Source organism: Furipterus horrens, unplaced genomic scaffold (genome assembly GCF_987537825.1).
Source record: "Furipterus horrens unplaced genomic scaffold, mFurHor1.1.pri manual_scaffold_6, whole genome shotgun sequence".
In the NCBI taxonomy this organism is placed as follows: Eukaryota; Metazoa; Chordata; class Mammalia; order Chiroptera; family Furipteridae; genus Furipterus; species Furipterus horrens.
The window spans coordinates 183405235-183962351 of record NW_028327176.1 but is presented as its reverse complement, the minus strand read 5'-3'; the positions used below and the strand labels follow the sequence as shown (position 1 = coordinate 183962351).

The 557117-nt window shown below is 39.8% G+C and overlaps 4 protein-coding genes and 2 pseudogenes across 9 annotated transcripts; 2 read left to right on the top strand and 4 right to left on the bottom strand.

Annotated features, from left to right (window-relative positions):
• Positions 1–38709: 38709 nt before the first annotated feature.
• Positions 38710–45474, bottom strand: LOC150007971 (VIP peptides-like). The gene is made up of 6 exons (XM_090280695.1): positions 45368–45474; positions 43460–43582; positions 42204–42308; positions 41337–41468; positions 40470–40557; positions 38710–38825 (listed from the first exon to the last, which is right to left on the bottom strand). Exons 1-5 carry the CDS (start codon positions 45472–45474, stop codon positions 40509–40511), a joined length of 516 nt encoding a protein of 171 aa, XP_090136821.1. The 3' UTR covers positions 38710–38825; positions 40470–40508.
• Positions 45475–59372: 13898 nt separating this feature from the next.
• Positions 59373–62765, bottom strand: LOC150007970 (mitotic checkpoint protein BUB3 pseudogene; annotated as a pseudogene).
• Positions 62766–70156: 7391 nt separating this feature from the next.
• MYCT1 (MYC target 1) lies at positions 70157–80609 on the bottom strand. Its single transcript, XM_090280694.1, has 2 exons — positions 80507–80609; positions 70157–70726 (listed from the first exon to the last, which is right to left on the bottom strand). Exons 1-2 carry the CDS (start codon positions 80556–80558, stop codon positions 70215–70217), a joined length of 564 nt encoding a protein of 187 aa, XP_090136820.1. The 5' UTR covers positions 80559–80609; the 3' UTR covers positions 70157–70214.
• A 28334-nt stretch (positions 80610–108943) lies between these two features.
• SYNE1 (spectrin repeat containing nuclear envelope protein 1) lies at positions 108944–532779 on the top strand. Of its 3 annotated transcripts, XM_090279990.1 has the most exons (146): positions 108944–109236; positions 118031–118315; positions 192101–192162; positions 208085–208180; positions 211511–211594; positions 216348–216440; positions 217325–217503; positions 219592–219788; positions 221377–221486; positions 224336–224386; positions 226862–226969; positions 228870–229007; positions 230170–230334; positions 240565–240677; positions 241221–241389; positions 247359–247455; positions 248202–248404; positions 250231–250395; positions 250861–251013; positions 252033–252176; positions 254376–254549; positions 256535–256693; positions 256946–257110; positions 257424–257558; positions 258712–258870; positions 259073–259281; positions 259922–260030; positions 261743–261907; positions 266462–266629; positions 268216–268386; positions 269665–269805; positions 273394–273554; positions 275777–275927; positions 279148–279375; positions 279814–279912; positions 281379–281566; positions 282448–282571; positions 285286–285452; positions 286336–286489; positions 288021–288649; positions 290881–291060; positions 293883–294033; positions 294350–294508; positions 295644–295826; positions 298995–299096; positions 300316–300519; positions 301555–301762; positions 302566–302678; positions 304042–304247; positions 305254–305409; positions 308776–309067; positions 309916–310088; positions 312821–313130; positions 314270–314434; positions 317705–318061; positions 321928–322064; positions 322282–322459; positions 322886–323068; positions 326509–326652; positions 326992–327147; positions 329060–329224; positions 330558–330730; positions 332028–332181; positions 332836–332979; positions 333767–333931; positions 336636–336953; positions 337883–338038; positions 338185–338355; positions 338940–339266; positions 340371–340523; positions 340816–340983; positions 343325–343501; positions 346437–346583; positions 348686–348811; positions 350035–350211; positions 351389–351654; positions 353400–355560; positions 356739–357076; positions 357285–357429; positions 360202–360420; positions 361147–361406; positions 362966–363131; positions 363472–363627; positions 364885–365037; positions 365491–365673; positions 366937–367074; positions 370534–370719; positions 370917–371039; positions 371265–371447; positions 372486–372629; positions 376818–377003; positions 378046–378186; positions 385566–385733; positions 385945–386106; positions 393898–394092; positions 395644–395817; positions 398569–398760; positions 406750–406881; positions 407771–407880; positions 412006–412162; positions 415915–416046; positions 416257–416412; positions 416547–416756; positions 421100–421201; positions 426310–426429; positions 428132–428332; positions 431037–431210; positions 432108–432239; positions 432922–433118; positions 433810–433942; positions 434308–434490; positions 435736–435885; positions 436492–436668; positions 437095–437250; positions 441653–441808; positions 444626–444796; positions 446527–446660; positions 447060–447264; positions 449644–449826; positions 450353–450499; positions 452509–452663; positions 453074–453221; positions 455158–455252; positions 458039–458273; positions 460204–460398; positions 462971–463096; positions 468657–468812; positions 474234–474392; positions 477248–477414; positions 490263–490425; positions 500588–500775; positions 501922–502072; positions 505070–505252; positions 505512–505649; positions 507328–507519; positions 508631–508964; positions 510609–510677; positions 512409–512551; positions 514218–514344; positions 514866–515077; positions 517457–517657; positions 519008–519136; positions 521765–521977; positions 522963–523055; positions 524405–524463; positions 531829–532779. In XM_090279990.1, the coding sequence occupies exons 2-146, from the start codon at positions 118249–118251 to the stop codon at positions 532067–532069; spliced, it is 26457 nt and encodes an 8818-aa protein (XP_090136116.1). In that variant the 5' UTR covers positions 108944–109236; positions 118031–118248; the 3' UTR covers positions 532070–532779. The 3 variants fall into 3 exon arrangements, with proteins under 3 accessions (XP_090136116.1, XP_090136115.1, XP_090136117.1); XM_090279991.1 differs by lacking the exons at positions 108944–109236; positions 118031–118315; positions 192101–192162; ... (124 more) ...; positions 474234–474392; positions 477248–477414 and adding an exon at positions 484883–485087; XM_090279989.1 differs by lacking the exons at positions 108944–109236; positions 118031–118315; positions 192101–192162; ... (126 more) ...; positions 510609–510677; positions 524405–524463 and adding an exon at positions 484881–485087 and having other exon boundaries at positions 531829–531928.
• LOC150007968 (uncharacterized) lies at positions 477588–487330 on the bottom strand. 4 transcript variants are annotated; one of them, XM_090279992.1, is made up of 4 exons: positions 487120–487330; positions 484877–485283; positions 482535–482624; positions 477588–477816 (listed from the first exon to the last, which is right to left on the bottom strand). In XM_090279992.1, exons 2-4 carry the CDS (start codon positions 484931–484933, stop codon positions 477628–477630), a joined length of 336 nt encoding a protein of 111 aa, XP_090136118.1. In that variant the 5' UTR covers positions 484934–485283; positions 487120–487330; the 3' UTR covers positions 477588–477627. The 4 variants fall into 4 exon arrangements, 3 of the variants coding, with proteins under 3 accessions (XP_090136118.1, XP_090136121.1, XP_090136119.1); XM_090279995.1 differs by having other exon boundaries at positions 484877–485127; XM_090279993.1 differs by lacking the exon at positions 487120–487330 and adding an exon at positions 486949–487106.
• A 12354-nt stretch (positions 532780–545133) lies between the features above and the next one.
• Positions 545134–545938, top strand: LOC150007966 (phospholipid phosphatase 2 pseudogene; annotated as a pseudogene).
• The last annotated feature ends 11179 nt before the right edge of the window (positions 545939–557117 follow it).

Sequence of the window (557117 nt, the reverse complement as noted above, 5' to 3'; positions counted from 1 at the left end):
GAACTTACATGCATGACCCATGGACATGAACAATGACGGGGGAATTGCCTGAGGGAGTGGGTGGTGCTGAGCAGAGAGGGGCAAAAAGGGAAAAATCAGGACAACTGTAATAGCATATTTAATAAAATATGATTTAAGAAAAAGTCTAGCCTTCAAACATAAATTAGAATTTGGAAAAAAAGAAAAGAAAAAAAAGGATGTGAAAGTGATTATTTCATTCTTTAAGTTTAATCTTTATGGTATTTTTTCCCCATGACCATTTAGGCCCCTTCCACCCCCTCCTCCCAGCAACCACCACACTGTGGTCTGGGTCCATGAGTCCTTTTTCCTTTTTCTCAATTTTTCCAACCCCTAACCCTCCTGCCCCTGCTCCGAAACTGACTGTCATTCACTCTCCATCTGTGGGTCTGGCTCTGTTTTGCTTGTTATTTGAGTTTGTTCATTAGATCCCCCATATGAGTGAGATCATATGGTATCTGTCTTTCTCTGACTGGCTCATTTCACTGAGCATGAAGTTCCCAGATCCATCCATGATATTGCAAAGGGTAAAATGTTCTTTTTAATGGCCAATTAGAATTTCATTGTGTAAATGTCCCATAGTTGTTTTACCCACTCATCTACTGATGGGCACTTGGGCTGCTTTCATATCTTGGCAATTATAAATAATGTTGCAATAAACATAGGGGTACTTATGTTCTTTCAAATTAGAGGTTTGGGTTCATTCGGATATATTCCCAGAAGTGCGGTTGCTGGGTCAGAAGGCACATCCATTATTAATTTTGTGAAGACACCCACACTATTATTCACGGTGGCTGCACCAGTCTGCATCCCCACCAACAGCTCAAAAGGGTTCTTTCCCCACATTCTCACCAGCACTAACTGTTTGTTGATTTATTGATGATGGCCATTCTGACCGGTGTGAGGTGGTATCTCATTGTGGTTTTAATTTGCATCTCTCTATGATGAGTGATGCTGAGCTGCTTTCCTTATGTCTATTGGCCACCTGTATGTCTTCTTTGGAGAAGTGTCTATTCAGGTCCTTTGCCCATTTTTTAATTGGGCTGTTTGTTTTTTTGGTGCTGAGTTTTGTAAGCACTTTATAAATTTTGGATATGACCCCTTATCAGGTGTATTGGCAAATGTGTTCTTCTATGCTGTGGACTGTCTTTTGCTTTGTTGATATTTTCCTTTGCGGTGCTTTGTCAGCACACTAGTTCAACTCCAGCTAAGCTTACGTTAGATTCGTGGAGACTGAAAAACAAAAGTGGAGCGTTGGAGCGGGAGTCATACCAGTTTAATGTCGCTCCGGCAGGCAAGGTTGGGAACAACAGGATTTGCTTTACAATTCTCTTGGCGGCAAGCAGAATGGGGAGTCGCGCGGTTCAAGGGATCATCTGCTTTTACTCGTACCTTGTGGCGGTGGGCGAGGACTTGGGAAGCCAATATCACTTGCACCTCTTGAACAACAGGGGCCCATATATATATACATGAAGTTAACAAAGGTGGCACCCAGCCTGTCTGAGCTGTGTGATGGCATAACACTTACGCACTAAGAAGTTATATTTAGATAAGGATGACCTAAGCAAATGAAAATACTTGCATGTGGAGGCAAGGATCTTGGCTACGCTGACCCTGACACAACATGTGTAAAATCTTTTTAGTTTGATGTAGTCCCATTTATTTATTTTTTCTTTTGTTTCCCTTGCCTGGGGAGAGATATATGATGGAAAATTCTATGAGCAATATTCAAGATTTTGCTGCGTATGCTTTCTTCTAGGTCTTTTATGGTTTGGGGGTCTATAATTTAAGACTTTGATCCATTTTGAATTTATTCTTGTTTGTGGTGTAAGAAAGTAGCCTAGTTTCATTTTTCTGTACATATCTGTCCAATTTTCCCAACACTACTTATTAAATAAACTATCTTTAGCTCATGTATGTGCTTGCTTCCCCTGTCAAATATTAATTTACTATAAAGGTGTGGGTTTATTTCTGGGCTCTTTATTCTGTTCCATTGATCTATGTATCTGTTTTTTATGCCAGTACCAAGCTGTTCTGATTACTATGGCCTTGCAGTATAGTTTGATATTAGGTAGTGTGATCCCTCCATCTTTGTTCTTCATTCTCAGGATTGTTGTTGCCCTACAGGGCCTTTTGTGGCTCCATATAAATTTTTGAAATATTTGTTGTAGTTCTGTGAAATACGTCATTGGAATCTTGATAGGTTGCTTTGAGTAGTTTGGACATTTTAATGATGTTAATTCTTCCTATCCATGAACTTAAGATGGGCTTCTATTTATTTGTATCTTCTTCAATTTCTTTCTTTAGTGTCTTATAATTTTCCAGGTACAGGCATTTTACATCCTTGGTTAGGTTTATTCCTAGGTATTTTATTCTTTTTGAAGCTATTGTGAGTGGGATTGTTTTCTTAATTTTATTCTGTTAGTTGTTGTTGGCACAGAAAAAAGCAACTGGTATCTGGGTATTAATTTTGTATCTTGCTATGATGCTGAATTCATTAATCAGTTTTAGTAGTTTTTTGGTGGAATCTTCAGGGTTCTTCATGTACAGTATCATGTTATCTACAAATAAAGGCGGTTTTACTTCTTCCTTTCCAATTTTGATGGCTTTTATTTCTTCTTCTTGTGTGATTGCTGTGGCTAGAACTTCCAGTACTATTTTGAATAAGAGAGGTGAAAGCAGACATGCCTATCTTGTTCTCAGTCTTAAGGGGAATGCTTGTAGTTTCTGCCCATTGAGTATGATGCTGGCAGTGGGATTGTCATACTTGGCCTTTATTATGTTGAGGTATGTTCCTTCCAATTCCACTTTGGGTGTTGGATTTTATCAGAAGCTTTTTCTGCATCTATTTATATGATCACTTGGTTTTACCCTTCATTTTGTTTATGTGGTCAATCACATTTATTGATTTGTGAATGTTGTACCAACCTTGCATTCCTGAAATAAATCCCATTTGATCATAATGTATGAGCTTTACGATGCATTGCTGTATTTGGTTTGCTAATATTTAGTTGAGGATTTTAGAATCTATGTTCACCAATGAAAATTAGCCTATAATTTTCTTTCCTTGTAGTGTCTTTATCTGGATTTGGAATTAGGATAATTCTGGCCTTGTAAAATAAGTTTGGAAGCCTTCCCTCCTTTGAATTTTAGAAAATATTTTGAGGAGAACTGTTACTTCTTTTTGGAATATTTGGTAAAATTCACCTATGAAGCCTTCTAGTCTAGAGCATTTGTTTGTTGGGAGATTTTTAATTACTGCATCAATTTCATTGTGTGCAACATGTCTATTCAGATTCTCTGATTCTTCCTGACTTATTTTTGGAAGATTATGTGTTTCTAGGAATTAATTCATTTCATCCAGGTTGTTCAGTTCGTTGGCATATAATTAATTGTCCATGATATTTTCTTACAATCCTTTGTATTTCTTTGGTGTCCATTATTTTTCCTCTTTCAATAATGATTTTATTTATTTGAGTCCTTTCTCTTTTTTTCTTAATGAGTCTAGTTAAAGATTTGTCAAGCTTGTTTATCTTTTCAATGAATCAGCTCTTGGATTCATTGATCATTTGTATCATTTTTTTAGACTCCATTTCATTTTTTTTCTGCTCTGATTTTTATTTTTCTTTCCTTCTACTTATTTTGTGCTTTGTTCCTTGTTCTTTTTCAAGTTCTTTAAGTGTGAAGTTAAATTGTTTATTTGAGGTTTTTCTTACTTTTTGAGATAGGCCTGTAATGCTACGAATTGCTCTCTTAGGATTGCTTTCCCAGTGTCCTCATTTTTGTTTGTTTCTAGGTATCTTTTGATTTCTTCCTTGATCTCCTTGTTGACCCATTCATTGTTTCATAACATGTTATTTAGCTTCCATGTCTTGGCATGGTTTTCAGTGTTCTTGTGATTGATTGTTAGTTTCATAGCATTGTGATCAGAGAAGATGCTTGATGTGATTTGAATCTGCTTAAATTTATTGAGACTTGTTTTGTGTCCTACCTGTGGTCTATCCTAGAGAGTGTTCCCTTTGCACTTGAAAAGTATGTATATTGTGGTGCTTTAGGGTGAAGTGCTCTGAAGATATCAATTAAATCCATTTGATCTAGTGTGTCATTTAAGACTACTGTCTCCTTGTTGATTTTCTGCCTGGAATATCTATCCATTGAAGTCAATGGGGTGTTAAAATTCCCAACTATGATTGTATTTCTGTTGATCTTTTCCTTTATGTCCATCCAGATTTGCTTTACATATTTAGATGTTTCTATGTTGGGTGCATAAAGGTTTACTAGGGTGATACCCTCTTCTTGGATTGTTCCCTTTATCATTATGTAGTATTCTTCTCTGTTTCTCCCTTGGTTTTAAAGTATATTTTGTCAGATATAAGTGCTGCTACCACAGCTTTTTTTTTTTCTACTTGCATGAAATATCTTTTACCAGATCTTTACTTTTAGTCTCTCTCTTTTGATCTAAGATGGTTCTCTTGGAGGCGGCATATATACGGCTCTTGTTTTCTTATCCATTAAGCTACCCTATGTCTTTTGGTTGGGCACCTAAGCCATTTACATTTAAGGTGATTATTAAAAGATACATTTGTAGTGCCATTATATTGTTAGACTGTTTAGCTGTTTTCCTTTATATTTTTCTTCTTCTTTTTTACTTCTTAAAACAAGACTTTTAACATTTGTTGTAGTACTGGTTTGGTGCTAACAAACTCCTTTACCTTTTTCTTTTCTTGGAAGCTCCTTATTTCTCCTTCAATTTTAAATAATAACCTTCCTGGGTAAAGTAGTCTTCATTATTGGTCCTTGCTTTTTATCACCTTCTGGCCAGAAACGTTTCTGTTGAGTAAGCAGATGCCAGTCTAATTGGTGCTCCCTTGTTGATAATTACCTGCTTTTCTCTTGTGGCTTTTAGGATTCTCTCTTTGTCTTTAAGCCTTTTCATTTTAATTATGATGTATCTCAGTGTAGGCCTCTTTGGATTGAACTTGTTTGGGGATCTCTGAGCTTTCTGGACTTGAGTGAAATTTTACTTCACCAGATTAGGGAAGTTTATGGTCATTATTTCTTCAAATAGGTTCTCAATCCCTTGCTCGCTCTCTTCTCCTTCTGGTATTTCCATGATGTGGATGTTGTTATGTTTCATGTTGTCCAAAATGTTTCTTAAGTTCTCTTCTTTAAAAAAAAAAATCTGTCTCTTTTTGCTGCTTTGCCTGGGTGTTTTTTTTTCCTATGTTGTCTTCCAAAACACTGATTCTATCCCCTGCTTCATCTAATTTACTGTTTATTCCTTCTGGTGTATTATTTATCTCTGATATTGCATTCTTTATTTCTGACTGGTCCTTTTCTATGACTTCTATAGCTTTTTTCATGCTGTTGCGTACCCTTAAAATCATTACTCTGAACTCTCCATCTGATAAATTGCTTGCTTGCATTCCATCTAGTTATTCTGGAGAATTCTCTTGTTTTTTCATTTGAGGTCTAACTCTTTGTCTTCCCATTTTGGCTGCTGCTTGTAATTTCTGCCTTGGATTTAAACTGATATTTGTTAATCTAATCAAGTTGTAATTAGCAGCCAGACTTAAGAAGCACAGGGTGGGGCAGAGTAATTCCTGTGTGTGGGGCTATTGCTCTCTTCAGGCTGATGCCACTTGGAGAGGAGTGCTCTGTCTGAGAAAGATGGCTTCTGCATTATGGGGACTAACACAGGGATCCTGGTAGCTAGTCCTTTAGTTCTCCCCTCAGAGCCACCAGCCCCAGACTCTCCTCAGCCTATTCTACTCCACTCGGCCCTCCCTCTGCCAGAGTCCAGGGTAAGTGGCAGTCTTGTTGTGGTGAAGTGGTTTCTTCTGTCTGTCCTTGGTTATAAGGCTTCTCTCCAGTTAGTGTTCAGTTGGTCATTCTGGATGATTTCTCTACAATTTAGTTGTAATGCCAGTTTGGTCCTGAGAGGAATTAGTATAGCTGCCACTTACTCCTCTGCCATCTTGAATTTCCTCAAAAGTGATTATTATTTTGTCTAAGGAAGCACTTAATGTTTATAAAGAGTAACTATGGTAGAATTTTCCAATGGTAAGGATAGTTTTTCCCATTATTATAATAAAAAAACACAAAAGTAAATATAAATAATACTATTTTAATATATCTGCATAAAACAAAAATAAATAAAGGGAGCATATATTTACCTAGGGATTTAAAATAAAAAACAAAACTGAATTTTAAAACAGCATGAAAGCACCATCTACAGGTTTAGTCCTGGACCGACAGATAGATAATCTTTCTGAGGCTCAGTTCAGGGCTATAGTTATAAGACAACTTACAGAACTAGTAGTGGGTCTTAATCAAGATGGGGAAGGAATAGAGGCTAGTCCTGCTAAAATGAATGAAATACCTATGAAACAAGTGGTAAGGGAAGAAAAATCAGGGATCAAATCAACAAATCGGAACACAGGGAAGGAACAAAGAGTCAACCAGAGCAGAAAGAGGAAACAAAAAGTGAAGAAAATGAGGAGAAGCTCAGAAACCTCTGAGACAGCTATAAGCAAACCAACATCCAAATTATAGGGTTGCCAGAGGTGAAGAAGAAGACCTAGAACTTGAAAAATTATGTGGAAAAATAATGAAGCAGAACTTCCCTAACTTGGGGAAGGAAATAGACTTATAGGTCCAGGAAGCACAGAGTTACAAATAAACTGGACCCAGGGAGAACCACACCAAGACACATTATAATCAAAATGACAAAAATTAAAGATAAAGAGAGAATCTTAAAAGCAGCAAGAGAGAAGAAGAGAATTATGTACAAAGAGGTCCCAATTAGACTATCAGCTGATTTCTCAAAGAAGACTCTGAAGGCAAGAAGGGACTGGCAAGAAATATTCAAAGTAATGGAAAGCAACAACCTAGAGTCACAATTACTCTATTCAGTGAAGCTGTCATTCAGAATAGAAGGGCAGAGAAAGTGCTTCCAGGACAAAGTAAAACTGAAGGAGTTCATTAAATCCAAACCACTGTTATTTGAGAGGTTATAGGGACTTGTTTAGAAGAAGGAGGATCTAAACTAAGAACATTAAAATGAAAACTGTATCACAACAACCAACAGCAGAAGCTAGGGAATTGAGACAAAGGCAAACTAAGTAGGCAATGGGGGTCAAAAAAAGAATTATAGGCATGGGGAACATATTGGGGTGAGATCAGCAGAGAGGTGAAAGGGGGGAAAGGGAGGGAGATGGTACAGGAATTAAAAAGCATAGTAGGAGGGAGTGGAATAGACAGGAAGCTGTTGAGAAGAACTATATACGCAACCAATGGGCATGGACTAAGCGGAGGGACAACTGGAGGGAGGGGGTCACTAGGTGGAGGGGAGCAGAGGGAAAAGATATTGGGACAATGGTAACAGCATAACCAATAAAACATATTAAAAAAAAATTCAGCATGGCCATGACTTCCTCTCTCCACCTAACCTCACCCAGAATCACTCAGTTCATTCTCCTGCATTTTCTATCTAGTGGTAGTGACCATAACCCACCCAGCACAAGCTAGAAATGTGAGAAACCACCTGAACTTCTTGCCTACATCCCCTATAGCCTTATTCACGGATATATTCAGCGACCATTATACATATTGTCACCTGCACTACACTCTGAGAGGGGTTGCTGGGAAAACCCACCCAGGGCCAAGGTTAAAACAACCCCTATCCACACATACTCACTACCACCCAATAAGGTTGTCTTGACATTTTCTTCATTATTTTACAAGGTTATTGTGTAATGTATTCAAGTCTTACAACCATTAGCTATAAAGCTTGCTGATGTAGTTTGAATGAAATAGTGCAGTTTGAGTTTAGGCCTCTGTACCAAGGGTTTGGAAATACACGTAAGTGTGTGATTCACAAGTTAGATGTGGGTTTTAAAAGACCAGTGAGCTATTCTTGCCTAGAGTGTTCCAGACACTGGCCACCTGGCCAACCCAACCACTGAATGTCCAAATACCCTCAAATGAATGAACGTCCCAGACCCTGCATGCCTACACCCAACAAAGAGTAGAACTCTTTCGGCTGTTTTTTTTTTTTTTTTTTTTAAAGAATGGGGAATGGCTGACCCTTGAGCACACACACTAGAGCTAGGAAGGTTCTGTGGCACCTTCTTAAAGACATTGTGCACCAGGCAGAACACCAAGCTTTCAGGGGAACAGTTGGCATTTAGAGCATGCTCAGCACTCAGCTCTGCCCAGTCACTATCCCTAGACCCTCCCCCCTTTATTGAACTCAGCCTGGAACTGAAGCCCCTTTTTAACTAATGCATCTCCACTTTTGCTGCCAGTTATTGTGAGGTAGCATTACGTTTGCTTGTATTTTCCTCATATTCATATTTGGGGTTCAAACCCAATAGAGCTGAAATGGGTGCAATTTCAGCCGTCCACTTGCTCTTCAAAACAGCTACTGAGAACCCACTGAAGCAGGCACTGTGCTTGCATGTGTCACACTGAGGGTGTAGGAAATGTAGTGTGTTATAGTAACAGTGTGCTCCGTGCTACACTAGGGAGATGCTGAGCTCAAAGCAGGGCAGGTAGACCAGACTTAAAAGGAGAATGGCTTGAGATCTTTCTGGAAAAGTGTCCTGTCAGCTGAGACCTGAAGGAAAAGGAGAGATTGGAGTGGGTGCTCCTGGCAAGAGGAAATGGTGTGTGAGAAAAAACAGAGGGCACACAGAATTTAGTACTTTTAAAGAAACGAAGGTGGTTTCCCATGGTGAAGAGGAAAGCCAAATGGCACCTGCATGGGGGCTTGCACATGAGCCCCACCTCCCAGGTGGTCTATGACTCAGCCTGCGAGAACTTACAAGCAAGTTTCGCTGACACCAACAGCTTCATGCGGCTTCTGGTGGCCAGGTCACAGGCTCTTGAGAACAAAGGAGTCCTCCGGGACAGTGTCTCCTTTCCTATAGTGATAACATCTGAGATGGAACAGACCCTTGTCACTTATTACCTTGCTTTGTAGTTTTTAGATAAAATGTAGTTTAGCATTGTAACCATACATATATATCCTATTGATTCTATTTTTAGTAACTTTTGTAACCTAATAAAAGGAACGGCTGGACTGCTAGTCTTTGCTGATGGCCTGAGTGAGCTATAGCCCTCCGTTCTTTGCTGGCCACTCATTCTGTCTGCTAGTTTTTTCCTCTGCGTCTCCGTTCCACAAACTACAGTAACACCATGGCTTTGAAATGGATTATGGTGGGACGCAGTGGGGTCAGCAAGGAGCCATTGATGAGAGCAGTGTGGGCCTGGCTTGAAAGCTTGAAGCTGGGTTAGGACTTTAGTTTAAGAGCAAAGAAGAAACTCAGAAAGATTCAAAACAAGGGAGTGACATGATCATAGTTGTGTTTGAGAAAGATGACTTTGGCAGGATAGTGAAGAAGAAATTGAAAGGAAAAGGCTGGAGGAAAGGGGACCACAAGGAGAGATACTGAAGTAGTTCAGAAGAGGGACAATGGAGACCTGGCCTGCTTCAGGGAGTCCTCAGTGTGTCATCCAGAGAACTTGAAACCTCACATTTTCTTTTTTATACTCAAATGATGGAAATTCCCTTGCATATAGAGATAAACATAATTGTCAGAGGGTATTGGTTTCTGTGCCTAAACACACAGATAAATCCAAAACTGATTCCCTCCCCAAGACAAATGCCAAGAACCGTCCTTCCTGTGGATGGAGGAAGAAAGAAGCACTGTGTGCTTTTCTATCTAATACTTAATCAGAACTAGTGTGATAAAGTAACTGGCAGGAACTGCATCTCTCTCTCTCTCTCTCTCTCTCTCTCTCTCTCTCTCTCTCTCTCTCTCTCTCTCTGTTTGCCTGGTGTTTTATATGAGGCAATCTGAAGGCCCTGGAGCCATAAAGAGACTAGTTTAGACCTAGAAGCCATTCCCTGTTCTGGTCGTCCTCAACAGAGTTTCATTTGATTATTATTTGGGGTGAAAACTATTTCCAAACAAATGCAAATCTCTGGACTTAAGTGTCTATTAATACCATCAATACACATTAATCCAGTGTCTGTGTGAAACCCACAAGATTACAGCAACAACGTAATATTATCTTCTTCCCTTCTCTTCTTTGTCACTTTGATTTCACACCCCATTCTGCATTCTATGGGTTGCAAATTTGCTGACTTCACAATCTTGCAAAAAGTCAGTGAATTTAGAGAGAGAAAGAAGGGTCCCAATCCCAGTTAGGCTGCTCATTTAAAGTCAGTTGACTCCTGTGAATATTGAATTGTTATAATTTCTCAAAACAAAGCTGCAGGACTACATTTTCTTACATTCTTCCTAGCTAAAGGTCATGGTTTAATGAGTCAGATGAATTTGACTCATGTATTTGCTGTCTGGTCAGCTGCGTGACTGGGGTCTCTATCATGATCCCTGCCATCCTGACTGTTTTTGTCTACCTTTCCTTCTTGGGCAGGGCTGTCACACCTCCTACGCTATAGGGGGCTGAGCCCCATGTACTCGTCACAACTGGGCGACCCTTCTCACCATGCTGTGGTGCTTTGTGTGGGAGCAGGGGTCCAAGATGGATTCCTGCTGTTGACTCTCCGCTGAGAGACCGGGAGCCTCCTCCTCTCTCCCCACCCACTCCAGGCCTCACAGTCCAATGCAGTGGGAGTCTGCCTTCCCCAGCATTGGAATCACAAGTTGACAGGTCTGGGTGCTGCCCAGGCGCTTCTCATCTCCCCTTAAATACAGGTGTCTGTGCTTACCGCTTTCTCACCGCAGTCACTGCTGCTGCTTCCACCAGCACAGCTTGATCTCTCCACCCCAGCATCACCCCTCCTACCCGCCTGGAAGAACACCACTTGTTTATAACTTCATATGTTGGCCTTCCATGTGACTTTATTTTCTGGAAATTCTGGTTATTTCTGGTTTTGCAGTAGTTGTATTCCTTCTTAGTTGTGGAGGGAGATGGAGCGTGTCAGTCTAGGCCTTTATCTTTGTGGGAAGTCATGTTGAATTTTAAGATCTGTAAGTCACCTATTAAACAGTAGATGGCAAGACACATAAGTTGGGAGATAAATAAAAGGTGTGAGTAGGAGATTCATCACATCAACTTGAGTAAGGTAAAGGAAATCTCAGGGCTTAATAGGTTAAAATGCTTAATGAGAAAGTATAGAAACAGATGAGAAGGATCAGGGCAGAACCCTAAGGCACTGTGTGATTTCCAAGTTAGTGGTAAAGAAATGACAAAAACAAAGACAGAGACAGGAACAAAGATATGATGTGAAGGGGAATGAGAAGATTTTTTCCATATCTGCATGTTTGTATGATTAAAATCTCAACTTAATCTATCAATGATTGTTTCTCTATATAATTAAGTGATGTAGTAAATGTCATAGCCCAGATCTTTGTGGCTGCCTTCATCTGAGTTACTTTATTGTATTTGCTGGCTCCTGGAAGTTGAGATTACAAACATAACATCTCAAATCTTGGGCAGATCAAATGACAATGCAGTCCTCCCAGAAGAACAAATGGCTATCCCCACAGTGCTGTGTGGAGGCTGTGTGCGACAATAGAGCTGTTTGCCTCCTTTCAAAGGAAAAGAGAAAACCTTCAAGAGCTTTAAGTCTGAAAAGCAGGTAGATAGTAGTGGTTTATAATAGTCTTTGAAAGGACGAGAAGGAGCATTCCAATTGCCTTAAGGATTAGAAGTGCGACTTGAAATCATGAAATTCAAAGCCTCTTTACAAACCCATGCCCCTCGCTCTTATTTAAGGGTGTCTGCGATCACAGGCACACAATTGTACAAGACCAGGCTCCATTTTGCTTATCAAAGAGAATATTCAGCCTGCCCAGTGCTTGCTTTTGTTTGATACCACTGAAATCAGAAAGGAGAAATCCGAATGGGACTGCAGGCCAACTAACTGCTCACACAATAACCAACAGCTCTGTTTCCTTAACAGGAAGGATGAAGAAAAAGGACTCCTTATTTTTAGGTAATTTTTTGAAAAGAAAGTCAACAGAACATTTTTCAACAAGTAAAAGCCCATACGTATGTTCTGTAGTTCTGGCGGGGAGTACAAGGTATACTTAAAATAAATTTTAAACTAAAAATGATTAGCAAGGACAGCACTTCTTTAGTGAACCTCAGTTGATCTTCTACTTTTGGATGAAGAAATTAGTCTTTAACATTGGAGTGTAAATTTCGAAAAGGATCAAAATCTCTATTTAGAAACTCTCTGTACTAAAATGATCTACAAATATTTTTGTTTGTTTCTTATCTAAGCTTGGAAAATAAATTATAATGTTCCTTCAAATTACTGCTTTCATTAATAGAATACTAGCTCCTAGTATGCTTTGAGGGAACGTTGTGATTGCTGTTCTCAGGAGACTTACCAAAATGTTGTGGGAAACTCAAAACATGACCAAGAGCACAGAACAGTATATGTGTGCACTGACTGGTGCATTAAACAAGGGTTATACCAGCTGCAAGAAGAGGGCTCACTGCAGTCCCTCCATGAAGGGCTGTGGTTTAATATGTGCTTGGTAGAATCACTGGAATTTGGGTGGATGTGGAAATGGAAGATGCAAAATGGAGAAGAAAATGCCAAAAAGCTGCAGCTGGTTTGTTTTAGTTATAGAGGGTTAGACAGTCTTGTTGGAATGGAGTGGATGAGAAAGGTGACAGGGAGGCAAGATTGATTTTTGCAAATTAAGGTCATGAAGACAATGAAAGAGTAAGGAGCACTGGAATAAAGACTTCCTCAATATCTGTAGATACCTTCATTTTCCCTATGTGGTTTGTTTTTTCATGATTTGTGATATTTTGAAGACCAATGCTTTGTAATTGTGAATTATCTTAAATTCAATGATAGACCTAATTTTCAGAAGGCAGGGTCACCATGGAGGCTTGTCCAGAGTTCAGAAGAAAATCCTAAAAATAATGTGCCCATCTTAGCAGCAAGCCCTCCGTCTCCAATGGGAAAATAGTGTTTGTATTTCAGTACCTATTTTAGCACCTGCAAATGTCACACACAGACTGTTGTTTTCACTTCTAAAACCTACACATAGTTATATTGAGTTAGAAGCCTGTTCATCTTTAAGAGATGTATTTACCAGAGTGTAAAAATATATTTAGTCAATACATGGGTTATACTGAGTCACAAATATCTCCCTATCTCTAGTGCAGAGATATAAGACAGTGGCTCAATTCTTTCCATGCTTTTAACAGTGATAAAAAAGTCATTGTTCATCTCTGTAGTCAAATTATTCCGTCAGCATTGGCAATGTATATACTGTGTGTTAAGACTAAATTTTGACATATTTAAAAGTTTAAAATCATTCTTCAGTATAATTTAAGAATAATATTAAGAGTGTTGTTTTTAAGTTTTTAAAAAAGGTTAAAAGTTTTTTAAAATTTTAAAAATAAGTAAAGCAATCACCCATAATTTTACATATGACATGCATATTTCTATTTTTGTTTCTTCCTGAGCTGGTTTATCTATATGAATACAGGGTGGGGCCACACCATAAACTAACATTGATATTTGTGATGAAGTTCAGAGATATTTTTTAAAATTTTCCCCAGAATTCTCACATTAAAGTAGAATATTTACTTCATGTTTCATTAAAAAATATAACTAATTCTTAGAGGATAAGGAAACATGACCCTTTGCTCCAATATTATTTTCTCTGATCAGATAATAACAGTATATGGTTCTTTCCCATCTTAGGTGCTTGTCAGGGACAGATTCTTTGTGGGTTTTTTTTTTTTTTTTTTAGTATGAATTAATAAAACAATTCAAATAGCAAAAGAATTTGACAAATACATCCCTTGAGTTCAGAATCAAGAAACACACTCTCTTTCACCCTCCAGCATTACTTTTCATGAAGTACTTCTCCAAGGTCTTATATGGGTCAGACTAAATGCAAGCATTGCTTTGCTTTGACCAACTAAAGCACATTAGACTTCCAAATGCAGAGCATAAAGGTGATTTTCGATGAACTCTTAGAAAAATAGGTAATGATGTTTTGTGTTTTTTTTTTAAATCATTTTTATATAAAGTTAATATGAACTGATTTCCTATTTATTTTTTATGTATACATTAATGCTTCAATCTCCCTGGAAATTATTTTTCTGTATTGTATGAGGGAGGTATCAAAACATAATTGGTCCCACACATTTATTAAGTATTCCACCTCCTGATTTGAATTATAACCTTTATTATGCATTTAATGTGCATATATTTAGCTTATTTTCTAAATTGATTCAATCAATTCTTCTACTCTGTTATATCATTTTAAGTACTGCTCTTCTTAATACATTTTTATTATTCTCTGAGAAAGTCTTGGATATGTAAGAATTTTACCAAAATATTAGTATTTTTAAATATCAGTTTTATTGTTTGTTAGGGAGCATATTAATTTTATTTGAGAACCCATTTGTAAAGTTATTGTACTCTTTACCTTGGAAAGAAGAATAAAACATGGATTTTTGTTTCTAAAGTGAATCTAATCTAATCTAATTTATTTATTTATTTATTTATTTTAATTTGAAAGACTAATGGGATTCTGTGCAACTTGTTTTTATTACAAGTTATTTAACAAGTTATCTACCTTTGGAATTAAACAGTAACAAGGAGAGGAAATATTTCTAGACATAATTTTAGTGAACTGTTGGTAATAGTCTCATGAAAAGTCTAATCATATCAATCTCTTATTGTGAAGTCTGTTTAAGTCTGATGCCTAGTTAGTATCAAGCTCTTACCAATGAATGGCAATATTTCTTATCTGAGCTCATTTACTGCACTTTTAGGAGTCCAGACAATGAATTAACATGAACTTTCGATTTCATGGGTTATGGACACATGGTTTATAGTAGACATATAGTAGACATATAATACCTCCCTTATTGCAGGCATTACATTCTAGCCCTCCCACCCCTGCAATAGGTGAAAATCTGTGGAGTAGGGATCTTACATTTATTTTAGTATTTATATCTATTTTAAGGCTTTATAAACCCTTCCCACACACTTATAAACCATTCCCAGTCCCTTATTAACCTTTCCCACTCTCTTTTAACCTTTTCCAAACTTTTATAAACACTACTTATGTTCTTAAACATATTCTACACTCTTAAACCTATGTGACTCTAACAACATACATATATAGTACTGCAAAATCCTGCGATATAGCGAAAAATCCGCAATACATCATTAAGCATAATTTCTAAAAAACCCTGAGTTACATGGAGGCTGCGATAAGTGAACCACAATCTAGAGAGGGACTACTGTATACGACTAAAATTTGTGAAACTATAAGGAGAATCAGCATGATAATAATAATAATTAAACTCGAAGGATTACACATTTTTTGTGACAATAAACAAGAAATAGACCCACTGCACTCAAGGAATCTGGAAGAAAAGAAGTAATTTCTATACCTTTGGTATAATGGGAAGATAAGTCAATTCTTGTGGAGAGTTCATGCAGCCTGAATTCGCAAGGCATGGGAGATGCAACGTTTAAGGCGGTCCCAGGTGCATATTACCCCATAGGTCAGCCCAAAGCAAATGTAAATGCTCTCGAGTGGAACCCAACCTCACTCCAAACCTGTAATAGGTTTCACATATAAAATGTCAAGAAATAAAATCTCATAGTAAAACAAAAACAAAAACAAAAAAAACAACAAGAGCAAGAATCTACAGAAATAAAAGACCGGAAGAATAAGCCTGAAGCCTTCAAATATTGGTTTATCTGACAAAGAATGTAATACAGAAACATGTCAATTATTTTTTTTAAATAAAAGAATAATAAAGAGCAAGAGAACAACAAAAAAGTTCTACAAAGGAAAAGAACAAATTATCTTCAAAGGACTAACAGAAAATCAATGAAAGATTTCTTAATAAAACAATGGAAGCCAGATGACAGTGAAAGGAATGCCAAACTCTAAAACTTTAATTATTCAGTAAGTAACCCCGGATTGAACATGATGTAATCTATCTTTTAAGCTTCTAAATTCTTAGAAAAAAATCTAGTATAATGCACAATGTGTTGATCCAGTATTCATGGTTGTGACTTAAGTTTTTTATTAATTAAGAAGTTAAAAACTGCAGGAAAGATCTTTATCATCAATTTCATAAACCTAATTTACCAGCAACACCACTGAGAGCAATCAGAAACTCTGTTTTCTCTTGGCAGTAATGAAATTTTGAATTGGCATGGACAAATCAATGTAGAATGTCTTCCTCCAATGAAGTAAAATTCTGGTTTTTCAACTGGTTCTCTGTGCAAGGACCACATTAACCTCTAATTAAGACTGTTCTCCTTGATTTTTCTTTCATTTTTGACTAACAAACTAATTCAGGGATGATACTATATCTTTTATTTTTTTAGCAATATACTGAATAGTGGCATTTTCCTTTGATATAGTTTTACTAAATATTGCTTTATTTTGGGGGTTAAAAGAGCTGAGTTATTCAAAGAAATAAACAACAAAGTATTGAGCACTCCATGACTTAGAACTTTTAGCTTTACATCCTGGCTGTTCAGATTCATGGCAAGCATTTCTGCCAAAATAATGTGCCAGAATTTCCAAGGTCTTAGTGCAGATTTGTAAGCAATTCTCAATTCCCACTCCTGTCAAATAAGTATCAGCAGTTTAACAGGAAGGAAGGATCTAGACTTATTTGGTTCCCTGTAACTAAAACCAAAAATACAGAGTCCAAAGAAACAGATCGTTAGGATAGGTCTATTTATATTAAATAATATGTAGTTTTTCTGAGGGACATTATGAAATATAAACATTAAAAGCATTAAGAGAATGATGACTACATTTATTCAGAAAAGAATCTTAAGACTCTGCCAGCAAATTAAAATGTAACATTTTGTAAACCCTAAAAATTGAGAGTAATTTCCATTGAAACTATGTTTACTTTAACCTAAAGAGGTAAGAAAACAATAGAAATTGAATTCTTAAAAAGCCTCTTAAATTAATTAAAATAATTTTAAGTGTTATTATTGAACAGAAAAAATTAAAAGTGATAATTGTCAAGTGAGTGGGCTATAATGTTGTCTGTATTTGTAAGGAAGCTTGAGAGAATATATTACTTGTCTTATCTCATGAGAACCAAACATTATGTGAAACTGAATTTTGTAATTACCTTATATATAATTTTTCATTTTACATTTCTTTTGGTATTATATCACAAGCAGTTTTTCAAGCCACTACAAAGCCTTTAATACAGTTCTACATATGACTCCATCTGGTGGATACACAGTACTTATGTTGTTTCAGTTTATCATTGTAAATATTATGGATCTCTTTGTGAGTATGACATTTTACTTCTCTTGTTTGTTTCATCAGAATGGATTCTCAAGAATGGAATTCCTGAGCTAAAAATCATGGACAAGATCTCTTTTATTTCACGGTTGCTCAAGAAGATAACCATAGGAGAGTAGAAACCCATGGACTGGGAAGGACCGGTTTGGGTCTGGAGGGAGGAGGTGGAGGAGTGCTCATGAGTTAAGAGAAACTGGGAAGGTGACAAGAAAGGGAGAAAGGCACACACAGGAATTTAAGAGAAATACAATAAGAGCTATCACAATTTTGCTTTGGGCTAGCCTTGAGTTTTCTTGCTCTGGTGTATTAATTCATAACCTGAATTCACACCAGGGATAACATTGAGGTCACACAACTTTTCGTAGTAAGAAATAAACTTTTAGTTGGAAAAAGTGGACAATGATCAGAGAAATTCACAAAGCTTTGGAACATTTATGAAGTAAGGCAGTTGTATAATGCCTAAGCATCAACTGTAAAAAAATCTTTTAAACTATATTTTATTGATTATGTTGTTACAGTAGTCCCAATTTCTCTTCCCTTAGCTCCTCTCTTCCCAGTACTCTCCTTCTCTCCAGCAGCCACACCTCCTTAGTTCATGTCCATGGGTCATGCATTTAAGTTCTTTGGCTTCACCCTTTCCTATATTATTCTTAACTTACCCCTGTCTATTTTGTACCAACCAATTATGCTTCTTAGTCCCTGCACTATTTCCCCACTTCTCCCTCTTCCCCCTCCCAGCTGATACCCTTCCAAATGATCCCCACACCTATTATTCTGTTCCTGTTCTGGTTGTTTACTTAATTTTTTTTTGTCTTTATTTTTTAGATACTGTTGTTGATAGTTGTAAATTTATTGCCATTTTAATGTTCATAGTGTTGATCTTCTTTTTCTTAAATAAGTGTCTTTAACATTTCATATAACAATGACTTGGCGATGATGGACTTTTTTAGCTTTATCTTGTCTGGGAAGCACTTTATCTGCCCTTCCATTCTAAATATTAGCTTTGCTGGGTAGAGTAATCTTGGTTGTAGGTCCTTGCTTTACATCACATTGAATACTTCTTGCTAGTCCCTTCTTGCCTACAAAGTTTCTTTTGAGAAATCAACTGAGAGTCTTATAGGCACCCCTTTGTGAGTAACTCTGCTTTTCTCTTGTGGTTTTAATATTCTCTGTTTATCTTGAACCTTTGGTATTTTAATTATGATGTGTTTTGGTGTGGTCCTCTTTTGGGTCTAGCTTGTTTGGGACTCTCTGTGCTTTCTGGGCTTGTATGTCTATTTCCTTCACCAAATTTGGGAAGTTTTTCCCCAGTATTTTTTCACATAAGCTTTCAATTTCTTGCTCTTCTTCTTCTCCTTCTGGCACCCTTATGATTCAGATGTTGTCACGTTTAAAGTTGTCACAGAGGTTCCTAAGCCTGTCCTCATTTTTTTTCCATTCTTGTTTCCTCTTCCTGTACTGATTGACTGTTATTTTCTTCCTTATATTCCAAATCTTTGATTTGAACTCCGGTTTCCTTCTCTTCAGCATTGGTTTTGTGTGACTTTTCCTTCGTTTTGTTTAGCATAGCCTTCACTCCTTCCCTTATGCGTTTGCTGTACTTAAAGATATCTGTCAAGTCTGTGAGCATCTTTATCACCAGTGTTTTGAACTTGCATCTGGTAGATTGGCTATCTCCTTGTCTGTTAGTTTGGGTATCTCCTTGTTGATTAGTTCTCCCTCTTTTGGGCCATACTTCTCTATCTCCTCATTTTGACAGGCACCTGTGTTTGTTTGCCTCTGTGTCTTAGGTAGAGCTATCGTACCTGTTATGTTGTAAGGGGTGGAGCCTTAGGTATGCGTCAGTACAGGCGACCCATTTCACCACGTAGTGGCACTGTATGTGGGGGAGGGGTCTGAGAGGGAACAATGCCAACTGCCTAGCACTCTCCCCTTTTCCAGGTACTTCTCCAACTTCCGTATGGGTCTAGCACCTTTCTAGCTGTTGCCCTGGTTGTCGTTCCCAGAGTGGGTGGGCCTACAGACATTCTAGGATGATGGGGGCCCTTTAAACAAGCAGACTCTGCTTAGAGACTGGCAGTTTCTGCCACTGCCCCAATCCCCACTGGTTTGCACAGTCAGAACCAATGAGGCTTTATTGTCCCCCGTGCTGGAACCGTGAGCTGTGCGGTCTGGTCCGGTGCTGAGAGCACCCCTCAGGTGTCCCTCTTGACTTTTTTAAATGTTTGACTGTGCTTTCTGCCAGCCTGCCACTGCCACTACTGCTGCCGCCACCACACTGCATCCTCTCCACCCCGGCTCCGCCCCTCCTACCTGTCTGGATGAGTATTTATTCTTTATATCTTTGTTTGTTGGACTTCCATGCAGCTTGATTTTCTGGAACTTCTGATTGTCTCTAGTTTTGAGGTAGTTGTATTTCTTCTTAGTTGTGGAGGGAGACTCAGCATGTCTGTCTAGGCCTCTGTAGTGGCTGGAAGTCTTTCAACTGGTAAACTTTTAATAAACAATACCTTAAAATAAAAGCACACAAAGTAAAAATAAATTGTAATTAGAAAGAAAGATAAACCATTAAATGAATAAGAAGAATTTATTGATGAGTGAGTCCTTTCAGCTGAAGTCCCAAACCCTGGGGGGAACCTCTGAAAGAACAAATGCTCCTTTCTGGGCTGATGAGGTGATAATGCACGGGCTTCTGTGTTTTTCAAAGCAGTCTGGGCTTGACAGCTAACTCGTCGTCGGCAGCCGTCCGTCTCGAGAGACGATGGTGTAGCTTCTTAAGAGTCTATCTGCACCGCCGAGAATGGCTGTGCAGTCCGACTCGGGAGTGACACGGTATCTGTCTCCTCCCGTGTTGAATCGACATCTTGCGATGACGCTGGAGTGTCCTCTCCAGTGAGGCTGAAGCTACAGAGCCTGGGCAGGGTGATATGGAGGGTCTGCTGTTGCCCATGCAGCAGACCCCCCCTCTCTTCACAGCTGAAGGGTCCAAGGGAAAGACGGAGTCAATACAGCTTGGCTTCAGGTGCACCGCAGGAGTTGCCGGTGTTGACTACAACGTCAAACCGCCTTAGGGACTCCGGCTCCGGATTTTCTGTCGGGGTTTACTCCCTTAGCCTTTCCCCTGAAGAGGTATGCCGCAAGGCAGCAGAGGTTTTTTGGAGTCAGAGTTTTCCTTCTCTGATGTGCCCTGACTGGAAGATCGAACCAGCGACACTTAGCTCGCAGGCCGACGCTCAATCCACTGAGCCAAACCAGCCAGGGCATGACAGCTAACTATCATCAGAAAGAACCAAGGAACAAAGAGCAATCTGGCAGATTTAAAAATAAAAACTTTGAAGCTCCTTTGCATAAGCAGAGTCCTCATGAAAATATTTCTATGTGGAATTTTTAAGGGAAATCATGAGGGAGTTGGTCTGAGTTGAGACACAGGAAGTATGAAGTATGAGCACCAAAGAAGCCTTCCTGTGCCCTTTTAGCAAAGCACTCATTTGCCTTTGTGTCTGAGATGAGATGAGACCTTTATGTAGAAGCTAATAAACCTCTTCTGCGTAGCAAACATAAAAAGGCTTACGGAAGTTCCCAGCACTCACACTTATTGGAGAGAGTGAACAATCTCTAGAGAGAAAAAACAAACCAAAAGAAAGTCAGGGTATTAAAACCAGCTTTAAGACATTGCCAGCTCTAGGACATGAGAGAGGAGAGAGAACTCTCCATTATTTACTGTACAATGATGATTTTAATAGTTACTTTTATGAATGCTTGGCATGGTGCATAATCTCTCCTCTTAGTTTTGTGATTAAGCATCTCTATTTCAGAAATGAGGAAATGAAGATTCAGGGGTATGAGTTAATATGAGATCACTATTTAATGACCAGGAAAGGATTTGAACCCAGCTTGTTTTGACCTAAAGAGCCTATTTACCACACCTATGAAATATTGAAACTTTTGAGGAAGAAGGCATATTCCATATGGCACGTAAAATATTTACAATAACTATTAGAAAGTCAGCAACCATTGATTGATGAAAAGAACAGCTACATGATGATGATAAATTGTTTTTCTCTGGGTATTAAGCAGATGTAGACCCAACACAGAAGAATCTAAAAGGAAAAAAGGAAAAAATTGCAATAAAACAAAAACTTTAATGTTCAAATGACAGTGGCATCATTTGGCATAAGATGTGTGGTGTAGGTTATCACTTGCCATATCTCTTGTTAAATTTAAAGTTAACAGGCAGCACCTTCTGAGTAAAATGTTCCTGTGGTGGAGGAGAGGGAATGTTCCTCTTCCCCCATGGAGCGTCTTTTCTTCACACTGGGGAGCATGTTCCTAGCTGAGTGGGTAAAAGATCTAATTTCTCATGAAGACCGCGATGTTTCTCCAATTAATTAATTTCACATTTTCTGTTCTAAATTCTTAAGAAAGAAAAATATATGTTCTTTAAACCACATTTCTTAATATAATTTGCTAAATAACCCACGAAATAAGTGACACACACTACAGTTTGCTGTGTCATGTTCTGGTTTTTAATTCTGACTCATAGATCCAAGATGCTGGTCACAGGTTGGGGGTATGAGTGGAGTGACAGGTTAGGTTTATGTCAGGCTTGAGGAATGACACACAGGAAAGAAAGCTCTCTAAGACCCCATAAGCCCAGAATGAATGATAAATATCAATGCTTATCCTTTTTGAATTCCCTAGAGAACTGAAGAAATACAGATATAAGATTTGCTGTCATTTATGAATCATCTAAGCCTGAAACCCAGTAATGTCATTTATCTTGATAATTCTTTTGAATATGGACCCATTTGGCACCTACAAAGTCTGCATCTATGACTCATGCATTATACCTCTTAGACAAGAGTAAAAATTGTTAGAAGGGAATGAATTCTTTGTTTGAAGAAATATATTTTTTCTTTCCAATGGAAACAAAGTTCTTGTTAAAAGTCTCTGGTGTGAAAGTGACATTGAATTTCCTTCTTTAAAAAAATTATATTTTATTAATTATGCTATTACAGTTGTCCTGATTTTTCCCCGTTTGCCCCCTCTCCACCCAGCACCTCCCACTCCCTCAGGCAATCCCCCCACCATTGTTCATGTCCATGGGTCACGTGTATAAGTTCTTCAGCTACTCCATTTCCTGTACGGTAATTTACATCCCCATGGCTATTCATGGCTAGTCTATAACTATCTATTTGTGCTTCGTAATCCCCTCCCCTCCTCACACATTCCTTCACACACTCTTCCCATCTGGCAACCATCCAAACGCTCTCTGTATTCACGATTCTTGTCTGGATTCCCTTTGGATCAAACAGACACTACCCTCAAATAAGACCCAGGTTCAAAACTACAAAAAGTTCTCAGAGATGAGATTTTCTGGTCTATGAGACAAGAAATGGATTATGAATTCAACACTTTCTATCAGGTAACATGTTTCCCACAATGAGACCTGAAAGACAAACCAAGGAGAGAAACAAGACCACTGATACTATCAAAATGCAATAGATCTCCTCCGAAAGTTCTCAGGAAATAACCTGAAAATGTCTAATTCTGAATGGAAATCTGAAACTATGTTGGCTCTTTCAAGGCTAGTTTGCTCATGAAACAAGGCCAAGGGTTTGTACCAAGAATTTGCTTCTTCACTGTTCAACACTAACTTCTAAGAAAATCAGATGAAAAACAGAAACAAAAGCTCAGAAGCTGTCCCTAAACTCCACATCCACCTCTAGCTATGTCTTTGATTATGGTTCGCACACAATCAAAGGTATCTTGAAGGTAGATTTGCCCTCATAGTGTCTGGTATGTGTTCACAACATTAGTAACTTTGAGTAATAATTTCTCATCACCTAGCTTTACTCTAGACTTTGAAACCTACTAGGAAATTTTAAAAGATATTTTTTCTTTAGAAAAAAATTAAAGGTATATGGCAAATTTTATTAATAGAGAATATGTTTTTAAGGTCAAAGACCAAAAGATGATACGAATCAAAACTTTATTTTTTTTAGAACAGAAAACATGTCTATATTGAGCTTATCAATTTTTGTGCTTTTATTTTCCACTGCAAACTGAAGAAAGAGAGCCACATAAAGGGTTCTGCCTGTGGCCCTGCATTTGTGACTTAGCTGCAACCAGGAAACAGCATTCATCTGTGAAAGAAGTCAGATCTGGCTGACATTTGGGACAGGGATGGAGAATTTAAACTGATTAACCTAACATGTTATAAGCAAAATCTGTAGAATGAGCCTCAAATAGCAGAAATGTCATTGTGTTGGGTCAGAAGAAGCTGAGTTTGAGAAGATAAAATTGAAGTAACAAGATATGGAATAATTTTTTCATTCAACTTTTCTAAACTAATTGTGTTTAAAAGTCCTCACTCTGAACTCAGAGCGCGTTCCATTTTTTACAATTACCGGTAAGTGATTGGAATAATCACTACCTGTACTTTTCTTTCCAACTTGTTCATTATTCCAGGATTTTTTTAAACCAGAAAAAACACATATTAAGTGCTTTTTAAAATTATATACTTAAACCATGGCTGGTGTGTGGCTCAATGGATTGAGCACCGGCCTGCAAACCAAAGGGTCAGAAGTTCGATTCTCAGTCAGGGCACATGCCTGGGTTGCGGACCAGGTCCCCAGTTGGGGGTCTGTGAGAGGCAACCGCACATTGATGTTTCTCTCCCCCTCTTTCTCCCTTCCTTCCCCTCTCTCTAAAAGTCAGATAAGTAAAAATTTTTAAAAATATGATAGTGTTGTGGACCCCCGGCCTGCAGAGATCCCCTGGTGTCATGGGTGAAATGAAGACTTCCCAGGCAGCTTGTGCCAGGGGAGAGAAGGCCAACAAATGTCTGAGAGACAAATGCCTCGATTGCCTTCCTCCAGGGTCTTTTACTGAGTGCAGTCAGCTTAAGGGCATAGAGCATGCATTTAAGTTCATCAACCAATGTTAAACATTTGCTGATTACAGAAACCAGATATTGTTCAGGGATAACAGTTGAAGGAACATTGAGATCTCCCTCAGGTCAGGGTGTGTTGGACACAAAGACTTCAGATAGCCATAAAAGAAGGAGGGTGAGTTCATCTTGAGTTAAAGTTAAAACCTCTGCTGATGGTACGATAAAGTGATCAAGTGAGGTAAAAGGGCAGGGCAAGCTTCGAAGGACACAAAGCATTTTCTCATGGGCTGATTCCCACTGGAGCCCACTGGCTATAGCATCGAGGCACGTATGCACCCAGCTTTCCCGCTTTTCTGGTCAGGGCTTACTGGCTTCATTTTCTTTGCCTGGCCTGTGTGGGTCTCCGAGTCTCGATAATTTCCCAGGCAGACCCCGACATTATAAAATATATTTAACATGTGTTTTATGTTATGGTAAGTATCCTACATTGACAAATCCTTATTTAGATATAGGTTCATGTGTATACATATAAATTATAATGAAGAAAGCATAATGGACATTATGTGCAGCTTAAGGAATTTTTTTGAGTTGAATTTTGACTTAATACAGCAGTCCCTCTCTATATCGCCGTTCACTTATCACGGCCTCAATGTATCGCGGGATTTTTTTAAAAAATTATATTTAATTATTTATCGCAGATTTTTCACTATATCGCAGGATTTTGCAGTACTGTATACATATGTTGTTAAAGTTACATAGGTTTAAGAGTAGAATAAATGTAAGGTTCCTACTTCGCGGGGGGTCTGGAATGTAACACCCGCGATAAGGGAGGGAATTCCGTACTATATTGACCTTATTTGCTATCTTGAAAAAAATAATTCTTAAGTAAGATACAAAACACTACTGCAACTGTGTCCTTGCAATCAGTTTATGCAGTTTCTACCACAATGCTACATTCGTAAGAGAGTCTACTCTCTGCGTCTATGTATTCCATTTTCTAGATGCCACGTATAAGTGAGAGCATGTTGTTTTCTTTTTTTTTTTTTCTTTCTGTATCTGGCATATTTTGCTCAGCATGATTTCCCCCAGGTTTACCCATGTTGTTGCAAATGGCAGCATATCCTTCTTTTTCAAGACCGGATAATATGTCATTGCATATGTCTACTATAATATCTTTGTCCAGTCCTCTGTTGAAAAGCACTCAGGTTGAATACTTGTCCCTTTGAGAAGTCAGCATTATTGGAAAGGAAAAACTTCATTTTATAGCAGAAGAATGTTAGTGTTGAAAGTAGTGAGGGTGATATGCGGGCAGTGGAGTGTATTAAAAAGGATCCAATAGGAGAATAATAATGTCAACTTGCTTTATTGTATGTTTACTCTAGTCATTAGTTAAGTGACTGAAAATGAGCTAGCACATTGACTGAATTTGCATTTATTATTCTTCTCCAATAAAACACATTTCCCTTCATTGTATCCATCTTGAGTATTCACTTAATGAAATATCAGTTGATGACTCCCTAATCCTTATAAAACAGGTAAGGTTGCCTTGACTTCTCCATCCCAATGTATGTCCTTTAAAAGTCCAAAGCATCCCTAAAATTTCTATGAATTAAAGCAGTGTGAGGTGGTAGCAGGTAAAATATACATGCACCTTTGGGCTTCAAACTCCTGCACTCAGCCAATTAATTCAAGTAATGAGTCGCCTCACCATCTCAGAAGCTTTGTCTTTGGGCAACATATTGATTCAAATGTGAAATTTGTCTTGATACTACTATCTATGGGACCTCACTCCAAACCGTTCTCTGGACTTTTGGACATAGAATAGACATTGTAATAATTTGATAGAGGAGGATGGAGAAATGTCCAACATTTTAACACAGCTTCAATATACTCACTCCAGTCCTTAAAAGTCCTCTAGTTGCCCCAACTCTGAGATTTGTGTTCTGCCTATTGCTCTACAAATAGTGCCCATAATGATGATTTCTTTATTTTCCTTCTTTTGCTTTTCTCTCTCTCTCATTTTCTTCCTCTCGCAATGAATGAGAACAAACAAACAGAATACACAAATCACTCTGCTATAAAACAATTTGGCTATTTCTTATGTTGCCTTGACTCCTGATAATACCCAGGTCTTGGAAGTTTCACCTTTTATCAATGCTCTTTTGAATATTTGCCTCAACACAGTGTGTTCCTTCCCTTAGAATAAGTCTTACGTTAAATATTAAACTTGGAAAAATTTCACTGGTAAAGCCTCTTTAAACTCCTGCTTCTTATATATAAAGACCAGCCCTCTGGATAACATTAGAGGTTTCCAAAATGAGAGGGTAAACATACAACTTTTCCATATCTTTTAGTTTGTGAGTAAATGGATTGTTAGTAAGAGCCACTTCCTAACGTTACTTGTTGAGATGTGCGACTGTCCTTTCTGTTTGGATTTAACAACATACTGGAAATGGTAGTTATAGATGAAGAATTAAACATTAAAATACCTCACTACACGTCCCTCACAAAGTGCACAGACACAGAATTTATTCTGTACCTGATGTAGATAGCCAATATTCAACCAGCCTATTTTCAATTATGACTCAGCCTCATGGAGAGAATGATTCCTTATATACTCATATTATTTCCCCACAGTCCATAATTGTTCTTTAATCTGGATGTCAGCACACATTTTGCACTAGAGCATTCATACAGAAAGTCCTACAAGAAATTGTTTTATCTAGTTACATAGGAAATGGTATTTTAATGTGGCTCTTTTATCATCATCAACAAGTGCTTGAGAAGTGGCTACTAGTGTTTTTCTTACAGATATAACAGAGAAATTTGGTGGTGGTTAAAAACTGTGAAAGGGGAACCAAAGAGGGTGAGAGCAAGAAAATAATAATGGGTGAGGGCTGTCAAAAGGAGCAATAAAAAGAGGATGTGGCTTTAAAGCTGGAGTGATACCTGAGTTGGTTCGATCTTAACACAAAGGAGCTGGCCGTTGGTCCTCTTGGGTGAATCAGCCCCCCTCTGAGAGTAAGGGGTAATGACCTGTTAGACCAGGCAGCACCCAAGGGCAATTCTCAGGCAAAGAATGCAACTGTGTTGTAGGTGAGTAACTAACCCTCGAAGTAACTGGGGATGGCTAACTGGACTGGTGAAGGTGATCAGAGTGGGTACTGATAGCATCACTACAGATTCCATGATACCAGCCCCAAGTTACTCCAACCTTCATGGATTTTCCACAGCTCATAACTCTTCTACTCTTCTAGTTCATTCTTCACGAGGTGTTTAAATTGGTGCATTTTACTATGCATATCAATAATTTTGTGTATGATATTTTATTCATCCCACTCTATTTCTTGGCATTTGAAGAATAACTATTGGGTAACACATTTAATATTTCTTATAGTTTAAGTCACAGTCTTGAACTAAGAGATTGAAACATAACTCACTCAGTGATTAGTGAAATTAATGGAGAACCTGTGCAATGTAACTACTAATGTATTAAATACAGTCTGTAGGTGCCCAGAGCTATACTTGTTCCTGTTCAATTCTGCCTTCCCTTTGATTTTGTGAGGTATTTTCTGCCCTTTCTAGTCTCATTGTTTTAGTGGGTTTCATTTCTCTCGCATCACTTTAGTGACTATGTGTAGGTTCCAAATAGAAATCCCTAATTGATATAGTCTCTAGTATTTTTAAACTATCTGGATCTCTAGGGATTATTTGCAGAGTGTTGCTTCCAACATTTTCATGGAAAATCCGGGAGCTATCTCACCATCATTCAGTCCTCTTAAGTTGATAACGGTGCCTTGGGCATGATGGACCCACTGGAGTGTAGCCATTGTCTGCTGGAGCTGACCTCTGCTGCTCTCTAAACTCCTCCTATGGTTAAACTGTCTCTGACTTCCTGGGACCTTCCTAGACTGAAGCTGTGCTGTGATCTTTGCCAATATGCTGACACCCTTTCTTGATAGTGCCATTAGCTGGGTGGCTTTTAGAGTTGTGCCACCTCTTTTCCCAGTGTTTTAGAGATACTGAAATACAACAGCACTTTCTATTTTCACTTACGTTTCTTACCTTGAGGACCAAGAGAGAAACTCATGGAAGCTGGGACTTGGAAAGACAGTAATTGAACACAACTTTTTTGTGTAATTACACTGTGGTGGTGGTGATTGAACTGTCTTTTGTGAGTTGAGAATGTTTACTTTAATTCTGCCTTGAGAGGCTTTGAAATGACTCTACAGAACTAAACACCTGCTGACCTAAATTATGCATTTGAATCATTGATGATTTGTCTCAATGTCTAAAATATTTAACTGTTTAAAAGGTCAAGTGGGAAGCACTTATGAATTACATGATTGTATTTGCAATTTTCCATTCTACTATGTTGAATAAATACCTGTTCCTTCTAGTGTACAGGGGTGCCAGTTTCTGAGACTTCTGGAATATTAGCTTTTTCTACCTAAATTGGCTCATATATCCTGGATGATCATTCATTTCTATTTGTTCTCTTTAAAAATATAGTTATTACTTCTAATTACTTTTCTACTTTTTTTCAACACACACACACACAAAAATCCATCTATGGGTATTGTATTAAGCAAATAAAAGCAATTACAAAATATACATCATTTTCAGATTTTAAAACATGTAATGTCTTTTGTTCTTTATCTCTCACAGTTTACTTAACAAAGAATATTAGATTCTTTTGTCAATTGTTTAAATGCTTTAACTTTGAATGAAATAATCAATCTTTATCAATATGGAATTTCCACCATTCATATTTTTCTATTGAATTTGAATTTTCAATTTCTGTTTCATCCAATTATGGGGTCTACAATCAATAAAATATATACTATAAGATTAAAAGTCTATCAAATAAAAATATTTCAAAAAGGACAGGCAAACTACAGATTCAGGAAAATAATTTGCAACACATATTTCTAAAAAAAGAGGAAGGGTTTATTTCCAGAATATCTATTCTTACAAATTAATAATAAAAAGTCAAAAATATGGGCTAAAGATTTGAATAAATACTTCACAAAAGAAGATACAAGGATGAACAAAAAGCATACGAAAAAAAGATATTCCACAGCATCAGTCATCAGGGAAATGCCTATTAGATTTCCCCCAACCTAGTCTCTCCTGCTTCTTTCAATCGCTCTAATTTTTCAACTCTGTCTCCCTTTTTCAAGCTTCCTCCTTCAATTTTAATTATACCTTAAAAGTATAACTATAATTTGTTGTATGCTTATTCCTCACATAATATCAGTATAAAATTCAGTAGTTACAAATTAACCCTGTGACCTAGATTTGATCCAAGGACTTGAAGTGTTTGGGCAAAAACATGCTTAAAATTTTTTTACTCTATGGTATAACAACAGTACGTCAATTCTCATATGTTTATTTTAAGTACCTGGCCCTTGAAGTCACTTGAGTTTGAGACCCTTAATGTTTTAAGTTTGAATTTTCTCAGCACTTAATGTAGCTCTGGCTGATGATTTCCCTCGGGCAATGGTGGGTTAGTAGGGTGGGAACTGGAAAAAAGAGCTTTGTCACTGCAAGGATTGGGCACTGAAAAAACCTTCAAGCTGGGAGCTCTCAAAAGGAGAGGGGACAGGGAGGACTCCAGAGGTTCCTAAGCTTCCCTCAAATCAGGGGACCCTTTGAGAGAACAAGTAATTCTCCTGTACTGTGAAAAGGTCACCATCCCATTCAAACTGCTGAGATCATGCAGAAGGCTATAGGAATAGGCTGATCCTATTCCAAGTCCAGAGAGAGACTCAGGGAGCTGTGATCCCAAACTTTCCCCACTCCCACATCCTGGCCCCCAAGCTGAGCCCTAGGCCAGTCTCACCTCTACGTGGCTACAGAGACGCAGCATTTCAGCATTGCGTGTAGACTACATCCTCGCTGGTCAACACACATGGGAAATATTGTACGTGATTCTACATTCTTTTTTTAATAAAGACTTCATTTATTTATTTTTAGAAAGGGGGAAGGAAGGAGAGGGAGAGAAACAACTATGCAAGCAAGAATCATTGATTGGTTCTCTCTCTTATGCACCCCAACCAAGGACCAAACCCAAAACCCAGGCATGTATCCTGAGAGGGAATTGACCCAGTGACCTTTTGCTTTGCTGGCCAGCATGTAATCACCTGAGCCACATCATCCAGGCCTGATTCTATATTATTGAGTAGCCTCACAGAGTTGTAGGAACTGACAGGGGGACTTTGCAGTGACTGTGAGAATCCTTTTAGTGCCACAATTTTCTCATATCCTTTTAATTCAACATTTTAAATTTCCCTTCTTATTGGACCACAAGTTTTGCTTTTTTTTTTGTTCTTAAGACTGTCATTATATGGTGAAGATGATCAAATAATAAGGGTTTTTTTGTTTTGTTTTTTATACAGTAGCAATATCAACAGAAGTGCAATTCTAAACTTACAGGATAACAAAATTAACTAATTCCTGCTTTATTTTATTGGAATAAGGAATTTGGAAGAGCTTAGGCATTCTATGATACTGATGACAACATGTTTTTACTAAAGTATATTTTTAAAATAGTTTTCATGTTCTATTTACCACATATTTTCTATCTAATTTCCTTATTTTAATTTTGGCTCTAGTAATAATTTATGAACTGAATTGAGTTCACGAAAATGAAATAGAGCAGGATGAACTCATGTTGACTAATCCAAAATTCCCAAACAATTTTCTGTGCTCTGAATCATTGTTAGAATTTAAGATTGGACTCCTTTTTTCTTTTTTTTTAAGATTGGACTCCTTTTTTATATGAGCTGAATTATGCTTTCCACGCACGAATTATATTCACTGATAATTTTATTTTCCACCAAATCCTATTCTGTGACTTCCTTGCCAGCATTTCTGGCATAATAAATGAGAACTAGTTTCAAGAGATATGGAAAATCTAAGCATGAAATGGAGGTTCATTTGTGTGAACCCACGTAGCTATGTTTCAGGAGAAAGTAATCGCTGAGGGTCAGTATTCACCATGTTTTAGCCAAACTGGAACCAGGAAGAGCTATTTGTCTCTGAGTTGAGCTCCAGGTGGGAATAGAAGCAAGTGATTTTTACCAGTGCAGGAATAAATTATTGACCAAGGTCGAGGCAGGCTCTTGAGCCCAGAGCTGCTGACCCAAAGCTGGCGAATGGATCAGAGAAAGGTCACTGCCGAAAGAGACCACACACAAGTCCTGACTCCACCAGGTTCTGCGCTACAGAATGGCCCTGGGGAAGGAGCCTTGATGAAAACAGCCTCCCGCTCTAATAGCCTCAGTGTTTGATTTCTGGAAATGTCAATTTTGCTTCTTGGTCTGCCCATAGCTGGAAATGTTCAAAGTAGTATCTAAGGATTCCATTTAATAACCCGAAGCTAAAGTTATTCTTGAGCATTCTTGAGCTGATGTCCTCACGACTCCTTAATTTAGTGGGGAAAGCTGGCCTCTGTTATTATTTTTTTTTTTTTTGTAGTACCTCAAAGCCTTAAGCAGAGAAAAATAAAGTAGGCACTAAAATTGTGTCAGCCCGTGACTCAGGTGTTCAAATGATATGCCAGCACTTAGCTTGCTCTGCTGTGAAGTTCATTCTGTTATAGGCCCTGGTCTCAGTTCTGATCTGAAACTTTGTTTGCATGTAGACTGATGCTTCATTGTCAATACCAGGACTGAGTTCCTGGCTCCCAATGAGGGTATATAGTGACATTGGAAGAAAAGAGAGATCCCTAAAGCATTTATCTTGACACTCCCAAGCCTTTCCATTCTATGGGCTAGCACTTTCCCAGCACTGCGAAAGCTGAAGAGCGCTTGGATTGTTACTTGCTAGTCACCCAACCCATTGGAGGCATGCTATCCTGCTCATAGTCAGGACTATAAGCAAGAGGCAGCATTTAGCAATTTTGTTCATCACAAACACACCGATGAGTAACGACTCTAATTTTCTAGTTTATTAAGCTTGTGTGTGGAAGAATTTGATCACCTGGATATAAAGCATTAAGAAAAGATCTCTGCTGTTTAACCTCTGCCATAGGAACCCTACTGAGATCCATGGAACACAAAATATGCTAATTTCTGCTTTGTTTGTTCAAATACATGTTAATTACCAATATACAGGCATTACTCTCTCCAAAAATGTGTGAAACTAGACAAAAGCTCACATTTGCCTTTTCACCCAAAATTCACTGATTTAGTATGATTTATATAATATTATTTCAATGCAAATTAGGAATGTTGTTATGCAATTTTTAAACATTTGTCCATTTATAAACAACTTAGCTTTACGCTCCACAATTTGGTAAATAACATTCGGTTTGTTATTACTAATAAAATACTAGTTATATTTTATTTTTAAACATCATTATATAGTCTCTTCTTAATATTTTATAAGAACATTGCTATAACAGCTCCTACATGGAGCCCAGCTATGATATTACCTATTTTTACCATTTTTCTTTTACCCTGCAAGTATATTTCCAAGCCCACACCCCTCTGAGCAGCTACTTAACCACCATTGAGAACTTCAGATGGAAATTTTCTCAATTCTATTCTATTAGCCTTATTTTTACTACCTGTACCTAACTGCCACCCTGGCTGATTTGGCTCAGTGGATTGAGCGTCGGCCTGCGAGCTAAGTGTCGCTGGTTCGATCTTCCAGTCAGGGCACATCAGAGAAGGAAAACTCTGACTCCAAAAAACCTCTGCTGCCTTGCGGCATACCTCTTCAGGGGAAAGGCTAAGGGAGTAAACCCCGACAGAAAATCCGGAGCCGGAGTCCCTAAGGCGGTTTGACGTTGTAGTCAACACCGGCAACTCCTGCGGTGCACCTGAAGCCAAGCTGTATTGACTCCGTCTTTCCCTTGGACCCTTCAGCTGCGAAGAGAGGGGGGGTCTGCTGCATGGGCAACAGCAGACCCTCCATATCACCCTGCCCAGGCTCTGTAGCTTCAGCTTCACTGGAGAGGACACTCCAGCGTCATCGCAAGATGTCGATTCAACACGGGAGGAGACAGATACCGTGTCATTCCCGAGTTGGACTGCACAGCCATTCTCGGCGGTGCAGATAGACTCTTAAGAAGCTACATCATCATCTCTCGAGACGGACGGCTGCCAACGATGACGACGACCTAACTGCAGACTTTCCCTCTCATAATAAATTCTCTTTGTTGACATATTCCTGTTGTTCTAAATCTTTATCTCATTAAAGATAAAAGAGACAGATCCAAGTCAAAAAAGATATGCTAAAGTTTCTTTATCTGCATAAGTATCAAGGTAAAGATAAGACGTCTTTGCAGTAAGAACTAAGAATAACGGCATAGCTACTGTCCTCAGAGGAAAATGTAAACTTACAGGCAATGGCAGTTTCATCAATATGGTGTAAATTAGGAGATATAGCTTTGCAAGCATCTGCTGCGTGCTTAGGCCTCATAGAAAGAAAACCTAAGGAGACAAAAAGAAATCGTGGGAGATATATACACATATGAATTTTCTGTCACTGGAATAAATGAGGTTAACTTGTCGGTAAGACAAGAAGCAGAGCAAGAGGCCCAAGTACGTGAAACCACAACTCTATTGGGAACAGAGGAGCCAAAGACAAAGAAGCCAAATTATGAAACCGGGGCAAGTTTCCAAGGAAGAGAAAAAAGAAAGAGCGCAATTGTGTGGGGAGGGAAAAATGAGAAAAGTCAAAGTATCAACAGAGATGCATCTTGCAGGAGACTGACAATTACATGAGGCGCAAGAGAAGGACCAGTTAATGTTCTCCCCCAACAATCAGGGAGAGAAAGCTGCCAACAGAAGACTGTGAAAAGGCAGATGCTTTTAATGTGTCTCTTCCCCCCTCTCCTTTCCGACAATTGCAGCTGCTATCAGTTAACCAGGGAGTTTGGAGCAAACAGGCATAAGCAAGGAAATAATTGGAGTGTATTCTTCTAAAATCTAGATCTCCTAAAATGTTCATCTCCAATGGCTCTCAGTTAGTTATAGATATTATTTGAGAACTCTTAGTTTCTATCACTGAGACACCCTGTAGAACAGAGTCTGTACCTGAAACCCAGAAACTGTATATGTGGTGTGTATGTGTTAGTTTTTAATATGAAGATAGTATATGATAATATCAATAGGAATATATAGTTTTTTTTAGAGGGTGTACCAAAAATGTGCTAATAATGTACCGCAGGTCACTTAAACTAAAATGATGAGAGATTGTGTTGGAAATTGTGCATTAGATATTAATTTACAAATATTAAGCCAAATTAAAGTTCTTTTCCTGAGTCAGTCAGAAGTGTCAAAGCCACAGAAAGTACTCCATTCAATGACCGAACACTGAGATGCCTGTTGTATTATATAATACATTAAATCAAGATCCATTCAAGGCATTCATGACTCTAGAGGCAACTTGCTTGGCTATTGTCACTTTAGAAATTATTGCTAAAGAAGCTATTTGTATTGTATGCTGATACATTAAATGGCAGGTATTTTTTTTAGCAAGCCCGCCCCTGCCCCAGAATTTCCACTTTTTGTCACTTATCAGAAAGAAATAGGTTGTGATCGCAAAAAAACATTCAGGGAGCAAAGAGGGAACAACTTGAAGGGAAGGACCTTCGGGAAGTGAGATTGTCATGAGGGAAGAAAATGGCATAGTCTGCTTGGAATGGGACCCGCGATCACAAATGCAGTTTTTCTTACCCTTGACACATTCTGTCCAATTCCAGACAGAGATCAATTTCCAAAGAGAGAGAGGCATACAGAAGGGAGAAGAGGGGTTTCACCAGATGGTCTTTGGCGCTGATTCCATGCCAAAAGCAGTCCACAGTGTGGGATGCAGTGAAGTAGGCAACCTTATTGAGTGCAAGCAGCTCATATGTGATACTGCAGGACTGTGAAAATAGCAAGGCCCTGGGACCAGACCGCTCTCAGGCTAGACAGCTCAGCTCTGCTCTGAGCTGCTCCTGCAAGACATCTTTGGTGTTTCATCTTCGATGTTTCAGCTTTGGCCTGGGAAATGCAGTCTTCAGCCTTTGGTGGAAAGAAAAAAAATGTGCTCCTTCTGCCAGAGGGGTGCTGGCTTATAGAGCTAGAAGTCTCTGCCTCTGGCTCCTGCTGGGCCCGTCCTCATGCACATGAGGACTCCGAATGCTCACAGCTTGTTTGGTCCAAAAGTCACTATCCTGACTGGTCAGAAGGGAGCCACTTTTGATTGGCCAGTGAAGGTGCTGTTGGAGCTATAGCTGCACAGCTCCCATTGAAAAGGGAAATAAGGCTCCAGGAACTCGTCCATAATGGGCTGGCTTAGACTGCAGAAACGCAGTGCAGACAGGACGTTCCGTGCAGAGGCAGGCGGTTCAGTGCGAGCCTCTCCCTGCAGTGCTGTTTGCTGAGCGGCCCGTGTGTAGAAATGCCTGCTAGACGTTCTTTCTTTTTTTCTTTCTTTCTTTCTTTCTTTCTTTCTTTCTTTCTTTCTTTCTTTCTTTCTTTCTTTCTTTCTTTCTTTCTTTCTTTCTTTCTTTCTTTCTTTCTTTCTTTCTTTCTTTCTTTCTTTCTTTCTTTCTTTCTTTCTTTCTTTCTTTCTTTCTTTCTTTCTTTCTTTCTTTCTTTCTTTCTTTCTTTCTTTCTTTCTTTTCTCTTTCTTTCTTTCTTTCTTTCTTTCTTTCTTTCTTTCTTTCTTTCTTTCTTTCTTTCTTTCTTTCTTTCTTTCTTTCTTTCTTTCTCTTCCTTTCTTCCTTCCTTTCTTTCTTCTTTCTTTTTTCTCTTCCTTTCTTTCTTTCTTTCTTTCTTTCTTTCTTTCTTTCTTTCTTTCTTTCTTTCTTTCTTTCTTTCTTCCTTCCTTCCTTCCTTCCTTCCTTCCTTCCTTCCTTCCTTCCTTCCTTCCTTCCTTTCTTTCTCTCTTTCTCTCTTCCCCCCCTCTCTCTTTTCTGTCTGTCTGTCTTTCTTTCATCCTTTCTTTCATTCTTCCTTTTAAAATCTGAGTCCTTCTTAGTGAGTATCTTTTTTCTTAGGGTGCACACAGGCAAAGGTCATGTTCACGGACAAGGTGAGGAGAAGTGTGAGGCAGCTGCAGGAAAGGGTCAGGAGAATAGTGCAGGAAGTGTTGGCGTTGGCTGTGTCTCAGGACTGGGTTTCTGGAAGCCAAGAGATAAGGGCAATCGAGTACTGAGAAGAGCCAGGCAGAACAGGACCTGCGATGCTGCGTGTGGCTTGATTCTTCATAACACCTCTGCCTTTGTCTCATGTCTTAATTCATCACTCTCTGCACCTCAGTCCAAATGGCCTCCTCTCTGCTCCTCAAAGTATGAAGGATGCTCCGGTCGGAGGGCTTTTGCATGCAGAATTTCTTCCATCTAGAATGACCTTTAAACAGGAACTCACAGCCGATCTCTGTCTGGGTTTTACCCAGTATCACTTTCTTGTGAGCTTTTCTCTAGGAACGTCGTCTGACATTCCAACCTTTTATCTGAACACTTAACACCCTCTTTCCCTGCATTAATTTTTCTCCTTAGAACTTACTACTTTCTAACACAGCATCTATTTCCCTTAAGCATTTCGTGTATTATCCATTTCTCTCAGTAGAATGTAAGCTCCACACAAGCAGGAATTTGTGTCTGTTATATCATCAGAACCGAGAACAGTACTGGTCACAGAGCAGGTTTCTTATAAATACTAGCTTAAGAAACCAATAAGTAAACATTATTTTGCATAGCAGCATCTTCCAAACCTGTTAAAGACGACTTCTTCCTTGAAAGATTTTCCATACTGGTTTTCCAGAACTACATGTTTCTCTAACTTCCTCTTATTTCACTATGCTGCTTCTTTTATTCTTTTTTACCCCATTTGTTCCTCAGCATCCCAGATCATTAAGGAGTGCCTTAGGGTTATGGGTTGAATTGTGGTCCCCAAATTTTATATGTTGTAGTCCTAACCCCCAGTATCTCAAAATGTGACCTTGTTTAGAGATATAATCTTACAGAGGTAATGAAGTTAAAGTGAGGTTATTAGCATGAGTCTTAATGCAATATGGCTAGTGTTTTTCTAAAAAAAAATTGGAGACACACGCACATGCACACACATGTAAACAGGAATGACACCATATGAAGGTTGAGCCAGAAATTGAGACGATTCCTCTATAAGCCAAAGATTACCAGGAAACTACCAGAAAACTACCAGAAAACAGAGAGATCCAAGTTCCTTTTACAGCCTTCAGAGTGAACAATCCCTGCAGACACCTTGACCACAGGCTTCTACCTCCAGAATGTGAGACGATACCTTTCTGTGAGTTTGTTGTACATTGTCATGGCAGCCCAAGTAAGTGAACACACCCAGAGATCACGTGTTGAGATTCTTTTTTAGCAACATCCTGTCCCTTGATGTTCTCATGACTAGTGCCTTTACATTTTATTTATATACTGAAGTCTACCAATTGTTTACCTCCAGCCCAGCATCTGCTCAGAATCCTCATGTGTATCTTCAAGTCTGTTCAAAATCACCTTTAAAATATCCCAATCTAAACTCATCTTGCTCTGGAAACATTTTTCCCCAGTCTTCTTCATCTCAGTTTATAGCAACACTATTTTTCATGTTGATCAGGTGATTTACTTTGGAAATATTCTGGCCTTTTTCATCTCTCACACAAGATCAAACTTAACTCTACCTCTAACAAGAAAAAAAACCTACCTAGTTACTGGAATTTTAGAGCAAAAATAAGCTACCATTGTGTTAGTTAAAGAATCAAAACAGTAGAAATTGTGTGCAATGATAACCAAACATCTTTATTTTCTGTTTAATTTTTTATAATCATTTTGGAAAAATAGTTGTGTCTCCAAATGCACTTGCACTGATAGAAGCTGGTACGACCAAAGCATTCTTTGAATGATTATGGAAAAAAGTATTTATCACTGAAAAACAAGTGCTCTCCTCCCTTTACATTCTGTACATACTTTACACAAGCATAAAGACAAGGTCCAATGTCAGAAGGAGAGGCCATTCTCCTTCATTGAAACAATAGATCAGAAGGGAGCCATAGGCATTTAGACATCTAAATCTATGAGATTTTTAATCCCACTCATAATAAAGTTTGCCTATAAATGTGGAATTCCATAACATAAAAAAAATTTAATTTTGAAGAATGACTTTTTATCTTGTTTAACATTCTCTTAGACATTATGAGGTTTATTTATCACAGCATTCTATCTGTTTAACATTCAAATTTGGACACACTGATTATCTGTTCCACTCTTCTGACTATTTCAGGAAGCTTTATAAATAAACACATCAATTTGCTCTATTACTTCTCTTCCAAAAAGCCTCACATAATTGGAATTAGCCTAGTATTTCCTTATCATTAAATATATTGGTGTTATAAAGGATACACAGCATATGAAACTACAGGATTTTCACGAGTTAAAGACAAATTTTTAAAACTCAAATAATACTTGCAGTGTAAGCAACACAGTTATTACATTAGCTTAAATAAAGCCCAGAATTCACACATTAACAACATAGCATTTTATTTGGTTTTGATATTAAAGATGTTTTCTTGACTGACTTATGTAGAATTCAAAACGCAATTACTTCATCTATCTTTTTGTTTCAAGAATTCTGGAAAAGAAAAAATAATATATAAGCATAAACATATTTTTATTACAGCATCTTAACTTCATTCACTTACCACTTACTTGTTGAACATCTATTTCTCTTTGGCCCTTGTCAACTGCTCATGACAGAAGATCATGTTGTGTGATACCAGGAGGGCATCCTCCAGAGGACTGATTATCAGAAAGGGAACTGGGATGTGAAGGGGCTCCCTGATTGGTCACTAATAATTACCCATTTGTAATTTTCACAGATGGTGGACTCACAAAATTTCCAATCAAAAGACTTTGTCCAAAGCTACCCATTCAAAAAAGAAAAGAATAAAGGGAAGAATCTCATAAATAATGTTATAATTTAGAAAAGACAGAATAATTAAACTTCTTTTAAGTATTAGTGCCAGCCGTACTATATAATTTAATGGAAAAGACTTCTTATTATATCTTTTTCAAGGGCTGTGTGAGATTATCATTCCTTTTTGCGCCAAGGGACTCATGCCCTGAAATGTCCTTTTAGGATTGTGAATGGGCACGTGGCAGCACCCCTGACCATGTATGTCCCTTAGAGGTGAAGGGCAGTCAAGTGTGTTCTTGGACAGCCTGTCTGCTCGTGAGGACTCGCAGGAAAACCGGGAACTGAAGTGAGGCAGTGAACTACGCTCAGTCTGAGCTTGGGCCTAGTTTAATCTCCTTGACCTATTCAGGGTTGTAGTCTAGCTAACCTTCGTGTTTCATAAATAAAGTTTTATTGCAACATAGCCACTTCATTCATTTTACATATAATTTGTGGCAAACTCCCACTACAATAGCAGACATAAATATTGTTGACAGAAACAATATAAACCACAAAACTAAAAATATTTACTCTGTAGCCTTTAGAGAAAAATTTTGCTAACCTCTGATAGTGAAGACGTAAAATTTCTTTAAGCAGTTGCTAAGTATTATAAATACATTTTTATGAGCTAATGTATGCATGAATGCTCTCAGGAAAAGATATGACTCATACACATAAAAGTAATTGTGGAAACAAGCTTATGACTTAACAAAGGAAAATCCTATTCATGTTTTATCAACTCAAAAAATATTTTATGGTGAATATTTTTGGAATCATAGTACCTATACTCACTTTATAGGTAAAAGAAAGTAAATTTTATTTTTGCTGCATGATGCTTGCTAGGTTTCAAGGAATACAATTAGACCCAGGGTGCCCTGTGTTTTCACAATAACAAGCCATGCTGTGATTTGGTGGCATTTTTTCTGTACTTAAATGAGATGCTAGCAGGCAATCGTGGAACAAAACCTTACATTAACAAAAGCAGCCTGGGTTGATTCTCAAAAAGAAAGCCAGTTTTTCTCATTAGTGTGAGTCAGTCTCCTCTGTTTTCTATCTCGACAAAGGAATAAGAATATATCTGAATAAACTAAGAGCTGCGAAACTGTTTACTCATTGTATTTTCTCTTTTATGCCATCAGAACCCTGCATGAATCATTTTCAGCTGCTTGGTAAGCTGCAGTTCGCTTCAGGCACAAGTGTCATCTTCCATGAAGTTTCACTGTGAAATGTCTAAGATATTTCTTACCAAGTGACTCCTACCTACTCAGGTGACTAGATGATTCCTATAAGAACATGATAAGAATGCAAACATATACCCACCACTGGGAGGTTGTCACCAGCTTTCTTCAAAGACCCTTTTCATGATTTTTCTAGCTCTTCAAGAAAGTCAGAAAACTCCCCCTCAGGGCTATAGAGAAAAAAGGAAAATTGTGCATGTTAAGGCTGTCAGATGAGAAATAATATTGTGTGATCTGTGCTATTCCCTGCGCTCTGTAAACTGCTCTATAAATAATTATCCGTTAGGTCAGTTCTTACTTCTTACCTATGAATTATTCTTCCATTTTAGAGTGTCTAAAATTATGCTTACAGTTTTAGTCTGGTGGGCAAACAGAGGCATCTTGTATGGCCTCGGCCAACCAGGGTTGACCTTAATACTCACTATCTAAACAAAAACAATCAAGTTAAAAGAGAGCACCTCACTTTCCAGTTATTGTGTTCCAAACTCTATGTGACCCAGAGAGACACAGGTTTTACAGATTCTGAGAAGACAGAATAACTTAATTTGGTTAAAAAGGGGGGGGGGGCTTGGAATGCACATAAAGGGAGTTCCATGTGATACCAAATTGCTAATTAACTGTACTTCATATGTTTTAAAAATCAGCACTTCTAATAAAACCTGTTTCCAAATTCAGTCTAGGTGTCCCCACAGTCATCTTTTTTAACCCTGGAGGCACATCAGTCAACCAGGCCGCTCCTAGGGAAAACCAATGGCTAGAACCATATCCATAAAGGCACCAACTTCCTTGCAATACATTCTCGGTAGTCTAATGGCAGCCAAGGTTGAGAACTATGCTTCAGAGCATAGATGGAATAAAAGGTAGACATATAGGTAAGTCTCCGTTCTGTAGCTTCTATTCTTAAGATCATTTATAATTTCTCATTTTAGCCAGTTTTCTGTTTCTTTACCTCCTCTTTCCATTCAGAATTGAGTTCAAATATTTCTTCACAGCCATTTGTTTTCGAAGGCGGGTATAGTTGTCTGTGAAGACTGCATCTGAGTGGCGTTTGATTGGTACCTGGTCTTCCAAGATGTCATTGCTAAGAAATGTGAAAAAAGTAAAATCAAAGAAATGATAACTACGTACACCAAAGTTCCAATTTTCTTGTACTCATATAAAAATGAATTCTAACACCCAAGCCATTTTCTATCACAAAAATACATTGAAAAATACACCCAAAACTAAGGATAAGAGAATGAAAAATAATGCATCATATTTTGGCTCTTACTGGGAGTGTCTCAAGACACATTCTGTATTACAGAGCAAATAATTTATAAAAAATAGGGGAATATTTGAAGTTGTGTTCTAGGAGGAAAAGTTCTTGATAAATAAAGGCTTCTTTAGAAGCTATGCCACCTGAAGATACCACCTAAATATTCACTTATCGACCATTTAAGGAAAGAATCTTCCAATGCTTGGTTTGAGCAGGAAGCTAAAAAGTACGGTGGTTAGCATTAAAATTTTCTTCAGTTTATACTATGTCTTATTTATTTTTTACTGTGTCTGCTTCAGTTTGTTTGCAGATTTACAAACGATTGCTACTAAAAAATGTATAAGTATGTCAGAAGTGAGTGAGAATTTTATTAACAGGAAGCCTTATTTCCTTAATCTATGGGATTGGTATATTTTACTGAAGAATATAAATTATTTTTCAATTAAATTAAACATTATAAAGTTATAAATTTACAACAAAATTAGTAAATTATTACCAGTGTAAAAATAATTCTCAGATTAACAAATCATATTATGTTTAATGAAAATAATAAATTCTCACCCAGATCGTTTTCCAATAAGAGACTCAAGATACTTCTTGGCAGAAATTTGACCTAAGAGTCTACTGTAGTCACTGGTGAAAACTCCATCAGCATGTCTGGCATTCCTGAAACAAGGAAGAAAGAATAACCATTATTTTGAACATGGTCTTCTAAAATATTATTTTGGCTCCATCATTAAGAAAGTCATCAGCTTATAAAAGCTTCTCATAAGAACTTAATTCCAAAAGAAGATTTTCTAATAACCTAATAAAATGTATTTTCTTCTCACTGATATCAAAATATATCCTCTATTTTCAATGCCAACTTTTAAAAAACTTAAAGAAACTAGCTTTTGTAGAAGTATGTCTCAACATTAAATAATACTGTCTGGTAGAATCTGCAAACTAATTCTTCTCTAAGACATATTTATGGGAGAAAAATAACATTTAAGTTACTTTCTATTTCTTTATTTATGGTGCTTTATTTCTCCTTCTTTTAATAATAATAGATATAAGTGAAAACAATCTCGATTTGTAACAAAACTCTTACTATACCTTTCACAATTTTTTTGCTCAAATATTAGAAACAAAATCTCTTAAAATAGAGAGGACCTTAGGGCCTATCAACCAACGTTTCTGTCCAAATAATAAAGTTTTTATAGCTTGTCTTCAATAGAGCTACCCTGTCTGTAGTTGAATGCTGGTTTTGACAATTGCTCTGTGACTACCTAGCTCTTATTATTAGACATCTTTTCTTCACATAGACATGAAACTCTTGCCCTAGACCTCCCTCTATCCTGGAATCCTAAATACTCAAGTTTTATTAGAATTGGTGTAATTTTTTTCTTTTTTTTAATATTTAATTTATTTATTTTTAGAGAGAGGGGAAGGGAGAAAGTAAAAGAGAGAGAGAAACATCCATGTGCAGTTGCCTCTCACACGCCCACAACTGGGGACCTAGCCCGCAACCCAGGCATGTGCCCTGACTGAGAATCAAACTGGAGACCCTTTGGTTTGCAGGCTGGTGCTCCATCACCGAGCCACACCAGCCAGGGCAGAATTGGTGCAATTTCTGATGTTGATATTTTGTGTAACAGGATGCAAGTGAGCGATCAGCTCATTCTAGCTTGATACAGACTCTCTACATGAAAGTCAAGTACAGCCGCACAAGTGGCAATACATCAGGCTGGATGGAGCCCTGGCATGTGCACACCTATAGTGTTACTGTGGAAGCAGCTTCATGTTTTCAAAACACTACTCCATAAAAATGAACTCACCTGGACACATCATAATAGGGTGTGTCATTTTCAGCTAATGCATCTTGCAAGATGTCAGTGTCTGCTTTTAGTGAAGCTTGATCAGGTTCATTTGCTCCTTCATAGGGTATTCTGTCACCCAACCTATTAGAAAAAAGGGACAATGAAATGAAATAAAATACGTTCTTTCTCAGAAGGTAGTGCTTATGTTTTTACAATCATTTTAAATAAGATACTCAGGATCTCAGGGGGTATCACTATATATATATATATATATATATATATATATATATATACATATAATGACTTCTATGGTTTTTGAGAGTGTAAATAATATTTTTTATTTATCTGATAAAATAGACACAACATACAAGCCATATGCATCAGGTATGAGAACTACTCAGTTTAATCCCATCAGAGCATTAATTAAGTACATTCCTTGATAATATCTACATACTGCAAAGTTAAATTTCCAAGTAGGAAAATTTTAACAAAATAAACATTTTGGAAAATTTTAATATTCAGTATGAACACTGGGAGCAATCTGTGTGTTTGTTGACGTTTAGTATCATTTGTTGTGATCTGTTTCTCTATATTGATCAAGTCCAAAGCATCCATCTCTGAATAGTTATTCAAATTCCATGAATTTTGTGGGGTCTCTGGTTTCTCATCTTGTTTTTTAACATCTTTTAGCAAGGGATGTACAATGCTTCACTTGAAAGTCTAAGCATAGCCATGCCTATACATGAAATATGACTGTATTTATAAATGCATACACATTTTGAACACCAGCGCACTATGAAAATTATATGTATGCATATTTTCTCTGTTGGTGTAAACCTCCAAGGGATGTGTTGGCTCCTGGGCACTTTTGTATCTTTTGGTGACGTGGTAGTTGGCAGTCAGTAACAAGCCATCCCCTCTGAGTATGAAGCCTATCAATCAATACAAACGTCAGCATTCGTGTGATTGTTCATCTGTGATGATATAATCATTCAGCCAGAATCTTTCTGTTTCATATCAAAGCAACATAAATCTGGCTTTAAGCAGACTTTATGATGAACACCAAGAGTTAAGAGGTTATTCACTCAATTGAGCATAAGTCTACATTGAGCAAAGAATCAGGAATGAAAAAATAAGCAAAAAAAAAAAAAAAAAAAGTGATGATTTTGCCCTTAGATATAGTGGTGCATATAAACTGTAATGAAAGAACAAACTAATGTAGCTTTCATTTACTGTTTATTTTTTTAAATGTAAATTTATTTTATTTTAGATAAAGCTTTAAGTGGGTTGCATTATAATCCATGAACTTGAAATATAAAATACCATATAGAGAACAGTAAAACTAAGGATTTATGGTCAAAACTACATACATTAAAATTCAGTCACTGGACAAGGGTGTCTCAGTAGACCAATTATTTCACAATTCTTAATATTAAGAAATTAATTCTGCATAGATAGATCTCTCCAATATGAATATATATGTATAAACTAATCAACTATTAAACCTATGATTATTTTCTGACTTATCCTAAAAATTAACTAAATTAAGCAGGCAAATAAATATTTATTGTTCTATCAGATGCTGGTCTGAGCTGAGATGACACTGCATAAAAGCTCATTGCTTACCTAACTGATTTTGAATGAATAGAAAGTCAAATTTTCTTTTCACCTTGTTTGGAAAGGTGAACCATCCTATTCATAAAACTAGTCATTGACATTGTCATGCCCTGAGAGTGAATTTCAGAGCTCAAAAAAATCATGTGGCCCTGATGTTGGAAAAAAAAAAAAACTTGTTTAATACACCAAACAAATGTTTCATAAATAGTATATAATTTTTAAAAGTTAAGTTGTCCAAAATAAGAGATATCAAGTTTGCATTTAGGTGAAGAAAGAATCATCAGCCATTTGAATTGGAAGAGAACCTACCCCAGAGCAGAAGATGCTCCAAGAGGAGGCCATGCCATTGTCCGTGTGAGGAGCACACTGCAAAGGATCAGGAGCACAAGGAGCCGGGGATTCCTTTTCATTTCCATCTCTGTACATCGACGTGGAGAGAGTTGTATCAGATTACTCAACCACAGATTCACCACCCAGGTAATTCTGAGTGCCTAGAAAATTCTGAAGGCTCTTGCAGAAGGTTTAGAAAAAGTAATTTTCATCTTATACAGTTAAACTGCAATATTATAACTTTTTTAATCAAGAGGATTTCTCTTGGTGACATGTGCTTGAATAAAAATTAGGATCTTTTCAACTGCTGCCCATATTTCACAGGCACATAACATAGTTGGCCCAAGTATATAAGAAATGGCATGCTCTTATAGTGCTGGAAATAACCCTGGGGACCATTTTCTGTGACAAAGATGTAGCATCCAATTTTAGTATCTTTTCAAACTAAGAAAATAACTTCAAAAAATGATTTTTTCTTCTACTTTAAATTTCTGCATCTGATTAATATTAAACTAGTTATTGTATATTTAACAATGTACATATAAATGTATATACTTAACAGTATAAAATTATTTTGTATATACATATTTTTCCTCTTTTAATTGTATGTGTTACCAGGCATACAGTTTCCTAAGCCTGAGTTTGAACAATTTAGTGCAATTAATGGTAAAAATTAACACCAAAAAAAATTGACTTACATATCACCATTGACATAATTTTTGCCAAAGATAAATATATTAAAAACTTTTTTTAACATTTGATTTACTTTCACATTTTTATTTCTAAATATTTTCTAGATAGAAACTTAGGACATCAAGCTCTGTTCTCTTGCTGTTATAAAAAATCACAGGATTAAATTTAAAATAAAGAGGAAAATAAATGGTTTCTAGGTTCATGGAGCCAACATATGACATAGGAAGAACAGTACTTGAAAAACAAATTGAAAGCTTCAAAAAAAAAAAAAAAAAACTGTACCCATTGAACCCTTCAGTAAGAAATTTATATATGAGCAAAACCAAACCAAAACAAACAAAAACCCTACTTAAATACATTATTTTAAAACAGTATTAAGTAAAAGAACAAGAAGGAATGCATTTTCAACTGAAAGAACTCCGAAAATTCATTCATATGTAAGAATCTGAGGCATTTCTATGCTTGCCGGGTGACTGAGAAACTTGTCTTTGGGTTGCTATAAAGAAATGACACTGTAAACGTTTCTTCCAGAGACAGAAAAATTCAGTAGGCCCTGGGGAAAGTTCCAGAGGCAGGGAGAGCTAAACAGAAGAAAGCTCAAGTTTGCACTCACCTTGCCTGCAAGGGTTCCTGTGTTCTGCAGAATATTGGAGCTGTCTCAGGTGCTGAAGTTCCGTGAGGCCAGGAAAGGCTCCACCCGTTCTCTGTCCTCAGAGCTGAACCAGAACTTGTCTGGGAGTTAGGTGTTGTCGCCAGCTGCTGCCTTTCACTCTACCCTGACCAGCGTTTCAAAGCCCATCATTTTATAGGGCTTGTACTTAGGGCTGAGCAATCACAAAGCCCTGAAAGACGTCACAGCGATACTCGCACAGGATGAATAGGACTTGAAGTGCTTACTTAATTGTCATTATTTCTGATTTATAGAAATATATAGTGCGTAACTTCAAGACATGAAACGGAGAAAATTTACTTTTCTTTAAATAAAAACAGCTACCAAGTTTAACAGGAAATGTTTTACTCTTTAATTAGCAGTAATTATATCAGCAAAAGAATTTGCGTTATAGCCAGAATCACTGAGGCTCCTTCAGAAAATTTATGGGCAAGAATAGATTCAAAAAGAAACATTTATGTTTGTTGTGCTTACAAATATATAATTTTCTTCTCTTACAAAGCATCATTTCTCCTAAAGTCTTCCTTTAATTTTTATGCTATTCATGTACATCCCGATTCATGTAATGTTTTTTGAGGTCTGTCCTGATTTGAAAAGCATCTAGAAGCAATTTTTGATTTTTCTATTATTATATTTTCTTTATATTGAAACTAATCCCAGGATAAAAGTTTTGAAAAGGCTCCAAGCTAGTATATAGTATGCACACTGTTGTAAAATGTACTAGCAGCACCGTTATGTTACATTACTATGGAATGTAATTATTCTCAATGCCCTTTCACATAATAATCTCGAATAACTCCAAAACTATATTATCAGCCTGTCAACGGATTTATTTTTTTTATTTTCAAAGCTTGTATTCATCATTTTTATAAATCTTTGCACTACGCAGAATTATTGTGTTTCTCCCTTATTCCTGAACACATACCTAACCTACAACGACACCAGCTTTGGAACATTTTCAGCTCCAACACCTGACAGGTGGCTGCTAGGAACTAGTTGGAAAGCGTGGACAGAATACTGTGCTTTGATGGACCCAATTTCTATTTGTGAGTATTTAACCAAACATAGCTCAGCATACATTTAATCAGGGTGTAAGGTAAAAATACAGCCAAATGAACAACTTCATGGACAAGAGAGTAAAATGTTATTTTTACTTTTATTTTTAAAATTTTCACCGCATATTTTCTTTTAAATTTTTGTTCTTAAGTTCCTCAAGGAAGAACAACTTAAAAGCCCCTTTATTTCTTCTACTTTAAGAACTTAGCATCTATTTGCTTTATTCAAAGTCAGACTGATTCAGTAAAAGAATATCCTGCTATGCTTAATCATACTTTCTAATCCAGTTACATGAAAAATTAAATAAATTAAATTTCACAATGCCTGGAGATTTGTTTCCCAGTTGACAGCTCTGATCTAAGCCAGAGTTCCTGTGGCTTAATTCCAGGAAATCTTTTTTTACTTGATTATTACAAACGAGAGGTTGAAATGATTCTCATATGGAATTTTTTAATGCTTATCTCTTCGTCATCCAATTCGCAGTGAAGCAATTTTATTTAAGAATAGCAACAGCAAAGTAAATTGGTTGAGACTCACAGAAAAACTGATGCTGAATGATAAACAGAACAATCTAAAGGAAAAAAAGACATTAAACTGATTATTATTTTGTCAAAAGAAGTATTTAGTATTAACAATAAGTAATTATAGTAGTTTTCTCCAATGGTAGAAACAGTTTCTCCCATTAAAATCATAAAACACAAAAGCAAAGAGAAATAATTCAATTATTTTTTAAATCTCTGAATAAAAAGAAACCAAAGAACTGTATTTTTCCTATGAATTTAAACTAGAAAGCAAAATTGAATTTTAAAATGGGATTATAGCACCATCTACAGGTTCAAAGACTTAATCCACAGATTTTTAAAAAATGTGCTTCTCTTTTCATTCAAAGAAATGGATGCAAACCATAAATCCTTTTTTAAAAATGTTTTTATTGATTTTAGAGACAGAAAGAGGGAAGGAGAGAGAGAGAGAGAGACTTGTTGTTCCACTTATTTATGCATCATTGGTTGCTTCTTGTATGTGCCATGCCCTGGATTGAATCTGTGACCTTGGTGTATCGGAATGACACTCTGATCAACTGAGTTACCCAGCCAGAGATCCCTTAACAAGATACATTATGGATGCTTCCAGAAAAATAAACGTAAGAAAAAATATGTAGTTGAATTTATTCTAAATACTTTAGTATGAAATTCAATAATTATAAAAATACAAATGTGAATTTACTGTGTTATTTTTCCCCCAACTTTGACACGTATTTCTATAATTCTAACACATCTTTAATGAAACTTACTTTCTACCTTAAGGCTTCTCAGTAAACTGATGTTTATAAGAAAGACTATCATTTGTTCATTCTGTTAGAACAAATCTCAAAGATTCCTCTTGTACAGATAAGTAAACCTCTGTCCAGAAACTTTAAGTAATGTTTGTAAGCTTACAATGGTAGATAATTACAAATCGAGATTGAAAGCTAGATCTTATGACCTTTATTTAACTTTTTTTTCTGTTAAGAACTTGTAATTTTCAGTAACTATTATCACCATTGTTGATGCTAACAGGTCAGATAAGGAAAACAAAAATGCATGAAAATATTGGCATCTCCTCTCTCCTTTTCTCACCAACAAGATGGAAAACAGGGAAATAGGGCTGGCATTCTAAACTAAAACACACTGAATATAGTGAAATGTGACGGAAAGGATTTTCAAGCTCAGGAGGCAGGCAGAAACCTAGATTGACCCTTTTTTCCTCAGTGCCAAGAGTTGATAGAAGATCCTAACTGCTGTCACAGGTGAAATGCCCAAGAGGTGCTCTTTGGCCTCTTTGAGTGACAGCTTTGTCCATGTAACTCACTCCCACTCGTGCTCAGCCTGAAATCTGCCGCACACTCTCAGGGTCATCTGTGGGATTAGGTCTGGATCAGAAGTCTCCAAACTGCTGGGCATGAACCACATAGGGCTCAGCTCTCTGGTTTTTCCATCTCTCAACTTATAAATGATGTTAATATCTTAAAGACTAAAAAATTAAAATACAAATAATATTTTGTGATGTGAATATTATATGGCAGTTAAATTTCATTGTCCATAAATACTTTTTTATTGAACATGGAAATACTTATCACCTACGTATCGTCTATGGCAGCTGTTGCATCAACATGGTCACGTTTAGTAGTTGTGACAAAGACCATAGCATGCAAAGCCTAAAATTTGGTCCTTCAGAGAACACTTTGACAACATCTGGCCTAGAGTCACCCATTTGGGAAGGCATTTAAGAAGTCATGTTTACCTTAATATTCTTAAGTCCTATAGCTTGCAAAACATGTATTAGGAAATATATACATATACATGTACTTTTAATATACATTATGTATAAGTAATAAGATATATGTATATACTTGCAACAGTTTGTACCATTAATAACACAATGTATACCTAATTGTATACTTTTAATCCCTTCAGCTTAAAATATTTGGATTTTCTTCCAGGATTCTTGTTTATTATATCAATGATTTGATAAAAAGTAATATTATGACAAAGGTCAATCTTTCCTTTAACATTACCTATTACAGTTCATTATGGATGCTAAAAGAAGTTCATGAGTATTAAGCATTTTGATACATAATGATTTAAATGGCATAATAGTGAATGGCCTCTCCCTTAGTTCCAGAACCCTATCATCTATCCCACTTACTGAGAGTAAAATTTAATAAAAAATTATTTCTTAGTTTCAAAATTTTTGTTAAACCAAAATACATGTAGAAAGAATGATGTATTAAATGTTGCATTTATCAGATAACTTTATGAAAGTAGATTTTGGAAGGAAGGCTATAGAGAAATCACAGGAGCACAACATTATGTTGTAGAGGAGTTTAAAATAAAGTGTGAAAGATTTAAGAACAAATTTCTTTTTCTAATAATTTATTTTTATCGCTCATACTATTTCAGTTGCTCCTGCTTTTTCTCCCTTTTCCTAACCCACCCACCCCACCTAAGTTAATCACTGTACTGCTATCCACGCCCATGGTTTGACCGTAAATGTTCTCTGGGTAATCCCCTCACCGTCCTTCACCCCACCTCCCCTACTCCCTTCTGACAGCTGTGAGTCTGGGTCATGTATCTCAGCTTCTGTTACTATTTTGTTCAGAACAAGTTTCCTCTATTCCTCTGTGTCACCTGTCATACATGTGTTTCTCCCTTCCTCCCACCATACGCACCTTCCATGTTATCAGCCTTTAATTCAGTGACCCTCTCTACTTGGGGATCAGAATACATTAGGTCAACAAGGAAGGGGAGGGGTCACTAGTGGAGAAAATGCAAAACAATGATGTCTAATTATTGATTATTAGCTTCAAGACTGCTGCAGTTTAGATATTAAAATAAACAACTTGACAAGAATATTTACTGAGTGAGTTCTCATGGCTACTACACCACTGTATCCATCCTCCCAAGACCAGTGAAGAACTTCTGAGGTGGGGAAAAAAAGTGGTTATTAAAGATAGGGAGATGACCCTCTGTCTCTAAACTAGTGGAAGTTTATGATAGGGTTGAAGCCATGATCACAGAGCCCTGCCCTATTAAATTTGGGCCACCTTGGCTTGATTTCTCATTTGATTGCCATAGCAAACCACGAAGAAACACTCTTTGCAATGGTACAGGAGGCAGTAAATAAAATCTATAGGACAAAAATCTCTTGCCACCCTGCTTAGTAAGAGCCTAAATGTTCTCCAGGGTTAAAGAATGGAAAGAGCCTACTTATCTTTAACCAAGAGCCCAATCATACCTGGGGATCAGAAGCAACTGCACATCTTCCTGAATGACAGCTAGGCCCAGAGCATCTCTTAAGGACCCAAAGACAAATCCCCAAATTTCATATTGTCATATATACTTTCAGAAACTTACATGCTGCTCTGAGGATAAAGACGGACACGGCACATCCTGAACTGTATGAATTTTAAATATTTAAATGACTGTGTTTACCCAGAATTGACTAAGATTACGTTTTTGTGGAATGGAGGATCCAAATAAAAGTTGAGATAGAGAAAAGATTTTAAAACTAAAATTTTAGATATTATATAATGTGGCCGATGAAAATCTGTCCTTGCTATTTTTAAAAATGACCTTGAGTTTTGTATGACAATGCTTTGTCTAGGAGGACTCAATAAGCAACTGTGAGACAGAAGCCTGGTGACGTGCAAACCCACCCTAGAACCATGAGGCCTGCCCTTGCGTCTTTCTCCAACTCCTTTGTCCTTCTGTTGTCTAACCCGGTCCCCAGATTTGGCATCCGGTTCTCTCCTTAGGCTCCCCCAGCCCACTTCTTGGCCTTCAAGCTCTCAGCCCATTTCTTTCCACTTGCCTTAGTCCTATGTGACTTCCCAGTATACCTGAGTTTTGGCTTGCTCTTGGGAGAGATCTGATTCCACAGTTGCAAACCCAAGTGTCCCGCTCAGTTGGATATTTTTCCAGTTGCCTGTTAGATATGTTCTCTGCTCTTCTTTACTCTGCTTTATGTTTCCCACATGCTGACCTCCAAATGCATCCCTGTCCTGTGGTCTTCTGGCTTCTGGTTGGGCTTAGTCAAAGGGAAATTAAAGGGACCAAAGATTAGAGGAAAGAGAGTTCTGATATTTAATCCCCATAGACCATGTTTTGAGAGAGGCTCCATCCCTCCCCCAAGAACAAGATTCTGTAGGTGGCTTCTCTACCACAGCCCTGAAGGGCTGGTCCATGGTCCTCTGCCACTCCATTGGTTCTTAACATCTTTTGTAATTCTATTCCATTAACCTGCAGAGTCAGATATATGTGTCCTGCTGGGCTCCTACCTTGTGCATTTGTTCATCGCCCAAATCACACTTCTAAGAATATATGGAGACATTTAATTTTAAGGTCAATAGCTTCAGAAGGGCTGCTCATTTTTAAAGTTTCAACATTTTCTATTCAGGTTGGGAGACTCCTTCAAATGATCAATATGAAAACTTGAAGGAAAGGCTCCCTAGCCTTGAGTAGGTCTGTCAGATTGGTGAGCCATTGGTTTTGGAAGATTGTGGCTGAAGCATGAACTGTTAGCTTGTCCGGATCCTTGATACTACTTAAGTCCCTCCAGGAAAAGAGGCTGGTTCCATCACTGATACATGGCAGGAGGAAAGGTCAATGTGGGGACAGAAGCAACGTCAAACCCTGACCAGGTCTTTGCAGGGAGTCGCAGAATAGCCCTGGGGAAGGAGATCTGAGGCAAATGCAGCTCCTGGCGCCTGGTCCCCAGGAAAGATCACCTCACTGTCTAGGAAGCAAGAGACATGGCTATTTGATAAGCTCTGGTTTTCTGTAATTATTATTCTAATATCCTGTATTTGTACTCATTTCACTGTCCTTACCAGTCTGGGAGACTGATATTCTATCTGACTCATTAAACCATGACTTTTGGCTAGAAAATATGGAAGAAAACTTAGTCCTGCAGCTTTGTTTTGAGAAATTATAGCAATTCAATATTCACATGAGTCAACTGACTTTGAGTGAGCAGCCTAACTGGGATTGGGAGACTTCTTTCTCCCTCCAAGTTCACTAACTTTTTGCTGGATTGTAAAGCCGGCAAATTCGCACCTCACGGAATGGAGAATGGGATGTGAAATCAAAGTGACAAAGAAGAGAGGGGAAGAAGGTAACATTACCTTGCTGCTGTGATCCTGTGGGTTTCACACAGACACTGGATTAGTGTGTATTGATGATATTAACAGACAGTTAAGTCCAGTGATTTACATTTGTTTGGAAATAGTTTTCACTCCAAGAAATAATCAAATGAAACCATTGAACATGGAATGGCTTCTTCTAGGCCTGCTCTAGTCTCTTTATAGCTCTAGGGCCTTCAGATTGCCTCATAGAAAACACCAGGCAGAGAGAGAGAGAGAGAGAGAGAGAGAGAGAGAGAGAGAGAGAGAGAGAGAGAGAGAGAGAGAGAGAGAGAGAGAATCTAATCCCTGCCAGATCTTTTATCACAACAGTTCTGAGCTTAAATTTTAGATAGAAAAGCACAGAGTGCTTCTTTCTTCTCTCCATCCACAGGAAGAGCTGTTCTTGGCATGTTTCTTGGGGAGGGAGTCAGAATTAGACACTTTTGGATTTATCTGTGTGTTTAGACACAGATACCAATAACCTCTGACAATTACGTTAATGTGTATACACATGGGAGTTTCTATCATTTGAGTACAAAAAAGGAAATGTGAGGTTTCAAGTTCTCTGGATGACACACTGAGGACTCCCTGAAGTGGGCCAGGTCTCCATTGTCCCTCCTCTGAACTACTGCAGCATCTCCTCGTGGTCCCTTTCCTCCAGCCTTTTCCTTCCGATCTCTTCTTCACTATCCGCCAAAGTCATCTTTCCCAAACATACCTCTGAATACACCACTCCCTTGCTTAAAACCTTTCTAGGTTTCCTCTTTGCTCTTAAACTAAAGTCCTGACCCAGCATCAAGCTTGCAAGCCAGGCCCACACTGCTCTCATCAGCGACTACTTGCCGACCCCACTGCGTCCCACCATAATCCTTTCCTAAACCATGGGAAGCAACTTTCATTTCCTTAGAAGTACTGAATTCTGTGCGCCCTCTGGTTTTTCTCACACACCATTTCCTCCTGCCAGGAGCACCCACTCCAATCTCTCCTTTTCCTTCAGGTCTCAGCTGACAGGACACTTTTCCAGAAAGATCTCAAATACCATTCTCCCATTAAATCCAGGTTAGGTGCCCAGCTTTCGGGCCCCCATGTAACTCTGCATTTCTCTTGGCATCACACTGAGCCCGTTGTGCTATTTATTGCACCATGTTCCGTGTCATCCAGCTCAGTTATGACATGCTCGCTCAAGCACACAGCGGGTGCTCAGTCACCATTTCTCATAGCAAGGGGGTGAATGAGATTGAGATTATACTCATTTTAACTTTGTTTGGTGAGGAGTGCAGATCTTTTTATTTTTACTTTTTTTGGTCGTCTTGGTCCAATGATCAATACTTTGATCCCATCCTCATATCCAACTTAGTCATAGTATAGGAGGCTTTTTGCCCAAATCTTCGCTAGGTTATTTTTCAAAAATCTTCTCAGACATGTTGATTGTTTCTCTAGAGCTAAGACTCACTCATGAATAGGTTGCTTTTTAGACCATGAAGCTAATACTAGGTATAGAGCAGCGCTCTGGTTAATGTTTGATTAGTAGATTGCCGAGTATTTTAACCTGCATAAACATTGATTCAAGCAAATAAGGGAAGTAATATATTTCTACACAAAGGGAAATATTTTCTAAAAAGTGAGTAGTTCATAACTCCTTTAGAATGTCTTCTTTTGCTCTCTTGATATGCCCTGTAGCACTGTGTCTGCTTTTCCCCTCCATAGCAGTTTCCACGCTGCATCAAAATGAACAAATGATTTAAGATAATTTATCTGAATCTTATGCATTACCTAGTACATTAGACGTGTCCTCAAATGCTTACTGATCAGAATGAAATTAGTAATTTAAATGAGAAAAATGGTAAGGCTCTTATTTTTTTAAATCTGGTATTATGTAATCTCAGTGTTGCATTTTCTCTATTTCTAAGGTTAAAGCAAAGAAAAAAAATGCAATATAAAAATGTTAATTAACTGTAGAATATTATCCTATTGATGAGTAGAGGACCCAGTATTTGAAGTTCATTAATGACTAATGAAATTCTAAAAACCTCTAATGAAAATCCAAAAACTTGTCAAGAAATTTTCACTATTCATTAGAAAGATAAAAATTACAAGACTAAAGAAGGGTAACAAAATATTTATATTTCCATGACAATATAACTGTTTCCATTTTTTCACATTTCCCTTTACAGGTAGATATTTTTAATTGTTGAAATTTTAACAGATTTTAAATGTATATTTATAAATTAGCATATTGGTATCTTTTCTTGACACTTAGATATTTAACATGATTTTATAGAATTTTTATAATGATAATATTTTTATTATAATCGATTTTATTGATATAGCTGTCTTTATCACTCTTAATATAAGACTTCTGGATTTTTTCTCCCTGATGTTTTCTTACAGTCTATTATAAATAAGGATACACTGTGTATATTCATGAATGTAGCTTTATTGCTTTCCTTAAATAATTTCATTGGTGTAAATTCCTAGAATAAAAATCTGTGTCTCTACTATAGACAGTCATAAATATAGCTGGAAAAATTTGAGGATAAAGACAAATAAACCACTTAAGTAGACTCTCTTAATTATGTACAAATGAAATAATACTTCCTACACTTAGACAGTAGCTGACTAAAAGATGTCTAAGTGATTATATTAGCTGCTCTAGACTTCTCTCCATTGTGAAACCTTAAATACAAATGCTCTTGATTACTCAATAATGAGAATAGATACTGTTTCTTTCATATTAACTTGTTTTTTAATGATTGAATAGTATTTTTTGTGACATAGTTGCATTGCTTTTTTACCAGACACAAGCAATGGAAAGGCAATATTTTCTATAAGCAAATAGTCGGCAGCCGTCTGTCTCGAGAGACAATGGTGTAGCTTCTTAAGAGTCTATCTGCACCGCCGAGAATGGCTGTGCAGTCCGACTCAGGAGTGACACGGTATCTGTCTCCTCCCGTGTTGAATCGACATCTTGCGATGACGCTGGAGTGTCCTCTCCAGTGAAGCTGAAGCTACAGAGCCTGGGCAGGGTGATATGGAGGGTCTGCTGTTGCCCATGCAGCAGACCCCCCCTCTCTTCGCAGCTGAAGGGTCCAAGGGAAAGACGGAGTCAATACAGCTTGGCTTCAGGTGCGCCGCAGGAGTTGCCGGTGTTGACTACAACGTCAAACCGCCTTAGGGACTCCGGCTCCGGATTTTCTGTCGGGGTTTACTCCCTTAGCCTCTCCCCTGAAAAGGTATGCCGCAAGGCAGCGGAGGTTTTTTGGAGTCAGAGTTTCCTTCTCTGATGTGCCCTGACTGGAAGATCGAACCAGCGACACTTAGCTCGCAGGCCGACGCTCAATCCACTGAGCCAAACCAGCCAGGGTTTCATCCCCTCTAGAGCACCCAAATGATAAACCTGCTACCCTCTGCCAGGACAGCCCAAATCCTAGGCTGTGCTGGGAGTTCCTTCCCACCCCAAATACCATCCATTGGGGAATGCAGGCAGCTGCAGCATGATCATCAAGGCATCCTTGATGAAGAATAGCCTGAGAACAAGCATGAGAGCAAGGGCCCGAGCCCAAGTCCAAGCCCAAGCCAGAGCCAGAATGAGAGCCAGAACCTAAGAGAAAGGTGGTCTAAACACCAGAAAAAGCTCACGAGCCACAGAGCCAGCCCCCTTTTTATAAGCAAATAGCATGATTGTATTATTGCACATGGAGGGAACCTAGCTTAGTGTCTGAAATGTACACTCTGGAGCTGTAGTGCCTTGGTTTTAATCCCAGCTCCACCATTTGTATACAGTGCAAGACCTTAAGCAAGTTATTCAATCTTTAAGGACTAAATATATATGTATATATTTCATATAAATATGAACAGATAGAGTATATATGGATATGTATGCATGTAAGTGTGTATTTATAAATTAATATTTCACAATTATTTTTACATTAAGAAAAATACATTTTTAATTTAATATGTATACAAAATACTTATGTATATAAGGTCTGTATAGAATGTATCCATCCATGTAATATGAAAAATAGAGACATTCATTGAAGAAGATACAAGATACAAGAAACATTGTACATGGGACAATGACACCTCAATCCCCTTCAAAGTAGGCACCTTGGGACCTCACACAGTTCTCCCAATCGCCATCAGCTGCCCTGTTGTATCTTCCTGATCTCACTGATGGTCTGAAATCTCTTCCTGTTCAAAGGTGATTTTTCTCAATATATAAAATATTAGCTTAGGTATATGTACACACACATACATTCAAGATACATAATATATTTTTATAACTATGATAGAGCCAAGATCTTAAGAAATTTCTGACCTGATAACTGCCAGAAAGGAAACCTTTAACTTACTTATAGTTAACAACTGCATTCAGCACGTGATCTCATTCAGGTACAGAGGAATAGATTTTGCAAGCCATTTATCTTAGCATACTGTTCCAGGAAACTGCACTGCGCAAGGAGAGTTTATGGACGACTTGTCCAACTTTTCTTTTGTAACGTTTAAAATAAGTTTTAATTACACCTGCCATAAATATACTTACGTTAAACTTATTAACACACTACATAAAATTTTTATTTTATTTTACTTGGAATACATTAAAAACTTTCCCATAAAAATATTTATCTTTACCAGCATGCTTATATGGAATATGTTTCCCTACCAATTATTCATGAATCAGTGCTTCCACTCTCACAAGAGGAGGTCAAGCCTGCCCTGTGAGCGGACTCCTAGAGCATTTTTTTCCCTTCTCTAGTGGACAGGCAGAATTTGTTCGTTCTGAGCAGTAGGCAGAGAGAATAGTCTCAAAACTCAGCTGCTCATAATGGATGTACAGCCTCTTTATTTCTACACATCAATGGTTCTCAATAGTTTTTGCATCAAAGGTCCTTCCAATACAAGTTACAAAACCTGTCCTCGAAAAAAACGCATCCATTCCCATACAGGTGCACTGATGAACACAATTTAAAGGCTTCCTAGAACTCTTCTTTCAAAGTTCATCAATTCCATCTGGGTTCTTGAAATTGGTTACAAAGGTTCATTCAAGATAATCCAAAAATCTCTCAAAGTCACTGAGTGATACTGTGCCATTTGCCTTCATAGGATTATTTCCACTGATTATTTTTTGATGATGACACTAAATTCCCATAAAACTCCTCGCTTTAATGATCTTAAGCCTACTGTTTAGTGTTCTGCTCATTACATCACACAGGATCCTGTTTAGTATAAACATCAAATTGGAAGTGACTGTGCTCCTCTGGGATAAATGCTTTGCCTTTATTTTATGAGCACTTGAATGATCTATCTCTTCATATTCCTTTCTTTAAATTTACAGTTAGAATGCTAAGAGATGAATCTGTGGCCCTTTGCTGGTGAGTGTTTAGCATGTAAGACTGTTTTTTGAGCACTAACTTCATTACTGGCTCCACAGTACTTCCTCTTGGTTATAACTTTATCATCTACTTATATTTTCTTGTTTAGAAACCCTCTTATAAACACTGTATAACAAAGCAAAGAAGAAAGAAAAGATGAATAAAGGAATACAAAGAAGAAAAAAGATGTTTTAGTTATATTCCTTTATACTCAATTTCTTTCAAAGCACACAATTAAATATTTAACTATAATTTAAAGACTTTAAAAATGCAAAATAAAACTGATAAAATTAATAAAAATTATTTTGTTAATCCACTTGTTCCACTGGTGATTGCAAAATCTCAAATGCCAAAAGTTATCATTGAAACTTTCAAATATATACAAAAGAAAATGCTATCATAAACTCTCATAAACCCATCACCTAGATTTTAAAATGATTAATATTTTGCCATATTTGCTTCTTTCAATTTTCTCCTGCTAAAGTATTTTAGAGTAAATAACAAACACAAAAGACACAAAGACCCCTCACTCTACACAAAGTCAGGATGAAAGGGCACATAGACAAGTTTTGGTAAGACAGAAAAGAGAGATGCACGCACACCAAATAACATGTTCACCGTGACTGTAACACGGGCCTTAGGGGGAAAAGCATGCATTCGTAGGAGACAAATAAATCTTTTCATAGAGAATCCACTTTCATGAGATGATATGATGGACTTCAGTTTTGTTTCTGCATCTGCCACTTGGCAAATGAAAAGACCATTTTCAGGATATTTCATGTCACCATTTCACAGACATACAATGACACTATTGCAATGTAGTGCCATCATTACTGAAGGCAAGTGATGTGATGTTGGTGAGCTATCAATGGAACTGGTACAGTCACTTTTTTGTTACAAACCCATCAGGATCACCTACGGCAGATACATTGTGGATGTTGTGAAAGGAAATGCATTGACTGGGTAAATCTGCTTATTGTTTTGCTTTATTTCCCTTCTGAAGACATACTTCTTCTGTTCCTCTGGGCTTGGGTCCAAAGACTCAAGTGCCAGCTGGCCTGCAGAACAGCTTAACACACACCCTACTTGTTTGGAAATGCTCATACACAGTCAGTCTACGACTTCAGCCTGGATCCTCAGTGCTGCTGCAAGTGGCCCATGTTTTCTAATTCTTGTGTTAAAACTGTGACCTGCCAGGCAGCCAGAGGGTATACCGTACCTTTTCAGGCTGAGACAAGGTCCCAGCATTACAAGGAGTTCTGGGAACCCACAATTTAGTTGTCTGATCCCAACTCCCAGTGATCATTACGTTCACTTCTGAACACTGTTCGACACATCTGATAGGGGCTTCATGGGTTTCTACAAGGTTAAGCAAAATCATTGTATTTATTGGGGTGACATTGGTTAACAAAATTATAGGGGTACCAGTTATACTATTCTATAAGACACCCTCTGTATACGGTGCTGTGTGTTCACCAAAAATCAAGTCTTCGTCTGTCACCATTTATCCCCCATTTACCCTCTTCTATTTTTTCCCACCCCCTTTCCCTCAGGTAATCACCCTACTATTATTGCCTGTGTCTATGAGTTTTTATTTTCTTAATTCCTTCACGTTTTTCACCAAGCTCTACAGATTCTTGATTCATGGTGAATCCTGTATTTTTTTTTTTTTTAGTAATTTTATTGGTTATGTTGTTACAGTTGTCCCAATTTTTTTTCCATTTACTCCCCTCTACCCAGTATCGCCCTTCCCTCCACCAATCCCACCCCCCCTTAGTTCAAGTCCATGGATCATGCATATAAGTTCTTTGGCTTCACCCTTTCTTATGTTATTCTTAACTTCCCTCTATTTTGTACCAACCGATTATGCTTCTTGATCCCTGCACCGTTTCCCCATTTTTGCCCCTTCCCCCTTCCAGTTGATAACCCTCCAAATGATCCCATATCTATGATTCTGTTCCTATTCTGGTTTGCTTAGTTGGATTTTGTTTTTATTTTTTAGATTCAGTTGTTGATAGTTTTGAGTTTGTTGTCATTTTAATGTTCATAATTTTGATCTTCTTTTTCTTAAATAAGTCCCTTTGACAATTTATATAATAATGGCTTGGTGATGATGGACTCCTTTAGCTTTACCTTGTTTGGGAAGCACTTCATCTGCCCTTACATTCTAAATGATAACTTTTCTGGATAGAATAATCTCAGTTGTAGGTCTTTGCTTTTCATCACATTGAATAATTCTTGCCAGTCCCTTCTTGCCTGCAAAGTTTCTTTTGAGAAATCAACTGAGAGTCTTATAGGCACCCCTTTGTAGATAACGCTCTGCATTTCTTTTGCTGCTGTAAGATTCTCTCATTATCTTTAACTTTGGCATTTCAATTATGATGTGTCTTGGTGTGTCCTCCTTGGGTATAGCTTATTTGGGACTCTCTGTGTTTCCTGGACTCATATGTCTATTTCTATTGCCAAATTTGGGAAGTTTTCCTTCATTATTTTTTCATGTAAGCTTTCTATATCTTGCTCTTCCTCTTCTCTTTCTGGTACCGCTATGATTAGAATGCTGGCATGTTTAAAGTTGTCCCAGAGGTTCCTAAGCCTCTCCTCATTTTTTAAAATTCTTGTTTCCTCATTCTGTACTGGTTGACTGTTTTTTTCTTCCTTATGTTCCAAATCATTGATTTGAACCCTGGTTTCCTTCCCTTCACCATTGGTTATGTGTGGATTTTCCTTCGTTTCATTTAGCATAGCCTTCACTTCTTCCCTTATGCATTTGACATACTTAAGTATATCTGTCAAGCTTGTGAGCATCTTTATCACCAGTGTTTTGAACTCTACATCTGTTAGGATCACTATCTCCTCATCTGTTAGGTTGGCTCTCTCCTCGTTGCTTAGTTCTCCCACTGGAACTTTGATCTGTTCCCTGTTTGGGGGCATACTTTTCTGTCTTCTCATTTTGACAGGCTCCTGTATTTGCTTGCCTCTGTGTCTTAGGTAGAGCTGCCACACCTGTTACATTGTAAGGGGTGGACCCTTAGGTATTCATCAGTATAGGGAGACCCATTTCATCACGTTGTGGTGCTGTGTGGGGGGGAGGGGCCTGAGGGGGAACAATGCCACTTGCTTAGCACTGGCCCCTTTTCCAGGCACTTCTCCCACTTCTGTATGGACCTGGCGCCTCTCTGGCTGTTGCCCTGGCACTCATTCCCAGAGTTAGCGGGTCTGCAGACATCCTAGGACTGTGGGGGCCCTTTAAACAAGCAGACTCTGCTGAGAGACCAGCAGTTTATTCCTCTGCCCCAACCCCCACTGGTTTGCACAGTCAGAAGCAATGAGGCTTTATTTTCCCTGGTGCTGGAACCGTGAACTTCGAGGTCTGGTCTGGTGCTGGGAGTGCTCCCCAGGTGTCCCTCCCTACTTTTTAAAACATGTGACTGCACTTTCTGCCAGCATGCTGCTGCTGCTGCTGCCGCTGCCACCACCACACCGCATTCTCTCTGCCCCAGCTCCGCCCCTTCTACCTGTGTGGGTGAGTATTTCTTCTTTATATCTTTGTTTATTGGACTTCCATGCAGCTTGATTTTCTGGAACTTCTGGTTGTCTCTAGTTTTGAGATAGTTGTATTCCATCTTAGTTGTGGAGGGAGACTCAGCATGTCTGTGTAGGCCTCCGTCTTGGCCAGATTCAATCCTGTATTTTCAACTGATGCTCTAATCCCACCCCAGGCCTGCATTCAGGTGTAGACTGCACTGTCCAGGGTGGTGCTGGTGTGCTGGTCCTTGAGCCATGCGGAGCTGGCCAGAACACCATGGAAATGCATGGACATGTCCCTGGAGAAGACCAATAGGAACTGGTGCTGGGGCTGAACATTACTGGAGAAATGTCATCTTTTGGTGGCTAGTGCAGCTTGAACTCATTAAAACCAGCCATCTTGGACTCCTCTCAGAAACAACTTTGCCAAAATGCTTGCTTTTTTGTTCCCTTCAGAAATTAAAATATCTCACCGCAGTATATTTTAGTATTCATCTCTGAAAAGTAAACACCTGGTTTTACATCATCACAGTAACATTTTTTCACACCTAACAAAATTCATAATACTCTCTTAATATTTAATACCTAGTCTACTTTCAAATTTCTCAGTTATCTTTTCCCTCCGCAAAATACTTTTTGTAACTGTCAAAACACCTTGACCTTAGAATGCATGAGGTAAGCATACTTAAATTTCCTCTTCACCTCTATTTAGCCAATTTTTTTAACTTCTAAATGCCAATGTGCATGGATATATCTAAATGGTTAGTAAAAATGAAGTGATGAAATGTATCATATTATGATCCCATTCAGTAGCAAGAGTTAATTGTGAACAATTTAACTCATTAATAAAAAATTATCCTCTAAAAACATTTCAACTTCCAATATTTCTATAAAATAAGATTTCATTTATCATGAAATATTCAAAGGTTCTATTAATTTAAAATTATGTGCATTTTTAAAAATATGGGCTCACTGTACCCAAAAGCTTACTTATTTACAATATTTATACCTGTGAAATAAGGAAAAGCTTCTCCTCCAGTTTTTTCAAAGTGCTAAACATTTTTACTTTTTTAGCATTTGATTATATTATCTGCTTCCTTTTAAAAAATTGAATTCTCTGTGAATGCTAACAATTTACTCCAGTCTTTGTATAATTTTCTGTTCCTATTGAACATAGTCTTATTATTTTTTTATATTCTTTAGAAATACTAGAGATACATTTCTTTAAAAAAAAATTTAGCAGCATTACCTCATAAGCATTGCCTAATTTTATAAAGCATCTGTAGATCAGGGATCTGGCAAATGTTGTTTCTAAAAACAAATTTTCAGTAAATCCAGTTTTCAGTTTATACTTACGAAGTCAAAATGTCAATATGACTCAAAAACAATACATTAAGTTGCAAGTGAACTTTACAGATTTGATTTGGTAAAGATAGTACAAGATTCAGTGAGACGGTGTGTCTACAGTTTGTCTGAGTGAGCCATTGGAGATCATTCAGGAAGATAACATCAAAGGCCAGACCCATGGCACTTATGCAAATAACTTCAGGTACAATTGACCTAATGGAATGATTATTTTTTCAAAAAAAAAAAAAAAAGTCAGAGCATGTGGGAAATTCTCTAAAGAGAATTTCAGCGAGGAATAAACTATGGGAAAGTGTGTACTTAGGGGTAAGGCAGAGGACAAATAAGACAGTACACACAGGATCCATGTCGTATTTCTACCAGTCAGGTGAATGGAAGTGTCTAAATAAGGACTAAAATTATGCCAAACATCACATTTAATCTTGATGTTTATTACACATGAACATCTCTCCACTTCAAGACCTTTTTGGAAAGGATTTGAACAATAAATTACACTTGTCCAAAAAAAAAAAAAAATAGATTTAATGAAGTAGAAAATTTATTTTGGGGAGTTTGAGAATTGAAAGCCTTGGAATATATGATGCAGATTATTTAATTGAGATATAATGTGGCAGGCTTTTAACCCTTAGTGGGCATGACCCATTCTGTTCTCACATGAATGCAGGGTTGAGGAAGGGTATGCCATTACAATCAGTTAACTCTTTCCAAAGGGAGTCTTGACTCCCGCCTGTCATTTCATATCACTAGAAAAGCAGAACCAGGAGAGATCACTACAATATTCTGGTGAAGAACTGCTGGGCTCTGTTTCTAATTTTTATGAACTATGTACTTTATGCCAGTAGATTTTTATAGTGAGATTGTCCAAATACCAAGATGTCAATGAGCAGTAGCCTGACAGGAGTGATGGAATAAAGACCTCTGAAAATTTTCTCCTGCGTAAAAACAATGAGAACACTGGCAAAAAAACCCCAAAAAACAAAAACAGAAACAAAAACAAAAGCATTTTCAGTACTCTGGAAATTACCCAAAGACTTGCAACAATCCAGGGTACATTTGTTTAAGAAAAACAACTGAATCATGGTAAGACAGTGGGCCATGTGGCATTTTAACTTGCCTATTCTCAGCTCCTTCTTGGCAGCTCCATGGTAGCCTTGAACATCAGCAGCCTTGCAAATGCAGTATCTGTGAAAACCAGCAGCATGACCGTCACTGGGGAAGTCGAAATGGGTGTTTTTGAGAAAAAAAACAAACAAAAAAAAAACAGCTGGACAGTAATTAGGGAAGTAAAAAATACTTTATTGAGAAAAACAATTGCAGTATGGGAAAAAGACCTTAGTGTAGGGTTCAATTCTGAATACAGTAAGGAAAAACGAGTATTTCTAGCTAAGGAGGAGGGTGGAGATCAATACAGGGACAATAAGAGGAAACATCAGGAGTGAAAGGGGATTCTGACTGAATTGGCCTAATAGGATTCTCACCAAAGACAGGTCAGGGTGATCAGAAACCACATGGGAAGATGGTGGAGAATAAGAAACTTGATTAGATATCAAGGGATCAGATAAAAAGGATGGAGTATTATGGTTGAACTCAGCAGGATGCTTGCTACAATTGGACAACACAGAGGGGAACATGGAGCCTTAAAACTCAAGGCCTATTTGAGAAGAGAGTTCAAGGGAGCCAGAGAAGAGCTTGGTCAAAGAGAGAGTCTTTGTCACTTTAGAACTTCTAAAAAAGCCACCATGCCCAGGAAGTAGTCATTATTTGACCTGACTGGCTGCTCCCTAAAAGCCCTGTTCACAGGGTATGTTTTTATATCACCTCATTCAGAAGTCACTCAGCCCTAACTTTACCCTAACCCTAACCACTATCTGGTCCTTTGCTTCAATCAGGGACAACTCTGAAGGGCCATTGTAGCTCTCTCTATAGCAGTGGTTCTCAACCCTCCTAATGCTGCGACCCTTTAATGCAGTTCCTCATGTTGTGGTGAGCCCCCAACCATAAAATTATTTTTGTTGCTACTTCGTAAGTGTAATTTTGCTACTGCTATGAACCGTAATGTAAATATCTGATATGCAGGATGTATTTTCCTTGTTAAAAATTGAACATAATTAAAGCATAGTGATTAATCACAACTATAATATGTAATTATATATGTGTTTTCCGATGGTCTTAGGCGACCCCTATGAAAGGGTTGTTCAACCCCCAAAGGGGTCGCGACCCACAGGTTGAGAACCGCTGCTCTATAGGATTGGCTGATGCCTCCTTTGGAAATGCCACTCAATTTAACCTTCCCTTCTGCCCAATCTTGTTCCCTCACTCATTCACAGATATTCATTGCTAAGAGCTCCCCACCCCCATCAATTTTTTTCTACACACAAATCACCATTTTAGAATCTCTTTTCAAGGGCCCTCACTTAAGACAGAAGTAGTGATAATACGAGAGAGAAGGTATATTTGAAGCAGTAAAATAATTAAGAAGGCAAAAGAAGAATGGGATTGAAAGCACAGTGTAGAGTATTGATTTAAAGGTGAAATTTTCTCCATTTTGATGAGCAGAAAGGAAGAGAGAGAGACAGGAAGGAACTTTGAGAGTTACAATAAGACGTGACACATGGAAGAATTGTTCCCCTAAGAAAATTAAAATGTTAGGTAAAAAAAATAGAAATATGTATTGGCCAAGCCAAACAAATACTTCTCTCCTACAAGTGAAATTCAGGAGCACAAAAATTAATCAGAAAGAACAGAAAAATAAATCGGAGAACTAGATAGCTGTGGGAAAAACAGAGGATTCTCTTTCTGTCTTCCTACTCCAATAATTGTTTTTCTTTCTCTCCTCCCACTTTGTTTCTTGATGGTACCATTTCTCTTTTTATTTCGACATGACCTCTGGTTCTAGCTCCTGTTTTATAATTTATAATTCCTGTTTGACCCCTGCTTCATGTAGATCACCAGACTTTTGTATATGAGCATTTACCGAATATGACCAATGTTGGAGTTCAGAGATTTTGTTTGACTTTGCTAGGAGTACAGTGAGCACCTTAAATCTGCACTCAGCTCCCTCTGGCTGTAAGTTTAAATCCCAGATCATCTCATCAGTCATGAAATGACTGGAAAACCAGTAAGTCAAACGTACAATCTTAGTCTGACGAAGCTATAACTGGGTATAGCTTTGAGGATAGGGAGTTGTTTTCTATGCGGTCCATTCAATGGAGGCTTTGGTTTAATAATCGTCAGGCACCTGAAAAAATGAGTTATAATATGAAATTTTATAACAGCTAGAATTAGTTTCCCCAAAACCCACATTTTACATTTAGATGTTGCTAGGGCTGTTTTAATTTTTTTATTTGAGAAAGTTTGTTCCTGATTGTTTGAAGACATGAATGTGTTAGGAAAAATCCCAAATGGGCCAAGAGGACTTCCTACTAATCCCGCTCCATCTATCAGATCATCGACATCCAAGAAAGATGTTTTGTAGTAGAAAACATTCTATATATATTTCTCTGAAGGTATAAAAAATGCTTGTCTTTGAACTTCAACAATCTCTGGCAGAAAACTTGTTAGAGGAGAAAAATGGCATTGCTGGGCAGAGTAACTTTTCTTTGAGCTCTCAAACCTGTTGATTGGTGACTGAAGTAGGATGGGTTTGATCCTTCCAGCAGCCCATTCATGTCTCCAGTGCTTGTGTCTACAGACTTGGTATTCACATCAGCTATTAAAGTTTTCTCCATTGAACTGATTGGCTACAGTATCGCACTGCGTCCCCATGCCAGGAAGTGCAAGTTGTTCTTGGTGTCCCTTGTCAGTCTTATCAGAAGTCTACTCTATCTGGTTGCTATTCTTCATAGATTCTTAATAGGAGCTTTTAGTTTGCCTTCCTTTCAGTGTGGATAGAGTTCTCTTTTCTACTTCAGATTTTTTAAATGCCTACTTTCATGAATGAATTTCCTAATTTCTCTCTTGTAATGATTTTTCCCATTGCATACAAATGTTTCATGTAAAGATCATTAATTCTTTGTCATGCATTTTGTCAATATTAAATCTTCATTTGTTCCTCGCCTTTGAACAAACATCTTAGGCCACTCCCATAACGCTCCGCGCACCTTCACTCTGAGATTCCCATACCCTTCGGCCATTTGTTACTTACCAGCTGCCAGTCACAGTGCCTCCTGTCCTCACTGCAGCCAATAATACAGTTCAAATGTGAGCCTCCCTGCTCTCTGCTCTTAGCTAAGCTAGGGCTTACCTATCAAGCCTGACTTTGTGTTATTGTTGTTGTCCACCTAAAACTAATATAATTCTATACGTCAGTTATATCTTAGTAAAAAAGTTATGCTCTAAAATATTCACTTAGGTAACTCTAAAATTATTTATCTAGTGAGGCAAGAATCTAAATCAATGTTTTTAAATGAATAACTTATTTTTTATCTGCATTAATTCATTGAAACATCCTCTTCCACTTATACATTTTTATATAAAATTATGTTTGTGTCATCAATACAGATGACACAGAATACAGAATGGAATACAGAATGGTTTACATTGGGTTAAAATGCCAGAGTAAAAGGAGATATTTACAAGTTATTCAATAAATAACCTGTGAATCAAAATTAACATTAGTTTAATTTTATTTCATAATCATTACACTTTTCAAATAAAAAATACAACTAAAAAGTCTCCAGATTTTGCTTTAATTTCACATTTCATACATTGCACAGTATTTACAAGACACTCGTTTTGATTGTTTCATAACTCAGGGAGGAAGGAGACAATTCTTCCTGATGGTTAAATACACCAGAGGATTTCTTTCATTTTCTAATATGAGAGATACTAAACAGTTTTTATTCCCAACATAAAATTTAGATAAAAACCACAACTTCGCTTACTTCTCATGTTAAACATTAAGAACAACATACAAACAAGATAGCTTTGTTACCTGGCTCTGTGACGATTGCTAAATTTGTTCAAAAGGAACTGAAAACAAATTGGTTTTCCTGTGAGCTTGCTCTTCCTTTTCCTTTCTTTCTCTCTTTCTTTCTGGTATATTACATTAGAGAGCATCTGTCTATAGATGTCATTAAGAATAATTGTCCTTAAGGAAAAATAAAAAATACAAGCTAAATAAAAATAATGAAAAATGCAACACAAAATATCTTATTTTATAAAAATTATGACAATTTTGAGCCTTATTTAGACACTGTTAGCTGGGACCACTGCATTGCAGAAACTAAAATGAGAGTACATTTTTCTTCACCGAAAATCCCAATGTTCATAGAAAAAAACAAACAGCGACATAAGCTAAATATTCACTGTGTAAGAAATAAAGCACAGGCCTTTTGAGGGATTAGCCATTGAACTCATGTCCTTAAATGAAAAAAGGCAGCCACAGCCATCTGGCCACTGAAGCTCTCTGGTACCCACATTTGGGGCTGTACCTTTCTTTAAGAGGGTGGCCATCTGTGGGAGTGAACTCGAAATAACTGTCTGCGCCAATGACCTGGGACATGATTGAATCCATGTATAAAAAAACTCTTCACAGAATCAGAGGTTGAAATTCACAGAGATACAAACGAGGAATAATGCGTGATGAGTTAATCCAGGAAAGAGAATTCTTCATGGTTGTAATATCTATTTCAGTGACCGACTTTGTCCCCACTGACCCCTATTTATTTGTGAAGTTACAGGAGAAGGTCCCTAGATAAAGAGCCTTCCCAATTTTTAAATCTAAGAAATAAAATTTATCCCTTAAGAAAAATGTAAGCTCGGTGTTAAAGTTTGTTTTTAGGTTAAATGAATTAAATCTGTGGTTGTTGCTTTTCTAAAAACATAACTACAACAGTGAAGAAAGTTAAATTACCATGTGAGTAAATCTAAAGATTCAGCCTCAATAACATAGTTAACTATTCTTAGGAAAAGCACAAAAATAAGTGTCAAAATCAAAGGAGCCTGTAATACCCACAGAGTTCAGCTTCCTTTGCTTGATTCCCATACTTTCCACAAATGAGTGCAGTCAAGGCACTTTAGAATCTTCTATGTTCTGTCATTTTGTGTCCGTATAATTCATTAAAAATCTAAGTTTATAAAATGTTTCATTGTCATTTAAAGTAAAATTAATTCCTTAGGCTAGACAAAAATTTTAAGTTGACAGTAATTTTTTTCCCTATGTAATCACATTGGACAGTGAATGGGAATTAAAACCACAAGTATCTTGTTTTTATTTTAGTTTAAAATATATACTGTAGTACTGCTGATTCTTAGATAAGAATCACTGCCTTTAATAATCCTCACATTGAAAACAGAATACATAAATATATAACTATTTGGAAAAATACTTGTATCTTTAATGTCCAAGTTGCATGAGCATCCTTCAGTTTGGGAACTCCTTGGTTATTTGGGCTGCATCCTCAAAATTCTGTTCAGTCTATGATTTTCTTTCACGAAAAGACAAGGAGAGAAAAAGACAGACTCCCCACAAAGACACGCTCCTCAGAAATCTGGGAAGGCCTTTATGATGGACTCATAGGTCGGCGGGGGCGGTGGGGAAAGGCCCACTGGGAGGCTGCTGCCAGACCAGCAGGACTCAGGCCGGCTCAGGCCGCGGGACGTGCCGATGATGGGAGAGGTACTGGAGGAAGGGAGAGTCATCACATGACTGTCCGTTTCCACGGGAAGGGGGGGACTTTGCAGAAATGGATGGAAAGTCGAAGCCCTGAAGCTTGATTTCCTGGGAAAGGAATTTCCTAGCTCCAGGGAAGCTTGTCTCTGGAAGGTGAGACTGGCCAGGCTGAGGTTGCTGCGACGTTCATAGCCGCTGTGGCGGTAAAATCCAGTCCTGTTGAGGCCGTGGTTGTAAGAAGACCTGGACCGCCGACTTGAACTCCAGTGGGAGATGCGGGCACTGGCTCTTCGTCGAGACAGACAAACAAACAGAGCCCAGATAAATCCTCCAATTACGAGCCCAATTGCCATGGACACTGTGAAGGACGTTATAAGATCCTCTGAAACAAACACGCAAAGAAACAACTCAGTAATTGGATTTGAAAATAGGGGTTCAACTAAAAACGCAGGGCAGAGTACAAGCAGTAATTATGGAATGGTAGATATGATTAAACAGATCTTGAATCAGAGAAATAGAAAATGATCCTAGGTGGGATATGAATAATTGAAAGCTATTCTGTTTCTAGTTTATTTAAACAAAAGGGTATAAAATAACATTTTAGCTGTATCATTCCATGTTGCTTATGTTATTTTATTATCTTTAAAAAATAAGTAGTAAGAGTAGTCTTATTTATTTATTTATAATTAAAAAAAATTGTCCTATTACAGTTGTCCCAATTTTCCTCCATTGCTCTCCCCTGCCTTGCCCAACCCTCACTCCCACAATCAATTCTCACTCTGTCATTTTTTTTTTAAAAGGCCGTTCTTTAGCTCACAAAAAATTGTATAGTGTTGCAAATATAGTTCAAAGATTTTTTTCCATTTGAGTTACAGTAGTTAAGTAATGTGCCAAAAATTGATAAAGGATTTTATAATCATACTTATTTTGCCCTTTCCTCTGCTTTCAACCACCCCGGTGATGTTTCCCACTTGCAGGCTTCATGATGTCTCATTTCCTGTGCTCATCCTGAGACAGAAAGTACTGGGCTAGAACCACCTGGTAGGCTGACTGATTTATAGTATACTTCCTGAAATTCTGGACTGTCGCTTACATCTATGAGTCACTGATGACATGACCTATGCCCAAGTTCTAGTCCATGCTGCCATCATGTCCTTTTTTTGATAATAAAGTTCCTGTCCCTGGAATTTCCATAGAATCTCTACTATATAGCAATATCCTTCAGCTCACAGAACTTGTATTTGTCCAGATTTCCTATTCTGGTGGGAAATGGAGAAGGGCAGAAAACCTTACCAAAAATAGAAATTCTACCGTATTGCTTCTGTCTGGGAATGAAAACAGATTCTGGGTAACAGAGCCTGCTCGGAATGAAAAGACACCCCGGAAATTAAAAGACCCATCCTACCTTAGCACTCACCACATTTCCCACTCTCTACCCCATGATAGAACCCATAAGCCTGCCATTCTCTCTTAAACTCTGTGCTTTTCCATGTCTTTTTCCTTATATCTGGATACAGCTTTTATATTTCTGTCAGGAGAACTCAGTCTTCAAGCTTCATTTCAAGTATCGCCTCTTGTATAGAGACGCCTACATTTCATTAACAAAAATTACAGTAGTTACTGGTAAATAGAGGAGTGAGTTATTGTCTCTCATTGCTTATCTAAGGATTCTGTATTGAGAGGTCCATGGACTGGAAATTATTTCTGTAATGTCCTACATTCACAAATATAAAAATCCTCTAAGACAATGGGTTATATTAAATCTAAACAATAATTTTTTATAATAAGAAGATGACTTTTAAATTAGAAAATGATTTAGGCAAAATCTTTTAGATCCAGTATTGTTCTTCCACAATATGTGTCACAAAAATAATATTTTAAGTCATGGCCTTAAAATGCAATCTCTTGAGATAAGAATTTCGCTGAGTTAGGCCCTATCTGAAAAAAGCAAATAAATAAAGCTAGAACCTAAAATTGGCTTACTAGTAATATAGTAAAATTCCAAATTAACTTCTAACTATTAGTGCCCCAAATATTTGGAACCTAAAAAAGAAGGTATAAGAATTCAGGGTTTCTAGGACAATGGCAGCAACGTAAATCAGAATTTCCCAACATTTCCTCCAAAAAAAAAAAAAAAAAATTATAAAACAGCAAAATGAACAAATAAAACCATACAAAACCCATGCCTTCAGCCTAATTAGAAGACAATGGACATTCAACTTCAAGTTACCTAGAAAATGAACAGTGAAAAACAATGCAGATACCAATAAATTATCTGTCATGCTTCCACTGCAAGCCTTCATGGAGGGGAAAGGCACTTCTGTAATGACTATGTTTTAGGAAAGAAACTTTCTACTTCATACAGGAATGTAAAGAGGCAGTCTTGGAAAGATCGCCAAAAGGTCATATCTCGTATGACTCATTTACATAAAATGCCTAGGACAGACCAAATGTGGAGATAGAAAGTAAATTAGTGATTGCGAGGGCTGGGGGGTGAAATGGTAGGGAATGGAAGTGACTGCTCTGGGAACAGGTTTCTTTCTGAAGGACATAATGTTTTCAGATTAGATTGTGCTGATGGTCACACAACTCTGGGACGACAACAAAAACCACTTAAAGGTATCTTTTGTGGGTGAATTATATCTTGATATAGCTGTTTTAAAAAACAAAGAAAAGGAGAAAAGAAAGAGTAAGGGGAAGTTTTAGGATCCTTTAAAATGAAAGAAAATTAAAAACAATGAAAGGACACACAATTCCTCTCTCACCTTCGCCTTCTAAAAATAAAAGTCAACCAATAAAAACACCATCCTTTGCGATACTGAGGGAAGGAGGATTCTAGAATGACCCCCAGGATTCTGGCATGGATAGGCACAGGTGGATACCAGATTTGATAGCCTGTTATGAACAAAAATACTTGGGAAAGTTATGGTAAATCAATACTATGTATTCTATAGATATATTTCCCCGAATCAACAACCTCCATTAGAAAATTTTGAATATTAACAACTTCAAATATAGAAACAGAAATATGGAACTTCAGTTAAAACAAACTTTTAAAAATGCCTTGTGCTCAAATTTTTCATTTTATTGCTACTGAAAGAGTCCAAGGCTTATGTGGTAGAACTAACACAATTATTTTAATAACTGAATATTGACAACTAACACTTGTCAGGGAACTATTGCTGTCACTCATGTATGACATAAAACAAGAAGACAAATACTCAAGTTCATAAAATAAATATTTTGCTTTTGTATATAAGCTTATGTAACCACTAGGGTCTGATTGAAGATCCTAAATATATCAGGATATAAGTAGGTATAATAGATGAGGGCAAAGAAATATACTCACTTTCTTTCACTTAAATGGAGATAAAACTAAGACCTTGAAACAGGTTCAGTTGCCCAGTAAAAGCAACTGAAGGTTACAGGAGTCCCTGTACATGACTCAATGCATCTACCCTTTCAGCCTCTCTACCATTGTCTCGTCTGACAAATAAAATGTTTGTAATAGTTTATCTATCACAAAAAATAGCATCAAGTTCATTTTCAATAAAAAAATTAAAAATGAGAGAAATTGGGAGAAAAGGGGACAACTGTAATTGAAAAACCAAAAAATAAAAATTAAAATTAAAAAAAAGAAAGGAATCAATAAACAAACAATTAAAAACTTTAAATATATAAAATCAAGGACAAATAATTTCTTTTTATTGAAGTGATTGAGATAATTAGCAAAGAAAAGCAAAATTATGTGAAGTGAGAAATATATTTATATGCCAGGTGACTTTGATTTCCAAAATATATTATTGTTCTGATATATGAAAACAAAGGTTATATACAAACTCCACTGTATGAGTTGTTAAAGAATATTTTCAACCACCACAATCTTCTTAAGTGACAAATTTCAGTTTTGTTTGTGAAAAGATTATTTTTCATGGCATTAAAACTAGAATAACATCCCCACAAGAGAAATTTAGCAATATATCTATTTTAAATGAGTCTGTGCCCAAAATTTTGGGGAATGGCAAGTAGGGAGAGTAGATAATTATGATTCAAAATGTATTATTATTATAAATAAAAGACTATATATGGTTATATACATATCTGAAGAGAATTAAATAATGACTTTTAAAGGTACATTGCAATTATATATATATACATATATATATATATATAAATGATTCAGATTTTGAAGGAATATAAAATACAATAAAGTGGAACTACAAAAATTATACAAATGACATAGAAAAAAACATGCTGTCTTGGATATGGATACACCTAAGTTTTGTTGTTCAGTTGAGTGCATATGCCATGAAAATAGCTTCCTCTCCCATAAAAACTGTCAAATATCTATTTTAGAAATTATTTCATTAATTCTTATGTCCTTGTAATATATGCAGAATTTTAATACTTACAAATGGTAATAATGACTTAAGACTAAGACTTGTTGAAATAGCTAAACTATCTTGCTAAGCTCCGTAAATACAAACTGTAAGAACAAGTGTGAAATGCAGAAAAGCAAAAAGAAAGAAATATCAGGAGTCACTGTAACAGCCTGTCCCAGAGTGGTCTCTCATAAGGATTCTTTTGGTTTAAAATGAATGATTTTTCTGGCCAAACTGTAGAATCCAGAAAAAAAAACCATAATAATAATAAAAACCCCATCTACTAGCCATACAGCTTTAAGATTATAAAAATTTAATTCAATTCTGGCAGACTTCTGACAATAAATTCTGGAAGATTTTTTTAAAACCCTATTATAAAAGGAAACATACATGAAAAATACGTTAGCTCAGATATTCCTTTTCTGAGGGAAGTTTACTTTTTTATTTCTCAACAATCTTAGGGGAAGAAAAATGAGCCATAATTTTACTTTATATGATTATAATGCAAATAATGAGACCAAATAATTAATTTAAAAATGCAGAAATCCCTTTGAAGGCAAAAAAAAAAAATTCTAAAATTAGTAAGGTATGGAATATGAATTAGGTATTGTTATCCTAATTTGTAGTGTCTTTCTATACAACCAGCAAGGGGCTGGCCCATGAGTCCTCAATGAATAACTATTTTTATAATAGTTATATAACTTACCCAAATTAACTTACCCATTTTGGCCTTATAATAAGAGTCACTATAGTGCCTTCCAATTGTAACATTCTAATACTGAATCTGGTTGTTAGTAAACCTAATCAAATACTTCAACTGTTGACCACTGGTATGGAAATTTAGTAGAGGCTACCATCTAGTGGTCTTGAGTTGAACTTTCCAATATCTGAAAAGTGGTCTTGTCTTTAACAAAGGAATACATTGATCTAGTTACAAAATCCTCTGAAATTATAAGAATCATAAACTTAGCTATTAACAAAGCAAGCTATCGAGTACCATCAAGGTACCATCAAGTACAAAGAAGAAGGATTCAAGCAATAAAATGCTGGCAAAAGTTTTTCAGAGAGAATAATATTTATGTCACAGAAAACTCAATTAATTACAATGATTTCAACAGAGTAAGTGCTTTCTATGTGCATATTAGATGCCAGAAAATCCTATTTGGTTTGTTTTCATAATACCTCTGTATTCAGAATTCAACTTCTTATTGATACTTTGCCACCTCCTGGTCCAAGCAACCACCATTTCTGACCTGTAACATTGCAATGGCCTTCTATCTGGTCTTCCTACCCCTATTCTTGCCCTATTCTCCCCAACTACACTCTATTCTCAATAGAAGGCAGAGTGGACCTTTGAAAATGTAAGTCAAATCACATTGTTCCTCTGTTCTAAACCCTCCATTTCTCAAGTAAAAACAAACTCCTAAAAATGGCCTTCTGCAGACACAAGTTCCAACTTCATCTGTATCTAATTAGCTGTTTTCATCTCTACTGTTCTTCTGGCTCATTCAGCTTCATCCATACTGCCCTCTTTCCCACCAGACACACTCTTGACTTAAAATCTTGCACTGCTTGTAACTTGCTCCTGAAGAGTCTTCTCAGTTCTCTGCATAGTTAATTTTCATTTTAGCTCATATGTCAACTTCTCATTGAGGCCTGCTCTCACAACCCAATTTAAAATTTTATCTTGCTCATCTCTGAAGCTTTATTGGCACTGTTGATTTTTTTTCTTTTCAGATTAGTGGAAACTAGACTGATTAAGTTATACTCTTTAAATAAAAGTAAATGACATGCATGAGCATCACGGGCCATAAGTGTCATTGCGTTTATAAGATAAAATAACTTATTTCCAGAATTGTTAGAAAAAACTCCCTGGAAGAAATGGTATTTGAGATGTCTTCTAGTATGGGTGTGAAAAACAAATGAGCAAAAGACTGAGAGATTTCAGGTATTATAGTTTTGACCAAAGGTATAAGTCATAAGCAATATTCTGAACATTATTATTCAATAATACTGTTAGAATACTAGGTAAGTTAAATAGGAAAGGGGTAGCCCTACTCTTCCTGTTTATGATGAACTAATTTGTATCAAACCACAGATAACAGTTATAAAATACGGTTTAAAAATATTTTTCAAAATCTGAAGTCAGAAGAGACCTATCAAAATGAGAAAAAATATTTATAATCGAATTTATTGGGGTGACATTGGTTAATAAAATTATATAGGTTACAGCTAAACAGTTCTGTAATGCATCATCTATGTATTGTGTTGAGTGTTCACCACCTCAGATAAATCCTCTTCCATCACCACTTATCCCCACTGTATTCTCTTCTCCCCCCCTCCTCAGCCCCCTTCCCCTCTGGTAATCACCATACTATTGTCTGCGTTTATAAGGTTTTTTTTTTCACCAAGCCCTGCAACCCCCTCCCCTCTAATGGAGCAAATTTAAAGAGAGGCAAAACATCCGTAGAATTTCGTGCCATCTCAGTAGGCTGGGAAAAAAAAATGGCGGTTCAGGGCTGCCTAGGTAGACAGACTCTGGAAACACTCCAGCCTTTGAGTTGGGCCCCTGAAAACCCACTCCTTACATGTGATAGTAACTTTAGAGAAAAGCCTTAGGGAAGAGGAAAGTGGAGAGACTTGAGTTCATGACATTGAGGATGTGTTAAACTAGGTCAAACTTTTGCACTGACCTCAACCTCACCCAGATCTGCCTCAAGCCATTCACTTCTCCACAGACTTGGCTTGTGTGTACTCACTTGTGCGTGTTTGCTGATGACATTGCTCCTGAACCCCCTTAAATTGTTCAGCTTTGCCTACTTCTGTCCTAATACCTAATGCATTGCCTGTTGTTTATTGGGTGGTAAGTCAATGCGTCTGAGTAAACTAATGAACTGGTTAGATAAATACAGAAATGAATGAATTAATCAGCAAATGAAGAAAAAAAATGAATGACTAAAAAGTCCTTCCTGGAATCATATCCCTCTTTGAATCTTATCTAACCTTCTAGGAACAGGTAAAGTCTCTTTTCTTCTAAAACTCATTTAGGGATGATTTCTGCCATATTTTTTAAAACTCATATAACTATTATCAATCATTGCCATTTTACTATATATTATCTTGTACTATTTCAAACAATAAAAGCATTTATTCGCATATGTCATGGACACACAATCCACTCCAAGAGGTAATCTTCTTGAGGACAGACATTGCAGTTTGGGAGAGGGCGCATTGAGGTGGATAAATGCACGCTTCTGAACCAATGATGCTCGCCACATACACGAGAGAGAAAAGCCACGTGGCAAAGCAGGGCATATAACCAAAAGCATGTCTTCTTCAGGACTCTTAAGTACCAAGGGGATAGCCAAGTTCAAGGGCACTTCTCTACTATTTCATTACAGAGGGTGCAGCACACGTCCCCAGGTTGTTTCTCTCTGCCTCCGTGGGCAATGTTGGTAGCATTCGTTTTAGTTAAGCAAAGGTGAGAAATGCCAGGTGCTGTCTTCAGTTGTCCTCTCACTCTCTGGCTGCTTTTGTTGGCCACCTCACTGTAATTACTGTCATACTTAGACAACGTTTAGTGAGTTTTTGGTAGTGATTACCATACAAGCTGTCGTGACTGGTAATGACCTGTTTTCATTACCTTATCTTTTAGCACTCAGTAAAGTAAACCAGGAAAATTATATTTGTGAAGAAAACTGTTATGCCACTGAAATGGGTTAAGTCTCAGAAATTGATATGATTAATGCACAAGTTTTGTTTTTCTAAGCTAGGCTTTCTTTACTCCTCTAAATTCAAAGTGATTTTGGAAGCCATATAGACAATACCTTGTGCAATGTTTTACAAAATTTTCAAAATAATAAGTTGTGGAGTCAGTGATCATAACAGATATCAATTTAAGTATGTATAAGAAAGAAAATTAAAAAGATAGACATTTTTGTTTTAGGAAATGTTTATTTTTATATATTCACATTTATATTTTTGCATCTTACACTTAATATATTTTACTTCGTAGAAAATGTAATCTTTTATATATTTTCCCCAAAACATTATATCTGCTCAACATATTTGCTCTAGTTTTGTTAATGCTTATCAAGGTAACACTTATTGGTTTTCATTATTTTTATCTATTTTCCATTGTATTCACATACTAAGACAAAGAAACACCGTGAACTATCTTTGGAACAGTAAGTTTGAACTCCTTCTCAAGCACAGATTTCTATATTTTAAAAAATACCTATCTTTTTTTAGGCTTGGCTAGTAGACTCCAAGTAAACATTTGCTCTTACAGATTCAAGTTTATTTTATGATTATCATCCATGTTTTGGTCAGTGAATAATTATTTATTTTCCTTAAGTGAACCTGAACTTTAACTTTTAATTGTCAGGGGAAAAAAAGCAGATTTAGCTTTTACAATTAACCTTAGTAGTAAGAGTGACTTTATTTTTGAATACATTTATATAGCTACTTATTTTTATAATGAAGAATTCAGTGTAAACACACTCTGACTGTTTTTCAGCACATGCTTCAAACATTCACTTTCTCTGTAAATGAGGACACCAAGCAGTATTGTAGCAAATGTGCATAATTAGACATCTACAATTCAAAGGCTTATTTTCCAGTGGTGTCTACCTAGATTTACCAAGACATATTTAGATATGCAAATATAATTTATTTTCTTCTTTCTAATTTGCTTATATAAATTATATTAGTATGTTCCCTATTATCTCTCCTTTACAAACATGAAGCAAATGTAAATGCTTGATGGTAGAAAAGAAGTAATTAATTCCTTTCATGCAAATGTCTGTCATGGTGCACAACTGGAAGTGACTGCTAGGGACAGTGAGCCACAGCAGCTCGCTTTTCACCTCATTGTTTCCAACATGGCCTCTTGAGTCACAACAGAAAGTCTGAAATAATTCTGAGACAATTAAGACTTGTTCTGGAATAATAAATCATCGATCTCTCCATGAATTAATTCCATTTTCTCTTTTAAACTTCTTTTTTTCTGGATGTAACTCAACTTGCCCCCTTTACAGTATTTGAAAAATTCCCCTGAACCCAGGAGTACATGTCAATTTTAATTTTAGTCCTTCCCTGTACCTCACACAGAGAATGACTTGTCATTTTGACCTCTGCCCTACTGCTGATATTTGCCCAGTAGCTGTGTCTGAACACGAAAAGTCCTTTTGTGTTGTGCCTTTTTCTCCTGTGATAAGCTTCCTTTGTAATGTTAGGTGTGATCTTATTTCCATTTAACTTTTTCTATTTCAGTCTTTCCCTTTAATTTCATAATATGATTTCTTATTTTATCTGTGTTATCACACTCCTTAAACACAGATTTAATATCTAGACTCATTTTGGGAATTAAAAAGCATAGCATTGACAATGGGTGTTAAAATAACCTCTACAGAAATTCTTGGTGTCACTAAATAAAATACATAATCCATAATTTTCAAACAAATAAAACTTCATTTTCTAACAAAATCCACATTATCATCTTCCAAAGAGCAATTACTATTGCTTTGTTCCTCATTTTTATTCTTATTACTTTCTAATTATATTTTGTATCACCAGCCAAAGTTATACCTGTTGCATAGATTCTTCTTAAGTGTCTTCATAGCCCAATTTAAAGACACTTATATCTCTTATAATCAAGCCATGAAAACAATCAGTTTACAGTAAACAAAATGTCTCAGATTCCAATGTTTTAACAAATAATTCAGCACCTTTTCTGCAATCTAATTTTCAATTAAAAACAGGAAAAGAAAATAGCTTACCCCAAAAGTTTTCTGGCCACGGACTCCCTAAACTTGTTGTGTTATTAGCCATAATATCCACAAGAAAGAGAAGAGAGAAAAGAAAACACGAGGGAAAGAAAAGCCAGTATGTCCAAAAGAAGCACTTTGATTCTATGTCTTTGTGGTTCAGCAGGAGAAAAATAATTTTCACACAACCCCTCATATACAGTGTTTGCATAAAAGGAAACAAGTGTATCATGTTTCCTGCTTTTATACTCAAATTAGCAACTGTTTTTCTTATCTTGGAATTCCACATGGTTCCCGAGACACGAAACAATTTCCTTCTCGTCATTTCCTCAGCGAACGCACTGAATGCTGTCCTCCTGGCCACCTCCAAAATGCTTTTGGGATGAGACATTTTTTACTTGTCCTTTCCCAGTCTCCTGCTGACACGTGTAGGCAGATTTCACGCTCTCAGCTGCTGCACTTTGGGCTAAATTTACATAAGATGACACTGCTTTCTGATGTTTAAAAATTATACTTAAATAGTAAGTTATGGAGGGGTACGGTTTTAAAAATCCATATTCTGTTCAAGCGCAATTAATTTTTAGTGCCTCTTTTAAATAAATCTCACTGATTAAAATTCTTAGCATGTCTTGTTCTGCTGGGTATATTAATTGTGAAAATTTCTTTACTTCAAAACCATTTATATAAAAGGTCATTTATATTTGTTAATGAAAATTTGTATTTAAATATGAAAAACAGTTTCTACAGTGAAGGAATCTAAAAAGAAGTAAGAGAAACAGAAATGCAAACCTTCAATGGCAACAAGATTGTAAATGCTGTAACGAGCAGAACAGTGATCAGGGATCACTTCCTGAAGAGGCCTGAGAGCGAGGATGATTGTAGCATTGTGCACGAAAGTATGAAAAGAATTTTATCAGGCAGGGAGCCAGTAATAAGGTGGAAGGACAGCGCACACAAAGGAGGGGGACTATTACATTCCCACTGGGGATATCTTTGGCAGGTATTAGGGTGGCAAAAGTAGGGCTACAGGAGATGTAGGTTAGTTGGATTTCAAGTCTTTGTCCACAAGCTTTCTTAGTTTGGACGCGATCCTCTGAGCACTGGGAAGTCATTGCCCGTAGGAGTCACAGTGCCAAACTGCAGTTAATAACTGCAGCAAACGTCCTTCAGCGAGCTGGTTTCTTCGATCTTTGATGAACTCCAGCGCTAACTCCTGCATAACTTTCATTCATCTGAACTGTCCTTACATATGGTTTAGTGTGACGCAGTAATCATCTTCGCGAAGTAATACATTTCTCAGGGGCTGTAAGAACACCAGAAAAAAAAGAAAGTTTATTTTGTAGTAATTTTTACACTCCCAATTCTATAAAAACTAGGTCAATTCTGCTTCTGTATTTTAATTTTTCTTTTCTTTTATTTTCATGTTCAATTGCAGTTGTCCCATTTCCCCCCTGTTGCTCTCCCCTGCCCCTCCCACTCCCACTCCCACAGGCAGTCCCCACCCCGTTGTCCGTGTCCACGGGTCGTTTATACTAGTTTCTTGACTAGTCCCTTCCCCTTCTTTCAGTCCTTCTCCCCCTCCCCCTCCCCCTCTCCTCTGGTCACTGTCAGTCTGTTCCTTGTTTCCATGCCTCTGGTTCTGTTCTGTTCGTTTGCTTGTTTTGTTCATTAAGTTCCTTTTATAAGTGATATCGTATGGTATGTGTCTTTCGCCTCCTGGCTTATTTCACTAAGCATGATACTCTCCAGTTCTATCCATGCTGTTACTAAGGGTAGGAGTTTCTTCTTTCTTTGTGCTGCACAGTACTCCATTGTGTGTAAATGTACCATGGTTTTTTGATCCACTCATCCGCTGATGGGCACTTAGGCCGTTTCCAGCACTTGGCTGTTGTAAATAGTGCTGCTATGAACACAGGGGTGCATAGATTCTTTTGAACTCGTATTTCAAGATTCTTTGGGTGTAATCTTAGCAGTGGAATTATTGGATCAGGGGAGTTCCATTTTTAGTGTTCTGAGGAAACTCCATACTGTTTTCCACAGTGGCTGCACCAGTCTGCATTCCCACCAACAGTGAACTAGGGTTCCCGTTTCTCCACATCCTCGCCAGCACTTGTTGTTTGTTGATTTGTTAATGGTGGCCATTCTAACTGGTGTGAGGTGGTATCTCATTGTGGTTTTTATTTGCATCTCTCTGATGGCTAGTGATGTTGAGCATCCTTTCATGTGCCTATGGGCCCTCTGTATATCCTCGTTGAAGAAGTGTCTATTCAGGTCCTTCACCTATTTTTTAATTGGATTGTTTGTCTTCCTGGTGTTGAGTCATATAAGTTCTTTATATATTTTGGAGATCAAACCCTTGTCCAAGGTATCACTGATAAATATGTTTTCCCATATGGTTGGTTCCCTTTTCATTTTAATGATGTTTCCTTTAGCCATGCAGAAGCTTTTTAATTTAATGTAGTCCTATTTATTCTTTTTTTCCTGTAACTCCCTTGCCCTAGAAGATATATCAGCAAATATATTGCTGCATAGGATACCTGAAATTTTCCTGCCTATGTTTTCCCCTAGGACTTTTATGGTGTCACAGATTACATTTAAGTCTTTTGTCCATCTGGAGCTTATTCTGGTGTTGGTGTAAGTTGGTGGTCTAGTTTCATTGTTTTTCATGTACCTGTAGGGATCTCCCAAAACCATTTATTGAAGAGACTATTTTTACTCCATTTTATGCTCCTTCCCCCTTTGTCAAATATTAATTGACCATAAAGACTTGGGTTTATTTCTGGGCTCTCTATTCTGTTCCATTGATTGATGTGTGTGTTCTTATGCCAGTACCAGACTGTTTTGATTGCAGTGGCCTTGCACTATACTTTGATATCAGGTGTTGTGATCCCTCCTACTTTGTTCTCCTTTCTCAAGATTGCTGAGACTATCCGGGGTCGTTTTTGGTTCTATATACATTTTTGAAATATTTTTTCTATATCTGTGAAATATGCCATTGGTATTTTAATAGGGATTGCATTGAATCTATAGATTGCTTTGGGTAGTATGGACATTTTAATGATGTGAAATCTTCTAATCCAGGAACATGATATATGCTTCCATTTATTTGTATCTTCCTTAATGTCTTTCTTCAGTGTTCTATAGTTCTCCGAGTATAGCTCTTCTAGCTCCTTATTTTAATTTATTCCTAAGTACTTTATTTTCCTAGTTGCAATAATAAATGGGAGTTTTTTCCCCTAGTTTCTGACATTTCATTGTTGGTGTGCAAAAATGCCTTCAATTGTTGAATATTGACTTTGTATCCTACTATTTTGCCAAATCCACTTATTAGGTTGAGTAGTTTTTCGGTGGACACTACAGGATTTTCTCTGTACCATCATCACCTGCAAATAGTGACAGTTTTACTTCCTCCTTCCCAATTTGGATGCCTAGAGTTTCTATTCAGAGACTTTATTGAGAAAATATGAAGGCTAATTTCTATAATATTCTTGCTGAGGTTTATTTCCACATAATCAACTAAATAAAATATCTATACTGTTAATTAAGAAAGCAAAATAAGGGCTCAGATTTTAATAGCTACCTTTAGTTTTCAATATTTCTGTACAAAATTTATAAAAATAGAAAACTAAAATGCCATCATCTTATTTCTAAAAAATTATAATCTGGATAAAATTTTATTGAAATACTTTTCTAAATTCTTCTAGAAACAGTAGGACTCTTTAATTGCTCTATGCATTTTAACTCCACATTTGGTTGTGTTATTGACCACCAATTCAATAAATAGTAATTTTATAAATGGACACATTTTTATAAAGAATTTTATAGAGTGCATTTGCCCTAAAACAACAAACCTAGGTGAGTAGAAAGGATGAGTCTGGCTTTGTCAAAACTGCCTTCTGTGCAGAAACAGAGTTCATTCCACCTCAGGACTGAGATACAGGCTGAGGCTTCCTTTTATTGTTTCATATTTAATTACCCTGATTTTCTCCCAATAAACATTCACTTTTGCAAGTGGTGAAAACCCAGTCAAAACTCTGAAGAAAACTTGTCTTCTATCACTTTATGACCAAGGAATATTTTTCTTTTCTGTTAACCGCTTGTTGATAGCCTTAGTTCTTATCTGTGTATGTAATTTGCTTGGTAAGGAGTCATTCAGCTATTTGGCAGAGATCCACGTAAATGAGTGTTTATATCTCTGTGATTTTTGAGTCCCATGACTTGTACTGCCAAACAGGAAGTCAATTGTTATCTTTACAGAAATGTTAGGTCTGCTTTGCTACTCGTCACTATTTCACAAGTTGGGTCTTTAGATCTGTACTCTCCAGTGGTCATAAAATACATTTGGACCTTTCATTCTCCCTCATGGTCACAGGACTGACTCCCTCCCTTCATTCAGACTTGCTCCCTACCAGGCATTCATTAATCGCCTTGTCTGAAGTGTTCCCACTTAACCACACTCTGAAACAGCATGATCTTCAGAGCACCTATAACTCTCTGACTTCATGCTGTATGTGTTTTGGCACTCTTCTCTCTTCCACAGGTAGTTAAGTTCCAGGAGGACAGAAACTCTACTGATCTTGCTCATATCTGTATCTCCTGGGGCTAATATAGTTCTCTTAATAACATGTAATTAATAAATAACCCAACAGGTTCTTAATAAATATTTATTCAATAAAGAAATAAAATAATTCCAAGGGCTCTGAAGATGAAAGTATGTTAGATATTCCACTTCAGGTTAATAAAAAATGGCACTTACTACTTAAAAACAAATGTTAAAGATCTCTATTTATAGACACTCAATATTTTAAAAGTGTGCGTTATTACTCATTATGTGAAACAGAGTCAAACAATGCAAAAGAAACATGTCAGACTTTAAACTTTCTTTTTTAGCCTTATCTTTTAAAACTATCATGGGTTTTGTCTTCCTCATATTAAATTGATCCAAGTAATTTAGTTAAATTGATAATACTCTCAGTACATGTAAGAATTACCCCCCACACACAGAAAAAAAACACCCCATAAAATTTTAAATCTACTTGAAAAAAATCCAATTTAAAAATAACTTGGAGAATAAATTAAAATATAAACATATTTGAACATATTTATGCCTTTTTTCCTTTGTGCTTACATGGTATGAGTGTTAGTCTTTTACTTTCTCCTTAAACTCATTCCCTTTGGTAGGAAGACAAACTAAGAAAGACCCAAAATAGAACAGGTTATGTGTGTGAAAAACTTACTGCTAGTGTTTAAGATTTTACAAGTTGAAATGGAGACAAAGATAACGTCCTGCTGTGGGACAGTATTTTTCTAAGTTAAATATGTGTTTGAATGTTTGAGTGAGGCTACAGTAAGTGATGGTCAGATTCCAGAGAGATCACTGTGACGTGAACAGTGAGAGGAAGAGGTAGGGGCACAAGGTCAGAGCACTGGACTTGATGTGGTGGGAGGAAGGCAAGAAGTAGCCAAGAAGAAGTCAGAGAGGTCCTGGCCTAAGGAGGATTTAACATGCCTCTGCTGCTTTTGAATGTAGGTGCCCTGTGCAGGGGGCCAGGGAGATTGCAGCTGACAGATAGCAAGGAAGCCAGGAGCTGTCTTACAAACACCAGGAACTGAATTCAGTCAACAACTTGGATGAGCTTGGAAACACATTCTCCCCATGACTCTCCAGGAAGGGATGCAAGCCTGCTGCCATGTTGATTTCAGTCTCAGGAGACCTGGAGCAGGGAAATTAGTTAAACCGTAGTATAACCAGACTTCTGACCCACAGAAACAGATTATTTCTAAAGGAACTCAATTCCTCTAAAAGCTGTCCTGTAATGCTAACAGTGGAAACCAGAAGACAATGGAATAATATCTTCAAAGCACTGAGAGAAAATAAAATTTAAAAATAGACCACTGAGTCTATAGTGAACCTATCTTTCAAAGATAATAGTGAAATACACATACACACGCACACACACACAAGTGAAATACAGACATTTTGAGATGATTTTATTATTCTAAGTTAATTACTAAAGAATAAAGATCAGAAAAGAAGAGAAATTATTCTAGAGAGAAAATTCTGTGTAAAAATATTGGTCAATCCAAATGTTTATATTATGAATATGATAATAACATCTAACTTGTTGGAATAAAAATGTCAAGACAAAATGAAAGTCTACAGGAAAATAAAGCTTATAAGTAAAAAGTAAAAATGAGCTGATTCGAGTGCTTTAATTGTTCAGAAAATAGATAAAGACACTGATGTATAGAGGAAGAAAAGAATAAAATTTCCTTAACCTGAAATATAGTGTGAATTAAAAACAAATTCATCAAATATCATATCACTGAGGAAATATTAAAACATTTCCCTTATAATTTCTTTAAAACATCCCTTTAACAGCAAAACATTTGATCACTCTCATGATTTCTATTCAGTATCGGCTCGCACAGCTTTGTTAGTAAAATGAGAAAAACCAATAATAATACAATGTAAAAAAATTGGTAAAGATAAAAATGAAGTTCTAATTCACTGTGGGTTGTATAATCATTTACACTGCCACAAACAGTATGAAATGTGCAAAAGAAAGAAGTCATTAATAACAATAAAATATAGCAAATGAGAGAAATATAATAACAATGTACAAGATTTATGTAGAATGATAATTTTATTGAAAAACATGAAAGAAAACTTAAAATGTGATGATATAATATATGTGCATTAATGGGACCATTCAGTGCCAAAAAGATATCAATTCTCTTCAATATACATATATTTTTTTAATTTATAAAAACATGCTAACATCAATTTTTAAGAAATTTGGCAAGTGGCTTCTCAAACACATATGAAGACAAAGGACTAAAAATAGCTAAAACACTTAAGAGGAAAACCTGCCTTAGGAGACTTATAGATACTGGGACTCTTTAGAATGCTGTGGTATTCAGTGCAGTGCATTTTTGACTCAGGAATAGATGAACAGACCAATGATGCAGAACAGAAAATCCAGAAATGGATTTGGGACAAAGGCAACCTTGCTATATGATGGGACACAATGGCCCCTCTCTGGAGAAAGGAGGTCTGTTCAGAAAACCATGCTGTTGTTCAGCTGAATGTCCACGTGGGAAAATAATGAATTCCTACTTTGCACCATACAAGATGCAATAATTCTCCTCTTCCCCTTGAAAGCCATAGGGTTCTTTGTTGAGGGAGAAGGAAGTTATACTGATAGTACTCTCAAAACATATAAGAAGTACCCACAAAACACTTCCATACACACTTGCCATGGCATTACAGGTTGCATCCTCATCGGAACCTGAACTCTGCTTTATTTGAGAGGCTCAGGGTCTAAGACTAGCTCAAGTCTAAAAACCAAGGGAGGGATCATGATTTTTCAATGGTAGTTGTCAGCCAAAAGATTTAACTATCAAATGATGAGGAGTAATAAGACTGGTAATTTTACTGAGTAAAACACCAACATACTAAAAATAAATGGTTTTCTTATATATCATAAATAACCAATAGAAAATATAGAATATAGTCATATTAATGAGAAAGCTATAAAATATCAAGGATACACTTAATGAGAATTATACAATACCTATATTAAGAAAATTATAAAATCTTGGCATAAAAAGACCATACAATATAAAGATACCAGTTCCTTTAAATATATTTTATGCATACCAAAGATTGAATGACAATATCTACTTTAAAAAAATCAGATTAACGACTTCCGGCCAAGATGGAGGCTTAGACGGACACGCTAGGTCTCCCTCTACAACTAGAGAGGAATACAACTACTTCAAAACAAAGGATAACTAGAAATTCCAGAAAATAAAACTACACGGAAGCCCAACATATGAAGTTATAAACCAGCGGTGCCATTTGGGCAGGTAAGAGTTAAAGAGGGCAGTGCTGTTTGCGATCGCAACTGAGACCGCGGCGGGGCGGCAAGAAATCCCGGCTGCGGTCGGGCCCCTGGCAGTGCGCGACCCCAGCGCTGGGGAGAGCGGCCACCGCATCGCCTTGAACAGTGAGGCCCAGGGGGGTGGTAGGACGGATCCCGGTCTCCTAGCTGAATAACTGTGTGAATCCATCTTGGACCCCCGCCCCCAAAGAAAGCACCACAGGGCTGCGAAATAGGTCGCAGACAGGCGCCGGTCGCTGACTTGTGACGCGTACACAGGCACTGCCCCCGACAGCCGGCCCAAGAAAACAAAACGCATCTGTCAAAATGAGGCAGACAACTATAGAAATCCCGGTGACACAGCTCACCAGGCAGCAGATAGAGAACCTGACAGATGAACAGATAAGAAACCTGTCAGAAGCTCAGTTCTGGGCCATTGTTATCAGGTGGCTTACAGAATTCACAAAAGAGCAGGAAAAAGATAAGAAAGAAGCGAAAAACATTCATAACGAAAGGAACAAAACCGCATATGAGACAGATGGTGAGGAAAAAAAATCCAGAGTCCATTTCAACAAACTGGAATATGGAGAAGGAACAAGCAGTCAACCAATGCAGAGAGAGGAAATGGGAAGCAACAATGAGAGGATCAGAAACCTCTGGGACAGCTATAAAAGGCCCAACATAAGAATCATTGGTTTGCCAGAGAGTGAGGAAGATGAACTAGAACTTGAAAAATTGAGTGAAAATATAATAAAGGAGAACTTCCCAGACTTGGGGAAGGGAATAGACTTGCAGGTCCAGGAAGCAAGGAGAGTTCCCAAGAGACTGGACCCAGGGAGAACCACTCCAAGACACATTATAATCAAAATGTCAAAAATTAAAGATAAAGAGAGAATCTTAAAAGCAGCAAGAGAGAAGAAAAGAATTATGTACAAAGGGGTCCCAATTAGACTATCAGCTGACTTCTCAAGGGAGACCCTACAGGCAAGAAGGGACTGGCAAGAAATATTCAAAGTAATGAAAATCCAAAACCTACAACCACGAATACTCTATCCAGCGAAATTGTCATTCAGAATAGAAGGACAGAGAAAGTGTTTCCAGGACAAAATAAAACTGGAAGAGTTCATTAGATCCAAACCACTGTTATATGAGATGTTAAAGGGACTGGTTTAAAAAACAGAAGCTAGGGAGATGAAACAAAGGCAAACTAAACAGGCAACGAGAGTGGAAAAGGAACTGTGGGTACGGGAAGTATATTGGGGGGAGGTCAACAGGAAGGGTGAGTGGGGAGAGGGAGGGAGATGATATAGGAATTGGGGATCATGGTAGGAGGGAATGGAATAGACGGAGAGAGGTTGGGAGGAACTGTATGCACAACTAATGGACATAATCTAAAAGGGGGGGACAACTGGAGGGAGGGGGGCCACCGGGTGGAGGGGAGCAGAGGGAAGGGAAATTGGCACAAATGTAATATTTTAATCAATAAAACACATTAAATCTGAAAAAAATAAAAATAAAAACTAAAAATTCCTACTTGTGCCCTGACTGGTGCACTTAATTGGTTGGGCATTGTTCTGCAAAATGAAAGGTCACCTGTCTGATTGCCAGACAGGGCACATCCCTAAGTTGTGGGTTTGGTCCCCAGGAGGGGAATGTATGAGAGGCGACTGATTGATGTTTCTCTTCCTCTCTTTCTGCCTCCCTTTCCTCCTTTCTAAAAAAAAATTAAATAAAGTCTTTAAACATTTAAAAAAAATCAGATTAACAAGATTTATTTATTAGATTTGATCAGCTGATTCTAAAATTCCCATGGAATGTGCAAGAATGTATAAATAAACTTCTCTTTAAAGATCCATCTCATAGAAATACATCTACCATTCACCACAGCATAGGCTGTGGTCATAAAAGGCAACATTTTTTTGTGGAAAAATATTTTGAATTAAGAAAAAAGAGTTGGAAACAGCCTAAATGCCCTTGGTAAGATCAGTTAAATAATTCCACATTATAGACTACCATGTATTCACTTATTAGATTTAGATAAATCTGTATAAAATTAAATGACAACTCTAAGAGATATAATTAACAGAAAAACACACTTCAAAACAATAATAATAATATTTTCAATATGGTTAACAAAAGAGAGCTAGATATGTATAATATATATGTAATTTACATAAAAATGCATGGAATAAGGAGTAAAATGCTGGCAACAGTTAAGTGTGTAGAAAGAAATGAATGTAGAATGGAATGTTAAGGAGAACTTTTATTTTGCTTTATATTTAAAATTTTTATAAATAGATTTTAATGTGTGGCTGGTGTCATTATCTTCAAAGACAAAATGTGAGGCACTAGTTAAATAAGGTCCAACTGCTTATTGTTTCTTCAATAAGTAGCCTCTTTTTCCTCAGAAGAAAAAATGTTTAACTTGACAAAGCCTCCTAGCTAAAGCTATGTAACTAGACATGCGCAGGGAATTAAGCGCTGACCAGTTACACAGGTGACTGTGAAGCAGGTGATATGAAAGTTGCTGGAGCAACCATCTTGGACCAAGAAACACAAGACACAGTCAAGAATGGTTGGACCTGGAAGGAATGAAATCTCTCCATTTGCAACAAATGGATGGCATTATGCTAAGTGAAATAAGAAAGACAAAAACCACATGATTTCACTTTTATGTAGAATCTAGAAGGAGAAGAAGAAGGAAAGAAGGAAGGAAGGAAAGAAGGAAGTAAAGAAGAAAGAGAGAAAGAAAAGAAAGGAAGGAAGAAAGGAAAGAAGAAAGAAAGAAATGAAGGAAATAAAAAAGAAAGGAAGAGAAAGAAAAAGAAGAAAGCCAAGTTTATAAATAAAGAACAGATCGGCTGTTTACCAGAAGCAGGGTGTGCAAGGTAGACAAAACGGGTGAAGTATGTCAAAATGTATAGCCCTCCAGTTATAAAATAGAGAAGTCATGGGGCTGTAATGTACAGCATGAGGACTATAGTTAATCATACTGCTTTACATATTTGAAAGCTACTAAGAGTAGATCTAAAAAGATCTCATCACAAGAAAGAGGAATTTGTAACTATGTAGTAACTATGTAGAGTAAGGCATGTTAGCTACACTTATTGTGGTCATTTCACAATATATACAAATATCAAATTGAGAACCAAGCCACTGGGGTTCAGTGGGGTGTGCAGGATTTCCTACTGCTGAAAAGTCAGTGATGTTTCACTAATTTTATCTCACCCATAGGAACAGTTCACTTTGCTTGATATAATCACAGTTTATAATAAAGGTCCTGCAGCCTGGACATATTTTAATAACAATTTAGTGTGGCATAACTTGCTGTTATTGCAAGAATACAGGCTCTTACGATGATTAGTGGTCATTCTGGAGTACCCCCAAGCCATTCATTCAAAACTCATTGTAAAACCTCGTAGGATTTATGGCAAATATTTATCTTAAATTTTAGGAACCAATCCCATTCTCTTCAACAATAAAACTTCCCTATTCTCCATTATTCTTCTCCAGACCTACATTAGATAAATTGATATTCAAATTCCCATTATGCTAAAGTCCACCTTGCTTGGACCAGAGGTTATTACTCATTTAGAACAACTACATATTAATTTACAATCTGTCGGGTTACCAAGGACTTCAATTCTTCCTTTTCAATCTAGAGATCTTTATTCTTAACTAGAAAGAAAGAAAAGGTGAAGGGAGAGTCAAAAAGTTTCATTTCTTCACTATGCCATTGGCCTTTATTTCATAATAAACCACTTATGTTACTGATGGTAACAGAATTTTTAATATGTTTTTAATATGTTTTAACAAATCTAAGGAATGTCAATGTAAGAAAAATCCAAACCTGTAAAAAAATTTTTTCAGCCAAAAATTGATGACAGTTGCCAGAAAATGATCTCAAATTCTCCAGAGAAAGACAGTTTTGCAGTTTCTTTTATGCATTTGAGATGAAGCAGGGAACTGTAGGAGGATTACATGAAAGTGGGAAAAAACAGTGGGGATTAGATTACAGAATATTAAGATTATATGGTCTCTTGAGGGTGGTCTTACATTCCAGGGATACAGGAGTCCCTCTCTATATCGTGGTTCACTTATTGCGGGCTCACTGTATCACAGGATTTTAAAAAAATATTATATTTAAATATTTATCACAGATTTTTTGCTATATTGAGGATTTTGCAGTACTGTATACATATGCTGTTAAAGTTACGTAGGTTTAAGAGTGTAGAATATGTTTAAGAACATACATAGTATTTATAAAAGTGTGGAAAAGGTTAATAAGGGACTGGGAACAGTTTATAAGTGTGTGGGAAGGGTTTATCCGTCGTCGGCAGCCGTCCGTCTCGAGAGACGATGGTGTAGCTTCTTAAGAGTCTATCTGCACCGCCGAGAATGGCTGTGCAGTCCCACTCGGGAGTGACACGGTATCTGTCTCCTCCCGTGTTGAATCGACATCTTGCGATGATGCTGGAGTGTCCTCTCCAGTGAAGCTGAAGCTACAGAGCCTGGGCAGGGTGATATGGAGGGTCTGCTGTTGCCCATGCAGCAGACCCCCCCTCTCTTCGCAGCTGAAGGATCCAAGGGAAAGACGGAGTCAATACAGCTTGGCTTCAGGTGCGCCGCAGGAGTTGCCGGTGTTGACTACAACGTCAAACCGCCTTAGGGACTCCGGCTCCGGATTTTCTGTCGGGGTTTACTCCCTTAGCCTTTCCCCTGAAGAGGTATGCCGCAAGGCAGCGGAGGTTTTTTGGAGTCAGAGTTTTCCTTCTCTGATGTGCCCTGACTGGAAGATCGAACCAGCGACACTTAGCTCGCAGGCCGACGCTCAATCCACTGAGCCAAACCAGCCAGGGTGGGAAGGGTTTATAAAGCCTTAAAATATATATAAATACTAAAATACATGTAAGGTTCCTACTTCGCGGATTTTTGCCTATCGTGGGGGGGTGGGGGGTCATGAATGGAATACCCGCGGTGAGGGAATACTGTATTACTTCTGACATTTTAAAGGTGTGTTAACCTACATGCACAAAGACAATGGGAAAGGCTTGCTTAAAGCTAAGATAAAACATCTAATGAAAAAGTTATATGCCTGGAGTGTGACTTCCTACCATGACCTGCCCATTTGGGAATTAATGACCAGATCGTCCTCTGGGGTCGCTTTACGTAGAACCCCCTTTTCATCCTCAGGAGGAAAGAGTAAAATGGAGAGGAGGGCTAACGATTGTAGGTGGGAGGGAGGGGAGGATGCAGAGGGAATTAAGGTGCTTTATGCTTTAGGCTTTTCTTCTCAAGGAAGCCCCCCGTGCTCTGACCCTTCTGCCCTGGTTCAGGTCCCACTTGCCCACAAAGCACTCCATGGTCTTGAGTCCTGGAAGTCACCGTCAGTTCACCTGACCGAATTCGTTCTGTTCTTGTCCTCCATGGCATCAAAGAAGTTGTTGACAATAGGATCAGGAAGCTCATTCCATCTCTCAAATATTTGAAACATTGAAATCACTCTACAGAGTGAGGGAGGTAAACATTCTCTTTGCTTTTCTCCTTCCATAATTTTTCCCTGGCTCCAGGCCCTGGTCTAGACTTTCTTGTCAACATTCGGGCAGGAAAGGAGTCACTTTGTGACTGCGGCCAAGTCATTTAACCACAATGACCTGTAAAATTAGAGCCAACAATTCAACCTAAAGCCAATATACGTAAACTCTGTTTTCCTTAAACATTTATTTTACATGGTAAGCAGCTGCCCAGTGCCAACAGCATCGCGCAGTATAACAGTCCCATGAGAAAAGCATGAGAGCTTCATGTTTAACTATCAAATCATTTCTACTATGGAAGACTGAAACTGCTTTTTCTCTTGCCTGTCCTATGTGGCAGGCATCTTACTCCTGTGTTTGTTTGCCCATTGATGTCCTTCTGTCATTCCTTCCATACTTGTCTCTGTCTTTCCCTCTCTGAACTCTAATGTCTTCATGTGTTAATGAGGTGATAATAATACTCATCTCACAGAACTGAGAAATGATTGAATGAAAAGACTCACGTAAAACACTTGCATCATGAGGTCAGTGGATGGCAACTATAAATAGTGTTTGACTTGTACAAAAGCCTATTATTAATGTCTAACAAAATGAGTTGGATTAGAAAATTCCTAAGAGCTATTCCACCTATCATGGTAGCCAATTTTATAGTGATTATTTCCTAATTATAGTGAGTTCCTATGAGTTCCCATTAAAAAAAAAGTCAGGTATTAATCTGAGTAGATAATAAAATAGTTAATATGAAATAGTGGTAGTGGACTTCAACAAGGACTAAAATGAGTTTATAAATATCTAAATACATATTTTAACAGAAATTACATTTAGATAAAATAAAAATTAAATGACTAGTAGAAACAAAAATCCAATGACTAGTAGAACAATGGTAGAAAATCTTTTTCAGTGAATATACATCTTGAACATAATTATTTTTGCATTGTAACAAAGGCATGAATTTATAATTTGAATACTTTAAAATAATTTTGCCTTGGAGAAATGTAGTTTAACAATAAAGAAGAGAAACAGTTTGTACTTTTCTATCGATGGGAAAAATATCTGTTTCACATCTCTGGTCTCAAGGGACATCGTGACACATCGAAGCTCGTGGCCGACCAGCTCAAATAAATTGTCCAAATATGAAATAATCTTAATAGTGTTTCCTACCAAATGTACTTTTTGGTTATAAATCAAGTGCTAGGTTTTAAAATAGTATTATTATATTAAGAGGAATATAATATTCTAAATAGCTAATTAGTTTTCTTCTGACTTTTCTTCTATTGGTGTCTTTTACTAATTTTTACAAGTCATTAAAATTTTAAAAATATACTGCAAGGTAACACTGGAGTAGTTGTTTTTAAGTTTTGTTAAAGACTTATTTCCTCTTACTTGATTCACACCCTAAGAGAAGAATTCCAAGGGAGGAGACAGAAAAATGTCCTTTAAAACCTATGTATAATCAGTGGAATTGTGTTCTACTGGGAGTAATTATTTTCTATCGCAGTTTACATTAGTGGGTAAACACATACCCATCCATCCAAAGTTCTCAATGCCCCAGCATTTTCATCTTGTAACTGCAATCGTGTTACACACTCTGAAGTACAAGCTTTTGCTTGAAACAACTCTGATTTGTTTATTATAGTAACCTTTATTGGCTCTTATCTTATCTCATGTGCTCCCAACCGGGGGTCTGGCCTGAAACCCAGACATGTGCCGTGACTGGGATTCAAACCAGTGACCCTTTGGTTCACAAGCTGCTATTCAATCCACTGAGCCACACCAGCCAGGGCTCAAGTAAATAATTTAAAAATAAGGTAGATATGAATTATGTGGGTCCATATTATATCTTTACATAATGATAAGTTTTTATTTCCAACAGATTTTATTGTTTTAGTTTGTTAAACAAACTTATGAAGAATACCTTTTTAAAAAATGTGTATGAATAACAGTTTTCCAGCTACACATTAAATGTTTTGGTATATAAGGTTAATAACATAGGAACAAAACTCAGTCTCTTTGCACCTTAGACACTAAATGCATGAGCACAAAGCATAGAGACAGCAAGAAAAATGCTAAAGAGTAAAAAAAAAAAAAAAGCTGTGAAAACTTTACATTACACTTTGAAGCTAATTAAGTCCCAATTAGAGAAAAAGTGTTAGGTCTTCAGCATTCTCTGACAAGAAGCAAAGGAAGAGCAAGAATATGTTGTGATACCATAATATCTGTTCTTAGAAATTAACATTCGAAAGTCATTTCCACTAACACCCATTACCCTGGTTCCAGTCAAAGATGCAAATAATTTCTTCTGCTTTTCTCGCAGTGATTTTAATGTCGCCAGAGAGAGCAGAAGTCCTCCAAGTGGCAAAGGATGGCATAAAGCTGGGGCAACAGGAAACAGCTGCAAAACCCCCCGGCATATTGCACAGCCACACTATCTTATACGGCAGCCGCATTTGTTTAAAATCACGTTTATATTAATTAAGATGAAATTTAATTAGAGATTCAATGGATCAGGCACACTAGCCACATTTTAGGTGCTCAAGCTAAATGTGGCTGGGGTGGCCACCCTGGGGGCCACAGATGTGGACTTGAATCCCCGCAGGAGGCTTTATTATGTAGTGCTATCCTCTGATCACCAGGTTGGGAAAAGCATCCATGAAAATCTAGATTATTTTCGGATGTCCTTGGGGTTATTCATATTTTATAAAGAACTGATGAAGTAGGAGAAATATGCTTCTAGTATTAAAGGGTTATATAATCTTAGGAGAACCATGAAATCTGCCTCAGATAATTGTGGGTTCCACTCCACCGAGTGACCTTGGACATATTACTTTTAGTTTCTGAGGCTTTGTCCTTTTATTTGCAAAATAGGATAACATAACACTTACCTCACCAGAAGTTTATAAATATTAGGAATTATGTATGGAAAGTGCTTCCTACAGTGCCTGACACATAATAGGGATTCAAGTATGGTAGTTACCGTTTTTCTTAATTAACAATTGAGAAGAAAGTAAAGCTGTTAATGGTCACATATAAAAATCATACTTTTAAATAAAGTGTGAGTCTTTATTTGCTAGAAAAAGTATCTTATAATGCCTCAGTTCATTTCAGAAGCTTCACACCAAAAATGTCTGTGAGCATAGTAATCACTGGACAGGGAGGAAATGACCAAGTCAGGACAGGAAAATGTATACCCACAGAGGAATCAGTGAGTCAGGAAGAGGATAATGAGTAAAACTGGTATGAAGGGGAAAGGGAGAACTGATAAAGGAGGAAAGGAGCCAATATATGAGGTGAAGATAGAAAAAAAAACAAAAAAAAAAACCTAATCTCAGATGAAGTTCCTCTTCATCTGTGTATTTCTGGAAATGTACCAGAAAGACGTATGAAGCATAATGACATAATAAGATTGGAAAGGGAAAATTATTTCTCACTACAGGACTGGGAGGAGACAGCTTTTCCATTAAACTAATTTTCCTGTGCAAGAGAGAGATATATGTTCAAAAGATTCAGGAGAAAAAAAGATGGCAAAACCGCTAACAACCATCTATTCCTGGTGTGCTTTACAGCTTAAGCAAGTTGGTCTAAAGTGATGGGCCACTGCAGCGTGCTATGAAAAGTGCACAGGACAGACTAGATGAGACTTAATTCCTCCAGAGTCAGTATGTAATGTTGATGGTAAGTGTTGGGCTCTGACAACCAAAATTTGAAATCTCTCGGCTTATTCATCAGGAAGAGGCGGCCCGGAAAAGACACACGACCTAGTTCCCGGAAGAGCATACGTAAAAAAAAACCACGTTCCATGTCACTATGGCCAAATCTCTCATAATAGAGAGTAAAGGAGTCAAAAAGATAAAATGTCAGAGCTAGGGAGAGACCTCAGGCATTTTTTTGTGTGTTCCGTGGGGAAAACATCACTTGCCTGAACACTGGAAGAGATGGGATGCTTGGATGAGGAAGCAAATCACCGCTTTTATAGAAGACTGGAGCTTTTCCGCACCCAGATGGAGAAGGAATATGGTGAGTGAAACAAGAAATAAGGTGAAGAAAGAACTTAGAAAGCTGTGCTATAACTCAGAGGCCTCAGACTCAGGAATCAATTTCTATTGAATCCTGAAAAGTGAAGTCAAGACTGTAAAAAGACAATAACAAAACCTATTATTATCGCTCAGCATGTGTATACTGAATGCCCATATTGCACCAAAAATAGTCTTAGGTACTCAGGAGGCAATGATAACCAAAACAATCCCAAGTCCAGACCTTTATGTTTAAAATTACGGAACTTTATTTGTCATGATTTATATTGTTAATTTCATGAACACATATATTTGTACTAATAAAGACATTAGTTTAGAAAGGTCAGTCACATGAAGAGTCCATTGCAAAACCTTATTCACCGTTTGGTTAGGTACTGCAAGATGCTGATGAAACTCAGCAGAAGATGGCAACGCACAGCTCCATATCGCTGCCAGTGAAGTTGCTGCAGCTGAGAAATGAAAGGCTGCTTATAATTCAGTCTATAACACTTCTATTACAATTGGGAAAGCACTTTTCATTTTAGTCATTTGTGTTAGGCATGCTATGCATATTTTGATTACCATGCAGTATAGACATTGTCAGATTCATAGGTTTTATTGATGATGAGGTAGCTTTAAAAAAAAAAAAAGTGCACTCTAGTAAGACCCTCAGATATGAACACCCAGAAGACAGCCCTTTCATGTCCTTGCTCTCTCTGTAACCTATTTCTATTCAACAATGTACATCGCAAGATTCATGAATATTACATTAAGTTATCCTATGAAAATTAGCTGTCTTCTACATTTGCATTCTTACCTTTAAGATGTATTTCTCGTATTGTAAAGTTTTTCAAGTCGTCGGTCGTCGGCAGCCGTCCGTCTCGAGAGACGATGGTGTAGCTTCTTAAGAGTCTATCTGCACCGCCGAGAATGGCTGTGCAGTCCGACTCGGGAGTGACATGGTAGTATCTGTCTCCTCCCGTGTTGAATCGACATCTTGCGATGACGCTGAAGCTACAGAGCCTGGGCAGGGTGATATGGAGGGTCTGCTGTTGCCCATGCAGCAGACCCCCCCTCTCTTCGCAGCTGAAGGGTCCAAGGGAAAGACGGAGTCAATACAGCTTGGCTTCAGGTGCGCTGCAGGAGTTGCCGGTGTTGACTACAACGTCAAACCGCCTTAGGGACTCCGGCTCCGGATTTTCTGTCGGGGTTTACTCCCTTAGCCTTTCCCCTGAAGAGGTATGCCGCAAGGCAGCGGAGGTTTTTTGGAGTCAGAGTTTTCCTTCTCTGAGTTTTTCAAGTATGTTTCATTTTTCCTACACAGGAAATTAAAGTTTTTACCTTCATTAGTATTGCAAAATAGGTTTTCCTCTCTAACTTCAAGATAAATTATTTTAGTTACGTGCGCTATTTTTTAATAGAAACCAGCCTTGATCTTAGACTTCCAGCCTGCACAACAAATACGTTTCTGTTGTTTAAGCTACCTAGCTTGTGATATTTTGTCATCGCAGCCTTAGCGCTTATATACCTTCGCCGTGAAGGTGGATGAAGCTGTTTAAAATTCATCGCTGATGGTTACTCTCCTCCTCAAAAATCATTAATGACTTCCCACAGGGATTTCTCACCCCGGTCTTTGAAGCCATTCTTTCTGTATTTACGTTTCAGCATTCCCATGTTTGAACAAAATAGGACTCCTCGTCATTTCAACACATGCCGAATAATTTCTACTTCCCTGCCTTTCACAGTCTGTTTCTCTACCTGGGAATGCAGTTTTTAACTCCAACCTCAGCAATAGTCGGGAATAGCAGGACCCTGGTCTGAAGAATTCACAGAATTTTACTTGTTAGTTGCGCCATAAGAATGGTCCTCTTCCAATTTCAGACCTGTTGAGAACTCAAGTGTTTTTGTGGAATCCTTTGGAAATGCTCTGCTGGTTTTAATGCCTTTATGACTTTCCTATCTCCCATACAACACATCCAGTCTGTCAATAAATAAATCTTATAGTCTCTTACCTCAAAATACATTCAGAATCTAATCATGTCTCACCAGGTATGATGTCCCAACGTGCCTACTTTGAAGGGCATTGAGGCATCACTGTCCTATGTACAATGTTTCTTGTATCTTGTATCTTCTTCAATAAATGTCCCTATTTTTCATAGTATATAGATAGATATTTTTAAGACAGGTCTTATATGTTATATTGCAAGTATAATATTTTTAAGAGGCTTGTCTGCCTTTTGGAATATAAGGCACTGCCCTAAGTATCTTAAGGGTCCTTAGCAAGATTAGTAAGAAAAATACTTCCGGTCTGTAGGAAACACTGGCTGGCTCTCTTCCCAGGATTTATTATCCCCTCCCACCTTCTCTCAGTACCCAGATTTTGATTCAGATTCTGTGCAGAATACATTCCATTCCTCTTCCTAGTTCTATTTTCTGCCTTTTCCACTCAAGCCTGAAAGGCTGACAAGTATGGTCATATCAACAGGGCTCCTGTATCCTCAGTCGTCTGGTTTGGTTTGGACAATAGGCATCCCCAGTAGAAACAGGAGAAAACAAGCATACAAGGTCATTAATTCCCCTAACTCTCTCCCAATCACCTCTGAAGTTACTTGTGTTCCTAATGGGCCACCGCTCCTTTCAACAGGCTGTTGTCCACAGGACTACTGCACAGAACTCTCACTGACCTTCCAACCAAGTCCTCTTCCAGGTTCCAGAAGCCTCTCCCCCGCTTTTCCCCACTTCCTGTGCTATGCCTTAGGGTGCTACTGTATCCTATCCATACCTTTGCAATTTGCCCCTTGGAATAAAACAAGACCTCAAATTATCCTAACCTAGTGTGTGTGACCTCTATTTCTTTTTGGGACTCTGACAAATACAGATATCTACACTTTGATCTTATTGACCATTTGCTATCAGAAAATGTTATGTCAAGTTTAATACCTTGGAGAGGTCCTGACTGGCTAAATTCAATGAGAACATTTTATTCCTTTGGCCACAGTGATTGGCTGAGTGAAAGGTATTGGCACACAAGCTAAGCTGGTCCAATTTGGGTTAATTTTAGGACTTGTGCCTGAAATTTGTAGATGCAGATTTTTTTCTTTCTCAATGAGTGAACCAAGAAATACGTAGCTCAATTTTTGCTAGTGACTATTCTACAGCCATAAGGGGAATTAGTTTTTGAATGAAGCCAACATGTGGAGAGCAGAACAGAGAGGAAAAGAAAGAAAACTAACGGAAACTTTGGGTTAATCCTGAAACTTAGCCTTTTAGACTTTCATAAGCTAATAAGTCTTCTTTATTGTTTTTGCCAATTTCAGCTGGCTTTTCTGTTGCTTGCGTTATAATGTGTCTAAACTAACACATGTTCACACAGAAACTTAATTCTGATGATTTCTCACAAATTTTCCCACTGGAATTGTGTATGGGTAGTGAAATTGGGAAAAAGAAATGCACAAATAAGGATCTCTTTTCCTTTCTGAGAGGCCTCTTGAAGTATTTCCAAGTGGCCAATGAACCTGAGTGTACCAGTGAGCTCATTCAGCCATTCGGTAACTTTCTTTGTAGGAATCCAATTAAGAAGTTCTTTAGTCCACAGGATCTCTTCCCATTGCAAACTCATTTAAAACCTGATGTCATTACTGGCACTGTTATCTCCTAAACAAAAGCTCAGTTCAAAACAGTATTTAGGAGAATCATTACACACAAGCCAGGAGAAGTGGTGAAGTCTATGAAATTGATTTTTAAAGTATCCAGAAAAGGTTATGATCCTTTGAAAATTAGAAAAATAAGGATAGAGGAAGGCTGTGTGATATGAATATATGATGAAGAATGAAGAAAAGACTCCAAAATGTCTAAGTTGTGGCAGAAACCCAAGGGAAATGCAAAAAGAACACACACTCTCAGAAGTGAATTTATCAGGGGACTTCTGAGATATCTACTTACCAGGTACCGTTTCAGACATAAAACTCTATATACACACAGAGCCAGAAGTGCTCTGGAATAGTTACAAAATTGTAAACCAAGAAGAGATAGAAGTAAGAGCTGAAGAGAAAGAAAAAAAAATCTTATTCTAGCACTTTACGTTATGAAACATGGGGTACCCTGTGTTGATGGCCTTTTGGGGACCCAGACATCCTGGAGATTTAGATAACAACAAAATAGTATAACTGATGGTCTATTAAATTCCGTATGTTGTTGTAACATTGCTACATTTTCCAACGAATATTTGTTGAGTACCTTTTGCGTGTTTGTTTTACACGATGAGACTGTAAGAGCTAAAAAAACAGAAAAAATTATCTGCCCTCATAGAGCTTCCATTCTCTTAGAGGTAAGCAGAAAATGAACTGGGTACAAAAGGAAAATACATGCCCTGTTGGTGTTAAGTCCTGGAGAAAGAAATAAGCTGTGGAGGATACAAAGTTCAAGGTGAAGTGAAAAGTATTTTCAAGTTTTACATAAGGCATAGAAGAAAGACTTCATTGAGAACATGATATTTGATAAAAGATCTGGAAAAATGTTAAGAAGTAAGGCCAGCGAATAACGTATAGAATTGAGGTTCTCAACAGAAAGAATATTATGTGAAAAGACCCTGAAGCAGGAGCTCGCCACATAACCAGTATGGTCATAAGGAATGCTTGTGGCTGCCATGCAGTGGGAAGGGAAGAATTGTCATTGAGACTAGAGAGCTAATGGGGAGCTAGGGTCAAATGCAAGGCCTTACAGATCACAAAAGAACTGCAGTCTTTAAAGAAGATGGAATGCTGTCAGAGGTTTTGAGCAGAAGAGTGACAACATCTGATTTATGCTGCCATACGATTTAGATTTATCTGGCTAGTCGATAAATAGCCTGAAATCAAGAGGCGATGGTTCAGGGTGGCAGCAGTGGAGCTAATGAGTAACAGATTTTAGATATATATTTTGTAACCTAGAGAATAGTTTCAAGATTATTACATAGAACTCCCATCTACCTTTCAACCAGATTCGCTGAATATTTACATTTTGCGGAAAGCGCTGATGGTGGCGGTGGGAGCTTTTGGCAATTCTCTCTGGATCGCTCAAAATAGTCAAGGGAAATAGGACCAAGGGAACGCAACTGAAACGTTCAATGTGGGGAAAGGTGTTGGAAGTTTGGCGAAACAAGAAAAAGTGTGAAATTTGTTTAGGAAAGTGAGAGAGTGTACAGAGAGTGTATTAACCGAAAACAGCATATCCGAGAAGGTTTGATTTAGTGATCAGGAATGTAAAGAGCAGTTAACACATCTGAGTTTTCCTGCAGCCATGTGCAGCCGTGGGAGTGCAGGCGCAAAGTGGGCGGAGTTGAACTGAACAAATTACGTGATTTAGCCAAGTCTGGATGCCAAACCGAGAGGGAAGGCGGTTGGGGGTAAGTACAATGAGGCGACTATAATGAAGAAACATGGATTTTTAGCCAGTTTAAGAGGAATAAATATAAAAGGGATGATGAACAACAACAGCAACAAAAATAGTTAATGCAGACAAGGTACTACAAACCCCAAGGGCGCCCCTTCTAAGTGGCCACCATTCATTTTTGAAATGTATGATTTGTATATTTCATAGTAAGTTTTAGCAGATGACACTTAGGTGTCTTGTTTTATCAAAATAAATGGTTTATTATGTTTCCAAAAGATGAAGAGCAGCTCCATCTCAAATTCAAAGGCATCATAAGGGCTGGCAGTGGCCTGGCCAATGGATAGTATATCCTATTCTGTTGAGAGATTATTGAAATTGGAGCACTAGAGGGAATGGGATGTAAACCAAAGAGAAGGTGGTCAGAGAGTGGGGCGTTAACAATTGACATCATCATTACCAAATCATTGCCATTATCCATAATGACAGGGTCAAGACTCTGATTATGGGAGTGGGTGGTTAAACGGGGGATGGGCAATAGAGGTCTAAAAAGAACAGCTTCGGAAGGAGCCACGGAGGAAGAGTGACAAGATTACAACGGGAAATTAATTTCATCTTAAAATTTGTCAGTAGGGCTGAATATTTTCTGTTCTTTAAAAAAAAGCCTTAAAATATTAACTTGTAAAATTCTAAAACAATATTAATATGAGAGAGAAAGTAGATGAAAAAGACTCAATGTTTACTACTGGAATTTCTGTGAGTTTTAATTAAAATATTAAACTTTTGCACTATTCCCTTCACCCCGAGTCTGATTTTGTATTGAATACTGTTTGTTGGCAAAAAACCCACACAAGGCTGTCCTGTACCTCAGGGGCTGGAAGTCTGGGGATTACATTTCCCAGGCTCCCTTTCCTGGGAGATTCGGGTGAATTTGCATCTGGACAGTGCTCTCACGAGAGATTTGGAAGGCAGAGGGGAGGTCTGCAGCGGCTGGCTGAGGCGAAAGGCCATCACCAGGAGGACTTCAGAGCAGGGGCACTGTGACACCGCTGGCCACTTGCTGTAGCAACTTGACCTCTGGGTGGCAGCAGCGAGTTGCTGAGTCCTGGATTATAACCGCAGTGATAGTACTTGAAAGCTAAAGGCAGCCGCGCTAATGATCACTTCTCTAGTTTACCAACCACTTTTGAACACCTAATCCTTATAGTGAATCCTTAAAAGTTGTTTTGATTTCTCTTTAATTATTCCTGACTGGCAGAATACTGGGTGACAAGACAGGTCCCAGATCTTCAAAACTGGGAATTTCATATTGGTTAGTTGACTTGGTTGGTATTGCATACAGTGATAACTTCATTTCAACTTAAAACACAATTCTAAGAAGACACATAGTGGCTAACAAGTGTTTAAATTAACACCCATAGCTGCCTAAAATTAAGGATCTATTGAAGATAAGAATTTAGGAGAGCAAGTTGGCTACTGCTGTGGAATAGAAAAGGGAATGAAAAAGACTGTGGAATATGTCAGCTAGTTCCAGTTACACTACAAAGGAGACCATGAAGAAAATGACAAGCTCAGGAACTTGACAGTCTTGGATCAAGCCATGCTCAGAGACCCAGAGAGCCTCGGGGTCCTCACGTTTGCAGCCATGTTATTGATACAGCCAAAAATCAGACCTGAGATCTGTTGCTACAGGTTGCAAGTTTATAATGCCAAGATGATCTCAAAACCTTGCTAGGCCTCTTATGTGAAAGTTAAGGACTTTATTGGCAAGAGCAGGCCCTGAGAATTGGGAAGGGGACATTTTGGAAGATGTGGGAGAATCTTAGTACTCTGAACCCCAATTCCTCCTGAGACTTCCTTGCCATGAGGAGTAAGCCCCTCCTTCCATCTGTCCTTCCTCCCAGTTAGCAAGTTATATGACTCTACCAGCAGCAATTACATAGTAAGAGACTGGCAATCACTTAAAACCTAAACAGACCATTACTAATCACATCAAGATATGGACTGAAACAAAGCCTCATCATCTTAAAAAGTTAGAGAGCCCTTCTGTTTAGAGTTTCTCTGCACTGTGCATAGAAGATGAGACCCCCTTGTGGATTTGCCCATGTGCTCATGCGATAAAGATGCACCTCTGGTGAGACCCTGGTGCTGATCCTGTGGATGAGCCAACAACAGGAGAAAACTTTGCCCTAGTAGTAACACAATTACCTAAAAGATAAATGATAAGAATGCACTTAACTATTTGCTGATTTCATATAGGTGCTATGACTCTTGTTTTAGAAATATAATAGGACACAATGAAGCAGGCATGGGCATAAAGCTGAACTGAAATGATGGCAATTTTTGGCTGTTCTTTTGCACTCCCTATTACTGCAGAGAGCTGCCATGATGCATGAGAATAGGATTCTGTATAAACCAGGAGACGGTAAGAGAAGACAGACGAGAAGCACAGGCCTTGGGCTTGGCGGAGGAGTGAATTGGGCTTCTCCCCTGGCTGCTGTCTCTCAGTCTGTGAGGGCCCCATGATTACACTTTGCAGCTCTCAGAAACTGGTACCCTAGCTCCATCAGCCTGCTGCAAACTGAAGCGGAGACTAGCAGTTTCCTTTTACTTGTAAATTTCAGAAACATCAAAATAATAGTAAATATAACCATAACTATGACAAGGATATTAATTGCATTTATTGAGCACATGCCAGGCACTGGTAGAAATGAAGTACTTTGCAAGTATTAGCTTATTTAGTACCTCCTTATGAGTGAGATATATTGTTATACTCCCGAATTATGTGTTTATAAAATCTGAACCTGTGGGAGGTTAAATTACTAGTTAAGATCACACAGATAGTTAATAATGGAGCTGGGACTCCAGCCTGGGCTTTTCTAGATTTAAAACCCAAGACTTGAACCACTGTACATACTATTCTGACTTCCTTTTCCACGCATGGCCTTACGTCCTGTATGTTTTGTCTATTACATATCCTTCACATTCAGCCACTTTTCCCAGCGCCATCACTCTGATAATGAATGCCATGACCTTTCTAAAGGATTATGGTAGCAGTCTCCTAACTGGTCTCCTTTTACCTACTTTGGCCCCATTTCTAATCTGTCATCTGTATTACAGTCAAACGAAAAATTTCAAAACATAAATCTTATCATGTTGCACCACCTACTGAAAATATTGTAATGACCGTCCAGGCCAGTTTTTAAGCCCTGCACGGTCTGCCCTTTGCTCCACGTGGGGCCTCACAGGGTCCGTTGTTCCCTGATGCTTCCACCCCTTCCCTCGCTGGCTTTTCTGCAGATGCCTTCCTCAGGTCCTCCAAGGCACCGGGCACTTTCCTTCCACAGAACCTTGGCTTATGATGTTCCCTCTGCCTGGCGTGCTCTTCCAGACCCCAGCCCTGCTCCTTTTCCACCCAGTTAATGCCATACTTCCTGAAGGTCACAGTTCACGTGCTGCTGCCTTAGCGAAGTCTGTCTAATCTCTAACTTAAATTAATTCCCTTCTTTGAGAGGTCTCATGACAACACTGGCCTTTTCTTGCAGGTTAAGGCTTCATAATTATTTATGTGGTTCTTTGATAAATGCCTGTCTTCCTGATCATACTGTAAGCTCTGTGAAGGCAGGAAAGGGGTCAGGTTTTTGCTCACCACGGTAGTCCCGAGGCTTAGGATAACATTTGGTATATGGTAGGTTTTCAAACAATAGCTGTTGGACGGAGGAAGGTACAACACACCTCCCTGGGGTGTATGAAGAAGACAAGCCTTTTCTAAATGTCTATAATGTGCTCGGTCTTTCTGTGCAGGATAAAGTTGCTGAGATGGAAGTCCAGTTCATCAGGTGGCCAATGGCGGCCAAACTGCCATAGGCCACTACCTGTCTGAGCCTGGAAGAACAGCAGCTAGGTCCATTTAAGGAGTTCTGTTGGTGGGAGTAATGCTTCAGGTTTACAATTTAAGTGCCTCACTTCTCAGGTAAGTCGATTTAAGGAAGTGATTTCTTAACACGTAAAGTAGAGCTTCTTGCCCTACCCTCAGAAGCCTTCAGGGTGAATTGGTTATCTGAAGGTAAGGGTTAAGTAGGAGAACTGAGTCCAATCCTCTTCTCCCGAGTGATAAGGCTAGAAGTTTGCAGCCCAGTCTGGTGGCTACTTGGGCAGAGGGTGCTCTCTTAAATGACGAGCTTATCTCCTCCACACGGAGCTCTGGGTATCTATAACGAGAGCAGCCTGAGGCAGAAGCAGAGGGAGAGGCAGAGGCAAAATATGCACTGAGACTGATCCCAAACACTGCTCTCTCCAGGCCCCCCTTCCAGGTCTAACAAGCTTTGCAATTAAAGAGTGAGTCTTCGGCCTCTAAAGGAAAAATTGCACATCAGATGGCTTTACTAGATTCATTTCAGATACAGTCATGACGCTTAACTATGGAGCTATGTTCTGAGAAACGTGTTGGGCAATTTTGTTATTGTGTCAACTACATAGAGGGAACTCACACCAACCTAGATGGTCTAGCCTATTACACACCTAGGCTGAATGGCAGAGCCCATTGCTCCGAGGCGACATGCATGTATTGCATGTTACTGTACAAAACAAGATTAAATCAAGGGCAAGAGAAAACAAGTGAAGTGGTAAACATGAGGTATATGAGGCTGCATCTGGCATAACACAGCACGCTGTTTTATGGCAAACATTTTTTAATAAGTAGAAAGAGTATACTAAAATAATTATAAATGTACTTCAGAAAGATTCTCAAAAAAACTATAGTATAATAAATACATAAACCGGTAGCAGAGTCATTTATTATTGTTATCAAGTACTATATACTGTACATCATTGTCTGTGCTACTTATAGGACTGGTGGGCAGTGGGCTTGTTTATAGCAGCATCACCACAGACATGTAACCTGTTTTGCATCAAGGCCTTCCTATGTCTGCATGTCACCAAGTGGCAGGAAGTTTTCAGCTCCATTATGATCTTATGGGACCCCAGCGTATATGCAGTCTATTTTGACCCAAACATCATTATACAGCACATGACTACTATTATTTTAATGGCATCCAGAAGAAAGAGAACTTGAAGGAAATGCAGAGCTAAATAGTGAAGTGTTGGCAACAAGTACGGGAAAGAGAAACTTTTGTTTTGGAAGCCGGTCCTTCCATTCAGCAAATCTGCAGAAAAGAACACTGTTTTGTTCAGATGGAAGATTCGAGGGGGTAATTATTATGCTTAAGATGATTGCAACATAGCTTCAGTTATTGTAGCTGTCCCAATCCTGCTGCACTTGGACTTCATTGTCAGCGAAGAGAGACTATGTTTGACTTTGCTTGGAAACCATAAAACCACAACAAAATAACTCTCTCAATGCTACTAAGCAACACTGGGATCTCTTCTACACCATGAGAAGGGCTTCTGATAAAAGACTCAGATAGACGGAAAGGGTGCATCTGAAAAAACGGCAGGCAATTCTTCAGCATCATTTTAATGAATCATCAGGAATAAGTACGATTAAGATGTCAAGTGCCTTCTCCAGAGAGCTAAGCTTTAGAAACCGCAATAACAAAACCCTATAAAGTCTCACCAGTCTCCCCCAAAGTACTTGCTGCTGATGTGACAGTCAAAAGGTCAGCTGTTATCTTTGAAAGCCGATTTAAAAGGAGCCCGTGGAATGTTCTTATTGAACCGCATCACTTCCTTCCTGGGACCATCGGGGCACTTCCCCGGCCTTTCGAGATAGGTTCTGCTCCAAAAGGTCAACCGGGCAGTGGACGCCTCAGGCAAAAAGTTAGGGGCCGGTGCAGCGCATCTTCTTGCTGGGGCTCTCGGCCATTTCCTTACTCCTCGACCCCAGGGAGGTGAACCCCGTGGAAAGGCGCACCGCGAGGGTGGGTCACGGCACGGGCTGCGCTGCTGCGGAGGAACGCCTGCCCGAGGCCGCGCATCTCCGGGAGGTAAGGCTGGCCCGCTACCCAGCCTCCGGGCTCCCGCCCCCTGCTCGTCCAGGGACCAGCGCAACCTGGAGCCTGGCGCGGGGCGTGGGGCCGGGAGTGGTGTGGCGACTCCGGGTAATGCAGGGACCGGCCAGGGGACTGAACCCACCACCTGACCTTCCCCTCGGAAAGGAGCATCAGCGCGCTGGGGAGGGAGGCAGTGGGGAGGAGGGGGAGGCCTAAAACCCCGGGGTGCAGCCGGGAGGAGGACCCGGTTGGAGAGGGAGGGGAGAGTCGCGGAGCAGCTGGTCGCCGAGTGAGCGTGCGAGCCCGAGGGACCGCGGCTGCGGATCCGGAGCCGGCCCGGCTCCCCGCAGCCCTGCAGCGGCGCCCGGGCTAGGGAGACCGCGGTCGGCCGTTCGCTCGCGGCGCTGCCTGGAGCCTGCAGCGGCCTCGGGGAGAGAAGGTAAAAGGCAAGGGGGGTGGGCGTAACGGGGGCGAGAAAGCGGGCGCTAGCCGAGCGCATTGCAGGCACATCGTAAGCAAGTTTGTACTTGCATGCTCCGGTGTGTGTGTGTGGGGGGGGGGTGGTAGTGCTGTGTGTACGTGCGACTCTTGGATGCGGAGGCAGGAGGTGGGGAGCGTGCTCCTGGCATCTTGTACGTAGCTGTCCCTATTAATATCCCCCTCTCTGACTTGCCATTTCCGCTTGTGGCACATCTCTTGGGCTCCAGTGATGCAGAAGCAAAAGGCAGCCGCCCTCTTATTGTGATGGTCGGCACTGTTGCTACTATCAGATGGGAGATACGGAGCCTGGAACACATTAGAGGAGCCTCCCTTCCTCCACCTCCGACTATTTTAAGACGGGCTGGGGAGGGGAGGGGGGGGGGCGGCGGGAATGGGTCGCCCAGCCTGGAGCTGGAAGCCCGAGCTGAGGCCCGGGTTTCAGACTCTGCTCAGCTGCTCCCCAGCAAATGCTTCCCGGGAGAGCCTACGCTAGGGGACAAGATAACTTTCATCTCCGCTCCAGACAGAGATTTTGCATCGCTGCCCCAGGAGGTCTGTGAAATGGTGCTTCCCAGGGTGGCAGGTGTCAGGCCAGGGCCAGGAAGACAGTGCAAAATAAAGCAGCCATCAGCTGCAGGGCGGAGAAAGCCCTTTGGGACGCAGGTTCCGTGTCCCCGTGCAGCCTGGATGGCGGCGTGTGTGCTGCAAGTTCAGGCGCTCATCCATAAACCCAGGCAGGTCCCGTCCGGCGAGCCCTGTCAGCCATGAAATTGGCCCTACCATCCTGGAATGCTCACTTCTGAGCATCTCAGTGTGGGGAAGGGAGGGGGAAACATGGATGTAGCTGCAATTTTTCTGTGGAGGTTAAGAAAGTTCAAAATGAATTGTTATTATGTTTCCTTTTCTCACTGCCTGTGTTTGTCTTCCTCTGGGAGCCACTTTCCTAAAGGAAACATTTGTATACAGAAGCCAGACCTATCCAAGAGAAAGTGTCATAATCGCAATTAGACGAAGGTTGTTAATGTGGCCCACATGTGCATAAAACGCTAATTTAATCATGAGTCATGAGGCTGGTTCTTTGAAAGGCTTGCTGTTCCCCATGATGGAAAACATTAAGAGTATGGATAAAAAGTTCCTGACATCACCAGAAACAACAGTGTAATAGAACATATCTCGTGTGTGTGTGTGTGTGTGTGTGTCTTTGAATCTCTTCATTACTTGGTGGCAAATTTAGAAGAAAATGTGCTGGATCAAGGCTAACTTGATATGTTTCATGCAGAAGATAAAGGCACACCTTGGCTGACTCAGATACTATTGCTAGCCTGTGAAAATATTTGCTCATCTTTTACATTATGGTCTCATTATTACCTTTCTTTTTAAATATTGATGAATGTTTATTGTATTTTTTCCATTACTATTTTATCCCCTTTTATCCCCTCCCCCCTGCAGTCACCACACTGTTGTCCTTGTCCATGGGCCCCCCCTTTTTTTTCGTTCAGTTCCTCTGCTCTCTAACTCCCCAACCCCTGAGCTGCTTTCTGAGTCTGTCTGTGTGTTGCTTGTTTAGTTCAGTTTGCTCATTAGATCCCACATATGAGTGAGATCATATGGTGTCTGTCTTTCTCTGCCTGGCTTATTTCACTTAGCATAGTGTTCTCCAGGTCCATCCATGCTGTCGCAAAGGGTAAGATTTTCTTCTTGTTTATGGCTGATTATCTTTCTTAAGTAATGATTTTCACACTGCTGTATTTCTGTCATTATTGTCCCCATATCAAGAGTTCTCACTCGAGTCTTTCCTGCAGAGGAGTAGGGATTGGAGAAAGGTCGTCTGCCATGTAAACATTTTTCAACAATTGCTTGTGTGCTATGTGTAGGCTGCTAGCCTAGGACCTGCTCTCTGATAACGATGCAACAGCTTCTTGGAAATGAGAGGAGGTGTGGTTGAAACAGGATGTAAGAACGCATGGCTGGGCAAGGTTGGTAGCATTTTCTTGGGCGGCTCCAGCTCTAGATGCTACAGCCACACCCTGTGGCCTGAAGATGACAGCCACAGGACCCTGCGTCCCCCTGTGAGGAAATCCGAATAGCTCTTCCTCTTCAGTGTGCTCATGTGTCCTTCCTTGTGGACTAATCCAACCAGAGCTAATGTTTGGCAAGGAGTGTGGTACATACTCTAGCAGAGTATGACAGATCGCTGATGTCTTTGGGCCTGATTAATACTCCAAGCTTGCAACAAAAAAGTTGAATTATGACACTTAATATCTTTATGCCAGCCATCTTTGTACTTCATCTTCGATTACTTGTTTGCATTTTTGCACTTCCAGGGTAAGGACCAATTCTTATTTGTTACCCTGAACATTTCATAATAGTGAATAGTTACTAGTACTATTCACCGATACCCCACACACATACATTAACAATATATTTATAATAACTACAGTGTGTCCCTCTTCCTCCCTTTAGCCATCTTCCATCTTTATACCATTTAGCCATCTCAGTTTCTTTTATTAATTAGTACCATTACTAAAGGGTAGAGAAAAACAATAATTAAATTTAAAATTAGACACTTCTGAGACTCATTCCAGCCAAGAACTTAGATAGAAGGGGATCAAAATACATTCATTCGCTTTTTTATTTTTGTTTAATAGTGGATTTTAATAGCAGTGCTCTTCTTGAACTTATTTAGCCAGATGATTAGGACATATTCTTATTTCATATCTACTCTAGCGAAGTGCCGTGAATCCATTTCTTTTCTGTGGTGTCAGCCCCATCTCTTCAGTCAGGAATGAGCCATCTCATCTCTGATTATTGCAGGGTTTGGAATTTTCTGCTCTGGTTTCCTCATGTCTAGAAATTTACTTGCATTTCTTTAAGATGTATTCTTGTGACCTAGGAGTGTTTCTTCTAGCGTTTTCTAGTGTACTGTTTTTTAGGGGCACAAGCAAGAAATCACTTGAATGGCCAGTTGTCCACTCTGCTTGGCCTGGAAGTGTCACTTTGGGATGATTCCCTACGGTGCGGTCACAGGTGCTGGTGTTAAGAAGGGTGTATGGTTTTGATAGGAGAATCCCAAACAGCAGATGGTTTAAAACCCCTCTGCGTCCTGCCCAATAAATACAGCAAATGATTATTGATTGGGCATTCAGCTTGTTTCCACAGAACCCTGTGTCTCTCCATTATACCAGTCACTCTACTTGGTTGTACTGTTGATTTATCATCTCTTCCTCTGGTACATAAGCTCTAAGAGGGACTTATCAGTCTTGTTCATGGCTCGTTGCTTAGTACTGTTGTCAAATAGTTTCTCAATACACTCTTGCTGTATAAAGTAATAAATACAAGAATCCTGCCTCTCTTCTAGGTATGGTCGATGTACTTAGCTACACTGAACTCTCAGTTCCTTCAGCTGGAGAGATTTGGAAGTGGTGCAAGGACTGCTAAGTGGTGTACAACCCAGCAAGGTCTACCTAATTCTCCCTTTCCATCCCAATGCTGGTTGCTCCCCTTCCCTTCCCCCACCCCTCACAATGTCCTGCACCCATTAAAACTCTTTTAATTACCCTGGGAATAGCGAGCACCTTGATGGTGCTGAACCTTCCTCCAATGTTCTGGGTCTGTAGGTCATGCCCACAACCACGGCCAAGTCATCGATCAGCCAGTTCACAGCATGAACTTAAAGATCTCATAACCTTGTACCAGTAGTTGTTTTAGCTGTCACTTGTTTCTCCCACTGCTTTTGGGCCTGAAAAACACTCTTGAGGGAATCTCTTCATTCTAAGCTACTCTCTCAAATTGTAGTAGAGAAACCGAGGCCTGGAGAAGGAAAATGGGGGCCGGTTATTGGCTGAAACTCTACTACATGCCAAACGATCTGCTAAGAACATGACATATTGATTGTTTTACCTTAATGTATACAGGATAAAATGAAACTGATTAGCATAAAGTTACTTCCTTTTATAGATGAAGAAGCAAGCACTCAGAAAAATTCACTTTTCTTAAGGTCACATGGACAATAAGAGGCAGAATTTGGACTCAACATGTCTTTTTAGTCCTCAGTGAGTACATTTTACAGTACCCCACTCCCCAGGACAGGCAGTTGTTGAGGACTGCTGACCATAGAACCAGTTCCAAATCACCCAACTAGCTGGAACAAAGTTAAGCCTAGAATTCATATCTTCTAATTTCCAGGCTCCTTTTATGATCTTTGTTTTATTAATTCGATTTTTAAAAATCAAATTGTATGTCCTCTTAAGTTAAAATATCAATATAAAGCAAGAGTATCATAATTTTGCAAAAGAGGAAATATGTGCATACATGCAGATATTTTATCTTGTGTCTAAAATAGGAAGGATATTGCATCAACTTCTTTTGCAGTGGGGAAGAAGGAGTTTTCTGGGGGTTGCTTATAGAGGTAAAGTATTATGAACTTGATTTAATACAACAACAATGTGTATTGAGGCCTAGAATGTGTTTGGGGATATACTTGGGATCAGTGGATGGGATGTCAAAGAAATAAAGACTTATTGTCTGTCTACCTGCAAAACGTTCATGGTCTAATTTGAATGAGATAAGACTAACAAAGGCCTTAGGGTAAGATAAGACTAATAATAGTGACAAATATATGGCAAGTCATGTGTATAATGGCATAGATTGGAGTGTTGGAGGAATTGAGGGAAAATAATGCTGAATGGGTGCACTTAAGAGGACTCCAAGCAGGGTGGGAGTCCTGCGCTGGGTATGCAGTGATCATTTGCATTTCTTCAAATGAGAGTGTCATGGATAGGTGTCTTGTGAAGGTGCAATGAAGAACTGTTAAGCAAGGATATGAAGGTTTGAAGTGAAAAGTATTAGAAAGTAAAATCTGCAAGGCCTTCAACTACTGAGTTCAGCTGATGGCACCATGGCCCACGAAATCTCAAGTCGCAGTCCTGAGAGGCATCTGAGACACTGTCCACCCCACCTCCCACTCCCTGTCTCCCGCCCCTGACCAATCACCAAGTCCTGCACATTTTGCCTCCTAAATTTTGGGGGAGGTTTTGCCCTCTACTTACTGTACTATTTTAGTCTCTCATCATCTCCCAGTTGGACTCCTGAGATACCCTTCTAAGTGATCTTCCTATATCTTTCAGTCTTGTCTCCCTCAAACCTCCCCTTAAAAACTGTAGCTGAAAGAGTCTAAATTACACCCGGTCACTTCCAGCTTAAAATCCATCAGTCATTTCCTGTGGCCTCCTTGAGAGTTCAGATCAACTTCTGAACACAGCGCACAGGGCCATGTCTCCTTCTCCAGATACGACTCCAGAATGTCACCTGGGGGAGAAGTCCTTCACTTTCTAATGCTTGCTAGTCCCACAGAGAATCATGCTGCTTCTCGTGTGCATGCCTTTACTCAAGAGCTCATTCTGCCTGAAGTGCGTGGTTCATCTTTTTCACCTTTTAATAACTCTAACTTATTGACCAACACTCAGTTTAGAGGTTAGCGTCCTCCTAGGACGTTCTCTGGGACCTCCAGATCAGCTTGGTGCCCAGATCCTGTGTCCCTCATCTCCATATTTGCACATACGATGGTATCGATATATTCCCTTTTTTGTTATATCCCTCACTATGTTCGAAATCCCCTGAAGAAGTAGATAATATGTCCTATCCATCTTAGTACCCCCACCACTGAGCTCTGACACTCAAAATGCATTATTTATACTAAAGAAATAAGACCGGATGCAAAAGCTGAAGTTGACCCAGCAGAAACATTCTGAGTTCAATGTGGTTTCGAAAGAGGGAAGGATGGCTACATATTTCAGTATTAGTCTGTTGTGTAACATGAATGTTGACCAGAAGAGGGGAGAAACATGGTGGTCTGTACTGCAATGACTTAAAAGAAAAATCACTTTTAATTCCATAGTTCTTGAATGATGATGGTGGTCATGTCTTAATCATCTGTGAACTCCAGTGCTGAGCATGGCTTGGTGTGGATTATCTGAATTAAAACCTCCCTACTTAGTATATATGTAAATAGATAGATACGTAGATCTCAGAAAGTTATAGGATTGCATTTGGAGAACTTTATGACGGCTTAGAGGAGCCACTTTTAAGGTTTCTCAGGCACTTCTCACTGTCTATTAGTTTTCAGATTAAGGTAGCTTTCGTGTGTGGGCAGGTGGAATATTTTTCCCTAGGGATGGAGGCTACTAATGGGCACACAGTGAACAGCAGGGCTGTAGGCCCTGGTGCATGACAGCCATGAGGGATTATTTTTCTGAGAGTCTCTTGGAGAGCTACCCTGAGAAGCACCCTTCCAGCCCATAAGCTGCCAAGTATTAGTTCTAAATACTTCTAGTAGTTGTCTTTCCAAGAGAAGTATGCCTCTGCCTTTTTACCAGTTAGTGCTATTCCCTGCACCCACTCCTGCCCTCCAACTCGCTAAGTGACCATTACAAGTCCCTTGTGTACAGTATACCTTTCTGATGCTTTTTCATATGGGACAGTAGCAGTGTGCCATGTTTTGCAGCCATTTGGAAATGGTAATCTAACAAAGGTATTACTATCAGCTTTGCATTCGTGTGTTCTAACCAGAAACCATTATATACTAGTATTGATAAGAAAAATCTTAAAGTCAGTTGTAATTACACTCTACTATTTAACCGTCGTTGTCGTCGGCAGCCGTCCGTCTCGAGAGACGATGGTGTAGCTTCTTAAGAGTCTATCTGCACCGCCGAGAATGGTTGTGCAGTCCAACTCGGGAGTGACACGGTATCTGTCTCCTCCCGTGTTGAATCGACATCTTGCGATGACGCTGGAGTGTCCTCTCCAGTGAAGCTGAAGCTACAGAGCCTGGGCGGGGTGATATGGAGGGTCTGCTGTTGCCCATGCAGCAGACCCCCCCTCTCTTCGCAGCTGAAGGGTCCAAGGGAAAGACGGAGTCAATACAGCTTGGCTTCAGGTGCGCCGCAGGAGTTGCCGGTGTTGACTACAACGTCAAACCGCCTTAGGGACTCCGGCTCCGGATTTTCTGTCGGGGTTTACTCCCTTAGCCTTTCCCCTGAAGAGGTATGTTGCAAGGCAGCGGAGGTTTTTTGGAGTCCGAGTTTTCCTTCTCTGATGTGCCCTGACTGGAAGATCGAACCAGCGACACTTAGCTCGCAGGCCGACGCTCAATCCACTGAGCCAAACCAGCCAGGGCAAACTATTTAACCAATCTTTGATAAATAATACTCTTTGTGTACATTCAGGATATAATATAATTTTCGATAGCTCTCATAGACTCCTCTTGTTTTCTTTTTTCCTTTTATCAGGGGGACCAGCCCACATATAGGTGCTGTGTTTTCTTTAGAGCTTTGCTTTTATCATCCTCTCCTGCCCCCAACCCTATTTCTTCCCTCCATCCTCATCCATCATAACGCAGGTGTGAGTGTGACTTGTCGTCATGTGTCACTCTCACATAGCCCTCCTTCATTTGGCTCTGTAGTTGAGTTTCTTTCCCTGGTATATTTTGCACTCTCCTCTTATTTTTGTTATTAATTCATCAATTTGTGGCAAGACCCTCTCTTCAGCTAACCCTACGGTTAGAAATTTCTTGTTCCAAGAACATGTCTCAAGGTCAAGATTTCAGCAACTACTCTCCTACCTCTTTTTCCCCTCCCCCTGTGGAGAATTATGAATGAAACTTGACTAAAGCAGAGAATTCAGGAAGACGTTAGAAGGAAAATATCTGCTTAACCACCCCTCATCCAGCCTTACAACTTACTTTAGAATCTTTCTGTATGGAGGGAAATGACACTAAATCAAACCTATTTTTGACTTCTCAATTCAGAATATTGGAAACTCGAACTTTTAGAGTGAAATAGTTTTGTATTTCTACATTTTAACTTCTCAGCTTGTTATAAAGAGCTAAGATTTTATTTTATTCCTGGAAAGTGTACAAACAAAATGGCAAAATATGTTGTGCAAAGCAGCCTGACACAGCATAGGTAGGCGAACCCGTGAGTAATGAGAAACAACTCAGTGGCTGAAGTACTTTCACTTTCATAGACCAAGGAAGAAAGTTCATTGTTTAAAAAGAAAGCATGGAGTAAAAGTGGATACTTCTCCTTTTAGCTACTAATTTTATTGCCTATGTCTTGTGTTCGTATTTGTTTTCATCAGCCATCATACAAATTCCTAGGATCCGCCTAGTACTTTGTAAGTACAGCCACAATAGTCATTTCACTTGGTAATAAATCATCTGTTCAAATTGAATAGCAATAGTTCTTATTTTAGCTCCGTGGTGACCTGTGTGGATTTTTAAAATATTGTATGTTGTCTCTTTGTTTTTCAGGTTCCTGAGTTTATTTGAGAGGAAGGCCTTAAAGCAAAAGAAGAAAAAGAATTGGTGTCATCTCTGGAAGTGCTGTTCCTCACTGATTGCCTCAACCGCCTGGGATTCTTTGTGACCCCAGAGATGTAATGAAGTTCAAGGACGTTATCGCAGGTGGCCTAGTCCTGTGCTGCCTCAAGTGAAGTCTCTGCTATTGGTTTCGTGCTACAGCAGACACCATGGCTGCCTCCAGGACGGCCTCTCGGTCTCCTCGGGACATTGCCAATGTGATGCAAAGGCTGCAAGGTAAGGGACAGCGGACGTCAGTTGCTTGTTGTTGTAGCTTTAAATACACTTTAGATACCAGTTTCTCTCAGGACCTTTTCAGTTTGCTTGTATTTTTATGAAACTATAACAAGGAAGAGCAAAATGCCTTTTATTCCAGTGTTTTCAAACTAGTCCACGCTATATTAAGATTCAGTATTCTTTATGGAAGACAAAGACAAAGTGCTTATTTTGTTTTTTTTTTTTTGTCTGTGTTACTGTGAGCTTAATGGTTATTCAGTGTCCAGTGGGAACTCAGAGTTATTGCAAACTATTCTTCAGTAACAAATGACCACGAGACACCGTGACAGTGCCCTGATAAGGTAAAGTGTAAGTAGTTAATGTACTGTTGTCAAGTAAATAAACCAGTAGCTTACTTATCCCAACAAGAAAGCCCTTAGAAATATAAAAACATCTTTAAGCAACACGAGGAAAAGAGGCCCGAGGAGTGAAATGATGTGACGGGATCAATGGTTAGTGGCAGCCTGTGGACCCGAACCGTTCCTTACGAGTGTTGTGCGTCTAAAAGGAGACTGTCTGGGGGAAGAGAATTAACAGCGCAGTAAGATGGCAGCTCATAAATAACTCCTAACTGACAATTTGCTGTAAACATGGATATTCCTTGAACCATAAAAAAATCATCTTTAGATGTAGTGTGAAAAGATTGCTTCTCTGTCCCAGTCCTCATGCTACCTCTCCCACGTGTCAAAGGTATATTTTTAGAATATAAAAATACCGAAGTGAGCAGGGATTCGCTCTAGTCTTTGTCAAGAGAACTTAAAAATAACGTTGCCGTTTGGCCTCCAGGTGTTCTAGAATCTCCAGCAGGTGGCCGATGTGGGTTTGCACCCCAGCCAGGATGTTCATCTGGCGGAGCCCCACTTTTCTCACCTGCGACGGGCTTGGTGGGCACGGCATTCATTTCCAGTTGGGCGCGCTTCGCTTTCAAATACAGACCCAACACTTAAGTCTGGTTAGCGTAGCCCTGAGCGTGCTCCCAGCTTTAGGAAGTCAGGAGGTGAGGGAAAGTGGGGTTTCTCCACCCCGCCAGCAACGGCCAGTTAGAAGCTCCTGCAGTCATGTGACCGGGCAGACTTCTGATGCTTCAGTGTGAGTGGCTCTTGGTTCACATTTATTGCTGTAAGATCCCACCAGAAAGGGCAGAAGTAGCCTGGCTAGATACGAAAGAACAGGGCTCTGTGGAATATGTAGGCATAGACCTCCACCGGCTGAAAAAAACCTCTGGCCGGGTGTGCCCAGTGCCAGGGATCTCCAGTTTAATTAAGCTGCACATCTTTGCTTGGGTAGATGGGACACAGAACGTGGGGCTCTCTTCCTCTGTGCGTGTCTTGGCTGTTGGACTGGGTGCGAATTCCTGACCCATTTTGTGCACTTCATACCTCAATGACTTCATCTTTGAAAAAATGGAAAAGAACCCTACAGGACCCTACAGACTGTGGGGAAGATAATTAGGCCAAAAAAAAAAAAAAAAAAAAAAAAAGATTTTCCTTTGAGTCTATTAAATGGGAATAATCTTTGGGTGAGATTGGCAATAAGGGGAAACTATAAAGGGTAAATTTGAAAAAAACTTAATTCAGAATCAGATTATAGGTTTACAGACACTTTGTCTTTATTTTGGTGTGACTGACCATCCTTTTAAGGTAATGATCGGGGATGAGAGGAGAATACTGATGCCTAGTGTTTGATTCCGTATTTTTTTGTGGTGGAACTAACTATAAGTGGCTTTTCTTGAGCCATGTGGGGAGCAGGGTAAAGTATCAGAGTCCCCACCCCTGTCCCACACCTGTGACAGCGGGTGCCCTAGTTTAGGGACCCCACTTGCAAACCGTGGACTGTCCTCCTGACTAGCCCTCTCGGGTTTGTTGCCGAGCTCAGTGAGATAATAGATGAAGGGCACTTTGAAAATTATAAATACTGTGATATGGTGAGCTGTTTCAACAGCCATGGAAGAAAATTGGATGAGAAAGCACCGTCCTGATAATTTGTTGCAGATTTTCAGATCTGGGGAGGAATGATGATGGTCTTATATATTATATGCTGTATAAAACTAGTAATTTTATTACATAGCGAAGTGACTACACTTACTGTATTTTTTTTTCATTTCTAGTCAAAGAAAAGATTACAATGTGTCATAAAGGTACCTGACAAATTTAGAACAATAAACCTTGCAATTTGGAAAGAGAGAAAATTCCTGAACACTAGATAGTTATCATTAGCTTTGAGCATCAATGACTTCATCATGTATATATATGTGTATATATGATATATACTCATAAATACTCCTGTAATGGCTATGAAATATAAGGTCTGTACTGGCCCATTTAGCCTAGCCTGCATCAGTGGAAACAATGAACCGGCTGGAAGGGAAGGGGCCCTGGCAGATATGTCTGTTAGTGTATTGATCAGCTGGATTAATTCTGCTGGTTCAGCTGGTGAGATGCGAGTCTCCTGTTCTCAGTTCTCATTATGCAGCTTACTGATGCTTCAGGTCCAAGCAAGAGCCTCCCCGGGCAGAAGAGACCTGGCTTCTGTCAAGGGTATTTAGTAACCCTGCTTCCAGGTTGGAATCTCTACACCAGTGGACATGTTCCTTATAAATGGAGGATTGGTGTTATTGCTCAGATAATTAAGACACATGACGGAATTTATTTGAGGAAACATAATATTCTGTTAACTTAAATAGTAACAGAGTTTCTATTTTCAAAATTCAGATCCGTAGGAACGTACTTCTAGATTCTCCTTTCCTTTGCTTGGATAACCTGAGTAACAAATACTTTTCTCCTCCCTTGGATTTTATTGTCACATCAGATCCATGTATAACTAATAAAAAGACACATACCTTTTTTTCTTTTTACCCTCATAGAGAGACAACTGTGTGGTGATTATCAGAGGGAAGGGGGATGGGAGGAGGTAGGAGAGGGAAAAGGGGGATAAATGGTGATGGAAGGAGGCTTGACTTTGGGTGGTGAACACGTAATACGATAAACAGATGATGTATTGTAGAACTGTATACCTGAAACTTATATAATTTTATTAACCAATGTCACCCCAATAAATTCAATTAAAAAATAAAAACAAATTAAAAGTAAAAATAATTAAAATTAAAAAAAATTGTTTTAAAAGCCTGTAGCTTTGAATAATGGCAACTTGGTTTTTACTGTCTTGCTTATTTAGTTCACAACCATAATAGTTAGCTGTTTTTCTGCTTTTCGTATTTATTTCTAGAGCTAGAAAATTAAAGTGCACACACAGATTGCTACATAATTTAGCTGCTATCGTAACCATTCAATATTTCACCATTGCCAATATTTGTGCTTGTCTGAGCATAATGTTTTAGGCTGGGATCCTGAATTATGGATGAGCAGACAGACTGCAGTGCAGTATCATTTGATTTTAAGAATAGTAAGTGTTTCTGTAACTTTTATCAATTTAAATATAGCCTTAAAAGCAAATACAGGACGATAGCATAATACAGGGATATTACAATTTTAAATGCACATAATTAATATAAACATTTTCTGCTCTTGAAGGCTAAGGGGATCCATTTAACACGTGGCTTATGGAGTCACTTTAGTTTACAGTCACATCTAAAAAAAAATAAATGGCTAAACTCTTCAGATTATAAATTTCTTAAAGATAGTGACAACAGTTTAAGGCTATTTGTAATTTTTCATAGTGCTTGTAACACAATGTTCGCTTAAAAAGAATTTGCTAGCAGACTTTTATCACATGCATTATTTTTATTTTAAGTTACTCTACTAAACTTTAACAATTTCTAAATTAACTTATTAGTGTTGGTTCTTGTAAGGCAGGGGACATCAATGCAGTCTTATGGAACAAGTGATAAATTCCAGAAAAGATTCAAATGGGAAGACTCAGGAATCATATAGAGGACAATTTCATTAAAAAGTAGGATAATCAACTACAAGGTCAAACTTGGATATTTAAAACGTATGAATACATTCAAAGAGAAACAAATGAGAAAAATATAAATATTTACTTTTGGATACATACCTGCGAAATCTGCTGGCACTTCAGTAAAAATAAAATCATGGCCTTCTCCTAAAAAATGTAAACATTTTTGGTCTAATATAATAATTCTTATTAATCTATTATACTGTGAAAGAAAACCTCATAGTAGCAAAAAAAAGTTGACTGAAAAATACAATAGACAATAATAAATTAATAATGAAAATGCAATTTTCTTTTAATTTAACATTAAATAAGCAGGGGAAAAGGGATAGTTTGCCACTTGTGAGGATTCTAATTTCTATAGTGCTAAGAGAGATTAAATTTTCTTATTTAGTCACAAAACAATGACAAAAATCCAATTATTGTATTCAGGCCGAAATTCTCCTTTTGGTTTAATCTCTTTCTACAGTGAATGTTGTATGATTGCATCTCAAATCTAAATAGAACACAATTTTAAGCACAAAACAACGATTATTTCTTTATATTTTGGAACATTGTAGTTAGATAAATATTTGTTGAATAAGTGCATCAATCATAGTCCTTAAATTAATGAATTAAAGATGAAATTAGTCAAGACATCTAAGCACAAAGAAAGTAACCGGTTAAGTTAGCCCCTACTTCCTTTGCCCTCTTTGAATGAGTGTTTAACTGAATTTTTAAAATCAGAATTAGTTTTTGGCCCTAAAATTGCTTTAAGGACACACATCCAGCCCAAATGGGTGACTGACTATGTTAACCTCTCAAACGTGTGTGCTGTTTTTGCAACTACAATGCTTTGAGTCCTAAAGGTCTGTTACATGTTCGTATTACTTTTCAATGAGCTACAGTTTACATTTGTTTAATGCCCTATCCTCCAAGCCTTTCTGTTTGCAGGCATCTTATCCAACGTACGTTATGGAGAGAGTGCCTGAGGCCTTTATGAGCTTCAGTGGTCTGCAAAAAATATTCACTCTCAAACAGAAAAGAAAACTGCTACATCCAAATTCACAAAGATTTATAAACACTAAAATTATGTCAACTAGTCAAATGTAAATCAAGTCAATTGAAAAATTACATATGTGCAACTATATTTAATAGGTACGGGTGAACTTTTTAAAACTTGATATAGTATGTGGCAGGCTTCTGAAAGTAAGAGGGTCAAAGGCTTATAAATAAGACGTGAAACATTCCTACACGTTGCCTCCAAATTAATTACTTTTAACGTATACTTTAATTTTGTTTCTCCCATGGGGAAAACCTTCCTTAACTCTTGGCCTCCCTATTCAAGTTCCATCTTCTTAGCTTGGCTTCCGTATTCCAGTTCCGTCTTCATTGTCTAGGATTTGCCTCCTCTTGCTCCCCTACCCAACCCTGGATATCTGCCAAGTGACACTGTTTGCAATGTCCTCAAGGTGCCCTGACTCTTCTGCCTCCTCCCGGAGCACTTTCAGGAATGATCAATATTGACTGCTTCTAAACTCAGCTGTCTTCAAGGCCCAACTAAAGGCCCTTCTCCACAGCCTCCTCAATGGAAGATTTCTTGTAGATATAATCAGAAATGATCTCTTCTCTGTCTAGATTCCTTTAGCACTTTGTAGCACTGTTACGCAACTTAATATTGCTCTGCACGGTGACGTCTCCGTATCTGATCCTCCCACTCCAAGTACAGAGTGGTATAAATTGAGTCAAATTCACCTCAGTGACCTACACATTGACTGACATAGTACATTTCATAATGTGGATACTTCATAAGTATTTGTTGAGTGAATAAAATATATTTAATAGAATATAAATATTCAATGGTGGAAACAGCGAGACCAGGAGAGGGGTAATTTTGATAAGAGAGATAAGAGTGACCTGAACTAGATTTTAAATGGTGGCTAGGAATAAAAGTGGTGAAAATCCAGATACATTTTTAAAGGAAAACCAAAATAATTTACTGATGCATAGGATGTGGTGTATGTTAGACAGGAATGAAAGTTGGTTGCCTTATTTTTCACTTTGAAATGAGAAAAGACAAAAGGCTGCTGGGAATAGGATGAAGGAGGAGAATCAAGAGATTTTTTTGTTGCTGTTGTTTTTTGGACACATTACATTTTAGATGCCTGGTAGACCCCCAAACATCCAAGAAGGTAGTTATGGCTGTAGAGATCAAGGGAGAGGGCACAGCTGGGGAAAACATTTGGAGATCAGAAGCACACAGATAGGATTCAAGGCTGTGGGATTGGTTGACAGGAGCCAGGGAACAAGGACAGACAGGAAGGAAGGAGATGAGGTTTGAGAAACAGAAAGAGTTTCTGTGAGAGTGAGGAGGTCTCATGTGTGAGAAGCTGCAGTCCATGTGGGGAAAAGAAAGAAGACAGAAGGAAAATTTGGAATCCAAGGGAAGAAAGAGTTCAAGGAGGGAGTTATAGCTTGTGTGAATGCTGGCGTTCTTCATGTGTTCATGTTTCTAAAGGTTTACAGTATATAGAAATACGTGTGTATATATATATATATATGTATAAGTGTGTGTGTGTGTGTGTGTGTGTGTGTGTGTGTGTGTGAGCCCGAGCCCTGAGTAGACGCAAGTGCATGTGCATATAGTTCAAAATCATTTCTGGAGGAATAAAATGATAGTCCTGGGCATTGTCAATGGAATTACAAGGTTCTTGGCAGTTAATGGATAAGAGAGTCACCTTAAGAATTTATTAAATATAATCCTGTACTTTCTGTAGAGCCCAATCAAAAATGTATCCTAAGGATAAAAGGTCTCTCACACAGGCCCTAATCAATCCCCCATTCTTGTGGGGTTGGGGCCCCTCTCTGGGAACTGACAGACGGTTCCTGTGAGAATGATGCTCTCCTTCATTGATGTCATCTTGGACACTTGTGTGTGTCAGATGGAGCTCAGTGCCTTCTTTCCTTGTGCATCTCTTCCCCTCATAAATCTTCACTGCACCCCTTGACATTATTTTTCTAGATTCTTTTCACAAAAACAAACTAATGGCATTTCTCTTGTGTTTTGGAGAAAATCCTTGTGGAGTTAATGTCATCTATTTTCATTGCTTTGGCCTTTTTTTACTTAGCTCCTCTAGGACAGAGTTTCTAGAAAAGAAAATGAGAAGTATGACATTATAATTGTTCAGCTTTCTGAGACATTGTGAGGACTCTGGGGTTTCCTCCCCATCGGGACTAGGATTGGACCCTTCTCAAAGGTACTGTAACCGGAAAACTATGTTTGCGTTTAGGAAAATCTTTAACCAAGCTGGTAGCTGTGTAACCCTGCCTGTGTTGGCTTGGGCCTGGGGCCTTGGGTAGCCTCTATAAGAGGGATGAAGACCACACAGATGCCCATGGACTTCAGAGTTCCATTTATGTGTAATTTAGGGAAATATAGGCCCAAAATGGGAAAATAAATACTGGACCTTAAATTTCATGTGCTAAATCCCTGAAATATCTTAAGAACATTAGAAAACTAATTCATGTTCCAGGTTTTTAAATTTTTACATTTTTAAATTTTCTCTGTAACTGGGGCTGTTGAGAATATTGACACATCTTTTTTTGTAGCATTCACACCTAAATACATAGCTCCTGATTTTTGTATGATATTCTGTAATTTAATTAAGCACATATTAATCATAGGTATTCAGTTAATCATGTATTCATTTAAATAGTTGAGAAGTTATCACATAAGAATATATGCAACTTTGTCATAATGCTAAGGATGGGTAAATTATAATTTTCTGTCTGCTTCTACTCAAATAAATGAATGGAAATATCTAGGAGGAAAAGAAATTGACTACTGCCTCAAACAGGGTCAAGGTCAAATGATTTATATAAGATTTTGAATTCCTTGGATGTCGTGAAGTTTGCTTCAGTATTTTTTAAATGGTTTCCATGGTAACTTATGGTCTTTTTTTAAAAAAAAAATTTGTTCACAGTGACCTCTTGGATTAAAAACAATTCCTTCCTCTACTGATATTAATCTTTTATGTTTAGTAAACACTGATCTCCACCCACATTAAAAAAATACATTTACCCTGAATTATACAATTGTACTCCATTCTTTTGCTTCCTTTCTTCTCACATGTCACCAACATTGTTCACGTGACACTGTTGTCTTTTGTCTTTGTCACGTGTCACTTTGAATCCCTTTTATCTGCTTATTTTTCCTTATACTGTTGACTAATTTACTGATTTGGGAAGAATTTTGTGATTCCCAGAACCGATTTTGAGGGTTTGTGTTGGTTGTTGATGGGCTCCTATTTTATGAGCCACAAGTTCATTTTGCCAGGAAATCCACTAATTACATATTCATGGCTCATTTTCAGCTTCTTTACTTTCCTGAGGGATTCTCACAGATGACCTCGTTTTATCCAATTGTGGTTGATGTAGTTATTGCTTCAATATTGAGTAGAAAAATGTGGACATTTTACCCAGAAACCTGGGAGTTAAAACTGGACTGTACCCTCGATATTGTTACAAGAGATAGCTTTTTCCAAATACAACTCCCACTCTGTCCTTTTCCTGTTAAAATGACTCATCCTAACCTTCAAGATAAACTCATTATGCAAGAAGGATTTTTATTACCTCGCTCCTATTAATCTTCCTTTCTGACCACTCTTCCTAGATTATGTGTTCCATTAACCCTGAACTAAATTCCCCTTAATCTAACTTTGATCTCACTTCCTGTCTATCTCTGTTTTATTTACCTGGGCTTGACCCAGCTCCAATCCTGGACTCAAACATTGCCTTTCCCAGTACCACCAGCCAAAGGGAAAGAATCCCTCCTTTGCATTCTATTTCAACATGCTTCTTTTCAACTATTGGTTACATCAGTCTGTAAGCATTTGTTTTTCCTTTTTCTTCTGTGTCCTATTAGACTATTAGAATCTTGAGGGTAGAGGTCTTGTCTTATTCAACTGTGGATATCCAGTACTGACTGAACAAAAACTGACATTTACTAGGTACTCAGTTCATTTAGTTGTGTATTCTTACATTTAACAAATATTTTTTGAGCATCTGTGTCCAGATTCTCTGACTACAGATATAAACACGATTTATACACAGACTTGCTGTCCTCCCGGGGCTGTAGTCTACTAGAGTGAGAATGATAAGTAACAGGAATTTGTAAACGGGGTGATAGATATGCTGATGGGTAAATATATGTTTAACGAATAAATTAAATTCCCACAAAAACACATAGTTGTAATTAAGTAAGTTGACCAGGGTAGCAGACCATTTAAAGGTCTAAGTTATTTTCATGTAATCTTTTACCTTGCCTCAGCTCAAAAAACCTTACTCTTAAAAGCTCTGGTCCTTAGTTTTATGTAGTTGTTAAGATTAGAAGGGAAATTATAGTTCATAATTTAATGTTCTTATTTTGCAGATGAAATAAAGTTCTAATGCAGGGAAGTGAAAAGCCAAGGTCATAGGTGAATATTTTGAGAAACTGCAATATCTGAGAGAATTGAGGGTAACTCGACATTCATGCATCAGTGCATATTCCTTCAAGGCTATTCTTTTGTGTATTTGCTAATGATCTCTGAATAATTATGGATAAGAGGCAAGATTGGCTATATAGTTTTCAGGGCCAACCACAAAATGAAAATATGGGCCCCTTGTTTAATCCGTCGGCAGCCATCCGTCTCCAGAGACGATGGTGTAGCTTCTTAAGAGTCTATCTGCACCGCCAAGAATGGCTGTGCAGTCCAACTCGGGAGTGACACGGTATCTGTCTCCTCCCGTGTTGCATCGACATCTTGTGATGACGCTGGAGTGTCCTCTCCAGTGAAGCTGAAGCTACAGAGCCTGGGCAGGGTGATATGGAGGGTCTGCTGTTGCCCATGCAGCAGACCCCCCCTCTCTTCGCAGCTGAAGGGTCCAAGGGAAAGACGGAGTCAATACAGCTTGGCTTCAGGTGCGCCGCAGGAGTTGCCGGTGTTGACTACAACATCAAACCGCCTTAGGGACTCCGGCTCCGGATTTTCTGTCGGGGTTTACTCCCTTAGCCTTTCCCCTGAAGAGGTATGCCGCAAGGCAGCGGAGGTTTTTTGGAGTCAGAGTTTTCCTTCTCTGCCTTGTTTAATAATTAGTAAGAATATATATAATTAATATACAGGAGAGCATTAAGCTATGTGTGGGGCCCACCTGAATGCCAAGCCACGTGTAATGCTCTAGTCAAACACTTGGAGCTCTGTTCTGAGTTGTAAAGGCAGCGCTGGTAAGAGATGAGGCTTTGGAGGACTTCGAACCCTGAGGACTTTATGGCCATCACAAAAGAGAAATTAAGAGGTGGAAAGGATGAAGAGGAGAAGCTAAACATCTACGACAGCCCATAGTTATTTCAAAACTGTACCTGGAATCAATGTTGTATAAAAGACAAGCAAGAGGAGGGATCTCCGTCATCCTCAGCTCTACACTCCCTTGACCAGAGCGTGAAGCTACTAGGCCTTGAACTCTGGAAGCTCCTAGTCAATCAACTGCTCTGTGAGTTCAGCACTGGGGACCTGGGAGACTTCCCATCGTATACCACCTTGTTTTTCTGGGTTCAAAATAACTTAGCACAAAAAAGAATTCATGGCCACTTAGTAAATTGAAGCTTGCCAATGCATTTCATAAAATGAGAGAGGACATTTTGAATATTAATTATTCAATTTCTAGTTCTCTACCTAAAACATTTAGGTCATACTGAATCATCATGATGAGAAATTAGCAAATAGTTTTCTTATTTCTGGATATATTTATGCTAATTATATCCCTTTAATTTCTTTGTCCCTACAATTAATAGCATTATAGTCAATTTTGTAAGAAATAGGATGCATGGCATACAAAAAGATTTAGTGGAAATTTTTGTCTTTTGACATTATTTTATTCAGTGAGGTTTTGAAAAACCCCTAAAGAGCGCACTGCTTTTGTGTTTACAGTCAAAAGGTGTGAAAACTTTTAGTTCTGAATGCATTGCCAAGTTCCTGGGTCCCGTGCAATAAGAATCAGATATTCTGAGGTCATTTTGCATTCAAATGTTAGTTTTCAATTTACATAATCATATAATAGCAGGTAGGCATTATGTATAATTGATAAATTTAATAAATTAATATAAAGCATTTAGTTTAAACAAGGCTGGAAATATGTATATAAATAGCACTCTTCAATGCTTTCTATTTGGTATTAGAAAGTCTTTTCTATAAAATACATGTCTTACCCTGTGATAAAATGGCTGCTTTTCAAAATAATAACTCTCACCACTATAATAATAATCAGGCAAACAATGAAGGAATGCTATTTTTGGTATATTTTAAAGCTTTGTATATTTTCTTCTTTTGATACTTTATACTTTTAAAAACAACAGTTTCATGATATTATTGAGTCTTGAAGATACTTGTATAAGTTTAATATGATGATAGCAATGGTCACATAAAACTTCACTAAATATCTATAGATATTTGGAAGCTGGCTAATTATATTAAAAATCCAACTTTGGCTATTTAACATTACCTATAAAAATATCTGCAATTTTTAGATTTCCTAGGTGACATTTAATGATTGAAATCTAAATGTTCTTAAGGCCTTAGAAGATCTCATAATTTTTGAGGAAAAAAATCTTAAGAGATCAACTTGCATAACTCTGATCTTTAAAGATGAGTAATTGAGATTAAATGATTAAAGATGAAGTGACCTAAACATGATCATGCATTTAATTAAGGCAAAATAAAACTATATTATCTGATTCTCTTCAGAATTATAAAACTTTATGTAATTTTCTCCTCATGGTAAAATTACATGGCTCATTAATAAGAATTCCCTTGTTAGCTCTTTTCTGAGTTGAAAAACAAGGTTGATATTTAGTGTGTGTTTAATTTATAAAAAATTGAGCACTTTGTATTCAGCTCTAATTAGAACACTTATTATAAATACTTGGAGTTGTTGAGGGCATCCCAATGTCTTTTTAAAAATTATACGTTATGAAATATGCTATTATAGTTGTCCTGATTTTTCCCCTTTGCCCCCCCTCCACCCAGCACCACCCACTCCTTCAGGCAATCCCCACACCATGGTTCACGTCCATGGGTCATGCGTATAAGTTCATTGGCTACTCCATTTCCTATACTGTACTTTACATCCCCATGACTGTTCTGCAACTACCTATTAGTACTTCTTAATCTCCTGACCTCTTCACCCATTCCCCCACACCGCCTCCCATCTGGCAACCATAAGATCTTCTCCATATCCATGGTTCTGTCTCTGTCCTTCTTGTTTGCTTAGTTTGTTTTTTAGATTCAATTGTTGATAAATATATATTTTTTGCCATTTTATTGTTTGTAGTTTTGATTGTCTTTTTCATAAATAAGTCCCTTTAACGTTTCATATAATAATAGTTTGGTGATGATAAAATCCTTAGTTTTTTCTTGACTAAGAAGCTCTTTCTCTGCCTTTTGATTCTACGTAAGTTTTGCTAGGTAGAGCAATCTTGGCTGTAGGTCCTTGCTTTTCATGACTTTGAATATTTCTTGCCAATCCTTTCTAGTCTGTAGTTTCTTTTGAGAAGTCAGCCGACAGTGTTATGGGAACGCCCTTGTAGGGAACTAACTTCTTTTCTCTTGCTGCTTTTAAGATTCTCTCTTTATCTTTAACCTTTGGCATTTTAATTACAATGTGTCTTGGAGTGGGCCTCTTTGCATATATTCTGTTTGGGACTCTCTGTGCTACCTGGACTTGCAGGTCTATTTCCTTCACCAAATCAGGGAAGTTCTCTTTCATTATTTTTTCAAGTAGATTTTCAATTTCTTACTTTTTCTCTTCTCCTTCTGGCACCCCTATCATGCAAATGTTGGACCTCTTGAAGTTGTCCCAGAGGCTGCTTATATTATCCTCATTTTTTTTGGATTATTTTCTTCTTCTAGTTGTTCTTATTGGTTGTTTTTGGTTCCTTATGTTCCAAATCATTGATTTGATTGTTGGCTTCATCCACTCTACGGTTGTTTCTATGTAAATAGTTCTTTATTTCAATTAGTGTATCCTTCATTCAGAGAAGGAAAACTCTGACTCCAAAAAAACCTCCGCTGCCTTGCGGCATACCTCTTCAGGGGAAAGGCTAAGGGAGTAAACCCCGACAGAAAATCCGGAGCCGGAGTCCCTAAGGCGGTTTGACATTGTAGTCAACACCGGCAACTCCTGCGGCGCACCTGAACCCAAGCTGTATCGACTCCGTCTTTCCCTTGGACCCTTCAGCTGCGAAGAGAGGGGGGGTCTGCTGCATGGGCAACAGCAGACCCTCCATATTACCCTGCCCAGGCTCTGTAGCTTCAGCGTCATCGCAAGATGTCGATTCAACACGGGAGGAGACAGATACCATGTCACTCCTGAGTCGGACTGCACAGCCATTCTCGGCGGTGCAGATAGACCCTTAAGAAGCTACACCATCGTCTCTCGAGACGGACGGCTGCCGACGACGACGTATCCTTCATTTCTGGCTGGATCTTTTTTATGCTGCTGAGGTCCTCACTAAGTTCCTTGAGCCTCCTTATAACCAGCAATTTGAACCCTGCATCTGACAGATTGTTTATCTCTATTTTGTGTAGCTCTTTTTCTGGAGTTTTGATCTGTTATTTCATTTGAGCAGTGTTTCTTTGTCTCCTCATTTTGGCAGCCTCCCTGTGTTTATTTCTATGTATTAGGTAGAGCTTCTTTGACACTGTCTCTTGGTAGTGTGGTCTAATGTAGTAAGTGTCCTGTAGGGCCCAGTAGCACAGCCTCCCCTATCACCCAGGCTGGGTACTTGAAGTGCACTCTTTGTGTGGGCTGTGTACACCCTCCTCTTGTAGTTGAGCCTTGATTGCTGTTGGCAGATCAATGGGAGGGATTTACCCAGGCCAGTCAGCTGCAGGATTGGCTGTGACCACTGACCACCAACCTTTGGCCTCTGTGGAGGATCAGCTATGCAGGGGCAGGGTGGTGGTGCCCTGACATGGTCTGTAGCCGTCCACTGGGTGTGCTGGCCCTGGGGTTTCCTAGGTGGTACAGACCAAGGTCAGCCCCAATCTGTGTTTTTCCTTGGACACCCCACCTGAGCTATAAAGCAATCTGAGATGGCTGCTACTTGTGCTGGGCTTGGAGATTCCCAGGCAAAGCCAAGCTGTGAATCTAAGCTGGCTGCTGCTAGTGCCAGGCCTGGAGCTCACTGAAGCCAGCTGTTGCTTGTTTGATAGGATTCAGGAAGTTGTGAAGCCTGAGCCAAGACCAGCCATCTATGTGGAAAAGCAGCTTGGGTGGGCTTGTAAGTTGGGTGGGGTTGAGTATCTGAGGATCTTCAAGGCGGGTCAAACAGTGTTAGCCAGGTTGATGGAGTTTCAGATATGGCACCAGCTTGCTGGCTCTGTGAGGGGAGGGTTTAGAAAAGCGACAACGGCCTCTGCTCGCCTTGATGCCAGACACTTCAGTTTCTCCCCGTATATCACTGGTGCCTTTCAATTGTTACCCCAGTGCTGGAGCTCAGAGCGAGTGAATCTGAGTAGGTGAGTCTGTGTGTGGATTCTTTAAGAGGAACTGCTTGGGGCTCCAAAAGTTTCTTCTACTGACTCAATCCCTGCTGGTTTTTGTAGCCAGAAGTTCTGGGGACTTACATTCCTGGCACTGGAACCATGGGCTGGGGGCCCTGGGACTCACTGCTCTGAATTTTTATCCTCCACTTCTACACCCCTCCTACCAGTCTGGATGGATGTGGTTTCTTTAATTTGGTTGTTGTCAGACTTCCATTCAACTTATTTCTGACAGTTATGAGTAATGGTTGTTCTATATTTTAGTTGTAATTTTGATGTGGTTATGCGAAGAGGCAAGTCATGTCTGCCTATGCCACCATCTTGACCAAAGTCCCCAATGTCTTTTTCAACTTAGCAAAAGGCGGTAAAAGTTCACTGAATGTTTGTTTTGAATAAATATTAGGTTTGTAAACTTACCCTTTTCACAGTGTGCCTTTGAAGAGAAATATAGAGATGGAAAGATGAGAGAGAGAGATCTTTAGCTCATCACTTCCCATTTTAACTGCTTCAATAGTGTTATTACAAAAATTTTTTATAGGTATTGCTAATATGCTGTAGTCACTTGAACTACCAACTATTGATTATTAGGCTATAGCTGAAAACATAATCCTGTCCTCAAGGATGCTTCTTCGTTTGAAAACTTTTCCATGCAAATGATTAGTTTCTTTGCATTTGTGTGATCTTTTGTTTGTGAAATGTGGGAATGGGTGGCGATTCAGATGATCTTCCAATTCTACAACTAACATAAATTGATCACCTCTGATGTTCCAGATAATTGTGGTAAACACAAAGGAGCTAACTCTGAAACCAATCATTGTGTCTTGGTCCTTCAGGGACATCAAAGCCAGGGACCAGGTTGGAACCGTGATTGAAGAATTTTGCAATGAGTCACTCTGGACAAGGGGCAGAAGCTGCTTTGGAAATTGGTTGAGGTTCCCCCTGGGCTCAGGACAGGCAGCCCCAGGAGCCCCGCTGACAGCCTCTGTGCTTGTGCTCTGGCTGGGGCCCTGGCCCTCCCGAACATGAATCCTCACTCCAGGTTTCAGGAGCTAAGGCCACACTCTGACACAACTGCTAATGAGCTAGTGCCTCCTCTTGCCGCAGTCCCGATGGGCCCTTGGGTTGTAGACAACTGCCCATGGCTCCTTCTCTCCAAGCATTGCCAAGCCACAGGCTGTGAAGATGGACGGTTGAGGGATGCTCACTTCCTTCCCCACCGTGCATCCAGGGTGGACTTATGCACAGAGTTGTAACGTTAACCTATTTTTCATTAGCCTAGGGAAACTTGGCTCTTGCTCCATGTCTAAGACGCCGAGGAGTAGCAATTGTTAATTACTACTTTTCAGAACTTCATGTTTTAACTTTAGTATGGGGAAGGTGTGGACCATTTGAATAGCATACTCTGCTAATTTTATTTAAAACCGAGCATTACTCTAATGAACATATATAACTCAAAGAATAATTTTTTAAAAATACTTTTTAAATTAGTAAAATCCCTGAGCCATTGTCACAACTATAAAATTTTCTTTATAAGCATCTGCATTTAGGAAAGGAAAATTGTTTCTATGTTCCAAAATATAAAAAGAACCTTTCTGCCCAGAAAGATATGGGTAATTTCAACCTATAATTGGTTTTAATTAGCTCAGTTATGGATGCCTCAAAAATGGTTTTAGAAGGGCAGTGTTGAACCAGCCTAAACGCAGACCACTGGACGGGAGCGCTGTGTGTATTTCTTCCTCGCAGAGTTGCCCGTACGTAACTAGCAACATGTTAACATGAGCTTTTATGTATTTGATAAAGAAAACTATTTCCTGTTATCCAAAATAGCTTCTAAGCGGGGGTCACGTCATTGAGACAGAACATGAGACACTCCCTTCGCGTTTCAAGGACAATCAGCACTTTGAAGTCCCAAGTAGCTTTTGTTTCTGGTTTAAGAGAGGACATATGAGTCCGTTTCTTTATTGCGAGTTATCTATGTAATAATTTAACATAGAAAATGTGATGCCTAGGAAATGTAGAGATTGTATCATTCCTTTTTTACCCACATGGGCTAAAAGAAATAAGTCCAAATGGAAAATGAGTAAGCTTTCTGCACTTTGAGAACAACAATTTTTTTCAAAACTATAGTGATTATTTTTAGTATTCTGTCAATGAGATTAAACAAAAACATGTTACGTAGCTATCTAAAATTTCCCCCACACTTAAATAGCTTAATTTTCTCAAATTATCCAAATAATATGTTTCTGAAAATTCAAGCAAAATAGAAATGTGTACAAAGTGATCATCTCTCTAATACCACTATATAAACAGGTGAGATAGATGGATAGATAGACATTATTATTTTGTTATTATTTTTGTGGATATCCTTCCAAGTTAGTAAAAATTTCCCATTGCTATGGAATATTTTCACAGAACATTGCCAGACCTTTTCTTCACATATGTTTAAACTAGCTAACCTGGAAAGAGAGTAGCTCTTCTGGCACCCACATCGGACGTGAAAGGGAACTTCAGAAATGAAAAAAAGGGGATGTAAGTCAGGAGCCGATGCCTCCTTTCCTGTGATCAGACTGATTTCCACGAGGCTAAAGGCAAAGACACCAGTAGCATTTCATTTAAAATGGCACAAACATTTTTGCAAAATAACACCACTTGTGTTATAACAAAGCCGAATTTAGTCCTTGGATTGCAGGATAGATCATTGCGATCAAGGAGGCAAGCCAAAAAACATCTCCAACACCAATGTAATATATAAGCAATTGAGTTTTATTTTCCTTTTTCTTGAATCACCCAGACAACGGTCTCAGCTCTCATTTTTATGCTGTGAGTGGGAGTGAGAAGCTGTGAGAAATGAAAATAATGAGGGCCAAGATGCTAACGTCTTGCTTCATGTTCCCGGCCGTGATTATTTCACCTGCACAGTAGTTACTTTAGTCTGAAATACACAGATCCTCTTCCCCGGCGGCCCTTGCTGCTGCATCTTCATTCTGACCTGACTCTTATTTACTCCCAGTTTGTTCATTCCTCTGCTCATGGGTAGTGGCCTCAAAGGGGACGCCTCTCCTGCTAAGTTAGCTCTTGTAGTAGAACTCAGTCTCTCTCTCCTTCCCTCCATTCCTCCCATACTTCTCTCTCTCTCTCTCTCTCTGAATAGAAACTACTTAAAACTCCACAGATATTAACGAAAAATAAAACAGCTCTGGGTCTGCTTTCAGATCACAAGAAATCTTTATTTACCTCCTACTTGTTCCAGAAAGGACTGAAAATAACGAAGATACATACAACCAGATGCCGTGTGCTTTTAAATGAGGAAGTGAGTAACTTCGGCTGGTGGAAAGTACTAATTAACATTGCCTTCATTCTTCGGTTTGTGCAGATATGTCCAAGTTTTGCTCACACTGAGGGTTGAAAGAACTGGGGTGGTGGAAGAGTGGAGAGTGGAGAAGACCCACAAAGTTTCTTATCTCTAAGCTACTGAGCACTGACTCTGGCATCTATTGAAGGAGTGTAAGCACTCAACCAAAATGGGTGGGAATCGAGGGGCAAGACAATCCAGGGCAAGGAGCATGGGTAGGACAAACTGAAAGTGACCATTTAACACAGGAGGTAAAGTCCCCAAGCACAGCCCGTGACTGATTGCAATGGGGTCAGTGTTGAATCAGGGAGATTAGAGCAGGCAGATAGCCCCTCACTCATCTGCTAGATATTTTCACATGCCTAATGCTTAGATCTCGTCATATGAACCATTTCTCTTGGTGCTGTTTAAATTCCTTTCCTACTAGAACGATTGCTAAGTCTAGTCATGTGAGCTCACAATTTGTAATCTTTTCTATGGGTGTCCAAGGTGCCCCTCTGCCCATGGCCTGAACTCCATTTTTGCTCTTGTAGCCATTTAGCAGGGCTGTGTCCTGCCCGGAACCTTTGTCCTTCTGGAAAGGAAAGTATTTACATCCTTATTCTGCTGTGGTTTTGTCATCTGGCTCAGGCAGTTGTCTTCCATTTGCTTCGTTTGTCCCAACCAGAGGTCTCAATGGCATTGATGGTTGAAAATCTACCTTAATCTATTGCCCCCTCTTCTTTTGTCTAAAATGCATTGATTAGCCTATGGTTATGGATGAATACCCCGTTTCTTCAGTTAACTCTGAGCCTAGGGAGTTCTACTATTGTTCGTGGTCTGGACAGGGGGCACCATCACCCATAAATCCTGTCTCTAGATTATAGCAAGTGCTGTCCTCGTCATATGTTTAGGCACTTAACTCCCTGTTGAACTTCTACCAACATTCCTTCTCTAGTGTAAATCACCAGAATATACCCTGTACTCAGTTGAATTTACAAGGGTTCCTCACCTTAGACCACCTCAAACCACCTCAGACCAGCAATGTCATTCTCATTTCCAAGTTCTCTTTGGTGTTTTCCTAGATTTGGAAGGTGGTCTTGCAACTATAAAGGTACAAATGCATGAAAAGAATCATAGCATAGTTTCCATCAAGGAGGGAAAAGAACTATTTGTTTATACCCTGACTGGGCATTTAGATCCTTACTGAAATCTCATTTTTACTGTGGCTGTATTTAAGTAAGAATTTTTAAATTTCATAGTGCATAAATTCATATTCAGAATTTCTGAGAACTACACAGATTATAACTTTTTCTTTATGAAATAAAGAGCCATCTAGATGAACACTTGTTTCCAGTGATTCCCGCTCCTTCCCCTCTCTCTGTCTGTCTGAACATCTAGGAGAATTTAGATTGCTTGAAGGCAGAGCCAAGAAGAAAGGGGAAACTGATCACGGGAAATGGAGCTAAAAGATTGTCATTACTTAGAAGAAAAATAGAGGCAAGTTTTCAGCAGCAACATTTGTTTCTTTTTTGGATTATCTGCCAGCAAACATCTCTACTGCAGGGAAGAGAAGCTACCGTAGCTTCTACCTGGTCATGACTTGTCCTAAAATTCTGCATCCAGTTCTCCATATAAGAGAAAGGAGACACAAAAGACATTTTTGTTGTTGTTTTTAACTAAGCAACGTTTTTTTACCATAATTATCACTAGGTACTAGCCATTTAAATGAAAATTATTTCATAGATGGTGCATTTTATACTCCTGTGTCTAAAACAGAGCTATGCGAAGGTGAGATTTGTTTCGACTGTCAGGTTCCTCTCACCTCGGTAGTGACAGCTGTTTCTTGTTGTGCCATCTGTTGTCTTATTTTGTCGCCTCTTCTAAAGTGGTTTTTTCCTTCTGTTTTTGCTAAACCAAGTCTATTCTCTTACTGTTAAACTGTTCGTCTTCGTTACTAGATGTGAAGTTTAAGGGCTTGTCAACTGCTCCTACATTTAAAATACTGGTCAGTCTTGGATCACATCTCTAAGCTGTTTCTACCACTAAAAGAGAAACATTTTAAATAAATTACTGAATCTTTTCAAGTCCCATATTACTTTAGGGTTTGACCCAACTAGTACTCTTCATCGTTCAGGTAGTTCTGACGTCTCCACTCAGGTTTTCTTCCACTTCTTACCTAGGAGATATCATTCCATGTATTTAATATCCATCTCCTTACTAGTAGCACCTCATTAGAGTACTCATGTGTGATCTTCTGTGTTATAGAACAAATATACAATTTAACACTTGCCATTGGTTTTTTAAGATAAAGCACACAGTAAAAGACATAGCGGTATAAGCGAAATAATATCTCTGAATACCGTTGACTTAAGCGAACCTGACCAATGAATTTTAATTTTACCGTAGACAAATAGTAGCAATTTAGTTATATCAATGATCGGTTTTATAATCAATGGTTTGGAATTCTTACCAAAGAAGTTCCAAGCCTCATGCAGCTTTTTGCAGTTTATTCATTTTTATCTGCAGGTAAAGAGAAAAACACTGAGGTATCCGGGCGTGGTAGATAATGGCCAGGGCACTAATTCCAAGATGCATGATGCACGTCAATCTGATGTTTAAAAATAAATTTCCCTCCATCTGCTTAAAGGAAAAACATGTTGCTGAAAACTCAGATGTCTGTTGGTTTGTGAAAATATCTAGAGCTTCCAAGAGTAGTGCATTTACCCTGGCTGCTGTGGCTCAATGGATTGATTGAGTGTCAGCCTGCGAACCAAGTGTTGCTGGTTCAATTCCCAGTTAGGGCACGTGACTAGGTTGCACGGCACGTCCCCAGTTGGGGGTGCGTGAGAGGCAACCACACAGTGATGTTTCTCTCCCTCTCTTTCTCCTTTCCCCTCTCTCTAAAAATAAATAAATAAACAAACAAACAAACAAAAAGAGTAGTCCATTTAAAATAAAATCCATTATTTTACTATTCAATTTAAAATCTTCCACGATTTATTCCTTTAGGAACCAAAGTTGTTTTTTTTATGTTTTTTAACCTGAAAGTGTCGCCTGTGTAGGATGGATCAGTAGTCAGGAAAGGGAAGTGGGAGGAATTCCGGAAAGTCTGTGGTGGGTGATACCCTAATGCCATCAGATAAGAAGATCCAAATAGGCTTAAAAAATCTTCCTCTTTCCAAGCTCTTATTAGAACAACCCACAGTGATGTTTTCCTTGGCAGGCTTGTAGAGCATTTATTAGCCAGTGAGTTCTACAGCCTAAAATTTATGATAATTTGAGAGACTCGTCAGGGCTTGGACTTAGTGCTTGAAATAAATTCTGAATGATATTTTTTTTCTAGTGAATTTTTACTATTGAGATCACTAAAGAAACATGACACTGTACTGGACTGTGTTGCTTATATGAAATTCCATAGGAAGGCTGAAAATCACATCCCTATATTTGCGTTCATTTTATTTTTTGAATGTTGTGAAAGACACAAGAGCCCTCTGATCTTTTACAAAAGAGAATGACATCACTTGAAATAATTAATTGTTCTGCTCTTTGCGACATAGAAGAATAGCAGCAGAACGTCTGGGTTAATAGAGACCAGTTAGGTGAAAAGAATGCTGTTAATTACATCATAAAATGCTCTTGTTGGTCAAAATATTATCTGTCTTGTTAGAAACAAGGACATAGTGACTCCCAAACCAGTAGCAAAGTCATTGGTAACAAAGGGCAAATGTAATTAAAGGGTCTTAAGGGCAAATGTAATTAAAGGATCTCTGGGAAGGGAGTGGACAGTATTAGCATATTCAATAGGGGTATTTAGATGAACGCGTTAGATTGTACCTCCTGAGTATCCGGTCATGGAGAAACAGGGAAGAAGGAGAGGGGAGGGGAAACTAGTTGCGTTAGGGCGGGGAAGCTAATCGCTCTCACCTTAGAATGGCAATTTTAGGGTGGAGAAAATAATCACTTTAGGGTGGCAATTTCAGGGTGGGGAAGCTAAGACTATAAAACCAGGTTCCTTTGTCTATTTGGCGCGCATGTTCTCCTGGCTATGAGGGTGCGCCCGGCTCTGCAGACTCGTGAATAAAGGCCTCGCTTTACTGCTCAAGTCCTGTGTCCCGGTTTTTATTGTGAGCGTTTCTCACAATTTGGGGGCTCGTCCGGGATCCTCCGCCTGTATGTGGGAAGGGCTCTGAGCCAAGGTGGGGAGACGCGTCCTACCCGCCTTTGGGTGGCCCGCTTGACCCAGGGCCCACCCGCCTCAGTGTCCGGAAACACCCGAGACTTCTTGTTGGGACAGCAGTGGATCGACGCAGGGGGAAACAAAAGCAAACACCGCGGCAACCAGGCAACCTCGTGCACGGGCCAAGGTAGGAAAATTGGACTTAAGTACTGCCTTGGTGGTTGGGCATCCTCGGGAAGCTGATTGTGCGTGTGGCTGGTACGAGTTGTGCGTGTGGCTGGTACGAGTTGTGTGTGTGGCTGGTACGAGTTGTGCGTGTGTGGCTGGTACGAGTGTGGAGTGCCTCTCCGCTGGGTCCGCTGTCCCGTGAGGGAACGGCCGGAGTGCACCTCCGCTGGGTCCGTTGTCCCGTGAGGGAAACGGCCGGAGTGCATCTCCGCTGGGTCCGTCCTCCCGTTAGGGAACGGCCGGAATGCACCTCTGCTGGGTCCGTTGTCCTGTGAGGAAATGGCCGGAGTGCACCTCCGCTGGGTCCGTCCTCCCGTTAGGGAACGGCCGGAGTGCACCTCCGCTGGGTCCGTTGTCCCGTGAGGGAAACGGCTGGAGTGCACCTCCGCTGGGTCCGTTCTCCTGTGAGGGAACGGCCGGAGTGCATCTCCGCTGGGTCCGTTCTCCCGTGAGGGAAACGGCCGGAGTGCACCTCCGCTGGGTCCGTTCTCCCGTGAGGGAACGGCCGGAGTGCATCTCCGCTGGGTCCGTTCTCCCGTGAGGGAACGGCCGGAGTGCATCTCCGCTGGGTCCGTTCTCCTGTGAGGGAAACGGCCGGAGTGCACCTCCGCTGGGTCCGTTGTCCTGTGAGGGAACGGCCGGAGTGCACCTCCGCTGGGTCCGTTCTCCCGTGAGGGAAACGGCCGGAGTGCACCTCCGCTGGGTCCGTTCTCCTGTGAGGGAAACGGCCGGAGTGCTCCTCCGCTGGGTCCGTTCTCCCGTGAGGGAAACGGCCGGAGTGCACCTCCGCTGGGTCCGTCCTCCCGTGAGGGAAACGGCCGGAGTGCTCCTCCGCTGGGTCCGTTGTCCTGTGAGGAAATGGCCGGAGTGCACCTCCGCTGGGTCCGTTCTCCTGTGAGGGAAACGGCCGGAGTGCTCCTCCGCTGGGTCCGTTGTCCCGTGAGGGAAACGGCCGGAGTGCACCTCCACTGGGTCCGTTCTCCTGTGAGGGAAACGGCCGGAGTGCTCCTCCGCTGGGTCCGTTGTCCTGTGAGGGAAATGGCCGGAGTGCACCTCCGCTGGGTCCATTGTCCTGTGAGGGAAGCGGCCGGAGATGAACGAAGCATCTCGGTCTGTGTGCAAGTAAGCGAGTGTGGAGTGCCCCTCCGCCGGGTCCGTTAGGTTGAGAACACAGCCGGATTCAACCACGGGAATCAGCTGAGGATGGGAAATGGAAATTTTAGGCCTAGGGGTGGGGACCAAAAGTAAGGAAGAACAGACAATGGTAAATTATTGTTGTTTCCTTTGGCCAAAGGAACCCATTTAGGGGAAATCTTTCTCCTAGCCCCGATTTGGGTCTGATGAATGTTGGGTTTGTCAAGCCCTGGTCTTATATGTGTGTTCAGCTTTTTTGGATTGTTTGTTTGTTTGTTTTTGGAGAAAGAAGAGAGGGGCATCGCTGTGTGGTTGCCTCTCGCTCGTGCCCCCGGTTGGGGACCTGGCGTGTGGCCTGGTCGTGTGCCCTGACTGGGAGTTGAACCGGCAACACTTGGTTCGCGGGCTGGTGCTTGGTCCACTGGGTCACAACAGCCAGGGCCAGGCATCAGCCTTTAAGGAAGAGAGGGAATATACTCTCTGCTGATCACCACCTACCAGCAGATCCGCAGGTCTCTTCCCTGTAAAAAAGAAAAAGATAAGGCCTGGGATCCTCTGTCCTGTCTCCCACTGCCTTATAGCCCTGGCCAGCCGGCGGCCAACTGGGCAGAGGCACCGTGGACGGACAGTACAGACGGAAGAGGCCAGGAACACCTAGCAGATACCCCACCAGCATCCGCCCCCATGACACCTATGGCGCTGGTGGCAACTTATCTAAATTAAGAAAGGAATTGAAACAATGTAAGCAAGACCTAAAGAACTTCCCCTTTCCCTCAGAGCAGCCGGTTTCCCCTTAGGGAGGTCTCCATGGGTCCAGGACATATTAGATATGTCAAATGCTCCTTCAACAAGCACTGAAGTTAGAAACTTCAAACGCAATATGAAGCGCTTGGTAAAGGACCCCCTTGGACTGGTGGAACAACTAGACCAGTTCCCCGGACCCAGCATATACATGTGGACAGAATTACTGTCTATACTAGACATCTTCAGTGGGGAAGAGAAGGGAGTGATCAGACGGACTGCTATGAGGATATGGGAAAGGGAACATCCCCCCCACCCCGGTCAGGAAACTGTCCCAGCCTAACAGAAGTTTCCCAGTATAGACCCTGATTGGGATAACAGGCCGGAGGCTAGGGCTCAAATGAAAGACCTTAGGAGCTTCGTCATCAGGGAAATCAAGGAGTCCGTTCCCCATGCACAGAATGTCTCCAAGGCATTCGAAATACAGCTCCATCAGATCCCTGCAGAAGCTCAGGGACAAAATGAGGAAGTATTCCGGTCTAAATCCAGAGAATGCTGTGGGACAGGGACTCTTAAAAGTCACCATTGTAACAGAAACTGGACAAATATTTGTAAGAAATTGCAAAAAGTAAGTGAATGGGCCAATTAAAGCAACTGAAAAACTCTTCAGGGAAGCTCAGAAAGTGTATGTTAGAAGAGAGGAGGAGAATGAGGAAGTAGCCCTCTTTAACTCTCTAAATCCGGCAGACAAAGAAACTGTTTTGGCGCCAAACTGCGCCCAGGTAAAGGCGCCTCCCATGGCACCACCCCTTCCACAGTTAGGGGCGGTTCCCGCGGCAGCATCGGAGGCTCCTGGGGCGCAGCCCCCTCTGCAGGTGAGCGTGGCTTCTGCATTGCCCACCCGTCTGCAGATTCAAGGGACTTCCCTCTCAGCACGCCTTTTGGTTATGGCCTCTGAAGTGACTGCAAAGCCAATGACTCCACCTCTGCAGGAGGAGAAATGGGTCTCTCCCTCCAGAGCCTGCATGAAGGTTGTGATTTGGACACTAAGCCTCATAGGCATACTGCCATTTAGGGTAAGCCACGTGAGTGCTCCACCATGGTGGATAAGTCACGTGGGTTTGCCACCATCTTGTGGGTGGTACTTATGGGTGCCACCGTCTTCAAAGATGCTGCATGTAATGCTGCCGCCATCTTTGAAGTGGGCAAAATGGTGGGTTAGATATGCTCTTAAGGTGATGTGCTTTGTTTGCAAAATGGTATATGTCTAAACATTCAAGTCATTGCTGCATGACAGGTGTTTGCAAGGTCTAAGCTTCAGAAAACTGCAGAATATCTACAAATCTAGGGAAATTTTAGCTGCTAAATACTGAGTTTGGGTAGAGTCCTTTACAGTGTGGAAAAGAATTGGAAATGGGTTATGGTTAAATCTGAATGGGTAAATATATGGAAAGTTTGTGAATGTTGCAGAAAGTCTGTGGAAAGTCATAAAAATGTATAGAAAGGTTGTGAAAGTTTTTAAACATGGGAAAAGGGAAACCTCAACTACTTATGGTCTAATTGTATGGTTACTGTACCTCTGTATTGGCATTAAGCCATTGGGGACCTGTGAAAGGTCATTTGGAATTCCCTGTATTGGTTTGGCATTTAGCTGTTGGAGACCTAGAATTCTCTGAGGCCTAGGAAGGGTCTGGAATTCTCTGTATTGGTACTGGCCATATAATCTGAAAGGAAAATTGAGGTTTCCCAGAGAAAATTAAAAAAAACTTCACATGTAGGAAAGTGAACAAAGGAAAGTATAAGGCATGGAAATGCAATTTTAGGGAATATTAGAAGGACAAGAATTTTCCTTCACACTGTATATTTTTCTCCCTACCTGATCCCTCCAGAACTTGGCAATTTAAAGAGGTGGGTAATTACATTAGGTTTCTTTGCATAAAACTAAAAAGACAGTTGCTAATGGTGGTTATGTCAGCCGAGGCTTTGACTGGAATGTCATGCCTGAAGGAGGCATGCTTAGGCTAATGAAAGCCCATGAGGGAAAGGCCTGGCACTTTGGCTGGTTGTGCGGTCCATGGCAATCTTTCTAGGGAAAAAAACGAAGATTGCTTCCCTAATAAATGGCTAGGAAGAAACTTAAGGCACAATGGAAAACCCAAAGGATTTGGGAAAGCATGGGTTTTACAGGCAAGGCCAGATGGCAGGTGTGTGGCTCAGCTTCTTGCCCAGGGGGCAGACTGAAGGTCAACCTGAAGAGTCTTTGTATAAGTTCCAGCAAAGCAGACTTAAAAAAATCTTATGTGGTCAATCACTGCTCTTGTTGTGTTTATGCAAATGAACAGGCTAAATTAAAACTGGACTTAATGCAGTCCCTTTAATAACAAGGAGGGTAATCTTAAGGAGAAAAATCGTGATTTGAGGAAAATCACAATGATCAGTGGTAGACTATAAACTAGTGCAGCTGCGTCTATAAAGTTTATTTTAATTAAAAGTTTGTTTTCATTCAAAAGTTAAACCAGGTCTGTGACATTATCAATAATGCTTAATTTACAGGCAAGAAGAAGGTCAAATGCCTTGCAACTGGATGTCTTCCCAATAAGACAGTCTTGCAAATTTAGAAATTGGTTTGTGAATTGTGTTGTGTGAATAAACATGTGTGTGTTCTTTCTGTTTTCATAGGATATAAGCCTATAATCTCATTACCTGAGTGATTGTCTGTACATAGAAGCCTCACTTAAGAAGCCCATCTTCATTGCTGCCTCCTGAGACTCAACAGTTTGGCTGAACTAAGTGGTTGAGTTGGCGAAGTATGGGTTGGTCAGTGGGCTTCACTTTAAACTGGTCTCTCTTTTGCTTAAAATAACTTTCACCAAGGAGCTCCTTCCTGAAACTGCCAGCCTCTCCAGTGCAACCCTCTTTTTCTGACACTGAACCAGCCACAGTCCTTAAGTCAGGAACCCCATGTGGCTACCAGAGTTTACGGCCTAGGAGCTGATGTATCTGGCATAGATCCAGTAGGGTGGCTAGGTCTCTACTTAGTGACAACTACTCCTTCCCTAGAAAATCTAACTTCTCTCAGCTACACCTCAGAAAAGACTCCAGAATAATCCAGCCAAGGTAAAAGTTTTTAAGGTATTAGATCTCAGACAAACCTTAGAGATAGAGACTGGGTACGGGGACACTAATGCTTGGGTAGAATGGGTCAAATTTACTGTTAGATCCTTGAATAAAAGCAACTGTTGTGCTTGTACCACAGGGAGACCCCAGGCACAGGTCGTACCATTTCCACTAGGTTGGGACTCTGACCCCTCGGGAATGGCCTGTATGCTCGCTCTCTACCAGGATGAGAATGCATGGGGAAATGGGACTTGAAGAAGCTTGTCTCTCCTCTTCCCTCTACAAGGAGTAATGGGACTCAATCCCTCCCTTCATACTCAGTGGGGCCCATGAATTACTCTTCTTGCCTCTCTAGGTGGGAAGCGAATTCGGGTACCCCTGCAGAAGAACTCCGAACATGCACTCATACCAGAAATGCGAGCCACCTTCACAGTGGGGCCGGCGACTATATTCCCCTCCAAGTCCCCAGAGCAGATGTCTGGTGGTATTGTGGGCAAAGGAGTCTCTGGAAAATTCTACCTGACAGGTGGAGTGGAACCTGTGCCCTGGTTCAATTGGCTATCCCATTTACCCTAGCATTTCCAAAACTGGTCCAGACTAGACTGCCCCTGTTAGGGAAAAGAGGTCAGTGGTGCCTGGTGGATCCTTTGATCCTCATATCTATATTGACGCAATTGGGGTCCCCAGAGGAGTTCCAAATGAGTTTAAAGCTAGAAACCAGATAGCAGCAGGGTTTGAATCAGTGCTTTTCTGGTGGTCAACCGTTAATAAAAATGTTGATTGGATAAACTATATTTATTATAACCAGCAGAAGTTTATCAATTATAGTAGGAATGCCATAGAAGGAATCGCTCAACAATTAGATGCCACCAGTCGAGTGGCTTGGGAAAACAGGATGGCACTGGATATGATGCTGGCAGAAAAGGGAGGTGTATGTGTAATGCTTGGGGGGCAGTGTTGCACCTTTATCCCTAATAATACAGCCCCTGATGAATCTATCACTAAGGCTCTGCAGGGACTAACTACCTTAGCAAATAAGCTAGCAGAAAACTCAGGTATCGACAATCCCATAACAGAATGGTTAGAAAATTGGTTTGGCAACTGGAAAGGAATAATCTCATCAGCTCTGGTATCCCTCATAGTGGTAGCAGGCGTCCTCACAGCTTTAGGCTGCTGTATTATTCCATGCGTCAGAGGTTTGGTTCAAAGGCTAATTGAGACTGCACTAACTAAACAGATGCCAGCAACTTTTCATAATCTCCTCCTCCGAGAGACCCAAGGGAATCCTAATATGAGGAAGAAAGTCGAGAAATCCTCCTTAGATTTGAAGGGATTAATAGAATGGTTTGAGTAGTCAATTTTCCAAAAGAGACAGGGGGGAATTGTTAGAAACAAGGACATAGTGACTCCCAAACCAGTAGCAAAGTCATTGGTAACAAAGGGCAAATGTAATTAAAGGGTCTTAAGGGCAAATGTAATTAAAGGATCTCTGGGAAGGGAGTGGACAGTATTAGCATATTCAATAGGGGCATTTAGATGAATGCGTTAGATTGTACCTCCTGAGTATCCGGTCATGGAGAAACGGGGAAGAAGGAGAGGGGAGGGGAAACTAGTTGCGTTAGGGCGGGGAAGCTAATCGCTCTCACCTTAGAATGGCAATTTTAGGGTGGAGAAAATAATCACTTTAGGGTGGCAATTTCAGGGTGGGGAAGCTAAGACTATAAAACCAGGTTCCTTTGTCTATTTGGCACGCACGTTCTCCTGGCTATGAGGGTGCGCCCGGCTCTGCAGACTCGTGAATAAAGGCCTCGCTTTACTGCTCAAGTCCTGTGTCCCGGTTTTTATTGTGAGCGTTTCTCACAGTCTGAAATAGAACAAATGATGCTCAGTCTACCTGATTCTCTTTCTGCATGAGAAGAACAGATTTTCCCAGACTCCAAGAAGCTATAAATATAGCTATCAATAGTGACAAATAATTGCCACATTGTCTTTCCTCTTTTTCTCTACAAATGGTAAGCTTTCTTTAAACCTTGCAGTTAAAAGTATACCATGTCCAAATTAATGGTATACCATGTTCTTCTGAAAATCCTGAAGCTGAAACCGTATCTATTTTAAGAAGGTATTGCTAACAGATCACTGAGTTTGAGAAAAATTGACTACTGTTGTTGCTAGCGGAAGTAGGGTTCTTCCACAGAAGTCACAACTAAAGCATTTTGGTGACCCCACATAGGAGGAGGTGTAGTGGTAAGATTTATTGGGGCAAAAACAAAGGACTGCCCCCAGGTGCTGTTGTCTCTTCAAAGACCAGATAGATGACGCAGCTCTGTCTCACTGCGCAGTAAGTCCAGTGTCTGGGGCTACTAGCCTGCACCTGTCCTCACCAGGCCCAGGAAGACCAGGGCCCGGAGACGCAGAACTTCTGTGTGTCTCCTTTCCCCATCTACACACCTGGGCCAAGGCTACACTTGGGCCCATGCTTCAGCCATTCTTGGGCCTCAGTTACTGCCAGGCCCACACGACTGCTACAGAGAAAGAATGTGCGAATAAATGAGCCAAGGATTGAATGTGTGCTATCAAGATGGGCCTTTATTAAACTTTGATTATATTACTTCGGGATTTGAAGCTACGCAGTCTCTTTCCTAATCCTTCCCTAGCTTGTGCTGGGTCCTTCCCCTAACCCATCTGGTCTTTTCCCCAGGTTTTCCAGGCTAGATTCTGTCCCTTTACGTCACCATTTGGTTTCTACTGCTCATGCGCTCATCTCTCCATGCACCATATTGGCTGATACTGTGTATGTGCCTAACAAAGGAATTTCCCCTTTATTGTTTACTCCTCGTGTCCATAGTCCAGCCAAGCGGGCCAGTTGTTTACCAGGGAGATGAAAAGCCAGTCCTTCCTCCTTACACAGAGGGAGGGAGGGATGCTAATCCCCTTTTTAGGGATTTGGCTATCCCCTGGGGTGTCCGAAGTAGTCACTTTCAGGTTTAAGCCTGATTAAATGTAACTTCCAGAATCAATCAGGCCCAGCCAGTCTAGCTCCCTTCTCTTTTGTTAACTCCTAGCTGCCTAAGCTTAAATGTAATTTTAGTAATTAAATTGTTTAAAGAAGAATGGTTTTAATGTTTTAATGTGTCTATTCAATTTTTTACTCTGAACTTCCAAGCACAAGCTTTTTCCTCCCCAAGCCCCAGGAAATATTTCCACTCTCTTACTTATTTAGTCGTAATAAAAGGGCAGTACATTTATTATCATGTCATCAACTCGGTGATTCTGCTACTAAACTGGAGGGAGCTCATGAGTCAATTTCTAGTCTCAGAAAAAAAGGAAGAAAACTATACATGTAAAACAATCATCATATCATAAGTAAATGATACTCAATACCATGGGTACCAAAGGGGTTGTAAAGAAAAAGGGAGGTTTTCTAAAGGAGAAAAACTTTCCATTTGACTATAATGTATAGTACACATTCAAGCATGCATTTTGACTTTTTTTCCTTATGAATATATTCGTAATAGTTACAACAAAAGAAAAATGTGTGAAGCTGGCTATTTTTTTCATTAGAAATCTACAATTGGGTAATAGTCAACATGGTCTTGAGTTTATGCTCACTGATTCTAAGAACAGGCATCTGGGCTACTGAATTAAATCCAATTCAACAGGTATTTATCTTGCATTTGCTGAAGCATATGAAGTTCATAAGGTAGAAAGTCTAAGACAAAGAGGAAAAGACTTTCAGGTGGTTTAGTTACTGTAAGATGCATGTCTCTTTGATGTTTAAAGATAAATTTGCCTACATATGCTTCTTAAAAGAGCACATTGCTTAAAACACAAATGTGTGTTGGTTTTCTAAAATATCTAGAGCCCCCTAGAGCAGTGTATAAAAATGAAACCCACCATTCCACATTCAGTTTCAGAACTATATCATCCATGTCTTTAAAGATTTAAAGATGGTAAGAGTAGTTTTGTTGAACTTTATCAATTTGACATCCACATTTTTCTTGGACATATATACAGAGGGTGGGCCAAAGGAGGTTTACAGTAGTGAGTATGTGACACAGAGTTTATTCTTGTATTATTATTTGTTAATTATTGTGTTATTTATTATTATGATGGACCTCCTTCTTCCCTCCTCTGTATGGAAGCACTCATGTTCCTGGCACCGAGGTTGGACAGCTCTTTTTGATACCTTTTGAGAGAACCAGTCCTTTATGAGATAAACCAGTGCTCCAGCAAGTTAGACTGTCTATAAGGCCAAATTTACTGAAGGCTGTCAAATTCTACAGGAAGTGAAGGTAATAAGGAGGAAGATCTCTTTTCGATTAATTTTCAAGATGATATAAGTGAAACTATAAAACTCATGTTTCCTGGGCCCTCCCCTTCCCTCTGAGCACAACTAAACAGTCAAGCAGAAGTCTTGAAGAAATAAGAATAATTGAAGGAGAATTAAAACTAGAACCATAACATTTTAAAATGAGAAAATAGTTTTAAAATATTTCATTTTGGAAAGCTGACGTTTAGGTGTAGATTGACAATTAATGCTTCTCTAGAGAAATTCCAACCAGGGAAGACAGATCAGAGGGGAACTTTTTCTTCTTTTTAAAAATTATCCTCGGCTCCAGTTACACCCTTTTGAGAGAGAAGCACAGGGGTGTGGAGAAGCTCTTTGATCAGCCTCGTCTCTCTGGCTGTGATGGCCTTGATTGGAGCAAACAGCTCAGCCCCTCACCTTGCTCCTATATACAAGTCCCCAATGTTTACTCAAGATGTATACGGTATGTGAAACATAGAAACATAGAATTTTAGAACTGGATGAAACTCTAGAGGTCATGGGTCCAACAGTGACATCTTATAGGTGAGGCAACTGTGTGTGGCCTTGAAGTCTCATGCTTTCTAAAGCATGAACTCTGGGTTAACTGCTACTACCACGCCCCCTTTATAACGTTTCCAGAGTTCCCACTAGGGGCAGAGGTAGAGCCAAGTACATTTTCCCACAACAGCTCAGTTAACAGATTTCTGTTCCAGTGTTTCCAAATTCGCGAAAGAATATATAGTTTCTGGCAAGGCAGTTTGGAATAGTGGGTGGCAGTGTTTTTCAGTATTATGATAAAAAGCAATCAGTGATTGCTCACTTATTCACTCCCTAACTATTAAATAAACTTTTACCATGCTCTCTGAGATAGAGTTATGAAGAATTCACATTGATCAGAAACCTGAACAGGAAGAAACGAGCCTTGAAATGGGGGAGGAGGTTCCAGGTCACGTAAACAACAAGCTTATCGCTCAGTGGAACAGATTTGGCCATATGTTTGGGGCTTAGAGGATGAAGTGTGGAATCAAGTGACGCTCCTTAGGAATGTTCACATTGAGATGGCATGAGACATCCAGTTAAGAGATGTTGAGAAATGGTTTTATCCAATTGGCTGGAGCTCAGGGGAGAAATCAAGACTGGGAACCAATGTTTGTGATACAGAGCAAAGACATGACGTTTATCTCGATGAAATCTCTGAAGGAAGATTGTCAATAGAGAAGGGAGTGATCACTGCTCACCTGATGCTCCCCAATATTTGCACCAATGGAGACCGAAAAGGAGAGTAAGAGAAAAACAAAAACCAGGATAAGATGATGATTTGGAATCTAAGTGAACAGAGTTTTAAAATGAGGACATAGTTAGCAATGCCAGTGTGCTGCAAGGTCGTGTAATATGGGACCTAAGAATTGAGCTTGGGATTCAGTGAGGTGCAGGAGTGGTGTTCACAGGAGTGTTTCCAATGAGACAGTGAGGATGGAGTCTGGTGGGAGTAGGCTCAAGAGATACCAAGGAGCAGGAAGTGGAGGTTGATGTATTAGAAATTCCTTGGAAGAGTTTCTCAGTACAAGAAAGTAGGGGAAATGATGGTGGCTGGCGGGAGACAGGACATCAAAGGAGGTATTTATTTTAATGACGTGTTCTTAGATACTTTATAATAAATACACCGCCAAATTTGATTATGTAAAATAATTGACCCTGTTTGCTATAAATTGAGTCTTGTATAGCACCGAACACAGAGCAGATGCCTTGAGAGTTCATAGATTTATTGGATATCAAGTTTAGAGTGAGTCCTAAGGGTCTGCCCCTCTTCTCAGACCAACATCCCTGATCATGAGGCAGTTCATTCCATCCTTGGAAAGACCAAACAGTCAAAAACAAGGTCTTCATGTGTATCAAACAGAAATCTGTCTTCTGGGCACTTCATTCGGGTGTCCTAGTTTTATTCCAGTGGGCCACACAAACCCTGCCTGCCTTTTACTGCACATGAGCTGCCCCTGGTCTCCTGAGCACCTCTCTTTTATGGCCCAGCACCCTCTCTCCTGGCCTCTCTTTGTATGATGTGATTTAAAATCTCTTCTGCAGCCTGACAACTGTTCCTTTCCAGTGGTCCACATTCCACCAAATGGCATCACTACACACTTCCTTGTGGAACTTTAGCTCTTCCCTTGAAAATGATTCTTCTATTTAGCCACATAAGCCTCTCCAGAATCCAGGCAAAGAGGAATCAGGCAGAATAGGGAAGGAAATGAGTATTTCCCTGATATAAAATATTGGTGGGTGGGTGCTTCTCAGTGGAGAGTTTGGTTGAGTGGAGCAGTCACCATTGTCACCTGACCTCAGTGACTAGACACTCCTTGTTTGTGGAGTCCCATGTGACCTGTGTGAGAGAACACATCCAGGTACACAACTTAGTGATCTCCTAGAATTTTCACAACCTTGTAAGCAGACATCCAATCCCTGTTTAATATATGAGGAAATAAAGTCCCAGACACTTTCAGTATAGTCACATGGTTTGCAAGTGGTAGCACTGGAACTAAAACCAGTCTCTCTGGCCTCAGAGTCTGTCTTAGACTTGACCGGGGTACTTCTCAGTGTACTCAGATCCCAGGCCTGGAGTACTTTGGGTGATTTCTTTCCTCTATGGTTCTTTAAAATCTGTCATTTCTTAACACATTTTATTGCATTATAATATGCTCTTCATTGTATTATACTCTTCCAATATTTTATTTTCTAAAATAATTTTATTATGTTATATTTCTCTGATACTATTTGAGACATGTAGAAGAGGCTAAGGTGGGAAAAACTCATTTATTGACCCTAAGAGATTGATGATTCTGTGAAGAAGATAACATAAATACACAAATAATTATATAAGGCCAAAGATGCTGGAAGACCCTAAAGAGAGACACTAATAAATTCTCTGGCCTCTAGAAATATGTGTGTGTGGGGGAGGACATTACCAAATGGAGAACCTTGACATTCTTCATGAAAAAGTTATGATGTCAGATGAATTTCAGAGGAGGAGTGAATGGGATTGTCCATAGGAGGGCATATTCCACAGTTAGAGAACAGTATTATCAATGGAGGGGAGGTGGGACACCTTAGGTCAGGGGTATCTTGTAATTTAGTTCAGTTGGAGCAAAGGATGCATGTTAGAAATTAATGATAGACAATTCAAAAAGCCAGGACATATGGCAAGGTATGATTAGTATTTTACACCTAGCAGGTGTCCTACAGGATTTCTTAAAGAAAACTTCAATAATAATTTTAGAACATATGGGAAGCTCATGGTTTTGGGGAGTTTGGAGGGGTTTGCTTTTTGTGGTTTAATGAAAATAAATGTGTAATTATTATAAGAATAATTGTTTTTTACTTTTTAACACTTTGCAAAAACCATTTAACATATATAGAAGAATAGAAACTATACTATGACCTATTTGGAATATATCAGAAAAAAATGGGTTTTGCCCCCATTGACTTCTTACCTTAAAAAGTATTCTTATTATCTGAGGTGTTGCTTTTTTATACCTTCAGGTTTTATCAACTAAATACAATTTATAAAGTCATTGGTACTAAAAAATAAATAAAAACTTTAGGGACAAATGTGTTCTGATCCTCCTATTAAATGAAGTATGCTTTTATATATTGAGACTGTAGTTTCAAACTAGCAAGTACACAAACTGGTGAAATATGAAAGATTGTGTATAGGAAAAAACAATTGATTTAACTGAGATTTTCTACATCTTTTATTTCACATTCAGAAAATATTTCAAGAGGATAAGTGTAATTTATGTTTAGTTAAGACAGCCTCACTAGCCTGCCTGAACATCCCTCAGGATTGCAGGTGTTATTCTTGCTTGATTCAAAGCTGTCAAATATTAATGTTGATGTGAATTAATGGATAAGATGTTAACTGCAGACTTCAAGAAAGTCCCCATTTGGTTCTAGTTCGGTACCTTTCAAATTGTAATTAATGTCCTGCACCTCTATCTGTTTAGACCTATTTATTACCAAAACTCATTTTTGTGATTGATTTTTCTGTTAAGAGGATGAAATATTTTCACATTACTGGGTTTTTATTTATAGCCTGTAAAAAATAAGAATTTAAAAGAAACGAGAGTCATATTGAATTTCCTGGTAGAAAATATTTTTGAGATTACTAGTAGCCTTTCTCAGATAACCAGAACTATTAGCAGAATATTTTTAGTTCTATATTTCTTCAGCAGTCTCACACAACGCCTAACAAATACCCATGATCTCTATTAAAAGGAAGGATTGAAGAAGCGTTTAAAACTCTGGGCTTTCCTAGGCTTGCTTTTGCATATGACGAGTTGGCTAATTGTTTACTAGGAGGAGGCTGTAGAGGGACAAGCCACCGACCCACGGGGCGCTCTTCGGGCTGTGCGCCCTCCCAGCGGCCCGACTGGATGAGCCTTGCCAGGGCAGCAGGCCACAGGCCAATCTGAATGTGGAGTAGGGAGGGGAGTGTCTCCGCTTCTCTCTCCTAACCTTTATCAGAGCTGTAGGGGAGGGAGCCGAGACATGTGCGTTGTGAAAGCGCTCCTCCGGTAAATCTGATGTAACTCATTCCTCCCCACTCCCCAATCACTATCCTCCATCGGTAGGGGCAGCTTGGCCCCCTGAGAAGAGTTGCTTACTTTCTCTTGACCTTGCTTGTCCTAGAAACCAGTCATCTGCTGGTCAGACCTTTCACTGGCTGTCTAATTTGTATCTACTCAGAGAGTGAAGCCATAAAATAATCCCCGCAGAAGAACCTGTAGAATACTACTTGCCTTTCTGTGTGGTACTGTATCACCGATCATTTCAGTCTTAGAATATTTGACCCATTGTAAGTGTCATATCTATGCAAATTGTCTATTTAATCCACTACTGAGTCAGACGCTTTCAAGCGCAGACCATATATTATACTTTTGTCCTTACTGACTAGCTCACAGAGCCTCAATATTGCAGTTATTTTATAGTTTCCATGGTTCTTGTTGACAACTGATGTTTTGTTCTTGGCTGTCTTCCTTAGCCCTCATTCCGCTCTGACACATCTGTTTCTGAAGTAGATAGAGGATAGATAGGAATTAAAGTGTCTTGAAGGCCAGCTAAACTGTTTAAATCTATAGGTTCTTCAGACAGACCAAAGACAAAGGTGAAACATTTTTAAACATGTGAGACATTTATATCTGAGGCAGCTGACCAACAAAATGTTGCTGTCGTTATTCTTAAACAAAACATACACAGACCCAAGGTAGGCATTGGCCTCTTCTATTCTGGGTGACTCTCCAGCTGATTCTAAATTGATATAGTATCACCACACAGTAATTTCAACTTACAGTAGTAGAATTCTATGTGGCATAAAAAGAATTCCTACCAGACAATAAGTCTGGCCTAAATATATTCCCATGATTACGAATGGCAACCCTGGATTTGCAACTAAGTGAGAATTGAAGGCAATGGAAACATAGAAGAGTCTGCCCGTTACCAAGACCAAGTTCAGCATCTTCCACAGCCAGGGAGAGGCACTCTAATCTCTCACAGCGATGTTGCCACAATAGATCCTGTATGAGAGAGGATGTGGGAGGGAAAAAGAGGAAGATAGTAAAGAAGATAGTAAAGAAGAGGAACTTGCTTAAGGGATTAACTTCCTTTTACAGTCCTTTCTGCTGGAGCAGGTCACCTGCAAAAGTAGCACTAGTTAGTACCTTTTTCATCAGTCTACAGGCATCCTCTATTTTCCTGCTACTCCTTAATTAGTGGGACTGAATGGGATTTTCGCCAATCCTGGTATTCTTAAATGCTCCTTGTTGTCAGTGATATTTATCACAGTGAAAATTTGTGATGACCTAAATATCTAAAAGTAGGAGTTCGGTTGAATAATTCAGTGTAGCCATTCAGTGGAACAGTGGACAGCCTTTAGGGTAATGGTGTAAGAGTTCTGGTCAAAGATTATAAAGGATATTATTTTATACCTTTCTAGTAAATTTGAAAATAATCATAATCCAACACTCCCTAAAAATATCTGCCAAATAATAGTGTCATTTGGATCAGCTCATTGAAGGACATGACATTCTCCAGAGCTCAGGCCAAGGGCCCAGGTCTCTTTAAATGTAAGCATCGTGGTCCTGAAATAATCCTCCACAAAGATTTCAGGACTGAGACACTATTTTAAATGCTTTTCTCAGGTTATCTTCTTTAAACCTCACAAAAACCCCAAAGAATGCTTTTATTACATCCGTAGATTAACCAGTGAGGATATCGAGGCATAAACTTGAATACGTTGCCAAAGATCCCAGAGCTGATCAGTGCCAGAGGCAGGATTCAAAACCAGGCAGTCTGGCTCCAGAGCTTATGTTCATAACCCTTAGGGAATCATGCTTTCCTGTACATATATGCATAGAAATTCATCACACAGATGCACACAGAAAAGAAATGTTTGGGAGAAAACACATTTATAGTCTCTGGGTAGATAGTATAAAAATTGCTTTTGCTTGTAATTTGTTCTCTATTGTTCTACAATGCATTTTTGCATGGCATTTTTAACAGGGTGTTTTCACTTAAATTATATATAATTGTGTATAAATTACACATTCTGTGGCCATTCTGTGATATTACTGTGCTACTTTTTAGTTTTTAAATCAGGCAAAGTACTCTGCTATGTACTGTACAAAATCTAAAGCACACGGGCCTGCCTTTTCCTGTAGTGGCAAATTCTAGCATATTCCCTGGCAGCTGGTTGTAGTGCCTTAGATTTGCATGTTCCCATACGATCGTGATCAGGTCAACTCTTGCTTGTGTGGGCTTTCCCACGGACCTTTCATCGGCTTCTGTTTTCTCAGGGAGAAGCTGCACCGAAGGCAGCGTCTTCTGCTCAGAGCTTCCGGGACTGTTTTTGCTTGTTTGTTTCAGGCTGATTTTTATCTTACTGAACATTTCGACAGCCTGTGCCGAGTTGCTTTTTCTCAATTTAGTTTTCCTCCTGTCATTCATTTTTTTTCCTCCTTGCTCTCCATCACTGATTTTTCTAAAAAAATACTGATTTCAATTTTGAGACTCAGTGCAATGCTAATAACATCTTGTCTCTCTTTCATGTACATATTCCTTTTCAAGGTTCGAAGACTTTTCTTCCCGCCCTGTCTGTCTCCCCAGTATGAAGGGGATGGCACAGGGTCATGGTTAAGAACACAGGCTCTGTGGTCATCCCGCTGGAGGGCGACCGTTTCTCTGCTCCTAGTTGTACAGCCTTGGCTACCTCTCTCTGCCTTTGTTTGGCTAAATAGAATAGGCATCAGGAGGAGAGACCTTGATGTGTTGTGAAGATTAAATGTTTGTCTGTGCCCAGTGCTCAGAACGCATAATCAGTGTGTTTAGTAAATGTTAGCCATTGCATGACATGGACACGTATGTGAATTCAGCTGTATCCAGTGAAGATGAGCGAGATGGGAGAAAGAAAATAGACATTTGTCCAGATGGTGCCGGGATCCCACCGCTCTTCCCTCTGGCTTCGGAGCACCTTTGAGAAGAGCGAGATGGAAGTCCAGAGCTTGCTCTTCACTCAGTCAGCCTCGACATCCAGTTACCTCTCAGCTGGGGCATCTCTCCTCGCAGACCACGATTCTTGGCTTCAAGACTGGCGATTTTTATATGAGTTGGCTAACACAGGCTCATTGTGTCAGCCTATGAGTTTGCCTTCATTTGGCTGTTTTCAACCTACAAAATTGGCAATCTCATGTGATTTGACCTCGTAAGTTATTGGCTGCTTAGCTGGAGAATGCTTGGTTTTTGCCTCACACTAGAATCTAAACACTAAGGAAGTTAAGACTGTTTTTTCTTCACTGCTTTTTTTCCCCAGAAAGTACGTTTTCTGTTCTTTTTTTTTGTTTGTTTTCTTTTCTTTTCCCTTATTGTTTGGGTTTGTCTATTTTGGAAGCAATTTTGATTAGTGGAAATATGTTTTTGATGGCTCCCCACCTCCAACTGTCCTTTCTTCTTTCCTTACTGCCCCAGGGCTTATGTATTGTCTAATCCACTCACATCTGCTCTCTGGAAAGAACCTAGTAAATCCAATCATGCAGAGGAACAAAGGACAAATAAGGTATAGTGCTTTCCTCCAGGAGATGTGCAGGTTTCAATAACCAGCATCCTCTTTAAATGAATGACATGAATGACAAATTATAGGCAGAAAGGGTCTCCTCAGTCACAGAAAGCTCTCACGGGGTTGGGGGCTGCCAGAAGGGAATTGAGGCAGGAGAACTTCTGGGACCTATAGTTTCCCAGACTTTGGAGGTACGGAGTTCCCTGTTTCTTCAGTTTTTCTGATGAAGACTTTAAGACCACATGTAATAGTTTTAATAAAATAGATATTGTTTGTAGATGTCTTATTATCCTACACAATCCTCACAGTAACCTTAAGAGGTGGGTGGATGTTCTTATTATGCCCATTTTAGAAATGAAGAAGAAGAGTCTTCCACCAGTGAGGTAGCTTGTTCAAGGCCACTCAGCTGCTAATGGGAGAGATGTCACCACAGAGTCTAGGACCATGGGTTGGTGGTGTGAGAAAGGGAGTGTTGATTGTCCTGGTCCTATAGGCCCCTCTCCTCTGAGTTCCCTAGATTCTAGGATGTGACCCATGAGACCAGTGTACTAGATATCCTGGGTTCTTTAAGGAAGGTCACTACTTAGAATCTGAGGAGAGATAATTCATAATGTATTTTAATGTATTCCCTTTCAGTGCAAAATCACTTTTAGTTTGGTAAATATATTACGGGATAGCAGCTTATTTATTGTTCTTTATAAATAAAATAATTATAAAATATATAAGGTTTGTAATAATTCAAAAGTCTTCTATGCTAATAAAAGTACTAATTGAATTTTAATAGCACTTTATGAATTTTCATTTAAAAATTTATTTACTTAGGCCACATTTATAGCCTAAAGCTAGATATAATAATATGATTTTAAAAAACAACTTAAATGATAACACCCCTCCACAAAGTATTTAGAAAATATTAAATAAATTTGCCTTGAAGAATGATGACTCTCAACAATTGCTGAAAAGGCCACAATGTACGTGGTCAGTAGTGTTTGAAGTGCAAGGAACTGATTTAACACAATTGAGCTAAAAAGAAAGTGTAACGGTTGTGTTTGGGCCTATTAATAATTATAGAAACAGTGAGTCATCATTTATTTTTCCAAAAAAGAAGTATAATTTTCTAGAATTAATAAATAAAACCAGTTTCGTAGTTGACTAGTTGCAAGTTTAAATGCTAGCTTGTGATATATTACTTGTGAATCAAGATAGCCATTTACATTTCAAAAGCCCTTTGAAATTAAACGTTAATAGAATAAATCATCACAAGGCGCTATAACATAAATTTCCTGCTGAGGTAACTTCATATTTGCAGGACAGCCATAAATTATAAATTTGAACTTTCTTTTTAAATTTCATTCTTCGTGTATGTGCATGCACACACAGACATCTTCGAGCACTTTTATGGCATAAACATGACTAGCTCTGTAGAAGAAGAGGTAAATATTGATATTATTCATGCAGGGAAGGATATGAGCACAGCTGTGGAAGTGTGTCAGACAATGTGCAACAGATTTTGAGGGGAGGGAAAGAGAACTCAAAGGTATGGTGGTATCACAGGAGAGCTTGCTTTTGATGTAGGGGCTAAAGAAGAGAATATTTTACCAGATGCAACAGAGGAGCTGAAGGTATTAATGGGGGTGAGAGGCAGCAGGAGCTGTGAGCCCAGGATGGGCTTAGGAAGTAAGGAAGGGCATAGTGTGGCAGAAGCGGGCTGCAGTATGTGGGTTATTGGCAACATGGCTCGAAAGTAGGTTGAGGCCAGACTGGAAAAGTTTTGAGTTCTGGGAAATGGAATAAGAACCTCACTAGGCACTGGTAACCCATTTTAAGGTGGCAAGGGAATGATGTTGTCAGAGTTATGCTCTAGAAAATGAACCTGCGTGTTAGTGAGTAATGGGAAGCAGGGAGCAGAGAGGTGAGTCAGGGCAGCCTAGAGCAGATGCTTAGAATCAGTAGGGAATAGTCCCATAAATACCAAGTCTTGGTCCCACCGGCAGTGATTCTGATTCAGTGAGCCCGGAGGGGCCCAGAGGTCTGTAATGACAGCAGTTACCCCAAACAATTCTTAGGCTGGTGGAGCATGATGTATCCTTTAAGCAACACCAGGAAGAGTTAGGAGGTACCGAACTAAAACTGGAGTGGGAGTGGCCTGAGGATAGAAGGAGTAAAAGCAATCAATCAAAGGCGACTGAGGGTTAGGATTGGGCAGGGAGAGAGGCTTTCCCTCTGCTGTCGTTAGTATTCACCAAACAGTGACTGTACGTCGTCCTGGCTGTGTTCTTCCCCTAGAATTCCAGTGGGCACTGCGTAAATATTTGTGGAAGGACCCCATTCTTTGCAGGATCAGAGATGGCTGCGTAGCGCTGGTCCCTCTCTCGGAAGAGCAGGTCGCTCCGTTTCAGGCCTTGGAGGCACTGTGTGGCTGATGATGGGGAACAGCCTGGAGCTCTTCCCTGCCCCTGGCCCAGCAGGCATCTCCTGACACCTGTGCACATGCAAACACCAGCCCGCAGGGCAGGACGTGGTTTCGGCTGCCAGTGCCCAGTTGGGAGACGTGCGCAGGAAGCAGTTCTCCGCACACAGCTGTTTGCACACCAGTGATGCCTGAGGCCTCCCGGGAAAACTTTTTAAATACTTTCACTGTGGCTAACTCTGCAAGGGTAGATTTTAGTGGAGTTTACCAAGTGGAGAAAAACTGGTAAATGGAGACAGTGAATTGTTTAAAAAGCCAAGCAGAAAGCCACATTATGTGTTGAGACTGCCCCACATCAAGTGCTGGACAGCCTTTGTGCGTGTGCTCAGGTGCACGTGTTCTGGTTACCCACGGCTCTGTAGCGAACTACAAAAACGTCATCGCAGAAAACGGTCACTTATATTATGCTCACGCGTTTTGTGGACTGGAAGTCTGGACAGGCCTCAGGAAGGACCGCTTATGTGCGTTCCCCCGTGTCTGGGTCCTCAGCTAGAAGACTGGGGTGAGGGGGGCTGGAATCATCTCAGAGCTGTCTGACCACAGCTGCTACTCCTGGCTCTCTGCTAAGCCTTTACTTGGGACACCTGCATGTGGCTCCTGCATGTGGGTTGGTCATCCTCCTCAAAGAGTGTCTGCGTTCCAAGGTCAAGTGACCCAGGAGCACGAGCCAGGTAAAAGCCTTTTCGCTTTTGAGACCCAGCCTCAAAAGTCACATCGCATCACGTCTGATACAGCTCACGGTCACAGCTGTCCCAAAAGGCCACCCAGTTTCAAGAGCAGGGGGAATAGTCCGTGCCTCCCCATGGAGTGGCAGCAAGGTGCCAGAAGAGTATGTAGGACCAGAAAGAGTTTCTGCTGTTGTCTTTTTTGGTCACGCAGTCCTCCGCAACATGATTTTTAAAAAACAAAACATCTCTGTGTTACTAAGTTCAACCCATGGGTCCTGTTTAGGGGGAAGCAGCAGGCAAGTATCATTATATTTGTAGATTTGCAATTTTTAACTGTAAACAGATGAAGTCAAATGTCTTCTGAAATAAGTTAGAATATTAAATTCATGTTTTCAGAGAGTTAATAGATTTTTAAGTGCATAAGCTAGAACTATAATGTGACTCTTGCTGTTAAGATATTAATGAAACAGCAGAAGTGACAGTAATATAAACTATAATGAAGGTGAATTCATAGAAGAGACATGTTTAGAGTGGAGGTCAAAATTCTTAATTATGAAAGTTAGCAGTAAAGCGAGGCTGTGAGCTTCACAGGGCTAACCAGCCTTAAACTCTCAAAGCAGGAAACCTTGAAATCAAAATCAGAGACTTTTGAAAATTGAAGAATATGAAATTTTACAGCTCATGAAATTAATGAGACATAATTTTCTATTGTTTTGTGGCTCATGATAGAAAGTAACTTTCTGCTATCTAGATTTGTATATTTAATAGAAAGGATGGCACCTGAAAAACACTCAGACATACACAAATACACACATATACACCCACACCCACATAAACACTCTGTCACATTAGTGTGAGCAGGGGAAGGAAAGGCAGGAAGTGAAGATGTGGGGCTTGTCCCAAGGACGGTTTGTTTCTGGTGTTTGCTTTCTTTCTTTCTTTCTTTTTTTTTTAAAGACTATGATGGCACAACATACACTAAATTCTAGATTAAATGTCTTTTTCAGGATTTTCTTTTTAAAGATTTTATTTAGTTATTTTTAAAGGAGGGAGAAAGAGAGAGAGAGAAACACCAATGCGTGGTTGCCTCTCGCACGCTCTCATCTGGGGACCTGGCCCACAACCCAGGCCTGTGCCCTGACTGGGAATGGAACCAGCCCTTTATCTCACAGGCTAGCACTCAATCCACTGAGCCACACCACCCAGGGTTGGTGTTCGCTTTCTAAAGGAGGCCTGTTAGCTGCTCTAAGTCTTCTTGTAAGTAGTGAGATTTACTATAATACATGACAATTATTTTATCGCCATATTTCTTGCAAAGTTAAAACAAAGAACCAAAAACCAAACCACTGGGCTATAATAATAGGGAGATGTGATACCAGTGCAGTACCATAATGATTAGAAACATTTCACTGGTAGGAAATGTTTTCATGGATCGTGGTGAGTTTTCTTTACCAACAGCAGTACACACAGCCTCTTGCAAAGAACACGGCAGTTGTGTGCATGTTTTCACCTGTAAACATGGGCTCTAGCTAAGCCATGCGACTTCTCTATGGCCGCAGAATAATTCTGGCTCCTACTAAAATTCTTGCAATATTTGTTAACAGCTTATATTCTTGGTAAAGACTGAAAAATATTTCAGTAGCCCTGGTGACTTGGGGCAGCCTTCCTATCCAAAGCTTGATTTGATTTAAGGAAACCCTTTTTATTATATGGACAATGATGATTACCTGATAGTTGAAAGCTGGCATTTTTTGGTATTTCTCTATTTATTTATTTATTTTTCATTACATTTATTGGGGTGACATTGGTTTCAAGTGTAATTTATTTTTTAAAAGCCTTTCTTTTATTGTATGAAATCAATTGGTATAAAACGTATTTGTTTCGGCTCACAACCTGTTTACCATAATTCTGTTACTGCTCCACCATCCGGTCAAATTCTGTGTCCATGTTCTCTAAATGCTTGGAGGGATAGCTACTCTTCTTTAATTTCAAGGTCTAAAGGGAAGTAGACTTCAGGCAGCTCAAACGACGGTCCTTGATTTTTGAAAGCCAGATTTGGGAAGGTGTAAGATAATTTTCATACTTCCTGTAACTAATTTTAACAGGAAGGTCAAGAATCTGGCTGTCTGTTCTTATACCTGCTGTGACCCAAGGATCTTGCCAAGGTTTTGAAAGCTCTTTGGTCTGTGTGCCATTGTCTCACTTGGAAACACCTGTGTCTTGGTTGGGGGGAGCCACCATTTTGTAGACGCGATTAGTTATTTACCTCTGACCAATTTAGAAACGTACACCTGAGAAGTTTTTCTGATGGAAAAATGGCTAGGGTTAGCGAAGTGAACACGCCAGTTTGCAAAGGATTAGTCACCCATCAAGAACATTGAATAATATACTCTTGGAAACAGAGTTACTGAAACAAACAAAAAACACCGCATATGAGAATGTTGTAAAGTGTGCATATCAGGACCCAAAATCAACACTATTGTACCTGCTGGGGCTTCTGCCACGAATACCTGCTGATCAGGTGTTCCCGGACAGTACTTACGAGCTGTGGCATTGTAATTTTATCTTCGTTTTACACATTTGAGGATCAGCATATGTATAACAATTTTTATTTATTTTGGATATATCCAAAAGCTATAAATGTGACTGTGTACCAGTAATGGCGTGAAGCAAACAGCTAATGAGGATTAGATTTAACTTTAATAAAGAAAGGTGGGTTGGTACATATTTTTTAAAAAAGAAAAGAAACCACAGCAGGAACAATTTAATAGCTGCCTGAATGGCTGCCAGAAGGGCCTGCGCAGACACGCTGGCTGACCAGTTAAGGTCCACTTGGTTCTCATTCGGCACGTTACGCAATACTTGTTTTCTCGAACATTACTGATAATGCTGCAAGAATTATAAGGGAAACTTTGCTTACACTGAGTATTTTCAAGAGGTTCTATTCACATCGTGTTGTGAGGTAATAAAAATAATAATACAGGATGTAATAAAAATAATAATAAAATTGACACAGATTAAGTGCCTTGTGTCCTAGGCCCTGTGCTGTGTGTGTTACACAAATTTGGCCCATGTGACTCCCCAGCAACTCAATGAGGTAGTTCTTATTAGTTTCTCCATTTTAGACCTAAGGAAATGGATGCTCAGATAGGTTGAGAAACTTGCCCCATGTCACACAGCTAGTGAGTGGTGGTGGACCTATGTCATTCTGAATCCAACTGTCATGTTTATCCCCTTGACAACACACTCTAAAAATGGAAAAACATTTCAGATGATTGCTGAACTGTATTGAAATGCAGTATCACTGCTCTTGCAAATGTTATCAGCAATCAACATAATTACATTATCATACAAATATGTTAAGAATCTAAAGCACTGGTTTTTAAACTTCAGTTTGGATAAGAATTGCATGAGAAATGTTTCCAAAGCAGACCTCTAAGCCTTAGACAACTCTAAACGTCACCTGCAAATATATCTATAGAGGCATATTTATATAGACATACATCAGCATAGTATATCTTCTTCATTCTTCTACTATTTTGAGGCTCGAATTGTAATTACAAACTGGTATTGGTGTCCACTTTCACAGGTTTTAACCAGGAGATTCTTGTATGCCTGGGTCTTTGTAACTAACTAGTAAAGAAATGACTTGGAGCTTGAATAAACATCTCTAATGTTCTTCTCATTATTTTTTTTGCCCCCTCCCCCCTTTTTTGGAAAGTTAAAATACATTCTGTATTTCCAAGAGGTGGAATAGAGCTTCAGTGGTATTTGAAAATGAACCTGTTCTGCTTCTTAGCGGAAGTTTGTCTCCTGGGATAAATGTTATTTTAGGATAGGTCAGGTGCTATTATCACAATTTGTTTGATAACTTTAATCAGATTTTTAAAAATGATTGGCCTGATTCTTGAGCCTATGTATTAGAGTCCTGGGGTGACAGACCTTTGTAGGAAAATCTCATGGAATCCACAGAGAAGTTTTCATTGATACAAGTCTCCAGGTTATATGTTCGGCATCTTTTGAGGATAAGCTTTCTGAAAGCTTCTTGAACATTTATTCCTGTACTTAAGATTGGAGAATGATGATTTGGGGCCATCTAAGAGAAGGAGCATCCTGAGAAATGGGATCCAACCTACGTTTTCCTCCTCTCTCTAGCTTCTCTCCAGAGGGACCTAAACCACATTCTTAGAAAATAAGTAGTTCTTTCTTTCTGCAGCCCTTCCTTTTCATTGCTGGAGGCTCTTCCGCAAGGTGTTGTCTATTGAGAGCAATTGAGAATGAGATGTGAATGACAAAGACCTGCCCTTCCCAGTAGGTATTTACATTCCTGAAATATTTGTGGCTGAGAGGTGTTTTATGCAGCTGTGCCTTACCAGGAAAACACACCAACACAATATCAGCCATGGAACAGAACACCAAGGAGCAAAATCCATGGGATCATTTTGTTATTACACAGTTCGGGGCATTATAGTCATTCTCTTTACCTCTGCTCTTTCCCCTTTTATGTGACTCTTCATCCCCTAGCAGAAACTGAGTTGCTCTTAGGGAAAGACTTTCTCTGTAGCTAATCTTTCCAACTGTAGAGGAAGGAAATTTGGGGTGTCTAACAGTGATGAGCATTATTTCTGACTTTCTATGGCTAAAACTGGTTCTGTGACATTGGGCAGGACAGATACTCAGAGTGCTTCTTAACCTGTACAAAGTGATCTAATTCTAGAATTCTCTTATTCTAAGTCTCTTCATTTGGTTTAGTGCCTTAAAGGCCCCGTAGTGTGAATAATTTCTCAAGTAAGACGTATGAAATGAGGAATTTTATAAGACGCAAGACATCTACCACTGACGGAAATTGTTTTAACAGCTAAGCAGATTTTTTTGTGTGTGTATTTTAAATACATATCATTAATGGACAACGCCTTTAATGGAGTAGTGAGAGAACTGAATGAACATTAATTGACAATGGTAAAAATATAATCATACATTAGTTTGTAGAAATTTCAGTCTATGTAAACTGTAGTAAAAAGTTGATTGTTATACTTGTTATAGTAAAATGCTAAGTATTATGTAACAATAATATCACCCAGACACCTTAAGGAATGCTATTAAACATAGAGACCTTTTATTTTTAGAAATATTGATTTCTACTGGCCTTCTCAAATGCATAAGGCCAATCGAAGATGGTGGTTTTGAAGATTCCCTGACCCCACCTTATCAGGAAGTGACCGGAAAGAGTTTTGCCATTGCATCTACAAATATGACCATCTCTTTGCAAGGGCATGGAGAAAATTTCTGACAATGCACAAACTAGCACTACATTAAAAAAATCCATTAAAAATAATGAGTTAGTTGGATATAGCAAGTAAGCAGGAGACAATTTAAAGTGAGCTGAGTCACACGAACTCTTTCCTTTTTAAATTATTTAAGAAAATAAAATGCTGATATCGTCTCTACCAGAAAGAAATCTTTCCTTTGTCACGCAAGTCACTGAAAAGAAAGAAAACCAAGTTTCTACCCACAGCAGTATGGAGATGGCCGGCAAGATGAGCACTGGCCCTCGACACCAGGCCCTGGCCGGCCCTGAACAGAGGAATTCCATTGAAAGCTGAGTCACAGGAGGGAATGAACATAAAGAGACTCCTCACTTGGATTGGAAGCTAGGAGAAGAGAAAGGACTGTTACCCGACTACTGGGGCCCATGGGCCTGCACGCATCAAAGCCCAGTAAGACATGACAGGAGTTTGCAACAAAGGAAGTGTTTATGTTTCGGAAGTGACCCAAGCCCAGAGTCACAGGTGAGCTCATGCTCAGAGACCTGGCTTCCCAATGGCTTCTAGAGGATGGATTATATAGGGGAAATCATGAATCGTGGTGACTGAGAGAGTTAGACTTGTGGTCAGGGTCAGGGTCTCTACAGATTGGTCAGTGCCTGGGTCGGGGGTTAGTTGATATTGAATCAGGTCCTCATGTCAGCTTCGTCTGGTTTTCCAGCCGAAACACAACGAACTGAAGCCTAGATGTGATCTCCAGTTTGACTGAAACTCTGTCTCTGTGGTCAACAGACCTGAGAGTTTGTTCCTAAGATTTGATGCTGAGCAGAACCTCTTGTCTTGAAGGCTTAATGATGAAGGGAGAGGCCTTGCAAGGGAGAAGGAGGCAGGTGAGTCAGGGTGCTGGGTGAGGCCTGTGTGACTCATAAGGACAGAAGGAAGAAAAGGTCATATTAAAGAAATGAAATTTCTGCACAATTATAGGACTCAGCTCAGAAATCATATTCCTTCCCTTAATCTAATTTTTTATCTAGTTTTTATTTTTGCTTCACAACAGCACTAAACTGTATACTAAGCACTGTTTTGTGGTTGTTTGTTTGTTTGTTTGTTTGTTTGTTTTTGTGCCTTTCTGCTATTAACTCATGTTATCCTCCCTACAATCTTATGAGGCCATTGTGATCATTATCCCCATTTTACAGATGAGGAAACAGAGAGAGAGAGAGATTAGCCCAGGAGGTGGAGCTGGAACTTAAACCCTGCTGTGCCCCACGATGTCACAGAGCTTCTCTTTGGCTTGTGACGCTTGACTCTGCGTGGCTCACCTCGGGAGTCTAATTAGAACACTTGCTGATCTGATCCAGTAGATGCGGGGCGGAACTGGGGAATTTAATTTTCTGGCAAGTTCCCAGTTTTAGAATACAAGAAAGCAATACTCTTTTATGTTTCTCTATTGCCTTTGCTTCAGGGAATGGTGGAAGAAGTCAGTGGTAAGAATGGAGACAAAGAATTCCGCACAAACACATGAGTAATCCAGTATATATATTCCCTCTGGGTGTAGGGAACAACCCACTGAGAAAGACCTTTTCTATGAAAAAATGAGTTGCATAGATTAGAAAAACACAAGAACATACAATTTTATATTACTGCGAGAAAGGAAAATGTTTCACTCTTGAGAAGTTAGCATGATTTAGCTAATGTTTAAAGTCATACGTAGACACCAAAGGACATTTTCACAGTGCCACAGAAATCTAATAGTTGGTGAATTGTTTGTCTACCACTGAGGTTATATCCTTAAATGACGGGAGGCGTTCGTATGGGGTTTGTGAAATTAATACTGAGTCGGGCCAAGCCCCATGTGGATAAGCTTCTACAGACACCTTGCTGAAGGGGTGCCTGTGGTTTCTCTTCCTGCCTTATGTCCATTTGGCATCTGCGCTCTTGATAATCTCACCAAGCCTTCTCCTATAGTACTGTGAACTTGAGAGATCCTGCCAAAATGCGATTGTAACCATGCTTTTAATATAATTTGAAAGGTGGTGGATGGAACTAAAATGCCTCTGCATCCTTATTTTACTGCTCTTGTATCTTCCTGTGTTCCCTCCCTTGTACCTCTTTCCGGTGACATGTCTTTGTTGTTGCTATTTTTTAACTGGGATTTTTTTTTTTCTCCAAGTTGGTATTGTTTCTTCCTGAAAAGAAACAACATTGCCCTTGACAGTGAAAACTGAAAATAAAAGGGAAGGTCGTGCTGGCTTCTCGCTCTAGCTGGAGAGCAGAGAGTGCGTTGCTCTTGAACAAATCAGCCTCTTGGTCTTGCCGGAGTCTTCCCTTGTTGGTTTCTCTCTTATCTCCACGGGTGGAGATTCTTCACTCTGGGCTCCCACATACGCCACAGGTTCAACCTCTCAGAAAATAAAGTAAAACTGAGCCTTGTATACTTGTCTGATGCTTCTTACAGACACACACACAGGAGGATATTGTAGGAGGAGGAAAACACTTTGGAGATGTAAAGGGACTACGTTTACAAAGACATTTGGTTTATTTAGGACCCTATCTTCCTGTTTTCTTCTTGCTCACCTTGCCCCACCCCTGAAAATCACCAGTGTACCTCGCCAGTGCCGTGCACATAATTTGTGTGCTGGAATCTTCTTCAGGCAAATTAAGAAACTCAGTTCAACTACAAAGCCTCTTTGACATAACTTTTCATCCCCACGTCCCTTTGCCCTTAGAACTGAATAGCTGCTCACCAAATGGAAACGAGACTCAAATGAGAAGTCTGAAAAAATAAGACATCCAACCTATTTATAAAACCATTGTAAATCATCTCTGTCTTATTTCTTTTCTTCCATTTCTTAGAAGTACGTCCTTCCGTAGAGGTGCCTCTTTAAAATTTCTCGTGGGAAGTGTCTGAGTAAGTGGAGATTTTCAGTGATACACAGTTTAGCGATCCTTGATTTATTCCTGGGTCCAGAGTGAATACAAGTGAGAATTTCAAAAATAATAAGGTTGAAGATTCAATGTCGAATGTATTGGTATTTGATGGGGAAGAGCATATTAATAACAGATGATAAAAAAAAAACCTTAAAAATAAAAACTATTGATCAATACCAAATGGTACTATTAAGTTCACACTTTTTCCCTGACTTTTTATTGGTGCATGCACTGTACTGAAAGTTAAGCACTACTGCAGGATTTCTTTATTCCCAATAATTAATTAATTCATTCGTAAACTTTAATTGCCAACATTGATTAAGTAACTTAATTGCTAGCCCTAAACATCTCAAGATAAATGAAACATACTGGCTCAGATTTGCTTAGTAAATACGTGCTGGAATGTGTTAAGTTTCAGATGAAGCCCTGATTCTCAGTGTTCAGAAGCAGGTGGAGGCAAAAGGAACCGTGTAAATAAATATCAGGTTTCTCCTGGCTTATGGAAACTTCTTGGCTTTCCTGCCTTTGTTAAATGCATATTCTAGGAATAAAATTAAAGATAACAATGGTCTGTTCCTTTCACCTAACTCAAATTATTTGTTACCTACCATGTGTACCAATAACTAACATTTATCAAGAAATGAGTGCTATGAGATAAGCTTTGGACAAACATTTATGTAAAATACCTAATTTAATCTTTATAGTGACCCTGGGGGGCTGTGTTATTTGCATCTCCATTTTACAAATGAGTCAGTGGAGGCATAAAATGGCTTAGTCTCCTTTTTAAGGCCTCACAGTGAATGTCCATGCTAGGATTCCAAGTCAGAAAAGCCCCAAATTTACCTCTAAGGACGTTAATTATTCCATATCTGCCTCTACTGAATGGTAGGTTTTTGTTTTTCTCTGCAAGACGTGGTGATAGGTAACATTTTTAGAAACAAATTTTGAGGATCCACAAATTTTGTATCACAACCAACATTCAATCCCCTTACTAATTTTGTTGTGGGGCGCTTTTACCAGGCGTGATAAGTAGGGCTACAGCTCATTTCTATTTTGTCTTGAAATCCCAGGTCAAAGAATGATTTTACTCTAGCCTGGAGAGATCCACAGATCTGCAAACATTTCTTGCTTGGAGATGTAGTCTTAAATTGTCCTAGAAAGACATGGATCTTTTAAAATCTACTTGTGGATTCTTGCACTTATATTTGTTTTTTGTAGGACTTTTTCTTTAACTGATATTTTATGCACTCCAATATTGTCTCTCTCTCTATATATTTTTAAAGCCATGTGATTCCCTTGGCAACTTGCTATAATATGTATTTATAGTGTGATTATAATGCTTATCATGTGTGTCACAATATCAGATATTTGGAAAAAATCCCAGCAAGTTCAAATAACAGATTAGAAATAAACAAGATTATATCTTGTGTAGGTATAAATATGAGCAATTTAACTGTCCTTGTAATACTGGCCTACAAAGGATTCATTCCATTTCTTTCTCCCAAATTGTAAAATTAAAACTTCACTTATGTACCTAAGGTTATAATTTGGGACTTTTAATACAGTAATTTGAATAATATTTTCAACCAAAAATAAAGCCTAAAAAGTTATTTAAAATTTTAACATAGTAAGAATTCTTAAATTCCTAAAAATGGACGGAAAAAAAGCTGTTATTTTTTCCCCCAGAAAATGCATGTGAAGCACTTTTCATAAATCAATGCAAGAACTGTCTCTGTAGAAATGCTGGCACTGAGGAGCAGTGCATTTGGTCGGTAAGCAGGGGGTACAGCTAAAGAACGAGAGAAGGCTAATATGCTTTTATAGAGGGGTTGCTATAGAGATGCTTTAAGGAGGGTGCTGCTGGGGAGTTGGAAGTTCCCCTGGTGAAAGCAGTGTTTGGATTAGATACTTGAATCAGGACAACTTCCAAAATTTGCTCTAATAGGCGGGATATGAGAAAAACAAACTTCAAGACTCCTGGTGTGATCAAAGGTACTATTGTTATTGTCTGTGTGTGTGTGTGTGTGTGTGTGTACTTTTTCTTCTAATATAATTCTAATCTGAATCTCTGGTATAACAAATTTGGGATTATCTACATTTTAAAATAACTGCGAGTTTAAAATTTTTCTTCCTATTAAATCTGGACCTACGGCCAATGGAAGTGAAATGAATAGTACTGATCTATGCTCATGACTTTGGACAACCTAAAACAGATATTTATAGTGAAGCTTGAATAATGAATATTTACTAGGGGTGCTAAGATAAGATAAAATCCACATTTTAAGACAGAAACTTAGATGATTGATATTTAGGCATTCTAAAGAAATGGCTTTTAAAACTTAAGACGTCAGTGCCTAAATATCTGCCACTTATGACAGAGTCGAGTATCTTCCTCAAATTAATGAACAAAAATATTCTTGAAGCCTGAATTTCAGATCAAAAGTTGATCATAGTCTGTGAATGACTTAATTTTCCTTTTACTTTCAGTATTATTGTTTTTAAACTCAAAATTTTAAAGTATATTGGCTTATTTCAAATCTTTACGCAAATATAATGTGGTTAATTCATCTTAACTTAAATTGTACCGTTTTCAGACATCTTATAAAATGTGAAGATGACTCAAAATTCCAGTGCTTTACCACTAGAGGACAATAGCTAGATGCCCTCTAGTTTGCTTCCGGCATCAAAACAATTTCTTTTTCAGTGATGAGCCCCAAAACATAATTGGGTAGCTGAGTCATTTTTCTTGGTAAGAAATAGATGTAGATATAGTAATATACTGGTAACAAGCTTGCTCTTTATAGAAACTGGTGATTGCCAAAGTTTTATATAAGTACCATGCATTCTTATGGCTGATTAAAATTTGCAATCTAGGGTTTGGTTATATATAAAAACACCAAAATCTTGTGTATCTTTGTACCTTCATCAAACTATATGTGTTTCCTTTGTATCTTTTCATCAGTATCAGTAATTTTTATGTGGTTCTGATTATTCTGAGTTTCCTTGAAATAATTCAGTTGAAACAATGTACTTAAACCTATTCTAATTTAAAATTCTGAGAGGTGGGATAGCGGAAAAACAAAAAACAGAACACTTCTTCTATGATCCTCAACGATATAGTTAAACCCATTATAAAACAACCAAAATTAATGTGATAGAGGATATTATCACATAATTAAAATAACTGTGTCAAAAATTACAATAGTTTCTTTTTAAATTTGGAGAGTCTTTTTTCTGCTTATTACTTCTTCCTAAGATTTCTCATCATTTCTCCTCCTAGCTCATTTCCCATTGGTACATTTATGGGAGGAAATCAAGTGTTGCTTTTTCTAAATGTCCAAAACTCAGGTGATTTCAGAAACAGGTGGTTTCAGAAAACAGAGAGTAATGGGACTGTGGAACACTGGGGGAGGTTGTGTGATACCCCCAAAACATTCAAATTAAAATGTTTTCTTAGAATGTTGCTAATGAAAGAAAACCCATTCTGGGCCCAGAACATGCCCATGTACCGATATTGGCAACTCCTGTTTCTTATTTTTGTTGGCTCCTGGCCGATGATATGTAAGAGCTGGAAGAATCCATCAACGTAGGGGATAGAGTCAGATAGGGCGATGGTTACGTGGAGGCCAGACAGACGGCAAGACCACAGAGAGGCTGCCGGAGTCTTCTGGTTATAGGAGCCGAGAGGTGCCGGTGGTCAGCGGGCTCAGAGGGCAGAAAGGCAGAACCGCGCTCGGCTGGTTGGGCTGAGAAAGCAGATGAGTCAGTGAGGAGCTCTTCAAAGTGGCAGAAAGGAAGACGTCTGAGAAGACTTGGAGGCTCTTAAGTTATTGGCTGTCTCACAAAAGGTGAGGCCCTTCCTTACCCCGTTTTTGCACATTCTTCTTTTGCTGCCATACTTCTGACCCAGTCCCCAGGAAAGTGAACCCGTGGGCCTTGGAAACTGCTCATTTTTAAATAAATGGAGAAGGCAGCCTCTCATGGTGGGAAGGGGTTTCCTTTGGTGTGAAACAGACAAGGGAGCAAATGTTGGTTCCCCCCGCATGACGGAAGGAGATGGGAGCTGCTGTTCCCCCGGCTGTTTGAGAAGAGCCAGTTCTTAGGGGGGTAGTTAAATCATTGCAGCTGATGTAGCAGGTGCTATGGGGTGCAGCCCCGGTCCTGCCCTTCAGTTCTGAGGCCCTCATTCCCCAGCTGTCCAGAGTCTGCCTGCTAAAGGCTCCCAGTTGAGACCCTCCCCAGGAAGACCCTCAGCCTAAGGGATCTGCCTGCTCCTTCTTATGCCTCAGGGCTGCCCCTACCAGTGAGTGGTTGATGCCTGGATACAAAGTTCTGGCCTTTGCCTCAATTGAGGGCATCTCCGAAAGAGCAGTCCAGCTTCAAAGAAATCATTGCATCCCAGTTCAGCATCTCTCTCTCTCTGCCCCATCCTGCTTCCCTCACACCCTTTAAAGTGTTGTTTCTGAGGGCACATTGCCCCAATTCCTCTTGTTGAGAAAATTCCTTCTAGATTTGGTCCCTGTTAGCCTGACCTATGATACATGATGATACCAAGGCAGATGCAAATATGGAGATATGGAAAAGATCATCATTCCATCCCTTTGTGTGTGAGCCAACCTTCATGTATCACTGGGTAGAGTCAGTTTCTTGCTCTGTGCAGGGTACAGGAGCAGGGGTGAGGTCGTCGGCAGCCGTCCATCTCGAGAGACGATGGTGTAGCTTCTTAAGAGTCTATCTGCACCGCCGAGAATGGCTGTGCAGTCCAACTCGGGAGTGACACGGTATCTGTCTCCTCCCGTGTTGAATCGACATCTTGCGATGACGCTGGAGTGTCCTCTCCAGTGGAGCTGAAGCTACAGAGCCTGGGCAGGGTGATATGGAGGGTCTGCTGTTGCCCATGCAGCAGACCCCCCCCTCTCTTCACAGCTGAAGGGTCCAAGGGAAAGACGGAGTCAATACAGCTTGGCTTCAGGTGCGCCGCAGGAGTTGCCGGTGTTGACTATGACGTCAAACCGCCTTAGGGACTCCGGCTCCGGATTTTCTGTCGGGGTTTACTCCCTTAGCCTTTCCCCTGAAGAGGTATGCCGCAAGGCAGCGGAGGTTTTTTGGAATCAGAGTTTTCCTTCTCTGATGTGCCCTGACTGGAAGATCGAACCAGCGACACTTAGCTTGCAGGCCGACGCTCAATCCACTGAGCCAAACCAGCCAGGGCCAGCAGAGGTGAGGTAGGCTGAGAATGAGGAATAGAAGAGGCTGGAGAACTGGGAGGAGAAGTCCTTAGAGCTTGAAGCCGAGGAAGACAGTGGAGCATTTGGTATAGCTTGGAGGTACTCTGCCTATTGATTGGATTCTAGCCAAGTAGTCGCTGACATGGTGTGGTCCAGGGGCTCAGAAGGACTCAGCTTGGCTTTGCCACCTACTTGCTGAGACACTTTATTTCTGAAACCACGTTGTTTTGTTTTATCTGTGATTGGGGATAGCATCAGCATTGGCCCTCTGTAGAGTTTGGTAAAGGTCAGATAATATCTCCAAAAGTATTCTGGAGACCCCAATGGGCAATTTGGATGTGAGGGTTGAGTGAAGGGAGTGAAGGCACATGCTTTGGGGAGACCCAGTTGATTAACCTTAACAGACTCAATTTCCTTACATGTAAAGTGGGGGGAGGGGAGTGGGGAAGGATATTTCTTTATAGGGTTCTTGCACAGTTTCAATCAGATATATTGTGCGACGTAATTGTATGCAACATTATGACGGCCACATGAAAAGCTCTAAATTGCTTACAATTATTAGTATTAAAAATAACCGTAAGGATAATATCACCATACAAATAAGTTTGACCATGTGGTTCTGGGCTGCTGCCCAGGCAATCCTTGTGTGACAGTCACCGGCTGCTTTCTCATGTGGAAGTCCCTGCAGCTGGCATTGTGGTCACAGGTTCTGTGATGCCGTGTATCTTTCTTTAGGAGGAAGGTCACTGATGTCACACACACACACACTCCCACCCCTCCCGCCTGGCCTGAAGCAGTCAGGCGCTGCAGCACCATCTGGTGCTCCGTGAGCCACGGAGCTCGGAGTGCCGGTTTTCTTAGTGGCTAATTGAACATTATGTGCTAGGGTTGCACGTGTGAGCGATGGGATTTCCAGCGTTTGCTCCTCCAATTCTGCGATGTGCCCTTATTTTTCAGATGTCCTCTCTTAACTTCTTTTTATCATTTCATCTCCATTTCAGATTTAGGCATTTCAGTGTTAACATTGTAGCTCTCTTTACATCTCCTTAAGGGAACATGGGCTATAAAATAGAAAAGTAAAATCGTGTCAAGTTATTTTATTTCTGCCGGCATTTGGAGAAACATGATAGAGAGAAAAAGAAAATTTTGATGAGAGGGTGAGAATAAGAAATAAAGTACAAAAATCCCAAAATATGGGATCGTAGTCTTGAGCCTGTTTAAAACATAAGGCAGTAATTTAATTAAAAACAAAACAAAACTTGAACTTTGAAGGCTGAAGGCACTGCCTGGGGAAAAGTTCTATTTATTTGGGAGAACTACATGTTTTGAAGAAGCCGAGACTAAATATTCAACATAAAATACATGAACACTGTGACCAACCACTTGTTCTTCTCTTCTCTGTCCAAATTAAAACACCACATTTTGATTGATTAAAAAATTAGTGTCCAAGTACAATTTCATGTTTAAGAAGTGGTTACGATGGTATTTCAGGACGGTTTTCAAGACCTGCCTTCCTTCTGCGGGGCCGGTATTGTTGAGCGCTCACAACAGGAAAACATTTCAAAGGGTGGTAGCTTTCTTGCAAAACCGAGCGCAGTGCGCTTGTTACAACAGGGACATGCGTGTGTGGCAAGTTCATGCAGCGCTAGCTGGAGCCTTTCTCGGGGCGCTGCGTGCTTTGCGTGCTCTGGTTGGAAATTATGCTTTACCAGGAGGTCAGATGGTTTTGCTGCTGTTGGTTTTCTTGTTTGTTAACCATTTCCTTTGTATCTAATGAGGAGAAATCTTCCGCGTAGAAGTAGCATTCCCTCCCAGCTGCTATGCTAGCAAATGGTCGGGGGTGGCTCTCGTTTTCTGCGGGTTCACGTGGTCTTCCGTCCCGTAACTGTGGTTTTTTTTTTTTTTATCCACTCGGCTATTTGATGCTACTCTTTGTTCTTTCCTTGCGCTGCGTGTTCAGAACCTGGGCTGTGGTCTAACTTCCTTTTGCTTCCTGCCCTTCCTACTGGACTGGGAGGGGCCCCCACTGTCCTCTCTGCTTGCACCCCCAGATGGTCAGAATGGGGTGCTGGTACACAGGAGAGGCACAACGGCATTTATTAAGTAAGTGGATCGAGTAATCAGCAAATAAATCGGGTGCAAATGAGACCAGAATAGAAGTCAGGCTTCCTAAATTTGGGCCATGTTTCTGTAAGCTTCTAGCCTTTACTCCGGTTTCTAGATTTCTGGTGTGTTTCTTAACGTCCACGATGTTCAATTTCCTTAATAACAGCGCGGCTAATGAAACCTCCTCTGTCTACTTGGCCAGGCTACATTTGCAACCTGAACCCAAAGAGAGTTATGCATAAAAATATAAATCCAAATGTTATGAAAGACATAGACATTTTCATCAATTCACTACGTGCTTATTTTCTTTTGCAATGTTTATAGCCACAAGCAGAGGAAAGGAAAAGTGACAAGACAAAAGAAAAGTTCTGGCAAAGCTATTCAAATTGGTTTTCTTTATTTAGAACTGGAAGATATTGAAGAAGCTACTGTGTGGAGTGCCATCATGAACTCGGCTGTTTCCACTCACTCATTATATTTATGCTTCCTTTCTCTTCATTACAGCTATTACTCTTCGGCAGGACACTACTTTATCACCGCACTTTTATATTGAATACACAGTTCTTTATGCAAAAGGCCAAGGGCCCAGCTTTGTTTTCAAATTCAGAATCTTGAATTTTAGGAATACAGGATTCCCTCACTTATCGCGGGTATTACATTCTAGACCCCCCGCGATAGGTGAAAATCTGCGAAGTAGGAGCCTTACATTTACTTTAGTATTTATATATATTTTAAGGCTTTATAAACCCTTCCCACACATTTGTAAACCGTTCCCAGTCCCTTATTAACCTTTCCTGCTCTCTTATTAACCTTTTCCACACTTTTATAAACACTACTTATGTTCTTAAACATATTGTACACTTTTAAACCTGTGTAACTCTAACAACATACAGTACCACAAAATCCCACGACATAGTGAAAAATCTGTGATAATTAATTAAATATAATATTTTTTAAAATCCCGCGATACAGTGAGCCCGTGATAAGTGAACCGCGATATAGAGAAGAACTGCTGTATTTGGTGGGCATACCACATGTTATGTGTCATCTTGAATCAGCAGTTTGTAATCACGCATGTTACTATTTCTGCTGAGAAAAGTATGAATTTTAACAGTAAGTGGGACAAAGGCACAACCTCTTCTCAGTTCTCTTTTTGACCACTAAATGATTTTATTAAAATTTTATGAAAGTGAGAGCTATTTAAGAATCTAAGTTTGATGCATCTATTACCTCTTCTTTTCCATACCCCCATACATACCTAATTAAAATTCCTCATTTAAAGAAAGCATTTTCGCTACCGTTGTGTTTATAGAGTAACCTACTGCCGGGATCACCACCTGGTACATTGTCTAATCTATGCGTCCTTTAAAAACAAACAAAAAACAGCCATATTTAACTGCCTTCCAACTAAGTACATTAAAATTCTTAAAAGGTTTATTTAAAAAAAAACTTGGCGAACTGGCATGTGCTATATGCTTTTCCTGGTCATAACGTCCTAAGGAATGGCTCTGATCATATTTTTAACTAACAGTAATCAACTGAAGCTGATCAGCTATTTCTTGTTTTTTGTTTTTTAAGTTCTGAACAAAATTTTTAAAGATTTGGAGTAGTAAAATAAACCAAGGACAATATCAGGATATCCACACCCTCTCCCCTCCAATCCATGCCCCACCATGCAAGACCTGACTTTCCAGATTTGAATGACAGAGTGCCTGAGACATCATAGCATATTTCATTCATATTGGAAAAATCACGTTAATTTCTATGTGATCTTTCAGCAAAGGTCGCAGACTTACTGTGCTGTGGCACTTTTTAAACAGATATATTTCCAGATAAAGATGTTTGTCTAAATAAATATATTAACTGTGGGGATAACCCAGTATGATAATGACTCTGGGGACTAGTTAATTAGCCAATAATAATTCAATGGAAACATGTAAAATTTTTAAATGTTTACACCAGTTTATTCCCATTGTCAAAAACAGATGCCAAGGGCATAGTTGAGGCCAGTGATTCTAAACAGGGGTAATATTTCCCCAGCAGAAATTTGACAATGTCTGGAGACATTTTTGATGTCACGGCTTGGGGCAGCAGAGAAAGCGGGTTGCTACTGGCATCAAATGGGTGAAGGCCAAGGATGCTGCCGAACATCCTGTAACACACAGGACAACCTCTCACAACAGAGAACTAACCTGCCCAAAATGTCACTCAGTGTGAGGTTGAGAAACACTCACTTAGGAACTGAGATAGCTATATTCTCATTCCTTATGCTTTAGATTTTAAGGGAGATGTTACTAAATTTTGCAAATGTACTCTAGTCGTTGGTTTTACATACAAAAGAAATACAACTGCAATTCTAAAAATCTTAAAAGCAATGTGTCTTTACTGACATTTGCTTGGAAAAATAAAAAATCAAAACAACGATTAGAGCATTAACGTAAGCAAAACTCCCCAAACATTCTGCTTACTCATTTTTTCCCTCAGGCTCTTGATTTTCTTTCCTCCTCCCTTCTCTGTCATCTCCCATTAATCCATGCTGACATGTGTGGGGAATAACTTTGGATGTCCTTGTTTCTTGCCATTTTTTCTCCATTATTCATTTGACCAGTACATCAAAGGTCCAGGAGGAGATGGAATCCTTCTGTTGCAGGAGACAGAGTGAAGGGGGAGGAGAAAGAGGATCAAGACATCAAAAGAGTGTGTGTGTGTGCATGTGTGTGTATGCACGTGCGTGTGTGTGTGTGTGTGTTACACCAGTAAATGCCTTTGTTTAGGTAACCTTTACTGTGTAACAACCACTCCAAAACTTTGTGGCTTAAAATAATCTATTATTTCTCATGATCTGTGGGTTGGGTGTCTTGTTCATAGTGATATATGGATGATTTTCTGAGGACACATACATAGGACAATGTGCCAGACTATGGGGGTGTCTTACCTAGAGGGTAAAAGTCCTTGTTTCCCCACAAGGAATTTGTAATCAGGTATGTGTGGGAGTGTGGGATAAAAAGTAACAGAGGCATCCACCTTGAAGCCTCGGACAAGTCTTAGTTTGCTGGCTATACCAGGGTTGAGTTTGTCTACAGGTTAGCTGAACTGGAAGGTACAAGGTAACCTCACCCTGTTGGTTCTGGCTATTGGATGAGACATCTCGATTCTTTTGCCCTTCTGCTTTCCTTTCATGGTGGTTTTAGGGCAGTGATTTAGGACATCTAAAAAAAGAAACTGCAAGATTTCTAAAGGCCTGGAATCAGATGACATAAAGTTGTTTCTGTTACATTATTGATCAAAGCAAGTACAATATAAGATCAGGTTCAAGGAGAGGGGAAAATCAGCTCTACTCTGTGGTAGGAAGGGCAAAGACACATTACAAAGAAAGATACATATTGAGACTGGAGAATTTTGTGACTGTATTCTAAAATTTGTCTTTTGGTCACCATTATTTCTATTTTTTCTACATCAAAACACATGCATCCTCTCTCAAGACATCAAATGTCTCATCCAATTATGGAATCAAGCTCCAAGTTTAGTACCATGTGGTCTGCATCTGGTCCAGGTACGAATGAATAAGGCTTCTCGGGTATAATTTCTCTTAACCTCCATACTTGTAAACTTACAGCAGAGGTTACTTCTCTCTATTCACCCAACATGCAATTATGAGACAGCAGAATAGCCATTTCAGTAGAAGCTTCTGTCCAAAAAAAGGGAAGGATTGAAAGGAGCTAGCCAGCAGGGTCCAAAATAATTCTGAAATCCAGCCTGGCGCATACATCCAGTTCCTTTAATCCAGGGGCCAAGGGACAGTCCCTGTCTTTCTGATAAAAAGCGGCTCATGTCTGTGGCTAATAGTTTTCATAGCCTTCTTCCTAGCCATAAAAGTTTCTAGTTCCCAAGTCCTCTTCTGACTTTGAACTGGCCTGTCCATTAGTGCAGGCTGGTGGTGTTTTTCCTTAATACATCTGTTGGCTTCCTAAAAATCTGCTTGGAGTTCATTCTGTGCCATTCAAACCCAAAGTTTGAAACAAACTTTGAACCACATGTGAAGCTGCTGTGGGCAATGCTCTTAAGATTCTTAGACGCTGGTGTGTCTAGTTGAGAAAGTCAGCAAGGCATTACCTTAAATCTTTCTGAGTCCCTATCAATGGGGCTTAAAGTTGAATCCTTGATTTTATTGTTACCTTGACTCTAGTTTTTACTTCACAGATCTTTTTCCAGGAGAGGCTGTGAATGATGAACCATCCTATTTTCCAATCCACCACATCATAGGCCTCTTACCTTTCCTCTTAATTCTGCTCACAAATGAAAAAGTTTCTTCTTTGGTTTCTCTCTCGCTCTTTCAGTACCTTACAAGAAGCTGCTTGACACTTTCAGCTTTCTGCTGGGAAATCTCTCCAGCCAGATTCACAAGTTCATGCAGTAGCAGATGATAGGCTATGTAATACATGAAATACGCATGGGTCTTTCTTCACCCTTTTATAGCCATCCGCTCATGGTTCTTTCAGCCTCCACTAACAGGGCTTGGTGCCCTCCAGCATCCTTCTTCACCGGGTCCCAAAGCCAACACTTAGTGTTTGCTAAACCACCACCAGAACTTAGTAGCTTAAAGCAATAACAGGCTATGATCCCTCATGTTTCTCTGGGTTGATACCCTGGGCTCCCTTATGTGGCTGCATGCAGCAGGATCATCTGCATGGCCTTCCCCTGGGTGGGGGGCGACAGGGGCCGGTTCTCCTCCAGCTTCATTGTGTGGTGGTCTCAGGGCAAAGCTAAGAGAACCAAAATGGAACCTCAAGGCCTCTTCACGCCCAGCCTCAGAAGTTCACATATAATCAATACCTTTAGCCACATTATTTGTCAAAGCAGGTTTCAAGGCCAGCCCAGGCTCACGGGATGGAGAAATTGACTGCATTCTAGTGGGAGAAGCAGCAAAGTGGCATGGCGACGGGTGTGCTGATGGGGACAGGAAGGATACGGGGGCATAGTCTACCATCGACCACAGCTGGGTCCTGTAAACTTGATTTCACTTCTGTGTTTAATTTAAAAAGCTAAACACTGGGTAATTATAAATTGTTTTGTTATTTCATTATGTTGATCTAATTATTTCATTATGTTGAAATATTCAATATATCTTTGACCCTACTCCTGTATAACAAAATTAGTGGTGGAGTTTAGTAATTCTGGATCTATAATTGGAATCTTATAATTCTGATCCCAAAATAAATCACTTGACTTAGGTCATCTAAGTGTGGCTGTTACTTAATTAACAATAATAACATTGTCACCTATTGTTTTTGTTGTGATTTTTTTCCTTTGTAGCTACATCATTTTGTTGTGTCAAAAATTTCAATCTCTATATTTCTATTTTTAAATCCCTTCCAACTTTTCTATTGAGAGGATGCCGTCTGCATAAAAAATGACAAAGATACTTATTTTATTAGGTACAATTAGGAACAATATGGTTTTAAATGTGTGATGTGTTTCACCCTTGCATTTTCAGGTAATTGAACTCCATAAGACTTTTCTTTAAGCCAGCACTGTCATGAAAGTACCTAGTGTTTAATAATAGTCTGTAAAAAGCCAAAAAAAGTTCATCATAACCTATTGCAAACTGCATGTACGAATAAAAAGTGAATGTACCAATACATGATACCCTAATATTTTTGTCAGACATGGCATCTCAGACTTAACAACTCTATCTATTTATTTAAACAGTTCTTTTTCTGGTTTTTCTATATTCAAGCTGACATTGAGTTCAGTGTTTTGTTCTTCATGATTGTTTATGATTCTGATAAAAATATACCATCTGTATGTGCATACCCATATGTAAAATATTATATCCCTCAGAAATAAATTCTTATAGAGGAATTTGTTAAATATATTAAAATATGTTAATTTCAATGGCATTTTAAAAAATACCATCTGTTAAAAGGGTATTTATTGGCAGATATTTAAAATTTTTTCAAATTTAGTAATGATATTTAGAAGTTAGTGATCATAGAATTCTTTTTAACAGTTTTACATAATATATTATATATGGCAATTTATTATATATGGTCAACTGAAAATGCCAAAACATATTTCTAGGCAGCAAGTTTTTTATGATTGATTGCAAAGACTCCAAACAACCCAAGCCACCTTTTACCATCACTCTGTGCTTCCAGGCGCATGAGTGAGTCACTCAGGGCAAACCACAGCTGTGTGAAATGAGCAAGTCTCTGTCAATTACGACTCATCAGGAGGAAAACTTGACTATAATTAGGTATGACAGTTTCTTGATGGTCGAATTTAATCACACTCTTTAAGTTGGGCTTCATTTCTGTATGTGTCATGATCTTTTCCTGAAATGTCAAAACACTGAGGAAATATATAAACATGGCAAAGAAATAGAGAAATTGAATCTCAGAGTCAGCTCCCTTCATCTTCCACTCATTTCTAGAAAGGGATATTGCCTTGGAATTTGGGGATTCTCTCTTACAACAACAGTAATCCAGGACCATGTGCCTGCAATAGCCTTCCAGACCCTGCAGCCTCCAGCTTCCGAGGTCTGTAGGACACACTACTTTTGAAGCAGACCCAGTGACGAAAGCCTCAAGGGCACTAGAGAACTTCCATAACTAGCGCCACCCCGTCCCCCAACACATATGTATGGACTGACCTTTAGGGAAAAAAATCAAGGTTCAAGTTATAGGAGAGGGAGGAAGTGAGAGCTGCATCTGTCCAGTAGAGTCACCTGGATCAACGCCTGTCCTTAAATCAGAGCCTCTTAAGGTTCCCATCTGAGAATGCCCGCTTCATGATCTGGCTTCTCAAACGCCACCTCTTCTCTGTGCTGAAGTGGTCATCTCTTCCAGACATGTCATGAAGCATTCTGCAATGGGCTTGAATTCTCATAGTCTTCTCTCTCGAAACTGCTAGTTCATTCCTTAGTTGCTCCAGATAGAAACAGAGAAAGCACCCGTGGCTCCTGTCCCCCTACTTCCTTTTGATTTTACTTCAGGTATGTGCCCCTGCAGCTGTCTTATGCATCTGATCCCTGTTGGTATTGTCCTGGGACAGAATGCATCACCTTTAACATGTGTTCAGTAATAATGCTCCCAAATATTCTCCCAGCTCCCAGCCTCTTCTCCCTTCAATTGAACCTCCACATCATCATTGGAATATATATATATTTATGTGGCTCAGGTCTCATAGGATCGTATCTTTGTTCTCTCCAAAACCATAGTTGGCTTCTCCACTGACTAAGAGATAGAGACCCAACCCTTTGGAATGTTACTCAAACTTTTTCATAATCTGGTTCTTGCCTATTTTGGGGGCTCACTTTCACTCCCTTCTTAAACCTTCTTCACTTATACTCTAGCCAAAGCATGCCATACTTTGCAAAAAAACTGACTTTTTCCTGTGAAGTTCTCTGCCAGCAAATTTCCACTTATCTGCTGATGTTCAACGTCACGGTACCTCCTTTTGTAGCTTCTCTGGGCCTTCTGGCCAATTTCACTAATTTATAGAAGTACTTGTTCCTGTATTTATTTTTCCTCAGCACTTTCTATGTTTCTTTATTACAATAGCTGACATATTGCTTTGCTATGGTTTATATCAATATACCTGTTTCTTCCCTTGTGTTACAATTTCCTTAGGGCATGAACTGTTTCTTAGTTTCTAGCACTTCTTTAGCAGATTCTTCCATTCATTTCTCTATTAAGTATCTACTCTGCAGTGGTGAATAAGAGAGCCTTCTGATCTAGAAATGAATAGGCATCCAGAAGATGATGGTCTCTTGACTAAGCCGATATTGGTGAAGATGACATATTCAGGAAATAAAATCGACAGCAATTTCTTATTGACTAGAGTGGGGGATGAGGAAGAAGAAAAGGTCAAGGGTGACCTTCAAGTGACTGGCTTAAGAGCTCAGTGAATCTTAGGTTCCACTAACAAAATTAGAGAATAAAAGCTGAGAACAGGATCAACTTCTTGTTCTCTGTGATTATTAGAACTAGGAAACTGAGTTTACTTGTGGGATATAATCAAACTTTACTAAGTTTAGAGGTAAGGTACATGTTCAGAAAAATATCTAGATGAATTGCAGTTTTTACAATTTAGGTAGAATTATTAATCATGCATAGAATACTTGGTAAAACTATACATCATGTTGTTGTTCTGAAAAGCTGAAATTAGGAAAATTCTTAAGATTAACTATTAAATACATTTAAATAGTGTTTTTTTAAATACAACTGCACAAGCAAAAATTTATAAACCTGTATCATGATCATTAGGTCAGTTCCTCACCAACAGCATGATAAAGTAGAGTTATTACTCATAATAGATTTTTAGCCACTGTTGTAGTCATTTATGGCATGGTTCATCTTATTTCCACAATTTAAGCATTTTATGCCATTGGTATCAGATTTAATTACCAAATTCTGGACTGAATTATTCAGCTTTTTATAACCAAACTGAGAATTTACTGACCAACATGATAAGTTTTAAGAATTTTTCTTTTGTAAAAAGAGTAGAATTAGAAAATATTTCCTTAGAATTCAGCTGGCTGTGTCTGATGATATAAAAAGTACATTGTTAGGACCCAGTAAAATCTCATTTTGCAGCCATAATATAAAAGGAAACATGAAGAGAGTTTGACATTTAGATATATACAAAAATACTACCAAAATCATAATTTAAACTTTCTAAAAGAAGACCTTTTAGCTGAAGTCTAAATATAAACTCAGAGATTTACCAACAGATGGAACTAGTACAATGGCAGACTCATTTTATTAAAGCTGGTAGTAGTAAAAGCATAACAATTTAAAATCAGGAAATAATGTATTATCAGTAGTTCCATACTTAAATTTATGAATCTACACACTACTATTATGCTAATTTATTTTAATATTTTAAAACCATTAACACCTTGTAATAGTTATAAAATAGTATATAATTTCAAATTGAGTTTAAATTTTTACAAATTCTGTGACTGTATCTGTTGGCTCTTTTAGGCTTGCAATTTGGGTTTTATGTATTACAGATAAAGTTCTGAATGCCATCAAATCTAGTTTGATTAGTCATGATCATTCTGTTGTGATATGACTTTATTTATAGAACCTAAAGGTTTTAAGTTCAAAGTCAAATTGATTTAACTACTAATTTATTATTTGACATGATTAGTATTTTATATAACCAATATCATGATTTTATGCTATCTTTGGACAGCAAGATAATGGTAAAGGAAGAAGACATGTGGAGTCTAACACTTGGCTCTGGCACTGGGAGACTTTGGCAAAAATGCTTAACTTCTATGTGCCTTTGTTTTCTCATTTGTAAAAAGGGCATTGTTATACTTCCTACTTGTATATTTTTATAGGAATTAAATGAGTTAATACATACATAGTACAAATGGTATATTAATAACTAATTAATTAAAATGATAATATAATGTAATCTATACATAGAGCTATAGAGATGTCAGTGCCTGGCACATAGGAGCGTTGCCTCTTTTGTACTGCTTTGTTTTTGGTATGTACTTGAAAGTTAAAATAAAAGTACATGCTTAAAATACTGGCACTCCTTACATTTTACGTATATGTATATATAATTTCTCCAAATTAAAGTGTTTTATTATTGATTTTCTTCACTCAACAATATTTGATTGTCATTTTTGTAGACGATGAGAACAAAGTTACGGGCCTCATGGGGTCGATGTTCTAGTAGGCAGGCAGATGTTCTGAGCTGATGCCCAGGAGCGCTCAGCTCCAGAAATGGAGATTTCAGCATCATTTCTCAGACTGTGTGGGATCGAAATTATATTTTGTTTATCTGTGTTCCTCACAACACCTAGTCTAGTGTTTTACAAACCCTTGATACTCAGTCGATGTCAGTGGAGTGAATAGAATCCAACCTTTCTTTGAATGATGTCAAATTGCCTCTCTCTGTCATTTCTATACTTCTAATTAAAGCCTTGGTGGACATTCCTGTTTTTCTTTCAATGTTAGTTTTTTTTCTTTTTGCATAAAACATCACCACAAACTTTACTATTTATTTTTATTGAATTTATTGGGGTCAAATTGGTTAATAAAATTATATAGGCTTCAAGTGTACAATTCTGTAGTACATCATCTGTATATTGTATGTGTGTTCACCACCCAGTCTACTCTCCATCTGTCACCATTATTCTGTCCTAAGCCCTCCTCTACCTACCCCCACCCCTTTTTTCTCTGGTAATCACTATACTGTTGTCTGTGTCTATGAGGTTTGTTGTTTCTTTGTTTGTTTGCTTAATCCTTTCACCTATTGTACCCAGTCCTCCCTCCCCCATCCCTTCTGACAGCTGTCAGTCTGTTCTCTCTATCTATGTATCTGTTTCTTTTTTTTCTTAGTTTATTTTGTTCATTAGATTCCACATATGAGTAAAATCATATGGAACTTGTCTTTATCTGACTGGCTCATTTCATGTAACATAATTCCTTCTAGGACCATTCAGGTTATTGCAAAAGGTAAAATTTCCTTCCTTTTTCACAGCTGCATGGTTTTCCATTCTGTAACTGTACCATGACTTTTCTATCCACTCATCTACTGATGAACTTTTGGGCTGCTTCCAAATCTTGGCTATTGTAAACTATTCTAAATAACACTGCAATAAACATAGGGGTGCATATATTCTTTTGAATCAATGTTTCAGGTTTCTATGGATATATTCCCAGAAGTGGAATCCCTGGTTCATAAGCAGTTCATTTTTCAATTTTTTAAGGAAACTCCATAATATTTCCACAGTAGCTGCAGCAATCTGCATTCCAACCAACAGTGCACAAGGGTTCTCTTTTCTCCACATCCTCACCAACACTTGTGATTTGTAGATTAATTAATGATAACCATTCTGACAGGTGTGAGGTGATATCTTATTGTAGTTTTAATTTGCATTTCTCTGATGATTAGTGGTGTTGAGCATCTTTTTATATGTTTATTGGCCATCTGTATGTCCTCTTTGGAGAAATGTCTATTAGGCCCTTTGCCTATCTTTCAATTGGATTGTTTGTCTTTTGGGTGTTGAGTTTTGTAAGTTCTTTATAAACTTAGATATTATCCCCTTATCATATATATAATTGACGAATATGTTCTCCCATTCAGTGAGATACCTTTTCATTCTGTTGATTATTTCCTTTTCTGTGCAAAGACTTTTGAGTTTGATATAGTCCCATTTGTTTATTTTTTCTTTTGTTTCCTTTGCCCAAGGAGATATGTCAGAAAATTTCTGGATGTCTGTTCTGTTTCATTGGTCTGTGTGTCTGTTTTTATACCAGTACCTTGCTGTTTTGATTACTATGGCCTTGTAGTATAGTTTGATATCAAGTAGCATGATACCTCCAATATTGTTCTTCCTTCTCAAGATTTCTGAGAATATTTAGAGTTTTTTGTGATTCCATATACATTTTTGGAAATTTTTTTCTAGTTCTGCGAAATATGCCATTGGTATTTTGATAAGAATTAAGTCTATATATTGCTTTGGGTAGTATGGACATTTTAATGATGTTAATTCTTTCTATCCATTAACATACTATATGCTTCCACTAATTTGTATCTTTCTCACTTTTTTCTTCAGTGTCTTATAATTTTCCCAGTAAAGGTCTTTTACTGTTTTGGTTAAGTTTATTCCTAAATACATTGTTTTTTTTGTTGTTGTTGAAAATGGAAATGGGATTGTTTTTCTTAGTTCACTTTTCTGATGGTTCATTGTTGATGTATAAAAATTTCACTTATTTCTAAATATTAATTTTGTATCTTGCTACTTTACTGAATTCATTTATCAGTTTTAGTAATTTTTTTGTGGAGTCTTTAGAGTTCTCTTTATACAGTATTATGTCATCAGCAAATAATGACACTTTTTTTTTTCCAACTTAGAAGCCTTTTATTTCTTTTTCTTATCTGATTGCTGTGGCCAGAACTTTTAGTACTATGTTGAATAAGAGTGGTGAAACCAGACATACTTTTCTTGCTCTTAATCATAAAGAAATTCATATAGGTTTTGCCCGTTGAGTATGATGTTGGCTGTGGTTTTGTCACATATGACCTTTATTACATTGAGGTGTGTTCCCTCTATTCCCACTTTGCTGAGAGTTTTTAAATCATGAATAGGTGCTAGAACTTATCAAATGCCTTTTCTGCATCTATTGATATAATCATGTGATTTTATTCTTCATTTTATATATGTGATATATCATGTGTATTGATTTGTACATACTGTATCAACCTTGTATCCCCAGAGTAAATCCCACTTGCTCATGGTGTATGATCTTTTTGATGCATTGCTGTATTCAGTTTGCTAACATATTTTTGAGGATTTTTGCATCTATGTTCATCAGGTATATTGGCCTATAACTTTCTTTCCTTGTAATGTCTTTATCTGGTTTTGGAATTAGGGGAATGCTGGCCTCATAAAATGAGCTTGGAAGTTTTTCCTCTTCTTGAATTTTTTTTTTTGGAATAGTTTGAGAAAGATAGGTGTTAGTTTTTCTTAGAATGTTTGGTAAAATTCACCCATGAAGCCATCCAGGATGTTTATTTGCTGAGAGTTTTTTGATTATTGCTTTGTTTTAATTAGTTGTAATTGGTCTATTCCAATTTTCTGATTTTCCTGATTCAGTTTTGGAAGATTATATGTTTCTAAGAACCTATCCATTTCATCCAGCTTGTCCAGTTTGTTGACATATAATTGTTCATAATATTTTCTTACAATCCTTTGTATTTCTGTGATGGCAGTTGTTACTTCTTCTTCATTTCTGATTTTATTCATTTAAGTCCTCTTTCTTTTTTTCTTTATGAGTCTAGTTAAAGTTTGTCACTCTTGTTTATCTTTTCAAAGAACCAGCTCTTGGTTTCATTGAACTGTTGCACTGTTTTTTTTCTTTTAGTCTTTATGTAATTTATTTCCACTCTAATCTGTATTATTTCCTTCCTTCTACTTACTTTGGGCTTTGTTTATTGTTCTTTTTCTACTACTTTTGGGTGTAAAATTAAATTTTTTATTTGATATTTTTCTTGCTTATTGAGGTAGGCCTGTATTGCTATGAATTTCTCTCTTAGGATGGCCTTCACTGAGTTCCATAAATTTTGTGCTGTTGTGTGTTCATTTTCATTTATCTCAAGGCAGTTTGATTTATTCCTTAATTTCACGGTTTACCCATTCATAGTTTAGTAATACGTTATTTAGCCTTCATATCTTTGTGTGTTTTCAGTTTTCTTCTTGAAATTGATTTCTAGTTTCACACCATTGTGATCAGAGAATATGTTTGATATTATTTCAATTTTCTTGAATTCATTAAGACTTGTTTTATGTCCTAAAATGTGGTCTATCCTAGAGAATGTTTCATGTGCACTTGAAAAGAATGTATATTCTGCTGCTTTGGGGTGAAATGGTCTGTAAATATCAATTAAATACATCTTGTTTAGTGCAACATTTGAAACAGCTCTTTCCTTGTTTGTTTTTTTGTTCAGAAAATCTATCCATTAATGTCAATGGGGTATTAAAATCCCCTCCTATGACTCTTCTACTGTAAATTACCCCCTTTATGTCCATCAGGATTTCCTTTATATAATTAGGTGCTCTTATTTTGGATGCATAAATGTTTACTAAGGTTATATCCTTTTGTTGGATTGTTCCCATTATCATTATGTGGTGTCCTTCTTTGCCTGTTACTCTAGCTTTGGTTTTAAAGTCTATTTTTATCAGAAATAAGTATCACCACACCAGCTTTTTTCTCCCTTTCTATTTTCATGGAATATCTTTTTCCATTCCTTTACTTTTAGTCTGTGTGTATCTTAGGTTCTGAGGTGGGTCTTGTTTTCTTATCCATTCAGCTACCCTGTGTCTTGATTGGAACATTTAAGTCATTTACATTTAAAGTAATTGTTGATAGGTACTTGTTTATTGCCATTTTATTTTTTATACCTATGTTCCCCTCTCCCTCCTTCTCTCTCTCTCTCTTTTTTCTTCTTCTTAAAAAAGACCCTTTAACATTTCTTATAATACTGGTTTGATGGTAATAAACTCCTTTAGTGATGGTTTGTTTGTTTTTTTGATGTTGTTGCTTGTTTGTTTCTTTTGTTTTGTATGGGAAGCTCTTTATTTCACCTTTAATTTTAAGTGGTAGCTTTTCTGAGTAGAACCGTCTTGCTTGTAGGTTCTTTCTTTTCATCACTTTGAATATTTCATGCCATTTTTTTCTGGCCTGAAGTATTTCTGTTGAGAAATCAGTGCCGACTCCTTTATGGGAGCTCCCTTGTGGGTAACTGTGTTTCACTTGCTGCTCTTAAGATTCTCTTTTTATCTTTCACCTTTTCCATTTTAATAATGATGTGTTAAAAGAAAAGCTTTAGCACTTTTTTGTTTGTTATATTTCTATCAGAGGACTTGATTCTCCAAGGGAAAGTCTTAAGTAAGATCCAATATGCAGAATATGTCATAATTAATTAGGAAGACCAGGAACACAGTACCTTGTTTGTGTCTTTTCTGAGCCACAGTATCCTCTTGTTTTCCCACAAACTTAACAATTTAAAATAGCGTTCATTTACTACCTCTAAACTTTGGTGGGTCGGGAGCCCACGCACAGCTTACGTGCTTCTTCTGCTCAGGGTCTCAAATAGCTGCATTCCAGGTGTCAACTGGGCTGCATTCTTATCTGGAGACTGAACTAGGGAGGAACCCCCTTTCAAACTCTTTGAGATTGTTGACAGAATCCATTTCCTTGCTGCACTAAGACTCAGAGCCGCAGCTTCTCACTGGCTCTTGGCGTGAGGCTATCCTCATCCTCCCTCCTAAAGGCAGCCTACACTGTCCTGCCACGTGGCCCTCCCCGCGGCATCCCACCACCTTTGCCATATTCTGTTGATCAGAAGCAAGTCACAGGCTCTGCCTGCAGTCTGCCTCCGTGAAGGTGGAGTCTTTGTAGGTCGCCCCAGAGGGTAGTGCTCACCACTCTCCCCATCCAGGTAAAGCCCCTGCAATGCCTCTGTGTGCAGCTCTGTCCTATTGCACTGCTGTGTAACCCTATACTATGCGTAAGTCCTCACTTGTCCGTTTCCACTTCTAGGGATTTCATGGCAGAGACATTGTCTTGTTCATCTTTTTGTGACCCTTTGCATGTAGCATAAAACTTGGTGCTCAGTTAGTCTCGGTGAACTTTTTACAGACAGCTTTGTTGAGGTATAATCATTCAGTGAACTTTCAATAAGCGAGTGAAGGTAAACATAGAGCTAACATATTGTAAATTTTAAAGCACTTGCTAATAATTCTTAAAGAAATAGTCTAATTGATTAATACACTTGAAATTGCACCAACTCTTAAGCAATAATTGGTAAAAGTGAATTAGGAGATAAAATAATATTACATTTACTTCTGGAGTTGTGTTAACTTAAGAATATGAATTTTTTTTCACGCTATAACTTCATGACATACTGTGTTATCTAATAATTTTTTTTTCTTATAGATGAGCAAGAGATCGTACAGAAACGCACTTTCACAAAATGGATCAACTCTCATCTGGCCAAGGTAAAAGAAACTACCCAGAGTTCTGTGCTTACCTAGTATGTGCCCATAAATCACTAAATGCACATTATAAAGGAATGCTGCTTTTGCTGTGGTCGCAATTACTCATCAGTGATATTGTCAATCCTATCAGTTTAACTGTCACCTAGGTACAGCATTGGCTCATATTGCCTCTGGGGAGAAATGAATAGATAGCTAGAGTCCTGAGCAGTTAACTTCATGTCAGTTCCAGGAATCTTGATGAAATATTCATCCAGTCATTTCTTCTGTACTAATATGTGTGCCATATGAAAAGGAGAATTGGTACCAGGTTTTCATACTTGTCCTTGTTTAGATTTGGTACAGAAAGAAGCAAGGAATCATCTGTCCTGAGCAAAGAAATTTATCTGAAGGGCTTATAAAAATGTCTTGTCTCCCTTCATGGGTGGTTTGATAGAAAAGTACCCGTGGTGGCAGGACACTAAAAAGACTAATCATTCTGAGATTATTGACATGGACATTAGGTTGTATCAGTGACTATATTGGTATGTTGTAATGACTTTGAACATAATTACTAATATAAAACAAATTCCAATATAGCTACGATAAAATGAATCTCTTATATTGCTGATGAAAGGCTATGCAAGCCAAAAAAACACTGCATTTGTAAGACTAAATACTGACCAGGGGGCAGTGATCTGCCTTCAGTTAGAGGATCGTTTTGCTGAGAGCTCTGCCAGCAATGGGCAAGGCAGAACCCTGTGAGCAGCTCTGATAAGGGAGTTCCCTGAAGTCACTTCTCCAGTTCAGAAGCAAACAAAAAAAGACAATGTTTTCCAGTCCCAGTGTACAAATTAACTGCTTAGTGTGTGTCCATAAGAGGCTTTGGAGACAGAAAAATGTCAATAAGACGTGTTCCCAGGCTTTGAAAAGCTCACAATCCAGCAAAGATTGAAGACGAGAGCAATGTGTCTATATACAGGATGAGTTGGGATCATCTCTTCTATAATCTCCTTTCAAAGTCACTTCAGGAGAAGGGAACTCTCTGGACGAGGAGCTGCGCCCAGGCTCTGGCCTGTGAAAAGGCAGTAAATGCCTCTCATTTTCCCAGGCCTTGGCCAGTGGCAGTCGGTGATCACTGACAGGATAGAATTGTCATTCATTGGAAAGGTTATTGCTTTTCTAAAATGAAAGTAGAGTTAGAAGATTACATATTGTTAAAAGATCCTATGCTAATTGTAAATAATGTGAACAGCAAACCTCTTACAAGTAAAAAGGTAAAAATCACCTTAAAGCTCACAATTCTGCCACTTTTCTACACACGGACACAGAATATCACAAATCTGGTTTTACAAGACACTAATCTGTAGATGTCTGTTTCGCATAGCACATCTTTCCATGTCAGTAGTTACAGAGCTACAAAGTCATTTTAATGGATGAATAATTTTTGTTATAAATATAATAAAGTTATTTATAAATTATAGTCATAAATTACTCAGTAGCCTGCAGATGGTCCTTTATGTGGCTTCCAATTGTTCGGTATTGTGTAAAATACTGCATTGAAAATCCTTGAGTCTACATCTTTTATACTTGTGTGATTTTGGAGGAGGGATACATTTCTAGAAGTGGGTGGCTAGTCAATAGATGTACATGTTTATAATTTTAATACATACGAAGGGCTTATTATATGAATACCTATTCCTTACACTAAAACCCATTTTAAAGTTAACAGTTATTTCTAATCTAATTGGTGAAAATAATTTATAATTAATTTTTTATTTAAAAAATAGTTTGAATACCTTAGTGAACATTTTTAAAGTAAAATGCTTCGGATATACTTATCTAGGTACTGCGTACTTAAGAAGGAGGGACATACAGCATATCATGGGCTTTTATGGGGCAATTATCTTCCAAGAGTTTATTTTCAAATCTGTTTTGTAACATGCTTTGTTATTGTTTCACATAACTTCCTACAGTTATGTGACAACTGGCTGTTGGAATAGGCTTTGCAAATGTGTATGTTTTTTCTGGTCTCTTCCCACCCTGTTTTGTGACCTCGCCCTTGCTGCTTCCCATCTAAATATCCAGCCTTACCTTTCCTGCGTAGTTCAAGCCTGTCTCATTCATGACGTCATTTCTGACCACATGTGAAACTGAAACACTGTGCCTGGCCTCTAGCCAATGCTCCAGGAATGTTAGCAGTTCCCCTGCACCCCTCCTTCAGGGCCTTGCCCACTTTCCCTGGTTTTCCTGCCTCTGGTGCAGAAGAATCTGACATCACGGCACTTGTCCAGACCCTGCAGCGTAGGTGAGGTTCGGCTTGTCTTCAATTACTTTGGACTCTTTCCTATCTCAGCTTCCTAACAACACTGTAACGTCTTTAAGGCACGTGCTAATTCTTGGAATTTCTTTATAAATCCTAACAGCTCTAAACACAGTGTACCACAGAGAGGTATTGGATTAAAATAACAGCAAAGAGTCTATGTGATTTCTTATTTTGTTATAATAGTAAAGACATCACTGTGGAAGAAAGTCATGAGGAATTTCTGGCCCTGTGACAAGTGCTTAACACTGGCTACTTCATAGCCTTCATCTTCATGAGTTTCCACTGAGACTTTAATCCAGACAGGAATCTAAAGTTCTCATGATTTCCCTACTTTGCCCATTTGTGCATCTCTAGTGTTATTTCGAAAGACCCCAAAATCATTACCTCCACAACTGCTCCATTATAACCTTAACGTGATAGAGTTGTTTTGTTCTTTTTTAAATTTTCTCCAATGTACTTGTGATTTCTTCTTTCTCTGGATCATCTCAAAAACTGAAAACAGAAGCAGAACAATGATACCTATACTTGTTATCCCGAACTTATTTATACTAACATTGTAGTATCCTGCCAAACAGCCAACACCCACAAATTCATTGGAGAATTTCTGTTCTTTTCTGAATCACTTATATTTTAAAAACACTTGGAGAATCAAAGCTGACCCCATGCCCCTTTTTTGGCCCTTGGGAGTTTTAAGATAGCTGTGGAGCAGATGTTTATGTCGTTATCTGTCTCAGCAGCTGGTCACGGGGTCCCCTACTCCTTCCTCTCGCTCCTCCCAGGCCTGGGTACCTTCATCTGCCCAGCTCTCCCATGTAGGTACCATCTCTACCTAACTCTCCATTCCTCTCTCCTCCTCTATTGCAAGGCTTCCCAGCCTTTCTGTCTCTGTGTTAGTCACCCATCCTTATTTTAACCTCATTTTCATCTGTGTCTATCTGCACCCTGTCCCTGTAAAAGCACATGGGCATTGTAGGCTATGTAGTCTCAGCGAGGTCACATTTACACATGCACCCAAGTTCAAATGGAAGCACACACTGCTCTTCCCGCTGCCGTGCGCTCACGCACTTCTGCGAATGATAATATTTCACTTGCTGCAGAAGAAAGGTCAATTTCATATCTTTGGGTCAGCTTCTCATTCAAGACATTGTGTCACTTTTTCTGCTGTCTCTGTGAGGAGGCTTGCTCCCAAAGCAATTCTGTGATGCTAGAACATGCTCAGTTCCATCAGTCTAGCACCCTGTGGGGATGACAACAAGCACACACATGTACACATGTGTACACACATGTGCATGCACACACCCTCAGCTAGGCTGCATAGAAGCGTAAGTCATACTCAGAGTCTCACTAAGTCTTTAATGAAAACAGCTCCTTAAACGTTTGGTCCTTGGCTTCAATCACCTATCAGCAACACACTGGTATCTCCCCTCACTACAGGTTTTCACTCACAGAGCAGACCAAAGCCATACTTAGAATAAGAATATTTCTCACAAAGATAATCTGCAAAGAAACAACTTAACCTGTTTCAAGGTCTTTCCTTATCCTCCAGAGGTTCTCATTTTTTAAAAGATTTTTCTTTATTTAATTTTAGTGAGAGGGGAAGAGAGGGAGAAAGAGAGGGAGAGAAACATTGATGTGTTAGAGAAACACCCATTGGTTGCCTCTCACATGCCACCAGCCAGGGACCTGGCCCACGACCCAGGTGTGTGCTGGGAGCGAGGATTGAATGGGCAACCCTTTGATCTGTGGGACAATGCCCAATCCACTGAGCCACACTAATCAGGGCCTCTAGAGATTCTTAAAGTCAACTTTTCCTCTTTTTTTTTTCTTATTAAATAACCAAAGCCAATGACTTATCCTATAAATAGGAACCACCCTGCCCTAAGGATGGAGCGGTAATTGTTGTCTGCTTAAAAGGATCTGCTGTCCTGTAATGTGTTTGGTGTGTTGTTTGTTTACTTTGTCCAGTGAATACTGAACCAGTATTAGTAAGCTTGGGCTGTTGGAACAAAATATCATTGGTTGGAGCACTTAAACAACTTTTATTTCTCACAGTTTGGGAGGCTGCAAGTCAAAAATCAAGGTGCCGGCTGATTTGCTTCCTGGTTCCTGGTGAGGGCCCTCTTCCTGACTGTGTCCTCACATGGCAGAGAGAGAGAGAAAGACAGAGGAGGGGAGAGAAAGGGAGAGAGAATGAGAGAGGGAACTCTGGTCTCTCTTTCTCTTTTTACAGGCGTCCCATTGTGGGGGCATCACCTTAGAAGCTCATCTACGCCTAATTACTTCCCAAGGCCTCCCTTCCAAATGTAACCACATTGGGGGTTAAGGCTTTAACATTGGAATTTGGGGGAGCTCATACTCAGTACATAACAGGCCCCAAGTTCATTAAGTCTGGCTTAAAGTATAGTGATCCTGCACTTATTGCAGGTATTACGTTCCAGACCCCCCCGCATAGGTGAAAATCCGCAAAGTAGGAATCATACATTTATTTTAGTATTTACTGTACAGTACCGCAAAATCCTGCGATACAGCGAAAAATCCGCGATAAATAAACATAATATTTTTAAAAATCCCGTGATACAGTGAGGCCGGGATAAGTGAACTGCGAAATAGAGAGGTACTACTGTACTTGAGAAGTACTTCTAAACCTATAGATAAAGACAGGTACTCTGTCTTGGGATGAGGTAATAATGAACTTCTTTCCTCTTTCATAGCAAATTTTTCCTGATGTGGTAATGAATCCTTGTTGTACACGCTCCGTGCTTTGGAATTATTTCAGATATTCTCACAACCAAACCATCTAAAAAGAGTTAAAATGCATTTTATTTCTTAATTGTATATTTTTCTCCTATAGTTTTCTGTTGGTATCTACCAATAAAGTTTAGACAATGACCCATGTCAAAAATATTTTTATGCTGGTACTCAAGATACTACTCCTAATTCACCTATTACTTATGCTTTGTAACATAACAAGTTATTTTACCTCTAAGAATAAAAAAAGAAAAAAGTGCTAAATTGGCAGGAAAAACTAACGTGAGAATTTCAACTTGTTTCTAGAATGCAGGTTGTAAATGTTTTGTAGAATCCCTATTGTCTGAGAGCTTTTGCGTAACAGTGTGGAGATTTTTTGTGAATTTAATCTAGAATAATAAATGATTTCATCTTAAATTTTGTGATAATGTCTTGCTACTACAATGCTGTCTTTAAAGTTTTTAAGCAAACTAAAAATATTTTTATGTTTATTTTTTATTAAATTTATCAAGATGACAATGATTAACAAGATTTTAAAGGTTTCAAGTGTACTATTATATGATACATCATCTGTATATTGCTTTGGGTGGTGGACACAAAATACAAAAAATATTTATCTTAAAAGACAATTTGAGAGACTCAATATTTAGAAACTTTATATCTGTTTTCTCAAACTTTTCTTTGAAAATTGACCATTGTCAAAATAACTTTAATAATAGATGTGGCAGGTTTAAGAGTTGGGGTGTTGAATTAAGAAGACAAGAAATTGATTCTTCTGTCTAAGGATCATTGGATCTTGGCAGCATTGAGAGATGTTCAAAAGATGCTTCATGGAGATGAGTTTGGGGAGGGTTTTTAATGGGAAATTTTCATTTTTATTCTTGTCTGTTTTGCTCAATTGCAAACTAATAAACTATTTTTCTAATTAAAATTATAAATTTTTACTAATGACATTCTATTACAATTATCTATAAATATTATGACAGCAATATGAAGACATAGAGTGTAAATAAGAGAGCAATCTGTTTTAAAAAATATGTTTATCTGAAAACAAAACCTTATTAAAAGTAGGAAAAAGCCAAGATTTTTCTGTGTTTTTGTGTTGTTTTCAGTACATGTATAGGTTATTCAAATTTGTGGGTATAATTATCAGTGCTTTTTTTTTTTTTTTGCTTTGTTTTCAAATTGAAGTCATCATGATTCTGTAATTATACAAAAGGTTACAAATGATGAATTGTCCATATGATGTAACAATAACAAAAATTAGAGGCTTGTATTTAATTTATATACTGGATCATTCTTTTTCGGAAGAGGCTTTATTTACATTTAGACATGAACCTTATAATTTTTTAAAAGAATTCTGAATCTTTCTGTTCTGGTTGCTCTATCAGTGAAAGAAGGTGAAATATTTGTTTTTTAATTAGCCCAATATTGATTTTGAGTAATGTTTTTTCAGTTAGGTCTTCATTCAGTTCAAGATTGTCATTAGTCATTGCTAAAAATGTTTCTAAATCTCAGGAGTGTCATTTACTGAACTATTACCATGTTCCAATTGCTGTGCCTTAGCAATTTTATCTTTTATTTTACTTAATCCTCATAACAAGAACCAAATATAAGTATTATTTCCACTTTCTTATTTATTTTGAAGTTGAAGTTTAGAGTTAATTTATAATTTTAAGGTCACAGAACCCAACCCCAGGACTCCTAAGCTTGGACACTAATTACTGTGTTATAGTCCCGTGTGTCATTTATTTATTTATCTCTTCATGCAGCAAATACCTTCCAAGCGTCTATTTTGCGCTAGGCATTGTTAATACAGCGGTCAGCGAAGACAAGTATCGTTCATGCCATCATGGAGCTGATAGGCTAGCAGAAGAGACAAACAGTTACAGGCAAGTGTGGTAAATTCCATGAGAGAAGAACAGGGTATCAGGGAGCACAGGGCAAACACAGCCACCCCCACAGGTACTCTAAAGGAGAGCACCAAAACAAGCTTTCCCAGGAAGACACTTTTAAGCTGGATCCTGAGAAATGACCTATGGCTGGGCAGGTGAAGGGACCAATGTTTTTAAAAGTTGAGAGGTGAGAGAGAGCATGGTACAGTCAAGGAAATGGAAGCAATTCAAGAATGCCTGCAAACGTAAGTTCCAGGAGTGGACTGGTGGCAGAGAAAACAAAGGGCAGCCACGAAGAGAGTTTGAATGTTGTATTGTGGGCCGTGAAATACATGAAAACTCTTACGCAGAAATACAAAATGATCACTCTGGTCCCAAACCTTTCTCGCAATCACTTTAGCTTTAATCTTTCTCTCCCTGCCTCCTCATTTCTCTCCTTCTCTGCATCTCTGTCCCGTAAATTAGAAGACAAAGGAGTACGATTGGAGGTAGAGTAAGTTGCAGTAAGTCAGATGGGATGGAAAGACAGTTTGGACTAACGTAGTGGTGGAGAATGGAGAAAAGTAGATAGATGGAAAGATGTGTAGTGGTGGACCGGGTTGTTAATTGGGATCATGGAAGACAAGGAGTCAGAAATGACTTGAGCAGATGATTAAGATCATTGCAGAAATCAGGAATACAACACGTTTGGGGAAGAGCTAATAAGTTCACTTTCAGGGAAATTACTTGATAGAGATGAACCCCTTGGATATGACAGTTAGAAAGTCATTGGCTACTAGCGGGACCGACCCTGTCATTGAAATAAGACTCCAGCGAACTGATGAAAGGCAAGGGTGCTAAGACACTGAGGGTGTATTATATGTCCGTGAGATGGAGTGTTAGCACACATAGGGTCTGGTAAGGGCTGATTATATAAAGGGTGATTTTAAACGTGTGTCTTTTTATTGGACGGGATCAAGAACTAGTGGAGAGCGAGAGGCGGAAAATGAAGGACAAGGTTATTTGAAAGACACAAGGCTCCCAAGGAGGCAGAGTGGGAGAGAAATCAAGTGCACAGGTGGAGGTACAGTAGTCCCTCTCCAAATCCCAGTTCACTTATCGCGGCCTCACTGTATCATGGGATTTTAAAAAATATTATATTCTTTATCATGGATTTTTTGCTATATTGTGGGATTTTGCGGTACTGTATACGTATGTTGTTAAAGTTACGTAGGTTTAAGAATGTCGAATAAATGTAAGGTTCCTACTTTGTGGGGGGGTCTGGAACGTAATACCTGTGATAAGTGAGGGAATACTGTATAGGTTTGTACCAAAGAAAAAACTTCCCCCCTTCTCTGAGACCAGAGTGGGAATAGGAAGAATGCGTTAAGAGACATCTAAGTTTGGAGTGGGCGAGAGAGGAGGACAGAGAAGGGGAAAAGCTGGATTTGAGGGTTTTTCCATCAAACAACTACATGTTTTTTAGGTCTAAATAGATTAGTTTGAATTTTAGAATAAAAATTATATAAGAATAAATATTTTAAAAATTGACAGTTCAAAAGGTGTTCTTTCCCATTTAAACATTTACTTATTGTAGCAAATTCCCAAATTTTATGCAAGATCTGGAGGCTGTTGTAATTGTATAGTGCCACTTTGTCCCCCAAAAGGAACGATTAAAGATGTGTTTTCATAAAAATGATCATGTTAGGTTTTTAATTAGAAAAAGATAGCATAAATAATCTTGACATTAACATTGGTTATTCTCTTATTAAATGCTTGTAGTTTCACATTTTCTTTCATTTTAACAAAGAGAATAGAATGTTATGTTTGTATTTAAATACCCTTGATTCATTCTTTATGATAGTTGGCTATGAAATAAATATATAGTTAGGCAATTAGTCTTTTGGAGGAGAAATAAGTCTCAAATAGCCATTGTTTAGTGTTTCTATAAATGGAGGTTCTCTTTCAATACACAACAAACAGTCCTTTCTCCATCCACCTGCCTTAGATCTCTGGGGCTATTTAAACCAGGCACTGAACATTTTAAATACTCTAATTTTTGGATGACGTCAGGCAGGATATGAGCATTGACTCACTTTTTAGAAGAACTGAAAAACTCATCATAAAACATTCCTTAGGTCTGGTATTAGTTTGCTAAGGCTGCTATAACAAAGAACCACATGCTAGGTGGCTTAAAAAGAGGCATCTGTGATCTCAAGTTCTTGAGGCTAGCCAGCCATGCTCCCTCCAAGACTCTGGGTAGAATTCCTTCTTCCTCTTCCCAGCTTCTGGGGGTGGCCTGCATTACTTGGGGTTCCTGGGATTGATGCATTAGTTCAGCGCCTGCCTCTGTGCCTCTCTGTGTTCGTGTCCAGATTTCCCCTTTATGTAAGGACACTAGGCACATGGGATTAAGCTCCATCCTGATGACCTCATTTTAACTTGATTACTTCTCTAAAGAGTCTGTTTCCCAATGAGATCAAATGCTAAGGTACTGGGGGTTAAAACTTTCACATATCTTAGTGGGGGCACAATTCAACTGATGCTAGGTTCTATTAAGAGCCCATATGTTTTAATAACAAGTTAGATTTATACACTCCTTTAAAAGGAACACGTCTAATTTTCCATTTAAAAAAAATAACGCAGGCTAATAATGACTTTGATTGACATCTTCATGGTTGTAAAATATCACTTTAGGGGCTGCTTTGTTCTTCGGCTGTCTTTCCACCCACAGCGCCGAAAGATAACACGGAAACCCTTTCAGAATTGCATTTTTCTCCCATCTGTTTCCTGTATGCACTTTGGTGGGATCATTAATGAGCTAAGGGGATGAGAAAAAGAAGCAAAGAGGAAAAGGGAAATGTAATAATTCACCCCAGAAATCATTCTTTACTTGTTTTTCTAAAGCTACTTTAGCTTGCTGATCCTAAACATACTGATAAATCAGTTATTTCCCAAGATGTAACTAAAAGGTTATGAAGGAAATTTTTCACGCAAAATGAAGAACAAAAATTAATATAGTTTGGTATATTAGTTCTAGTAAAGTTGATGCAGATTAATAAACAATTTTGATAACATTTGCCCAAGTTCCTTCTTTTAGAAATACATTATTTTATTTGTACATTCATTTACTGTATATTTCAGTATGCTATCTATATGCCCAACAGTGTCCTAGGTATGGAGGATGGAGTAGTGAACAGAACAGTAGAAGTAATCCCTGCTTATGCACTTATGTCCTAATGGCAGGGGAGATAGATAGTATAAAAGGCAAATAAGCTATTCATTCTGTTAAGGGTAGACTGGGAAGAGTCCAGGGCAGAAGTCTGGAGGTAAATTAGAAGGTTGTTGAAGTCATCCAGGCAAGAGACCAGTGTCTGGAACCAAGGCAGAGCAGTGGAGGTGAGAAGTGGCTGGGCTCTGGATGAGCTTTGAAAAAAAAGTCAACAGTATTTGCTGATGGATCAGCTCTGGGGTATGAAAGAAAGAGATAAAAGATAACCCCAACTTTGTACTCAAACAAATAACTTGAGGAGTATGTTTTCTGTTATACACACTATCCAGTGAAAGTTGGTCAGAGCAGCGCTATCCAAACAGATTTGAACTTGGGCTGGAGGGCAGTTCTTGCCTTTGGGACATTTATTCAAAATTGAAATAAGTAATGAAGGAAGTGGAAACGATTATGCAATCTGTCATAGGAAACAGAAGAGAACGGGAACTATCTCTTCACTTTTGCCAAGTCGAGACGGAAAATAATCACAATAGTCCTTTATGAAGGGAGAGGAAGAAAAACATCACACGTAAAAGTTTTCAATTACTTTACCTTGTTTTGGGAGATAGTGGGAAAATCGAATTTCATTTTCTGAATAAAGTGAAAAAACCTTTTAGATGCTGAATTAATTTTATTTGGCTGCTGTCAGTGGTTAGATCATGATTTTGCTAATCTGGTCCGAGGCTGCTTGGGTGTTTTTTAGGCATTTAGTGTGGTGGGCTCTTTGCCAGCCTTTGAGGAGGTAATTGGCTCCACATCTGCCAGTCAGCCCCTCTTCCCTTCCCACCCTCTCTCTCTCTCTCTCTCTCTCTCTCTGTTCCTATTGTTCAGCTTGGGGCTCCCACCCATCAGATCACCATCAGAGCCTGCAGGCATTCTAGACTGGTTCTGGGATGGGTTTTTTTCCTTATACTGTCTTTCAGCCTGTGAAATGGTTCCTACCTCAAACTTACATAAACTAGAGGTAGTGGTCGGTCTCGCTCTAGGCCATCCTGCATACACAGGTTTCAGGGTGCACAGGATACACCTTGAGAGCCGGCCTTTGCCTTGGGACTGCTTCGCACACCATCTGGGAATATCTCAGGCTTTGACCTTGTCATTTCCAGCCTGCCTGATGGTGCTCAACAGTGGGTGTGTCCCTGCCGGAGTAAAGAGTTATCTGTGTCGTCCGCTGTTTCTTCAGACCTTTCCTAGTTCAGTTTTACTGGTATCCCTGGGTATACTGGTATCTAACAAGTACACATTGGAAACCCTAGGATATGTATTTAACATTATAAAGTAAAATGCTATAGTTATTTTTTTGTACATCATACAATGTTTTGAGAGCTTCTTCTTCAAGAAGCCACAAAAACATCTAATAAATATTGGAATTTATATCTGTAGTCTACAATAGTGACTACTTAGTCATATTTACTTTATGCACCAACATTTTAAAATTTCTTATACAATTTTTAAATGTGAAACTTCCTGAAATTTTTAATTTATGCCACAATAGTTATGTCTGATATTATTTTCATTAAAATTATTATCCTAATCCTTTCCCCCTAATTAATATAATTGTTTCTAGGGACATAAAATCAACATGTGGCATAGTGCACATGGCTATCCTTTAATGAACAAAAATGTGAAAATAAATGAGGGGAAAGGATTAAGTATGTGTTGGTATTTATAGACCAGTATAGTGACACAAGTTATTCACACACACACACACACACACACACACACACACACACACACAAATACGAGAGAATAGATTATTTTCCCCAAATGCAACAAACAGTAAAAGTATGTCAAAGATACCTGTGCATTTTCATAGTTCATAAAATTCAAGGAGAAACATTTGATCTCTTCTAAGTCCTAAGAGAAAGGGAGTGCATCTCATTACATGTCCTTAAAGGGGCTGCATGGCAAAAATAAAGGGGCAGGAAAAGGAAGGGAGAAAAACACGCTGTGACGCCCACTCGAATCATGAGCTAACTACCAGGGCATAGCCTGACACAGAGCATCTGCCCTTTTTCTGAGATGCTGGAGACCTTCAGAGACCAGGCGATCCTCTTAGAGCCAGAACTTAGAGCTAAAACTTAGTTTGAGGGAAGCGAAGCGCCTCTTTTCTCTTCTCCCATCTCTGTCTCTCTCTCCTCTTGCCCAGTAAGGAGCTTCCATTCTTCCCTCCACCTCAGATGCAGCATAAATATCTGTGGAGTATCTAAATGTGACTGGCAGGGCCAAGAGGAAGACAATTTTTCAAACTACTGCGAGTTTATCATAACTTTAACTTAATAAAAGAAAGATAATTGTGCCTTTAAAGAGTGCTTTATAGATTTTTATCTACAAAACTGCAAATTGGTGAGCAAGAAAAGCACACTATCTTTGTTTTCCATTAAGCCAGGCTCCAATAAGTTCCCATCCTCTCTGACCAATCCTTTTGGCTTCCAGGACCGTGACCCGAACCCTACCAAAGTCATCGGCTTGGTGCCATCAATGTTTATATATGTGACAGGAGAGACATTTTAGCTGAGAGGTTTTTTGTTAAAACACTGTGCCAAAAAATAAGGGTGGTGCAGTCATAATAGCAGAAGTCCCCGCTAACTGATCCTTTGCTATGTGTAAACAATACTTTAGGCAAAAAGGGATAGCGAAATTTGGCTAATTATTACCAGGACTTTTTTATTCTTGTGCAATTTTTGATAAATGGAGGGTTTTTCCTGGTTTTCCACAATACTTTTATGTGCAATTAAACAGAGCTTGTAGAAATGTGAAGATCTTCGCTAGGATTGCTTTTTGCCAGCTCCTTGCAGTAAGGTTGGCCAGAGATTTGTTTTTCCCTTCTTTTACTTGTTGAGGTATTAAATAAAGAATTGACTGCATAATGCTAGGCCCTATAATTCGGTGTGTTTGAGATATAAAACCCGTATACTAGAAATTAAATAGACATAAGAATTTTTATTTTAAATGGCCATACTGTCCTCTGATTTCTATTTTGTGTGTTAATAGCTATCAGACTCTGTGGCTCTTCACTTTGTGAAGGAAGACACTGGTGGGAAAACTTTCAGAAATAAATCTTATTTCTTATTAAAAAAAAAAAGTAGAACATTTGGCCTCATGATTTTATTTGTACATATCTCCCTAAGATCCCAAAAGGTATTTGTAAGTATCTCTGTTGAGTGTATTTTAGCCACTATCTTCATTTTTGCTGACTAATGCTAAGTCCGGTGCCCAGCTCTCAGTATATCAGGATATAACCAACTTCTTCCTTGTGCTCAAGAAACCCCCTGATCTGAATTCCTGGGGACACAGATTTGTGAATAACTAAGTACCTATGAAAGACTGTGATCTTTGTGGCTTGAACAGCATACTTAGGATGGAAGAAATAATTGATTCTAGTTGGTAACTGAAAAAGATTAGCTGTAAACTGAGTGATGAAAACTGACAAGGAATTGGCTAAAAAGAAAAAGAGGGAAGTGAAGGTATTCCAGGTATCTGTGTTCAAATAAAAACCATCTAGTCTTCTTTTTTATACACAGACCAAAAAATTCATTCATTCCATCAAGTATTTAATGAATTCCCACTCTTAACAAGGCATTTGAAACAAGATATTTCTAAGTCTGTGTTGTGATGCAGTCTGTGATTGCCTAGAACTTGGAGATCTTTTTTTCCCCCCATAATATATGTATGCACCACATTTAGAGATCCATTAAGATGGGCAGAGGGCCTGCAAAGATTTTTTTTTATTTTAGAAAACTATATTCATTCATTCAGTCAGTCAGCCAACAACACATACTGGGAGTCTGCCACGTGCTTAACAATGTTTAGGCAAAACCACTTAAGGAATGATTGAAGAGTGTGTCCATCTAGACAAAATCTGGCAAAGACCAGAGGAGTTGAGATTGACTGTGGTGATTGGCCACAGACAGGAAGAAAGAAGAGAGAGAGGGAAAAGAGGCTCATCAGCCAGGTATGATGATCAGAGAGCTCTGGGGAGGAAGAGCTCAAAGAGAGGATGGTACCAGCGATGTCCAAAGCAGAGGGGCCAGTGGACTACTGAACTGCTGCTGTTCATTGGTCTCTGCTGATGTGAAGGCCACTCCCAGGAATGCTGTGCAGGACAGCTGGAGAGGGAGGAAGCAGGTGAGTACCCGTAGAGATGCCAGAGGAGAAATAAGACAGGCAGAAATGAGGCCAAGAGGAAATGTTCTTCAAAGTGGCAGAGACCTGTTTAAGGCACAGTGGACGGATGGATGCAATTTTTTATTGTTTTGGTGTCAAATTTCTTGGAATATTTATTATTTCATGGAAATCTCCTGCTTTGCTTAGTTTTTTTAATGCATTTTCAGGTTAACACAATATATAAAAAGTTTATTTGTATTTGTTCACTGAATATATTCTATTAATATATATGAACTTTTTTCATTTTCTACTGTTTTAAAATTATAAGATACAAATGGCCATTTGCAATGATAAGTAGACCATATTTCTAATGATTATGTATAGCTTAGACAATAATTTTGATTCTTATTGCTCTGAATCATTTTCATTGTAATGGCTCATTTAATTCTGAACAATTTTATGTATATGCTTAGAATACAAAGTCACTATTACATTTTTGCTATATAAATAATAAGCAGTATCAACAGTGGAATTTAAAAGAGAATGATTACAGTGAAAACTGTTACTTTTTAACATGTATGTCACAGCTTGAAATCTGAATGTATTCAGCTGTTCAATTTATAAAGAGAGAAAAAATGTGTTTAAAATTAGAATTGTACCATTCAGAGACTATAATTCACACAGTCATAAGAGAAATATAAATGGTTCATATCAGTGGGTAGAAAAAAGAGCCACATTTCAATAAAGCACTTGGCAATTAAACACCTCTACATAGGAACTTCCTTTTTTAAAGAAAGGTGATTGTGAGTCAGGAATCCAGCATCGGGTCCTCCACATGACTCAGAATCAGAAAACGATACAGATTGAACCCAGGTTATAAATAGAAAAAAATTATTATTCTATGAGAACTCTGAGGAACCCTCCCCTCCACTGACCATCAGCATTAGCATCATCCCTTCTTTACTTTCTTCTGAGCCAAGAAGGACCTTAATTCAAGGTCGATGAACCCCTTATATATTAAGTATTTCAATGACCTTCATAAATAGTAAAAGATCCTCCAGGAACTGAAAGTGGGCCGTGACTTAGTTTTCCAGTAGTGGCAATGGTTTTGCCCTTAAGATCCCCTGGGTCCGGTGCCATCCTGTGAGAGGTTTGCCAGGCTGTGAAGCAGGACATAGGCCGCTGTGTCCTTGGCCAAGCTGACCGTGCTCCCACGGCAGGTCTCTGAGCTCTGCTCCCTGGGCAACAATGTCCTGTGGAAGCGCAGCACCTGGTTTAAGCCCCAGAAATATGCTCGCTCAGGGAAGTCGGGAGGTTGGTCCGGTTTATCTGGGCATCCCCTGCTCTCCTTTTAGGTCCTGCTTCGACATCTCCCACATTTTACACAGATAGTGACCCCTTTTTCTTCCCTTATTCCACACCATCCCACCCGTGTCAAAAATCCCTTTCTAGAAAGATGCTGGTATGTACTACACAAAATATCAAAAGGTAATTGCCAATCATCTCCAAAATGAATCCTTTAAGTATTTTAGAACTTTTCACAGTCAGTAGCAAAGGTATGTCAAAGAAAGAGACAAACAGTTTTTGCATTGACTAATTGTTTTTTTCTTTTTTCTTTTCTAGCGGAAACCCCCCATGGTCATAGAAGACCTTTTTGAAGACATGAAGGATGGAGTTAAGCTCCTTGCTCTCCTGGAGGTCCTGTCTGGGCAGAAACTGGTAAGAATCCTCTCTGTGACCAGACTCGTCAGATTGTTCCCAGTTGGAACTGGCAGTTGCGGGGTTCACAGTGTAAGGGGCTCTGCCCGGGTAAGACAAAGTGTTTCTTTTGTGGTCACTAATATGCATGAAATACTAGCCTGCTGCTCACTTCTGGGAATAAGGAGTACATTCCATTCCTTACTCTTGCCCACCTTCGGTAGATTTAAGACATTGTGTATAGCAGTAGCAACTTTAGCAGTACTGGGAGGGGACCCCCCCCCCCCAAAACCTGTATTTATTTATAAAAAATGGTGTATTTATTCTTTCATGTTTAAACTTCAGTCACCTTCACAGTACTCTCCATTTGGTGCAAGACACCTATTGAGACTTTTCCCACTGCTCCGAACAGTTTTTGAACTCATCGATTTGGATGCCTTTTAGTGCTTCTGTCTTTTTTGGTATCATCTCTCCCACACCAGCAAAACATTTCCCTTAAGGACTTTTTCATCTGAGGAAACAAAACAAACAAACAAACAAACAAAAAAAGCTGCTCAGGAGGAGATTGGGTAAGTAGGGAGGGTGAAGCATGATGTTTTGGTCAAAAACTGCTGAACATCACGCAGTGTGGGCTGGTGCGCTCATAAGTCACCTTGAAATGGGCAACCCCCTTGCAAGAGTCTTCAAAAAAAAAATTCACTGAAGCAGAAAACCGCTTCTCCCAACAACGCCGGCTAGTCCACGGATGCAGGTGGGCTCCTAGAACACTCACTTAGCGAAGGACACTTGTACTACAAGGTGCCTGCCCTCCAGAAGATCATTCTGGCTTGGGGCGGATCCCTCCTCATAAGAACAAAGAGTTACCTACTGCATCTTCACGGTACATAGGAGGCTTAGTTGCAAACTAACATCTACCTCACTTCAAATGTTTGCTTTCTACTTGGAAAGGATTGTTAGTTCATACCTGTGTATTTATAGAGCTGCTTCTTGAAAAGGAAGCTGAAATCACCATGACATTTTTTTCCCATAAGCTTCTGGACATCCTCCACCATCAGTCACTTGTCTCAGGAACAGCACATGCAGGATCATTTGCTTTTTTTCTGCACAGTGAAACCCTCAGAGTAAAAAACAACATTGACAGTGAGCTATAAATACATTTTCTACATTACTCAAATAATAAAAGTCTTTTCTGGCTATGTTCTTTTTGTTTTCATTTCAGAGTGGTAAAGAAGTAAGCAGTTTGCAAACATCAACTACTTATAAGTGATGTTTACCATAATGAGAGAGAGGAGCTCAGGAAATAGTCTTCATAATGTTGTATAACACACTAGACACAGTATCTAAAATTGGGAGTACTTATTTTTCTTATCTATTGCATCTTGACAAGAACTACACAGTCATTATTATTTGGATAATATAGTGTTTTAAAAAATTGCTTAGGCCTGAACATAAATTTCTAGTGAATTTTGTGAAGGGAGTCCTCAAAATAGCTTTTGGAAGAACACGGTTTATTGAAAAAGACAAACCGATACTGATTTTGTATAAGTCACTTATCTGATTTGATTCATATTGTAGCAGAGGCTTTCTGTGTCCCCGATACAACCTCTGCTCACGCCTGATTTCAGCCACGTTCCCCATGCCCTCTGCCAGCATCTGATCTCAAGCACTGGGAGCATATCTCTGGGATTCTTCCCCCAGGGCTTATCACAGCCACGCAATGCACCAGGCAGCCCTCCAGCGCAGAAGAGTTAATGGTCCCAAAGGACCCTCTGCCAGTGACAATGAGAGTCCGTGAAGAAACGCTCCAGCCTGGCATGTGTAGGAGAAATGGTCCTGGGGCATATTTTACAGATCTCATAGAGTGCCCAGTGGGATCCTCAGGGGGACTGAGCCCAGCTGCCCACGCCGGAACCCTCAAGGACACACCCTTTATTGGCTTTTCCCCCTTCCCTGTTTCACTTTTCGCAAATCCTCACTCCTCCTCCCTGGGATCATCTCCCCAGTAAACTCCATGCAGCCAAGTCCTTTTCTTAGGCTCTGCCTTGGGGGGGATAATTGAACAAGACACATGAACAGCCAGTTTGGACAATACAAACACATGCACGAACTACATAAATTGGGTTAGCATAAAGATGTAAGAGTCATTGAACTGAAATATGTAACTGGTCATTTTCACATATCCTCCTGAATTCAGTTATTTCCTAGAAGGCTGAAGAAAATGTCATTACAATTCAAATGGGTGTATTTAAGAAGTGTGTTGTGCTAAGTGTCCATATGATTCTGCCACTGTATTTGGCCATCAGTATACAGAAACCTTCGTGGGCATTTAACTGCCATGCTACATGATTCTAGAAGAAGTGTATAGTTTTGACATAAGAATCTTACTTCTGTATAAGCGCCCTACGCATTCAGACATAGGTATTTAAATATTTGTTTTAAAATCATACCATAAAAATGTATTACCTGGTGCACTAGAATTGAAAAGTAGAAGATACTCAGTTTGGAGCTTTAATGGGAGATTCTTTAGGGTTGATTGTCACAGAGAAGGGCTTAGTTTACGAGCTACGCAATCGTGGAGAAATTGCTTCACCTCAGTTATCCGTTTAGTTCTGGTCAGTGTAAAGGAGGTTAATGCTATCTACCTCATTGAAATTATTTTGAGTTCTAGAGTTAACATTGTGGTACAAAGAACACACGTGATGAGTCTTAGTAACTCAAACATGGGTATTGTGTAAATAATATTTTTATTCTCCCAACCCTACTTTTTAACCCTGGCTCGTATGCTCCGTGTATTTTGGTCATCCAAACCGAGAAGGGTTACAATATTGTCAATAACCTTTCACGTTAGTATAACTGAAAAAAAAATGTTGAGTGACCAAGAGTACTTAAAAAACACTTTATTTTTTAGAGCAGTTTCAGGTTTACAACAAAATTAAAGAAAGTACAGAGATTTCTTACATAGCCTGTGCCCTCACTCAAGCAGCAGGAGTACTTTTCGTGTAAATATTTCCTAACTTACAGGAGCGACAGTCTCAGGAGAAAACACAGGAATTTTGTGAATTTCTGCTCTAAGAGAGAGAAACCAGAAAGGCAAATGTATTCACAGGTAAACTGAGCAGGAATGCCTTTACTGAGTAAAAGGATACACTTTCCAAGTGCTGTGTGGCTGATGCCCCTCTGTGTATCTGCCTGCCTTTATAGAAATTGAGTAATGCTGGTTGTTCTTGAATATTCTGCAGGTGTACTGAAATCTACTTAAATGGATTTTATACCTGTCTTTTAATTAAAAAAAATTCTTATTGAACTATCTTTTTAATTCCTGCATTTTGACCCATTCCTGTCCTTTCGCAGCCCTGTGAACAGGGACGCCGTATGAAGCGGGTCCACGCTGTGGCGAACATCAGCTCTGCCCTCAAGTTCCTTGAAGGAAGGAAGGTAAGAGAAACAAAACTGAACCACTGGAAGAAGAAGATGTGGGCCCGCAGTTGTTTTTAACATTGACTGTGGAGTAAAAACACAGCATATCATCTACAGAGCATACACATGCTATAGTATTGTAAAATAATTTCAGATTTACAGAAAAGTGGGCAAAAAGCATGCAGACATTTCATGTCTATACTTCATTTAGCTTCTTCTAATTTAAGAATATATAGTATATGTATGTGTATATAGTACAATTATAAAAATATGGAAATTCAAATGGTCTGATACTATTAACTAAAGCATAGACATTAGTCTCATTTCTTCAGTTTTCCCCCAGTGTCTGTTTCTGTTCAGGATACAATAAATCACACACATTGTATTTGATCCTGGGTCTCTTCTACTGTATGGTAGTTCAATTCTTTCCTTGTCTTTCATAATTTTGACCCTTTTGATAATTGCTGGTCAGTTATTGAAGAATGTGTCTCAATTTCATTATTATATTGAAGTTAAATATATTTTGCAAGAATTGCAAGGAAGTGACATTGTATGCTTCTTGCACCATATTAGTGGTCTGAGATACTGATAGGTCTTATTGCTGGTCATGTTAATCTTGACAATGGTAAGGTCATTTGCTGTATTTCTTTTCTGGTAAGGTTTTAATTTTCTCTTTAAATTATAATTAAGAAATAACTTAGGGAGATAATTGAGATCATGCTAATAGTCTGCTTATTCTTAAACTTTGTTCACTAAGTTTAGCATTGATTGCCTTCAGTAGTTATTTTTATGCTGTTTGCTTAATGGCAATTTTATATTTCCCTCATTCCTTATACACATATTAATGGGAATTGTACTGTAAGAAAATATTTCCTTTTTCCCTCCATTTATTTATTCAATTATTTGTTTCAGCATAAACTTATGGGTATTTATTTTGTTCTAAAATTTTAATTTAATATTATTATTGTCGTTGTTATTTTGTTCAAATTGTTAGCCATTAAAAGTTTCTTCAGGCTGGCTCCTGTTTATCTTGTATTTTCCCTGCCCCAGTCCTAGAATCAACCACTTCTCTAAGGCAGCTTTGATCCTTTTATTATCAAATGGCATCATTTAGAAACCAAGGTTTGGGTGTGAGGTGTGCTCATTGCTACTGAGGTTTCATTGCTCCCTAGGCCCTCTCAACAGACAGATCTAGGAAACGTTTACTAACCTGGGTCTCTCTCTCTCTCTCTCTCTCTCTCAGTTCAGTGCCACAAGATTATTCTAGCTTTCCATGCTTGACTGTTTCTGCTTTCTCTTACAGTGAGACTCTGGGTCTCAGCTACAATACGGTTACTTATTATTCATCCCTAGTATGCACATAAAATAGTTTCAGAATTGCTAAGCCCTAACCCTGCGGGAAACAGATTTACTAACTGGAGAACAGTATATGTGGGCCGTTCTTCTGGTCCTAAGCATTACAATATCCAGTCAAAAAACTGCTTTCCAAATGTACTTAGTTTACTTCTGTTCTTCCCATCTCTTTTAGTGTGATTATGCTATTCATTTGAAACAGAGTTATATTCCATTTTGGATAACCTCCCCATACATACGTACATTCTAGTTGACTTTTAAAAATTTATTTTGGGACATGAGATCATTACTATGATTCTAAGAGTAAAAGTTATACTCAGAGAAGTGTCACTCCTTCCTCATCCTTCCGACTCCCTTACATTCCCTTCCCTCTCACGCCCTATCACTTCTCCTGTTTCTCATGGATCATGCCTGCATTTTGTTTGCACAGATGAGCGGATATATCTTTATATACCAACTTTGTTTTTACATGAAGGCAGTGTGCTATAGATGCACTCTTGCGCTTGCTTTTTTAATTTAACAGAATATCCTGGAAACCATTCAAATCAGCTCATGGAGGTCCTCCTCATTCATCTTCACAGCTGCATAGTATTCCATGGTTTGCATGTGCCAGAGTTTATTTAACCACTCTCCTATGAATGAGCACTGAGATTGTTTCTAATATCATTCAAAGAGAAACAATGATGAAATTAATAACTGTCATACATACTTTCATATTATTGGGAGTACATTTTCTGGGTCAATTGCTAGAAGTGTGATTACTGGGTGAAGTGTATACATGGTTTTGTTAGGTATTGCCTATTTCCCTTGAAAATGGTTGTACCAGTCCTCTTAGATTTAGCTTTTTGTAATTTTGGGCCTTACCCTTACAACCTCATTTAACTTTAACTGCCTCTTTGAAGGCCATACCTCCAAATATAGTCACGTTGTGGATTAGGGCTTCAACATATAAATTTGGGGGACACACAGCTCAATCCATACTGGTCTCTGGCTTGTGAAATCAAAATTTTCCAGACTCTGTGAGCCAAGTACAATGATCTAGTCCAGGGTTCTCAAACATCAACATACATCCGAACCACCTGGAGGTTTTGTTAAAGTAGATTCTTGGTCTGTACTCCCTCAGTTCTGGTTCAGCAGGTCTGGGGTGAAGTCCCAGATTCTGCATTCTTAACAAGACCCCCGGTGATGTGTTTGCTGCTTCTCTGAGGACCTCACTTCGAGAACCAGCGGTCCAATATTGTTTTCTGTTCTTTTTTTTTTTTCTTCATTAATGTGATTTCATCCTTTTTCTGGCTACTGGAATTTTTTTCAGTCTCTTTGGCTGTCTCTCTATTACCCATCCCACATCCTAGGCTACTAAGAATTTATTGTAAGTTTAATAGGATTTTGCAAAGGAGAGGAAGTCAAAAATAAACCTGTGCTCTGTAAATCCATTGTGGTACACACAGCTTTTAGGAGAGAAAATAATTACTAAAAAAACTTTTTTCACAAGTTGAACAAAAGATCATTAAGTTCTATAATAAGTTGAATATGTTAACTCCATAGTATAGTTAGAGCTGGGCTGAGGTAGGAAATTCAACCACATTTTTAAAAAGAATGATATACAGGGAAAAACAATCTGTCCTCTGTGAAATGCACTACAGTCTCTCTCGGTTTCTGTGGGGGCTTGGTTCCAGGACCCCACAGATACCAAAGCCCAAGGATGCTCAAGTCCCTTATAGCAAATGGCATAGAAGTTGCATATATATCTGCACACACCCCTGTATATACTTTAAATCATCTCTAGATTACTTACAATGCCTAACACAATGCAAATAACATATAAATAGTTATACCATATTGTTCAAGACATAAGATAAGAAAAAAAAGCGTGTACATGTTCACTGCAAGCCCAACCATCATGGACCTAACTACACAGTACACCTCCCCAATGACAGAACTTATTTTTTTGGAATATTTTCAATTGGTGATTGGAGCCCAAGAACATGGAGGGTGGACTGTAATCTTATGGCTGTTAGGATACATTATAAATCAGTGGCCCATGGGTACTAATGTAAGGGTGGAGAAAGTTCCAGAGAAGTTGTAAAATGGAGTAATCAAAATCATTCTAAAGATTGGAATAGGTTCTGTTTTAAAAGGTTAAAGAAATTCGAAGGTCCTTATTTTCCACAAGCATGTTATATGTCTTAAGCTGTGCAAGGCTTTAAAAAAGTAGACATACAAACTGACAATCTATGTCAGTTCTCAATTTTTTCTGTCTCTGAACATGATGAATGAAAATTACCCCTGAGACAAAATTTCATGAATGTGAATCAAATTCTTTCCAATGATTTTTGTGCTGTCTTTTACACTACCCCTGTTAATGAATAACTAGCAAATTTAAATTACACAAGAGCGAAGTATTTGTGGGATGATTATGCATCTGATAAATTTTTATTAAAGTAAACCATTTAAAAACTTCTGAACTTTATTATTGATAGTAAACAGCTGATGAAATTGTGGCTAGGAATTACTGAACTAGACGTTTAAGGAGTACTTTATTATTATTATTGTTATTATTATTATTATTGTATTTGTTTAGGGATTATGAAAAGGTTGATGAGCAATTTTAGTTCTATTTTGCTAGGACTTAGGAAATAATATTTTTGATAGCTGGGAAGGCTTTGAAATGAGTAATTGGGAACAATTGTATACAGATTAACATGTGTCTTGAATACTTAATAGTTATCAGTGCCCAAAAGTAAGGAACCGAACACTAACCGTCTCTTTCCACTTTACTACTTTTTGGCTTTCCTTTATCTTTAAAATGCATCCTCCAAATAATGCTCTCAATGTACTACCTACATTTTTATTCCCTTTGAACAAATAACGCTGATTTTCAAAGGCTATTTCTGTGTGGACATCATCTTCTCCCTTTGTTTTTCATGTCAGTCCATGTACAGAGGATCACCGGTTAGTATCAATTTTAAAACTTCTAACTCCTGACTTTCATAGGTAAAAGAGAGCCTAAGTTTCATGCTATTTGGTAACAAACTTCAAAGTAAGTGTATCTTCTTAAATTATTCATCACAGTTTCTTTGGAGTTCCAGTCAAGTCCCGAATGTGAAAAATAACCTTTTTCCCCCCCTGTCTGGCATTCTGTTGGTAATTACTTGCATGATGTCATATTTTCTCAACTTAAAGTGTTTTATTTCATTTTGTAGTTAATTTTATTGTGTGCGCCTAATGAATGCTCCCGGAATTCCCCCTGCAACCATGCGCGTGTTGTTTTTAGCATGGCTCACCCTACTGACTCGTGTGTATCACTACACAGGCATGGCCCAGTCTCACTGATGTCCACTAGAGCGCTCATTATTGCGTAATTAGACGGGTTACCATCTTCCAGGACGTTACTAGTACAGTTTTTCTCTTTAAACAGATTAAATTAGTCAACATTAACTCCACTGATATTGCTGACGGCCGGCCCTCAATCGTTCTGGGACTGGTGTGGACCATTATCCTCTATTTCCAGGTATTGTGCTACTGCTCCCTGATCAGTTGATAGAATGTCATGGAGGGGAGTAGCGGTGAACACTTCAATAGTGCTGTCATTTGTCATACTTTTGGGCTTGATTCTCAAGCTGGCAGAAATCTGACCTTCACACATACATTGCTTTTTGGTAGCAGAATTTCCTCTTCTTCCCTGTGAAGATGTTATGTATATCAAACTCCCCCCACCCCAAAACTCTGGTCTAGGTCCCCACTTTGAAAAGTGGGCAGGACACAGTGAAGATGACATATTGGAACAGGAAATTCAGAAAAATTTTCTTTGCTCTCTGGAAGGGAGCAGTTCTCTGGTCCTATTAGACGTTAATGGGGGAAATTTATTTCCCATTCCACCCAGAATAACGGTTCGAGTCTTCATGTTTTTAGAGCAGTTTTAAGTTTATAGGAAAATTGAGCCACAGGTACAGAGATTTCCTCTATAACCCTGTAACCATGCACCCACACATGCATTGCCACCCCATAACCAAGACCCCTGATCAGAGCAGTATGTTTATTACAACTTAAGAACCTATAATGACGTATAATTATCATTCAAGGTCCGTAGCTTACATTAGGCTTCACTTTTGGTGTTACGTATTCCATGGGTTGGACAGCCATTAGGTTTTATTTACCGTCACAGGTATTTACTGAGCGTTTATTACTGCATACAAGGTACCCCTGTACGGTTTTAGATGCAGTGAGAAGTACCAAGCGGAGTAGAACCCCAATCCTGCCCTTTAAGAACTTACATTTTGTCAGCCGTGTTCAGGGTGTTCAGCTAAGCCATTTTTAGTTGGAAAAGTATAACATCTGGGGGGAAAAGAATAAAGATGATTCTTCTGTTTTCACCGACGACTGATGCACGTGCAGATTGAGGAGCTGACCAGCAACCTGCCTCAGCTGCAGTCCCTGTCCAGCAGCGCGTCTTCTCTGGACAGCCTGGCCAGCGTGGAGACGGCCAGCCCCCCCAGCAAGCGGAAGGGGGCCACCAAGATCCAAGGGAACGCTAAGAAGGCTTTGTTAAAGTGGGTTCAGTATGCAGCAGCCAAGTAAGTGCCCAGAGTGTGATTGATTAACTTTGAAACCCTTAAGAACCCGAGTTACCAGTTTATCACTGGGAGCATCTTCCAATGACTATGAATTTTGAAGAGATATTTGAGTGAGTGCCTTTGCTTCAGGTCTTGTTTCATTCTTTCCTTGAGTTAAAATATGAACACAAATCATCACTAATACTCTAGGAAAGTGCTGTAAATAAAACTAATTTTTTCTTCATATCATTGGGCCTGATTAATGAAGTCATTTAATCCCTACACTGTGGTTACTAGCATGAAGGCTAATTCTATTTAAGTCATTATTTGGACATTTGTTCCTATTAAATAATCTATACACAAGTAAACTTGGGATTTAAACTTGATTATCTCATTATGAGACCCTTGGGTTCTATTTAATAATTCTGTGAACTAAGGTTCACATTTTAAAATATATTTGTTTTTCTTTCCTGAAAGTCTTTAATTTTTTTCCTTCAGTTTTATCTTTTATCTGGAATGCAGATCCCTTTGTCAACTCCAGCTTTATAGATGGATAATTTGCTTTGAGCTTTGCTTCTTTCTAGAGTATAATAAATTGACATGTGTGTACATTTATGTGATAATGCTGGATAGAAAAGTACTACTCTGAAAAAGTATCTTTTCATAACAATTTCAGTAGAATTTTTAACTGATCATACCAGTATTTTGTGGAGCTATATGGTCAGTGGTAAGATGTCTTCGCAAAAAAGTTATGCTTCTGTATAATTTTCTAAATGACATGTAAAATTATATCACTTCTTATTTTGTTTTGGTTGCCTAAATCTAATCAGAATCTTATTCTTTACTTCTGGAAAATAGTTGTAAACAAGTACTTACCGTTATAAAATATTGAGGCACTAAATATAGGGAGTCTCTTTTTAAAGTACCTGAAAAGCAAAAATAAGGAAAGATAAAAATAAACATAAAGAAGATGTAATTAGTGTTACTAATTAAATGGTTTTGTTTAATTTTTAAAGTGTGTTGGTAGTTTTCTAATTTGGGGTATATTTTTTTTTATCAAATTGCATTCAAAATATTTCTGAAAGCAACGTTTTGTGGCTTTTGAAAAACTAGTAGAAATGAAATGAAAAGCCCTTCCCACATTGCTGGTATGCTGTTTATTTTTGAAAATGTCTAAAACTATAAATAAATTCAAGAAAATAAAAAAATATATGATTACATAAAGAATATTTATTAGCTAATTATTTTTTTTATATCCCACTCTATCTTGTTAAAAAATACTTTGAGGTGGCTTAAGAGACTCTGAGTACAGAATAAGGAAACGCGGGCCAAGGGAAAACTGAGGTAGAAAAGTAAGATGAAGACAGAGAGAAATGTACAAATGAACAGATAACAGAACATTTTGCTCAACCTAGGTAGATATTGGCCATTATGTTGACAGAAAAAAATTATATGTGCACTACCAAAGACAGAAACTCTAAAGGAACTAGGCGAAGATTCAAGGTTGCTTTACAAATACTGGAGCCTTGCAAAATTATTTTTTAAATATATAAATTATTTTTTAATATATGACTTATTTTTTAAATATATAGATAAAATGATGCCATTTTTAGGACAATATATTTCATGCAAACTGAATGTACTTTGGTAGAACATTATTTAAAGTGATTAAGTTTACTGAGATAAACTATATAGGCATTTATCAGCTTTTGATATTAATCAGTTTTATCATTCAGGTGTGTTTTGCCTTCCAGTTCATAGAAATTCTAAGAACATTGGGTTAAAAAAGAGAATTGAGTAATTTTCATCTAAATTAGTTTTATTTAAAACTAATTTATTTATTTACATCTTATCTTCTGACCCTCTAAAAATACTATTTTGCTCAATTTTTCTCAAAACCAGTTAACTGATATAGCTAACCACATATTATTTACTACTAAAGAGCATGGGATTCTGCATGAGGCCTTGAGAAAAATGCATGGTTTGTATTCAGAATGTGACATTCTTCTTCTTCTTCTCCTCCTCCTCCTCCTCCTCCTCCCCCTCCCCTCCCCCTCCCACTCCTTTTCCTCCTCCCCTTCTTTTTCTTCTACTTTTTTTTTCATGAAGGCAGACTGGTATAGAAGTCAAAGACTTTGGGCGGAGCTGGAGAAGTGGGGTCGCCTTTCATTCAGTCATCTATGCCATTCGACCAGAACTCGTGGACTTGGAGAGGGTGAGAGGAAGATCTAACCGAGAAAACCTGGAGGAAGCTTTTGCTATTGCTGAAACGGAACTGGGGATCCCCAGGCTACTAGATCCTGAAGGTACGTTCCGTAATTGTTGATGCAACTCGGTAGGTTTGTATGTTTTACACCCAGAAATTAAAGATAACCCTCAAGACTCTATGAGAGGTCAGAAATGTTGAGAAAAGCACACGTAAATAGTATCCTCTTGTACTGATTTTTTTGGGAGGAAAAATATTTATTGCTATATTTGGGAGCAAAATATAGGTCTACTGCTATAAACAACATTTTGACATCGGTGTCCCAGCGAGGTGAACTGTACTTATGGGTGGAGTGGAAGTTTAATCAGCATGTGTTTGAGAGGGAGCAGTGTCTCAGGATAAAAGCACTACTTTTTTTTGTACAACTCCAAAAAACCTGGAAGAAATAAAAGATTCATAATCTAAGATCATATCTTAAAAACATCAGCTATTATATACTTAGAAGTGTTGATAACCATCCCAAGTTTTGGTCCTCAATCAGGAAAGCTACACAAGTGATTGACTAATATTTTTCATTGCAATCATTGGGCAACTTTTTGGTAAGACGCTGAATTTTAAGACGTTTTCTGAAATGCGGTTAACTCTTCCAAGTTTTCAAAAGGCAATTTTGATGACTTTAATAAACTTTAATAAACTGAGTTGTTTCTTATACTGAAATAAAAGTGTCAAAACAAATTTCCCAAATGTCACAAATGATTTCATATTTGGGTTGGCATGTATGGAAGTTTTATTAATGAATGCAGAAGTGTAAATACAGTGAAAGCAAGTAATTTTGGAAGGTGAGGTGTCAGAAGGAACATTTCTAGCACTGAAATCATGTCTAAGGGGAAACACTTGTGTGTCCAAGAGTAAGTTTCAGAGACTGCCAGGTCCCTAGTTTGTCTCCGCTGAGATGGTGGTGCAGCCTGGTGATCCCTAGCTCTGTAGGTACCTGCTTTGGGCTCCTAGATTTGCAAGGGTAGCCAAGGCTTTCCGCCTTGTTTCCGTACAAAAAGACCCAATAACATCCAGATCACTCACTCAGGGAAAAGCCACACACATATCTCAGCCCTCAACGTCAGAGGATGCACCAGAACTCAAATATTTCCTAGAATCAGATGAGAGGAGACTATAAATGGTTTCTTTATATCCATTAGATGAGAGGATCATAATATTTTCTTTGGTAATCAGGAAATGAGACTGCCCAAATCCAGGGCTAGCCCATATAAGGTGATTCTTTTTTTTCCTAATGAGAACTTCCCTGTCAAAAAGTTATGTAATCAACTTGAATGTATAGATTAGGGATATAGACTAAACAGAACAATACCTATTATAATAATTGTTCTGTGATTTAGTTAGATATGTACTTAAAAGCATGTGCGTACTCATGTATTAAATATTGCTTTTCTCTCTACTTTTACATTTTAGTTACTATGTCATCTGGGTGAATTATACAATTTCTACCACATGTCATTCGGGCTACTTTTGTCTCCCCACCCCTGACACACACAAAAATCTCTAAATATCAACTCTAGTTTTCTTCTTCCTTTAGGACAGTCTTTGATATATCGGCTAGATTTCAAAGCTTGTATTATTATAATCTAATTAATGTGAATCAATGTATTCACATTTGTTTTTGGTTTTTCCAGATGTTGATGTAGATAAACCAGATGAGAAGTCCATTATGACCTATGTGGCCCAGTTTCTGAAAAATTACCCTGATATCTGCAATACAGGTGCTGATGGGCTAGAGAATGATGTAAGTATCCATTTTTCTTCAAGTAGTGAGAGGCACTCGATGAAAGTGATTCAGATTTTAAGCATGCTGTTTCTAAAAAATTAAATTGTAATGCATTTTAATATGAGAACAACTGAGAAAAGAATTGCTATGACTGACTTTGGAGGTGATTAGAGGGAAAGATTTCTCTGATTTGTTTGCTGGCTGTGACAGAGAACGTGTCACTAATAATAAGTGCTGTGTATGTAATACTGATGAATTAAAATGGAGGCAAGATACTGGTGTCAGGAAACAGCATTTTAGCAGCTTGAGGATGGAAGCGATTTCATATCCACCCCTTGTTTGCGCATCTAGATCTTGAGTTCTCTTGTTCTGCGCAATCTGATGGAAAGTAATTTTGACTTTTAGATTTTATCATATGAATTGCTGCTCACATCACACAAGTCAAATTTGTAAATGTTCTAATTACTAATTGTGGTTACATTCTTCAGCCATTCAATAGTTTAAAGAATATTTATATTTTTTTCATACTGCTCAAAGGACATATGCTCATTGTAATAAACAAAAATTGGAAAGAAAGAAATTGTCTCTATTTGGCCTTCTAGAAGGGATGTATTCTAAAAAAAATTAATGTATTCTAAAATTAAAATTAATTAATTAATTAATGAGTCCAAACATTTCCCTATGTCAATATAGACAAATATACTGTTTTAACAGAAATAGAACCATAGTATACATACAATTTTACACTTTCTTTTTATTATACAAAAATTTTCTATGTAATTCTTTCCAGGTCACCAGTAATTTATTTATTCAATCAATCTTAATTTTTGGAAATTTCTAATTTTTTTTCAATATAAACAATGCTTTATGAACAATTTTGCAATAAAGCATTGTTTCACAGTTCTTTCTTAGATGTGTACTTTCTAGGCTAAAGAATCTATAGGTTTTTAATGTTTTGAAATGTTTTTCAAATCATGTATAGGAAAGTTTGTCCCATTTCATACTCTGGCCAGCACACCAGAAAGCCTGTTATTCCAGTCTTTCATAATAGTGGATATTAGCATTCTCCTAATTTGATAAAAGTAATATTTTTATTATAGAGAGCTTGACTTACTTTTGTACTTATAATTGATTATAAAGCAAAATGACACCAAGGCAAGTAATAAATGGAATTCTTAAAACGTGTTAAAACTATCTCTCCACCTTCATTGCTTAGTTTCATCTATAGTTTTCAGAGAAGTTTGAGATTACAATGAAGAGCAACAGGAAAAACAAGAACTAAAATAAAATAAGTTTTCTAAATAAACTTAGCAACAAGTTTAAGAAATACAAAGGCCAGGGGAACATATCCCAAAGGTTTCCAATAGGCAAAGGCATTGCACTGATAGAAATCAGTGACTTCATAAAAGAATGAAGCCCCCAAGCAGTACCTCGTCTGTCCTGGGTTCCTTGGATGAAGCAGATCTGGCCTTCAGGGCTGCAGTGTAAATAGGGAACTCTAAAGAAAGCACGTTAGGCAATACAGCCTAGAGAAAACCAGGTTTCCATTTGGTTTTTATATCGAATCCAATTGGATTTATTTCTGATCTGATTTTAGAGTTTGTACTGTTTTAATTTCTCTGACATTAGTTGTCTCTCCAGATGGGTAGATTCTGTTGGTGAAAAGTCTGAGTAACAAAAAGGGTTGCTTCCCTAATGCTCATAAACAGGAATTTAAAGCCAAACCCTTAGAGATTTGAAACATGCCCTGCTGACATGAGCTTGTTAATGTACTTTATTAAAGAGGTTTTATTACTCCAACATTAATCTCATTATCTCAGAAATAAACTCTGATTGTTCTTTTAAAAATTCCCTCTATCTCTTCCCTAAAAATAAGATGCAAATGAATTCTTCAGGGTTATTTTTAAAACAAATTTTGAGAAAAATGTATCATAAACTTTGCCCTTTTTAATGTGACATTTGTAATGTAAGGCATTACTACCTAAAATGACTATTTTGAATAAAGAATTCTATTTTTTATGATGTAGGGACTAAATTTAATGAAACTAAATGGCCACCTAATTCTATCCCATGAACTTCTAAGATTTTATAGACTATACCTATCAGAGCTGTGGATGCCATCACCTCATATACTCAGGGTTTGTCTACTCGGGCCTTACTAAATAGTTCTTTTAATTCATTTTTTAAAATATTGACATCAACATATTTACCAGGCGTCCATTTTTTATGTATTTGATGTCTGTCCTCTTTATGAATTTATTTAAGTTAGCTACCACTTTAAATCCAATTTTCTTATTGGAAAGAAACACACTGTGCTTTTCTTACTTCAACCAATAAAACAGACAAAAAAACTTTTTCGGCACTCAGTAGTAAATAAGTAAAGTGGGCCTACTGACCCATTTGCGTCACCTATTAAATGTTCAGCAAATACCGCCGAGTGCTTTCTGAAGCGCAGCTCAGCCTTAACTGTTGCACAGGGATAGAGAGATGCGTATGATGGTCACATTTAAAGAGAAAAATATGAATCCACGTACCTTTTCTTTACATTGCTCTTTTAAAATGTTTAGTGTTTCCAGACACTTAAAAAATGCATGTATTGCTACATATGACTACTACAAATTAAAATGAAAAATCAAATGCCAGAATACTACATTGCCTTATTGGATTCAGACATTTTGATAAGTTAAAATGTTATGAAAACAAAAAGTTATGAAAACACCTTAAAGTAACTATATCTGTAAAATTATTATCTATTCATTTATAGACAGATGCTTCTCCATTGGTTTTTTTTAACTCATTTGTTTCTTGTATAAGTTTTGTTCCTGATTTATGTTGTTTTTCTATATATTATCTTTTCATGTTGCTAGGAAATTTTTCAAGTTTTCCCACTTTTTACAAATTCTATCCAAAATCTTAAGGTAAGATTTAAGTAATCTTGAATTAGTGGCTTCTTTCAAGTATCTTACATTCCATACCTTGTTAGCCATTCCTTTGCATGTCTTTGTCTTTATATACACCTTTCTTTTAATACCTTAATTCTGTTATTTCATTTTCTTTTCTATTAGAAAAAATAATATATGTAATTGTCATTAGATGTTGTAGTCTGAGCCACTCACATGCACTTTCCCACTAATCTTTAATTTTATGACATCAAGTAATTCTTTTTTAATGACAATTAATAACACTAATAAAAGGGAGAATCTACCATGACAATGTTTTCAATATATGTGAAATTGAAAGTAAAAATTGAGTTAAAGACTTATTTTTTTATATTTTAAATAATTAAGCAGGAAGTTCTTAATTGAAATAGGTAAGTATTCAGTTAATTTATTAACACTGAGTTAATCACTTGTCTTCCACTCAATATTGTCTCACATGGTTTTGTAAACTTCATGGCATGGTAGCACTCAGAAAACATTTATAGAATTAATGATTATGAAATCTTTCCCATATCTCCAGTTTTCTCATCTTTTTATATTCCACCTAGGCCTGAGTTGAAGAATCTGTCAACACCATAGACTTTATGGTAAAATCACGATAAAAAATCAGAAATAACTAATATTATATCAATTGTTACACTAATTTTTATTTCACATATGCCAACACCATTTTGTTCCTCCGAGCTCATAAAAATGTGTCATTAGTGCTTTTACGAGTGTGAAAGTCAGCTGATGATAAAACATGTGCCTTGATCACATTCACTGCTAATTCAGAGGTGCCGTCACGAGAGGAGCTGCTGTTTTGCAGTCTTGGGCTCTCGTTCTATTTATTTTTCTAATTAACTATGTTACCAGTCAACCATTTATTCCGAAATTACATATTGAGTGATCCTGGGTGCCAGAGACTATGTTAGGCTAGAGTAAAAATGATACTTACATGTCACTATACGGGGGGAAAGGAGACAATGTAGTGGGTGGTAACATACAGTGGATTTTAGGTGACTATTCAAGCTCAGGATCATAGAGGAGTGTTCTCAAAATGTGATTCCCTAGAGCAGCAACATCAGATTCACCCGGAAACTTGTTAGCAATACAAATTCTCAGCCTTCACCCTAGTTCTCCTGAGCCAGGGAATTGAAGGGTGTGTCCAGCAAGCTTTTCACAAACTTTCCAGGTGATTACAGTGCACACTAAAGTTTGAGATCCCCTGGCACAGACTTTCGGGTTAGAAAGAAGCTTCTGGGTCAGAAAAGGTTCTACCTGAGCTTCGCTCTAAAGAAGACATTCCCCAGGGGAAAAGGGTCTAAGCAGAGGAGGGCTACCTTGGCATGCCTATGATGCTTCATGAAAGAGGTCATGAAGCATTATAGTATTGTTTGCCAGTCTCTGGACCACGTGTGTTATAAAGATGATCTCTGCTGTCCCCAGTCCATGGAAAGCGTGTGTGGTGACTTCTCAGATGATGATACAATAGTGGACAGGTTAGAAACAAAGCACACGCACAAAAAGGTGTGCCCACGGTCCCAGAACCAACATTTGTCACCAGTTTCGCCTGCCTCCATTGGCAGGACTCTGCTCGGCCGCTTCTCCTGTTAACAGAGATAATTTTATCTGTCCCAGAGCTATGATCATCAAGTGAGATGCTGTAGTTGAAAGCTTTTTATAAATGCCAAAAAAATCATGTTAAATATGTTTATGATGATTTTGGCATCCATACCAGATAAGAAATTTTGATGAAAAATTAGAGTATTTTCTCTAATTCAATGCTAGAATGGCTGTAGTTATTATTTGTGGAAACAGCACATAAATTGCTTTTTTTTTTTTTTCCTTTTCAAGATGAGAGTGGTGTCCTGGATGCATTTATTCAACATATAACTTACATAAACATCTTACAGATTCCATGTTGCCAGGGTCTAGAAATACCACATGGAACAAGATAAACGTGTTTTGTGTTCACATGGTGTTATAACACTGAATAATATTTTTCAACAGTAGTCTCTTGTTATTGTGATTGATGCTATGGTCCTTTGATGTTATTGTGACTGCTGCTTTTTGAATTTGGTCAAAATTAATCTCACCCAGAATAGCTCTCTGGTTACCAATGGCCTTGGGTTAAGAAACAGCTGCAGGCCTATGTTCATACTCCCAGCTCCTGCTTTGAGTAATTTTTTTTTATTTAGGACATCCCCTTCTTGCAGACATTTTCTTAATTAACTTAGTAATTTTTGAGTAAAAAACAAAGTTAGATACTTTCAGCACTCAAAGATGAAGTATTTTTACAGAATTAACTCTTGCTTTTTACTCTCCATAAGGGTGAGAGTGAGGAGAGAAAAATTTTCAGAGACAATCGAAACTTATTAAATATTAACTCTTTTCTAGGATCAGTCAGGCATTAATCAGAAATTAAATAAATGCACTGTTACTAACAAAATGGTAATGTCTGCTGGTTTCTAGAGAGAAGACAGGCTAATTCTGAAGGAAATGAAAGTTTGGATAGAACAGTTTGAAAGAGATTTGACAAGGGCACAGATGACAGAATCAGATTTACAGGATAAATATCAGGTAAGGCATGAAAAGGGGATGCCAATTTCTAAAAATGTTTCATGAGTAAGATCTATGTATGTGATTTAATTGTTTTAATCTTTCAAGTGATATTAATAAAGAAGTCTGTAAAAAATTAATGTGCATTATCTTGTTTGCATGTAATTTAATAATTGTATTTCTATGTAAATAAGTAGTTTTAAATTGTTTGGTTTCACACTGTGTATACAGCTAAGGGGCTGCATAACTTTTCCAAGACTCAGAGTTGTATGAATGACCCAGAACACGTTATCTAGTTAGTGTTTTTGTAGAAGTTATGATTTTGTAGATGTCACATAACCACAACAACAAATCCACCAAAAAATGACTTAAATAATCGGATATCACTATTGAATAATCCGAACTGAATCAACGATTGTATCATGAATACTTGGAGTGGGCCCATGAATGGGATCAGTTTCTACCGTGATCTGCCTAGTTCAAAGCTACTGAATTCCAGTTGAGATCAGGGTGGGAGTTGTTCCCCCAGTCTCGTTACACTGTTATTAATTGGGTTTTGGCTTCAAATTTCTACTTTCAAGACACAAAATTATATAATAGGTTTTCCTATTAAATTATGATTTATTCTATGCAGCATTGACATTTTCTCCCTATTTAAAATAACATTGCATTTTAGTAGCAAAGCTATATTTTCTAGTCTATATTAAATTTTAACCATTTTTAAACTTTATTTTTTATAATTGACACTTTTATGGATCTTCCCCTTTTCCCACCTCCATCATTTATTTTTGCTACAAAAAAGGTAGCAAAATATGAGAGAGTTAACATGACAAATCATAAAAGATTTAGCTAATGCATTACTGTGTGATTTTATATAATCATATCTATAAAGCATGCCTGAATTTAGGTGGATGATGCCATCAACATTATATTTGATGAACTTGGTAAAGTGGACATGTGCTTATATGTAGCATATGCTTTTTTGCTTTGAAATTCAGTGTAATATTTTTCCCCAAAGAATACAATTTTCTGGGATGAGCTTCAGTAAAAAAATATTAAACCAATAAAAATGCAAGGACAGAGCGAATATACTTATCTAATCCATTAGTGAGTTTTAGCTTTAGCATAAATTGACAAAAACTAAATTGCAAGTTGTAAAGTTACCTGCTGTACAGATGTTATTTTATAAAAGAGAACCAAAGGATTAGAAAAGTACAAAACAGAAATACTCCTTTTGGGCCAAATACGATCCCCAGTTTAGTCAAACAGGGTTAGGAATTACCTGAAATCTGATGACGGGGAGCATTTCCTTTTGTTTGTGGGTTTATTGTGCCATCAACAGTGTCTGTTTCCACTTTCCTGCCAATGGTGTATTGTTCAGTTTTCCATGCATAGAATTGTGTGGAATAAAATTGAAGGCTAATTTTATATTTTATTATTTTTACTTATATTAAGTTAGAGGACTGGGAGGTAACTGTGATAAAACATTTAGTCAGTATCTCCCCCCAGTGTTCTTCCTGCAACAAACATGTTTGTTTATTCTGCAAGACTTAGAAATTCTTTTAGATGTGCTGTCTGTCAGCTTCTCTAGCGCCATTCTCACGATCTCTAACATAACTGCGCGCATTGGTGGCATTTTTTTTCATTTCATATTTGGACATGGAGTCGTATTTTGGGATGTGCTAATTTCATATAAAACATGGGGGAGACAATGCGTAGAAAGCATTTAGCATGGGCCAAGGTCATTGTCAGGGCATGATGAATGGTAGCTGCTCTTAGTATCACGGTTGTCATTATTATCATTGACAACATATAGTGAGCGTTATCCAAATATAAAGGACGGTTATTTAGGAAACGAGGTTTCCTTTGCTTTTGCTTTTTTTGACTCATTGCCATGTTGTTTCTGTTTTTTCCCTCTTAGGCATTTAAACACTTCCGAGTTCAACATGAGATAAAAAAGAAACAGATTGAACACTTAATACAACCATTACATAAAGATGGTAAATTGTCATTTGATCAAGCATTGATAAAACAGTCCTGGGAGAGAGCGTCCTCCAGGGTAAGTTCTCCCGTGATTAATTTCATTAGGGCTGATGTCATTCAGTCAAGAATGTTTCCCGTCATCCTTTTCTTCCCAGTGGTGTTGCCTCAGGTCCTCCTGTGTCTGTCTGAAGTAGGAAGAGCTTGACTGTGGGACCCTCTTTGTCCTTTAAGCTAACAGAAATACTCATATAACAACTCTTTTTCTGCCTTGCCTGCCCTACCTGTAATGCCGCCATTGACCAAATGACAGAATGAAATCTTGGACAGCCACCTGGGTTTACTTCTCACTCACACAGATGAACTCTAGGATTTTTAAGACTGGAGCCTTCACAACTTCTCCATTTTCCATCATCATCTTTCATTGATAGTTAATAATCTTCCTATATTCACAGTTATTTTTATATTCTTTAATTTATCATATCTCCTTGTCTGGTCTTTCGTGAATCTGAAGGAAAACTACTCAGGAACTTTAATATTAATACTTTGCAAACTTAAAGACCAAGAGTTCAAAACTTCAGACAGTTCTATCACTAATGGGAATATTTGCCTTGAACTTACCTCAGTTCCTTCATTTTTATAATCTATTTTTTCCCATAAACTCTTTCAAAGAATAGCTTAGTTTCCAAGCACCTTACCCCATTCTACCTGGCATTTCATCAAGCTGGGAAATGGTGCTTGAGAACCGAATAAAGTGGAAGAAGAACCAGACATGGTTAGAGAATGATGTTATAAAAAAGATTCCTGATACTTGTCTTCCTTTAGAGATGTCTAGATGACCCTGATTTTCCAGACCTGAACACACAAGCTGGTGCATAAACTCCCGCATCCTTGACATATCATCGTGCCTAGTCCCTCCCCTGTCAGCCAGAGCCAAACAGAAAGTCAGTGGGTGCTTTATGCTCTTCCTATAAGAAGAAAATGGCTTAAGCTCCTAATAATATCTTTCCATGTCCAAGATGTATTTTAAGTTTCCTCAAAATTTGCTTGTAACTGTAATTCCCTGCCCATTCTCAAAGCATCAGATTAAGAACACAGATAATTTCATACTTGATATTTATGAAACTAACCTGAAATTGGTAACTTAAAGTTTTATATAGGCTTTAAAATCACTTGGGGGGAATTTTAGGAATCGCCTTTTGTATTAGAAATCATTCTGTTTTTCCACTCTTGTATTTCAGCTCTTTGATTGGCATATGCAACTTGATAAGTCTCTTCCGGCCCCTCTGGGCACCATAGGTACCTGGTTGTACAGGGCAGAGGTGGCCCTGCGGGAGGAAATAGCCATTCAGCAGGTCCATGAGGAAACTGCCAACATAATACAACGGAAACGTGAGCAACACAAGGTAAGTATCCTGATGAGGAGAGACGTCCAGCCTAACTTCCAGCCTCGTGTGGTCTGGAGATGTGGCGTGTTGACGTGGGCCTCCCAGGTGTCCATTTGTACTGATTCGCAGATGTCGCACCTTCTTAGAAAGTTCTCTGAGCTGCAGGCGTCTTCTATACTTCTTAATCTGGGAGAATTATTTCCTGAGGTGCTTTCCAATAGCTCTGGGGTACTATTTCTTCATTAGTTATCACGCTTATTTCTGTTGCTATATGTTATTATTCGAAAGATAAGCCCACAGACTATATGCATTTACATAATAATGTAATTGGCCATTGGCTCCAGACCTCATTCTTGCCTCTATTTTCAAAAGAAGGCAGGCCAAGTCCCCAAGGTGCTGAGCCAGGGCTAGAGATGGTGCAGGTGGAGGTGTTAGGAAGAGGTGGGCTTAGGCCTTGGTGACTGCTTAGTCATTTGTGACTTTTTTAGCTTACGGCTTGGTCAGCTGTGCTTAGTATCAGTTCTAATATACTTCTTTATGTCTTGCAATAGGTCAGACCTAACTTAAAAGTGCTGTTTTCATGACCACAGTCCTGCATTTGGTGCAATTGAATTTGTGTAGCTCATTAACTGTGGTGTGGGAGGGTTACTGTAAGTGTGGAAAACACACCGACAGGGGGAGGTTTCTACTCTTGACGACATAACGGGCAATTGATAATGTGTATTTTCTGCAATATTATTAATATTTTTTCAAGGAAATCGACTGCTGTATATTCTAGAGAAGATTATAAAGCAAATTCACCATAAATTTTATTTCAATGCCCCTCTAGAGTGTTACTTTTGGGACTAGAGGTGTAGGGGTATCATGGAATTTCAGTTCCTGGCCCTTTCAGCTCAATTCACTGAACCCAGACTAGCTCGTCCACCAAGACCGACAACGGGTTTTGTGATCCTAGGCAATCAGCCAGGGTCCTGCTGCCGTTTATTCTTGGCCCTTCATTTATAGTCAGTTTTAGTTGTGCTGATTATTTCTCAGCCTTTGTTTCTTTCCACCACACCACCGCCACCAACACACACACACACCTCTCCCCTCCCCAGAAAACTGCCTCTCCAATGGGAGCATGAATTTGGGGTCTGCTCCATCTTTACAGATACACACATATAACATCCGGGCCTGCTACTTGCATTATCTGAAGCTGCAGGATAAGAGCTCAAGTCATGAGAATTTTCCTGGGTCTGGGCCAGGCTCAGGTTGCACAGAAGCATACAAGAGCCTGGGCCATGTCCATGTGGAGATTCCCAGTATATTAAAAATAGGAGGAAATGCTAAAAAGCAGGGTTGCACAAACAATACCACTGTAACTAATTAGCAGGTCACCTTGAGTACAATTCAAAAATTTTTCTTCATGTAAATCATGTAACAAAACAATGCTTAGCCAATGTGAATATTGCATGCAAAAGAAGTCACCTTAGGGTTTTAATCAAATGTAAGATGCATATCGGTTGTGAGTTAGATGTGGCAGTTTAGCCAGCGTGCACTGAGAGCCTACTGTGTGCCAGTTTTTGGCCCCAGGGAGATTGGTGAAGGTGCCTCCAATTTAGGGGTTTGAGAAACAGAGTGTTTGTTGTTTATCTAACAGACTTACATCTGATTGAAATGCTCCACCAAAGAGAAAATGTCCAGCAATATTAACTGTGCTTTCACTAGGTCATGAGATTTAGCAGAAATATTGATTCAGGGTACCCCCTAAGCAGCGTCAGCCCTGATAGGGATGGATTTAACCCGGGTGGCAATGCTGTTAGTGTGTCTCTGTGATTATATGATTCAAGGCTCTTCCTGATTCTTCTGGCTCCTTGGCGAGACCGAGACCTGTACCAGCCACCGATTGGGAGCCAGAAGCATGTCTCTGTCCCAGTGCAGTAAACAACCATAAAAACCAGAAAAGAAGTGGAATGGGGAGAACAAGATGGGTAGGAGTCAGAGAGAATGGTTGTCTGAGACTGTAAACCAGAAAGGACTAGACTGAAAGAGGGGGAATGGAGTGAGGACACAATGGGAAGTGAGCAGAGGCAGGTAGGGCTAAGATGAGGTTCAAGACAAATCTCCAGAATGATCTTTTTACTGAGGTAGGAGGAACTTGTACTAGGTCGAGGCACAGGTACCTAAAGTCATAGAGTCATAAAAAGTGAAATTGTCAATTTTAAGATCAATTCTCACTCATTCAGAATACTGTACTTTTTTGCCCTATAAGATGCACCTGACCATAAGATGCACCTGACCATAAGATGCACCTAGGTTTAGAGAAGGAAAACAAGAAAAAAATATTCTGAACCAAATGGTGTACTAAAATAGTTAATAAAATATAACAGAATAATATTTCAACCATGTAAAGTGAACAGCAGTCAACAGCGGTATTAAGAACCATCATCACTGTCATTAACAAACAAGGAGAGACTTTTAAGGTTCAAGTACTCTTCTGGTTTTCTGGGAACCCCAAGAACTCATCATCTCTAGTGTCAGAGTCTATGAAGCTCAGTTGCTCACAATCACTGATATCACTTTCTTCGCTATCTTCACGGTGACCAGATGCCCTGAGACTCAGCACTAAAGTGGGACATTTAAGTGTCCCCAGGGGTTTCACATGGGCCCACCGCTTCCTCTTCTAACAGCTGTTGCTGCCGCTGACAGGTCAGGTAATACACATCATGGTCTATGATGCAGTATTTGCTCCATAAGATGCACAGATATTTCCCCCCGCCCCACTTTTGGAGCAAAAAATGCGGTATATTTATTAGGTGCCTATAATAAGCTAAGCTTTGGGGATCTGAGAAATGTGGATTGTGATTAAGATCACTAAAAGGATAGATTTTCTCACTAGCAGAAAAATTAGCCCATCAATTTTACATAATTACTCTGTTCTAATATATTGGGCTCACTTGAAAATGTAATAAATTGATAAAAGCACAACATAGGATTCATCAGTATATGAGCAAGAATGGCTGGAAATGTTATCTTCACATCCTAATTGAAAAGTAATTAACGCTCATGCCATGAAATCTTAAATATGCTATCAAGATCTACAATTCTTGATTTTATCTATTCACATTTTTTAATATATCTCATTACAATCTCTTATTACTTAATTCATAAGCAGTTTTTGAAAATGGAATTCAGATAAATTTTTAAATATATTTTTTCAAAAAGTTCTCTAACTTTCTACCAATATTTTAAATTATTCTTTAAAAATTAACTTATATGTTTCTAGAAACACACTCTGTAAAACAAGTACACCTCTATTCTCTTTTCTGTTGTTCAGATTCCCGCGTGCTCTGTTATCTAGAAAAGTAACAATAATCATAGCAAATTGTACTTGAGAAGTTAGCCATGTTTCAGTCCTGAGTACTTCATTTGGCTAAGCACTTGACATTCAGGATACGAAATAGGTATTCTTCTCACGTTACAGATAAGTAAACTTCAGGCAGAGAAAAGTTATGCTCCTTGCCCAAAGTCACATAGTTGATAATTCAGGTGTTTTTAAGTACTAAGCTTAAAATGTGCCCACAAAACCATTGCATGTTATACATGTCGAGTGACTAAACTTATTAGTTTTTATTAGTAGTATTTCTTTGACAAAGTAAGGTTTCGGTCTTCAGGAATCATGAGAATAGCCATCGGATTCTAACCATCTATACTGCAGTTATCAGCCCTACCTGGATCCCTTTTCTTCCTTTCTTGAAGATTTTATTTCCTGGATGACAACACAAGCCAGTATTTTTAATAACTTCAGTAACCGCTAGATGCTCTTTCCCTACCCTGGCCTCTCAGTTTCCCGACCTCCTCTCTCTGAGTGATCCTGCCCCACATCCTACCTGAGCCACTTTGCATAAGCACAGACTGGACCCCATCATAACCAGTAACCGAACCCACCCCCCCAATCTCCTTCTCAAGCATCTCACTGTCTCACCAAGTGGTCCCAATCCCTAGTCTTTATAATCCATTCATCTGCCATTTTACTGCCTCGCCTCCTCTCACGCCATCAGTTAGTTCTCTTTCTTCTCTGTTTAAATTCAATGTCCAGTCATTCAAATCCCCCTTCCCCTGGGCACACCCTAATCACCTTGTCCAGGTCTCACTTTGTCCCACTCTCCTGGGGAAGCACAACCCTGGTGAAAGCCAACTCTCTGCCTAGTTCCTGCCCACTCAGAGGCAGCTGACTGTGGCTGGAGAAAAATGCACTCCTAGGCACGATGACTAACCCAAGTGGGTCCTTAATGCCGCCTGGCGCTCCAAAGGCATTTCCCAACTCCATTCCCTCTCCATTTCTAGGGCGGCTATTTCATACCTTGTCTGCTCAAGCCTTTTACACCTCCTCCCCCATCCTTACCCTTGACTGATGACAGGGCTTCCTATTTCTCTGGGAAAATAGAAGCAATCAAAAAAGAATTTCCGCAAGCTCCCACGAACACAGCACCCCACCCACGCGCATCTGTGCTCACATACTCTGACTTCACTTCTGTTACTATGGATGAACCATCTGTGCTCTGAGCGAAGGCCAGCCTCGCCGGACGGGCACCACCCCATCCTCCCTCTCTCCCGCAAAGGACAGTGCCTGTAGTTTTTGCCTTCCTTATTTTTCCTCTCTCTTTGCTGGCTATTTCCTACCCACATAAAACTTGCTGCTATTTCTCTCATCTTAAAAAGGTCTCTTTCTTATAACTATATGTTCCCCCTAACCACTGTCCATTTCTCTGTTTCCTTTTACAACAGCAGAAGTCTTGGTAAGAGTTGTCTAGGCTTTCATTTTGGTTTCAGAAGACTCTTGCCCCAGTTCTTCTCTGAGCGAGTTCCAACCAAGTTTTCCCTAACAATGCTGTTCATCTCAAAGAGGGCCCTCCTTGGTCCTCACCCAATGGCCAATTCTCAGGCCTCATCTTACCTCCCCTGTCAGAGTCGTTTTACATAGTCATCCCTTTATCCTTGACATACTTAAGTCTGTATCATCATAAAGATAATAGCCCCTTACCTTTGGATAACACTTTTCCACATTACAAAGCACTTTCAGACCATTACCTCACATTAAGCTGAGCCACAGCCTTGTGATGGAGGCAAGCTGCTTATTATTCTTATCTATATTCTACAGATCGCTGGTTCGATCTTCCAGTCAGGGCACATCAGAGAAGGAAAACTCTGATTCCAAAAAACCTCCGCTGCCTTGCGGCATACCTCTTCAGGGGAAAGGCTAAGGGAGTAAACCCCGACAGAAAATCCGGAGCCGGAGTCCCTAAGGCGGTTTGATGTTGTAGTCAACACCGGCAACTCCTGCGGCGCACCTGAAGCCAAGCTGTATTGACTCCGTCTTTCCCTTGGACCCTTCAGCTGCGAAGAGAGGGGGGGTCTGCTGCATGGGCAACAGCAGACCCTCCATATCACCCTGCCCAGGCTCTGTAGCTTCAGCTTCACTGGAGAGGACACTCCAGCGTCATCGCAAGATGTCGATTCAACACGGGAGGAGACAGATACCGTGTCACTCCCGAGTCGGACTGCACAACCATTCTTGGCGGTGCAGATAGACACTTAAGAAGCTACACCATCGTCTCTCGAGACGGACAGCTGCCGACCGACTTTCTTCACCTAGTTTCCTGGTTTTCTTTTTCCTCCTCTGGCTCTGCCTTTCTAGTCTTTCCACAGATATTTAATATGTGCAAAGCAGTATTCTAGGCATTTGTGATACACCCAGAAGCAAAATTATGTAACTTCACTTCTAGTGGGAGGAGGAAGATAAGAAATATTAAACGTAATAAGTAAATGTTAGAAGCTTAAAGGCCAAGAAGTATTGAGTGGTGTTGCATTTTTAAGTTGGGTAGTCAGTGAAATCTCACTGAAAAGATGACATCATCAAGCAAGCACATTTCCACGTCAAAGCCTTTGCCCTTGCCATCATTCTGGAATGTTCTCTTGACTTAAAACATTCTCCCACTGATATTCCCATTATGTGCTTCTTTGTCTTCTTTGGGCCTTTATTGAAAGGTCACCTTTTAGTCAACACTTTCTTGGCCACCTCTTTGAAATTACAAGTCCCTTTCCCCCTTCATTTTAATGGCTATTTTAATTATTTATCTTATTTATTGCTTTATTTCCTACACTGTTATCTCAACTTCATGAGGAGCAAGATCATTGTTTGTTTGTTTTTTTCTCTTGTGTACCCAGCTCCTAAAAGGGCTTTTAGTAATATCCAGACTTCCACATTTTGAATTGGGTCAATATTGCTCATTCATATTTTCTAAAACTTTGTCCATCTGACTAAGTTTTCAAGATTATTGTCATAACTTGCTCAAGATATTCTCTTCTATGTTGGGCAGTCTTTTCTGTCCTGTATTTAAGTCCCCATTTTTGCCCCATATTGTTTCTCTGCATTTTTCACTCTCCTTAGTTGCACTTCTGGAATTGCTGATTTTTTCTGTCCATGTCTAACCATCTCTACGCATCCACTTTCTCATCAGAGAAATGACATGATCACTTTTCTAACAGTATCACCCTGGCTCCTGTGAGGGAACAGACGGGGTTAAGAATAGAGGGTAGGAGCCCATGAACCAGTTCCCACAATCCAGGAAGAGTCACTATAACCAGCCTGGTAGTTGTAGAGATGTTGAGAAATGCTTAGGTTTCTGAATATATTTTGAGGTCAGAGCAAAGAGAATTTCCAGCATTAGCTGTTGGTGGTGAAGGAAGGGGAACCAGACATGACATTATGATTTTTGGACTGAGCAACTGGAAAATGGAGTTTTCATCAATTAAGATGGGGAAGCAATGAAATAGGTCTGAGACTTTTTCACATCTAAGTGGACACAGAATGAGCAGTAGGAGGAAAGAAACAGAAGCTCAGAACAGGGGCACAGTCTGAAGATAAATATTCAGAATCATTGGCATATAGAGGGACACTTACAGCTCTGAGACTAGAGAAATTAAATAAAAAATATAAACAGAGAAGAGAAAATGGTCAAGAACTTAGCCCTGAGGAAATCTAATATTGAGGTGGACAACAGTGTGGTGATTGCTGAGGGGAGGGGGTAGAAGGGGACTATAGCAATGGAAAGCAATACAATTTAAAAGATAATAAACATCCTAGGGATATCTAAGAGAAGGAAAAAAGAGATTGAAGACTAGAAGACAGTCCAGCCAAAGCATGCGAGAAGGAGGGAGGGAATCCAGCCACTGTGTTGTCTTCAAAGCCAGAGGAGGCTGTGTATCAAGGAAAGAGTATTTTCAGTAGAATGACAACAGCTATCCTTTTAAAATGCAGTTCAGTTCATTTCACCCCTTGGCTCAAAACTCCCACTGGTTTCCATCTACTAAAAAAAGCACCAAAAATTCCTACAAAGGCCCATGAAGCCCACAGATCTGCAGTCCTTTCCCTCCTGTTCCCTCTGTCACCCCTAACCTGCTGTCCCAATTGTCCCTGAAGAGGTGTGTTGTTCACTCCCACGGCCATGTGGATTTGTCAGTTTCTCCCTGTAGTTCTGCAATTTTTTGTTTTATATGTTTTGAAGCTTACTAGATATATTCAAGTTCAGAATGAATATATCTTCTAGCAAATTGGAAGTTTCATCATTAAGCAATTAATAACATAATGATTTTCATAATGAAATCTACATTGTCTGATTTTAATATACTTATACCAGCTTCCTTTCATTCATATTTGCTTGGCATGGTGTGTTCCATGCTATTAATTTTAACCTATCATGTTCTTAATGTTTAGGTGTATCTCTTGTAAGAAGCAGATGATTCATTTTCTTTGTTTCTATTTTATTTATTTGTCTGATCTGATCATCTCTGCCTTTTGACTAGTGAACTCACATTCTATTTACATTTATTTATAATTATTGATATAATTGAATTTGTTTCTACCAACTGACTCCTTGCTTTTTATTTGTCCTACTTTTTTCCCTACCTTCTTGCTATTTTTAACTTGATTGAAGAATTTTTGTTTGTTCGTTTGCTTGCTTGTTTCTCTTATTCCATGTCTTTCCTCTACTGGTTTGAGAGTTATAAACTCTCGTTGCACAGTGTGATCTCCCTTGAAATTATGCCATAAATCCTAAACAAAATTGAAAGTTAATCAATATCCTGACCTCCTTTTAATCAATGTAAGGAATTAACCTTTACCTAGATGGTTTCCTTCAACACTTACAAGCTGTTGTTGTGAAGTGTTAAATTACTTAGATTCTTCTAAGACTATAGCTTTGTTGTGTCTACTGATTCTCACTCATGATGGCTTGTTTCTTGTGTTTGGGGCCCTCTGCTTCCCTCCTTCTTTATCTGCATTTGCACATCAGCGCCTTGGAGGGTTCTGGCTAAATATAGGAGCCTCAGGTTCAGTGCTCTCACCTTATTCAAGTTCCAGGACAAATCTCCTGCAGCAAAGGTATAGATATTTGCTTGGTATGATCAGCTTTTTCAGTTGGTTTTTGCTCATAGGTCTCCAGTTCAGGGTCATGTTTTACTGAGAGTAGTAGACCTAAGAGATTTCCCTTTCTTCCTGTGAACTCACCAGTGAATTGATGTCATATGCTGTGCTCAGCATCTGGTTGTTTTATAGTGAGGCGGCCTTTTAGAAGGCCTAGTGACATCCCTCCAGCTCTGGTTCTTTTTATCGTATTTTTGAAAATGTTTTGGTTTCTTTCCATATCTTGTCAAGATGTTTTCAATGAACGAGACACTTAAAACTACAATAGGGAAAACTTCTTAGAAGGTAACTGAACATTCAGGTATTTCAATTTAGCCACAAACGCCCATCCGTACATTAACATATGGTCACATACAATATATCAGAGCTGGGTGTGGTGTTGGTTCCCAGCTTGCCCTGAAGTCACTTACGGGGATCTCAGCCAAGATAATCCGCCATAGAAATGTGTCTGGATTATTGAAAGGGGTAAATAGTGAATAAAATACTGAGTTAATAGCTGCTCTAGGACAGTCTTCTGCTCTAGGACAGAAGACTGTCCTCTTGATCAGCCTGGTTGCATGTGTTGCTGTATCTGGCAAGAGTGACTTGTGAGTATCTGTGCAGTGACCTCCAGATTCAAAGCAGGTCAAAACGTAGTCATAGCAACATATATCAAGATAGACATAATTTGCCCCTGGCTTTTTATACAATGTAAAAATTAATGTCTCCCCTACAAAATATTAATTTCACTTATATGAACAAACACATATAACTGTAACATTTTCATTTAGAACATGATGGCCTTCAGTTTTTCCCTTCTATTGAGTATTTCTCATGGCTGTGGGCTCTTTCTGGCTTCTATTTTCTCCAATTCATCCCCTAAATCCTAGTGTGAGAGAAACACTATTAATTTAAATGTATCATTCTGGTGAGCTCTGTGTCTTATTTTTCAGTGAGTGACAAACCGTTGAGTATTTATTCTTCTGTGGAGAAATAAACCAAGCTCTAGAAAATAGGGTATGAAGTTTTCACCTCTGTCTTTCTTTGAAATTGACTAGGAATTGTGAAATTCATGTAAGTCTTTATATAAATAAGTCTGTTGACAGTGAAAAACTCAGAAAATAAATCAAGGAAGATTCAAATTAATCTAAATAAATATTCAAATTATAAAGTTATATTATGGAGTTCTAATCAGTCTACGAAGAATATTTATGAACATAACACATGATATCTATGGGAAACTTCCTGTGTTTATTTGACATCTTCTAACCATTAGAGTATTTTCATAACATATTGTAATATAATTGACTTACTTTTGATGGCAAGCAGATACCACTTTATGATAACTTGCATGCATTCAAAATAAAATAACAAGTCTCATTTTTTACCATTAAAGGGTTAAATCAGTTATACTTTAGTTTTAAGCTTTAAAAAAAAATATATATATATATAAAATTGAAGGAAGGAAAGAAACACCACCAAATCATTGTTTATGGCAATCATCACATTTTCCTTTGGACCATGTACCTTTAAAATGTGTGAATGCATTGCTGTGCGAGGGGCATGTGTGTTTAAAGATGCCATCATTACTAGAGGCAGCTGTAGCCCGGGCCTTACAGGCAGGCACCGGGCTCCTGGACGAGGGAAAAGCCTCTGATAGGCACCCCGCTTGCATGTGGATGTGGCAGCAGCAGCAAATTGTTGAATATGTTGACTCATCGGTACAGGCTGAAAATTATGCTTCTAAGCCTCCTGTGAACATGTTGCCTCATTTTTAATTTTTTTTTTTAAAAACTGTATCTTAGGATCTGCTTCAAAACACAGATGCCCACAGAAGAGCCTTCCATGAAATCTACCGGACCAGGTCTGTCAACGGGATCCCAGTTCCACCCGATCAATTAGAGGACATGGCTGAGAGGTAAGAGAATGTCTTCACTGAGGTGCTCTTTAAAATGCTCAGTGAATGCTCTTTCCATTTCTTTTCTTTTTAATGAATTTATTTATTTATTTATTTTACAGAAATGCTTACATTTGGTACAATAAAATTGGGCTTCCGTAACATATGCTTAAGAATGCCAACATTTAACATGTTATTAATTGAAAAGAGTAAACCTGATTATCTTCAGAGCCTGGAAATGACAGAAATGTTTTTTTTCAGAGGCTGTATTTTTATTCAGTTCTGTGAGGAACATTATGTAATATTGCAAGAACAGTTTATAAAAGAAACAGACGAGCGATGTGCTGGCAAGAGAAAGAACTAAATCAAAGACTACAGTCAGTCATGATTTGCCTTTAACCCCAGACCCAAGAAAGAAATCAGATCTCCAAACAGTGATTGACCAGCCAGAGTTTAGAAGACCTTTTGCCTGCACTATATTTAACACTGACTGTAACAGATTAAGTAAGCACCGTTCTGTTACTATGAGTTACATTCCATGAATTCTCGGTGTTTTATTTCTAGGTTTCATTTTGTGTCCTCCACGTCAGAACTACACTTAATGAAAATGGAATTTCTAGAATTAAAGTACCGTCTGCTCTCACTGCTGGTTCTTGCAGAGTCAAAGCTGAAGTCTTGGATCATCAAGTATGGGAGGAGAGAGTCGGTGGAGCTGCTTCTGCAAAACTACATTGTAAGTCTCCCTGGTGTTTTGATGGAAAAATCAAAGGACCCATGGATTTAGCACTGAATACCTACCAGTTTATTTGACACTGTTAATTTAATCATGAACTTAACCATGAAAGGTACCAGGGTGTTAAATGGGTTCAGTATAAGTTTCTGAGCTGTTCACAACAATCTGAAATATACACCCACAGTCTTCAGAAATCTAAAAGCTTTTGCTGCATTAATCATATTGAACCGTTGTCACGGACTTTACTGCTTAAAAAAAGAAAAGTTTTGCATTGCATACCCATGACTTTGATTCTGAGGTAACCATTGAAACAGTGAAAATACTTAAAGATTACTTTCATGTCTCTAAAATCCGATATTTGAGGACAGTTCTCAGTTATTCGAAACTAATTTTTTAGATTAGATCCCGCATGTCTTTTTTATGACTATTCCTGAGCATTTTGCTTCTTGTGTGCACCCAAGAAAAGTAAAATTTTGTCTATAAATATCTGTACCAGTTTGATTTTTAAAGATTATCTCATATTTTGGGCTATCAGTAAAGATAACCCTATATCTGCATAGAACAGTATCCCTGTATTAAGCAAGGAATTAGATTGTTCTATAACTAGTAGATTCCATTTATATGAAGTTAGAGGATTATAATTATTAAAGGCACCTTATTTCTCTTAGTTAAACATGACCCCCCAAATTTATTAGCAATACACATTTTCTCACAAGATGAATGTTAATAGAATATCTCAGTTCTATATTGTTCCATTTATGTTTAATCACAAATTCTAAATGATAAATTGATCAATTGAAAATACAGGCCCATTTTTAACCTGACTAGTCACAATGACTATAATTGATGTGAACGATACTTGTTGAAACCATGTCTTTACTGAAGAAGTATTCCAGAAACATAATACATTTTGCTACATTTTAATTTTATTTTCTAAGTGATAAATGAACAACATGCATTTGAGGGAATAAGAAGTTTAGCAGGTGTGTAGTAAACTCTTTCTCTGGATTTAATCCACTTGTCACAGAAATAATTGTCAAAGATAATGTGAAATGTGTTATATGTTTCCTTATTCATTTTTAATTTTTTAAGTTTAAGAAACCACACTGGACTTCTAAATATTATAGATATGCATTTATATTTTTGGGTTTAGCCGTATCAAATGATACCCTCCGAGCTCAGTGGGTGATTACTCAGGAGCCATCTTTGTTCTATTTAAGGACGGCCAATCAGATTGAAATGCCTAATGGAATGTTGCACCAGGTTAATATTCCAACACAGTGATGTTAGTAATTCTCTTTGAGCTTTTCAAATAAAGGATTTGTGAGTGGAGAATTGTTACTAATGATATTTTTTTAAAGCAGTACTTTCTGCCTACTGCATAAATAAAGAGAAGTTCACCAAGCTGCTCATTTAAAATTGTTCCCTAAGTCAAAGTTATTTGCGAAATTGCTTCTTACTCTGCAAACAACAAGTTTCAATGAACATGCACCAATATTCTTATCTCCTCCGGGAAGATACCTGTTTATCATTCATACTTCTTTTCCAAAAAGGGTTTTATGGTATTTTTAAAGAGTTTGGATGATTTTTGAAGGTAATTTGTCATGTGCCAAGTGTTTTGCTCATGTCGTCCCCCCTCTCAATGGTGACCCTACGGGCAGGGCATTTCCTATGGAGGAAATAAGACAGCTCGCTCAACGCGCGTGCTCCCGCTGACAGTTGGTAAAGGAGCGGAGCTCGTATTTGAATTCACCTCTTTCCAACTCAAAAGCCCTTGTGTTTGAATACTGAGCTTCACTGTGTAACAAAACTAGCTGTGAAAAAAAAATATTTTTTTATCCTAAAAGACCAAATTATTGAAATGATCTCTTGCAGCTTAGAGAACTTAAGGATTGTAACGCACATTAATATTAGTTCCATTTAAGGTTGGTCCATACTGACCATGTTTTACACTTTCATACAGTAGCCTGATACTTCCTCTTATTTCTGTACTAGGCAGCATGAGTTTGGGGCAGGTGAGGTTAAGTGGGGGACATCATGGAAGCTTAGCCACTGGTTGCATAGAAATGTGTTGAATCGTGGCTGAGCCACTTACTACCCATGTGACTTTATAAAATATATAAATTCTAGAAGACCTATTCTTTCCCAAATTTCTAATAATAATAATGATACTAGTAGAGCACATACAAATTTAAAAATAATAGAACAACAAGAATTTTCTAAGGAACAAAGACTGTCACATAGCACTTTCCTTCCTACCTCACACCCCACAGATTGTCTCTCATCCTTTTGGAGTTTGTGGGAAGATCGCAATCTTTAAAACAGACTATTTCAAAGAGTGTGAAGACTTGCAAATAAAATTATATGTCAAGTTTTTAAATGCAATTCTTTTCTTGGTTCTTAAAAAAATTTATTATAATGAGCCATATGCTGCCACATCATTTAATAACCAAAGTAATATTCAGGATGTAAAATTTCCATAATTATCTTTGCCTTAGTCTGAATTCTCAATTCACTCTTTTAAAAAATTCTATTCTTCAATTACTTTTGGCATTCAATATTATTTTATATTAGTTTCAGGTGTCCAGCGTAGTGGTCAGAAAATCACATACTTTACAGAGTGCACCCTTCCCCCCCCCCCGATATTTCAAGCACCCACCTGGCACCACACACAGTTATTACAATACTGCTGACTCTGTTCCCTATGCTGAGCTCTACTTCCCCATGTCTGTTCTGTAACTACCAATTTGGACTTCTTACTCCCTCACCTTTTTCACCCAGGCTTCCAGCCTACTTGCTTCTGGAAACCATCACTTTCTATGAGTCTGTTTTTGTTTTGTTTTGTTTATTTCATTCTTTAGATTCTGCATATGTGTTCCTTGCAGTATTATTTACAATAGCTGAGATATGGAAACAACCCAAGTACCCATTAATAGAAAAGTAAATAAAAAGGTTGTGGTGCATATATACAATGGAATATTACTCAGCCATGAAAAAGAATGAACTCATTTGCATTAGCATGGATGGATCTAAAGGGTATTTTGTTAACTGAAATAAGTCAGATAGAGAAAGAGCAATACCATGTGATTTCACTTACGTGTAGAATCTAAAGAACAAAATAAATGAACAAACAAAGCAGAAACTGACTCCATTCAATCCTACTCATCTAAATAAAAAGATATATATTTTTTAAGGTTTAGAAAATTAGAGAATCTGCTTTCTCTTCTTGTATAAGGTACTTGGGTTTATAGCTGACAAGTACTTAAGAGGTTCTTGGAAAATACTTCACCAATGCTCGTTGATTAATTTAGGCCACATGCTAATGATAAGTGATTACATACTTTAATGGAAATCAGAAGATGATTGGTTTGGTTCTTACTGTCAGAATTGTTCTTGATATGACTATGTTGGATAACACATCCTTCAATTTTATTATGGAAGAAATAGAACAACATTTCATTCTTTCACATAAAAATCAAAGAAGAGCTCTTGGAATTGTGGACTCTGTGGATGCAACAAATGTAATATCAACCTTTATTTTATTGTTTGTAATTGTTTTATTAATGGGCATAGGTAATTCTGATGAAACTACTCCTCAGAGTTGATTTTTGAAATCTTAAATAATCTGGTTTAGTTCCCTTTAGTGAAGTACATGAGCTCTTTATTTATTATATCTGTATTTATCTTGTGAGAGTGGAAATAGTCTTTTCCACCAAGACTTTGAATTGACTGGAATAGAGAGGTATCTGAGATTTTTAAAATGACTAATGACTAACATAGCTTATTTGTTGAACTTGATATCCAAATGTAAACCTTATTTTGAAAGAAGTAAATTAATCCTGTCACTATTATTTTAAACACACATTTGTGTTTACTTTTGCATTCTTCTGAGAGACTATGTCTAGAGAGCTCACAGTAAAAAGGAGATTTAGCGGTCTTCCCGCTAAAGTGGTTCTAATAAACAAAATAATTCATGTTACTAAATGGATTTACTCAATATTCAGGAAAAAAGAGCCAAATTAATGAAACAATTAAAATTAAATACCACAGCCCTGGCTGCTGTGGCTCAGTGGAATGAACGTCAGCCCACGAACCAAGTGTCACTGCTTCGATTCCCAGTCAGGGCACATGACTAGGTTGCATGTCAGGTTCCCAGTTGGGGGTGCAAGTGAGAGGCAACCACACAGTGATGTTTCTCTCCCTCTCTTTCTCCTTTCCCCTCTCTCTAAAAATAAACAAAAAATTATTAAAAATAAAAATAAAACTAAATACCACAAAGTGTCATTTAAAAAAATTAATTGTTTAGGTTCCTCATGGGAAAACTCAAGTGTACTTTAATGAAACTTTACAGTATTTATAATGTTCTTAAAAATCTCCTTTCTACCCTTATATCAAAAATAAAACTAGAAATAAACTTTTCTCTCCATTTTTAATTTATTTGTAAACTACTCTAGCAAAAGCATAATTGAGTCTTTCTGTCCAGTAGAGACACAATTCCCCACTTCTTGGACATTGGAACAATTATTTTACCATTAGCTTCTTGAAATTTGTGCCAAAACTAAAGACTATTTTAAACATTTTGCCAGATATATTTACCTTTCAATTTCTTACAGTGTCTTGAACATTAGGTATAATTTTTGATTTTTAAGCAAATCATGACTTGCTTGTTTGGTTAAGTTACTCAAAATTTAAATTACAGTAAATTACTCATTCTCCAGTTGGGGAGCGGGGAGAGGTTAAAAGAGTAGCACATAAGGCTAAATAATGAACTAACCCACCAATAGAGCCTTACTTTATTCTCACACAAAAAACACAAAAATAATGATGCCTATTAGTATTCATGATGGAACCCCACATTCCAAGAAATTTGCCACTGTCTCTCTTAACTCCTTCCCTGAAGAATAGTGAATATATAAGTAAGTGCTTTATACATATAAAATGATATGAAATGTATTATATATGGAATTTTTAAATGTTATGTTGAACTGTAATAAATGTTTATAATAAATTCAAGGGGTGTCTGTGAAATTGCTATGTAAGTGGTTCGTCTCTGCACGCAAGTTTTTTGCATCTCCAGGTGAAGCGTTCATCAACCTGCTACTGAGGACTTCAGCTGGTTTCTGAAGGCTAATTTTGCACTTTATACTGACACTTACCAAACATTTTAGTGAGTGGATCATAAGAACAGTTATGCTATTAAAAGAAATTAAAGAACTTTTGCTGTTATGCTGTTACCTATAATTACATAAATTTTCTACTTTAGAGAAGTAAGAATAATCTTTGAAACAGGAATTTTTTTCATATTTGTTGGAATTAACTATAATAAAACTTACCTAAGGATTTCTTGTGTACTCTTAATTTTATAATATCCATTTGCTGATAATGACTCTGTTACATATGTAATTTACATACTAATATAGGCATATCTTATCTGTAATTTTTAGATTAAGAAATAGAAATTGGAGACCACAGATATAGGAGGAATGTGTAATTATTGAATCTTTTCCTACTTGTAAACATTTTTATACTTCTTATTTTAAGGAAAGTGTGCAATGTGCCAGTTATTTATAATCTGAATTTTCTTAGACCCATCATTCACCAGAATTACTATTCAAAGAACAACAGAATTTCACTGCTAAAACCCAGTGGGATACTTGATAATGTTCTTCTAAATTTTGTGCTTTCTAAATGTTAGCCACAGGTTCTCTGGAGAAACTTCTAAAAACAAACCCTTGGGTAGAGAAGAAATAGAGTATTTTCTCAATCTAGGCATGAGTTAGAATTCAAAGTGTGGAAATAATTTATATTCTCAGAATAATTAAATTATTTATGGCAGTTGAATTGATTTGATATTTTTAGGAAGAGCGGGGTTGGTAAATTTGGGTAGCATATTTGCATACTGAAGAGAGTCAACTTTGGCATTTCTGCCTAAGCCAGTATCTGCCATTCTCTAATTATCACTTTTCTAGACTTTCATAGAGAACAGCAAGTTCTTTGAACAATATGAAGTAACATACCAGATCTTGAAACAGACAGCTGAGATGTACGTCAAAGCTGATGGTTCAGGTAAAACTCATGACAGAATTTGTTTCAGTGTTGAATACAGTAAAATTTAGAACCTACAAATCTCTGAATGACCAAATCATTTTTCTTTCTCTGTGTGACCGTACATACCATTGGCCTGGAGAGCACGGATTGGATTCAGTCCCACTGACTTTGTGTCATGCCTAGCCTGCATAATCATACTCCTTGTGTGTGTGTATGTGTGTGTTTGTGTGTGTGATTTTCTGAGAGAGGGCAAAATAAGATTCATTTTCTCAATTGCAATTTTCCAACCTATTTTCAATTCTGAAGATTAAAAGCAAAAAAATGGACTAACTTTAATATTTAATAAACTAAATGAAAAATGAAAACTTAAGTTTGTGCAAAGACCTAAGTTGTAAAATATGCTTGTTTCAATTTGTAAATGTCTGTCATATTAACTGGAAATGAACTATAGCTTTTGTGATTACTACTATATATATGTGTGTGTGTGTGTGTGTGTGTGTGTGTGTCCATCTGTTTGCGTGTATATAAAATGCGAACAAATACATACATCATTTATTGTATCCCATTTATCAGGAATTTTCTATGAATACCTGTGAATAAGAGATAACATATTCTCAGCAGTAACTGAGTGAAATTCTAACATTGCACTTGTTAGATTTTTAATCTAAAGAATTATAAATGCACACTGGTGTCATAGACTCTAGAAAAAAGACATGGTGGATTTAAACTATAAAATAAGATGCAATTTGTGTTGTCTGTGTCAGTGGAAGAAGCCGAGAATGTGATGAAATTCATGAATGACACCACTGCCCAGTGGAGGAACCTCTCCGTGGAAGTCCGGAGCGTGCGGAGCATGCTGGAGGAAGTCATCTCTAACTGGGATCGATATGGCAGCACGGTGGCTGGTCTGCAGGCCTGGCTAGAGGATGCTGAAAAAATGCTAAATCAATCAGAACATGCCAAAAAGGTGAGGGTGCTTCTTACAAGAGGAAAAGAGACATGGAAATTTAAAAACGAGAGATTTTTACAGCATAGTTCTCTAGGGAGCGTTACATACTTACAACTTTGACTCAAGAATCCTGACTTTGCCTGAAAAGTGGCGCTTTCAGGTTAGTGAATTATGTTATACCAAGAAATACACCACTTTATAAAAGTTGTATTAGAACAGTTCCCTGTCTGATCAGTTCAGCGTTTGATTTTGCGTTCAGACGAGCAGTTACTGATGGAGGGACTGCTAAACCCAAATGGGCAGCAGAGGGCGCTGTACTCACAAGGTCTTGTACTCAGGGCAGGTCCAGGGCACCGCCCTGTGGATTTCCTAATTTAAGATGAAAACAGCTTTGACTAAACATAACATCGAAACTGTGTGATGGCACACACCAGTTACACATACTGGGTCACTGCATTCTTGTCTCTGGGTTTTTTTAACCCTCAGTCAAGGGCCTCATTCTCCGAGTGATTTTTCCACTTCCACTTACAGGTGTATATGTGCGTGTGCAAAAGTTACTGTTTTAATGTCACTTACATTAAAAAATAACATGAAATGGACTAATTTCTATATATACGGGGTGGGTAAAAGTAGGTTTACAGTTGTGAATATATGAAACACGAGTTTATTCTTCCATTATTTATTTATTATTGTATTATTTGTCTTATTATTGTTATTATTTCATATCCTTACTTAATGACTAATCTCTTAGGTAATGATGGTGGGTAATTTAAACCTGCTTTTGCTGACCCCTGTATATACTTATTAATGGGAACCTGACATTTCTCACAGAAAATCAATTTATATGTAAAAGGTATTAAAATGCCAGACTCCAATAAGAAATACCGTACATACATTAAAATTACCGGTTGCTATCCAAGATTGGTTCACTTATTATTGTGTTATAGAAGTAGATGTATAATTTTTAACTGTCTTACCATTTTCGATTTCACTTAGGTTAAATATTCTTGTGTAGCTGATGGTGTCAAAAACGAGATAGCTGTACAGATTTTGTGATTAGACCACAGTGCCTTGTAGATGTCATATGTGTTCATTTTATCCAAGGAAACATAACTGCCAGGAACAAAATTGTTCTCATCTATTTCTGGAGGAAGAACTCCCACATGTAGCTTATGAAATGGATTTTGAACTGTCTCTTGTTATCCCTGCTGTCACTGAAGTGTATGTATGTAAACACTTGTACACATGCACCTAACTTGAAATCAGGTGAAAACTGCTCCTGCTTCATTGCCAACCGGGTAGCCTTAAACAAATAAGGGAGGATGTCATTGTATTGTGTTCCTGACCCAGATATTTAATTTTTTAAAAATTTCCTCTGTTGGCTTATTTCCATGATTAGTAATTATCTGGATGGTGTTCTCTATTCTGATTTGAAGATCAGAAGCAACAAGTCAACATTTGTTTACAATTCTTTTGAAGAGGCTGTATATTTTCCTAAAATAGAACCTCTTTGAGATGACTCTGGCCCCAGTACTTATGCACACCTAAAGACAATGTACAAGTCCTTTATGCTCACGGAAATTCAATTTTTCATCTGTAAAATAGGAATGACAGAAAATGGTCATGTTTTGTCTTCAGCAAAAGATACAGGGTAGCTATTCTTATGAGAATACATTCAGCGTTTCTACTTCTGAAATTTTAAAAAATTTAGCATTTTGAGAGTTAGGATTTACCTTAAAATTTTGCGCAGCTTTTCAAAGATATTTCTTTTAGGTTGGTCATTATCATATTCTTTATTAAACTTGCTTTATGATTTACAATAGTATGCTTTGTTTGCTGTTCAGGATTTTTTTCGAAATTTGCCTCATTGGATACAGCAACACACTGCCATGAACGATGCCGGCAATTTTCTGATTGAAACATGCGATGAGGTGGTTTCCCGTGACCTTAAACAGCAATTATTATTGCTAAATGGGCGATGGAGGGAGTTGTTTATGGAGGTCAAGCAAGTATGTCTTCTCAATTTATATATGCTTAAAACATGCATGTGTTATAAATGTTGTGATGAACAGTCTGTTTAAAGACTCTCTTATTATTATAACAGGCGCTTTTTAAAGCAGGGTCCAGATGTGTTTAGAACTGTTATATTTATATTTTGGTCCTTTATTCTTTCCCCTTAATAATGGAGGAACATAAGAGAAATGTGTAGTTGGATTAAGGATTATATGGCCATATGGGGCCTACATATATGGAATGACTCATGTTTCAAATCATAATTCTTCACTTCTATGCTAGTTCCTTCTTCCTTTCATGGTAATTGGACTTCAAGTGCATCTAAAATAAGAACCAGGAATTAGAGTCTTTCTTTCAGTGTAACAGTTGCAGAGAGCTTATAGAAGTGGAGGTTACAGGCTTCCAGAGTCTTGGCATAATGATTTTCAGAGTTGCCCCCCTGCCCCCGTTTTTCTTAACAGTATGCTCGAGCTGATGAGATGAACAGAATGAAGAAGGAATACACAGACTGTATTACTTCCCTGTCTGATTTTGCAGCTGAAGCCCACAGGAAACTTTCTGAACCCGTAGAAGTCTCTTTTATTAACGTCAAGTTATTAATTCAAGAACTGGAGGTGAGGGGACTTTCTGGACCATAAAGTTAAAAACCTATTCTGTTGTGAAAACTAAGATCAGTGAAGTTATTCAAATCACTGCAGAGCTTTTTCCATGTCTCCTTGGATATGTGTGTGTGTCCTGATTTGAACTTCAATAAAACTTTTTAAATTGTCGTCAAATAAAATATCTATTTGAATTTTTAAAGATATGTTTTGACCATAAAGCAACTTCAAAATATTTTTTAATTTGGAGATTTTTTTTTACAAGCAAATTATAAAGCACTGGAAGAAAACAAGAGTCTGTAGATAATACCTCTACATAAATGTCTCCCACAGTAAAGGATTTACTAAATGGATTGCACTGATTAAGTATTTTAAATACCTTGCGGCTCTCCAAGTGAAGTAGTGAAATAATATTTAATGACATGAAAAACTTTCCCAATATATTATTAAATGAGAAAAGCAAAAAATGGTACCATCCTTTTCTTTTTGTAAAAATTAAAAATGGGTGTAAACACACATAGGAAAAAAGCATTAATGATGTAGTTAGTGATGAGTGTTGGCTCTGGTTATTACTGTGTGAAACTTTAATTTAAGTTTTATTTATCCTAATTCATTTCTGGTTAACAGATTTTCTGCAGTGACAACGTGTTTCTTTTTTAGAAAATAAATTTAATTTTGAATTCAGAGGCATTGCCCTAAATTGTTAACATGCATTTACTTGATATAATGTTTATATACTACATTAACACTTACAGTATGTTCAAAGTGTGAAGATCACGTCAGCATATATTTATGTTAAATTAAGGATTTCTACTTACCCTTTTTTAATAAAAATCTTTTATTTATATATATGACATTACCACCATATAACATATTAATAATGAAGGAAAGCAGTAACTGGAATCTCCAAACGTTTATTATAAGTATAGAATTTTACGCAATGCATATCGACTTTCGCCTAGCTTTCTGTAGTGTGCTGAAGTTAAAAGGAAATGTACCATATGCTAATTTAGCTGTTTCAATGATACGTGCAGGATATTGAGCAGAGGATACCTGTGATGGATGCTCAATACAAGATAATCACAAAGACAGCGAACCTCATTGCTAAAGAGAGCTCCCAAGAAGAAGCTAATGAAATGTTTGCAGCCATGTCGGGGCTCAAAGAGCAACTAACCAAGGTGAGAAAATACTTTAATGCAGGACACCCTGGGGGGGGGGCCACAACATTAAAAAGCATTAATGATGCTGTCACCCACGGGCAAGTCATTGCTTGTTAACAAATCATGCTTTTTGTTTCTTAGTGTGATTTTGGTTTAGTAACTTTGTCATCTAGTAACTATGTCATGAGTTTTTAAAATGGAATGTTGGGGCTGCTAGCAACTATTCTGTTAATTTAGAAGTATTTGTAACTGTATTTTAATAGAAAGATAAGCTTCTTCAAGGGGGACAGGGGACCAGTTAAAAGTGATGAAACAAAAAGGGGAGAAATAGAGGAGTGGGGGGGAGAGGAGATCAGATATTTAAGTGAGTAAGAATTCCAAAATGCTCTTTTTTGGATAATTTATGTGATGTATTTGATGTACCTTTACTCTAAGAGTACTTATGCTATTTGCTGCTTGCATTGCCACAGAGCAGGGGGAATTCTGCTCTCTTCATCTCACGGAGCTCCCATAGACTTAAAATATTTACATTTAGCCACTTCTGTGCAGGGAAGTCAATGAATATCAAGCATTAGCCATAAGTCTCTTTTATTCTATTGAGGCATTTTTCTTAAGGCCTTAGGAAGTTCCACTGGGATACTTTTATGTATCTAACATTGAATTTTATGAAGACTGTATTGTTTGCAAAGTCCACTTAGATTAAGGCACTAATTCCTGGTAAAATACCTGTTAACTTGGAGAGAAAAAGTCAAAAGCAACTAACCGATGTGAAATCAGCCATAGAGAACTAAGAAAAAAAGCAAATAGCCGAGATAGGTGAATATCGGAAGAACTGCGGTCATGACAAAAAGAAAACTTAATTTGTCGAACCGGTATATATTAGAATGTTAATTTTTGATACCTGTTATTTTAACATTTAAGTTATGAGAATTTTAAAGATTGGGTTCGATTCAAGTCAACACAATCTATTTGATAACCGCCCAGCAGCTTGGGCTCACACATCTTCACCTGCACCAGGCTCAGGGATTTAGGGCGCCCTCTGAGAGGGCACATTGCACCTGTGCACACCTCTTAGGCATTATTCTGTCTTAACCGCTGCTTCAGATGTCGCGTCTCGGTAGGTTTTCTGTTGCATCCCGGGAAGGTTTATACGGCACACGGATTTTCGTACGTGAGAGCAGATTCCCACATTTTGTTCAGAATGATTTTAGCACCTCCCTATGACAGTGGACCGGTAGCATTCTTTTCATGCCTTTTCCTTCAGGTAATGTGTCCAAGAACATGAGAGCATGATGGTATTTATAATTTAAGAAAAAAATAAATACAGGAATGACCTACTAATAAGTCTGTAATGTCCTTTGTTTGGTTCCCACACGTTTTTATAATACTTTTGAACCAAGTCTAAGTTAAATGAGTGGGGACAGGAAGTTCTTGGAGAATCGTAGGTCCTGGATTCCAATATAAAGGTGACAAGACACTGTAGCTCTCTCAGTCTCCAGGAGCTGAGGCCCCCCCACCCCCATCATAAAAAAAAATACTAATACAGGCTTATAAAGTTAAAAAAATTACAAAAAAAGACATAGGGCTGGGCCAGTTCAGCCTAGGGAGATGTCCTCTAACATGGGAACCTTCGTGAATATATTGGTACGTGACAAGAGCATTTGGGATGAGTAGGGTGTCGACAGGCAGGAAGGAGCCAAGAACGGAGCTCAGGGGAGGGAGGAAAGCCCAGGCCTTTCTGGGGAGAAGGAGTCAAGTTTGTAAACACGTCTGGACTTAAAGAGTTCGAGCAGCAGAATTCTCGAAAATTAAGCTGGCAGGCACAGATGAGTCCAGATAATGTAATCCGTGACTGTCTTACTTCCGATGTCGAGGCTGACGTGAAGGTGGGTCACACAGTTTAGGAAGAGCAATTTGATGCCGCCTGGTTCACTGACAACATCTTTGAGGTGGGAAAGTGCTATTGAGATGGACTATTGAGATGCATTTTCATGAGAAAACTCTGGCATTTATTTATCTCAATGGTATAGTAATATTGTTTTATATGTACAAGTTTAACAATACATAGGAGATATCATTAAATAAATGTCTTTGGAGATCTGTAAGCACATACCGACCATATCACTAACAAAAAGGTCCCTGAGAGCTATGAGCAGTGCCCTGAGCTTGTGACACTTAATGGCGGTTAATGGACTTTTTGTTTTTGTATTTTTAAAGGTCAAAGAGCGGTGCTCCCCACTCCTTTATGAGTCTCAACAGCTGTCAGTGCCGTTGGAGGAATTAGAGAAGCAGATGACGTGCTTTTATGACTCACTTGGGAAAATCAATGAAATTATAACTGTTCTGGAGCACAAGGCACAATCAAGTGCTCTTTTTAAACAAAAACATCAGGTAAGAAAAAGTCCCATTCAGGAGATGCAGTTATTTTAAAGTATGCGTAAGAAGACTGAGGTAGTGCTTAAAGTGATAGCAATCCCGTGAGGACAAGAAGCCTTTTTCTAGAATAGTACTGCCAACTCAAAACAAAAATACATCTTTTCCAAAGGTAAAAGCCCTGTCACTACAGATAAAATAAAAATTATATATTAAAAGATGTTCTAGATAACTTATGTTTTATATATTTAGGTATGTATTATATGAAATAATTACATTCCATTCCTATACAGTATTTATAATCTGTGATATGGATCTTATCTTTGCCTCTGGGACCAGGTCCATATACACAAACATAAAATTCTGGAAATGTGTTTGGAGTGATAATCATTTTTATTTGTCTCATTTTTTAGTAAGTCGGTTGGCCTCCTTCTGAGTGTTGTGGTTAATTGACTTATTGTGTTGGTTTATTATAAATGAACCGACCCATCAGAGGAGGGTGAAATTAATGAACAAAAGGTTTGCCACTGTATTAATGGACATAGGTTCATGGAAAGGAGGCAGCGTCACTTAGGAGAAAGGGAGTGTCTGGAATGAATCTGACAGGTATTCAGATCTTAGGTCTGATACCACAAATTACAGAGCCTGGGTTAGCTTTTATTTCCTCACCTTAAATTACCTGAGTTGAGAGTTTGTTGTGGAAATTACATTAGATATTCTATAATCTGTCTAGCATATAATATATACTCTGTAATTAATAGCAATTATTATTTTTATTGATTATAAAGAGATAATGATTATACCACCAGACCCTATTCTAATGGATTCTCATCATATTGAATAAAGATTATTTTTCATTTTGAGTCAGAGTGCCACTTCTTACATTCCCACATTGCTATAAACTGCCACAAAAGAATCCTTCCACAATGAAAATATTTAGTGTTTAATGATAATATTTAATATCTTTCTATGTTACTCTTTTACCTCCTAAATCTTCCAAAGGAAAAAGTATGTCCTTATTCTGTTTTGCCAAAGTAAAACAGAAATTCTGCTCTTAATATTTGTATCCAAGTGAGCCATGTGAAATGTTTTTCCAAAGCAATTGAAGATGTTAAAATGCAAATGGTATGGTTGCAAGTCAAAAACTGACTGTCTTCCTTGGGCTGAGCTGGATTAGTTCCATGATGGCAGCTGCAGAAATCACTATGGTGCCAGGGTACAAAGAGAGGAGGAAGGGCCTATGTGAACATTGCTTCTTGTCCTGCAAATGTGTGACAGTCCTGAGTCCTCCCGAGGGCATTGGCCTGCTGCCTTTGTGGTAACGATCTCGGGTCCACCATTTCATCAATGAGACTGATAGCTTGTAAACCTTAGGAATTCAAAGGGTGTCTATTCTACACAAATAATATATACTCTTCTGCATCTGACTCAGTAAAGTATAATCACATGCATTGGTGTTAAATTGATTTAGGCAGATTAAAACCAGCTCTGTAGATTGATGTCATTGTTCGCTCAGCAAACCGTGAGCCTATTGGTTGGAGGAAGGCAGGCACCAGACAGATAACAATTCTGATGTGCTGTCATTCTCTTAATGTTAACAAGATGGGCATGAAGTATTAAAAAAATCTCAAAAACTACCACGGACATGGATATCAGGGTGGGGATTGACTGTGGGAGTGGGGGGTGGGGGCAGCGCAGGGGAGAGCAATGGGGGAAAATTGGGGCAACTGTAATAGAACAACAATAAAAAACCCTAGAAAACTCAATGTCACATTTAAATGCTTTAAATAGAAAGCCTTGACTTCAGTGATTGCTTAAAATTCTGGAAAAAACAAAACAAAACAAAACAAAAAAAACCTCTCTGTGCTTTTTAACCAGCAATAAATACTGGTTAAAAGCCTAACTGCTCTGTAATGCTATCCTTTTAATTTTTAATGGTTACTCTCTTTCTTTCTCTTTCTCACCCTTTTAAATACTATTGTTTGGGTTTTCTTCCCTCGTAGGAACTGCTAGCTTGTCAGGAAAGCTGTAAGAAAACCATGGCACAAGTTGAGAAAGGCAGTCAAGGCGTTCAGAAGTTCGTGGCCGTGAGCAATGTGCTGAAGCATTTTGATCAGACGAAGCTACAGAGACAGATCGCGGATGTTCTTGTCGCCTTTCAGGTGAGTTCTCTCCCTGAGCGAGACACGTGGACGAGGGAAAGTACAAAGACGCAGAACCGTCGTGGTTCCTGATGGGTTTCGGAAACCAAACTTTCACTCCTCCTTTCTCTAATAGTAATATGTGTTCATATTAAAGGGGGCTGATGATCTGCATTATAATGAAATGTAGTCTTTGCAAGTGTTCTTCCTTAACAAAATGATACTTTAAAACAATGGGAAAGCATCCCATGATTGTTGTTTTTATAAATCAAGACCATGGTAAAGAAAACTGCAGATTGGAAGAAGCATGCGGAAACCAACAGCCGCCTGATGAAGAAGTTTGAGGAGTCTCGAGCCGAGCTGGAGAAGGTGCTCCGAATGGCACAGGAGGGCCTGGAGGAAAAGGGGAACCCGGAGGACCTCCTGAAGAAACACACTGTGAGTTTATCTCTATCATCAAGGAATCAAGGTGTTAGGGTCTCCCATGGGCCTTCCAGAATATTCTACCAAATTTGAAAATGGCGAATATTCTTTTTCCCTAAGAAATTTAAAAATTCTAGATATGGTGGCTTCTGAGTCATAACTCTAGATGATTACAGTTTATCCCTGGGGATTAAAAAAATAGTCGTTGCTCAGAATATTTGAAGAGGGCAGCAGCTGGCCAAGAGGCCCGTGTGGAGGTGTGTATAGTGTCTGATGCCGCCTTTCATCCGGCCTGTGCTCTTCCCTGCCTGCTCCGTCCCCGTGTCAGGAGTTCTACAGCCAGCTGGATCAGCGGGTGCTCAATGCCTTCCTGAAAGCTTGCGACGAGCTCACCGACATCCTGCCCGAGCAGGAGCAGCAGGGCCTGCAGGAAGCTGTGAGGAAGCTGCACAAACAGTGGAAGGTGAGTTGGGACCGAACGGGAACGCGGGTTCTGGTGATGGGAGAGAACATGAGGGTGCGGAGGTCCAGCTGGACGAGAAAGTCAGAAATCCAGGGAAGTAGGCCACGAGGGCTCCTTTGCCCATTAAAAATATGAACTTGAATGGAACATGGGGAAAATGATAGAATTTTGCTATTCCTATTTTTTAGGAACAGCCATGTATAATCATATTCCTTAAAAATATGCTTTCTCTTTTCTGATTTTTTTTTTTTTTTTTTGAGCTGGCATAATTATTCAGCAACATTTAGTGAACTCTTCGCATCTGAGTAATGTTGGGTGTATTACCAAAATCTTACCTCACATAATTTATACGTAACACATTTGCTGTTCTCAAGGGTTTTATCATCTGGGTTAGATTGTTATGATCTAACAATATAAATAAAAACACTTTTTGGTTAGGGCTTCAGTGATGAACTAAACATAATCCTTTTCCTCAAAGAATTTAGAGTCTGGTAGGGGAGATTATTAGTCACAAATAATAGAAGTTTAATATATAATAGGTCCAGAAAAGTATAAGTGATATATTTAGGAAAACTTTGAAGGAGAGAGAAGGGCCACTTGGAAACTAAAAACAAGTGAATCAAGTGATCAGTTCTAAGCTAGGACCTCAAGAAGAAGATCTGGGAATGGGGGTGAACGTGAAACAATCTCTCTTCCAATAACTAAACCTAGTAAGATTTCCTTGCTTTTCCCCTTCGTGTAGTGGGTGTACTATCTGTCCTTCCTACGTCACAGGGGTGTTGGCCAAATTAAAAGGGATGCATGCTGGGGAGAAGGAATAGCATCTGTGTGGAATTTAAATCTAGATTCAAATCTGCCTACTTCTACTTACCCCTAAGCCTTCATGGTCTCATCTTAAATATAAGAACATTAGTGCTGTACGGGCCATTGTAGAAAGGAAAGAGAATCATCACAGCCTATCCAAGGTAGGATGAAAGGATTCGCTGTGGTCCCAGTGCTCAGAAAAGGACAAAGCTCAGAGGCTGGGTGCAGACAGTACTGATGATACCTATTGGCCCTCAAGGGAATATTCTATGATTTCTGTCACTTTAATTAGAAATGTACATCCCTAGTAATGGTGCCCTATGTTTCTGAATCTTCCTGTGGAATGTAGGATCTTCAAGGAGAAGTCCCATATCATTTGCTTCATTTGAAGATTGCTGTGGAGAAGAATAGATTCTTGGCCTCCGTAGAAGAATGCAGAACTGAGCTGGACCGGGAGACCAAGCTGGTGCCCCAGGAAGGCAGTGAAAAGATCATTAAAGAACACAGGGTAGGTCACACACGTGTGCCGTCATGAAATGTCACATTGCGTTGCCCCTTGAAGGGTATAACGGATACTTTGGTTTGGGTCTGGAAATAAATAGCTTAATTACATTGATGGTCTAAATGGAATCTTCCTTTGCTTTTTCTATGGAAATAAAAGTGTTCTATGGCTTCTCACCAGGATTATACAAATGTTTATTGCTCATTAGATTTTCTTCAGTGACAAAGGTCCTCATCATCTCTGTGAGAAAAGGTTGCAGCTCATTGAAGAACTGTGTCTGAAACTCCCAGTCCGGGACCCAGTAAGGAACACACCCGAAGCCTGTCACGCGACCCTGAGAGAGCTCAGAGCTGCCGTGGACAGCACCTATGCACGGCTCGTGGAAGATCCAGACAAGTGGAAGGACTACAGCAGCAGGTAGTCTCGGAACTCTTTCCAGACAAGGACGAAATCTGTCTTAATGCTATCCATTCAAAGCTTATTACAAAACAAGAAATGAATGACATATGTTTCATGGTATGCAATAAAGAAAATCAGATTGTATGATGTTCCCATGTTCTTCTATAAAAATGCTTCATTCAATAAAAAGAATGGGTTTCAGTCATAAACAGTGAAGCACTTTATTTTTAAATGACTCAGAGATGATCTCTTTGAGGCAGAATTGATTCATCTCGCTCTCTTGGATTGCCCCATCTCCCCAAGGGAGGAATTCTGACTCTTTAGGGTTATGTTGCTTTCTGCTGGGGACATGTGAGGCCAGACCTCAAGTGGTACCATCTTTGCTCCCAGGTGCCCAGACCCTGGGACAGATACATGTTTTTTCTCAGATGAGCTCTGCCTGCTCTGCTTTTTCTCCTCCCTAAGTGACTAGACACAGAGGTGGCCACGCGAGCCCTGAGCTTCATGTTCCTTTAAGGAACAGTTTCCAGAAAATTGGTTATTCAGTTTGCCAATCACTTGACTGTTAAGTTTCCATGAATGAATTCAAAATCAAAGATGTATTCTAACCATCCTGATATGTTCTTCCTTTACTAAAATAACATCTGTATAATTTCAGAATTTCTGAATGCTCATCTTGGATCTCTGCCAAGGAGACACAGTTGAAGGGGATTAAGAATGAGGCCATCAATACTGCTAACCATGCAGAGGTTAAACGGGCTGTAGAGGTAAGTTCTGGGACATTTCTTGTTACCAGATAATTTCCATTAATTTAAAAAAAAAAAAAAAAAAAAAGAAAGAAAGACAATCTAACCGATGCCTTTTTTACCTTTAAGCTCCTGAAAATTAACTTGAAAATCAGTCTCTTCATGTTACTGTGAGAACTCTAGGGTTTTTTGTTTTTTTGTTTTTTCTCTCTCAGATCATTGTTGGCTTTGAGATTTAGTCATGCTCAGTGGCACTTTTAATGCACCTTTAGCTAATAGGGAATCCTGCAAGGAAAATTGTACGCGTGGGTGTATAACACAGCAGAAATTAAGAACTGTCACGGAAAAAAAGACCGCTCTAGGTTTTTAATACAATACATTTTAGCTATTCAAAATCCAGGTCACAGAAAATGAGGGATTTGGAGAAGGTCCCTAAGCATTCTTTCTATGTCACATTCAGCCTGGATTGGACCAGCCCCTGTGAGCTTGGGGACAGCCTGACAGAGCCTCGGGTCCAAACCAGTTTGCATTCTGTGAATGGCACACAGGAGTCTTCTCCCTCTTAGCTTGGCTCTTAATATCATAGACGGATGCTATTGTGGAAACTTTTTATCCTTCAGGTTTCTGAACCCACGCAAGTCACGTAGTTGCTATTAATGAGAATATTTCTTCTTCCTGTTTATATCTTCTAAGTGTCATTTTTATATTAAAATGATAATCCCCTTACATACTAGCGGTGCTCAGTAATCTGCTTTACTAATGGAAGGATGTCTATACAGGGCAGGGCAAAAGTAGGTTTACAGTTTTTCACATGGAAAAAGACAGGTAGGTTAGGATTATTACAATAGCTTACTAACTGTATCAGGTACTCACAACTGTAAAGCTACTTTTGCCTTACCCTGTATTTACTACTGGTTGTAGAATAAAGAGATTGGAACCAACTGTTTTCTGGCTGGAATGATTTTCCCTGAATGACCCTCTGTTGCAAAAGGTATGGTTGGTTGGAGACCACTCTGCCCTTGTGCTACCCAGAGCAGGTGTAGGAATGAAAGGTTGTGTGAATCATGTCTTCATGTGTCCCCTGCCCCACCAGGGCTGAAGCCCCAAAGGCTTTCTGCCATTGTCTTGGCCAATAACCCTTCCCTTCCTGGATGAGAGTTGTGATCCTCCTTGTGTCTCTTACTATCTGGGGCATTGATTGCTAAAAGCTAACAAAAACGAGGCACAAAATATGAGTTAATAAACTTAAAATAAATCTTTGGGTTATCTTTAGTAATATTCAACAAGTAGACTAATTCAATAAAAGAATCAGATAGCTAAAAAAGGATTCTTTTTTCTTTTCTTCAAAAGAATCATGTTCCTTCCAGTTCATAAAAAATTAAGTAATGAAATATTCGTATAATATAATTCCCAAAGTTAGACTTTTAGAAGTGTCTTTGTGGTGATCCAGGGAATCTGGAAACATCTAGCCATGTGATTTTGAAGGTAAGTTTTTTGGTATAGAGAGTACTGACTTTACACATAAGGTATTGGCATTGGAGAAACGCTTCTTTCTCACACTTGCAGACTTTGCGAAAGATCTGAGCAAAGTAAAACAAGCAGGCGCTCCACTGGTGAATGAATGTCTGGCATCCCCACCCCCACCTGTGTGCCTTCTTCAGTTGAATCCCTTCTTGCTGGAAAGTTATGCTCACAATTGTATTTTGTTCATTAAGAGTGTTCTTTCATTCCAGGAGATGAGAAATGATCTTACCCAAAAAGGTGAGACTCTCATCTGGCTGAAATCCAGGCTTAAAGATCTGATTGAAGTTTCTTCTGAGAAAGAAGCCCAGAAGCAGGGAGATGAGCTGGCAAACTTATCTAGTTCCTTCAAGGCTCTTGGAACTTTGTTGTCGGAGGTATAACATTCACTTTCGGTTGTAGTTTAACTCCCAGGTTTATAGTGAAATCTCAGTTGGAATAGAATAGTTGGTACTTATTTATAGGACTATCAGTGGGAAGATGACTAGAATGTTTGAATTATGGTCTGTGTCACTGTTGGATAGTGTAGTTCATATTAATGATCTGTAGCTGAAGTGCAAAGCTTATCAGATCCATACATTTTTTACTCTTAATAAAAGCATCATTTCATAGTCAGTATAAGGTACAACATGGAGGTTCAGAACTCAGGCTTGAGAGTCAAACAAACGTACAGTTAAACTCTGATGTCCCACTTCATATGTAACCTTGAGCTTGACATTATGAATCTTGAGCTCGTCATTTCATATCTCTGGGACCTTCTTTTTCTTACCTGTAAAAGGGGGCTAAAAATATGCCAAAAGGTGACGTTAAGAATTGAGTGCAATCAGGTATATAAAGCACTTAATTTGGTGCCTAGAACAGAGTAAATGCTCATAATTGACGCTTAGTAATAATAAAATGTTCAGTGTTTAGTCTGCAGCCTAGTAAAATTTCTTTCAGGCAAGACCTGCTCATTTTAAACTTCTTGATGTACATTTCAATGTTTATATTCCTTTATAGACTAGAATATACAAACCCATCTACTTCATTTCTAATAGGGCCCCTTCTATCTTCTGCAAGGATATTTTTACTGACCAGGTTGTCATACAAGTCTAATGGGTGTGTGCCTGGAAGATAATGTAAGAACATATAGTTGAATAGATAGCTATCAGTACTTCTTGAAATCATTAGTAAACTTGCAAGAAATAAGGATCAGTTATATGACTACAAAGTTCGTTTATTCTGAAGATCTGGAATTAGAGCTGTCCCTAATGTAACAGTTTGATAGTCAGCCTTTTATATTTTTAACCCGTGTACATCTGCCAAAGACTCTCTAAGTGAATTTACATAAGCCAAAAATACTCTGAACTGCTTGTGATTTTAGTTCTATGTGATAATTCTGATATGTAGCATACAGTATTGTTAGGCATTTTTGAGAACTTGAAAACAGCAATAAGATTAACCAAATTTTGAAACATAAGCTATTTTGATCCTTAGATGACCCGTCTTTCATAGCAATAATCAAGCTTAGATAGTTGCTGCTGCCATACTTTAAATGAAATCCTGATTTCATTCTTCTCTACTCTTTCTTTGGCCAAGAAGGTAAGAATAAAAGTCAGGCTAATACTACAAAAAATAAATATTTGTGCAGGTAATCCTTGATCCAAGATCTACCAAATGGTTTTAAGTCATACCAAAAGATTAATTTATATTCTGTTAAAGACACACAATCACTTTGGCAGCCTTTGAATTTAGAAATTACTATTCATCCAAACATTTTACCAAGGCCGTTTATTTGCTTTATCTCTCAAGTACTTCCATGACACTGTCCCGGGAACCTGCACCAACAATCTCTCTCTAATAAATGCAGACATGAATTTTTTGCACACTCATATGTATTAAATTTCTGTATAGTTTATATTAATGCCCCTTTTGTTACTTAAACATTTAGAGCAAAAAAGGGAGGAGCAGAGAAAAATGAATATTCTGTTCATGTAAATATTTGCATAAAAAGATGAATTTGACACATAAAGGCCTTCCTTTGATTATAATCTATTTAGTATTTAAAGTAATGTTGAACACAAAGTGTTTGCAATTGTCCCATGTAAGAAACAAAGGCTGCGGATTAACAATATATAATGAAGGGTCACCTCTTTCAGTAGAGCTGTGATTTACTGAGTGTGTAGTTTTCATGGGGAGTTTTTGTTGTTGGTGTTGTTGTTGTTTTATGTTTTGTTTGTCCAAGTTACCTGGGACAGAATCAGAACAGACGAGGGTCACAGAAAAATATAGCATAAGAGAAGGAGACACTGGACGACTTCTGTGGAAGACAAACGATACAATGTTAACATGATTATCTTAGTGAAGATGGTGAGGGACAGACTTTGAAAACAAAAGATGCTAATAAACTAACATAGAGGAAACAGAAATTAGGCAAAGACAAAGCTGAAAACTGAGGAAAATGGTGAGAAAAGAATCCACTAAAGAACCCCCAAATTAGAAATTATATTGATGTTTTATGTATAAATATTGGAAGTGCATTTTCAACATATTCTCTTTTAGTTCTTTTGCCTCTATTCAACTTTTTCCCTTACTTTAAATAGGATAAACTTAACTTTCTTACAACAGACTTTTAAAAAAAATAATTATATTTTTTAATAATTGTATTTTAAAAAATATTTAGAATTAAAAGGATCTAGGGGTCAATATATACAATTATATTACCCTATTTAATTTTAGGGTTGAGTAGGTTCTTGTAATCTTTATTTATTTATTTAAATTATATTTTATTGATTATGATATTACAGTGGTCCTGATTTATCCCTTTTCCCCCCACTCCCTCAGGCAATCCCCCCACCGTTGTTCATGTCCATGGATCATGTGTATAAGTTCTTTGGCTACTCGATTTCCTATACTGTACATCCCCATGGCTATTCTGTAACTACTTGTTTGTACTTCTTAGTCCCCTCACCTCTTCATCCATTCTCCCACACACCCCTCCCACCTGTCAGCCATCAAAATGTTCTCTGTATCCATGATTCTGTCTCTGTTCTTGTTTGCTTAGTTTGTTTTTTAGATTCAATTGTTGATAGATATGTATTTCTTGCCATTTTTCTGTTCATAGTTTTGATCTTCCTCCTTTTCTTAAATAAGTCCCTTTAACATTTCATATAATAATGATTTGGTGATGATGAACTTCTTTAATTTTTTCTTGTTTGGGAAGCTCTTTATCTGCCCCTGGATTCTAAATGATAGCTTTGCTGGAGAAAGCAATCTTGGCCGTAGGTCCCTGCTTTTCATGACTTTGAATATTTCTTGCCAGTCCCTTCTAGCCTACAAAGTTTCTTTTGAGAAATCAACTGACAGTCTTATGGGAATGCCCCTGTTCATAACTAACTTTTTCTCTGACTGCTTTTAAGATTTTATCTTTAACCTTTGGAATTTTAATTATGATGTGTCTTGGAATGGGCCTCTTTGCATCCATCTTGTTTGGGACTCTCTGTGCTTCCTGGACTTCCATGTCTGTTTCCTTCACCAAATTAGAGCAGTTTTCTTATTTTTTTAAGTAGATTTCCAATATCTTGCTCTTTCTTTTCTGCTTCTGGCACTCCAATAATGAGAATGTTGGACCTCTTGAAGTTGTCCCAGAAGCTGCTTACATTATCCTCATTTTCTTGGATTCTTTTTTCTTCTTGTTGTTCTGATTGATTATTTTTTGGTTTCTTATGTTCTAAATCACTGATTTGATTCTTGGTTTCACCCACTTTACTGTTGTTTCCCTGTAAATTGTTCTTTATTTTAATTAGTTTATCCCTGATTTCTGATTGGATCTTTTTTCCACTGTTGGGGTCCTCACTAAGTTCCTTGAACATCCTTATAACCAGTGTTTTGAACTCTGCATCTGATAGATCACTTACGTTCATTTCATTTAACTCTTTTTCTGGAGCTTTGATCTGTTCTTTCATTTAGATAATGTTTCTTTGTCTCCTCATTTTGGCAGCCTTCCTGTGTTTATTTTTATGTATTAGGGAGAGCTGCTTTGACTCCATGTCTAGGTAGCTTGGCCTAATGTAGTAGGTGTCATATAGGGTCTAGTGGCACAGCCTCCCTTATCACCCAAGCTGGGTACTCAAGGTGCACCCTTGGTGTGAGCTGAGTACACACTCCTCTTATAGTTGAGCCTTAGTTGCTGTTGGCAGATCAATGGGAGTGATTTATCCAGACCAGTCAACTTCAAGGACTGGCTGTGACCACTGACCACCAACCTCTGCCCTCCATAGCGGATCAGCTGTGCAGGGGTGGGGTGGTGGTGCTCCAACATGATCTGTAGTTGTCCACTGGGTGTGCAGGCTCTGGCATATCCCAGGTTGTCCAGGCCAAGGTCAGCCCTCACCTGTGTTCTGCCTGGGGCCACCCTGCATAAGCTGTAGAGCAGTCTGAGATGGCTGCTACTTGTGCTGGGCTTGGAAATCCCCAGGCAAAGCCAAGCTGTGTATCTAGGCTGGCTGCTGCTAGTGCTGGGCCTGGGGCTGAGTCCAGCTATTGCTTGTTTGAGTAGATTTAGGAAGTTGTGAAGCATGAGCCAAGACCAACCATTCATATGAAAAAGCAGCTTGGGTGGGCCCATTAGTTGGGTGGGGCGGAGTCTCTGGGAATCTCCACATGAGTCAAACAGTGTTAGCCAGGCTGGTGGAGTTTCAGATATGGCACTAGCTCGCCAGATCTGTGGGGAGAGGGTTTAGAAAAAGGCACCATATCATATGAGGCTTGCAGCTCCCATAGTGACTATGCAGTTGAATAGTGACTTAAAAAGCCTTACAACATTTGAAAGAATAAGACTGAGGATCTGTGTATTTCAAATTGATGAGAAAGACTTTACACATATTCTTTGAAAATATTAAGATTATTTGAGCATTTGATTTACAATTTTTTTTTTCATAAAAAAAAACTAGGTTGAAAAGATGTTAAGTAATATTGGGGACTGTGTCCAGTACAAAGAAATAGTCAAGAGTTCCCTTGAAGAGTTAATTTCTGGTTCTAAAGAAGTCCAGGAGGAAGCTGAGAAGATCTTGGACACGGAAAACCTATTTGAAGCACAGCAGTTGCTTCTTCATCACCAGGTAGAATGTCTCTTTACCCTATGCATTTATGCAATGTTGATTAGTTGATGACTAACAGACTACAGAGAGGAATAGTATATCTACTGGGTGTGGGCAAAGGAAAGGGAGTGGGCAGTGCTGGAAGGGACCCCGCTGAATGGTTAAAAGAACTTAGCACTTCTGCTCTCTCTGTTAAATATTAAATATTTCAAAGATCCTGCAAGATAAATTCTCAGCCTGAGTGATCTGATGGTATCAAAAAGGTCAAGGAAAGTCATGAAAGGAAAGTTTATTTAGCTATGAGAACCTTCATAAAACTTTCAAATTGTTCCTTTTATTACAGAGACTGGAAGCAGAAAGATAATTGCTTCATATTTGAGATAAATATTCTTTTGTCATTATGTTAAAATCTCATTTTTCAATTTACAATTTTGAATTCATCTTAGTTTGGGAAATTATTACTTACATAAAGTGCCAGACCTTTCACAGAGTATGCTTGTATAGGATTAGAACTGAAAGTTAAAAAATTCTGGTACATATGTTGAAAATAAGCAATTTTAATCATCTTCTCTTGTCAGACTCAATATAAGTGAAAGTGTAATTCAAATAAAATATTTTAATGACAAAATTCTAGCTAAATATATAGCAAATGATAGCTAATTATAAGTATAATAATACACATAAAAATGGGAGTTACACTAAAAGTATACATAAAATGGCAGCTTCTAGGCTTTATAGACATAACTAATAATCATAAAAAGATACAAAAAAGTCAATCCTTGATATTATATTGTTCTCAGTTATAATAAAATTTGTGTTTGGGTTTCGATTTACTTTAAGTCAGAGAAATATTAGACTGTAGATACTTACATTATATTTTAAGACTTCACATTTCTTGGATCAAGTGTGTGTTTGTGAAAATTCATGAGCTGTATGCTTGAGATTTGCATATCATTGTGTTTGCACATTATAATTCAGTAGAAAATTTATCTTAAAACATGACTTTCCCCAGGTAGCTCAGCAGATTAATCATTCTACATATGCCCAGGAATGAAATTTCTTAATAGCACTTTTGGGAGCAGGGGTCCCCAAACTCCCAGCTGTGGCCTGTTAGGAACAGGACGGCCAGTGAAGCTCACCTGAGCTCCCCCCCCCCCCCCATTTTCCACAAAACAGGTCCCTGCTGCCTAAAAGGCTGCGGACTGCTGTTTTAGAGCATAAATGCTTTTTAAAAATAGAGTTAAGACTTTGTGTGTTTAAGCAGAAAATAATTATTTTAGGAGACTAGTGTCGAATGAATAGTTTTGCGAAATTCCTCCTGGAGTTTTGCGCAAAATGCTAAATGTCTTAATTTGCATACAGTGAAAACACCAAGACCAAATTAATTATGTTGTTTACCACTCACAGCATAAGCTATTTATAAAGAATGTCCATGTCTGACTAACGCGCAGTCCTCATTGCCGTTGTGACTGTTCACGTTAACGCTAAAATAGTTGGGGCCCACGCTGCGTGGGGACGGGCGTTTCGCAACTCTCCGAAAGCGTGGGCGTCCACGGTCCTGCTCGGAGAGTAACGCTTAGTCCCACCTGTTGACCAAATGCTTCCAGCAAAAGACAAAGAAGATTTCTGCAAAGAAGAGGGACGTGCGGCAGCAGATGACGCAGGCTCAGCCCGGAGAAGGCGGGCTGCCCGGCCAGGTCCAGGAGGAGCTGCGGAAGCTGGAGAGCACCCTGGCCGGCCTGGAGCGCAGCCGGGAGAAGCAGGAACGCCGCATCCAGGTGGGAGACCCGAAGCCGGGCGCTGTGCTTACCCGCATTCACGGCTTGTCTCTCCTGCTACTGGGAGAACGTGCTTCTGCCGACGGTGCTCCCACGGGAGTTCTCTCCCTTAAGCCCCACATCGGCCTTCTGAGACGGGCGCCGTAATGAGCACGTTTTGCAAGAGTGAAGGCTTGGAAAAGAAAGAGTTTGAGGACTTGACTAACTCACAGAGCAGTGATCAATAATAAAGGCTGGGTTTTAATTCGCGCTAGTCTGAACCCAGAAGTTGACAACGAATTATTTCACTTTTCCTAGGTCAGGAGCCACACTGTTAGACTTTATTGTCATCTCAACACATTACCTGAAATAAAGGTTTTGAATTTTGCCACCTGCTCACTGCCCACACCCCTTTCTTCCCTCTCTCCTCTCTCCCTTTCATTTTTTTTCTCTTCTCTTCCCTTCCCTTCCCTTCCCTTCCCTTCCCTTCCCTTTCCTTTCCTTTCCTTTCCTTTCCTCTCTCCTTTCCTTTCCTTTCCTTTCCTTTCCTTTCCTTTCCTCTCTCCTTTCCTTTCCTTTCCTTTCCTTTCCTCTCTCCTTTCCTTTCCTTTCCTTTCCTTTCCTTTCCTTTCCTTTCCTTTCCTCTCTCCTTTCCTTTCCTTTCCTTTCTTTTCCTTTCCTTTCCTTTCCTTTCCCCTCTCCTTTCCTTTCCTTTCCTTTCCTTTCCTTTCCTTTCCTTTCCTTTCCTTTCCTTTCCTTTCCTTTCCTTTCCTTTCCTTTCCTTTCCCTTCCCTTCCTTTCCTTTCCTTTCCTTTCCTTTCCTTTCCTTTCCTTTCCTTTCCTTTCCTCTCTCCTTCCCTTCCCTCCCCTCCCCTCCCCTCCCCTCCCCTCCCCTCCCCTCCCCTCCCCTCCCTTCCCCTCCCCTCTCCTCTCCTTTCCTTTCCTTTCCTTTCCCTTCCTTTCTCCTTTCCTTGTTTCCTTCCTTTCCTTTCTACACAATATGGGAAGCTTTCTTTTCTTTTGTCCCTTATCTACATTTTAAATGCCATCCTTAGCTTCATAGGATGTTACAGCTGGTAGAAAACTTAGAGTCCTAGTCCAACATACTCTTTCTGTAGGTGAGCGGAGACTCCAAAGGGAAATTCCTGTAGAAGCCCTTAAGCTCGTCCTTACCGGGTGTACGTGTTGAGCAGACTTAACCAGCTGACAGCCAAACAAACAGGGGAAATGTGAACACGGTTTTGTGACATACTTTGCTAATTTGTAACATGATATGCCGTTTATTCTTTCCAAATTCAGGTCACATTAAGAAAATGGGAGCGATTTGAAACCAATAAAGAGACCGTGGTCAGATACCTTTTTCAAACAGGTTCCAGCCATGAGCGCTTTCTGAGTTTTAGCAGTCTGGAAAGTTTATCTTCAGAACTGGAACAAACAAAGGTATATCATCAGTAAGACAGAGTCCCCTGGTGCTGGTTCAGAAGAAAAACTATGTTTCTCCTCCCTCTTACTATTAATTATTATAATTATACATTTAATCAATAGTTATGATTTCTCAATCATCCACTCTTAAATACACTGGCCAAGTTTCTCTGGGAAATGAAAACATAAATAAGAGTTAAACATCAAGAACGGAAAGAAACTTTTCATTAAAGTTCCCTAACAGATGAATGCATTTCAATTTTTTTTTTTCCTAAAGATGGTGATATTTTTACCTGAATCTTGAAGAGCAGATTAAGACATAGAAAAACAGAATTTGGAGTAGATAATGATTATTCCTAGAATGAGAAATCACATAGAGTATAAAAGTGTTAGATATGGGATTCTATGTTGTGAAGCAGAAAAACGAAGTACTGTTGTAAAGCAAAGCTTCTCCAGAGTGCTTAAAGGCTTCTAAGAAAGAGAGTCTTGTGATCAGAGCTGTACTTTGGGGAGGTGAGTTTTCAAGCAGGTGTAGAAAATTGAAAGGGTGAAAGGCTGGAATCATGGGAACAAATCAGAAAAATATTGCAGGTGTTCATTAAAGTGGCCATGGATGAGGGTAAAGGGGATGGCAGTGGGGACAGATGCAAGAGACAGAGAGAGAAGAAGAAGAAGATGACACCCAGGGGTTCAGAGTCTACAGAGGCAATGGGAGTGAGAAGGGAACTTGAAAGAGTAACTATAGTGGGGAAAGATGACCAACTCTGTTTTTGACAGAATGAGTTGGAGTCTCCAGGGGGACTTCCGAGAGAGCATGCAGTAGTCGTTTATGGTGAGCTAAAGGCCTTGGACACTCGGTGCAGACCAACAGATTTGCACAAAACATTTAGAGACCTGTACAGGTTATTTTGGTTCCTGCTATTGTGTTTTGGGTTTATAAAAAGCGTGAATTAATATTAAAATGTGTCAGCCAATGTATAAGAAAGAAGACTCTTTTATCTGTCCTTTTATAGCCTTTAGGAAGCACATCCTTATGCTTCTGTTTTCCTACCTGTGAAAGGCTCTTCTGTGTTTCGTACTGTTAACTTTTCTATTGTTTCTCTTGTTACTAACTCACTGAGGAATCTGAAGTTTTACAAGGCTGTGAAATCTTTTGGCTCTGTATGATTCTCATCAGCTGTTTAAGTAGAACATTATTTTTAATGTTAACTATTTTATATTTAAAGTCCATCAGGCATTTTTAATAAGTTCAGTTATAATTACTGGGTTAATTATCACACGGGAGTTCCACCCAAGTTCCATGCAGGGTTTCTGACGCCCTGTGGCTGTAATTCCTTTGACTCTGTTTGTCAGCTACAAATGCAGCAAAGGTAACCTTTCAGGCTTAGCATTAAGACTTTCCTTAGCCAACGATCTTGCATACTTTGGGGCTGATTTAATAATATCAACTAACATTTATTGACTATATACTATATACTGGTCTAATCCCTTGATGTTTATCATCTTTAATTTCACCCCAAAAATTCTAAAAAATAGGTACTATTGTTAATCCCGTTGTATAGAGGAGGAAATATAAGGTACATAGTTGCTAATGAATTTATCCAAGGTTTTAGGATTGCTAACTGGTGAGATTTGGATTCAAACCCAAGAGGTCTGAGTCCAGAGCCCAGACCCTTAGCTACTATATTTCTTTATAAAACCGGGCTACTAATTGTTTCCACTTGCGGCTGCACAAGCACTTGTAAGCTGGAATAATTGTTCTGTTTCTTTGCTCCCTTGTCATTGTTAACATAGCCTTTATTCCAGCTGTAGCCCTGGAGGGGCTGTGCCAAGGGGCTTGGGTGCTTTCTGCCTGCCAGTGCGTGGGAGGGTGTTCACGGCATGGCAACGTCATGTTTAGTCCTCCCAACAAGGCTTTGCTGATGACTAGGGAATATTCAGAGAGTTTTGTGTCTCAGGGTCACACAACTAGCCAAGGACAGAGGCTGTTTTCAGCCCCAGGCCTTTCTGATGCGGGCGTCCATCGCTTCCGGTGGCATCCTGCCGCCACGCACATGGTCTCCGCAGCGTGTAGATATAAAGCCTTGCGATGTTATCCTGCTTTTGTTTAAACTGGTCTTGATCAACACCATTCTGTTCTTCGGATTTCTTCGTGCTGTGCTTGCCCCATTTACAGCTCGCACAAGGCTTTTAGATGAATGTATATAAGCAATTTCAAACACTGTCTTCTCCGTGGTTTTTCCTTGGTTCTGGGAAGCACTCAGGGGAAAAAGTACTATTTTATACTTCTGATTCCATTCATGGGATTCTACAAGACTATGCTATGAATTCTGTCTTCACAACTGAATCTGCAGCGACTGTAAGCTCACAGATAGCAATAGTGGGTGCTCATCAGCTCAGAATTGAAAGCTATGACGTTAGCAAATACCGTTACCATATTTTAGGATACTGGAAATCCCTATACTATAAGAAAGGTGTACGCACTCATTTTTATTCTCTTAAATTACAGGGGACTTCTCTTAAAAAAATTATTACGTTGGATTTCTATATTGCCTACTTATTAGAGGATTGTTTGTGATCAAAATTTAAACTTCCTGTGAAATCTTCTTACATGAGAAGAAATGAGATACTAGTTAATCTTTTCACTCAAGATTATCTCTTAGTTTACATTTTTTAGTTCATCATTTGATATAGTTACCTGACAAAATTCAGGTAACAGCTAAAGTTTACCAGTGTCTCAGATATGTTCATTTCGAATTAAAGTAGTTCAGTACTACTGAAAATCACTGTATGAACTTCATAAACTATTTTGTCCTCAATTTTACACGAAGGCCATAAAAAATCATGATAAGTACTTGTCAGAGTGCCAGGAACTTAAGAATGAAGTTGCTAATTAAATTCCCACAATGACCTTACAAAAAAAGCATCACTGTGTTTTATATTAAAGAGCCAGAGACTGAAAAGTAATTCACCAAAGTCAAAAACTAGTAATGAAAAAATCAAAGATTCTAGTCCAAGTTTGGTTCAAAAACTTACCTGCTTTCCATCATGTAGTATATGGTTATAGAGAAAACAAGTTTAACAGTATTAAGATCAGGTTTCAGAGAACTAGTTAACAAAATATTTCATTATAGTAAATAACAAGGATACTCTGGATATTCTTCAATTACATAAACAAACATTTATATTTATTGCCCTAGAAATTTATCATCTTTATGATTGAAAAAATCAGTTACTATTGATCATCACCTGAACTGGCCTGTAATAAACTAACGTATTTGTGGATAAGTTATTATAATGAAGCTCAGAATTCTAAACAATTAACTCGGACCTGGAAACAATGAAAAAACATTTTTGTGAGAATGTTGGATAACTGTGAAGACCTCTATCTGGTTATGTATATAAAATGAAAATAATTTAGCAAAGTCTATTCTGGCCGTGATGAAAACACATCGGTTTTATTTTTCAGGACATTATATGCTAGTGTTCATACATGTATGAATCCATCTGACCTGTGGAAGGCTCTGCAGTACATTGTGTGCAATATATTTGAAGGCAGAGTTCAATAGAAGATGCTTTCCTAACAATTATAATCTATTTTTCTAGGAGTTTTCTAAACGAACAGAAGGTATTGCAGTTCAGGCTGAGACTCTTGTGAAGGAAGCTTCAGAGATACCACTTGGGCCCAAGAATAAGCAGCTGCTTCAACAGCAGGCCAAGTCAATCAAAGAGCAAGTCAAAAAATTAGAAGACACACTCGAAGAAGAGTATGTGCTTGACAAGTCCTAACCTTTCTTCTCTGAGAGAAAATCTCATACAGTCTTTCCTGTATATTGTATTCAAAACATTACCTTCACATCTCAAAGTGTCTGTGTAGTTCAGCATGTTTTGAGGAAACAGCTCAATTCAAAAGATAAGTGCCACCAACACAGAAGCCAACATGTACACTAGACCTGAGCCAAAAAATAGAAGGGATGTGGCTTTTGCGTGGTAAACTGATTCTGTTTGTGAAAAAGCCATATCTACTAAATTTGGTGGCCTTCATACATTGGAGAGGGAATCTCAAAAAAGAACCAATATTGAAAATAATTTTGTTTTACTGTTATTTTGCTGCTGCCAGTTAGAAGGAAGAAGAGATATTTTGGTTGTGTAGATTCTGAGCCTAAATACATATGATATAGCCCAAATGTCCTCATCTCCAAGCTCACACAGCTTGTTAACAGTGCCTCAGTATTCACATTTCCAGTGACAGATATTCTGTGTCCAAAAATTGACTTCAAAAAGCTGTTCTATTTATCAATATTTGATGTATGTCTACCTAAAAAACAAAGTGAGAATAGTTTAGGCTACGGTGGTTATCTTCAACTTTTCCATCTCATGGCACACATTACTAATGACTATAATTCTGCAGCACATCAGAAATATATTTTTTGCTGATCTGACAAAAATAGGTACCTTTTGATTCATTCACACTGAACATCTTGTTGTGTTGGCTGTGGCCATTTTATAATTTGAAAATCTAAGTGAAAAATAAGTACTGAATGTTTCAAAAATTCTTGCAGCAAACTGGTTGAAAGTCGCTGGCCTATAGTATTCTGTTATGTACAAAATATACACAAAAATTTTAAAGGGAATAAACCTATGAAAATATAGCCAATGTTCCTCAAAACAATATGACTGAACATTTCTATTTTAAAGTTTATTTAGTGGCAAATTGTTGATACATTGTTAAGGTATAGGACATAATTTTTAAGAGGGCTTTTGAATTTTAAAAATTGTTTTTAATACTCTTAACACCTTGAAATTAAGATTGTACATTGCTTAAATTTTAAAGTTTTAAAAATAATTTATTTAACAGAAATTATGACTCTAAACTTTGAGAACCTTAACTATTAAGTATTATTCATCAAGGTATGGAAATGGTAAAACTTAAAGTTTATTAGAAAGGAAGCTACTTTTATGAGGAATATGGATTTGCATCTTTATTTTATTTAGAAACTTGCAATATCACATAGATTGGATTACCTGTACTGATGAGAGCATTAGGCAAATCCAGGGTATACATTTGAGACTACAATATTATTTAATTTGACAATCAATGATGCCATTGTATTTTTTTTTGATGTCTTCAAGTGCCTTTTGGTAAACAGGAAAATTCACTTTTTTTTTTTTTAAGCAAAAGACAGCGCAGTGATATACTATAAGTTTCTTACTCTTTTTCTAAACTGAAAGCCATAATCACATGGTTATATATGCATAGCTAATGCAAACTGGAAATCTATAGTTAAATTTTCGTTCACTAGTTTCTTACAAATAAAGCCCATTTTCTCTAAAAGCAGTGAGGGTGCTCATGTACAGGGATTTAAATTTTTTTGGAATCAAGACCATAGAGACATCTAAGAATAGCTGAAATTATATATTATAGATTATAGACTACAGGCTTAACTCTGATGATAAGACAGTTCCTGCTTGTTAGCATGAAATTCAAGTTACAAGCTCTATCTTAATTCATAAAGATGCATTTTATAAAGATCTTTGAGCAGAAAGCATCCCTGCAGTGTTTCTCCTCTAAGAGCAAGAAAACCATGTCCACAAAAGTAGGACTGCTAAAAACCGGCGTGCACCAGAGTGTATTCGGGCAGTTTATTTAAAGGAGTCCTGACAACTACTGGTCACGTAGAGTTCGACTAGATGATACGTGAATTCCAATGCATTTGGAACCAACAATATTTTGTTCGAAGCACAGTTCCATTCATAACACAGTGTAGTATCTTGTTAAATGCTCATTCTCAGAGGAGATAGGAGGACGAGAACCGACCAACTCATCTGATCAAATGTGTGTGTTTTTTCCCCCTGTTCTAATAGTTTAAACTTTGACATGATCACAAATGTCTTTGCTATCTTTTTACCTGGTGATTTAAAGAAAAAAATGTATTGTTGTTCTTTATTAAAATACTGCATTTTATTTACTTAATTTGGTTAATTTTAGTATTAAAACCATGGAAATGGTGAAAAACAAGTGGGATCATTTTGGCAGTAATTTTGAGGCCCTGTCCATCTGGATTACTGAGAAAGAAAAAGAACTCAATGCCTTGGAAACTTCGTCATCTGCCATGGACATGCAAATCAGCCAAATTAAGGTGACCCGCTCACACATTCATTGCGTTTGTAATCCGTGCCTAGCTTTTAAAAGCTCCTTTCTGCCCTAGCCAGGTAGCTCAGTTGCTTAGCACATTGTCCCAATATGCCAAGGTTGCAAGTTTGATTACAACACATACAAGAATTGATCAATGAGTGCATAAATAAGTGGAACAACAAATCGATGTTTCTCAAATCAATAAACTAAAAAATGCTTTAAAAAAATATACCTTTCTTACATTTCATCAAATGCTATTTGGCCCCAGGACAAATCTAATCTTTCATTCTATGTGATTCCATTCAAATTAAATTCACACAAATTGCTGAGTTGAGATGTCTTGATTGATACTGGGCAACTGTTTATAGATGCTATTATGTATTAATATTGTCTGACTTAAGCATTCAAAGTAAATATTGTGTGCAATATTATTAAAATGCTATATGGTTACATTATTCTTTTCCTTGATTTTGAATTAACCCCATTGAAGTTCTCTGTTGATTCATTTATACAATGTGAACTATATTCATCACCTACAACTGTACAGAATAATCTCAAATGTCTAGTTCAAGTATTAGTAGTATTTATCCTCACAAACCACAAGGAGGAGAAATTAAATTCTGTAGGTGAACCAATCAGACCCCATTGCTCCAGTTCTTTTATTTATGATGATCTGCAGGCCATAGACTGAGGTGCTGTGATATCTGAGCTCCTCTAGCTCCAAAATAACCATCATTGTTCACTTCATTCAAATAGTTTAAGAAAAAAAAATGAGCTGGACAAATATGAATTCTGTGTTCACTTCTCTTTTTTTATGTACAATTTTTACACAACACATTTTTAAAATTCAGGTGCTTTTTTTCCTGTCTCAGCTCATCGAATTGGAATGGGAAAACCCTCTGCCATTCCATTTCATTAAATATAGTAAAATAAATACCGAGGTGAAGGAACATTTCACACTGTGACTCAGAACAAGTCATTACCATGTGCACGGTGGGAGGGCACCATGTGGCTTAGTGTGAATCACACACAGTGCAGATTATCCTGGTTTATCACACATCTTTTGCAACCAAGGCTGCATGGAGTTTGGTATGCATAGTCTGCTCGTGTCTTGTGTAGTATACTAAGAAAAACAAAGGTCAAGCCATCAAGAATACTCATGAAATATGTTTAACCTTTTAAATTATTTTGAGAAGTTGTCATTTTCTCATTTGCACTAAAGTCTAAGAAAACAATGACTAGCACACTTAGTTCTATTTTTAAATTTTTCTTTCAAAAATTTTGACATACTCTTTTTCATTTGCTTATGCTTTCTATTAATTTGTTTCACAATTATTTAACCTTAATTCCAGAACTTCTGAAATACATCAGTTATCAAATATCACTGCATTATTACTCTGCTGGAAACCAAACAGTTACATATTTTATTTTTGAAGATATAAACTTTCAATTGTGGACTTTTATGCCATCAGATTAGAAATATATTTAATATTCCAATATAGCATTTTGAAAACTATCTAAAATGTACTCAATGAATATGAAGAGCAAGAAAATCATATTTGCTAGAAATAAGCAAAGCTAGAGTGGAATACACTTTACTGTGGAGTCTGGGCTAATAGGTTTTATGTTCTATTTTCACACAGAATTAAATTATAGAAAATATTTAAAATATGATAGAAATTGTAATAATGTTTTAAATTTAAAACAACCTTAGGGTAAAACTAATTCATAACATTGGCACTGTTAGGAAGATATTTACCTATAAACGCATTTATTTTTTTTGGTTTTTCATTACACGCTATTCTAAATTGACTGCTTTCTTATTCTTAATTGGTAAGTTACAAGTGATAAGAATATATACTGGGTTCATCTTCCATCTTCTCATCCTGAATTAGAACAATTGTTACCACAGTCCAACTATATGATCACACAGTTTGCACTTATGAGTTTGTCAGTGACATGTCTTACACTAAGAACTAACAACCTTGATGTTAATTAAAATTGTTACAAGCACCACAACAATTATTGGGCCAAAGGAGAAAACATATTTTTGTTAAATTTAAGAATAACTTTTCTAAAAAATATTATTAAAAAACCAGCAAAAACAAAGGAAGACTGTATTAATGCTCACATAACAAATGTCTATCAAATGCACCACAATAGGCATGCATACAAAAAATGAAATAAGTGATGCGCTGGTGTTAATCTGATGTGGGCTATTCCTGATTGCTTTTTTAGGAAGAAGTCACATTTATTTTTTTCTAGTGCAACAGCGTTTTCTATTTAAATTATTTGAAACAGATTTGTCTGCATTTTTGGCTTTATTTTGATGGGAAAATTTGGCTGTTTTTCTCAGTAAAAGAATTTTCAGTTTCTTATACATAAATAAGCCTGTATGGTTATGAGAGACAGATCCACACTCCCACTCACATATGCACACACGTCCTTAGTGGCTTTCAGCACTTTTCATGCGTTGGCTAATATATTAAATGCCCCCAATGGAAATTATAGCAAGTGGGCTCTTTACTGTAGAGTCCACAGCTAATGAATAAAGCAGTGGTAACAGAGTGGAGCCCAGGAGCGGCAGCAGGGGCATTGCCTGAGAAGTTGTTAGGATTGCAGTCTTCGCTCCACATTAAACCCGCTGAGTCAGAGTCACTGAGGATGGGGACCAGGCGTGACCTTCCTGTATTCCGAATTTGGAATACACTGACAAAAAGAAAAGATGATAAATGTGAAAAGTCTGGTCTTAGCTAGCAGTGGAATCAGATAAGCATGTAATTTGGTAAAATATTACACCCTCGACTATATTTTAGAAAATGTAAATGTCAATATTAGCATTCCTGTGAGTTATTGGAACACACTGTTTCACAGATCAGTTGGTTAAAATGCTTGACTCATAGGGTAAGCAGGGAATTCTAGGTACCTCTCGGAGATACTGCAAGAATTCCAGGAATATCTCCCTGCTTACGTCACTGTAAGCAGGAGTAGCTATTTCTCTCTATTCTCTATCCAGCGAACACACCCCTCAATGCCTGTGTTAGACACTGTCTGCATATCTATCGTCCAAAAATGAGGTCAGGAAACATGGTGCTGTTCATAGCTGCTCTCTGACAACCCAAAGACATTGAAACGGTCGTTTTCTCTCGTTGCAATATTTCTATCATTTCAGGAATGCAAGCCTGCTCAGCCTACATTGTCATTTGTCCTGTTTTAAATACTAGGTCACAATTCAGGAGATAGAAAGGAAGATCAGCAGCATTACAGAACTAGAAGAAGCAGCTCAGGCTTTTGCTCAGTTTATTACCACTGGAGAATCTGCTCGAATCAAAGCCAAGTTGACGCAAATAAGAAGATACTGGGAAGAACTACGAGAGCGCGCACAGGGTCTGGAAGGAATTGTCACGGGGCATTTATCTCAGCAGCAAAAGTTCGAAGAGAATCTTAGAAAGGTAAGAACTGGCCCCTGCAGGCTAGTGTTACCCGTTTTTCATTGCATTTATAGTAAAAAGCAATAGCGAGTCTGGAAAGAGTGGAATAAGGAAACGCCACAATTTGCTCATGGTTTCCCAGGTCATCAATGAGGCTTAAGTTTATAACCATTTACATGGTAGTTTTTTTGAGGGAATATGAAAATGTCTTTATACATTGTGTTCAGGTAAGCATTAAAATATTTACATTTACGTAAAATAACAGGACACATTCATTTTAGATTTCAAAAGTATATATATTTTAGTATATGTGCTGCCAAAGCGAGCACAAAAGTATATATATTTTACCAACACAGAGAAAGTTATCTGAAAGTCATAAGCATGCGGCTTCCTTCATTACTCTTTCTGCCTTGATGTATATTTTTCCCACCGTTATTGTTATGCTTACCCACGTTTTAGACCCAGCAGTCCGTGTCTGAATTTGAAGATAAACTTGCTGACCCAATTAAAATATGTTCTTCAGCTACAGAAACATACAAAGCTCTCCAAGAACATATGGTAAGAGCATGCTTCAACATTGCTGCTTATTTATCAACTCAGTCATTTGATAGTTCCTGCTTGAAAAGGAAACATAGTAAATATTTTTGTGAGAGTTAAAATTATAGACATTTTTATGTTGTATGAAGAATGATATAGATGAAGTATGGTGACTCCATTTAAGACAAGAAATACAAGCATACAAATAAGTTTCCGTTAAAAATGTATGGTTAAGAATTATTCATTTCGAATATATTTCTCTCTTAATTAGAACATGCAACTTTTCACATTATAGCTTTAATAAACCCTATTACCTTTTTTCAGCATTAGAAAAATTAAATGTGCAAAAACATGTGCATAGCAGTTTCAGATTCTAAATCCACGACACTCAGTTGTGCAAAGAGTATGATCTCACTAACCTTTCCCCAGTGACTAGCTTTTTTGGCCTGGTCCCTGAGCTGGTGACCATGTGAGGTATTTTACAGAGGAACAAACAGATTCTTTGACAGAATTTAAGGGAAGGGGCAAAGGAGGAGAATCGGGCATAAAGAAATAGTAGAAAGAAACATGTGCTAATTAACAAACAGAAAATATGTTACCCCTATTGCCCATGCCTGTGTACACATATGCACCTAAATGCAGAGAAGGGGGCTGCAGGGAGAGAAAGCACACAACTGGCAGAGGCACACCTGGGAAGGGGTGTGGGGCTTACATCACCGGAATACTTATACTGAGAATGCATTTTGTGTTACTTTTATAACTTTTAAAAAAATAGCCCTCAAATGAAAATAAGTAGGAAAACTGGACTTCATGGAATTATTTTAATAGACAACTAAGTTAATAATGGAGTCCCAAAGAGGATAAGATTCTATTTTGTTCTAATATTTAGATTTCTAAAGCAAGCTTTTCTTCCCTGGCTTGATTTCCCGATCTGTGAAATGGGGTTAGTGAAAGGGCATAACCCTAAAGGGTCTCGCGGAGATTAAATGAGTTAATATATGGACTGGACAAAGCCCGGTACCTGCCACATCCCAAGGCACCTTATCATCGTCATTATTATCATTGATTCCTGATAGCAGCTGTGTCGGCCATTCTCTTCCCATATTATTTTTTATAGAGATTATTGCATCTCACATACAGCTCTTGTAAATTAAGACTAGAGTTTTCTTAGAAACATTTGGCATGAAATGGATAATAATTTTCACAAATTTTCTGACTTGCTAAGAAAAAGGAAAGATCCTCCTCCTATGCAGCCACACAGTTTTAGTTAGGCAGTTGCCCCTCCGTTTCCCCTGTGGTCCCCGCATTCACGAAGTCATTTTTTCCTCACTGTCACTACGTGTTACTGGAAATCACGGTCAGACAATTTTTAGTACCATTGTTCATACGACTGAGGGGATGATTTTGGTGAGAAGGGGTCTCGAAGGCAAACGTAGGCCTCGTTTCTTGATGTCTTGCTTCCGTTGCGCTCCTCTGTCCTTCATCAGGACCTCTGTCAGGCTCTGGAATCCCTGAGCAGCGCCATGGCCACCCTCTCGGCCACTGCCCAGAAGGTGGCCAGCAGAGGCTTCTCGGCTCAGGAGGCTGAGACCCTGCGGCAGAGATATGACGGGCTGCTGAGTCGGGCTAAGGAGAGACAGACGGTGCTGGAGAACCTGCTGGCCCACTGGCAGAGGTGAGCTGCCTTTGTTCTGGAGTTGGCTGCCTGAGTTCAATAGCCTCTCTTAACTGGGGGAATCCCGGGTCAACCCTCCTCTAAGTCACAAGCAGCAGTTACCCCAGATGTAAAACACATCAAGTCATGTTTCTAAGGAGTGGAAAGGATGTGTGCGTATCTTTCCATATTACACAGCTAGACACGTGTACGGTACATATATGAACATGGGAGGAGTAGCACTTTTACCCTCACTTCTGAGAATAAGATAACCAATGTTGTATTATTTGTAACGATTAGTGTTAGACAAACCCTGGCTGGTTTGGCTCAGTGGATTGAGCGTCGGCCTGCGAGCTAAGTGTCGCTGGTTCGATCTTCCAGTCAGGGCACATCAGAGAAGGAAAACTCTGACTCCAAAAAACCTCCGCTGCCTTGCGGCATACCTCTTCAGGGGAAAGGCTAAGGGAGTAAACCCCGACAGAAAATCCGGAGCCGGAGTCCCTAAGGCGGTTTGACGTTGTAGTCAACACCGGCAACTCCTGCGGCGCACCTGAAGCCAAGCTGTATTGACTCCGTCTTTCCCTTGGACCCTTCAGCTGCGAAGAGAGGGGGGGTCTGCTGCATGGGCAACAGCAGACCCTCCATATTACCCTGCCCAGGCTCTGTAGCTTCAGCGTCATCGCAAGATGTCGATTCAACACGGGAGGAGACAGATACCGTGTCACTCCCGAGTCGGACTGCACAGCCATTCTCGGCGGTGCAGATAGACTCTTAAGAAGCTACACCATTGTCTCTCGAGACGGACGGCTGCCGACGAGTGTTAGACCCTCCAACTTCAGAAAGGTCTTGTTTTCTAATATGATAATTACGGATGAATTTGTTTTTATTTCTGCTTTCCTTAGGCTAGAGAAAGAACTGTCCACCTTTTTGACCTGGTTAGAGCGATGTGAGGAGATGGCCAGTTCCCCAGAAATGGACATTTCTGCTGACAGAGTCAAAGTGGAGAGTGAACTTCAACTAATACAGGCAAGCTCAAGAAGTGTGAGGAACGTGGAATGCTCTCTCTTATAGTTGCATTATAAAACAAAAGCAAAAACAAGGCCCTCTATCCAATTTAACTTTTTGCTTCGGTTTTATGATCCCAAAAAGAATATCCCAGACCTGAGAGACAAAATAATGGTGAAGTTTATGGTGATCACTATCTCTGATGCATTAGAAAATCCTATAATATATTGTCTGGCATTTGAATACAAATTATCTGACAGGTGAGCAGAGGGAGGAATGAGTGGACATATACAGGGTGTTGCAAAAAAAATGTATCCCTAATTTTAATGATTATAAAGTCTGTATTTATTAGCATACAGTTCCCTTTCAACATTCACAATAAACTACATAAATGTACTTTTTTTATACTTAGTGCCTGTTTTCAAACTGATGACCATTCTGGTTTAGACATTGCTGGCAATGCAAAGCAACGGAATCACAAACATCAAGAATCATTTCATTTGGTATTTGGGCCCATTCTCTTTCAATGGCTACTCGTAATTCATCAATGGTTTCAGGTTTTTTGGCATAAGCGTTATTCTTGAGAAATCCCCAAAGGAGAAAGTCTAGTGCTGTGAGGTCTGGTGAACTCGCAGGGTGAGCTAGAGGACCCCTCCGCCCGATCTACCTGTGTGGCAGGTCCTGATTGAGACAGGCCCTTACGTCGCGATGGTAATGTGGAGGTGCTCCACCTTGTTGGGCGTAAAAGTCCTCATCATGACAATCTTCGTGAACACGTGGCAGGGCTGATTCCTGCAGGAAATTCACGTAAGCGGCCCCAATCACAGTACCTGCCAGGAAGGAAGGGCCAGTGAACCCACGTGCGGATATGCCGCACATACCGTCAGTCCTGTTTGCGCTTCTCCCGCGTTTTCGTGCTTCCAGCAGCGCTTCACAATAAACTTTCCTTGTTCAAAACTTAGTCTGGCTTCAGCCATTATTTCTCAACGGTGAAATCTAAAACAAACAAAAAAATCAGCAACTTACCAGCTATTAAAGTGGATACATTTTATTGTGACACCCTGTACATGAAACAACACTGAATAATTTTTGAAGCTTTTGTATTTACATGAATATTTGGTAATAAAAACTTTTTTGTTAGAAGGAGAAGGAATACAATGTAGGAAGAACTCATGGTAATAATTATTTTTAAACAGACAGAAAAAAAATTAATGAGCGCATATGCAGATGACAGAATGACAAAGAATATGAGCTGATTACATCCTTGAAGAAGCCAACGTTTTAAAGTTAAAAAAAATCCTTAAGTATATTGAAACTACAAACAATGTTTCTAATTTCCAGAGATTAATAACTTTTAAAGAGTGATGATGCCTGAGCCAGAAAATTCAACAGGCAAAACTTGTTCTCATAAGAGACTTATTGTATGACAGATTGACACCCAACTTTTTCCCATCACCTTTTACAAAAAGGTTAAGCAGAAGCTTAGTTCTTTAGCTTTTCATAATTGCTTCTCTAAAAGCTCCATCAGAGAAGTTCTATAACGTCTGAACCTATACCCCGTCTTCCTTGATTTTAGGTTCCCTACACATCTGCTTCTCCTGCTTCTCTAATTTATTAAACACTGATGTTCTGCAGTAATTTCCCCAAAAGCTCCAGCTCAGAAACCTCCAGTGACTGTCCTGCCCCGAGGAGAAAGGGTAGTCGTGAGTCCACAGTCTGGTGGCGCTGTCTTACAAACACAGTGTGAGGTGTTCTAAGTGAGGAAGGCATAGCTTCTCTTCTGGAAAATGACCCAGGCCTCTCCGGTGACATCAGACTGTACTCCTCGTGTGTCTACATGGGAGAGAAGTGCTGTATGGGTCAGGGGAATGAGGGGCTGCAGGCCTTTGTTACCCCACGTCAAGGCACTGATCAGCCAAGCTGCTGCCCCACGGTGGTCCAAACGTGCCTCCTCCTGGCCTGTGTCCTCCGTCCTACTCAGCCTGTCTCGGTGCTGCTTTGTGGTCTCTCCTCTCACCCACAGGCTGTTCTCCTTCCTCTGATACCTTCGGCCCATTTGCTCGCGTCACACATGCGCTCTCACTAGAGAGGGGAAAAATCATTTTGACAAGCACATACTATGTGCCACGCTACACCCATCATCTCAGTTAACACCATGTTATGTCGTGAGCTATCTACGAGTGTTCATGTTATTCGGCAGGAACTACGACTTTTATGCACTCCTCACAGCACCTGAGAGATTTATCATCTGAGTAAATGTAAAAAAATAAGTGGTTCTGTTGCATAAAAGTAAAATGAAGAACCCTGAAGTTCCCTGATTTGGCCTAATAGAGTCTCTAAACAGGAAGGGAGGGAGACCGTGTTCCTGTTCCCTAGAATTGCGTCTCTGTTATTGTTAGGCATGCATTTTCTCTTTAGTGATACTTTTCCTTTGATTCTCTTTGCCTACTCGGCTGCTTCATCTGGAAAGAAATTTTACATCATCTAAATTTGCCTAACAATATAACCCAGACCCTGAAAAACAAATGCAGGTTTCAGTAGCCTTTTACAAGTTGCTTTAGAGCTTAATGGGATCCATTTTTAAATCAAGGATTAAAAAACTTTCTATAGTACAGCCTCAGTGGCCTCCATTTTGCAAGAATGCAGAGCGTTGGGACAACAACCTCCTGTGTCACAGGGTCCTTTCTTGTCAGTCACAATGGGATACGATCTATAGTATATTCTATTTTTCTCAGGCACTGCAAAGTGAAGTTGTCTCCCAGGCCTCAACCTATAGCAACCTTATGCAACTGAAGGAATCCCTGTTCTCAGTGGCCTCCAAAGACGATGTGAAAATGATCAGAGTGCATCTGGAGCAGCTGGAAGAGCGATGGAGGGTTTTGCCACAGATAATTAGCAAAAGGTTGGGCTTTCATAAAACATTCTAATATCATTCCTTTTTTTAACAGTGAGCATATAAATTAAGAAAGCATGCTTTTGTTGACTTTTATTTAACCCAATAGTAACAGGATAATTCTAGAAGGGAAGACGACTACTTTATTTGCCATTTTAAAAGTCAAACGTGATAAAATATTAGCATTTCTGATGAACTTCAGCTTAAAATTTTTGATTTGCTCGAGTTTATATTATTGCTTAAGCTGTTTGTGTACAGTAAAAAAAGGTAATTAAAATTTTATTTCTCATGATATATATAAACAGAGGCCATATATATATATATATTTATTTATTTATTTATTTATTTATTTATTTATTTTTTATATTTATTTTTTTTAATGACTTAAAGACACCTAAGTGCGACTAGAGCCATCTTTTTGGCCAACCCAATACAACAGGAAATTCCCCCATGTTTAAACTTGGCCAAGGATGTTCTGATGACATTGAAATAATTTCTGGCTGCTTTCTAGAAAGGGGGTTATAGTGAGGCCACGGTGGTGGCAGGAAGGAGGCGGGGTTAGGAGGCTGCGGGATGTCAGGCAAGAGAGGAGGAGACTTAGACCAGGGGGCGGAGCGGAGAGCAGGAATACTGTGCTGGGGCGCTGACCAGGTGGGCGCAGATCCCACGTGCTGGTAAAGATGTGGGGGGCCACCTGGGGGGTGGCGCTGGCAGTAACTGAGACGCAGCAACTGTGAGAGAAACAGAGTTTGAGAAGCAGAAAACATCAGGAGCTGTGGTTTGTCCCTGTGTGGCTACATCACTTTCGCCCTCGGTTAAGTTGATTCCAAAACATAGGAACCCCCCTGCTCCGCTGTGGGGTATATAACCTTGAGCCCCTTTCTCTGCCTAGGATTAATTTTCTTCAGTCTGTGGTCGCTGAGCACCAGCAATTTGATGAATTGCTGCTTTCCTTTTCCGTCTGGATTAAGCTGTTCCTCAGTGAATTACAGACCACTTCTGAGATAAGCATCTCGGACCATCAAGCAGCTCTTTCTCGGCACAAGGTAAAGTGCATTCCCTTTTGATGGAAGAAAAATGTATTCATAAAAGGGAGCTCTTGAATTATAAAGAGAAACTACATTACAAAAAGACTTGCCAGCAATTTACCACTGTCTTCCTATATAAATGTGTTCAAAATTGAGCGTGTTGAGTCCAGGCAATGTGGGACGCAGCTATGTTAAGCAGATAAAACCACTTCAGGTAAAAAAGGAAACCATCTTATTCAAAATGGAGCAAACGATTTCTAGGGTGAAGTGATGAGAATGTTCATTTTTAAGTTCTCCAGCTTGTTTTGTTCCAGTGTTAAAAACTAATCCTGAATCCCAATTTTTAACAAGATAGTTTTTCTGAAGTACTGTTTAGCTTGAAAGTTATTTAAAACCTACCATTTATCTTTCTTATTTTTAAATTGTGCATGTTCCCTGACATTTAAAAAAAAAAGAAAGTTAAAAAATCAGATACGATCATCAAGTATCGGAGTAGTTGGAGATGAGCTACACAATAAGCTTATAACAATATTAACGATAAAATACTTAGGTTTATTGAGTGTTCTCTCTATGCTGAGCTGGCTAATTGGTTCGACCCAAAGGAAAAGTACTTTCCCTTATGTTCGTGACTGCAGGTGGTTTTACAATGTGGAGCACCACGGTGCTCAGCAGAGTTAGTGTCCCGCCCTCTCAAGAGAGGAAACAGGGCGCCATCTTCCTTGAATGAGTACCTTTCACAGGAATGACACCCAGGTTTTTAAGTAAGATATTCTTTGGTTGTGAAACTATCCAGAAACTTCTTTAAAAATATGCATATCTCCAAAGGACAGAGAATGGATTTGTAAGTTTTCTGAAGTAAATGCTCGAAGGAGTCCTCTGAAATTTAGTAAGTCAGCTGAGGGAGATATGAAGACCGCCGTAGTCAAGATTAAGGCAGGTGATAATTTCTCTTTAATGGGACTCATGCTGACATTGTTAGCAATTCTCTGATAAATTTTGAACATGATTTGTTGTGAGCTAGTCAATCTTCCTATACAACAGTCTTACCTAGTTAATCTACACTTCTTTAAAGAGAAGGAAGCTAAAACTTGTGCACAGTTTTATCTGCCCTTATTTCCACCTCTGAAGACAGGCTCATGTCCATATATTCCTACACTTCATGATCTTAGAATTAGATTTATTGTATATATATGTTATATGTGTATATATGTTATATATACATATACAGATATATATAACATGTCTTTAAATTTTTTTCAAATTATATCTTTATGTGTATATACTTTTAACTATTTTTATCCACAAAAGAATTATCTTCCATGAAATAAATTAGTTCTAAATCAGAGTTGTGTTTTATATGAAATATATAGATGAGCAGAATAAGAGAAATGTTAAGAACATTTCTAAAAGATTCATTGTGGATGACCTTTGAATACCATACCAGGCATTGCATTTAAAATGTATCTTGACATCTCCAGTTCTGTAATACGCCGAGGTCATAAATAGTAGTGTATCTGAGAAATCAGTAACTCTCTCTCTTCCCTTCCAGGAGCATGTGGCAGAAGTAGAAAGCAAAAGGGGCGCGTTGCAAAGTCTGCAGGAGCACCTTGCAAAGCTGAGCACTCTGGGTCGTGCTGAGGACCTTCACCTCCTGCAGGGCAAAGCGGAGGACTGTGTCCAGCTGTTTGAGGAGGCCCGCCAGGTGGTGGAGAGGCGGCAGCTGGCCCTGTCCCAGCTGGCTGAATTCCTGCAGAGCCACACCTCTCTGTCACAGGCTCTCCAGTGGCTGAGGCAAAGGGTGGAGGCAACCAACAGTATGAATAAGAAGCAGACCGATTTATTAAAAAAGGACCTAAATGATGCTATTCAAGATTTGAAATCGTTAGAATCTACTGCCATCGGTCTCGACGGCATTCTTATCAAAGCCCAATACCATCTTAAATGTGGAAGTTCTGAGCAAAGGACTTCCTGCAGAACTACAGCTGATCATCTCTGTTTTGAATTAGAGAGGATCCAGAACCTTCTGGGAACAAAGCAGAGCGAGGCAGATGCCCTGGCAGCATTGAAGAAAGCATTCCGAGACCAGAAAGAAGAGTTGCTGAAAAGCATTGAGGACCTTGAAGACAGGGCGGACAAAGAGCGTCTGAAAGAACCTACCCGCCAGGCGCTTCAGCAGAGGTAAAAGGAAATGTTTGAAGCCAGTTGCCTCCCTTATTTTTTATTTGTTTTGAAATTAACTCTTCTGTGAAACTTCAATAGTACCGTATTTAGTAACTTCTCTTTTTAATATTTTTTTGGATAAAATTAATGACTGACTTGACACTTAAGAAGTTCTAAAATTTATCTGAGTTCCTTAAAGGGCTGCATTTAAGCCTCTGAGGTCTTATTTACAATAGATTATATAGATGATACCATCTATTTTTCAGGAATTTCTAACTCACAGGAGAAGAATCCATGCTCTGTAACAAGAATGAAGGCAGAGCCCTGACTGGGACAGCCCAGTTCGTTGGGCATCATCCTTCAAAGCGATGGGTCATCAGTTCAATCCCTGGTCAAGTCACGTGCCTGAATTATGGGTTCAGTACTGGTTGTGACACTTACAAGAGTCAACGAATTGATATTTCTTTCGCGCATCAGTGTTTCTCTCCCTCTCTTCATCTTTCACGTCCCCTTTCTCTAAAAATAAATAAATAAAATCTTAAAAACAGAACAAGGCAATGAAGGCAGAGGAGGAAGGGAGTGGTTCAAACAGTCTTGTCGTTCTGGTGGTAAACCTGAAGGGATCCCTCCCTAGTGGCTGCTAGCCCTCAGGAAGGACTGGAGGGAACTGGTTAGCTGAGTTTGAGCGACGCTGGATATGAATAGAAAGTGGCGGGAAAGACTTCTCTGGTAGAGAGGAAATGGAACTGATGTCCAGAGCTCGGGAAGGTGACAAGCTGCCATGTGCGATTTGTATTCACTCACTTAAGGTGAAACCAGTCAGTTTGGCAGAGTGGCTCTCCCTAGCTACTTGGAGCGATTTGCTTAGGGGTGTGGAAAAGGCAGAGAAGTGGGTTCAGCAAGATGGGAGTTTACCAAGTACACTTAATAGAGAAGCTAAGGGGTCAAGGGTATTTTTCTGCAATAAATTGCAGAAGTAATTTTTCCCCTGAATACTGTAGACTTCTTTCCCATTTTATTTATCCTTCTTGTTAGAACTTTCTCCCCATTTATACTCTCAGGCTCACTTCTCTTCCATTTTTTCAGGACGCATTTATATCAAGGCATTTTTTTTGATTGACAAGAATTACATTGACCTGGCCGGTTTGCTTTCTTTCAGTCAGAATCAAGCCATTAATTGATTAATGGCTCCTGAAGTTACACTCCTGGTGGGCAATAAACTATCTGCCTAGTTTAACAATAAACTTACAAAAAGGAATAAGATTTGAGAAGGACAAAGTAGCCTCCAGAGTACAGACAGAATGAGGAACCAAGGCAAAGAGAAACCGGCTCCCCCAGGAGAGAGCAGTAGGATGGGTGCCACCAGGAGGCCTGGCTTCTTGGGCCTGCTCAGAGCAGCAGACAGGAAGTCCTAAAACTGCTGGAGAAGAAGGCCCAGGTTAAGTTCAAGAGCCATATTAATACGCACGTCACTGAACTCACCAAAGTTGCACAGAGGCTACTCAAAATGTTGCAATGAATTGATTGATTTATTGAATTTCAGCCCGACTTAAGTGTCACTGTGCGGCCTTGGACAGGTCACCTCTCTTCTTGCAAAATGGAGTTAATGACAATGCCTGCTCCTAGCTACTTTGTTTTGGGAATTAAATGGGACAATGTCCAAGTACTCACTTTGTAAACCTTACAGCACTAAACTAAATGGCAAGAATGAGAGTCAATGGCTACCTCTATATAGCCACTTTTCACAAATACTTTAAAATTAATATGTAATAACATTTTCTCATGGTAATCTTCAATAAGGCATGTAATTTAAGTTTTTAAGCTATCTGTTTATTATTCATATTGGTAAGAACTGTTTTTATTTTATAAAACAACTATGACCCTTAAATATTATTTTACAAGAATTAGACCTCACGGCACAAAATAATTTTATACCAATACCTTACAATAAGTACTTACCTACTTTGCCTACAAGGTCAGCCCTAGTTTTAAAAGTCTTATACCATCTAAGGATAATAGAAAGAGAATATGACTAAATAGAAAGTTGAAGGTGCATAGTGAGATGGACTTTACATATTTCCTGAGGTATACTCTGAAGTGTGCAAAGTTAATTTTGAAAACATCTTTATCTGTTGACATACATTAATTTAATTGCTATGTTAAAAGTTTCTCTAGCTTTCTGTATTTGTGCTTTATAGGGAAGAAATGTTGGGTCACTACTGTTAGTAAAATAACATTTTAATTCACAGGTTGAGAGTCTTTAATCAGTTAGAAGATGAACTGAATTCTCATGAGCATGAACTATGTTGGTTGAAAGACAAAGCTAAGCAAATTACTCAGAAAGATGTAGCCTTTGCACCAGAAGTCGACAGGGAGATAAATCGCTTGGAGGCCACCTGGGATGATACTAAAAAGCTAATTCATGAAAAGTAAGTCAGAAACTTCTCAGTTTTTGTTTTTAAATTCTACCTATTTTGTGACACTGGGCCATTGCCTGTTGATTTGCATGGGTGTGATCAAGAATTGAATATCTTTTGCCATTTTTAGTATTCTGTATCTCTTTGGTAAGAATAAAAAGTTAGTCCTATGGAACTTTACTGAAGAAGTTGCTTTGTGAAATTCAATGCCTAGAAGCAGGAACTGTCAAATAACTTAAGTGCTACCTAGAGAGTGTTACCCTCTGATGTCCTTTTTTATTTTGTTCTGTTGTACTTGTTTGTAAGTGGGGTACGACTGACATGAAATAAAACTCACTCTCTTAAATGTACACCCTTAACCTGTATGACAAACTTACATAGTTATGTAACTATCCTAACTATCAAATTTTGTATGAACACTACCCCACATGAACAAATTTCCTTCTCATTGGAGTCGGTCCCTCCCCTCATTCCCAGTTTCTGGCAGCCACCGGTAAGTTTTCTGTCTCCACAGCGTTTTTCGTTCTGAAGATTACATATAAGTGAATCCTTTCCAGTTCGGATGACAATAAATAAAGCATCTGTAATTTTGTGTGTGCATAAAAGTTCAATTTTGTGTGTGCATAAAAGTTTTTAATTCACTTGGGTAAATATTTAAAAGTGAAATTCTGGGGTGTATGGTCAGTGTGTGTTTAATATTGTAAGAAACTGCCAAGTAATTGCACTGTTTTGCATTCGTACTCAGCATGTGTGAGCGTCCCAATTGTTTCACGTCATTTTCGGTACTCGATGCTGTTGAGTTTTTATTTGTTTGCCTGTTTGACATTATAATAGATGTGCAGAGATATCTCATTGTGTTTTTAATTGTATTTTCAATTGTATGTTCCTGATAACTGATGATACTGAGCATATTTTGATATGTTATTTGCCATCTATATATCTTGTTCATATCGGCATGTTCAAATGGCCATTTTTTTGAATTGTTTTTCTTTTTAAATTGTATTTTTTCATTTCCATTTATCCCTCATACCCTTTTCTACCTCCACCAACTCCCCAGCCCCCACAGTCTCCACACTGTTGTCGGTGTCCATGAGTTCTTTTTCTTTTTTGCTCATTATCACCACCCCCTAAAGCTATCTGCCTGCACTCTGTGAGTCTGTCTCTACTTTGCTTATTAGTTCAGTTTGTTCATTAGATTCCACGTATGAGTGAAATCATATGGTATCTGTCTGTCTCTGCCTGGCTTATTTCACTTAGCATGATGTTCTCCAGGTCCATCCATGCTCTCCCGAAGGATATAATTTTCTTCTTTTTTTTCATCTGAGTAGTATTCCATCGTATAAATGTATCATAGCTGTTTTATCCATTCATCTACCAATGGACACTTGGGCTGTTTCCAGATCTTGGCTATTATAAATAACATTGCAAGGAACATAAGGATGCATATATTCTTTCGTATTAGTGTTTGGGGTTTCTTTGTATAAATTTCCAGAAGTGGAATCACTGGGTCAAAAAGGAATTCCACTTTTCACTTTTTGAGGAAATTCCATACTGCTTTCCACAGTGGCTGCACCGGTCTGCATTCCCACCAACAGTGCAGAAGGGTTCCTCTTTTTCTACATCCTAACCAGCATTTATTGTTTGTTAATTTATTAATTTTTTTATTGAAGTCATTTTTATTTCAATAGCATCCCAGTCAAAATCCCAGCAGAACTTTTTGTAGAAATTGACAAGCTAATTCTAAAATTTATATGTAAAGCAAAAGACCTAAAACTGTACAATTTTGAAAGAGAATTAGAGAATTCACACTACCTGGTTTTAGTGTTGTGTTGGCTAAAGGGTAAATATAAAGATCAGTGAAACAAGTAGAGTGAAATAGACCCACACAGACATGCTCAACTGATTTTTGACAAGGGCAATTTGATGGAGAAAGAATAGTCTCTTCAATAAATAGTCCTGAAGAAAGTGGATATTGATATGCATTAAAAAATAATATCTTGTGTGACATATAAAGGTCTTTTAAACAAAACTGAGAGCACATTATATACTGTAGACAATATCTCAGGCTTTTGTTAATGAACCCACATTGCACCAACTGTTTCATGGTATTAAACATTCTCTTAAATTGTGCTTCATTAGAGGCTGCGCAGTACTTAATTGTAAGAATATGTCAGTATTTATTTAATCATTGACCTTTTAAAAGTTTCAGTTATTTCTATTCTTTGTCTTATTATACATAATGGTGTGAAGAATATTATTTTACCTAAATCTTACAGTACATCTCTTTCTTTGGAAAAATTCTTAGAAGTAGAATTGCCTGTTCAAAGGCATTTGACTCCTATAAGTGAAAACTATCTTCTTACTTGGAGAATTTTCAGGGGATTCATATTCCATGAAAATTTGAGCCATTGAAATGGAAAGGGAAACCTCGTGTTTATTTTCATTATTGAGCAGTGTTTTTGTATGTTTTTTGTTTTGTATCCCTTCAGTACATACCATTACAAACAATTCATTGAAAAATGAAAAAACAAAATTTTGGTGATATCTACATAAGGTTGAGTAATTCAGGAAGTATATTGTATTTTTGCTTGTCATTGAGGTCACAAATTTTATTTTAATGGCTGTGTGCATGTTTCATTCATGAGAATATTTTGGACATTAGAGTTAAGTAAGATTGGCCAGTACCCTTTTAACCTCAGTAAGTATAGACATATGTTCTCTCGTTTCTAGTATCCATCTATTAATATGTATGTATATGTCAGTTATATTCATAGGGAACTCTTCCCTTTCCAGATACATGACAATTGACGATATCTTTTATTTGATCATTTCAGCCAGGGTCAATGCTGTGGGCTTATTGACTTAATGAGAGAATATCAGAACTTGAAGTCAGTTGTATCTAAAGTTCTAGAAAATGCCAGCAATGTGATTGTAACCAGAACTACTGTAAAAGATGAGGAGGATCTTAAATGGGCTTTATCCAAGGTAATAATTCAAAATGTATTTATTTCAGTAGAACACTTTAGTTGACCTGTGTTTTTTCACTCATCATGCATTGTCTACACAAATCTTGTCAGTACACTTAGATGTACATAATTCATGCAAATAAGCTCAGCTTTTTAAAAAAGTACTGATATGCTAGGATTCTAGCAATTCAAGAAAATTATATGTATTTGTATAGTTTGCTAATATTGCTAGTTTCTACACCAGGTCATCTATGAATGAAATTACTTAGAGGCATATGGTTTTAAAGTCTTATCATTGATGACTTTATTAATTAAGGGAACATTTATGTCCACAGCATGAGACTGCCAGGAACGAAATGTGTAACAAGCAGAAGGAGTTGGATAACTTTACCAGTAAAGGAAAGCAGTTGTTATCTGAGCTGAAAAAAATCCACAGCAGTGATTTCACCCTGGTGAAAACAGACATGGAGAGCACTGTGGACAGATGGCTGGACGTGAGCTCGTCACCTGGGATTCCAGTCACATCCATGGGTCTTGCTTTGGGGCAAAGGATAGTTGAGAGATGCTGGATGCGAATATGACATTCTGGAGAAAAATAGTGTGCACGTATAGTTTAGAAATGGGAAAAAATTATTTGCTTTATTTTGTTAAAATTTATTGGTAGATTTTCTAGAATTTTACTTGGTAGCTTCAACCATAATAAATTTATAACTGTCTTCTCAAAACTCTGGGATTATGGTGAAAAATAAAAGGATAATTTATAAGCATCCTACAGACTATTAAACCATAATATATAATAATTTAAACAAAGGCTACTATTTTGCATTGAAAAACATTAGACTTGTAGCTCACATCCTTGGGTTTTAGGTATTGCTCTGTCATTTACTGGTTATGTGACCCTAGAACAAGTCACTTAATCTCTCAATCCACACATATTTTACATTGTTTTCCAGCTCAAAAAATTGAGTGATTCTGTTGACCCTTGTTACCAATATCAAGGCTCAGAAGTTAAATCTATTGTGGATTCCCTTATTTAAGCCAAATTACTTAAGTTAGACATTGATATTCACATACAATAATCATATAATTAGGGGACTTCAGAATACCTTATATTCCTTAATTTTTAAAGGGGCATTCTTATTATAGGAAGCATATTAGGAAATAACACAATAGGCATGTGAAGTTGGTTAGGCTCCTATATATAAACTTATTCAAGTTTAACTATGTCCACTTTTATATGTCAGCATTACAATTAAAAAGGCTTACTGTGTTACTTTCAAAAATAAATGCAATACTGCCCTATACGAACTTCTATCCTATAGACTTCAACCTCAGAGTGACTTATATTAGTGTAGACCTGTTGTGGTTAGTTTTCCAATTTACAAATTGAAGTCAGATGTCTCAGAAACTCAATCACCTCTCCCAGTGACAGGAACTATGTAATGTAGCATTTACTTGAGTCCGATACAGTAGTTAGCTTACAATGATTTTTGTAAAACTTTGCTATTCAGTCAGAATATACTTTTCTGATTAAAGAAGCATTGACATTTTTAGTATGTTGGCAGGGCAAAGAGTGTTTTTTTAAAGGTTCAGACTATTAATGAGATTATTTCCATTTTTCCATTTCAGGTATCAGAGAGAATTGAGGAAAGCATTGATAGGCTGAGAGTAAGCCTGTCCCTTTGGGCTGATGTTCTTTCAAGTAAGGACGAGATTGAGGGGTGGTCCAACAACTCTGTCCCACAGCTGGCCGAAAGTGTCAGCAACCTGGACAACAGCCTCAGAACAGAAGAATTCCTGAAAGAATTTGAGGTGAATTAACTGCATTTTTGTTTGTGAGCCTGTGGTATACCATTGACCAGAAAAAGAAAAAAATTGTGTCCTTTCTAAAAATTTCATTCTTCCTTTTGAGACACATATGAGCATAATAAAAATTCTTAACTATCTTTTGCTATTTACTTGAAAGTAAGCCTATAATTTTTTTCCATTTATCTGAGAATATCACATCTTCCTACTGGAAAGCCAGCTTGGAAGTATTTGTGATTCAGTAATATTTAGTACCTATTTTTTCTTCATTCAAACAAACTGCTTACTGAGTAGTTACCCTATGCTGAACTCACTCTGGATGCTGGGTTCTTCCGCTTCCTTTTCAGAAATGGAAGGAAGTGGAGATTGGAGTGTTACAGGCTTCCACGAAAAGTGGCCTTCTAAAGTTCTAGCCACAGGTTTATTTTAATCTCCTTTTATTCTCATCTTTCATATTCATTTATTCATTCACTCATGAAATTCTTTTTTTTAATTTATTTTTTAACAAGGTTACTTTATTTTATTTTAATTTTAATTTAATTTTATTTATTTATTTTTAGAGAGAGGGGAAAGGAGAGAGAGAGGGAGAGAAACATCAATGTGCAGTTGCCTCTCACGCCCCCAACTGGGGACCTGGCATGCAACCTAGTCATGTGCCCTGACTGGGAATCGAACCAGCGACACTTGGTTTGCAGGCCGATGCTCAATCCACTGAGCCACAGCAGCCAGGGCTATGAAATCCTTAATGAGCATCTAAAATATGCCAGGCACTGTTTTGGACTGGAAATACAATATTGTAGTGAAATAAAGTCCCTATCCTCGTAGTATTTACTTTACAATGTCTCATATGCAAAATGTCAAGTAGTAATTGGGCTTTCATGAAAAATGAAGCAAGGGAGAGGGAAATAGAGTGACAAAGAGTAGCCTGCTTCACAAATCATGCAAGTGACTGTAGGCTTGGTGAGGGCAGAAACAGCTGACTGGTATGCCCAGTGCCCAACACTGTGCCTGCTGTACATGTGGAGAATGACAGATACATGAATGAATAACTGTAGTCTGAAAAAAATATAGTTAAATCATGATAATTACCTACCTAAGTTACTCAGCTGTGTCTGACCCAAAAAAACCTTCTAGAGATTATTCCTATTTCATGGAAGTAGGAAAGGGCTACCGCAGTCCCTTTAATTATCTTTGATGCTAAATTACCGTCACAGCTCAAACAGTGGCATGTGCTGGAATAAGGCTTGTACCTGCTCACAAGAGTCAATTGTGATATTTTCAGAAATTTTACAAGCTGGTGTTAAACACAACTATTACTAAAATTTAATTGTAAATAAATTAACTATATTTTCTTTTTTCTTTTCTTTTTGACAATGAGGATACATTTATTAAAGTGAGGGACAGTAAAACAAGGGTGAGCTTAGCGTAGAAGCAGCAACAGGAGAGCTGAGGCTGCCTTCCTTAGCTCACTCGGAAGTCATCAAAAAGGGGGCTTTGGGAACAGGTTCAGGAGATCAGCCTGGGACAAGCTGCCGGCTGCCCACTGCCTTAGAGTTTAGGAGACTTGTGCCTGTAAAGAAAGAAATGACGGGAGAAGAAGGAAAAGGGAATGGCAGGGGCTGCTCCTCAGAGACAGTGAGAGGGCGCTGGCTCCTTTGTCTTGAGGTCTTTATCTCTCTCTCTCTCTTGCAGGGGGGAACCTTAGGGGAGGTCTCAGGGGAGAGTTCAGTAGAATATTCATCAGTTCTCCAGGTGTGCCCTTTCAGGGTCATGGTCTCCTCGGACTGGGTAACCTCTCTTCCTCTGACCATTCCTCCCTGGAGATAACACCTGGGAAGTAACATCTAGGACCCGGTTGTATTTCAGCTCCAGGCCCAGAAAAGCAGCAAGGCCATGGCCAGAAATTAACTGTATTTTAAAATGAAGGTCATGAACACTCAACACTTAAAACGTCCTTGTTATTATTCTCATATTACTGCTCTCCAGGCTCTTGCATTGACACTTATTATATCTGTACAGTGGAAATACTCTGGAGCTCTTCCAGTTCCATGTTGGTGACATCGTGTTGTAACTCAAAATGGTGCTAAATGCTACAAATCAGGGCCTTTTTTTTTTTGGAGAGCCAGTCGTTAAACCATATAGAGTATACGCGCACGACTGACCTCTGGGACCCGGGAGGCCAGTGGGCGTCAGCCCCACGTTCACTACGTCCAGGTTCAGTCGCTCGCAGAGATGGTTTTTATGCGGCTGACTTGCGTGGCCCACCAGCTAATAAAATCAGAGAGCTGGAGGTGGCCGGGTGCCTGAGGGTGGCACTGCTGCCGCTGAGCAGGAAATGAAGTGGGCATGGGCGTGGGAGGCCGTAAGTGTCCAGCTTGCTGCTGGGAGAGGCTAGAGGCCTGCCAGTCCGTTCATCACATCTAACTGGGTAAGTGAGTTGCCTTCTGGATGGCAGGCATCGCGAGGTTTGTTAGTGTCCACAGAACACCGAAGTACGATATTTAACTCAGGAGGGAGACTTTAACTACTCCTCTGTGTGCCCCGATAACTAATGAAATGTACAAGTGTCTAATTTGTTCAGTAACAGTTCTTTCGATATTGATTCTTCTTTCTTTTTGTGTTAATGTTGGTGCCAAAAAAAAAAAAAAAAGCAAAATATTAGATGTCAAATCTCCTGTTTTCTGTTTTAACGTCTTTTAAATTTTTGAATGAAAGGTTTCTTGTGAATTACATATAGTTGGCAGTAATTAAGCCCTTCCACTGTGTCCTTGCTTTGAAATGTTTTCTCCAGAGTTTACTGTTGCCATAGTAACCCGTGATATTAGTGCTCATGAATAAATGACAGTTAGCTACTAAAAATTCCCACTGACTCAAGACTTTTGGTCAGTGTTTAATTTTTTCCAAGAGCATTTTTCCCCCCCAATAAAAGAGGGTGGAAGAAAGAAAGTTCCTCACACTCCCTCATATCCCAAGTGAAAGTGTACGGTGACATTTTTCCACATTCATGAATAATGACAATGACCAGTAAATGAAAAAGAGATTTTTTTTTTTTTTTTACCCTGGCTTAAAGTTGGGGCATTTTGACAGTTAACTCTTGGAATTATTAAGTGCCAGAAATAGCATGCAAGTGTTTGGATTAGTTACGCTTTTCCCTTTTGTCTTTTATCTTGGCAGTCTGAAGTTAAAAACAAAGCATTGAAATTGGAAGAACTTCGTTCTAAAGTTAATGATCTAAAAGAATTAACTAAAAATCCAGAAACACCACCAGACCTTCAGGTAAGCACTGACCCAGCTTTGTAATAACTATTATCTACTAGACTCTCTATCTCAAAAAAAAGTGTATCTATTCTTTATGTATTAACATATTGAAGTGTTTATGTTTTGATTGTTTTAAGTGGCCTGCATCTCTAAGTCATCTGGGGCGAATGCCAGAGTGTGACCTCTGGCCCAGAGGTGAACTATAAAAGAAGGAACAAAAGGGAGCATCAGGGTGTGATGTGTCAGATTATCTAACAAGGTTTTCTGGGAGGTGTGAGGCCTCAGCAGCAAGAAGTTAAAGAGGTGCATGCCCCCTCCCTGGAGCTGCTGAAGGAGAAATTGAGGAGCCAGAGAAAGTGCACTGGAAGGTCACAGAAGTGAAGGGAGTCTCAGAAAACCCCACAGATCAAGGCCTGTGGGTGGAGAGAATGTGAGATATCAGCAGGCTTAGAAAGCCCAGATGCCAATTCCCTCTCCCATCTCCTACCTGTCCAAGCCTGCAGGGGTCAGAGCTGTGCAAGGTGGGGGAATAGAAATCAGCAGAAAAAGACAGACAGAGGCACTTGGACACTTTCTCCACTGGGCGCTTCCTGTTTGCAGCTGATCTGAGCTGGGGCAAGATGGAAGTTAACTTTGAGTTCAAAGCTTTGCTTATTAAATGGTTCTGGATGTTATAATGGTGGAATTGAAGCTGTTTGCAATCTATCATGATTATAAGTCTTTTTATTATCCGGGGGGCCAGAGAAGTCAGGGACCCTCTCAAAATAAATCATCCAGGAGGAGAGAACTAGTCTCCTTGAATATTTAAAAGTGGGAGACAAAAAGGAAAAGGGCTTTAGGATGAAATCTTGGGATGGTTTTTTCCAAAGCTGTGGTTACACAGGAGCAAAAAAGTGTGAAAGTTTCCCAAAGAGAACGAGGAGCAAGTTTTCGGTCACCTGCTTTGTCGCACTGCATCAGTCTAGCTCTGTGTGTGAGCTGTGGTCTTCTATCCTCCACGGAATCTCAAACTGCCACTTCCACGTCCCATGGGAACTGTAATTCTTACTCTTTCCATTTCCCCATCACTTAAAATGTTTGTACCCTCTGATTTTCCTTCTGAGAGAAATGGAATGAACATCCATGAGCGTATGTGTTTTTGTTTGTTTGTTTACAAATAAGCTACACATCTACGGAATTCCGAGTAAATGAGTGTCTGGTTTTCACAGATTTTAATGAATTCTTACTTTGCGTTTAGTTTATAGAAGCAGACCTAAGGCAGAAACTGGAGCATGCCAGAGAAATGACAGATGAAGCAAAAGGAACCTTGAAAGATTTCAGGGCTCAGAGGACGCAAGTGGAGAAGTTCATTAGCAGCATAACAACCTGGCTGACAAAACTAGAGGAGTCCTTGGTGAGCTGTGCCCAGACTGAGACCTGTGAAGCGCTGAGGAAAGTCAAGGTAGGTGACAAACTCTCATTAAGTGCTTACACTCCAGTGGAAATAGTAGTTCTCCCACTTTGTGGTGACTCTACTCAAAATACAACCTCTGCTCTTAATTACTTGTAGTAACACAAGACACAGCCACGTAAGTAACGGGTAAAGAAGTCAATGCAAAATGAATGATCTAAAAACAACAAAGCATGCATTGCCATAGGGTCTGCTTATAGGTTGTACTTTGTTATTATTATTATTATTAATATTATTATTAAAAAGGTGACATCTATAGAAGTGTTTGAATATCCATGAATTTTCAAACTTGATTGCCAAATAGTTTTTCTTCAATTATTTTTATTGGTTAGTATGACTGCTTTTATAGACAGAAGTGTGTATATATATATATATATATATATATATATATATATATACACACACACACACACACACACACACACACACATATATACACATATATATGTATGTATATGTATGTATATATATATATTTTTTTTAATTGAGAAGACATTCTACTTTTATGCCATTAAGTTCATTTTCATAGATGATATTTTTTATCACCTCTCAACAAAAATGATGTGTTCCCTTTGAGCATATGTTCTTACTGTACTTGAGACTAAGGACATATGTTTTTCAATTAACTACTTGTGCCTTTGTTGTGCCCTGCGACTCTTGCGGCCCACTGAAGCATGTGAACTTCCATTAATAGTTTCTAATCAATGGACTAAACCTAAGCTCATAGCTGAAATCCACAAGGATTTACTCAATTTGTTTAAAATCCTGGACTATCACCCAGATCCTAGTTACATCTCAGCAGCTGTTGGCAGTTGTTCCCAAAGAGAAATGGGAAAAATGCTCAAAGAATCAACACAGATATATCACAAATACTCAAAAAACAGTCCCACGAGAACAGGTACATCACTGAGTGGATTTTGAAGGCATTGATCCCCCCCCCCCCCCAAAAAAAAGACCATCATGGAGTAGAGGGCATGTTTCTCTTAGATGTGAAGAACATGCTTCATGGCAGACCTTTATCCATAGGAAACACAGAAAGAACTTCAAAGTCAGCAGAGCAACATCAGCTCCGCCCAAGAAAACCTCAACAGCTTGTGCCGCAGGTACCATTCGGCCGAGCTGGAGCGTCTGGGTGGCGCGATGACGGGGCTCACTAAGACGCACGAAGCTGTCAGCCAGCTGTGCTCCAGAACGCAGGCCAGCCTTCAGGATTCTCTGGAAAAACACTTCCACGGTGAGCTCTGATGGGCCTTTGCGTGAACAGTTTGTTTACAAGAAAGAACCCCAAACCGAATGCTGCAGGGAAACTGCCAGCAAACATTTGGAAAACTTGCCAGAAGAGTATCATGTTAAACTCATCTGTGCACCGAGACGTGGGCGGGAGAATTGGGCTCGCCCCGTAAGCACAGTTCTTCCTCTTTCCCCTGAGAAAGTCTGCCGTTTGGATGATTCTGAATTGCATCTGGATTTCTGACATATAGCTCCTTTTTTGTGTGGAAAATTACTTCCACTGCTACACTGAAGGGACAGTCACCTTGGATATTAAGAGAGAGCATGCAATTCAGGAAAGTGCCGGTCCCATGTGCCTGACTCAGTTTCCCGCATGGTTGTGCCCATGTTCTGAGGTGGACACATAATTCCTCTCAAGTCGCCTTGGTAGAAAAGATGAGCTTCTTCCTTTTGCCACAAAAATGGCTTTAACACTTCTAAAGTATTTCTCCCCTTGCCCTCGTCCATATTCAGGGAAATAATTATCTTTCTTTACCAAAAGAAAGAAATATAAAGGGAAATCAGACATTTAAGGAATATAAATTTCTTCACAGTCTTCTCTCTGAGATAATTTCTTGATTCCACCATGAATGGTCGTGGTTGTAACTCATGCTGTGACATATTCTGTATCACTATTTGGACTTTCTTTCTGGAATATGTTGTAAAGCAGGATGGAATGGACCGAAGGGCAGAATTCCTTCATGATAGTAACCCTGGAAGTTCGTTCAATGTTTTGCATGTCTTTCTCATTTTTCTTACTTTCTGAAGAGTCTATGCAGGAATTCCAAGAATGGTTTTCTGGAATAAGAGCAGCAGCAAAAGAATCATCAGCTAAAACTGGTGACAGCAAAGTCCTGGAGGCGAAGCTTCGTGACCTTCAGGTATGAATGTTGGTGGTGCTTTTTCTGCTTCCCCAAACTCATGCAAGTGCCTTTGGGTCAGACCTAACTCAGCTCTTTCCCCAAATCTCTTTATTTTATTCAAAATTTTTATTTTCCTTGTCAGAATTAGATTTCTTGAGTCATAGGAGAGAGACAGTATGAAAAGCAAGTTGGAAAAAATGTTAGAGCTACAGAATTTCTAGATTCCTTCTCCCCTCTCTTTTAGCCTATTGGCCATTCTTTGGAATTCACTCAAAACTAAACCTAATTTTAATTTCTAAAGCAGTAAGTGCATAAATAGTTATATCTGTTTTACATTACTATCATGGAGGAGTTTTAAAAAGATGTCACTGATATCATGTGTGCTTTTTAATAGCCTGTGGTCTAAACTTGGAGCTTAGATATATCGAATGAAAGCAACAGATATTATAGATTGTATAGGTTTCACTGTCTATGAAAAAATGTATGAATTCAGGAAAGAAGAGGCCATTGTGAAGTAGAGTTAAGAAATGTCGACAGAAGATGAGGTTCATACTGAGTTTTGGCTAAGTTTTTTAAGCAGCTGATCTGAGCAAAGCATTGTGTTCAGTACTATAAAAGTAATTTTTAAAAATTTAATGGGAACATGAGGATATTGTGGTCTAATGAGTGATAACAATTATGTAGGTCACTCACTAGTTGTCAGGGTAGGAAGGTCACTGAAGTACCGGGAGCTAGTTTTCCAGGGAGCCGGGGTGGATTCAGATGTGGGACTGTCCCCTTTAAGACTTGAGAGGCAGTGAAACTACAGAGAAAAGTCTGAGTCACAGTTACAAATGTTGAGCTGGAATAAGGGAAGAGGCAGGCCTAGCGTAGCAGTTCCAGGGTTCTATTGCTCTCCCGAAGCCATGCTCGTGCATGTGGTCCCCAAGGAGGAGGTGCACACCAAGAAAAGAAGGGAACCGAAGTCGGGATATGGGGTGCAGGGTGGATCAGAGGAGAAGGAGAGGTGCAGGCAGTTAAGCGGTTAGAAGATATCACACTAATCATGGGTGGAGGTGGAGCCTGGACTAGGTCCTGATGGTGACAACAGGGAGAGACTGAGAACAAGACCTTGAGAAGAACATCTTGTCCAGGTTGACATGGCTCCCAGTTTGATTCTCAGTGGTTCCAGTGACGGGCTGCTTGTCCTCAGTTATGAGCTTGGATTATATCTGACTCTTTACATCATTCTCACTCCGGGCTTGTTAGAAACTTCCCTCCGTTGGCCCGTTTTTCTTCTCTTGCTCTGCTACCTCAGCTCAGAATTGTCATTAATGTTTTCATGCACCAGGGTCTCTGAATCATAGCAAATATTTTATATTACTTTTATTTCATGACACAGAACATTTTGGACTCAGTCAGTGATGGGCAGAGCAAGCTTGATGCTGTGACTCAAGAAGGACAAATTTTGTACGCACATTTGTCTAAACAAATTGTCAGTAGCATTCAGGAACAGATTACAAAGGCTAATGAAGAGTTTCAAGCATTTCTAAAACAATGCCTCAAAGACAAACGTGCTCTTCAAGACTGTGCTTTGGAACTTGAGAGGTAGGTTGTTTCAATATAGGTAGATCTCATCATTTACAGAATATATTTTCAGTAACTTAGAGAAAAAAAGCTATTGTGAATAACAAACCTTTGAAATTGTGAGTTTAAATTTTGAAGCTTTGACTTTAATTATAAATTCATGCCAGAACAATAACTGATTGCTTGAACCATGATGGTATCGTTTGGCTTTATTTTCTATATAAAAAATAAAGAAATTATATTCAGTAGTAACTGTAAATGACATGAATGCATGAATTTTTTAATTTTTTTATTTTATTTTTGTCTGTTTGACCAACTCAAGACATTAGAGCTTTGACATCCAGGTTTTATATTATCCAAGTCTACTTTTGCTGGGTTGGGCTTATGGCAGAAAACACCTATTGAATTTATATGAATCAAGATTCCAATCAGGAAGCTATGTTCAACATGGGTGAATGTAAAATTAGAAAGAGGTAGGGGAAAACCCCTCTTACCAAGGGAAAAAAAAAATGTCAGTGTAATCAATATGCCTTTCTGGTGGTAGAGTAATATGCCTGACTCTTGTCCAGGTTTCTTAGAGAACTTAAACTGTTTTCAGAGTTTAAAATCCTTGTGCTCTTGTGCTATATTCAAATCTTTTAGAAGAGAAAGACACAGAGAAGACTTCCACTTTTTTTCACAGGGCTTCCACAGCCTCACTTACCCATTGACCCCAATTCTGGACATACGTAGTAACACACAAAAAGTTAAGTGCACGTTGCCCAGGAATGTAACCTTGCTGATAATTACGACCTATGGTTACCAGGTAACCAATTCAGCCAGATAGAGTGATTCAGTTTTGCCTAGATCGCAAGATAAATTTTCATGATTTGCCTTTTTGTTATTGAAATAAGCGATAATTTGAATGGGCTTATTGTTGAGTTTTCTTCTACTTGAAAATTCATGAGATCTTAACTGCCATAGACATTGTGACCTCAGCTATTAGAATCTGTTGTCATGAGAACATAAGAATGTTTCTTTTCTTTAGCTTCGAGGATCAGCACAGAAAACTGAACTTATGGATCCATGAAATGGATGAAAGGTTAAGCTCAGAAAATTTAGGAGAGAGTAAACAGCACCTTTCTGAGAAGAAAAATGAAGTCCATAGACTTGAAATGTTTCTGGGCGAACTACTGGCTACCAGGTATGGTGCAGAAAGGGAATAGTCCTTTCTCAACTCACAGCTGTGTGTTTGTCTGGTTGGCTGGTTGTTTGGTTTGGTTGTTAGTGGGTGGACTGGTTAGTTGGTGGCTGTGTTTATTTCTATCCCTGAGTGCCTAGAGTAGAAGTGATTGTGCAATGTTTTCTATGACAGTCCGATCCTCTGGAGAGAGTGGAGGGAGAGAGGTAAAAGCTGATCTGCGTAGTCTTTCCACCTCTCTTCCCTCAACAAATTGGACATGACACTCATTTCCTGTATTTTAAAAATATATACTATTTTATTGTTGTTTGAATATAGTTGTCCCAATTTTTCCCCTCTTGCTCTCCCCTGCGTGACCCACCCATCCCCGCCCCTACAGTCAATCCCCACCCTGTTGTCCATATCCATGGGTCCTCTCTACTTGACACTTCCACTTCTTTCCCTGTTATCTGCCCCCCCCCCCCTGGTCACTGTCAGTCTGTTCCTTATTTCCATGTCTCTGGTTCTATTTTTCTCATTTGTTTGTTTTGTTCATTACGTTCCACTTATAGGTGAGATCATATGGCATTTGACTTCCATCACTGGGTTTATTCCTCTTAGCATAACACTCTCCATTTCCATCCATGTTTTTGCAAAGAGCAGGAGTTCCTTCTTTCTTTCTGCTGTGTAGTACTCCATTGTGTAAATGTACCACAGTTTTTTGATCCACTCATCTACTGATGAGCACTTAGGCTGTTTCCAGCACTTAGCTCTTGTAAATAATACTGCTCTTTAAATTGGGGTGCATAGTCAAGATTTTTAGGGTATAATCCCAGCGGTGGGATCACTGGATCAAAAGACAGTTCCATTTTTCTTGATATTAGCCTTTAAGCATTGTGATGAGGATGATAATAATAATATTATCTCTTCTCTGAGGTTATTATAAAGATATAAGATATAAGATTATTAAAAGATACTCTTCATTGACAAAAATAATGCTATAGATCCCAATTTCCATGTATTCTTTATGCACTTTGCTCTAGTGCCATTTCCAGTCCACTCAGTCCTCACAATATGCTTTGTAAAACAAGGGGTGTGCTCATTAAGTCTGGCTGTCTTGGAAGTCCCTCTTCTCCACCACAGGACTTGTTTCTTCATTGCTTCCAACTGAGCAAATGATTCTGGCTTTATTCCTGGGCCAAGTTCTCTGGCCTGACTTTCAGGATGTTACTCCCTAAATCTGGGCTTCACTCTTGACATTTTCAGTTGCTTCACTGGAACTCTTCCTTTGGACGGTGGAACCCTTTCCATCAGGGGAGAGCAATTTGACCCCAAACTTTTTAACTACCCTCTTAAAGAGTAGACACACTCATCAGTGAAGCAGGAGAGGTTAACACCCAGCCCGATTAATCAGACAAATCAGCAACAGGGCTTGATTGAGTAAAAATTGCCCAATTCAGATTTTACTCATCCCCTGTTTCCACTGAGCCCTCTTTTTGGTCAAACATGCAGACTCTTCCTAGTCTTGAAGAACAAACATGAAAACAAGTGCACAGTTTGAACTCATATTGACAGCTATTGTTGGTGTGCATCTTTTATGACTATCGTAAAATTTCCCTGCGATGCTCTGGTCCCATCCTTGGGAACCCTTACCATGGGGTAAACACTTTTGTTGGTTCTACATACCCCAACCACCTACAGTGAGCTCCTCAAGGCCAGGGACTATCAAGCCTTTATTATCTGTATATTCCCACTGTCTAGTATAATGTCCAAAAAAAAAAAAAGAGAGAAGAAAATATTTGCTGACTTAACAGAATAGTAGCACCATTCTAATTATATAACTTTCTGAAAGTTACACTTCACTTTTTGCTTTTTAAAATCTTGGATATTCTCTAGATACAATATAACATGACCAGACCTACTTCTCTCCTCCTTCCAAACCTTTAAAATAACTTTACACATTCTTCTTGAGCTGTTACTCTCGGATATTCCATAATCAGATGCTGAGTCCTTAGCGTGTTTGCTCCCAGGTTCCTTCTAATTTGCTACTTCTCTGGACAATCCCGGGGCTGGTCACCCAGGGGCTCCAGCTGTGTCTCTTGAATTCTGTCACTTGCTTGCTGTTTTTGTTTTATATTATAATATTTCCAGTACACACATCTTGGGCGGGGGGGGGGGGGTGACAGTGGTCCTCTATAGTTTTTACAAGTACCCAAGACTTGAGACTCATTGAATTTTTATCATCCGTTAAGCAATTCTTCTTGGAATACCACTTGTTAATAGTATCTGTTCTCTTGAATTATCATTTAAATCACATCATTGCTTATGCCACCTTCTTGTCCTATCAGATTCCAAGAATAAAATGTGTGTTTTAGAGCAGATACAATATTGTGTACATCACATATATCTCACAGAGGCCCACGGGATGCTATTTACATAGTAGCTGCTCAGAAAAGAAAAGAGAGAGAGAGAGAGAGACCGTGTAGGAGGCAGACTGTGTCCTGTGTCCCACACTCACGCTAGTTGGTGTCCAGACATCTACATTCTCCCTCCCGGTGTTCCAGGAATCTCCTGAGAGAGGTGCCGATCTGAATGCAGAACTTGTGCAGCAGGATGAAGCCCAACCCAGCCGCATGTGATTACATTTTCCCTTGAGCTAATTAGCATAACTCCACACTGAGATGAGCCAGGCACCTGAGATCAAAGAGTGACACCCATAAGCACGCATACAATGGCCTTTGGAAAGAATTCTTTGATTTTGCATTTTATCTCTGCCAAAGATTGTGTTGGGTCCTGGGGACCTGAGATGATTTAAATAACCTGGGCGTCTAGAAAGCCCAAGCCTTGTGGATTGAGACAGACAGGGTGTAGGAGGTGGCAAAAGGCACCCAGAGGAGGATCCCTGCCCTCCCCACCCTCTCCAGAGTCCCCACGATGCTTCCTGGGGACATGGTGCCTGTGCTGAGCTCTGAAAGGGGCGGCTAGAAGAGAAGCAGAGGAGAGCAGAAGGGTGCTCGCAGAGGAGGCCCCTCCGTGTATGTATAAACAGCAGTGTCCGGGGGCATATCAGCAAGCTGGTCATGATTAGAGCCTTAACCAGGACTGGGAGGGGCTGGGCCTCTTTCCGAAGTGACTTTCTAGTTGTATACACGGGGCTTGGATCTAGGCACAGCATGGCCTGCCTCGTGTCCCTGATGTGCATGAACTCCGTTTGCAGGAACCGCAGGAGAAGCAGGGGGCCAGGGCCGTCCCCAGGCTCTCCATTTTTAAAGGCATGTCAGCTGTGAGCTCTCGTCTGGTGACCGATCCAATATCAACAATCATCTGTCACCCCCCGGCACTCCAGACTGTCGGAGCTCTTTTTTATTTTTTTATTTCTGCTTTCTTTAGAGAGTCTCTTGATAAGCTCTGCCAGAGAGGGCAGCGTCTCGGTGAGGAAGGCCACGGGGCCGGGCAAGAAGGGCGCCTGTGCTCTCAGATCCTCACCAGATACCAGAACTTGGTCAGGATGACCAAAGAGAAGCTCCGGAGCCTCCAGGTGGTGCTGCAGGAGCACGAAGCCCTGGAGGAGGCGCTGCAGAGCACGTGGGCCTGGGTGAAGGATGCGCAGGACAGACTGGCCCTGGCAGACCGCACCATCGGAGGCAAGGCCGCCTTGGAGAAGCGGTTGTTACAAATACAGGTACCTACGGCGCCGGCCTGACGGCCACTGTGCCTGAAGTCTGGCTTGATCAGGTTCACAAATGTTTGAGTTGGGTCCGATTCATTCTGTGCGCCTCTCTCTCTCAATGAGGGTTATGTGGGCGAAATGGAGACACTCTGTAGAAAGGATTTGGAGGGGATCACTTTTCCTCTTTGTGAAGGAGAGGAATATTTTTGTTTTAATAGCATTAAAGGAATTTAAATTTTATTTAGTAAATATCTGGCAAACGTTACGAAATAAATACCTACTTTACTCCAAGCCCTATGCAGGTGCTGGGCAGGTAAAGATAACGATTAGTGCGGGCTTTCTAGGAGTTCAAGTCAGTGGGAGAGGCTGCCTGTAGGTTGTTGGTTGCAGTACAACGGGCACGTAGGGACCATGGCTGAAGCCAGCAGCCATGAGTGGGAACGACAAAGGAGGCCACCTGCCCCGACTGCAGTCAGTGACCATGACCTTGAAGGCAGGAGTTAGCCAGGCGATGAAGGTAAGGGATCGTGAGGTTATTGACCAGCGTGCTTTCACTTTCAAAATAATTTCTTTGTGACTCTGAAACTAAATTTCAGTTAAGTTATAATGCCTAGGCAAGTAGCCCAGAGTTTTCCAAGAATTTAAATTGGAGTTAATCTTTATTCGCAGACTCCCAGATATGCACCGTACTATTTCAGTCAAGTATTCGACTGCAGTAGGGTCTAGACTTTGCCGTTGCTGTTTTCATTTTAACGTGGGTGAGGTATTACCTACCGCGATTCTCCTGGGAAACAATTGCTTTTTAGAGTATCAGAAAGCTTTAATATTTCTACTGATATGTATTCACTCTTCTTTGATAGGATATTCTCCTGATGAAAGGCGAAGGGGAAGTTAAATTGAATATGGCCATTGGCAAAGGGGAGCAGGCCTTGAAAAGTAGCAACAAAGAAGGTCAGAAGGAGATTCAGACTCAGCTGCAGACCCTCACCGATGTGTGGGCCGACGTCATGAGTTTATCCGTCCGTGCCCAGAGGTACGGAGCCCATTTCTAGGGTTTATTTACCTACGTCGAGCCTAGTGGCTTAGTAAAATGAGGGACCGTGCCGAGGCTGTCCTGTGGGACAGTGCCTAGGCGTACTATTTTAGTTAGTTGTGTGCTTGCCTGTCTTTGCCTAGATTTCACGTTCTGTAATGGCAGACACTGGTCTTTATTTGTTAGCTTGCGCGTGTGTTCGTAATATCTACATCTCCCATAATAGCTCTCATGGAATTTTGCACACAACATGGGCTCCGTGAAATACACCCTTCCAATTCATTAAAGCAAGGATATGTGGTTTTGGATAACTTTAATATGTTTTTCACTTTTTAAAGAAACATAAGGGAAATTAAGTTGTTAGCAACTGTGGAGCTTCAGGATACATCTTTTCCTCAACCCATAGTAATATTATCCACATGGGGGTCATAGAAATGTGGCTGAGGGGGTTGGTGATTTTCACAGGGATGGGGCATCCATGCCATTTTGTGACTGAGGCCAGGAGAGGTATTGTCCTTCAATGCATGAGACATTCTCACACAAGCAACCATCAGCCCACCCAGGATCCCTGGGGGAGTCCCTGTTGAGAAGCACTCACAGGGGCTGCTGAGAAAATAGGCAAGATATGACTGTTGCCCTCAGTGGTGGTGTTGCAGTCATATTTAGGAGTGGAAGATTTTCCCCTTCCCCCCTCTTCCCAGGGTATCTGCAGATAATCTGGCTCGCTTGTTGGACAAATGACTGTCTGTCAGAATTATATGAAAATACCTCCCAGGAGTCATATTGTAAAGGTTATATATACTATTAGACCACGAAAGAAGTGTGTGCTCACTATGATCAAAATCAATAGATAAATAAAAGATTAAATTTTATCATAAAACAAAAAAGAACAAACCCTGCAATTATCTGTCGTAATGTAAAGATGAACCATGATTTCAACTAAAATTTGGGAGGTTGTATTTTGTTTTGGTTCCTTTTCCACTTTAATATGGAGCATTGGTAGTGACTCCAAAAGCTGGCAAGATTTTTAATCTTAGTAATAACTCAAAATGGTCAGCAAACAAAAAACATCAGATCCCATGGTTCTATTTTCTATATTGTGGACCAGACTTCCCAATGTGTGGCAATGGGCCAGCTCCATAAAAGGGAACAGGAATATGGGTGAATATTTTTCAGATATTGGAATAAAAGATTAAATACAAAAAGTAGATTCAAATCCTTCGTTCCTCTCTTTCAGCAAGAAATTAAACTTGACAGCTACCTATTGAGCAATCGTAATGTTCAAACTGCTGTGCTAAAATCATGGCACAAAGTACTTATTACCCTGTAAGTGCTGGGAGGCTGGGATTAGGGTACATTCCAGAAAAAGTCTGACTCATATTGTGTCAGAGTGTCCGCAGATAATCTGGCTGGCTTGTTGGACAAATGGCCGTCTGTCAGAATTACATGAAAATGCCTTCCAGGAGCCATATTCTGAAGGTTATATACACTGCTAGACCACCAAAGAAGTGAGTGCTCACTCTGATCAAAATCAATAGATAAATAAAAGATTAAAATTCACCACAAAACAAAACAGACTCTGCAATTATCCACGGCGATGTAGACGCTGTGAACATACGAGAATACAGGGCGTGGGGAGGTGGGATTTATTTGGAGTTTCTAGAAAACTCTTTGAGGAAAAGATGAGACCTTTGGCATGTATGATAAGTTTCCCACTGATGCAAAAATAAATGAATAAAAACAATTTGAGAACGTGCTAGAAGTGCATTTCCCACAGATGTAATTCCAGGATTATAGGATTGTTTGCAAAGGAGGCTAAGAGGAGGGACGGAAAATGAATTTAGAATAGTTTTAAGGCTGAATACTTTCAAGTTGTAAAAGGCCAGCCTGGAGAGCCTTTTACTTGACTACCTGGAGTGCTATTTGGATGACTATTACATTGTTTATTATATTTCTTATATCATAAATATATTTGGCCTTCATTGCTTCATACATTCAACATTAAACATTGTGAATATATATCCCTAAGTGAAACTCAATCTAATGATACTATTTAGCCAGGAAGAGTACCCTAGATTTTAAATTCTGGTCAATAAGTAATTGCTATCTGATTTTAATAAGATAAACTGAGCCCAAGAAAATTTAAGAGTTGAATCATGTTAAATAAAGTCTAATGGATGCCCCAGTGCTGATTTTTAACAACATAACACATAAAAATTTGCTTATTTATTTCGGACAGTTACATTTGGAATTGCTTGAATGACGACATCTTGCTTAAATTTTGACATAGCTTCACTTCCGTTTGAAGAAACTGTGCCGTGGGTCAGAGAAGCAGTTTCTCCCTGCACTTAAAAGCGGCGTCTTCACCACTTACAGTACACCGTGCAGTATTGAAGAGGCTGATTAAGCCAGCCTTGAACATAGATTTAGCATCGTTACCCACAAAATATTGAAGGACCCAAATTTGTAGTAAATTCCATGGCAGTTTTCAAAGTTGAGCGGCTGTATAGCAAATAACTAAGCATTCTTGATGCTCGAATATAGAATATGTGCCCAGGGCAAGTAACTAATGCTCTTCGTAAGCGCTGTATTGTAAAGCAGAAGATGCAATGTCCTAAATAAAAGTCTTTAAAATTGGCACCAAAAAGAAAGAAAGACAGCTTGCATGGATGCAATTCCCTCCTAATTGGTTTCTAGTAGCAATGCCAAAATAACTTATTTTAATATTCTAGCACTTTAGAGTCTGTGATTAGCCAATGGAATGACTATCTAGAGTGGAAAAACCAGTTGGAGCAGTGGATGGAATCAGTGGATCAAAAAGTGGAACATCCCTTGAAACCGCAGCCAGGTCTGAAAGAGAAGTTTTCCCTCCTGGACCACTTTCAGTCCATCGTCTCGGAAGGTGAAGATCACGCCGCAGCCCTGCACCGCCTCACTGCCAAGTCCAGGGAGCTCTACCAGAAGACGGAGGATGAGTCTTTCAAGGAAACAGCTCAAGAGGAACTGAAAACACAGTTTAATGATATAATGACTGTTGCCAAGGTTAGTACTTTCTAGTGAAGAAAAAACTTCAAGGCTCAGGTAAAGAACACCCTGTCAGTTGAATTATTAGGGAATTGGCTGTCTGGAACTATTAGTATATTTAGTAAACAGATATTATATAAAGATAATTTCTCACTTCTGGATGACCATGAATTTTTCCTTTCTGCATTCTTGGGATTATTTTTTATTCTTAATTTTATGATTTTCTCTGCTGAGAATGTCAGACAACCCATTTTCTGGTAAAATTGTTGAGCCTCAAATATCAGTGTTTAAAACTTCTCTGTCTTCTGCTGCTCCTTGTATTTATTGTAGTAAATGCAAGTCTATTTACCTCCCAGATTTCAGTCATGTACAAAAGAGTGTGTTTGTTTCTCATCTTAGCAAAAACTATGTTTTTCCTTTCTTAAAGCTATAGGCTCCTTCATGTAATATGAAGATATTTTCCAATTTTCTATCTGAATTGTTACTCCCTGTCACAATTTCTTTTGTATATTTGGGACAATGTTAAAGGAAGGGAGAATTTTTTTTCCACTTTTTTAGTTTTGGGAAACATCTCTGCATTATTAACAATTATTAACATGCGTTTGCTTTTCTTCATTTTTATTTCGGTAGTGTTTAAAATAAAAATCAAAAGGACATAAATTTGAATTCTGACTTTGTCACTTTTTGAATGCATGACTTTGGGCACATTACTTGACCTCTGTAAACTCTGTAAGCCCCCTTTCCTGTAAAATGGTGATAACAGAGCTGTTGTAAGGATGAAATGAGCAAAAGCATTTAACATGCTGAGCTCAATATTTTATATAAATCCAACACAAATAATTTCTTAAATAATAAGAATAGTTATAATAATTATTAATAAGAGGATTAATGAGGGATGTTTGTCAACATCTATTAAGCATAGATTCTTATGCAAAGCTAAGCAAAAAGTAAAATTATAGGAAAATGGTTTTGTCCTCCAAGTCTTTTAGTCTAATTAAGGTTTGATATTTTCACTTTAAGATATTAAACATAGAGAATATTCAAGAGCAAGAATGAAGTCTTCCGAGATCATTAGAAGACCAATATCAGACGGTTGCCTCATATGATTTCATATTCTCAATAGTGACTACTGCTAACGTAGCCTGTTTGTTTTCTAGGAGAAAATGAGGAGAGTGGAAGAGGTTGTGAAGGACCATCTTATGTACTTAGATGCTGTGCAGGAATTCACAGACTGGCTCCATTCGGCCAAGGAAGAACTTCACCGGTGGTCAGATATGTCTGGAGATTCATCAGCCACCCAGCAAAAGCTGTCTAAAATTAAGGTCAGAAAACGGACAGATGTTATAACCACTGTTTCACTGGTTCTTGCTGTATTCTATAGATTAGATTCTGTTATTTAAAATGTTTCCTTACTGTTGTTGGTGTTTATTATCTTGCACCCCATGAATTTTAAACATAAATAAGAGAAAAGAAAGGAATTCAAAACACTCTACACTTGAGCAAAATGAAACTCTGTCTGTGAATGCTTCTTCATGCAAATGTGCTTATTGCTGTGGTATAAGAGATACAAAATATATGCCAGCCTGGAGCACTGAAAGAACTGGATATTATTTTCCAGAACAGAAGAAGAAAAGTTTATACATAGTAACTTAGAGAAAGGTTTTTGTACAATGACTTGGAAATGTCATTCTAGATGTTTTATTCTGCTTTCCTAGCTGACACTACAACAGCATAATGGAAGTCAGCACTAAAAGGGATATTAATATTATCACCCATCAGGGCAACTGAAAGCAAAAAAAATAAATAAATAAATAAATAAATAAAATAAAATAATTCAGAGAACTAGAGATCTTAGTAACTTTTAATTATTTCTAGTGGTTTGAATATTACATTGCAATAATTTCCTTTGTGTGGAAAGTAATAGGTTTTAATCTAAAAATTAAGCAATGATGAAATCCTTAATCATTAGTTAGATGAGGAAATGTTGGGTATCAGTAGTGTAACTGGTCAGGAATTTAAGACTCAGATTGTACTCTAATCTCTGGACATTAGATCCAAACATCATGAAAGCAATAGATGATGATAACAGTAATAACAGTAATAATTACATTTTGAAGATTTACTTCTAAGGGCTTATCTTATTTAAATCTTACAGTGATTGTGCAGATTTTAAATGAAATAACATAAAGGCACATTCTAAGTTTTATTATCTATGTGATCCTTTAAAGTAGTTCTTTGACAAATTTCTCAGTAATACCTTAATGTGTTCATCCATCCATCCACTGTTCAGCCAGTGTTGTGAACCCCTCAGGGCACTCCCAGTGTAGTAGGGAATGATGATGTGCAAACTGATGTTTGTGAAATAGTACAGTAAGTGTAATGACAGCTCACTATACATTTAGAGTTCAGGCCCTGGAGTCAAAAACCCAGGGCAGTATCCTGCTTCTACAGATTGTTACCCTGTGTCTTTGGGCAAGTCACGTGGTGTCACAAGCCTCAAGGTCTTAACTGGTAAAATAAGAATAACTATAGTATCCGGCCTCATAAAGTAGTTTTGAGGACTAAATTAGATCATGCACACCAAGCATTTTGCATCACACTGGACACATAGAATGCCTCAATGAGAAAATCCAATGAATTTGGTAAATGGGTGATTTAATCGGCTCTGAATGGAGTGATAATGCACATAAAGTCAAGAGTGATGATCAAGACATTACCTAGAGTCATGAAAGCTATGTACATCTGAGAAAGGCAAGAACAGGCAGAGGAGACGGGTTGCGTACAGAGGGAGAAATGAGGAGTCCAGTGGTGGACAGATGGAGTGCTGATGTCTAGGAGACAGGTGAGCGTTCAAGCCTGATTCTCAGGTCAGGAGACTGGATCAATGACAGAGAACTGGAATGGTCAGCATATAATCTGTAGCAGAAACCACCAGAGCGAGTGACACCAACACCTATGCATAAGGCAAACTATCTGTAGTTAAGGGGCCACAGAAGAGCATTTGTGAAGGAGAGAGAGAAAAAGAGAAATAGTAAGAGGAGGACCAAGAAGATGTGGTGCCATCAAAGCCCCTGGTGGAGAAGGGGGTCCCTATCACAGAAGCAGCAAGAAGCAGTTGTTAAGAGGAGGCTCAAAAGTGCCCTCTAGACTTGGCAGTTAGGCTATTTGGCAGCCACTGAGAGGTATTTCGACAGCCAGGGGAAGGGACTGACCGATTACGTGGCTTTGGGAGTGAATGGTAGGGTGGAATCAGAGATGGCAGAGAGGTTTGAGAGGCTGATATAAGAAGATTAAGACAATTCCTTTACCAGGTTGCTTCTTGGGCTGCCAAATGCTTAAAAAGAATTTTTTTTTATAAAATACTTCAAAAAAAAAATAGGGAATGTAGGAGACATTGCTAATAGAAAAAAATTGGAATTTGGGAAGGGGAAAGCGAACCTCTCGTAAGTTCAGGTCAGGCCAGAATGTAGGCTGGTGTGGGGGTGAAGAGAAACCCTGGAGGAAATCATTAAGTACCTCCTATGTCCTTCGGTGTCATCACCGTCCACCCCAGGGAGTGACCGCTGAGAACAGGTGACTTTCAAAGCCAAACGTGTCTGTGTGAGGGTCTGTGTGTGTGCATACGTGGGTATGTTCGTATAATATTTTTAGACTTTAAATACGAGACAAGGGGATACATGGGAAAGCCATTTCAAAACACTTTAAAATGATCATTTAAATTTTTAAAAAAAATCTGGATGAGTGGAGTTAATGATTGCAGATATTGAAATGCCCCATTTTAATGCCAAGGAAAACTGGAATGATGCATGAGAGAGTATATTGAGGAACTTACTGCTGAGAATTGATATTGTCTGAATTCCAAATTGTAAACCGCTCATAAAAGCAAACTGTAAGTACTTAAATCTAATATTAGACAGAAAATAGGATAGAGGCCCCGGGCAAAGCACAGCCCTGCCGCAATCCTTGTTCCCTTGCCCGTCAATTGAGAGCAGCGATTTTCAGTGCGTATGTCGCAAGAATTTTTTAAACATGCAACACTTGACTATTTAGTCAGGGGCACTGACCTCTTCCCCCATAGATCGCCAAATTAAAAAAATGACAACAACCAACCCAACATTAGCCATCTGGTGTGAATGAATCAAAATTATATGTATTTTCTTGTCAGATCAGCTAGAAATATATCTTTTGGTGTGCCACAGAATTTTAGTAATTAGTTTATGTGTGCCGTGAGATTTAAAAAAGGTTGAAAACCGTTGATTTAGGGAGAAGTATGGATCTTCGTATTTATAGGAACAACTATTTAAGTCACTGCCAAAACAGTTTCGCATACTCAAACAATGCCAGATTTCAGGGGGCCTGTTTCGTTCTGTTTCAGGATGTTTGGGATTTCCAGTTTATTTTCGCCACAAGCCTTGGAGCTCAGGATGAGAATTCTCTGCTGTTATAACTTAGGGGTGGGTGGGCGGATTGATTCTGGTTCGCTGTGGCACACTTGCTAAAACTTCCCAGCAGGACAGGGTCCCCCTCTGTACATATTTGGAAACTTGCTGTGACTCAGCCTCCTCGGTTACCATGGTGACATTCCATCCCAGGAGCTGATGGATTCCAGAGAGACCGGGGCCAGCCGCCTCAGCAGAGTGGAGACACTGGCTCCTGCAGTGAAACAGAATACAACGGCCGGAGGGTGTGAGCTCATGGACTCGGAGATGCAGGCCCTGCGCGCCGACTGGAAGCAGTGGGAAGACAGTGTGCTACACGCACAAACCAGCCTCGAGAGCCTGGTCAGCCAGATGGCCCTGTCGGAGCAGGAGTTCTCGGGCCAAGTGGCCGACCTGGAGCAGGCCCTGGAGCAGTTCAGCGCCCTCCTGACATCGTGGGCTCAGCAGTTAGCTGCCCTGGAAGGCAAGAACACAGACAAGGAGATAGTGGAGTGCTGGAAGAAAGGACGAGTAAGTCAGCTTCCTGTTTTCTCTTGGTGGCTGTGCTAAAAATTGGGTTTGGTTCTCATTGTTGCTACAAAAGAAAAATCCTTGCTAACGAAAACCACACAACAGCCAGACTTGAAAGGAATAAGTGTTTCTAATTAAATTTGCAAATCTGATCTGTTTCCTTTTCTCATAAGTCAAAGTATTGCAAAAATAAACAGAGAGGAGAGAAGCTATTAGGTGCCATAGAGAACAGTTATTGTTCGTGGAAACGTTCTACTTCCATTCTTATGGTGTAAGAGTTTGTAATACTGCGTTCCGCCATTCAGTCTGAAACACGGCCTGAGGCTGGAGGCGTACACACACGGAGACTCATAACGGTCCTCCTGCCAGTGAATGATTTCTGACAATTAAATGATTGAATGTACAGCTTTGAAAGAAACATTCGATAATCTCCTAAAACACAACTAACACTTTTCACCCCGATTAGCTTTTCTGTGTAGTTTTGACAGCTGCACTTGAATCAACCCGTTCTCAGAACTCCTATGTCACGCTCATGGGTTGCTTTCCGGACATTTTTTTTTTTTTTTTAACTAATGGCAGCTCTTTCAGAGCGAGAGAAAGGGAAGCATAAAAGGGAGAGTGAAGAATGGGTAGAAGCTTGAGGTCCTCTTTCTCTCTTCCCTGTTAAATACTATTTGGAAAGACTTTTTTTCGATATTTGCTGTTTAATAATGCTCTGTATCATGGATACCCTTAAAAGGAAGTTTTAGTAAACTTCTTTGTCTATTTATGTTATAACCATTTCAAAATAGCTCCAGCCAGTAAAAAACTCATGTAGTATTTCCAACGTTGTCTTGTTTTCCGTCAAGTATTTGAAACAAATATCGCACACCACAAAGGAAAACTTTATAATCATCTTTTTATGCTATTTATTTATAATGTTTCTAGGTTATATATATATATTTTTTTCTGATGCCCTTCTTGTCCTTTAGGCTTAAGTACCAGACAGAATAAGGTGTAGAAGGCTGTTTGTTCCATAAAACAGGGACAAGAAAGTTGGTAGTTATTTCACGTGGTCAGTACTATTCAGTCTGATATCAAAAAATCTGTTATGTTTTACTTCTATTTTGTTTCTCTTCCTTTTGCTACTATTAATATGGGTGATGCTTTTAAAAGATTGGGCGGTGTTTAAATTATATTAGCATTCTATTACTATACTTAGCTATCATTATTTTTAAATACTGATACTATTTGTGAAGATAATAGGTGAGGCCTACAAAAACGTAATGCAAAAGTAAATATAGGCTTTTAACAGTACGAACAATTCAAAGATCACAGCCCCTGCTTAGACCTAGTTCCAGATTTGGCTCCGGAGCTCATGCTTTTGATGACAATACTACATTATCTCTAAATACTCAAATTTTCTTATTTGAATAATGTCATTTTATCTAAAAATGGGGATAATAAGAAGGAAATTATAATTATGTGATGGGATAAAGGTGCTAGCTAATGATGCTATGGTGGTAATCATTTGCAATATATAAATGTACTAAAGCCATTAGTTTTACACCTTATACAATGTTATATGTCAATCATATCTCAATAAAGCTGAGAATAATTTTTTAATTTTTAAAAAAATGGAGCTAATACTCCCATTACAATGAATGCGTAAGAAAGTTTTACAAAATAATGAATTTGCTTAGTGTGGCTTGTTTTGCTGGTAGGAAGGGCTTGTCATTGTTAGCAATCATAATTAATAATAATGAGCCTTTGCAGGCATTTACTTTCTCTTCTGCACTTAAATGCCGATACTCAAGAACCCTTTTAAAAAATAAAAATGGATTATTACCTATAAACTATATAAATCATGTCACAAAAATTTCTTGTTTGCAAAACTCATTTCTCAATATCCATGGGCAATTCATGTTGCACTTTTAGCAGTTTTCTCTAAGGGAGAAAAATACATTCCAGGACTTAACTGAAACTGACGTATATAACTTGATATTTATATGATGAAGAGTCTAATAATATGCTTTAATTTATGATGAATTAAAAAAAAATAGTGTAAACTTTTGGTCAAAACTTTTCACTTTTGATAGCACTTAATGGATAAGAGACTCATTTGAATCTCTGGGGTTTTTCATTTACTTCTTTGGGAAATTTCTTTGGTTCTTATAATGCTCTTCCTTAAATAAAATATACAGTATGATGTAAAATAGTAATTACTAGTTTAACAGTTGGCGTTTCAGAGAGAAACTTTCTCAGTATTATTTGTGAATTTTGTAAATGAAAATATTTGAGATGCCTTTAGCCTGCCACTCAGCTAAATAAAGAAGTTTAAAGCTAAGAGAACACTGTCCCCCCTCTCAGAGCCACGGTCAAGGTGGAACGGCCAACAGGTTCAAAACCAGTGGGAGCACAACAGCAATGAGAGCCCAGAGGTGGCTGTGTGGCTTCAATGGGTCCTAGGAGGTGAGAAAGAGGGCAGGGCGTCCTTAGGGGAGATGTTCTGTGAGCTGAGCCTTGAGGGATAGTTACACACTGACCAGATCTGTGAGATGAGGAATGGCACCAGGGTACAAAATTACTCAGGAGCAAGAAGACTCAGGACAGAAAATTAGAGAACAGGATTCAAATGAAGAGGCTATTGTGCCATTCTGGAAAGAAATGACCAAGGAGTAAATGGAGGCTGTGAGAGTCAAGGTGCAAAGGCAGCTGGCTAAAAGAGCTCTCTAAGACTCAGGGCAGTCCAGACCTCCTTAGCTCTTGCATGGAGAGAGAAGGGAAACAGGTGAGGCCAAGGTGATGCCTAGCATTCTGATTTCGATCAGGTGGAAGATAGTGGCGCCGTTTACTGGGATGAGGAGTGAAACACAGACCTGGTTTGTTGAGAGGCGTGGTTTTCCTACAAATCTAGGCCATCTCATGATAAATATCTCTGAGAATCAAAATAGTAACGGCAACAGCTCTCTGAGTAGTTACTCGTCTTCTTGCCCCTCCTCTTTAATTATTATTATTATTAGTATTATTCACCTTGGTAATAACATTATCCACACACTCCCATTTAAATTTATGAGAGTCGTTTACTTGCTAATTTTACTCATAAGGCACTAATCCATGTGCCAGAAGTGGTGTGAGTATTTGACACCCAGCGTGTCATTTGCTCCTTGTGTGACAATCCTTTGTGTAACTGTGGACCATGGCCTTAATTTCAGAGGTGTACTTGTCAAGTCCCAAGACTTTATTTTGGATTAGCTATTCAAAGAACTGTGATTATTCACGTGCTTCATACCTTTACTCATGTTGGGGGCGTGTCCCAGAATTCAGCAAAATGGTTGGCACATGGCAGGCATTTAGCGAATATTTGGTGACTATATGAATGAAACTATGAAATAGATGAATTACTGCTTCAATCAAACCTGTGGATTATAAGAATTTTTTAATGTGAAAGTTAACTTTATATGCTCTTAAATTGATTTTAAAATCAATTGCTACAATATATGTAGCAAAAAAAGTGTTGCTTTGCTTCGAAATGATTTCTCTTTCCTTTTAAACAATATACATATCTTCTAAAGGTCTAGTCAGACTGGTCTTAAACAATTTAGGCTACTTTCTCTTCTTTTTCTCATCCTACTTTAAGTTATTTGACCACTTTTGACAACATTTTGTGCTAGAGTGCCTATCCGTGGCTAGAAAAAGATACAAATTAGTTGTGTGGTATTACTTGCCATGGAGGAATCCTGAAAATAGGCCTCATTTCCTTACCGAATCTGTGTTGGGTCTTCCATCACTAATAATTTAAAATATGATTTATGCATCTATAGTATGAAGCTGTGAAAATTGTGTAATTCAAATGCTTACCCCTCTGTCTTGTTATTTCTGAATAGGAGATACTGGATGCTCTGCAAAAAGCAGAGCCCAAGACAGAGGATCTCAAGTCTCAGCTGAATGAACTCTGTCGATTTTCCAGAGACCTGAGTACATACAGTGGAAAAGTTTCTGCCTTGATTAAAGAATATAATTGGTGAGCATGAACCTTATTGGTATGGAAAATCTTTTCATACAAATAAGAAGCTAGAGGTTTGTATATGCTAAGGTGTGATTTAAATATTAATATTAATCATTAAATACATTACTAAATGACATGAATGCATACTCTAAGAATTGTTGATTCTAGCAAACATTTTAATCTCCTTTATCATTTCCTCCCTCTCATTAAATGCTTCCAATCCTGGATTCAGTCTTTGTTTGCAAGCATCCAAGGGCTGTCAGAATAAAGAACAGATTTTACAGCAAAGATTTCGAAGAGCCGTCAAGGATTTCCAACAGTGGCTGGTTAATGCAAAAATCACTACCGCCAAATGTTTTGATATACCTCAAAATATTGGTGAAGTTTCAACAAGTCTTCAGAAAATACAGGTAAGAGTGTTATTAATTAATTCTGTGGATGGAGCCTAAATGAATTAAAGAGGGGCCTCTAGATCATTTTAGAAGCATGTTAAAATGTTGCTTAAGAAACCCAAATTTCAAAGAAATCTCTGCTTGAAACAATTGATTGTATACATGAAGAGAAACTAGTCCATGTGTATAAATACATTTTACATACACTAATAGGGATTTAGGAAATAATAAAAGCTCTTCCTGTGTGACAGGCCCGGTATCTGAGCGCTCTAAGCAGTTTCTCCTTTAATTTTTATCACATACAGTAAGAGTCTGAGTCACCTGATATATACAATACAAAGTTAATTCCTTCTCTCTGGTTTTATTGAGACAGAAGTAGGAAAACCAGTGTATTTTAAAGCAGAGAGTGCCTTATGATGCCTAGTCTTACGTTCTTCCTTACAGGAGTTTTCCTCGGAAAGTGAAAATGGACAATACAAACTAAACGTGATGCTATCGAAAGGGGAACTTCTGAGTACTCTCTTGACCAAAGAGAAAGCCAATGGTATCCAGGCCAAAATGGCAAATGCAAAAGAAGATTGGAAAAATTTTCATTCAAATCTTCACCAGAAGGAATCTGCCCTAGAGGTATAGTATAAGCAACCACGTGGGCACGTTCTGCGTTGTTTGTTGGTGGTGTTATTAGTTAAACCACAGTGCCAATAGATCCACGTACCCTTATCAACGATTTTGGTCATCCCTCTCTGAATATAGATAAATAACCAGATAACGCCCAGAAACAGCTCAATGTTCGAAGTGAGAAGCTCGCTGAGGAATTAAGTAGCTTGCATAGTAGGGACTATTATCGTAGACTATAAGGAGCAACTGGTTTTCATTTTAAGCATATCACTTAATCTTTCACTTGAAATCCCTTAATTTTAGAAATCTTTCTAGGAGAATGAACAGAAATATCTCTGTGAGGCTACAAAATGCTATGGATGAGAATAAATAATGCAAATATCGAGCAGTAGATTTTAGGAACTGAGTATACAGACAGACAACGTTTATACAATTTCATTTTATCTAGAGACAACATAAGTTGAATTTATTTTAATCATAACATAATTACTGCCACAATGCAATTTTTTTTCTTGTGAAACTATCTGTTTCGTGTATCAGCTCTTCTCTTGCAGGAAAATTTAGAGACACGGAGAATATTTTTTCCTTTTAAAACAACACTTCTTGGCAAAACAGATACTTGATTTGATGATGACCGTGGGAAAAAATAACAATAGAGAATCAATACTAGAAAGAGAAAGTGTGTATTTCCTCAGTTCTTTCCTAACCCAGGACCCTGCAGTTCTCCTTTGTGGTGGTGGCGATTCTCTCATGATAGGCACCCTCCATTTAATAGGGAGTGATAATCATTGTGGGGTGCCTAGAAATTTATCCTTAACTCTGCACAGATTGTTAACGCAATGCGGTCTGAGCTCTGAAGCATTTGCTACTGAGGGTAGTACATCTAGTATTGACAGCAAGATTTTCTAGTTCAAGAGATGTCCAGAAGTTGAGTAAATGGATAGGTCAGGAATAGCCTGCCTTCGTACTTTCCATGTCTCCCTCCCTCCCTCCCTCCCTCTCTCCCTCCCTTCCTTCCTTCCTTCCTTCCTTCCTTCCTTCCTTCCTTCCTTCCTTCCTTCCTTCCTTCCTTCCTTCTAAGTTAAACATACATAATATTGCCTATTATGTTTCAGGCACTATGTCAGGAATACAAGAGGTTTATTATTTTTCTCCTCTTTTCAGAGAACTCACTTTCTAGAGGAAAATAAAAGTATATAAAGAGATGATTACAATATAATACAAGAGTGTTCAGCATATGATAGTCGCTCAAAGCCAGAAAGATTTTCAGAGAGGTGACATTTTAACTGAACCTCGAAGGCTAAACATTCTTTTAATTTGTGGAGGCTGATGTGCGTTTCAAGTAGAAGGCCTTGGATGTGCAGGCCCAGGGAGTTATGAGTGCCACCTCGGAGGGGACTTTGAGAAGTTTGACATCCACGGAGAGTTTGGGGGGAAGAGTAACAAAGATAAGACCGGCGGTGGAGATTAGGGCCAAAGAGTGAACTGTCATATATTCTGAGCAAATTGACCTTGACTCATGGCCAAGGTCCCTTATCTGAACCCTAGAACAGCATTTATTTTCTCAGTTTTCCCAAGGATAGGACATAACCCATATCGTTCTAGACACATAAGGGAGAGGTTAACTCATTGCATATAAAGGATGCGTTAGGAGATGAGGGCTTAATTCTCTCTCAAATCCTAGTTGTGAAAGGTTAAGTGAGGAACTTATAGGTCTTTTAGCTGGAGATAAATGTGCCAACTCTCTGGCCACATGGTAGACCACAATGGGGAACAATAACTAGCTTTCATAATGGTCCAGATGACAGAAATGAAGGCCCGAATTAAGGAAACAATAATAGATGAAGACTTCTCTCTGAGGCAAAACACAACAGAATTTGGTAACTAATTTGATAAAGAGCCCAGGAAAACAAAGTTACGTCTGAGGCCTTTGTTTGTAGTTTGGAAGATGGCACAAATGGTGATGTCATTGATCGAGACATGAATATAGCTGAGAGGACAGCAAAAATTAATTCAAATTAATGTATGTTAAATATGATGTGTTTGCAAGACATGCATGCAGTAATGGCCAGGAATGTAGCAGTTCAGATGAGTGCAGAGCTCAGAAGAGCGGGTAGAGCTGTGATAATAGCGATAGTGAACAGTTCCCTGTTGTAAGCACTTAGTATATATTAACACATTTAATCCTCATAGCCACCCCCTGAGGTGGGAACCCTCTTATTTCCATTCCGTAGAAGAAGAGGGAATTAAGGCAAACGGTGGTTAAATAATCTGTCAAGTTCTCACAGCTAGGAAGTGATAGAGACAAGGTTCAAAGCCAGGCATTCTGACTTAACGTGCTGTATGAATACATTCTATAAACGTAGGCGTTTGTGGGTGGTCCGTGAAGTCATGGGAGAAATAATTAGAAAAACATGCAGAATGAACACTTAATGGGAGGCCTATACACGCTTATTACAGGAAGGATATGAGGGACACAGTGGGTTGCCTGACTTAGCATCACGCTGTCTTTCTTCCTGTTTCCCAGGCCCCTCACTCCGACCCTGAGGCTTCCCTCCTTAGACTAAGAACCCAATGTTTTTGTATTGTATTTCTGACTACACCACCTGTGCTCTGCTCCTTGGTTCTGCAGAATTAAATTCCCGATCATGGTCCTTAGTTTGCCCTTTGGTGACCCCATGCGTCTCCAGTAGCAAGGAGATAGAAATGCCTTGAATTTATTAATTGATTTAGTTATTCAACAGATATCTTTTGAGCACCTTCCATTAGCTAAGGACTGTTCTAGGATATAGCAGAGAATGAAGCAGAACAAAACTCCTGCCCTCATGAAGCTTAAACTTGAGTAGAATACTCCCAGAGCTTTCTTGGTATCTTACATTCCTAAAGTACTTTTAATTTACCAAAGTATCCCCATAGTTACCCGTCTCCCTCAGAGGTGACTGTGGCGGGCGTGACGGTAAACAACAAATGTGACAGAAGTGGGAGCCAAGACTGAAGTGGACTGGATAATTAGGGAACAGTTTTGTTTTTAAAAAGTAGGTCCAGCCCTGGCTGGTGTGGCTCAGTGGATTGAATGCCAGCCTGTGAATGAAAAGGTCGCCAGTTTGATTTCCAGTCAGGGCACATGCCTGGGTCGTGGGCCAGGTCCCCAGTTGGGGACGTGTGAGAGGCAACCAATCAATGTTTCTCTCCTTCTCTTTTTCCTTTCCTTCTGCTCTCTCTGAAAATAAAGAAAATATATTTTTTAATAAGTGGGTCTATAAAAAGTTCTTAAAGGGTGTTCAAAAGTTATGCAGCTGCCAAGGTGGAGGACAGGATGTCCCAGGTATTGGGAACAGGGCGAGGAGAAGGGGAGGGGGTCTACAGGGCAGACTGAATGCCACGTGAAAGACTTCACACTTGCTATGAAACGTTTCGTGTGTGCGCCTAATATTATCTGACACTTGTAGAATCTGAAGATCCAAATGAAGGACTTCGAAGTGTGTGCTGAGCCTATCCAGGACTGGCTGAGCAAAACGGAGAAGGTGGTGCGTGAGAGCGGCACCCGCCTGCATGACCTGCCGGCAAAGAGGAGAGAACAGCAGAAGCTGCAGGTGACGCGCCCCTGGGCCTGCGTGGCCATGTCTTGATCCCCGTCCTGTGTACGCTGTGTGTCCGGGTGCTGCCGAGCGCCCCGGAATTAGATGATGCTGTCATGAGATAGAGTGTACCCTCCCCCTATTTCTGTCAGATTTTGTGTTTTCTGGCTTCCCTTTGAGGTCGATTTGTTTTTGTCCTATAGGCCGCACTGTACTGTGTGTAGCTTGGAAATAAGAAAGCCTCAGGGCACATCTGTGACGCGCAGGTGTGACTGCCACGTTCTTCAGGCCACAGCTTCGTCGGTGATGTGCTTTTCCCCAGCTTCTTAATAGTGACTTGCTTGTGCTTTTCAGTCTGTCCTTGAGGAAATAAGCTGCTACCAGCCTCAGCTCCACAGGCTAAAAGAGAAAGCTCAGCAGCTGTGGGAAGGACAAGCTGCCAGCAGGAGCTTTCTGCACAGAGTGTCGCAGCTGTCTGCTCAGTATCTAGCGCTAAGCAATCTAACAAAGGTAACGCCCGCCATGTGCTGTGTGTGAGTGTGGTGCCGCTGTCCCCGATCTGGAGTCCCCGTGGGGCGGGGCTGGGTGTCAGCCCGACAGGCCCAGGCCTGGAATAAGGCTGGCTTGTGAGTCTGTTCCCAGCCCTGCAATCTGAGTCTATTATTCATGCTGCGTCACCTCCCTGCGGCTGTCCAGACAGAGCGAGGGAGGGTTTAAAGACTGAAGGGACTTCCCATCTCTGTTATTGCACAAAACATTCCCTTTTATACTGAATTGGCACGTTCTCTGGAGCTTTTGTTTTGAAAACTCAATGCATAAGCAGGAGGCAAAATTCAGTTTGGGGCCTAAGGGAGCTCAGATTAAATTACTTTGGAAAAACATGAATTCAAAGCAGTTTAAATTTTAATGAACTGAGTCAAACGAGCTTGGGATCATTTTTCTAAATTTGTCTAAATTCCTTATAGTCATTCCATAGGGGTCAAGGATGTGTTGATTAAGATTTTCAGTTCAGTCCACAGAGCAGAGCTCCAAACTGACAATGATTTGTTTAACTGATCAATTTCTTTTCTAACAGCTTATAACAAAGTCAGTGGGATCCCACTTGGTCTCGTTTAGAGCATTCAGCTGGTGTGACAGAGATGGTATGGGGCAAGCCTACTTTAAGCATTATGCGGCTTGTGACATTTGTTCCCTACACTTGCCTTTTGCTTTTCAGGTCTTAGAGTGTAGGGGTGCTGCTGTAATTTAGTCTTCTTTAATTTGGCATCCCCTATTTTAGTGTGGACACCCTTCTGGCTCTGCTAATTTGATCCTCAATGAAACGTCATGGACACAGTCACACTAGTATAGACTTAGAATAAATAGTCTGCATTTACACGGATGCTTTTCCTGTGAATAAGTTAAGCATTATGTGAAGTGAAGTAAGCCAGTCAGAAAAGACAAGTACCATCTGATATCACTCATCTTTGGAATCTAATGAACAAAATAAATTGACAAACAAAATAAAAACAGACTGAGAGAGAGAGCAGACCGACAACTGTCGGGGGGGGTGGGGGCGAGGGGCAATTGCGGGGCTGGATGAAAAAGGTGAAGGAATTAAGCAAAAAAAAAAAAGAAAAGAACTAATACACATAAAATAAGTTATGTTTTTGTCTTTTGCTCTCTGTCTCTGAGTCTGTCCCCAGTTTCCTTGTTAGTTCAGTTTGTTCATTAGATTCTACAGATGAGAGAGATAATATGCTATTTGTCTTTCTCTGGTGATTGCTGGGGGGCCATATAAAGGGGGCTAAATGGTAATGGAAAAAAATACAATAAAGATTAAATAAAATAAATTGAAAAATTACGGACATCTTTTTATTGCTTTGTATGTATATAGATACCAACTATCAATAGATATTTTAACATTTTAAGAGCTATAAAACCACATTCATAAACTTCACTGTGTTGGATATGACTTGTACTTAATAAACAGAATCATACTATGGTCCCAGCTCTTAAATTTTAGTGACATTACAAAATCTCTTGCTAACAATGTAAGCCATGTGCAATCAGTTGAGCCAAATATGATTATGTGAAAGCTAGAAACTACTTGGATTGGTCTCCTAAAAATTTTATTGATTCTGAAAAAAAAAAATCACAATAGTCATAAAGAAGAATAGCAATTAGGTTGAGGGACAGTACACTGTAAGTGCAGATTATATTTTTCTGCTGTTTGACCTAGTGAGCCTCACCTTTTTACTCTGTAGGAAGAATTCACCCATCTCATAGATGCATGCAGATGGGCATCATCTCTGAGCAGCCCACGAACCTAGGGTCCATCATTGTTATTTAAACCAAACAGTTAGCTTTACAGTCTGAGTAGCTTCAGGCTGGAAGGTCTCTGTGGAAGGGACAGCTGGGAAACCATGTCTGTCATTTCCAGGAGAAGGTGTCAAGACTGGATAGAATTGTTGCCGAGCACAATCAGTTCTCCCTCGGGGCTAAAGAGCTGCAGGACTGGATGACAGACACGGTTCACGTGCTGGATTCGTACTGCCACCCAACCTCCGACAAAAGTGTGCTGGACAGCAGAATGCTCAAGCTGGAGGTGTGTGTGCTTAGAAAAATCTCACTAATTGACCGAATGTGTTTTCCTCAAAATTCCTTAAGTCTCCACCTGCCTGGTGTTGCGATGTCACATTGTCACCACAGGGGGTCTCAGAATGCTCTATGTGCGTAGGGCGGGCAAGCCTGCACATCCTGGATCAGCTGGAACAGGTCCACACATAAATGATTCACAAAAATAAAATAACAGCCCAAAGGTGGTTATTTGCTTGATAGTCAGTTAAGAGGCTAGTTTCAAATCACATCATCGACACATTTATTCTGAGAAAATATTTCAATGAAACATTATATAGGCCAAATCATTTTTCATCTTGTTCAATTTACTTGCCTGCCTGTGTGATTTAGTTAATTTCCCCAACCCAACATATTAGTTCTAGTTCCCATTAATGGCAAAATAATGATTCTTCATTCATCCGTCTCTCAGTCGTATACCGGGTATCTTCTAGGAGACTGTCACTCTGTCTTAATACCAAGGATTCACAAATGAATAAAGTACTCTCTTTGTCCTCAGAGATTTCACTGTCAGGTGCGGGCAGCTGAAACTCACAGGCAGTGATAGCAGATAGGGCCATGCTTATGGTTAGAGACACACACAGTAGACTCATGCAGGAGGGACAGGGTTAAGAGTCAGAGCAGGTTTCTCAAGAAGTCTGATACCTAAAGTGATATTTGAGAACGTTGCCACATGAGCAAAAGCCGAGTAAACAAACATCGTGGTGTGTGAGAAACGGCCAGCAGGTCCTTCCTGCTGCAGCAAAAATCAGTGGCCGTAAGTGGCCGAATCTGAATCTGTAGAGGCTGGCCAGGTCCAAATTAGGGAGAGAGAGGAAGCTTTGCCTTTTAGGTGGTAATGCCAGTTTTGTAACCTTGATTCAGGCTTCTTAAATAGAAAAAGATGAGTGCTTATGAAGAACGTGAAATATATAAATTAATATATAAAATAAATGACATTTCTTTGTTGGTTTGGCCAGAGGCCTTAACATTGATCAAGTTCTCCATCCTGTGATTTTTGAGAATTTACAAATTCTACTGCAGTCTATCTTTCTCTTATTAAAAAACCAGTAAGCTAGAACGTCAGTGGAAAGAAAGGATAATTCAGAGAAGAATAGAGACCTGCAAAGCCAAGGCCCCCTGGAAACCAGCAGGTGACAGGTGCTTGGTTTCTGGCGCTCATCCGCAGGTGACTCTCCCGCCCTTGAGAGCCAAGGCCCAACACAATTGCATATCACTCTACAATCTTTGGACGCTCTGGAACATTTAAAGCCGGAGATGTTAAACATGCAAATGACAAAAGACTTCTGTATTTGCTTGGACAGGCTCTGTTATCGGTGAAACAGGAAAAAGAGATCCAGATGAAAATGATCGTGACCAGAGGGGAGTCTGTCCTGCAGAGCACGTCTCCGGAAGGCATCCCGGCCCTTCAGCAGCAGCTGCAGAGTGTGAAGGATATGTGGGCTTCCCTCTTGTCTGCAGCGATCCGGTGCAAAAGGTAAGAGAAACTAAAGCCCACGACTGTGGAGCCATTGCTGAAAGACCAGTATAGTCCCTCAGGAGTACCCCGTTCCTGGGGTGCGCTTGCACGCGCGCTCTCTCTCTCTCCCCCTCTCTCCTTCCCTCCCTTTACTTTTTTGCTTATTAGAACAAAAGAAACTGACAGGAACAGTCTTGTACTTATGTTATTTGCAATACTATGCCTTGTTTAATATAAAACTATATGTTTCGCTTTTATTTTCACTGCTTAAAATGTCAAATGATAGATCAATGTTTAATCATGTGAAGATACATCAGTTAAAGTCAAGTCATTTCCTTGGGAGGTCACCCCCGGAAGCACCAGTAGGGGTTGGGAATAGAGACGAGGAAGGCATGTGAGCAGCTGGAGCTGACAAGAGGTGCTGGGAGCCAGGGCAGAACGCACGTCTTGGGGTAACCCCACCAGAGAATAGGGGAGCTGAAACTCTCAGGAGGCAGGAGGGCCATTGCAGGCTGCCCCCAAGGGCAACAATCCCTGGACCTTCTTGCCTACGTAGCCCTGAAGCTGAGAGGGCACAGGGACCAGAGCGTGCCCTCAGGCCGAGAGGGCATGGAGCTGGCCGAGTGCTGCCGGGCTGTGGTCTGGGGTACGCCTGGGTGGGACACCCAAGGCGTGGCCATAAAACCAGGCACCAATGATCGAAGACTTAAAAATACAACCTCCATATTGAGAGCGGGAAGTCCTTCATTTATCAGTAAGGGAAATAATCAGGTTTTAATAATTAGACCAATTCAGGAAATGTTACGCTATCTTTCCATTGTAATTCTCTGATTTTAAATCTCATGTAAGATAGTTACCATGCTTGTTCTTGCTGGCTTCTTCCTTCCCTCTTTTATTACTTCCTTCTCCCCTCTCCTCGGAATGTCCTGCTCACACTGATGGAGCTAAGCATTGATTCTCTCCCCACCCGGAGTCTTGCTTGACTCCACAAAAGCCTCGCTCCACGGACCTCTCCTGGCTGCACCCTAACACCTTTGCCAGGGTCCCCTGTGGCCTGACTCCTGACTCCAGGTCTCATATCCAGCCCCACTCTCTGCCTGTTCTCCTGGACTTAACTGTCCCTGGCTCCCTGAAGCTATGCGTGCCAAGCATCCAGATTTGATCAGCCCTGGCCATCCAGGGTACCCCAAGCCCAGCCCCGGCCTGACCAGTGTGCACACGTCCTGTGGGTGGCGTGGGCAGCGCAGACACAACACCAGGGTGGGACTGACAAGACTTCTCCGTATAGACTGTGGTCCTTTCAAATACCTTTCAGTCAACTCGAAGGAGCTCTCTCTAAGTGGACAAGTTACCAGGATGACGTTCGCCAGTTTTCCGGGTGGATGGACGGCGTGGAAGCCAGCCTGGACAAGTCTGAAAGGCAGCACGCGGAGCTGCGGGACAAATCCGCTGCCCTGGGAAAGGCCAAGGTGGGGGCTGCATTTCAGATTCCGGGTGCTCTCTGACAGGCTTCTTCAGAATGGCACCGTCATGCAAAAAATGTGATTGCTAGGATGATAAGATAGAGCCTTACACAAAAGAAAACTATTCTGGGCTTGTACCATAAATCCGAATGGCTTCTGAAGCTAGACTTTTGTTTGTGGCTATTTTATTATGTGCGTGAAATTTTTCTCTTCCAGGAAAATCATGATCTATGTTCTATGACACAGACCATTTAAAATTTGGCAACCTGTAATATCTTTAGCCTACTCATCATTAGGAAGTAAAAATGCTTTCTTTTAATCACATCCTTTTGTACTTTGACTTCTGTACATTTATCATAATGCTTATATTTATAAAATACTACCTGTGAAAATTTTTAAATAGATAGATACATGGATAAATACTGGGGATATGTTCCCAAATCTTTTTTATTGATAGTAGTATTCCAACAATAAAACATACACACACACACACACACACTCATATATAAGGATGGATGGATCTATTTATCTATTCTATCTACAAATAGATAACCTGAGATCATTTGTCAGCTATACAGTTAACATACCTTAATATTATCAGTATTATTGATATGATGGTATTTGTGGTAACTCCTTTATTATTTTTTAACTATTCTCTAGTTATTAAATGAAGAAGTGCTCAGTCACAGCAGCTTGCTGGAAACCATTGAACTCAAAGGGGCTGGCATGACGGAACACTACGTCACCCAATTAGAATTCCAGGATCTGCAGGAACGATACAGAGCCATCAAGGAAAGGGCCAAGGTACATCTAGCCGTATTCCATGGAAACTCACTGGCTGAGGTTGGAATGTTTGGAGCTGTGCTTATTTAATGACTTGTTTATTTCTGGAAATGACAGGTTTTTGAAAGCAGATAGAAGAAAATGATATAGCAGATAGCAAAATAAATTGTAATACTTTAAGATAAACCACTGGCAAAACCAAACAAGAACTTTCAAATATTTTAATACATGAAAGTTACTGAAAGAAAATATTTCTCAACTCAGAATTTCTAGAAACTTATAATAAAGATTTATGAATGCCTTAGTATGGCTGGTAGTGAGAGTTTTCTAAAGCATGACATTTTCATCAATAATATCATTCTTCATTTAGGCCTCACAAATAAAATAAAAGTAGCTTTTCAAAGCACATCCTACTTTATTAGGTGAAGTACATGAAAAAATAAATCCACAGTGAGTCCAAATCCTTGTTTATAGTATAATAAAGGAATTTTCATTTTCTTCAAAAGCAATAGTATATTTTTATGGTGAATAAAGTTAATTCATTTTTGTGGCATGGCAATGTTATACTTCATAAGGAATTCAGAGATAAGAAAGTTAACTCAACAAAATAATCTTTAAAACATTTTTAATCCTGGTGTTATTCGTTGTATGTTTACATAAATCTTGAATCTTCATTCTTCTAGGAAGCCATATTCCAACAATTTAATAATCACGCTTTTCTAAAATTCCAATAGAGAATTCTTACGGTACATTGAAACCGCATGTAGTATTGTAGTCCCACCTTAATCATCTTAAATGCTAATAACAGGATGCAGTAACGAAGTCTGAAAAACTAGTTCGCCTGCACCAAGAGTATCAGAGAGACCTCAGGGCGTTTGAAGTTTGGCTGGGGCAGGAACGAGAAAAGCTGGAGCAGTACTCAGTTCTTGAAGGTGATACCTGTACTCACGAAACAACATTGCGAGATCTTCAGGTAAAGTTTGTTTTATCTTTTATTAAAACAAAAGAATTTTCATTCTGAAGATGGAATTATTCTTTTAAGCAATGAGAAGTTAACATGACCTTGAACCCTCTCCATAGCTCCTACATATTAAATGCAACCCTAGGATAGTCTGATCTAGGGCATTCTGGGACCTCAGTAGTATATGCTGGTCAAGATCATTTAGTAGGTCATTTAAACCCAACAAGACTGGGACTTGAAGAATTTGTTCAGAGACCAACGTGGTCTGTGACAGGAATGGCTGGTGGTCTTATTTATAATGTTGACTGGCCCACCTGCCCATTGGTTCTTCAAGGATTCAGGTAGATATGGGACATAGCATCTGGGGTCAATAGAATGTGATACTCCTTAAAATCAAACCGGTGGCACCATCTTGGGCCATCTGGTTTCAACAGAAACCCACATCACTGAGGATACAGGTCCAAGGTCAGAGGCCTAGGAGAAGGAATTAGAGGAACTAGGGAATGCTGCCGCCTGGGCAGCAGGCTGGGATTCCGGGTGGACTGGCATGCCTTGTGGAAAAGTGGTCCTAACCGTTGGGCTTCTTTACTCGCTCCGCACTCATTGAATACATAATCCAGGGCAGACGCTTGGCTAGCCACTGCAGGTAACGATTTATTAAAATATTGCCGCATTCAAGGAACTGTAATCTAGTAAGAAATGTAGACTTATAATTTATTTAAGAATCTCATCCATTCTGTTTTAAAGTCATGGGATACTCTGGTCTGCCAGGTTTAGCTGTCGTAATTTATTTTAGTAGAGTTGACTTTGTTTTTGCTAAATAACCCTTCTCAGCACTTCACTCCAGATGCTCTTGGCAAAGGCAAACACTGAGCTCTCTAGGCTTCTGTGTGGGAACTGGGCCAATAAGTTACTTGTCCCCAACAGATGTTTCCCTTGCCCCAGTCAGAAGAAAATGTTTCACTTCGGTCAATAGTAATGCGGCCCAAACCTCACTTCAACCTTTCAATTCTCCATGCATTAATTCTTACATTGTCTTATTATGAGTTGTCACAAAGTTTAAGAAGGAGCATAGATAAAGATAGTGAGTATTTGTGATGTTCCAACTGCACAGCACCCCACCTTCAGGATCTTGACATCCTAGGACACACAGCGGTGTAGGAACTGGTAGGCCAGCAGTGTGGACCGCATTCACAAACCTTTGTATAAACTGAAGGCCAGTAGAACATAACAGACTTTTAAACTATTGAACCTAGTTTTCCCTTGGGACAAATACTTAAAATATGGGACACACAAGAATTTACATAACAGGGATGACTTGTGTAATAGTAAAAACAGTTATAAGACATAGAAAGGGTGATGTATTAGGGAGATTAATAACTTAGGGCAAGAATCAGTAAAGGACAGCCTAGAGCCATAATGCCTGTATTTAAATAAGGTTTTATTGGCACACAGCCATGCCCATTCATTTACGTACCAGCTCTTGCTACTTCGGAGCTACAAGGGCAGAATTAAGTGGCGGCAGTAGGGACTACTAATGGCCCCCAAAGCCTGAAATAGTTACTATTCAGCCCTTTACCGAAAATGTTTGCCAACTCCTGAATTAAAGAAGATTAAAAGTACGAAATTAACTTCTAACAGATTTTAAGGACTTTGGAATAAAATTTCTGTGTTTGTGGCTGTTTTAATTAATATTTTACCATATACATTATGCTCTTACATTTACAGATTCATGTTATAGCTTTCTTGAGGTGACATCATACTGAGGAAAAATATGTCCATTAGTTTGTACCATGTGAGATTGCTATTTTTGCAATAGTCAGATACCAGCAATTTCAGATGGTTTGAAATGATATTAAATACTTTTATAACACTGTATTTTGACTAAAAATGTTGGTACTTTTAACATACTTGGTGGGTTTTGACTTGGTTCCTAACAACTTTCGTTGATCAGATCAAGTATCAGTGTCAATTTTTAAACATATGAGATGCAAGTATACAATATTGTTTTTCCAATACCTTTAAAGATATGAGTTTTTCTTTTTTATAAATTATAGTTGATGCTCTTCAAGGTTGGGTTTATACTGAACTTGTAAGATAAATCTTTGAGGCTTATGCCTTGGTGGGAGAAAATGTATCTGCCCCTGGGAGCATCCAGTTGGCAGGTGTGATAATTTAACCTTCCATTACCCTCTGGGCTAACTTTCCTTGGCCAACACATTCCCTAGAGCACAGCTTTGGCAAAGTGTCCCTTCTTAGCAAAAAGAGGCCCTTGTTCCTGTCTGAACTACAAGTATAGCACTGATTTCATTCAATGTCAAGCAAGAAGCCTTAGGTTTTTTAAACAGATTATGAGCCATAAAAGGCCTAAGTTATTCTTTTAAACAATAGTCCTTTAATCACAAGTGTCTTTGCCATAAAACTGAGACGTCAAATTTCACAAACTGTTTCTAAGATGACTAAGACAAATATTACTATGTCTGTGTTATTCATGTGTGTGTGCATGTGTTTTGATTATTTTAATAGCAAATATTTGCAAACCTTTCTGCTGTCTTGGGAAATAATATTTCATATTAGGTTGTTTTAAATGAGACAGAATAAAGTCATTCTTTGCTAACATGAGGTTCAAGGTGGCACAGTTGGCTGGGGTGAGACATGATAACCTGTGCAGGTGTAAAATATGAATGAGGTGTGACAGCCATACCCTTCCCTGCAGAAGCTGCAGGTGCACTGTGCTGAGGGACAGGCGCTGTTGAATTCAGCGCTGCACACCAGAGAGGAAGTGATAGCATCAGGCATCCCCCAGACGGAGGACCGGGCTTTGGAGTCCCTGCGGCAGGACTGGCAGGCTTACCAGCAGAGACTGTCCGAGACCCGCACTCAGTTCAATAATGTCGTCAACAAATTGAGACTGATGGAACAGAAGTTTCAGCAGGTGGACGAGTGGCTAACAACGCTGGAGCAGAAAGTGAGTCTCAGGACGGCAGGGCCGTCTAACCGGGCAGCCAAGGAGACACAGTTACATCAGATGAAGGTAAATTAGTGCAAATTCCTGTTCTTGATCAGAGAAGCAGTTGCCTTGCAGAGTCTGTTGCATTAAGCTATTTAGTAAATTTCTTTTGTTCAAGGTTTAGATTTTGCAAAATCTTCTGCTTGAAAAGAATGTTAACATAAATTACAGTGGAGCATTCTAACAGCAATTATGAATAGAATCTTAAATTAATCTTTAATAAAATATAATCTAGTGAAATATTTTATATTTTTTCAATACCCTATTACCTTGCTTTGTAAAGGTACATAAATGCTAGTATTGCAAGCATTTAAGGGAATGGTTCTGATTTGAAATCACTCCAATTTTGTGCATTGAAATGATACTTGGTATTTAGTTTTATTCTGATTTTCATGCAAATTTGATGCATATGATCAAAATAATGCTTAGGCCTTTAGAATATTTTTCATTTTTCATCTAGTTTAAAAGTGGTCTAAGTACAAAATAAAATATAAAAATATGCCACTCTGCTTTAAAATGTTGAACAGAATTGTAATATATACAAAAAAGTACTCAAACTCAAGCAGTACAGCTTTTCTCATGTAATTGTATTTTTCATGAAGGGTATATATGATACATTTTCAAAATTATATCAGGATAAGTATCATGTAAACATACACTAGAATCTTTCCCTATTAATACAGGTATACCTGAATAGAATTTAATATGTTTTTTGAATTGAAGTGGAATATATACAAAAAAGTGCCCAAACCAAGAATGTATCATTTTTATGACATTGTTGTAACACAATTTTTTATGAAGGTCAAAATACATATTTTCAAAATTAAATCTCAGAATAAAAATATCCTAAATAGGCCCTGGGATCATCTCCTGTTCAGAAACTATACGTACACTTGTCTCACTCAGCAAGGCCTGAGCCTCACCCTTTCCTGGCCCGCTTTCCGTCGTTTCAGAAGTGGCAGGAAGAAGTCACCTCTTACCGAGATGAAGTGGAGGAGGTGGGAGCCCGAGCTCAGGAGATCCTGGATGACCGCCACGTGAGCAGCCGCCTGGGCGGCCAGGCCACCCGGCTGACGTCCAGATACCAGGCCCTTCTGCTCCAAGTGCTGGTGAGAGGGCCGCCGGCAGCCCCCTGTGGAGCAGCCCCCCCCCTGCCCCCGCCAGAACACGTTCCCCCTCCCATTCACGTCCTTCCGCGAAGGCACTGGCACGGGTCTGCAGTTGACCATGCAATTTTGTTTCTTTTTTTCCAAAGGAACAAATAAAATTCCTGGAGGAAGAGATCCAGAGTTTGGAGGAAGCCGAATTATCCCTAAGTGCCTACTCTGATTGGTACAGCTCTACTCATAAAAACTTCAAGAATGTGGCTGCCAAAATTGAGAAAGTAGACAAAGCCATGATGGGGAAAAAAATGAAGACGCTGGAGGTAGGCGTGCCATCATCAGACTTTGTCTCGTAACCGTTCTTCCCCCACCGATGGGCTCCCTCCTCCCGCACAGCCACTGGGAGGCATGTGCTCATCCCTGCCCAGCGCGATGGGCGGGCCTTGGCGCATCATTTCACATCAAATACTAGGTTCTTGTCTCTGTAAGGCCAAAAGCAGACTTTTTCATATTGGTGATGTGATCTCATCTTTATGACTTGGACATGACTGCTCATGAAATTCTTAACTAAATTCCAGTTTAACACTTTAAAAACTTAAGACAAAAAAAAAATGTATCTCAAATTCAGAGCACCGTGTGTTAACAGCTTTAACTCAGATCTTTAGGAACATTGCTGAGGATCAGAGAAACACCAAGCTCTTCCTTATGTCACTGAGTCTGAAATCATCTATTGATCAGGCCATTTTAAAACCTATGTTAATGTAAATAAAAGAGGATTTCTGTTTCCTGGCAGGTCAAAGCTGGTTATAAACCTCACAAACATATTTTAAGGGGCAATAATAGATTCAAGAATGGGGTTGTGTTTTCTTTAAAAGGAAGGAAAAGATTGACTCCTTCTCTTTCTCAGGGTTTGCTAAAAGACATGGAGAGAGGCCACAGTTTGCTGAAGTCGGCGCGAGAGAAAGGAGAGAGGGCTCTGGAATTCTTGGAGGACGGCGAGGCAGACAGTTTAAGGAACGAGATTCATGGTCACATGGAGCAGCTGAAGGAGCTGACCAGCACAGTTCGGAAAGAGCACATGACTCTGGAAAAAGGCCTTCATTTAGCAAAAGAATTCTCAGATAAATATAAAGCACTCACTCATTGGATAACAGAATACCAAGAAATCCTGCATGTGCCTGAAGAACCCAAAATGGAATTATATGAAAAAAAAGCTCAATTATCTAAATACAAGGTAGCGTGTTGTCACTCACTGACAAAGGCAGGAGGAGCATGTAGGGACTGAATGGGAGGGAGATGAGTCCTGGCATGTCACCCTCAGCAGGGGCTAGAGAGCATCCATAACATGTCTATTCTACTGGGGGTGAGTGATGTAGATGAGTTTGGCGACATATATTACCTCAAAGTTGTATTCCCATCCAGGAGTCACATTTGCCTGAAACTCAAAGATTGTATCAATACATGGGGAGCTATTCTCACAGTGTGATTCAGGTAGAGGGATCCCCCAGATATATCTTCTTGGCATCAGGATCTCACACCTGTAGACTTGATCTGCTTCAGGTAGTCTTCCCTTCACCTTTGGGTATCCAAGGCCTATAAGCTGACCTACGGTAAATTTAAAATGTGGTACCATATTTGTAAGAAAATACGTTCTAATTAACCACCTGTAGCTAAACATCTTAGATATTAATTTTTCAAAGAATAAATGGTGGTGTGACTATAGCTAGCCACGCAAGATATAGATAGAGCTATTTCACCTGTTTACATTTTTGAAACAATTATGGAAGTTTATATGTGGAATAATTTGTGCTCTAAACTTGACCTAAAGGGTCAAATGATAGTCTGTAAGAATTGTGTGATGACTTACCTCAAAGCGTTCCCTGTCAGAAGCTTTTTCTTCTTCCAGCCAATGTCTCTTCAATCCTTGACTTTTCTACCCAATCTGACAGTGTCTCATCGAACCACTGAGTTCTTGGGGCTGCCTGTACAGCACCCTCACAGCTGGGATTTGTCTCCTTAGCTTTACGTGCACCTCAAACAGCAGGCAACTTCATGAACTCAAGATAAAATGACAGTGCCTCGTTTTGTGTTTTTCTCTGCTGCAAGGAATGGGTGGAAGCTGGAAATAGCACCTGTGTTGAATATAGCCAAATGCAAATCTTTTCCATACTTCTCTCTCCACGCTGTTGGATGCATTACTCTATTTAAAAACAATATTAACCATTAAAAACCATTTCCTTTCATGTATAGATCTATAAAGCAAGTATCAGATCTGTGGTGTTCTCATCTTGACCACACGGGCAAACTCTCTCTCTCTTTTTTTTCTTTGTAATTCCAGTCACTTCAACAAATAGTGCTGTCCCATGGACCATCAGTAAAATCAGTGAGAGAGAAAGGTGAAGCTCTTCTGGAACTGGTGCAGGATGCTACTTTGAAAGACAAAATAGATAAGCTTCAAAGTGATTACCAGGACCTCTGCAGTGAAGGAAAGGTAAGGTGACATCAGAAACTCAATACAAAATTACTTATTTGCCAAAAAGTGGGTCCTGACTCCTTTTTCTCTGTCAGAATAATTTAAGCGCTGGGGTGGATCAGTATTTTTCTTTCTATTCAGATGGCAGAATGACTTTTTTCCTGTTTTTTCAGATCCTAGTAATTTTGCGATATATGGAACCCCATGTGATATATGTACCCTAAGAGTTGCACTGGGTTTTTAAAATATAAAACAGTTTTGAGTAGCTTTTGGCTTAAAAGTCACCTTTAATGGGCACCTGGCTTCACAGGAGCACGTTCACAGTCTGGAGGCGAAGGTCAAAGACCACGAAGATTACAACGTTGAGCTCCAGGAAGTGGAGAAGTGGCTGCTGCAGATGTCAGGCAGGCTGGTGGCACCCGACCTCATGGAGACCAGCAGCCTAGAGACAATCACCCAGCAACTGGCCCACCACAAGGTACATCTGGTCTCTGAAGAGCTGAGGATTACGGGATGGCTTTCACAGCCATGCCTGTCTGTGTGCGTGACCGCGCATCTCTGGATTATAATGATTGAAGTTAAAGAGTCAGGTCTGAGTCCCAAGGATACCTAATAATGGAGAACAGTTAAATTCACTATTTAAGTGAATCAATAATAGTTGAATCCTGACATTCAGCTCTAGCCTTTTTCCTAGCTAATGGTTTCTTATTACAGAATTTAATCTTTATGGAGTAATTTATCAAAGAGATTCTCTTTAATTTAGAAAAGTACAACCAAAGACAGGATACAGGCATAGTAATCAAAAAGTCTGAATTCTAGCCAGACTCCCTCCTTCCTAGCTGGGAGAACTTAGCTCCTCTGAGCCTCCTTGTTCTCCTTTGTAAAGGGAAGTGATGGGACCGGCCTCATCACGTAGCTGTTGTGGGCATCACAGGAGATAATACCTATGAAAACACTGTGTAAACCAAAAATTATGGTACTGCTATGAGGCATTCTTATCTTTATTAATGTGTATTTTTAGTAATTATATGTGCCAGATGGCAGATGTCGTATGATCACAATGTTATGGAGCAATTTTGCTGACTTTAAGAAACTGAATTTTAGTCATGATATAGTCAAAGTCCACTACTGTGCTTAGGAAAGCCATTAACATCCCTGGGCTTCAGGATTCCTGACTATAGGAGAAAATTATATTTAGCAAATATGAATAGAAAACTAATTGCATGGTGTATTGCGTTGGGCACTGAGGCAATACCTCGAATACCCTCGTGATACAATGACTCTATTCCAACTGGAAAACCAAATGGTTCTTTTCAATTTGGTGTTTATAATAACCATTAACACAACACTGTTGGAAAAACGGTATACCCCAGGCTACGGAGGGACCACTAGGTTTTCGGTAGATACGTAAATGTGTTGACCCAGGAAGCCTTGTGTTGGAATGTGTCACTTGTCATTAGTATCACGTAGCAGTAAGGAAATTAAAACCTGATTTGAAAAAGTTAGTTACTCGTCTCCATGTAATCTCTGAGAACGCTCTCTAAAGAACACATGTGGGGACAGGGGTATGTATGAGCCAAAGTCAGGCAGAGTGGGGTCCAAAGCCTGGGGGCACTGCCATTTCCTAGTTGGCATGGCCTTGAGTGTGTCATACAACCTCCCTGTGCTTCAACCTCCTCATCTGTAAAACAATGATAATAATACACATTCCTCAGGACTTACATATAGTTCCTGGAATATAGCAGGTGCTTAATAAATGGTGAGTGGTAAATGTTATTTTTATTAATATAAATATTATTTGATGTAAATTAGGTATACCTTGATCATCAGATGTTAGATTATTTTATATATATATCAGATGTTATAGTATTAGATAAATTGTATATTCATAAATTAGCCCTGGCTGGTTTGGCTCAGTGGATTGAGCGTCGGCCTGCGAGCTAAGTGTCGCTGGTTCGATCTTCCAGTCAGGGCACATCAGAGAAGGAAAACTCTGACTCCAAAAAACCTCCGCTGCCTTGCGGCATACCTCTTCAGGGGAAAGGCTAAGGGAGTAAACCCCGACAGAAAATCCGGAGCCGGAGTCCCTAAGGCGGTTTGACGTTGTAGTCAACACCGGCAACTCCTGCGGCGCACCTGAAGCCAAGCTGTATTGACTCCGTCTTTCCCTTGGACCCTTCAGCTGCGAAGAGAGGGGGGGTCTGCTGCATGGGCAACAGCAGACCCTCCATATCACCCTGCCCAGGCTCTGTAGCTTCAGCTTCACTGGAGAGGACACTTCAGCGTCATCGTAAGATGTCGATCCAACACGGGAGGAGACAGATACCGTGTCACTCCCGAGTCGGACTGCACAGCCATTCTCGGCGGTGCAGATAGACCCTTAAGAAGCTACACCATCGTCTCTCGAGACGGACGGCTGCCGACGACGACGATATTCATAAACTAAACACTTATATTTTAGATATAAATTATATCAGAATGATAATATATAAAGCTGAAAAACATTACAAACATCCTTTCTCTGATAATACTATGGAGCAGCTATTCTCTATCTGAGAGAAGCCTTGAACTCACCCCAGCCTAAAAGCTTCCTTCCTCATTCCTATGTAACTTAATCTATTAAACTCATTAAGTCTTCCCATTGGAGTATCCCTGAAACATACTTTTTTTTCATTTGCTATATGGTAACCAAGACAGATTATAAAACTCTTTCAAAAGTATCATTAAACAGTGAAATTTTAATTTTAAACTTTCTGTTTAGTAAATAGGTTATTTAAAGGCTAAAAATTGAATTATGAGAACTCTTGTTTCTTTTGTAGGCAATGATGGAAGAAATTGCTGGTTTTGAAGACCGTTTGAACAACCTTAAAATTAAAGGCGACAATTTGATCAGCCAATGTGCAGAACACCTCCAAGCGAAACTTAAACAAACTGTGCACGCGCACCTGCAGGGCACACAGGATAGTTACTCAGCGATCTGCAGTACAGCCCAGAGGGTGAGTACCACTGGCACGTTCCAGAATGGCTATGAATCAAGGAGAAACCCTGTGCAATCTACAGGTTTGTAAAAACAGTGTTAATACTTTGGTGTTCGGGATAGTTTTGGAGCATGTCTAGACAGGAGCATAGATTTCAGTCTTTATGTGAACACAGAACTAATGTACGTTTGATTGATGTGACAAAGCAGTGAATTTCAAATATTTGGCTTTACCTAATCCCTTTACTCTTCAGTTAGTATCAGATTTATTTGAATTTTGTTTTGCTTATTTTTAGTTGAACATCACCAATACTTTTTTCTAATTTTCCACTTATTCTATAACACCCAAATAATTTATCTGTAATTTGCAGAATAAGTTATTATTTTAACTCTATGTAACCCAAGTTCTATTCTAATTTAGTATTTTTATGCATTCATATAGAAATTGATAAAAAGAATAAGTATCAATTTTGAGTTATACTTTAAAGGGTGTAATGAATTGTACTAAAATGGAATCCCTAATGTTATAAAAGTAAGTCTAAAATGGATAAGAATTGACCTTTTAATAAAAAGTAAGTATACCAGATTAGGGAAGTTTTTAGCCATTGTTTCTTCAAACAGGTTCTCAATCCCTTGCTCTCTCTTCTCCTTCTGGTAACCCTATGATGCGATGTTGTTATGTTTGATGTTGTCTTGAGGTCCCTTAGACTTTCTTCATTTAAAAAAAAAAATCTTTTTTCTTTTTGTTGCTCTGATTGGGTGGTTCCTCTTCTCTTGTCCTCTAAATTGCTGATGTGATCCTCTGCTTCATTCTGCATCCTGTTGACTCCTTCTAGTGTATTCTTCATTTCAGAGATGGTATTCTTTATTTCTGACTGCTTCTTTTTTTGGTTTCTGTGTCCTTTTAATGCTTACTACCTCTTTGCTTGAATTCTCACTGAGATCATCCACTCTTCCACGACGGTCCTTGAACATCCCTAGAACTATTGTTTTGAACTCTGCCTCTGCTATCTTGGTTGCTTCCATTTTATTTAATTATTTTTCTGGAAATCTCTCTCATTCTTTCACTTGGAGCATGTTTCTTTGTCTTCCCATTTTGTCTGCCTTTCTGTGTTTGCCTCTGTGTATTCACTACACACAAGAATAAACTCAAACTGGATTAAAGATTTAAATGTAAGACTAGAAACCATACAACTCTTAGAAGGAAACATAGACATTAAAATCTCAGGTATTCCTCATAGCAATATTTTTCCCCAATATATCTCTCCGGGGAAAGGAAACAAAAGAAAAAGTTTAAAAATGGAACTACATCGAGCTAAAAAGTTTTTGCACAACAAAGAAAACAAAATCAAAGACAACCAACCCACTGAATAAAAGAACATATTTGCCAATAATACATCTGATGAGGGGTTAATAACCAAAATATATAAAGAACTCAAAGAACTCAACACACACACACACACACACAATCAAGCAATCCAATTAAAAAATGGGCAAAGGACCTGAATAGATACTTCTCCAAACAGAACATACAGGTGGCCAATAAACATATGAAAAGATGTTTAAGGTCACTCACTCATCATCAGAGAAATGCAAATTAAAACTATAATGAAATACCACCTCACACCGGTCAGAATGGCTATCGTCAATAAATCCACAAAGAGCAAGTGTTGGCAAAGATACAGAGAAAAGGGAACCCTTTGGCACTGTTGGTGAGAATGCAGACTGGTGCAGCCACTGTGGAAAATAGTATGGAATTTTCTCAAAAAATTAAACATGGAACTGCCTTATGACCCAGTGTTTTTACTTTGGGGAGTGTATCAGAAGAAATCCAGAACAATAGCCAAGATTTGGTAGCAGCCCAAGCTCCCATCAGTAGAGGAGTGGATAGAAAAGTTGTGGTACACTTATACAATGGAATACTACTCAGCTGTAAAAAAGGAAGAAATCTTACCTTTTGTGACAGCATGAATGGACCTGGAGGGTATCATGCTAAGTGAAATAAGTCAGTCAGAGGAAGACTAATACCACATGAGTTTACTTATATGTGGACTCAAATGAGCACAGAAAACAAAATAAAAAGTCTTTTAGATACAGAGAATAGACTGACAGCTGTCAGAGGGGATGGGGGAGGGAGGCTGGGTGAAAAAGGTGAAGGGATTAAGCAGAAAAGAAAACCAGTTCCGACACAGACAAGAGTATGGTGATTAGCAGAGGGAAAGGAAGGTTGGGAGAAGGTCGGAGAGGATAAAGCGGGGTAAATGGTGATAGGAGGAGACTTGATTTTGGGTGGCGAGTAAAATATACAGATGATGTGTTACAGAATTGTACACCTGAAACCTATGTCATTTTATTAACCAATGTCACCTCAATAAATTCAATAAAAAAGGAAATGTTTGGACTATTCTGGATTCCTGTTTCCTGGAACAGAGCTTCTCAGGTGTAATGAGAGCCTCCACCTCTCCCCTCCCCTGGGTCATAATTTAGTTCCCGTCTGACCCCACCCCCAAGGCAGAAGCAGTTCAGTTAGAGAAATAGTATTTATCTTTCCATGACATGGCATTTTGCTATTAGCTTCTAGCTTAGCCAACACTGCGATTTTATACCCTCATGGGGAAGCTACAGAAACTGTGATCTGTGTTTGGCAGTCGACGTCAGTGACTTTATGTAGTCTAACACACTTCTACAGTTACATGAACCCCAGCCCCGTTCTCTTCCCCTGATCGGGATGTTATATGGTCAGGTGTGGGTTGAGACATTATAAACTGGGGGTGACAGCTGTGCTCTGCAACCTTCGGGAACGCATGAAAACTCCGTAGATACACGTATTGTGTTGGGGTGTCCTGGGACAGGAATCTGTTTCAGTGAGCTTGTGGATGTGTTTCGTTTGACTCCAGTGATGCCTGTAGAGAGGAGACAGCGCACACAGCTGCAGCATGACTGTTCTGTTTCAGGTGTACCAGAGTTTGGAACATGAACTTCAGAGGCATGTTAGCCGACAAGACACTCTGCAGCAGTGCCAGGCCTGGCTTTCTGCGGTCCAGCCAGATTTAAAGCCGGGCCCACATCCACCCCTGAGCAGGGCAGAAGCCGTGAAGCAGGTAATGGACTCCTGGAAGCTCATGTCGTGTGGTTTATTCAGATAGTCAATGAAAACACGTTAAGTGCTTATTAGTGGCCAAACTGTGCTGGCTGCTAGGGATATAAAAGTGCAGGCACACCAACTTTATCGGGCTATATGTACTGTACATCGCAGATATTTCATTCTTTACAAATTGCAAGAAGTTTATAACTCACCGAAGGCTCAGATGATGGTTGATATTTTTTAGCAGTAAAGTATTTTTTAATTAAGGTGGGTACATTTTTTTAGACATAATGCTATTGCTTCCTTATTAGACTAGAGTATAAGGTAAACAAAACTTCTCTATACACTGGGAAACCAAAGAACTTGTGTGACTTGCTTTATTGTGATACTTTCCTGAATTTACAGTATCACCAAGGTATGCCTCTATAAGTAAGACCTGAGTTTGACCCTAGTCATCGGCTTGTTCGGATATGTGACTGGAAAATTTCACTACTGACACCATGACAACTTCAGATGGTGTCAGACGGGGTCCGGCTGTGATAGGATGCAGTGACATCTTGGTCGTGATTCCAGGACCATGTGTATCTCCAGTGTCTCCTACCTGATAAACAATAAACCTATAAGGATAATATGCTCCCACTACCATGAGAAAATGACACACTAATATGATTCCATTAAGAAGGCATATGTTCTTTATAAGGCATGTCAATTGAATTTGGGGGAACGAAAAAAGTACTGCCAGATTTACCCTTGAAATTGATTTTAGTGAAATCTTTTGCAACTGTTTTGTCACCGACAATCTATGAGCTGCTCCCAATGCTTTTGGAATCAGATCAATATCAGTCTTAAATTGTTATTCTTTTTTAATGTATTTATAAAATTAAAAATTAAAATTAAAAATTTAGGTGCCACTTTTGACTTAATAGAAAATTGAGTTATATTTATTATATCTATACAAGAATGGTGTATTTAGCAATCTGTATAATTCTGAGGAAAAGGAAAAAATATGAAGGTAGGAGTGAAAACATAAGCTTCATTGTTGACTCTGCTTTTGGAAATTCACCTGATGCTTCTGTAGATCAACTGTATCCTATACAGCAAACAGTCAATACCACTTTGCCAATTTATCGTATAAACGGAGCAAGTGAGAACTACTTCTCGAAACCTCTGCCACCCCCCACCCCCCATCAGGCTGTCAGCACTTCTCATCCGACCCTTGCCTTAACCGATAGCTGGTTACCTGTTTCATCACTGCCCGTCCCTCTAGTAAGACTATGAGCTCCATGGGAACAAAGGCTGTGTTTTGTGTGCTGCTCCCTGTCCTGTTATCTAACACAGAGCCTACATATCTCGCTGTCTTCAAAGAAACACATTTCTCCCTGTTTGTGTGTATAGATTCATGATCCACCTGGAAATGCCTTTCTCGAGTTTTCCGCAGAAAGAAAGAGCCCAGCCATCTACATTTTTACTAAACTCCAGTGAAGCCTGCAAATGCACAATGGCCTTTTCTTTTATGGCTCCAGATTTTGTAAAAACATGCTAAGAAGCAGGCCAGAGTAGGGTAAAGATTCATTCTCTGAAATGGAAAACCAAGTTCAAACAGAGGAGAGCAATAGGGAAAATATGGGACCACTGAAATAGAATGACAATAGAAAGAAAAAGAGAGAGAGATGATGGTCAAATGGATCTCTGCCTGGGTGTGTTTATATTTTTTTTAATTTTAAAATATTTTTTAGATTTTACTTATTTATTTTCAGAGAGAGGGGAAGGGAGGGGAAGAGGGAGAGAAACATCAATGTTTAAAAGACACATCGACCAGTTGCCCCTTGCATGCATCCAACTGGGAACCTGGCCCACAACCCAGGCACGTGCCCTGACTGGGAATCGAACCAGCAACCTTTTAGTTCACGGGCCAGCACTCAGTCTACTGAGCCACACCAGTCAGGACTTGAATTCTTTCTACGAGTTACTAATACATGTGATTTACAACAAGGGCTATAATTACTGAACATAGTAAGGTTATTTTCGAAATGTCAACAAAATATTATAAATGGTACAAAGATTTGCTAAGTAGAGTATGCGTCTCTTTCATTCTGACAAATGTGTTTTTTTTTTAAGGTCAAACACTTCAGAGCTTTGCAGAAGCAGGCAAGGACCTACTTGGATCTCCTTTGCTCCATGTGTGACTTGTCAAACACTTCGGTGAAAACCACAGCAAAAGATATTCAACAAACAGAGGAAATGGTAAAATATTTAAAAGCCACATTGGATCTGTCTGCTTTATTATATTCTCTTGCTTGAATGTTAGATGTGACATTTCAAAAAAATATCTCCTTGAAATATTCTTGCTCTAGAACTCCTATGATGATTGTGATAAATAGATATTTGAATTTCAGCTAAGTCACAGAAACATAGGCACACTCTGATCCTGGCGCCGCTGAATTGGAACTGAAACTTTTAGTCCCGTTCATCTGCAAATCATGAGCACTTCTTTCCTCTTCTTTTTTCTCTTTAATTACCATTCTCTTTTCCTAATTTTTCTTTTTTGTTTTGTTTCGTTTTCTCCTTCCCATCTTTTTCTTTAGGGATACTTAATATGGAAGGGGTTCCTGGTTCTTGCTTTATGTTAGAAATGGCAAAGAGCCTGCCATTACATCCTGGTGTTGAGAAGGATTCTGAAGCTGCATCTGTCTGGGTGGAAATGGCTAGCAGTACCTGTCACAGCCGACAGATGGCAGCACGGGGCCTTGTGTTTGGCACTGCCTCCTGACACTCTTGTAACACTTCTGCATTTAAAAAAAAAAATAAGACTTGATTTTTGGTTTTTAATTGGTTAAATATTTACAGAATAGTAAAATCACCCAAAGAAAGAAATGTCTTAAAATAATGTAGCTTTTCCACTTGTATATTATCAAATCAAATATGTCTTTAAATCCTTATGAAAATGCAATAATTCATATATATTTTACAGAAATGATATTTTGAAATAAATTATTTGATTTTAAAAACCAGTGAAACCGATCTAAAATATATATTTAAAACAATAACTCAGTTTTGTAAGGAGTAACAACAAATGTAGAATAGAGAACAATATAAGTCTTTTCTAGTTAACCTTAAGATTAAATTTGTGAGTTAGATGTTGAAAATGTCCAACGTGAAAAAACATTAGGGCAACTTTTGACCTAATACACTGTTAAAATTTCTCTAAAACTGGTTGAAATCATATGGCATGTCATAGACATAGAAAGTCCTTAGAAAACCTAAATATAAAAAGAAAATCTGCTTTTTTTAAAGCAAATAAAGAATTATGTGTGGACTTATCACAGTGTGTGTGTGTGTGTGTGCACACATGTGTGCATGTGTATTGGCCTGTGTATGCATGGACAGGCTGAAGAATTGCATCTCTGATTCATTGGACCTACATGTTTCTCTCTATTGCTGCTGACTCTTGCCTCTGTTCTCTCAAGATTGAAGAAAGGCTTGTCCAGGCACAGAACTTAACTCAGGGCTGGGAAGAGATCAAGCACATGAAGGCTGAGCTTTGGATTTACCTCCAGGACGCCGATCAACAGCTGCAGAATATGAAGCGGAGGCACTCGGAACTGGAGCTCAGTATCGCCCAGAACATGGTTTCCCAAGTAAAGGTAGGAATTCGTGGGTCTCCAGGGAGACGGAGGAGGCCAGGATGGGTGTGTGTCCATCAGGCCTTAAACATAAGCACAGCTAGTTAAGAATAAAGTAGAATCAGAACAAACTTCATTCGGTGCCAGGAAAGGACAGATCAGAAAGTAAGCTTTTCTAAAGTACAACACAGGGAATTTACTCAGTAATATTGTAATAAGTAAGTATGGTGTTAAGTGCACTACACCTATAGGGGGATTATTTCAGAAGTCACATAAGTGTCTAACCACTATTTTGTACACCTGACAGTAATATAACGTTGAACGTCAACTGTAATTGAAAAATAAAAATTTTTAAAAACAAATACACATTCAAACATTTTATTGTAGCTCCAATTGGTCACTTGCATCAAAGGCCACTCACTTTGCACTTTGTTCCTGAACAAGACAGCTGTGGTCCAGCTGACAGAGCCGGAAGCCTCTGCCACTAAACACACACACAAACCCCTATTAGTTATCATCTTTCCATCCACAACATTGTTGAAACTGTAGGATTGCCAAGGTACTAATTAATTGTATACATATTTAATATATAAAATACATATCAATTAATATGTAACAGATTTAAAATATTATAGAAATATAATTGCTAGTCTATATTTACATATAATTTAATAAAAGATGATTTGAACTTGATTAGAAGTTATACCAGATTTTTAACAAACTTTAAGTTTGATTTTTTTCTCTGTGAGAACAAGCCATTTATAGCTTCTACTGAAATATTATTTGTATGTGCAGAAAATAACAGGATGCCATAAAAAGAGATGATATAGTTTTTTTTTCTCAAAAGCATGAACTTCAGATTTTTTTAGGAAACTAAGGCTGTACTTTAAAATATTATGATATTAACTTTTCCCTTAGTGAATATAATATTGTTTCACATTTTTCAGTCTTTCTTTATACTGTTCAAAATTACACAATAAAAGAAAATATCACCTTCACCCTTTGATCCTTGTACACTTGGAAATTTGTATTCATAAAAATTTGTATGATAATTTTTGGTTTCTCTTTGTCCCTGATGACTCACTCATTATTTGGTCTTTAGTTATTTAAAGTGCTAGACATATTATGTCTGTGTTTCACTCTATATTTATTTGGGGAGTTTATTACATGTTTCTTACTTGTCCTTGTTATCCTTCAGGATTTTGTTAAGAAACTACAGTGCAAACAGGCATCAGTGACCGCAATTACAGAAAAGGTGGATACACTAACCAAGAAGCAGGAGTCTCCTGAACACAAGGAAATCAGTCATTTGAATGACCAGTGGCTAGATCTGTGTCTTCAGTCTAACAATCTGTGTGTGCAACGGGAAGAGGATCTTCAGAGGACGAGAGATTACCATGACTGCATGAATGTCGTGGAAGTGTTCTTGGAAAAGTTTACTACAGAATGGGATAACTTAGCCAGGTAATAGCCATTCTCCAATGAGTCACCAAGGCACGAAGCCAGAAATGTCTTAATCTCTATACAGATGTGAAAGGTCTCTCTTCGGTTTTTCACATCTATTGTCTATCATTATTAATATCACTAAAACATGACAAAGAAACTCATGTTGTCACATGGATCCAGCGCTGTGGTACTCCGTGCTCAGTGTTAATTTAACCAGGGGGTGAAAGAGAAATGTTTGATAACAGCACCATTTTTCTGTGACCTCCAAGAATATTGCAGGCATCTTTCAAATGTTGTTTAATTCCCAGTTATAGTACTATCACCTATAAATCAATGAAATTAATCTTTCTGTTCCATAGGTTTCTTATCAAGTCTGTAAGTAATAATTCTCTGTAATTCAGTCAGGTTTTGTCTTGCATTTGTGTGTGGTATTAGAGAAGTTAACAAACAAACCAAATTCAATTAATCTGTGTCACAATGATTTTGTAGTGATTGAACTCCTCTTGGCCCTTTCTTTGAAAAGCAATAATTCCCCTTCCCCACACACTGAGTCTTCATATGGAAATATTTCTATATTTCTGATCACTCTAAGTATTAAAATCTGCATGTTCTCTGCGCAAATTTATTAATTTGCAGTCATTAAAACTGAATAAATAATTCTAAGTAGAGTTAAATCAGGCGGTCTTTTGGGAGAAGGTATACTATTTTCTAGTTTGTTTATAAAATTTTTTCTTAATACTGAGTATTTTACTGGTCTTTGGGCTAAGTCCAGCCAATGTCAGCAAAAATCCATATTTCAGGCTGGCAGTAAGCACTTCCATCTGGTTGGCCCTCAGGCTCCTCAGACCTGGTGTGGCCCACACAGAACTCATCCTACTGCCTCCCAGCGCTGTTCCTCATACCTTGAACTGATTTTTAAAAAATATTTTATTCATTGATTTTTTGAGAGAAGGGAAGGGAGGGAGAAAGAGAGGGAGAGAAACATCAAATCAATCAGTTGCTTCTTGTGCACCCCCAACTGGGGACCTGGCCCACAAACCAGGCCTGTGCCCTGACTGGGAATCAAACCAGCAACTTTTCGGTTCATAAGCCAGTGCTCAATCCACTGAGCTTCACCAGCCAGGGCTTTTTTTGTAAGTGAAAAAGCAAGATTTCACTTTCTCATATGTTTGTAGTCAAAAGAACGAGGATTCTTTGCATTTCACACCTATTTTTAAAGATTTCTAATCAGAAACCCCAAAATATCTAGGTTCACCAATGAGTGGCAGGCAGAGCACTTGCTTCTGTCTTGCATATTGTACTGTCTAGCACTATAGTGATTGTTCACTGGGGCTTCTTCTCCCAAGAAAGCGCATACATCATGGAGTATTTATTAATTTCTTTAAGTGCCATTTTCAAGAATGCATAGATCAGTGCTTCTCAGTGTTTATAATGTTTACACAAATCATCCGGGGATCTTGTTATGTGCAGATCCTGCTCAGTTTATAAGGGTCAGAGGAAGAATCCGAAAGTACATGTTAGATGTATTGGGAAGGCAGTAGGAGCCAGAAGAAGACTAGAAAAGTAGTATCTAAGCAATTTGTTTTGGCTTAACTTCAAATATATGAGTCTTGTATTCCATATTAATTACAGCACCTGGGTCAGTAAACGCTAAGCTAAGAACATCCTTTTAAAGAAAATGGTCAAGTGTAACAGAACATGGTAGGATCAAGTGCAGATACCGAGTTAGCTAATTTGCGTCGATGCCTTTCATATATTCATAGATCCGACGCGGAGAGCACAGCGGACCACCTGGAAGCCCTGAAAAAGCTAGCGTTGGCATTGCAGGAGAGAAAACAGGCCATTGAAGACCTGAAACAGAAAAAGCAGAAAATAATAGAGCATCTGAATTTAGATGACAGAGAATTAGTCAAGGAACAGACAAGTCACCTTGAGCAACGCTGGTTTCAGCTGGAGGACCTCGTTAAAAGGAAAATCCAAGTGTCGGTCACTAACCTGGAGGAACTGAACGTGGTGCAGGCCAAGTTTCAGGAGCTGATGGAGTGGGCAGAGGAGCAGCAGCCCAACGTTGCCGAGGCCCTCAGGCAGAGCCCCCCACCCGACATGGCTCCAAACCTTCTCATGGACCACCTTGCCATCTGCAGTGAACTTGAGGCCAAGCAGATGCTGCTGAAATCACTCATAAAGGACGCTGACAGGGTGATGGCTGATCTCGGCCTCAACGAGCGGCAGGTAATCCAGAAGGTGCTCTCTGACGCACAGAGGCATGTGAACTGTCTCAGCGACTTAGTGGGCCAGAGACGGAAGTACTTAAACAAGACCTTGTCCGAGAAAACCCAGTTCCTCATGGCGGTGTTCCAGGCCACCAGCCAAATTCAGCAGCACGAGCGGAAGATAATGTTCCGCGAGCACATCTGCCTGTTACCAGACGATGTGAGCAAACAAGTTAAAACGTGCAAGAGCGCTCAAGCCAGCCTCAGGACTTACCAGAACGAAGTCACTGGCCTCTGGGCCCAGGGCCGTGAGTTAATGAAAAGCACCACAGAGCAGGAAAAGAGCGAAGTACTGGGTAAGCTTCAGGAGTTGCAGAGCGTCTACGACACCGTGTTACAGAAGTGCAGCCACAGGCTACAAGACCTAGAGAAGAATTTAGTTTCCAGGAAGCATTTTAAGGAAGATTTCGACAAAGCTTGCCACTGGCTAAAACAAGCAGATATTGTTACATTTCCGGAAATCAACCTAATGAACGAGAGCACAGATCTTCACACACAACTGGCCAAATATCAGCACATCCTTGAGCAATCTCCGGAGTATGAAAACCTCCTGCTCACACTCCAGAGAACGGGCCAGGCCATGTTGCCGTCACTGAATGAAGTCGATCACTCCTACCTCAGTGAAAAGCTCAATGCCCTGCCCCTGCAATTCAATGTCATTGTCGCCTTGGCTAAAGACAAGTTCTATAAGGTCCAAGAAGCAATCCTCGCTCGGAAAGAATACGCTTCCTTGATTGAGCTGACCACCCGGTCCCTGAGCGAACTGGAAGACCAGTTCTTAAAGATGAGCCCTGTCCCCGCCAACCTGGTTGTTGAAGAAGCTCTGTGTCTTCAGGACGCCTGCAGAGCTCTTCTGGGAGAGGTGGCAGGCCTCGGGGAGGCAGTGGCTGAGCTGAACCAGAAGAAGGAAAGTTTTCGCAGCACGGGGCAGCCTTGGCAGCCAGACAGGATGCTGCAGCTTGTCACTCTGTACCACCGGCTGAAGCGACAAACAGAACAAAGAGTTAGCTTATTGGAAGACACCAGCAGCACTTATCGGGAGCACGAGAAGATGCGCCACCAGCTACAGAAACAGCTCGAGGCTGTGAACGCAGAGCTCTCCAAGGTGAATGAGGAGACGCTGCCCGCAGACGAGAAGCTCAAGCTGTATCACTCGCTGGCAGGGAGCCTGCAGGACTCGGGAGCGCTGCTGGAACAAGTGGCCATGCATCTTGAGGATCTTGTTCCACACCTCGATCCCTCAGCTTATGAGAAAGCCAAGCATCAGATCCAGGCCTGGCAAGAGGAGTTAAAGCTGCTGACGTCGGCCGTCAGTGCGACGGTGACGGAGTGTGAGAACCGCATGGTGCAGAGTATAGATTTCCAGACGGAGCTGAGCCGCTCCTTGGACTGGCTGAGGGGCGTGAAGGCAGAACTGAGCGGGCCGGTGTGCGTGGACCTGAACCTCCGGGACATCCAGGAGGAGATCAGAAAGGTCCAAATGCAACAGGAGGAGGTCCAGTCCAGCCTGAGGATCATGAACGCCCTGAGTCACAAGGAGAAGGAGAAATTCACAAAAGCCAAGGAGCTGATTTCCACGGATTTGCAGTGCGCTCTTGCTGAGCTCTCAGCTCTGGATGGAGGCATTCAGGAAGCGTTAGGCGCCCGACAGGTCAGTGTAATAGGGCTCCTCTGGGCTTTTGTTCTGCTCTGCTTGTTTGTAAGTATGTGAGGCATTTCTTTGTTTCTGGTTTGGTTTGGGTTTGGGTTTTTTGTTTGGTTGGTTGGTTATAGTTGCTTCCTTAAGTGTTTCTTTTATGATACTACGTAAAAGCATCTTCAACAGTGACCTAAAAGGATGTTTTATTGTTTGTGGACATGGTATTCATTTCATGTGATTTCCATGTGGACCTCTCTTTAGCTATAGTACAGTAAGCTCCGCTATCTCTCACCTTTAGGAGAGGTAATAAATGATAGCACTGATAGAATCAATACCATGGTGAGTACATCAATAATGAAATAAACTAGCAGTGAATAATGAGTGATGCTTTTTCAAAACAATGTGAAAGCTGCCATTTCTAAGATTAGCGCTGGATGCAGAAGCTCCAAAGTGGAGAGACACAGGTGGATGATGCAGCCCTGACCCTGATGCTGAGCCACCTTTTTATCGGGGTCCCCCATCACTCACCCTGTATCACTCAGGGAGAAGTGCTTCATCTTCTCTTGCTTCCCTGTAGCACCAAAGAAACAAGACTAGAATATTCATCATGACTTTACTTGGGGATAAAAACAAGTGAGAGTATGTTTAGAATGTGGGAGTACAGATGTCTCTTTAAAATAATGATTTCATTTCCTTTGGGTAAGTCCCCAGAAGTAGGATTGCTGGTAGTTGCTTTTTTTACTTATTTATTTTTTTTTTTTTAAGGAACCTCCATATTGTTTTCCGTAGTGACTATACTGGTTTACATTTCCGTGGGTGTTATTACACTTTTAATCAACTGAAGCACTATTACACCTTGCTAAATATTTAGTCTGCCACATATTACTAAGCAGTATTACAAATATATTATAACATATATATGCGAGAGAGAAAAGTTTCAGAACCAGTCAAGCAAGATACCAGTATAAATTTCTTTCATCTCTGTCCTTGTTTACTTACTTCAACTTAATACTAAAATTATGGCAAGATTAGCAGGAGCAAAAATAAAGGATAAAAATATTTCACCAACTTTTCAATTCACGTATACATGTACAACCACGTAGAGGAGGACCGGAAAGGAAATGGAAAAATTACTTGCTGCAAACACATGGCAATTGAAGTTGATTGTGTTTGTATTTACTATGTTTCAGGCTGCTCTGACTCAAATATATAGCCAATGTCAAAGGTACTATCAAGTATTTCAAGCAGCTAACGACTGGCTTGAGGATGCCCATGAAATGTTACAGCTGGCGGGCAATGGCCTCGATGTGGAGAGTGCAGAGGAAACTCTCAAAAGCCACATGGAATTTTTCAGTGCAGAGGATCAGTTCCAGAGCAATCTGGAGGAGCTCAAAGGCCTGGTAGCCCACCTGGACCCGCTCATCAAGCCAACTGGAAAAGAGGACCTCGCACAGAAAATGGCTTCCCTGGAAGAGAAGAGCCAGAGGATAATCCAGGACTCACACGCCCAATTAGATCTCTTGCAGAGGTAGTAGAATTGCTTCCCATATTCTAGTAAAATATAATGTGATTTAGAGTGAATTTTCCCACAGGAAGCAGGAATATACTAATGGTGTACATCTGCATGAAAATGCATTCTTCTCTCTTCAGTACCACTAGACATTTTGACATCAGAGCTCTGCATAGAAATGTGTGGTTTGATGTTGCTTATTGACTTTTGTTGGACTTTTTTCAAGATGTGCAGCTCAGTGGCAGGATTACCAGAAAGCAAGGGAAGAGGTTATCGAATTGATGAATGATGCGGAAAAGAAATTGTCTGAATTTTCTTTACTGAAGACGTCTTCCAGCCATGAAGCAGAAGAAAAATTGTCAGAAAACAAGGTTAGTTTTATTGCTGTTTTCAATGTGTTTTCATTGTCTTTGTTGTGGGTCTCTGTAATGCCATAGTTGCAGAGGCAGGTCAATACATCATTTCCACCTACGTTCCTTGAGTATGAAAAGGATCCGTTACGCCTGCTTCATAACAGTTTTAAGTTAAATGCTGTCACATTTTTAGGATTTCAGTTGGAAACGCAGAGCTGGGTTTAAAAAGACATTCAGAGCAATTGCTTCTGCTAAAGTGTGACACAGTGAATTTCAGTATTTCAGTACATTCAGTACATACATTTAAATACAATTTAAAAATTAGTAGCTGCGTCTCCCTCATATATCACAGCACTCGTCGTCGGCAGCCGTCCATCTCGAGAGACGATGGTGTAGCTTCTTAAGAGTCTATCTGCACCGCCGAGAATGGCTGTGCAGTCCGACTCGGGAGTGACACGGTATCTGTCTCCTCCCGTGTTGAATCGACATCTTGCGATGACGCTGGAGTGTCCTCTCCAGTGAAGCTGAAGCTACAGAGCCTGGGCAGGGTGATATGGAGGGTCTGCTGTTGCCCATGCAGCAGACCCCCCCTCTCTTCGCAGCTGAAGGGTCCAAGGGAAAGACGGAGTCAATACAGCTTGGCTTCAGGTGCGCCGCAGGAGTTGCCGGTGTTGACTACAACGTCAAACCGCCTTAGGGACTCCGGCTCCGGATTTTCTGTCGGGGTTTACTCCCTTAGCCTTTTCCCTGAAGAGGTATGCCGCAAGGCAGCGGAGGTTTTTTGGGGTCAGAGTTTTCCTTCTCTGAACACACAAAGTAAATATGGTAAAATGTTAACTGATGACTAGATGAAGGGTATACGGGCATTAGTTACCTGTATTTTCTTTCAACTTTTTTGTAGGTTTGGGAATTTTGAAAATAAGTTGGGGGAAAATTGTCCCATGATTTTTTCTTGGTACATTTTATCATTAAATAAGGAGTATTTTCCATGTATAAGAAGTATGTTAATATATATGCAAAGTATAATATATGTAAGAGTATGTTAATATTATGTGTAGGGTAATATATATGTAAAGAACTTAAAGAGAACACAACATACCTACCCATGCTGCCTGAGGAGGATCATTTACCAACATCAATGAAGCCCAGTGCGCCACACACTCATGCTTCTCCCGCAGACATAACCACTATCTCCTACTACATTTGTCTGTTTTCCATTTAAATCTTTTATCTGCGTTCAAATTTCTAATTTTAAAGAGACATTATATTTGTTCTGCCAGTAGTAGTAATATTAAGTCACACTGAGTGATATATTTTAAGACAATCTGGTAGCCAAAATCTATGGTATTATTACTAATCATCTTTGCCTTCCTATTAAAAGCCTATACCTTTCTTTTACATGGTGACTAGTAAGTGATATTATAGAAACAATCTCGTACTTTTTAAAGAGTGAAAGGAACATACTAGTTGCTACACTCAGCTCTGTCTCCTGTACATGACAGTGAACTGCATGAACTACCAGTGTACATCCTAGAACAAGAAGTAAGTCATGTATAGGTTTCACCTGTCAGAAAAGAACACTGCATTTGCCTCCTAGACCTTCTTTTACTGGTACTAAGATGCTTCATTCCCAAATGAAAACTGCCAAGATGATTATAAATCCAAGTGTTCTTTGCTACCCTGTGCCAAATGCACATAGAGAAGCATACAATGATTACACATAATTTTCTTCCTAATTTTAGTAAATACACAATCTTAAAACAGGGCTCACTTCATTCAGGTCTCTGCTCAAATATTACCTACTCTCAGAGACTTCTCTGTAAAATAACCATTTATTCTCTTTATTTTTCTTCACAGGACTCACCACCAAGTGACATCAGTTAACATAATTTTTTGGAAGGGTGGTGTAAGTTTCTTCCACTAATGTTAAGCTCCATGAAGGCAAAGATTTGTTGCTATTTCACTGTCTAGTACAGTCTCTGACAAGCAGCAGACACTCAGAAAACACTTGCCAAATAAACAATCTTAACTGAACCATTCAATGGATTCCTCATCTGTGTTTATTGCTTTCTATGTAATAAAGAGAAAAGTACTAGTAATTTTTTTTCAGTCATAAGAAGAAAGAGAAACAAAGGCAAAGAAATAATATTACCACTACATTCTGTTTCAGAATAAAAGGCTATCTAGAACATTATGGGAGCCTCACTTGTCCATCAGCATTACAATGCTGATCACAGCACTACAATGTAGAATATAACATCTTTAAATACTAAATTCAGTTGACTTACATTTTTGCTGTGTTTTTTTGAAATGGAAGAATTTCATCTCAAACTTTTGTTTTTAATAAATAAATATTTACCTTACCTCTTTAAAACAATCCAAACCTAAATCAATTAAGAATTCAATGTAAGCCCTGGCTGCTGTGGCTCAGTGGATTGAGCATCGGCCTGCGAGCCAAGTGTGCTGGTTCGATTCCCAGTCAGGGCACATGACTAGGTTGCACGTCAGGTCCCCAGTTGGGGACACAAGTGAGAGGCAACCACACAGTGATGTTTCTCTCCCTCTCTTTCTCCTTTCCCCTCTCTCTAAAAATAAAATAAATAAACAAACAAATAAATAAATTATTAAAAAAAAGAATTCAATGTAAAAGTAAGTTATAGGGGGGGATTGGAGGGGGCAATGTATGTTGCAACAATTCCTTTTGCAGGTAACTTTGGGCTTTATCCAAATCCACAGAACTTTTGAAAAGAAATCTCTTCCCCCCACACCTCTTCTCCGCCCCCACCTCAGGCTTTAGTGGCAGTGGTTAACTCTTTCCATGAGAAAATTGGGGCCCTGGATGGTAAAGCTTCACACCTGGAAACCACTGGGAATGACTCAAGCAAAGCCACCATAGGCAGGTCCATGACGACGGTCTGGCAGCGCTGGGCGCGGCTCCGCGCCGTGGCCCAGGACCAGGAGAAGGTTCTGGAAGATGCCGTGGATGAGTGGAAGAATTTTAACAATAAGGTAATTTCCTTTATTGATGGGCTCGAATTATTGTTTTCTCCCTGGTGGTCGTGTATTTTGCTCTTTTTTTTGAAATTGGCTTTAGGAAAATAAAACGCTTTTCTCAAATCTCTATTTTAATGACATGAAAACCAAATTATGAAGCAACATAGAATATGCAATGTGCAGTTTAGTTCCAAGTCAGGATCTAATTATATTAATAAGAAAACCAAGAAATTAGATTTTGAAAGAAGAACACTTTCCTCCATTTACTAGATTCTTAATGAAACTTTATTTCTTGGCCCTGAAAAATTACCAAATACTTTTTCTTAGCCATGGAAATGAGCAGGAATTTATCTCATTTCCCAAGTGTTATATTAATTTCTTTCGTCTTTTAAGCGGTATTCAGTGCTTTACGCCACATCTTTCTTTATAAATCAAAGAAACACATTTGTGGTAACTTAACATTTGTCTTTTAGTTTTAAAAAGTTCTTTTCTATGTTATGCTGTCTCTGCTTGTCCTGATATTATTATGAGCTTAAAGCTTTAAGCCCAGAATTGTAAAGATGGCCTTTCTTTTGATGTTAAGGAGCTTGTTCAGCTGTTACTTTCCTGAAATTTCAGGTTTACACCATCATCTTTAACAAACGTTGATGCATTAGTGTCAGATGTGGTATTTCTTGAAATTGCCCCCCTTTTCTTTTTCAGTTTATTTTTGAGCTTTATATTATATACATTTTTCATCAGGTTAAAAAAGCCACTGAAATGATTAATCAGCTGCAAGATAAATTACCAGGAAGTGCAGCAGAGAAGGCCTCCAAAGCGGAGCTCTTAACTCTTCTGGAACACCACGACACATTCAGCTTGGAGCTGGAGCAGCAGCAGTCAGCCTTGGGCATGCTAAGGCAGCAAGCGTTGAGCCTGCTTCCAGATGGGGCCGCCCCGTCCCCTGCGGAAGAGCCCCCCACCACGCAGGAAATCACAACCATGCAAGATCAGTGCCTGAAGTAATTATCTACCCCTCATGCTCTGTTGCTGACCTTGGCCAGGACCCAAAGGGATAAGTGTGCTTTACAGTCTGCGGGTGCTCCATCGTGCCACCTTGCAACGGAGGGATCTGTTTCTGTCATCCCTGCTTTCTGCTTTTCATTTTTCTTTGCTCTTTCATTATTTATTGGACAGACACATATCCAGTAGTATTTAGAAATACAGGGATGAAGAGAGTCAGTGTGTACCTTCATGCTGTTGACTGTCATGCAGCAGAGATGGGCAACTACCAAAGCTGTCTGGGTAAAGCCTGAAAGGGTGGGACAGGAACCCAAAGCAGAGGCAGCTACCCTAGGAGGGCAGCCAAAGAGGGCTTCCCCTGCAGAAGGGTGTTTCAGCTGAAGACAGAGCAGGCCGGCCGAGGCAGTGAGGGGAGGAGAGTTTTGCAAACAGGAAAAGCATGGAAGAAACCTTGGAAGTAAACATGTCACTTTCAGGGACCTGTTAGGCGACACAGCAATTCATGAGAGACACAGATTGAAAGCTCAACAATTGAGAGCTACTTAGAACCTAGTTTTGAACAAGCTCGATGATTCATTAGTTCAATCGGGTAACAGAGAGACTGGAGCAAGGATGATACCAAAGTCCAGGTAAATAAGCCATTTAGAACTTAGAAGATAGAGGAAGTTAAACGCAATGATATCCAACCCGCCTGGTTCACGCATTGGGCCAGAGAAGAAGAAATGTCAGCAGATAATTTAACCGCTATATTAACTAATACTATTCATGTGTAGCCTATATCTGCCTCTCTAGTTATAGATGAGTTCCGGATAACTGAACTCCATCTATTTAAACTTTGTAACCGAATGTATGTCCACTCAAGGAAAGACTTATAGTTTGGGTGTTGAACATTATTAACGGTAAAACTTCCAAAGCGTGACTTCCTTCCGAGACTGGTTTCTAACAGCCACAAATATTCCGGTAACACTTTGCACGTTACTTCTAAAGGCTGATGGCCCTGCGCCACATGAGGAGATTCTCAGAGAGGAAATAAACAAGCGATGCCCAGTTTACTCTACATAGGAAAATTAATTACAATGTACTGGCATGAGAATGTGTCAACTCTCCGTTTTCCGGGGATAAATCGTTCATTTGTGTGATGTATATTCTTCTGCTATACTTGAACTAAACCAGCAGTTCTCAACCTGTGGGTCACCACCCCTTTGGGGGTCAAATGACCCTTTCACAGGGGTCGCCTAAGACCATCAGAAAACATATATATAATTACGTATTGTTTTCATGATTAATCACTGTGCTTTAGTAATGGTTGGGAGTCATCACAACATGAGAAACTGTATTTAAGGGTCGCGGCATTAGGAAGGTTGAGAACCACTGAACTAAACTTAAGTCTTACTTACAATTATCTGACAGTGTGGAAGAAGTGTATTTCCTTGCAAAAAAGATAGGCGATTTCACTTTTTAAAAAATGTCTAATTTTTTTGATAATATGATGCTCTGTATTAGGGGGTTCCTTTCATTTCCAGTTCACGTCTCCTTTCTTCCTCTAATGTTTCTGAAGCATGCAGGAGACAGTCAGGAATCATGGGAAGGTGGTGAAGCAGGAGCTGAAGGACCGAGAAATGGTGGAGACTCAAATCAATTCTGTGAAATCTTGGGTTCAGGAAACAAAGGAATATTTGGGGAATCCAACAATAGAAATAGATGCTCAACTTGAAGAACTTCAGGTACAAAACTCTCCTCATTCCCTATGCCCACCCTTTAAAAAAAAATCACCCTGATTTTAATCAGGTACATTTACTTACAATCAATGAAATATTGAATGAATTTAAAATTTTCAGAAATGTGTTACATAAAAGGCTTTTAGTATTATTTCATGGAATTGTTTGTTCTATATAAAATGGACATGTTTCTTATTCAGAGGCTAAAGAGAAGTTTGGTTTTCCTCAAGTTGTTGCTCTAATTTCACACTTAATCATGTATTGATGGACAGTCTATAGTCTTGCTCTGTACCCATGAAAATTTCATTAGGCTCCCAGAAATTTCTTGTTTTGATCTTTTCTTCAGATTCTCCTAAAGGAAGCCACCACTCATCGACAGAACATTGAGAAAGTGGCTGAGGAGCAGAAGAATAAGTATCTGGGTCTCTCTGCTATATTACCTTCTGAACTCTCTCTTCAGTTAGCTGAAGTGGCATTGGACCTCGGAACTATCCATGACCAGGTAAACCCGTGACCAAGAAAGAGTGACTTTACATTCTTTTATAGGCTTAATACTCTTGTACGAGAGTTCTCGATTTCCACAGTCATATCTTCATGGAAACAGGGATGTAAAAAAAATCATAAAACAATAATACTAAATTAGAGGTCTTATTCATAAGCAAAAAAAGAAAACACATCAGATGATCACAGATATGAACAATAATGTCATATAAATAAACATAACTTGCCCTGGGTGGTGTGGCTCAGTAGATTGAGCGCTGGCCTGTGAACCATACAGGTGCTGGTTTGATTCCCTATCAGAGCACATGCCTGGGTTGTGGGCCAGGTCCCCAGCTGAGAGTGTGTGAGAGGCGACCAGTTGATGTCTCTCTCCCTCTCTTTCTTCCTCTTTTTGCCTTTCTCTGAAAATAAATAAAACTTTTAAAAAATTAACTTATCTGCTTTTCCTTATCTCCCCCTCACCCCCCCCTAAAAAAAGACTTAAAGAAACAACAAAAAATAAGATATATATAATGTGTTCAACAAATATTTATTTAGTGCTCCGAGGCTACCAGGCGCTCTGCCAGATATATTCTAGCCTTTCATTTATATAAAAAGAGATTTTTTTTTTTTAACCATCTTTGCTTGGTCATCTTGTTATAAACAAAATTATGAAAGTTTGTTATCAAATCAAGGCAAAGCCATTAGAGACATGTAAATGTTAACTGCTCCTTTTCACCTTCCTACCATTGGATGTGCTGAATGCTTTTTTGTCATACTGTAAGGGTGTAATTGCAAAGCTAGAAAAGGAGTTACCAGATCATTAACAGCTACTTATGAAAAGGTGCTTGGAAACAAACCTGTGTGTTCCAATTATCTGGTGGGGTTTTGCATATTATGAAGAAAAAGGCTTAGGAGAGTCCTTGGGCTCAAGGTCACAATGTTAATAAATGGAGATTCAAACTCAGCTATCGGCACCGCCATCTGTGGATGGTCTGTAAACATTTGACGAGCGCATCCCTGTACGTGCATTGCTTGTTCCTTTGCTGAAACAGCAGAGAGACGTGCAGTGAATGCATAAAGACGTGGGAGTAAGGCTGCATGGAAAACCATGAGTGTTTGCACAATAATTGCATGTGGCCGGTTTGACAAAGCTCATCAATGCCAAAGCAGCACTGACCACCTGAAATCTCTCCTCAGCACCTCTATGTTGGGGTTCTTCGTATCTGTTACCCAATTTTAACCACAATTGGTGTTGGTGTTCTCACTGATTCTGTAGATCCAGGACAAAGTGAAGCAAGTTGGACAGAGCAAGGCCATGAGCCAGGAATTCAGCCGGCAAATTCAGAAGATAACCAAAGATCTCACAACTATTCTAACGACGCTGAGAGCAAAGACAGATAATTTAGTTCAAGCTACAGCTGAGCAAAAGGTAAGGAAAGAGAAGTGGGGACACATGGGGGCTACTGAATAAATCCAATCCCCAATATACGTCCGTGCATGTGTGGGTAAGCAGGGATAATGTCAGGGAACTAAGTGATGAGTTAGGAATACAAGAATGTGCATTTCAAAATAAAGGATGTTCTCAGGAGCTAAATCTGTTCTCACTCTGCTGGTGAGTTGAGTGACTAATCCTTTTGGGTGGGGCAGAAGGAAAATGTTAGGTCTCTCAGCCTCATAGGAAGTAAACAGCAGCTTTGCAAAACCTCCTGCGCTGCCTTTCCAACTGAAGAAATAGAAATGACCTGATCATGGTAGGTAGGATTATTCTTTATCGCATTTGGCTTCTATGAAAACATGTAAAATACCATCCTTCTGATCTTGCAAAATCTGGAGAAATTCATTTCCTGTAGTCTTATGTTCTTTCATTTTGACAACCATCTAGGTGCTGGGAGAGAAATTAGATGCCTGTAATTTAAAGTTAATGGAGCTGGATGAAGCCGTGCAGAAGTTCTCGGAGCAGAATGGCCAGCTGGGTAAGCCCCTGGCCAAGAAGATAGGAAAAATGACTGAACTTCACCAGCAGACCGTAAGGCAGGCGGAGAATCGGCTCTCCAAGCTCAGTCAGGTATGTGTTCTGGCCAGTGTTCAAAATTCCCCAGGGCAGAAATTCTATGTTCCGTTTTCCTCTTTCAAAAATAAATAAAAAGGTGATACTGACAATGATGAGAGTAATTTAAGAGTAGCTTATTTCATACCACACTTGTATTTTTAAGAATTAGACATAAACCTGCCTTTATTTTATATCAAACCGTATTATAAATTCATTGACAAAGGCGGTCATGTAAATGTAATTTTGATGTGAAGATTTTGTAAACCAGGGAAGTATTTTGTAAAATGACTACTCATTCATTCACATGTTTTACAAAGCAGTTTGTGTGAATTCAAGTGTCTTAAAGTAACATAAGTGTGTTGATTTATAGATATTATATAATAGCTATTATTTACTTAATACGTTCAGGTTACACATCCATCATGATTGTTCAGTATAGACTGGACTTTTGCTAATTGAGTCTAACCAGAGATAAGTTAACCAGGATTTGGCAACCAACGAATTACAATATTGAAACCCAGCATGTCATAATCCCCACCTGTCACCTCCTTACTCAGTGAGGGTGGAGTCTGGGAAGAGGGAGGCATACAGGTGAGCTAGGTAGATGAATAAAAGATGAGAATAGAGATTTTTTTTTTTTAAGAAAGATTATTCAAGCATATTAAGAACTTGGACTTTATCCTAAAGTCACTGGGAAGCTCCTGAAATATTTTCAACAAGGACATACTTTTTGTAGATTAAAAAGGGGGGTTCTTTTAAAAGTTACCTCAAGGGTGCTGATCACGAATTCCTAACTGTGCAGGTCATGGTAGGTAGTCACAGCCCAGACCTATAACTTCTTTAGTGAAAGGTTGTAAACCAGCCCTGTTTGTTGTTCTTGTGCATCTAGGGTAACACGCCTTTGAAATAAGCATAACCGCCCTCAAGAGAGCATATAATCTTGTTAATCTTGTTAACTATGCTGTAATCCAATCCCCACCTTGCTTTCTCCAGTCATCCTTAGGTCCCCTCCTTAATTTTTAAAAGAAGATGCAAAACTGTTATTCTCTGCAACAGTTGAGATCTTCCTCCTTGGCATATGTCATCAGTTGGGCTCAAATAAACTAGTAAAAATTCTCTGCAGATTTGAACATTTCTTACATTGACACTTTAAATATCTCAGATAATATATAATGATCAACCCCCAGGACCGTTGTATCCAAAGAGAAACAGAAGATTGATTTCTAGCTCAAAAAGCAGAGGTTACATTTGTTATCTAAATGTTCATTGATTTTTTAGGCAACATCACATTTAGAAGAATACAATGAAATGCTTGAATTAATTTTGAAGTGGATTGACAAAGCTAAAGTCTTGGTCCATGGAAAGATTGTGTGGAATTCTGCAAGGCAACTTCGGGAACAATATATTGCCCATCAGGTAACTTTGGGAAAAAGGGTTTTCAAAGAGTAAGAGAGCCACTTAATTTAACTGGCTAGACAGACAGAGAACTTAGAGGGCCATGATGTTAAATTATTGTAGGTGCCCAATAAAAAAAAAGGAAGCTCAGGTAGCCCTATGGCTTGTCCAGTGGTTTGCAAGAAAGTAGCTATGCATGAAATTTTGTAAAACTATACGAAGAAATGCATATCCTCTATCTCCCCTTGACTTTCCTTTCCCAAGACCAAAAATAGTCCCTTTTTTGCAGCTTCTTTGAAACAGTTATATACAGGGATATGGTGGAAAATTCTTCCCACTGAAGAGATAAAGTGATGTATAAAAATATTATGTGAGCTAGCGTCAGACTGATGGGAAACCAAGCTCTGCCATGTAGGGGAGTGCGATTCAAAGGAAACTCCTTTCCCTCGCTGAAATCGGTCTTCTCATCAATAAGATGGAGATGTAACTGATTTATATTGCAGAATTACCACAAGGACCAGATGGTGTAACTCCTGTGCAGACAGACAGTAAGCACATTATCTGGCACATGGGTGTTGAACTCTCACGCCTCCTCCTTCTCAGCCCTCTGCCTGGCCTCAGTCGCCTGCCCTTCCACAGGAAGGAGGGAGCAGCTGGGAACCAGCCATGAGTCCACATCTCAAGGTGGCCACATGACTTCATTTCCTCTGATGTTTTCTCTGGGTCATGTCATCCAGGGAATTATTTCATCCTTTTATAACTTAGGCTTGAATTAGGTATAGGTATCTAATAGCCCAGTTATCTTGCAATAAAATACAGAATGCTTTTTAAGTTACATGGATATTCTCAAGTACTTTAGATTTTCTCTGTCTTTTATTCTGGTCTTTTAAATCCATCCCCTTTTTCATTCCAGTTGACAAAGTCCTAGATCAAAGCCTCATTTTCTCCTTGTCATTCTTTAACAGGCCTCTAATTGGTTTCCCTGTACCACAATCTTTCCTCTCTAATCAATCTCACACACCCTTCTCAAGAAATCTTCTTTCTACAACTCCAACCTTCTACTTAAGGATATGCTTACATATCAACAGACAAGACTTAAGTTAGAACTAGTTGTAAACAATGAAGAAAATATTCAGCATCATTAGAAATCTAGAAATGCAAACTTAAGAGAGAATATTTTAACTATCAAGTGAACACTACTCTTTAAAGTTCATATTAAAGGAAGTTAAATGCTCTCAAACACTCCTAGGAACATGGTGAAATCTCTCTGAGAACCATTTGGCAAAATGGATCATGATCATCAAAATGTTCCCACTCTGTGATCCAAATGCAGAAAATATTTTATGTAGTATTAATGACTAGAATGGAATTTTAAAGGAAATTTAACTGTCAACTCATTTTTCTGAGTGCATTTTTGGATATAATGGAATAGAATGCAATCTTCAAAGCAGCCTTGAGGGCTTTTCTTTTAAAATAATTCCTGTACTCGTTTATCTGTTCCACAAACATTTGTTAAGTATTTTCCAAAGCTAGGAATTTTGGTAGGCATTTGGAATACAAATAATATTTTTGTCCCTGCCCCCAGGCAGTTGGTAATTAATGGGAGGATGGAGATAGAGAGAGAGACCCAGACAATTAGACACAGTGCGACCAATGCAGGCATGCAGGGACCAAGGCGCTGAAGGAACCCAAGGAGGGTGCTCCACCCAGACGGCCCAGCGCGTTTGAGAAGAAGGCTAAGGAAGCCTTCTCAGGACAAGGAGATTCTGGGCTGAGTCCTGGAAGACTGCCATGCCACTCTGTAGTGGGAGGAGTGAGAGGTGCTCTGTTGGAGGCACTGGAAGGTGCCGTCCAGGGAGGAGGGCTGGAGGAGAGAAGTATCAGAGGTCAGAATAGAGAGCCAAGAAGAGACAGATCGTGAAAGCCTGTTAAGCACTTGGACTTTATCCTAAACTCACTCTGAAGCCTGTGACAGATATTCTGTAGGCAAACGACAAGCACAGACTTGTATTTTAAGAAGGATGGCTGTGGAAAACAGATTAATGAAGGGAAGACACCATAAAAGGGAGGGGTAGTAGTCCAGAAGCAAATGACAAGGCCTTTCGTTGGAGGCCGAGAGAAGACAAAAGCAAGGGCTATCACGGAGCCGGAATTCCGGACTTGGAGACTGTGGCTGGGGGTGGCAGAAAGGGAGGGGCCAGCAATGATTCCCAGGAATTTTGTTGGGGGGCAGTTGGGCGGGTGGAGGGCAGGTGGGCAGATCAGGTGTTGGTGGTTACCTCACACCGACGCTCAGGAGAGCGCTCACCTGCACACACTGTTTCAGGGAGTCCTTACAGCTGCCTGGGCTTCTCCAAACACGGTGCACAGAGGGAAAATGCGTGTTTCCAATGTCAGGGGAAAAAGAAAGATGGACAATTGTAGGTACATTATGATTTCAGTTACCTAAAAATATACCCACACATAACAGCAGGTATAGCTTACTTAGTTTTCGCCCCAGGATGCGATTATGGAATATTTTATTTACATAGAATGTTTATTGTGAGGAAAAAAAAGGTGTTCTATTTTTTAAAAATTAAAAAATATATTTTTAAAGAATAATGTCCTACCTCCTGTTTGTCCTCGTTCTACATCACTCACCTGCCCGTTATGTGTGCACTCACCCCTGTGCCTTTGCTTGTGCTGCTCCGTCAGCATAAAATACCTTTCTTCTTCTCCCCCGTCCGTCAAAACGCAAGCTTCCTTCTGGCTCAGCTCAGCTGTGACTCTTCCGGGAAGCCTTCTCCAGTCTTGCTGAAACTTCATCTCATCTCTGTCTTCCCCAACCCTTTCTTCTTTTCACGCTCCTCAGGCAGTGCACAGTACACGGTTATCAACCCATTTCTGTTCGCATCAGTCCCAGCAGCTGGTGCTATGCTCAGTGACGAGGGGGTGTTTTATTCCTTTTGGTATCCTAAGTTGTGTCTACACCCTTCTCTCACTTCCAGCAAGTGATAAAAGCTGTTTTGTTTGTTTGCAATGCTCTTGTCTTATTTTCATTTCTTAGAGTGAGCTACACTTAGATCTTAGGTATTAAATATGAGAGCTGAACTGCATCTCTCTAGTTTAAATATGTATGAGCAAAGGTTGGAGGCCCAGCGACTGGGGAAGCTACCGGATGTGCGGAGCATTGCCCCAGCTGGAATAGCATATCCGGACGCTCAGCAGGGATCAGCCTGGGTGGTGGGCAGAGCCTGAGCCTTATGGTCCACCACTTTATAACTTTGATGTCTTTTTCTGTGAAATGGGGGTAACAGGAGATGGGGAGTGGGCACAGGGGTGTGAAGGTTCAACCACGAGAGGGCACACAGAACCTACCTACGCAGTGCACGTGGGATGTGACTCCCTTCCTAGTCTGATGGTCTCTACATCACACCATGTTAAGTACCTGTACTTCTCTGCCTACCTGTCAATGTCATGAATATTAATAATTCACTGTAGACCATGCTAGAAGAATCTGAAGAAATTCACAGCGATCTGGAAGCAATGACTGAGAAGTTACAGTGCCTTTCTAGTGTGTACTATATAGAAAACATGTGTCACCAAGTGGCAGAACTGGGACGGAAGACTGAGGAATTGCGGCAGGTGATCAAGATGCGTTTGCAGAATCTCCAAGATGCTGCCAAGGTAAAAATAAAAAATAATAGTAATAATAGTAGTAAGTTTAAGTTCAAAAGCCCGTCATTAGAAGAACAACGGTGGCTTTATAGTGGAGATCTAGTGCTCATCTCCGATGTGCCTTCTAGACTGTCTTGTTATCCTTCACCTGTGAGTGTGGACTTCAGGTGCTTAAATATTGACATTCATATTGTTTTCCTCTGCAGGATATGAAAAAATTTGAAACAGAGCTAAAAAACTTACAAGTGGCTTTGGAGCAAGCCCAGACAACCCTGACTTCTCCAGAAGTTGGGCGTCTTAGTCTCAAGGAGCAACTCTCTCACCGGCAGGTAAGCAAAAATGACTCAGGGGACCTGCTGCTAGATCTTTAAAAGAGGCAAGTTAGGAAAAATGATGTCTACACTCAGTTATAGTTTCAACGGCGTAGACATGCTTTTTTGTAACGTTTCTTGGAAGATGTGTATGGTCTGGGACCTCGCTCTAGTTTAAGTGTCTCTTGCTCGTGAAAGGAGCGCTTCCGTATAAAACGCTGACCGATATCCTCGCACTTCCAGCACCTGCTGTGCGAGGTGGAGTCGCTGAAACCCAAGGTCCGCGCCGTGCAGAGCAGCCAGAGCGCGCTCCGGATCCCCGAGGACGTCGTGGCCAGCCTGCCGCTGTGCCGCGCGGCGCTCCAGCTGCAGGAGGAGGCCAGCCGGCTGCAGCACGTGGCCATCCAGCAGTGCAACGTCCTGCAGGCAAGTGCGTGGCCCTGCCCCAGCGCAAGGGCATCCCATAGGCCACTGGTGCCTTGTCCTAGCGCGGGCCCAGCTGGCAAAAGGGGCGGACTGCTACGGTTATGTAAACTCGGGAGAGGAAATGCTGCCATTTGGATCGCTCACAAAAGCCTCGAGAAAAGTTCTATAGAAGATATCCGTTGGTGAAAACTCTCTTTTAGTGATTTTTTTTTATAAGAACAACTTATATAAGTTAATTTTATATTCAGTTTTATTTTTATCTCATTATTCATCTAAGCATCATCTAGAACCTTGTAATATGACTTTACTGGTAGCATATATTACAGATTTTTTTTTTTTTCGTATTTCAGTTTATTGATGCACTAAATGCATTTTTGTGTCTGGGAAGTACACCCAAGTATAACTTAGTTTCTTTAATAAGAGAAAAATCATTGGCTCTGAAGATATGACACTATTTACCTCATATGTCATTTCAACTCAGATTTTATCATTTTTATCCAACAATTGCATATGTATCCTCTCATTAAATTGCTAATGGCCTTTTTGGGCAATTATCCTACTCCTTATATTACTGGTAGCTTGTACTTTGTTAAACACTAAATTCCTGGGGATAGAAGTGATATTTAATTAATTTTTTAAATCCTCTACTCTGGACTTACCAAGGCCCTTATATATATAATCAGTATTTCTTGTGGAAAAATGAAATAATCATGTTTTTCATACTGCTTCTTCCCGTGTTTTGACCTCGACATTGCCATCTTCAGGACTATATGAATAAGGGGAAGACAGCGTATCTAGCCACTTAACTATGAATTCATGAACAATCCTGGTAAATGATTTAGGGGAAAGGCTTTGAAATATCTGAGTAAAGCTGAGGATTTGAATGACCTAGGAATTTTACCCATCATTTCTTTATTTCTTAGACGCACAGGTAAATAGGAGTTAACACAGTAGTTTGTCAGGGAGCAACACAGAATTACTTAACATAGTTATTGATACAGAAAGATAATTATGGGATCTCTTTTCTTCCCCCCAAAGGAGGCTGTAATGCAGTATGAACAGTATGAACAAGAAATGCAGCACCTCCAGCAGCTCATAGAAGGAGCTCACCGAGAGATTGAGGATAAGCCTGTGGCCACCAGTAACATCCAGGAGCTGCAAGCCCAGATTTCTCGACACGAGGTGAGGCAGGATGCTGGCTTGATTAGAATTCGTGATTGGTTTCTAGTGAATGAAAGAGAAAGTTTCTCCCTGTCTGGAACATAATGCATTTAGCTCTCAGGTAACCTCTTTGGCTGTCTTTGCATTTTGAGGGCTGTTTTTTTCTGATACTTTTCAAGACCCAGTGGCATGAATCTTCCCCTTGGTTCTAAAACATGGTTATATGTTGTTCATGGCATATCTCAACCGGGGCTGGAGACTGTTTCCTGCCCCTGAATTCTCACAGTTAATGCACCAAAACACAGGCTGAGCCCTATATTTAAAACCTGCGTGAAACATCAGTGCTCAAAGTCTTGCTGTTTTAACCATCCTCTTTAAAAAGAAGAGACATTTCATGTTTTTGAAAAAAATCATGTGCTTTAAAACATTGGCCATTTCAGCTCCTTTCACCAAAATTAGAGAATGGTCCACATTTTTTTATTTCATTGACTTCCAGATTTAACATCTTCCCATTTTCCAAAGTGGCCCTTTCCTTACCCCTTTGGCATCATTATGACTGTAGCACTTGAACACCCCTTGTGCAGACCTGGTCTCAAAGATCATAGACATTGAATGTTTGAGCCCATTGACACTTGGTGGTGAATTTCCTTTCCTGGCTTGTCAATTCTTATATGGGTCACAGTTACACTTTCCCTTGGGGGCTGGCTCATAGCATCATGAATTTTGGTAAGTGACAAGGGCGTGGGGAGGTGTCTTATTTCTCTGTGCCAAGAGTGGACATTTAGTTTATCCTTCCAAATGCTCTAGTTGTCATAAGAGTAACAAACTATTTTTCCAAACCAAGTATCATAGTGAGGGTCTCAGCAGATTTATTTGTTGCATTTTATGGATGGAAAATCTCAACACCTCCCTCTCCAAATGCAATTCTTCAATTTTTCAACACATCCAATACATAAGTTGCTTACATTTATATATGATTTATAAATTAATGTAAATAAATATCCTACCTACATTTACTCCTATATAGTAGATATATCTATGTTAACTATTTGTTTTTCTTATGCTATTGGTTAAATGAAAATGCTATGCAAATATTTGAAACTGCTGTTTATATAACTCATACATTAGACTATATATTATAAATTTATTTTGAAACTATTTTTAATCCCATTTTCTAAGATCCAGAATTTTGTTGTAACAACTTTTCTATTACAGCACAGAAAATGTTTTTAAAAAAATCTACTCTGGAATAATAATTATTATTATTACCACAGTTTTCTGTTTTTTAAAACAATTTACAAGGATTTTAACATTATCTTTTATAACAACCCTGTGAGGTAAAGATTTTTTTTTTATCATCTCCATTTTACTGATAAGAAAAGAGAAACTGATTTTTTAGATGACATCCTGAACTCCCAAATCCAGTAACTCAAAGAAGCCAGATCCTAACCTAGTGTCTTTGACTCCAGATTAGTTTTTCACTGCAGCGGAAACTCTTTGGGCTACCTCATTGCACAAAAGAAAAGAATGATGGTCCTGGAAAATAAATGACTTGCCCAAGGTCGCAGAGCCAGCACTCAGCACAGTGAGCTGTAGACTGTTTTTCTGGCTCCTGTTCCATGATCTGTTCATTTTGTCACATTCTCCGCCAAGTTCTAAACATCAGTGTAGACTTTTGTTAGTTTTGCCACGTGCTTTAGAATACATCTTAGTATCAGTCACGACGTAGCCCTGGGTGAGGCTCATTGTACGTGTTAAACACACACAGGGAGGAAAGTGCTGAGTGGAGAAAGCCTGGTCTACGATAACATAAAAATTTGAAAGACTGCTTTTTCCTGTATTTTCAATCTGCTTTTAAGAGCATTTCAATCTTGATGGGAGTCTAATTTCCTTATGGGGAACTTTAACTCGCAAAAATAATTGATAATTGATTCATTTTTAAGGAATTCCCATTTTTCCCCCTGTATTTTTCACATGTTGCATTTAATCCGAGAAAATTATCCTGCCCCTTTCAAATCTTAGAAGTACCCAGACCTCTTGCCTTCCACCTGACGTAGAAGGCTTGCTCCTGGGTGCAGGTGACAGCCCGCGGGCAGTTTTCCTCGGAGCAGCTGCGGTACCTGAAATCCCCACTTTTATGCTCATCTTTTATAATCATTTTTCAGAAATGCCCAATAAAATTAAACATAACTATGCTTTCCAAGAATGGGGAACACGTTAACCCGTTAGTGCTCCGTTTTAATATGGCAGACTTGACCACCAACCCACAAAGTTAACAGGAGATAGGCAGGTTTATTCTTACAGAAGAAAGTTCTAGAGAGCTGTTTCTCCAAGGGCGTCACTCACACAGCACAGCCATATAATGCAGATTCTCCTAAGCCTAGTAAATCAAAATCCTTTGAGCTGGAGACCAGAATTGCAGTTTTAGCAAACAGCCCGGATGAGTTTCACACACAATGAAGCTGAGAGCTACTATTCGGCAGGGAGTGGTCGCTGTCAGTGGCGTCGGGAGAAGGGCGGGTGAACATCCATGTGGACGTGAGGGGTGGGAGGATGAAGGCTGGTTGTTCTTCACGAAGATTCCTCCAGCCTGCCCGCGTGGGGCAAACCATTGTAAGAGTGCTCAGTGATTTGTCCTGTGAAACAGAGGCTGCAAGGAGTTCAGTGAGCTGGCAGATGTCTCCCTATATGTGCGTGTTAACTAAGTATTAATAGGGTAGCCGTGTGTCAGGCAGGAGACGAGGTACAGTGAATAGCTACTTAATCACTATTTTTAAAACCCTGTTAGGTTTAGTTAAGTATCTAGCAGCCCTAATAGGCAAAGAAGTGATTATTTCTATTTTTTAAATCCTCGCTTTAAAAGTCCCTGTAAACATATTCTGGAAGTCAAGAAAACAGGCTGCTGACTGAATTCTTCTGGACTGTTTTCTCTTCTACCCAGTCAGTTTTGATTGGAAGGGGAGCAACAAACTGGCAACAATAACAAAATGGGGTGTGTGTGTGTGTGTGTACATGTGTATACAGACACATACATGTATACATACACACAGACATACACACATATATGTCATTTTGTTTGTTTCTGAACTTCAAAGCTCTAGTTTGAATGTCAGTACTTTTAAAAATATGAGCATACACACACTCGTATTTTTAAAGACGTTGACATTTAATGTCTTTGTCACAAAATGTGTTCCGTACAAATACTAAATGACAACTTTTTAGGCCAAGGAGCCAAGTAAATGGAATAGGAAAAAGTAACAGTGTTGTACTTTTAAGGATAAGGTTTTAGAATATATATCTTCATTTTTAATAAGATGTCTGCATCTATTAAGTAAGAAAGTATACATTTCATATTTTAGAATTACTATTTTAATTTATTACTTCAAAATTTTAATATTTTAGAACTTTTAAGAGCTATGTGCTGTCCAGAATACATTTTCAATAAGCTCTTGGTAAATGTTTTAAAACTTCTATCTCTCAAAACAATTTTTTTTCCAACACGAAATGTATTTAAAAGCCATTCAGTTTAAACGGAACAAGTTCAAAGCTCTAGTTTGAAGCATCAGAAACGTTTGCGGCACGGTGGAGAATAGAATGTGAGGAAAAATTTGATTAATGGGCACAATTTTATTTTGGGAGTTACCTGCATTAAAAAAAAATGAGGGTTTCACGTGCAATATTTAGCTTATCTACAAAAACAGCTCCCAGGGACACGGCCATGACAAGCAGTCCACGTAGCGATCCTGTCTGAACAACTAACCGACTCCGCTATTGGAGATATTCAGTGTGATAAGAGCTGAGCGCTGCATTTTTCTGTAGTTGTAGTCATCGCATGGCCTCATTTCCATGGCATGGACCATCTGGCAGTGGCAGATTCTTTAGACATTTTTAAGTAAGTCCCAGGTTCTCCAGGTTACATAAGGTCCTGGTTCCGCGCGCAGCACCCCCGGCTGCCCGGCCCGAGCGCGCCCGCCCTGCCCGCCGAGCCGCGCGGAGGTCTGGCCCCGGCTGCAGGCAGGCTCGCTGCTCGGCGCCGTCCACATCCTGCCTCCCTCCCCGCCTCCCTGCCTCCCTGCCGGGCCCCGCCGCAGCCGCCCGGCCCAGCTCTGTGATTTCATTGGCCGGCCCCGGAGGAAGATGAGCGCTGCTCGCTGTGTTCCCTTCTGATGCCGCTCTGACACGCAGGGGGGTGGGAAAATGTTTCCTCAGGAGCTGGCTCAGAAAATCAAGGGCTACCAGGAGCAGATCACCTCGCTGAACTCCAAGTGCAAGATGCTGACAATGAAAGCCAGGAACGCCACCATGCTGCTGACGGTGACCGAGGTGGAGGGGCTGTCGGAGGACTTGGACGGGGAGCTCCTCCCGGCCAGCTCTGCCCACCCCTCTGTGGTCATGGTAAGTAAGGGTCAGGGCGGGTTTCGCAGGGCGCGGAGCACTCCCCTCTGCCTGGACCCTGCTCCTGTCTCCAGGTTCCCTCTCTGGCTTATTTTAGAAATCAGCCGTAGGTGTTGCAGATTAGAACCGAGAAACAGTCTCCTTAACTCTCTGCTACGTTTGGGCCGAAGCCAATATTTGACACTGTAAACAATGACAGTGGAAATAAAGCTCTTTGCTTGAGACTACTGAATTACTTAATAATGTCAAAGACCAGCCTTGCATTTGTTTATAATTTAGCAAGAATACTGAGCGGTTCTTAGTATCAAAAAATAAATGAAATCCTCTGCACAGTTTTCTAGTTTTCTGGGGGATGAGAGAATCGTGCTACATATATTGTGTGTATTTAGTTGTATAAGTGTTTATGAAAATATAAGAGAAGGCTATTACTAGAAATTGAGAAAATAGAAAATCCAAAGTTCAGTTTTGGATTATAATAAAGAAGTTCCATTAATTTCTATCGACGTTCTTTCCCCATCGCTTTGCATCCCAGCATTAATTATTTTGATTACTTGGTGTTTTCCAGTGCTGTGTATTTTTCACACAAACGTGCTGGTCCATGGATTGTGCATAACCATACTTGGGCTCTTTGGGTGACAGAGCACTTAGGATACACTTATCTCCCTAGCATATTTGTAATTTGAGATGTATTTTAAAAGTCCAAGCTTTATTTCATAATCCCTCCCCACCTTTGTACAATTTGTTGTTTTTTAAAGTTATTTATAAGGATACAATCAAGAAAAGGAAAATAAATTAGATGAATATTTAATCAACAACAAAACTTTTCATATGATATCCCTGTTTGTTTTATAAATGGTTCCTAGCATCATCTTTACTTGAACCAAATTTTTAAATACTGACACAAAATTTGAATGTAAATATGGGTCTCAGTAATTCTAACCTTTGTCATACAATTATCTCTGTTCTGACTTAGGCTTGACCAGGTCTTTTGTTACCTTGCTAACTGATTTTTATGTCCTCTGGGCTATCTTTTATGTGACAGATGACTGCAGGTCGCTGTCACACTTTGCTGTCACCTGTCACTGAAGAGTCTGGGGAAGAAGGAACCAACAGTGAGATTTCCTCTCCACCTGCCTGTCGTTCCCCTTCACCTGTGGCTAATACAGATGCTTCTGTTAACCAGGTATCACGCACTTGGCATTCCCCAAGCTAGGCTCTCTGGATGGTTGCAGGATGCCATTCTTTCTTTTTTTAGATTTATCTACTTTATTTATAGAGAGAGGGGGAGAAAGGGAGAAAGAGAGGAAGAAAAACGCTGATGTTCAAGAGAGACGTCAATCAGTTGCCTCTCGCATGCCCCCAGCTGGGGACCTGGCCCACAACCCAGGCATGTGCCCTGACTGGGAATTGTACCCATGACCTTTTGGTTTGCAGGCCGGTGCTCAGTCCACTAAGCCCCACCTGCCAGGGCAGGACGCCACTGTTATTAGAATGTGGGTATGAATCCTAGATTTTGAGGAACACACTGTTAGGTGTCACAGTGGTACAAGCTGTGATTGTCATGTGAGACCACTACTGGCTTTACACATCATCTCCTCTCCAGGGAACCTGGCAATGAGATGAGCAAAAACTAGGTCACAGAAATCATAGCTGGAGAAGGCTCTGTTTTAAAGCATTATGGCTTCAATGTCTGATAGCCATCTGTAATGGAGTACTGCATCCTAATAGAAAATGAAGCATTTATATCACCCTTGTAAAATACCATGATTCTATTGCGGTTTTAACATGCATTGAACAAAGTTTTGACACTTACCAGCTCAGATCTTGAAGACAGAAAACTTCTATTCATCACATCATACTTTTTCTTTATGTACTAACGGTCATCCGATTTAAAGGGCTGGCTGCGAGGATATATATTGGAATGCCTAAGTAGATTTGAATTTTCTCACTTATCTTTCAATAATCTTCTGTTTTAATTTTTATAAAATAGGAGTAATACCTTGTTATGAGATGCCTTTTAGTATATATCATATTAAAATAGATTATACCAAATTAAATATGCCAAAAACTTTTCATGGAAAATATTAGGTAGAAACAAAAAAGGCATACAATAGTCAAAAAAATTTAATGCATGGTGAGTAATACTGTCTTTTCATTCAGCCAAAACAACTAAAAATTGTTTTTAACTATGTTACTGTGAAATTTTGTAAAATTCAAAGAGGATGAGCTTATTATCAAGGTGGAAACGTTCAAGAGCAAAGGTTCTATAAACTGTACTACAAATTTATCATATTTTTTTTTAGTTTACAGCAGAAGCATTCAAAATAGGCTTTCTGTGACAAAGAAATCCCTTCTTCTCCCAGAAAGAATAAAATTGATGAAACCTTTAGATAAAAGAGTTCTCTTAGTAAGAGTCTATATGGCTCTAGTGCAGTGATCAATTCATCCATTCGTCTCATACATTCCTAGTGCATGTTTGGCATAAAGTCTTGTGCAGGTTCCCAGAGATCCAACAAAGGAGAAGACAGCTGTGTTCCCTGACCTCAAGGCCCTTGTAATCTAGAGGAAGAGACGGCCACAGGACAAATAATAACAAAAGTGATGAGAGGAAATTAAAAAACAACAGAAAAGGAGACGTTCAGAGTGCTCTGGAGGATTCGAGAAACTGTTCTCCAAATTCTGATTTTAAAATATATATTACTCATTGCCTGAGTGTGTTCTTCCCTGTGGTCATGGGTATTATTAGGATCAGAGAGATACAGCTGTAGTCAGCTGTTTATTGAATAGAAAATAAAAAATGCATGGTTAATTTTCTTAAAATTTCCAAATTGAACAATGAACACTGACTTTGACATTAATGCAGTAGGAAGAATACCCCTTTTTCTAAAATTATGTCTCAACGCTACATGAAAGGTGTCTCTCGATGAATTTGAAAGCACCATGTCAGTGATAAAATGTGCAGACATTTTTCTAATGATTACTTTACCTGTCAAGTTCAGTCAAATCCCCAAATTATGAGGGAGACTATGCTTTATTTTAATCTCATTTGTCACCCCTGCCCCAGGAAACCATCAAATAAATCACATTGTTAGCATACTCATATGTGATACTACAAATTCCTTTAGGCATTGTTAGTTTAGTTTATGTTAGGCAGCTCTACTAGGAGGACGCTGTTAAAAAGCAAGAGTCTTATGCTTGGTGTTGTTCAAATCAACCCCATCATTTACGGCCTCCTGCCATCTAAGTCAGAGAAGAGAAAGGAATGCAACATGGTCAGTGATGCACCGGATTTACAAAATTGTGTCTGGACACCGAGGATAACATTCAGGATCCACATAAAGTTCCAGTTTTCAGACTCAAAACACTGTACAGAATGTGCACAGCTGTCTCAAGGGGCAGCCAAATATAACTGCCTTATAAAATCGCATCTGTTAAAAAAAGGTTTTGGGAAAAAGCTCGCTGCTTCTGTAAGTGGGTCTCTCTTATAAAACTGACTGATCGCCCCCTTTGTGTGCTGTCTCTGACAATAGCTGTTAGCTGTCATGTCATAACAGTTCTGCTTGCTTGAAGGTAGAAATAATGAAGCAGCCCCAGAATTGGCTGCAGGCTTCTTGATCCCTTTAGAAGCCAGCCAAGACGTCAGCTCCTGGGAAGAGCTGAGGTTTGAAAGGGCCGCAGTGCACAGGGCTGCAAGTTAAAGCTCAGAGCAGGTTCCAGCTCTTCCTCCTCTAAGCTGAACCTGCTTGGGAAGTCCCTCCGCCCCCTCATTTGTAATGGGAAGCAATGCTACTTCCTTCCCAGAATTGTGAAAAAAATTTAAATGTGATGTTGGTTGTTAAACGTACCAAATTTTTTTTTTTTAGGGATCTACTGGATCACAAGTCTCATAACTTAGGCACACAAGCAACAACATATATATTGCTAAGTGTGATTCCTCGCTATGACAAATGTTGCCTTTATCTAGAAGTTAAAGGACTGATAGATTTTTGTTACTGATTCTGTGTAGTCCCCAAACAGATCCAAGTTATTCATCTACAAAAGATGATATATTTTCAAATCCTTTTTTTTTAAAAAAAGAAAAGGAGTTGTCATTCCCATCTAACAGGCTTGAGCCATACACGCACACCCTTGAAATTACACACCAAGAGTCAGGGAAAAGATGTTTTGGTATCAAATTTATTTTATTCTAGCTCTTTGAAAGGCCTTCTTTATTTATAATAGAACACTTAGCTTAAAATGTTTACAACATTTATAGCAACCTTCCCCTTGTAGACAGTAATAGTAGTGTATAAATATATATAAAATCATAGATTTGAAGAAGTACTCTTGTGTCATTCATTATGTATGTGTATGTCTGGCTGTTATTTCTTCAGGGTCAAAGACGAAAGGCATTTCTCCTTTATGGAGCTCATTGTCTGTGAGAGGCAGGCACACAATTTTATAATAGCGTGGGACACATCTATGATGACAGGGAACAGTGTTTAGGGGGCACATAGAGGAAGCAGCAAAATGAGGCTGGACTTCAATGTGGATCAAGGATGGCGCCCATTAGCTTGCAGGTTAGGTGACTCGAGTGTCCTAGGGTGAGGTGAATTTTTCAGGCAGAAGGAACCACATGAGGAAGGGGTGGTGTCAGGAAGGAAAATGGCCCAAGGCCACAGGTTTGGAGAAGCAAGGAGAGAAACGAAGCTGGGAGGGATGCAGGAAACACATCCTGAACGACCTTGGATGCCACACAAAAGAATTTGAACTTGACCCAGAACCTAATAGTTTAACAACACTGAGGAAATTTGAGTAGGAGCTAGGTACAGAGAATTCAGTTTCAGAACGGATCATCCTGGAGGAATATAGACAGTGGAATGGAGATGCACAAAATCAGAGCCAGGGAAGCTGGTTAGGGACAGAAGTTGCAGTCTGATGCCAGGCCCAGACCTGTGATGTAACCAAGAGAAACAGCAGGGGGACCGGGGCCACCTGTACAACAGCCCCCCACATAAAGGAGGCGGCCTCTTCTCTGTTACAATTCCTGTAGTCACGTGGACACAGAGTCCAGTCTTTTCTATCTTCTGATTTGCAAAAGAAGTCACAAATTTTGATTCTTATGAAATCCTCCTTTTCTCAGTAAAGAAATTAAAACAATTTAAAATACTATATAAGCCAAGCAACACATATACAGGCCAGAGGCAGTCTGTGGGCTGCCCATTTGCAACCTGGGAATCAAGAAGTTGGTCCTGCCCTGGCTGGTGTGGCTCAGTGGATTGAGCACCGGCCTGTGAACCAAATGGTCGCTGGTTCGATTCCCAGTCATGGCACATGCCTGGGTTGTGGGCCAGGTCTCCAGCCAGGTCTCCAGCTAGGGGCATGCGAGAGGCAACCATACATTGATGTTTCTCTCCGTCTCTTTCTCCCTCCCTTCCCTTCTCTAAAATATAATAAATGAATAAATAAAAGAATAAATTTAAAAAAATATTCAAATTTAAAAAAAAAGGAAGAAGTTGGTGCTGTAATGAGAATTTGAACAGTGCTGTGCAAGAGTTTATGTGCATCCATACAGCTTCATCCTGACAAGCAGGGTAGCGAGGGAGAGAAGAATAGAGAATAAATCCCACGTTTATAGCTTAAGCGAAAGATGGATAATACTTTCTCATTTTGTCCTAAGTTGGTTTCTCATTCTGGATTGTTTTTTAAATGTTGAGTTGGAAGAGACTATGGAATATACATGCACAACTGTCTATGTGAGTCGTCGGCAGCCGTCCGTCTCGAGAGACGATGGTGTAGCTTCTTAAGAGTCTATCTGCACCGCCGAGAATGGCTGTGCAGTCCGACTCGGGAGTGACACGGTATCTGTCTCCTCCCGTGTTGAATCGACATCTTGCGATGACGCTGGAGTGTCCTCTCCAGTGGAGCTGAAGCTACAGAGCCTGGGCAGGGTGATATGGAGGGTCTGCTGTTGCCCATGCAGCAGACCCCCCCTCTCTTCGCAGCTGAAGGGTCCAAGGGAAAGACGGAGTCAATACAGCTTGGCTTCAGGTGCGCCGCAGGAGTTGCCGGTGTTGACTACAACGTCAAACCGCCTTAGGGACTCCGGCTCCGGATTTTCTGTCGGGGTTTACTCTTTTAGCCTTTCCCCTGAAGAGGTATGCCGCAAGGCAGTGGAGGTTTTTTGGAGTCAGAGTTTTCCTTCTCTGATGTGCCCTGACTGGAAGATCGAACCAGCGACACTTAGCTCGCAGGCCGACGCTCAATCCACTGAGCCAAACCAGCCAGGGGTTCTATGTGAGTAGGGAGCTTATAAATATACCCATGTTGAAGACCGCATGGAGAAAAACTACAAATGATAAAAAAAAGCGGGATGGCAGAGTGGAGAAGACAGAGATGAAATGAATGTGTTTCCCAAGAGGATGGCTCCTGAGAGGTCAAGCAAGAGAAAGTTTGAAAAAACAGTCATTTTATTCCGTAGAGAAGAATCAATGATGATGATGCAAGAACAATTTCCATAGAGTCATCGGGGCCGACGCTCAATTATGAATTTGGAAGTAGATTGAGGGAGAAAAAGTGAATGCGTCAAGTGTCAACTACCATTTTTAGAAGATGGATTATGAAGTGAAATGGAGGAAAGGAAGAAATGGTGATCACGCATGCGTGTGCTGGTATAGTCACGTGTGATGATCTATCACCATGTGATCTGTGAAAATTTTTAATAGATGATATCCTGCAAGAAAATAGTTCTGGAAGAACGAGTGTTTGTAGGTGTTTCCTAGGGGAAAGATTTGACTCCAGGCTGAGGAGAAAGCCAGTAGAGAGGGAGAGATATTAATAGACAGAGACTCTTGAAAAAGCAAGGAAGCTAGCAAGCATAAGACAGATAAAGGGGAGTGAATGCAGACAGGCTTTTGGAAATTGAAGAACTTCAGGACTTGGAAAGCTTCCGTTGCGGGTCTGTGTGTACGTGTATGTGTTTGTCCGAGCGCTCTGGAAAGTAAAGTTAGGTTAAGTCCTGGCTGGGCTTTTCCCAGGGGATAAAGCGGAGGTCAAAGGGACACAGGAAACAAAGGTGTTGGCAACAGAAAGGGTTAAGTAACTTTCGATGTAACTAATCCATGTGGGGTGAACCCATTCGGTGATGACAGGCTATCAGGGCTGTGGAGGACTGAAGTGAGCTGGAGGTGCACGAAGGTAAATGGATATGAGCTTATTAAAGGACCACAGATACCCAAGTAATCTACCCAGGATGGTCAAGGGGTCAGGAACGGAGAGGAGTCCGTCTCTAGGTTCCTGTGTCATCAGTAGGTGTTTGGGACTTATCTGGAGCTGCAGCAAGAGCAACAGCATAGTTAGGAGGTCTCGTGGCCCTTCACATGTGACTTCATCGAATCCTCAGAGACACCCAGTGTTGTGCAGAGGAGGGAACCAGTGCATGATATGTGAGCGACTTGCTCCAATTATATGCTGTGTAGGAAGAGAATGTCAGCTGGGATCTCAGGTGTCCTTACTTCTCAGGTGTCAGGCTCCCGTCTGAGTGCATCCCACGCCGTGACCCTGCTTCTGCCCTTCGCCGGACCCCCAACCAGCAGGCCCCTTCCTGCCACAACCTTGGTTTCTCAGGTGGCTGGGACCTTTGTCACTACTTTTTACCAAGACATTATTATCTACAAGGCTCAGATATTTTAAATTAACATGATTTTCTTCAATAGTGAACTTTATAATAGCAATTTCCAGAATGTAAACATTACTCACCAATTCAATTTCTATTAGTATATAAATAAATAATTATAGAAACAATTGGAAACACATGAATTTTATGTCTTGATATAGATTCCATCATCAATACTAATAAAATATGTAATATTACTTATAACCCAAGAAATAAAAATAATTCAAAAGCCTATTTTTTTCATAATTCACTTTGATTAATTTTTTGTGTACTTTCCAGGAATTGATTAGAGGAAAACTTTTTTCATTATTTGTTTCTTAGAGTAGTTTTAACTTCCCCAATATTTTTCTCTTATTTGATATTAAAATATTTAAATTAATTTCTATGAATACTGAGCTCTCAAATATTGAGGACCTGGCTATACCTGAAAAATTACTTATTAGAGATTTAATTTCATTTAAAGCAAGCATTTTAAAAAATTATTCAACACTTAATTTATTAAACAACATTTTAGGGAATGTTTAGAGAAGACCACTTAGGGGTTTTTTTTGTTTGTTTGTTTGGTTTTTTTTTTTTGCTATTGCAGTAAATCAGTCTTTAAATATGTGTACAACTTTGATCCTTTATATTTTCATTTTACCAAATACAAATTAAGAATGAGTTTTGGCACCTTTTATTGGTCTGTTGATTTTTTAAAATATAAAATGAAATTCTAAAGCAACTAGAATGGGCTTTGATATGATTTTTATATTCTTCTTGACACAAGAGTATACTCCGGTTAACAGTTTGGAGCCCCTGGGACAGATGGGAATCCTACTCCTGTCCTCCACATGACAGATAGCACACATAGCATGTGAACCTGAACTCCGTCTTCCCCTTGACTCCGGTGCTGTGCTTTTCACCCATAGGATATTGCTTATTACCAAGCCCTGTCTCCTGAGAGGTTGCAGACAGATGCCGCAAGGATTCACCCCAGCATGTTGCCAGCGCAGGAGTTCCACGAACCAGGACTGGAGCCATTTGCGACTGCCAAGCTGGATGATCTTCAGCGTTCTTGGGAAACTTTAAAGAACGTGGTGAGCCACTGAACCGTGGAATTGCTTGGGCCCACCAGACAGCAGTTGCCTTAGCAGGTGTCTTATGCAATACATGCCTAGAGCTTACACATCCTGTGCACAGTTGAATACCCTCTGTTAGGCCACAGAGGTAAAGTGGTGAGGAAAGAAGTGTCCTAATGTAGATGATAAGGGGCTAGGGACGTTTGGTAACACCCCTCTTCTTCTTTAGATCAGTGAAAAGCAGCGCACACTTTACGAAGCTTTGGAACGCCAGCAGAAGTACCAGGACTCCCTGCAGTCCATCTCCACAAAAATGGAGGCTGTCGAGATGAAGCTCAGTGAGAATCCAGAGCCGGGCAGGAGTCCAGAAAGCCAGATGGCCGAACATCAGGTAAAAATAGCAATGACTTCAGTTTCCTGCATGATTAAGTAGGTGCACTCTTGTGACGGGTCACCAGCCAGACTTGTGTTTGGGAGAGCAGACTGACGTTTTTTTTTTTTTTTTTCTACTCTACCAGTTCTTACAGAGTAAACAAGATTCCAAAGAGTGGTAGTTTCCACTCCTGCTTCAGGGAGGGATCTAAGAGGAAAAAAAGGAAATTGAGACCTTGAATCTAATTAAAATCACAGGCCTCCATGTTGCTTTTTTACTTTTATAATGCAATGTGTATCTCCTTTTAGTGGCCACTTTATTTTTATTTTGTTGAAAACTTATAAGAATAATGCATACCTTCATCTACCTTCTCTGGGTATTATTTTAAGCAACTTAGCCAGTATGTGTCCAGCGGTAACTCAGATGTCAATGAGCAGAGAAACAGTTGAAGAATAAGGGGTTCTAATTATAATCTTGTGATTGTCCCTGACTTGACTCCCTTTTTAAAAGGTGATGTAAACTAGGCAAAACAATGCTTTATGTGAGAAACAGAGACAGTGACATCAACCTCACTCAGAAAGCCGTTGTTAAAAATTCATCAATTGAAGATGCATGATAAGAACGCATGTATATTAAAACCTGATTAATGCTTTAGCTTATTGTTAGGTGTACTTTTAATGCACAGTCAGGTATAACTGAGGCGCAGGGCTGTGGAGGTATGCATTCACCTAAATGTTCAGTCACCGTGATATGGGGAAATGCTGCCTGTCCCGGCCAGAACTCAGAAGCATGTGACAACCCTATAAAAAGCAGAAGAAAAGGAAGGTATTTTTAGATGCAAATTAAGAGCTATAAAAGCATGATGTGATATGTGTATCAAGTACTGGGAAGGTTGTCAGCTTTAAGAGTGAAACTCTTTCTCTTTCCCCCAAGTTACAGTTACATAGGTTTAGAACCCAGGATAACCTTGAAATATATTGTATGTTCATGTGTGTTAATCTAAGATAAAATCGCATACTTTTACAAAATAGGACCTTGCCATATAATATAAAAATAAAAAATGTTTTGTCTAAAGACAGCATAGTTAGAAATATGATTTCAGGTTTTTGACACTTTTGTAACTTTGTTAGGTAGAGATCAAAGTCCCTATCAGCCATTTGAGGCCTTATTTTGGTAAAACTACCTTCTGCGGGTCACGTTGCTCTTCCAAAGTCACCCATAGTCAGTCTGGTTTGGGGGAAGGTGTTATGACTATCTCACATTAAAATTAACCTTCATTACCCAGACCAAACCCACCATGAGGACAGTCAGGGATGCTGGTGACTATTCCAATGCAGTGTTCCTCTGAGCACCACGGTCCTCTTTAAGTGATACCCCGTTTTCTAACTGTCAAGCCCACCTCGTTGTCCTCAGAAGGGGGTTTCCATGGAGACTGTATTCTCTGGGGTGTATTGTCTATCATGCTGCCCTCCACCCCCCATCAGGCATGCCCACCTGTCCCCGGAGGGGCCAGGAAACTTCTCCCCATTCCCTCGCAGCTCCCTTTCAACCTCCAGAAGGACTTTGGCATACATTATCCAGAGGCTGGAGCTGAGGGAATTTGAGTGTCATTGGCTTAGGTTAGCAGAAGCCTGTGTTTCTGGTGAGGATTGACATAGTTCAACCTCTCTGCTTTCTGGTCCTCTCTGCCTTTGTTCAAGGCCTATCATTCTTGTAGCCCAGGTGACGGAAGGCAGCTCCCCAAAAGCTTTCACTGGGTCCCACAAGATTTAGGAACTCTGAAAACAGGATCCTGGTGATTTTCCCTGTGATTTGTCTGATGACATTCTAGAGTTCCTAATTAAAAATAGAAATAAAAATTAATAATGTGTAATTTCTCATGTAGTCACAAAATTGGCATTTTCCATCTGACATACTTTTGCTATCAGCACCAAAGCTCTACAAATTCTGGGACAGAGCTGCCCACATGAGAAGCTAATGGGATCACAATGTCTAAACTGGTTTTTAGCTTCTGGAATGGTACTTAAAAATTCCAGGCACCACGGTAGAATTACTGTTTCTAAATTCCAACTGAACATGGGTAAGAAAGTCCAGTATGCTTTTTATATTTCCTAAAAATTAATAAAAACACTTCACTTATGATTTTTTTTCCCAACACTCTCTTGAAAGTATTCATGTTTCTTCTAAGAGCTAACTGAATCCCTACACTTTAAACCCTTATCTAAATGTACCGAGTTTGGGTGGAACACTGTGACTTTCCTGCTATCCTCTCCAAATGGTCTGAGAGATTTAATTCTGAGACACGCGTGTGGTTCATAAGCTGTCCCGTGGCTGCTGTTGTGAGCGTTAAGCCCTCCGTGATGGCGTCTCCATTGTCCCGGGCAGCTAATGCTTCGTAGGCATGTGTTGTCGTCGGCACGCTAAGCTCAGTGCGGGAAAGTAGACCGAGCTCTGGGGTTCTTTTGGTTTTGTTTTCATATCTACAACAACTCAACGTTTGAAATGAACTATGCTGATGTAAATAGTTCCAAAAGTCACAGTGAACTTCATGTTTGCCTTTGGTGTTGAACCAAACACAAGCCCCATGTTCTCTCGGCAGTGAGTCATTTTAGAGAAGCGCAAGGTAGCTCTCGAAACCACGAAAGTGTCGTGGACACGCCTCCCTTCTAACCACAAGTCGGAGAACCACAGACTTGCATTTTTGTCTTCCTCTCCTTCTTTTTGAGTCAGATGTTGTAGGCGAACAGCTGGCCACCAGCTGAGACAGAGCTATGGGTCAAGGCGTACTGGACTGCTGGGCCTATGTTTTTTTTAAGTGAAGTGAAATTCATATCACATAAAATTAACCATTTTAAAGCATATGACTCTGTGGCATTTAGTACTTTCACAATGTCACATAACTGCCCCCTCGCTCTGGTTTCAAATTTATTTTCATCACCCGAAGAGAAAACTTCACTCCAGTAAGCGTGACTGCTGGGTCTTGCAGTCAAAAACTAGAGCTGTCTTCCAAAAACATGCACTCTCTCTTGAGAGTAAACAGAAGCATGCATAGCGAGGCTTGACTCTAACAGGATGAAATTCATAGTTCTAGAATCTTTCATTTCCTGATTCTCCCACTGCGTACTTCCGAACACTCAGAGAGCTGCTTTAGAACCCTGTGAGCAGGAAACGGAAGCTGGTGACTTCATTGCACAGTTGATTGGTCAAATCCACTCAGATTAAATGAGGGGACTTTTTTTTTTCATGACTCACATGTTTTCTCTATCAAGCATTAGAATTCATTCGGTTAGATCTGTTGAGCACCTACTATGTGCACAGCTAAAATAGATGAACTTTCTCACTAATAAATGATTAAAAGTCTGCTTTTGGGGACAAATGAATTGCCAATATATAAAAAAAAAATGTGGTTGTGGGGTACAGTGGTGGGAAGTAGATAAAAGGAAGCTCTTACAGGTCTTTTGGGAGATACGGATTTTTTAAATTGTGAATGGCAACAGGAGTGCCAGGTAGTAGCCACTATAAACATATGTGTGAGTAAAGGCGTGAATGAGAGTGAACATGGTGTGAAGCAGTCAGGGGCTCTTCTTGCTTGTACAACAGATCAATGAAGAAAAAGACAATGGGTCAGTCTAGTTATGGAGCAGCCTTTAAACAGACCAAAAAATATGCATTATTTCGTACTTTCGGCAATCAAGCACCAAGCAATTATTATAAAGTAGTAGAAAATAATGTACTGGACGAAAGCATTTTGAGTATAATAAGTAAGATCAGTCCGTAATTCATTACAATCCCATTAAAATATCCCAGTAAGTTCTTTCATACCATTGAAAAGTAATTCTAAAATATATCACAAATGCATGAAAAGATATATATTGACATTTGAAAGGCTTGAGAAGAGCCAAGGCAACCTTGAAGAAAGTTGAAGGATGTGTCCTGTGAGAGAGTGAGACTTATAAAGCTATAGTGATTATGAAAGTGTGGTATTGGCACAGACAGACACATAGATCAATGGACAGAATTAGAAGCAGAAGCACATTCACATCTACAGAGACACTTGGCTTATGTTGAAAATTATACTGCAAAATACTGAATAAAAAATATATAATTTCTAAGTAACTAATGCAGGGTAATATCCATATCCATATAAAAATATTTTGACCCCTACCTACATTGGACACAAAGATTAAGTTCAAGTAGATTGTAGATCTAAATGTGAAGGTAAAAGAAAAAGTTTTAAAACAGTTCTTCTCAGACTATCTGTAGTGAATAATTTAAAATTATTTTAAACTTTCTAACTCATCACAGACCAGTATGTTAGTAAAATGAAATAAAATACTGCTTGGATATTATGTCAACATTAAGTTGTTATAAAAGTTTCCTGACACTTACCCACGGTATCTTTAACTCGCCATGAACTGGTGACAAACATTTTGGACACTAATACCATTTCTTGGACCACACTCTGAAAGACATTATTCTAGAAGATAACATGTGAGAATGTATTCATGATTTGGAGGTAGGCAAAGATCTCTTAAATAAGACACCAAAAGCCTTAACTTCTTCAGTGGAAGAAAATACTGACGTGTATCGGGCTGCAATAAAATTCAGAACCTCTGTTTATGCAAAGGCACCATCAAGCAAGTCTTTTCCCATCAAGGGACACCCACATCATAGAATGGAAACAGACGTTTGCAGTACATAGAACCAAAAGAAACACAGACACTTTGTTTTTAAGTTTAATCTTTATTGTACAGTATTCCCTCACTTATTGCAGGTATTACATTCTAGACACCTGCCCCGCCCCCGCCCCCCGCACAATAGGTGAAAATCCATGAAGTAGGAACCTTACATTTATTTTAGTATTTATATATATTTTAAGGCTTTATAAACCCTCCCCAGACACTTATAAACTGTTCCCAGTCCCTTATTAACCATTCCCACTCCCTTATTAACTTTTTCCACACTTCTTTTTTTTTTTAATAATTTGTTTGTTTATTTTATTTTATTTTATTTTTTCAGAGAGAGGGGAAAGGAGAAAGAGAGGGAGAGAAACATCACTGTGTGGTTGCCTCTCACATGCCCCCAACTGGGGACCTGTTGTGCAACCTAGTCATGTGCCCTGACTGGGAATCGAACCAGCGACACTTGGTTCGCAGGCCAATGCTCAATCCACGGAGCCACAGCAGCGAGGGCTTCCACACTTCTATAAACACTACTTATGTTCTTAAACATATTCTACACATTTAAACCTACGAAACTTTAACAACATACGTATACAATACCGCAAAATCCAGCGATACAGCGAAAAATCCACGATAAATAATTAAATATAATATTTTTAAAAATCCTGCAATACAGTGAGGCCATGATAAGTGAACTGCGATATAGAGAGGGACTACTGTATTTTTTTCCATTACCATTTCCCTCCAGAAAAAAAAAAATGTATTTATTGATTTTAGAGAGACAGTGAAAGAGAGAGAGGCAGAGATTGACTTGTTGTTCCACTTATTGATGCATTCATTGGTTGATTCTTGTATGTGCCCTGATGGGAGATCAGACCCACAACCTTGGCTCATGGGGGTGATGCTCTAACCAACTGAGCCACACCAGCCAGGGCAACAGGCACTCTTACCCAGTGTACACAAACATCCCCACACATCAACAAGAAAAGGAAGGACTCCAATAGAAAATGAGCAAAGGGTTTTTAAGAGGTAGTCATCAAAGAGGATATTCAGGTGGCCAGTAAGCACAAGAAAAAGTGCTCATTACTCATCAGGGAAATGCAGGTTAAAAGTACAACGTGATTACGACTATACACCCACTAGAAAGTCTTGAGTGGAAAAGAGCCACAAACCAGGTGACTGTGGCACATGTTACCACGATGACAGTGATCAGCCCTTGCTCCATACAACAACATGAGACACTTTCACAGTCATGATGGAGCGAAAAAAGCCAGACACAAAACAGCACATCAGGTGAGATTCCATTTTCACAGAGCTCAAAACCAGACAAAATTAGTCCATGACGCTTACAAGCCAGCACCTTGGTGATCTTTGGGAAGGGGGTAGGTGGTGACAGGAAGGAGGTCCCGGGGCTTGTAGAGTCCTGGGGACATTCTTGTTTCTTGATCGGGTGGTAGAAGCATAAGTGGGTATGCGTGGTTTGTAAGAATTCATAGAGCTGCATATGAAGTCTGTACTTTCTATGCGTGTTTAATAATGTGGATATAACTGTTTATATAAAAAACTAGTTTAACATGATGACATGTTATTAGGGAAAGAGAAGGTTTATTTGTTGTTGTTTAAAAAAAAAAATAGTTATTGAGAGCCTGCGATGAGGAGGCACTGTGCCTACAGTGAAGCCGGCAGTCCTGCAGAGGAGCGGGAAACTGGGCAGGATCGGCAGCTCCAAAGCCCCCTCTGCAGTAAGGCCTGTGTTCCTGTCACACCATTTAAATCCTAAATAAGAACTTTTCCTGCCAAGCCTACAGCTACAGAGCGAGTCCCAAATCATGGAAAATGGAAAATAAAAGTGTGTATAACTGAGAGATGTGAATCAGGAAAACAGGATCCTTGCTACTGCACATAAATTGCTTGGGGTCCCGGAGTAACTATTCCGGAAGGCAGGAATGGATGAGCTAGAAGGGAGTGTAGGGACAGAGGCAGGGTCGGGGGTGGGGGGGCTGGGTGGGTGAGACTGTCCAAGGAAGGGAAGGAGCTTGGACTTTATCTTACACGCAAGAAGCCACTGAGTATTTTAAAGGAGGGGAGTAAGAGGATATGATTTACCCTTTTAAAGCTCACACTAATGACTTCACGAAGAGCAGACTGGAGAGGCAGTAATGTGAGCAGGGAGTTCCAGCGATAGACTGTGAGAGCAATTCAGGTGGGAGAGTTGGCTGTGACTTCAGGTGGGGGCCGAGCAGGTGCACAGATACACAAGGTGTAGTTGGGAGATAAAAGCAGCTGCATTTGGTGTGGGATGGGACTTAGCCGGGGAACTGAGAAAGTGTGAGTAATGACTCCTACGTCTGGAGGCAGAGCCATGCCAAGAAGGGTGGTACCTTCTGCCGGGGTGGGGAAGACTGGAGAGGAAGCAGTCTTGACACACTATAGCATGGAACCGCCCATGACATGTGTGTGTTGAATAAACAAGCCTGGCACTGAGGACAGATGTCTGGGTTAGGGAGGTGCCTTTGGAAGCTTTCAGCCTTAGAAACCATTTAAAGCCTTGGGAATGGACTTCACCTGGGAGGAGCTGTGAAGAGAGAAAAGGGGGCTGGAAATGAGTCCTGTGAAACTTGAAATTTTAGAGTTGGGAAACAAAGGAGAAAAATGAGGAGAGGGTCATGACACAGGACCAGGTGACAGATTTCTCCTTTCTTGTATAAGGTGAGTTGGGGATTAAAATGCGTGGCTGTCTCAGGCTTCGGGAAACTTGGAGTGGAAGAATTCATGTTGAGGAAGAAAATGATGAGTTTTATCTTCAACATAGACTTGTGAATGCAAACAGTAATTGGGCATACCTCTTTCAGATTATAGATGAGCCTACTAGAAACTAGAAAGATTTATTAAATTATTCAAATTGATTTAAATTAGTGACAGGAACGCTTTTGAAATCAGAAATGTTCTGACATTTAGTCTGGTATTTTCGCTTTGAGACTTGGCTTAGTAGCCCCCTCTTTGTTGGTTAAATGACTAACTGTGAAATATATCCACTAATCTCAACTGATGTGAGACTCAGTCCATGACAGGATTTCTCAGTCCCCCCAAAATGCGTACATGAGTGTGACCCCAGCCTTCCCTGCAGGCCCTGATGGATGAGATTCTCATGCTCCAAGATGAAATCAGTGAGCTGCAGGCGTCTCTCGCAGGCGAGCTGGTGTCCCGGTCCCCAGAGCGTGACCCCGCGGAACAGCTGGCCTTACAGTCCACACTTACCGTCCTAGCCGAGCGAATGTCCACCATCAAGATGAAAGCATCGGGGAAACGACAGCTTTTGGAGGTAACAAGTAACTCTGAAGGCCCTCACGTCTGTCTCTTGGAGCTGTGTTAACAAGTGTCTGTGTCTGGGTAACTTAAGTGTCCTGTGGTTTTATTGTTCCTCACTCAATGGAAGCTGGGTTGGTGTCTCAGAGAGGGTCTTGTGAACAGAGCCCTGAGTCAGTGTGTTGCTGTGAATACATCTCTTCACCCCCCTAACCCTGCCTCGTTTCAGCAGAAAAATCAAGAATGTAGAAAGCGAATACTGGGGAGACATGGGCCTTGTGAAGAATCCTTGCAGAAGGCTTGCAGAATGGTTTGCTATGTTTAAGTAAGAGCACTTCACTAATGCTGTGAAGAATAAATCTTTAGTCACTGTTAGCCAATTTAAGCATGATGATTCATGACAATTTATTATTTTTCCTCTTGTAATTGCTGGCCCTAAACATATATAATATTAGACCGAGACTCTATAAAGACCTTTAGAGTGTCTGTCTCCTCATACCTCTGGGACATTATTAGTTCTCAATACACATCTTATTACATGAACTTACTATTTTATTTAGCTGCAGACTATACTATTATTAAATTAACCATGGTCCTATTGTTGGGTGTGTAGGCTCTTTCTAGTTTTACCTATTATAAGATTAGTCAGATCATATATTTGTATATTTCTTATTTGGAAGAAATTTAAAATCAATGAGTCTGCTCTATTTAAACTTTATTTTAAACTATTTTAAAATTTAATTTAAAATAATAATAAATTATTAATAAAATAATTTTTACAGTAAGGTATTTAGAGTACCTTTTCTTAAGAATTAACTTTTTAATTTATTAATATTGTCCCCAGTCACTCTATGAAACATTTGTGGAGTTTCAAAATAAAGTGATTTGTTTTGATTTTTTTAAATATGAATCTTTTGGGTGGAGGGGAACAAGGGGGAGAAAATTGGAACTGTTGTAACAATATAATCAATAAAAAACATTAAAAAATAAATAAATAAATATGAATCTTTTACCATCATTTAAAAAAAACAGAAGTCTAACCAAAACAAAATTAATTTCTGCTTTTAATCAAGAAACTAGTAATACTGGGCCACCTCTTCTTGTAGGGAATCAACTGCCTGCAACTGCATGATGCTGCCTTTTTAGGTGGACCAAGTGTTCTTCAGTTTGTCACAGTCCTCACCACTCCCTACAGTCTCCCCAGCCATTAAACCATGTACCTATTTCCATTTACCAACCATCTTATGCCATTGCTTTGTTCTAATCCTTGGTCAATTTTCATCATTCGCGTTATCTGCCTGATCCGCAGGTGTATTATTTAGGAATATTTAAACTCTAGGTGCACATTAGACTCATCAGAGAGGCCTTTTAAAAATATAAATCTTGAGACTCACGTCCAGAACCTCTGATTTATTTCTCTGGTATGTGGCTCAAGAATAGCTTTCTTTTTGCAGTTTCACAGTTCGTTGCGATGTGCGGCCAGGGCTGAGAACCATTGCTCTGTTGTTTTGAATCCTCCTGATTTTACCTCAGGGTGATCCGTATGACATTCTGCTTCATTCATTAGGAGAAGTTAAATGATCAGCTGGAGGAACAGAGACAGGAGCAGGCCCTGCAGAGGTACCGCTCTGAAGTCGACAAGCTGGACGACTGGCTCTTAAGCACGAAGGCCACTCTGGATGTTGCCCTGAGCGCCTCCCAGGAGCCCATGGACATGGAGGCCCAGCTGGTGGACTGCCAGGTACAGAAATCATCTCAAAGAAATATGTCGGCCCCACAAAGCACGTTTTTCGATGTGAAAAAGTAACGGTAAAAAGGCTTAATATGGACATATGATTTTTCACAACCTATATACTTTACATATTTAGAGAGTAGAAAAGCAATATCTTATAAAAGCGTAAATGAAAGTCACACTTGAACTTTGCCTTTTGAAAAATTTTACCAGTAGTTCCTAATCTTTAGAAAATCTTCAACTACCTAAAGGAAATTTTTAGAAAGACTATATGTGGAGCAAATAAGAAATACAAAGCCAATGAGGAGAATTCGTGTCAGTGAATAAGAGTGAGGCTATACACAGCAGGAGATGTTCCTAGGTGCTTTGTTGAAATTTTGGTTCTAATTCGGATACATTTTTTGGAAAACTTGGAAAAACTGTCAGTTATAGGCAGGTAGACTGAACACAGAAGGGTTGTCTGTTTGGAGCAGAGAATTTCCTTTCTGTGATGTGTGGTCTCTTGGAATTAACATAAGGGATAATGACAAAAAGGTTTTATTGTTATATTATTATTTTTCTTTGTTTTGAAAAATTTCAAACACATGTATAAGTGTAGAGAATATCTATAATTATCTCCATGTGCCAATCATTGAATTTCAAAGATTATGAACATATTATTCTTCATACATGGGTGATGCATGTCCTAAAAGCTCTTTCATTTAACCAACAAGGCTCTAGAAAATCCTACCTAATCTGCAGGGTTAAATATCAGTAAGCGTGATTTCATATATATCCCATTTAGGATCAGAGGAAATACACAAAAACCATTAATTAATGACCATTATCTTTTTTCTTAATGTGTAGTAATCCATTTTGGTCATTTCTTTTATGATTTGAGATTTATTGTAACATTGATCCTTACAGTTTGAATTTTTAAATTCCTTGGGCAAACTTATCCATGTGTATTCAAGGCATTATTATTCTCTGTGTCGATCCTAGACAGTAGAAAGCCACAGGCCAGTGTGTGTTTTATAGTCTTTAGATCATATTTTCTGAAGTTTCCTTCTGAAAAGAAACACCTATTTTTAGCATTTCCTTTTAGCACTTGAAACTACCACATGCGCTAGCATTTCAAAATATCTTATCAGTACTCCCACTTCTCCCCTTTGGATACCTCTATTTTTATCATTATACATAAGTCCATAATTTAAATAATGTATTTCAGGACTTTTACAAAGTACTAAGATGGTCTCTTGGCAATATTTTTAGAAGCTAGGAGCAAATGGAATCAAACAAATATAAAAACAGTTCTTTGGTCAACTCAAATCTAATATTTGAACCAGTTGTTTAATTATAACTGTGGCTATTACACAGAATTAGGGCCAAATTATGATGTTTGGGGCTCTAAGCATGTTGCTTCCATGGGTGCCTTCTTCTATAAAAAATACAAAAAATTATATTTGTGTTTTACAACTGCTTTGGTACAAAGACTAATATAATCCAAGGTAGATTCATCCTTTTCTTTTGATTTTATTTCTTATTTTTTAAAGATATTATTTATTTATTTCTAGAGAGAGGGGAGGGAGAAAGAGAGGGAGAGAAAGATTGATGTGAGAGAGAAACATCGATCAGTTACCTCTCCCACGCCCCCAACCGGGCATGTGCCCTGACCAGGAATTGAACTGGCAACCTTTCAGTTTGCAAGCCTGTGCTCAATCCACTGAGCTACACCGACCAAGGCTAATTTTTTTCTTCAGATTTTAAAGGAAATTACAATTACACTGTTTTCTTGGGCCCCCCCCCCCAAAGTATTATGGACCCTCAGCACTTTGCCATCTGTGCCTAATGAAAAAATCATTCTGGCACAGAATTATATTAATTTCTCAAAAATAATCCTCAGAGATAGCATCCTCTAAACCCCATTTCATTAAAAAATTCATTCTTTCATTTCGTTCTAGATTTTGGGTCAAACCTATATTCTTAAAAGCTCATGGCAGTAATTCTGATTTTGTACAAGGAAATAAAATATATTTTCTCATTAATAAATTACTTGGTTGAAAATTACTGGATAAATTAGAAAGTGCTTTTCAAAGAGTTTAGAGTTGAGGAATATAAAAATAGAACAATTTCTGTAGGAAATAAAATGTGTGCTATTAGTTTTGTTTAATTTTTTTTGTTCGTTTTGGTTTTGTTTTAAATCTTAACTTGGAAGAAGAGAGACTATTTTGCTGCTTCTCTGGAATTAGCCTCCATTTCAGAAGAAAACCTTCAGAAATATAAGGTTAAAAATACATCATGAAAGAAATAAACATAAGTTTAAAACTCAAGAAACAAGAATAGCAATCTGGAAAACAAAATTGACCCAAAGAAGCAATGTTTTAAAAGAGAATCTTTTTAAAGTTGTGAAGTGTTTACTATTAGGAGCCATAAGCATCACAGTCTAACAGTAAAATAATAACATAATTGTAATAATGGGATAGCGCTAAGACCTGGCCTTTTCTCCTCATCTGTTGATGATATCAAATGGGCTTGCCATGTGTTTTTCCAATATATTTTTTATTACATAACATTTAATCTTAAAAGAAAAATCAAGAAGCTGAAGACATTTAAAAAAGTTTTTATACTATTCTTGAAGGCTGTAGAAAGACTAAAAAAGAAAACATGAAAAGACATTCTTTTGATGCAAGACGAAAGGAAGTGTTGTGCTTCCCTGTGAGAAGCGGGCTTTGCAGAGGCGGGCGGGGCGTGTGAATGTCACCCTTATTTCTGTCCTCCTAGAACATGCTGAGGGAGATAGAGCAGAAGGTGGCGGCCTTGTCGGAGCTCTCAGCCCACAACGAAAACCTGCTGCTGGAGGGCAAGGCCCACACAAAGGACGAGGCGGAGCAGCTGGCCATGAAGCTGAGAACCCTCAAGGGGAGCCTCCTGGAACTACAGAGGGCCCTGCATGACAAGCAGCTGCACATCCAGGTGAGGGCCCCAGCGGCTGACAGCCAGGCGGGGCTGCCTGGGCAGGGGAAGGCGTGTTCGTGGCTGGCGTGCCACGCCCGCCCGTAGAAAGGACGAGGTGAGGAACGATTCGTACTTACGCACATGCCTGCTTTACACCAACTCTGGCATCCATTTTTAAATAGGTGTTGTAAGGCCTGTTTAAATTCATGGGCCTGCAGGTTGCAGTGTAGGAAAAGAATTAAAAATAAATACTGAAATCTGTCAAATACACAATTTAAAAAAGTATTTAAACGTAGTTCATAAATTAAGCTATCTATAACATGTTTACATTTTTTTTCTTTTATTTCTCCTACATGCTACTTTTTAGACAGATTTTTATTTTAGGACCCACGACTTAAGAGTGGTCACGTATTCCAGGTGAACTGAACCTTTTTACTATCATGTAGTGACCTTCACGTTCCATTAGAGTGATTTTGTTCTATATTACCACAGCTTTTGAGGGATATTATTTGCCTAGTATATCTTTTAACTTCCCTTTAGTTTCACCTTTTCTGTGTTCTATTGTTTTAGATTTGATTCTTTTAAAGAACATCTAGTTATATTTTGCTGGTTTGAAAGATTTTACCTATCATAAGATCTCTGACTTTTGAAAGATAGATTTAGTCCGGTTACATTTATTGTAATTACTGATATGTTTGAACTTTTATCACCTTACTTTTTGTAAGGTAACAGGGGGCCCACGGTGCAAAAGCTCTTTTTATTATTTTTCTCCTCTTTAACCTTTGTTTTAAGTGGTGGAGTGCTTTTCTTTGTTTTGTTTTGTTTTTTACCCTCTACTTTTTACCACACACCTCGAATAAATTCTAAGTTTCTACCTTAATCTCTCTCCGGATCAATGTAAGAACCTTTCACTCAAATTTTTCCCTCATGCAACTTTCATACTGTTATTGTTCAGTATTTTTATTTTGTTTTACAAATCTCTACAAATTAGATTTCACGAGTAGTATCCTGTACACAGATTAAGCCAATATTTATTGAGAATCTACTATGTGCCAGCTCGTATTCTATATGACAGAATGGGGCATCAAAGACAACTGTCTACCTGTTTCTATATATCAGTGTTTATATCTAAGTCTTTATATTCTGTCTTCAAAAGATTATGGTTTGGGGGGACAGATAATAAATGAAACGGAAAGATGTTATTACTACTAAGTTAGAAGATGATAAGACCTACAGGTGAAATACCCTAAGGCAGAGAGATAAGGAAAGGTGGAACAAGGCAGAATTGCAGTTAAACAGGGTGGCCAAAAAAGCCTCCCTCAGGTTGCAGGAGTGAACCACGTGGACTTGGAAAAGAGTTCCAGGCAAAGGGGAAAGCAGAAGCAAAGGCTCCCCTTTGTACTTGTGTTCACAGAAGCCAGTGTGACTGGCATGGAGTGGGCAAACAAAGGCGACCAGACAGGTAACGGGGGGCCCGGAGTGCAGAGGCCTCACTGTAGACATTCTGTGGATTTTGGCTTTTCCCGGGGGAAATGAGAAGCCACTTGGAGTATGTGGGAACCCAGAAATGACGAGATCAGATTTTAACCCCTGTAACGGGGCCAGGGCAGAAGCTGAGACACAGTGCGGAGGCATCGTCATAGAGGTAGAGATGATGAGAACTTCTCAGATTCTGGATAATTGAGAAGATGAAATCTATCTGAGGAAGAGGCTTGCAGGGACAAAGAGTAGTAAGGTCAGTAGTTTAATTCTGGACAGGTTCTGTGTGAGAAGCCTATTACATTTCAAGTACTGGCGGGAATTCAGAGCGAAGACCTAGACCGGAGTCATAAGCCTCTTGATCAGCGGTTCTCAACCTTTGGGTCGCGACCGCTTTGGGGGTCGAATGACCCTTTCACAGGGGTCACCTAAGACCATCGGAAAACACATATATAATTACATATTGTTTTTGTGATTAATCACTATGCTTTAATTATGTTCAATTTGTAACAATGAAAACACATCCTGCATATCAGATATTTACATTATGATTCATAACAGTAACAAAATTACAGTTATGAAGTAGCAACGAAAATAATTTTACGGTTTGGGGGTACCCACAACATGAGGAACTGTATTAAAGGGTCACGGCATTAGGAAGGTTGAGAACCACTGCTCTAGATGGTCCTTAAAGGCATGACGTTTGATGAGCTCACCAAGGGAGTAAGAAGAAATAAAGAAGGCCAAGGTCCTCAGACTAAGCCCTGGGACATCCCAGTGGTAAGAGTTTGGAAGATGTGGAGGAGCCCACAAAAACAAAGAGTGAAAAAGAGAAACCAGTGATGTAGAGCAGCAGTCCCCAACGTTTTTGGCACCAGGGACCAGTTTTGCGGAAGCACATTTTTTCATAGATGGGGTTGGGTCGGGGAAGAAGGACGTGCTCAGGCAGTAATGTGAGCAGAGCTTCAAGCCCTCGCCCGCCGCTCCCCTCCTGCTGTGCGGCAGTTTTGTAAGAGGCCCTGGGCCGGTGCTGGTCCGCGGCCAGGGGCTGGGGACCCTTGGTGTAGAGAAAGACTGGGAGTTTGGTTCCTGGAAACCACTTGAAAATATGTGAAGTAAGATGAGGATTGAGATGTGACCACTGGGTTTAGCAACATGCCGGGCGCCTGTGACCTCAACAACCTCTCTTGCAACCTCGGCAACTTTGGAGGAGGAGCAGAGGCAGAGGCACTTGAGATGACAGTGACCATGGGAGGAGAGGCACCGGCATGGCAAAGCGCAGGTAACTCAGGAGTTTCTCTATAAAGGAGAACAAGGCGTGGAGTGAGCTGTGCAAAGGGAGTCAAGGGAAATCTGTTTCATTTGAAGGTCAGAAGAAGAACACAAGCCAAAGTGCACACCAAGGCGGGAAGAAGCCCACACATGCACACACACATCAAAGAACAAGTGTGCCAGCGTGTCTTTCATCCCGTGGGGAAGAGCCGGGCCAGAAATCTGAGCAGAACTGGACTCCTGAGACTGGGCTTCAGGGTGACCACCAGGCCCCGGGCACTGTCACTTTTTCTGATCCCAACCCCAGCAGGTCCACCCTGTGCTGGGGAAACGGCCCCGTCAGCATAGCCTCAGACCCACGTCTGTCTTGTTCTGTCTTGTTCTGTCTTCCTGCTCCGGCTCTCTCTCTCCCTCTCTCCCTCTCCTTTCCCCTCTCCCTCTCTCTCACCTAGTGACTTGTTTCCATGGAGATGGACATCACGCAGCAGAGGCAACATTGCAAAGGGAGAGAGACTGTGAGAACAGTCATGTGTGGGAGGGAGAAGATGGGACCAAATGGGAGAGGGTGGTCCTAGAACTCCAGTGTCAGGAGTGCAGATGCCAGCGGGGGACGGGGCACAAGGACCGTGGTGCCAATCAATGCACGTGCGCTGTGATGGCTTCTATTTTCTCAGGGTAATGATTTTTTCAGACTAAACCACATGTTTTCAGTTCTTGGCTAATTGCATGATTATATGATCTGAAACATCAAACCTAATCAGTAGAAAAGTATTAGAAGCAATGGTTTTATTTTGGGGAGAGCTCTTACTTATAAAGGCCCAGTTGCGCCCTCCCGTTGGAGGCAGGAAGGAATTGGGGGGGAGAGAGGGGGACGGCCTGACTGACACACAGGCACGTACAGGGAGGGGTTAAAGGGCTGGGGCACACATCTCAAGGCCTCAGGGCCTGGGAAAGGGATTTAAAAAGTGAAGCAGGTTCAGGCAGAACCTTGGCAAGCTGGTCTCAAGTCAGAGAAGCAGCTGCTACCTCCAGCTGTTGTTATTCGGGAATGTGTAGTTGTGTAGTCAGCATCGCTAGATCGTCCAGCGGAAAGCCATTTACATTTATATCTAAAATCTTCCAATTCTAAAACACTTAATTCTAAAATTTAAAAACAGTCTGTGTGCCAAATTAAGCATATCCAGAAGCCAGACCTGCTTCTCGGGCCATCACGTGGGGCCTGCTGTGCGCTGGGGTTCCCCAGTGACCCGGGGCAGGATTCCTGAACTTCCCTTCCTTACAGGTCAGTTTTCTCTTCTGTGACATGGGGATAATACTTGTATTGAACTTTTAAAAATCCTGAGAACTTTAATGCAAGTAACGATTGCAGTAAGTGCTCAAATCACAGTGAGTGTAATAATGCCTAAGAGCAGCTAACAGTCTGCAGACCACATTCTTTGTGAGGCAAGGGCTCCTAGGGTGCTTGCAGGCTGCACTTGAGACAGACTTGAGTCTAGCCGGGGCTGGGCTGGGTGTGCTGACACCCACCTGCGCTGCTCACACCTGGCAGGTGCCGCCTGAAGCCAAGGAGATCCTTCAGATTGAGTCAAGTCCTGATTCTGCCGGCAAGTCTAAGCTTTCCTGAGGATATTGTTGTATAAACTGTAACCACGGGGAAAGGCGGTCATGTTTGACCGCGTTGAAATTAGTCGTTTTTCATTTCAAAAAAAGTTATACATTTCACTGTCTTTCCCCTAATGAGTCTCCAGCATGTAAAATTTTGATTTAAAAAATAACAATAATTCTACCTTTTTGAAGAGGTTAGTTTTCCAAGGGTAGGACTAAGAGTGCTGTGTATGTTATTGCCGTGAAAGGGATCCCTTCCCTTCGTGCAGAAAATGCAGTGTTGGTCTGAAATTAACTCATGGTTGTTGGGGGGGAATCTTCCATTGAATGCAGACGTTAGTGAGGTTGTGCCCTTCAGCTGCAGGAGATGGGAGGCGGGAGGGCTGGGAATGCTTCCTAACTTGAGTGGGGCCGTAAGCACATCCTTTCTCACAGCGGCTGGTCTCTAAGGTGATCGTATCTGATCAGGCATTCTCCTAAACTAGCTGGACTTCTGTTCACCTCCATGCATAACCAACCCCTTTAGCTCCCCCTCTCCCGTAGGTTCCTTCTCTGTGAAGAGACAGACCTACTGGCGTGTAATAATTTCTCTCAAATTACAAGTTACCTTTTCTTTGCAAGAAGTTCAGGTCATTTCACACATTATTGTCCATCCAGGGAGCAGACAGCCCTATAGATATATAATGAAATGCTTTATAAAGGAATGTTTTATTTAATGTTTAGCATTCTTCAGTCCTCATTAATCTCCAAGGAATGTCCCTGGCAAAAGAGGTCACTGTTCTAGTATTTCTAAAATAAACAGCTTAGGTAGCTCCACCCAAGGAGGATTCTGGGGACAGAAGTCACTTTACTTCTGAACCTTCGTTAGGAGAGAAAGCTGTTACCAAACCTCAGAGAAAGTAATTATCATTATTTTATATTTTATTCCTCCTGTTAGTGTCTTCTCATCCCAAAGGGAAAGGGAGTGAAATGTGAGCTGGATTCTTAATTTTTTTTTTTTTGCTTTTTGTGGTCTAAGTGTTATGATTCAAAATGACTAAATCAGACAGAGAAAAATTCACTAACTGAAAAACCAACCTAACCACCTAGAAAATACATACTAGACATTTGCTTCTGACATTGCCTAATCCCTTTTCTCTAAAGCTGTGAATTCAGTGAGCCAATGATGACTTGCCTTTCGAGACTACAAGCTTTTCTCTGAATCTGAACGTGCCTATGTGCCTGTAAAGTGGTCAAGCTGTCCTGAAGGCCTGACATGGCGATTGTCCTTTTCCTAAGCACAAATTCGGTGTGAGAAATTTGAAATAAAGGTTCTCAATCAGACAGTAGTTAGCTGTGTAGAAGGGTGAGTTGGTGAACTGAGAAGTTACCCCACGGGTCTGCAGCTCCGAAAACAAACTTTTTCAAGAGCAAAGCAGAGAGTGAGTGACTGGGTCCCACACAAGAGAGTCAGCAGGTCATGGCCATGAATGACTGCCGTTGCATTAGCCAGAGCAGCTCTGATTGGTGACAGCTTTCAACCTCATACACTGACTTCTTTGGGATCATTCTCTACAGGTCCTTGTTGACCTGTAGGACCGTCCTTGCCAGAAGGTCCAGGGTCTCTCAGAGATTATTCTGGGTAGGTGGTACATTCTTAGATGAAGAGAATCTGTTTCATGTAGAAACTTATGGGCATCATTACTGGAAGAGCATACCCACCCCACACCTTCTACCTTCAGGAAAATCACTGTTTTTCTGTGAGGGGCTTTCCTGGAGGAGTGGGGAATATTCTGAACTGGATGTCACTAATCGCCGATTATGAAGGTCTTGAGAAATACAAATAGCATATTTTAGACCAGTGGCACCCACATTGTTCCATCTACACTGTGTTCTCTTGCTGGGAAGCTGGATTATCTTAAAGGGAAGAATGTCCCTGTGAGTTAAGGTGGCTCAGAATCTGGGAGAGGATTATGTATAACATTCACCATTTTCTTCAGTTCATTTTGCTTCAAGCACTGATGCCAACCTTGAAAAGTTTATTATCTCAACATTATCTCAGATGCTTTACAATTTGATTCTGGGATTTTAATGAATAGAAGGATAAGCAGATCCCACCTATTTTCCTGTAATAGTGTCTATATAAGAAACATCCAAACCTTCAGAGAGTTTTCCTAAGAGTTTATTTGAACCATATGTCAGGGAGCAAGATCTCAGATGCTCTGGAGAATAACCTATTGGCAGTTTCTCTTATGCCTTTGAAATTAAGGAGCAAATGTAAGAAAGATTAGAAGGAGGTGGGAAAACACAAGGGGATTGGGTTACAGGCTAGTTACCAAGATTATGTGCTCTCTGAAGGGTGGTGTGGGTTATTTCAAAGGTGTGTTATCCTAAATGCTCAGAAACAATGGCAGAGGCTTTGCTTAAGTTAGAGATACGCCTGGGGCATGACTTCCCACCCTGAATGGCCCATTTAGGAATTTTTGATCAGAACACCCTGTGAGGTTACTTTCCATAGAACCTTTTTTTTAAAATTTCCATTTACAATAGTTAGTGTAAACTTCTGAAAATAAGAGGAATATCTGGATGAGCTGGATGAGCTGGAGAGGCTGGGTCGCATCCTGTAATCAGATTTGGCAGAGAAGCAAAGGACAGGAGCGGCAGCTCCAGACCTAGACAGCAGGACCACTGCTTCATCAGAATAACCTGCCAAATGTGCCTCGTCTCTGTCCCCTACCCCCTTCCCCTTTCTCTCCACCCTTCCCCCTCCCCCAATGCTCCAGCTACGCACTTGGTCCTTCCCTGCTACTGCTGTGAGTCCAGCTTGCTTTCTCCCCAGGTCTTCGCTCCAGCTGTTGCTACCAAGGCCTGGTGCGCCCTCTGCCTGGGTCTTTGACATTATTCAGTGCTCAGTGCCATCGTCCCCTCTGACCATGCCTTCTCTGAGCGGCCCCAGAAACCCTTCCCCTTCACTTACCTGGTTTGTTTATTGTCTGTCTCCCCAGCAGGGCTCCTGTCCGGCTCCTTCTCTGCCAGTTAGCCCCAGTACCTAGAACAGTAACTGACACACTGTGGGTACTTCATAAATACTTAGTGAATAAACTATATTCAAACTGTGTACTTTATCCTTTGACATACACACCTATGTGAGTAGAAACTCTCTCTCCCAGAACTAATTCCATCTGATATGCAGTATTCCAGGGCCTTTCAAATTCCATCCAAATAATCAAGCAGAAACGATAAATCCTTGACAGATAATAATTACCTTTGTTTTTTTCCCTTTATCGAAGCCAGCAGGGGCAGCAGATGGCAGTGGAGTCTGGTCCTGGTGGTGTTAGTAGAGAAATCGAGATCTAGAGTTACCATGTTCTCGTGGAAAGCATTCTAGAATAATATTTGGCAACCACCTCAGTCAGCTGAAAGGCCCAGCCTCTAAATAGGCAGTTTCCCCTCAAATATGTCTGAGTATAATCATCCATTTATTATTCTCCCTCCTGTAAATGCCATAAATTCTATGGGTTTTGTGTTACCATTTTTAAAAAAACACGGTTTCACATCCAAATGGAACCACTTTGATATTAAACCAACCACACTAAAATAGTCGTAACTTTGCTTTGGTTGGGGTATTCCTGTGGGTCATGTGACTCTTGATTTCTTCCTCGTGAAAAGCAGGGAACAACACCAGAGAAGGAGGAGAGCCACGGGGACCTAACTGCCACCCAGAGGCCCGGAGTCCAGGAATGGCTGGCCCAGGCTCGCTCCACGTGGGCCCACCAGCGACAGAGCAGTCTCCAGCAACAAAAAGTAAAGCACTTCCTACCTTTTTCCGGCCTGCAGGTCTGCCAAGCAAACCCTTGAGGGAAATGTCACTTGTGTACTAAATACAGATGTGCCTTTGTTGTCTTTGCAGACAGATGTGGCTAAGTGTCTCAGCATACTTATTTGTGACCACTGGAATGCCTGATCGTTTGAGAGTCTATTATTCTTTAAGAAAAGCTTTACAAACAGTGTAACAATGAAAATCCACCTTATCAAGAGTACCTACTCTATTTTCAGACTTGCCCCAATTTTAGACTATTTTATGTAAGGAAAACCTCAGGAAGGCCTCTGAGAATTGCTGAAAGTCTGAGTTCCATGTTCTTTAAAGAAATTCAATTTATTTTTACTCCCAAGTAGGTACCATCACAAAATAAGATTGCAAATTATTGCCTCGTGGAAAAAAAAAAGAGATAGAGAGAGAGCTTTGATGAATGAGTTCTCACTGATAGCTTAACTTTATGTGTGGGGAATATTAAAATTTTTATTTTTTCGAAAAGCAAAGACATTTATCGTAAGATATGAAAAAGCTCTCAAGGATCTGTATCCTCTGCAAGGCCATATTACATGTGAAAAATGAAAATGCATTTTTTACCACTTGAGGGCGCCATTGCCCAGCAAAATTTATGTTTCCCATGGACTTCTCCCCCCCCCCCCCCCCCAAGATTTTTCAGGTATCTTTTATCAAAGCCACAAAGGCTGTAGAATACTTTGGAAAGATGCTTGAGCCTTTACCTGAAGCACACTTTGTATGCAGAATGCAAACGGGAAACTTAATAGAAGCGTCCTCTGAGGACTTTATAGACACAGAGCCATGATTATCGGTGATGCTCACGAAATAACAAAGACGCGTCTGTTTGTTGTCTTCCTTGAGCAGGAGCTGGAGCAGGAATTAGCAGAGCAGAAGAGCCTCCTCCGGTCAGTGGCCAGCCGTGGAGAGGAGATTCTGACCCAACACTCGGCTGCAGGGGCCTCTGGCGGGGCTGGGTACGTTTAGACACATTCCTCCTCCTCTTCTGGGCCCTGTTTTCCTGACATCTAAAGAGACGTGAACATCTCGATCAAACTTTTGTTTTAAACAAAAAATTAATCATTTTGTTTTCTCTTTATGATATTATCACTCACTTGCATTTTGAATATTTTGTTGTGCAGCATGAGTACAGCCAGCGATGGTGTTGGCTGACTTACTTGCCTGCTTTCCAGTTTGCTCACCATATCTGTCCAGAGAAGATACTTATGAGTTTATTGTTTAAAAATCCAATAACGAATACATTATGAAAATATATCTGTGATGTTTCTATCTGAATATCTAACTGCAAAGTATATTCCCTATAAGAACTTATCTTCCCTCAACATCATTCTGAAAATTAAATGTATGTGCCTACTGAATATCTTGATTTTTCTTGAAGACCTGTTTTTATCATATCTACATGCAAAGTCATTGAGCTTTGAGTCCTGTGGTAGAGTGGAGACTGACAGTCTTCCCTGCAGAAGAGTAAAGGGTTAAAAGAAATATTAAGAAAGTTGGACATTTTTCAAGTTGAGTATTTGGGTTTAAAGGTTGGAAGGAAGAGGAGGAAGGAATCCCCGTATTTCGAGTCAGGTCTGGGTTTTATTCTCGTTCAGCAGCCGTCACAATGAAAAAGTAGCTCAGCTCTGCACCCCGGTTTGCTCATCTGTGGAATCAGAAAAATAAGGGGCTGCCTTCACCCCAGAAGGGCCGTGAAAGTTGTGCATGTCAGCTAAAAGGACGTATAGGAAACCATTTTCTAACATCCAAAGCACTGAAAAGAAGTTTTAGTAAAACCTGTGTTCACGTATTGCTAAGGGCTGTGACAGTACTATAGGGTCCTCTGGCCACCACAATACAATAAGGAGCTTTAGCTACCTTGACTTCAATTTTCTCATTTCCGAACATGTATTTGGAGGAAATAACCTAAAGGAGGAAATACATATGATGAAGATAATTTTTGAAATATTATTTATAATCAAATTTTAAAAAGGCAGAAATTCCCACTAGAATAGAAAAGCTTAAGAAAAGTTTTATGCACATATAAACGTAAAAAAGTTATAACTACCAGAAAATATGTGATAGTAAAATGGGATATAAGTTGAATGTCTAGTAGATGTGTAGGTAAGGGCCCTACCAGTATGTAGATTATCAAAACTAACTGGGGAGGGATGATTTAAAAACTTTTTCTTTTCGTTCTTTTTTTTTTTCCAATTTAATTAGTGCTGACATAATGTTGACATATAGCATCAGTGTTGATCATGTGCATATATATGTATATGATCATGTGCATATATATGTATATAACTATATGCATAGGGCAAAAGAAGGTTTACAGTTGTTCATCTGGAAAATAATGCAGTAATTAATAAATAATAAGAGAATAAACTATGTTGCACATACAGCTATAAATCCACTTGTATTTAAGAATTTCAAGGGCAAAATAATAGAAACAAAAATAAAATGCAATTACAGTAGACATGACAAAATGTACAGAAAATAAGAAAATTTTTAAAAAAGAAAAACAAAGCAAAGAAACAAAAATATAATACAGTTAATAAATATCAATTAAAAATAGGAATGACTAATCTTATGGCATCTGTAGTCAGAATTACTTTAAAATAACCCTATAGCTAAAAATGGTGTTAAAATATAAAAGGGTTTTAAAATACCCTACTGGGCATCATGCTTAAAAATGCCGAGAAGGCCATAAATATGTGTGTCTGTACAAATACAAAATGAAAAACACTGTTTCTTCCAACACTGACTCTTAGGTCAAAACTTGCTTTCGCTTTGCATTTTATATTCTTTTTCCAATTCTTCTAAGATGTTTATTCATCTCCCACGGTTTTATGAATATTTTTGCCAAACTATTTTTACCGAGCGGTTACGCACACATCGCCTCCTCGCTATACAGGCAGTCACAGAAAGAACAGTGGGGACCGTGCCATGATTTTTTGTTTGTTTCCTTGGCCTTTCGCTTTGGAAGGGCAAGCAACTATAAATCGCTCTTCCAAATATAAAAAAGTATTTTAAAGAGAAAGTAGCTGTGCAGTGCTGACTTTCTATACAAGATTCACTTTCAAGACTGCTTATAAATTACTTAATTTTTATATAAATGTTTTAGAAAAGTCACCTTTAAATCTCGTTGATTATAGTTCAGCTATGCTTTTTAAGCCATTGGGCATATATACCACATTGCTAGGTTAAAAGAAAAGCTTTATATTCGTTCTTTCACTTATGAGCTGATTTTCTAAGACTATCAGTTGTGAACTGGTTTATGTGAGGAAACCCCCGTGGGAGGAGCATGACTTGCTTCATGGGTTCCAATGTGATACATAAAGAATAAGTACTATGCCATGTGTGCCATGTATACAGTAGTTGGTGGGAGGGTTCCTTCCATGATTGCGAAGGAAATTCAACTGGAAATTAATTGATACAAATACCAAAGAGAAAGAAGAATATTTTCCATGAGAAATAAAAGGCTATGTTCTAATGTAAAACTGATTTGCTGATGATATTTTATATGTGTCAGTGATTTAATATAAGAACATAGATATTAAATATCTCCTGGTTTTAAACTAAATTATTATGCCAGCATACATAAATTAAAAAGTGGTAAACTACAGTCCACCATCACAAAAGATAACATAATAAAAAATTTAATTTCATACTCCCTTTAAAACTCATTTGTTATTTAAGAAGATTTACTAAAAATACACAGAAAAGTTCAGAGACTAATATAACAACAAACTTGGAAGAAGTCAATCTTATTTTGACATTTTTCACTCAATATTACTTTTTTAGATCAACCCATGTTGATACACATAGATCAAGTTCGTTCACTTTAATTGCTTAACAGTTTTTTATTCTGGGAACATAATTTATTCACCCATTTTCTAATTGATGGGCATTTGCATTGTTGTCTTTTCTTTCTTTGTTGTTACTGGTATTGTTGAACTTAAACTTTATTAATGTTTCTAACTGAACAGGTGGAATAGATTCTGTAAGTTATATGCTAGAAATAGAATTCCTCTCTCATAGGCTTATAAATATTTTTAAGGCTTAACTCCCTCAAGCTTACCTAAAGAAACTGTTTCGTCAATTACTACTCTGAGAAGAATTGGCTTTGGGATCGTGTTGAGTACCATCCTGCCAATGAACTTGTCATTTTTTTCCACTTGAGCAAAAAGTTTTTGTCAGAATAATAACTAGTGTCTACATGCCTTTTAGCCTCCTTTCAGATGTTATGGTTTTAGTGAGGACTTCAAAACACCAGATAAATTAGGATCGATTGAAACTTGCGTCCCCAAATTCTTACCATTGCCATTGTCATTATCATTGGGCCCCATTTATTGAGTGACTGTTCTTTGCCAGATAAGATTATGGGCATTATGCGTTCTCTTACTTTATTTCCCATAATTCTGCATGATAGATGATATCTTTATTTTAAAGATAAAACTGTGACTCAGAGAAGTGAAACAAATTACTCAAAGTTGCAAATCTAATATGCTAGAGCAGAGGTTTACTTATTTATTTTTAGTCCTTTTTTTTATTACAGTTGACATTCAATATTATATTATTTTCAGGCGTACAGCGTAAGAAGCAGGGATTTAAGCACTCATCTCTGTGTCACCCTAAAAGCCACAGTGATTCTCAGATGCGCTCTGTGCTCATCTTTAAGGATGAGATGCAGGTGCCTTCCTGCCATGTCCTGAAACCTGGTCTTTGGACTTGGTAAAAACTCTCAAAGACTAAGTCACATTTTTATGGTTTTGAAATAATAATGTGGTCTGTTTGTCAAAGGATACAATTCCACATACCTTCTGATCCCAGAAGATACAATTATTTTTATCTTTGATACTGAGCTATTTTCCATGTATTTTTAAATTACTGTTGTGATCATGGTTCCATTATAATATATTTGTTTTATGGTTAGTCTCAAATTTTTTATTTGAATTTATTTATTTAAAGGGTCATCGAATGACTAAAATAATTTAGTTCTCATTTGAGAGGCCACGTCTAGGACACACAGTATCTTATCTAAAACTGATCACCTTTGTGCACGCCCTGGAAACTTAGATTGTTTCTTCTTCTAATAGTGAAAAACCTGATGTGTCATCCCCGGAGTTGGGGATGGAAGGGGACAAGTCACCTGCTGAAGACCAGATGAGGATGAAATGGGAAAGTCTACATCAAGAATTTAGTACCAAGCAGAAGCTCCTCCAGGATGCTTTGGAACAGGAACAAGAGCAAGTGGTATCAGACGTTTCACTTTTATATATTAACTATTATAACTTTTATATATTAACTATTATACAGCTTTGCCACGACAATGGAACTGTGCGATCATCTATATTTTCATTATCGATCCCAAAAGAAGATGTAAAACAAATTATTCTTTCTCCCTTTTCTTTAATTGTTTCTCCTAATAATTATGTATGTATATGTGAAATTTTGATTTCTAGATACTAGTTCCCTCTGAGATAATTAATATCTGCTTACTCTTTAGCGTACACCGTTGAATTTTAACTGTTCCTTCTTGTTTTCACCACTTTGAAAATTATGGGTGTAAACCAAGGATATATACATCTAGAACAAAAGAAATTCCAAAAATCTGGACCTCATTTGGGAAGTCATCTTATTTTTCATTGCTATTTCTAGTATTTAATAGTTGCACAAAATCTTGATGAGACACTCCTGGGACCTGGGTGCTTCTAAAAGGAAGGGGAAGCCAGTGGTCAGCTAGAATTGTTCCTATAACCCAAATTCAGGCTGGTTTGCAAGATGGGTAGGTGCTGTGTGATGCTGGACTTAATTCTACCTAAACAAGCCAAATTCAGTGGAACTAAATATAGCAACAGAAGGTTCCTGGTAAATAGCTGTTAGTTCTCTCTGAGCCCAAGACACAGTCAGAGGAACTGACACCTCGGAGAGCTGGCGAGTGAGGCTCAAGCCGGGGCAAGCTTGCGATGCCGACCACAGCTGTGTCCTGGCAGGTTTTGAAGGTGGAAAGCGGTCCTGGGTCCTGGGCTAGTAGTGCTCCTCTGGGTCCTTCCGTAACCATGGTGTCAACAGAATAAATTCTAGGCCTTGACCTTGGATCGTAGGAAGCTGCTGTTCTCGTTGCTCTGGCCAAGACTCGCTTAGACGCTGGGAGAGGCTGATCCCCAAAGTGAGAAGTGTCAGGTCAGTCATAAGGGAGGCGCCACTGCGGAGGCAGGGAAAGGCAGGAGCTGACCGAACGGGCACCAAAGAGCAGATGCAATTTGCCAGGGTTCCCTGAAAGCAGGTGCTCTCAAGGTCTGGAGGTTACCCTATCTGTTGGGAACCATGCCTGGGTCTCTCCAGAGCATTCATTTCTGTCTCAGTTTACAAATGCACTCTTTCTCACTGCCCTTCTCTGGCCACAAATCCTTTTTCCCCCCACACTGTCCATAGGAATGGTCTCAGCTATGGCCTTGAGGATGTAAAACCCTCCATTCCCAGAGGCAGTTGTCCCAGAATCATACTCTGTGCCTTATACCTTTTGTACGGACCTCCCCCCTGGGTTTGAATTCTTCCTTCCTCATACCCCTATTCAAACAGTCCTCAGATTCATAGCCTGAATTCTTGATTTCTGATACAGATCTTAGGGACCTGCCTGCTGGCTCATCATCATGTTGTAACAGTTCCCCATTCCAGTCCCTGGCTGCTGTGGCTCAGTGGATTGAGTGTCACCCTGCGAACCAAGTATCGCTGATTCGATTCCCAGTCAGGGCACATGACTAGGTTGCACGTCAGGTCCCCAGTTGGGGGCACCACACAATGATGTTTCTCTCCCTCTCTTTCTCCTTTCCCCTCTGTCTAAAAATAAATAAACAAACAAAAAAATTAATTAATTAAAAAAGTTTAAAAAAAAATTAAACAGTTCCCCATTCCTTTGACTGTAAGGGACATTCACAGCCCTAAATCAGGGACTGCAGTCTTTCTGACTATCCTAAGTCAGGTAAACCCAGGCTACTTCTAGTAACATCTTATGCTATTCACTCATTCAGTGCCCAAGCCTTCGATTCCACCTACAGTCCGTTCACCTTTAAGCACCTGCGTGATTCCTCCATGACTGCTGCTCTCCTGGACCCCTTACCTGTTCTTGGCCTGGAGAGCTACTCTTTCCTGCGGTCGGCCATTGCCACGCCTGTGCCCCGGCATCCTCCCTGGGACCTTCCTGGGAAACCCTGTTCTGCTGTCACCGACACCCGCACATGACACCTGGACTGTTACAGTTCAGGGGCACGTTCATATCTCTCTTCCCTGGGGAATGAGAAACGGAAGCACTGAATGTCGTTTTAGGACGTTTTTGCAGTTGAGCGCTTCCTTTCAGGAATCACTGGCCGCCTGCCCAAAGTGCATCCTAAGCGTCGGTGGGAAGAGATGAGAGGAGGGAGGGAAGGAGCAGTTGGGCTGTGAGAGTTTCCAGGAGGGAAGAGAGTGATCGTTCAGTGAACATATCCGTGTTCCAGGCGCTAACGTTTCTAACAGTGCTGTGAGGAGGTTGTCATTATCTCTATTTTGTTCGTCTGCAAACTAAGACTTGAAGAGATTAGACAATTTCTCAGGGTCCTGTGACTAAGAAGAGGCAGAGCTGGGGGTGGGCACAGGTCTCTCCAATTCCCAGTCCCTCCTTCTTCATACCAGCACACAGGAGTCCCTCTGTCTATCACAGTTCTCTTATCACGGCCTCGCTGTATTGTGGGATTTTTAAAAATATTATATTTAATTATCGCGGATTTTTCACTATATTGTGGGGTTTTGCCGTACTGTATATGTATGTTGCTAAAGTTACGTAGGTTTAAGGGTGTAGAATATGTTTAAGAACATAAGTAGTGTTTATAAAAGTGTGGAAAAGGTTAATAAGGGAGTGGAAACAGTTTGTAAGTGTGTGGGAAGGGTTTATAAAGCCTTAAAATACATATAAATACTAAAATAAATGTAAGGTTCCTACTTTGCGGATTCTCACCTATCGCGGGGGAGGGGGGGGTCTAGAACGTAATACCCGCGATAAGGGAGGGATCACTGTTCTGACAGTTTGGTACACGGGATATGCTTACTGCCCTTAAGGGTAAAAACAGGCACTTTTTCTTTTCTTTTCCTTTTTTTTTTTTTGACCTAAAGTTCACTAGGTCAAAAGGCATCTATCTCCCAGAGCATTTTTTTCTCTGTGCACATCCAGTATATTTAGTGTCTCCATGCAGAACACCCTACATGGCTCCTGTTCTTAGGAACTTGTAACCAAACCAAGGAAATATTTTATACATTTCTCAAAAATCAGGCAGCCACGGCAAGCTCTGTAAGCGGGAATTGAAAAGAAAGCAGAAGTGGGGGGAGAAAAAGTAGTGGCCAGCCCCTATAGCACATGCACTACAGGTGTGGGATTTAAGCTGATGGATTTTAAAGCGATGCCGGGTGGGGTGGGCATTTCAGCTCCGGGGGGGGATAAGACTGCCATGTGAGAGGAGACTGAGTTATCAGCCTGAAAGGGAAGGGGGCAATGAGCTGTTCCTAAAAAGTATAGAAAACTTAGTTTGACACCAGGAACGACATTAACAAGTTTGAGTGCTTGGCTATGTTGTGGTCCTCGCTGGGGAGACAGTCTACATGCCTAAAAGAGTTTAGAGGAGGTAAGCGAATCATAATGGCAAAAGGGTCAGTCTAGACCCAGTACTTAGAATGGACTATTTCACCATGTGTAGGGCTGAAGCCCAGAAAACACATCGAGAGGAAGGCTGTAAGATTTCAGGCATTTCTGCCACCACTTTCTTTGTAGAGACCATCCGCAGAAACATTGCTGCTGCTGAATCTGGTCACCATGTTCAGTGGGTGTGGCGTGTTGTAGAGGTCCTGTTTCTCTGGGACAGCTTTTCAGAAGCAAGCACCATTTTCCAGCCCGTGCCTTGATGTGTACCATTTGAGATGAGAAACCTGGGCTTAGTGCATCGGCTCCCCACTAAGCTGCCCCTGTTTGTCTGCAGCTTTACAGAAAGCCAAATCGGCTCCTGTCTGGAGTGCCACTGTACCAAGGGGACGGGCAGACCCAAGACAAGTCTGCGGTGACGTCTTTGCTGGATGGGTTGAACCAGGCGTTTGAGGAGGTGTCCTCCCAGGTAGGGCTGCACTCTTCCTTTGCTCATAGACCTTGGTCTTCATGAAGTTCTTCCACGCCTGGGCGTGAACTGTGGTGACCCAGCCCTAGCGAATAGCCCTGAAAGGCAGGGCCGCTAGACTCCCAAGTCTCATCCTGGTGTTTTTTCTTTGATTTCTCAAAACACTGTAATAATAATTCATTCTCCCGCCTCTCCCCTCTTTTTTTCCAGGGTAGAGGGGCAAAGAGGCCGAATGTTCACTTGGAACAGAAGTTATATGATGGAGTTGCAGCTACTTCTACGTGGTTGGATGATGTTGAGCAACGTCTGTTTGTTGCCACAGCCCTTGTACCAGAAGAAACGGAAACGTGCCTCTTTAACCAAGAGGTACGTTGGGCAGCGTGTGTCTGTGAGTGTATGGGACATTATAAAGCATTTGCTTTCTGTGAGGTAAGGACTTGATTTGTATATGGACTCCTGGATTTAAACATTGCAATGGCCTTCTCTTTGATCAACCCCAGGCACTTGCCAAAGATATTAAGGAAATGTCTGAAGAAATGGATAAGAACAAGAACTTGTTTTCCCAAGCATTTCCAGAGAATGGTGATAACCGTGATGTTATTGAAGACACTTTGGGCTGCCTTTTGGGGAGGTTATCCTTGTTAGACTCAGTAGTAAATCAACGGTGTCATCAGATGAAGGAAAGACTTCAGCAAATACTTAATTTCCAGGTAAGACATTATCAAGAAATGTTTGTCCATTCTCCAGCCATATTCAGTCACAAACAGGATGCCTTACCGAGGTATGATATACCTAGACTTATTATTTTTTTTCAAATGTACATGCAGGTCAAGATCATTACAGAAAAACTATGGGACTGAACTCATTGGAAAAATAAGAGTTTTATACTCCCAGAAATGGAGGTTGAGAAAGCCAGCCAACAAAACTAAGAGTTGAATGGGGCTTTAATCTCAACCAGTAAAAGTCATATTTTTGGCACATTATAATTGTAATTTCCAGTTGTTAATAGTGGAGTTTAAAACATATAACCAAAGAAACATGCAGGAAGGGCTATAATAAACAATGAACCCTGGACTCCAATATCCAGGCCTATTGAGATTGACTATGGCCTAATCAGTTCCACCTGTGTTAAAATATATTACATTACTTCCCAATCCTCACTCCTAGGACTGACTGCCTTTTAGATCCAGACTGGGGTTCTGTTGCCAACTGAGTAATTGTGTGTTTATGAACCTTTTCCTGTGACTATAAAGGCAAATGCAAAAGTTTTCTGGTACATTTTTAGTGTTGATTTTCATTCCTAATTAAAATAAAAAGATAGTATCCTTTGGGAATACTTAAGTTTTAACTGAATTTTATTTTTAACAAGTATAGAAGTTTAATAAAATGGATACCCGTGGTTAGGTCCAAGAGTTTAATGTAAAAATTTTTATTTCCAAACGCAAAAAATATTGTAAAATGTTAAATGTAGCATTAGCCAAGAAACAAGGAATTTTCTAGATACATATCTAGAGGGACAAATTATCGCTGCCTTTCAGTGGTTTAACATTCTTAAAACTACACAATAAAAGTATCACAAATATTTGTGTATCACTATTTTATTCACAAAATATTTTCACATTTACTATTGTCTTTACTCTTCACAACATCCCTATTAGCCAGACATTGTTCTAATATTCATTTTACAAAGTCAAAAGAGCAAAAAGTAATAACAGTCTCCAAAGCCATCCCTCCTGGGTCCAAATTCTGACTTTGTCACCTACTGCTCTATCACCTCAGCTGTTGTTCAGTGTCCACAACTATTAAGTCACATCCATATTAATTGCCTCATAGGGTTTTGTGAGGTTAAAATGTGTAAAATATTTTGAACAGTGTCTGAAACATAATACTCAGGGAGTTTTGTTATTGATATTAATAATAATGTTTATTATAACAGGTTAGGCTATGAAACCTATGGAAAGTTTAAATTACTTCTCCAAAGTTATTTCACCATCAAGAACTAAAGCCAGGATATAACTGAAAGAATATTTTTATATTTTGTATTGCTTAGCTGATAGAAGGGGAGATAGGAATAGCAGACCTATTATTCAAGACATATTTTTGAAGGCAGAATCATTCAGAGAGCACTTGTTGATGGTTTGGATATGGGGAATGAGAAAAAAGGGGACAGCTGAGGAATTTCAGGAACTTTGACTTGAGGGGGGCATTGGCTGACAGAGAAGAGTGGCAGATAGCCATTGACCAATGGGCAAGACTGAATTGCTCATGGTACTATGGCCTGGACAATGGTACAGGATAGAATTAATATACCAGGCAAACAGTCATTGTAGACACTTTGAGTATGCAAGCCTGTGGCCAGAGGAATGACCTGTAGCATTTGCGCATGTTACGTTGTGTACCACATAGAAAGGAAGGAGCATTTCACTTCGAGTCAAGAAAAGTTGGGGTTGATTACTTAGGTATTTTGTTTTCATGCAAAATGTACATGTAGACATGTATACACAGTATGCCTAAAACCAGCAAAATTGTTGTGCAATTTATGGAAACTTGTTTCATTACTCTCAGATTTATCTTGCATAAAATAATGCACTGAACTATAACAGCATTCTAGTCTATCAGTTTGAATGAGGTAAGTAAAAGTACAAATGTGTTTATCACCCAGGGGCATATTTCCCTTTTCAAATTGCCATTACTATGCTAGTGTCTTTGGTGCATTAAACTTTTTATTGGTAAATTTGGTGAGAGTAAAATGTGAACCAAGCCATGAATACCCGGGAACTAATTGTGTGCGGAGGACCGAGAGGAGATCACTTCAACGTGAAATTCTCTTTAATTAAGTCTTGTCCTCCGTTTTCCTTTTGCCAACAAGTTTCTACTTGTTGGTGGCCAGCTCGTGAACAAAAACTGATATCTAAAATGTGTTCCAATTTAATGGAAAGAGTTCCCATGTTAATGTCATTAAAGATCATGTCACAAACTATTTTGTTTTACTTCCCACCGAGCGCATGGTATGCTGTTGGTGCTCAGTAGTTATCACAGTGGCGTGCCTTCGTTTTCCACTTAACAGCTGAGCATTAGCTTTTGCCAGACCACTCGCAATACCCTGTGCCCAGCAGACAGCCTGGGAGAGTGCATGGGTGTGCGATAGAGGTGTATGCCTACAAGGAATCCCGTTATTCATCCGCTCTTCTGTATTTAAAGAACGTGTACCCATAGACGTGGCCCCAAATAAATTCCCTGGGCATTTTTAGAGTTAGTATTTAAGTTATTTAAAAAAACAAAAATTGAATAATTTATTATATAAGGGAAGCAGCACAAATGATTTTAAAACTTGAAACTTTCTGTGGCCCTGTTTTTGCAAACAGCTGGAATCCTGCCTCTTTAGGCTTCGCAAGTAATTCCAATGACTATAAGAAAAAATTGTAATGTCTGTTAACGTGTGTAATATATAGGTACCTTAATTATCTTGCCCTTTGACAGTGTAGTAATAAGAAATGGTTAAAGCCTTTACGTTTTCATTCTTAAGAAACTGTCAACATCCATATGGTTATCAGCACCCCAGAGTCGTCTTGGCTAGTCTCTTCTGGTACTGTGGCTTTTAAAAATGTGAACTCTGTTTCCCATTGCCTTGAGTAGAATATAATTAAGCTAGAAAATATGCACTTAAAATGTAAAGATGATATACAGGAAATATACACACATCTTTATTTCTAACCCATGTTATGTTATTTACATGTTACTCATTTAATTTAACTTAACCAATAGCCTAAATATAAGTAGATAATAAACAGCTCATTTCTTCTGCATCTGCTCAGATGAACAGAAAACATCTTTTCCTATGCATGCAAACACGTAGCTGTGTCCTGGCTCCAATGGCCCGTGTGGTCTCACCCTGCACACAGTTGGGTAATACAAACATTACTGTATCTCATAAGCAAAACCCTTGTTTCTGCCACCACTTTTCCAGTCCTGTTATTACATTTTCCTATTTAGTCTGCAAGGAGGCATGCAGATTGGTTTGGGTTTTGATTCGTGACAATTGTTGCCTCTTAGGATCATATGTCTCTTTCTGATTCTCCTCTATAATGCTTTAAAAAAATTACTGCACACACCACTCACAATTTTGCTTTTTAGCCTTGAATTTCGTGTGCTGATGCTCCCACACAGCCTTAAAGATGTTTTTCCTTGGTATGATTATCCTTCTCCTAGTGAGACAGTCAGAATTTTTGCATCTGGCGCTAAACCTTTGCATCTGATTTGCTCCCAGTGAAGAAGATGTGATGAATCAAACTTCATCCTGTGATGGGCAACCAGCCCGTCACATATATTTGCTCACCAATAAGAAATAGAGCTTATTTGCTGATATTTGGTGGGGGGTGGGATTAAACATTTTATCATTCAAATTTTGTTCAAATTGAGTACCAGAATTCTGATAGTTCTCTCATTTTTATACAAATCTAACTCAAAAGAAATATATTTGGACTTTTAAGTGAGTCATGTTTATGAACAAAAGGCTTGGCTAAGTTATTTTGGTGTTTTTATATGTCTTTGGTCATGGTGGAAATAGTTATTTTCTAAACATCAGGATGACTTTTATAAGCTTGTGCAAATTCTTTGAAAATAGAGAAAAACAACAAGTAAGGGAGAGAGGGAAGGAGAGGAAAGAGGAAAAGGGGAATCATATTTTTTTCCCAAATTAGTGTAACATCTATATGTTGTTTTACTAGACAGAAGTCATTTAGTGGAATATTTCTGCTGGAGTGTTTAAATATGCACATTTATTTCAGACATAGCAAGAAGGTTAGTGTGACCAGTATTGCTTTTTTATTTGTATACTTTATCTTCATTTATATTGGGTTGAAAATGGCTTGTGTAACAAAGTCTTCAAAGATCAACTTTAGCCCTTGAATAAATTGTTAACCTGTTTCTTTTATCTTCCCATAGATCAGTATTGCTTTTTCTGGACATAAAATTTCTACACCTGACTATTATTTCTAAGAATGTGTGTTATATTTATAAACCATTAAGTCTTCCTATTCCTTCCCCTCTCTAGAACGATCTGAAGGTGCTGTTCACATCTCTGGCTGACAACAAATACATCATTCTGCAGAAACTGGCAAATGTATTTGAACAGCCTGTGGCGGAGCAAATAGAGGTATTTACAGTTGTTTTTTCCAGAAGGACAAATGCATAGAGTAGGTTGGATTTACTATAAAATGTCAAATAGTCCATGAAAGACTAATGACTTACATGCCATTTTTCTTTGTCACATGTTTTGTTTTTAAGAGCTGGATATGAATAACTGGCCAGGTTATGGTGACTCTGTCACTTACACTTGCACCGAACTAGGAAACATGAGCTAGGAAAAGGTGTCGGTGACAGATGCTGACATGAAGACGTTTGTCCTCTAACACTGAGATTAGACACGGATGTCAGTGACCCATGCAGGAAGTCACACCGTCCTGGTGGTGGGACAGAGAATCACAGTGGACATTCAGCAGAGGGGTAGATGGTCTCCCGCAGGAAGGTCAGGGAAGAGTCTACAAAGGGAAATTTGAACTGGACTTCCAAATTGGGACACATACTGACTGGAGGAAAGGCAGCCACGTAAAGAAGACAGCAAGAACAAAGGCACACATGTTAGACAGTTCAGGGCTTTTCGGGGGAAAAGCAAGGGATCCTTTTTAGCTGAACATACAATGACTGAATGTGGTTGAGGGACCTAAGGTTGGATGAGAAAATCTGAGGCAGCTTGTAGGACCTATTGCATGGAAGAGAAAATGGATGTTGTCGTACAGATCATTGGTGTCTAAACTTGATTGATCGCACACCCCATTAGTTAAAACAAATCAGCACACATGACAAATATATGAATAGTTACTTATGTATAAGTTATAAGCAGGCGCTTTGTTATAAAGCACACACAGGAACAGAAATGAACATGGAACATGAAGGTGCAGTGTTTCCTCCTCATGGGTCATCTTACACCTTTGGTACCTGTACTCACCTTGGAGAACAGTGGCAGTGGGCAGTCACTGGGGGTCCTGGAGAATGAGAAGGGGTCTCGGCGCCAGATCCTGCTTTGCAGGGTTGGCGTGACAGTGCTGGGGTCAGAAAGCCTGGTTCCATCATGAGGACACACAGCTGACATGGTGAGGAGGAATAATGGTCACATGAGGACAATGGCAGTGAAAACAGAGGCAAGAGGGGAAGGGAAGGATGCTACACAGAATCTCACATTTCATCAGCTAAGTAATTATGAAAAAGGTCTTATAACAGAATTTTATAACCTAATTTCAGTAGACTTCTAAAGGTTTTATGGATAGACTATGGACAATAAACCCAAATATTTTTTTATATTGGGTTGGCCAAAAACTCTTTTATGTTTTTCCTGTGAAAGGAAGGACAGTTTTCATTTTCACCAATAACTTGGTTGGTTTGGATATTTGGAGTATGTCGGCTGTCTCCCGCTATTGGCTTCTAGTTGGTAGAGGCCGGGGTGCCGTTCAGCATCTTCCAATGCCTAAGACAGCCCCACAGCAAAGAATTATCTAGCCAAAATGTCAGTAGTCCCAAGAAACTTCACAAACCACTTCTGACACTTTCAATCAGTCACAGTACATTCTCCACACACGGCACAAATTGTTTTTTGTGTTGCAGTTGCGTTGTTACCTTTCTTGAAATAATAAAGCATAATGTGCCAACAATGTTGCATGTTTTCTTCCATCTTCAGTATTAAAATGGCAGCACAAAAATTCACCAATTTTGATAACTTTTTTTTAAGCGTACACTGGTATGACAGCTGTCACAATAGTCAAACCAAATTGTTTTGAATGAAGTTAAAGACAACTACTAGAGCCTTCCTACAGAAAAAACTAAACCAACTTTTTGGCCAGCCCAATATAAAGTGATATCTATGTCTGTCTGTCTGTCTGTCTGCCTACCTAGGATAGATCACCTAAAATTGTTTGCAAAATTATATGTGTACTTCTCTTGACCATAATTTTACCTGCTTTCACAAGCGAGCCCTCATTACCCCAAATAAAGAACAAATTTTCTGTATTATATCTACTGGAAAGGACCTGCTTTTAGTTTTAATTTTTTTAAATTTTAGCTTGTGTTGTATTTGATTCCACGAAAGATTTGAGCAGCTGTAGTGATGCTTTGCCTTGAATTTCTGTTGTGGAATATAGGATGAACATGGTCACAACTTACACTGTTACTAATTACTGACCAGTAAAACTGAAGTAAATGCCACAGATAAAAGTAAATAACTAGATTATTTCTTTTAATAAATGGAAAGCCACTTAAGAAAATGTGCTAATCTAACCCCCACACTCCTTGGGTTAACAAGGTAATAATAGCAGCATGCATGGGGGTGCCCCCTCTGAGTGTATTCACGCTTTGCGGTGTGACATTCCGATCTGCCCCCAAAGCCTGTTGCAAAGCTGTCTTCCGGAACCTTCTTTTCCTACCATTCTGAGAATTTCCTTCACTTCTCCCTCAACTGGATCTTCTTTTTCTGGGTCCTGTGTCATTATTGTGTTGCTTCCTTGTTTTGTTCATGGATACCCCTTCTCAGAAAGGGTGTGTGCTAGATCTGTTTGTCAGTATTTTGCATGTCTGAAAATGTTCTGATTCTGTGCTCACACTTGATTGATAGCTTTGCTCTTCATAGAATTCTTGGTTGGAAGTCTGTTTCTTAGAGAATGTGGAGACTTCTGTTCCATTGTTTTCCAGAACCCAATGTTAGCTTTAAGAATCTAAAAATCATTCTAATTCCCAAAGGTCCCCAGTGTTCTGAAGTTTCACAAAGACATGCCTAGGGGAGAGTCTGTTTTGTCCTCTGGGCTGAGAGCTCAATGGGCTCTTTGCATTTGGCTACTCTCCTTTTTCTATTTTTCAAATTTTTCTGATGATTTTTAAAATATTTGTATTCTTCCGTTTTACCTTTCTCTGTTTCTGGGACTTCTTTTTGTAAATTTTAAAAAAATCCTCACCCAAGGATACATTTACTGGTTTTAGAGAAGGATGAGGAGAGAAGGATAAACGTTGATTTGTTGCTTCCCATACGTGTCCCCACTGAGGATTGAACCCACAACCTAGGCACATGCCCTGACCAGGAGTCAAACCTGCAGCCTTTCTGGACACGGGATGATGCTGCAACCAACTGAGCCACACCAGCCGGGGCTGGGTCTCCTTTTAAGCAGACATTGGGTGTTCCAGTCTTCTAATTTCTTTGTCAAGCGGCATTTCTGTCCTCTTAAAGGCTCTATTTTCTGGAAGCCTTCTTCACTTTCAACTTCAGGTGTTTCTACTGAGTTTGCATTTCTGCTCTCATGCGCTTCATTTTCCCAGAGCTCATTTTGGTTTCCTAAATGATCCTTTTTTTAAAATAGCATCCTGTCCTTTTTTTAATATGTGCATTATTTTTTGTAAGCTGTCTGGGTGTATCGGTTTTTTGTTGAAGTTTTATTTTTTCTGTATATTTTGTTTCCGCCCAGGTTTCTTTGGGTTGTTTGCTTACTTTGGGTTCCTATCTTTAATGCTGGAGGCTTTTCTCAGGAAATTCTTTGCTGTCTGTTCCATTTAAGGTGGAGACTAAACAGCTAAATGGCAACCTGATGGATGCAGAAGGCTTGACAGTGTTGAGATTTGCTGGAGTGTGGTCTATGTGGCCTATTTGCTGGAGAATCCTTGTGTCCGATTTTTAGGTCTTCCTTTCAGTTTTTTCCTATGTTTTCCCCTTTCCCAACCAGGAATGAAAGTCTGCCTGGTGCATTCTAGAAGACCGAGGGGCTCCCCGTTCAGCATTCGGTGGACGTTCACTTTATCTCCCTGTTTTCACTCAAGTACTCAAGCCCACGACTGTGTCTGGGGCCCCTGAGTCCAGATACTACATTTTAGCTTCTCCAGAAAATAAGTGTTCCATCTTTTACCAGAGGAGGAAGGGCCGTGTGGAATGAGGAGAGGGACCCAGGAATTTAGCTCCCCTTTGAGCTGCTTCTCACCACCCTCCTTATTTAGCTCCCGTCTGACTTCCCCCCGAGTGCCAGATGGGGAGGATGGCCTGCTGGGTCAGGATTCAGCTTTCTGAGATTTTCTAAGTCAGTTATCCCGTTCCCTTCTGATTTCCAGATTTCAAAATGTCATTGGTACTGTCTTCTTTTCTTTTGCCTTGTTCTTGTAGATTTATGGGGGCGGGGTAGGGGGAAGACCCTCCCAAAACCAAGCAAACAACCTATTTGCTGCGGTGGTAGTGGGGATTCAGAAAAGAAAAATGGGACACATGTGTTTTTATCTGCCATCTGGAGTTCATGTTCTTTTCATTCTTCAAAGGCAACTGAGGTTGCCTTTCTTTCGAAAGCCTACTGGTTCTGCTCCAGGATTCACTGGGATCTCCGTTTCCTGAAGTGCTCGAACACGGATGACGTGTGTCAAGTTTAGCCCATAACTGTTCTGTAGGCCCATGTGTACTCTGGCTCCCTAACCAGACTCTTAGCTTCGTGAAGGCCAGGATGTGACATTTTATGCTTCTGCGGACCTCACCCTGGGAAGAGAAGGCACTGGAATCTTTGTTGATTGCTTGATTTTCTGCTGCACGTAAACTTTCCCTTTCCTTGCTGTCACATATTCTTTTCTCCTTCTTTCTAAAAAAATTTTTATTAATTGATTTCAGAGAAAAAAGAAGGGATGCAGAGAGAGAGAGAAATAGAGACAGAGAGAGAGAACATGAATTTTGATTTGTTGTTCCACTTATTTATGCATTCATTGGTTGATTCTTGAATGTGCCCTGAGCAGGGACCAATCTGTCCGTAATCTTGGCGTATCGGGATGACACTCTAACCGACCAAGATACTCGGCCAAGATCTACAGAGTTTCTTGCCTCACCGAATCTCTCTCCAAAGATGCTCAAAACTGCAATTCAGGAAACCACAGCATGACCCCCTAGGCAGTCTCAGACAGATCCCGTTTTCTACTGTCCCTCCATCATGCTTCTTTTTCACGTGTTGCTCTTCCCAAACTTCTTTCTTTATTTGAGGAAGCGCCTACCTCCTTATCTTTAAGAGAGTTGATCTGTAGTATAATAAAGGGCCTTCTCTTTTTTTCCGTATCCTAGATGACCATGGTTTTTCTGTTTTATTGCTATGAATTTTCTTGGGTGTATTGTTGTAAGTGGACAGAAGAGGAATAAGTAAGGAGACAGGGTGGCCACTTTTCATAGTGTGGGAGCGTTGATGAAATATCATCAATTTTACCTAGGCGATACAGCAGGCTGAAGATGGGCTAAAGGAATTGGATGCAGGAATCGCTGAATTAAAAAAGCGTGGGGACAAGTTGCAGGTTGAGCAGCCTTCTCTGCAAGAACTCTCCAAACTCCAGGTACGATTTCCTACTGACTGCGTTCAGTGATACGTCCTAATTAGAAGTCAAGAAAAAATTATTTTCTCTTTTCATGGTTTTTCTTTGTAAAATTCATATCATTTAAGTTCTAATCTTTCTTCCAAGTAACTCTTACAATCGTTTTCTGACATTTTTACTATACTTAATGCAATAAAATAAGTTGTATTCTCATGCTTCTAAGATTCTTTTTTTTTTTTCCTGGATTTTTTTTATTATTGTGATGGCTAAGCATCGTGGTATAGTTTAGTTGTGTTACATTATTTTATGCTCTAAGAAAAAAAAAAATATATATATATATATATAACAATTATCAGTTCAACCCAGAAAAGTTAAAAAAAAAAGGGGATACCTATTCCATAGTATAATGTACCCCCAAAAACTTTTAACTAAAAAGTATTCAAGCTAATGGTCTTTAAAAAGGGGGTTTATCAGTTGTTCAAAACTATAGTTTAACTATCTTTCATCCATGTGTGAATGGAAGAGAGACGGCGTTTGAATTTCAGAACAAAAAAGAAATTAAATGCGAAGGTAGCTGAAATCTAAACGGGCCTCCCGGCATCCTTCAGGAATAGAAGGCTACTTTGCTTTCCCCGATCTGACACTTACCCAAGAATCTGATATCAGGGTGGTGGAGAGATGCCGCGTTATTAGACCAGCAACAGTTAGCCTTTGATAAGCAACATAGTTAAGTTTTATTTTTTAATTGTATAATGACACACAGACACACACGTATTCTCTGCACGCCTTGTTACAGACTGTGGCGGGGTTACTAGCATGAATCCAGAGAAGGGTCACAAGTTCCTCCTCTTGAGAAAATAAAATAGCTCTTAGGTTTTTATTTTAAGGGTCCCATTCCTCTAGCTAACATTTCACAATATCATGAGCCCACTGCCCCCAGTCTGTCCTTTTCTGACAGTTTTTCCGACAGTGCTTCAATGTCAGGTGTGAGTCAAATGTCATAGCTATAGATAGGTATTAATGTTGAACCTTTCCAGACTGAACATTTTTGGCCTGCTAAACCTTAATATGATACATTAATCAGACCCAGATGGCTCAAATAGATTTTATGTTTGGTGTATCATCATCCCCTAAAATGTCTTTACAGTTAAAATACTTATTTAATTCACCACATTTGGCAAAAACATTGCCTTTTCAAGTCTTCAAGTCTTTCAGTTCACATTAAAGTCCTCTGTTTCTCAGGCTCTGTATTTGAAGAACAGCCCCAAATCTGATTATATTGAGCAGATGGAATGTTACAGATACTATATTTAATTACTCTAAAATAGTATGACTGTTGAGAACATTATAAAAACCAGAATTACATGTCCTGTGTCATGTCCCTCAGCCCCATGAACAAATTTTTAACATTTTAACCCCGCCAATCTCCAAACAATGGACATCCCTAAAAGACAGTGGTCAAATCTACCTCATGTGTCATTTTCTAGGCAACCTTTCTGCATATTCTTTGGAATGTTAAAAAAATTAGCTTATCTTTTGAAAGAAGTTTTTGAAGTGCAGATTCTAAGGGAGGCAGGCAGACAGAAGCTTTGTAAGCAGAGAGCATCCCCACAGACAGACACTTGGAGGAGCGTCCTTGGGTCGTGGGCTTGGTAGGTAACATACTTTCGGAGAGGAGCCAGAACATGACTTGAGCGTGAACAATGCCCTCTCTGTGTCGAAGGACATGTATGATGAACTGATGATGACCATTGGCTCTCGGCGGAGTGGACTGAACCAGAATCTTGCACTCAAGAGCCAGTATGAACGGGCCCTGCAAGACCTGGCTGACCTGCTAGAAACCGGAAGCGAGAAGGTGGCAGGTGACCAGAAAATGATCGTGTCTTCCAAAGAGGAAATCCAGCAGCTTCTTGACAAACATAAGGTAGAGAGAAAGAGGCTGGGGTGGGGGGAGTGAACGTACGTGAAAGCATAGTCTCCTTTATGGATAGATGTTCAGGAAAACCCAGTATTTTCAATCTTTTAAGAGTTCCTGTTCATGTAAGTTAAACTTTGAAGTGGTCAACAAATAGTACGTTCAAACCCATCAGCATTTAGTAGCAAGAAACAGTTATAGAGGATATGTTCTATAATTTTATCAGTAAAAAGAGCATCAGCCTTAGCAGTAATTTTAATGATCACATCCTCACCGGCGTCAGCCAGGCTTTCTCTCTTCATAAACTTCAATCAATGGGAAACATCAGGACTCTCTTCAAGGAAGCCCAGCTTCCTTCTTCGCTGCTGTTTTTCTCTGTGCCCTTTATGCCTGCTGCCTTCTTGTTCATCTAGTCCTAGGTGTTCTCTCTGCCTCCCCTGGTCCGGCCAAGAACTCCTCGCTCTGCTCTGGGATTGGGTTTCTGTCTCTTACCTGCATCACCCGGCCCTTCTGGCCCTTAAGCACATGCTCCTCTAGTGGCTGCAGGCCTCGAGAGTGTCCTCCTGGGACACAGGGTCCTTTTGCTACATAATCAAGCTTGGTAGGCCTGAGGTCGCTCCATTTGTATGTGCTATACCAAGTTCAGGTTAGCCACGACTCCTTCATGCAGCCATGCCCATACAAAGGTAACCACATCGTTAGCAGTGATTACAGAAAGAGCAGTTTGGCAATCCCCCAAACCCCCAGGCTCTGGGAGTTTTCTATAAGGAAACTTTAAAAATTTCATTGGGCCATAAATGGTTAACATTCTACCATCATGTAGCTCTCTAGTGGCTTCTAAAGGTGCATTTTTTTTTTCTTTTGGGTTATATACTTCTTGCTATTTTTCCCAGAGGTTTCTGTGCAGAACTTGGTGATTTATTAAAGCCTTATCATTTGGCTTTGAAAACATTGCTTTAAAGTTCACATCTGGTGTTTCTCAAATCTTTGACCCTAGTAATAAAATATCCTCCTGAGTTATTCCAGAGAAGACACTAGGTTCAATGCCTATGAATAACAGAGAAATAAAACTCCCATGGATGAAGAGCTCTTGAAGGGAGCTGCACAGACAGCCCTCCTGCCATGAGAAGCCCATCCAAGGCCGGCAGGGGGATGGTTATAAACAGAACGTCGGCCTTCCCTGAATGTTAGGCTCCATGACCTCCAAGTTCTCTTCCAACTTGAAACTTCTATGATGTAGTGATTGTTGGTTATTTAAAAATAATGATTCTAGCTTCTCTTGACCAGAGCGTTTTCTGAGGGAGAGCTAGCTTTGCAGTGACCTTGGGCAAGTTACATGGCCCAGACAAATAGTTCGGTGTCCTCACCTATAAAATGGGAACGAAGTCTGCCACACAAAGCTGCCGTAGGATCAAATGTCAAGGGCTGGCAGAGTGCCGGCACATAATACACACTACAAATATTATCCATTCCCAGTCCTCCGGTTCTGCCCAAGGTGCCAGGAACAGGAAGTGGGATAAACTCTATCTCCCTCCTCTGCTGCCTTTTGCACACCAAAAGGAATAATTGAAAACACATTTGTAGGATTGTGCAAGGCCTACAGTTTTGTAAGTATAAGACAAGGGACATTTAAAAGGGCATAATACCACTCAATGTGTGTCAAGCTGCGCTTGGCAGGGCGTGCAAAGCACAACCCATGCCCTGGGAGTGCAGAACAGTAGAGCCGAGGCCCAAACACAGAGGAAGGAAAGCTGTGAATGTGTCTAGTGAGGTCATTTCTGTAAGTGCAGCGTATAAGCAGAGGCCACGGTGGGGAGCGGGGACTCATGTGTCCGAGGTACAAGGGAGGCCGTTTGTGTGGTGGAGTTAGTGAGAGGCGTGTCAGGACCGTAGGAAAGGCCAGACTTACAGGGACGGAGGATTCGGGGAACAGAGGTTGGATATCAGGAACTGGTCGCATACGAAGGGCTCTGTTTGGGCACAGAGTGTCTACAGCACAGCGTTGGGTAGGTGCACGTGTTGGGAGAACAGGAGAGGCCAATTAGGAGGCTGCAGCCCTGTCCTCCCGGGGTCCGGGGGAGCCCAGAGGCGATGGGACAGCATCACTCACAGATGCACTGCGTGCCGCCAGCTCTCACATTGGAAGCAATTTTTATTTTTTACTTTTAAGTATATTTTATTGATTACACTGTTACAGTTGTCCCAATTTCTTTTCCCTTTGTTCTCCTCCACCTAGCACCTCCTTCCCTCCAGCAATCCCACCCCCCTTAGTTCATGTCCATGGGTCGTGCATATAAGTTCTTTGGCTTCACCCTTTCCTATGTTATTCTTAACTTCCCCCTGTCTATTCTGCACCCTCCGACTATACCTCTTAATCCCTGCACTCTTTCCCCCCTTCTCCCCCTTCCCCTCCCACCTGACACCCCTCCACTTGCTTCTCATACCTATGATTCTGTTTCCACTCTGGTCATCTGCTTAGTTCATTTTTGTTTTTATTTTTTTAGATTCTGTTGTTGATAGTTGTGATTTTGTTGTCATTTTGATGTTCATGGTTTTGATCCCCTTTTTCTTAAATCCTTTTAATATGTCATATAATAATGGCTTGGTGACGATGTACTCCTTTAGCTTTACCTTGCCTGGGAAGCGCTTTATTTTTTATGGTAAGGCAGTATACGAATGAATCGCCGACCTCTTTGTACCTGAAAAATTGCAGGAGTACTTTCAAGGCCTGGAATCTCATATGATTTTGACTGAAACCCTCTTCAGAAAGATTATCAGCTTCGCAGTTTCACAGGAGACTCAGTTCCACGCAGAAGTGATGGCGCAGGCTTCCGCCGTCCTGAAACAGGCTCACAAAAGGGGTGTGGAGTTGGAGTACATTCTAGAGGTGAGACCCTTGATGCGGCACCTCCCCTACAGCGGACTCCCTGCTGAGAAACAGTCTGTTAAGGGGAGACACGTTCCTGCCTGCTGTTGGCCCCCTGTGTGACCTTGGAACTCCCCCAGACTCTGCATCACCTGTTGCATTTTGATAAAGCCTCTGCCGTGCTGAGAGTCCGCTGGGGGAATACTGACTTCAGACCTGGATGACGATGCCTGGGTTTCTCATAGGCTGAAAACCTTTGGACGTTTGCTGTAAATGATTGAAACAAATTTCAAAATGATGGATAACAAGATTTTCTCATTCAAGACAAAATACAAATCTGAATTTAGAAATAAGTCATTTGAAAGTTCTCCTTAGTAGAATGTTTATGCTTTATATTCATATTTCTTAAATGTCTGTGTTTTTTAAATTTGCAAATGTCACGCATTGAGTTCATTAGTACTGGAAGTAAACACGCCCATCCCGTTTAGTTAAGTCATGTGGCCATCATTACCGTGGTAAAGAATGGAGCCGTCTGTGTCAGATGCCCACTGTGTCCTAGGTGTGCTGCATGTGTTGTTCTATTGAATTCTCAAAATACTCTACCTGGGTATTATCATCCCTATTTTTAAATGTTGAAACTGAGGTTAAGAGAAGTTGAGTGTCTGGCCCATGTTCGTTTAGTAACTTGTTTATGCTGCTAGTTCGTTGCAGATACCACAACCCATTCCCCATGCTTTTCGGCATCCCGCTCTGATTCCTGTCTTCAAAGCCATCCTTGGCCTCCAAAGCAAACCCCCGACGCAAACATCTGTGATGTAACTCTAAAGAGAATCTGTCAAGTGCACATTTGGCGCACAAAGAAGAATGCTGTTCCTTACCGAAGACTTTCTAACTCACAGCTTGATGTTGTATTTCTAGACATGGTCCCACCTGGATGAGGACCAGCAGGAACTCATCAGGCAGCTGGAGGTGGTGGAAAGTAACATCCCCAGCGTGGGTTTGGTGGAGGAGAGCGAGGGCAGGCTCATCGATCGGATCGCGCTCTACCAGGTCAGCATCCACATGGCATCGTGGTGTGGAAAATCGCCACAGTTCCTTTTGAAACTTGAACTTGCCCATGGTTTTAACAGAATCTAAACAGACTTGCAATTAAGTACTTTATTAAGCACTGCTACTTTTATTTTAAGCTATTTGACATTGTTGGAAGCACATAAATTTTAAGTGTTTGTTTTATAACAGAATATAAGAAGGTGTATTTTTTTAATGAGAGCTCCTCTTGCAAATTCAGCCTCCACCAAGCATTTTCTGTGATTTATAGTTATGTCACAGTCTCCTGAAGTAATTATAGTTTGTTGTTTTATTATAAAGCATTAAAAGTATATTTTTTAAATGAAAGAATGCTCTTTTTGAAAACTCAGCTTCCACCAAATGTTTTCTGTAATTTATGCTGCTGTCTCCCTATTCTTGAAATAATTGTAGTTTGACGGTTTTAAATGCATATAAAGTTACTACCAAAAAAAAAAAAAAAAAAAGAAAAGAAATAAAAAAAAAGGACGTCCATACTTAGGTATAGTAGACGAAACATCCCAAAGTGTCTATTGTTACTTGGGTGCAAACAGATGAAGTTTGACTTAGGATAATGGAAACAGTATGGGCACCGGAGAAATTATAATTCTTAGCGAGACCAGTTGCATTATCCAAACTTCTGACCCAGTCTTTTCAATCATCTTAGCGTTTGAAATCCAGCCTTGATGAGTCCCAGCCCAAATTATATCAGGTGTTAGATGATGGGAAGCGACTCCTGATGTCCGTTAGCTGCTCAGATCTGGAAAGCCAGCTGAATCAGCTTGGAGAACACTGGTTAAATAACACCAACAAAGTGTCTAAGGAACTTCACAGATTGGAAACAATACTGAAACACTGGACCAGGTAATGCAGTGACTCTTTTGCATATTTTTAGGTTAGGGTTGAAGAGGTTTTATAAGGCTAGTGGGTACCGGACTTGAAAAAATGATATGGTCCCCCTAGGAACTTACAACATAGTTTGGAAAATAAAGGCAAACACAAAGCCCCCAGTTGTGCTCTTGTATAATCATATAAACATGTAATCAAAAATGGGCATGGAGGCAGGTACCTTACCTCTGAGCTGCCCTCCCCTGCCTATTGACAGCATGTGAATGGTCACAGTAAAGCCTTAGAGAGAGAGAAGAAAAAGTGGTTTTGAGAAGATGAAGTTTTTCATGGACCATTAATGAAAATATTCGAGAAGTGAAGGGTTGATTTTACATACTGAAATGCTCTGTTTCTGTGTCATCTTTATTTCTAAGAAGTGTAATAGCAATCAGCTAATATTGTCTGAATAGCCTCAACATGAAGAAATAGAAGAAACAGACTTTTATTTTTCAGTTTAGGAAGGCAAAGCTGAAACTAAGAGAAACTGGCTTGCTGTAGGCATAAATATTAATAGAAGAGAGTTTTGAGAGTTTTAAGAATTTCAGCACAGGGCATTATTCTCCCAAATTTATCATCCCTCTTTTAAAACTAGCGTTAGTGACTGAAATGGGCTAGCAAAAAGTGGGGATTGGATGTTTTCTTAATACGTTCATTAATATACTTACAGATATCAAAGTGAATCTGCAGCTCTAATTCATTGGTTGCAGTCTGCAAAGGACAGGCTAGAATTTTGGACGCAGCAATCTGTGACAGTCCCTCAAGAGCTAGAGATGGTCCGTGATCATCTGAATGCTTTCCTGGTAAGAACTTACATGTATTGCTTACAGGCCTAGAGGTAAAGCCTGACCTATACTAGGAAAAGGAAATCAGCTATCAATGGATGTACTTAATAAACCAAGTTCTAGAAATCTGTCAATGTTAACTCTGTGTGTTGAATAATTATGCAGAACACCAGGGCTCAACATGGCCTGTTGAAGTAATTTATGGGTAATGGCTTCATTGTTGGCCTTCATTCAGGGCAAGGGTAGGCTGCTTTGATTTTTTTCTCTAGAATACTCAACATAACTCCCCTTTAAGATGTAAAGAAAAATTGTTTATGTAGTAAATTTGTCTAAGCTCTGGCTCCTTCATACTGATTTGAACTTTACTTTGCTTCTCTTTTCAGGAGTTTTCCAAAGAAGTGGATGCCAAATCTTCCCTGAAATCGTCTGTCCTGAGCACTGGAAACCAGCTTCTTCGATTAAAGAAGGTGGACGCGGCCGCCCTGCGTTCCGAGTTGTCGCACATAGATAGCCAGTGGACTGACCTGCTGACAAACATTCCAGCGGTTCAGGAGAAGCTCCACCAGGTACGGAACGAGTCTTTGGTGTAATTGGTAATACCTGATTCAAGCAGTAGTAACTGGAAAGCTACACTGCCCTGCTTTTGCTCACAAATTTACAACAGCTTTGTCCTGGACATTTGTCTTCTCTGTCTTCCATTGTATTGCATACCAAAAGCAAACTGTTTCACCGATGCCATGTCTACAAATGCCGTATCTTCCGAGGGCTCTGTAGTGTGTGTGTGTGTGTGTGTGTGTGTGTGTGTGTGTGTGTGTGGCAGGGGGTGTTAGAATCCCTGCTGGCCTTGTTTAAATTCTTTGTTTTCTTGTGAGTAAAGTGTGGCTAACTACTCACCTCATAAAGTGGGTGGTTATGAAGATTTAATGACAATAATTGTAAAAGACCTATAATCTTACCTGTAATACAGCAACTGGCATTCATTCAATTAATGTCAAGACGTAAGAGAAGGGAAGTCAGTACTTCTCTTTTCTGGAAATATGCTTCTCTCTTCTGAACTCCCAGATGTTTTATGTTTCTCTCTCTTTGGCACTCATCACTGTATATAAAGTGTGATAGATGGGTTTAATGTCAATTATTCTTGCTGATCAGCAGCTCTATATTTCTAGAGGACAGGAAACACTTCACATGTATCTCTGTATCATTCTGCACCACATCAAAGTCCATAAATACTTTAAATGATTGCTTTTGTTCCTCCCAATCATTATATTAAATACCTGCATAAATGTATGATGTAGTAAGATTCAGAATCCTAAGTATATATTAGTTAAAGACAGAAGAAATTGGCTCTGTTCTTAGGAATAAATATTAGAGTACCAAAACTCTAGAAAATGATAGTTTGTAGTGTGGTATTTTTCTGTCTTCTTTTAACATTCCTGAGTCATAAAACACAGACATTTTACAAGATAATTAATAAAGTACATCTGTTGAATGTTTTGTAGTTAAGTTTTTTTTAAGTCATAAAAATAGCTATAAAATAGCAACAATATTTTCTGCTTGCTGGTGTTTTGATTCATTAATTAATGTTTATACAATGTTTATAGTATTGGATATCAAGTGAACTAAGATGACTATTATTGTTCAGTATTTGCCTGATGTTTAATTCCAAGCTTCTAATGAAGTTAAGATCCAGAAACGACATTAAGAAGGAGTCTCTCTGTTGGTACATTAATAAGAATTAATGTAGGGTTTTTAGGTTGACAGAAATTGGGTTTGAATTTTAGTACTTGTGACCTGTTCTCTCCCTGGCGCAGCTCCAGATGGATAGGTTGCCGTCGCGCCACGCCATTTCTGAAGTCATGACCTGGATCTCGCTCATGGAAAATGTCATTCAACAGGATGAGGAGGATATAAAAAATTGCATAGGTTACAAGGCAATTCATGAATACCTTCAGAAATATAAGGTAATTAAACATGTTTTATTTTTAAGTTTTGTAGTTTAGAACTGTTTTATTTGAAGGAATTCAAAGATTCAAATGATAGAAATCAGGTCATCAAGTATATGTTTCATACACAGTGACCAGTTAGGTGTACAGGAGTAAGAAAATTGCCTCCCTGGTTATAGGCCTAGAAACGTTGTCCAGTTTCAGGAATAATTTTGAATAAGATTTTGTGTCATGTTAAGAAATCATAAAAATAAATACTATAATTTATACATATTTTATAGTGTAATTATACAATTTATCCAATTCAATGTCCTCTGCCCCCCAAAAATGCTTTTATTCAATATATTTATAAATTTAAATTTTTGTGGTTTTATAAATTCAAATAAATCTATAAATTCAAAAGTTATAAATTTAATTTTTATTTCATATATTTATATATCTTTATATATTCAGCTTCTGAAAATAATGGGTTATATAAATATACACAGATTATGCCATTTGTACTACATCATAGAAATTATGGTGTTAATCTTAAGGTTAGTTAAGGCTTTCCAACTCCTGATAAAAATATAAGACGTTTATATGCATGACCTTGCTTTCTTCTCTTCTCTCTTCTCTTTGTAGGGTTTTAAGATCGACATTAACTGTAAACAGTTGACAGTTGATTTCGTGAACCAGTCTGTGCTGCAAATCAGCACTCAGGACGTGGAAAGTAAGCGCAGCGATAAGACTGATTTTGCTGAGCAACTTGGAGCAATGAATAAAAGTTGGCAGATCCTGCAGGGTCTAGTAGCTGAGAAGGTAAGCTCGCTGGCCTCTCTGCTGCCCGTATTCATGAAGACTCCCTATGAGGAAAATCCATTGCCGGAGGGATCTAGCTACCCTGGGCTCAGGATGCTGCTAGAGAGCCTGCCGCTGGAAGTTCCAGGGCTCTAAACGTGCTTCAGTCATGTTTTCCCTTATATATCCTCTACTCTTTGTGCATTTCATAGGCCTTTTGTTTTTTAAAGATGCCTCTTAATTTCTTTTGCCTTTGCTTCAAGTTGACTTAAGTTCTTCACTTGCTTACCAAAAATAGTCATTGATTCCCGCCTTGTAACAGTCATTTTCTAATCACATACACCGTGGACTGTATTCAAAGAATTCTCAGTTTGGAGGAAATAGTGGCTCACCCATGATTTGAATTTAAAATAAAATGGCAAATTTCATCTCATTATGTTTGTTCAGATTCAGTTATTGGAAGGCTTAGTGGAATCTTGGTCGGAATATGAAAACAACATGCAATGTATGAAAACTTGGTTTGAAACCCAGGAAAAGAGACTCAAACAGCAGCACCGGATTGGAGATCAGGCTTCTGTTCAGAACGCCATGAAAGACTGTCAGGTACGCAGTGGGGCAGCTGACGTGCTCTGGTTCCCCGCCCTGTGGCACGTGCCCAAGGAGTGTGCACTCATTGAGAATGGAGAGTTAAATATTGAAAAAAGTCACATTTGGTTACAACTTCCTCTGAGTATGTGAGTTTATCGAGTTTTTTAACTCTTAGGGTTTTTCCACCTGTTTTTATACATTGGGAAATAAAATTTTTAAACACACTCATAAAAAGAGAACGCTGCTACCCCCCCGAACTGATCATCAGATTTAATAGTTGTAAAGATTTTGACATATTTGCCTAGATTATTTCTTTGCTTCTTGAAGGTGCCATAGTTAATCCTAGATGGCATGTCATTTTATCCCATCATGCTATAATACGCAGCTCTAAGAAACCCACTTTTCTTGTATAACCATATTATCACCACAAAAAATTTAGCAATGGTCCCGTAATATTCCTTAATGCTCAACCCAAAACACTGTTTCCTCAATTGTCTGTAAAATGTCTTTTTTTAAGTTAATTTACTTCCATAGAGATACAACAGTGTCTGCATGCTACATATGCTTGTTAGCTCTTTTTAAAAAAATTATGTATTTATTTTTAGAGAGATGGGGAGGGAGGGAGAGAAACATTGATCTCAGTTGCTTCTCTCATGCCACCAACCGGGGACCTGACCCGCAAACCAGGCATGTGCCCTGACTGGGAATCAAGCCTGTGACCTTTCGGTTCACAGGCTGGCACTCAATCCAGTGAGCCACACCAGCCAGGGCTTGCTAGCTCTCTTAAGTCTCTAATATTTTCTTAACACTATGAACTTGTCGACTGGTCCCAGATTCAGGATTCGCCTGCGTATGTCCTTACCATGTCTTTTCACTTGCTCTTCCGTCTCCGCTATTTCCTTATTGAATGGGAGTTAGCACCAGAGGCTTGGTTGGATTCGTGTTCAGCTGTAATGAGCATGTGCCGCACATATGACGGTGTTTCTACTGTGTCACATGGGGAAGCACTGAGCAGCGCCCCCTTGTTCTGCTGGTGATCAGGATTGTGGGTTCTGGGGCAGTGGGCATCCTCTCAATGTGTCCCAGGGGCCTAGGAACACGTACTCTTTCTCCAGGTCTGCTGGTTGACACAGAAGAAATGCGAGCTGTTACTGTAAACACTGCAGTCGTTGTTTCTAAAAGTAATTCAAGAATTGGCCATGTGAAGCAGATCAGCTGTGACGCTTCCCTGTAGTATTTTCTAAAAACTATCGAAGACCCAACTGAGCAGTAATTCTACAGAAATGCTCCTATCCCAAAGCTTGTTTTTATATTCCAGGCTTCTGAAAGAAGGGCCTTTGGTAATGAACTTCCTCTTGAGCAGCACTTTTTCTGTGGGGCACATGTAAACTGAGGTCTATTTAAGCTCTCAACAAAGCTTTTTGGTTCAGAAAGGAAGAGCAGATGCTCTTGTGCCACCCTGACAAGCTAACGGATTGCAGATCCAATGGCGCATAAAAATGGCAAAGAAAAACGTAATATAGAGAAGTACCTTGAAGTTAAAGAAAGCTTCACATCATAAGATGGGTGTGTAAAACACAGAAGACCAAAAACATACATCACTGCATTTCCAATTTTCCAGGGGCCAGTGATATGTTTAATTGAGGCCATCAGTTCTAAAATGTGCAAATAAGCCAGGATTTTTACTTGGAAGGATGAGAAGTTACACCTCTTGATGAGCTCCTAAGTTAAAGCATTTCCATTAAAATTAGAAAATAATTTACATGTTAACATTAACAGGATTAGTGCATCCTTGATATATTGTGATAGACTATACTATAAAAGACTAACACAATACATTAATATAACTTTTTGTTTTCTTGTTTTCTTCTTCTTCTCCAAGATTTTTTTTTTCCTTAGGATATGTATTTTTTCTTTTCACTGTTTTTTTTTTCCCTGCAATTTTCTATTTTGTCTCTTTTCATGTATGTGTCTTCTGTTTAATAGAGAGAGACATTGCTATCTGGAAAATGTAGCAGATGATTGGCAAGTTTTATTCCTTTATGGACCCAAACTTCAGTCTCTCAGAGGGTCACATCAGGCAGTGTCAGGAAGGAAAGCTTGACACCAATGCCAGTTTGTGGTTTCAAGTGAAAAGCTATTTTTGTTTTTAAACAAAGAACAGACTGAATGTAGCCCACACATCGCAGGTTCTGGGTGTGTGTGTCTGTGTGCCAGTGTGTGTTTTCTAACTGGCAGGTTCTGCTTCTCGATAAAAATTTGTTGTCATTTTGGAGAAATTGTCCCTCTGGACCACAGCTAAATTCAAGCCAGCATACTTAAATTGGTGACTGGATTCAAGCCTTATACTTTGTTAAAAAAATCTTGAATGTTTTCCACTCTCTCAGAGATGATTTATTAATTTAAATCAACATAAAATCTGATATTTATGAATTAACTCGTTAAGAATGATTCGTTATAGCAAAAAATGTTAGGTTTGACTTTTCCGTTCATTGATCAGAAACAGAATTATCTTTTAATTATTATTGAAGGGAAAGGAAAAAACCTTCATTTTACAGAAAAAAATATATTTTAGTCTTCTTTCCCTCCTGGGTTTTACTTTCATGCCAATATAAATGTGAAGAGCATTTTAGAGATATGTTTCTAAGCAATAAATCATAAATTTACTATTGCTCACTGAAAAAAGTTAACATTTGTGGATAGATGAGGGTAAATTTAATTCCAATGATTGAATTTTAGAATCATATTAAAGACATGTTAGAAGGATTACTTGTGGTTATTTAATGTTTTAGAGAAGTAGAGATAAATATCTTTAAATAGTAAAGTTAATTATGTTTTCTATACTGCATAAAGGACTTCCAATCCTAGTAATCACTATATTCATTCTCTGGTTAATTATCTAAGCTGTCAAAATACTGACAGAATTATAACATGGAAAGTAAAAACAACATTAAAAACACAAATGATCTCTTCTAATACTAAATGCATGAATTTCTAATTAATACATCATGACAAAAAATGGCTTTATGATAATTAAAGAGAAAAATAAATTTGCGCTGAAGCATCACAGATTACCAAATGACTGAATATAATATACTATCTGACATTTGCCTAGTTTTTAACGGCTTAAAAGACATTTTATACAGACACACACATAATGTTAGCGTTTTGAGGTGAGCAAATACATTATTATTCATAGTGCGCGATTAACAGTCTGAACCACACAGAAAAATAAAATAAAATAAGAGGCACGACATTTGTAATTAATGCATCAAAGACTGGGCTCCTTACTATATATAGCCTATCAATGACACTACCCTGTCCCAGTCTTGTTATCCGCATGTGGATCATGACAGAGAAGAAAGGTGGAAACCTTTTTTACAGAATTGATACATTATCTAAACTTAAAATATTGGGAGAATTGTCTTCACTCTCGCCTCCAAGGCCTACACATTTCCACATCTACTTCTGGGGGTGCACTTCTGACTTTGAGGGTGTAACTATGCTTTACTACATGGCTTCGCACATCACCCCAGCTTGGGGTTGACGTCCTCCGCCCAGTTCCTGCCCGGCTGCCTCGCCTCCAGCACTCGGCTTGGGCTCTAAACCCACGTCCCACCTCACTGCCCTGAGACCCGGGACAGGTTGTATGACATTATCTCCCACGCGCTCATGCCTAAAATGGTGCTAGCAGTCAGCGCCTCCTGCTTCACTGAGCTCTCTGGATTTTCAAATGGCATTAAAATATAAGTTAAGATTCGGATGTGTGGTTAAGGATGATCTCCAGGTCATTGCCTCATTTTATTTCCTTTTTTGAACATCTCATACTGACAGTTATAAATGCACATCCCAAAGAAAATGAAAATTTGACTCATGAAAAAAGCCTATAATTTTTTTTCAAATCATAGAGAATCAGACTATTTTAGGGAGAAATAAAGGATAATAGACATTCTGAAGCAACAGACACCATGAATGTTTCTCACTTACCCAAAGTGCCAGAGCTGGATCGTAGCAAAAATGTAACGAAATCTCAAATACTGGGGCACAGAATACCATTCTATTGTGTTTTAGCCTATGGGCTAGGACAGGGTAACTTTTCCAACCCAAGGAACATGAATTTAAGAATATAATCCTGTTACATCTCTGACTATTTCTTTCCTGTAGTTTCTTGAAGAAAAATTACATGGTATCATTTCTTTATCTACTAGGTGATCAAATTTTACTTTTTGAAGTTATGCTAATTTATCATAGAATAAAAAAAGGCCACTTAAATAATTTAAGTGTAGGAAGATGTTTCACTGTGGAGACCCCATCCTGAGAATGATTCACTTTTTGGATTAGTAAGAGATGTTTCAGATATGGGACTATAATGGAACAATTTAAAATGACCGTTTTTGTTTTTTTTTTAATTTTTCAGGAACTAGAAGATTTGATTAAAGCAAAAGAAAAAGAGGTAAAGAAAATTGAACAAAATGGACTTGCTCTGATTCAGAACAAGAAAGAAGAAGTCTCGGGCGCCGTCAGGAGCGCGCTGCAGGAGCTCAGCCAGACCTGGGCAGACTTAGACCACAGGGTAATGTTGTCCGGGAGAGCCGGCTCCAAGTGCATGCTTGCCGTTTCGCGTTCACGATGTATGTGTTGGTTTTCCTAAACTAACTGAGTGACTAATTATGCATCGCTACATCGTCTTTTTTATACTTAAGTTTGGGATGTTTTCTATAATAAACATACAATAGTTCACCCATTTCCATGTCCACAGATATGGTCTAAGCACAGACATTCCTCGGGTGTGTATCCCAGCCTGGATTTCTCTCCTAACATCTAGGTAGAGACAGAGGCAGGGGTAGGGAGAGAAATCCAACTCGTAGACATCGCCTCTTGCATGACCAGTAGGTGCCTCAAACTCCCACATCCGAGTCATTTCCTGTTCCCCCACAGACCTACACTTTCTGCCACCTCAGTTAATGATAGCTCTTTCCTTCCAGCTGTTTAGGCAGAGAACTATGAAGCTGTTCCTCACTTGTCTCTTTCTCTCCTACCCGCGTCTAGTTCATCGGCATACTTGTCAGCCATATTTTCAGAATAGCTCTGGAACCCAACCTCCGCCCCCACCCCTGCAGTTCGCACCTTGGTCTAAGTCGCCATGACTGCTCACCTAGATGATATCAAAGACCCTCCCAGATGGTCTCCATGCCAGCGCAGTCCTGCTAAAATTGAAGTCAGATCACACCAGTCCTCAGCTCAAAGCCCCCCAACAGCTTCTGATCTCTTTTAGAATGAGGGCAAAACCTGGTGAGGACCTAAAGGCCCACGTGACCTGGCCTCCCAGGGTTCCTCTGACCTTGTCTCCTGCAGTGGTCCCACAGGCTCCTTTTGCTCTGATCTCCTCTACTCTTGAACTTAACAGGCATTTTTCACACCTAGGGACTTTGCACTGGCTGTGCCCTTCGCTGCTGCCAAACACACATACGGGTCACTCCCTATTGTCAAAGGCTTTGTTCAAATTTTCCATCTCAGCAAGGGTTTTCCTGACCACTTCGCTTTAAATAACAGCCTCTGCTTGCCCACCTCATACTCCCTGACTGTCCTCTCGGCTCTGCTTTTATTTATATTATTTATGATGTTGTCTACTTCTCTGACACGTAAGCGCTATGAAGATACTTTTAAAAAAATTTTTTTATTATTTATTTATTTATTTTTGGAGAGAGGGGAAAGGAGAAAGAGAGGGAGCGAAACATCACTGTGGGCTTGCCTCTCACGCACCTCCAACTGGGGACCTGGCATGCAACCTAGTCATGTGCTCTGACTGGGAATCGAACCAGCTACACTTGGTTTGCAGGCCGACGCTCAGTCCACTGAGCCATAGCAGCCAGGGCTCTCTATGAAGATATTTGATAAGTACATGCTGACTGGAGTGTTAAATCCTCTGATAATAAGACTACATGTAAAAACAAACACTGTTCTGCACACAAGTAGTCACTGCCCACACCTGACAGAAGCAGGAGTTGAAGCACAAGCAGGCGACGTGACTGAGGCCGATGGCACAGCAAACAGCTTCATATACTCTCTGTACTCCTCTCCAAGTACAGCTGGGTGGTTCATCCTTACCTTATTTTTAACTCAATTTTTAATTTATTTTATTGTATGCATTTTTATAAGTCATCACAGACCTTTGGAAACAATTTACCATATAAATAAATTTCTCCTTTCGTAGAAACATCACCTGATGAAAAATAAATACGATGAAGAAGAACTAAGATTATTTAAATATTCTTATTTCTCTCCTGGCTTTATTTTTACAACTCTTCCTGACTTTCCCCAGACAGGCCCTGTCACCTGTCTGCGCCCGTGGGCTCTGCCTCACTTCTGAGGCAGCACTTTCTTAGTCCTTTGGCCTAATAGGGCATATCTGGATTGATTTCAACATTATTTATTTATGCTTAGAAGAAAAATAGAGCATGCAGGTGCAGATTAACTTATTGTATGATCTCTTTTCTTAATTATGGCCATACTTACTCCATATTCAAAAGATTACAGTCCGATGATAAAGAGTGACATCCAGGAAACCCAATGCAGACATTTTTCTAAATGATACAGACTAAAAACTTAACTTTTCTGTTACAGATAAGTGTAGGGAAATATGTTCTTAGTGGTTTTGTCTCAAGGTACTTATCTGTGATGTGTGTGCACATGGTGCAATAGACAGGTGATAAATGATAGATAGGCTGGTAGGTTTCATTTCCTGGAACCAAATTTGCCTAGATTCAAATTTAGATTTCTCACGTTCTAACAGAACGATTTCAGGTGATTTTCATAACTTCTTTGTGCCTCAGTTTCCTCATCTATAAGATGGGGATGATGATACCTATCTCTTAAGGATGTTACAAAGATTAAATGAGTTATGCATCAGTTAAAACACTTGTTTATTTCCTAACCTGTAGTATTACATAGGTTGACCCTTTATAGTTTTATATTATATGGGCATATGATATATATTACATATAAAGATTATGTATATATCCTTTCCAAGAATTTCAATGAAGACTGAGTGTTCAAAAGTAGGAGATGATTTGACTTTGGGTAGTGGATGCACAATGCAATATACAGATCATGTAACACAGAAATGCACACTTGAAACCTATATGTCACTCCTATAAATTTAATAAAAAATAAAATAACTAAAAAGTAGATCAAAAAAGTAGGCAAGGCATCCATTTCAACGTTGCTACCTCTTGCTTTCCTTACAGCTTTTTTGTTTGAGTTAATTTATAATGCTGGAAACCCCGATGAAGTTCTTAAATGTTAATGTTTGTTTTTTCCATCAATTGAATATATATTCCATGATTTTAAATGTTATGCAGTTCTCAGAAGGGTCTGTCTGTTTCAAAAGGTTGGGCAGTTAAAGACGCTGCTGAAGTCAGTGCATGCCCAGTGGAGTCAGCACAAAGTGGCCTTTGATGAGATAAACAGCTACCTCATGGAGGCCAGATACTCCCTTTCCCGATTCCGCCTGCTGATCGGCTCTCTGGAAGCCGTGCAAGTTCAGGTAGACAACCTGCAGGTAAGGCATGAACAGAATCTGCCCTCCACACGCCTTTTACCGTGAGAAAGTAAAAAAACAGTTAGCAAACGTGGACATCATCCTGGAATATTGCTCCATATTGCTTACATTTAATTATTTTTAATATATTTTAAAATAATTTTACCTGCCGTGTTTGTTATTCATTCAAATTTGCCTGTGGATACCAAATTTTGGATTAAGTGCTATATAATGAAATGATTTTTGAAATTTTAACATATAAATATCCGCATGGATCTGTTTTATAAAATGATTTTATACCCAAATTCACCTCCTTGATCCACTGTCCCTACCTTTTGTGTCTTCCCGTCTCTTTTTATCCTGCTTCTCCAAACATATTCTAAGGGAATCAAAAGAAAGCAAAGAAAAAAATAGCAGAAGTGGTAAAAGTTCAAACTCCTGTTTTCCTTTCATTTGGCATAATATCGGGGGTCTCTCCAGTCCGTACACATAACCCTCTTTTTGTAGCACTTCCTGCTTCGTTTCCTGTGTGTGCATCATCATCGTATTCATCTAGAATGATGCCATTGCTGTTTGACTGACACACAGCACTCCTCCTACCTTAGGTCACTGCCCTCAAATTAGCTGCTGTCCTCACCTCCCTGCACACCTGGGCACACCTGTCACTGCTCTTTCTCCCTGGCTAAATAATGCAGACAATGGGATGGGCAGGGCAGGTACGCGAAGGGTGGGATGCCTGCAAGAGCCCAGCATGTACCTCCTTGGCTTGGCAACCTAAGTTTGTCTGTTGCTCTATATAACCTCATCGGCAGGCCTTCTGAGGGGAATACCTTTTGCAGGGAGCGCGGCAGGAGGGAGGAAAAATGACGTGCATACGTATAATTTACTTAAAACTTAAATAGTTGTTGATATTAAGAATGATTAAAACTTACTTGAGAATAGTAAGTTTTAAAACACGATGTATAACCCTGAGGAGGTTTTAAATACTTTCTAACTTAGCCTATTTGTGTTTAACACCCGCGGATGCTATCTTAAGGTATGAAAGCATTCCAGGTCCTTACCTTGCGTACTCTGACCTGACGGCAATCAGGACTGGGCTTTTGTAGCTTCCTCCGTCTACGGGGCTGTACTAAGAACTGAGGCTTTCACTTATCTTACTAAGAACTGAGACGACCAACAATACTTCCAGAGAAATCCCCATCTTTAAGTTCTTTCACTGGTAGACTACTCTGCCGAGACTATAGCCTGTCAAATAAATATTCTTTTCAAAGAAAAACACCGGATATAGAACTTAGAGATGATACTCAGAGAAGTGGTGGCTTCTTAAAGTCTAGTTGTTGGGGATTTCTGGTAGAAAAAAATTTGAGGTACTAGTAAAACAGAGTCCAGGGTTTTATCTTTGAACAGCAAAGAGAACTGCAGTGTTCAGACGGCACGCATACCTGAACCAAGGGCTTCCCACTAGAAAATGGACAGAGACTTCTTGTGTGAGCTTTTCCAGCAGAACTCCAGATGATACTCTAAGATGGGTTCATTGTTAAGAATCACTTCTCACACCCATAAGGACAAAATCATAAAGAATAAGAAATGCTTATCTAAAGGAGGCTTACAAAGCATTGGAACAAAGTCATGGTTTATGTATTCATACTATATGTGCGTATTCATGAAAACAGGCATAAATGACTTTTAGATTTGGTTATTAGAATTTAGACTCTGTCATTTTATCTGTGGCATTTTTTTTCTTTGGGCAGAATCTTCAAGATGATCTAGAAAAACAGGAAAAGAGCTTACAGAAGTTTGGCTCGCTCACCAGCCAACTACTGAAAGAGTGTCACCCCCCTGTGACAGAAACTCTTACCAATACATTAAAGGAAGTCACTATGAGGTATGGAACGTGCTAATTTTACGCTGTTACGCATTATGTCACAACAACATTTTAAGTAACAACACAGGTCAAACTCGCTGGCACTTTGCATTTGAGCATTATAGATTCTATTCTATGAATGTTTAAATTTTCACAAAACGACGTTAATGATAACTAAATCCAGTGAAAATATTTAGAAAAAAATTAGAACTGCTCTATACCCAGAGATCAACCTCATTGCCACGATCTACCCCTAAAACGAGTGTGAAATGTCACTTTTTTATGATGTTAAACAGAAATGAGACATCCTTGCCTTAGTCCCCAACTCACATGACCCAGGATCATGAGAAATGAAATAGTCAGTAACCGCCTTTGGTGCGAGGTGGCGATCTGCCCACGAGTGTTGGCTGTCGTTTGCAGGTGGAATAACTTGCTGGAAGAGATAGCGGAGCAGCTTCACTCCAGCGGGGCGCTCCTGCACCTCTGGCAGAGACACAAGGACTACTCCAAGCAGTGTGCGTCCACAGTGCAGCAGCAGGAGGAGCGCACCAACGAGCTCCTGAAGGCAGCCGCTAACAAGGACATTGCGGACGACGAAGCCGCGACGTGGATTCAAGATTGCAACGTATGTTCAGGAACTAGGGTGCTTTTTCCCCCGCATGCCTCTCTTAGACGTCTCCGGTTTCGCGGGGCTGGTGCCGGCATGTGTAAGCTTTTGGTGTGTCTCTGTATGTGAGACAATTACCCAAAAATAATTGTTTTAAGAATCGAAGAGCCTGTGCTAGGTCTTCAGAGCACATGGATTGGATTTAAAAAGGTCCTTCCCATTGTTTTATTTTTAAAGATGAGTTGTTTTCCTGTGTTTTTCTAACAGAATACAATCCATGTGAGTGATTTAGGCTATCTGTTCTTACAGAGATGGTCAGTTTAAGGAATGACCATATGAAGAATAATGGTGTACCTTTTAAAAATCTGTTGTTAAAGATATTGTCCGTTTTGGGGCACCATCTTTTATGTAAGCATCCACATAGTTTCTTCTAAGAATTTAATGGTAGAAAGAAGTCTTTCTCTCCTGATTTATGGGCATACTTCTACTATTTTAATATTTTTTAAAGATTTTATTTACTTACTTTTAGAGAGAGGGCAAGGAAAGAGAGAGAGAGAAACATCGATGTGTGAGAGAAGCATCCATCAGTTGCCTCTCGCACACACCGCAGCCCGGGACTGGGCCCACAACCCTGACATGTGCCCTGACCGGGAATGAGACCTTTGATCTTTTGCTTCAACCAACTGAGTGACACCAGTCAGGGCCTGAGCTTCTTTGTAATAACTTTTTAGTATTTCTCCTCTTCACTGTATCTGCCAGTGATCTATTTAAGGTTTTCAAGAAGAGTTCTCTTGTCTCACCCAGTGCTAGGCTTTTTTTTTTTTTTATATATAATTTATTTGTTTGTTTGGATTTTTTTAATTTTTATTTTTAGAGAGAGGGGAAAGGAGAAAGAGAGGGAGAGAAACATCACTGTGTGGTTGCCTCTCACTCGCGCCCCCAACTGGGGACCTGACGTACAACCCAGGCATGTGCCCTGACTGAGAATCGAACCAGTGACACTTGGCTCGCAGGCCGACACTCAATCCACTGAGCCACAGGAGCCAGGGCCCCAGTGCTAGGCTCTTATTATTTGCCCTTATCTGTCATTATTTTCATGGATTTGTTTCAACTATCTTCTTATAAACTTTCCCATTCATTTCATCCAAATTAGGTAAGTTATAAAAAAACACATAAATAAAAGTTTAACCTGTTCTAATACCTTTCCATTATTAATAAATAATCACTTTAAAGCTAAAGTTTAATATTTACAGTGAAGCTAATTCACTGCTTTTTCTCTTTTTCCCTCCAGTTTATCCTTACAAGACTGTCATCTTCAGCCCTCCTGAGCTGAGATATACCTATTTTAGTGTGGGGCTCCCAATTACTTTCGTGCATTTGTCTGATATCTGTGTCAAGGTTCAAGGCGCCCTTTGCTTTTCTTCCCCTCACAGTAGGCCCTGCGTGGGTACGGCAGGCTGTGCTCTCTCCAGCATGTCTAGTGGGGCACCAGCAACAGGTAGAAGAATCAGTCATTTATCGTGTTTCAGTGGAAGATGGAAACAAGATACAGAATTTCCATTGGCTGATCATTTTGAACCTATAAGAGGGTCCCGTAAAAAATGGAGGCAAGAGGTACCATGGAAAGTAATGACAGTACAGTCTGCCCGTAGTGGTCTCCCCCAGAGCCATCTCTAGGGTTCTACACCCCACTGAGACGGGAACGTGGATTGCAAGCACTATAGGGCGACCACCCAGTGTACAGAACGTACTGTTCACAAACTCATCCCTTGGGCCTCTTGTATTAATAGAAAAAGGTAAAATATAGCACCATATTTTCAATTTGATAGCAATTATATGAAGAAGCAGGGAACAACTGTCAACTTTGCAGTTATTGGCTGTACTTGCAGAATATTTTTTCTTGTTTATATATGTTTTCCTGCATTCCCCAGTGTCCTACAATGACCCTCCTACCTTTTATTATCAGAGTAGTAAATATAGTCCTTAAAATTATAATATACCTGCATATTTTTGTTTTTGTTTTATGTATTTTATTTTTTTAATTCTTGAATTTATTGAGGTGACATTGTTTAATATTATTTAGTTTTCAGGTGTACAGTTCTATAGTACACCATCTGTGTACTGTATTGTATGTTCCCCACTGTAAGTTTCCTCCCATCACCATGTAGCCCCCTTTACCCTCTTCCTCCTCCCTCCTCTCCCCTCCCCTCCCTTTCTCTCCAGTTATCACCGTACTGTTGTCTGAGACGATGAGTTTTGTTTTTCCCCCCCAATTTAGTGTAATAATTTGACTACTAAGAAGTGAGTGCTTCTAGATATGTGGCCTATGCTGACCGTTTATAATAAGGAGGACACTTAACGTGTTGTTTCACAACCGTGTCTTTCCATCTCCTGTAGGACATCCGCAAAGGACTGGGGACAGTTAAGGACTCCCTGTTCGTCCTCCATGAGCTGGGCGAGCAGCTCAAACAACAAGTGGATGCGTCAGCAGCGTCAGCCATTCAGTCAGACCAGCTCTCTCTGAGCCAACACGTGTGTAACCTTGAGCAGGCTCTTTGCAAGCAGCAGACTCTGTTACAGGTGCGGAGCTCCTGTTCAGTAGATATTGTAACGTGGGTGTTCTATAGCTTCTGCGCATAAACACAGAAGAAGAATTCTCAGTGTTGGAACTATGCCTCCTTCAAGACCAGAGAATTAAAATATAAACAAACTTGGAGGTTTCAGTGGGGACAGTGGGAGGTGGGAGCCTTACACTGTTCTCTACAGTGAAAGTTTGCCCCTGAGCCAATGTTTCCCTCTGTTGTACTGAGTAAAATATGTTCAATTAATAAACACTAAGTGGCTTTAATGGTAAAATTCAGAATATGTTTCTGTTGGTAATAAATATTTTAAAAGTGACTTTAACTGGTGAATTAATTAATCTTACATAGAAGGAATTCATTCTAAGTTTCAGAAAAAATATATGTGAATAAAGAGAAGAAAATTTAAATCATTATAGCCTTGCATGTCAAACTGCAATTGGACATAAGCTATGAGAAATAATTTTAATATCCACATGTCCTTTCACTAGATTTCTAAACACCAATTTTCTTTTGTACTAAAAAAGGCTGGAATTCATGACTATGAAACTTTTGCCAAGAGTTTAGACGCTCTGGAGGCCTGGGTCGTAGAAGCTGAAGAAATACTACAAGGGCAGGACCCCAGCCACTCATCTGACCTCTCCACCATCCAGGAGAGGATGGAAGAACTTAAGGTGAGTGTGTTGAAATCCTAGGCCCAGGTCTTCTGTCTTCTGACCTCAAAACGTTAAGGAAAACTCAACACCTCTGAGATGAGCCCACTTCTTATTCGGAGCTTCGTTTCCCTGCTCTCCTAAGAAGAATGAACTGTCAATGAGCATGAGCTGATTTCACAGCCCACAAGGGGAGCCTGGCCAGGAGGTCCCAGGAAACCACCTCATCCTTCTTCTTCCTACCGCTCCTCCCTCCCCACCCCCAGCCAAAGTGATTGTCACCCCCTCCTCAGTCAAGCTGCCTGCCCTCCCTCGCTCAGACCGCTGCAGCCAGCCCTCCCCCTCCAACCCAAAGTTGCCAGAATGATCCTTTTTTTTTTTTTCTTAGTTTTTAAATTACAAGCGATGTACAGTATCATATTAGTTTCAGGTACACGGCATGGTGATTGGAGATTTATATAACTTACTGCGTGACTATTAAGTCTAATATTCATCTGACACCATACCAGAATGACCCTTTTCTTTTAAGGTTTTTACTTAATTGAGAAGTATTTTAAGCAGTCAGTAAATAAAAGTGTGCAATAGATATGCAATCTTTATCACATCATTTCTCTGTTTAAAATCCTCTGTGAGTTTCATTGCTCGCGGGGTAAAGATCAGGGTGGATTCTCAGGCCTGGCATCACCCGACTTCCACCTTCTCAGGGTCTCATCTTCTCCACCGCCCCTCTTTTCCTGCAGCTGCTGGGAGCCACGTGGCTTCTGTGTCTCTGTGTGTGACGTCCTCCTTTCTGGAACTCTTTTCTTGTCTCCACCAACTCCCTCATGTCCAAAAAGAATGATCCCCTGGTCATTTTGTTCAATGTCCTTGTGTTAGGAAAGCCTCCACTTCTGTCCACGGTCAGAGTCCCCAGCGACACACTTTCATAACACAGTGTCCTTTGTCTCCAGTGGTTATCATCCCTTTTAACTACATGCCTGTCCCACGTGGCTACCACTGTGGCCTCCATGATTGACAGTACCTTCCTCTCCGCAAGCACCCTGAGGAGGAGGAAGACCGTGCTGTGGCATTTTTGTTCATTGCTGACATCTGCCCATAGAAATGCCTCCATCTAACAGTCATGCTCTTGGCTTCAACAATTGGAAAGGTTTATTCTTTCTCCAACGTAATGAGCCTTTTGCAGGGCATGCAAAGAGGAAACACATACAGCCAAGTGTGTCTTCTTTCTGTAGCTCGTCCCCTGGATGGGGTAGCGAATGCCCACAAGGAAACCAGAGGAGGCAGCGTTGTCCGGTGTGTGCAGGGAGGACAGAGGTCTGAAAGCACAGAGCACTTTCTCATTTGAGTCTCACCAGCTTTGGGGCTGGGGCCAAAGGCCTAAAACCGAAGCTCTTCAGCTAACAAATGGAGTGGGAGTGTGTTCCCTCTGGCATGAACCGAACAACTCCTGTTTGCCTAGCTCCACCCCTTACATGCTGGGTGACCTTGAGTAAATGTCCTTAAAGCTTCCGGGCCTCTTTCCTCACTGTAAAGTGGGAATAGTCGTGTAGCACCTTATGGACTATTCTGCGGATGAAATGTTATTGTGTCACCTATAAAGTTCTTATAACAACGCTTAGTTCAAATAAGTATTCAATAAATGTTAACTGTTATTCTTATTAAATAATAAAGGAGCAGATTTGCACGGATAAATCAAGTGTAAAGAGTAAGAAGTAAGCCTTTTCCGCCATCAGCATAGTTTTCATCCTTTAGCAGTTCTATCAAGAATTGCTTGTTAGTAAATAAGCCAAGTAAATAACACACAGGCACTGCTGTTCCCTAAAGGAGAGAGAGGCTCTGCAGCCCCTAAGAGCAGCAGGACCCCTGAAAGCTGACTGGGAGACGTAGCTTTTCCATATTTGCAGCTCTGGCGACTGCCAGCAAGTGGCCCAGAAACACACGGCAGCCCCTTCCTGAAATCCAGAGTTCCCCGTGCCTTGGAAAGTGCTCTCCCTTTTATGACCAGGGGGGCTTTCCTATCTTGCTTTCAGGGACAGATGTTGAAATTCAGCAGCATGGCCCCCGACTTAGACCATCTGAATGAGCTTGGCTACCGGCTGCCCCTGAATGACAAAGAAATCAAGAGGATGCAGAGCCTGAACCGGCACTGGTCTCTGCTGTCCTCTCAGACGACAGAGAGATTCAGGTAGAGTCCCCAAGAGATGTGCTGGCGGCTGTGAAGATATCGGGAGAAACAAGGTCGTGATCAGTGTGCATATATAAACTCTTAAGTCTTTCTAATGATAATACAATTTGAACTAAAACTAAGAAACTCAAACTGCAGTTTCCCATACTGAATGTACTAAGTATTCTTTTAATCAAAAAATAACAAACTCTTTTATGTACCAATATATTAAAGACACAGCATCGTATCATTTTTAAAACTTATCAATTTAAACTTTTTTTCCCATTTTTTCCCTAAGTTTTACTACCTAGCATGAAAGTTTTGTGATGGTCAAATTAGAATTGCAGGCGGAAACTATTTAAGCTTGTTTTATATGCCCGAAATATAAGGACAACAGCACAGCCATTATTCTTTTCCTTCTGTTTTGTCAGTAAGTTGCAGTCGTTTTTGCTTCAACATCAGACTTTCTTGGAGAAATGTGAAACATGGATGGAATTCCTGGTACAAACGGAGCAAAAGTTAGCAGTAGAGATTTCAGGCAATTATCAGCATCTCCTGGAGCAGCAGAGAGCACACGAGGTGAGTTATGCTAGTAGATTTGGGGTCAGTAAAATAAGCCTTTAGAAGATGCTGCACAATCCAGGTGGAGGAATTAAAGTGTGTCTTGTGCTGAGTCTGCTGAAATGCATGCATTTTTTTTCTCTTCTCTCTTAAGGCCGAAGCTTTGCAAAAATGTAGTCTAGTGCTTGACCCCATAGTTGGTTATAAGCATGTGGCAGGCTTTAATACCCTGCAATAGAGAGAGTGTGTGGAAGGAGTTCAGAAAGTTTGACTCAATTTTCAAATTGAGCGATGCACTACATTAATAGTGCTAAAGCTTGTTGCTAAAGTGATTATGCTTTGAATAAAATTCATTAATAAATGAAAACTAGGGAATCAAGCTATCGAATATCTCCAAAATACGTTATAATTATTTCTCAAGAAACACAGAGAAAGAACTAGATACAAAGTGCAAATTAGTTAGCTTGTTAGTCTCTGTTTTGCTGTGTACTCGTGTGACTGAGTTACTCCATGTGTTTGTAAAACATATGCAAATGGGAGATAGGATTTACCTAACAGCAGAGAAAAGGCTTAATGCAGAACTTCAAAGAGAATACAACTAATTTTAAAGCATTTTGTTTACATTGAAAAAATAGAAAATTTAAATATGCATAAGGTATTTTTAAGTCCATTTTTATTGGGTTGACCAGTGAGGAAATTAAAGACATTGGATGAAATCTAAAATGAGATACCCCTTTACACCCACTAAGAGGCTACCATGAAAAAATTTTGTATTGATGAGGGAACAGAGAAATTAGAACCCTTATACAGCTGGTAGGAACTGAAAATAGCGAAGCTTCTTTGGAAAACAGTTTGGCAGTTCCTCAGAATGTTAAACATAGAGTTGCCACGTGACCAGTATTTCCACCCTTAGGTGGAATCCACCCAAGAGAAATGCAAATATGTGTTTACACATATACCTGTGTGGACAAAAACCTGTACAAGAATATTGTCTATAGCAGCATTATTCATTACAGCTAACAAATGGAAGCAGCCCAAAGAGCCACCAACTAACTGAAGAATAAATAAGTATAATATTCATACAATGTAATACCATTGACCAGCCTTTAAAAAATGCAGTACTGATGTACACTGCACCGTGAATCAGCCTAGAAAACATTATGCTAAGTAAAGAGAAGCCAGTTATGTAAGATAGTATATTGCATAATTTAATTTATATGTAATGTCCAGAGCCGGAAAATCCACAGAGACAGAAAATAAATGAGTGGTTATGTAGGGCAGAGGACACTGAGAAAAAAAGGGGAGTGATTGTTAATCAGTGGAGAGTCCTGTCTGGGGTCATGAAAATGGTCTAAGATTTATTGTGGCATTGGTTGCACAACTCTGCAAATATAATAAAAACCATTAAATTGTACACTTTAAATAAGTGAAGTGTATGGTATATGAATTATATCTCAATAAAGCTGTTTAAACAACAATGGAAAAAGTTTTAAATATTTCTGTTGAATTCTTTAGTAGTGAAATAATTTTATTACCCAAATGAAATAGAAAAATAGTGAGTTAAAAAAATGTGGGTTTTTTTTTTTTTTTTCATTCTTCAGCTTTTTAAAAGGCTGTCAGCTAGCCTCGGTCTGAAAACAAACCAATTCTGCATACAGAAGAAACTGGAATACAGTTTATGTGTTAACTGACTTTATAGGTGATTTCTGAAGAAAGGACGGGAACATAATTCTACTTTTAGTCAGTTTTAGTAAACAAAAGTTAAACTTTATGTATGTCTTAATTGATGCTTTAAAAATACCTTATTTCTACACTGCAGGATAAAACATGTATGCTGATTCAGCTGGACATGTTTTTCATAACCTTGCTTAAACCAGAACTTTTGGAAACTTATTAGAGAACTAGTTATTAAAATTAGAAACTCTAAAGTACTTTTTTTTTTTTTTAATAAAAGTTGTTTCAAGCAGAGATGTTCAGTCGTCAGCAGATTTTGCACTCGATCATTACTGATGGGCAGCATCTTCTGGAACAAGGTCAAGTTGATGACAGGTAGGATCTTTGATATATTATTATGAAGAAAGGTTGCCATAAATTAGACATTTTTTTTTTAAATGAGCAGATAAGAAGGCATATATCCAATCTTCCTAAGGCAATTGTACTGCAATGAAGCCTCAGTAATTGGAGGAAAGGCTTCTCTGAATCTCTGAAATGACTGAGTATTGAAAGAATTGCTATTATATTATATGAAGGACAGGGCGTAATTGGAAATCACCTAGCCAACCACTGCTTGTCCTCTGTAGGAGACGGGAATTAATAAATAGATCAGAATGAATTGTATCAGTGATACGTCAGTGGTTTGTAAACAGATGCTCCTAATAGTCTCATATGATTACAGAAATTCTATTCCTAAAAGGAGCACAGAGATCACTGGACCATCAGTCTTACTTATAAATGAAAAAACCTGAAGTCCAGAAATGTGAACTGATTTGACCAAGGTCACAGAATGTCACAGCGCAGAAGCAAGCCTGGACCTCGTGCACCTGGTTGTTTAGTCGGGACCAGCCGGTTTTCTCATGCTTTGATAATTCCACCAGATCTGAACATGGTGTGCTACCTTAAGTCATATTACACTCAGCCCGAAATCCTGCTTCCTCTTTGCTTACTTAGCAGATTCTCTTTTTATTAAGAATGCCCAAGTACTGTCTTAGCTCCTCTTTAGATTTGTGGCATGTGAGCTGACGATGCCATACTACATGTACTTTTCCTAGGAACAATATTTATGTGATCCCATCTATACTTCGTGGTGATGTTTGCAGTATAGATCTCATTTATTTTACTTCATACGTATATCTTCCCCGTATTTAAGGTTAATAGTTTTGATTATAATTAACTTAGTATTTTTTAATGGAAAGTCAATCATTTTTATTAGAAGGATTTTTTAAAATGTTTTGGAAGCAATTTCAGTCTTAAGTGGATATTCCTTTGGAAGAACATGGAAGATTTTTATGGTTAAGCTTGGAACAACAAAATGTGATACCATATTTATTCTAGTTTAAGCCAAATTTAATGTGAACTTTACAGAGAATTGAAGTCCTTCAAAATAAGACAAATTTAGATGCAATTAACTTATCTTTTGCTTTGTCCTCCTTTAGCCAACTCTATCACAATATTACAAAAGTCTGAGTCATCAGGTAAAATAAAATTTAAAATTCACTCAAAGCCAACATCCATTAAATTATAATTATTAACAGTTAGGGAAGACACCAAGGGATGAAAATATGAGGGCTGGACTCGAGAATATTTTTAAAAATTGCAAATGAAGAAAGATTCAAATTAGAGCATGTTGACGGTAGGAAGGCCCCAGATTACAAAAGTATTCTGTTTTAAAAATTTATTTATAATTTTTTTTCTCAGAGGTCAAGTTCAGAAGTGGGAGCAGTGCCATATATTAAGTAGTCCTCATGCTGGTAGGTAGCTCAGGACAGCTCTGCTCTACATACAGAGGGAGGATGAGAGCTCCCAAAAGACCTTGGATGGTCATCTGGGAGGGACAGCAATAGACAGGTACCTTTCATGTTGCAAGAAAGTCGCAAACCCAAGAGTCACACATTTTCATAGATGAGAGATGCTTGTAACTTTTAGGGAAGTCTCATAAACCTAATACATCATATTTGGTTCTCCTACAATTAGATTGTAAATTTCAGAAATTATCTTTCAAAAACAGAAACTCTAATAACACTTTTGGTTATAAAAATCCATGTTTAAAGTATCTCTAGATAATAGGAGGTATCAAGAATATGAATCCAGAAGACTAAGTCCAATTCATATTTGAAGCCATAACCCCAAGAGGAGAAATAGCATATCTCAGGAGTAGAAGCAAAGCTAATATAATAGAGAAAGAATGAGTAACGTTACACATTAGGACTAAAATATGTGAACAACAGTAATCTATAAAGATTACTCTAGTTGATACTGGGCAGCCAAGTTCTAGAATGCAAGTAGAATGATAAAGAAAACAGTAAATAACTAACAACATTTTTTAAAGGGAAGAAACAAAGAGGTACGAAAAACACACTAAAAAAAGATATTGTTTACTTGGAAATTGAAAAAGGCTAATTAAAACTTAATACTTCTAGGTATATGAACAACCTTTATACAGAGAGTGATGACCCTTGGTTTTTGCTTTTCTAAGAACAAAACAAAGTGGATTTTGTATGTAAAAAGGGACCATTTAGATTCATGTGCAGAAAAATTTGCTAAAAATTAGGAGCATTTATTGTGAAGATATACTGAGAGCTTATGGAATACAGCTTTTAAAAATAACGTAATTTTATTTAAGTGGCTCATGACTTGCGAAAGTAACCCCGTTTTGTCCATTCGAGGTGGTTTATCGTTCCAGTGAGGACAGAGGTTATAAATAAGCCCTGCTTCCTGTTTTCTCGGGCTGTAGCAGACACAAGGTGCTGTCACATGCTGCAGACATGGTCATGGGTGTGCTAGGAGTGGGTGCCCATGCACTGCGACTGCTGCCCTATGCTCTCCCCTCCGCTCATACACCCGGGCAGAGAGCAAATGCCATTGACCTTGTGAATATGCCTTCAACCTGTGCTGAGACATGAGAACACTCGCTGTTTTCAAACACCGATATTTTAGTTGTGATTAATTTTAAATGGACTTGCAATCGACCTAGTAACGGAGTATTGCATGATATTTGGAAATGTCTGCCCTCGATCACTTCTCAAGGCTCACAGTCGCTGAGGATGTGTATACAGGTCGATCAGGTAATTGCATGCAGGATAACGGTGTTTTCCCCGATGTAACGGTTTGTTCACCAGGGATGAATTCAACCTGAAACTGACACTCCTCAGTAATCAGTGGCAGGGAGTGATTCGCAGGGCCCAGCAAAGGAGAGGCATCATCGACAGCCAGGTCCGCCAGTGGCAGCGCTACAGGGAGATGGCGGAAAAGCTGCGCAAATGGCTGGTGGAAGTGTCCTATCTACCCGTGAGTGGTCTCGGAAGTGTCCCGATACCACTACAACAAGCAAGAACCCTCTTTGATGAAGTGCAGGTAAGGGACAGAGCACGCTGCGTTTGAGCCTCTTCCGCGTCTCCTCTGCACCCTGGCCTTGGTGTTCCATGAGGATTCTGGAGTGACCGTGGAATGAGGACAGGCATTGTTCTCACATGTCCACAGACACGTAGAAGATGGCCGTGTTCCAAAGCCCATATTCAGTGATGAAGGGGTGGTAGGTTTCAGGCTCTTACAAACACTCCGTCCCCTTCACACACCCAGGCTGCCCAGCACCTCGCTGAATCCCAGCGGGACTGGAAAGGAAAAGAGAAAAAAGGTCTTGCCTTGATTACACATATGTCACTCCTGAGCCATGTAAGCATGTCAGCGAAGTGTTCCGAAGAAGATGAAGGCTCAGTCCTGTCTGTCCATTCCTGGCCCAGCCCCTTACTCTCACTAGCCTGGGAATTGGGGATTCCAGCCTCGTGGAAGGATACCTCCCAGCCGCCCTCATCAAATCCTTCCCAGTGTATTTCCTGGATTCCCCTTCCTCTGAAGGTCACTGTTCTCTGCTTCCTTTTCCTCCTCACTTCTCTGGGAGACCTCATCTGCACACATGGCTTCAGCTACCCCCCACCAGCAGAGAATGTCGAGACTGTATCTTCCAGTCCCATCCACCTGCTGAGCTGTCAGCTCATTATCAGCTGCCGTTCCGATTTATACCTATAAGCGTCACAGACATCATGTACTCTGTGGTTTCCAACAAGGCCTGTGTTCTGTGGGCCGGCCGTTCTCCGTCGGGCCATTCCCCGTGTTCCCAATCCAAGGAAATGTCATCAGCAGCTACCTGGCATACCGGCCAGGAACCCTAGAATCATTCCGTAGCTCTCCCTCCCCATGTCCAACATTCCTCCAGTTTCCATCCCTGCTGCCACTGCCTTAGAGTAGGCACTCATGATTTCTTGTCTACATAGACAAAAGCTTTCTGACTTACCTTAGTAAATCCTGTACGTGCTCTTCTTCCGTTGCATTTTCTGCCCTGCAGCAGGCACGTCACTTTCCTGCTTAGGATTTTTCTGTGAATCTCAGTCACTTTCATTTTAAAAACCAAATTTCTACGCAAGGTGTGGTCTTGCCTCATCTTGTACCCTTCTACATGCATCCTATGTATTCCAGCCACTGAATACTACCTCGAGGGTCCTGAATTCGTATTCACCTTGTACAGTGAATTAGTCCATCCTCACTTCTCTGCATGGAAGGGGCTACCTCCCTGACTCCTGGCCCTCACATGACACCAAGTCCTTAACCATGATACCAAATCCTTAACCTGGTTATATTTATTTATTTATTTAAATTTATTTATTTATTTGTTTGTTGATTTCTTTGTTTATTTATTTTTTAGAGAGAGGGGAAAGGAGAAAGAGAGGGAGAGAAACATCACTGTGTTGTTGCCTCTCACTCACGCCCCCAACTGGGGATCTGACGTGCAACCTAATCATGTGCCCTGACTGGGAATCGAACCAGCGACACTTGGCTCGCAGGCCGACGCTCTATCCACTGAGCCACAGCAGCCAGGGCTTAACCTGGTTATATTTATATGTCTTTCAAGATTCATGAAGGCTTTACCATCTGAGGGATCCTCCTTGTGCAGAAATATAAAGATCATAATAAAATTTTTTAAAAAACACATACACACACAAAAAACCTATGTAACCCTGAGTTCCCTGTGCATCAGTCTTATAGAGCAGTTTTCATATCTCATCACGACTTTCTCCTGAGGGCACACACCGTTAGGCCTCTTCCTGTGGGATTCTCATTTATTTACACATTGCTTCATTCACACACAAAGTACTAGCGCAGTAAATGCTTGCAGGATAAAAGAGAGCATGCTCTGGATGCAAAAGTCCAGGTTCATTTAAAAATACTTACAATCGGGAAATGGTGACAAAAAAAGAATGAGAAAGTAAAAAGCTGTGGTTTCTTTCAGTTCAAAGAAAAAGTGTTCCTGCGGCAGCAAGGCAGCTACATCCTGACGGTGGAAGCGGGCAAGCAGCTCCTGCTCTCTGCGGACAGCGGGGCGGAGGCCGCCTTGCAGGCGGAACTCATGGAAATCCAGGAGAAGTGGAAGTCTGCCAGCGTGCATCTGGGGGAGCAGAAGAAAAAACTGGCCTTCCTGCTGAAAGTGAGTTCAGCCCCGTCCTGCTGTGGATGTGATAGTTGGCAGAGTGCGTGTATCCGCGAGAAGAGCCTTGTTGCTTCCTCCCATTGGTGCCCTGCAAGTCACATAATGCAGAGGTCACTGTCCTACCTGCAGTATTTTGATCTCCTGGGTTTTATCTAAGCCTTTGTCCTGTCTTGGATAAAATGGAACAGTTTTCTGATTTTCAGCAGTTCGTCTTTCTGGAAAATCCCCCCCCAACAAAGTTGTTCTAAGTCTAACAAGACCATTCAAGCAATGGCTGAATGCCATTGGCTGGTGCGAAGCCAGGAGACCTGTGATGACTGGATAAATCCAGACAGAAAAGCAAAGAATAGGCTCCACTCCCTAACCAAAGACTCCAAAGTAGTTTTCAAGATCGATATCTCATATTTTAAAGCAGGGAAAAACCTACCCAAGAAGATGCTTTTCATGTGATCGTAGCTTAGCTAAGCATGTTGCTATGGGATAACATCTCCAAGAGGATAAGAATTAATAAGCATTTGGTTGGAAACAGGTTGCAGACTGATCACATAGCAAATTTAGGGAAAAGTACATTTATCCAGACTTCCCACAATTTGCTTTTCTCCCGCACTTGCCAAATCCATGGATAACACATAATCAAATCAGCATTTGAAAAGGAGCAGGGCCTCTGCACTTGGATAAACCCAAGTTAACCCATAATAAACCAAGTCGTAACTTGGTTGACTCCACCTACGGAAGCCTTAGTTTCCTCATCTCTAAAGTAGGTGTGAGACATTGAAGGTAAGTCATGCAGCCCATGTTGAGCTCTCAGTAAAGGATGGCATTTATCAGTGTTGATATTGTCATTTTTAAAAAGTGAACACAGGTAAATACTAAAGTTTTATATATGTTGATACGCACCAACGATTTAATGCGACTGTCTAATAAACTTGGCCTGTCATTTTGGTGGATCAAAGGTAATAAATAAAATGGAATACATGTCTTCAGTGCCTAAAGTATGCATACTAATTGGTTTACTCTATTCAATTTTATTTAATCATCTGTCATCTTCTGTGTAGGAAACAATAAAAAATGCCACTGAGCATCTGTTAAAGAACTATTATTTGCACACAGCAGGATTCATCAGCAACACAATATGCCTGATTCTTTTCTTCATGTTTGCTTTGAGGAAAGGATTAAAAGCATTGTAACTCATTCTGTGGAGAGCATGTTAATCACATACTTTCTTTATTTGTGATGTGATTATTGGACACATTGCTAAGACTTAATAAGGCGAGATGGTTGAGTCACTGCGTTTGCTTCCTTGTCCGTCTGTTTGTTGGTGGGTGAAACATCCACTTTGGTAGACGTTTGAAGACCATGACATTTAGTTATTTCCTTATAATTCATGTAGTAAAGAGACGTGGTTATCACTTCACAATCTAAGCAATCCCTGGAAAGGAAAATCCCTATGCTTTTCTTGTTAAAGTGCATTTTAAATCATACACTAGGTCCTATTTGCCTAAGGAGTTTATGAAGCTCAATTCTAATGTTTAGACAGCCTCATTTTACTGTATCTTTTCCTCATGATCATAATATAATGCTTATTTATTTTTAGCTCTTAATTTAATGCTCTGAGTAATATAATCATTGTAATTCTATGTCCTGCATGGTCACCTGCTTTACTATCACATCTTAATTTTATTAACGAAAAATAAGGAGTTGACTCTTTTAGGTCAATGAGTGTTTATTGACTGTGGGTTGATACATTTCAGAGTGTGGGATGATTTGAGTAGAAAGAGGACCTTTCTGTCTACATTCACTTTGCTTAACATTGATGAACTTGGTGCGACCTGGGAACACAGAGATATTTTAATAAGGAGAACTAGAACAAATTGGTCCAAGATAGACTGTTGTTGTTTATGTGTTCATTTGTTTGTTTGGTGAATGGGAAGAAGAAATGTGTCCACTCTAGGAAATTCCCTAAAGGAATTTAAAAGAGAAGTGAGAATCTTGAGCCAAATTCTCAGTTTAGTTAGAAACCAAAAGACGTTTTGAGTATGAAAGAACTTTAGTTAACACTTCTTAAAGATGGCGGTTTTGGTAAATAGCACCAGGAGAGAATGTAGAAAGAACCCAAACCAAGGAAGACCAGTAATGATGAGAAAGAAAAGGTGAGGAATAATACAGCCTGATTTGGCACCACGCTAAGTTGTAAAAACAACCCTAGTTGTCTTTATTTGAGCTCAGTTGTGAGGAGGATCATTCTGGAGGAGGGAGGCCAGGAACGGGGGCTATTAGACAAAATTTAAGGTGGTTTGTTTATTTGAATTTAATTAGTATTGGCATGGAGACACCAGAAAAGAGGTAAGTTGTAGATAGAGTGCTGTAAAGAATCAAATTTCCATTATGGTTCCTTTATTTATTTCTTTTTTCTACTTTTTTTAAATTACAAAATATATGTATCTGTGAAAAAACAACTAGGTAATAATTGAAGTATGGGAATTAAGAGGAATGTTTTTTATTTTTCCAATTTCCTACCAAAAAACAAACAAACAAACAAACATGAGATTTCTTTCTCCTCCCTACTTAGGACTGGGAAAAATGTGAGAATGGAATAGCTGAATCGCTGGAGAAACTACGAACCTTCAAAAAGAAGCTTTCCCAGCCTCTACCAGATCACCACGAAGAGCTCCAAGCGGAGCAAATGCGTTGCAAGGTAAGTCATTGGACCGAGCTCTTAACTGTGCACTGTACTGTCTGTGAGCTCCTTCTGTAATACTACCTTTGAAAGCATAATCGGATCAAACTCTACGGGCATCTCCGTGTAGATGCGAGTTCCCAGTCTATTGCAGTAACAGCACTGGAGAGGCATTCGCGCAGAAGACTCCAGTTTACAGAAAGGAAAGTGAGGCTGGCATCTCGGAAATTCCTCAGAGTGGCCCTGGAGGAACACGTCGTGTCCTCCAGACTCCACCATAAGGAAACAGGAACTGTTTAAGGACCTGATCTCAGTTACTGCCCGGAGGCACAGTCCTCGGTCACTCAGGCCCTTAGCTCGGAAAGGTTGTTATTGACACCTCAGATCACACTGGGAAACAAGTCAGTAGCTAATGCAGACCACTTCCTGCACCGTGCGCTCACGGAGAGCAACGTGATTTCATGGCTGCAGGATTTGTTCCAGTCACATCCATGTGGCCAAGGCTAGTGCCCGAACAGCAGTTCTCTACTGAGCTATATGCAGATCAACTCAAAGCTACCTTGAAAGATGTGTTGTTCCCCAAATTATACATGTCACCGTGTTCCCCGTCATTTGCAAATTAGCGCACCAGAGTAACTGTTTAAACGTTCACACGTACTTAAATAACTTGGACTTTTATCAGTTCTCTGCTTCACTTTGGCTACGGTAGACATTTAAAGGGACATTAATGGCTCGTGGGCGTGGTGATTGCTGGGAGAGGGTGGAGGGAGGCGGAGGAAGGTTTAGGGGGATAAATAGTGACGGGAGGAGACTTCACTTGGTGCTGTGGAATTGTGCACTTGAAACCTGTACAGCTTTTTAACTAGCATCACCCAATAAATTTAATAGAAAGGGAAAAAAATAAAAATTAAAAAATGTCTAGAAGTCATAAAAAATGTGTATGTAAGGATTTTTCTTTGATATTAAAATTCACGGCTATTCTTTGATGAAGAGTCAGATTTAGGGCAAATAAAAAGCAGTGCTTTGTTGCTAAGGAGCGCATGCATGACACACTAGTGGGGACATGGCTGCCTTTTGTGACACGGCTGCTGATTATGACACAGCTGCCAATGGTTGGCTCCCGCTCAGTCTGCGGTGCCGACACCCCACTTGCCCGGGTCACTCGCTGTGCCTCGAACCTCTGCCCTTCAGTCCGGGCTGCGCTTCTGGGCCCCACGGCTCCTTTTCACGTGGTGGCTGTTGTGGCTGCTGGTCCGAGCAGCTCAGTCTCCGGGGTGGCCCTGCACCCTATCCTGCTGGTCTTCATTTCCCCAGGGCCCAGCAGCCCTGGCCTTCAGATCAGCACAGCCCCCCTCCACTTGAGCCGTCATGCATCTCTGAAGACTTTGAGCCTTCATCATTCAACAGGCAGCCTCAGCTCTGCCTGCAGAGGAAACAGGACCGTCTCTGACCCCTCAGGAGGCCCCAGCTCATCCACCAGAAGTCCCTGAGGCGGAAGAACCATCGTCAGCCCAGGAGGAGGCCTCAGTTAAGTCTGTAGTGTCCCCTGAGTTGTTGAAATCTTCGTTAGTTTATCAAGGAGCTTTAGATCAGCATCCAGCCCTCCCCGAAAGTGTGACTCTTCAACCCAGCGGGAGAACTCGGCTCTGCTGCGGTTTCCTCTTGCTGGTGTAGAACCTTCTCCAGTCCAGCAGAAGCGTCCACCTCAGCCTCCAAAATCCTCTATACATCATGAGGTGACAGTCTCTCCCGTAGGTTTGGGCAAAGCTCAGCATCCAGTGTTGCCCAATATAAATGTGGATCTTGGGGTTTTGATAACACCAGAGCCCCCTAAGGAGATTAACTCATCCGCAAGGGAGAAGGAGGTCTAGACTCATCTTGCAAAATCCACTGAACAGGTCCAACCTCCAGCCCAGCAGGAGGTCCCTCCATGGCCTGCTGAGAAGATAGACTCATCTCCATCCCAGCAGGAGACCCAGCTCAGCCTGCATGGGAGGCTGATGCCACAGCCCTGTGGCATACGGGAGCTCCTCCAAAGCACCCTGCGGGAACACTTCCACATCCAGAGCCTGTTCAGACTCAGCAGCCAGCCTTGTCTGAAGTCACAGTTCAACCTTTGGACCTGGGAGTGATCAGAACTCAGCAACCAGAGTCCTCTGAGACACTGTCACATACGGGTCTCAGCCTAGAGCAGACGCCCTGCAGAGGGCCCGTGCCACGGCCCGCCGCCTGCAAGGACACCTCCGCCATCTTACATTTCCGAGGAAACTCTGTTTCGTACGTTGGTAAAGGTACATGGAAGTCATGCAGTTGGGCTGAGAAACTAATCCTCAGTGAAAATAATTTGAGAGAATTACATAAGGATTCACTTGAAGGCCTGCTATCCTTCCAGTATGTAGATTTATTTTGTAATAAAATACAATTTTTTGAAAGGAATACATTTGAATTACTACGTTTATTTATTTATTTATTTATTTGCAATATATATTTAAATCTCTGTAGTAATTTAACCTCAAAACTGAGCTTTGGAACATTTTAGGCCTGGCATGGAATGCAGTTTTTACGCAAGTTCATTCTCTACCGTAATCCTCTGACAACTGGTGAAGAGTCACGTCTTTGTAAATTGCCAGCATTAAAATACTTAGACATGGGAACAACACAAGTGTCACTTAACAGCAGTTGAGAGCATCCTCATGATGACCCTTGAATTGGAAAAACTGATCCAGCATCCTCGTTGGGCCCGCTGCCTCTGCCAATGTAAAAATAACACCGAGGCTGTCGGCAAGACAGTCAGACTGCATCGGGGCACCATCTCTCTCACACACGCATACGTTGTGACCTCCTGAGGAAGCTTCTGAGTGAGCGACAGGAAGCAACGGTCTCCACGGCAGAGTGGGACACCAGTCAATAGAAAAATAAGAGGCCAGAAGCCCAGGGTGAACAGGAGGAGCAGGAGTCATGTGAGCTCACCAAAGCAGTGCCAGGAAGTGGGTGTAAGAGCAAACTCCTCACGGTGGCCCCTGATTGTCGTAGCGAGGATTTTTCTTGTCATGGTCGGTCTCATTGCAATTTGTCACAGAACAGCATCAGAGGAAGGCCAAGCAGGAAGGTCAGCAGGCTTTTTCTCAGTTCTCTGGCGTGAAAGATGCTCACCAGGACACGAAATGGAGCAGGGCAGTTTTTCGGAGAAGGTTTCGGGATATGCAGGGACCTCTCCACGCCATATGCAGGGAAAACATGGCACAGAGGCTATGTGGCAACGATGCGCCGATGAGGGTGAGCTTTTTGACGGGATGGAGAAGACGGAAGCTTCCACCTCCACAGCCAGGATTGCTGCCTCGGGCTGGGCTGCTGACGTCACAGGTGAAGAAAGTGAAGGCTGCCGCTGCCACCGGGCGCACGCCATCCTCACGCGACCTGCCATTGGATTGGAAAATGTTGGCTTAGCATTGCTGACAAGATATGTATTTCCCTCCTAGTAAAACGCATAAATTCATTTTAAAAGGCAGTACGCTTTACATCATGGAGGGTGAGTGAAATATTATCTTGAGGTATAAATTTGGAAGTCGTCGTCGTCGGCAGCCGTCCATCTCGAGAGACGATGGCGTAGCTTCTTGAGAGTCTATCTGCACCGCCGAGAATGGCTGTGCAGTCCGACTCGGGAGTGACAATCCCTGCCACACTTGTTACAGGTGAAGGCAGATGGCCGTTGTTTGAGCTTATAACCGGTATCTGTCTCCTCCCATGTTGAGTCGACATCTTGCGATGACGCTGGAGTGTCCTCTCCAGTGAAACTGAAGCTACAGAGCCTGGGCAGGGTGATATGGAGGGTCTGCTGTTGCCCATGCAGCAGACCCCTCCTCTCTTCGCAGCTGAAGGGTCCAAGGGAAAGACAAAGTCAATACAGCTTGGCTTCAGGTGCGCCGCAGGAGTTGCCGGTGTTGACTACAACGTCAAACCGCCTTAGGGACTCTGGCTCCGGATTTCCTGTCGGGGTTTACTCCCTTAGCCTTTCCCCTGAAGAGGTATGCCGCAAGGCAGCGGAGGTTTTTTGGAGTCAGAGTTTTCCTTCTCTGAAAATTTGGAAGTATGCAAAAATTAAAAAGAGTTTGTTTTCTACCTGTGATTGTAACTTCATGACAAATGAGTAAAGAAAGCTCCCAATAAGCAGGAATGGGCTTTTATTCCCTGGTCCTCACCAGTGACTGTGTCCCTGTGGCCTCAGCTGGGTGAACATAATCTCATAAGAACAATCTGATTTCTGTTTTACAGAAGTGACAGCTGAGGCTTCCAGAAGTTTAATAACGTTTCAGCGTTAGCACATATCAAGGTTGCCTGAATCCAAAGGTTCTATTTTTACCATAGGGACTCATTTAAGGGAGTCTGTGAGTCTGAAAGTGTTGGTCGTGTTACTTTTTAAATCCGCGTTTGAGTTGGAGATTAGAAACTTATAAAAAGGGGCAAGCCTTTACATTTGGTATGCTAATTTAATACATCCATGGCTATAAACAGAAATGTTACATATTGCATATGCCTGGATGCTTTGGGCTTCCAGCCAAATACTGTTACCATGGGACCTCACCTCCCAAAATACACAACACTGACAAACATGCCCTGCTATTAAGTTTGGAGATTAAAAGGATGCATTTTGGTCCAGCTCTCTGCTACTCTTCCCCCAAACTACCCTTAGCAGCAAAACAAAACAATTAGCTGGAAAATTCAGGCTGAAATCTCTTTTGCCTAAATTGCCTAGGAAGTCAGCCCCTGACAGTGCTGTTAATTGCCTTTGCCTTTGGAAACTTGTCTGCTGTGTAAAGAGACAAAGAGAGGGAGGAAAAGCCATGTGAAATACTCTATTTATATACTAAATTAGCTGGAATCTAAAATCACCAAGAGCTGGCAAAAAGCATGAGTTACACAAATTGCAAAATCTGTTCAAACATTGCAAAACCTAGTGTGAACTTATTTAAATATTGTTTTATGAATTTTTTCTTAAACCATTCCCCCAAAATCAGAATACATATTTTTGAACAAGTTACTTAAAGAAATTTCTAATCTTGTAGAAAAGACATTTAGCCTACTATCTTAAAACAGCCACAGATCTTCTCAACTATTATTTTACAAGTCTGTACCACAGGATGTAGCAGTTCATAGTGTTTGAAAATGAAAGTTCAATCTAGGCATTTGGGTTTTTAAAACAATATTTTATTAACATAATCAGTAATTTGGAACAACAAAAGAAGAATGTGCAAGGAGTTTATGAATTCAGTTTAAAAGAAGATCAATGAGGTAATGCAATTTCAACTTAGAAAAGTCGATCAAAAAAGATCAATGAAATGATAAGCAGATGGTAGGAAGATTCTGTAAGCAACCAGATATTTTATCAGAACTTGGCAAATTATTAAATTCCGTAGGAAGAAAATAACTAGATACCAAGTTAGATGAGTTACATGTTCCGAGTGGGATGGGAAGGTAATGGTATTAAGAAGGAATTTTGAATACACTTCAGAAATTGTTGAGGTTGGATGTCCATGGATATTCAAGTTTGCTTATTTGGTTCTTTGTTTTTCTAACCCAGGAATTGGAAAATTCAGTGGGGAGCTGGACCGATGACCTGGCCCAGCTGACCTTGCTGAAGAACACGCTCTGTGCCTACATCAGTGCTGATGATATCTCCATCCTGAACGAACGCATGGAGCTTCTTCAAAGGCAGTGGGAAGAACTGTGCCACCAGGTAAGAGGATTCTAGACCCAGCATTAGCCCAGAAAGGTGGAAAGTGGGAGACTATTTGGAACATCCAGTGGCATGGCCCACATTTGAACCTGTCCTGTAACTCATAGTATGCTCGGAGGAAGAACTCTGGTTATTACAAAAATTGCAGATGAACATTGAGTGATCAATGCATGGTGTCACATGCAGCTAATGTTTTGTTGAGTTGTACACTTGAAATCTGTGTGGTTTTGGGAACCAATGTCACCCCAATAAGTTCAATTTTAAAAAAAGGAAAATATTTTAGATGAACACAATTATATATCTTACTATTGTCTGTGAGATACATTCAAGCTGGGTTTTGCTCTCTTTCACTGGCTGGCATCACATTTTTAAGAGGAAGCACAGTTTTGTGACCCACAGATGTGGTTTTGCTAGGCAGCTATTGCTGGTCTGTTTCTTACTTTAAACACATGAAAACCATTATTTTTATGTGCAATGTTAGATAATACTGTGGGGCAGGTTCTATATATGGTACATTTAGAGTTACTATGGATGTATCCTGGTTGTTTTCAGTAACTCATGGTTTGCAGCATTTTGAGTCATACTTCCTTCATTTATAAGTACCTTCTATGTGCTTAGTACTTTGAAGGAGATTCCAGATTGGGTTTTGACTTGGAAATGAAAAGACTGGTGGGAAGGTGATGAGAAGTCATGTGAGGCAAGAGGAATAACACGGATTATAGGCCCTGACCGAGGGCTCTGAGGTCATACCTTCCAGGAAGCAGGGACTAAGGTTGTCACGTTCCTCCCTGTACCTGGTTGCCTGGCCTGGCACATAATAGGCTGTGATGCATGTTTGTTCAATGCATCAGTCACATCAATTATTGTGAATTTCACAAGAGATAGTAGATGTTGCTATTATCAAGTTTACAATTGAGCTGAGGCTAAAATCAGTTCATCAGAATGTATTTAACAAAGAAAAAACTGGATACAAGTTAAAACAATGTAAAAAGATGTAAGCAAACTAAGGGTGAAGAAAGTGCTTCTTGAAGAAGATAAATCTTGACCTGAGACGGGGAGTGGAAGAGACAGATTGGTGTAGAGGGTACAAGCGGATGTGTGGGACAAGACTACAGCTTGCAAAAAGATGCACAGGGGCGGAGCAGAGGACCTGTCTGGGGAGAAGCAGGTGCTGGAAGGATGAGGAAGGGACATTGGAGAAGAAGCCTCTTGTGCCTCGCTTTTCAGGCCAACTGTGCTACCGTAGAGATCTCTTCTCTCCCCTCCTCCCACTTCTTCAACATGAGCAATGCTTCTCTTCATGCTTCCAAAAACATGACACAGAATTTAAGAGGCTAGCCTCTTGACTCATTCCACATCAACAAGAAATTTGTCGGTAGGTAAGTTTCTCTCTGTATGGTCTGATATATCTGGGTTTTAATCTGAACCATGAGCCAAAGGAAAATTCTAGAACACACTTAGTAAATGTGTGAAAAGTTTCCTATAAATACATACTATACTTTTAGAAGGAGAAATGTAAGAGATGATTTTCATAAACATGCTAATGATTTGAGTTCAGAATTAAGTAGCCACTCTCCCCAGAGCTCCATATTCTCAATGAAGACAATGAGAAACTTACATGGAGAGTGATAATGTCAATCACAATATTTTATTCTTGTCTGAGTTATTCAATCTAAAATCTATACATCACCATCCAGTAAACTACATGATTTTTAATGTAAAGATTTATCATGGGAGAGCATATAAGCAAAGGATAATTTGGTGTGTACAAGTAATGGAAAATTATTACAGCCATATTTATTTACTTTTTTAAGTCTTATTCATTTGCTTTTCTGGAAATTCTGAAAAGCCCAGCACCACTTGCTGCCTCGGTACTCTTCAACATATTTTGTGACATGATTTGGACTAAATCCATTTCTCTGGCTAGTTGATGTCTGTGAAGCTTTCAGAGAGAGAACATTTTAGAGTCCTCTGGACTCCCCTTTCCCTTTCGCTCTGTGCCTCATGGGTCAGTGCATTGTTCCTTTCTTCTTCTTTTAGTGTTTGTGACTTGATTTCTAGACTATGAAGTTCTTAAGGACAAAGATATTTCTTTTTATTCCAGTGTGTAGAAGAGCTAAGTGTTCTACGCTAAAATTTAGACATGACTTTCAGACATTTATGTCTTTACACTTGTGTTCTGCCAAATATAAAATAATGGCAAGGTTTCTGAATATTTTGGAAGTTATGATTATGCAACACTTTTTACTTTAGGAAAACTGGTACTGTATAAAAATGCTAGGAGGTATAAAAAGTACATATTTCTAGTTATAAAATTAGTAAGTTCTTGGAACCTAAAGTACAGAGTGGTGACTATAATCCAGTATATAATATAGTCACAGAACTGTATTATATAATTGAAAGTTGCTCAGAGAGTAGATTGTGTTTTCACCACAAAAAAAAAAAAGTAATTATGTGAAGTGATAGATGTGTGAACTAATGTGATAATTTCTCATTATGTACACGTATCAAGTCAACACACGGTACACCTTAAACTTGCACAATGTTATATGTTAGTGATATCTCAGTAAAGCTGGAAAAAAAGAAGGAAAAACCTGTTATAAAACTGTTCACCTGACTTATACAGGGTGGGGCAAAAATAAGTTTATATAGTTGTCAGTACATGAAACACAGAGTTTATATTTATATTATAATTTATTAATTATTGTGTTATCTTCCATATGAACAATAGCAAAGCTACTTTGCCCCCCCCTGCGTATTAGACAACAATCTGTTCCAAAGTACATTTTGAAAGCTGCTGTTGATCATATGATACGCCGTGAAGAGATGAATGCCTTGCGCCTGTGAGCAGACTAGACACATAAAAAAGAGGAAGCAGGTTGAATACATAATGTTTCCAGAAACTTTCTATATCAAGTGTCTTAAGGCATGAAGCTAAAGCACACTATCTCACATTGCTTCAATCTTAAAAAATTATTTAAATCAGTGGGAGTTTAGTCACGGGTGATACCAAATGTGCCAGGATAGCACTGTAAGAAGGGATATAGATTAGTTACTGGTTCTTGAGTTAGCGTTTCCAGAGAAATTCTATCAAGTAGAAAACCACAAAAGGAAATGAGCTGTGACTGTCTCATTTTCAAAGTTACAAACACGGGTTAAACATGGCACCGACGCTCTGGAAAGAGCAAGCAGTCTGTTCGCATTCTAATGGAATCTGTGGAGGAGGAGGCAGGAGCAGGGGACCCTCCGATGAGCATGCACAAGATGTGCTGTAAGGAGACGTGGCAGAGAAGAGTTAATATATAAAAGCAGTCTGTTTTCAAATAAACTCCCCAAATGGTCTGCGGTGTCTGTAGGCAACCAGAGCTCACATGTGCTTTTATTCCTGTCTTGGTTTGTAGACCTGTGTGTAATTCTAGTTGAGGTATAAATATATCATCATTGTAATTGCTCGGTGTTTTTCAAATTGTCATGGTAAAAATATTTGAAATAGAAAAGGATGCATTTCCTGTACAGCTGCCTCACTCGGGAGGTTTTAGTTGCTACTTGTCAGCTGTTGGCAATGCAGTGTGTTTATACCCTTGAGAAAACGTAACTAAGTGCTAAGCTCATAAATTTGAGGGTTTCATCGGCACCCAAAGAAAGATGTTAGCGTTCCTTTATCCCGCAGCTTCAATATTAGTTTTACAAACCAAAAGGAAAATATAGTCCTCGTTATGAATTAAATCTTTTGAAAAGCTTTTGACGTCAGTCAGCTCTTACTCTACTTAAGCAAATAAAAGCAACACTTGTGGGATCGATAAACACTAGAGATATATGTTCAAGCTGCTTCATGGAGATATGGAATACATGAATGTCAAGGAGAAAAAATGAAAAACTCAGATGTCCTGGAGTCATGTGCAGTAGTAGCAGTGTATGAATGACCGACCTTTGCTAAGTCCTTAGTATTTACCCCTCACTTAAATTATTTTATTGTTTGTATTCTATTAGAGGCCTACTGTATTCTAGTATGTAAGACAATGCTTGGTACATAGTAGATACTGGTTTACTGCAAACAATAAATATTTTTATTGGTTTTATTGGGGTGACATTGGTTATTTAAATTATATAGGTTTCAGGTGTACAGTTCTATAACACAGCACCACCCAAAGTCCAGCCTCTTTCCATCACCGTTCCTCCCCACAATACCCTCCTCTACCTCTCTCTATCCCCCTTTCCCTCTGGTAATCACCATGCTCATAGACAAGGAACATCTGCTGAATGAATTTGGCAACGAATGAAAGATTAATTTACAAGCGAAAAAAATAAGGTTTAAAGAGCATGAATAACCTTGCCCTGATCATAGTCTTAGTAAGTGATGAAGACTGTTTTGAATCTCAGCTGCCTCTGGATATTTGATCATAATATATTAGAGCCTGTATCAAAGACTCAAGTTTTGCTGGTCCTATCTCATACTGATTATAAACAAATGCCTCAAATGTGTCTAACCCTCTAATTCTGTCCCTTGAATGGAAACAATAAAACCTACCTCTCAAATAAATAGATAACGTTTTTCTCTTATGTTGTTGAGCAAAGCCCTAGAATTCACTTTTGCCCATGGCCAAGACTTGGTGGGAAAGAGGTAGGGAGAAATGACACATAACAAGACCTATTCATCTTAAGTCTCAGAGGCAGCTGTTTCTACTCTTCTCTTGAAAAATGGTGGCCTTGAGAAGTTCCAATTAGGAAAATATTAAATAGTTTCAGCTTGGATATCATAGAACTAGAGTGATCAGCCGTACACTCCTGACTCTGATGCTCTGTGAACGAAAAAGAAAGCGTATCCGCCAGAAAATTCAGAATTGTAGGATTCCAGCATACTATACCTTCTGCTGTCAGAGTTCTAGAGAAAAGGGGTGTCGGAAAGGAGCGGGGTGCTCTTACTCTCAGTGCTATCTTGGAATAGCTTAACCCAGGTGAAGTGTGTCTCCAGAACTTTTAAACCTGTGTTTTCTTAGCTTTTTCCATTCCTTCTGTATCCACCCCAGGTACATTCATTGCTCTTTGGCTGTTCTGTATTTTTCTGCCTCAAAGAAAACTTTCACATTTTCAGTAAAAGTACAGCCATCCTGCATGATAGCTATGCTGAACCAACTGTAGTGTGAAGCTGGCTTGTGGACACCTGTAATCAGTACATGTGCATGTGACTCCTCAGGAGGGAAATAGGGTGTGGAACGTCTGCCCCTGGTATTTATCAGCAGACCCTGTGAATCCTTGCTGGAGAGCGGTGTTTCTGGGGATGAACAGCAGGGAACTACCCCTGAAGAGATGCCCTATATTTCATATCGGTCCACCCCCAATGAGTTCGTTGGCTATTTCCCTAAGACCTTGAGTTCCACTCTGATTATCCTCTTGCATTTTCTCTCTTGTGCAACTTTTCAGCTCTCCCTAAGGCGGCAGCAGGTCAGTGAGAGACTGAATGAGTGGGCAGTCTTCAGCGAAAAGAACAAGGAGCTTTGCGAATGGCTGACTCAGATGGAAAGCAAAGTTTCCCAGAATGGAGACATCCTCATTGAAGACATGATAGAGAAGCTCAGGAAGGTATGGGATGCCTGGCTACCTATGTTCTTACTCTTCCTAGTGCTCGGGCATACTTTTAATAGGGGCAGAAGATGGCCTTGCTGATGATTACTTTCCTCTCAAAGCAGCACTCTATTGTAGGCATTTTATATATTTAATATAAAATAATATTTAATATAAAATATTAATATAAAATAATTTAATATAAAATAATATTTAATATAAAATATTAATATAAAATATTTTAATATAAAATAAGCTTGCACGAAAGGACCTCCTTTGATTTAAAAATAGAGAATATTTTTATTTTTTTGTTTTTTTGTGAATATTTTATTTTATTTTTCAATTACCATTTACATGGAATATTTGTATTCATTTCAGCTATACAGCATTGTGGTTAAACAATCATAAACTTTCAAAGCGGTCCCCCTGATAGTTGAAGTACCCACCTGGTGCCATACATAGTTCTTACAATATTATTGACTGTATTTCCTATGCTTTACCTTACATCTCAAAGATGGTTTTGTAATTACCAATCTGTACCTCTCAATGCCTTCGCCTTTTTCACCCAGCCCCCCAGCCCCCTCCCATCTGGCAACCCTCAGTCTGTCCTCTGTGTCTGTGAGTCTGTCTTTGTTTTGTCTGTTGATTTATTTTGTTCTTTAGATTCCACTATAAGTGAAATCATATGGTATTTGTCTTTCTACAGAGAATAGTTTCAATTTGTTATGAAGCAGATTATTTGCTGACAATGTTCAACATTTTGGAGTTTTAATTACCTGTTCAGTGAGCGTCATTTATGCGTAGGAGCTAACATCACAAGAGAAGAACTAAAAGAAAAATATCTTAGGATCAACTGAGATTTTCTTTATAAAACATGACTTATAGATAGTCACAGGAATGAAGACTTTTCTGAGAATTTTGATTTAATATTATTTTCAAGGTATATATGATTATTAATATATTTTATATGTTCACAAGGATTCAGAACATTTTTTATGCCTATATAGGGCTAATCAAATTTACTAGCATTTAAGAACCTTTTTGAAAATTTTAATGGTATTTTCACATTGTTTTGAACAATCATTTTAATTTTATTTTAGTTTCTGTTTCTTGTTAGCCCATGTCACTATCTGATGTACCGTGTTTTCCCCATTTACCCATGTTCTTGTTCATTATCTGTCTACAGTGGGAGACCCAGTGGACTTTAACTTCACTGGAACAGGGAGCCTTGGTCTGTTTGGTTCATTACTCTATCTCTTTCACCCAGAATAATGCCAACCTCTCATAAGTAAACAGTCAAAAGTTATTGAATAAATTAACTATAGCTCTATTCATTCTGAACTGAAATATAAATAGGCATTAAGAAAAATTATCTTTATCCATGCACATATACACAGAGAAAAATAACAACTCCAAAGCCAACATGTAGTATTATTCACTTTATTTAAAATTGCAAATTCTAAAGATAAGCATTTATATATTTAATATCATAATTCTTTAAAATGTGGGCTGAAATGATAGAGATTTCATTTAGGCCTCTGCTAACAGCTGTATGCTTTGCTAGTTTCTGAGTATCAGAGAATGTTCCACTAGACATGATTAATATACTGTAGGTATTAGAGTGAAGTTTGTGATAGAGCAAATTTTGGCTAAGTGTATCTACGTTCTCATTAATTTTCTTCATGAAATTTAAGCATATAGTTTTGGGGTATGGAAAAACTAGCTCTTGAACAAAATATAACCATAATTTAAAATTTAGAGAAACTTTAGTTTTTTTACCATTAATTTTGTTACACTGTTTGGCACAATGTTGGGAATCGTCTTTAAGTTATTAACTATTCTATTTTCCATATAAAATAAGCTATGAGATTTAAAAAGAAGTCTTTATGAGCTTGCCTCTTGTGCTGTCTCTTTTGTACAGGAAAATAACACTGAGGCTTGGTAATTTTGGTAACATAGGAAAAAGTGATTAATAAACAGACTGTAACCAAGATACTGGTTTCTACTGACATTAACACTTTAAAATATTTTAATCTAAAAGACAGTTCAAGAGGATTATTTTACTATAAATACTATCTTAGACTTGGAGTAATTCCTTTGAAATAAATATTACTCAATAAAATTATCTCATTTATGGTGTAATAGTATACCTGTTAGTAAGTACATCCAATGTATTGGTCTTTGAGTCTCATTGTAATGAAGTAATATAAAAAGGAGGGTAAATGGAGGTACTGGCCTGGGGTTAGCATTCAATACAAGGTAGATGAAAATTTCACTGGCTCCTGTCATGCTTTGGGGGGCCTCTTGCCTAGATCACTGACTTGAGAGGGTAGCCCTGTCAACAAACAAAGTTAGAGCAAGAGAAGGTTAAAATGTTTATGCTCCTATAATACTTGTCTTTGTATATTTTCTGAACAACAGACACTTAAGTCAAAAATGAAAACGTTGATTTGAAAGATTAGGTCTTGTCAATATGGCCAGACAGGAAGAGGGTCATTGGTCAAGGAGTGCAGGGGGAGGTGGAGGGGGTAGGTACCTTTCATCATCACTTTAATCATGCATTTAGTGGCCTGTCTCTTGCAGGTAGGTCATATGGAGCCTGTTCTCCTTGTCAAGAGCAGTCTTTAAGAGAAGCTACTGTAGAAACTAAGCAAATGAAGAAAAGTGGGTGTAAACATTCAATCTCTGCATGCATACCGAAAATAACAGATTCCACTCCGTCTTGTGTACCTAGACAGACATTCACATGGTGTTCTTCTTGCTCAAACTATTTCCAAGCAGTAGAAAACTGTAATTACCCTGTTTCTAGTAGAGCCAGGCTGCATGTATCAAGAATATGCTTCTGACCTCTGTGATTGCTATTTATTATGCAGGATTATCAAGAGGAAATTGCTATTGCCCAAGAGAACAAAATGCAGCTCCAGCAAATGGGAGAGCGGCTTGCTCGGGTCAGCCATGAAAGCAAAGCCTCGGAGATTGAATACAAGCTCAGCAAGGTCAATGACCGGTGGCAGCATCTCCTGGATCTCATGGCCGCCAGGTAAGAAGGGCCCTTGGCCAACAGGACACGTGTGTGCGCAAATTTTAAAGCATTCAGTTCGCCGCCTTTTCAGCTAAAGATAATCCAACAAATCTCTCTGTGTTTTTATCCCACTGTTTTAATTCATATTCAGTACCTTTATTTTTTAAAAGATTTTATTTATTTATTTTTAGGGAGAGGGGAAGGGAGAAAAAAAAAGAGGGAGAGAAACATCTATGGCCTTTTGCACGCCCCCAGCCGGGGGCCAGGCCCGCAGCCCCAGCATGTGCCCTGATCGGGAATCAAACCAGCGACCTTCCAGTTCATAGGCCAGCGCGCAATCCACTGAGCCGCACCAGCCAGGGTGCTTTCATTAACTTTAAAATTCTCCTTAATTGCAAATTTGGTGGTGTTTGCATTTAGCTGAAAGAGAGAAAGTCATATTCAATCAAGATTTATTCCCAGGGAAAAAATTCTTGATTTCGGGCCTTCCTGGGTATTCAGCTGCTTCTGAGGAAGGAAGTGAAGATGGTTTGTAGTAGCCAAAATAAAAAATAAGAAGCGAGTTCTCACATTCCTGCTATATTTCTGGTCAGCAAGAAATAGATCTAATTATTGCCACGGCTTTATTATAAAAATAATCTGCTGTTTTCTTGTACAATAATTTTGTGCTTAGCTTGAATGATAGCTATAAATGTCTGCCTCCTATCTGGAAGGAATATTACATTTACTTCTGTTGCAGAAGGGCAGGGTGATTAAAAAGGATAAAAGTCAAAAATAAAAAATATGTATGGGTCTTTACTAGCGTATAAAAGTTTGATATGATTGAAGGAGGCACTATGTTATTTGATATATAAAGAGAAAATGACTAAGTAGATGTTTTATTTTAGGTGGACTTTGCTTCATGTTGGAATATAGGCTCCATGTAGGGATCTTTGTCCATCCCGTTCCCTGTATATCATAAACACCGAGAACAGTGCCTGAATATAATTTGGGCTCAATAAATATGTGAATGAATGAATGAATGCTTGAATATTTGAATGGATATTCTTCTTGATGGGAATTAGGAGACTTGAAATGTAATAAATGCTTCTGATCACAGCCATTTTGAAGCTATCGTCCAATATGCTTTTTTACAAAAAGTATTTAATTAAAAATATACATATACTTTACATTCAATATTTTTTTGTGTAAGTTTCAGGTGTACAGCATAGTGGTTAGATAATCATACACTTTACAATGTGTTCCCCCTGATATTTCTAGTACCTACCTGGAGCTATACATAGTCTTTATAATATTCTTGACTACGTTCCCTATGTGTAGTTGACTTCCCCGTGACTCTTCTGTAACTGCCAATCTGTCCTTCTCAACCCCTTTGCCTTTGTCACCTGGGTTCCCTGCCTCAGCCGTGCTGCGTGAAGATGGAGAGAAATAGCACCTGTTGAATACTGGGGGCATGCCAGTTTCTATGTTAACTAGTTTTTCTCTAAGGGAGTTACCAAAGAGGATTGAATTTAAGAAGAAGGTGAGATTATAGTTGAGTTTATTTTAATGAAACAAAAATGGAGTAAACGTTCACCTATTTTCAAAATGTGTAACAATAGCACTGTAACAGCTAACATCCATTGAACACCCAGTTTGTGCCAATGACCATGCCGAAGGCTTCATACGCATCTTCTTGTGTGTCATTCACAACACACTTTGAAGTGAGAATTATTAGTATACCCATTTCCCAGATGCAGAGGCTGAGGCTCAGGTTTGGTCATGATGACTGAACACCCTGAGGGGCGGGGCCTGTACTCCCTGACTCTGCAGCCTATGCTCTGTAGCACTGTGCTCTCCTCGCCGCCAAACTTAGGACTTCCTCGTCCCTGTTTTAGAACATGCAATTCGAAGGAAGTAAGTTCTGTTATTTACTTCCATAACCTAATTCCCCAATCCTTTGTTTGTAAAGTACTGCCGATGTAACAGTGACTGGGAGATTGGGAGGATACAAAGAGAGAGGCCCTTTCTTCAAGGAGCTCATGGTGATAATACAGACAGGCAAAGAAATCAAGTAGAATGGCAAGCCAAATGCTCTAGCAATGAGTATGTCCAGCTATAAAGGGGGGGGGGGGGGCGGGGAGCATGCGGTTCAATTAAAGCTACTCAAGTTTTTAGACATAAGCAGGATTTAGAATCCCAATGCTATAGCAGCGTGGGCTCCTCAGTCACTGAAAACAAAGTCTTATTTCAGAAGCAGAAAGTGAGCCCCTTGTGCTATAAGTGCCCTTCTCAGGGAAGCCACCATATTGGTAAACATCCCTGGATTCTTTCCGTCCATTTAGGACTCGTGGGTTGGCTTACACTGCCATGTAACCCAGTCTAAGTAGTTAATATTCTTTTTAAAAATCTTAGTGGTTCAATGATGTAGAATATGGGGATACGCTATGTCCAAGATGTTTTCAGTTTAATTTGATATAATTTAATTGTAAGCTGCTAGGTTGGTGTATGCCCAGCTGTCTGCCAACATATCAAATTAGGTGCCTTCTTCTCAAACTCATGTCCATTGAAACCTGTAATGTCTGTTTGTTCCCAGGATAATTTTCTACATATTAGTTTATTTTTCTAAAAAAAAAAAAAATACACATTAGTAAATTAGAATCAACTGTTTCTAAGGTCCACACACTTTGCACTACAGTCACTAAAATGCTCGTGTTTCTACTTGTGTGGAGTCTCCTCACCCACAGATATAATTCCTGCAGGAGGCTTTGGTATAAATATATATGGTGTCCATTTCTAACTGCCTCCTAATGAAGCGGACCAGATGATGTTCTGACCGCCAATTTGTCCTGGAGTTTTTAACTCCACACTGGAGTCATAGTTTCCTTGAAGGCTTTCTTTCCTAAATGACCCGCCATCACGTTTGCTTGCCATTTCCTTGTTTATTGGAGCTTTGGTGCATAGACTAAGTGACCATCCCCCACACGCATCTTTGCAGATGACCTGCCAGCTGAAATATGAAGTTCCCGTGATTCAGTCTCACTCACCACTCTTCCTCTTCCAACTTTTTTTTTTTTTCACACTGATTCATTATTACAGAACATAACCTAGAGTTACCTTTTGGTATTTCTGTGTATTTGGGTGCTCTTGTGGGAATGGAAAAGCTATTTTGGAAGAAAATCATACTCTCAGGTGAACAACTTGCCAGCTAACAAACATGGAAAAGAGAGAGAGAAAGAGCAAAAAAGAAAACAATTCACTGATACTAATCTTACTACTACATACAAATAGAATGTGTAGTAGAGAGTCAGCTTCCTGTCACTGACAGATTACCTTAGACCATTCTGAGTACAAAATAGTTGTGTTTCACAATGCATTTTTAAACTGCCACCAAACATTGTCAGTGTTTTCAGACAGCACAATTTGCTCAGTCACTTTCAAGACTTCATGGAGAATGTTCTAGTGTCCTTTCCATACTTTCTAGACCTGCTAAGTCCAGTATAGCAGTTACTGGCTACATGCGGCTATTGAAATTTATTGAAATGGAATATAATTAGAGTTTAACTTTAACTGTAGGCAGTTGGACAGGCCACATTTCCAGTGTTCAGTAACCACAAGAGCATGATGGCTTTGTTATTGGACACTGTAGATAGGGAATATTTTCATTGTCCCAGAAAGTTCTCCTGATCAGCACTGGCTAAGACAATTGGAAGCCTTTCTGAGTCCTTGTTTTCATTAAGAGTCAACATGCGAAACAATCATTACTTTCGTTTCTCTAAAACTGTCTTCAGTGATTCTGGCTGTCATTCTGTCAGTGAACCCTATGCAAAAAGCCACAGAGTGATTTTTTCTAGAGCTCAGGACTGACAGGAAATCGGTCTTGTGGCATTAGTTATTCTGTGCTTCTTATGATAGACAATGCACTGTAGAACATTTCCCATCCTTGGATCTAGGAATGTCACGCTCAAGGAATCGGCTCTGCTGCAATGACTTAAAAAAATTAACTAGATTCTCTAATATAAGTATATTCTTCTTCCCTTTATCAAACCTAAATCTCCATCACCAAAGCAAAAGCATATTTTAGTTATTTGCCTCCTTTATTTTCCCCTCTTTTCTTTTTTAAAGATTTTATTTATTTATTTTTAAGAGAGGGGAAGGAGGGAGAAAGAGAGGGAGAGAAGCATCAATGTGTGGTTGGTTGCCTCTCACACGCCCCAACTGGGGACCTGGCCCTCAACCCAGGCATGTGCCCTGACTGGGAATCAAATCAGCGACCCTTTGGTTTGCAGGGAGGCACTCAATCCACAGAGACACACCAGCCAGGGCATGCCTCCTTTTTTTCAATTGCAGCTTTAATGAACCATAATTCATATGTGCTCCAACTCATCTATTGAAAGTGTCCAATTCAGCAATTTTTTAGTTTATTTACAGAGCTGTGCATTCATTATCACAATCAGCTTTGAAATAGTTTCTTCACCCCCAAATAAAACCCTGTTACCTATTAGCAATCAGTTTTTCCATCCACCTGACCTCCTTTCCCCAGCTCTAGGCAACCACCGCCTGTACATTTACCTATTCTGGAGAGTTTGTATCCCGGGAATCCCACAGTATGTGTGGTCTTCTGTGACTGGCTGCTTTTAAGCTGTGTATTTATTATAATTCTATTAAACATTGTCTAGAAATAGAGTAAACATATATCTTATTTAAAAGCAAAAAACCTATCCTATACCTCCTGTGTATGAAGTATTATGCGTGTTACTACAGGACAGAAGTTGGCCAGCTTTCTGCACAGAGCCAGATAGTGAAGATTTTAGGCTTTTGGGGCCAAATGGTCCCTGCTTAACTCTCTCTGCCACTGTATCACAGAGGCAGCCATAGAGAATGTAAATGGAGAGGTGTGGCTGGGTTCCCACAACATTTTATTCACCAAAACAGGAAGGCAGCCGGACTGTGCTGACACTGGCTCTCAGGCATGAAGATGAAAAAGAAAATGGTCCCTAAGCCAATAAGGGTGATAAAGCAAGGATGCATGTGATTCTTCCCATCGAGGCCTTCCTCTTCCTATTACATCGCTTCATCCCCTGTCCCTGCCTGGCCGGGCCAGCTCCTCATGTTCATGTCCTCCCCTTCCCCTCCAGATGAGCTCAGGTTCTTCTTACCTGCTCCCTAGGCTTTCTGTACTTGTTCACAGCATTTTCCTTGGGTATAATAAACACCTCAGGTGATCCGTTGGTTAACGTCCCCTTTCCCTGTGAAAATGTAAGTAAGTGTGTCTAACCTGAGGACCAGTGCGATCCCAGAACCTAACAGTTCTTTGCACATAGTGGGCACTGCCAGTATTTGCTGAGTTTTTCTGCTGTAAGACATCGGATGAAAAGAGCCGTATGCGCAGGGAAGAATAAAGCAGAGCTGAGGCTCAGGGCTTCGGCGGCCTGACTTGTAACGTGTTTTGGCCTCACCTGCACTGCCATGTTACCACATGTGTGAAAGGTTATTAGGAGGATTAAAGGAGAGAGCACCTGTAAACCACTGAGCTCAGTGAAAGGCTCATTAAACGTCAGCTCTCGTCCCAGAGGGAGGGCAAAGGCTCCACTTTAGGGGTAAGTAAACCGTGTGGGTAGCACAAGAAGGGCTCCATGAAGTAGCAGCTGGCCTGAGAAAGGGGTTTCAGTCCAGCGGGGGTACTACCCGCAACAAAGGAAAAAGAAAACTTCATTCTTGGAATTTAAGGCTGTTATTACCTCATGGTGGTCAGTTAGAGGTGTCTGGCCAAGATGAGGAAGACGATGATGCAGAAAGCATGGGAACAGCACAGAACTAATCAAGTGACTTGAGTTTAGTCTACCTTGTTCTGACTGTGTGACCTAGGGCTTACAGCATAACCTCTCTGAGCTCCAGGATCCTCATTTTCAAAATGTTCATTAAATGATTGCCACATCTCCAATGAGACAACCCAGTGAAAAAGAACCATGGATATTGCCAAATGCTATATATGCTCTCTTGTTCTCTTACATAATTACAGAGTAGTCATTCTTTTAATATACCATGATTTATCCAATATCTTCCCTATTGGTGGGCACTGATATTATTGCCATTTTTTGCTGTTACCACAGTTGTGTCTTTAACGCCTTGCCTTATAGTTAGTACATTGGATTAAATATATTGTGCTAATGATAATAAAATAAAAATATTTCTTTAAGCCATGAGGAAAACCAAAAAAAGTAAAAAGTAATTAACCTAAGGAAATAATGGCAATAACATTTTTAAGGATCTCAAGTTTTGAAAAGTGTTAGTCATAATCAAGAAAAAATAAATTGGTCTTCTGTTATGGATTCATGACCAATATATTCCTTTAACCAAAGCTTACATATTTATATTCCTGATTGTAAAAAATAACTTAGAAGTGATAGTTTTATGTAAAAGCCACAATAGACTAAACTCCACAGTAGAAAGATTTGAAAAATAATTTTATAACTAAGTATTCTGGAGTAAATTTCTTATATAAAATACGGGTTTGTGTCTTTTACAAGGAAAATGTATTTCTCTTTTAAAAGCAATCAGGTCATACAACCAGAACCAACTTGCCTTGTTTTATTTTACTTGCAATTTATTATATAGGCCTTTTAAAAAGAACTTAGCAAATGTTATTTATTTATTTATAATTTATTTGTGTGTATGCATACCTTAATTCAAAAAGGATTTAAAGCAGCCAGCAGTAGTCACATTGTATTAAATTACCAGTAATTAATAATTTGGGAGCTTATTTTCTTTAAAAGCTTAAATCATGAAATTAATATAGACTCAGTGCAGAATATTTGGAAAATCCTGAAATTCACAAAAGGAAAAAGAATTATCTGAAATTTCACCAAGCAGATGAACACGGTTTTTTTTTTAATCATCTTAAAATGAACATGCTATTTTTATCACCTTTGTAATTATTTTTAAAAGGACAAAGGCTTTGACTACGTAAGTGGAGAGCAATATCTCTTCATTATCTTTCGCGCTCAAATAGTCGATGCGAAGGTCAAACCAGGCGCTTTTCCGCAGAATATCTTTGCCCGCCCACCTTCCCAAAACACGTCCACAACCCCTACTCACACCACTTAGCCGGCGTAAGAAACTGAAGAAAAAGAGAAGTTACTCCTTTTTGCTACTGCACTTGGCTCTGCTTATGGAGGTTTTGTTTGTTTGCATTTGGATGATTAATCTTTTTCAAATATGTTTTCCAAGTTAACACAGAGCCCACAAGAAAAGCTGCCGGTCCTTCCCGAGCGACGGAGTGTCTGCAGCCGGCCTTATTTTTTGGTGCCCTTCTTTCTTTAGACCGAGAGCCTCCCTCTCCCTGCAGATTAGCCTGAGCCTCCCCCCCGCCCTGCCCCCCTCACCCTCGTGGCCTACATTCCAGGAGATCAGGCCTGGCACATGTTAATGAATGTAGGTTTTATTTAGAAGCATGACCACTTGTCACTGCTCAGTGTCATGTTATCGGGCAGAGACTTACCGACATTTGTCTCGAGTGAGCATTTTCATACTTCCACGCACAGACAAGGGGCAACATTCATCCCCACGCAGGACTTAGCCTCTTGCTCTGCAGACCTGCCTTTTGCAAGTGGCAGCTTCATGGTGGTGGTGGAAGCTCTGTGTGCTTTGAGGATGGCCGAGGACGGCGGTGCGGACGCAGACCTCCCAGACTGTAACTGCGATGTCACAAGGCAGGCCCTCCTCGGGTTTCTTCCGTTGTACATAGCTTTCCTGTTACGTGGGGTTTATAGGTTAGAGGCCGGAGCTCTACTCTGTAGCTGTTTTTGCCAATGTTAAGTGGTAACTGGGGTGAGGAGATCACTGGCCATGGACTTCTAGGAGTTATTTGTTGGTTTGTTTTCTGGTCCCCCGACGGGACGCTTGGAGCTGGATGGAAAGGTTAATGAACTTGGTTATGGCTTGACATTCCAGTCGTCTCTGGACTGTGTGCGTCATATGAGGGGCCTGGCTACAGTAGAGCCAGAGACACAGGAAGGAGATTCAGAAGAAGACCCAGTTAGTCCATCGTTTGCTATTTAAAGGATGGGCTCCTGATGGGACTGAAATTCAGCCTCAACCAGTTGACAGTGTTGTGGCTGAAAGCTTTCCCTTTATTAAATGCAAATCTACTCATATGTTAAGAGCCTGGAGCGTTTTATGTGTGAGAAAAAGTTGTTCCTGGTTAGGTTTGTCAGTAAGTTTTGGTCACTAGTGTAAAGATTTTAAAACATATGTAAAATGTAGAAATTTATGTCTAGAATAGTAACTTACTGCATTATACAAATTTTTTTCGTGATTTTTCCAGTTAGAATATCATTGTCTCAATAATTTTCATTTAATTTTTTTAGAATACCTTTCTTGTCCTATAAGATCCCCCACATAAGATCCTACTGTCAAATAGGATTTATTGATGTTACTTTTGATTCTATTTATATTGAGAATGTAAATTTTTGGTTTTGGTTTATGGATCTACTAAATTAACTTGAAGGGAAGTAGTGAGATATTATCTATTAGATATATGTGTGTATACGTGCATATATTCATGTGACGATGCTAATAATGAACAAGCCGGACAACTAGAGTTAGTAGTAGACTCCTTCTAAAGCAAGGCCAAGCACCGATAAGGCACATTGGACCATGAAATGAGAACCATAAGCTGCAGGGACTTACAGATTTAACAGCCTGTGACGTCTGTAAACATCTATTTTTAATTATAATTCTGGGGGCTACCAAAAGGAATGTTGCTGAAACTTCTTATAATGATAGATAAATAAAAATATTGTGATGCTCTATCCAAGGCTTTCCTTTAAAGAAATGATGGGAAAACTATGGAACATTTCTCTTAAAAAAGAATGATCCTTGTCCTTCAAATGTCAAGTCAAATAAGCTCAGGAAGAAGTCTGAGGGGTTTACTGTCCATTTTCTCTTAGCTCACATCTGCTCCCCCCCCCAACATATATACACAATATATGTTGCTATTTGTGATCAAATACACTTTTTTAAAAATGAGAAAGGAGAACCACTTATATATTCATGCCGTTGACTTTGCTAAGATTTACACGTTCGTCTGAAAGAGGAACTTGGCCCTATATGAACAAGTATTTCCGTGTCACGATGCCCTTGACATATTGCACACTCACTGCTCTGACTATTGGCACGCGTTCAACATCATACAATATAGCTAATCCTGTGAGTTATTTGGCTGGTGTAGACCATATCCAGTGAAACAGTGTTTACTCACATCTCTTTGTGCCTCAGATCTTTTCATCAGCTTGTGTCAGCAAATTTTGAATCAAGAAAATGAATTTTAGTACAAATAAACCGCTGGCAAATGTTAAACTTAAAGGAAAATTTAAAGATATGCTTAATATTGACTAATTGATATCAAATACAGTTAATTACATTAACTAAGTAAAAGTATGTTACTTAGAATAGTAACGATTAACCTTTAGTAGGCATTTCACACACAACTTTGCACCTCGCTGAGCATGGCCAGGAAGAGGGAAAAAGCACAAGTGGAAGTTCACAGCTCCGGCTCCCCAAGGGACTTACCACGGGGGAGAGGAACTTGAGCAAAAGTAATACCAGGGAGTTCAAATAACAGTCAGTAGGAAGCAAGCGCAGAGGGACTCCTCTGGCCTCTGGCTCCAAACAAAACCCGGATGGCCTCATGAGGTTGTTATAAACCCCCGTCTCAAAGCATGGTCAGCACTCCGATCTTACCAAATCTGAAGACAGGAAGCTGGTCAAGCAGCAGAGGTCCCCAGGAGGACGGTCTTACAAGGGTGAAACCAGGACAGACCTCTCGGTACAATGAGCCCTATTCTTCAGTCCTGTTCCAGCGGGTTTACTCCTTATAAACGGTCCTTCCAGTGTGGGCTGCTGACGCAGATGGCCAGGGCCAGGTTAAATTCCAAGCCCACACCATGCGCCTTGCTAGAATGTGCTCTCTGAGCTTGGCACCCCGTAACCATTCTAAAACGGTCGTTCACTGCCTGACACACAAGTAAATGAATGTGGTCGTATACATGAGAGGAAGGTGAATGGGTTTGTGTGTAAAAGTTCTTGGCATTAATATTCAAGGTGTATACCTCGAAATGCCCCAGGGATGGGGTACAATTTATATTTATAAAGCTAATTAGAGAAGTCTTATTATGAATGGAATTAAGACTAATGATATACATATAGCAACACCTGCTTCTCCGTATCCTAATCAATAGGCTGTCCTGTGAAATACGACCATAATTTTTAAATACGTGTTTTTCAAAACAATATAAGATAATGTACCTCAGAGTGCCTTTATGAACTGAACTGTTATTCAAATGTAGGCAGTATTGTTATTATCATAATTAATGAAATATATATTATTGTTAATTAAGCACAGACCATAGTGAAAATCCTTTTAAAAGTATTTGTGTAACAGAGGAAATTGATTGTGTCATGACTAGATTTTCATTTGAGAAACATGGATTTATAGAAACTGTAAAAGAAGTGACGATATGTTTTAGGCAGTTAAAAGTAATTAAAATGCTCAGAATACTTTGGTTCTAAGACATTTTCTTCACAGCAGTGTTTCTTGACCAGAAAAAAGTATCAGAGTGATCTGGGGAGAACTCTGTGGGAGCTGGGGTGAGCATTGGCAGGTGTTGTTTGAAACCTACCCGCCCCCAAGGGGTCCTGTCACAGCCCTAGCTTGAGAATCACCTCTTTGCTATTTGAAAGTTACTGAGTCGGCCAATATACTAGGTGGCTCTGAGTGCAAATTGTCAGTCTTCGAGGGCATTCTGTTGTAGGACTCTACCTTGAAATATATCACACCCCTAGAACTTTGAAAAGGCATGCTGCTCTTGACTATCTTTTAAGTAGATACGTCTTTGGTTGAGCCAAGTTGACACTTCAAAGATGGACATGTTTTGTAGCTTATCTGTCATTCACCTATATTACGAGCTGTGTCAGTAAGGTGATGACATTTTCTGAACCAAAAGGCGGCACTTGTGGTGCAAAACAAAATGGAATTGTCAATAAGGCGGCACCAGAAACCGCTGATCACGTGCTTATCATCCACATCACCGTACTTTTTAAAGCAATCTCTGCGCACTCAGCCATGACCGGCCTCACCAGAAATCCAATAACTCGTCTTTGCTGCTATTTCTTGATAATAATAGAGTTGAGAAATACTATGTGTACTTCCCAAACTCCTGCTCACACCCTGCCTTCACCTTAAATATACCTTTATAAACTAATCTACCTGTCCCTGCCCTTGTGCCTTTGACCTGCCTCCTCTGCATCCTTCCTCTATTATCTATATTCACCTGTGATTTCTCTCCTCCTTTTCCTTCTGTCTTGGTTTTTTCTTCATGAATCCTTATTCTCTGCCTAAAAACAGTTCTAAAGCTATTTCAAATATGAAACTGCATTAAACAAAACAAACAAATCAATTTTCCTAGTGCCGGATCATTCTACTGGTCCCATACCACATTTACTCACCTTCACTGCCTACTTCCTTAAAGTAATTAACAACGCTGCCTGACCTTAAGTGTATTTCTTAACCCAAATGCACCTGTTTTCCTTGATGAACTACTCACTTAGGGTCAGCAGAGCCCTTCTAGTTGCCCGATCACGGGTCCTCTTTGTGGGCCTTGTCACACTGTCCTGCTCTGCATGCGACCCAGGAGGCCAGTGGTCTTCAGCTTGAGTCTGCCTAAGACACCCCTGGAGGGCTTGTTAAAATGCAAAGCCCCTGGCCGGCCCCAGGCGGGCGCAGTGTTTCTGATTCAATAGGACTGGGTCGATATCTAGGAATATGCATTTATTTGAGCAAACTAGGCAAATCTGAGGAGTGGTTCAGATCGTACTCTGATCACACACAGCCTTTCACAGGGCTTCAGCTCTAGGCTAGCAGTGCCTAAACCAATGCAGTCAACTCCACCCTCTCCTCTGGCCCCGAGAACTACACTCCCATCCATGTCTGTCTACCCGATCCCTCAGACTCCTTGTGTCCAAACTTAATGCACCGTTAATTCCCAAGAACTTGCTCTGCATCCTGTGAACTCTGAGGCAGCAGCATCCTTCTAGTCTCCCAACTGCAACACACATCATTTGAAACTCCTTCTGCCTCCCATTGTGCCAATTCATGAACGTAGCAACCCAACTCTCACCTCTATTCTCACTGTTTCTTAAGTGCTGTCTTTGATGGAAGCTGGTGGGGCTCTTCTATTTACTTCCTGAATGGGCTCTCACCACAGCCTCTCTTCAAACTTACACTCTCAAAATTAGAACTGATCTTATCATTCTGTTGCTAATAAATCTTGTCAAAGTTCCTATTCATCTTTAAAACTGCATTCAAACCCATTATCATGTCACTATAGGATGTTTATATTCTTACTCTGGCCTACCTATCATTCTTATCTCTTACTACTTCTTCATCTCCCTGCTACCCTCATCTTCCATCCTCTCTACCCCAAGGCTCCTTGGTATTACAACAGTGTGCCTTCAAAATCTCTGCTTTATCCCAGGTGTTCTAAATAGGAGTATAAATAGTATATCATTTATGGAAATAATTTTGTGACAACCATGAGGGTTCTATTCCTGATACGTTATTATAACTATAATGAGTATAATCATGGCCAATAATCACTGATTTTCCCCATGTGCCCTAGAGTATTAGACTCATTTAAATCTTACGAATACTCTTCATCTCTATTTTGTAGACGAGGAAACAGAGACACAGGAAGTCTGTGTCCCACAGCCAACAAGTGGCTGAGCCAGGATGGACTTCGGCTTTAGGGAATTTGCCTGTAGATCTAGAGCTCCCTTCTGCTCAGGGCCTTTCACGAAAGCCGATGTTTGTCCTCCCCCGCCCACAGGATAAAGAAGCTGAAGGAGACTCTGGTCGCCATACAGCAGCTGGACAAGAACATGAGCAGCCTGAGGACGTGGCTGGCGCACATCGAGTCAGAGCTGGCCAAGCCCATAGTCTATGATTCCTGTGACTCGGAAGAAATACAGAGAAAGCTCAATGAGCAGCAGGTAAAACTTAAAACAATCAAAGAAAATAAATAGGCTTTTGAATATCTGTCCTCCTGGCCAAGACGGTGGGGTGGGTGTGAGAGGTGAACGGGGATGGAAAATCAGGAGGAAGCCAGGCAGGTTTCGTGAGAAAGGGGAGGCCTTGGCTAGGCAGCTGCTTGGGGCAAATAAGTTCCCTGTCACCACAGAGTTAACCTGAAGAAGGTAATCCATCGTAAGGCCAATGCTGTTGGTCTACCCAGAAGCCATCCTAAGGCCGTCGGTTAGGTTGAGCTGCAATGATGCATCTAAAATATTGCTGACAGTTTTGTTTGTTCCTTTGTGGGTCACTGTCCCACCACCATAAACTTAGAAAGGAGCCTTTTTGTCTCCGCATCTAGTAGCACTTGCAGAAAGATGACAATGCATGCTTAGAGATTTGAGAGTCTAAGACAATTTTGTTTGGCACACAAAAATAGCACATCACACGGGCATGCGATACACAGCCCACCCTGAGAAATGCACGCTGGGGATTTTCACCTCCCACTCCCCTTGCTTGTTCTTGCTAAGCATGGCAGACTCCAGTTGTCATAAGCAACATCATGAATCCCCTGAAAAAGTGTTGCTACTCCATGCCTTTAGATTGAAAATAACTATCCACACTCTGGTTACTTGTATTAGTATTTAGGACACTAGAGCCAAGTTGTTTAACTTAAAAAATGTTTAAAATATATAAACAGACCTAATTCTGCAAGCCTATGAAATAGTTTATATATTTACTTTATTTTACAAATATTTAAACCGATGAGAATAGGTATTAAAGTATATATATATATTTTTTTTAGGCATCCAGTTTACTTTGATATTTAAATTAGCATTTCTTTTTAAAAACAGTTGTTAGCAGGATTATTTTTTCATTTTTTGGAAGATTATATCCTCTGATTGACTTTTTGACATTTGAAATTCTGATGATTAAACTTTGGGGAGTTATAGTTGGCCTTCAACAATCCAAATTTCCTGGAGAGCATGGTAGTGATAACTACAGGTGATAGTTAAAATTTAATGATTAGTAGTGTAATTTAGCAAATGTAAGAAAATCAAAAGGGCATCTAATTAAATACGGCAAATGGATTATATGCATTTATAACCCTACTCGCAACCAAAACCCTAATAAAATGATAGTGAGCAGGGAGAACAAAAAGTCAAAACCCACAATGGCAAAGAGAACAGAAGTGATGATAGAGATGCCAGGTGCCCAACAGAATTATGGAAAAAATGAGTAGATGGATAAGGATGGCGTTAGCAGAGGAGGAAGGAGAGAGATGATTCATGCCACAGCATTCCAAGGAGGCTTGGGAAGAAGATGTGTTAAGTCTGAGGGGCTTTAAAATGGAAGATTGCTTCCAAGTCTCAATAAGGAGTTATTGGACTTCAGATCCCTCCCCATGCTCAGCTAGTCAGGCAGTGTTGCTTTGCTTTCTGCAGTAGGAGACGTGAAGATTGGTCTATGGAGAAGGCAAACCAGAGGGATTCTGGACTTGGGGAAACAGGACACCATTGAGGCTGGAACTACTATATTGAAAACAGAGAGACTGAGTGAAAGGCTCTTTACCACAAGGTGTAGCTCCCACTCCACTGCCCCTGGTCCCACGGTGTCACTAGCCAGGTTTATACTGCAGCCAGGATTTAAGCAAGAGCTTCAAATGCCAATCCAGTTATTCCTTAAAAGTCTCCATAAGAAGTATAAATAAAATAGAAGAAAACATACACCTACAGAGCACAAGCCCTTAGAAGCACCCAGGAAAATTAAAAACAAATTAAAGCCATTATAAAATTTCAGAACATGGGGGATAAAGAGAAGAACTTGAAGATTTCCAAGATGAAAAAGTCTGATTTTTTTTTTCCAAAATGGTGCTGGACTCCAGAAGACAATGGCACAATGCCTTCAAAAAGTTAACGAAACTGTGTCTGATTTTAGAATATTACACCTGCCATTTAATGTGTAAAATATTTACCTCCTATGAACACATTCACAAGAAGCTCATGAGAGATAAGCTACTCATGCTATAATGAGAGGAAAAACAGTATCCTACCTAGAAGATGGAGAAGGAGATTTCCAGGATAAAGGTAAAGAAATGTCCTCGTTGACAGGTCTACTGCAGCCTGGAGACTACCTGTCCAGACTGGAGGACAGTCTCCTCCGAGGCAGATGTCTCCAAGGAGGCAAACAGATTACTTGACGGGCTTACCCAGACAGGACGGGGTTTCACTAGCTCCCTAAGGAAGGGAATAGAAACTAGCAATGTAAATTTTAAAGAGGAAAAGGGGGAGGGGACAATGATTAAATCCAGAAAAACAAAAAGTTGTATAAAGCAATAAATATAACCACAGCATATTTTGTTCTTCAATGTGAAAAATATTAAATAGCCGTAATCATACAGACAACGATTATTGCCTTAGCTATAAGGTGTGCTAACACAGTAAATGGCGTCCTGTGAACCATGTAGAAGTTCGTTCTTTCTCGGCACTAGCAGCATCAATAATGTCTAACATCTAAAAATCAAGAAATATAATTGTGTTATTTAGAAATAGAGAAGGAAAAACCAGAAGATAGAGCTGTAAGAGATGGAAATGGTTGTTTCAGGGCATTACTTTATTAGGATCTTAATAGTAATCTTTGACTTTTTAATATATTAATATATGATCACATTGCCTTAATTAAATTTGAAATAATTTTTTTTTAAAAACCATATACCAGTGGTTAAAAGTAAAGACTTCCTGGGTTCAAATCCTGGCTTCACTACTTCCTGCAAAGTAATGAACTGTTTTAACCTCATATTTTTATGTATTGAGCCAGAGTAAATGGCTTATTACTGTGAAAATTAATGAGAAAAGCACTTAGCACAGCACCTCATACAAAGTGGGTGCTTAGTACATTTTATTTTAATCATATAACATTTACCACACTTTTCTCTGTGGATGATGTTTGACCACAATTCTGTAAAAATTGCAGTATTTGGGATCCACGTTGTAAAAGAGATAAATGGCAATCTGTCTCCAAAGGGAAAAGTTTTGACCATTATTTAAATGCACAGATTAAATTGATAAGAAATGCATTTTCTTTTATTTCCTCATATGGCGCTTTTGTATGTTTCTCTTGCTAATGGACTTAAGTTTTATGGACTTAATTGGACAGAAATATATGTTGACTTAAGATGGCTTCAGAGAACATTTTGTCAAATTTTTCTGTGTTATAAATGAAGAATAAACTCAGAGATTTCATGTGACCAACTCAAGACCATTACCAGTGGAAGTTAAAGCTAAAACTAAAAATTGTATCTGTATTATGGCAGTTATATATAAAAATAAAAGTCCTCAAGCTTTACTTTATTGATTTTTAACAAACTTCTGAGCAGAAGCACAAAAGGACTTTTTTTCCAATATTTACTTGGTCAGGTTCCTGGAGGTAAATCTCATAAAAACGTGCACCCACCCTGGAATTTTTAATTCACACTGTGCCTCCAGCAGTCTGTGAATCATAGTTCTGGTTTTTCATACCCCAGTGCTGGTTCCACAGTGGTTTCCCTCAGCAGTTTCTCCTCCGAGACAGATTCAGAAGTATATGGAGGAGTGACATCACCAAGAAGGCAACATGGGTTGTTTCTGACTTAAGTCTCCCTCACGAGAAGACCAAGAAGCAGCTCTCCATAGACAAGACACGACTGTGAAACTCCCAGAACCTGCAGGTCTGGCTGAAGCACCCACCCCGGCCCGCAGAGACCAGGAGGGTCGGATTAGATGAGTCAGAGGAGTGGCTGCACTCTGACCACATCGCCCCTCCCAGATTGCACAGCATGGCACTGAGAGGCCCCCCTGCACCCGGAGCATCACACCAACAGGGCTCCTGTCGGGAAAGAGAGGCCAAGTGGGACCTCCAGCTCCCTCAACGTTGGAGGGTGCTTCCCGGGGGACTCGCTTGTGTTTCGCCTCACAGGGATCACTAGAGGAATCTATGGGGCTCGACCACTGAGGATGAGAACAAAGGAGAGGGTGGGGCTCAGAGCAACCCCCACTCAGATCCTGATGGACTGCATTCCTGCTTGCAGCTGCGCCCAAGCAGAGGTCCCAGCCAGCATCTCTGCCCATCAGTAGAGCTCAATCAGTGGCCCCCGTTAGTCTTGGAGTTCAGTCACAGTTCTTACTGATCCGAGTCCCTAGACAATTGGCCATGTGGGCCTTCGGTGCCCTTTCTGCCACCCAGTCTGGGCAGGGAAACAGCTTCTCAGCCCTGCCCAACAGCTGACCTTAGCTTCCGGCCTCTCGCACCAGGAAGCCTGACTAGAGAAACCAGGCAGCCGCAGAGCTCAGGGAGCCAAGCCAGCAGCCCTGCCCAGCTATTAGCTTTAGCCTCTGGTCCCTGAATAGAGAACCTGAGCAGCCTCGGAGCCCAGTCTACAGCTCTGCCCAGCCAAGGAGCCCGGACTACAACCCCTCTTGGCAATGGAGTCCAGTCTAGGGCCTCTGACTGCTGAGTACAGCCTCAGCCTTGCCCAGGTAGATATCCCAGCCAGTGACTCTTCCCAATCACCCAGCATAACCTGCAGCCCACCTGACAAAAAAGCCTGGACATCACCCAACTTGACCACTGAACACAGTCTGTAGTCAACCCCCCCCCATTCTGTCAGATGCAGCAGGCACCTCCGGATGAGAGAGCCTCGCAAGCTACCTTGCCCAGCCTGGGAGCATTGCCAGTGACTTACCTGATGGCAAAGCCCAGGCTGTGGCCTCACCAACTCCAGGGCACAGCCTGCAGCCCTGAGTGGCCACAGTGTGTAGCCCGAGGCCCATTACAATTGCAGATCCCTGCCAGTGGCCCCACCAGAACACAGAATCCAGCCAGCAGTATTATCTGGTCTGGGAGCCAAACCTGGGACCCCAGACGGCCAGGAGCAATTGCAGAGCCCAGAAGCTAAAATACACGCCCCACTCAGGGTAAGGTAGGTTTTCCAGGATACTTTATATGTTAGGCTATAGAACAAGTCTCAACAAATTCAGGAACACAGAAATTATATCAAATATTTTCCCAGCCACAATATTATGAAACTAAAAATCAATAACAGAAATAAAGCTGGAAATTTTACAAATATGTGGAAATTAACACACTCCTGAACAACAAATAGATCAAAGAAGAAATCAAAGAGAAATAAAGATGTCTTGAGATAAACAAAAAAGGAAACACAACATACCAAAATTTGCAGAATGCAGCAAAAACAGTTCTAAGAAGAAATTTATAGTGATAAATTCCTACATTAAGAAAAAGAAAGATTTCAAATAAACAACCTAACTTTACACCTTAATGAACTAGAAAAGAAGAATTAAAGCTAAGCCCAAAGTTGGCAGAAGGAAGAAAATAATAAAGATTAGAGCAGAAACAAATGAAATAAAGACTAGTAAAACAATAGAAAAGATTAATAAAACTGAGTGATTCTTTGAAATGCTAAACAAAATAGACAGACCCTTAGGTAGACTAACCAAGAAAAAAGAGAGAGGACCCAAATAAATAAAAATTATAAATGAAAGCAGAGGCATTCCAAGAAGCACAAAGGATCATAAGAGACTACTATGAACAATTATATACCAACAAATTAGACAACCTAGAAAAAATGGATAAATTCCTAAAAACATACAACCTACCAAGACTGAATCAGGAAGAAATAGAAAATCTGAACAGATCAATAATGAATACAGAGGCTGAATCAGTAATCAAACCCCCCCCCAAAAAAGTCCAGTACCAGATGGTTTTCCAGGTGAAACTTACCAATCATTTAAAACCAATTCTTCTCATTCTTCAAAAAATTTGAAAGGAACACTCTCAAACTCATTTTATGAGTCAAGTATTACCCTGATACCAAAGTTAAGAGAGTATACCACAAGAAAAGAAAACTACAGGGCAATACCCCAAATTAATATAAATGCAAAAATTCTCAACAAAGTACTAACAAACCAAATTCAACATCACATTAAGAGGATCGTACACCATGAGCAAGTTGGATTCATCCCTAGGATGCAAGAATGGTTCAACATATCAAATCAACAAATGTGATATATCACATTACTAGAATAAAAGATAAAAATCATACGATCATCTCAATAAATGCAGAAAAAGAATTTTGCAAAATTCAATAGTTTTTTCCTCTAAGATCAAAAATAAGACAGGGGTACTCACTCTCACCAATCCTATTCAACATAGTACTGAAAGTTCTAGCCAGAGTAATCAGGCAAGAAAAAGAAAAATAAGCGGCATCCAAATCAGAAGGGAAGATGTGAGATTGTCTTTGTCTGCAGATTACATGATCTCGTATATATAAAATCCTAAAGATTCCACCAAAAAAACTTAAAACAAATAAACAAATGCAGTAAAGTTGTAGGATGTAAGTTCAATATACAAAAGTCAGTTGCATTTCTATACACTAACAATGAACTATATCTGAAAAGAAAGAAACAAAACAATCTTATTTACAACAGCATCAAAAGCAATAAAATAGTTAGGAAACTTTAACCAAGGAAATGAAGGAGTTGTACACTGAAAATTATTGTTGAAAGACATTGAAAAGAACAAAATAAATGGAAAGAAATCCAATGTTCATAGATTGGAAGAGTTAATATTGTTAAAATGTACATATAGCCAAAACCATCTACAGAGTCAATGCAATCTTTATGGAGATCTCAATAGCACTTTTTACGGAAATAGAACAAATAATCTTAAAATTTGTATGGAACCACAAAAGACCTCAAACAAAGCAGTCCCGAGAAAGAAGAGCAAAGCCTGTTTTGAAACTATATTGCAAAGCTACAATAGTCAGAAGAGTGTGGTGCTGTCATAAACACAGACGTGCAGGCTGCGGGAACAGAATCAAGCTTGCATACACAGTCAACTAATACTTCATAAGGGAGCCAAGAATACCCGCTGTAGTAAGGATAACCTCTTTAGAATTGTTGGGAGAACTGGATATTCACATTGAAAAAAATGAAACTAGACCCTATGTTACAACCACTCACAAAAATTAACTTTAATGGATTAAAGGCTTAAATGTAAGACCTGAAACCATAAGACTTCTAGAAGAAAACATAGGGGAAAAGCTTCTTGACCTTGGTCTTGGCAATGATTTTTTAGATACAACATCAAAATCACAACCAACAAAAACAAAAATAAACAAGTGAGACCAAATCAAAAAAAAAGAAAAGCTGATAAAAACTACACAGCAAAAGTAATCAAACAAATGAAAAGGCAACATATGGAATGGAAGACGATATTTGCAAACCACATATTTGATAAGAAGTTAATTTCCAAAATATATGAAAAACTCATTGACAAATAATAATAATAATCCAATTAAAAATGGGCAAAGGATCTGAATAAACATCTTTCCAAAGAAGACATTCAGATTGCCAGCAGGTACATGGGAAGATGCTCAATATCACTAGTCATCGTGGAGATACAAATCAAAACTACAATGGGATATCACTTGTCAGAATGGTTGAAATGACCAGAGATAGGAAGTACTGGCCAAGATGAGGGGCAAAGGGAACCCTTGTGCATTGTTGCTGGGAATGTAAACATTATTGAGGTTCCTCCAAAAATTAAAAATAGAACTATTATATGATCCAGCAAATGCATTTCTAAGTATGTATCTAAAGGAAATGAAATCACTATCTTGAAGAGGTATTTTCAACCCCACGTTCACTGAAGTTTTACTTACAACAGTGAACACATGGAAACAACCAAGTATCTATCAATGGGTAGATGGATAAACAAAATGCAACACAGCAGTCCCTGTCTATGTCGCGGTTCACTTATCACGGCCTCACTGTGTCGCGGGATTTTTTTAAATATTATATTTAATTATTTATTGCAGATTTTTCGCTATATCGCGGGATTTTGCGGTACTGTATATGTATGTTGTTAAAGTTACGTAGGTTTAGGAGTGTAGAATAAATGTAAGGTTCCTACTTCGTGGGGGGATCTAGAGCGTAATACCCACGATAAGTGAGGGAATACTGTATATAGATCTAAAGATATACACTTTGGAATATTACACATAAAAAGAAGAAAATATTGCAACTTCTGACAGCATGGGTGAACTTGAGGTCATTGTGCTAAGTAAAATAAGTCAGATAGGAAAGTAAAAATATTATCTTATCTTACATGTGGAACCTAAAAAAAAAACTGAACTCATAGAAACAGAGACTAGATTAGTATAGAGTTGCCAGAGGCGAGGAGTAGGCGGTGGGGTTAGGGATTGCATGAAGGCAGTCAAAGGGTACAAACTTCCAGTTATAAGAAAAATAAGTTCTGGAGATGTAATTTACAGGATGGTGATTGTAGTCAACAGTACTGTGCATATATTGGAAAGTTGCTAAGACAGTAGATCTTAAAAGTTCCCGACACACAAATTTTAACTGTGAGGTAATGGATGTTAACTGTATTTACTGTGGTAGTCATTTTGTAAATATGCATACATCACATCACCACATCGTACATGTTAAATTCACACAGTATAATCTGTCAATTATATCTCACTAAAGCTGTAAAAAATCTTTTAAGTACTTGGGCAAAATTAAATCAACATGCTGTAACTTCTTTAAATGTGTGCATTATGGTCCTGTACCTAACCCTTCTTCCAGATGTATATTTTTATACATGACACACTTTAAGACCTAAAATTTACTTGGCTGTCTCATTTACAGAAGTCTTTGTCTTTATCTTTGAGCAGATATCAAGTTTAATTTTTGTAATATTTTATTTTATATTTTTTGGATCAGCAATTTCTGTGATAACTTTCACATAACTAAAAGAAATCTGCAAGACATTTGAAAACCCCATTAATGATATAAAAATATTTTTATAGAATTTATCTTTTCATGTCTAGTTGATAAAATCTCTGAATCAAAGGCACTTTTATTACAGTTGATAATAAACTAACATTTGTATGGAGGCATCGATTGGAACATAGTGTTTAGGAACAAAAGGGAGGAAGAATATACACACAAAAGTATAAATTCTAGCTATCCGAGTAAATTGAAGAATTGTTGTTAGAACAAGAGAAAAGCTTAGCATATTCTACAGGTGTGTGAAAGAAAAGGAAAATATATTAAGGACCAAATAAATAGGTTAGGCAGAAAATGATAAGCTTCTCTTATAATGATGGACTATTTTGAGCAAATTGAGTTAAAAGCTAAAAAGAAAAAATGATATGTTTTCACTTACATTCTTTGCAGTCATATAAAGATTTTACATGGTAGCACTCTGGAGAAATTCAATGCCTTGTTTATCATTGTAATCTACTTCTACATTTAAAATTGCTCACTGAGCTCTGGCTAGGTTGCTCAGTTGGTTGGAACATCGTCCTGTACACGGGAAAGTCACAAGTTCAATTCCTGGTCAGGGCACATACCAAGGTTGAGCGTTCAATCCCCAGGCAGGGAGCCTATGAGAGGGAACTAGTCAATGTTTCTCTCACATGAATGTTTCTTTCTCCCTCCCCACTCTCCTTCCTCTCTTTCTAAAAATTAATGAAAATAAATGTCAGGAGAGGATGAAATACTTTTATATATAAAAGTAAAATAAAATAAAATTGCTTCCCGAGGAAGCTGCTAATGATAATGATGATGTCATCATACATTGTAGAGAACCTAGGTCTTTAAACTCAGGGTGCCTTTTAACAATGGTGGAATTAACTGTTTAAAACAATTGGCAGATCGTTAGAGATCAAACCCCAGTTCCTGAATGCCAGCTCTTAATGGGAACACATGTATTCCTTTGATCAATGGATTGGAACGGAAGTGATGTATCTGTGAAGTAGAGTCTGGGGCAAGATTCCTTTTTTTTTTAATGACTAAAGAAGCTTATTTTATGCTTAACTATAATCGATGTAGTCTGTTTCACTAGTTCAGTTTATGTTTTGCCATTGATTACACAGCTGAAAGATTTCTAGATTCATTTTCTCCTACTTTTGAGCTTGCCGTATTTTATGAATGAATTTGATGAAACCTGAAGCATTGAAGGAAATGAATATTTGTCAAGGTGTGGCCTAACCATTCCGTTTGTCAGTCAGCAGATACTGGGGCACTTTCTCCCACCTGTGCACAAGGGTTTCAGCAAAGCGTGTCTCGTTCCCTGCAGGAGCTTCAGAGAGACATAGAGAAACACAGCACAGGCGTGGCCTCCGTCCTCAACCTGTGTGAGGTCCTTCTGCACGACTGCGACGCGTGCGCCACAGACACCGAGTGTGATTCCATCCAGCAGGCGACGCGGAACCTGGACCGGCGATGGCGAAACATCTGTGCTATGTCCATGGAAAGGAGGCTCAAGTGAGCTGGGATATACATTCAAACCGCTGGGGAAGGGGAGGGACCGAAAAGAGAAAAGAAATGTACTCAGAGTAGCCATTTTTCCCTCTTTCCTTTCGGCTGCCATGTTCACAATAGCTCTGGTTTTCCAAACTTGTTGTCATCTACATTTAATGGGAAAAATAAGTATACGTAAAGGTAATATACAAATATGACAAGCCAAGTTATGCCTGACCTAACAGTTTAAATATAATTAAGAAAAATACGCCTTGGGTGAGTACGTATGTTATAGGATTGTCGGTTGAAAAATAACATCCTTCCCCTGGTCTGTGTGGCTCAGTTGATTGGAGGGTTGTTCCATAAACCAAAAGGTCATGGTTGGATTCCCGGTCAGGGCACATGCCTGGGTTCAGGGCTCAGTCCCGGGCTGGGGCACGTTCATGTACCAGAGGCAATTGATTGATGTTTCTCTGGCACATCTGTGTTTCTCGTCCTCTCTCTTCCTTCCCTCCCTTCTCTCTAAAATCAATAGGCATGTCCTTGGGTTTGGATTTTAAAAAAAGGAAAAAAGAAAATAACATTCTCTTGTTAAAAATTAAGTAATAAAGCAAAAAGCTTATCTTTAAGCCCTTTGAAATTCAAGGCAGTAAAATACAGTGATATGTTAGAAAATTATCATAATGATTTAAAGCACATAATCTTTTCCCTCTCTGGAGAACTCTTGAAAGCTTAATATTTGTCTTGCTGTCATAGATTGATTTTGATGAGGGTGAGTTTGATGTTGGACTTAAATGGATTTTCAAACCTTGTCTTGTTTCAACGAAACCTTGGCATGTGTGTGTGCCCTGCACGTACGGTGTAGCACTTCTAAATTAGGAAAGTTCCCATTATGTGCCTCTAATCATCAATTTGATTCATTCCAAATCCAGAGTGCAGGATGTGTGTTAAAAAAAAAAGAAGAAGAGAAAAGAAAAAAAAAAAAAAAAACAGCTGTTTGATTTCATCTCCAACAGTTGTCTCTTTTTCGCTCCCGTCAAATTTGGCTCAGGGCACAGTTATCGGCTGGCACGACAGTTGCTTGTTTGGGCATTCTTAATCCCCTGGCAGGGTGCTGGAGCACAAACCGTCTCAAACAATCCCATTCTGTCCTTTCATTTTCCGTCTCAGAATTGAAGAGACATGGCAATTGTGGCAGAAGTTTCTGGATGACTATGCGCGTTTTGAAGATTGGCTCAAGATTTCTGAAAAGATAGCCGCCTTCCCCAGCTCTTCTGTGGTGCTCTATACAGTTGCCAAGGAAGAACTAAAGAAATTCGAGGTGATGTATCATTCCAAATCTTTAATCCTTAATTTGCTGTGAGGGAAGCCAGCTGGTAGTTGGTGTCCCAAGACATAAACTGTTCACCCACACATTTTTTGTTCAGACAGCTGGGGGATGATTTGTAGTCATTTTTATTATTACCTCACAAGTAGGCAGAGACGTGGGAGAGGAGGTTTTTATTTTAAGATTATCGTGAATAGCAAATTCAGTGCAAAATAAAAGTAATGAAGAGGAATTCTATTAGAAAACAAGAATCATGATCCCCTCCAAAGATCTTGGCATTCTTTGTATTTCACAATTCTTCACAATCAACCATTTAAGAATAAAATATGGGCTTTTCTCCCTGGCTGTGTGGATCAGGCGGTTGGAGTGTTGTTCCATGCACCGAAGAGTTGCTGGTTTGATTCCCAGTCAGAGTACATGCCTGGGTTGCGGGTTTGATCCCAGCCAAGGCACACAAGGAGGCAGCCAATCTATGTTCTCTCTCGTATCCGCGTTTCTCTCGCCCCCTTACTTCTCTCAACCCCCTGACCTCTCTCCCCTTTCCTCTCTCAAAATCAATGGAAACATGTCCTCAGGTGAGGATTTAAAAACATAATACATAATACATTATTTGATGGTTTTCCATACTATAAAAGTCTAGCTCCCAAATATATATTTTCATTTGTTTTTACCTAATGAGAGCGTAGATATGTATTTTTAAAATCAGTAATAAGATAGAGTTGGCTCCAGATTGAATAAAACACCTTGATTGTGAGCCATTTCTAATTCTAAATGAAGAGCAGTGCCATTCTTGAATCACGAAGACTTTTCAATTCCGTAGAGACAGAAATAGCCTCAGGCTGACCATACAGAGACAGGAATCATTCAATAATGGCTTCCTGTTCCTGGCCTGTTTGTGCGCTCCTGAGCCTGCTCTGTCACCGTGCTGTGACAAACCTCGACTTCTCGGCTGCCTCTCATTTTCACAGGGGACCTGACGTCGCATGAAGCTGACCATGTTTTAATGTGAAGCTTCCTTCCCCGTCGTTCCCCACTGGCAGGCCGGCGTGTGTACGCACACTTACAGCAAACGGTTCTGAGGCGTGTCTTGCGCAGATCATTGTCGGTTACCAATTCTGCCCCAGGCTCCCCAAGATGTTTACAAATAAGAATGAAAATCAGCCCATATCCAGCTGCATCCATTTTTTACCTAACGACATTTATTGAGGTCTGTGATCATAAATATGAAGTTTGGTAGTGATTCTAGCGAGGTTTAAAATCGAAGAGTCAGGGATGGGCAGCTATATGAACCTATAAAAATGTTTAAGTACTATGTGAAATAACTAAGTGTTCTCCTGACATCTGAATTTGGATTTTTATGTAACTATACCACTGAATTCCAGAAAGAAAATACAAAAGGGTTTTCCTATCTAAAAATTTTCTCCTTAGAAAACTTCTAGGAAAAAGCCACAATAGCTTTGCAGCAAATGGCAGGTCATCCCGTGTGAACCAGTGCTAGGAAAGTGTTCCTTATTGCATCTTAGTATGTGCAGCTCTAGAAAGGTTAAAACCTTCTATAATTAGCTTATACTACAAAGCAGATTATATAAGATCCTTTTTGATGCTATTTTAGACTCTCAGATTCCATGGCAAAAGGTAGTCATATCATTAGCGCCTGCAATGAATGATTTTATCATTTATCTTGTAGTTAATTTTCTGATGAGACAAAAATAAATCACAAAAACAAAATTCTGTTTGAGGACAGCCTTAGCCTGTTCATTGGCATGAATATTTATGACAGATCTGGGGGTGCTGGGGTACCCACACGCGATGCCTGCCATCACTCCAGTGGGAAAACATATTCTGTGACTTCCATTAATGGCAAAAACTGGATTTCTTTTTTACCACTTCCACCTCTCGGGCAAAAATTTAGTTTTACAGAGAAGAGGATTTGATTTACTAGGATGAAGGCTCTACAAGCAGTTCTCAGAAGGAAGCCCATTTCAGAGGCAGAAATGTAGCAGCATATGAACAGTGTGTTGAACCAAAGGATACCCAACTGGAGGATTTAGATGAGCACAGGCCAAATCATTATACAATTTTCTCTCGACGGCCAAGATGAAAATCATCATAAGACACACACATGAGTCTGGAAAAAGAAAAACTTTCATTCCATTTTGGCCAAATGATTCTTAGGCTAGGTCTATACTAGACTGCAGAGAGAAAGAAGAGCATTTTACCTTCAGAAACTCTAAACTGTGTGTACGGGAGCCTCACAAGGGAACAGACACTACCATGTAAGGTGCTGGATCAGCTCTAAAATGTGTCATGAAAACTGAGTCATTCATGGGCACAACAAATAAAAGACACAGAGCGTAGTCCAAACTCTTTTCTATGGACGGTACTTGTAGTTTACTGAACTGCTTTTCTTAAAAGTGCATGATAGTTTGCCCTTAAGAAACCCTCTGTAAGAGGTCGTTTTAATTTTTTTTTAATGGATACCAGAATTGAGGCAGTTTCTGGATTTTTAGGAAAAAAATAATTTGTTTTACAAATAAAGAGAGAGTTCTTTTGCAGATATCTTTTCTCAGTATCGACATTGGGAATTTTGAACATTTCAAACTCATTTCAGCGTACATAAATACTTTTGTAATGTTTTTTTAATGGGAAATTCTTTTCCTGGCTGTTAATTATCTTAAAAGCTATATTTTACATGTATATGTGTGAATTCTATATGTATAAGTGTATATTCTATAAGTATGTGTATTCGTTTATATATATATATATATATATATATATATATATAAGTATTTACCATTCTGTTATATAAGCCACCCTGATTACATTACTTACCTTTAACAGAGAGAGCTATATGCTTATTAGAGATTGTCATTTGCCTATCTGTGACAGTGTGACTTCCCTTGCCCCCTGACATTGCAGTCTGAAGCCCAGACACCCCTGCTGAGAGTCTTTATGGGTCTCCCTTATTGACACACTTCTCTGCGGTCTTAGGCTTTCCAGCGACAGGTGCATGAGACCCTGACCCAGCTGGAACTAATCAACAAGCAGTACCGCCGCCTCGCCCGCGAAAACCGCACCGATTCCGGCTGTCGCTTAAAGCAGATGGTCCACGAAGGCAACCAGAGATGGGACAACCTGCAGAAGCGCGTCACCTCCATCCTGCGCAGACTCAAGGTCTTCACGGTGCCTCCCCTGTGACTTAGAGACCCGGAGGGCAGGACTGGGCCGTTGGACTCAATGTTAAGACACAAGCGCAGTGACTTTGTTAGGACAGGGAGGGCAAGAACGGGATCCAGGGCTCATTTATATGGTGAAGGATGGCAGGGTTCTCGTGGCTCGTTGAGAAAACGACTTTCCAGAAGATCCTTGGAAGTGGTGGTCCCTTCTCAGTATGTAGGCTTTTTAATTTTTATTCTTTTCTTTTCACGCCCAGCATTTCATTGGCCAGCGTGAGGAGTTTGAGACCGCACGGGACAGCATTCTGGTGTGGCTGACTGAGATGGATTTGCAGCTCACAAATATCGAGCATTTTTCCGAGTGTGACGTCCAAGCTAAAATAAAGCAACTCAAGGTAATAGATCAGTGATTCTTCACATTATCAGTGCCTGAAGAGGAAGGGATCTGTAGATCTTTTGGTGAAGAAGAAAATAATTAACTTTTTTTAGTTGTTTTTTTTTTTTTAATTTATTAAAGTGACATTGGTTAATAAGATGATAGAGGTCTCAGTATACATTTTCTGTGATACCTAATCTCCATATTGCATCGTGTGCCTACCACCCAAAGTCAAGTCATCTTCCATCACCATGTATTGAACATCTCATTCCCTTTTCTCTCTACTCTCCCCCAACCCCCTCCCTCTGTTAACTGCCATACTGTGGTCTGTGTCTATGAGTTTTTGTCTCGTTTGTTTGTTACTTCCAGTTTTATATCCCACATAGAAGTAAAATCATATGGTGCTTGACTTTTTCTGTCTGATTTCACTTAGCATGATATTCTCAAGGTCCATCCTTGTTGTCACAAATGGTAGTATTTCCTGTTTTTTATGGCTGAGTAGTACTCCGTCGTATTTATGTACCACATATCTTTATCCAGTCCTTTGTCAAAGGACTTCAGTTGTTCCAAATTATACACTTCAGTATACAATTCAATCACTGTGGCTAGTTAAAATTATAAATAGAAGAGACGTATAGTACATTAGATGGAAGGATTCTCTACATGGAAGTGTATTTAACAATTTGAATGATTTCCAAGGCACCTTATGAAATTTCTTTCCAAGATCATTAAACAGATTTAAAAAATACATAATCGTGATGCCCATAACCTTACATAATTATAATAAAATAAAGAAGTTACCTTTAATCATGTGTTATCAGGATGAAAAAAATCATGAAATAGTTAACCCTGTAGTCTGTCCAACCCCCGTCTCCATTCCTCCCACCCTGACTCTCCCGAGTTGTTTTACTGGCAAATCAATATTTAAAACCTTTGGCAGGAAATTTTCTCCAAGTGGTAGTCAAGATTTTCTTTATTTTTGTGGACTCTGACAGAACCATAGAACTTACTCCTGCCCTCTTGTCTCCCCTGCAGTCTTTTCATTATTGGACAGTTTTGACTGTTTCAGGGTTTATTCTTGTGAATTTAAATGCATTCCCTGAAACTTGTCCCAAGTAGCTTAGCTTGTTTGAACCCTGTACAATGAGTCTAAATGATCCCCTAGTATTCCTTATTTTCCCAATCATTTTAATCTCTCCCGCTTATATCCTGAAACAATAAAAATCATCTGAGAAGAATTTGTAAAATTGTCATTTGCTTGGTTTCTCTTCGCCACGTACGATGTACGATCAAGAAATCTAAAATTAAAATATTCAGTGTATTTCCCTAAAGTGCTATGTTTATTTCAGTAGCACTGTGATGATTGCAATTGATTCTCATCAGGGGTAACCAGTGCTATCAGCTTTATAATGAGTTTGAATGTTTTTTTCCTGTGATTTTCTGCTCACACTGTCCACCATAGAAGATTCTATTAGTCAGAGGCACCTTTGCTGCTCGTGAAATTCTAGCGATTCCATTTGCAACTTGTGTTCTAGTTTAAATTTTTTATGCTTTACTTTATAAAGTAATAGCCTCTCGGCTTGTCAGTTGTATACAGTAAATTCAATATCCCCTACATAGTTTTCCTACAGAGGTATTTTCTAATGATTTCATGTCAATGTGAGCAGTAAAAATCACGTGAGACGTGTGTTCCCCAGGCCTTCCAGCAGGAAATCTCACTGAACCACAGCAAGATCGAGCAGATCATTGCCCAAGGAGAACAGCTGATCGAGAAGAGCGAGCCGCTGGATGCAGCCCTCATCGAGGAGGAGCTGGATGAGCTCCGGCGCTATTGCCAGGAGGTCTTCGGGCGCGTGGAAAGATACCACAAGAAACTGATCCGCCTGCCTGTAAGTAACATCGTTTCTTCCTTTGTCATTCAACCTAAAGAGGATTCATTATGTGAGCTTAGGTAGCCATGTGGCTCCGAGCCCAGACGCTGGATACAGAACGCCTGGGTTCCCGTCCCAGCTGACGGGCATTGGCTCTGTAACGCCGCGGCAAATTATTCCACGTACCTTGCCTCAGTTTTCTCAACTGTCAAACTGGTTTAATAACAGCACCTGCCTCATAGAAAGGATTGTTTGGTGCATGAAATGAAGATAGGTAGATAGACAGCTTAGAAAAGTACTTGGAACATATCTTCCATGGAAGATCAGCTTCTAGAAGAAACAAGGAGATGGAAGTGAGCAGTCTAAATAGTAACTCAATCGATGAGGTTGTTCTGTTGACTTTTTTTCTTTTCTAGTTCCCTAATTGTTTCCATAATGTTGAGATGTTACTATTAGAATATTTGGAGGACTCTGTGCTAAAATGTATTTTGTATCTGGGATATAAGTTTAAAAAAGGCCAGCTAAGATCGTATTAGTCATATGCTTCTGTTCCTTATGTGTGCGATTGTGTACATGCTGTGTTGCAAGCACAGTGCTAGGTTGCTTTTATTTCCATTACCTTATTTATCGTACACCAGTTCTTTGAAGTTGGTTTTAATATTTTTCCATTTTAGCGGTGATGAAACTAAAGCTTTGTTATATTAATTTATAAGATGCTTTTAAAAGCAATCACAAGATTCTTTTGTTGTTGTTCTGGGGTACCCATTTCTTTTGTTGTTTTCTCTCCCTCCTAGAATTATATTTATTGCAAACTTCTTTTTTTTAATTTTATGTACTTTATTGTTATTCTATTACAGTTGTCCCGATTTTTCCCCCTTTGCCCTCCTCTGCGCAGCCTTCCCCCCATTCCCACAGTCAGTCCCCACCCTGTTGTTCATGTCCCTGGGTCATCACAAGATTCTTATTGGCTTGATGACAGGATGTGTAGAATTGTCCCCTCGGCGGTAGGACTGTGACCAGATAAGCCTGCACTCTGCGCTTTGGTGAGAGGCAGAGCAGGCAGTGGTAAGGGCCCATCGGACCGTGTCTGACTGCTGCAGTAATGGAGTTGGCTTGACTGCATTTCCAGCTGCCAGACGACGAGCATGACCTCTCTGACCGGGAGCTGCAGCTGGATGACTCCGCAGCTCTCTCGGACCTCCGCTGGCACGACGCCTCTGGGGACAGCGCACTGTCCCCCCAGCCTTCCTCCAACCACTCCCTCTCCCTCGCCCAGCCCCTGCGGAGCGAGCGGTCAGGACGGGACACCCCGGCCAGTGTGGACTCCATCCCCCTGGAGTGGGACCATGACTATGACCTCAGTCGTGACCTGGAGTCTGCTGTGTCCAGAACTCTGACCTCTGAGGATGAGGAGGGTCCGGAAGACAAAGATTTCTACCACAGGGGCGCTGTTGGCTTATCAGGTAGGAAAGAGTTCTTCCTATATGCCAGTGTGAAAGAAAACAGAAGGGAGTGGATATTGTACTGGGAATATGTAAGCTCAGCAGAATCATCATCTTCCTTCTACCATTAAGGGAAATGGTACATAAGGGAACATTGGATATTCATACAGTTATGAAATATGGAAGGTGGCATGGCCATTGATTTATCCCTTATATACTTAAGGCCTTACTATGTGACCAGTGCTCTGCTAAGTACTGGGAACACACAGTTCCTTTTCTTACACTCAAGACATGTTTCGCACTAGGATAGCAACATGCATGGAAAGGTGCAGAGCACAGCCATGGGGCAGCTAACCCTCAGCTTTGAGGAACAGCTGTGGGGAAGGGACTCTTGAGCTGAGACCTGAAGGATGAGTAGGAATTGTCAGGTAGATGCAGCAATGTCCAGAGGAAGAAAGGAGAGGACACCTGTCCCAGCTTCAGGAGTGGCCACGACACTTTTGGTCACCTGAGGTTTGTCCAGAATGACAAGGCTGTAGATTGGGAAGCACAGGGTGGACAATGAGGAGGCCGAAAGGCAAGCCAGGACCTGGTCCATAAAGCAGCCTGTTCACGTGGAAAGGAGTTTGGCTTTTATCCTTAAGGTAACGGGAGCCACAGCGAGGCTCTAAGGAGGAAGGCGATGGGGTCAGACGCACGTTTGCAAAGAATCTGTCCACATGCGATCTCATGCGATATGGCGGGGAGTGCACTGGGAGGAAAAGATGGACAATGGAAATATTTTATAACCCAGGGCAGAGATGGGATGGTGGCCCGAACTGAAGAAGCAGCATGGAAGTAGCGAGAAGGAAAGAGACGTGATAGATCATTAAGTCCCCTCCATAACTGAGGATTGATGGGATTGGGATTGAGGCGACTCTCTGGCTTGGGCATCTTGGTGAAAGATGTGATTTCTCTGATTCTGTTTTGCCTTTACAGTCCAGTCTGATAGTTAGGCATTTGCCACCTAAAGCAGCCACCAGCCACGATGTGACTGTGAAACACTGAAATCTGACTGCAGTTGACATTTGCTGTGTCAGATGCATTACAGGAGCCCATGAATTTTAAAGACTTACACAAAGAAAGTACCTTCAACACTAGTATGTTGATCACGTATCATTTGGATGTATTGGTTTAGTAAAATAACGTATTGAAGTTATGTTCACGTATTTCTCATTACTTTTTTAACGTGGCTTTTAGAGCCTTTGAAACGACATGTGGCTCACGTTACATGACTGGCCTCTTTCGGCGCTGCTTTCAAACCGGACTGTCTGGATGGAAATTTCAGTTTTGCCTCCTTAGCAGCTGTTGGAACTTGGATAAGTCAGTTTCTCTGGACGTCGGGTTTCTCCTCACTAAAATGGGAATGATGCATCCATGCCCCCAGTAGGACAAAGTAGTGCCTGACACAGTGCCTGGCTCATAAAACAGTCTTTGGGGGTGTGAGCCCTCCTTACGATTCACTCCAGGGAAACCGCTGAGTGCGCTTACACCCCTGCGTGCTCGGGAGCTGCCTGTCTGCAGTGACTAACGTCCTTCGTTGCCCTAGGCAGGTTGCTTTCCTGCCACAGGGGTATCTGTGTTTCCAGAACTTACCTGTCAGCTCAGCCTGTGCTCTCTTTGCAGATGTAGTGATCCCCGTGGGTCCTGAGGCCTATGTAAGACCCACAGAAAGTACCATCAGGAATAGCTCTGGTAGGCGCTCCCAGCCGGAGCCAGCCTCCCCTCCCTCCTCTGTCACCAGCCCCCTCTGCACCAGCTCCTGTCCCTCTCACGGCTCCGTGGTGGCGGCACAAGCATGTCAAGGCTGAACCTTCTTCTCTTATTACTGCATCAGGGAAACAGGAAAACAAAACAATACCAGACAGCATTTGGTTGATCAGCACCAAAAGTGAGATTTGAATAGCCAAGCGCAGTGAAATAACTTCTCAGCTTGTTAGGTAGAGACCTGTGATGTCCGTTAACAGCGAAACCCTAGGCTTCAGCGTTTGTGCCCTAATGCCCCATCTGATTGTAGCAGCTCTGGCTTCAGGACTTCGATGGGTCCCGCCCCCAGCTCACCCCCCGCCTGCCCCCGCCTCTGGCTGGAGAGTCACAGCTCAGGGCTCTTGTCCAAATCCACTAGCCTGCATGTGTGACCTCAGGCCTGCTGCTCGCCCTCCTCATCTCAGGGGTCACATGTTAGATAAGGAGTGAGACCAGGTGTTCAGCTCTCTGTAAATTGTATTTAATACATCTTAACCACATATCAAATCATTTGAAATGAAAAATATGTTCCATGGTGGTATCTTAAGACCTAGATTTTCCTTTGAGGACACAGTGATTCCTGAAACAAGAAAAATTAAAGTAAAAGCAAACCAGTTTTGCTCAACGTTGCTCAGGGTCAGTAATTCGGAGGGGGTTCAGGGGTAGGGTTTGAACACAGTGATGTGACATTGAATCACCAGGTTACTGGTTTCCACTTGGGTGTTGAAGAAAATCAAAAGAACAGAAAGCAAAGTGCCATTAATGAAATGATAACTGCCTGGGTGATGCACAGTGAGAGGCCTCTTCCAGGTGTATTTAGAAGACTTTTTTTTTTTAATAAGAAAAATTCATAAGGCTCACTAACATGCGTTCTGCTTTCACCCTGTGCTAGCTTCACTCTGATAGTCTATGTATGTGTTCAAGTCAAAGACTGCAGTACATACATACATACGCACACACACACTCACGCGCGCACGTGCATACCCGCATGCATGAAAATAATTTTGCTAGAAGGTGTTACATCTCTGAAGGGAGGAGCCAGGAGTTCTGGGTTATGAATAAGAACAAGCCTAAAGGGAAATGCTATTAATAAGACCTTAGCTTTCTCCTGGTTTTGATTCAAGTTTTAAGCAAAAGCGAGTCCTTGCTAGTTTGGTGTTTCCATGCCTATCTATCTTAAGCTAGTCTTTTCTTGGTTAAGTTGAAGGCACACCTTAAGTGAATGGCACGGCCACCTGGCACATAAGAGGCACTATCTTGTACTGAGATGTAGAAAGAAAAACTTGCTTTATAAATGATTGCAGAGGGAGCAGGAGAAGTAGCTGCCTCGTAGTTATTGGGGAGCAGAAGACAACACCTGAGGTTTTTGGAAAGGCCTTCCGCAGTTCACAACATGTAGATTTTTCAGGGGATCAGCTGTCACAAGGAGGAGACACAGGGGTGGTTAGGACCCACTGCAGAGCGCTTTTGCAATATCCAGTCGGCTAGGAGTAAAACGTCAAGCACATTCATTGGTCTAGTCACTCAAATCTCTAAGCAACCAGTGCCTTAGTACCAAAGTTGCTTTATAATTACCCACATACATGCTCTCTCTATACAACTTTCACTGAAATAACGTCTTAAACTTCTTAAATATCCAGCTTGCATTGCTTCTTAAAAGTCTTATGGTTGACACTACAGGGGACCCCAGTGCCTTAGCATCACACATCCGACAACTGGACAAAGCTCTGGATGACAGCCGCTTTCAGATGCAGCAAACTGAAGATCTCATCCGCAGCAAAACACCCACAGGACCGGAGCTAGACACCAACTACCAAGGCTATGTGAGTATCCTGACCTCCAGGATCCGGACAGGTACCTGGAAATCACAGTTGTGTGACAAAGAACAATTTGTCTGGGGCACGAGGGCTTTATGAGCTCACTAAACACCACGCTGCCCTTGAACTCATGGGTGTGGATGTGCAAAACAAAGCCCTGTTAGCAGGTTACCTTGTGAGTCAAACCGGAGCGCGTTCAGGTCCACTCACCTGCTGTATGACCAGCCTGTTCTTTTACACAGAGAACTTAGTGAGATCCATTTATCTGAATGCAACAGAATGCTCTGGCTCCCGAAAGTGATTAGGCATTTTTCCAAATTCAGCTAATAATTTTTGGACCATGCTTATCCTTGGAGCAGCAGATTTTAGCTAGTAAATTTCTAACATGGAAATTTTTTTTTTGCTCTTTTCCTTTGTTTATTGACTCACTGAATGGCCTTGGGAATGTTTTTATCCTCTGTTTTTAGTATACTTGTTCTGCAGAAAACAACTCTAACAAGAGGAATTGGTGGAAGAGATGGCAAGCGATCATGAATATCGCTGCTCCTTTTTTTTTGAAGCTCTTAGGAAAGTATACAATGACTTTATTTGCTCTGCTCAAGTTACTGACCAAATTAATTTTTCGCAGAGAACTGCCTATTTTCCGACACATATTTAAGCAAGAGAATCTGAAAATCTCTTCCATGCCTCACATCTTCTTTTCCCACCCCCAAAAATTTCCTAGTGAAAAGCAAGAAACAGTAAGTTCCTGAAGCCTAATAACAACTCATACATACTGTTTTTTGAAACCAGAGAAGAGAACCATTCTAGTTATGTATGCTGATCTTCATATCCTCATGATTACAAAAAATGGGATCAATCATGGGTTTACTTCCTGTCCAAATCTGACCTATTATACCAACTTCTGTTATAGTGAAACCTCTTTTTTTTCCCCCAAAAAAATATAGTATAGTTTCCTGAGGACCGTGCTGACATCACAGAGATTATACTCAACCTCAGTCAAAAGATATCAGAGCCACTTAATAGTATGCGATTTGCTAAAGGCTTTGAAAGATGGCTACGGTCAGCATACAGGAGTGCCTTGGGATGATTTGTTCTTTTAATCTTTGAATACTGGAATACTATGCATACTAAACGTGGAGTTGGAAGCTTCTCCTTTGATGTTAGAATTTATTCCCTTAATACCTATTAAACAGTGCTTAATTCTCCTGAAACAGCTGGTTTTAATATTGCTGTTTTGATTTTAAGTATTTAAATTATTTAATGCAAAAAGTGTGCCTTTGAGATTTGTGGTAATATTGTCGTTCCCCCTTTTCAGTTGAAGAAAGAGGGAGCCACTTGCCAACAGTTTTGTAATGTAATACCAGCTAAGAGCTCTGAGTTGAAATCCAAGCTGTCCCTATTCATAAACGTCAAAGAAAATTTGAGAACTTCTCATGCAAAACCATGCATGCAAATTATCTTCAAGGCACTGCTTTATGGATGTATGAAGGTGTCACATGTTTAAGAAGCATGGATTTGAACTTGACCTTATGTTGGCAGAGTGGCGCAGGGAAGTAAAACACAGCCACTGTCCTTTCTGAGGAGCCCCAAAGCTGTATTCCCCGGAAACTCTGGCCTGGGAGGGACTGTGAAAATTTGGTGATGGGCCCTGTTTTCTGTGTCTGAACAGATGAAGCTGCTGGCTGAGTGCAGTGGCAGCATAGACACGGTGAGGAGGCTGGAGCACAGGCTGAAGGAGGAAGAGGAGAGCTTTCCTGGCTTCGTTAACCTGAACAGTACCGAGACCCAGACCGCAGGTGCGTGGGTGCTGCTCAGTCCCAGAGAGAGTGAAACGGACGATGCGGAAGTACTTCCTCGCACTCATGTGTTGCTGACATCATTCCACGCTTCTCTGTCCTCAGAACTTTGTGTTCCAGTGGTCTCCTGTGACAGAAAAGGGCAGTGTCCCATCTATGGTCTCTCACGTCACTGGTTGGGCATTTTGTGTGTACGCTGTCAGAGTTCTGTGGCAGAAAGAAATCAAAAATTGAACGTTACCTTCATGCACGCTGCTGCTCATTCCTCCGTACAGGGCTTTACAGTGTTAGATATCAGGCAGCTCGCTTTGTGTACTCCATCAGCATTACTATTAAAGATGCAGATAGGAAGAACACAGTCACGACTTGTTTACAGATGACAGCAACAGAAATGCCCAGTGGAATGAGTTTTCTTTCTGTTGCTCTTGAAAGTTAGCCACCAGCGCCTGTTTAAAGCACTTTCTAAACATGGTACGTGGGGGAGAATGCCTTGTGATGGTGTGTATGTCATGTCTTGCCAGGTGTGATCGACCGATGGGAGCTCATCCAGGCGCAGGCCCTGAGCAAGGAGCTGCGGATGAAGCAGAACCTCCAGAAGTGGCAGCAGTTCGACTCCGACCTGAACAGCATCTGGACCTGGCTGGGTGTGACGGAGGAGGAGCTGGAGCAGCTGCGGTGCCTGGAGCTCAGCACAGACATCCAGTCCATCGAGCTCCAAATCAAAAAGCTCAAGGTAAGCTGCCCTGGGCCTTGCCCACGGCGGCCAGATGGGAAGCTGCCACTGGAGGGCCTGGGCAGGTGGAACCATGAGCTCTAGCTGTGCTGCTGGGACGCAGTGGCAGGGGGACTCTCAGCAGAAGGGCACGCGTGCTCTCCTACCTCCCCTCACCCAAGCCGTCCCTATTCAGAGCCTCCAGAGAAGGTTTGGAAGGGCAGAAAGACAGACCACGTCGGAGAAGTAGCCTGCAAGGAGATAATCGTGTATGATTTAATGAACTGGTATTTTTAAAGGATCGATTAAAATCTTATGAATCATCCAGGTATCCCTAGGACCTATTTTACCTCTGCTAAGGAAAATCAAGATATTACCAGGTCCCTACAAGTCTCTATCTGGAGCTTGAGATAAATCCTCTCTAAAACTTTATCCGTGTGAGTTTGTGGGGACCTAATGAAATCAGTTGACATTCTGGATTCTGCAGAACTTCTGAAAGAGCCTACACTACTGGCAGAAGTAATTTTCCATGTAATGAATAAAACAAGTCAAAACTGTGGAGTAATTGTGATGAACCACCTGATCTTTCCTGTATGCATGGAGTACGTAAGATAGAAATCCTCCTTAGCCCAGCTACTGAAATGTGTTGATACGTGCAGATTTTTGTGCTGTGGATTAAGAGTTCAGTTTCTTTTTTTTTTTTTCTTTGAGAGCTCCATTTCTTTTTAATAGCTCTTTTGATTCTGTCTTTTTGTTTGGAGAACACCAAGGTGTGCTATTCCTCAGAATGCACCGCCTCAGACTCCAGGCTCAAAGGCTTATTAAGCGCCCTGCTTTTGTGCCTGTCTGTACTCAGCAGATACTGTTTATCTGGGGGTGATGTTTTCGTGGCTGGCTTTGGTGGTGGTTGTGTTTTACATTTTCAAACAGAGAAATGAGCTTCCACACCAGCCTCATCAATTTCAGGATGAAGTGTCAGATGAGAGATGCAGTTTCCACTGTCTGGATTATAAAATGCATTTTTCTCCAGAGTACTTAAATCCCTTTAGTATCTCTCTGGAAAAAAATGGAAGGCGGTGTTGCATGAAAACCAAATTCCTAATAAAGGTAATAAAGCAAATGTTGGCCAGAGCCTGAGACCTAAGCGAGATCAGGGTGGAGAAGTGAGGCCATGACAGTCGGCCTGTGAGCCAAAAAAAAAAAAGGCCAAACTTCCCTGCACCCCGTCCCCAGAATCCTATCTGTTTTCTGAGGCTAAGTCTGTGGAATAACCAGATATATTTCCACAACCTCTCTTGATCTTATACCCTCTCTGTGGTTGAATCTGTATTCGGTATGTTAAGAATCTATTGAAAATGGAAAATTAAGACAAACTGGAAACATCAGAGAAACATGAGGAAGTACAAGAAACCATAGCCTGGGTAGATGGGATTTGCAGGATCACTCACCCGAGCTTGATATGGGGGTGTTTGAGCAGCACCCAGCTATTCAATCATTAGAACATAATCATGTGCTCGGGTTCCTGGAATTGAGTTCTAGATTTTTAGGAAATGCACAAAGTAAAACATCAGTCGTCTTTTGTGCGAGTGTGTTTCTCTACTCAAACTAAACTGGTTAGCTAAGGAAATACCCAGTCCATTCTCTTAAGCATCATGAGACGGTGACCTCTGACACAGGCGTGTCCTCAGCCCATGGGCCACTCTCTGTGCCCGAGGAGTCAGAGCAGCTGGAGGCCAGGGGCCCAGGAATCTGCCTTTTTACCAAGCTTCCCATTTTATTCTTTGAGTAGCACTAGTCTATTGAAATGGGATTCTTACACTAGAACCAAAAGTACATTTCCTGCTGCTCAGAGCTATTGGAACCTGATTTTTTTTGTTGTTGTTAAAATCCCATGCTGGGGGTTGAGTTACTCATACTTCTTATTTCAGGGTCATGGTTGCTTCCTGCAAAGTTCCTCTCAATTTTATTTATGTATTCTCTCCTCCACCACTGTTTCTTAATCCTCCTTCCTCAAACCCACGGAACCATTTGAAATATCTAATGAGTGTTCTTTGTTCCCGTGTATCCATGAAAAAGGTAGATTTGTATGCACGCACATGCATTTGAAATTACAAAAATGCTGTTGCCTTGTGCATATCCTTCTGCTTCTGACTCTTTCACTCTGCATTGCATTTTATAGAGATCAATTGGTGTTGTCAGGTGTACATCTAAACCATGGCCTGTAGCCGCAGCGTGGCTCTCTGCGGTGTGAGCTCACTGTACCTTATCTAGCCATCCTATGAAGGCCAGTTAACCGTAGAGCTTTTTACCGGGGTGAAGCATTTCCAAAGGTCTCAGACTGTTTTTTAGATTTTTTTGTCACTGTTTTCCTTGTGTGATGGTTCTCTTATCTCTTCCCAGGAGCTCCAGAAGGCCGTGGACCACCGCAAAGCCATCATCCTCTCCATCAACCTGTGCAGCTCCGAGTTCACCCGCACTGGCAGTGAGGAGAGCCAGGCTCTGCAGGAGCGCTTGTCCCAGATGAACGCACGCTGGGACCGGGTGTGCTCCCTGCTGGATGGGTGGCGGGGTCTGCTCCAGGACGCCCTGATGCAGTGTCAGGTTCGTGGGACCCAGGGCAGGCGATGCTCCAGAGTCAAGCATTTCCCATGTAGCTGGGTCTGTGACTTGTTTCATCAAGGCTCCTAGAGGCGCCCAATTTGCTCCCTAAAGTTAATATCTGGTGAGATAACTTGGTGCCCAAACTTTTCCTTTTACTGGAAAATTTGTACATGTGAACAGGAGTTTAAAGCAGCTAAAACTGTCCCCCCTCTTCCATCTTCTGTCCAGCTAACGAGAGACTATTTCCACAAGTTTACCTCAGCCCCACCATTCCTTCTTTTGCACACTCATTCATTCATTCATTCATTCATTCACCAGATATGTACTGAGCACATAGGAAGACAGTTTTGAACATCAACGCGAGCATTACTAATATTCATTCATACCACATTGGCTGAGTATCCACTGCCTGGCAGATACTGCACGAAGCAGTCAGCATACAGTGCAGCTTCTACTTTTCTGGGGGAAAAAAAGACAATAAAAATGCAATTGAATGGTTAACCGAGATCCTTACAGATATTGATAAGAGTAATTGAGAAAAGCCACTTTGGGAGGGTGGTCAGGGAAGTTCCAAGGATCTCTGAGCTGACCTTACAAGGACGTTTCCATAAAGAAGATAGAACAAATGGAAAGGGCTTTGTGTCTTTAAGGGCAGAAAAGAGGCCAGTGTGATCAGAATGCAGTCAGAGAGGCAGGGAGCGATAACAAAGTTCGGGGTGGTTGTCAGGGAAGAGATCATGCAGGGCCTTGCAGGGCCTGGCCAGGAGTTTGGACTGCATCCTAAGCGTGAGGGGAAGCCCTTTCAGGATGTGAATGAAGCCTCCTTTCCAGGTGGATGTGCCCCAAGAGCGCCTAATCCTTGAAAACAGGTACTCAAGCTGTTGTTTCAACCTTGCACCCACTCCCAAGACAGTGCCGCCCACACTGGAGATCTTCAGGAACTTTACGCTGAATGAATGAGTGAACAAACGAGTAGATGAAAGACATGTGGGTTTGGATTGAGGCCTCAAAAAGCGAAAAGATCTGAATTCAGGGAGAAGAGAGGGGTGCAGAGTTGCTTCTTTCCGAACTATGGAATAGCCCTAGAAATTTCTCTAGTGTTTTGTATTTCGGACCAATTTTCCTTATGTCTAAATTTTCCCCCAAGTAATAAATTAGATGCTTCTGGTAAGACTGTGAACTCGGATCATTACCACAGTGCGAGTACCTTCCTCAGAAAGGGGTTGTGTCTAAGACCTTGAAGTCAGTGTCTCTTTGCCAATGGTAGCAGTGGTAAGGAATGGAAATTGAAGCTGTGAGGGAAAGAAACATCTATTATTCAAGATGATTCTATGTTCTGTTTTTTCCTAGGATTTTCATGAAATGAGTCATGCTTTGCTTCTCATGTTGGAGAATATTGACAGGAGGAAAAATGAAATTGTCCCTATCGATTCTCACCTCGATGCAGAGATACTTCAGGACCATCACAAACAGCTTATGGTGAGATGCATGAACTCAGGCAGCCTCTGGTTATTTTTAGCAGCTATCTATTTCATTTATAGGAAAGGAATGTAGGCGGTACTAGTTTTTACTTTTGTAAAAGGTATAGTCTCTAAGTTAATTTTACTTAACTTCCTAGGTTTTCCAATATCTGCCAAGTAAACATTCATAGAAGATGACATCGGCTCATTTTAGAATCTGATTCTAAAGTCATTGCTCAATTGTAGAAATCGTAGATGTTTTCATCTTTATTAACTTTTTTTAATGAAAGCAAGTCTTTGGCGAATTACACTTATGTTTAATTTAAACTATATTTGTTATATCTATGCCCCAAAAGTATATCACGTGGTTTATAATAAAAGGACATTACAAGTATTAAAACAGACAGCACTAAGTCTTAGAGCAATTAAGTGTACCAAATTCAGCAGTAACCTTGACACCAAGTTTTCTGGAAGTTAAGACAAAAAGGAACTGTGATAAGTTCAGTTATTCTCATTATCTGACAAAAAAGAAAGCATAGCAGTTCTCAAGGAGCAAGACACATTTTCTAGCCCTAAATTCAAGAGGAAACTTGCAGAAGTTCTGGGTAGATTCTTAGACAAAGAACTTTGGACAATATAATGTATAATACACTAAGTGATTTTCTAGAGAATAAACCAGCTTATTTGTGTTCCATTAGGTGAAAATGGTTTGAATTTTGTAGTTTTCATTTTTTTAATGTTATTTTTTAACATTTAACACTCACTAACCTAACCAACAGAATTGGAAGCTTTTAGTTCAGTACCATAAAGGTCTTAGAACCCAAGAAGAAATATAAGGTTGGTGCAAAAATAATGTCCGATTTCAAGGTCTATTTTAAAAATGAAAAAGCCCATGATTATGAAAATATTTATTCATTAATATAACCTCCTTTGCTTTCTAGAACCTCATTCCATCTGTCAACTAGCTTATAAATGCCACACTTATAAAACTCTTTAGATTTTGAGGCACAATAGGAATATGAATACTCATTTTCAACCTTCTCTTGATGTCAACCTAAGACCATCAAAATGGTTCTGTAGTCCCCGAAACAAGTGATAATCAGAAGGAGCAAAGTCAGGAGAATATGGAGGATGAAGCAGTATTTCCCAACCAAGCTCTTTCAAGAAATGTTTGGTGAGTCGGGCTGTGTGAGGACGAGCATTATCGTGATGGAAGATGACACCCTTTCTGTTGACTAAGGAGGGTCGCTTTTGGTTCAAAGCTGCTTTCAAATGACGAAGTTGTTCACAGTAAAGATTAGCAGTAATTGTCTGATGGTTGTCTAATAGTTAGTAATGGACAGTTCCTTCCATGTCCCACCACACACTCAACATGATCTTCTCTGGATGAAGCCCTCCTCTTGGTTGTTGAACTCTTCTTCCTCCTCGACTGATCCACGATCGGCGGCATTTAACGTGATGGTAAAGGATCCACTTCTCAGCGCCTGTAACAAGCCAACCTAAAAATGGTGCCTGAAGGTGTCGCAAAAGCAATGATTCACAACAAGCAACACGGTGTTGCAGATTCTCTGGAGACAGTTCATGTGCGACCCATTTTCCAACCACTGAAACCTTTCTGATCCTTTTCAGTTGGCGTAGCACGGTTATATGGGCTCCGTTACATTGTTCTGCATGTTCCCTAGAGGAGATGGTGGGGTTTTCTGTGACAACAGCTTCCAACACTTCGGAATCAAGTGTTTTTGGACGACCCTCTTTTGGCTCATTTTTCAAACTGAAATCTCCACTTTGGAAACGGGAAAACCACCTCCTGTGACTTATTTCAGTCACTGCATCGTCCCCATAAGAGCTCTGAATAGACTTTGCTGCTGTACTTGCATTGGCACCTTTATGAAACTCATAGAGTAAAGCATTTGTAATGTGGTCTTTAGATGGGACGACCATGGGTGCAAATATTGCAGATGATTATGAACAATACTTCAATAATCTGAAAAAATAAGGTATAAATTAGTCACTGTGACATCAAAAAATTAGAAGAAGAGGTACAAATTTAATAAATACTATCTAAAACTTCCTTTTAAAAAATTCAGACATTACTTTTGCACCAACCTATAGCTACGTGACTGTTTTCACTAGACCTTTGACCTCAGGCTTTAAGTTGTGAATAATAAATCATCCATATATATGTATATATTTTTTTAAATCTTGGACAGATACCAGAGTATACGTAGGCTTACTTGAGGTTTGCTACATTTATGGTAATGTTTTACTCTTCTGTTTAAAAGAATATCTTGTCTCATTTGCATAATACTTTATATTTCCAGTACTTTCACATGGCTTTACTGATTTGAACCCTTCAAGAATACTTACAGGGGAACAGGCAGGAACTAGTATCACCATTTTACCAAAGGAGAAAATTCACCTAAAAAGTTTCAGGGGTCTTACAGAATGTTCTTGGCAGAGCCAGGATTAGAACACTGGTCCCTGAGTCCCAAATGCCATGGGAGGCTGTATCCTTCCTTGTGTGAGCACAGCATTCTGATGCTCAGGTGTAATTGCCCAGTAAGTTTAAGTGAGGTCATTCTGCATGTTAGAGACTTTTTCCAATTATCAAAAATTCTTAGAGAAATATTTCTTACTATATACACAGCAAATAAGGCATGAGCTGTTGGACTCCCAAGTCCAAGTAGCCTCCCTGCAAGACATGTCTTGCCAACTGTTGGTGAATGCGGAAGGCGCAGACTGTTTAGAAGCCAAAGAAAAAGTCCATGTGATTGGAAATCGGCTCAAACTCCTGTTGAAGGAGGTCAGCCGTCACCTCAAGGAGCTGGAGAAGTTATTAGACATGTCAAGCAGTCAGCAGGTAAGCTCAAAGCAGATGTCCTTGTGTAGCATTTCTTACAGGGTACCAAAGGAGCATCATCTTTATTCGTTTTAGAAAGTCTTTGAACGTAGCACTTATCAGAGTGGCCACTCTGTCATGGCTCCTGTAAGTCCTGTCTCAAACTAAAAAAAAGGACCCACCAATTTGTACAATGAAACACTGCTTTTCATTCCCATGCATCCAAGAGGCCTCCTGTAATTGTCACTGCTAGCCTTATACCACCACTAGTGTGGCATTTTATTTCACCCTCTTTACTTAAGTCACATGTTTTCTGTAACATGGCTGTGATAAATCACAACTCATCACTGCAGATGAGTCTCCCGGCATAAACAGCAATCAATTTGTAGAAAATGTCCTCTGCTCATTTCTTTTTCCTCAGTCTGCTGTATCATGGCAGTAGCGTCGGTTTGGAGAAATGCCTTTGCAGGCACAGAATTGCTTTAGAAAAGTTCATACACTTCTTCATACTGTTAGGAGCACACAAACACTTTGCGCTCCTTTAAGAATGTCAAAGAACAATCTACTCCCAAGTAGCAGCAGTGCTGGAAAGAATACAATGTCTCTGATGCTGAAAGGCTCCTGGGTGACTCTCTTTCGTTTCTAGCTCAAGTGAATTCGTTTCTCTCTGACCTGAGTGACCCAAAGCTCTAAGGCAGATTCCTTCACCGCCTCCACTTCAGCTCATTCACATCACATCACTGAGAAATAATAGAGCTCCGGGTGACACAGTAATAATCCTATAGCTGTAGCTTCCAAAAGAGACAAACAGCCAGGAAAGCCCAATGCACCAGAAGAATTCAATCCCGATCTTCCTGTAGTTGCCTGATTCTATTTTTCCCAAGGAATGAATGGTTTGGTGTTTATGGGGGATGGATGGGGATGGGGTGGGAAAATACATTGTGTGTTACAGAGCCATTGTGGCTCTGGGACATGGGATCATCAAAAGAATCTGTTTCGGGTGTAGGATTTGTCCTCCTGGTCTTCTGCTGATGAACTGGACACCTCGGAATCTGTGAGTCCCACGTCAGGAGGAAGCACCCCAAGCAGACAGAGAACGGTAACTGTCCACTGGTGATTGGCCCGTGGGTGGGGACACTAGGGGGTGACAGTAGCTGTACCTACCAGGGTCTGCAGGCTCTCCCCACCCCTACAAAGCAGGAGTCCCCGTACAGAAGAGGTTGTCACACTGTGACACAGAGAAGCGCTGTTTCCTCAACCCTGCCGCGTGCCCTCACCACCTGCACTCAGGAACGGAAAAGAGCGGTTCTGTTTTTCCAAAGAATCAGAGCTCAGAGGCATGTCGCTGGTGTGCAGGGAGACAAGTCATTTCTCTTGCTCCAAAGGGTCGCCTCTAGGATGATGCTTGCTGGTCCCTTTGGTGGTCCCTCCCTTCAGGCCACCACTGCCATCTTACACCTAAACCAATAAGCTCCATTGAGAAGTGCGCCTCCGCCAGAGGTGGACAGAAGCATCTCATGAGGCCGCTGAATTTGTACAATGAGTGGAGGTTCTGTTGACTCTCAAGCAAAGCAGCTCTTGAGTGGTCCTGAAGGTTTTCAGAGGCTGTGCTGCCCACCCACGTGGCCTGTGGGAGCCACGGTCTCCCCAGCACACAAAAGCCAATTCAGGCCCTGCTCCCCTCTATACCTTGATTTCTCTGTGTAATTAGAAGCTTGTTTTTGTTATTTTTTTTTTGTCCTGCTTTATGATTATATTCATTTTTATTATCATTCCATTTCTCTTAGTTTTTAGAAGTATTGATTTCATTTGTATTTTTTGTGATAAACATTTAAGTTCTATGCTGATAAATGTTATGACCTTTTTTAGGATTTGTTTTTACTACATTCACTAGTTTCCTATAGATCCTAGTTTAAGAATGTGAAGGAATACTGGCTTTTTGATTCAAATTTTAGCCTTTATTTAACTTGAGTATTTAACTTGTTGGGTCTTCATCATCCTACAGAGAAAAATTTCATATTACCATTCTTATTATTTTTTATCTATCAAGAATTTTAGTACTGTTCTGGTGTTCTAGAATATAGAAAAAAAATATGGTGTGGCATGGTATATTGAACTTTTTATTTTGATTGTGAGTAAATATACAGAGATTCTTGGCTAGCATGCGGTCACTTCAATTTCTACCATGAAAAGTGGGGAGAAATATACCCACTGCAGTGTGGGCTTCTAAACCCCAGTTTATGTTTCTTTAACGGCTAATATCATAGATGTAAATTTGTTTTATTTTTTCCACAAAAGAAAAGCCAGTTTCCTTAATCGTGGATACCGATCATTCTGTTTGATTTATTTTTTCTTTGCCGCACTTTTAGTTTAATTTTCATCAGTAGCTTGTCTTTATTTGCCTGGACTGAACATTCTTCTTTCTTTACCCCTGTTCATTGCAAACAGCCACGAGGCAAATGTAGTCTCTCACAGCCTGGACCCTCTGCCAACAGTCCACATAGCAGGTACCTTATTCTCCTGGTTTCCACACTGTTCTAGAACTCCAAGAGGATGATGAAAATTGCCCATGATTTCAGTAGGCCTATCTTCAGGGGAGTTGAGAAATTATTCATTTCAGTATACAACACTTTCCTAATAAATTGGAAGAGAACTGTTCTAAGTGGAAAGTACAAGTGAATCTCAGAACATAAAATATTTGGACCCCACCAAAATTTTGGTTAACGCTACATAGACCGTTGGTGCGTTTCATCCAACGGTTTTCTGTGCGCACCTAGGATTCCATACAACTGATAACATAGCTGCTATTTGAGTCATGGCAGAGTTTTATCATCCTCTTTATTTCTAGATTTTACAATAAGACACGTATTCGATCAATGAATGGCCATTTCCGGAACCCACAAATCTGAATAAAATATACTAACATCCCCAGCCTTTTATTTTATTTCCATGTTTTATCCAGACTGTGGGTTTGGGATTCTCCAAATGACAAGTCCTAATTTCGTATTATTTAAAATTTATAAACCCCCTATCTCCTCTGCTTCCCCTGAAAACCGTTCTCTTCAGCCAACACACTCTGTCTGCCTCTCACCCTCCTGACACTTGGCCAGCTCTTTCACTCCGCGAACCGGCAGCCAGCGGCCCCGCTGGGCACCTTCCGCCACTCACTCACTCACGCCGCCGCTCTGTGCCTCACGCCAGGCTTCCACGGGTCCCGCGTGTCTGCAGTTAGTGGCGCTTTGCCTTCTTCGTTGTTGGCGCGATGTCTGTGCTCCCCCCACCCTCTCCCTACTCAGTGCCTGCTTCCCCAGACAGCTGTCTATAAACACGAGAATACTGTCCTCGGAGCTGATTTTTCATTCCACTCCCAAGCAGTTCACTGTTAGAGTAGTTTGCTCCTCTGGAGACTTATCGCCACTGAGCTGGAATCAAAGGTCCTGGGAGGAAGGTGGGCCATGAGGAAGTGTACACCCGTGAACAGCCCCTGAGTCATAGTCACGGCTGTGCAGCAGGGGGCTGGAGAGACTGGCTCTTCTCTTTGGTCATTCCCACTCAGCGGAAGTAATGTAGAATGCATTTGGATGTGCTTTCTGGGTTTAAGCCTCCCTTTACTATGTTTTCTGGTGGTTGTTTTTTTTTTTTTTCCTTTCCCTTTAGTTTGGTTTAGAGACTTTTTTGGGGGGGGGGGCGGTTGGTCACTAATAAAATATCAGTAATGATATATGAATGAAGAAAAGCTCCCGGGGATTTTTGAAGATGATGACCGATGTCTGCAGGTGCTCTGATGTTTTTTTTAGGCCCCTACAAGGAAAAACAGTCATGTCCTAGACAGATCATTGTTTTGATTGGTCCATCTTTTCCACATAAATTGCCAATGTGCCATGAGCATATTGCTATGGAATATCCCTTTAGGATACTAGAGACCAGGTCTGTGGTTGACATAAGTAATGGTAATGAGAAAGGGGAAAGCTCTTACACTGCGTAACACCAGTTAGCAGCCACCTGTGGGTTTCCAAATATCGCATCAGTCAAGCTCCCCCAGTTATCCCAGACAGCCGCCCAGGTTTTCTGAGAATGGCAAAGGCATTGTTTCTTAGGGCAGGAAGTGCTACATCATGTCTTCTAATGGAGCTTTGCGGCTGGGGTGGCCACATTCTCCTAGCGACAGCCACAAGGCCCTTTTCAGCTCTGCTCTGTCCAGCACTGGTGATTAACATCTTTCTAAACACACAGCAGAAGGTTCTTACAGGGGCTGGAGTACAAGTGATGTTCACCTGAATTGCAACCGTCATCAAACACCTTGCCAGACAGGTTGTGGTTGAACAGTCTTAGACTTCTTAACTCCTTGGCACTTCTGCTTGGGGTGCACCCAACCTTGACAATGAAAGACAGAGTCTTCTGGGAAAGAATTAACTTCATTCACAATCCAAGCTGTCACGGTGTTCCTTTATACTGAGACTTGAGAGTCCCTTGTGTTTGATCTTGCACTGGTCCAGCAAATTTGAAAGATTATTGCAGAAGCACAAACAGTTTAGAATCTTGACCCCAGCCATCTGCAATAGGAAAATGTTAGATTTGTCTTCTTCCTGAGAGAGGAGAGAGGCTGAGTTGGGAAAAACTGGGTATTAGTTTGAAGGGAGGGGTTCTTATATTCGTTTTATTGTTTAAAGTCAGATATAAATAATGTCGATTGCTTTCTTGCTATGTGTTTCAGTTTTATTTTACGGTCACTGTTCTGTGTCTTCTTACATAAGATTCTAAGCCTGCTTATATATGGATTAATGCTACTGTGTTTAGGCCCTGGACGTACAAAATTAATAGAATATGATCCCTACCATTAAAAATTTGCAATGTGTCAGAAAGAGGAGATTCCTTAAATCAGTTATAAGAAGCTCCCCAAGACTCCTTAAAATTATAAACATTTGAAAGACGTCTGTGCATATATTTATAACAACTACTCATTATTTTTGAGATTAAATGTACTTGAGAAGCACACTTTTGAAGCAACGTTTATGATGGTCCCCCGGCACTTTTTTTCTGCATTTCACCAGAAGTTATCTAGCCTGATTCCTAATAGCTCTTCAGACTCTCCTGCCGAGCCCCTGAAATCGGTATAGCAAGATTTTACTCCGATTTCCAGGAAGGCAGAGGAATAATTTCTCTGCAGTCTGCATGAGTGAGCTGATGACTTCATTCCAAAGCTTAGAATTGTGAAATGCAGAATTCCCCAGGGCACCTTCCACACAAAGAACTAAGATGGAATGAGAAGTGGCAAATAACTGGCCGACACATTGAAAGAGAGGAGGGAAAAAAAGAACACACCATTTTAAGATGTGTTCAAGGCAAGCGCAGCAGGGTTTTTGCATGTACGGCAGCGCTTCCCTGAAAACACTATTCAGGTTCCTGTGAAATTTTTCTTTTTAAGTTTTTTCCTCCAGACTCCACCCTGGGGATCTATTTATTCAAAGCATTCAAAGAGCCTCTGCCTGGAGCGGTTTTGCTGGTAGGGCAGACCCCCGCTGGGGCCGAGGACAGCTCTAGGGCAAAGCTCCAAGTTGTTTCTTTTACAACATCTGAGCCACGCACCGCATCCCCAGTGTTGCCCAAGAACATCAGACACTCATCACAGCTTTGAAAGCGTTTCTAGTAAATCAGGAACGGTTCCTGGAGGAAAGGCTAAATCCAGCTAGCCCCTGAGGAGGTGAGTCAGCACACCCTTGCTTTCATCGTAAACTGCTGACCTTAATTTAGCACTGAATGTGTTCTAAGCCCCATGCTAAGCATTATATATCTGTTACCTCATTTAACCCTTGTACCATCTCCTTGACGTGACTGTATTCCAAGTTTTACAGACAAGGACACACAGGATTAGAGGTAGGAATGTTTAGGTTGGAACCCCGGTCTGCCTGACTCTGGGTGGATTCTTAACTTGTTAACCGTTCCACTTCAGTGAAGCGCTGTTGGCGGATGGAGCTTCACATAACAGTTCCAGGGTTTGGGCTACCACAGGCCGTCTGAGATCACTTAGTACCCAGCTACTCAGACTGGAATGAGAGGAGACTGAAATCCTAAACTGATTCTGGAAATGTGGCTTCTGGACCATGTATCCATGGAACAAAGACCATGCGCACAAGAGTAGATCATAGACAAGCTAGATAATCCCTCGTAGTAAATTCCCGTAGCTGTCCTGCCAGGTTTAGCTAACAAGTAACAAACTGAATTTCAAGCTTCCTTTGCGTTTGAACGATGTATGCATAGAATCAACCCACTTTATTTTCCTTCATTGTGTAGAAATGTTGAGATGAGTCTTACTCTCTGTGCATAATGGTCAAGACTTTTCAATCTCTTGGTCATGCTTTCTTTCGTGCGGTGTGTTGTGATGTACAACGTCTTCCCTTCCTTCTCTCCTTCTACCACTGCATGTATATTGGGGATAGGGATGAAGCCACTCCTGGGCAATTATTTACCCAAGAATTTGAATGAGTCAGGGGAGTGAGAAAAATAATAAAATAAGTCCTTACTTATGAAAATAAGCCTGCTTTTGCTGGGCCAAATTATCTGAAATGTCTCCATTGATTAACTTCCTTAAATAAGTTCACACATTTAATTTTTCCTTTTTAAACACAATATCAGCTGGCATCCATTATAGTTATGTAATCAGGCCATTGGAGAGTGATGAGTAGTTGGTATCTTTGCTCTTTCCCTTGTCGAATTTCCCAAGACTTTTGAAACTGAGGTGATTTTAGGTCAATTCGATAAATATTAAAAGTACTCTTTTACTGGTATCATTAGCCTGTGGGTACGAGAAGCTTTAAAAGTTGGGGCATGTTGAAACCCTGGTTATTGCCCCAAAGGGGTGGCATTTTTTTCATAATTAAATTGGGCATTTCCAAGAGCAGTCAGCTGCCTGGAAACCCACTAAGTACTGTGTGTCCTCTTTGTCCCCGTCTCAGCCCATTACCTCTCTTTGGGTGGGCGTTCTTCAGCATCAGAAGGCACGTGATAATTAAACTTCAATAAGAAGGCTCTGATGCTGTTAAATGTGCCATGTCCTTCAACAGACGCTGTAACATAGGAACTCATGTCCCAAAGATGGTGACCTTTCCAGTTGTTCTCAGGAGTGGACTAGTCAATGGACACCCTGTGTGTTGGTCTTGATCTTTGACTTAATTACTCAAGGAAGCTAATAATTGATAAGCAGGGGCTATTCAGCTCTGTCAATCAGATTGTATTGTTTGTTATATGGCTAAATGTACCTATCACTAAAAAAAAAAAAAAAAGGGTCAGAAATCTCTCTTGTTTTCTTTAAATATTGAACAGTGAGGAAATGTGGAACTCTCTTTTGTGGTTCAGTTGTAACTCATCCAGTGACAGGTGGGGAGTGTTGCCAGCGCACATTGTAAGGGAAAGGGAAGGGTATCTCACAGGAAAATGCAACCCCGAGTTCATGGGCAACATCCCCTCCTTCTTAAGACCGTTTAAGGCAAACCACTGAATTCATAGACTGTCAGAGCCTAATATTTTAGGATATTAATGCACCCTTCCTTTTTGCAAATGAGAAAACTAAAGGTCACACCAGAGAGACTTTGGTGCTTGGCCAGGATTGTGCAACTGTCTGAAAACCAAGTGCCCTCCTATCCATGCGCTAAGTGGATGATGTGTCTAATACCGTGAGGACTTATTATTAGAGGCACTTACTTTCCACATGAAGAAGCCACTCACTTCCAAACATTTTAGGAGACAAATATTTTTCTCTTTTCTTCTACATGTAAGGCACCATTGACATAATATAACTTGGATGACCTTCATTCATGTCATGGAACAAAACACTTCACGGAGAGTATGGTAGGCAGGGACTTTGGATCCTGAGTTCCTACTAGATCGCTTCCTTTAATTGCGGGATTTGGGACAAGTCATTTACCTTCTCTATAGAGTCCAATTTCTGGAAGTTAAAATTCCAGGGTTGAAATCTTAGTTCTACTACTTGCAAGCTGGAAGTCACTCCTTACTTCACCTCTCTGAGCCTTCTTTTCATCGTCTATAGAACAAAAGCAACCAGCACACTGAGGACTGTTCTGGGGATTACACGAGAGAACCCAAGATAAATGCTTAGTAGGTTGCCTAGTAATTAGAAAAATAAATGTTAACTATCCTTAGCAAGTTATCTAAAAAGTGAGATGGGTCTTATTTCAACATGAATATTTTATCATTAGAAAACTCAAGAATTTCCTATTTTATCCTTCTATGGATAGGTATATGACATTCTTCTTTTATTCTCTTCTTTATTTCACAAAATATACAAATTTCCCATTCATCTCTTTAGGAATAACTCATTGGTCTTAGCATAATGGCAGTAAACCAGTTTAACCACTAGATGGTGAGTGAAAGCTTGTGACCTCTCAGCTGGCAGAGTATTTATACTAATTAGTAGAAGACATAAGATGTATAAAACATGGAACTTTCAAGTTGGAAGACCATCTAGTCTCATTTGAAGGAGCTGGATGAGAGGTTGGTGCTTAGAGGTGAAGGAAGTTGTTCCAAGTTACTCAGCCATTCGTTGTAGTTTTCAGAAAAGAAATGCTTGTGATTTGTTTTTTCATTACATGCGCTAAAAACACAGTGGGGTACATGGCTGCTTGGGGCTTCCAAAGGGCCCGCTTGTTTGTTTCCCATATTTCTTTGATGTTTTAGTAAGAGACTTTTGAGCAGTCCAGCTGAAAACGTAGTGTTTTCTTAGGACAAAAACATAGGGAGTAACCTTTGTGTGTCTCCCATGGCCTCACATTCAATGTCCTTATCCTTAGTGACATCACTGCCATTAGGGAATTTGTATGGTGTGAGTGAACATGTCTCAATAGCACCTGTTCTTTTTGCTCCTGCAGTGATGTGCGTGTGTGGGTGTGTGGTGTACAAAAACGTTTCTTTGTAAAACGTGTTACAAACAGTTGTGTAAAACATTTCTTTCTTCATCTGTTCCACCAGTAACTGAACAAAACGTTAAAGGATGCACACCCCACCCAGAACCGCTCCCATATTCAATCTTTTACACGCAGTCTTTTTTATGAAATCGGAAATTCACGCTTAATCTCTAACGCACAGTTTAGTGGAGAGGAAGACATAAATGTACCTGGGACGACACAGGATAACAGTCTGTCCCCCTCAGAAAAACTGCGTCTGTTTCCCAAACTCGCATCTAATAAAAAATAGAATCAGCCCAGAATTTGAGTCATTCCACAGTGTTTTGTACACCGACTCCACTGCCATCTTTCTTCATACAGTTTTGGAACCCACCCATGTCAGGGCCAGTTGCTGATTCAGTGCAAGATGAAACCAGGGTACGCACTCTAAGATTAATTAAGCCTTAGGGGTCTGTACAAAATGCCTGGGGCTGTTCTCCTTGCTGCATGGATTTTGACACATCCAGGACGACTAGACAGAACACTTCATACGATTCTGACAACAGCTAATTTTGGCTAACAGTGCTTCCCATGGTCTTAAACCCAAAATGTACTGCATCAAACATCCGCATCTTAATTATCCCAGATCTACATAATTTATCCTGGTAGAATGTGCATAGAGCAATGATCGTTGATGGAAAATATTTTACCAAATTAAGGGGCAGAATTTGAACTCAATTAGTTACCTTTAGTCGACTGACTAAATGTTAATTTTTTCATCAGTACAGTTGCCAAGCGACTCTCCATTTGGTGGCAGGGAGGTGACCTGGGCACACTGCAGAAAGCTGGCAGCTAATCGCCAGGTGGGGTAGTGTTTGGCATGGTCCTTTCGCTTCCAGGAAGGCAAGGGAGCTCAAAGCAGCACGCACCCAACATTTGAAATAGTTGAGTTATTTCTGTTGGTTCTTCTCTCAGGTCCACAAAAGGTGGCTCCGATTCCTCCCTTTCTGAGCCTCGGCCAGCTCGGTCCGGCCGGGCTTTCCTGTTCCGGGTGCTCCGAGCGGCGCTCCCACTCCAGCTCCTCCTGCTGCTGCTCATCGGGCTCGCCTGCCTGGTACCGATGTCGGAGGAAGACTACAGCTGCGCCCTCTCCAACAACTTTGCCCGCTCGTTCCACCCCATGCTCAGATACACAAACGGCCCTCCTCCCCTCTGAGCCAAGCGGACACTCTCTGCGGCGGTGCTGGTGGCTTATATAAGGAGGATTTGGCCCAAAGCCGTCCCAAAGTAGTGAAAAGAGGACCTAACCTTGGCAAATGCCCTTAGCGTGGTAGCTTTATCCCACATGTGCAAAGCGTGGCTTTGAAGGTGGGTGACAAACAACGGCAGAGGGAGAGCAGATAGAAGACAGAAGGTTTGGAAGAAATATTGTTTAAAACTCTGAGCCTCCATACGAAAGAGACGAAGGACCGCTACTGTTCTCTGGACACGTGCGTTCTGGGCCTTTGGCCATTCTCTGCACTCCCGAGGACTTCAGTACACCGTCTGGGCAGCTTTCCCACAGTGCGCCCCGTCCCTTCAATAAATGATGCCACCTGAGCGCCACGTTAGTGTTGAACAACCTACCAGCCTACCAGTGCTGAGGAGATCTTAGAACCTGGTAACACAATTTTTACGAACTTATATGGCAGCTTCCTTTTTACCTCGTTTTCCTTTGGGGCATGATGTTCTGACCTTTGCTTTAGAAGCACAGCTGTAAATCTGAAAGGCACTTTTTAAAAAATTATAAAGAAAAACTGGATGTAATAAATAATACCATGGAAGGCTTTATGTGAAAAAAAAAAGATATTTATGTATGTACAGTTTGCTAAGGCCAAGTTTTGTTTGTATTGATTTCTTTGCATTTATTATAGATACTATAAAATATTTTGTCTGTGCTTTATTTCTCCCCTAAAGAAAGGACTCTAAATTTTCCTTTTGAGCAGACTGCAACCTAAGTTATCTTCCTGCAGAATTAATGAAACAGAATCATAAGTATGCTTTCAACAATAAGGATGATTCCTTTCTCCCCTTTCCTTCCACAGCCAACCATATCTCAACTTTCGTTTCTCGGCATCTTTCATACGCTCCTTTTTTCTTCCATTTCCTTTGCGCAACTGAAAGAGCCTCCTATGACCTTCTGACCAAGAGGCCCCTTCTCCACCTCATCTCAGGGGACACAGGAGCCATGAGAATTTTCTTACCGTACACTGTTGTTCAGCTCCCTTCTTTGCTCCCAGGCCTTCTGTTGTTTTTCATTGTCTACCAGAAGGAATACAATTTTACCTACCAGTCAAGTCCACATAGAATAAGATTTGGTTCTGCCTCTCTGATCTTGCCAACTAGTGGCCTTCATAGAATCATTGGGTGCTCATGGCATTTTAAGCCATCATTTGATCATTGGAGGAGGAGAATTAATATAAAATCCAGGTTTCAGGTTTCTCTTGGAAGTGGAAAGCTTTGGTGTCCTGGGCACATATTCCTGAAGAATAGTAATTGCTGGAGCGAAGTGGCTGCTGTTCCCTTGAACCGTAGGAAGAGATAGTCGTTGCAGGTCCACGTATATCCCATCAACCTCTCATTGTGTGTCCCAGCCTGATTCCTGTAGGTATTTAATTTACAAGTCCTGCTCTGAATCGGAAACTTAAACCAAGCTGCAGTACTCACAATGACCCGAGCCCGCCTTCTGGAGCCGTGTGCTGCTGGCAGCCTGAGCACCTGCTCACCTGGCAGTCCTGAGGCTCTCCAGTTTCTGGCCCCAGTAAACCTTCCAGTCACACCCTGGGGCACGGCCTTGGAGCTTTGGAATAGTCCCACGCTACACCTTCCTAGCTCCATCTTTTTGTTCTCACCACTCCTTCTCCCTCACGAGACAGTTCACAGCCACCTCCTCCGCGAAGACTTCCCCGAGCACGGCTGGGCTGTACTTAAGACTTCTCTCTCCTGAACTTCTATCACATGAGTTCTGCTTTCAACAGTCACATTAGTCTCTCTTTCCCGCGGACTCTCACTCTGGGAGCAGATGGCAGCTGTGTTCTTTTCTAAAGAAGACAAACCTGTGCATAATATGTTTTCTAACTTCCTGCCTCTGGCAAAGCTCTGAGCCATGGTGGAGATTGGAGTTAAAAGGTGCCAGGTGAGACTTCCGGCCAAGATGGAGGTGCAGATAGACGTGCTTTGCCTCCTTGCACAACCATTAGAAGGATCACAACTAACCTCAAAACAAAAAAACAACCAGAACTGCCAGAAAATCAAACTGTATGGAAGACCTGGCAACCAAGGATTTAAAGAAGAAATATCCATCCAGACGGGTAGGAGGGGTGGAGGCAGGGGGCTGGGTGGGGATGACGAGGTGTGGTGGGGGTGAGGCAGTGGTGGAAGCCAGCAAAATGGGTGGACCCCCTTTCACGTGTCATGGAGAAAAGCCGAGAGGGTCACTGGGCAGCACTCCCTGGCCTAGGCCAGACTGCGTAGTCCAGGGTGCAATGCCGGGGAAATAAAGCGTCATAGCTTCTGGCTGTGAAAACCAGTGGTGGTTGGGGCGGCAGAAGAAACTTCTTATCTCTCAGGAGAGTTTATTTAGAGGGTCAAATGCATAGTGGAAGAAATAAAGGCTAAGTGAAATAAATAAAAATCCACAGGGAGGCAACCAATAGTGAGGGAAGCTGAGGTTAAGATCAATGATTTGGAACATAAGGAAAAAATAAACAGTTGACCAGTTCAGAATAAAGAAACAAGAATTCACAAAAATGAGGAGAGAATAAGACTCTGGGACATCTCCAAAAGTGCCAATATCCAAATCATAGGGATGCCAGAGGAGAAGAGGAAGAGCAAGAAGTTTAAAACTTATTTGAAAAAATAATGAAAGAAAATTTCCCTAATTTGGTGAAGGAAATAGACATACAAGTCCAGGAAGCAGAAAGAGTCCCAAACCAGTTGGACCCAAAGAGGACCACACCAAGACACATCATAATTAAAATGCCAGAGGTTAAAGATAAAGAGAGAATCTTAAAAACAGCAAGAAAAAAGCAGAGAGATACCTACAAAGGAGTTCCTATAAGACTATCAGCTGATTTCTCAAAAGAAACTTTGCAGACAAAAAGAATTCAAAGTGTTGAAAAGCAAGGACCTACAACCAAGATTACTTTATCCAGCAAAGCTTTAATTTAGAATGGAAGGGCAGATGAAGTGCTTCCCAGACAAGGTAGAGCTAAAGGAGTTCATCATCACAAAGCTATTATTTCATGAAAGGCTAAAGGGACTTACTTAAGAAGAGGAAGAAGATCAAAACTATGAACATTAAAATGGCAGCAAATTCACAACTATCACCAACTGAATCTAAAAAACAAAAACAAATTAAGCAAACAACTAGAACAGGAACAGAATCATAGACATAGAGATCATATAGAGGGTTGTCAGCAAGGAGGGGGAAGTAGAAGAATGGGGGGAAAATGGTACAGGGATTAAGAACCATAATTAGTAGGTAAAAAATAAATGGGAATGTTAAGAATAATAAAGGAAATGGAGATGCCAAAGAACTTATATGCATGATCTATGGGTATGAACTAAGGAGGGGATTACTGGAAGGAAGCGGGGTACCAGGCAGAGAGGGGCAAAGGCACAAAAACTGGGACAACTGTAATAGAATAATCAGTAAAATATACTTTAAAAAATAAATAAAAACAGAATGGAAAAAAAATAAAGGAAAGGAAGGAAAGAAAAGAAAAGAGACAAGAAAAGAAGAAAAAGAAGAAGAAAAGAGACGAGAAGAGCCAGGTGCCCACATTTGAGATGGATCATTCTGCGGGTCTTGTTCTTTCTTCACTTCCCTGTCACTGCTGCTCCAAATACCCTGGATTTGTGGCCTTGCCTCTAGAGTAACCCAGTCCTTCAAGAGACACACCTGGCCACTGTTGGGGAAATCGCTCTGTGATAAGACATTAGTCATGAGAAAGACCGGCACAGAGCCATTTCCACATTGCAATGAAATGAGTCACTAGTCATTTCCCATCACTGAAAAATCAAATGTTAAATGTGGCTGGAAAAGAAAAGAAAACAAAACAAAAAAAACTTTGAATAAGAAAACTCTTGTAGTCTCATTTGTGCCTTTCTAAAAACCCCTGTACAATACCCAATGGGTGCATGACGTACATTTGTATTAAAATTTTCAAAGATTTGAATAACAGAATATTGAAATAAAAGTAGGAAGCCCTGGTAAGGGGAAGCTTTGAAGTCATGAGATGATGGCTTTCCCCAGGTGATAATATGACCAGTCTAGCAAGACAAGCGCAATTGAGACTGGGATTTCTGCCCAGAGCCATTGCTCTCTTGTATGCCTACGGAGGGAGAGGGCACAGGGTCGTTTAGGGGCATCCTCACCCGCATCAGCAGCTGCCTTGCAGAAGAAAGAGAGGAGAGAATGTCTTCCTGAGTGAGGTGGGGGTCTTGAAAGAGTAGGAAGGGGATAAAATGACTCTGATGGCTGATACAGAGACTCGTTTCTGAATAAGGACTGTCGGGTGCCCCGCTGTGGCCTACAGATAGTGTGTGATGTCCCAAGAGCATGGCAAAAAATGCCACCAGCTGACCTGGAAGGGTAGAATTAGTAATGTTTTGGTAATGAGATTTGCACAAACAGGAAATGTTAGAAAAGCTGAAGAAAGATAAACTATAAAGCTAAGATGCAGAAATAAAGGGTTAGAAACTCAAAGTAGAGACTTAATCAGAAATCCAGAGAGGAGTGAAAGATTTGAGGGAAAACTCTGCCTGAGGAGCAGCAATGCCTCCTGGAAAATGGAGTGGCAGCAGCATCCCTTATTTTTGTAATAAGTGAGAAGACACACATTTGAAAGACTTGGGTGGGAAATTCAGCAAGCGGAGGGCTGAGATTTATTGCAGAAAGGCCGCTTGGGGTAGACTGATTTACAGCCTATGCCCTGGGGCCTGTTGTTAAGAAATTAAAGCTACAAAGTTTTATTAACAAGGCACATAAAAGACTATTTAAAAAAAAAAAAAGTAGAGAGTTGGTTTATGAAGGCCGACTGTGGCCAGAATAGCGGGGGTCTCGAGGAGCCAGGCAGAACAGGCCCGAGAGCTGTCTCTACAGATGGGTTCCCTGCCCCTGCCACCGTCAGACATAGTCATGGGGAACTGTGCAGAAATAAAACCTTCTCAGAGCGCATGCTGAGTAGTTCCAGGAGCACCCCAGAGGAGCCGCACCCACTCACATCACAAGTATTTCTCGAGTGCCCACTGTGGGGCGGAAACTGCTCCGAACTCCTGGGGCGGGAGGGGGAGCTTGACCAACAGGAGGATTTGTATCCTCCTTCACCAGTTCGGTCCTGCCACTTGGGATGAAGGCCAGGGAGGAGGCTAGAATGGAAGCAAATAGACACAATTTCTAATTAACGGAGAAAAGGGAGCTCTGTCCTAATTTTCCGACGGCAAACGTCCTGTCCCTTTAACTACCTTGTCACCTGGTTTCTGTTACAGGGAAACGCGTTTTTGAAGCATGGAGACGTTGGTCTGTGAAATGGAGGCAGGGGGCGTGGTTGACGAGCTTCAAGGCCATTTTCAGCTTGGTCATAGGCAGCAGCAAGGTGTCAATCTGGGTGACGCGAGGAGGAGGTGTTTTACCAGGCCTGGTTGTTTCAGTTTTAGATTTAATCATACATTGTGGAAACAGTGCGTGATTGTCACGGTTAAAGGAACCCAGAGACAGTGAAACAAAAGAATTGACTTACACTCTTTAGTTTCTGGCTTCTCATTAACTTCCCCTCACAATTTAAAAATACCCACCAGAAGTCCACTTGGGAATACCACGGAGGGACCTAACTTTGAGGGAGAGAAGAAACTGGGTGACTTGGAGCGCCTTCCCCAAGGGGGAGGCTAAGCAGCCTCTCTGCAGGGGCAGCGGGGTGCTTCTCAAAGGCAGGGAGAGCCCTGTTCCCGTCAGTTAGGCAGAAGGCAGAACCGGACAAATGCATTTGAACTCTGCAGTGGAAGCAGCATCTTGGGAAGCTAAGGAAGGTAGAAAACTGTAACACACGCCAAAAGATAAGGAATCTTTTCTCTGGGGAGTTGAAGAAGCCAGCTGGGACTTGGACGTGGTCTTTCCAAACTATGAAGGTCGCAGTATAATGAATCAGCCCTGTACATTGTTTTTTCACCTGTTACCTGATACGGAAGAAGAAAGTCCTCTGTCAGCTGTGCCGCTGATGACCACATGTGATGCCATAGGTGGTTGGGGAGAAATCCGGACCACCCCCCAACACCCCTCCCGCGAGTGCACTCCCAGCCCAGCCTAAATCTCTGCAGACATTCCCGAGGAAGTGGCCGGGCTCAGAGCGCGAGGCTCCCAAGCAGCTGCCAACATCCAGGCCAGTTCCAGGCAGTTACCCCCAACCCCAAAACCACTCCGCACAGCTCACACGCCCCCCACTACACTGCCCTATGAGATTTACAGGTTGACAGAAACTATAGGGATGCATTCGGCTCCCAGGAAGTATATAATAGAACTGATCAAAATAATAATGTACATGTATATACTATAGAACTATAATAAGACATAATACATAATATAAATATAGACTATAAATCTGTAACTATTAATCGTCGGCAGCCGTCCGTCTCGAGAGACGATGGTGTAGCTTCTTAAGAGTCTATCTGCACCGCCGAGAATGGCTGTGCAGTCCAACTCGGGAGTGACATGGTATCTGTCTCCTCCCGTGTTGAATTGACATCTTGCGATGACGCTGGAGTGTCCTCTCCAGTGAAGCTGAAGCTACAGAGCCTGGGCAGGGTGATATGGAGGGTCTGCTGTTGCCCATGCAGCAGACCCTCCCTCTCTTCGCAGCTGAAGGGTCCAAGGGAAAGACGGAGTCAATACAGCTTGGCTTCAGGTGCGCCGCAGGAGTTGCCGGTGTTGACTACGACGTCAAACCGCCTTAGGGACTCCGGCTCTGGATTTTCTGTCGGGGTTTACTCCCTTAGCCTTTCCCCTGAAGAGGTATGCCGCAAGGCAGCGGAGGTTTTTTGGAGTCAGAGTTTTCCTTCTCTGATGTGCCCTGACTGGAAGATCGAACCAGCGACACTTAGCTCGCAGGCTGACGCTCAATCCACTGAGCCAAACCAGCCAGGGTATATCACTCACTCTGTTGTTTTAATATATCACCAGACAAACACCCTTCTTTTTTTATATATATTTTTTCTATTTTAAAGGTAATGCTTTAAAAAAAATAAACCATTTGAATTACAAAATAGTCTCTTGCTTTCTAAAGAAAAATTAACAGTTTCCTGTCTCCCCCTCAATCACCTCCCAATTTGACATTACCTTTCTGTGCCTTTTGGTTTTCTTATTCAAACAGCGTGTGTGTGTGTGCTTTTTAAAATTGAATCTGTTTTTATTACTCTGTGACTGGCATCCCCCCTTAGCGGTATTTCACAGTTATCAATATAGACCTTCACGTCTTCGCTGCATTGCAAAGCTCAGTCTCTTTTTTTCAACAGTTTTTTCCTCCCAGGTTCCTGGTGTTCAGGCTGCCCTAACCAGGCTGGCATGTATACACGAGCCTGTCTCTGTGTGGCGCTGCATTTACTTCTCGCGGTTGTGCAGTTTTAGGTGGAGTTGCTGAACCAAAAAGGTGTGTACATTCTAAGGTTTAATAAATAGTTCTGCCACATCATTTTCTGAAAAGTTGTAATGGTTTACAATCCCACCCACAGCAGAGAAGAGAACCCTTTTCCTCAGACCCTCCCTAAATCTAGGGCACTGATTTCCAAATTATGGGAATTGTTCTCAAATTATTAATGTCCAGATTCTGTACATTTGAATCCCTCAGGGAACTTTTTAAAAAGTAGAACTCCAGGCCTCACCCCAAACCAAGTAAAATATAGTCTCTGGGATCAGCATTGGTTTGGGTTCTCCGGGTAATTCACATGTGCAGACAAGTTCAGAAGGCTGGACTAGATGTGATTGGTTTCCTAAAATATTGCCCAATTGAGGCAACAGTAGCTCTTTATTTTTAAAGTTTGAATTCTAGTAACTAGTTTATATTTTATATTGTTGCATTTGTATTACCTCTGTGTGATACAACACAGACCTCTGTGAAGTCTGTTTTATTCTATATTGTTTATTGGTTCTTAAAAATTTTTGTATACAATTTCTGAGGAACTCTGTGTTATTAGAAAAATTAACCCTGTATAGCATTTAGTTCCTTTAGTTACACTGTTTTAACTTATATGTCATCAAATCTGACAGGTTCTTTTTCCTTTATAGATTCTGGATAGTCTACATTGAGAAGGACTTTTCACTCCAAGATTATGTAAATGTTTGATTGTATTTTTCTTCTAGTAGGTCTGTGATCAATCTGGGATCATTTTGCAGTTGATTTCGTTGTTATTTTCCAAGCAGACAACTGCTCCCATGTCAGTTAAAAACATACTTCTTTTCATTACTACTTCGTACAACTGAGTTGTCAATCAGCAGGGGCCTTGTTGAGTAAGAGCACACACACAATATTTACTATAACACAACAATTAAAAAAAATAAGATCCATCTATATTTATTGGGGAATATCTGTACCACATATTCTTAAATTTAAAAAAGTATATAGAATACCTTCTATAATATGCTCCCATTTTTGTAGGAAAAAGCATTAATTATATAAGGCAAGGAGAAAAATTGAGAAACATGAAATTCAAGGTTCAACAATTGAACAGAGTAACGAGGGGGAGAAACAATTTCAAACATTTAAATTCGGTCAAGGAGAATGATTTGTTTTTAAGATTCAAATTACCGTACTAATAATGATAATTTTAAAAGACAAAGAACACGGTAGTTCTTGCATGAGGAGACATTTGATTCGGTGTCTAGTCAAAAAAAGAAAATAATGTTGGTATGCCCACAATAAATGGTGACAGGTCATTAAAAGTGGCAGAACGCGAATGGCTCCCTCTGCTCTGGGTGAGCATCCTGACTGTATTGCGTGTGTTGGTTCCAGGGAATAAGAGCAAGGGTGGTGCGGGCCCCCAATTTCCCATGAGGAGGCTCCCTGACCAGGGCTCTTGTGGAATCCTGGACAAAGAGCTTTCCACCAAAGAAGACTCATTTGTTGAAGGAAAACCTCAACTCCTAAGCCTCCTCCCTTTCCTGGAAGTCTCCCTGCTTGCAGGTGAAATCTGTCCATCAGCGAGGTGATGGGCAGGGAGACCAACAACCCCCTGGAAGCCCCAGGCAGCTTCCACCAGCACCTTTCAGGAACTGCAGGTGTATCCTGTTGGCTTTGTCCCTGAGATCTCCTCCTTCTGAACCACCTCCCTCAACATTCTGCTCCCTCTCCAGGGGCTTTGGCCTGAGCCTGGGTCCCTCCCCTCCCCCACCTCCTTCCCAGAGTCTGCTGATCCCAATGAGAAACTGACAGGCAAACAAGCGTTGGCTCTCTTCTTCGCTGGGTGGAGAGGACAAGGCGGGGCTTGCAGCCTGAGGACGCCTGACGAATGTCACAGTGACAGCCCATGGCCTGTTTCTGTAGACTCTTGACCCAAGAATGGGTTTTATGTTTCTAAAAGGTGGTAAAACAAAAACAGACAAATGAAAACTGTGTGCAGGCTCCTTTAGGAAAGCCCTTTACAGAAAATGTTTGCCAGCCCAAAACCAACATGTTGGTGGCAGAGCCGCTCTGGGTATGACCCCGGGGCCTTTCAGACTCCAGTCTCCTGACAAGACCTCTCAGGAGGACATCCCGCTGGGTCAGCTCCGCACTTGCCCCCGCTCTCCCCCACCTCGATCTGGCTGCCATTTGCGGGTCTTCCCCTGAAAGCACTTCTATGGCTCATAAAGAAATCTCTCTCGTTTTTTCTTTATTCGCTCAAGTTTTTAATGGATTTTGTTGGGGCCAGGACTTTAATGTTTGTCTCTGGAATGGACATGGCGTCTTCTCTCATGAGGAGTTAGGCACAGAGCGTTTGGTAAGCTCTTTGGCCTCTCAGAGATTTCCGTGTCCTGGTCCTGTTAAAGAAACAGGGGTGTTCCAAAAAAACCCAGAGTTTGCGGCTGGGGGATGGGGAGAAGGAAGCAGCTTTCAGAATGCCTCCACGTGCAAAATGGCTTTAATGCATCCAAAGCCTCAGGTAGATGGGAGGGGACTTGGACCAGGGGACAGTATGGAGAAAGCACACAGAGCCTGCGGGAGGTTCTGTGAATGGTCAGAACTGGGTACCGCACCCACTGCATCAGAGGACGCTGTCAGGGATTTAAAAGTAAGCGGCAGACATTTTAGCCAGGCTGACTGTGCGGATTGGACTGAGGCTGAGGCTGACTATGTGAATTTAACTGAGACTGACGATGCAGTTTTAAGGAAGGGACATACCTTGCTGCTTTGAAAAGGAACAGACTGACCATGTGGATTACAAAAGGACTAACTATGCAGTTTACAAGGAGGCTGAGAATCCATGAGGTTCTGGATTAAAAGCTGGTGGACCCCATAACACAGACGAGGTCTCCCCAATCAGAATTGAATGACTGGCAGCTACTGGTAAAGCTGAACTGTGTTTGGAAAGTAGGGAAACGGTTTCTCTAACTTTTCTAAAGCTAGCCTGGTTTGGTAGCGGGGAGGCAGGATATGTGTTCATGGGTGTTTTAAAGAACATAAGACTTAACAACAGAAATCTGCAAATAATTAAATCTATATGACTGTTAAATAAACAATTCTTTTTCTTTTCACTAAACTCTGGTATTGAGAGTTGTGGTTTTGGCGGTGGGCAATCGGGCCCCTAACTAAAGAGCCTGTGGGTTTGTTTTCAGTTGGAGCAGCCCAGGGTTCTGTAACAGTCCTAGTCGGGGCACCTGCCAGGCCAGCGGTGCTCGCTGGTTCTTCAGGGGGGCTTACATCAGAAAGGTGGGGGTCTGGCCCCTCGCCAGAGCTGCTTTCTCAGGGCTGGGTCCTTCCCCTGAGCAGGGAGAGCACACAGGTGGCTTTTCAGAGCTCAGCGGGAATGGGACCTGGGTGGTGACACAGCTTGGCAGGTGGTAAACCTTGTTTGTTCAGAGTTTTTAGATTTTTTATTGGCTAGATGAGGTCCTAGCACCGCGGGGCTTCATCAAGCAATTTTATCTCCTGGTGGTTTTTTTCGTACCACCGAGGCAGGTGCAGCCCAGGAAGCTGCTGAGAGACTGAGTCTCCAATGTCACAGAGGCAGGGGACCTGGGGACTAGGAGGACTCACCTGTCAGCACAGGCTCATGGAAATGGACCCCAGGACATCTGAAACGTCCAGGCTCACTCTGTCTCCTTGCCATAAAACACAGCTTCTTGTTTTATTAATAAATCAATATCATTAATAAAAATATTATTAATGAAAGATAAAAGAGTATCTGTTTTTTCTCTCTGCCTCTGTACCATCATAGAAAATAAATAAAAAGTCTCCACATCTCTTTAAGGTCTCTGATATAGGCTTTCTACTGTTTTGTTCAACCTAAGCCAAAGCTTAGTGGCTTTTTGCATAGGAAGAGTCCTGGAGCCTCTCTGGGTTCTGGGCCTTTGGGTTCCTGGACCCAAGCTCACGCCCCTGGGCTAGAAGCAGTTGATACCAACATTGTCAGATAATTAAAGCAAGCTTCTCTTCCAAACTACCTGTCTTTTCCTAAACCCATGAATGCCTTTCCTTACACATACTTTGTTTATTAAAGCATTCGAGAATGGATTGGGTTGTAAAGATTGTTGAAGGGTGTTTTAAAACAGTTAATAAGTCAAAGAGAAGAGAATGGGTCCCTTGGCCCAGGTTGTGACCCCCGGCGCGGAAGCATGGAGCAGCCCCAGTTGGCGTGGTCAGCCCTTCCCTTCAGTGTGAAGGCAGGCAGGACTGTGGTTGAGCCCGGGAACCCATGTGTCTGGCGTGCTCAGGGACTGGGGCGACTTGCAGAGCAGCTCCCTGAGGCAGCGACAGGATCCCGCCTGCTGATGGCACCCTCCCCTTGTCCTTCCCTGCTCCCCTCCAGCCTTGTGGTCTGGGGCCTGGGGTAGTGACACATGCTCTTTCTGGTGGCAGTGGTAGAAATACGAACCTTTACAGCAGAAGCTCTGCAGAGCCTGGGGTGAACGCAATCATTTAATCAGCCCATAAAAATGTTTACCAGCTCACAAACCTTTCATTGGCCTTTCCCGCAATTATTGATTTCTCAATAAAAAAGGCATGTGATGACAGCTGCAGTACCGGAGAAAGGTCTGGTGGTGCACGGAGTCTGGAAAGCCACCCAGGGTGTTCTGTCGCACGGCCTCTGGGTCACTGGCTGTGGGCAAACCTGTCCTGAGTCGGCCACTTTGGAGTCTCTTTCTCTGCTGTAGGTGGCCTGGCCACCAAGGTTTTCCCACCCAACTTTCGAAATCACTTTTGAAAATGTTTGCCTATTGCTCTCTTGTTCCAGTTTTTTTTTTCCCACTTTCATCTAGTTAGGATGAAAGCTACTATGTCAGCCGTTCTATGCAGTCACCAAGAGCCTTGGCTGTCTGCCATGGTCCTGTCCCTAGGCCATGAGCTAGGAGCTGGTCTTATGACCAGGGGAGGGAGAGAGCCCGGCCCAGGCACTGTCACCTCTGGAAAAGACCCTCCTGCTTGGGAGGGTGCCACCGCCTGCAATGTCAAGGTCTCAGGTCATCAGCTGGAAATAGAGCTCCTGCTGATGCCAAGGTACAGAGGACAGTCACTCCTCAGCTCATCCAGAGCTCCTATCAGAAACCAGGGGCAGGAAAGGTACCTGGTGCGTCCTCAGAAACCAAAGGCGTTGGCGCCATGTGCCTGGGATGATGGCAGAAGAAGTGCTTCTCGAGCTTTCCTACCTGAGGGCCGCCCGCAGGAAGAGTGGATCACACTTCTCCTGAACTGAGGGCCACAGCATTGAGCATCTGCCATATGTCACATTTTGCCTTGAAAGTTCATAAAATGTGAATACTTGTGTACATGCAAAATTAGCACTCTCTCTGGTCTGGAATAAAATTTCATTACTACTGTGACTTGAACCCCCAGGAAGCTCAAACCCAAGTTTAATAAGTGCCCAGTATGTTTACAGTCAGGAATGATCCAATGTCTGCCAGTCACACGATTTCTGATCCCGAGGACTTTACCTAACTGTGTGACTCTTCAGTTTCCTCATTTGTAATAACACATCTAACCTCAGTGGCCCTGTGGCCAGACCAGCACGCAGTGGGCCACGCGGGTGCTGCCCAGGGTGGGGGCGGCACCGAGTAGGGCCTCTGTGCCTTTTGCCATCCCCTTGTTCTTGAATGCCTGTATGAGTGAAGATTCCTCTATGGCAATGACTCCATCTGGCACCCCTACCATCCAGACACCATCACCCGTGGGCTCATGGCTGGAGTCACCATCATCGCCACTGTCATCCTTATCCTGGCCCGAGAGGCCTACCTGGTGTACAGCTACCGCCTCTATTCCCACTCTGAGTTCGACAGCTACAAGAGGCTAGGAATAGTCCTGTTGGGGCCACAGTGAGTCCGTCCCTGAGCCCTGGCCAAGTCCCTGCCTGGCTGTCTGCAGCCCACCTTCCTGGCAGTGTGTCACCCTGACTGGAGCTGTGTCCGGCTCCATCTGTGTGCAGGTGGAGAAAGTGTGCAGGAGAAATTCTCCCAGTGTCACCAAGGCCAAATGATCTTTGTACTCCTCCTTGGGGTTGTACTGATGTTTTCTTTTGTTGCTTCTATGTGCAGGCAGCTCTGCTGGAAGTGGGCACAGCTACGGAGCCCCCACCTCTCTATACCCCCCCACCCCCCAGTGCAGTTCTTTTTGGTGGCCTTTGCCTTCTATGTGGGCTACACCCGCTGTCTGACCACAAACCACTGGAGTGATGTCCTCATCGGCCTCCTGCAGGGGACACTGGTGGTTCGCCTCACTCTTTGTTACATCTCTGACTTCCTCAAAACACAGCCCCACGGTATGGCCTAGAGGAGGAGGAGCTGACATGGAAGCCCAGCCTGTCACTGATGCTCACCCTGGGCGAAGCTGACCACAACTCTGGGTACCCAATCTCCCAATCCTGAGGCTGGAAGCTGCCCAGACAGGGCTCATCTATGTGTCCAGCTGGGACTCCAGCTGTGGGCCCGCATGTCCACGCTGCTGGCAGGGTCCTCTGAGATGGTGACAAGGGCTCTAGATAAGCTCCACGTGCCCCAGGTTGGTTCCTGCAGGGGCTTCTACTAATCTCACCTCCTGTGCACTGGACCAGGGGTCTGTAGGTGTCCAGGGCAGTCTTAATGTTTGGAGGGGGACTCTCCATTATACATAGAACTCCCTTAGTACCCCATCTTTTTCCTGGACTAGGGAAGGGATTGAGAGATTTGGATAAATGCTGTTTTTATAAAATGTAATTGTATGTGGATTTTTAGTCTTGACAAATATATATATATCTCCCTCATATAAAGCTAGTACATGGCGTAGTGAAGCACTAATAAATGTACTCCTGAGTATATGCTTCTGCATGTGTTGTGGCTCAGGGTTGAAGGAAAATCAAAGATCATTCCATTTACTGAGAGATCCTCTTCCCCATTTTCTCTTAGTGAGCCAGCCCACGCACAGGTGCCTTCCATTGCAGAGAATGCACCCCACCTGTATACCTTCAACCAGGTGTCTCAGATAACGTGTAGGCCGTTCCATTAGAAAGCGCGTTTCTGTCTCAAGTGAGCACCTCTCTCCTTGATTTAGCTTTACTCTTTGTGGTAGTTCCAAATACTGCAATTTTAAGCAACCATGCTTGTGAACTTAAAACTAGCTTTTCATGCACAGAGTTCACATAATGAACGTAATGAAAATGAAAATTGCTTTCATTGTTTGCCTCAAAACTTGTTGTGTTCTTAGAAAAGCAAACCTAAATAGAGAAATCTCAATTTTAAATGTCCCCAAAGGCTTAAGAGTGCATCACATTGGAGAATGTGATCTGGAGCCACCGTGTGAGTTTGCTCCACCCCAGGTCAGACATTCCAACTGCGACACACTCCAGTGGTCGGTTTAAAAGTTCCACACCATGCTAAGCACTCTCCCGAAGGCTTTCTGAACACTGGAAATAACACAGAGCACATGGAGACAGCTCTGTTCCTTGGTGTTTTGAGAATAATAACAAGGGACAGACAAGGTGTGTTGAGAGGTGGACTTCCAGCTATGGCCAGCCAGGTAAATCCTCGTGCCAAAAAGCAACTATAAACCTGAATAAAATTGACACAACCATTGCCGCACTCTGCAAAATGACCAAGAGCATACGGTAATACGAGTGATGTTTATCCTTCAAAAACTGCTTAACTCTGGGCAATTACAGTGCAAATCTGTGGCATTCTTGCCTGAGGCTGGTTCTATTCCCCATCCCCCCACAGTTTGGTCAGGATCACAGCAGGGCACATCATAAGGATGGACACATTGTGGCTGTGGCCCTGGTCTCAGGCAACTTACTCGATTTTGTGGATGAGCAGAGAACACTCAGGCGCCACTACCCCCAGGTTGTGGCTGTGGCTGTGGTTGTGGCAAGCACATTCCTGGCGGAAGCTGTATGACATGTGTAGCAGAGCCTAAAAAGTGCCCAGGCAAAAAGCTGGGTCAGACTTGAAAACAGCCTGACAATCCCATATGCTCCCTCATGGACACGGGGACCCATCAACTGAGGACAGGAACCTCCCCAGCTCTAGGCGTTGGGAAATCTCTGTCTAGTCATTGGATAACCACAAAACTATGCAGACACAGGGCAGTTCCTAGGAAGCTTCAAAACCCAAACAAGAAACTAATGTAAGAACCTAGCAGAAACATCAGACGCCAAACACTGTAGGAGAGCTGAGTTACTAAACAGAGAAATAAACACCAGCAGAACGCGGCAGCAACAGCAACCACTTCCGGAAGGATCACAACCCAGGGTTGGTACAAATAGTGTCTATAATGTTCGGTTTTCAATGAAAATTATAAAATGTGACCTATACTCAGAAATAAAAAAGGTCAAAAGAAACTGTTTATGTGCCTCCGCAGGTGTTGGTTTTAGTTGACAAAGACTTCGAGCAGCTAGTATAAATGTGTTAAGGTAGCTGAAGGAAATCATGTTTAAAGAATTAAAGTATGACAACAATGAATCATCAAATTCTCAATAAGAGATAGAAATTATAAGGCAAAAACTAAATTTTTATGTTGGAGCTCAAATAGACAACTGAAATGAAAAATTCACTCTAAGAGTTCAACCTCAAATTCAGGGTTGCACATAAAAATAAATAAATAAATAAAGTCCCCTTGAAGACAAATGACTAGAAATCATCTAATTTGAGGAACAAAAAAAATAAAAGATTGAAGAAAAACAAACAGAGCCTCAGAAACTTGTGGCACAACATCAAAGGATTGACATGTAATTAATGGGAATCATAGAAGAGAGGGGAGAGAGAAAGGGAGAGAAAAATTATTTAAGAAAATAATGGCTGAAAACTTCCTAAACTTGATGAAGAACATCAATCTACACATCCGAGAATCTTGGTGAATCCCAAATAAGATACATACAAAAAGATCTACACCAAAACACATCATAGTCTTGCTGTTCAAAAACAAAAAAAGAGAGAGGATCTGGAAAGCAGCAAGGAAAAGGTGACGCTCAGATACAGGTGAGCATCAAAAGGGTTGAAGCATGGAAGCCAGAGGCAGTGGGACGATATGTTTAAGGTCTTGGAGGGGTTGGGGGTGACGGGTGGGAGGGACTGTCTACTAAGAATTCTACATCCAGAAAAAAAATAATCCTTCAAAAATGAAGGTGGAATAAGTACTTTACCAGATAAATAATGACAAAGAATTCAATGCTCGTAGACTTGCTCTATCAGAAATACTAAAGGAATTCCTTTGGACTGAAAGAAAATGACACCGGACAGTAACTCAGATCCACAGGAAAAAATAAAAAGTTCTAAAAATGGTAAATACAGAGATTCATATTTTAAAAATCAATAAATATATATTTCTCAGTTATCTAACTTTAAAATAAAGTAGCATCAGCCAGTAAATATAACATTTTATCATTGAGTTTATAATATATAGAGATATAATAATACATGGCAATAATAATACAAAAGAGGGAGACAGAATGGAGCTATTTTGGAGCAAGGATTTTTATTTTATTTTATCAGTTAATATTAGTCTGCAGTAGACTGCGTGATAAGTCAAGGTGTATACTGTAAGATCAACCACTAAGAAAATACTTTTCAAATAAAAAAATCTACAGAAAAATTAAAACAGTACCCTAAAAATATTTAATGAAAATGGAGGGACCAGTAAAGAAAAGAGAAATGAAAACAGAGATGTATAAAACAGTAACAAAATGGAAAATGTAAACCCAAACCTATCAATAATTTCACTTAATGTAAGTGCTCACAGAGGGTAATAAGCACTTGCAATAGTGATAGCCAATGTGAACCAAGAGCTTACTATGTGTGGTCCTATACTAGGCATTTTAGATATTCATCTTTTTAATTCTTGTAATAGCCCAGTGGGGTGGCACTGTCCTAATATCCACTTTAGACATGAGGAAACCGAAGAAAACTGAGGTTGAAGAACTTGCCCAGGTATGAGAGAACAAGAGAACAGAAGAGTTACTTGGAATCAAAATGACTCAAACAACGTGAAAAACCTGAATTCATCTGAATAAAGGCGTGAGTACAGACATGCAGTTGGAGAGGACTTGGGAAGGGGAGAAGCATGTCAGCCTCTGTCCTTCGGTGATCTCTGAATTAACCCAAGTCGTCTTCACAGCTGTGAGAGACTGATCTGTATGGTATCGGAAACTGTGACCGCTACTTTAAGCCAGGAACAGCGTATGAGCCCATAAGCCTTAAAGACAGCTGGTTAGCATGCCCCAATCGCCACACTACCATTCCCACTCTCCAGAGGGTCTTAGGGAAAGAAATAAAAATGAAATGTGCTCTTTGACACTAGTAAAACCTGCTCTGCCTGCCCTGCTTTGTAGAACTCCAAATCTATACCAACGGAATGTTTAACTCCGGGAGTGTAGTCTAAACTTTTGCAATGTACTCTAGCCCTGAAAGTCTGAACCACTTATCATTATATGTTGATTTGTGTTTCTCTTTGTCCTTCCCAAGGATAGTTAGGAGGGGGGCTGCCTCCTCAAGTCATGTATTTCTGCACATAGCCAGTCTAATAAAATCTCGGACCCAGAGAAGGCCAGGCAGTGTCCTCCACCGAGAGGCACTCCCCTTCTCTTTCCTCAGTCATTTCATCCATGTTGGGGATCTGCGAGACAGGGACCCTGCAAGTGGCACCCGAACAGGGACCGGCAAGAAGGACTCAGGGGAAAGCTGCTGGCTACAAGCCACAGATGCAAACAGCAGATCAAGAAAGGAGGAAAGCATCCTGATCAGGAAAAAAAATTATCCCAGGGTAAGGGACAGTGGCACCTCTCATTGGTAAGGCCGCCGGTGTGCTCAGTTAAAGAAGAAGGGTTTCATCACTTTTAATGTTAAGAATTTTAAAATCTGTTTAATTGTGTCTTTTAGAAGAAAATAGGAAAGTTAATTTGGGTAGAGGTCTTAATCTCTCTCCTTGAGAGATTGCCACACTTTGCGGGCACAGGTCAAGCATCTAAAAGCCTTTAGGGCGCTTGCTGTCAGAAGACTCCCATGAAAGGATAAGCTGGAACGTGGACTGGGACAGAATACTAGGTCTTCCCACCAGCTGGAAGACAAAGTCCACACAAAGACCAGGCACGATGTAAAGCACTCAGAGTGCCACCCCTGTGGCAATTCCCCATCCAGGTATAACTCTCGAGAGGGGAGAGACCGAGTTCCTAACCTACGCTGGGAAATTCCAGTTTTATTAAAAACTAAAACTAAGTAATTCAATCATAGGAATGGGTGTTTCTAAGAAGCAGAAATTTTACTTTCACTTGCTCCAGCAGCTTTTAAAGACTGCGGGCTGCCAGATGAAGGAGCAGCATTTACTTCAGACAGTAAAGCAATACTGTCCTTGGTTCTCAGACAAGGGTTCATTAAATCTAGAAATTTGGGAAAGAGTAAGGCAAAAACTAAAGTGACCCCAGAAAAATGAAACTTCTATAAGTCATGAAAATTTACTTACTTGGAGCCTAATTCGCATGGCTCCTACCCCCGTATACACTCCCTCAGTTAAAACCAAAAGTAAGGAAAGCAAGGAAAAGACTTCCGGTTGGGAGGATGCTACAGCTGCCTTGCATGTTCAAAAAAAGAAGTGAACAAGATTTTAGTCTGCAGTAAAAAGTCCTGGCTTTTCCGGTTACTAATCTCCTAACTCAGCTTTCTCGTTTGAATACACCTCACTCAGAAGTCTTTCCCTCTTCTCCACTAACTAACCTGTAACCACCATTTCTATCTGCTTCACAGAGTAATTGCTGTTTTTCTTCATCTAATCACGCAACAGGAGGTGACGCTATTCATTGCCTGCCTGACCCAAGCCTTGACAAAAATAGCTATAAAAAAGTTTTTCCCATATTTGCCTAAAAGCTAAGGTTCTGTTTAGTAAAATAATTATGTGTTAGGCTATATTACTCAAATATTTAACTAATGTTTAAAAATTCATGTCTTTCAAAGCTAAGAACTGAATTTTTGTCAGCCTATATTAATGTTAGCTGGTTTGGCTCAGTGGATTGAGCGTCGGCCTGCGAGCTAAGTGTCGCTGGTTCGATCTTCCAGTCAGGGCACATCAGAGAAGGAAAACTCTGACTCCAAAAAACCTCCGCTGCCTTGCGGCATACCTCTTCAGGGGAAAGGCTAGGGGAGTAAACCCCGACAGAAAATCCGGAGCCGGAGTCCCTAAGGCGCTTTGACGTTGTAGTCAACACCGGCAACTCCTGCGGCGCACCTGAAGCCAAGCTGTATCGACTCCGTCTTTCCCTTGGACCCTTCAGCTGCGAAGAGAGGGGGGGTCTGCTGCATGGGCAACAGCAGACCCTCCATATCACCCTGCCCAGGCTCTGTAGCTTCAGCTTCACTGGAGAGGACACTCCAGCGTCATCGCAAGATGTCGATTCAACAGGGGAGGAGACAGGTACCGTGTCACTCCCGAGTCGGACTGCACAGCCATTCTCGGCGGTGCAGATAGACTCTTAAGAAGCTACACCATCGTCTCTCGAGACGGACGGTTGCCGACGACGACGATACCTTTTATTATCGCTTTAAATAAATAGTAAGATATAGCTTAGTTGACCAAGTTTCCAAGATTTAAAATTTAGAAAATTTCCTTATAGCTTTGAGGTATTTCAAAGGGCCCTTGAAATATCTCAAGAATTTATTATTTTCTTACTAAAAAAAAAAAAAAAAAAAAATTCTAGACCGATCAGGCTTCATACATTTTAAGATACTTAGAAACCTTTGACAAATAAGAAAATAATACAAGAATTTCCAAAAGTCTACAAAGTTCTAAATACTTATAATTCTAAAAAATTTTTAAATGTTATATTGCAGAATTGCATATATTACAAAGCATAAGCATATAAGTTGTAGATGGTCTCTTCAAGTTGAAAATGGATTATGTAGGAGAAAGGAAGAAATGAGGGGAAAGGACAGGTAAGGAGGAATAAAGAAAAACGATACATGCCACACTCACGCGTGGCATGGGACACAAGGACCTTAGAGTGGGTAACTCAAAGAGGGAAGTGTACGTGAAAAAGAAATAAGAAGGAAAAGTAGGCATATGTCTTTTAAAAATTGTAAATTTTAGACCTAGAAGCTGCAGTCCCAGGAACAAGCTGTGGCAAGCTTGCCAGCTCCCCTGCCTCCTCTAGCCTCTAGGAAAGTTGTCAAGGTCACTGGATAATGAAAACAGCCCACTTTTAAACACATTAAAGGAATGCAGTAATAATCACCAAAAATAAAATTGTCTCTCTTTCTCTAGCCCCAAAGCAGGAACGGGAGGCACTCTACACACAGCGACCTTTCAAGACAGGTGGCACTGTTCTCTCTCTGTTCTCAGGAAAAGAAAGTGAGGCCCAAGGTCTCACAATAAGAGCAGAGTGAGGATTCGAACGGAGTCATCTAGCGGCAGAGCCTGTGTGCGTATTATGTTGCCTCTCTGTAAATCACACTGTTTTTTCCTCCCAATTCATCAGACAAATCACAGAGAAAATGCGTAAAAGGCAGCTCTGCAAAGGACAAGGATCCCTGAAATGGAAATCTGGGGGGAGCAGGGCGTTGTGTACAAGTCATTCCTGCCTCAACCTTTGTGATGGGTGGAGAGGTTTTGGAGTGAACTATGTAAGGTTCATGTCATTCATTCATCTATTCACTTGTTCATTCATTAAAAATTACTCTCAAGCTCCCTTCTTTTCCCTCACAGGAAAGGGCTGAAGTAATGTTACAGAACCCCTGGGCTGCTCCAATTGAAAACAAACCCACGGGCTCTTTAGTTAGGGGTCCGATTGCCTGCCGCCAGAACTACAACTCTTAATGCTTCAGTTGAGTGAAAAGAAAATTGTTTATTTAACAGTAACACATATCCTTGCCTCCCCCCTCCCAGACCTAGCCAGTTTTAGGAAGGTCAGAAACACCGTTTCCCTACTTCCCAAACACAGTTCAGCTTTACCAGCGGCTGCCAATCACTCAATCTGATCGGGGAGGTCCTTTCTGTGCTGTGGTGCCCTTCAGCTCTCAATGCAAAACCGCCGCGATTCTCAGCCTCCTTGCAAACTGTCTTCTTTCCGTAAACCTCGTGGATCCCCTCTCCTTCTCCAGAGCACCCCTGGGAACACCTGCCAGCGAGGGAGACAGCCCCAGAGTGCGCCCCCCTAAAGTGTTCGCAGCTGCCTATATATCCCTGACTGCGTCCTCTGACGCAGGGGGTGTTGCCAACAGTTCTGACCATTCACAGAACCCCACGCAGGTTCTGCGTGCTTTCTCCATACCGTCCCCTGGTTCAAGACTCCTCCCATCTACCTGAGGCCTTGGAAGCATCCAAGCAATTTTGCATAATGAAAGACACCAGCCACCAGCCTCAGGCGTGTGGAGGCATTCTGAAAGCTGCTTCCTTCTCCCCATCCCCGGGCCGCAAACTCCAGGGATTTTTGGACTCCCCTGTTTCTGTAACAGTAAGGCATCACAAAACAACTACAGTTTTAATGAGCACCTCGTGGGATCCTCATAGCCACCCTATGAGTTAGGTGTTACTGAAACCATTTTGTGGATGAAGAAGTGAAAGCCCCGTCATGAAACCTGCATGTGGTGGCGGTAAGAAGCGAGGCCAGGTGTGCCTGACTCCAATGTCCACCCACTTCCTCCTGTGCTGGAAGAGGAGCAGGTCATGGATGTGGGCCAGGAGCCTGGCATCCTACAGATGGTCAGGATTCACTGTGCTCTAGATACATTTTATCATCTTGGTCTTAGGCAGTCAGTGGTGAAGCACTGGCAAGAAGCGGCGCTTACAAAAAAAAAAAAAAAGAAAGAAAGAAAAACCTATTGACTTTCATCTAATTTTTTATTTGAACATCAAATAGATTGAGAAAATTGTTTACAGGTGCTTGAGCATCCCACTGAATTCTTTACTTTTTAAAAGTGCAAAAGAGGTTTACAAGTGTGTCTCATTAAACAAAGCAAAGCTGCAACAGAACAGAGTCACATTAATCATGGTACGCATCAACAAGAGAGCACAGAAATCCATCAAACACAATTTGGCATTTGAGGCTTTCCCCGTAGAACAAGAGCTCTACACTGAAGAGTATGTGGTGCACCAAAAGCATTGTTTTTAAGTCATGAGAGAACATAAACTGGCATTATGTCACTTATTAATTCAAGTCTGTGTAACCAGTGACCTCTCTGTGAATGCAAAGGGGTCCATGTCTTAGGCACCTGCTCATGGGGCTGTATGTTGTCTTCAGGGTACACAGCTCTGTGCAAACACACTCGAGATGGGTTAAAAACATGGCAGCATTTACACATTTTAAAAGTTCAGGCACATTTGGATGCAAAAAAAAAAGGAATAGAAATTCTTCTTGAATATCTAAAAGACAGTGCAAAATTGAAGTGCCATAATAGAGGCAGCAGTTACTTAGAAAACAATGGAAAATGACTTAGAAAGAGGCCACTCTCCCTTAAATCCAAATGCAGTTGCAGTAGTCACACTAACGAGAAGATGGGTGTTTGGACCACACTTAAGTTCATTTGCTGCAGCAGAGGGTGAGTGAGTTTTCAGGGAGTTCACCTAAGGAAGTGCACAGTGTGATCTGGGTCATCCTCCCAAGACTTGCTCCAGAGAGAATCGTGGTCGCCTCCTAAGCTAGTGTCTGACTCTATTTGCCTTCAATAATTCATGTCCCAAAGCAGAGTTGCCTGCGAATATTAGACACGACTCTGGTCCTAGTGATCATTCCCAGTATGCACGGTCCATCTCACAGTTGGCATAAGACTTGGAATTGGAAAAGATCTGGAATGGTTCCATGTAGGGGTGCTCTATACCAATGGCCTACATCAGTGGCCATGTTAACATGTAAGATTTTAACAGGTGAGAGCACCTGAATGTGACCAAAAGTAACTTATCAGTAAGCCCCTTATTTTGTTTGGCCCTGGAAAGGCATGGGATATTGATGCGGTGAAACAGACTTACAAAGTTCATAAAGAAATCTACTCACAGATGGCACTTCCTTAGGGGTTTTGCGACTTACGTGGGGTCTTCTCTTTGGATGAACTAGCCTCTCTGATTGTTGCGTGACAGCATTATAGAATCGTGATGGCAAGCATGGAGCTTGGCAATGGCTGAAAGAAACACAGGCTGCTGGCTAGTCCCTGGACTGGACTGTGGATGTCACATGTTGTTCCCTGGAACTCAAGCTGTCATTTCGGAAATGGCTGTCAGATAGAGCTAGTTCTTTGCGGTTTACAGGGCAGAAGTCTGAACCCTGGTGCATACCCCCAGACACCAGTACTGATCTGCCTCACAATACTTTCCGGATTCTTATTACCGTCTTTCCCATGCTCCGAATTCCTGAACCCACTACCCCACAGCACCCCCACCCCCACGCCCACCCTAGGGCAATTATGTCTTTTAAACTCTAAACTGCCTCATAGTGGGGAAAAAAACAGCATGTTCCCTCCACCCAACAGCAACATTAGCTGCAAAGTGTCAGCTGTCCATTAGTGGCACTTCAAATAAGAATAAAAAGAGATTTCTAAAATTCTTTGAGACTCCTGGGCTAACATTCCAGCCTTCTGGTATTCTCTGCCCATTTCAAATATGAATACAAACACATTATATGAATAAAGTAAAACCCTTCACTGTAGTATTGTTTGGATTTAGCTGGTATTATATCATCTATAGTCCTAATATTTTTTTGTTTGTTTTTATTTTTTTAAAAGAAAATTTAAGTATAAACATTAAAAAGGACCCACTGACCCATTAGCTACTGTCCAAAAATATTACTACTAATATTTTGGTAAAGCAAAATTAGCTGCCCTGAATAAATTTTCCTTTTCAGGCATAATCTCTGCTACATAAGATTGTCTATCACTCAATATCCAACAATAGACATCTGGATTAGTGCTGTTTTGTCTACTGTGGATATAAAAGTTGATATGAAATGTGATCTTCATTTAAATGAATAATCACCAGGACTTAGGCATCAATGACTGCATACAAAAAAAAAAAAAAAAAAAGAAGAAGAAGAAGAATATTTTTGTTGGTTTTGCATGTTAACCCAGTCAAATCAAATCCAGAACAGAATTACTACATTCAATTGTCTGATAAACAAGCATTGCGATTTCAAAAAATATATATATTATACTATAGAAGGTGCTTCTTAAACAAAACAACAACAAAAGAATTATGTTCCAAACATATTCTTAATGACGAGACATAAAATTGCCCCCAAAATTTAGATGCACACGTATGGAAAAACTCCCCCGCCTTTTTTTTTTTTTTTTTTTTTTTTTTTTGCCCTCCCTGGTTCCCAGTTCTTTGGCGACCACTGACTGGGCAATTAGAAATGAGTGAAACCTACTTCCTGAAATAGGCATCCCCAGAGAAGCCCTAGAAGCTTTGCCGAGTTGTTGGCTGACACATCACCTCTCAGTGGGGTTCAAATTATAGACAGGGAGGTCACCAGAGGAAACCAAGCTTCCTTTTCAGCTGAGAAGAGGAAATCCATAATTGCTCTCTCGATAAGCAAAGGTCCTAGACGAGGTTGCCCTGTGGCTGGAGTGAGACTTTCTTTTTCAGTCTATAGGTCAATAGATTTCTGTG

Coding starts and splice junctions, on each gene's coding strand:
- MYCT1 (XM_090280694.1), bottom strand. CDS start 80,558: ATGGCTAATAACACAACAAGTTTAGGGAGTCCGTGGCCAGAAAACTTT. Junction 70,727..80,506: donor GTGGCCAGAAAACTTTTGGG/GTAAGCTATTTT, acceptor TGTTTGTTTCAG/AGGATCTTATAACGTCCTTC.
- LOC150007968 (XM_090279992.1), bottom strand. CDS start 484,933: ATGTTGCCCCTTGTCTGTGCGTGGAAGTATGAAAATGCTCACTCGAGA. Junction 482,625..484,876: donor CTCACTCGAGACAAATGTCG/GTAAGTCTCTGC, acceptor ACATTTTCACAG/GGAAAGGGGACGTTAACCAA. Junction 477,817..482,534: donor ACAGAAAGCCTAGGGAGCAG/GTAAGAAGAACC, acceptor TCTCTCTTTCAG/CTAAATGCAAACACCACCAA.
- LOC150007971 (XM_090280695.1), bottom strand. CDS start 45,474: ATGGAAATGAAAAGGAATCCCCGGCTCCTTGTGCTCCTGATCCTTTGC. Junction 42,309..43,459: donor CCCTATTATGATGTGTCCAG/GTGAGTTCATTT, acceptor TCCTTGTTTCAG/GAATGCCAGACATGCTGATG. Junction 40,558..41,336: donor ATTCTGAATGGAAAGAGGAG/GTAAAGAAACAG, acceptor TTTTCTCTATAG/CCCTGAGGGGGAGTTTTCTG.
- SYNE1 (XM_090279990.1), top strand. CDS start 118,249: ATGGCTGCCTCCAGGACGGCCTCTCGGTCTCCTCGGGACATTGCCAAT. Junction 291,061..293,882: donor AAAAAGCTAATTCATGAAAA/GTAAGTCAGAAA, acceptor TGATCATTTCAG/CCAGGGTCAATGCTGTGGGC. Junction 523,056..524,404: donor CCCCAAGCAGACAGAGAACG/GTAACTGTCCAC, acceptor CATTGCAAACAG/CCACGAGGCAAATGTAGTCT.